This window comes from Meleagris gallopavo, chromosome 20 (genome assembly GCF_905368555.1).
Source record: "Meleagris gallopavo chromosome 20, MGAL_WU_HG_1.1, whole genome shotgun sequence".
NCBI classification, from domain to species: Eukaryota; Metazoa; Chordata; class Aves; order Galliformes; family Phasianidae; genus Meleagris; species Meleagris gallopavo.
In genome coordinates this window covers 4,427,736-4,835,156 of record NC_139423.1, presented here as the reverse complement: position 1 = coordinate 4,835,156, position 407,421 = coordinate 4,427,736, and the positions used below count along the sequence as shown (strand labels likewise).

Sequence of the window (407,421 nt, the reverse complement as noted above, 5' to 3'; positions counted from 1 at the left end):
AAGGTGCTGTGTTTCTGTAATAAAAGAAAGAAATCTTCAGCACCTCTTCAGGGTTGCAGGGTGAAGTTGGGTCTTCCCTATTACCAGACGTGTAGTGGTTTGTAGCCCTTGAATCTCACATGCTGAGTTTCCCATTCATTTTCTTGCTGCCTCACCCTCACTAAAGGGGAATGTCTAACATTCTGACAGACAGAGGAAGAATCTCCATAGTTAGGATTCTAAAACAAATTAAATGTCAGCCTATTAGAGTGTCAAGGAAAGAAAGTGTGTCTCCCTCCTCGCCTCCTTTGCTGTGTTCAATACAGCAGTTGATGCTGCATGACCTGTTTTACATCAGCTGTTAAGCTTTTACCATATCATATGCAATCACTCTTTGTTACTCTACACTGTTACAGCAGCTGCTTATGGCTTCCCAGTCACATTTTGGAAGCAGCTCTAGGTTTGTTACTGCATTGAAAACATGGCCTCCTGAAACTCAGAGATGTGACATTTTCTATTAGTGAAGCAGTCATTAATATTGCTCTTTTTAACACTCCAAAAGGCCATTCTACTATAATAAATTTATTCCCCAGTATTAAAAACAGGACTCAAAGGATTAATAAACATCAGGATGCCAACTGGGATGGCAGCAGACAGAGGCTGCCTGACCCACTCACCTCAGTGCAGCATATTTTCAGTCTTTGAAACACAGCATGAGAAAAATCAGTTGCATTCTTTTTATTTCAAATGCAGGAGAATTCCCTGAGTAAGCAGTTCTTTACTTAAATAACACTTGGCCAGGACTTAAAATCAACCTGTGGAACAGGTTTCCACAGCCAATGCTGCTCTGGAGATGGCAGGTTCTTTGGCCCAGGGAAGCAAAGGCCTGGCAGAAGCTCTTGATTCATTTCCAAAGCTTCATGCTGCACTGTCATCGGCCTCCTTCAGTACAGCGGTCTCCTCCCCATCCACATCTCCTTTCTGACTGAGCTCTGGGCTTGCTCTTTGACTGCTCTGCCACAGAAGGGATTTTTCATATTTGGTCTTAAAAAGTAATCCATGACCTAAAGAAGCAAGAACGACAGGGGGGAAAAAATTAAAAGCAAAGGAAAAAGAAACTGAAAGGAGAGAAACACACTGGAAAAATGGAGCAGATCGTTCCCTGTAGCTAGAACAAATGGGTCTGGAAAGAACCCATCCCAAAGCCTTGGAATAAAAAGAAATACTCTTGAATGTGCACTAGGTGCAGATTTTAACAGATGCAACCCACTATGTGAGAAAGGCATTTGCTCAATGACCTCTAAGGCCAGAACACAAACAGCTCTGCTTACCTGGACAGTCTGCTGTCTCTTTGAAAGCTCTTTTCTTGCAGCAGCCTCGGCACATGTTAAACACACATTTATTGCCCTGGTGGGGGTGTAAAGAAGCTTATATCATTAACAAAAATAAACATACATATATATATATATATATTTATTTTTTTCACATACATATGTGAGTGTAATTAGCAGCAACAATCTAGCTCTGCACATTCAGACCTTTGGAAAAAGCCTCACTCTAATGAAGCTGACAGAGCTGATGTCATGCAGAGTGGGGAGGACAGCTGTGCACAGAGAACCAAAATGGAAAAAAAACCCACAACCAACCCACAGCTTCAGTCCAATTGGTGCACCAGCACCAGCACCAATCCGTGGGCAGCCTGGGTCACACACTGCACACAGGAAATGCTGTGAGCACTTTGGAACACGAGTTACGATGTTTGTTACAGCTAAGCTTGCTGTTATTTCTCTATGGAAGTACCATATGAAACAAGGTGCTTGGCAGATGCTTGTAATTGTCTTGTAACCATGCCTCAAATAAATCGATCTGACCACATCCATTTCTTTCCTTTTTGCAGCTTAAAATATACCTAAGTATCCATTTTAATATAAAGCCAGACCCTTCTCCAGCAGAGAGCAGCAGTTCAATCTGCCTGTTCTACAGCTTGGCTGGTGGCTCTGATGTTCACACCCTCCATGAGCTTTCAGTGATTTCCCCCACCCTGATGAAAAACAGCTTCATGTCTGGGTTTTGCTTTGCTTTGTTCTTCCTGCTCCTTGCTAGCCCCCATACAACACAGCTTTGGAACACAGAATCTAGAAAAAAACCATAGGCCCATTCTAAACACTTCAAGAGCTGCCTGCAACACTACAATGATGCAAATTCAACACAAACATGAGAACAAGTCCCATTTTGAACACTCCTGCTTGAAGGCCCATGCTGTTAACTGGTTCAGTGATGAAACAGTGGCTTCAGAACCTGACCACCCAAAAGCTCAGTGTTTTCCCATTAATGAACGCAGCAAGAAATCTTACAGTTGCAGCAGCTCAGAACTGAATCCCAGCTGAATGCTGTTCATAACAACAGTGCTCCAGAACAGAACATCCCCTATCACCACCCCCAGAGCTTAGCATGCATGTATTGCTGGATGCTGACATGGCCCTGTATCATGAAAATGCTTTACTGGACACTGACACTGACTTACCTTGGGGTTTCCACATTGATCACACTTTGCATATTTAGCTGGAAAAGACAGAGAACTGACTTTAGCAATGGTGTTTCATATGGAAAGAGTACATTTAAAAATTCAGTGCCCGACAAAGCACAGTGCTGTTTTAGTCAGAGGGGGGGCTCTTTTCCAAATTAAAATACAGAACCACAATGAACAGCGCAGAGCAGGTAAAGATACATTGAGTTTTTCAGTGTGTTTAAGTTAGATGCAAATATTAAAAAAAATATTCTCAATTCCAGTGCAAAAGAGATGGAAATCTGCTTGAAACACACATGACATTTCAATTTCAAATACCAGTAACTGATACTGCTTTGTTTGTACAGCATTTTGAGCTTTCAATAGTTGCTTATTGTGGACTGCTGACCTTCTTTGGTGATGAGGTTTCTTTCCAAATGAACACAAATTGAATCGTGCTGCCTCCTACCAAACTGCCCAACAATCCACCCTATTTTAAAGAAATTTCTACATCTACATAAACACGACCAAGAAAGAAGTGGCAGCTTATGCAGCAGCAATGCCAACAGATGGAACTTACGTTTTAAAGATGGGTCAAAGCTTTTATTTGGATTCCTTAACTTCTTTTTTTGCTTATTCTTTGACAGAAGCTCAGAATTTCCATCTTCTTCCTCTTCCAGAGAACGTTTCCCCCGCACACCTTTTTCAGTCCCCTGGGTTCCATTCTCCTTGCATCTCTCTTTTGGCCTGAAATGGTGAATATCAGCCTAAGCTGCCTTAAGGGAAGAAACAGGTGTTCCCTGGACACTGTCAGCCTATAGAAAACTGCAAAGATTTCTATCATAGCTGAATTACATGAAGATGATGTTGCTTTTAGATGTGGAGGTGTACCAGGTTCAGAAAGTAGAATTCTTGTTTTTTACTTTCTGAAGGGAGAATCTGAAGGAGACAATACCTACAGTAAGCAACATCCCCATGAACAAAACAATAACCAGGAAAACAGCAAAAAAAAAAAAACACAAGAAAAATAACCTGAAGTTTTCATTTGTTTTCAAATGCATGTGAGCTCCAAAAACAGGACTGAGTTACTCTACAGTGACAGTAAGGGCAGGAAAATGTACCTGGTTGCATTAATGTAGGTAACTCACCCTGGCCTGATGTATGGCTGGCAGATCCAGTGGAAAAAAGGCAACCCCTCTTTCGGCTTCTCTCCTTCCTTCTGATTCGCTATTTCTTCCTGCAGCACAGGGTTACAGTCAGCTTTCCTGCAGTTCTCAGGAAATATTCTAAATAGTACTTAAAGCTCCAGGAAACCACTGAGTGTGATCTGAACTAATGGACAGTTAAATACAGTAAAAACAAAACAGAAATCGAACAACAAAACCCCTGTAATACAGAAATGAAGCAGATTTCTAACTTCTGAATCAGCTTTTACTGAGGCGAAGCCGTTTGTGCTTCTCACAGCTGGTAAGCTACAAAGTTCCAGGGAGGTGCCTAACAGATATGAACCCCATTGACACACGTGGTGCATCCCCACCATGTGCAGACAGGGCTGTTTGGGGGAGCAGGGCCCACTGTGGTACCTGGCAGCGCAGTTTCAGTTCCCTGTTGACATCCACGATTCCCTCCAGAGTCTTCACTTTTGCTAATTCTTCACGCAGCTGCTGGTAAACTTGAAGCCTGAGGCAAAACCCAAACACCAAATCATGTTTATTCATTATTCATTATAAGGAGATCATCTAAAATATCTTTATAAAAGCCTTCTATGGAGTTTTCTCACTGTGCTTGCCTGTGGTAGGAGTTCATCTTCTTTCTTTTAACTCTAGGCATCTGTTCCTCTTTCGGGTAAATACTTGTGAGTTTGGGCATGTAAACGTGGTACTCTGAGATAAGTGAACATGAGCATGCCACACATCAGCTACTCCTCAGGAACTGCTCATGAATGTGCTCTTACTCCATGATAAATGCAAGGCAGATTGCTGCAAAGTGAATGAGGAGGCAGGCAGCTCATGTTTGCCATAAAGTGCATGAATGCATACAGACCATTGCCACATCCCAGCCAGTGTGCCCTGATCTCACACCTTGATTTATCTCCTAGTAACTCCTCCATTCCCCAAACCCTGTTTTCCTGCAGTGAAGGCTGAAGGCTTCAGCCCACATTCTCTCCAGGAAGGTTCAGGAAAGAAAACCTTACAAGACAACTCCGGTCAAACAAATTCTTGTATAGGAAAATCAGACACTTGCTAAGCAGAATGAGCCCAGAAAACATCAAGAGTGTCCTGGAGATACTCACGTGTGATGCCAGAGCTTGAAGAGATGAGCCCTGACATAAGACAAGGGACAGGGGTACTTCTGCACTATCTCCAGATACTCCTCAGCCATCTCCCACACCAATGGGTTTCGTCCCTCAAATAAAGCTGGGTTGTGAAGATTACCTTCTAGGAAATGAAAAGAAACACGCTTTCATTTCAGGATTGAAACAGACAACAAAATCTAGGCTCTGCAGTTTGACCAGCTTGTACCAGCCAGTCACAGATACTCACAAAGGAGAATGGAAACTCCACAAATGCTAGCCTGACCTCACAATACTTTATACATAATTTTTAATTGAGTTCAATAGCTCATACCTAATTAAAATCTTCACACAAAAAGTAAAAAAAAAAAGAAAAAAAAGAAAAAAAAGAAAAAAAGAAAAAAAGAAAAAAAGAAAAAAAAAAAAAGAAAAAAAGAAAAAAAGAAAAAAAAGAATAAAAGAAAAAAAAGAAAAAAAGAAAAAAAAGAAAAAAAGAAAAAAAAGAAAAAAAGAAAAAAAGAAAAAAAGAAATCAATGCCAATGGTTAAATATTTAGGCAATGAGTGTCTCATGTTAAGTTTACAGTCTTCTTTGTTTGGCTCAACTATGCAGATACTGCTTCTTACTAAGCCATGCTCAACTAGTGTGACAAACCTTTGTTAAGTTTAGTTAAATCAGTGCTTTCTTAAAAATAAGATTCTGCAATGTCCCCACAATATGTTCCACTGCTTAAGATGTGTGAGTGCTGGAAGCTTTTCCTGATATCTATCCTGACTCTTGTAGCCAGTACAGCCAAATCTTTCTTGTCCAACTCAACATGAATCATCTGCAGGAACATGTCATCAGTGGGGACATTACTGCACCAAGACCCATTCAGCAACTGTTTCACTAATTAATAGATGCCACGAGAATATTGTCACAGGAGAGTTTTTGCCAAGTAATTAGATGTGAGCCATCCACTGAATGGTACTGCAAGTTCAACAGAACAATTCTTACTGTGAAGTGATTCCTGATCCTGGGGAGAAACAGCCCAACGGGGAGAGAAAGACCACACAGCTTCCCACCAAAGTTGTTCAGCACACATCAGCCCAATGTAGGCTTTATATAAATGTATATGGAGAGTAAGAAACAGTTTGTGGCCCCATCTATTAACAGTAAAAGCTCTTTACCTGCACTCATGACACCGTGCACTCCTGTCTTACGGATACATTCTTCCACATCACTGAGACACTGGATGTTTCCATTTGCAAACACAGGAATGCTCACAGCTTTTCTGCATCAGTGAATAAACCAGATGTATAACATTGAGAATTAGGAAAGACTGGAGTTAATCCAGAACTTCTTCTCCTGGCACACAGACAGATGCTTCAGTGCCACTGCGTGCAGAGATTAAAATTTACCTGCTGCTAAAATGGGCACTGCTCACTAACCTGACAGCTTGAATGTGCTCCCAGGATGCCACGCCAGCAAGGGGTCCCTTCTGCTCTTTCGTACGGCCATGGACTGTCAGCAGCTGGAACACAAAGTCCTATTTACTTCCTAAGTGTATGAACCACTGGAACAAATCCACTGACAAAAGACTGCCCTGAATCCAACACACTTCATGGACACTACTGAGATCCCAGGGCTTTTTAAAAAGCCCAAGGATGCTGGTGTAACAGAAAGGTATCACCGGGTCACCTGCTCTGACACAGTCCTGGGTGTTGTTTGACTTCATGATCTTGTCATGCCACAGAGCAGACCGAGGGAAAACCTAAAGATTTCCCATTGCATTGGCTCCTGTCGGTAACAGATTGGTCTGGCTTGCCCCTCAGCAGAAGGCCCAAGTACTGGGAGTACTGGCTTTAAACACAGACTGTCTCCTCTAATTTAACTTGGTTCCTGGACAGTCAGCCTACTTTTTAATTGGTGATGGCCATACGTATTTTGTTTGATTTTTGGTAGCCCTGTGGATCTCATGCATTCACACTGCCTCCTGCAGCTCTGTGTCAGATGGAGACGTTCACCCACGAGGAAAGATGCTACACTGTATAGTGATTCCAGGAGAGACTCTGAAATCACGTTTCCTATCATAGTAGCAACCCAATATGCCACCTACAAATTTTTCCTGTCCGTAAAACAACCAGCAGCCTATCCATCTCCACAGCACTCCAAGATCATGAGATGCTGCACACAAAGACGTGCCCAATGCCCAGGGGCAGGGAGCAGCAGCTTCCTCACCTGGCAGCCAGCCTTCTCCAGCATTTGTGCGTATTTCACTGTCTTGTCAATCTCTGGGAAAACACGGATTTTGCACGTGATGGGAACAGAGAGCTTCTCGTTGGCCAGCAGAACTAGGAGAGATGGAAAAGGCAGTAAGTGGGCTGCACAACGCTGTGGGAAGATCAGACACTGTGTGTGATATGGAAAAAGCCCCCCCCAAAAAATCACATCACGCAGTTCTCACAGATTAAACCGTCAGCAGTGTCCTTTGCAATCCTTACCACAGAGGTTCACCAACAACAGGTAGTAGAAAATACACAAAATGTGTGTGTTAATAAGGAGGCACAGAGTGCTGAGAATGTAACAGCTCCATCTCCCACCACACTTAACGTTCACTTTCAAGGACTTGTCCCATCACATCTTAACCACTGGCACACGTTTACTACTGTCACAGGACACTGCATTCCTGCTGCTCTGCCAACAATAGTAGCACTCACTTGTTCACATTTCCTCTGCTTTGTTTCCAAATTATTACCCAAACAATCATGACAAGTAGAGTGTTGCTCACAGCAAACAGAGCCTTAGTGGCCAGACACTGGAGCCACGTGGCTGCACAGCAGCTCTGTAGGAAAGGACACACGAATTCTGGTGTGCTCCACATGTTCTTGCTGCTCTGAAGGCTAACAGTATTTATTTTTGGTTACATTAGGCAAAGCATTGCCAACATGCCACCAAACTTCATAGCCCTCCCCAGACAGACACACTGCACCCCTTCCTTCCCGTGCCTCCTCTTACTGCTGAGTTCAACCTATTCCCTCTCAAAGTAAGCCCCTCTAAAAACTTACTCATTCTCTGAAGAAGATCCCATTCCTCTTGTAGAAATGCTCCATAGTGACCTATAACAAAACAGCATCAGATTGACTGTGCAGAAGAGTAAGATTCTGACGTATAAATGCATTCATACACAAAGATCCAGACACTCACTGACAGAAGCAGAACAAATCTATCCTCAGCATCCCAAGTTTTCAAACAGGTTCTGGTGTTTGAAACACAGCTACGTTTGCAACACCATTAAGGATTCAGCAGGTTTTATCCTCTATATGCCACTGTTAATTCATTCTGTGCAAGCATTAAGGAAACGGGGCATGCTGAGTGCTTGCACAGTGGTACTTTTAAGTGTAGTTTTGTGAATGTAAGCTCTCTTATCAACTAAAATTGGGAAAGATAAATAAATAAACCAAGCTCTTGCAAAAAAAAAAAAAAAAAAGACTTTTTTGAAGGACATTCTAGACACAAGAGCTATCGCTCAAGAGAAATAGGAATTACAAGCATCCCTAATTTTGGTTGAAGTGCTACAAAGCTGCATCTGTTACAGTGGGTGTAATTAAGTCTGATTTCAACATCACTGATGCCACCCCCAAGTCTTAATTCCGTCATCTCAATACCCCACTGCCAAAGCACATATTCAATACACGCCACATCTTTATTTATGCAGGGTTCAAATTTGCACATACCTCTCTTTGCAATCATCTGGGGGCAACCCAAATTCAGGTCTATGGCATCACAATAATCCTGAGCCAACAGCGCCGCTTGGACAAATACCTCAGGATCATTGGCACAGAACTGGGAAGGAGACAAAGATGAGCAGAATCAGACAAGCAGAATAAGCAGGCAGTAGTTGTTTTTTTTTCCACGTACTGTCAACAGATCACGACATGCTGTCAAAGCAACGCACTGCTACAGAAAACAGGCACAGTTCCAAACAACCACGGCCATTTCTCAACTAAAATGATTCAAAATGAACAGATCTGTGACACTGATCAGCTAAAGACCCTCAACCTCCTAACAAAAAAATCTAAAAAGGTGAGCAGTGAAGAGGCAAAGAAATATTTCACATATTGTAAAAGGGGACAGCCTCTCAGATCTGCTGTGGAGCAAACAGTGTTATCATAGGAGCACATCCAGGCAATGCTGAGAAAATTCCAGCTTTATTGATGCTACACATCAATTTATTCAGAACAGGCTGGATGTGACTCTGGGCTCATCCATTGTGGATGTGGCTCTCCTCATCCATTTTGCTCCTCTGTATGTGAGAACTGCCTGGCTTGAGCTGCCCATCCTTACCTGTATTATGCTGCAGCCCCACAGGCCCCTCTCTCTTTGGGTCCTGAATGTAGCACAGTACTCAAGAAGCAGAACTAAGGCCCCATCTGGAGTACTGCGTCCGGGTCTGGAGCCCCCAGTACAAGAAAAACAGGGAAATGTTGGAGAGGGTCCTGAGGAGGGCTAAAAAGATGACTGGGGGCTGGAGCACCTCTCCTACAAAAACAGGCTGAGGGAGCTGGGCTTGTTCAGCCTGGAGAAAAGAAGACTGTGGAGTGACCTCATTGCAGCCTTTCAGTACCTAAAGGGAGCCTACAAACAGGAGGGGAATCAACTCTTTGGAAGGGTAGATAACAGCAGGACAAGGGGAAATGGTTTGAAGTTGAGGGAAGGAAGATTTAGGTTGGATGTCAGGGGGAAGTTCTTTCCTATGAGAGTGGTGAGGTGCTGGAATAGCTGCCCAGAGAGGCTGTGGATGCCCCGTCCATCCCTGGAGGTGTTCAAGGCCAGGTTGGATGGGGCCCTGGGCAGCCTGGGCTGGTATTAAATGGGGAGATTGGTGACCCTACCTGTGGTGGGGGTTGGAGCTTGGTGACCCTACCTGTGGTGGGGGTTGGAGCTTGGTGACCCTTGAGATCCCTTCCAACCCCAGCCATTCTATGATTCTGCGATTCTATGAAACATAGAAAGCTTTGAAGCACATCCACTCTTCCTTGCGTTTGCTTTTCTGGCCTTTTTACTATAGCCAAGCCCTGAGCTTGTGGTTTCAGACAGAACCCAGCGCTCCTCCCCACGGCACAGGGCGGGGCAGAAGCCGGGGCTGCAGGACGAGGGGCCCGAACGCCACCAACAGAACGGCTCAGGTCGGAGGGGACCTTAAAGGTCATCGAGCTCCAATCCTACCGAGGGCTGCGCGCCCACAGCTCGGGCTGCCCAGGGCCCATCCACGGCCTCGGGCACCTCCAGGGCCGGGGCACCGCAGCTCCACGCAGAGCCTCACCGCCCTCCGAGCAACGAATCTCCTCACATCTCACCCTCATCTCCCCTCTCTCCGTCCGAAGCCGATCCCGCGGCCGTCCCGCTGTCCCTACGAACGCTCGCTCCCCACCTGCACGATGAGCGGGCGGTCCTCGGGACAGGCCTCGCCGTACAGGTTCTCGCGGCGGTAGTTGGCGTCCCTCAGGAAGACCTGGGCGTGCAGCATCGGCGTGTAGCAGAGCTGGGCGCCGTGCCGGCGGCTCAGCAGCCTCCAGGCCAGCTCGCTCTGGTCCACCATAGGAGCCACCACGTAGTGGGCGCCGCGCAGCGTCTCCCTCCAGAACGCCTCTCCGCGCAGCTTCGGCATCTCCCTCCCGCCGCACCCCGCCGCGGGGCCCGCAGCCGCCGCCTGAAGCCCGCAGGCTCGGCCCGGGCAGGGCAGCGCGGCGGCCGGACGGTGCAACCGCCATCTCCCTCCGGCCGCTCCCGCGGTGCCGCCGCGCGCCGTCCCGTCCGGAAACCGCGGCGCCGCTGACAGGGACCGCGCGCGGACGGGGCCGGGGGCAGAGCGGGGAGCGCCGTCCTGCGGCTGAACGGCCCTTCAGCACGCGTCCCACGGAGGAGCCTGCGAGGGCTTCTTCCACCTACTGTCTTCCCACCCTCCCCTCCACCCCAGCTCATGGTTGCGATGGATCCTGCTCGGCACGAAGCACTTCCCATTCTTTTCCACCATCTTCTACTGCTGTCAGAGGCCGAACTGATCCATCAGCTCTGCTGTCTGACCTACACAGCCTCTCTAACCTTCCCTTTCCCCTTCTTAGAATCACGGGATGGTTGGAGTTGGAAGGGATCCTAAAGGCCATCTGGTGCCACCCCTGCACTGAGCAGGGACACCCACAGCTCCATCAGTGCTCACAGCCCATCCCCTGACCTTGGCTGTCTGCAGGGATGGGGCACCATCGCCTCTATGGGAAACCTGTGCCACTGCCTCACTGCCCGCAGTGTAAAACCTTCTTCCTTATATCCAGTCTAAACCTCCCCTCTTTTAGTTTGATTCCTTTTCCCCCATTCCATCCCATCCCATCCCATCCCATCCCACCCCACTAGAGTCTGTCCCCATCTTACAGCCCCTTTAGGGACTGAAGGCCACTCTCAGCTCTCCCCAGAGCCCTCCATTCTCCATGCTGCACAGCCCCAGCTCTCAGCCTGTCCTCATAGGGCTGTTCCATCCCTGGGAGCATTTCTGTGGCCCTCCTCTGGCTGTGCCCCAACAGGTCTGTGTCTCTCCCATACTGAGGACCCCACATCCACACACAGTGCTCCCAGCGAGGTCACATAGCACACAGTCCCCTGTGCTGACAGTAAGGGCTGCCTTGCGCGTGGCTTTGTTTTACCTCATGAAGTTTCTCTGGGCCCACTGCTGAGTCTGTCCAGGTCCCTCTAGATGGCATCCCATCCTTTGGGCATGTTGACCACATCACACAGTTGGGTGTCATCCACAAACTGCTGAGAGTGCACTCGATGCCACTGTCAACCTCACTGAGGACATTAAAGAATGCTGGTCCTATTACTGACACCTGAGGGACACCACTGCTCACCAAACTCCATCTGGACATCAAGCCCTGGACACTCTGTATATGGTTTCACAACCAGTTCCTCATCCAATGAACAGTCCATCCATCAAATCCCTATCTTCCCAGTTTGGAGAGGACGTTGCAGCGGGCTGGGTCAAACACTACCTTACTGAAGCCCAGCTCCAGTAGGCTCTTCCCCTGACACAGTTACATTATAATGAAAAGCCACAGGGTTGGTCAGGCAGCAGCTGCTCTCAGGGAAGCCATGCTGGTTGTCCGATCTTACTAAAGTAACTGCAGGAGAAACCATTTTCATTTTTAAAGTTGCTTTCTCTGGCAAAAGAGGACTACCCCTTTTCTCTCAGGAAGCCGACAGCACAAAGACAAAAGTAATAGCTCTGGCACTGATGACCATAAGTACCATATGTTTTTCTTTTTGCATGGTGTTAGGCTACGTTGCAGGTTTCAGGTTTACTGCCCACCATTTCATAACAGCAATGTATTTTTTTTTGAGCCTAAGTCAGGCTGCAGAGCAGTGTAGGGGCACAGTCTCAAGGAAGAGCAGCGTGGTGCAGAGAAGATGAAGAGGAGGATGGAACCTGAGCAGCAGTTGACAGGAGACTCCCACTTCAGTTTCTACAATAAAGGGTAAATGTGAAGAACTCCTACCTTTGACCTCACAACACATGTGACTCTTTGATTTTGCATGATGCTGCTATCTTTCTACCCATTGAGAAATAACGAGCAGTACCAGCGCTAATAAGGTTTTTATTTTTGGCACACTGTATTCAGCAGCCAGTTACATAATGGGTTACAGGGCAGCAGCTCAGTATTAGACAATTAGGGGGAAAACAAAACAAAACAACAACCTCCTGCCTTTCAAATAACAACCACAAGAACATTGAGAGCATAGAGGCTATAAGTAATTCTTGAGGAATTTCTATTACTAAACCAGTATCTTCAAGCTTTGCCTAGAAGAGACCATGCACATTTATGTTTATACAGAGAACTTGTACAACTCTTGATTGGACAGCTGCAACAGCATTAGTCCTTGATCCCTCTACACAGCCCATTCAGAACTGCACTGCCTTCCTTCAGAGCTGAGATGCTGGGTCAGAATCGTTAACACTTCATTTTAGTGCAGGACTATTGTACCTATTTTGTTAGAAGTTTTAAGCACTCTTTTTTCCTTCTGGCTGTTCAGTACAACCAAGGCAGATAGGATTCTTTCCCTCTTTTCAGGCTCACTACAGCTGCCAGTAGTAAAACAAGAAAGTAAACAAAACAAAAAAAATGAAAGAAAAAAAAAAGAAAAGAAAAAGAAAATGATACTGGTCCCTGGTTGTTTTATTTAATGTGGTGTCATATGCTAGGATGTGCACGGACAGTGCACAGCAGATGTAATGAAGTCCCCTGTTATGCATGTATGCCCAGCCCCTATAGCTTCTTTTCAGCATCACATTCTTTGCAGCTGTAAGGCACCTCCCTGCACACACTGCCTGCCTCCTTGCACTGCCACCTAACACCTGACCACCATCCCTCACAGGTTAATAGCATGGATTCCCATTGCCTACTTAGCACTCTCAACGGCCTTGAGGTAGATGCTATTAGTCCCATTTTACAGATGGGGAAACTGAGGCGGTAACATGAACCACTTGTACAAAACCACAACAATGGAGCCAGAATCAGAATTTCAAGAGTTTTCACTTCAATCTTTTGGGTATGGATGTGATTTGGTTGCATCTAAGGTACCAAAAAGCATGGCGACGAGAAGCCACGCTCCAGGATTATCTCAATTCTTCTTTCTTAATGTTATTTCTACAGTCTCCAATCTGGTATCTTAGCAGCAGTCTTGGCTTTATATCAAGAAATGAGAGATTCCAAATGAAACTTGAGGATTAAAAAGATAGTAGTAGAGAATGAGACAAAAAGCAAACCAGTGATCAATTCTGTTTAATTCTAGGAAAGCCAGAGAGGAAAAGACACTCTTCAGATTAAAAAAAAAAAAAAAAAGTAAAAAAAACAAAACAAAACTTATTCTAGAAATGCTTTAAGCTGACATTATGTTGTTTGTATTTCAGATTTCACAAAAGAAATACTTTATAAAACTAAAACCAGTTAACCCAGCCACTATCCACAGAGGGTTGTATAAGCAAGAGACGCTAGGTCAGAACCTGCATGAGGAACCAGTTGTTCCTCTCACTGGAATGCTCCTGAACTAACAGGATGCTTCACCAGGGGATGAATACAGAAAGAACCGGGGTTTACAGAAGTTCTGAGAGGCAGTGAAATGCCTCCTGGTTGGTACTTCATTGCTATTCAGGTCTCCTCTGTATCATAGGTGTAGCAAGGATTTACTGATTTTGGAAAAGACAGATCCAGCATAGCAAAAGTCAGTCATTTTGAAATTGAATTTTATGCAAGTTTCCTTTAAAAAGGTACTGTATCTTAAAATCATGCCAAACTGTTTACTTAGCTAACTTATGTGGGATCTCCAGTCTCACTGCCAGAGGAAAATGCATACTCAAGGCTTAAGCAAGCCCTGTGCTAAATAAAATACACTGGGGCATTGGGTGGACGCTTCTGTGTTTGCATGAACTTTGGTTATGGGAGAGCAAGGGTAGGAGGATTTGTACCGTTACCAATGGAGAACTCTATTCCCCTGACATTCCAAATGTCTGGTTGGATGGAGCAACTGGAGGTGGGAAGGAACAATGGTGAAGCAATAGCTTTAATGCTTTACTGTTTCTGGTAATGCAAAGCACAGAACCTTGCACAGATATAAACTAAGTACATACCTAGGGACAGCTCTGCCTGCTTGTATCAGCCCAAGTTAAGGCTGTTCAACACTTGGCATCTGTTGAACCATCCCATCCTGCCCTCCACGCCTCTCCCCTCACAAGAGTGGGTGATGGCAAGAACCCCCCACTTCCACCCTTCTGAACAAGGAGGGTGGGGAGTGAAAGAAAAACACATACAAAAATCACTAATCAAAATAAAAAAACATCACAAAAAAAACCAAAACAAAACACAAACAAAAATAAACTAAAAAAAAAAAAAAAGAAATGGGCTGTTCCATAGATGCACTTTGGTTTAACAAATGGGCAACCTCCCCTTGTAGAATAAACCTATCCCTCCAAAATGGATGTTTCCTTTTCTGATACCCACGATAAATTAAAACCAAGCAAGAAGTCTCTGATTTGACACAATAAATACTTAGAATATATCAAATTAAAAAAATATAGTTACAAAAGCCTCAATGGAATTCTCTTTCTGACCTAACTACAGACAGATTCTTCACAGACAACAAGTATCTCCGAAATCAGCTGCAGCTCTCCTCTCTGCTCACTGGGCTTGGTCAACAAGTGCTATCACTTACCCTTTGGAATACTGTTAAGACAAAACAATATAGAGCACAAGAAGTCTACTCCTAAATTTGTTTTTCATACTGCCAAAGCTGTAGGAAGCAACCATTGCTGGGGAACCCTCACAGCAGTGCAGAGTGACAGAGTCACAGCACCGCAGTAACACAGACAGGGATACTGGGGAAAAAAAACAAAGCATAGAAAGGGAAAGAGGAGAGAGAACCCATGAAAGTTAGAAAAGATGACTGAGAGAGAGGAAACAGAGACCAATCAAGGTCAGCTGGACTTCCCAGCTCTGGCAGCAGAGCAGATGAGATGTTCAACAGGAAGAGTTCCTTGGGGTCTGTCATAACTAGGAATGTTGTTGGCATTTTCTTCACCATTGACGGTAAGTGAGCAGATGTTAACCTTCTCTGACACTGACACGTGGTTCTGCCAGTGAGCCATGGATGATCCCAATAATTGATTCAACACCATCTCCCTCCAATAAGGTGCGGTGATCTCCTTCAATGACGTGGACCGATACTTTTCCATCGCATACCTGCACAGACACAGAACAAATACACGCACAATTTAAAAGCAGCTAGCCGTGTAGCTGTTTTGGGTCTGTCAGTCTGAGTTATTCATATTTTGCATCACCTTTAACAAATGTTTTTGAAAAACACAACCAGGTATATTCTAATAGATGTTTTACAGTATTTGTGTCCAACCCATATGTTTTTGTTGCCCTCTTTATTTTAATGTTTTAATTTTAAAAAAAGTTTTGTTACTTCTATACATTAACTATATTATATACATTTTATATACAGCCCAAGACAATTCCTCTTCACTCAGTGCAGCCCAGGCAAACCAAAAGGTTGGACACCCATATGAGCACTGTAGTTTCATAGGTGATCCACTCAAACGTTTCCCTGCCCAGCTTACAACACCAACATGATACTAACAGAATAATTTACCTACTTTATCTATGAATGACTGAAGTAGATACCTATGTGCCCTTAAGACAGCCCTCCATCTACCTTCCTCCCACCACCAGAACTCTTCCTCTCGGGGCATTATGGAACTTTTATCACATTCAGGCTAGCTTGGAAGCAAGAGTAAATGCAAGTCATAACTCAAAAGGGATGGGAAGTGCCAATATAACAAAGGTAATTTAGAAAATTCCTTACTGCAGACAGCAGGAAAAAGGAATGTGAGACACTTCCCCTTTTATCTAAACAGGAGCTATACAACAGTGACCTTATCGGGATACAGGCCAACAACCTACTTTTTTTTTTTTTAGGCCCACAGGATACCCACAGACTAACTTTTACATGGTCCACAAAACATAACTAAGAAAAGTTGCTGCTGCTGTCAGAGGGCTGGTACTCATTCTTCTAAGTCTGCACTCATGCAGTGAACAAACTTTTGGGGTCTACACTCAAATATCAGAGACTCAAAGTTACTTTTGTCAAGTTACACTCTTAACATCTTTATTATCCAAAATCTACTTAGAGAGACACAAGAATTAGCTATAGAAAACAGATTATCCAATATATAGGCTAGACTTCCCCTTGGCACTCCCTGCTCAGAAAGAAAATGCAGAGAAACCATCATCTTAATAGTTTCTGGAAACTTAATTCTTATCAGTGTGTCATAGCTGCAGAACAGTTACTTCTTTAACTTCAGTTTCATTCTTCTTCTCTCCCTAAGAGTGGTTCCCATGCTTTTCTTTTGTTCCCCCACCTATCAGGAGACCCTCATCAGTCACCAGCAGATCTCACACTGACCTCTGAGAGTCTGTAGTCGCCACCCAGACCTTCTTCATACTCATTGTGAGTCTTTGCCCGCATCAGTGTCACGTTCCCATGATACTTGGACTCTGGTATATACTTGTCAGCAGCCTTCAGCTTGTGGTAAAAGGAAGCAGCAGCAAAGCTGAGTGCTTCACGATTGATGTTTTTATGAATTTGAGTTATAAGGTCTGCAGCAGCATTGACACGAGCCTCCAGATCTTCCAAGGGCAGAAGAATCTCCAACAACTGGAAATATTGAAAAAAAATTCCCCTTTAGTCTCAGTATCTGGGCATTAATCTACATTAAACACATAAAAACCACCACCCACAACCACACCCTTCCTGTGCAATATAAGAAAGAAGCATTACCTTATTGTATTCAATGCCTGTAAACTGCTGAACAAAGGCACACAGCGCTTCTGTCTCCAATGCAGCCTCATTTCCTTGGGTCAGCTTTGCTCTGTAGCTCTAAAAAAAGAGAACAGTAAAACACTATCGTGTGAGAGATACATCTGAGCTTGAGTGTTAGATAAAAACAATTCCAGAACAAAGGACTTTGAACCGGAAAAGAAGAGGGAAAGTGGAGTGGAGGAAAATAAATAAAAATAGAAACTAAACCTTGGATAAGATACCTTGAGGACAGATTAGAAAGCACATCTAACAAGTAGCAAATGCCCAAAGAGCAGGATCCCTTGGGCAGCATAATGGAAATGGAAAGGAGAGACCTAAGGAGGGTTTTCCAGCACATCTACTTTAGGATCTTGTCTTGCAGGCTCAAAAGGTCTTCCAGAAGACATCATTATTATTATTTACAATGACAAGAGCAGAATGTGTGGGCCAGCCCCAGCTAGTTAACAAACAACACTCCCCACATGCTTCCAACTCTTAATGGATCCTTAAGTGCCCACTATCTACAGCTCTGTCCCATCTCCCCTGGCAAGAAAAGCCTTACCTTTTTAGATGGTTCATATCTAGAACAGTAAGCTCAGAGTAAGCATCCCACCCTCCCTGATAACACAGAATGTTTTCCAAGTGGAAGGTTGTTGTTGTTTTTTTTTTTTTTTTACCTGAGTGTATGCTGCCACAAAGGAATGAGACCCATCAAAAAGGAATAAACTGTTGAGTGCATGGGAAGCATTTTGTTGTGCTTGCAGCTGAGAGCACATTTCAAAGGCTACGCAGGCACCAAAAGAGTATCCAGCAATGCGATAAGGTCCTTCAGGCTGTATCTGCTTCATACAGTCAATATAATAGGATGCCAGGCTCTGTATGCTGTCCAAGGGAGCAGCTAGAACACAAAAGCAAATTAGTCAGGTGAAACAGACTAGCAGCGACAACTGCTTTCTCAAGAGCTCAGAACAATTTTATCAGAAACATCCACATTATTTTAGAAGTAAGCTTCTAAATTATTGTGAGCAACTTTTATTTTAGACAAGTAACAGCTCTGCTTCCAGCTTTCAAAGAGAGGAAGAAGGCCATTGTTTCTCTGCCAAATGCTTACCTGCTCAAGTTACTCAGTCTAATTGCTCCATTTTCCCATTTTCTTCAGTCTAACCTAACACTTTTCATTACGTTGGGTTGTTTGCCACAACACTGTATGGGTTGTAAGCACCTCTGAATTTAAGGGTCTAGAAACAGAACTCCCTCTATAAAGGAACTGAAGTTCAGACTGTTAGGTATACAAATTCAAGATGCTGAAGAACTGAGATACCTTTCGTGCACTGGAGTCCATAGCAGGGCATATGAAGTTTGGAGGCAAGAGTGTAGAAGACTGCAATGGATCCCTCAATGGGGTGAACAAGGAAAAGAGGGCGTTCTGTGCTCTGAACTTCATTGAGACGGGTAATCGTTGGCCCTTCTGGATTCACCAGCAAGTTATTCAAATCCAGTTTTGGAGGCTCACCTGGGCCCATCTTCAACACTTGGGATGGCTTCAGCTCTTTGAAGAAAAGCACAGCAGACACAGTCAGTCACATAGAAGCAGAGACTTGGTCATGTTGCCATAGCCTAAAAGAGATGCTGAGGACTGCTCTGTATTAGCCCACTGGCTCACTAAATCAAGGCACTGTCAGTTGCTCTGTGGCAACTGTCCATGCTTTTGGCTTGCAGTAAACATGGCCATTACTCTACAATCAAGTAGAAGGCCTCCAATCACATCCTGCACACAGCTATGTAAGAATGCTCATGCAGGCAGATGCTATCCAGGCAGCACAACAGCTTTCACAGCCTTTCTTATATTCCTTCACTGGAACTGATGGGCCTAACTTAATGTCACCATATTTTAGCAGAATGTTTGTCATATAAAGAAGCCTTTCAGCTATAATCAGATATTATTTCACAATTTGATAAAGGCTTATGTCACCAGAGATGAAAGCAACAGGTTCAGAGCTCAGTTGTTTGGACTCAGCTGACTGGTAGCAACCCTAATCCAGACACTGTACCTTCTGCTGTCCCAGACTTGGAGGACAGTTCACGCAGTTTGTTGATTGTAAGCAGTCTGATTTCTCTCATGGTCATAACGATGTCATAGTCTCTCTCCAGCGTCTGGCGCACCTCCACACCCATCAAGGAATCCAGGCCCAAGTCTGCTAAGGAGCTCTCAGCATTCAGACTGCTCACATCACGAACACCTGAGGAAAAAACAGCACACAAGACTTGTCAGCTCTAGGTCTCTCTATAGCAATCTTCTCAGCTTCACTTTTTCCTTAAACATGAATAAAGCACAGCTACAGAGCAGAATTTGCTATTCAAGATCATCTAATGCTTTCAAAAATCACCTCTTCTACAACCCACATCTGATTTAGTATTTAGACTGCATGTTAAACGTGCACAGCTTTATGACAGGCAATATATCAGTCACAGCTACGTAGCTGTGAACACTGGCACTTCAGCTCTAGAAGTTCAGAACATCCAATTAGAGAAGTTTCAGCTAAAGAGGCTGTAACTGAAGGCACAGCTCTAGACCTAACAAGGTTTACCCTTGTAGGCTGAAGCAGGTTCCTTTCCCAGACCTCTTCAGAGTAACCATCACTCAGAGAGGACAAAATGTCCTGGCTGCTGCCCAGTCCTCTTCTACCTGGCAGCATGGCATAATGAGGGAAACAAACTTTTAGTCACTACTGGACACAAAATACTGGAATAGACAAACCTCCAGTCACACCCTACCACACAGTTCTCAGGTTCTCATGCAAACTGCTAAGAAAATAATCATACCAGCAGTATCTCCATGACTGCGAAGGCAAAGGATGCTTCTAGAAACAAGCAGAGGCTGAGGTACATCAGTCCTCACTTTCCACCCAGTGGAGGTTGAAAACACTATTCCTCTCAGACCATACTGGAGCAAGAGCCCTTCTAAAAATGAGCACCAAGTATGCAATTGCTAGACTTTGCATTTACCAAGGATATGAGCAACAGCTTCTACAAGATCCCGTTGACTTCCTCCTTCACTTTTCACAGAGACCTTCTCTGCTAGGACAAAACTGGACATGACAGGATGAGGTTGATTCAGGAACATATCAAGCACCTCCAGGCATGAGCTGATTTGCTGGAGAACAGTTCCCCCAATCACAACTTCTCTGTTTCCCATTGCCTTCAGGATGCCCACATCACCAATGGCTCCCCACTGGACTGCCAGGCCTGGAGGAGAAATCACAAGGAAGAACACACTAGGCGACTAATTCAAGCACACAGCAGCAACAAAAGGGAAGCTAAAAACAGCTAAGCAAAAGTCTACATTCCTCTGTTTAAATAATCAGTTTTCATTCACATCTGAATGGCTCAGGTTAACAGCTGCAACAGGAAACAGTTTTCATCACTCCAGACGCAGATCCCTGGTGAGCTGGTTCTCCTCTGAATGTTTGGTAGAATAACATTTTTCTGTGCAGTGAATGAAGTCATCTTACCTGGGAGTCCATCGTGATGCCGCTGCTCACAGATACGCTCCATGGCAGAATTAGCAAAGCCATAATTACTTTGCCCAGCATTTCCTCTTCCACAGCTTACAGAGGAGAATACAACAAAATAGTCCAGGTCTGGGCACTTCTTACGAGTCACCCTTGGAACAGAACAAGTGACAGAGAAACCCATCAGAAAAACTGGGAAGCACATGTTGCTGTGGAAAGCCAATAAGGCTAAAATATCCAAGACTGGTCAACTCAGTGACCATAAATACAGCTCATATTTGTCCCTTCTACAGATACCTACCAGTCCAAATGAAGGGTGCCTGAATACTTGGGCTTGTTGACCTCCCAGAATAATTCTGGGGTCTGATTTTCAATCATGGCATCTTTAAGGACCTATTAGATGGGTTTAAAACAAAGAAATAGTATCAGTATCTCAGTTTCTGTTTAAATTTATCACAGATACAAGAGGATATCACTACACAATGCACTTTTCTAGTTTTACAGCACAGACATATCCTGGATGTCATGAAATACAAGAGGCCAACGTATCTGTTGGTAAGCCTGTTCAGTGCTGCCTCTGCAGTCTTCAACTGGTAAACTTCTTATAGGATTCTTATTGTCCCCAGAGGTCAAGGGTAACATTCATTTTAACCCAAAACTGAGCTAGCTGATCACATATTCCCGCTTCCCAGGTTAAGGGGCCAGACCCAAAAGCCTTCAGTCATTACCTCAGGCCAAGGCAAAACACCCTTTGAAACAGAGACAGAACCTAAAACTGTATAAAAGTAGTAAAAACCACTTTAATGTCTGCTGTCTCTTGCAAGTTTCTAAGCCTTATTGGCACTTACCACAGCCAAATTAAAGATGCCCCCAACTGGTCCGAGCTTCAAAGCTTCTTCTATCAAAAGCTGTGTTCCTTCTAGAGTTCCAACATCACTGGTAGAAACCAACACTTGGATTCCCAGCGCCTTCCATTCTCTGACACATTTAGCCTGGTAGCCTGAATAAACAAACAAACACCTGGGATGAAGCATTCAAACCATCTGGCTTTTATTGATCTGCTTCCTACAGGAGTCAGAAAGACTAGACAGGGTCTGAATAGCTAAACAATCCCCAGTTCAGCTACAAGAGGAACAATGGACAGAATCTGAATGGTGACAGAAACCACTCAAGTCTCAGAGTATCCTACACAGATCACAAAGAGGACAAGAGATTCAGGAGAACAGGGTGGGAGAGCACGAGTGAACTTAAGAATTTATATACCAAGACAGGAAAAAGTGGCAAGATTAGAGCAAGACAGCAGGCAACAGTAGGACATCCAGAACTTGAGAGATATAAAAGGATTTTAACTATGTTTCAGAAGTCGTGAAATTGTGAACTTGCTAAAAGAACAAAGAAATTTGTAAAGACAGAAGTTTTGTTATGGCTGAATTTCACTGGGGGAGCATTGAAGACTACCACTGATAAGAAATCTCAGTGCTGAGATTGCAATACACAAAACTGAGTAAAAAAAGTTTCTGGTGTTATCAGATAGCAGGGTATAGTTTTGCTCCTTCAGATACCTCATGTAAAAAGTGAGCAACCACACAATTTAAGGGAAAGAGCATCTTTAGCAAGTCACTGCCACTGAACACAGCAGTGATGTAGCTGGATACAGACTTCATAGAAGGAATAAAACTAAAAATTAAGAATGCAGAAAAATATCCTAGGCAAGGGAGAAAAAGGCAAACATGGTTTGATAGACTTAGGTTGCATTAAAAAAAAAAAAGAAGAAAAAAGAAGCTGGAAAAAGAGGCAGACTTCAAAGATACTTCATCCCTTAGAATAAAATGAATCACAACTTGTTTCAAGTGAGTGAACATACACATGAGGGAGGGAAGAGAATTATGAAGACACTGATAAAACACTTAAGAATTGAGAGAAACAACAAACTGAGGTCAACTGAGGTTTTTGCTTACCAGTTCGTATGCCAGAACGAGATGTCAGTACAAGCTTCTGTGCTCCTCTCTCAATTAGCCACTGGGCCAATTCAAGCCCAAATCCTCCTAGGCCCCCTGTGATGATGTAAGACTTGGTAGGTGGGCAGGAAGTTCGGGAGATGGCAGAAAGCTTTACTGGTTCAGAGCTTAAAGGATATTGCTTCTCCTCTTCTTGGATCTTCCAGAAGAAAACAAATAAACAAAAAACAACACCAAAAAGCACATTAAAATTGGATGCACAAACACATTCTCTGTCTTCTCACGTGCAGCTATGCTCCTCCAGTCAATAGGGGATCAAACTTGTGGATTCAGAGTGACAGACCTGACAATGCTATACATGCCACAGTGTCAGCAGCAAAAGCTATAACCCCATGCTCTTGCACAACTTCAAGTTTAACTGGATCAAAACACCCAATACAGAGCATTAGGGAATCAACACCCTTATCTTGTTACCTTGATCATAACTTTGCCAATATGTTTTCCTTGTGCCATGAATCTGAAGGCAGCTTCTACCTCTTCTTTACCGAAGACTGTGGTTCTCAGGGGCTTTACTACACCATCTTTTATGCCTTTGGTCAACAACTCTGATACCACCTCCCACTCTTGGTTTCCTTCCTCAAAGATTGAATCCAGCAGGATTCCATGAAATGCCACATTCTTGAGGAAAAGAGCCATTCCTGGAAAAAGCAACATCATTACCACCTGGTGCTGCTGCCATCTCAAGACAGAATCCATCTTTTTTAGAAACATTTTTTGTGCAAGTCAACAGTATAAAACTGAGGAGCAAAGCAGCTATTGCTTGCTAGAAAACTCATTCTTGCATATACTCTCTAAAGGCTATATTAGTTAGGCTGTTCTCTCACGAGTAGACTGATTTAACAGAAACTCCACCTACAAGAACTTTGTCAACAGGACAAGCTATAACATGGTCATTTTGATATTAAAAAGGACGTTTTGTAATACAGTGACAGCTGAGTCAGAGGGACAGAGAAGCCAGAATCCCACGTACATCCTGTCCTTCTACACAAACTCTTCTTCACAGGAAACTTTTACTGATGCTAGGCTTTTTTTTTTTTAATTTAGTTACAATAAAAAGGGAGACTATCAACATTTGGTACATACAATCATTTCACAAATTGTCGGGTGATAAAAGCGAAACAAATTTTTGCAATGATGCATTTAACACACAGCTTTTACAAAACAAATATTCCAGCTCTAAGTTTTTCTCAATTTGAAGATTAGTCTGTATTACGACAGGTTGTGCTTTCCTGCTTGTTTAAGCACAAGGAGACTTATTTCCTGAAGCCCCATCTTACCAAGCTGACTGTTGTTTGACAGATCAAATTTGCCTATTTCCAAGAAGCGCCCATGTTGAGCAAGACAACGCAAACTGGCTTGGAGCTTCTCTTCTGCCAAGGAATTTAACACAAGGTTGACACCTGTAGTGAAAGGAGAAGAAACTGTTTAAGAAAATCAATCTTTTGAGAGCCTACCCATTTTCTATCAACTCATTTTGTCATCAGGCATTACAACTGCGTAACATGACATAGCTGAGTAAGAAGGGAAAATATTCCTCAAACTAACCTTTCCCATTGGTAACTCGCAGTATATGTTGCTCAAAGGTTGTATTTCGGGAGCTGGCAAAGCTATTAGCATCCAGCTGTGGGAACCTTGCTTGGAGATACTCACGTTTCTCAGCAGAGCCTGGAAGAGGAAGACATAAGACGACAACTGAACAATGGCAGCACTCTGGTATTAATTCTTCAGTGATAAAAACAACAGGGAAAGATGTGCAGTCTGAGCAACCACTTGCTTCAAAGGTTTCAAGCTCTCAATGTGTCAAACCTTAGGACAAAAGGTGCTCATGTACAGGATAGAGGAATGACCAGAAATAGATTAAGTCTTACCATTGTAGACTAGATTCTCAGTACTCACCTACAGTAGCAAAAACACGGCAGCCCATGCTCAGGGCAATGGCAATGGCTGCTTGGCCCACGCCTCCTGAGCCAGAATGAATGAGGACACTCTCCCCCTTCTTCATACCACCTCGAACCACCAAAGCATAATAAGCAGTGGCATAAACCACAGGCACTGAAGCTGCTTCTTCCAGAGTCCTAAGAAACAAAGCAAAGGGGAGAAGACATTTTCAGCCTTGGAAAACTTAACAGATTCCCTTGATGAAGTTTGCTTTTCAGAAATATGAAGGTTTAACCTGCCAAGATGGACGAAAAAGTATAAATGGTTCTCAATCATAGAGCTGACTGCCACAGTGGCCACACAGTGCTAAGGGCATTTTCTTCTGCAGGAACATTTTATTAACTCATCAGTAACATATCCAACACCAAAAACCTTTGCTTATACAGAAAGAGCCAAAAGCACAAGAAATAGATGGAAAAAAACAGTGCAAATCATTGCACAAAACAACACAAAAACCAGTGCTGCAGTCAATCAGATGATTGAGCCAACTCTCACAGCTGCTCATGAGACCACAGCTCATATAATTTCCCAGAGTGAGATCCACCCATTGTGCAGTCTTCACGTCAGACCAGAGTTGTCATCAGCCTCAAGAAGCAAGGCAAAGCTTATCCACACACATAAAACAGAAAATAGAAGCTAACCTACCAGTTTTCAGGCACTTCCCATAGAAACCTCTTGTCACAGTCCACCACTGTAGCCAGCCCTTTTGCTGGCAGCAATCCCATCACTCTCCTTCCAGCCAGGTCCCGTCCTGAGAACTCCATGCCCAGCATGCACTGCTGCAACGTCCAGTTACCTACAAGAAGGTAAAGATCTTTTATAGAGGAAAACTTCTCTTCTAAAACCCTTTGGTCAAGAATTTCCTAAAATAACAGCCCTTGAAATCTAGAACCGTAGAGACAGAAAGAGCTAGGATTTATCTATTATGTACAAAGATCATTAGTTATCACAGTTAACTTCTCATTAAAGAGAGCAGCAAAAAAGGACTGAATCTCTTACTCTCTACCCTTGACAATACTGCTTTAGTTTCCAGCTTTCATCTGAAAAATTTAATTGAAATACCCTTCTCCAAAGTCATTTTTGTTGCTCTTTGGAAATAAATAAATAAGCATTAACTAGAAAGGACAAACACAGAAAATAACTTTACAGCAAAACCTTTGTTTCTGTGAACACCTGTTTTAAGTACAGCCTGATCTCGCTCATGAAGGGAAATCCAGTCCTAATCAAGTAACTCATATAAGTTTAAACAAACAAAAAAAGTAAAATAGAGCGTTAAAACCGTTTCACAGACATTACACAAATCCTTACAAGATCACAGTCTCCAGTCTGTAGATAGGAGATCCTACACCTTGCACTTTCTTTCCCTAAAAGCAAAGTATGTCCTGCAGCTGCCAACTTCCTCAGCTTAGCACTGGTGTCTTGCCCATCACCAGAATTTCCATCAAGATGTTTCACCTCACACTTGATATCTATGCAATGGGGTTAATAATGTTTCCTTCCAGCAAATGTTCAATGACTCTGCCAGGTGAGAGGTGGGGCCATAACTGAAGTAGCACTTGCAAGTCCTTGTGTATGGTCCTGAAGTAAAGCTTATATATTTCCTCTCCTAAAGTGTACTTTCTTGCTAAATAAAACCTGATATGTACTTTAGCCAGTGCATAATCAGAATTACTGAAGTTATATGAATGAATTCTTCCAGTGTAATTTTAACCCACCTGGGATAGCATCTGGAGAAAGCTTTCCTGTTGCCAGCATGATGTCCCGGAAATTGAGAGATGCATAGTAGACTTTGCAGAGCTGAACATTTGGATTTGTTGTTTGGAAATGTCGGAGTGGGGACACAATCCAACGAAGGGAAGAGAGATCTCCACGAGTCAACACATTTATATAAGCATATTCTGTCAGTTCCTGAGGCTGAGCTGCAGAAGGAAGAACAGAGGAACTTTACACATTTTGACACAGGCATACCCTTTCCAGAATTAATAAACTCCTTTCATAATTGCTACCCTCTCCTCTATTTGCTCTCCACAAATCCCGTTCTTACCCTGCAATTCTACCCATATCCTAAGTACTTTATCCCTCCTCCCGGAACCAGAGCATGTTATCATTCAGTCTGAGTTGGAACAGAAGAATTTCAAGTCATCCTCTTATTATTATTAACAGTTTAAAAATGTGAAACAATAGCTACTCGTATCTAAAGTCTATTCCTCTAGGCCCTGCAAGTCATCCTCAAAAAAGGTACCTTGCTGCAATGGGAGATGCCTGAAGGAACCCCACTTTCCATCACGATACACATTCATCACCAGATCTCTCTGAATCATCTTCTGCATCTCCAGGGAAGAAAGACTAGTGGGTGGGACAGCTGATGAAGGGCTCAGGTTGGAAACGAACACGCACCTAGAGACCAAGAATTGATATTTCGGTTTGTTTTGTTGCAAGCCTGAAAAGAACCTAACCAAAACATCTCGTCTCCAAGTGTGACTGGTGGGCATAATTTCATACCTGATTCTGTGGCCTTCTGCTTCCAGGCGGAGGCAGTTCACCATACCCAAAATTCCAGAGTTCCCACAATTGGTGGCAGTCAACCACACAGGCTGCTCTGATGAGTCGGCCAAGATCTCCTACAGGAGAAATTCCAGATTGTTTTAGATTGAACCACAAAAGCAAATATGCCTTGTATTCTCAAGATAGAGATGAATAAGTTGTATTTCAAGCAAAAACAACTGAATAAACACAAACTCTTTTTCCTCCTTCCCTCCCACCACCTCCTTCTCTCTCCTCATAATGCTGCTAAATTAAATCTCATTCAAGTGTAAAGATTTGGAAAGCCAAATATCCTAAACACACGAATTCTCACCTTTAAGGAGTCAACCCATTTATAATGAGTGTCATCTACTGGCAGAAAAATGGGGGTTTTGGCAGGGGATTGCCGTCGACACAGGAAAATAACTGAGCCAAAGAAAGATCTCTTCATTGCAACCAAATTCAGTGAGGCCTTGCTGAATAACTCCTCCCACTGTGCCTGTCAGATCAAGTACAACCAGAATTAACAGAAGAGTAAAAAAACAAGATCAATTAAAACTACAAGTCAACACCTGTACTCCATGCTGAGTCTCCCCCAAAACCACTTCACCATAAATAACAGGCCATCCAACACCTTCTTCCATTTGCTGACATCCTGGCATCAGTTTTGTTCTGCCTCAGCACAGATATGTATTTGATCTGCATTAGACTATTCTATCTTGTCTATCCTATTCCTTCCTTCCTGAAATATCCTCACAATGCAGTAGTACTGGCATCCCAAAGCACTGGCTAGAATACTAGTCTTACAAACAAGCAGATATTAAAAAAAAAACAGAATAGTAACCATTCTGTCAAACTCCACACAGAATTTGAATGTATTCCTTTTACATATTCCTACAGAGAGCCTCAAAGTAAAGCAACGTCTTAACATTTATCAAAACACAGCATACAAGCAGTAGACTCCAGACTAACCACTGAGAAAGTATTTGAGCTTCCAGGTCATTTACCTGTGACAGGAAGCCGTGCTTCTGCTGTAGGTCTGGACTTGTAAGAAAGCTGACAATTTCTCCAAGAGTTTCCTCTTTAAGAAGGGTGTGCAGCAAAACAAACCCTCCTTCTTTCACTGCAGCTGCTAAGTTAAAGATAATTTCAGTTGCGTTCTCTAGAACACTCGTTGAACAGTTGCATACTGCCAGATCAGCATTGGTCAGATTTCCAGAGGGAAGGCTAGAGGGATCCCACTGGCTAAAGGAGATTCCAGCATCATGTAGCTCTGTTTCATTAACTGAAAGAGCTTCAGGGGTGCAGTCAGTGGCAATGTAGTCCAGCTGCAACAGGGGCTGAGTATTCAGAATACTCTGGACACGAGAGAACAGACGTCCACTTCCTGCCAGAGCCTATGAGAAGAAAAGGATAGGGAGAGAGGAAATCATGATTAAAAATGAACAGTATTCAGAATTATAATTGGAACAACAGAAGTAATATTAGGTTACTGGGAGGCCTGAAAACTTCAGCTGTAGTCCCATCCCTGGCTTTCAGCTAACCTCCACTATCTTCATCCTGTGACTGATTGTGTTCTCCTTCGCCACATCTAGGCAAGTCTTCAACTCTGAAGAATCCAGCAAGCCATTGAGAAGGGGATCATCCTGGAGGTGCATCTTCTCCTGAGTCACAATCTGTTCCAGCTCAGAATGTAGGTTTCCGTTCAGTTCCAGACGGCAGATTTCAGTAAGGATATGTTGAAGGCCCTTCTGTGTGGGTGGGGACCCTGCAGCAGCCCCTTTGGTTTCTAGGCCATGGATAACTAGTTTGACACCGTGCTGTGCCATCTTAGCTTGTAATTTCTGGATCAGGCCTGCAGAATAGAATAAAATAATAAAGGAGGAGTCACATTTTCAGATAATTATTTTCCTCTTCCCAAGGAGAGTGTGTCTCCCCCTGCTTTTGCTCAGCTGATAAGCAGCACAAGGCACAGCATCTTGTATCACCAGCCTAGTCACAAAGACACAGTGCATGCTTCTGCACCTTCTCATAATCACAGATCACACAGCAGCTGCAGCCCCCAGACAAGCAGGCTAATGCCAAGGCAATCTAAACTACCAAAACTACTCAAGGAAAGGCTCCAACTAAAAGAAGACATCTAACAGAAAGTCTCTGATGGATAAGAGCTTTAGGCAGTTGTGGAGGAAAATACTGAGTTTCCACAGATGCTAAAGTCAGAAGATGACTTCTGGCTTTATAAACAGATAAAAAACAGCTCATCTTGAATGAGATCAGCAACAAAGATACTTTGACAAAGACACACTTCAGAAGGTGATGAGCAGGGAACAGCAGATGTTTCTCCATCCAAATAGCACTGTTCTATGCTACTGGTTTCACAACAGATTAAGAGTCTTTGATTCTGTTCTTGTGGCAAACGCAACTTTCTTTAGCATATCTCACTAAAACACTTTTCCTCTTTGGATATACTCTTGTGCTTACAACTAAATGGGAACAGACATGTCACCCAGCCCATCTGTGCAATGAATAGGAAAAACACACACAAAAGAAAGCCAAAAACTTGAGGAAATAGGCTTTCTTCACAACACTTGAAGTAAGACTTGATTTCTCCATAAAGGAGCTGATTTCTGCCTCTCTATTTACAGGGAGGGTGCTGCTGCCATCTGACACATTGACTGATACAGAAGGGTGGATGCCCATGCGCATCAGCTTTACTCCTACTCACATTCTAGAGGTACCTGAGGCAGAAACAACTTTTAAGTTTCTAGCAAGCATGCAGAGATAGGACTCTTCATGAAGTCTTGTACAGAGATCAACACTATTTCTTAAGTGTTCTAAGTACTGAAGTGGTATGAACAGATTCTCTCAAATCTGGCAGGCTGGAAGGTTCCCCTAGTGTGAAAACAAACCAACCCCATCCTACCTTTGCAGTGCTCCAGGTAGCCATGAAGCTGGGTACTGGAAGACAAACAGTCATTCTCAATATAGGGAACAAAGGAGAATTTTTCCAGAGTGGGAGAGATCCGCTCCTGTTGTCGCCGTGGTGCCACAGAGGCATGAAGTCCATTGATCTGAACACCTCCTGCTTTGAGGCTATCAAGACAGCGGTCAACAACAACATCAAAAGCTGAAAGACAGGAAATAAACATAAGTTTGCATCGAACATTCTAAGGACTTTATATTCTAGGTGATCATATAAACAGCAGGTGCTACATCAGACTGTTACAGAGGGATCGGTAGAAGAGGTTGGAGAATAAGAGAGGCACCTACTTATTAGAGGCCATCCTACTTATTAGAAGTCATGAATTCACACACAACACTTGAAGCAATGGGTAAAAGCCCAAGCACAGAAGACATTACCTTCTATGTTGTCCTGGTACTGGTACACCTGCTCCTGATGAAGCACAGGGTCAATATACACTGAGCGAATCCTGGTGGGCAAGCGTAGACTGCGCCCGGTCTCTGCTAAGACTATCAAGTGTAGCAGGGTGTCAAGGAAGGTTACCCAGTTTCCATTCCACAGAATTTTCCCTGCACTTCCTGCAGAAGAAGAAGGGGAAGCCTGTGATTTCATCATTTAATAGATGTGGGAAGCTACTGCTTAACTGCAGTCTGCTGTATGCACCTAGCTTCCCCTGTAAACTCCAATAACCAGTTCTACATTGGAAATAACAGCTTTCCTAATGCCCTGTCAAACATTTAACTGTTTTCCATTATCACTCTAAAAATATAATTACTCCATGAAGCATAGTTAGGTGGATGATTAATACAAACTGAATCAATAAAAGACCAAATATTCCTCACTACACAGTAATCCTGTTCAATCTTTCTTCTACAGAAAGTAATTTCACCTTCACTGTTGCATTCCAAAACACCCTGAAAAGTTGGTCCATAGTTATATCCACGAAGATGCAGCTCTTGGTAAACATCTTCCATCAAGAGGCCAGACTTCTCAGTCACGTTTACTTGACTCTGAAAGTCAGCCAGCTGGTTATGAAAGTTCTTCAAAGCATCATTTTCCAGGAGAGAGATCTTCCCTGGCAGGCACAGTGGTAAGAATAAGAATCAGTGTCCATACATAATGGATTTGAGCAGTCCAGAGCATGAACACACACTTCTTTCACTTACCACTCACAGCCAAATTCCCGTTCCCTGACACTTCAAAGCTGTGAGAAGCAGGCATGATTCGTACTTCCAGCTGTGTCGATCCTGCAAGAAATATTGAGGAAGACAATACTGTGAGGTCATTCATTTCCTCCATCCCCCAGCACCATTTCCAGACTCATTCCAGAGAACAAGGAACAGAGATGGCCATAAGATGTGCTACTTGACTAAACAAAGAAGTGAATTCATACAGTGACGTTGCACTCTTCCTTTTATTCCTTCCCCCATGTTCCTCTTCACTTTTTCTCTGTGTTTTTGCACTTCCTTCCTTTCATTCCTTTCATTACAGTTTTGCAGTTGTGTCAGCATCTCTCACTTACCCTTTTTGGGAAGGATAGTTGCCTGATGGATTGTAACTTCTTCAAACATAACAGCTGTTTGCTCCATGACCATGCCAAGAGATCGTGCCAGAGTTCGCCAAGCCAGCACTAAGTACCCAGTTGCTGGGTACAGGACTCTGCCATCAATGCAATGACCAACCAAATAATGGTCAGGAGAGTCAGGACTCACATCTGAGAAAGAAAAAACATCAGTGTAAAAAAAAAAAAAAATAAAAATCTTGCAAACAAGATGATCATTCACCCTCAACTTCTGTAAAAGATTGTTTGGTTCCCAAACAATCCTGCTTGAAAGCATCAAGCTCTTAAAACTGCTGTCAGTCCAAAACAGGACAGTTCCCCTCTCTTTAAGTGCCACATTTTCACATTTTTTGAACCCCCCCCCAGAGATTGCGACTCCAACACTTCCTCTCTGGGCAGCCTGCTCCAATATATTACCTCTCTTTCTGACAGTAATTTTTTCCTAACCCAATCCTGAACTTCTTCTGGTGCAACTTGACGCCACTTTCTTTTTTCCTATCAGAATTTAAAGCAGGAAAAACAAGAACTACAGCTACAGCCAAACATACCGATATTGTAGACTGAAGCAGATGCAGAGCCTTTGGAACCTGAGGGAAAGTCTTCAGCTTTTGGAACATCCCAGTCCTGGCTGTGGTCCCATTTGATATATGGAGAAATAAGGGGTGTTCCCACAGGGACAGGGTATTCCGCAGATGGGAACAAGTTATTTCCAAGAACATTTATTCTACAAAGACAAAAAGGAATTAAGACAGTTGGAAGGAAAAAGAAGAATTTCAAGTTTGACTGTGTTACTTAAAGGTCAGACAGCACTCATTCTTGGGCTCCCCATCTGAGACATCTCCAGGAGCTCCACAAACATTTACTGCAGCCAGATCTGTAATTCTAACTGTTTATGAGATGCAAAGTTTATTCGTAAGAGCCAGTTCCAGGTTTCCAGGTCTCTGGAATGGAATTTCTCTTTGAAAGGTACCCACCCAGCCCAAACAGTCTTTAACCCAGGGCGATGTTTCTTAAGTGAGCATATAAACTACATAAAGCATAGGTGTAAAAGCTGTTTTTTTTCCTCCAAGTTTATTGAAGGAGTATTTCAATACTTGTGAGGACACATACACTAAAGAGTAGGCTTGAATTCTGACACCCTACTCACCCCTGTTCCCTCAGTCTCCTTACCCAGTTAAATGAATCTTTCCAGTCTGTGTTAGGAAGAATTCCAAATTATTTTTGTGGTCCTTCTTCATCAAAGGTAGAATAGTGCAAGTTGGCTTCAAAGTTCTCCTCAAGATAGCCTGGTCAGAAGTTCAGCAGTCACCATCACAAGGCATTACTACTTTGTTTCTGATTTCCCCCCCTCCTCCGCTAAAGAAAAACTGCTTTCTCACACTACTTCTGCAGTGAGAGTTCTGAGACAGGTGCTAGAATATGCACGTTTTAACAGGGAAGAACCAGCACAGCCCAATACCCTTCCAGCCACTCAAGAAACTGCATATCTTCCAAGGAAGAAGTTTAGCAGAATGTCATGAATATCATATACAAGTCTCTCTTTCCCAAACAAATTGCCACTTAGAATCCACACAAAGAGCCTGTTAGTCTTGAATTTTACCTCTCTGCCCTGCTTTACACACGCACTCACTTAATTTGGTCCAATTTCCTTACTGCACAGTTTGGAGAGCGAACTATCAGCTATCTGAAACACATGACAGTGAAAGATGACCAAACTGAGGGCGTGGATGGGAAAGTGAGAGTGTATTGGGATCCATTTATTTACTGTTAAACAAAAACCTCTAAAACTGGGGAAGACTTCAGGGACTGGAGGAAGAATATTCTCAGAACTGGAAAAACAACCAACCACAAAACCAAACCAAAACAGAATTCCTTAGTTCTTATACCTCCCATCTCCTTCCTTGCAGCAGTATTGATACAGTACTACACTGCCATAATCAAATACAGTACCTGTAGAAGAGCATGTGGAGCAATCTCCACTACAACAGCGTTCTCTGGAATATGCTTCAGGCCTTCATGGAACAGCACAGGATTCACTAGGTTGTTCACGTGATACTCTGCAGAGGAATTCCTGGCAAGATCACTCTGCCACTGAGATTCAGGGATAGATGTACTGATCCACCGTGCTGAACGAGGTTTAGGGTGTGGAATGACCTGCAGAGAGACAAGGAAGAGAGACAGGAGGAAGTGTTACAGGTCACGAGTAAGACAGGAAAGATTGAGCAGCCCTCACTTCCTTCTTGTGGGACATTTTTCTAATCTTGATTGTTGAGGTCATCCTTCAGCTTAAGGTAATAAGACTTGAAATCTGAGCTCTCATAGACACTCTTCGAGAACGTTCCTTCCCCTCTTGAGGAAAGGAACCCACTTAACTCAACACAACCAATGCTGAAATGCAGGTACCCCAGCATAAGCATGCTGTGATTCAGCAATATTACCTTTTTCAGTGCACTGAGCAGTGCTGGTGCAATGGATGCCATGTAATAGGAATGAAATGCAACTCCAGCGCTGCGCACCTCCTTTGCAAACACCCCATCTTTCTTCAGTTTGGTTACAAACTCAGTCACAGAGTCCTAAGAAGAATATAAGATAAATAAAAACAACAGCTCACAACATTTTTTATATGTGTTTGAGTCTCTGTGCTCCTTATGTGCACTTTAATACCTGCCACTTAAAGGCAGTTGTATCTGTAATGAGGTTACTGTCCTCAGCATCATCACTCATCATGCCCATGGCTATATGAATATTCAGCAATCTGTAATTACTAGCTTACTGAAGCAATAACGTCATTTCCCTTCAGAGAAACTTGGAGTGTTTAAGCACCATGTCCAGGCAACTGCTTTCCAGGCAGCTGAACCTTAACTCAGCTTTATGTTTTCTCCAAACTAGAACTTCCAAGGTTCCACTCATAGATGTGGTATGTACTGTATTAGTTCCTTGCTTACCAGAGGCCCTGAAACAGTGACAGTATCCTCAGAGTTGTGACATGCTGGTACCACGTTTGGAGGACAGCGCTGCTTACATTCCTCCCATGTCAGACCTACAGAAGAAGAGTCTGGGTCAAAACAGGGATTTCAAGCAATGAGCCTCATGAGAGGAGGCAATCTTAACTGCACTTAACTCAGACATCCTCCTTCTACCCAAAAGTGACTCTGCAAAAGCAAAGGATGTTAATCTCATGGCTTTAACACTCTTTTTTATCAGTGGGATATTGAGCACAAGAAGAGAAAGAGAATCTTTGGGCCATCCTTTGGTTGAGAAGAATCTAGCTAGAGACCACCTAGGCAAACTCACTCACAAATCCACAGGCCCTGATGGGATGCATTCACAAGTGCTGACGAAGTTGGCAGCAGTGATGGCCAAACAGCTCTAAACTGGCTTAAGTCAGTTTAACATATGCAGGATCTGGCCATGTATTTTTCATAGGAACAAGTCACAGCAGAAGCTTGAATTCAAAGTCTTGATTATGAAAAACATCATGTGCATGCAGCACTCTAAAATCTGTGATATAAATGTATTTAATACTGAGCAAAATAAAGCTGAGTTAGAGACATAGTCCTTTATAGCATCAATTAAAATAAGAAACCAAGGACTCTAACAAGTAACATAGACAAATTCACTGCATTAGATCTGCAAGAGCTTTCATCTGAAGTGCTCTACTGTTTTTAATTGATCACTGCAGCACCACTGTTCTCTATTTTTATGATATCAATAGCCATCTTATTTTCAAACATTTAGGTCACCATAAAGCCACAGAGGACAAGCTGATGGGATCAAAGCATCCCTGAGAAGTGGAACAAACAGTCAGATTTACAGAAACACTGAGTACAGCTTAACCAGGAGAAAGCTTCTTCCTAAGCATTAGGAGGCAGAAGCAAGTGCTAAGGATATACCTACCAACAGCAGCCATCCCTCCTGGGGGCAATTTGGCCTCTTTCACACATCGGCCCCGCCAATAAGCAGCAAGAACAGCTTCTTCATGACTTAAGGAATTATCTGCATAGCCACAAGCTAGTTCACCCACTGAGTGACCCAAAATCCCATCAGGTTGCAGACCTGCAGCCTTTAGCACATCGATTTGGGCAATCTGCAGGGAAAAGCAGAATCAGTAATTCCAAGCAGGTGTAAGGATACAGAGTTTGGACAGACTTTCTTCCTGGCCTCATTGTTTCCTTCCCCTCCCCTCCAACAGCAGCTCCAGCCTCAATTTCAAAGCATCTCAAGATTCATTGTTTGGGCCTTTCCACTAGGAAGCTATTTCAAACAACAGGAGGCTGCCAAGAGCATGTTCATGCAAAGCAAGAGCCAAACCCAGCTTTTCAGTTCACTTTAAAAGCTCTGCCCCTGGTTTACTATGAGACAATGAATCCCGCTGTGACACTCATCCAGAATTAAAGAGACTTCACTTTATCATTTAGTTCGTTTTTAGAGCAAATTTTAGAAGGCATTCTATAGAACCTTCCTCCTTGGCAGGCATTTACACAGAAATTCAGACATTCTTCAGTCTCCTAGAGAAACTACCCCACATCACACACACAGATCTGTTTACATCAACATTCCTGCAAGCATCTTGGAAGCAGCAGCTCCCAAAATTGTTAAGGGTGCAACTCACTCTCCTTGCGATCTCCAACAAGCTTCTACCATTTGCTGAGTGCAAAACACACACTTCCATTAAGTGGTACAAAGCACTACCAATCAGACACGCTAGCAGAATGTGCTCCTGTGCCCATAACCCCTCTTATTCCACCACTCATTTCAGTCTTACCTGTATAGCAGCTAGTCCAACAAATGCATGGACAGTGTCATCAAAAGTGTTCTCATCTGCACGCAGAAGCAGGTCTGAGACTTTCAGTCCTGTGCTCTTCAAAGCCTCATCTGAGCGCAATATAGACTGGCGAAACAGATCCAATTTCATAAGGCTCAGGCCCATACCTTTCCACTGTGTTCCCATACCTGCAGGATAAAGCATGAAGAAAGTGTGCTTTGGGAACACTCCACAAGATGGGGTGGACCTCACACTCTTGCTTTAGCAGTGAAAGAATCCTAAGAATAACAGAAATGTGCAATATAAAACCCTCGAGGTTAGGCAGTGCTTTTCCATTCTCCTGGACTTCACTGTCATCAGAAGACAGACAAATTGGAAGCATTAGCTAAAACACAGGGAACACAATTCTCCTGCACGTATCACAAGACTGTGTGACAGTTCCTTATGCTGAAGAGCAGAAAACAAGATTAGTGCACAAGATCCAACTGCATAAGCTTCATTACTACAGAAGAATGCAGAAACTGTGGCCCCACCTGAGCAGATGTACCAGAGAGGTCTACCAGATGCTTGAACTTGCTGAATCTCTGTTATGTCACTCTCAGTGCCAACTAGCGTGTAGCCCCTGTAGGGCATGGAAGATACAGGAATTGCAGAGATATCACTGAGCAGGCTTAAAAATGAACTGCATCCTCCATGTTTCCTGCTTTCTTCAATTAGTATTTCCACTGCTTCCTGTGTTCTGCCACAAACTTGAACCAGTCTTGGCAAGTTACAAGTCTCTTGAGGTTGGCATTTCTTCTCATTTGGCCTCAGAATAACATGAGCATTAGAACCTCCAAAGCCAAAAGAATTGATGCTGACAAGGCCACCTTTCACTGGTGTTGGTTTGCAAACCACCTTCAAGGAGCCATCATGTAAAGCAGGAATATCTGGATTTGGATCATTGAAATGAAGATTTGGAGCCCACAGCCCATGTTCCAGAGAAAGAATGACCTGAAAGACAGAACAGAATACTCTGTGCTCCACATTTTCTTGCAACAGGTGTTCTTTTGCTGTTAGTGTTCTTCTATAAATGACTGTGTAGCATACAACAAAGCATCTCCACTTAAGTTTGGACAGAGACCCTTCACAGACCAACACCAAAGTCATAGTGGTAGTACCTATTTTACCTTGGCAAGTTTTAAGGCCATGCAGAGAGTCAGTGGTTAAGTGGTTTTAAGCTTAGTTTCCAGATCCTTTCTAACTGGAAAGCTATGCAGTCTTGCTTTAAAATCCTGTCTAGCTGCTAAAAATATCATATCTTCTTTCTCCTCTTTCAGATAACAGTGCTGTCAATAAAAAGCTATCGAACAAGCAGGGACAGTAGCTAGCTCTTTGCTAAGCAGTTTGGCAGCCATGGCTGAGAGATGACTGCCTGCTTTCACCAGCAGTTAGCAGGTTGGTTGCTGGCAATCAGTTATTCAAACTGGTAGCCTCATCCCACTTCACTCCTCACCAACACAAGAGACAGAGGAGACAAACAGCCCAAAGAATTAACTACTCTTTTGGCACTGAAAACCCCAAACTTTTATCTTTGCTTATGGCAACCTCCCACTTAAGTCCCTTAGCCCTCATTGCTTTCCCTCATAAGCCACACATTGTTACCTTGGCTAATGCAGCAAGTCCAGAGGCAGGCTCTGGATGACCCATGTTTGACTTGGTTGATCCAATTAACAGAGGCTCTCTCTCACATTGGCAGAAGACATTTACAATACCATTTACTTCCTGGGGATCTCCAACCTAGCAAGAAAGCAATCAGAACAATTAATATTTTCAGATTTTTCTTTTCTAGTGTGTTCTAAGAAGTCTGTGTACAATCCAGAAGTAAAAGAAAGAAATGCAACTCCTTCATCTTCACTTTGAAAGAACAAAGAATAATCTCATGGGAAAGTGTGGCAAGAAATGCAAGGGAAGAAAGACCCCAAAACCAAAAAGCCCATGCTGACCTTGGTGCCTGTCCCATGAGCTTCAACATACTCCACATCTCCAGGCTTGATACCACATTCTCTGTACAGAGAACCAACCAGCTGCTGCTGCATCTCTCCAGATGGGAATGTCACACCTAGGACCAAAATTGTCATCAATTCCTCTCCCCCACCAGAAGCTTCCTGTTCTGACTTGCACCATTCAATAGGTTGGGGCTACAGGTCCAGAAGAAAGCGACATTTTTTCAAGGCTTTGCAATAAACACAGTTAGCCTCTTGGACTCTTAGGAAGAAGAGCCAAAGAACCAGAAATTGAACTAAACCAATGACTTAGAGTACCACAGGAAGATACCAGTTAACAGAACATGGTATGTTTATGGTGAGTAAAACATGTGAGATTTGGCATCTCCAAGAGTGAGAGAAACAGAACAGTAGCAGAAAAAGATCCTTCCAGTCACAGTATTTATATTTCTACTATCTGGTCAGATATACCCTGAAGAAGACTATGCTAGCAACAGGACTCTCCTGTTACTCACCACTTTCATTCCTTTACCACATAGGGTCCTGAACTTTGTATTATCAAAGTTGAAAACAAACAAGAAATCCAAACAAATTAAAAACACGCATATCTAATGAACAGAAAACCCACAGTATCCCTTCTTTGATGACAAAGACTGCAGACTCAACAGTTCTGTAGGTACCTCACTTTTCAGAGACAAAGACCTACCTTGCTCCTTAAAGCCATCAGTGTTACTCCCAGCATTCACTATGGTGGCATAGATGCGTTTAGCCATGGATTTCTTGGTCAAGAGCACAACAACAACAGCTTCAGAGCGACAATATCCATTTCCTGAGAAGACAGACAGAACATGTCACGAGTCTGTTCAGCATTAAAGCCACCACACACTAAGGTCACTTCACTTCTGACCTACTGCTTCACGTACATTGCTTTTGAATACAATAGATATGTTTGCTTAAAAAATTATGTCCTAGATTAATGTCCACCTCTCATCACCAGTGATGAAAGAAAGTCTCTATCTCTGGATGGAAACTCTCTGCCCCCGGCACAGAAATAAATCATACAATTTCTTTCCCACAGGTAATTTTCTAGGCTTAAGGGAGCATGCAACACAGATAAAGTCCATTCATGTCCCAAGCAGAGCACCTAAGAACAACAACTGGACAAGTTACCTGCACTGTTACTACAGCATTACATCACAGACTCAGCAATAGGTTCATCTCATACTACAAGGTAATTTTTCACGGTAATGCCTTACCTGAAACATCAAAAGCCTTGCAGGCACCATCAGGACTAAGCATACCCAGCTTCATGAACTGCACAGAAGTGTTGGGCTTCAGCAGAATGTTGACCCCTCCTACCAGGGCTGCACTGCACTGTCCGTGACGAATTGCTTTATAAGCATTTTCTAGAGCCATGAGACTGGAGGAGCAGGCTGTGTCAATAGTTAAGCTTGGTCCTTAGGAAATAAAGAGGGAGGAAAAAGGTATTTTGTTTTTGTTTTTGTTTTAAATATACCGCTAGTTTTCTAGAATTAATCTCCAAAGACTACAGATAGGATCGCAAGACAAATGCATTAAAAAGTATTAAGTAATCAGAACATTACAGGTAATCTTTACACACCAGGGGACAAGATTTACCACTTCTCCTGCTTGCCAGTTAATAAGAGATTTGTAGGAGATTAAAAAAAAAAAAAAAAAATACAACAAACCCACACAGTTTGGCTTTAGGGGTACCTTTCAGATTTTCTTCTCCATCTCCATCAAATAAAAAGACATGACAGCATCATGTAGGCAAATAACACCATTTCCCTATTCACAGCAGTGAAAAAAATCACTCCTGCTTCCTCATGCTATTCTTGCCGTGATCTCTGCTCTCCAGAGTGATTCCCTTCCCTCTGTCTTCAAATCCAGACACAATTCAAGCCACGTCTATACCTTTAGTCAATTTCAGGCTGGTGCCTCCCCCATTTCTCTCACTTTATTCAAATAGAGTCACCTGTTCCAGCCAGTTTGCCTCTGGGCTTGCTGACTTCTACAGTTCAATACCAAATGGCAGCCTAAAGGCAGATAAAAGATCTCCTGACATCTTTCAGATGGATCCCAGCCATAGCCATCTTCAACAGCTGAAGTACAAAGCCTAATAATGGTTCTCAACACACAGTTACATCACAGTTTTTACTACTCACATGCCACTTTACAGCAGTTGCAGGCTGGCTTCTCATCCTAAAGGAATCTCTGTCACCATATCCCTGCCACTCCCCCAGAGAAACAGTTGTACAACCATGCTGAAATTGCACTTGCTGATCAGCAAGTATTGACAGGTCTGGGGGCACTTACCTGTAAAATCATAAAAGTACGAAATCCTGTTGGCAAGCATAGCACGCTGGCAGCCAGTCATACTGTATCCCAAAAGCTCTTCTGGATCTTGGCTAAGGGCTTCAGCAGCTTCTGAGCCACTTGCACCAATCCATACACCCGTGTCTGTGCCTCGGAGGGTAGCTGGATTAATGCCTGCAGGGATATTGGAAAGTAGATTACAGCTGATAAACTCATCATGAGAGGAAAACTAGGGAGGTATCAGGTACAGGTGGCACCAAGTAACAAAACACAGCTTTATACTGTCCCTCTCAGGCAGGCCTGCAGCATTGTTCTCTTGCTCATTGACACCTTTCTACCTACTTCAGTAACAGACCTTCTGCAGAGCTCCTGCTTGTTCAAGCTGTTTATTACAACAGTCCACCAGAACTTTGCTATTGGCCAAAACATACCGTGCCTTGTATGTTTATACATACATACATACATGTGTATGTGTAAGAGATAGATAGCTTTTCAACTTAGATGGGCATTGCTTGAATCTTATGTAGAAGTGCACAACTATGAGTAAGTGCTGATCAGATAGCTAAAAAATAAAAATAATAAAAAAAAATCAAACTTCTGGCATGAAGAGAAGTAGACATAAAGTCAGAAAGCTGCAGCACATGGAATGTCTTGAGCATACAATACCTATGTTTGTACACAAGTAAAGCCCAGATATGGAGTATAAGAAAGAAAAGAAAAATTCCTGGGCACAAAAGTCAACATGTTGGAACAAGAAATAACTATGCTCTAAAAAACTGCATGGAAAACTCAACTTACACTAATCTCTGCTGTTTCCTCCTTGTGCTGCAGGAGCTCTGGAGACAAGCAGATTATTCAAGCCTTGGGACTGAGGCTCAGTAGTAGAGCAGGAAGCGTTAATTTGTTGTTAATAGTGAGCCAGTTACAACTTTTTCCATGTCTTCTTATGTTCAGACATGAAACTAATTAACAGAAAGAATTAACTTCTTGGCTGTGTGGGCGCACAACTAAAAAGCTTAAGGCTTTAAGCAAGAGAAAGGAGGTTCCTGCTTCTGGAAGTACAATCTCCACCATACCTTCTGCAGACCATGGATAAGAATACTCATGGAGTCATCTTTCCTCTGCTCTACAGTATTCCTGAGCCTGAGCAGGGATATATTACAGAATATTACAGTAGAGCTGGAGTGTAGGGACATCAACATACAAAAAGCTCTCACGCTGTTGACTGTTTAAATGTTTCTGTAGTAATGGTTCCACTGCATGAGACCAGTGGAGATTTTCTGGCAGTCAATGCAAATTTCCTAGTTCAAGCTCTGGAGAAAATGGCTTTTGTTCTAACCTTGTACCAGTTCTTTGGTCTCCTCTCTATTGTGAGGGCTCTCTCTCATTAGTGATCTCATCACAGAGGTGCACATCTGCTGCCTAGAAGCAATACAGCAGACTTTTCCCTCTTCAGTCATCCATCCATAGCTTACCTCCATCCAAAATAGCTTCATAAGAAACTTCCAACAACAAGCGAAGCTGAGGATCCATTGTATGAGCTTGTTTGGGGTGGACTCCAAAGAAGGACGCATCAAATTTTTTTATGTCCTTGAGCTTTCCATTTCTTTTGGGCAGTCCATAAATTCCTGAGAAGAAAAATTTGACACCATATTATCACAGATTGCATCAGTTTAGAGGCAGCTACCAGCTGAGACAGAGCATGGGATGACCACAGCTCAATTTGCAAATGATTCTCAATTACACATGAAACATTACTTTCCAACTGCAGCACTTGGAGTGCTGCATAAAACCTATCCACTCATCTCTCTTAATCTCATCTGGAAATTAAAACACTGCATTAACAAAAACAACTGTGATTTTTAAAGACTGTTCTGGATATGGCAGCAAAAGGTACCTGTCTGATACTAAGCATTTGAACTTGATAAGATGTGCCAACCACACAGACTGACTCGGTGGTTCCAGTTAGAATAAAAACAAAAGCTACTTTTCACTTCTGCATATCACTAGCTTGATTTCAGAAGGATAATCAGGCAGAAAAGAACGTTCTAAAAAGCCACAAGTCACAAACATGGAGTCCCCCAGCTACTTCTGAGCCCAGAAAAAGAGCACAGAAGTTTTATTGCCACAGCTGCCAGTAGCAGGTCCAGGACTCACAGTGCACAGCTGCTCTGCCAGAAGCATGCTTTTCCCTGGAAGCAAACTATATATTATTTACCAGCCATGACTGTAGGATATGACTATAAAATGCATTACTTAAAACTTCCATAGAAGCATTTTGTTCCTGGATTCTTCGGTCACGTATCTGAAGTGAACTAAAACGCTCTGGCAGGGTTTTGAATCTGATTATCTTTTCCTTCCATGGGATAATTCCTCTGAAAAGCTCTGAGCTCCAAAAGGAAAGACAGTAAGTGCTCACCTGGTTTCCACCTCCGATCGTCCTCTGTGACCATATCAACTCCATTCAGCAGGTTCTCCCAAAACTCTTGCAAGTTCTCAGATTCCGGCAGCTTTCCTGCTATGCCTGCAATCACCACGTCTTCCATCTCTGAACTTCTCCCTGTTACTGAGATCGAAGAAAGCAGTAAGACTTGTAGGACTTCACACAGAAGAAGAATAGCTTTCCTGCCTTCCTAACATGTTGTGACAAACAAGTGGATTGGTGGGAGGAAACACCCACACAGAAATAGCCCGTGGAGCCTCCAGAACAAAAAGATACCCCAAATAATCAAACGGACTGTAGGATTTGTGGAGACTGTGGGGATGAGAGAACTGAAGGAGTGCTGGGCCCTGAGAACCAGCAGCTCCTACAGGAACAGGTCTGCCTCTAAAGGAGCAGCTCTGCCTTTGGTAAAGTCAGCAGAGAAGAAAGATTAACATGCTGGAGCAGAGGTGGGTGGGGAAATTATGAAATACATATAGTAAAATACATAATTACAAGGCAAACCTTGCAAGCAGCAAAACAAGTTCTACGATCATTCCAAAGTGAAATACTAACTTAAGAATCAATAATCAAAAAGCCTGGTGGAGGAAACAGCAAAAATCAGATGGAAAAACACAAAGATTCCAATGCAGCTTAGTGCTGTTTTAAATACCTGACATGAGAAATTTTATATGCAAAACATTTCATAGAGCACTGAACTCTTTGCTGCTGTACTGAGGAGACTGGGAAGGAGGAACCAAGTGCCTGGGACAGAGAGGGCAGCTTTAAAACAAGGGTTGGCAGAAAGGACCTGGATTCTGTATTGGGGAATACCTTAGCAATAGTCCCAAGGAAGATGCATTCTGAAAGCCCATCCTTTACAACACAAGAGAGCACCATTCCACACAGCACAACTAGCCATCTATGGAGTGGTTTGAGTTGGAAGGGACCCCTAAAGCCCAACTGGTCCAACCTCCCTGCAGCAAGCAGGGATACACCCAGCTCCATCAGTGCTCAGAGCCCCATCCAGCTCACAGCACCAACTGAGAGCTCACAGCACAGTCAAGGTACACGATTTATTCTGCATTACATTAAAAATGCATTAACTAAGCATAAAGGAGGTGAGTTAACCTGATGTTCCAGTTAAGCTCACATTATAGTTAGTAGACCCTACGTAGACAAATGAGATGCATATCTCTTTTTCTCCTCTATGTACACACGTGGTTGCATGAACAAGAGACATAAGGAAGTATTGTGAATGCTTACTAAGTCCTTCTGCTAAGTAGAGGAAAATATCCTCCAGAGTTGACATGTGAGATTCTTAAGAAATTAAAAACAAAACAAAACAAACAAACGAAAAAAAAAAACAAAACCAACCACCACAATGAAAACCGGGTGCTGTAAGTCCACTTTAATAGTTTTGAAGGAAATGCTTTGAGATGGAAGATGACGCTGGATTTCTGGTGCAGATCGTGCTCCATAGGCCATGTTAGCTCTTCCCAGAAGCACTGCTGGGGCTCGATCTCATCTCCTGTGGAACAGCATCACTGGGTACTCTGAGATAAGTGCTTGGATGGATAGCTGTTTTTCCAACCCAAGAAGTTTCATTTGGGAATGTTTTCACAGCTTCTTTCAGAAACTGCTGGATTTTCTGAGCAAGAAATAGGCCTCGATTGGCTCACAGCATCACATCTGCCCTCTGCTTTGCCCAGCTTTTATGGCAGTACAGCACACACACACCATCCTTTGCTGGATCCCTCGTACTCCTCTTTCCTTCAGTGCTTATCTCCATTCAGATCTGTGGAGTAACTGTGGAATTATGCAACGCTCTGAGGCAGAAGAGCTGTTACCTCACCCAGCCCACTCCTCCTGGGAGCAAAACCCAAAGTGCTTTCCAAAGGACATCTGGGATTTCTCAGTCTTGCATTAAATACTGCAGACAATACAATTTCCATTCTATACTGAGCATTCACTTAAGAAGGGAAACAGTAAGGCTCAGGTACTTTACGGCCTTAACGGGAAAATCCACCCCAAAAGCAAAGCCAGCGGTACCAGGCCCAGCCTGCTCTGCTCTCCCCTCACAAAGCTCTACTGGCTCAGTGCTACTGTTGGGATCGTGACCATGCTTGGAAGACTCAACAGAAGCCCACAGTTCTGCTACACACACAGCAGTTCTGCAGAAAATAATGGATCTGGAGCTTACAGGCCAGGTGTGATACAAGAGCTGCACACAGTGATAACGGTTTGGTTCTATGCCTCACCTTCCTAGGTGATGATCTCTAAGGGAAGAAATGCTGTGTGTCAGAAGACTGAAACCTCACATTTGTGATTGCCCCTTCCCCCACAGCATCAGAAGAGCTCCATCCAGGTATGGCCAACCCCAACACAGCACTGCTCTGACACAGAGAAGAACCAGAACCGATTGTCAAAGCCCTTTTTGCCAGCGTGGTATCAGCACAGTTGAGCAAAACTGTGTCAAAGGCAGCAAAAAATAAGATGCTGTGGTAATCAAAAATGCAGAATAAAGGCCAAGAAGTTAATTTTAGCTGGGTAAGTGGGCAATAAGAGCCACAACGTAAGGATTTATGTACACAGAGAACTGGACGAAGAGCTCCAGATGCCTGGTTATGGAGCTAGTGGCACGCAGTTGAAGTGGTTTACTGCAGAAAACCAGTGGGAAGAGAAGGAATCATGAATGAAGCAATCCTTGATTAAACAGTGATTCAAGCAGATGTTACAGCTACCCACGATGTCCTTGGACTTCTTTCATGAACAGGTATGCTATGGTAATGTCTGACATTGCCCCCAATGGTACATTCCAGTGCTTCCATATACCCAGTGCTTACTCTTCTCTGTAGATCCCCTTTAGATGACACAGTATTTGAAGCCACTGACAGTGCTGGGAAAGAAAATTCTTTCTACAGCTGTTTTAGAGGTGATTTGATATCAGGAAATATACATAGGGTATCATTCTCATTACATATGAGAAGCAAGGCAAACAGCAAAGGGTCAGGGAAGGAGACCAAGAAAGATGGAGTGATAAATGGGATTCTCCGGTTCCTTAAAACACAGCCTTGTTGGATCCAACCAGACATCCAATACCCATTTTCTCCCGTTTTCCCTGTGGCTTTTGTAGATAAAACACAAAAGCCTTGAATGTACCAGCAGTAACCTCGTTTAGGCATAAACTATCACCTCACTAGATTTACACAATATCTTTTCTTGCAATGATATTGCGTTGCTGACTCATTCCATTTGAGACTAGTAATAACTAACCATCCCTTCTGGTGTTATTGACTAGTAACAGCTTTCATCATTTTACACTCGTGCTCTGGTTATCTGCCTCCCACATTGGCTGCCTGACAAGGTGGGCTTGTTCCAGTACTCTAAACCAAGAAGAAAAGTGTTAATCATTTTGTTACCACCATTTCTAGAGGCTCCACAGCTGAGATTATAGGAGAGGAAAGAGGAGAGGACAGCTCAATTTCCCTCTTGTACCCAACTCACCAATCTCTGAAGAGAACCGTTTTCTTTTTCTGCTCTACCTACATTCACTTGAGGTTAAGTGAGGGTTGTTGGAAGGGAGGAAGAAAGCACAGAGACAACAAAAGAAGAGCTCCCAAATCCTGTTTTGCTGTCACTATGGTGGAACAGAATCCTGAGCACCACCTCTGTGCCACCAACTCGGGGCAGCCCTGACCTGCTGGGATCTCCCAACTGCTCCTTCAGCACAGACTGCAACCAAAGGTTTGCTTCCTTACCTCACAAACCTGACTGCATCCTAGCCCAGCTTTCCTAATCTCCAATTATCATTCATAAAAGGTACGATTAAAACTACCATTTCACAGGAGCATCTCTTGAAGGGAGCTGCAAGGTCCGTCTCCAAAAATAAAACTCCACAGAACAGAAACAAACAGGGAATGCTTTTCATATCGTTGGGCTGATGTCAATCTGTGCATCACAGCTTCAACTTCACAAAGACCTTTTCACGGTCCCTTCCTGCTTGCAGGCAGGATCTGTACCATCAGCCACAAGACAAATGGCAAAGCAGCGGTGCATTTTAGTATTCAAAACAGCACTTCTTGTCTGGAAACACAGCCGGGTTCAGGACTGCTATGCAAGAAAGGCAGGTGAGGTTGCGCTCACGGAACCAATGCAGCCCTGCTGATTTCCCAGCGATCAGATCTGAAGTCCCCGGCACCACTATGCCATCATTGTTTTTGGAAATACCTCTTTGAACCGCTCTCCCTGTAGAGCCTTTGTCCTCCAAACTCACTCGCTAAACGCGGCCTTTCAATGCCTACCATGATTTCCAGTTTGCTTCAAGAAGCGTAGAGCTCAGGATGTTCACCTTTTGTTCCAGTGGATCGAGATTTTTTTTTTTTTTCCTTTTCGTTTTTAAAGCCTCTGAATCATTAATATAAATCGGTGCAAGGCAGCTCCTTATAATAATAAAGCTTTGAACCAGGTAAAACCCGTGCTCTGTAGCTGGAGGAGTACAGTGGGTTGCTCCCCCTGTGCCAGGAGAGGAAAATGAAATCCGAGCGAGGATAGAAGGGAGAAGACAGCAATCACGACCCGGATGGAACCACAGCATCCAAAGCAGAGCGGGGTACAATCAATGGGTTATAAATAATAATAATTTAAAAAAAAAAAAAGTGCGTGTGCGGGGATGCTGCACCTATCGGCCTTCCCGAGAGCCGCACACATCGCTCCCCACGCTACTCCCGTGGCCTGAAGCCGCACCGCTCCGGGTCCGCTCAGCACCGCCCGCCGCTCCGCATCGCCGGCGCTCGGCAGGAAGGCGAGCGGCCCTCACCGCCCGCGGCCCTCCGAGGCTCTCCGCCCGCCGCCAAGATGGCCGTGCGCCGGCAGCACAATGCACGGCTCGGCCCACAAACCGCACCGCCCCGCCGGCGGGGAGCGGCCTCGGCGCCGCCGCGTTGTGCCCCGGGAGAAAAGGAACGAAGGGAACGAACGGAACCGGGAGACGCGAGGCGGCCGCGCGGAACCTTCTCGTTCTCCGGAGGGAGGAAACCGCACGGAGCCAGCCCGGCCGCGGGGCGCTGAGAAAGGAGCGGATGCCGCTGCGATCCCGGCCGCCGGTACCTGCGTAGCGCGGAGGTTCGTGCCGGGAGGATCCGGGCGGGGCGGGGCGGCTCTCCGCGGGGATTCGGGCGCTGCGGCGGCCGCCGGTGCCGGGCTGCGCACGGCCGATGCTCCGCGCTCTCCTCACTGTCTCCCTCTAGCTCCCACCGCTATTTAAGCAGCCACCACCTCCGGCGGCCACGCCACATGGGCTGACGGTTTACTCCTCGCCGCAGTCCAATGAGAGCCGGGGCAGTGCCGCCCTGAGCCGGCCCCGGGGTGATGCCAGCCCCTGCCCGCCGGAGCTGTTCCGAGGGAGGGGGAAGGGAGGGGAGGAAAAGAAGGAGAAGTAGGAGGGGGTCCCGAGCGCACCGGGGCGGACCCAGGAGGGCGCCGAGCCGAGCCCCGCCCCGCCCCCCGGCCGCGTTCCGCCGTTCCCGAGCGCTCCGCCGCCCCGATCCTCGCACAGAGGGGGGCTGGGGGAGGCGCACAAAGGGAAAGGGACGCGCAGTGCCGGGCCGGCACCCAACGCGGGGGCGAGGAAGAGTGGGCGGGGGCGCGGCCGTGCCAATGGCGGAGCCCGTGGGGGTGTTGCTAGGCGATAAGGCGATGTGGTGACTGCGGAGGGGACGGCCGAGGCCGGCGGCAGCAGAGCGAGCGGCGCTGGGCCGCTTTCCGGCGGTCGTTCACCCCGGCGGAGCGCGGCGCCGAGGTTACCGCAGGTCAGCGGGCACGCCGGCCGGGGATGCGCTGCCCCGTGTTGCCCCGGGCCGCCCCGGGCCCGCCGCCCCGCTCCGTGCTGACGCCGCGGTGGGGGAGGGGCCGCGGCTCGGATCTCTCTGCCTTTCGGTCGGCAGAAGCGGTGCTGAGCGGCGGGATGCGGGAGGCGCCAACCTGCCGGCAGGGCGTCGCTGCGGGTGGGCTGTGAGGGTCCCGGCGAGTTCTGCCTTTCTCTGTGATCCGCTGGAAGCATTTTTTATAGGCTCTCCTTTCTTTGCACGAGTCGGTCGCAGCCGAAGGTGCCACCTCTCCGCACTTCTTTCCCATCTGCTTTTTAGATCAATGACCTATTTGTGAAGTATTTTGGTCGTAATAGAAAGCTATGAGAATTTGCCCCCTCTATATAGTGCACGGCTCAACCTCCCCACAGGATCCAAGTGTTATTGTCATCTTATTTATTGTTGTTATGCTTGTTGTTAATGTTCAGCACAGTTAGAATCACGGGATGGTTGGAGTTGGAAGGGACCCTAAAGGCCATCTGGTGCCACCCCTGCACTGAGCAGGGACACCCACAGCTCCATCAGTGCTCACAGCCCATCCCCTGACCTTGGCTGTCTGCAGGGATGGGGCACCACCGCCTCTCTGGGCAACCTGTGCCACTGCCTCACTACCCACAGTGTTAAAACTTCTTCCTTATATCCAATCTAAACCTCTCCTCTTTTAGTTTGATCCATTTCCCCCCATCCCATCTCAACAGACCCCACTAAAGAGCCTGTCCCCATCTTACAGCCCCTTTAGGGACTGAAGGCCACTCTCAGCTCTCCCCAGAGCCCTCCCTTCTCCATGCTGCACAGCCCCAGCCCTCAGCCTGTCCTCATAGGGCTGTTCCAGCCCTGGGAGCATTTTTGTGGCCTACACTTGTATACAATGTTCTTATACTTACCCTAAACAAATGTGCAACAACTGAACTCTCTTTTCCCCAAGAAATTAGATTGTTTCAATCAAGAAGTATCAACAGTTGCCTCAAGCAAACCTGTTTCTCAGGGAACCAAATAGATTAAATTTGCCTTCCTGGGAAGAGCTCTGCAGGACCAGGCATGCCAGGTGACACACAGGGGAAAAACAAAACAGAACACCCCCAAACAAACAAACAAATCCCACAAGGAAAATGACAACTGCATTTCTGAAGCACACAGTGCATGAGCTTATCTCTGAAACGGAGGAAATGTAAGTCATGATTTCCAGTCTCAGATGCTCTGCTGCAAAGGTTGTGGAACAAACTGCTCCTTTTCTAACAGCACATTGCTTCCAGTGCCAGCTGCAAATGCACAGCATTCATTGCACTGTGCAGCTCCATGCACAAAAAATGTGACATTGGGGGAAAAAAATAAATAAAGCGTAACCTGCAACTGTTAAAACTTTTGGAATTTACACATGGTGCTTTAGGAATAACCAGTGAGAAATGAAACTGTGGTGTGATCTGGGCCAAAATTCTTGTCCTTGTTAGAAACCACTCTGCTTTGAGCTACAGAAAGAGCTCATTCAGGGCCTGGTTCAGGGGAATGCATCGTGTTGTTCCAGCTCGTGAACAATGTCAAATCTTGAATGCAATGATGGGATTTTCAAGCAATTCAGTTATTTAGGAAAAAGCTCATGAGGTCCCTCAGTTCTCACAGTGCTTCAGTAACACCTCAGTGACATAAACTGCAGGTTTAGGTTTATGATTGTGATGTTGTAGCACTTGGGTATGAAAGCAGAGTGTTTTCAGCAGGAAGTAAAATAAATAATAATGGTTCAGGTTGTTCTCAGGTCGGTTACTGCCATGCTGCAGGTGTGAGAGGGCACGGCTGTTTGCAATCTGTACAGGGAAAGAAGTGCTGAAAGGAAAAGAAACAAACAAACGCTCTTCCTTTGTTAATCCTGTTCAGATTTCACATCTTTAGCTGTAACTGGGAAGTGTTATTCATTTAAGTGACACTGAGACCACTCCTCACAGCCCCTCCTGGTGCACGGCTGCCTGCAGTGTGTTGCCCAGCACCATGGGCAGATGGATTTCAGATATCTCCATGGAGAGACATTCTGTAACCTCTCAGGCCAATCTGCTGCAGTACTTATCCATTCAAAAGTTTTTTTCCCCCTTCCCCTTCCCTCTTCTTCTCCTTCCCTCTTCTTCCCCTTCCCTCTCCTTCCCGTTCCCCTCCCCCCCCCTCCCCTCCCCTCCTCCCCACCCTCCCCTCCCCTCCCCTCCCCTCCACTCCCCTCCCCTCCCCTCCCCTCCCCTCCACTCCCCTCCCCTTCTCTTCCCCTTCCCTTCCTTTCCCTTCCCTTCCCTTCCCTTCCCTTCCCTTCCCTTCCCTTCCCTTCCCTTCCCTTCCCTTCCCTTCCCTTCCCTTCCCTTCCCTTCCCTTCCCTTCCCTTCCCTTCCCCTTCCCTTCCCTTCCCTTCCCTTCCCTTCCCTTCCCTTCCCTTCCCTTCCCTTCCCTTCCCTTCCCTTCCCTTCCTTCTCCTGCTGTTCCCCTTTCCTTTCCCTTCCCCTTTCCTTCCCACTTCCAACATCTATTTCTTTTACTCATGGTTCAACACTGGAATACTCCAAGGGAGTTCAGCATTGCTGAGAATGTGAGAATACACTGATTACATTTTAAGCATCCTGGAATGTTCCTAACCACACAGATATCCCCCATTACATCACAACCCACTCGGGTTTTTTTTGGTTTCATCTGTTGTAAGACTTATTTCTCACAACACTTCTGCAAGATTCTAAGAGTTGCTGAGGAATGCTTTTCACTGCTCTCAACTTTATGAAATCTCTTGCTTAACAAAAACATTATTTCTGGTGTGAGGACAGCAGTTCCATTTTACGCTCTCTCGTGCTCTCTGAACAAGCGGAAAGGAAGGCAGAAGATGAGAAAGAATACAGGGGAAGGTGTGATCTTTTCAACCCCCATTCTGTAAGTGCTAAGATAGCTGCACGGGATTAACGGTTGCATCGCTAATTGTAAGAAAACAAGTAGGTTGGTGCATCCCACTTCTGAGCTTAAATCGCATCTACGATTTCTCAACAAATATTTCCTAAAGACCTGGAAGCCCTGCCTAAAGGCACAACGATTTACATATGTATTAAGTGGGCATTTCCAAATCCATGATGCAAGCAATATTGAACGCATATAATTAAAATAAACCTGTATTAACAGTGAAGACTGTAATCTCACCACATATGCAGATTAACCCTTTATGTTGGCTGACAGCATGGGATAGAGTACTTGTTTTCTCTTCCGACCTCAAACACCCCAACCTGACATACAAAAATGAACACCAAAGCGATATTTAGATCACATTTACGTATTTTAATGCAACTGAATAGCAGACACAGGACTTGCAGCCAACAAATAAATCAGTCTTTAATATTGTAGTTGCGGATTTTTGCCACGGTAGGAGAGATTTTTCGTTTTATGGGGTATGTACAAGGAGAATTCCTGGATTTTAGCTTCTGCTGAACCTCCAGCTTGGTACCTCTGACTGCCAGACGTGCTGTGGGCATTTCAGGCTCACTCGTGGCATTGCTGTGTTCCTGACATTTTCCAGCTCGCTCGGTTGAATGCGTGATTTCAAATTCCACTGCTCAAATATATAAACAAACAAACAAATGGTGGCTAAAAGCACTTTGTGCTAGTGTTTGCATTTAATCACAAGGCGCAACTCAAGCACCACCTACCTGTTCAGCTGTTTTTAAACATCAAGTTTTACATGTTTTCTCTCCCCTGTGAGAGAAGACACAATACTTACACATTGAATAACGCCAGGCGAAGTTAGCCCTGCCTACTCCCATATTGTGAAATGGTGATGAAGGAGTTGGCTGCAATCACTTGATCTCTTTCAAGAAACCACCAGGAGCCATGAGAGCTGTAGTAAAATGTGTTAGGAGAAGCCCGATCCAAAGGGCTCAAAGGCAGCTCTGTGGGCTTGGCAAAGCTGCCTTACTGCTATTATCATGTGGGTTTTGTTTGTTTTCCTTTTCTCTTGCACAGGAAAACATTTGCAGTGGAAACCTTTATTTTCTGTGTGCTAGAGGGGACTAAAAATGTAGTCCCTTTGGTTGGGAAGCAGAGACTGATCGTAGTGCTGATGGGAACCCATCCTGTGGTCTCTCACATAATTCCACTATCTACCTTCAATGAAATGAACTTCAGCCTTATCACAACTTTTACTATATAAGATAAGTGGAATTGGTCAATCACAGCATTCATTGTGAGCTGTAAGTAATGTTTACAGGTGCTTGGCTCCAACTACTTAATCCTTATTTTTCAGTGCACTGAGATTTTAACTTTAGATTTATAGAGAACCAAAGCAGACAGCAGTTGGCAGAATAATACATACTGCAGCAATCTGTACAAGTTGGAAATGTTTAAGACTGATGGCTTCCAGATCCAGGTACAGCATGAGAAAGGTTTGAAATTCATCACACAGAGGTTATTAGCAGAAGGTAAATTTTCATAGTCATCAGAACAAGATAGAAAGTCCAAACAAAATTGGAGGTGGACAAAAAGAAAACGTATTCTTTGATGTTTGGAATGAATTAATCTATTGGGGTTTTATAGCTCTGTGCAAAACACGACACACTGAAATCATTCTTGTGTTCAGGCTCAGATTGAAGCAGTTGTTCACTTATGGGTGTGCAATATTTGTGCTGGGTTGGCCTCCTGCCATTTGTTATTACAGGTGGCAAAAGCGCAGTGGGCTCTTGTGCCATCGTTATGAAATGTTCAGCTTGCCACCTCGTGGTTACCCACAGAGCAGGAGGCACTGAAAAGAACTGATGTTTGAGTACTTGGAAAAGCTTTGGATGCATTGCCCTTCCTGGAAAAAGGACTTGAATTGTCTATCAGATAGTAAAGCAGAATTTCACAAAAATTGGAACAAAGCAGGAGGCACTGTTTGGAAAGTAATGGATACAGCTTCAGAGATTATTTTTCTTGAACAGGGGCCATAGCAGAATGAGAATATCATTTGTGGTCTGAAGAAACAGCAGGGTATCTACATCAGCATCACCCTGCCAGCACTGCTTACCAGTGGTCTGGTTTTGAAAGGTTGTCTCAGTTTTGAAGGACCTTTTGAATCCAAACCAGGGCATGGCTTTCAGACATTTTGTGGGAGGCCCTACTCCTATAGATCCAAAGGCAAAGCAACCAAGCACCAATGCACCGCATGCATCCCTTCCTCTGAGATCTTCTCTGTGCTTGTCTCCTGGCACTAAAGATGTTACAGCTGTAACTATTAAAGACTGCTTAGATATTTAGAACAACAGCATGGAACAACAGCATTTCATGTGGCGATTGAAAAGTTCTGGACAGACAAAAAGCTGTGTTAGTACAGAAATCTAAACAATTTAAACTGCAATTGGCAAGTTCTACAAAGCAGAAAAAGACAAAGAACCAGTGCCCCAGAATGAGAAATGCTATTTGAATTGAAATGTCCCAAGCAAACTCTGAATAAAGACCTTCATCTGGTTCTGGTTCTGCCTGGCATTGCTCACATGTCCAAAGGACCTTTAATAAAATCAGCACGGATATGCACAGTGGCAAGAAATTTAATGCAGTATCTTGATTTCCGCAAGCGAACAATCAGATAAGGAAAAGACACACCTAACATCAAGCCTATAAATCACTTTCAGAAGTGACCTCACTAACAAGAGCTACTGAGAGCACAGCTAGGAGCCCAAGCTGCTTTTGAAAACAGACCTAAAAATGTGTTGTTGAAATGCTGAACTTCTACTTGATTTGTGCTTACAGTCAGAGATCAACATTCCCTAATTTTTATTTATGTTGTTATTGTTCAGATCTAGAAAGATGCAGGCATTTCCCCAAATGGAAAATGTTATTTAAAAAAGGAGTCCCTAGCTATTTGCTCATGTCTGACCATGCTTCGGAAAGAACACCATCTCAAACAAGTTCCTATTGAGCAGAAGAACGTTGAAGCGAAGAAAACGTAACCAGGGGATTAGTTAATATTTGTGAAGCACTTCACAGATGAAAAGTTTTATGCAACTGGGGAGAAATCAGGAGCCTTTCTTTAGCTCTTCTTATAGTTAGAACGAAGCCAGAGCCAGAGCACTCGTTCTGTTTGTTAATATTTTACTAGACTTTCTCTGGCCAGCTTTTTACCCACATGGATTGCTCTTAGAACTGTCAGTGATGTCAAAGCTGTTGAAATTCTGTCTAGTGTGGAAACACTTAAGATAACTTTTGATCCATAAAGTGTAGAATTTCAGAGCGCAGAGCTTTACAAGTAACAGCAACAATGAGAACAGTGGTTGAAAGAAACTCCAAGTTCAAATAGTAAACCAGAAAAGTGACTTTGCTTTAAAACATCTTATTCTCTTTCTTTGTTAGGCTACAATGTAAACACAACTAATTATCCCAGGACCTCTGCTGGGAATGGCTGTGGAGGTGAGGGTTCTCAAAAATACAGATGGACTATCCACCAAAATTGGAAAATGCCAAGTTTCACCTACTCCAAAAGTGTATAAAGCAAATGGGGACATTCTAAGTGCAGACACACATTGCCTTATGTTCCCTTTGCAGTGACTGACCTCTGTCTCTGCTGACCCAAGGAGACACAGCCGATCAGGAGCAATTCACATGGTAACACAAAGCCACCTCTCATGCTACTGGCTATACTCTGTGGTCTCATGGTCAAACTCTACCAAGTGATGCTTACCTTTGTAAAACTTGCAGGTTGTACAGAAGCTAATCACACTACTGTATATGTGTGCCATGATTTTGAGAGGCAAGCATACAGCTTTTTTTGACAAGTAGCTTTCTTTAGAGGATGGCTGTTGGGAAGCTCCAGGAAACTACAAGCCAGTGAGCATCTCATCTGTGCCTGGGAAGACCATGGAACAGGTCCTTCTCGGTGATATATGTGACAGTGAGGTGATGCAAGACAGCCAGCACAGCTTCACCAAGGGTAGACCATGCCTCATCAATGTGATGGCCTTCTGTGGAAGTGATGGAGTGATGGCATCAGTAGACACAAGAGCAACTGATGTTATCTACCTTGATTTCTGGCCTTTGATATGGTCCTACAACATATTCTTAATTCTAAATTGGAAATATATGGAGTTGAAAGGTGGACTATTTGGTGGATAAAGAAGTGGTTGTATGGTTGCAGCCAGAGGCTTGTGGTCAATGGCTTTATGTCCAGCTGGGGGCCAGTCAGGAGGGCTGTTCCCCAGGAGTCTGTCTTGGGTCTGGTGCTCTTCAACATCTACCAGTGACACAGACAGTGGGATTGAGTGCACTCTCAGTGAGTTTGCAGATGACACCAAGCTGAGTGCTGCAGTTGATAGGACAGAAAGAAGGAACACCATCCAGAGGAACATGGTTGAGCTTGGAAAGTGGGCCCACGTGAATGTAAGGAGATTCAAAAAGAAAAAATATTGAGTCAAGGCAATCCCAAACACGTTTTTGGACTGGGAGAACTTGAGAGCAGCCCTGTGTGGAAGGATGTGGGGGTCCTGGTGGAAGAAAAGTGGGACATGAGCCAGCAGTGTGTGCTTTCAGCCCGTAAGGCCAACAGTATCCTGGGCTGCATCAAAGGAAGGGTGGCAGCAGGGAGAGGGAGGGGATTGTCCCGGGTTACTCTGCCCTTTTAAGGTTCCATCTGGAGTACTGCATCCTGAGGGGCCCCCAGTACAAGAAAGATGCAGAGTTGTTGGATTGGGTCCAGAGGAAAAGCATAAATATGATTAAAGGGCTGGAATATCTCTCCTATGAAGAAAGACTGAGGCAGCTGGGCTTGTTCACTCTAGAGAAGAGAAGGCTCCAAGGAGACCTCATTATGGCTTTTCAATACTTAAAGGGAATTTATAAGCAGGAGGGGAACAAACTGTATATACATGGGCAGATAGTGGTAGGACAAGGGGGAACAGTTTTAAACTAAAAGAGAGGAGATGTAGATTAGATGATAGTAAGAGCAAATTTCTTACTCAGAGGGTGGTGAGGCTCTGGCACAAGCTGCCTAGGGAAGCTTTGGATGCTCCATCCCTGGAGCCATTCAAGCCCAAGTCCTGGGCAGCCCAATCTAGGGGGGGAGACAGCCCTGCCCACAGCAGTGGGTTGGAATTGCATATCTTTAAGGTCCCTTCCAGCCCATGCAATTCTATGATTCTGTGGACTGCCATCAGCTTTCAAGATTCATTTGTTATGGACGACCTACAAAAGTCTCCCAGGTGCTCTCAGGAACATACAAAAGGGAAAGAAATAGTTAAGTACAGTCTTACCAGTACAGCCGATATGCAACAGTGATGCTTTTGATACCACTGTGAATTGTATCCATCAATTTCTGTTGCAAGATCTTTTCAATAGAATCAAGAAAAAATCTGAATCATAGAATCATAGGAGCCTGTGCTCCTTTTAACCCCCTTATTTCTACTTATCTTCAGAATTAACACACAAAGCAAATATTTAAATCATCTCATTCCTAGAGTACAAACTAAAACTTAGCAGGTAGAGTAAGGAGAGAGAAATTGAGAAATATTGTTTAGTCTGTGACTTCCTTCAAAGTTTCCATAAGCTTGGAATTTGATGGTGAGATGAACAAATCTCACATAACAGTCCACTCAGCATTAACGTGTGTCATCAGCACCCCAAAATGCAGAGTCACTGAATTGTGTCATATGCTGCAAGTATAGCAAACTGTGGGGCTTATTTGATATGCCAACCTGCTGGCATGTCCATGAAAAATGCAGAAGGATCAGAAAACAATTATCACACTACATCTTTTGCTGTTTCACAAGGAATGCCCATAAAACATAGTTACTGCTTTGACAGATCTGTACAGCACTGGACTTGTAAAACAGATGTTTGAATAAGCAAGCAGACACATTTGCCTTTGTTTCAAGTCATCTTCTGTTACTCAGCTTGCAAGCCTGTGCGTGCATCGCTTATATCTGAAGCACACTTCTCAAGTTGCTCCGTTTCAATAACAGTTCTATTCACTGTGACCATGTTTGATGGATATAATAAAGTGAATGGCCTGAAACAAGAAAACTCAGCCCTGTTTGTTTGTTTGTTGTTTGTTTTCTAAACTTCTAGAATTCCAACTAGTAGAACTAAGGATACCATTTGGATAATTTCCCAGTGGAGAAAGCTAAGCAGAATATATATTTTTTATTTGTATTTTATTGAAGTTCTATTCTTGCAATGCAGTGTTTCAGGGCCTGCCTGCAGTGAATAAGCTCTGCTCTTAAACCTTCTTGAGGTAAATCTGGATGCAGAGATCAAATTAAGGTTGTTCTCCAAAAAGTGTTACCCCTTACTGACGTTACACTTGGTTTGCTTTGGATCCTCAAAAATCTACAGTAAGTTTTGCAATGGTGGCTGGAAATTTCTAGACATTAAGAAACTGATGTCCTTGTAAGGCTGCCAGTTGTGTTGCATCACACACAATGCAACATGAAACTGCATGGCACTATCAATATTTCAAAGACATCCTTTTGCTTATCCTGTCAATAGAGGCCTGACCTGAAATACTCTTCCTCTTTCAGTCCCAGCCCCACAAGAACAGCACATGAACAGTGATCTCAGCACTATCTCATTCTAGTGCTACAGTTCTATCAATGCACAAGTTTGGCACTGTGGTGGATGTACTGCTGTTGTTAACAATTGCTCTTATAGTCCATCTTTCATTTTGAAAGCCCAGTTAGGTATTACATATTTTTTATGTAAAAGCAGCTCTCAGACCTTCCATTGACTCTTTTTCCAGACAGAACAACCCAGCTCTTTCAATCCATTCTGGTTTATCACGTGCTCCTGAGCCCTAACCATCTTAGAATCTCTCTGTTGAGTTCAAGTCCAGTTGGTCAATCCCTTCTGGACCAAACAGTCCAAACACAGGTATATAACACAGGTTATAACCACACACAGGTATCTATATCACGGTTACAGACCACTATTCATATAAAGGCTACATGGCTGCCACATCACTCCACAGCTGCCACTAAATCTCAACAACAATAATGACAATGACAACAACAAAACTGACTTTAAACAATCCACACAAGCCCCCAAGCCTTCTAAGAAACAATTTGTGATGTCTATGCTTCATATTAAGAAATAAAAATCATATTGACTTGAAACATCTTGAAAAAATATCTGTCTCTGCTTACAAAGACCTTCAATAAAGAAGAGTCGACACCTCTCCAGGGCAACATATCCATTATTAGCCACCCTTAAGGTTTCTCTACTGTCATAATTTAAAGCCATTATGTTTTCTTCCATCCCTGGCAAAAGTTAAAACATTTTTCCATGGTTTTCCAGTTAAGGATTACTTCATGAACAGCCCAATAGTTTGAGAGACACATAACATCCATCTGCAACACAACGCAGGGACACCCACAGCTCCATCAGTGCTCACAGCCCATCCCTTGACCTTGGCTGTCTGCAGGGATGGGGCACCACCGCCTCTCTGGGCAACCTGTGCCACTGCCTCACTGCCCACAGTGTAAAAAACTTTCCCATATTCAATCTAAATCTGCCCTCTTCTAGTTTGAAATCATTTCCCCATGTCCCATCCCAGCAGATCCTGCTAAAGAATCTGTCCCCTTCTTTCCTACAATCCCCCTTTAGATACGAAATGCTGTTATTAGGTATCCCTGGTGCCTTCTCTTCTCCAGGCTGAACAACTTGTTGCACTGGGCTACAAAACACTGACAAATAACGAGCCTTAGTTCAGTGTGCCTGCATCACATACTGTGCTACACTCATGATCTCACTACTAGGCTTTCGGTCTCAGTGCATTAAGCAGTATTGTGGCCATTACACTGCCATAAAGATAATCATTAGGTGAGGATTTACAGCTTTACAATTTGATCTAACAGTCCTTTGGCAACACGTGAACTGTACAGCTTTCAGATAGATATTTTCATATGTGCCGCAAATAAAGTTTAGATTATGTCAGTGCAGAAGGGTATTTGCATTTTCCACAAGTGTTTTTAAGATTAGAAATAAAAGAAGTATTTTTAACAATGGCATTAACAGCAGAGAGCTGTACCCTCTCAATGGTTGGATAACTCTGAAGCAAGAGTAAAAGTACCTTAAAGTAACTGATTAGATCATTAGATTCAGGCCACAGGGCTGTAACACCAGGAGTGCTAATGTAAAAAAGTCAATGGAAAGGGGCAGAATTCACAACTGCACTTGGTTTCTTCTAGAAGAATTAAGTACTGTGATTATTTGCAAAGCATGCTCACTTTGTTTAGCATTGTTTTGAGGACTGAGAGAAGAAGAGCTTGATTTCTAAAGTTTGCCAAATACCTTGGCATGGACTGTGTGCTCCAGATGAAGAAATCCAGACCTGCTGGGCTTGACCAGGGCTTTCCTTGGGTGGCTGACTTTGAACCCTTGAGGGTGCAGCAGCCGCCTTTTGTTGCGTTGGCCCATAATTTCCAGCTGAGGAATTGAGCTGAACCTGTGCAAGTTCAAATACCATCTTATAAAGATACATACTTTTCACTCTAAAGACATCTGAAAACAGTTTAACACTCATGGTCTTAGAAAGATAGAAGTATTTCAGCACAGAGGCAAGATCAGAAAACGAAAATTATTGGTTTAGATTTGGAGATGTTGTACAAGAAGATCAACATCATAGGAGTGAGTGAGATAGCCTGGTTTATTAAATGTTAGAATAAAGCTCTCTTACAAACACTATTTTGTATAGGAACAAAGCATCCCTTATTAAATGTATACGTCTCTCAGCAAACCATAGTTGAGGGACTCCAGTTGCAAAATCCAACTGAAGGCAAATCAGACTGAGGATAAAATTGCACTGTACCTCAGCAGACAGCAGTTCTTTTTCTTCTCCACAGCTGCTTGGAGCTTTTTCTCCCTTTAAAATGGGGCAGGCAATTAAAGAAGAGATCCTGGAGAGGTGCTGTTGCTTTGCATATTGCAGCTCCTAACAAAATATTCCATTAACACAAATCACTCACAGCCTGTAGAAATAACACATTTATAGCTCACTTTGCTGTTACACTGCCATATTTAAAATAATCAGGTATAAATAATACTAAATAAAAATATATCCCCCTCAGATCAACAGGGCCAAACTATCCTCCAAATAAATTCCTTATTAATTTTTGTTCATGATCTTCATTTTTTATTATTGCTGTTATTACCATCCAGCCTATTAATCAACTCTATGTTGTTGGGGTCATCCTTCACTTTTGTCTTCTCCCACGATTAAATTACAGAAGAAAAAACTACCAAAGTATGGTGGGAAAAGAGGAAAAATGAAAATGAAGAACAGCCATAGAAAGGTGCTTTTTCAGTAAGTTAAAGCAAAACTAAACTAATTATCCCACAATCCCATCAACTTTCAGCCTGTAGCAATTAAAGTGAGATCTTATGAAAAGTCAACTGCTCCAGCCCTGGGAAAAGAGATGAAATGAAACACTGACTATAACACGACCTTTTGGTATAGATTGAAGACTAAAGAAACATGTGCCCATCATATGAAATAACTGAGACTAAAATTCCTGTAGGTGTGATGTCTATAGCTGATAGTAAGAAATTGTCTCTGTTTCTGGTAAGGATGATGATATTGAACACAGAAATGGAGGTATTATGGCTAGTAAATGTGATCACCTAGAGGAGAAAGGACAAATGAACAAAACATGAGAACAGCAGTGCTTGGAAGCTCAGCCTGGAGATCAACCTCAGCTGAGAGGTTGGATTCTCAGTTGGTACATTTTAGGTTAAAAACAGCCTGGAATGGGAATACTGAAGATGAACAGCTTCAAAGTAAGAAGGGAGATCCTTGCTTCTAGTTTGGACAAAATCCAGCACGTCTGTCACAGACATTACCCCAAACATCTCCAGAGCTGAAATAGCCTCAGTGATTCCACTTCAGCCACGACTCAAAGCAATCCTACAGTGGGAAAGTAGGACTGCTTCTGGAGCTCAGCACACCAACTGGAAGCACACAGTCAAACACTAACCCTCACAAACCATGGATTTTCAAAAGGTATTTGTTTTTATAAAAGCAAGATAAAATTGTATGACTTTTAAAAGAATATGGGAAACACGAGAGGTCAGAGAAATAGAAATTGTAGTAGAAGGAATGCAGCCATACTGGAGCAAGTGCAGCAAACAGCCAAAAAGATGATGGATGGATTGAAGCATCGCCGTGCACACAAGAAGCTGGGGAATCTTGCCTTGTTTAGTTTCCAGAAGAGATATGTCAGGAGGGATCTTATAAACGTGCCTAAATATCTGGTGAAGAAGGTGAGAGGAGGTGAAGACAACTGAACCATACTCTTCTGAGCAGTATGTAGTGGAAGAATGAAAGGAAGTAAGTAGAAAATGAAATACAGGACACTCCATTTGGCCACAAGAGAAAACCAAACCAAAACAACAACAAAATCACTACTAAATCCCACTCTTCTTTACTCAGTGATGGCTCTCTAAGCCAAGTAACCCAGAGAGGTTCCCAGAGGAAGTATTTCCCCAGCTGAACTTGGTTAATAATTCTACTGGAGTTCCATGCCTCAGAGCAACAACCTCACCCTTTCTGACAGAACATTGTTTGCTGCCCTCAAAACCACGACGACAATCAGCTGCACTGACACAATCCTCACAGGAACAAATCTGCTGATCAATTGAGTAAAGTACATAATGAAATCCTGACTCTGGTGAAGTCATTGGGAAGTTTGCCACTAATTACTGGGAGAGCCAGGTTTGATCCACTTGTCTCTCTCAGGAAAGCAACTATTTAACTTTCAAAAGTTATATTCTAGATAGAAAAGACTACAGACATGTTTATTACACATTCTGCCTTCATAAATGGGAAATGTGTTGGTGCAATAATTTGGACAAGGGAGCTTGAATACTTGGAAGTATGCTCACTGATCAATCACTTTCAAGTTTATCTTAGAACATACTGCAAATCCTTCAACTGACCTTGTTTTACTCATTTAACACTAAGCTTTATGAAACTCACGCTTGTAGTTCAGTGTTGTAGTTATACTGCATCAACACAAGTGTTTCTCAAGTTCCTTAGATGAAAACAATGATTTAAAACAGTGATGTTCCAAATAGAACCCCACAGCTACAAATCCTCCCAGGTGCCAAAAAAGGACGTGAGCTGAAGTCAATGAAAAGCATTTTAATGTAGAATTTTAAGGAAAATGATATCAATTGGCTTAACTCTTCATGATCACCATGGTGTGTGATTACCTGTGTTATGAGCTTGCGTTGCAGGTGCCTTAAAGCTGAAAGCTGACACTGTGTTCTTTTGACAAGTTCTCTCGGAGAAAGGCCACCAGAGCCTACACAAACTGTGCAGAGCTTTGGGCTAACAGGATGCCCAAGTCCTATAAAAGGGAAAAAAAAAATGGAGGAATGCATTCTCTGCTGTTATTATCAATATGACATTTCCAGCAAAGGTTGTCTTCTCACTGGAGATTCAATACCATGTGAAAATGGCCTAGCATTGTTTTCTTTTTTTCTCTGCTTTACTGACAGAGTAATGATTGCGTGGAATTTACACGTCCACAGTAACATTTTCTCACTTACTCTTACATACTTACACACTCCTTATTTACTCTTGACTCTGCTTGCTTTGCTTTCCTTTCCACTATCATAAATAATTTGTGTTCAGCACAAGAGATAAACCATTGCTTCTCCACTCTTCAAAGCAGCAGTTCAGCTTCCATTTCCCACATTGACATCTGAGCACCAAGGAGTCCTAACCAAAGCCTGCCATTACTCTGTGTTAGCAGCCACTGGCACAGGTTATGCTGGCAGCAACAGCACTGCAGTCTCACCCAAGCTATGCAGCTCAAGGATCAGCCATATGCAGCATCTTTTTTTGTCTGTGTGTGTGTGTGTATTAAAATCTACTTCTCTCCAGCACAGAGAATGAACAGATTGATGGGTTCTATTTTACATGGGCAAGCTACCAATAGAATACATCTATTACCTTCCTTTAATATCATTCCAAGATCTGTCTTGAGTCTGTTTCCCATTTCAATCAGATGCTGCTTCTCTTGGCTCAGAACTGACATTGTTCTCACTGCTTCCTTTAGTTTATTTGGTGTTCCTTGCGGCGTGCAGCTGACACCATGCTGAATACCACCACCAGGACAACAGTTGTCTGAGGCAGAGCCAAAATCTATCACCTCTTTGTCCATAACTCTGTTATTTGACCCCTGAGAAAACAGATGAGACTCATAAAAATATTTTGAAAACATGTTGCCTAGATGTTTAAGAGTTCGGTACAAACATGCCTTAGAAAGGAGCTGAAAGCGAAGTGTAAACTGAAGGCTACAGTCTGTTTTTGAGAGCCCATATTCAAGATTTTGTCAGCAATGTGGGGCACATTAAACCACGGAAGAAATCACCAGCACAGGTTGCCCATAGAGGCGGTGGTGCCCCATCCCTGCAGACAGCCAAAGTCAGGGGATGGGCTGTGAGCATTGATGGAGCTGTGGGTGTCCCTGCTCAGTGCAGGGGTGGCACCAGATGGCCTTTAGGGTTCCTTCCAACTCCAACCATCCCGTGATTCTACGAAATCCCCGCGACACAGGTAGCAGAGAACACCCTGCCCGCTCGTCGCTCGGCACCACGCGTTCCTCCCGGCTGTCCCGCTGCCCCGCTGCCCCGTGCTTCAGTGCCGCGCTGCCCCCTAGCGGACATCTGGGGGAAAGCAGCGCCATGACGCGCAAGAACCGGGATGGAATCACGGGATGGTTGGAGTTGGAAGGGACCCTAAAGGCCATCTGGTGCCATCCCTGCACTGAGCAGGGACACCCACAGCTCCATCAGTGCTCACAGCCCATCCCCTGACCTTGGCTGTCTGCAGGGATGGGGCACCACCGCCTCTCTGGGCAACCTGTGCCACTGCCTCATTGCCCACAGCGTAAAACCTTCTTCCTTATATCCGATCTAAACCTCCCATCTTTTAGTTTGATCCATTTCTCCCCATCCCAACTCAACAGACCCCACTAAAGAGTCTGACCCCATCTTACAGCCCCTTTAGGGACTGAAGGCCTCTCTCAGCTCCCTCCAGAGCCCTCCCTTCTCCATGCTGCACAGCCTCAGCCTGTCCTCATAGGGCTGTTCCAGCCCTGGGAGCATTTTTGGCTGTGCCCCAACAGGTCCGTGTCTCTCCTGCACTGAGGGCTCCACATCCGCACACAGTGCTCCCAGTGAGGTCTCAGAGCAGAGGAGCAGATCTGCTGGTCACACTACTTTCAGTGCAGCCCAGGATCCCATTGCCTTTTGTGCTGAGGGTGCACAGTGCTGGCACCACCAGTACCCCCAGGTCCCTTTCAGCAGGGCCACGCTCCATCCCTACATCCCTAAGCTTGTGCCAGTAGTGAGGGTTGCCAGGATTATATGTACAGCACCATCTCTAGCCACCTCATTACAAGCACACTGAAAGATTTTAGGTATTATATATACATATCTAAAAAAAAACTTGAGTATCAGGACTGGCCAGTCAAAATTTATTCCCTTGAAAGAATGACCACATTTGACTGAAAAAAAAAAATCTTTGTTGGCACATTTCTGACTATATGACAGCATATAAGTTGCATTTTTAAGATTTGTTCAGGCAAAATTAACATGCTATTTACTTAATTACACACAGCCCTATTTAAGCTGGTTGAAACCTCTTCTTACCTTTTCTGTGCCTGGGTTTAAGCTAGCTGAGCTGACATTCGTATGACTCGACATTGTTCTCCCTGAAACTTGGTCTGTGCAGAGTGAACCTAAATAAATAGAGAGGAGTACAGTGTGAGTACATATTTTTTTGTTTAGTTTAGGTTTTCATAGCAACTTTTTCTTACTATTGTACATCTATGCCACTTCATAGTTGCAGTGTAATCAGAGCTGAAGAAATATAAGAAGCTGTGCAATCTCATGATGTGCAACCATCAATCAGCTACACAACATGTATGTGTCTGTAGATGAGATATTAGAAAACTCAGTTTGTGGGCAAGAAGTACACAGACAGAAGTTTTTTCTTCTTCCAGGAGTGAATTACTTAATTGTTGAGCAACTGGCAATATCAGTACAAGAATAGCCAAGATGTAGCAGTTTCTTTCTGTTACAGTGAGAACAAAATCATCAATAAATTGAAATTAATCCTAAAAAATGCTTCCTTTACTTCCAGTAAAAATGGCAGTCTGAACATTTTGATTAATGTGGACAAAGCAGGGAAAAGAAAGAGGATTTCTCCAAACCAGAAGTACCCCTCTGGGATACTCTCTCATCTAAAACAGTGTGGATTTAACATCATAATCCTTCTTAGAGATCTCCACATATTTTCCAAGGGATAGAAGTAGTATTATTTTAGTTGAATTAAGAATTTCAGCAGTAGAAAAAAATAAATTAGTAATTAATTTCTGAAAACTCATATTAACCAGCTGACAAAAATTACTGGTTATCTTGGAGACTGTTGAACTGCAGCAGCCATCAATCTTCTCTATTTCAGACTCTATCTTCCAAAATAAAGGACCAACTAAGTTCTGTATGACAGAACTAGTCTTGTTTATCTTTCTTTTTAATTTAAAATCAAAATAGTTTTTGCTTTAATTATTTCTTAAGTCTCCTTTTTAGCTAAGCTATTAAGCAGAATATAGGTATATTCACTCAGAATGCCCACACATTCCATTTGTTCATTATGTCATTTTTTGTGTTAATGACACAATAAAGTCTGTTTAAAATGAATTCTGCAAATGGTAAGGATAAATGAGAGAATGGGTAAATGAATAACATTAAAAGAGAGAAGGGTAATGAGGGCACAATATTTGGTACAACAGGACAGCTTTCAACAAACCCCTCGGAATTTTCTGAAATACAGAAAACGATTCATAGTGGCTCTGGAATAGTTTAAATCCATCAGAGGTTCAATGCTTACATAATGGGGCACAGACAGATACCACAACTATTCACCTGCCTTTACATAATTGGTAAAAGGTCCTATAGAAGAGGGCTACCTCTTCCTCATGAGTCCTGGAGGAAGTGACACCTCGCCTATTTATTTTTCAGATGTAAAGAAACCAGAGCTGAATGTTCCATCCTCAAGTTGGAGTTGATTCTGTCCCTATTTTCTCCATAGTTCCAAAAGCCACAAGAATGTTTATGACAAAAAAAGCCATTTTCCCACATGTGCTGGTGCCAAACAAAACCAAACTTCACAAATGTTCATCAATTTACTATGAAATATATTTAACTGTAGTGGATGTACCTTCTGTAGTTCCTTTCTTTGCGCTATCAGCCTTGACTTCCCATAGGGAAAATAAGGAAAAAAAAGATGGAGGTTTGTAGTTAGTGATATAATAAATGCTTCCAAGAAAAGCCAAGAAAACCTATTGGTCACCTGGCACTTTGTGACAAGGTTTGGTAGAACGTGATGCAGCTCAAAGAGTTACACATTTTTTAACACTGAGATGTTTTAAACTCTTGCTGTTACCTAAGAAAAAAGACAGTTACTCAGCCAGCTGTGTGACAGCACCTTCAGCCCTTCCCATCAGGACAGCAGCAGTGAGTGGTGGGATGCCTGCAGTGTGGCCAGGGGCACTTTGCTCTCTCCGAGGCATTGAGGATGGTGTTTGCTCATCGAGGCTCTCCATTTCTTTCCTCATCTGTGCAATAACAGCCCGAAGGTTGGCATTTTGCTGCTGCAGCTTTTGTATCTCCGAGTCAGAAATGTCTTTCCTGAGATAACTTTTATCATCAGATTGAAATGTCTGTGAAATAAAAGTGGAGCATGGTAAAAACTTTCATTCCTGAGCAACACTCTGTATAAGAGATCTTCCTTATGTGTGCCATTGTATGGCACCAGCATGCTCCTGTTAGGCACACACGATCCATGCCATATTCAAAATTAATTATAAGCAAAAATTCCCATTTTTGTCTGGTGTATTTCACATCTCTGGTGCTAAATTAGAGTCCAAGAATGATTAACACAAGATTTCTTATTCCCTCACGGAGTCTCAGACCACACAGAAGAAAGGACATGTATGTTAACCATATGGTACTATATAGTATCTGTATATAAATATTCCTTGCTTTAGTAGTCTGAACAAGATGCTAGCCAACACACTATTGCTTCTTTAGGAAGAATCAAATGCAAAGAACTCAAATCTAATCATTTTTGCCCTATAGCTTGTACAGAAAAAAAAAAAAAAAAAAAGAGACAAGTTGTTCTTGTTCAGAATACTGAATATTTGCTATTCTTCATTTGGTTTTGAAGCATCAATCCTTCATAGAAATCAGAGATAAAATTGGGTCTGCTGAGATGTGTATGGTTTGTCCTACAGGGCAAAAATGTAAAACAGAAAAATGTAACAGTGAAAAGAAAGTTTTGCAGCAGCACTAAGAGATTGCAGTGGGACAGAACAGTGCAAATGAACAGTGAAAGAAGGTCCTTCACCTGGACCTTGATTTTCTCTCTATTTGAATGATCAGTTTGCAGATCAGCCCAGGGTCAGATAGAAAACGTGCTCTGAAAGAAGTTTGTGCTCTCCATCTACCTGTGTGTATTTTATTATAGAAACTGTTTTCCTGAACTATCTTCCTGAATACAACACTTTCTGGATTCGGAAGACATGAGGTGTGCTTTACACTGCTTTGTTTTCTCATTGAGGTCTGATGACAAACTCCTGTTGGTTTACTGCTGAGCATCTGTAAGTGCCCAGTAGGATGCACTGCAGCACACTCATCACATTCATTCTATCACAAAAGACAGTTTTCTACTCGTAGTAGTGCACAACCCTTCAGCACACCTTCAAACCAGCACTATGTTTGCAATTTTGAATAGTTTTTCTTTTTTAACCTGCGTATTTTAGTAGGTAGGAATGAAAGGAAAAGTTGCTTGTGATACTAAAACAAAATATGTTATTTTAAATGGTTAGAAAACTGATATTTTGAAGATCTATCTTAAAATTCTAACTTTCCCAATTTCAAAATCTAGCCTGAATTGCAACAAAATGCCTCAGGAACATTCCAGAAAATAGCTTTTTCCATTCTCATGTGTCACAATTACAGCACATTGTCTTGTTTTGGACTGACTTTCTGCATACAGCTTGCTGCTTTTCCCAGTGGGTATGGGATCCAGCCATAACAAAGCCTGCGACATCTAACCTCTGTGCATTCCAGCCCACATATGTCTACATCTTGAATTAAACAGGTGCCTCAGGTGAATTCTTTACAAGTCCAATGGAAACAGGCCCTACGAAGCTGTCATCTCAAAATGAACTGATCCAAGATAGATGTGAGTGCTGTCTAACCTGCTTCTCTCCTTCAGGAAGAACACCACAATTCGACAGTGGTGACTGTATTAACTGTTGTCTCTTAACAGGGGAAGCAGAAGGAACAGACTCCACTTCATGCAACCTGTAGTCAGTCTTCTGTAGATCAACGTCAGCCTAGGAGGGAAGAAGACAACAAAGTAGATGAGTATCTCAAGTACAAAGAGAGTAGAGATTAAAAAAAGAGAAAAGGAATATATGGACAAAAATTGGGACTCAACTCACATTCCTTTTGACCCCATCAAAAACTGCCTCCATGGCAAAATAATTTGGTTTCATCATCACACCATCTTAATGTGAGATGGATAAGGATTTTCCAGGTCTCAGATGTATTCCTATGCTACACCTATTAATACAGAATCACACAGACTCACAGAATTGGAGGGGTTGGAAGGGACCTCCAGAGATCAGCAAGTCCAGTCCCCCTAATAATAAAAAATACTTACTAATAATTTATGGGAAAATGGTAAAATAAAACACCAGAGTAAATGTCTGTGTTCCAAAGTTCAGAAACAACTGCTTTCTCTGTACCTATGGATTCATTTGGCAGCTGGTCATTGAGAATTACTGTCAGCACACTGTGTAACTCTCCCCAAACAATAAACATACTAATACTGTATTTCATTTTTCAGAAGCAGCAGCTTGTACACTTCACAAAATACAGGTGTTTTTTTTTCTCCATACAAAAACCTCTGAGTATTTCAGGTCTAATATTGTTCCCTTGGCAGACCTGAAGCTGTACTGTGATCTATGAAGCTCTTTTTGGCCTGGCACTGCTCTGAGAAGACTTATTTCTGCTTTAAAGCCAAAAGAAAAGCATTCCCATCTCCCAGTCTGCCCTGACTACATTACAAGGTACAACAGGCAGCTGTCAGAGATCATCCATGGCAGCTATTCTGGTAATGCTTCACCCAAGGAATACTACAATGCAACATATTCCATAGATCTCTGTGCAACAAACAGTTCCTAAATAGTTAATGGGAACTTCTCACCTGCTCTCGTGGTAAAGACACACTTGGAGTTAGATCCTCTGATTTCTGATCCTGGTGATTTTCAGCATTCCCACAGAGCTGCCAGTCCAGTTTTGCATGGGTTCTACTCTGTTCCAGAAGCTGTTCTTGCTCAGCTGCCATTGACAGTTGTTGTTTATATCTGAGACACACAGAGCAAAATCTGCTGACTTCAGAAGATGAAAGTATTTAATTTTTTTTTTTTTTTTTTTTCTGGCATTGTGCTGGTTTGTTTTTAAAGCCTTGGCCTTCCTTTCTGCCTTCTTTTTTCCTTGTCCCATTTTTCAACATATGTATTTTGTTATATGCATGCCCTAAACATTTCCCTGTTCCAGATACCTGTTGTCTTTCCTTGAGCTGAGCCAGAAAATCAGCTGGGAAGCTGCATGGGGCTGATGTTCTGCAAACTTGAAAACCTGCACTGTGCTTTTAGCATGCTCTCATACTAGAAGCATTCCACCCCACAATCTTAAATAGCCTGTATCTTTCTTAAGTGACAGGTTATCACAACACAGAATGCCATTATCTTGAGCCTGCTGTGCAGTGAGAAGGATGTGTGTTAGGAATGAATTACTAAGGCAATAAACAATATGTTTTGGTGTGAACCAAAATGCAAGCAGACAGCTTGGCAGAAGAAAGAATTTACATTTTGAGAGCTTACAATCAAGGAATTATGGTCACATTTCCATTCATACATGGGAGTAGTCCTGTTATCATGACAAAATAGCACACAGGCATCATATTAATCATAGAATGATAGAATCATAGCACAGCCTGGGTTGAAAAGGAGCCCAAAGATCAGCTTGTTTCACTCCCCCTGCTATGTGCAGGGTTGCCAACCATCAGACCAGGCTGCCCAGAGCCACATCCAGCCTGGACTTGAATGCCTCCAGGGCATATTACTTGAAAAAACTTAATTATTTTAAGGAACTGAAATGTTTTATTCCCCTTCAATCTGCCACTGCTCCTTTTTGAACACAAAAATACTCCTGGTTAGTGTCCCTACCTGTAACACTGTTTCACTTTCTCCACCAGAGATTCCCAGCACTGTTTCCAGTTATGCAGGACAGCTTTCCAACCACACCATTTTCAAGCTCCAATCTAACAATTTCAATAGCATTTCGCTCTTTTGTAAATGGCTTTTTGCAGTTACATATGGTACCATATATTACCATGAGCTTTTCCTTTAAATAATTTGGGTCCAAATCTGCTAAGTATGATATTCTGAATTTCTTTCTTCACAACTTATGAAACAAGAAAAATCACATGGCTCACTTTTTAATAAGGGCATCTTTCTCTCTTACACAAGCACTGTGATTCCCTTCTTTCCTGCGCAGCTTCACTTCCAGACTTTTCTGTCTCATCTGTAGTTCTCTAATCTGTTTCTTCAGCTTTTTAAACTGTTTGATTGGTGCTTCTTCCAATGAAGCTGACAATGCATCCTTTTTCTTATCAACATGAGATGGCTCTTTCTCCCTGGAACGTGCAAAGAGATAAAGTGAGGTTTCATGTAACACAAGGGACATTCGTTTTTGCACTGTTGATTTACTTTATCAATTTTGTTTGAATGAATTTCAAAAATCATTGTCAGAAGTGGCAGAAACAGAAGAGATCTTAACTCCGATTTACCACAGGACGTTATGTTTGTGATTAGCACAAAGAACAAGCTGCATCCTCAGAGGGATTTGATGAATTAAAAAAAATTAAGATAAAAGCAACAATAATCTCCGATTTGAATAAGTTGCTTTCTGTCACAGTACTCACAGTCTATCCAGCTCCTTAGCAAAAGTATAAAGCTAGGGCTGAACACAACTGAACTCAACAGATTCAACTCAAGTGAGAAGAACATTGGACATTGAAACTGACTACAGTCTAGAAGTGGGAAGAACTAAGTTTTTCCATTATATCCTCTGTTTGGTAGAAGTACTCTTTTTTCATGTAAAGGCAGAAGATACCACTGAGCCATTAGAACTTCAAAGTTAAATACTGTTTTTAAAGTGAGACAAGTTACATTCAGAGGGAACGCAACAGGATTAGCCTGAAATACAGGCTGAACAGCAGATATTTCACACAAAGGGCTAACTCTTCCTCTTATAACCATATCTATTAGTAGATCAATTAGTTCATGCACACCATCTGTAGCTGCTGCAAATATATATATATATTAAAAAAAAAATATATATATATATATATGTGAAGAGTAAGTTGCAAACCAGTTTACTCTGATCGTGGTCAAGATTGTACAATACCAGGCATTTCTCACAGCTACAGAATCATTTAATTCCCAATTCTTGTACTTATCCTCTTTCTCCAGTTGCAAATTAACCAATTCTGCTGCTTGTGGTGATTCTGATGCTTTCATTCCAGTCTCTGTGAGGGCCTCCAGTTCTCTGGTCAGCAGTTTCACCTAAGATGGAAAGACAATAAGCTTAAGAACTCTAATTACATCACTATTTAAATTAATTTTTAAGAGTTCCAGAACCCTTACACAGCTGAAGTTTTAGCATCAGCTATGGAAACAAACAGGATAGTATAGGAAGTGGCTTTTTGTTCAACAAGGGCAAGTGTAGAGTCCTACTCCTGGGGAGGAATAACTGCATGCATCAGTACAGGCTGGGGGCTGAGCTACTGGAAAGGAGCTCCGTGGAACAGCACCTACACGTCCTGGTGGCCAACAGGTCAGCCATGAGCCAGCAGTGTGCCCTGTGGCCAAGAAGACCAATGGTCCTCCAGTGTGCATTGCACTGAGTGCAGGCAGCAGGGCAGGGAGGCGCTCCCTTCTGCTCTGCCCTGGGGAGGGCACATTTGGAGCACTGAGCAGTTTGGGCCCAGTTCAAGAAAGACAGGGTTCTCCTAGAAAGAGGCCAGCACAGAGCTGCAAAGATGATTACAGGCCAGGAGATCTCCTGTATGAGGAAAGGCAGAGAGCTCTGGGGCTGTTCAGCATGGAGAAGAGAAGGCTGAGAGGGGAGATTATCAATGCTTAATACCTAAAGGGCAGGAACCAAGCAGAAGGGGCCAGGCTCTTTTTGTTGGTGCCCGGTCACAGGATGAGGGGCAATGGACACAAACTGGAACATACGGAGTTCCATATGAATGTGAGGGTAAACTTTACTGTGAAGAATCAGAATCATTAAGGTTGGAAAAGACCTCTAAGATCATCTAGTCCAACCATCCACCTATCACCAGTATTGCCCGCTAAGAAAAATGTATCCAAATGGTGACAGAGCAGTGTGAGAGAGGCTGTGGGGTCTCTTTCTCTGGAGATATTCAAAGCTCAGCTGGATGCTTTCCTGTGCAATCCACTCTGGGAAACCTGTGTTAGCAGGGGTTTGGACTTGGGGATCTCCAGAGATCCCTTCCAGTTCTGTGATTCCTTCACCTATTACCCACGCCAACGCTAGTCCTGCATCTCTCCTTTCCTATCTCTATCTAAAGTTCCTTTCACACTAGATGTTATGCAGTGTCTTCTTGGTTTCATATAATCAACAACAGAATGGCTTGGGTTGGCAGGGACCTTAAAGATCACCAGTTCCACCCTCTCCTACTGTGGGCAGGGCTGCCCCCCACCAGATCAGGTTGCCCAGGGCCCCATCCAACCTGACCTTGAACACCTTCAGGATGAGGCATCCACAGTGCTGCCTGTTCCAGAGCCTCACCGCCCTCAGAAAGGTTATTTTAGCAGATATATCATATCGAAGGCAAGGAGAATAGAATGGGAGGATACTGAAGCTGTAATTGCCTAACAATCCCTTTTACCACTTTCATTTATATAATATACTGGCTTGGATGACAGGCTAAAAATGAACCTCTTTTGACATTCCTGTAATATCATTTTAATGATTTTTTATTTTATTTAATGATGAAATTATTTTAACAAAAATAAGGAAGGTATCGTTTTATGTTTTTTAAGTATACAAAGGTGAGAAAAATTGCACCCCATCCCTGAAGTATAGCAGTTGAAGGTCAAATTCCATTGCCAGTTAGCAAGACAATTATTTTATGATGAAATGATAGCAATAAAAGAGGTAGAATGGGGGGAAAGTCTCATAATCAAGAGTATGATAAGCAACATACACTACCCATCCTGCCTAAAGCTGCTTCTGCTTTCCAGAGGCCGACCTTTTCCGCAGTTTCAAGGTTAACAAATTTAGCAGTGTGCAGCCCACATCAAGCAATCTTACACAATCTCAGATTACTAAACACATTCCCAGCAGTTCCTCACAAGGGGCAGCTGCCAGACAAGTAAGGCCACAGCTACTAAACAAGTAGTGCATACTTTTCTAATCTGTCATTATGCATCTCACCAATTTACCAGTGGCAACATAAAGAAGGCAAAAACAACAACAGCCTTACAAAAATACAGCAATGCTCCATCAGAACATAATAAACAAATGACTGCTGGCTGTCGCTGCAGCAATATGACATTATTTCTCTGTATTATACCTGTTTCAGATAAGCGAGCTCTCCTTGCAGTTCTTGGAGTTTTCTCTCCATGTGATGTCTCAGGCTCACACACTCCTCATGCTGATGATTTGTATGACTGCTCTTTGACCTATAAATAAAAATAAAATAAACTTATTAAAGAGCATCTCTGCTGAACTCATGTGGCGCACACATGGAAAGTGCCTGTTGAACAACAACACAACTGGAAATACAAGAGGCAATAATTTCCTAAAGGAACCCTCACCACTGACTTTTTTTATCTTCCTCCCACTGCTCATAATTAGCAGTCACTTTTTAAAAATCATCTTGCACATGAGAACTGAATGAACCTTTTAAAGTAACACGATACACAGCGGGCATACTGTTTGATCTCCTTTTTAAAGTGTGATACAAGTTCTTCCCAGATATCCAGTTTCAATTTGAAAAGGTCACACAATGCAGAATATATTGTATGGTTCGCTAAGTTCAGCGTTTGTTTTCCTCATGTAAAATACCAGATTCGTTTCAGCAGCTCTCAGCTACCAAACAGCATGAGGATTTGAACATTCTTTAAAAATCAGATGTCCTCTCTTCATACACTGCCAGATATCTTCCCCTTGAGCCCTTCATAGAGAATATTCACTGGTGAAGCTCCCTGAGGACAATTCAAGCAGATCGTTTTTCCATGATTTAAGTTATCCCCCTCTCTCCTGTCTTCCCCTGCTCCCTTTCTTTGCAGTTTTCAGAGCAGTAGATGTTGCCATGTAAGCAAATTCAAATGACAACAGTCTGTCTTCAGTCCCAGTGCTCTTCCCTTGGTGATACTTCAAGAGATCCCATCAGACATATCAGCCTGTTTCAATGCCTAACTATCCTTGTGAAGAAATTCCTCTTGATTTCCAATATAAGCCTCCAATGGTGCAATTAGAGGACATTTCCTTACCTCCTGTCATTTGCTCACTTGTCACCTGAGATAAGAGGCTGACATTCTCCTCGCTGCAACCTCCTTTCAGGTTCTTGTAGAAAGCAGTGACATCGTCCCTCACCACAAGAACTGCAGTTATTTCAGCCATTTCTTTTAAGCCTTGTTTCCCCCAGCTTTCTTGCTCTTTTCTGAACGCATTCCAACAGCTCAGTGTCTTTCTGGTAGTGGAGGGCACAAACCTGAATATAATGCTGGAGGTGTGCCTTCATCAGTACTGACTGTGGAGGAGCAATCACTTCTCTAGTCCTGCTGGCCATACTACTTCGATACAAGCCAGGATGTAATTGGCCTTCTTGGCCACCAGGGCACACTGCTGGCTCATGTTCAACCAGCTACTTTTCTGACTGACAAATGTTCAGTCACCCCTCCCCAGGCCTATACTGCTGCATAGGGTTGTTACGGCCCAAGTGCAGGGCCTGGTACTTAGCCTTGCTGAATGTCATAAATCACAGAATCATAAAAGCGTTGGAGTTGGAAGGGACCCTAAAGGCCATCTGGTGCCACCCCTGCACTGAGCAGGGACACCCACAGCTCCATCAGTGCTCACAGCCCATCCCCTGACCTTGGCTGTCTGCAGGGATGGGGCACCACTGCCTCTCTGGGCAACCTGTGCCACTGTGTAAAAAATTCCCTATATCCAAGCTAAATCTGCCTTCTTATAGCTGGAAACCATTTCCCCTTGTCCTATCCCAACAGTCCCTGCTGAAGAGTCTGTCCCCTTATTTCTTATCTACCCCTTCTAGATACTGAAAGGCCACTCTCAACTATCCCTGGAGCCTTCTCTTCTCCAGGCAATATCATGTGAATGTCATGCAATTGGACTTGGCACATAGATCTTGCCCATCCATATCCCTCTGCAGAGCTTTCCTACCCTCAAGCAGATCAACCATTCCGCTTAACTTGGTGTCATCTGCAATCTGAAACTGCATTTAATCCCCTCATCATGATCACTGATAAAAATTATAAACAAAACTGCTGGGAAACACCCCTTGTGAGCAGACACCAACCAAATTTAACTCCATTCACAATGACCCCTTGCACCCATCCATTTAATTTTTATCCAGTGCATAGTACATCTATTCAGCCCATGAGCAGTCAGTTTCTCCAGGAGAATGCTGTGGTGAACAGTATCAAATGCTTTGCTAAAGTCCAAGTAAACACTCACAGCCTCTCTCTTGTCCACTAAGCCAGTCATCTTATCCTAGAAGGAAATTGGGTTAGTCAAGCAGGAGGTGCCTTTCATAAACCCGTGCTAGCTGACTGGGTCTGCTCACATGGTTGTCCTGTACACTCCATGTGATGGCACTTACAGTGATCTGCATCTCACCTGCAAAACTGTTCCAGCTGTAACTTATGTTCTACAAGGTTTTGTTGATAGTGATAATGAAGTTCAGCTCTTTTTCTTCTTTCCTTGACAAGAAGTTGCTCCAGTTTATCCAGCTGTATTTTAAGGTTGCTAATCTCTGCCTGCTTAGCATTTTCAGACGTTTTCAGATGACTGAATGTGACATCATAGGATTCCAACTCTTTATCTCTTTCTTCCAAAATTCTGAGGTTATAGACAAAATCTTCTTTTAGTTTGTTATAATTTTCATGCATACTATGCAGTTGCTTTACAACAACATCTAGCATCTCCTTTTGAGCAGGGAACTGCCAGATATGTCGCTCTTTCCTTTCTTTCTCTTTCCACTGAAGGATCTCTTTCCATTCTTTCTCCATTTGTAACTGGAATAAATCTGAAGCAGAAGATGGTAGAAAACAGTTAAGACTGATAACTAAGAAAAATCAGCTATCTAATCACTCCAATCTACTACATACACAATAATTATAACTGAATTTTAAATCTGACCTGTAAGCTTCCCTACACCAACTGGTGTTGGTCACTTTTAGACACGGAGTTTGCTTTTATTTCTATCACTGAGTTGTGAAGGGATAATATTTCACAATCTAATTACCACACACGGTTATGTTTTGATGCAGGAAAATATTTCTTTTCCCTTTGTACAGATGGAGCACAGAGGCACAAAAAGATTCAGTGGCTCAAAGGAACACTGCACTTTTAATTGAGAGTTGAAGAGCAGTAGAACAGCAGAAGAAGAGCTGCAAAGTGTCTTTAAGAAAAAAGACACTTCTGACAGGTCAAATCAAACCACACCAGCCTTCTCATGTAATGCACTATTGGACCTTTACATCTATCAGCAATATAACTGCAGCGTTGCATCTATCTTCTCTTCCTACTGTTATATCCTTCCTTGATATCCTTCCTGTGCCCCTATTCCCATCTGGTGTGATCCTTTATCTGCTTCACTTCTATCTCTTCTATTGTTTGTTCTCCATATTCGCCTTATTCACAAACATAAACTCAGCAGAAGAGAAACCATCCGCTCCAAGAGGTACCACCATTATTACTGAATTCAGTATTGACAGTAACAATAATGAAGTAATATCTGCTCAGATCTCCCCAGAGATTACCCCAGCCCTGTGGGGTCATTACAGCTTCTCTCCCTGTGCTGCACCGCTCTGTGTCAGTGGTTCCAGATAATCTCGGATGGATAAGCAGGGCTGCAGGGAACAACAGATCAGACAAGCACGCCTTTCAAATGGTGCCTCTTTAATCTCCTTAAAAGAAAGAGATTTCCAGATCAGCAAAAGCGACACTAAAGCACACCACAATCTGAATATCATTTTTTCCTCACAAATAAACCCAACAGTGACACGGTAATCTGATGGTCTTCTAATTCTGCTGACCTAGAATTTATGTTTATCCTTAAGGCAATTAAAAGGAAATTGTATTTTCTCCTTTTTGTTAGCAATCTTCAAGCTGTGCCACAGCCTACAGCATAGTACAAGTGGTAGCTTTTCGTTTTTGTCAGCAGAAATACATGTTGGTTGTAAAAAACACAGAAGTGGATACTCACGAGCAATACTCTGAGGCCTCTTTGCCTCTAACACGCAGTGCTACACAAAAATCTGTTCTTTTTATATCTTCCTCTCAGCTCCTGTTGCTCCAAACGCATCTGATGTCTGCCACAATTAAAAACATTAACTCCATCTTTCTTCTTCTCCATCCCTGAGCATCAGTACATTAAAGATGAAATACACCAACAAGATGCTTTCTGGACTCTGAAGGCACTGAAAGAAACTCTGCTCAGTCTATAACTGATGAGATATCACAACACTTTTGTAAAGGTCTTTAAAACCAATGCATGCTTTGTTAGCTAACCTTAGCCACACGCTGTAAGATGTCTGTGCATCAGGAATTAAAAATAAGACTACAACTCTGGTCTATTAATTCATCGAGATGATCAAACTAAAGTCAGAGGTCGTTTTGGAAAGATGGGGTTGAGAAGACAATCATAGAATGGCCTGGGTTGAAAAGGACCACCGTGATCATCCAGTTTCAACCCCCTGCTATGTGCAGGTCGCCAACCAGCAAACCAGGCTGCCCAGAGCCACATCCAGCCTGGCCTTGGATGCCTCCAGGGATGGGGCATCCACAACCGCCTTGGGCAACCTGTTCCAGTAAGCAATGCTTATTTTACAAAAGATTGCTACAACTGTCCCAAAATTAAAAGGCAATGCATGGTGAAACATGGGAATAAAACATGAATGACAGTGGTTTCCTACAAAAATAGCTCTCCTATAAAAATAACCTCCCCCCGCTGCCATGCATGGAACTGATGGCGCTTGTGAATGGACAGAGGTAGCCTGAGGTGTGTGTGTGTCACCTTGAACACGAGAAATGGTGGTTTCATAGCAAAATACAAAAGAGTGAAGATGAAAATATGTCCTTATTGCAAGATGAGCCACAGGATCTATGCCCATCTTCACTGACTGCCTCATAAACAGGCAGGATACACTTCTGTAATTTCAGAGTATTGCTTTCCACTGCAGAACCCTGTATTTCTTGGAAATGTGTTTTAGGAGGAGAGGAGAGAGCATTTTGCCATTAAAAGCACCAGTGTTTCTAACTGCCAACTAGTTTTGGTAATGACCATAATAGAGCTCAGAGCGCAATTTTAAGTATAAATTGCATCAGTTGCCTGGATGCAGGACAGGCAAAAGAAGAACAGTAAAAAATATATCTGATGCCATTAAAAGATAGCCAAGGAAACAGCCCAGATGTGAGACAACATCTTACAGCAAGCACAGCTTAGCTTGCCATGCAAGGCAAATAGCAAAAACAACCATTACAATCTAATAATTCTGAGCACATCCAGGAAGAACGGGCTGATAGGTACCCTTGTCAGCCCTTTTCTCAGCACGGTGAGATTTCTATCAGCCTCTTTTAGCAAAGGAAAATGGTGGCTTGATGGTAAATCAGTCACAGCTGTTACTCATCAGGTGTCACTCTGGCAGCAGAGCACTGCATTCCACGTTTCAGCAAATCACTTCCCAACCCAAGGAGAGCACGGTGATGCTGGAGAACAATTCAGAGTGAATGGTGAGAAGCTTCAGAACTCCACAAAACCCCCACCTGACCCCAGTCCTTATTGCTGTGCTCAAAGCAGGAGGAATGCACACTCGTTTATCCTTTCAGTGCTCCAGGAGTAATGTGGCTGTAACATTCCAGCAGAGCTGATGCAGCATCGCCTGCATTCCTTACAAAACCATCAAAAAAGAGGGTGAGAAAGAAAACTACCACACAGAATCATACATTCGTTGGGGTTGGAAGGGATCCTTAATTTCACTGTGATGTCCACCTCTCCTGCACAGCCGGTTTCCTCCACAGAGCAGTAAAGCACAAAGTCTCTGTGAGGCACATCACAGCTGTTCCACAGCAGGGGTGGAGTGAAAGGGGGATGGGGGTCAGTGCAGAGGGAGAATGGGGAATAAAAGTAGGAGGGAGAGAAAGTGGGGGAGGAGATGGGGATCAGCTTGTGGGATGGAGGGTGAGAGGGAGCTAGGAGGCAGGAGAGCAGCTAGCAGGCAGAGTGCGGGGTCGGGACAAGGCAGATGGAGGCACTGAGCGGCTGCAATAGTGCAGGGAGAGAGCAGGGAGCAAGATGCATGCCTGCCATATCCGTTACCTTTCCCCTCAACCTTCACGTCCTCCCGCCTGCAGCTGCGGGCCGCGTCTCCATGGCAACCGCTGCGGGCGACGCCTGGCTGAGGCGGGCTCGTCGCCATGGCAACCGCAGCGCTGACGCCCCGCCCATCTCCAGCCCCGGGCCGGCCTCTGGCGAGCCCCGCCGGCAGCCAATCAGCGCGCTGCCCGCCCTCCCCGCCCCGCCCCCCGCCGTCCCGCTCCCCCCGCCCTCCCCCTTCCTCCTCCACGCAGCAGCGTTTCTCGGTCTCTCTCACGGCTTTCGCGCTCACTCAGCTACTACCGTCATTTTTTGCTCGCGTTTTCCCCAGCTCATCCCCTCTGTTGACATCCAGCAGTCCTTCCTCCGGGCTGTGCAAGTGCGTTCCCCTCGTTAAACTCACTCTCTTCCTCCACGAGCACAGCCGGCGAGAAAAAACCATCGCCCCTCTCTGCCCTCCCCTCGCGACCCCCGGAATCCAGAGCACAGATCCCAGCATCACGGATCGGCTCGGATGGAGAGGACCTTAAACACCATCTATAGTTCCAACCCTTTGATAGGGCTGCTCAGGGCCCCATCGAAGCTGGAAAAGCAATAAATAATAGATAAAGTTCTGCCCCCAAGACATAAATTCATCCTTCAGAGCAGAGTGCATCACTTAAGTGACGCAGAGGAAGTTGCAGTGCATGAAGTACAGTGTGATTTTCCTTGAGTCACTGCTGATGACTCGCATGTCTGGAAGCCACGAGGCAGACTTCCTGTAACGCTGTCATGTCCTGAATTATGCAAACTGCTGTGTCAAGGAAGAGAATCATAGAATCATAGAATCACAGGAAGGCCTGGGTTGCAAAGGACCACAGTGCTCATCTGGTTCCAACCCCCTGCTATGTGCAGGGTCACCAACCAGCAGACCAGGCTGCCCAGAGCCACAACCAACCTGGCCTTGGATGCCTCCAGGGATGGGGCATCCACAGCCTTTTTGGGCAACCTGTTCCAGCGCATCACCATGCTTTCATTTGGCTACATAGAAGTCTATCTGTGTATCACATCAGAATGCTGCCATTACTGAAGGGATATGGTTCATCCGTTTGTATAAATCACTTCTGGTTCAAAGCACACCGTGAGATTTGGCCTTAAATGATCTTCAAAACCTTTTGGGCACTCCAAAATTACACTGTAAGGCCCAGCATAACGTACGTTTTGCTTTTCTGCTCTCAAAGCATGTTGATGCACTGGAACAGGTTGCCCAAGGAGGTTGTGGATGCCCCATCCCTGGAGGCATCCAAGGCCAGGCTGGATGTGGCTCTGGGCAGCCTGGTCTGCTGGTTGGCGACCTGCACATAGCAGGGGGTTGGAACCGGATGAGCGTTGTCCTTTTCAACCCAGGCTGTTCTGTGATTCTATGATTCTATGATTCTATGATTCTATGAATACACTGTTAGTGAGTATTTAAATCTCTACCCCTTACCTCTCCCCTTCATTCAAATTCGCCATCGTCCTCCCCCAGGTATCCCCAGACAGTCCCCAGCCACATCAGTAACACACACTGGTTCCCCAGGTGAGGCTCTGCTCACAGCCCAACTTCATAAGACAAAACCCACCATTACTTGGGCTGCTGATCCCATTCCCCTTACCCTCATTTCTGCTCATGGCACAGGAAGGCTGTGGCACACACTGATGCTCCCCTGGGCAACCAGAGGGGCTGCTCTGTGAGCCACACTTTGGGCTCAGCAGTGAGCACAGCCATGGGACGGAGCGCTAAAACATGATCCAGGAAAAGCCTTCTTTTTGAGCGAGCTCTCTTTCAAATGAATGAACTTCTTGTTTCGACAGAACCCTGAGGAATGTATTTGACAAACAGTAAATATATTTTTTTAAAAAATCAAAATTAACATTTTAAAGATGATCAGATAAATAAAAGTGGCCGAGCTTGCAGAAGAACTTCTGATCCCCAATATCTCTGAAACATGGGTGCTGTGTATTAGAAACATTTAAATGTGCATTTAGGATGTATTTAAATTCCACTTCCATCCAGGCTTGAAGGATTTGATTTCCATGTCTCTCTTTCCCATACCTGTGTAACTGTAGCTTCATACTTGTTAAGTCTGTGCACTTCTTTGTAGATACTCTTCAAGTTCCTCAAGTGCACCCTAAGAACCACACAGAAAGCCTTTATTTTCAGCCTTGCTTTAGGAACAAACTACAAATTGCTGAAACCTCAACGCTGAACGTTTCTTCAGTAGCCATCCTACAAGGGCTCTTTGTGCAACACGCTCTGCCATGTGTTCCTTTTGAAGCAAAGGGTGTGCTGGCTGATCTTGAAACCATTTGAAATGTCCAGTGTTATGGTTCTAACTCTTAAAAATGTTGCAGTATAAATCTATAATTCATATCCTGTGCTTAGTTCAAGCGTAAATAAGGAAAATGCCTCAAAAGTCCAATATCTACAAAGGTTTAAAGGGAACGAATATATACAGATACTGTCAAGGTAATACTTGGGACTCACCTACAAACAGCTAAGAGTGCAGTTGGAATTTGGAATGGGTGACCATGCTGAAAAATATTCCTCTGTAGCTCTATCACAGAGTGTTATTGTGGTTGCTGTATCTGCTGTCATTTCCATGGCATGAAGTAGGAGGCATTACTTTCGGAGCAACCCAGGCATATTCTTATCACTACTGCCATAGCAACAATGGAATGTGGAAGTAAGGAGCAGAGCAGGATCTGCATTCATTTGGAAACCTGTAAGGAATTATGGGGTGAAGGGCATTTTAGTGGAGGTTTGGTGCAGTCTGAGCTCCGTTAGTACACCCAAATGATATTCTCTCCTATTAATCTTCATCAGTGAGAAGCTAATTGAGTGTATGGTGGATAGATACATTTCCTAGTCAATGACTCCTCATGAGACTGTGTTAATGACAGTTTGAGAATACCTGTAACGTGCATACTTAGAGATAAACAACAGCAAGGTGTAGAAAATTGTGGGTTCTTTTTTAATTACAACCATAAAAACATTTTTTTTCCAAAAGCTGCATTCAGAGATCTATGCTTTAAGTCCCTGTGTTTGAGTTCTGTTTGCCGTGCATTAATATTCCCTTTACTCACAAAGTAACACGTTTATTGCTTAAACAGATGCTATTTAACCCCACTTAGCAGATATGGATTCGGTGCCTTCAGCTCAGTTTCAAATATTTTGGAGGTTATCTGGACTGTGTGCAGGATGCTGCAGGCACAGCAGCTCTGCTCACTCACACTGGAGCCTTGTTGAGCACGGAATTAAATGCAGTGATCACTCCATACACGTTGAGGGCTGTCACTTATCCTGGCACGCCGTCCCCGATGAGCGCATCGCTTTCTTCAGAAACAATGGGAGGAATCAGCTCCAAAAGTGACACCACAGAGCACTCGATGCAGTTTCCTCAGCAGCTGGTCTATGGCTAAGGATGTGTGCTGATGAAAAATAGAATCACGGGATGGTTGGAGTTGGAAGGGACCCTAAAGGCCATCTGGTGCCACCCCTGCACTGAGCAGGGACACCCACAGCTCCATCAGTGCTCACAGCCCATCCCCTGACCTTGGCTGTCTGCAGGGATGGGGCACCGTTGCCTCTCTGGGCAACCTGTGCCACTGCCTCACTGCCTGTGGTGTAAAAACTTCTTCCTTACAACTAATCTAAACCTCCGCTCCTTCAGTTGGAAACCATTTCCCCCTGTTCCATCCCAACTGCTACAGACTGTCCCAGTGTAGCAGCAGTTGCGCCAGGTCTCAGTGCACTTACAGCACACAACCTGGTTTATGTTTGGAGCACTTGTCAGCGCTGTGCACATACACAGATGTTGGGCTGTGACTTGTAGGGGAGGGGATGTGGTTGCACTGTTGCACAAATTGGTACCTTCTGCTGGCTGAGGAACTGCTTGATGAAATGGAGATACAGAATGAAGATCACAGAATCACTGAAACACCAAGGTTGGAAAAGACCTACAAGATCACTCAGTCCAACCATCCACCTGTCACCAGTAGTTCTCACTAAACCATGTCCCTCAACACAAAACCCAAACGTTCCTTGAACACCTCCATGGTCGGTGACTCCACCACCTCCCTGGGCAGCCCATTCCAGTGCCTGACTACTTTCTCAGAGAAGCAGTATTTCCCAATATCCAGCCTAAATCTCCCCTGGCTGAGCTTGAAGCCATTCCCTCTAGTCCTATCGCTGTTACACGAGAGAAGAGGCCGACCCCCAACTCACTACAGCCTCCCTTCAGGTAGTTATAGAGAGCAATGATGTCTCCCCTGAGCCTCCTCTTCTCTACACTGAACAACCCCAGCTCCTTCAGCCGCTCCTCACAAGGCCTGTGCTCCAGACCCCTCACCAGCTTCGTTGCCCTTCTTTGAACCCGCTCAATGTCTTTCTTGCAGTGATGGGCCCCAAACTGGACACAGTACTGGAGGTGTGGCCTCACCGGAGCTGAGTACATGGGGACAATCACTGCCCTGTTCCTGCTGGCAACACCATTCCTGATCCAATCCAGGATGCCATTGGCCTTCTTGGCCACCTGGGCACACTGCTGGCTCACATTCAGCCCAGCACCAACCAACACCCCCAGGTCCATCTCCTCTGTGCAGTCTTCCAGCCACTCCGCCCCAGGCCTGTAGCGTTGCTTGGGGTTGTTGTGGCCAAAGTGCAGGACCCGGCATTTGGCCTTGTTGAACCTCATCCCATTGGCTTCAGCCCAGCTCTGCAGCCTGTCCAGATCCCTCTGTAGGGCCTCGCTACCCCCAGGCAGATCCACACTTCCAGCCAACTTGTTGTCATCCGCAAACTTACTGAGGGTGCACTCAATGCCCTCATCCAGGTCATCAGTAAAGATATTGAAGAGGACAGGCCAAAGATGTGAAACATCAGACTCCACAGAGTTTTTTCTTCCTCCTGTACATTATATTAACTTTGACTTCTCATTCATTTTCACCATCGCATCCATTTTTACCCACTTAGGGACAAGGGCAGATAGAGCTGAGCAGATCTCTGGATGCAGCCAGCAAGGCACGCACTGCTAATCTTAAAGCTATGTAAAACCAGTTGTTATCTGCCAACCACCATCTGAACGCAGGCTGTTGGGGCAGCTGAAGGTAACTGCAGAACAAAACCCACTGAGTGCTGTGGGGCTCCTGGAGCAGGCAGTGCAGTGCGTGGAGCTCAGCAGAAGTGATGGAGTCTGTGATAAGGATGTGTGATCTCTACTGCCCCAAAGGACCGGAAAGCAGTTACAGTTCTTGACAAACCAAACATTGCCACAGCCTCTGAGTGTTGTTGCTTAAGGAGGAGGGACAGTTCCATCCTTCAGAAATGTTTTTATTCCCCTTTACTTGAGTTATTGCATGATAGAACTGCACGGCCCCATAGTAGATCTTTTAATTGAAACCTTAGAGATCTGTGTAAGTATGGAGGGTGGACAGAGGTGCCTAGGAATGGAGAGCTGGGAAGTGAGAAAAGAGAAGCTGGGAAATAGCTGCTAATATGTCACCTATATCCTATAGGTACACCTACATTTTGAGTTGCTTCTAAACCACCAATAGCTCTTACAGGCACTCACATGAGAGAAGAAGCTAGATAAGGAAAGGGATGTTCACAAACACATTGAAGAGACGGGGCCTGGAGCATCTCCCATAAGAAAGGCTGAGACCCCTGGGGCTGTTCTCTTGAGGAGGAGGAGGCTGAGAGAGATCAGATCGCTGTTTATAAATATCTAAAACACAGGAGTCAACTCGATGGGGGCAAACTCTTTTTGGGGGTGTGCAGCGACAGAACAGGGGGCAATGGGCACAAATTGCGGGGCTCTCCTTCTCTGCAGACATTCAAGACCCGTCCGGGCGCCTACCCGCCCGACCTGCCGTAGGGCAGCACTCCGCAGCGGGGCCGCACCCCGGCATTCCCAGCGGAGCTCCCAACCCGCTCGGCGGCTGCGGGCGGCGCCGTTCGCTGGCGGTCCTCGGCGTTCCGGCGGGACGGCACCGAGCGCGACCGCGTGCCTCTGGGCGGGCGAAGCCGCGGCGGCGGGAAGGGCCACGTGGCGGCGCTAGGACCCGGGCGGCACCGCGGGGACGGGGGAGGGAGGGGCGAGCGGACGCGACCCGCCGCGCCGAGGCGCTCGGCAGACGGGCAGCGCCGGGTCGGACCGGAGAGAGCGCGGGGAGAGCGGGCGGCGGGGATCTCCGAGCCGAAGCGCGGGCCGTGACTCAGGTACCGTAACGAGGCGGAGCCGACCCGCGCGATGCCGAGGAGCGCTCGGCGCGGAGGAGCGCGGTGGGTTCGAGCGGGGCGGGCGGGGGGCGGGAGCGGAGCTCCGTACCGCCGCATCCGTCGGGTCGGGGCCGTGGGGCGGTGGGAGCGGCGCGGTCCGTCCCGGCTTCTCCGGGCGCGGGGCTCCGAACGCCCCGGCCGCGCTGCGGGAGATGCCCGCGGGCTGCGATGCTGCGGCTGCCGGTCGGGCGCTGCCACAGGCGCGCGTTTCTTGAGCCTCGTCCGCTTATGTGCCGGCCATGTTAATGGAAAACCCGTTCCCGAAGGCTGCTGCAGATTCCTGTTCCCCACAAAACCGTGGCCGTGTTTACCTCCCCCGTTCCCCGACCCCTCCTCCCCGCTGGGCCCCGCAGGGCTTTCCATTCTCTCTTTGTTCTGTCCAACAGTTTGCTGCCGCGTGCCCTTCCTTCGGGCCGTTCCATCTCCCACCCTCCGTCTCCCCACGTCCATCCACAGCCGTCCATCCATCGCTGCGCTGAGGGTTGATCAATCCATCCCCGCTCGGTGTTCCCACGGCTGTTACTCACAGCCCGGGATGACACAGTCAGTTCCCGCTGTGGGTTTATCCATAGCATCGCGTCCCTTGCGTTCCCCGCTCCAGCTGCTCTGCGGGGAAGCTGTTTGCCTTTACAATTAACACGTAAGAGCCGGGCTCTTCAAATTATCTGTGATAGTCAGGTGATGCTTTGGTGCCTTTATTTCTCCTCGATGAGCACATCACCAGTGAGTGCCCCGAGCTTGGCTGGTGTGAAAGCAACGCCCTCGGGCTGGACGATGAGCTGTTCCTGCAGCTCTCTCCTAACCGAGAAAGAAGCAGCTCTTTTAATCTCGAGGTGAACACTTTCCTTTATTACAAACACAGTTTGTGGCAGCCCGGTCTTCTCCATTAGCACAGGGGCAGACACACTCTGCTCTCACCCACCGCCCTACCAGCAGTCAGTGCTCTTTCTGAGAAGTGAACGTGCTCCTCTGAAAGCCGTGGTTGTTTTTTTCCTTGCACCACACCTACTGCTGTGAGTGTGTGGCTGTCAGCATCCCCCCGGGTGCCCTTTCCGAGCAGCAGTGCTGAGTGTGACTCCAGTTCTATGTGAGTTATCCCACTGCTTTCAGTGCACTTTCAAAAATAGAAGTTACAACGTTGGACCAAAGTGGAACCCCTGCGTTCTCTGCGTGTCACAGCCATTCATTTCAGCCCTGTGCCCACGGTGCTGCTTTCACAAAGGCGCTGTGCCAATTGTTTCCTTATTTCATCTCGTGTCAAAGCAAACCAGTGCTGAGGTGTCTGCGCGGTGTTTGCTTGTTCCTGTGCCACACAACGGCACTGCTCCTCTGTGCCAAGCTGTTGCATTCCTGTGCAGTGCCTCAGGTTGGCAGGTGTGGCTGGAATGGCTTCACTCAGCCATGGAACCACACATAGTGCTCAGAAACCCACGTAGTTCTGTGTCTGTCATCCCCCTCCAGTTACATCCCCCCCCACTGCAGGTGCTGCTCTCACAGCTTCTGCTTTACGTTTGGGAACTGCCGAGCTCTGTGATTTAACAAAGCACCGCTCCCTCGGGGGTAAATATTGCAAAATGAGGCACTCGCTTCCCTCTGTGGCAGCCTGAACCCCTCTGTGGCAGCCTGAACCCCTCTGTGGCAGCTTGAACCCCTCTGTGCAGCTTGAACCGGGCGCTTTACTCAACAAAAAGCCCTTAAACTGCTGTCTGTGACAGTGTTACCTTGCTGAGGAGCTCTGTCACTGCCTGTCTCCCATTTGGGTGCTTTTTCTTTCCTCCACCCTCAGAACGAGGTGAAGGAGAAGGCCTTTCCCTTTCTGCACAGCAACCCCTCTGCATGCAGCACTCAGCCCGGCTCCCACCACCTCTGCTGTCAGTGCTGCTGTTCCTTTTTTGGTTGGATGCTGTTCCTCCTTTGGTTTTAATGGCCGCAGGCAAAGGCAGAGGTTTGTGACCCCTATTGGTGCACAGTATGGAGCACTGTGCTTTTTTGTGTATCCATCCCCCCTCTAAATTGAGGATCGTTATTGTCTTTGTGGCACGGATCAGTGTCAGCTCGGCTGTCTGCCTTTTAGTTGTGGGATTCTGCCTATTCCCATTTGATACGGAATCTCAGTGTGGAACTTCTTGCTTTCTCTTTGATGGCTGTTATTTATCTCTGGCTGAAGGCTCGGGGTCATGCTCATATCTGGGTATCCCTCTGTTAAATGCATTCTCAAGGCATGCAGGTCAACCTTCATACTCCCACATCTCTACCACCCACACCGCTGCCCCTGCAGTACTGCTGTGTGGCAATAAGGCAGTGGCTGAGCACCACTACGAGGTTTTCCCCATTTCCACTTTCAGTTATTTATAATACAGATGCTGTCGTTCTGTGTACACCAAACCACGGCACCAAACATCCCAACAGCAACGCTGCCTCCAACATTCCCAGTCCCTAAAAGGGCTGTATGAAGGGGGCAGACTCTTTAGCGGGGTCTGTTGGGATGGGATGGGGGGAAATGGTTTCCAACTGAAGGAGTGGAGGTTTAGATTGGATACAGGCAAGTTTTAATGCTGTGGGCAGTGAGGCAGTGGCACAGGTTGCCCAGAGAGGCGGTGGTGCCCCATCCCTGCAGACAGCCAAGGTCAAGGGATGGGCTGTGAGCACTGATGGAGCTGTGGGTGTCCCTGCTCAGTGCAGGGATGGCCTTTAGGGTCCCTTCCAACTCCAACCATCCCGCGATTCCTCCTAACTGAGCCCGTATTGGTTTCCATGGCAACAGGAGGATAATACCAGCAGCACGAAAACACGCGGATTTAACTCCGCTGCCGTGTAAACACGTCCATTAGCAAAGGAAGGGCCCGTTTGTGATGGAGGAATCCGGAACAGAACCCATCGCTGCCGTGCAGCGCTGCACGCAGCTCACGGAACCTTCTCAGAGATGTACGAGGCGAATTTCAGCCGCGTTTGCAACGGGGCCGTTCGTGAGGGTTAATCGGGCGTGAGTTGAAAGCGATGAGCGATGTGCGAGGTGCCGTCTGGGGCGCGGGGTGTTGGAGCGCGGGGCGGGCAGAACGCGGCGGGCACCGCCGGCCCGCCCAGAGAGCGGCGCTCCGCCGAGCCCCGCCAGCCCCGCCCCGCGCCGCCCGGTCACGTCCCTCACGTCTCAGTGCGGCGGCCGCCGGCTCGCGTCCTGCCGGGCTGACTGGCAGCGCCGCACGTCAGCGCGGTGCGGTCACGCGGGGCCGCCCGACGTAGCGGGCTCTGCCCGGGCTCGACTAGCCTTTCCTTTTTGTGAGTGCAGAATCACGGAACGGCTCCGGTTTAAGGAGAGCTTGGAAATCATCGAGCTCCGCCCCTTCAGGGACGGACGGCGCGGCTCTGCGCAGTGCCACGGCCGCGCGGCGCTCAGTAAAACACGACGGTCCCTTCGTGCCCCGCCGCCCCTCTGCTGGTGCAGCCCGAGGACCGCTGGCTTTGAGCCCGCAGCGCACATTGCTGCCTCGCATCCTGCATCTCACCCATCAGAACCCCTCCTCCTTCACAGCGCTGCTCTCGGTCTGTTCTTTCAGTCCGTCTTGTATCTGCGATTGCCCCAACCCAAGCAGCGCTTTGTGCTGTGTTGTGTTAAACCTCACTCGGCTCCCGTAGACCCAATTTTTGAGCCAGGTCACTCCGGATGCTGTCATCCCTTCCACTCAGCTCAGTGCACTCAGCAGTCCCACTGTCAATGATAAAGATGTTGAGTGATAAAGATGTTGGGTTGTCTGATCCCATGACAGACCCCTGGGGGTCTCTGCTCATCACTGCCCTCCACCCACAGAGCCACTGATCCCAGCCTCCGGCTGTATCCACCCAACTGATTCCTTATCACCAAACACTCCAGCCATCAAATCCATATCTCTTCAGTTCAGAGGTAAGGATGCGGTGCAGGACCATGTGAAAGGCACAAGTCCAGGTAGACAACAGCACTGGCCCATCCTTTCTCCACCAATGCCATCACCCCACTACAGAAGGCCACCAGATGGGTCAGGCACGGTCTGCCCTTGGTGCAGCACATTGCTGTTACTCAGTCGGTGAAGGGGACTGTCTACATCCTATGTTGGCCTGCAGAACATGAGCAATGGATGGCAGGAGCTTCCTGGGGCTGAAGGTTGCTGTGTTCACTGCTGCTTGATTGCTTACAGAGCTGCTGGCCTCATGAAGGCGTGACATTTTGTCTACCTTCTCCTTGCTGTATTCTTACTTCTTTAAAAAAATAAATATCTATCAAGAGCGTTTTATGCCTTGTATCATACAGATGTCATCAGGAAAAACGAACCATTCTGAAATGGGGACAGGTCCCTATGTCAGAGGTGCTTCAGACTTTGATTTACCAGCCCCAAACTTGTGATAGTGCAGAAACTAAAAAGATAGGCATCTTTTTATATTTTTATGGCAGTCAGCACATCGGCCATCTGCGATGCCAGACACCTGGAGTCGGGTAAGCCTATTAACAATCATACATTCAGTGCTCACTTTTCTAGACAAGAAGTCTGTGCCAACCAGGCTGGGACAGTCTCGCCCTGAAACAGAGCTGTAAAATGGCATTGTTCCTGGTGACCTGCAGTTCCCAAAGCATTCTTTAGTAACGAACATCCTAATCAATTGCACTTAAATTATCAAATTTTATACATCTAAGCTTTTCTGTTTGTTTGGGCCAGGACTTGTGATGCACGTACCAGGATTTTGCATCCAGATATCCCGAGTAGTCCAAGAGCTTCCTCTACTGATGTAACAAAAATCCCAGGCTTAAAAACTAGTTGTTTCTTTCTAAAATAGTCTGTAACTTCAGCTGTAGTGCACGTTCCGCCTGTTTGGGATAGATAATTGTCCCAATATATATCAACTAATTTTTTTTTTATTTCTTAGGGAACCCTCGTGAGCTGCATCATGGGAGCAGTGGTAGTTGATGATGGTCCGTCTGGTGTCAAAGCTCCTGATGGAGGCTGGGGCTGGGCTGTCCTTTTTGGCTGTTTTATCATCACAGGATTCTCCTATGCCTTTCCAAAGGCAGTCAGTGTCTTCTTCAAAGAACTTATCCGGGAATTTGGCGTTGGATACAGTGACACTGCATGGATTTCCTCCATTCTGTTGGCCATGCTGTATGGAACAGGTAGGTTCCCTGGTTTTGAAGTGATAGTGCATCATACAGTGCTGTCTGTAAATCATACTGACATTTACAGTGTGAATCGTGGTTGCTTATTATTGCTTGTGTACAAGTAAGGCATTCAAAAAATTGTTGTTAATGCATGTAAATCCAAAAATTAGTTAAATACACAATTTGCATATAAAATTCAACCTCTGTAACTCAGTAGATGCTAAAGATGATGAAAAATTGCACAGCAGTACAAAGGAACGGAATATGTGACTGCAGAGGAAAGAACACCCTCTGAGATTGGCTTGATATAGGCAGGGTATGGAAAGAAATGTGAACTGGAAAGAAGTGTGAAATGACATGAAACCATTGGTAAAAACTGGTTTAGCTTTGTAACTGTGACTTGCTCTCCTTGCCCAGGTCCGCTCTGTAGCGTGTGCGTCAATCGCTTCGGCTGTCGCCCGGTCATGTTGGTAGGTGGCCTTTTTGCCTCCATGGGGATGGTGATAGCCTCCTTCTGCACCAGCATCGTTCAGATCTATCTCACCGCAGGGGTGATCACTGGTAAGCAGCACTTGTGGCTGGAATGGGCTCGACCCGTGTCCTGGTAGTAGGCTGATGTTTCATGCTAGCAACATATCTAAATGATCAGGATCATCCAAACAGGCTTTTAGTAAGACAGCAGATAAAATTAGAATGATTTTATGTATTTATTCACCTATTTATTTATTACGAATGGCATCTTTTTCTGGTATGTTTAACAGCTACTGCTGTTATCAGTGAAGAATAAGAATAATACAGAAGTGGGGTTCTCTTACAGCTGTTACCATGGAACTCCTTTGTCCATTTGCAGTAAAACCAATCTTAAGTCATCAATCACAAAAAATGCAATTGATTTTTTTTTTTTTACGAGCACTATTGGAGGGCTGCATTAACTTCTTGTCCCTTCTGTTACAGGTTTGGGTCTGGCACTCAACTTTCAGCCTTCGCTCATCATGTTAAACCGTTACTTTGACAAACGCCGACCCTTGGCCAACGGGCTGTCTGCTGCTGGGAGCCCAGTGTTCCTTTGTGCCCTTTCACCACTGGGGCAGATACTGCAACACGAGTATGGTTGGAGAGGAGGATTCCTCATACTGGGTGGGATGCTGCTCAACTGTTGTGTATGCGGAGCACTAATGAGACCTCTGGAGCCACCCAAAAAATCTGAAGCTACCAAAGAACCTGCTGAGAAGAAAGCAAAGAAAAAACTCCTGGATTTCAGCGTGTTTAAAGATGGTGGTTTTGTGATCTACACGCTAGCAGCATCTATCATGGTGCTCGGCCTCTTTGTTCCCCCAGTTTTTGTTGTGAGTTATGCCAAGGATTTAGGGTATCAGGACACCAAAGCAGCTTTTCTTCTGACGATTCTGGGATTTATTGATATCTTTGCTCGTCCAATTTGTGGAATGGTAGCTGGTCTCAAGTGGGTTAGACCACGTTGTGTCTACCTCTTCAGTTTTGCTATGATTTTTAATGGCTTTACAGATCTCATGGGCTCCATGTCTGTTGATTACGGTGGCCTGGTGGTCTTCTGCATTTTCTTTGGCATTTCTTACGGAATGGTAGGTGCTCTTCAGTTTGAAGTTCTCATGGCTATTGTTGGCACTCAGAAGTTTTCCAGTGCTATTGGCTTGGTGCTCCTGGCAGAAGCGATGGCAGTTCTCATCGGTCCACCGTCAGCAGGTCAGTATTCCACTTAGTTGAGAATTCAACACCACTGACATTGCAGGCAGAAAAAGACAACACGAGTCACTCACAGTGTGCATGCTGTCCTTGTGTTGCACATCTTACATGACTTTGTGCAGTAGAATCAGAAATAGCCCAGAACAGGGAAGGATATTTTGTCCTTCTTGCATCTGTTTCCAAGGACTGGTTGAGCTGCCATTTGGAGGTGCTGCTCTTTTTGCAATGAAAGCCTGAAGTGCATCTCCTGTTCAATGCATTGAATGAGTTTCACACACAGTAAATGTGATCAAATTCAAACCTCACTGGAGTTGGAATTCAGAATGAATCCCATCAGTTTTATTTGGAAGGTAGTAGGACAGACTCTCTGTACTTGTGGTAGGTTTGAAGGATGAAAGAAAAATTTGGAAGAGGAGGAAAAAAACACAACAAACATGACAAGAAGGGCTCTAAAGCATCAGGATTGTTCCAGGGAAGGCAGACTGATTGTGCTGCACATGTCTTGCAACCCTAAAGTATGGCAACACTGCAAAATATTCAGATTCCTGAATTTGTAATGGCAAGTTCATTAACAAAGTGCATAAATTTAACAGGCTGCACAAAAAAAACCCAAATCCCAACAAACAACCCTACTGGTTCACAGTTTGATCTGAAGTAGACAGCAGTTGCCTCATCTCTTGCATCTGAAAGCTGCATTGCTTTTATTTCAGTTGAGCTCCTGTCAATGTGTGCAGGGGAGGACATGTTCTAGGATGTGAAGTACTTTCAGTCAATGCTAAGCTGAAGTGAAATAACAGAAATACTTCGTTGTAAAGTTATTTACCTGCAGTATTGTCTTTTTCAGGAAAGCTCTTGGATCTAACACGGAGGTACATGTTTGTCTTTATTATTGCTGGAATTGAAGTTACCACTTCAGCGCTGGTACTGGCCTTGGGAAATTTCTTCTGCATTAAGAAAAAGCCAGAAGAACCACACACAAAAGAAGCAGCAGCAGAGAGAGAGGAATTAAACAAATCTGAAGACAAAACTCCTGAGGATGCCAAGGTGGACTCTATTGAGGTGGAGCAGTTCCTAAAAGATGAGCCCGAAAAAAACGGCGAGGTCGTAACTAACCCAGAAACCTGTGTGTGAGCACAGCACAAAACCCACACAGCGTTCAGAAGAGGGTCAAACAGAATTTCAACACTATTTATTTTAGAAATAGAACTAGCTTAGGGCTGGGCCGTCTGCTTTATTAACTGGAGGCCGGTCAGCTCATCAGGTCTCTCTGGAAGCTGATTTACTAGACAACCTTTTATCAGAAAATTAGCTTTATCATTGAAAGGTGAAACGTTGTGGTTATACTTTTTATGTAAACAAAAAAGCTTTTCTGAACACAAGTAGAGTTTTGCCATGCATCACCAGAAACTGCTCACTTGGCAGAGATTGAGGAAGGATATATTATGTGTATGTTTTCAGATAATACGGGTGAAATTGCTGTGTTGTGTGGCTCAATGTAATTTCCCTTTCTGTGCTTTTTGGGAAGGGGAAAGAGTTTGAGATGGACAAAAATCTCAGGAACATAAAGGTCTCCATTAGGTCTTTGAATTTCTTACTTTTTTTAGACTTTCAGATTAATTGGCTCAGCCCTAGTATAATTTTGATAATACCTGTTACTTTGGTTTATGCAAATGTATTTCTATGAGTTTTGTCTAAAGCTGTAGTCTTTGTAATTGTCATCTGGAAACACTGTACACAGAAAGGCACATTGCAGGCACTGTCCTCAGCTGATCACAGAAGCCCTGATCCTAGGGAATGCTAAAAGGAAAATAAAATGAGTAGATTCAATCCCGACAGACAATAAACAAAGTTCATCTCCATTCATATACACTGCTCTCAGTTCAGCTTCTCTGCAACACTGAAAAATATTACAGGTATCGTCCAGAAGATGGACAGGAGGCTAGTAGAATCTTCTGAAAGTGTATCTGTTTTGTACATAAATGCTAATTGTCCAGATTACATCTATCAGACACGTGGCCATTGGGTAACTTAGGGGGAAGGTTGGGACTACTTTGAAACATGTTACTGTTACATCTTTAATGTGCAACATTAGCAACACAAGAAAAACTTGGATTTCTTCCTTTAATGTTTAATTTACCCCACTTCCCTCTGCTTTATTAATCTATAGAGGTCCAGAGGGCCATTGTGGTTGCTTAAGATGATGGAACTGCTGATCACATTTTTGATGGCACTAAATGAGAGCTCATCAAGAGCTGGGCCTGCTCTGCTACCTGTTAGCTACACTAAGGCTCTGTGTAGTCCTTACATCCTGCTTGACATCAGATGAGGGAAGGGGAAGTAAATAGACCTGACAAGACAGGGGCAGCACAGCTGGAGAAATGCAGGAAGGAAAAAGATTCACTGTGAGGACTTCAAATAGGAAAGGAAGGTAAAAGGAAGGCATTCTCTATTACATGTATAAAAAAATAGAGCATGTTGTCTATACTATGTTTTTTCCCCACAAACACATTGAAAATATGTAATATTTTCTATAAAATGATGCTATTTCAACCCAGTTTTCAGATACGTGTATAAAAAGCCCTGTGGGATTTATGAGTGCAGTAACAATCTCCAAAATAGGCTTAATTGCAATTTTCTATTTCCTATTTTCTTCTCAGTGGGGAGTCTAAGGCAGTATACAAAAGAATTAGGCGTCCCACATGTGATCATTTTAGCAGATACAGTACAACCAAGGAAGGGCCAAAACCACAACCCATGGGATTACTTTGGAAACCAGCTTCCACTCTGCTAACTCCTTCACAATGGTTTTGCATTGTTAGGACAAATTTAAATCTTAGGAACACCATTTTATTTTTTGGTAGCAATTTTAAGCAGAAATGGATGCTGCACTCAATAAAATGTTTATTTTTTATATTGGATATAGTGCAGTCCTCTTTCCTTTTCTCTCCACTGCCTTGAATTCCTTTGAAGGAAACCTCCATCTGTGCCAGCTGCTCTGCCTGGACAACCACATCTCAGTGTTAAGCTGTGCTGGGGCTTCTGCCCAACTGCTTCTACAGCCATAGCAAAATAGGCCTTCGCATTCAGCTCCTCCTAATCCAAGATGTAAAAAAAAAAAGCCCCCAAAACCACCCGACTAACATCTACTGCATACTAGAAGGGAAGGATTACATCTGAACCCTTTAGCAAGATCAGCCTGCTTTTTATGAACCTCACTCTGCTTATTGCAAACTCACAAGGAATTGCCTTCAAACTCTTTCAGGTCTTTTGGTGCAGTATTGCTTTAACCTCAGCACTGCTGAGATGGAAATCCCTGAATTCCTAACAGCCCTTTGTGCTCCTGTATTTGCAAGAAATAGGTGGCCAGTCCAAGAATGGCTGAAGAGAGAACAGTTTGGGTGCAGTAGTGCTGCACGACAAGATGTGCATGAACCCTCCTTTGTTCAGCCTTCACCTCCCTAACATTCTGTGACTTGGGTGGAAGACAGGTAGCTACACGTTGGAATAACCACGTGTCTCAAAGGCAACGCTGTCATTTGCTCTCCATCACACACTGCTGGAGCATACGTAACTGCAGTCAGAAACCCAGGTGCAATATATCCATGTATAGTAATAAAAAGCAACTGACAGATTGCTTTGCAATTATTTCTCCAGAACTGATGAAGAATCTCTTAGCATACGGGCTAGCATCATTCTAAAGTTGTTTGGGCCTTTGAGCGTTCTATGAATTGAGATGATATGAAGGACTGAACAGATTGTTAATATTTAAACCCAGCAAAACAGGTGTTAGGTGATGTAAAATCATCCTCTAACCCAACCACATTTCACAGTAATAGTTCCCAATGCACTCACGTATGCACCTTTGTTCTCTCCCAAGAAAAGCTTAAATTTGGTAGGAAGCCCCAAGTGGGATTTGCAGGAGCATGCAAACATTACATGTGACAATGGTAAGTACTGATTTGTGCACGTCCCTCTGTCTGTCTACTGCAGGTCTCTTTGGGATTACAGGAGTACACTTTGGTTTTGTGCAACAAGATGATTTGTTTCCTGTTAACGCACTTTAATGTTACGTGTACGTTTATACCTGGATTTGTTTGATGCTTTTCTAGTAAACTGTTGCAAAAATAGTGAATAAATATTTATTTGGTTATCAAAAGCTGTGGATGTGAGAAAATAAGATTAGAAAGAAAAAATTCTACCACCCAGATTAGGCGACTGGGTTCTGTTTGGATGTGCTCACAGGGCCACACAGGAGCAGTGCCAATGATCAGCATCAGCAGTGTCAAGCAGTGTCTCGATCCCTGTGATGCCCTTTACCACACTTGGATCTTGAAAGCTTCACAGAAAACATTAAGAATGCACTTGTGTTCCTGGGCACCTGGCTGAGACCACCTTCTCAAAGTGCATTCCCAAGTCTGCACCCAAGTGAATCAAAACTACAGTTCCTTCAGTGTAGGAAGAGCTCCAATTTTGCTATCTAGCAGCATGGGAATTTGGAAAGTTCAAACCTATTTTCACCTAATTCAGCATCTCTGCTGAGAAACTTTGGAGGAATCTCTCCAAGTTCAGCTTCAAAAGTTTCTGTGTATCTGCACTTTGAAAAACCTAGGTCTAGTTTACTGTACATATATACACATCTAAGATAGATAGCTAAATGGGTATTGGAATAAAAGCATGATCACTTTTTAATGCTAGTTGTTACAGAGGTGAGACTTAAGGTCTAATCAAAAGCTTTGCTATCCCACTCGCCAGATCAAACCATGTTCTGTTGCAAGAATGAATGTTACCAGGTAGACCAAAGTGACAGAATTAACTATCACATGCTTATAGCATATCCACGGGAGGGAAACCCAGTTTTACCTTTGCCTCTCTTACTCTCCTGAGTCTGAAACAAGATGGACATCCACTGTGAAGGAAAACATGCATGACTTGAACTGCACTGCTCTCTGTCCCTGCTGCTGGACCCACAGGAGGAAATCAAACTGCTGAAGGAAGATGACCTGCTAACATTTGAAGAGTGGACAACTCTGGAAATAGCAGAGGCATTGCAAATGAGAAGCGATGGTTTTGGGATGTATGTCTTAATGGCCTTGTCAGTGCTCGAGGCCCAGAGCTTATCTTCATGTGAGTAGGAAGGTGCAGAACTTACAGCTCTTAAATCTCTTTCTAGTGACACAACTTGGAAGACTGGCAGTCCTGTGATCATCTGAGACAGCAAGGAAAGTTAGAGGTACACAGAGTAAAGTAGTACTTACCTCTAATTACATGCTGCTTGTTCTTGGACCAGTTTCAACACCTGCTTCACTGTCTCAGCAATATTCCAGCTGGCAAATTCCTCATTGGCCCTCTGTGTAATGCACTACAAAAATGAGGATAGCTCTTCCCCTTCTGGCTCTTCGACTGTTGCTGTTTCAGAATTTTACAGGCTCTCAGCAGAAAGCCAAAGCCAATGAAGAACTGCATCTAGATTTTAATCTTTACACTTCTTTAATTGTCAAAGTCTTTTTGGCCATGCAGAAAGAAGTGCCATAAGATCTACAGGTTCACAGTATCAAAATGCTACTTTTTAGCAGTGGGAGCAGAGAAACACATTTTCTTCCCAGCTCCTAATATACCAAATGATTTCCTGCTCTGTTCCACCCCTCCCCCCACCAGTATCCTGAATGGCCACAGGAGACAAGAACACAGACAGCAGCAGACCAGGGCTTAAAGCATTAGGATACAACAGATAATTCCCCCCTTTGCCACGTTCCCATTGGTTCATTATATCTGTTTTTTTTTTTTAATGGCTCTTTTTAATGGTTCTTACCCGTGTCTGACAGTGCAGAAACTTCCCCCATGTAACATTAAGAAATGATACCATTTTAAAGGAGTTATTTTGTCTTCTTTATGTATTGTGCTGTTTCATGGACTGTGTATAAATAGATCATCCAGTTTTCCTGTTGTCCATCTGCCTGCAGCACGTGACAGCTTCAAAGAACCCAAATCATACTATTTCTGTTCAGGAGAAAAACCCCACAAACATCTGAGCAGTCAGAGCAGTTCTCCTGTGCACATACTCACGGATAGCTAACAGGATTCTGCTGTGAAACAGATTCTTACTGACATCAGGCTGCTGAGAGCTCTCCTGTTACAAACATACTGCACGGTACAAGTGCTTCATACAGTACAGCTTCACAGTCAGTAAAATGCAGGCCCTGAAAAACCAACACTGTTTTTAATAATGAAGTGCTGCAGTCTGTAATGGCGAAAACATGCTAACATGTCTCATTCAGTTAGCTGCAGGAGCTGCACTGCTGTAAGATTAAATCCATGGTGGATTAAGCTTCCTCACAACTGAATTAAACCTACATTTCTGACCATATGGTTCAGCACTATTAAACAAACAGCAGCACTGTTTGTACACGTGAAATGAGCAATGTTAAAAGGAGCTGCTTTTGCCAAGTAGAATTAACAAAACCCCATAAAATAAATACTTTTTTTTATTTTGTTCTTTTACAAAGAAAAAATATGATTGAAAAGAACACGTTACACTCCAGCCGATGATCTACTCACACATCCAAAATTCCACTTTAAAGGTTCTCGTTGGGAAACTCCATTTCTGTGAGCGTTGCCCCAGGCAGTTTTTACAGAGCAGCTGCCACTCAGATTTGTAACATGGAGAAAGGCAGACAGGCAGGAGCTGTGCTCGGGGCAGCCCTGCTCCGCTGCAGAAGGAAGGAAGGATGAGGTGCTGCCTTGTGCCACACAGCTTCCTCCAAGGGAGCTTTCAAGTACGTTGGTGAAGCTAACGTGGAACACACAGACTACCTGAAGGCCTTTACTTCAGTACCTCTGCTACAGGGTAACATTTATTTTCAGTTATTTTCAAGGTATGTGTACCACAGAGAGGTCAGGAACTTGGTAGCCATCAAGCTTATGTACAACTGGAGCACAGGTGATGTTTTCCACATTAGAGTACATAGTTTTTAAATGAGATTAAACTAATAATACTTCCAGCTTTTGAAGGCCTATTCATCAGAAACAGAGTACTCCTGAAGGTATTTGCCCTCAGATTTCCTTTTGAGGACTACATAGCAGAAGCTGGTACTACACAAGGCATTGTGGACATAGTTGCTTTGCTCCTACCTCCTGTAACCAATCGTCTCAATAGCAGTTCTCTGTCCTGTACCTCCTCTCACTACAACGTATCTCTTGTTAGATAAAGCTCTTGTGAAGATGACTTCTAGAAAAGAAGCAAACACTCAAACAGAAACATACAGAGACAAAAGAGGAGCTCTCTGCCAGCAAAGCAATGGATGTCTCTTTCCCCCTGCATACCTTACATTCTTCATTCTGACCCTCAGTCCTTCAGCTGACATTCTAGCTATCACCAGTTCATCAAACCTTTGCAACGGACAGCGTTCTATGTACAGAAATCATTAAAAAAAGATTAAAAAAAAGTTACATCAAGTAAACAGTAAAGAGTCATTTTAAGTAAGTTACACCAAAGAAGAATAGAAGTCACTATGAATGTATTTACACAATTGTTAAAGTACACAAATACAGTGGTAGTACAAATGAAGTGCTCTGATACTGGTTTCCAATACACAGGTTTATACAGACAGTCTAACAATGTCCTGCATGATGGAATTTAACTATTAAAACTGCCCACAACTGAGAACAATTCTAGAAGTCTGCAATCAACTTTTAAGTATAGCACAGCAATCTAATGTTCCAGATACAGAGAGAATAAAGAGGCTGCTGCCTTTGCAAGTCCCTCTAGCAGTACATTATTAACCACAAATATTTACAAGGAAAGCATGGTGAAGTGTAAAACTGTTCAAATGGTAGTGCACATGCCTAAAATACCAAAGGTTATAGTGACTGAGGAAATAATTCTCTTATGCAAACTTATATATGGATCCAGCTCTTTAGCTTTCCCACTACACTAGCCAAAACACACTGCCCCATCAGACCCAGAGTACACACAAGCAAATACTCAATGTCCTGAAATCACCTGAAAACATCCAAAGGAAAATGAATTGTATTTAATCAGTGGATCCTTTTGGGGGGAGGGAACAGTGAAATTGCACAATTTTAAACAATAAAAAAAATCATTCTTCCTAAAACTTGGAAGGCCAGTAAGCCTTTAACAGTTTGGGTTTTAAGCAGGGAAGAATTTCTTGCAATAAGAAACCTTGAACAACCCTTGTATGTGTATTTTCATTCCCAGCACGGAACCCCCATGACTCCTGTAATAATGGTATGATTACTTCTGGTACTGTTTCAAGCACTACTTGGACAAAATACTTATTTTTGCATGATGAGACTGTTTACAGTGGCAATAATATAAAGCATTTCCCATATTTAATAAGGACATTTTTTGCTAACAACACCTGCAACAGTTTTTTGGACAACCAAAGCGAGCCATCCATTCCTAGCTAATGATTCTAGAAATACTCAGGTTGAATACAGTTTGGAATTAAATATGGTACACACCTGAGTTCTAAAAATCCTCAGGATTTCACAGCAAGAACGCTTTAATTCCTTTTTTGAGCCTTGGCATGAAACAGAAGGTGTGAATCAAAAGAGTGGCTGGTTTCTGTTTGAACACACAGATGCTAAATGTGACATTCATTCGAAGTGGCAACATGCATTGTCCACTTGCAATGCCCTCCAACTTAACCCACCCCAGAGTGCAGGAAACAAAATGGTACCAATAAAACCAGGATTTGAAACCATCCATTTAAACTCCAGTGTCTTTCACTTTGTTCTTCATATTCTTAACAAAAGAAATTGATTTTCACCATTTTTCCTACGCTGAGGATCTCCTGCGAAGTCTTCCATTCTCTTTTACGCAAAAGAACAATAAGAATTCCTTTGTGTTACATGGGGAGGTAAATGGTAAGTGTGAATGAAGACATTGAACAGTAAAGTAAAACTCTTAACAGCTTTAAAAATTGTGAGAAAACCTTCTCAGTCAGAATGAGACAATACAAAGAAGTGAACGGTTTAAATACAATCAGATGACTTTGATTCATTTACATGCTCCCTGCCAAACTGATTTTTTTTTTTTTAAACAAATTTCAAGTCATTGTCTTTAGTTTAGGATTGCTTGTATTCTACATTTTTAAATCAGAGAAAAGCAAGAGTTCTTTACAGAGAATTAAGCCAATAATTTTAGCAAAATGATACAAAAACTTTCTTAAACCAAGTAAAAGATTTATAGTTACAGTGGAATAATAAAAAGGGGGTAAAGTCTGCCGCCTGTGGAGGGAAAACTGAAATGGCCATCCAGTAACAGACGGTCAACTCTGTAAACCATCTTCCTTCTCCAGCCCTGTTACCACAGGGTTCTCTTAAGGTCACTGGGTTTCTGGCAAGTGTCCTGTAATGGCAGCTGCTGGAGTCTGTCCATGTTCCTCTAAGTGCCTTTTAAGTCACATGGAGAACTCCAGTCGTATTGTTTCCACTCTAGTTCAGGGTATTTTTGCTAGTAAAGCCATTGATAACATAGGAGATCAGCCATGCATTATCTGCCCTCCATGGCAAAATAAGTGTTCATCGGTGCACAGTGGACTGCAGAACACCGGTAGTTACCCGAGCAGGAATCTACCAAAGCCAAAAACAAGACAACATCAGCACAAATCCTTCCAGTTAACACCAGAGTGGCTCTCAACGTATTTTCAAATCATTTGGTGTGAAGTGAGAACGTGAATTAATAATCCAGTGAGCTACATGGTGTTTTGCACCCACCTTTAGCTACACGAAGTCCCCTGTATTTTCCTCCTTTATTAGAAATTAACATGGAAAAGTTACCTTTCCAGCCAGGAGATGTTTTGAAGATAAGTAAACAGAACATAAGCATGCACAGAAGAAAGACCAAACCAGATTAAATCTCTACCGATGTGCAGAAATAGACTAAATGAATAATAAAGCTTGGAAAAAATCCCAAAAGGTAAAAAAAAGTATATATATATATATATTCTCAATAGCTTTTCATTTGTCATTGAGCATTGTGTTAAGTCACTGCACAGATTACTTCAGTTTGACCTATTTCAGTGACAGTGTAATATTATTTCAACAACACTTGTGCTGTGAAGGTGAAAAAGCAACCACATATCACTGCAATTTAAGTAGCAAGACATATCTAAATAGCTGAATCATTAATCAGCATTATTTTAAGTTGTAAGCAGCTGCAAATAGTAACACATACGGTGAAGGCCAAACAATGCAGACACAGCCCTAAGCAGAACAGAACCTGGACTCCTTCCACACAGGTCTTTTCAACACAAAGCTGAATGTTTGCTTTTTTATTTTTTCTTGAACAAATTTTTATTTTTCAGACAAGCTCTGATAACTGGAATTCAAAGTGTTCAGCTGCAATTTACAGTCGGATCTTTTCACGTTAAAACAGCTTAAGAAGCAGCCTGTGCACAGTCAGCCAAGCACACAAAGCAGGAGGAAAAAACAGAAGAGAACAGCAGGATTCTTCGGCAACTAGAGATAGAGGATTAGTGCAAGCTTTGGCCTTAGAAAGGAACTGAGGCAGCAGATGGAGTTAGACAACAGAATTTACTAAGGAACAGAAAAATCTCATGGCCTTTTTTTTTTTTTTAAAAAAAACAAGAAGCAAAGCAAAGAAGAAGGTCTTGAAATACTTAGGAAAGCTTTCTGCTATCAAAGTTCAGATTCTAACTGAAACTTGTTATTTCTGCGATGAAATCTGTTATTGCCAAAAGCAGAATGGACTACAAAGCTGAAAGTTGCACACAGCGAGGCAGAAACTTCTACTATGCTGAACAGTGGAAAGGAGTTCTAAGTACCCAAATCCAAGCCTGCCTGCCCCTGAGATGCTCAAGTTTCAAACGATTCTCATTAGTATCTGAACATTTTTAAAAATGACAGCTCTTAAGGAATGGAGAAGAACATAAAGCACAGACTTCTGTAGCAGAACATTCCATTAATGACATCTTTGAGCAATACAGTTAACTGATTCTTCACACAAGCGTTTTGCTTTTAAAGTTCTGAAGCTGATCTGTTTTTGAATAGATGGTACACTGCTGCAAAACGTTCCTGGAAAGACCCATGATTCTAAACCATCTCCATTTTAGAGCTGGTTACTTTAGTGCTGATGCTTGAGTGATTTTATGGACCCTTCAAGCCACTATTTTTGTCAATTCTGCTCAAAATCCAAATGGAACAGCAGCAGTCATTCAACTTTTGGAAGGACATTTATTTTTTACCTTTAGAGAAAAACAACGCTGCATCAAGCATCTGACCGGAAGGCACAGCTCAGCTATGAGATGCGAGAAGAAGCAAAGACTGATGTTTCCAAATGCTTTTCCCCACCCCAGCCAAAGCTTTGGTGTCTAAGGAGAAGGACTCACCCCGTGCTGCCTTCCAACGAAAGGAGACGAGCAGCTACTTGCCATGGTGTTCGAAAGGAATGCTATTCTGAGGTAGGGGAAAAGACAGCAATTTGTAACGGTTCCACTGCCCCAGTGTATAAAGATGTCTACAAATATCCAACCTAAACTGGCAGTTGCAAACGTATCTTTTGAAGAGCTCTGATTCCAGATTTCTATCAGACATTTCTACCATATTAAGAGGTATGTACAAGGAGCACATCGTTAGTCTTCAGAGAAAGCAGATATGATCAGAAGAACAACACAGAGCACGATGCCTAAGATACGTATATGGAGAAAGATTTGCTCATAAGGAGATGGAAATTGCAAAGGCACTGGGAGTATGTTGCCTCTTCCCAGTGAAGTGGCACAACACTTCAGTTCTTGATGCCAGTGTTGGCCATGGTTTTCTAAAAACCTCTATTTTCAAGGAGACCTGTTCAAATGTTTTTTGTGCAGCACTCCAATCTCTTCTTCCAGATAAGGAGAGATATCTCTGTTACCAACAGGAATTGTAACAGCTTTGACTGTCAGGTGCTGAACATGACAAACTCAGGAGAAAAAAACAAAATAATATCGAGCAACTTACTGTGCACCATGAGCAGTCCAACTGAAGCAGGTTTTCACAGGACCAAACCTCTTGTGAATGGAAATGAAGGCTACTCACCTGCACCTACACTCTTGGGATGATCACACTTCTGTGATGCAGTCTGTGCAGTCTGCACTGACAGAACTGATTCAAAGCAGTGTTTATAGGAATCCTCATGCCTTCTTCACTAAGTTTTTCTTTTATGTTTCACAACTGACTACATAGAGGCTTGGTGAACAACTCATTCATACAGCTTAATAGTACAAGAATCTTCAAGCAGCTGGTGCAACCCTCTGCCTGCTCCTATCACAACACTGCACTGAGATGAGTAATTTAGGTTTGCTTTAGCTCTGAATATGGCATCTGGAAAGGAATCCAGTTCTTTCTCACAAATACAAAGGGAACAGATGATCCTCTATGTCTTTTAGAGGCTGTCTCAGTGGCTGTCTTTGCTTAGACCTCTGCATCACTCCTCCCCAGACATGAGTATTTTAACTCTGAGCAAAAGGAGCTTTATGTATATTTTCTGCATAAACTTAAGTTAGAACAATAACTGTTGTTGCCAAAATTCTGCTTCAACTAAATCGAGGTGATCTCTCATCTTTCAGACAAACTGAAAAGACCAGTATGAAACCTCATCACACATCATGTTCTCCCAAGCACAATTTTCACAGCTCTTCTGTTACTTTTACTTTCTCAGCTGTTCAAGAAATTGAAAACTGACCTAGACAACATTCCAGTACCCATTTCATTAATGAGATGAAAAACCTTTCTTATTCCTTTTAAGTGCTGCATCATATACATATTCAGGGATGAAATTACACCCCTCTATTATGACATCACGCTGACCTCTGCAACACAGAACTGCAGCCTGCTCAGTCATTACCTATCACAGATATAGTTTCCATATATGAGACAATGGGCTCCACCTCCTGATTATATCAGATTTTGGAGTCCTGCCTCACACCTTTTATTTGATTAGGCTTTATGTGACTGCTCAGCTCTCACCACCATTTATCATCAAACCGCCTTGAAAACCTGCAGTTTCTTAACTACTGCATTCACTCTCTACCATCAATAAAAGTACAATTAGCACGTGTTGCAGGATTTCTCATTTCACAGGTAACACTAAGTCTCACTAGTTGGTATTTGAATGAACTCCTCTTACCTAATGGGGGTGACTGAGGTACAATGCCTTGGAGGTAGAAACATGGCTATGGCCATTTTGCTATTCTTACCAACCACTGGTTTTCCATGAGTGTCAAATTTCTCTGATCTATTTTTTTGTAATGGAAGTTTGGTTTGCACCATCTACATCCCCAACCTTTGTTTCCAGTTTCAGCCCAAACGGATTTAAAACCATTTGAGAAAAAAAAAAACCAAAAGAGTAGGATAGATAAAAACATGGAGTCATCTTTAACACACCACCACTTCACTGAGTAACACCTGCGTGTTTCCATCATCCAGAGTTCAACAAGCAGCAGCCCTTACTCTGGGAGTTGAGATTACAAATGCAGCAGTGCCTCCAAAGCATCCAAGTAGCATAACAAAATGAATCAATCCAGTTCTAAGTAACAGAACATGTAGATTTTAACCTATGGCATCTGTAAATCTTGACAACAAAGTTTAAAAGTTGCTTTCTACCTGGACTGTGGTCTAAGCACTTCCTGAGAAAGGAACACTGGTAGCATATTTTCTCAAGGTTCCCAAAGGAAACTAACATATCTGAAAACAGACATGGATAGGCAGTTGCTGTTCTTTACTGTTTTCATAAGACATGGAATACTTTTTTTTTTATTAATATTCTTCTCACCTACTCAAAATTATCCTTAATAGCCTTGCCATGCAGGATGGATACTTGCTATAGCTATAAAGTAAAATTGAAGTCAATCTCTCTGTTATTCAGCCACCACTAATGGTCAGCAGCTGTTCACTGCCTTGGTAAGAACTAAGGGAAAATGACAGGTGATGAATGATTAATTTAACAAACCCAGAGAAGAACCAGACTGGCTGCTATTGTAAAGAAGTCAAATTCCATACTTGGAGTGATTCCATGCTTGAAGCAGAGTGCTCAAGGGTGGGTACAGAGATATGCAATCACACCACAAATTATATAGCTGGCAATTTAAAGATTACTCAAAAAAAACCCCATCCATATTCCTACACAATCTCAAGAGTATGCTTATTTTACAAATTAGACAGAATCAAAACCCATTTGCAAGCCCATCTGTATGTTTCGAACCTTGTAACGCATTGAAAAAAATGCAATGTACGCACTGAGCTTCAAGTCAGTACTACAGGAAAAAAAACACCTTTAAGATACATTCAGATTAATCAAGTTTAATTGCTATCACAGCCAAGTAACATAATTACAGTTATGTCTGTTACACCCTTGCCTGACTGGCAACAAAGTACCTGAAATTTGCTTAGAATGCCAGAGACATTCATACTTTACTAGGAAACCATCCTCACATTTGAGCAAATATCCAGGATAATGACCTCACAGGATAGCCAAGGTCAGAAGGGACCTCTAGAGACCACCTAGTCCAATTACACAGCCCAAAGCACAGTCAGCTAGAGCAGGCTGCTCAGGACATGGTGCACTGGGGATTTGAATATTCCTAAAGACTCTCCACAGCCTCTTAGGTGAACCTGTTCCAGTGCTTGATCACTGTCATAGCGAAGGTCTTTTTTTATGTTTAAGTGAAATTTCATTTTGCTCTGTCTCCACTGCCTCTCACCTGTTCACTAGAGAACACCAAGCAGAGTCAGGCTGCACCTTCTCTACATGGACTTAGGAGGTTTTTATGCATATTTGATGTTTATCTTCCCTGAGCCTTTTCTTCTGTAGACTAATTGAATCCAGTGCTCTCAGCCTCTGCTCCTATTTTAGATGATTCCTTACTCATCTTTTTGGCCCTGCACTGACCATGCTCCTCCACAACGCTCCTCTCCTGTACTGAGGAGCCCAGAACTGCAATGGTGCTTCCAAAACTCCAGATCTGTATTTTGCCACGCTCTATATAGGAGTACAGATAACCTAAGTGTGCACTGTTCTGCCCTCTTAGTTTTGGTACTTCTTTTAAAAACACATCTCTGCCTAGAAAAACTACTTTTGGTGGCAGGAATTGTACTTCAGTGAGTAACTTATACTGCCAAGACCTGCCACCAAAGACAACACAAAGCCTTACCTGTGAACTATTTTCATCCAGCCATTTCTGCTCCTGCATTGTTTGTTCCTTGTGCAAGCACTAACATTTGTGCAACTACATTGTTCAACTCTTCATTCAGTTGAAAACTAACCCACAGCACAATTGGTTTTCCAATACAATTCAGCCTCTACCTGCTTGAATGAGGAATTCTGCACACAGAATTCAAGCAACCAAATCATCCAGATTAGATGACCTCCAGAGGTCCCTTCCAGTCCTTTTGTGATTCTGTTATCTTAAAATCATCTGCATTACCATCCAAGGATCTGAAACTGAGCTTTTTTTTTTTTTTTTTAAGAAATCCAAAGTAGCACTACTCTAATCCAAATTACTGACATCTTGAAATCCAAGATCTTGAGCAAAAGCTAAAGCCAGGACCACTGCTAAAGGGATACATGGCACCATCTATACTTGGAACCCTTTGATGTGAATATGCCTAAAAGCACTGAAATAGTTTTACAGTTTCAATATCTCATTTGGTTTTTGGCCTGTTTCTATCCCCATTATACAGTTGAGGGAAGGAAGTTTCCTTCTTTCCTAAAAGCATTTTGAAATCGATTAAAAAAGAAAAACTTCAGTATGAGTATTCATCATCTTTGCATTCTTTTTGCAACCTCATTCCATCTCACATGCTTTTATTGTATTCTCAGAAAGAAAATGAAGTCAGCTACGCATTTATATTTTACTAGATTCCATAATCCTTCCACTGTCTGAACTTTTTCATTTATGCTGTAGGCCACAATATCGAATCCATGCACAAAAATCAACACCTTGCCCCTTCAGTCTTCACTAGAGACACCCACCTCATCTTTATCTAAAAGAAAGCTCTCTAGAGTGCTAAGGATTTATGTATAAGAATATGTATTATCCAAAATACTTAATTCTGCCAACTAAATTGTGCAGTGAAAAGGAACTGAATTTATTTGTATTAACAGCTCTGACAACAAGGAATAGTATCAGTTCACAGCAAAGATTATGTAGTTAGATCTCCAGCACAGTGTTGAAGAATTAATTGAAAATCTGTAGGGAACTGCACCAGTCCTCTTAACATTCAGCTCTGTTGCAGTGTATCAGTGCTGTGCAGGTAAGGCTGAAGATAAATGATACTACTTAGTCTATGCAAATACCTTAAAAAAAGTTTCAGCAACAGAATAAGACCTAGAATATATTTAAAATATTATTTGCCAATCTTAAAATTAAGATCTCAAAATCAATGAGGATAATTTCAGTGCAGACTACAGCTATGAATCACTGCATCATTCATACTCCTGCCATCTTCTTCAACTGAGCCTACTGTGACCTCTCTTATCATTCATGTATGTGGCTTCTTATCTGCTCAGAATTAAAGTACTGCACTACAGCATTTCTTGATTTCTACTCTTTTCTGTTTTTTACCAATCATTCATTGTCTACTCTGCACCAATAATCTCTGCTCTATTCATCTGGAAACATGACTCTCACCAACTGGAGGACCTGTAATTTAGGGTAAATTTTCTTCTAGGTATGTATTGTGCAAATACATACACCAATGACTCCTTTTGTACTTTGAGGATTTTATGCTTTTTGCACAAGACTATAAAAACAATAAAAAATTACAGCAGTCTACACCAGCATCACAAACATTCAGGCCAAATTTCAAGTATTTATTCAACTTGAAAAATCAGTACGAGATCACAAGAATTACTTGCTATGTTCACCTGGCAAATTAACTGTATCAAACCACACCCATTTTTCCATTACACAAGAATTTTTTTTACCTGTGAAGTGGACATGCGAGAGGTGTCTTGTCGGCCCGTTAAGTCAGACGATGAAACATTGACAGGGGCACCACGGTGCAACCTCATACTCACTTTTCTTTCTCGTTCCATACCAGACACTGGTCGAGGAGATGTGTTGGCTGCAAGAAAAACTGCATTAGAATTTTCAGGATGAGGAATGCAATAAGAATGCAGTCAATGGGAAAATTACGCTGTTTGCACATGTAAATGCTACAAGATCAAACCAGAAAAATCAAGGCTTTCATCTTATATTCACAGATAACTCTAAGTAGCAATTGGCAATGAGTGTGTGTAATTTCCATAGATTGAACGTAAAGTTAAAAAGGAAAAGCAAAAAACAACCAGGCAAACAGTCCAAATGCTGACTCACTCAAACAAATACCACTCCCAAACCCTTATTTTATTTTCAAATTCCAATGACCAGGAACAAACTGCAAATTAGAGCAGTCTGTGAGGTGCATCTGCCCACATATTTGCTTACTTACCAGCATGTGAAGTTGGGGTAAGAGGAGTAGGAGGAGCTACATCTTGTGTTCCCCTCAGCCTGCCAGAAGCAGTGGAGGGCAATCCACGCACAGCTGGGTTCCGTGTATGCCTCAGCCTCTCCTCTCGTTCTCTCCTTTCACGTTCAGCATCTTCAGCCCCTCTGCTTGCACCCTATGGGTCAGGACTAGTGAACAACTTAAGGAATTACTGAGCTTACAGCTATGCATTTGGATAAATATTGAAAATAAAGAACTGAAGTTTGAAGAACTTGACATTTGACTGGGTATCAACATCTCGGTAAGATTTCTTGAGAACAATCATAGATTCAGTTCATAGAATTGCATGGAGGGTCTTCAAATTGCTAATTGCTAATACACACACATACTGTTATGGCAGCTGGACACTTCCTAAACTGCTGCATGTGACCTGTGCTAGAGATCAAGATAGGAGAAAATAAGAATTCAGCTACCAACGTGGCAACTGTCTAGAAGGAAGCACCTTAGGAAGCCTCCTACATTGACAATCCTGTAACTACAACTTTGGCATTAAATCCCAATCTAAAGCCTCCTGTATGTCCTGCTTTTCCCTACTTCCCCCTCCTCCCCTTGTTTTTAAGGCAATAAACCTTCTGGGACAAAACACACTTAAGGTATCAGTTAAGAACCCAAAATTGACAGTGTGATTAAAAAAAAAAAAACAAACACCAGCATTACAAAAAATTGTTTTAGAAAGCCATGCCAGCTACTCACAAATTTCAGCATGTTCCAGTCAAACACATAGTCATAGGAGAAGCCTTGTCGGTGGAAGAGGTTTCTGAATAACTGCCTTAGGTAAGAATAGTCAGGTTTGTCATCAAAACGAAGAGAACGGCAGAAGTTCAAGTACGTGGCAAATTCAGCTGCAATAAAAGAAAGCCTGTTTTTCTCTTTCAGCTTCACATTTGCTTTTTATGATTCAGAATCAGTTAAAAAAAAAAAACACCACCACAATCACAATCTCTCAAACACAAGAATACTGAAGTAACACTGGACATCTACTGAAAGTAACACTATATCCCCTCTGCCAAGTATGGTCTGAAAAGAAAATTATTCGTCTTTATCAATAGCAAGGAGGACTGCGTGAGGATTAAGAAGAAAGGTTTAAAACTATATTTCAGCAAAGAAATGATTTACTTGCCTTTCTTTGCTCTGAATGCATTTAAACATAATGTATTGCAGGGCACAGATTAGCATCTCTTTGCTAAAATACCAGCTATGCAGCAAAACCAGATCATTGCTGTGAATTCAGTGCTCCAGAGATACATCAGTGTCAATCTACCAGCTCTTGACTTCAAGGCTTTCCAGCTAAAACGACGTATTAATAATTCACATTAAGTAAGGAATTTTAGCAAACAGCACAAGAAAAGTTGACTATCTTCTGACTGTTAACCCCAGATGAAAGAAATAGTTAATAAAGGAACATGCACAACAGGACTTCTGAAACACTCAAAAGAAAATAAGCTTTCATACAACCCTAATCATAGCTACAGTTCCCACCATCATTCTTAGCTGACAAAGGACAGGGCAAGGAAAGAACAGAGAGAGACCACTTCATGAAAGGTGAGCAATGTTCTTTGAGGGTAGCTAATATGTTAACAAGCTTTAAAACATTATTCTGCATGGATGAGAAATTCTTATTTATTACTATGGTGTAAAAACCAAATTAAGAAACAACATTTTGAGGGATGATGCCAGGATGTGAAGGGATTCCTACACCCCTCACAGATACTGGCCATGGTCAGGCCAGACTGGATGAACTTGGAATGACAATTCCAGAACAACACAACTGCAGTAGGTACAACTGACTGTACAATCTGGTTTATCCAAGAAAGAACACCCACACACGAAGAGATGGGCAGCTTCTCAAAAAGTTATTAGGCTGTCAGAGTCATCCAGCCAGTATCTATGCATGCACACACAACACAGATCACACACACCATGCTATCTTTCAAACTCAAGAGCACCACAGTGATTGCTTACTAATGGTTAAGACAGAGGCTAAGTAGAAACAGTTTATGAACACAAAGATTCTTGTCTTGAAAGCACAGTGTCGTTACCGTGAGTATGCCCAATTGTAGGGAAAAAAAAGTCAAGATGACTGCAAATATGCTTCAAACATTCTGACAGAGGAGCTAGACAGCATAAGTAAAAAAGACATACCACTAAAAAATGAATACGTGGGCCTAGTGCCACAAAAGAGCAACTTACAAGGATATCCTTTACACAAAACCTCAATGGGTGTAGACATTTTCTTTTCACTGATACGTTCGTATTTCTGTCTCTTTGTTGCTGCTTTCAGTCCCTGCCAGGGGAGGGAGCCCAGGTTAAAATACATCAGTACATAGCCCAAGGACTCCAAGTCATCTCTGCGAGATTGCTCTACAACAGCATAAAAAAGTGGACTCATTAGGTTTCATTATCTAGTGGAAATAAAACAGAAGACTGAGCAATAACGTGTCAAAAATCCTTAAAAAAAAAAAACAGATAGATGAAAGTCACTACATCCATGTTAAGCTCACCCAGCACTAGAAAAAAAAAGATCACCCTTGCAATTACTGAAGAAATATGTTAATTCCTTGAAATTACAAACTGAACCCCACCCCAAGAGGCACAAACCCAAGCATACTGTGTCACGAGTGCCAGAAACAGGGACTGTCCTCTACGCCCCCCAAAAAAGCAACATCAACTTGCAATGATAATATGTGCATCAGCTCTTGTGAAGGTTCTATTCATTTCTTTTCCCAGCTCACCAATTCCAAGATGAGTGTTGATGGATGCATAACGGGCAGTTCCTGTTAGGTTTTTGTTCTCACGATATGGGATATGTTGGTGAGTTCGGGCATCCCGATACTTCTTTGCTAATCCAAAGTCTATGATGTAGACAAGATTGCCTTTCTTCCCCAGGCCCATTAGGAAGTTGTCTGGCTTCACATCTCGGTGGATGAAATTCTTAGAGTGAATATATTCAATTCGACTGATCTACGTACAGAGGACAAAAAATAATTGAGGTATCAGTCGTTCCCTGTTCTCTCAGAAAAACACTAGCACCGTTATCACTACTATCACACTGTCTTAGTGGTAAACCAGATAAAGATGATTTTATTGCAAAAGGGCATTAAAGAGAATAATTTAGAAGACAATAAATATGCCTTCTCCTCCAGCTCTTCCTCTGTGTATATTTTACATTTGTTTCTAAAAACTTCCTGCATATTTGAGCCTAACATCAGGATCACATCCAGTTTTAAAACCAAATTAAAGCTCTGTAACCACTTTTGATATAACATTTTATATTCAATAAAACTCATTTTGAGTTCCCCCCTCCCCTCTAATAATACATCCTCTTCACCTCTAAATAAATATAAACAAAACATTAAATAAAATAACAGCTGGCCATGGTCACTCAAGACATTTCAACCTTAACATGCTTCGCAGTCACAAACAACAATGCAGTTCCCTACCATTTGGTCAGCAAGTAACAACACTGTCTTGAGACTAAATTTCCTTGAACAAAAGTTGAAGAGGTCTTCAAGACTCGGTCCCAGCAGCTCCATCACCATGACATTGTAATCCCCTTCAGCACCACACCACTTAATAGTGGGGATACCCACTGGAAAAAAAGGAAACAGTTTATTAAGCATAACAATTTCATTTATGAAGTTGGTAAACAAAGATCTTCAGGGCTCTTTAGATGAACTCTAGGAGTCATTACTGTCAATGTGACCCTTAATATTTTGGAGGCATTTTGAAATTAAGTGTTTGATCCCTTCACAGCTGGACCAACACAAATCTGGAGCTCAAGAGATCTGAAAATAGCTGCCTTCTTGCCCAGTTCCCTTCCAGCCTTTGTGTTTTGCTTGCAACTTGCAAGTAGCCAGTGGTTTTGCTGGATTTCAACCTTAAGTGCTTTGCATGTATAAACATTCATGGAGTCTCCAAAACAGCAATAAGGAGAAAATCAGAACCCTGAAAATAAAGACACTGACAAACCACTGAGTTTTATTGCTTTAGAAATCAAATTATTAGTTTCAAAGCCTACAAAATTAGTGTAAAATATCTCTTTTTTAGGTTACAATTTGGAATGCATTTTCACCCTCACTTCATGTTCTTGCCTTCCCTCTAGTTCAGAGACATTTGTTGTTTGGTGAATCCCTACCAAGACAGCTTTGTTCATAAGAAACATTATATACTGCTATTCATCTAGATGGAAAATTGAAGTCAGATTCACTTTATGGAGATACCTGGGGAAAACTATTCCACAAAGAACTGAAAAAATGCTCAGATGTCTTGAATTAAACCTGTAGATAGCCTCAGTCAGGATTTCAAGTATCTTCTCTTCAATTATGCACTTTAGAAGAGGTATAGAAACACTTCTAGAATCATAGAATGGCAAATTGAATGTGACCTTAAAGACAACCCAGCTTATAATCATCTAGATTGTAATTAACTCATTTAGAATTCTCACTCTTATTTACTGCAGATTATTTTTTCCTAAATTTCTTTCACAGAAAAATCCTTGTTTGGGCCATTACTAAACTTTTGCCACCTACCCCTGCACTGTTCATTCTGAGAAGAAGCCAACGAGGCCTTTGCAAACCCATACAGGAAATATTTTACCCCTCATTACATGCAGGCTGTAATGAGACTCTTACACTGCAGAACTCTCAAACATGACTGATTTCTCTGTGGGCCAGGATAAACACCACATAGATATTTCTCTCCTGTTCTCTATTACTAATGCCATTATATCTTAGAGCACCTACTGCAAGGAAGATGAAGGAATGCTAGCACATGAAACAAAAAATTATCCTGAATTTACTAAGTTTAGAATTGTGCTCCTACATCAGAGCAAACCAGGTTAAACCCTACCTCACATAAGAACTGAGGCAGTGCTCTTCACTTATTCTTCCACCTTCCCCTCTACTGAAAGAGCTCTGAACCATTACATACTTACAGGTGGCAGATACATCAAATACAATGTGAAAAAAAAGAAAAACAACCCAACTGCTGAAGAATGAAAGTTTGCTTGCCTCCACCCTGCATCATTTTGTAGATTTTACTCTCGATGTGGAGTTGAGGATGTTTGGTTTTCACACATTCCAGCTTAATTGCAACCTCCTCTCCAGCAGCAATATCAGTTCCTAAAACAAGAAAAATGTAAAATATTGGTCAAAGTATTTTTAGAGTGAGTTTCCTTCGTCGAGACTGAAACAAAACATACAACGACAAGTTAATTTTCAATGGCAAAGATTCAGAGATTAAGTCATTGCAGATTAGCAGTTTAAGAGAAAAGCATTAGATATTGTAGCTCAGGAAACCAAGACCTGCTATCCTACACAAAAAAAAAAAAACAGACACGGGTGTGTCTTGAGAGGAGTCCCTCCACTTCCAGCTTGCAGTGCTCACAATGATTTTTTTAAGGGTGGTGAGTATCCCTACCAACCCACAGTTTTTGTTCCAGGAAACAAGGAACCAAAACTGATTTACTTCATCACTTCTGAAGATGAAACATCTACAGGGAAAAACATTCTTAAAAATTGGTAATCAGTCAAGAAAAGCCACCACAGCACAGCAGCACTACTTAAGAACTACAAGAAATAGGGTTTAGTATTTTTGTGTGACACTTCTCAGCTATAGAGCCAACTCCCTACTTGCAGAACATGGCTCTCTGCTCCATTACCTCATAGTTTAGGATCACGAGGTGCCATCATCTGTTATTTGTTCTTATCTGTTTCCAAAAGCTTCCTTGGAGGTCTGCTTTTTGTTAGCAAAGGCAGTAAGTGATCACACTATGCACTCTTTATGACATCCAGGATTTCATAGACTTCTGCAGTATTTTACTCTCGTAACTCATCAGTGCTCAAAAGCCCTCCTCATTCTTCATGAGAGTCGTTTTTACGGTTCTACTTATTCCTTGTTTCACTCATTTTCATCATTTCCAGCTCAACAGTGCCCACTCTGAGGGTCACACACCATGACTAAGAGACAAACGCACACTTATCATTTTTCCTGCTTATCTACATTTTCCCCACATGCTTTTCTCTGACCATTACCGAGTACTAAGCCATATTCACAGAGCTATCATTGCAAAATCTTCTTCTTGGGATTAAAGAGCAACTTCAGAGCTTTATCACCTCGTGGGTATAAAGGCAGTTTAACACCTCGTACCACAGATTTCAGTGACGCGCACTGAATTTCCTGTTGTTTCACTGGCACGTCATTTGAAACTGACATCTTCCCAGTCTTGCAGTTTGCAATTAGTGTTATGAACATAAATTTATTCAGCTGTGTTACCTCAGAATTCCATCCATCCTCACATTCATGTACGATTACACTGAGTAACGCAGGCTGTAACACTGCCATAGAACTCACTCTGTTAACCAAGCCTTCTGCTCTACCCTCTGCTTCTACCTTTAAAGCAATGTTTAACTCATATACAAAGATTCAGCTTTATGCCACAGCACCTTCATTTCTTGTTCGCCACCAGCAAGGTTAATTAGGGTAACACTGGTAATGAATCTGGTAAGGAATTTACAGGCAGATCCATTACCTAAGGATCAAGGCAAGTTTATTTCATTCTGAAACTACTTCACGTGCTCTTGAGCACTCACAGGGTACCAACAACACCTCTAACATTCTTAATAAGTAACCAAAGCTCCCAATGAAACTTCTCCCTTATTTTCTTCATATTTCCCCACAAGTCTTTGAGGAAACAAAGAATATGAAGGAGTCTGAATCTACAGGAACCCCCATGGATTTCTGCCTGCTGAAGTCCAAACATTACGACCCTTTGAAGGAATGCTCCTTGGGCTGCCCTGCCTCAAGGCACCCAACAGATCCCAGAGTCACAGCCTTAGTGTAAAAACCAACCATATGAGCTTCTCCAGACAGCTCTTCTCTGCCATTCGATAAGCAGACCAAAACACTGATGCCAGAGGGTACTGAAAGGCGCACCCTGCACACAGACAGCTGCAGACATCTGTGCCTGACCAGGGCAAGGCTTGCAAAAAGGAAAATCAAGATTTGCTGTATTCCCTATCAAGTTCTGCTCACCACTGCTCGACAAACCACGGTCTCAACACCAGAGATCATTTCTTGGGATATCTGCTGTTCCCAAGAGGCCTGCATCACCTATGATGGATGAAGTCCTTAACCAAGACTTCACTTCTATATACACCCTCTCCGTGAAGATTTTCTATTAAAAATAACATAATTAAAATATGAGTCTCGCAGGGAATGAAAATACAAATCATTCTCCCCAGGAATGCAACTCAAAACGTTCAGTTCCTTCCTCACACAAACCACGGCACATTTCTAAGATAATTCTGCAATGACAAAAGGATTCATTTCCTTTAAGAAAAATGTTAAAATAATCAGCAGTTACAACTGATAATTAAAAAGCAGCACAATGAGAAGAGGCACAGTATGGAGGTAAAAATAACGAGTCATGAAAATATTTCACTTTAAGTAGGAAAATTCCAAGTTGAAATTGCAAAATCCTCTGCCAAAAGGCAAAGCTTGGAGGTTATTTAATTAGTTTACAACACAAAGACCACCTCTAAGAAAAGAGATGCAGTGAAAAAAGTCATGAAAACACTGTGACTGCAATGCCTGCATGACTCCTATCTGTTTGGCCTTGTGGGTGGAGCCAAACACAGATGCTTACCCCGATTCTTTTCCTGAACATTGCTCATCTTTTTTACTATATAAGATATCTGGCAATCCATGCTATTCTTTCCTGTGCACAGGAACTTCAGAAGGCAGAGGTACACCAAATTCTTCACTTTTATTTTCTTATAATCGTCCATGGTACTTCATTCACCATAGCATCTCAGAGCTCTGTGCTATGGACCCTGTTATGCTAAGTGAGCCCAGAAGAGCTGTAATATTTCCCTCCCAGGCACAAAACAGATGGAAGCTCACAAATGTACCGAGAGCTATCAGAAATAATTGTACTTAAATTAATTAATCCTAAGCTCTGAAAGAATGCAAGAAGTAAATTGTACATGGCTATGCGCACTGCCTGAACGACCAAGCAGAGCCTTTTTGTTGTTAAACACATTTCATTATCACCAAAAGCACAGATTTTGAAAGCCTCTGTTTTGCCACAAACGGCTGGCAAAGCAAACCATCCTCCACAAAAGACCACAATATTTAAGTTCTTGACACAGCATTTTGCCTTGGAAACAGATAACCGTGCCATTAGCTGGATCTTTAAGGCAAATCATTCTCTGCTAGCGGATGGCTCAGGAATCACACTTGTAATAAGATGTAATTATCAATCCACACTGATTGCTTAAGAAGAACAAAATTTGAGGCACACACAATGCCCACAGTGAGAATTAATTGTAAATCTACACTGAGAATGTAGGGGTAAAAAGGACAACATCTGAGATTAGGAATTCTTGCACGAAAAGTTGCAGGAATAAAGAGAGAAACACTGACACCTGAAAGCCTTTCCTGCTGTGGGCTGTGTACATTAAGATAAAAGTGACAGATGAAATGTTTCCCAGCCAGCTTCCATACATGGGAGAGTAATAACCGAGTCGTTTAGCTTCGACCCAGCAGTTAACCTGGATTACAAAGCATACATTTACTCTACTTGCACTTTAAAACTGTACTCTTCACCATTTAATTTACAGCAGTCAAATCTTTAGTACGAACGCCTCAAATCACAGCAAGATGTTTCAGATTTTAACTGCTGCCTTAAAGCAGCAATGGTCACTAATGAAGCTTTTGCAAAGTGTCACCACGTCCTCTCTGACAGCACTCTTCATTCTTTTACACAAGCATTATGGAGAGCACGAATCACATCCTCTGCCTCTACACAACCACATGGCTGGAAACATGGAATCTTCATCAAGAAGATGATCTGTATTATGGAGAAGCAGTGTTTCATTACCCGTAATCAACAAGCTTCAGCTAATAAATTATTTCAGAAGACCAACTGCATACTGCAACACAAAAAGGTATCGTTGCCTGGAAGTAAAATACATTTATGTGCTGTGTACACCACAAAATATACCATACATGAGCTAGGGATGTTTTCACTCTCCAGACATGTGAATTTAACCTACTTTAACGCCTGCAAGTTCCTCCCCTCCAGTTATTTGTTCTACTTTCCCGGGTTACCTCAAGTTTCAAACATAAAATGCTCATTTCTATGTAGCAGCATAAATATCTGTATCTATAAAGAATATTTATGTGTATTTAATCTATTCCTTACAGTTTGAGAGTTTGTAGAATACTGTGACTATCTTCAACACACCCATTTTCAGAACTTGGTGTGCCCAATGCCTGCTGGCACAGCTGGAATCATCAGCAGTGAGCCATTACGACAGACAGCTCCATAAACCAGCGGGTAAAGGCAGCCCTATCCCACAGACTTCACAATCACACAGATTGCAGCAGCAAAATAAGCTACACACCTCAAGACACAAGGGCAGCATTCAAGCAAGAGGACAGCTGAAAGTACTGATTCTTTTTCTTAAGGATTTTATGCATTTTTAACTTGTCATCAGTTAGTTCAGTGATATTTCTTTTTAGGCCTTGTAGGTGAAAGCAGCATCCCTGTGACAGCGATTTTTCCCAGTGCACTGCAGTGATATTTAATGCTGATGCTCGCGTTTCTTTCCCCAAACCTTTTCCCCTTTTACAGACGAGACAAATAACGACGCCCAAGGTCACCAAACAACAACGTTAAGAGGCAGCCAAATAATCCAGGAGTCCTGACGTCCACACTGTCTAAATTAGGACATGATGTGAAGGAAACATAGCGCTGTGCTGGCAGCGAGGCACGACGCACCAGTGGCCATTTCCCGGCGGGCAGCGCTACCTGAGCTCCTTTAGGGTGAGGCAAGGCCCCGCGGGTCGCACCCTGAGTGCCGGGAACGAGCACGAGAGCGGCGCCCAGCACGGCCCCAGCGTTCTCACAGACCCCCCCAGGTCCAGGTACGTCCCCAGCGAGCCCCGCTCCTTACCCAGGTAAATGTCGCCGAAGGAGCCGCTCCCGATCTTCCGGCCCAGCCGGTACCTGTTCCCAACCCTCAGCTCCATGGCGGCGGTTCGTTTCGGCCGCGACCCGGTTCTGTTGCTCTGCCCACCCTGTAGGCCCGCGCTCTTCTGTCTCACAGCCTCGTCGTTCCCGGTGCCATCGCGGCCTCAGTCCCGGCGCTCGGTGCTGGCGAGGCGGGCAACACCGCCCTCGTAACTCCTGAGAAGGATGGACGCGGATTCCCCACAACACCGACCCCTCAGCAACTCCGGCCCCGAGCGGCCATACTGAGTGACCTCACTTCCTTAGCAACGGGGGCGGGGCGCGCTGCCTGTGGCGTTGCTAGGGAGCCGCCATATTGCGTGATCTCACCTCCTTAGCAACGGAGGGTTGCCGGGGAGCCGCTATATTGCGTGACCTCACTTCCTTAGCAACGGGGGCGTTGCCGGGGAGCGCGAGTGGCGTCCCGCATCTGCGGACCAGTTTGGCTTCTCATCTGCCCTTCCCATCGTGCTCCGTAGCCTACGCAACCGGCCCGGCAATCGCTACCGCGCATGCGCTTCCTCCCTTAACCTGTCTGCTCCGCCAGTGTCTACGGTCTCCGATCCTCCAGGCAGTAACACGCATGCGTGTACAACGCGGTAGTGGAGTCTCTTTGCTTTTACCGCTCTGCGCCGCCAGTCCTCCAAGATTTATGGTTATCAGTCCTCCAGTTTCCCAATGAACGTGGTCTTCGTTCCTCCAGGCAATAACTTTCATAAATAAACAACAAAAAAAACCCAACCAAACCAAAAATAACCCCACCACTTTCACATGCAAAGTAATTTTTTTTTTGTTCACAAATAAAAGCAAAAAAAAAAAAAAAAAGTTCAGCCCTGAAGTAATGAGTGTAATTTAGACCAAACCGTTATAAACACCTAAAAAGCAGTATTTTCTAATGCTATGGGAAGAATTAAAATCACCCTCCAGTCATTCCAACAGCCCTCGTTACCGTTGCTCGTTGCAACATTTGTTTTGCAATGCAATTTCTGAGAAACGAATCTGAGAAATAAACAGCAAAGAATTGTTATCGTTAAGCAGGTATTTTTTCTTAGTGGCACTGGAAGCACTGGGGATAATTACGCCATAAGCGCTTCTAAGGTTTCCACAGATAGCACATATTCATAACTCCTTCACGAGGTGATTAACATACACACGGCTATCTCAAGTAACGGTCCTCAATCATCTATTCCATGGTTTCTGCTGCCATCTAGTACCCTTTCAGTATCACGACAGCCCACTCGGCAGCTTCTGACTTCCTCCACCGACCTTCCTCGCCTGCCCTCTAGGTGAACTCTTCACTGAGCCACGATCAGGAGAAGAATGCCTATTAGAAGTAATTTATAGGTACCGAACCCGTAACATTTGCCTACTCAGCCATCTGAATATCTGTTAGTCCAGGATAGAGATAAGTTCAGCATCCTGTCTTTCAACGATATGCTGAGGAATCAGAAGGGAAGGAGGTTGGGGGAGTATCTTGATGCCAGCCTGTCACATCCCAAACTACTCCCAAAATAGGGCAATTCAGCCTCATGTGGAGGCCCTGGCCTGTTTGATGCTTGGTAAGCCCACTCATGCATTTTCATTCTTGTGTTTCTTTTACTGAAGCTCCCTGATTAAAGCAGAATAGTTTTACAACATGCTTTCTAGCTTATAATCCATAACTAAACATTATAACTAAATCCATAACTATTCCAACATCTAAAAGCAATCACAGTTTTGCAAGCAAGAGCGGATCGTTATCATGCAATTCAACAGCCATATTTATAAGGATATGCTACTAAAATATGTGGTACATTTACTTCTTCAGATCACGCTGAATGCATTCTCCATTGAATCTGAGCATCTGAAGATGAATGGCATGTTCCAACTCCTACAGCCAAGCTGCAGCAACAAGAGAACAGCCACATTCTAAAATGCAGAAGGGGGAAAATAAAACAAAACACCAGACCAACCCAAGAGCCAAAGCACAGCATTGAAGCAAGGCCTGAGCACAGATGCATGCCACAGCTTCCAGCAAGGCCAGAAGCTGCTGAAAGGCAGAAGAAAAAGAGAGCCCTTCTGCACCTGGCTTTCAATTGAACAGCAGCCACAGGGATGCCTGATTGCTTATGGGTCTCAGGTGGGACCTGCTGGGTGCTCAGCAGCATGTAGGGTTTGCGTATTGAGTGTACGTTCCATCCATCTAGCCAAGCCTGGCTTAAGGAGAACAAAAGCACATGCCTGGGAAGGAGCTGGAGAAGTCCAGAGGGTGGCAGGGGTGCTGCTCCCACCTCACCTGGCCCACCAGGCTCCTCATCTTTGTTAAGGCCTCCAGGCACTTACTGTTACCTCTCTAATAATATTTCATCCGCTTCATCCAATGAGGTTTGGACTCATTTGATTTTTGCAAAGCACCTTTAATTACCATGCAGTTTCCCTGTTGTTATAAGCAGAACCTCCACACACATTTTCAACAATCCAAAACAGGCTGAGAAAACATTAATACGGCCCACATGCCTTCATTCCACTATCATTAAATTTATCCAGTAGTTAGATTTCGGTGCACAAATATTTAAAAGAAAAGTGATAGACAAGCTGACAATAAAAAGCATAACATTAATTTGATCATTTTTTAGACAGGCATCTATAAGATTAGAGCAGATTTCCCATATTTGGAGACTGTTTCCCTGGAAAACTGCAGAGGTGCCTTCTGCCATGCCATGCCCAGATCAGTTTGTGTTTCTTTTCCTGGCAGGATTTTTTTTTTGCTTGGACAGGATCCAGATTTTCTTTCTGTCAGATAATCACAACAGCACTGTTCATTTGAGTCTGTTTCTGTTCCCCCTATTGTTTGCTTGATGAGGTATCTGAAAATACATTTAGAACAATAACAGGTCTCAAAGTTCACCTGCTGCTGAGTTCCTCCTTTTGCCCGCTCCCTGCAGACCTGCCCTTTGTACTTTAGCATGCTACTGTCTTTCTCAGTCCGGCACTCATCACCTCCCATCTAACTGCACCATTCTGCAACAGGCAAGCAACTGAGAAACGTAGGGAGAGACTGAGACCCTCCTTTTTCACCTTGGAGTAGGAAGCAGGTGAGTGCTGGGGCTGGGAGACACTGGTATGAGATGGGAAATGGTAGACCTATGAGGGGGTTCGGCTCTTGGTACCCCTCCCACCCGCTCTAAAGGAGTCTGCCTCCATGGAAAGCTTCCTCCATCCCGTACTCTTTGATGCTGACGGAAGCAGCTGAATGTTTCTGACAGGTTCTGTGTGCTTTTGCTCTAAGACAAGGCAGGAAAGGTTTGGCGGGGATGCTGGGCTGGTGTTGTTCAGACCAAGTAGTGTTTCAGCAAAACTAAAAGCTTTGCCTGGGCGTCCCTTCTTACCATGTCGGATTCCAGGGAGGCACTGCAGCTTTTCTGTCACTTTATCTGACGGAGCAGGACACCAACTCCTGCCTATCTGCAGGGTCTGCTCTCAGAAGCAGCTGGAAGTGTTTGCTTATACATTATCTTTTCTCCTCCAAACATATCTAACAGCAGGAGATACAAGAAAGGAAGCGACAAAGGAAGTCTCTGGCCAGTGGTGACAGGGAGAGCAGCGACAGCCAGGGAATGGTAAGTTGTCATCAGCCTGGGAGAGTCTGAGACAAAACAAGGGACAAGAAAGAAGGAGACAGTCTCTTTATCAGGGTCTCTTGGGAGGGGATGAGGGAAAATGCTTTCAAACGAAAAGATGGGAGGTTTAGATCGGATATAAGGAAGAAATTTTTACGCTGTGGGCAGTGAGGCAGTGGCACAGGTTGCCCAGAGAGGCGGTGGTGCCCCATCCCTGCAGACAGCCAAGGTCAGGGGATGGGCTGTGAGCACTGATGGAGCTGTGGGTGTCCCTGCTCAGTGCAGGGGTGGCACCAGATGGCCTTTAGGGTCCCTTCCGACTCCAACCATCCCACGATTCTATGCTTTTGGAGATTCCCAAGGAAGCTGTAAGGAAGCTTGCATCCAGTCTAAATCTCCCCTCTTTTACTTTGAAAGCATTTCCTTGTCCTATCACAACACACCCTGCTAGTCTGTTCCCTTCTTACAGCCCCTTCCTACAGGCTCTGAGAGGCTGCTATAATAAATATAAAGCAGCAGTGAGCATCAAAGACCTGGATCAGGTCTCTTCTTACTTGTGCTGCAGCATTCTCGGATACTGAAAAATAAAATAAAAATGATGTAGAACTGAGCAAGAGGAAACGGTGTTTCGCCTTAAACCAAGAACTCTTCTGTGCAATGTGCCTAACTTGTTAATGATGAGAGATGAATCAAAGAAAGCCAACTCCTGTCCCTCTTCTCCGTGTCAGGAATTACTCACCTTCCCCTCCCATCTGATGCATATCATGTACCTGTGTTCTGTACCTGTACAATACTTCCCTATTTTGTAATATTTCTGAACACTGCCTATGCAGAAATTAATCTGTTGCCTGTCAGCGAGTTACCCAGCCTCAGCAGAACAGCTCAGGGCTCACGTTGTTTCATGCCTGGTATAACCCAGTATTGACTTGCTCCCTCTCCTCACAGGATGTGGAGCTGCTGGAGATCCCAGCAGAGCTTGCAGCCCTCCTGCAGTCAGCTGGAGGTGAGAAACCCTTCCCTTCCTGCACTCTTTTATTCCCTGTTTATTTTCTCGTTTCCTGGCAGTGTGTTACCTATGTGCCTGTTCCGCCTGCTGTCTGTCACCTGGGTTGTGCTTGATTTATTATCATTGCAGTGCAAATATGATATAAAAGCTAATTGTGCTCTATATGCATTTTTGTTACCTTTTCAGCTCCCTGGTGAGCTGTGCTGATAGAGCTGATGATAATGTTGATACAAAACTTTTTGGTCAAAGTTGTGTGACAGTGAAGAGTTTATTTAATGAAACCAGGTCTCTTGCAGAGCTGGATATTGGAGTCTGAGATCTCAAACCCATTTGTCTTCTCAAAAATCCTTAAAGAAATTAAGGGATAAGAAGTTAAAACTAGAGTTTTGGCACTTCCAAAGAAATTGATAGTTTCTTCCCAGCAAGAAAAACAATATACATTTTTTTTCAGTGGCTTGGGGGCCAACCTTCACTGACAATGGTGAAGATGAAGTCTTCATGTGATGGGATATAGACAGGGAGAGAAAGGAAGGAAAGGTGTCGGGGGACACACTGGTTTCGGGGTAGAGAAATGCACAGAAGTTGTGCAGAACTGAGAAATCCCTCAGCTTATCAAGGTGCTTGCTCCTGTTTATGATAACCCCATATCCAGTGCCTCATGATGACCTCTGATTTAATTGTTAACACTTGTCAACATTATCTCTGCATAGATTTAATGTTCTCTGCCCCTTAAATTCCACGTAACAGAATTGAAACTGCAGGTGCTGCATGCTCCCTGGATGTTACCTAGGGATAAGAGTCTGAAAGAACTGAGCAGGAGTTAAATGCTGTGGTCTCAGGGCAGAGAGGAGATGCCTGAAACGGGGTTTGGGGCAGCAGGAGTGGACTGTATGTCCCTGGAGCCAGAAGACTGGTACCAGGACACTGTTGCTTGACCAAGAGTAGATGTGTGGAATAGCCAGCCATGCACTGCAGTGTGAGTTGGGTGTGTTCTGGCTGCCATGACCCAAGACCTCTTTCTCTTGCAGGTCAGTATGCAGCACAAGCCAAACAGATAACTGAAGCGTTACCTCCAGAAGTTAAGGTCAAAGATGACCTTTCCCTCCCAGCCAACATCAACAGCTATCCTTTCTCCTCCTTCATTAAGTCGCACTTCCAGGTGGGAACCCTATTTTCCTTCATTGTTTCCCAATTGGAGAAACATACTGGTTCTAGTGACACCAGGAACAAACTGCATATTTTATCCTTATGTTTCTTTTCAGAGGACAGATTTCCCTGCCCCTGGTCATCCACTGCAGCAGCCCTTAACACGCCTGGAAGCTGAATACCGGGAGAGCGCACTTGAGATCAATAAGCTGGTAAGAGATGTCTTCTTTGACCATGGCCTTGTGGAAGAGCAGATGGGCATAAGACAATTACAGAACCGTGGGATGGTTGGAGTCGGAAGGGACCCTAAAGGCCATCTGGTGCCACCCCTGCACTGAGCAGGGACACCCACAGCTCCATCAGTGCTCACAGCCCATCCCCTGACCTTGGCTGTCTGCAGGGATGGGGCACCACCGCCTCTATGGGCAGTTAGATGCTGGTGGTGGCTCATCTTACAATACATGGTGTGTTAAGAAAGCAGAATAAATTCCTGTTCCTTCGAGGTACTGGAGCAGTCTGACAGCCTCTGGGGGTTGTGTTCTTGGTGTGATATAAACCAACTAACAGGTGAGACTAATGGGATCCCAGCCAATTGCCTAGTGATGTAGTCTCAAAACTTGGCTGGACGTATAGAAATTATTCTGCTAAGCCTTAGTTTCACATTCCAGATTCAGTAGCCATGACATTGTAAGGGAGATCTGGCTTCTTCTTCCCTCAGTCACAAAAATGTTTAATTTAACCCAGATTTTTTTCCCCATTATCTGGTTTATAGTAAACATTCTAGTAGTAAACATTCAGACAGTTAAATCAACGCAATATGCAATAGGGGACAGTGAACTGTTGTATAAAGGCTGGAACAAGGCAGGGACTTTGTCATCAAGAAAACTACGCCTGGAACCACACCCTCAATCTGTAGTGTTGGCATAAGTGTAATCTCCTCCACCCTGTGGATGGGAAATACATTTCTTAAAAACATGAAAAACTCTCTGAAAATAGAATGAAACTGTAAAGAGAGTAAATCCATCGATCCCTTTGAGAACTACATGTTGTTAAAATTCATATGCAGAGCCAAGAACCCAAATCATTGCTTAGGTGAGTTGGTTGAGCATAACAAATCTCCTGCTTCTTGGTACAGCGTTAGCTACACTGAAGTCAGTTTACCATTCAGCAGTCAGTGCTTCCTTATGTCTGGCTGTCTGAGCCTTTCACAAAGATCAGGAGAGCACCAATTTCATTTACTTGTTTATACAGCTAGGCAGCCTGTGGGCTCAGACACACTAATGAGCCTGTAGTAATTTGCTCATGGATCCGAGCTCTGATGCTCAAAGAAGGGGAAGTATTCTGACTAAGATTTTGTTCTTGGGCAAAAGCATAACTAAGAATAGCCTGAAGAATGAAGTGAAGAAGTTCTGACTTGTAGTCAGGGTCCTACCCCTATGAGCACTGCCTCCCAGATTCCCCTTTGATAGTGCACAGAAGCTAAGAGCAGATCCAGATCTGACTGCTGGGTGCTCTAAGGCTCACAAACATGCTGTGTCTTCTCTCCAGGTTGCTACTTCATAACACAGTTCAAGCCAGAAAGCTGCTAACCCTGTTTTTTTCCCCCCGTGAATACTTCTAGATTTTGCGGTTCATTGGTGACAAGAATCTCCAAGGCTGGCAGGAGGTCCTTCTGGGCAACTACATTGCTGGGAGAGGTTTGAACAACAGGGCTCTGCGCAATGAGATCTTCAGCCAAGTGGCCACCCAGACATGGAAGAACCCAGATGTGGAACACAGCCAGCGAGCCTGGGTCCTGATGGCGACGTTACTGAGCTCCTTTGTCCCTTCACCAGCACTGGAGAAGCCATTGCTGAAGTAAGGAGGAGAAAAGAGCTAGCTGCACTTTCAGGGAAGTTAAGAGAGATGAGAAATGTGCTGAAGGCAGATCTCTCTTCCTAGGTTTGTGTCAGATCATGGCATGGATGGCTACAATGCTGTTTGTCAGCGCAAGATCTTGACAGCAGCACAGCACGCAGAATATGCATCATCCCGTGTGCACCCTCCCACTCAACTGGAGTGGACTGCAAACAGGAGGAAAGGGAAGATGGTGCTGGATGTTCATACATTTAATGGTAACTTATATGTGCTTCTGGCTCCTAAGGACCTACGCAGTGCAAAAATCATTGTTCAGAAATGCTTCCACCAGCTTAGTGCAGAGTGATTGGACCAATTGCAGCTGGCTGGTGCTGCCATGGGGAATAGAGGTATCTGAATCCAGACCCCAAACTCTGAAAAATCTGACCCTAATGAGTCAGGCCTGCTATTCAGCCTGAGGGATGAGATTCTTCTGGGTGTGGGCCAATTTCAGCAGAGGGCTGTCCTGGTTGTACATCCCTCTGGGTCTAGTTTTCCTGTTACCCATCACTGCACAGCCCATGCTGCAGCAGCTAATGCCTTTGCTGCAGTGGCTTTCTGAGCCTTTCCTCCTTCTCAGACATTGATTTATGCTGTCCCTTGAGCGCTTGGAATCAGTGTGAATCAGATGCAAAGCATCTCCACTCCAGCTCCTTGGTGGGTGAGGTGGTGGATGACCCACGTGAATCATGACACTGCAATGGCTTTCAGCTGTCACACTGGACATGCTTTGAGATGTGCCATGAGCAGTTATTACAGATGCGAATGTGTTCATGCAGAGCCTTCTGTCTACTTTCAGTCCTTGTGGGTCATCTGAGAAGGGTGTGAAACTTTCCATCTGGTTTCTGCCTGTGCACTGCAGAGCTCGGATGTTGCTCTGGGTCTCGCTGTGGGCTGTGTGCACTGATTGTTTCTTTTATGTGCTAGAGGAGAAGTTCTCAGCTGAGGTGGAGTCCTGGATGACCGGGGAACAGTTTGCAGGATGGATGCTCAGCGCAAGGTACTGACAGAGGACAGGAGATTTGGGGATGTGAGAGAGACTATGACTGGTTTTAGAGTCCAGATCAGTTTTGGGCTAAAATTTATATGGTCAGATACTGGTGGAGTAGCTATTCCTTACCAACCCTGGATCACATTCTCTCCTTGTCCCTTCCACCCGTTTGCATGAACTGTGGGACTCTTGAGGAACAGGGGAATCATTGCTGTGATCATCAGAGCAGCTTCAGAGAAAATATTAAGACAAATAAAGTCAAATTATGGGTGATTCACTTTTTTTTCCTGACTCTGGGTGCTTAATCATTGATTCACACCCTAAAGCTTATGGCTACAGAAGGCAGGATGAAGCTGAATGCTATGTTTTCCTATTTCTCTCTTTCTTCCTGCTTGCTCTGACACCTTTTCTCTCCTTTTCCCTGTTACCAGGGGCTGTGATAAGAGGTCTCGAGGATGGTCTGTCTCCATGCTAACTGGCAACACGTGGCAGGATTTACTGGGCAGTGACTTTGTGCTGGACCTCATTGGAGAGATGGAGGAGGCCAGCAACCCCAGCAGCCCCTCTGAGTCCTCACAAAGATACCCTGTTGCTCCTGAAAGGGACAGAAACTTCCTCCATAACTTTGCCTTGGATCTGTGAGTCACCTCATCCTCTTGCCCCGCACTGGTGTCCCTATTGCCCACTGGCCTATTTCCCTGTGCTGTTCTCATCTCATTTTCCCCTCCAGCAGGATTCCCCCTGCGCCAGGCATCCAGGCCCCTGCCTTCCCCCCACCCAAACTGCCTCCGGAGTCCAGCAGTGCCCATCGAGGTGAGCTCTTGCCCAGGACACTGCACAACACTGGGTCACCTGTGTCCCATCCAGGGAATCAGAGCAGAGGGGGGAAAATCTTCTTGATGGGTTCCACTCCAAAATTTGAGTAATAGGGTCTGCAGAGAGGGGAATGTTCCTTACCTGCCTTACCACCCGTTTCCTCTCCACCCTTAGATTTTGGATTCAGGGATGAGCCGGTGACCCCTGGAGGTTTGGATCACTACGTGGACGATCTCTTCAGCCCTGTGTTACATCAGGGCTCCAGGACACCAGTGAGTCCTCTGATGTTCTCTCCTATTCTCTGCAGCTCTCCTCTCCCCAAGACTCCTTCTGTCCATCCACTCTGCCTTTGCTCAGCTCAGACGTGCCTTTGGGTGGCATTTTACTGGGAAGTCCATCTGTCTGAGCTCAGACAGTGCTGTTTTTTTCTTGATGCAGGATTTGGAGAACAGGGAGAGCCTGACCAGGCGCATGAAGGGAGGTGGGAAGATTGGACCCCCACAGAGAGGAATCTTTCCTTCTACAGGTCAGTAAGGGGAGGTGGACAGCTGGAAACACGTGTGGATAAGCTTCAATGAGCACAGTGCAGGGAATCCCTCAAATGTTAATTACTGCGTGGGTTCAGCTGGTTGAAAAGAAGCATCTGAGTTTAACCTGGGTCATCAGAAATTGCACTTGTTCCCAGCTGCTGGGGGAGAGATGCTTGAGGAAGGAGTGAGGTCAGCTTGCCATCTTTTAATTTTTCTCCTGAGTTGTTCCAGGGGTCAAGGCAAGAAGGAGCTTTTGTCTGACCCAAGCCACCTCTTCCCTAGTGTGCAGTCCCCATAAGTCATGTACTCTCTTGCAATTCACCTTGTGCTTTCCCAAAGTAACTGCTGCTTTTTTTCAACTGAAAGGTGTTAATCTTTCTTACTGCTTCCTTTCAGACTTTCCTATCATCTCTATCTATTCCATGTAAGTCTGAGCTCTATAGAGGTTCTGGTGTATGTCTTTGGTTTCCTTACTATCCTTTTTCACAATCCCACCCAGGGTATCTTGTAAGTGTGTGGAGGTCTTAGCTTGTCCCACTGATGGGTCTTTGGGATGCTCTGCACCTTAGTAGCTACCTGCTGCACAGAGACCCACATGGATGTGGCAGTCCCAGAGACCTGTGACCATCCTTCAAGAGAAACCCTTCTCTGTAATCATACAGAAGGTGTTTGGGTGCTTAGCCAGGAAGGATGCAGTGACCTAAGCAGGACTGTTCAAGCAAGGTCTCTATCCTGCTGTAGCCTCATGAGCTGCATGTTTCTATTTGGTTTCCTTTGTCTACCTGAATTTTGCTGTGTGTTGTGATGTATATGAAGTGAGAAATCATTTGCATGTCCCTATAGTTAGTGAGGGTTGAGAGAACCCGAGGGCTCCAACCAATGTGATGTGTTCGGTGGGACTGATAGGGCCTTGCCAATCTGTGATTCCCCAAAAGTCCTGTGCTTAGGCCTTTTCCTCTAGGCTTCTCTGGAATGATGCAAACACCAGTCTACCAGCCCATGCCTTCGATGATGGGGATGCCAGCTGCCTCAGCCATGATGCCAGGGGCTGGTGGGATTGCCCCTGTGCCAGGTAATCACAATTTCTTGGTAACTACACAAGGAAAGAGGTTGAAAAGGTGGGCATCCTCATGAAGCCCGTGCATTTGCATGTCAGGCAGAGTGCACAGTGAGCACTCAGCTCCATGCTGTTGCTCAGGCACCATGGGGAACAATTGCCTGTGGGTATCTGCAGAGATGTATCTCTTCCACAGCCATGTACATGCCCCAGCCCGTGGTGCCCACTGTAGACCCCAGTCAGTTGGCAGCACAACAGCAAGCCTTCATCAACCAGCAAGCCATGCTCATGGTGAGTGGAAGGGATTGGGTGGGAGAGGCTCTGGAGCAGAAGAAGGAGAATGCACTGGTGTACGTGCTATAAAGAGGCTAGCCATGCTCCCCTTCTGGCTTAGGCCTGCTCTGTAGCTCTGGGTTTTGGTATACAAAGTTAGTTTTGGTATATAACATTGTGGTTATTTAAGATTGCAAAACTAGGGATCCCCTTTTTGCCTGTTAGTGTCCGTGGAAACACTGAGGTGCTATAGGTGAATGAGTAGCAGCAACAAGATCAGTTGTAAGTCCCAAATGTTTTTAAAATGGGATTTACAAGAGATGCAGAACTGCAGTGTTCTGCTTTCTGCACAAAGCACAAAGTGTGTGGATGTCCCAGGCTATCTGTGCGGTCAGGATCTGTGTGTACCTGACCAGGTAGGAGTGTACACCCTGCGCAAGGCCTGCTTTGTTCATAACATTTGGGATATTTGCAGTGGATTAAGTAGGCGTTCTTGACTACTAATCAAAAGTAGGACAGCCTGGCTGATGGTTGGTGTTTTTGTGTAGCATAGAGCTCATGGTTGCTGCAATTCCTTCCTGCAGGCTCAGCAGATGACCCTTCAAGCCATGACCCTTTCCCAGCAACAACAGCAGCAGCAGCAGCGACAGCAGTGGCGGCAACAGCCTCCTGAGAGCTCAAGGCCAAGAGCCTCAAGCCCACCACAAAGCCAAGCCCCAGCCCCAGCCCCAGCCACTTCCCCCAAACCCAACGTGTCTCCCAGCAACCGAGATGTGACACCACCACCAAAGGCTCCAGAGCCACCAGCTCAGGCAGAAAGACCGGTAGGAGAAACAAGCAGTGGGTTTAGATGTCACATTCTGCATTTATTTTGCTTCCCTTTCCAGCCTGGCATTGATTTGGCAGAGAGGAGAGCTGAGAGTTATGTTTGCCTTTCAAGCTCCACTTGCTGAATCTTTAAGACACAGGGTCAGAAATGGTTACATTTAGGTCTGTGGAGTTCTAGCTGCAATGCATTCATTGCTGATCTGAATTTCAGTGGGGTCCATATGAAAATTCATCACTTTTCATTCTTTATCTTTCAGCAAGTTGTCTTGGGCTGTAACATACCCCCCTTTCTCTGAACTGGGTTGATGATCCCTTGGGCCAGAAAATGGCCTCCTGGGACACTTCCAGACTAGGGCAAGTTTTAGATGAGTCCAAACCTATCTAGAGAAGATCACTGCTGATTCTAAGGGAACTATGGAGGTATGCTGGCTGGTACTATATTGTGAACTGCCCGCAGGTTTATGACTCCAGCAGTGAAGATGATGACTATCCTCGGGAAACTTTCCAGCAGAAGAGAGCTTTTTTTCAGAGGATGGGTGAGTGTTGACCACTTTGGGAATTTTACTTATCGTAACAGCCTGTTCTGCAGCCTCCCAGGTGCAGCAGCTGTGTTGGGCATCCAAGGCCAGGCTGAGTGGGGTCACAGGCAGCCCCATCTCTTGTTAGAAGAGTTGAAACCATGCCATTAATGCTAAGCTTTGGCTATGAGATTAACAAGCCTCTTTCTATGTAGGAGAGCAAAAGATCCTAGTGAAGAAAGTCAGGGCGCCTTCCAAAACCTGGACACCTCCAGCAAATCCTCAGCCAAAGGAGATGGAAGAGAAGAAAAAAGAACAGGAGAATGAGAAGAATTTGACAGAAGAGAAGCCCAGCCCTAAAACAGAGGCAGGTAAGGTGATACTGAGTGGAGACTCAGGCAGGCTGAGAAGCAGGAGCTTTCTAGGAGTGGGTGCTAGCCCAGGATATACCCAAAAGAGGAGAGATTTTGGCTCTTGTGGGAGTCTTGGCAGCAGAGGAGAAAGACCTGTGCTTTGGGAAGTGGGATCCTAAAGTGGGGTTGGGAAAGGCCATGAATGGTCAGCCCAGAGGTGAAAGAGTGGGAGATTCAAATGAGACAAAGGGATTTTTCCCGTGCTTTTGTTTGTCTATCGGTTAAAGCTCTCACCCCCAACAGCTCCTGCTGCCCCTTTGCCACCTCCTGAGCCAAAGCCGAAGAAACAAACACCAAAAGCAAGGAAGGAACCACCAGTAGTGAAATCTTCAGCCCCTGAGTCTCGACCGGAACCAAGCCGGGAGATCCGTAACATCATCAAAATGTACCAGAGCAGGCCAGCCCCCGAGCCCCAGCCTATTGAGCCTGCCAGGTGAGACAATGGGAGCCACCCAGGATGAAAGGGACCATATCCCAGCACATGGCTCCACTGTGGTGACAACCCTGCTGCAGCTCTAGCAATTCCCTTTTGTTCTGTTCCCTTTGTCTTGTAGGAGAGTGTCCAAGCCATTTATGAAGAGGAATGACCCCAAAAATGAGGCTTTGGCCAAGCTGGGGATGATGAATCTCAATTCTCCCAAATCAGTGAGTGCTTTCCTCCTTGATCACCCCAGCAGAGAGATCTTTTGTATCCAATCTCCAGTGGGCTGAATGTGGTATGGTAGCAGCCAGTTGATTTCCTACTGCACTAATAGTTATCTGTGAACTCATACACCAATAGTGCCATCCATCTCTGGTTCCAATCTGTAACATCCATCGAGTTCCTGGAGAACAGGCTCTGGTGCAGTATGTTCCAATGTGGAATGTTTAGGACTGATTTGGAAGCAACAATTCACATTCCCCATATTTGGCCCCATGATCTTGGCCTATCAATGTCTTTTTTCCTTTTCCCAGCTGGAGGCTCACATCTCAAATACTCATTTTTTTGTACCTCTGTTTGCCTAATCTTAATCTATTTGTAGATCGTGTGCTGATTTAAAGGTTCTGGTATCCCTGCTCCAACAGATTCTGCTGCCAGGGGCTGGGCTGCTACTCTGGGTATTATTTCTAACAGCAGCATACAGTGATGCAGAGAGTGACTGTCAAATGGTTTTGCTGTCTTGTAGCCACCCCCGCTACCTCAAGAGAAGAAGCCCAAAGGGACACCTCCACCCACCAAGCCCAAGCCAGGATCAGCTTCCAGCTCTATCAAGGAGAAACAGATACCTCTGCTGTCCATCTTCAGGGAGCCATCAAGTACCCCACCAGATTCCCCAGCCCCTCCTGTTCTCCCACCTTTGCCCTCCTCTTTCCCCCCTGGGAACCAAGGCTTGCAGGAATTCACATCGAAGGGTGAGTGTTGACATCACCCGACTGGGATTTGGTAGCAGATAACGAGGGCAGATTCAGCCTAACTGCCTGGGAGAGTCACAGGATGAGCTGTCACTTGCCAGCTGGTCAAAGGCTGAACAGTCACAAACTATAGTGACAGTCTATAGTTTGAGTCTGGTCCTGCACTCCGAGACCCTCCCCAGCTCTAACACTTCCCCTCCTTCCCAGTGCAGTGCAGGCTGTCAGGTGTTAATGACAAAGGAAAGAAGGGCTGGATGAAAAACGGACGTAAAAAAAGAAGGGACCTTTGGGTTATAGTTCGATCAAGGTCCAGTCCATAAGATATTTTATTGCCTACTTGAAGCATAGTTCCTTTATCAAAGCTGCAAGTAAATGGCTGGACTTTAGACAAGGGAGGAATGAGAAATCAGGTGTTTTATATTCTAGAGCCTTTGGAGAGCCCTTTAAGACAGGCTGAAGAATGAGGAAATATTATTTGGGGTGCATACACCAAAGTGTTTCAAGCACAAAATGCTCATTAGCATCACATTTCGTAATGTGCAAAGAACAGTCAGCCCACGTACATTACTGGACTCCAATCTGCAGCAGCTTCCCTGTTATAAAAGAACTTTCCTGTTTCCTGCTCAATTTGTTTTAAAAGATGGACATTCAGTAAATCCTGTGAAAGCAATTCTAGGTTAGGGTTAGCCTGAAAATTCCCATGTTCTTTTGCATAGGGATAAAGAAAAGAGCTGAATATATTCTACATTTCTTGTTCATCTATGAACTGAAGTTTCAAAGTTGTGACTGCTTAAATGGAGACATTCCTAATCTCATAGAGAAATGTCTTTGAATAGTTGCCTTCCAACCGTGTCTAACTTTAATAGATTTCCTGCAGAGAGAAAATCCAGTGTAAGTACTGCTGCCTTGTACTAGAATTTTACAGCCTGCTGGCTCAGGAGAGTTCTTCTAACACTTTTTGAACCCTCCAGCAGCCTTTATAATGACATAAAGTGTGACCACGTCTTTCAGCTTCAGTACAGGGGCACTCAGTTGCCAGGATGCTGTGTGCTCCCTATCTCTGGAGTGTTTCTGGTATGAGCACTGAACTTTGTGGCTAATGCAATGAGTATACATGCGATCAGAAATGCTGTGAGTTGTATGCTGACTGTTCTGTGCATTCACATTAGCTGATCGCTGATCTTCAGGAGGGCTCCTTACACAAATGTTCAGTCAGGCACGTGGCACTGTACCCTTCTCTTGGAAGGTAAATGGCAGATGACCCTGTAGTCAGTAAAGCCCCTCCTCACTGCCCTTTCTTCCCACCCAGGCCTTACTGTAACAGAAGATGATGGGATCAAGACCCAGCTGTATAAGCTAACTGCTGGTGTCAACTTTTCCTACTTCAACCCTCCCTGGAAAATCTTTCTGCGCAAAGAGGTAAAGTTTGTTAGCATCTGATGGTCAAGGAATTCCAGGTCCTACTCTACCTTACTCATGAGTCTCAGTTTTCCTGTCCTTCCCTTCCTCTCTAAAGCATGAAGATGTTGACAAATAAAGTAAATCTGTTGTTACCTGGAGCTTTTCTATACAAAAAGTACAAATGTATGTAAAATCTTGTGTGCTGAGCTGACCCCAGCTCATCCCACAATCTCACCACTTCACTTTTGATCCTTCACTCCTGCTCACATTTGGTCGTTTTGTTCACATTTCCTCTCTCTCTCTTCCCTGACCAGACATGGAGATTCAATCCTCGCAGGAGGGAATACAGATTACAAAGCACCTCTATTTCTGCTACAGCTGTAAACATACGTAACATCATTATTGTTTTTATCCTCCTCTTGCAGGTGTTTTATCCCAAAGAAAACTTCAGTCACCCTTACTGTCTGAACTTGCTGTGTGAACAGGTAATGTATGACTCAAGGTTCTGTCTGTTTGGAGACTCCATAATTGCATTGCATGATTACATCACATACATTCACCTTTGCATCCTTAGAGTTATTAGTCCTTTCTCCAGGTCCATCTAGTCAAGGCCCTGCTCTTTTCTCTCTGAGACTCAGCCTTTTTCAACACACACAGTGGCAGCTTTTCCATAGAAGCCTCTCTGTTTCCCTCGTCTGCAGATCATACGTGACACCTTCTCTGATTCCTGCCTTCGCATTTCCAAAGAGGAGAAGCGCAAGATGAAAGACCTGCTGGGTAATGAGAGCCCTGTCCCACCTTCCTCCATGCACCCATCACAGCATCCAGCTGCAAAGGAGAAAGAGTTCTCTGTTCCCTTCCAGGCAGGACTTAGGGCAGAAGAGAACTGTCGTTGCAGCAAGAGAGAACACTGTGTGTGCTGTGCAGTGTGCTGTAGGGATGCTTGTCTCTTCCAAATGCATAGAAAATGGCTCTGAAATCTCTCTGAGCCAGAAGAACTTAATTATGATTTGTATCTCTTTGGTGGAGAGGAAACTGAGGCCCAGGGATTGGGTTTTGAGTTGTCTCAAAATGCAGCTGTGTTTGACCTGAGCTTGATGGAGGAGGGTGGAAAAAAAACTTGGTGATGGATTTGTATGTGCAAGTTACATTGGTTCTTAGCACTGTGGTGTCCTTTCAGCTCTGTGTGCTCTTTGCTGTCCTATGGTCGCTGGGTGGGGACAGTAGGAACAAGGTCCCTGAGCAGAGGGAGCCATTACCATCTTTGCCTTGCTGTATCCCTCCTAGCGGCGTTTCACGTTGGCAATGATGCTCAGTCCATTCAGGAGGATGGGATAAAGAAGAGGATCGTGGTGGCTGCTCGGGATAACTGGGCTAACTATTTCTCCCGCCTTTTCCCAGTTCAAGTGAGTCTTAATCATTTCAGCAGACCCCACATTTGCTGTGGCTGCATGACTCTGGTTCTCCTGGGATGTCTCTTTGTGCCCTGCCTTTCTCTCCCTCATCTGCCCCATTCCACTCAACCTCCTGCACTTTCTGTACATTTCTCCTCCTTCTCCTCACATGCACATTTACATGCCCTAACCATTTCTCTTTTTCCTAGGTCACCTGCTTAGCTGCAGTCACTGGTGGCCTCGTCCCCCATTTCTCCCACCTGCCTCTCTGCATCCTCACACTCCTGCTCTTCTGTCTCCCTTTCCTCACCATCTTTGTTTTCCAAACACCTTTGAGAATGTTGCTAGGTCTGACACCTCTGTCAGCCTTGGACCTCCTTCATTGCACATGGTGCTCTTTACCCATCCTGTCTGGCTGGGAAGGAGCCTTTTGGTGCTCACTGCTGCTCTTCTTTCACAGGGTGAAAATGGAAGTGATGTCCAGATCCTGGGTGTTTCCCACCGAGGCCTGAGGCTGCTGAAAGTGGTGAAAGCAGCTGCCTACGCTCCTGAGCACCTGAAGGTCCTTTGCAGCTACAGGTGAGCAGACGGATGATGTGAGCAGACCAACAGGGTGAGCTGAGCTTTTCTCTGGTTGTTCCATGTCTAAGGTTGTCCAAGACCTGTGGTGACTCACTGACCCTCCCTCAAATGACTTCACTCTTTCTCTTTCCTTCCTACCTTGCACTTTGCCTGTAATGAATACTGGGAACCAAGCTCCCATCCCATGATCTGCCAGTGTCCCCTCGCTCTGACAGAAGCACTCTGAATGTGCTGGCTGTGTTCTCAGCTTTGCAGATGTGCTCTCGGTGGAGCTGAAGGACAGCAACTCCCTGGAGTTCTCTCTGAAGACGGAGCAGCTCTTACTGCACTCTCACAAGGCTCCGTGCATCAAGGCCACGGTGGAACTCTTCATCCTGGAGCTGAGGCAGGTGAGGAAGCAGCTGCAGAGCAGCTGTCAGTGAAGGTGTTTTCCTATATGGACCTGGCAGGTTCCATGGGGTGGTGTAGTCTAAGTCCCTCCCATTTTGGGGACAAGATTTGACCTCTCCACTGCTTTTTCCACAGGATACCAACTACGTTGTTGCTCTGCGCAGCTATGTCACAGATGACAAGAGCCTCCTCAGCTTCAAGAAGGGTGACCTGATCCAACTCCTGCCCATGCAAGGCTTGGAGCCAGGTGAGAGGATATGTTCAACTGGATGGGAAAGATGGGGGTTGTGTTGAAGGGCCTGCTGGACCTACGGAGTCCAGAAGCACTACATGCTACTGTTGAATAAACCAGAAGAAAGCAAGCTGTTAAGGGCTGGCTTTGTCAACCTTCAGCTCTGCTGCTCTCTGACTGTGACTCTCATTGTTCCTTCTATCGCAGATATAGGGGATGTTCTCTACAGCTCCCTGAAGGGAGGTGGTAGTAAGGTGGGGTTCAGCCTCTTTTCCCTGGTAATGGTGATAGGATGAGAGGTGATGGGCTCAGGTTGTGCCAGGGGAGGTTCAAACTGGATAGTAGGAAAGATTTCTTCTCTGAGAGAGTCATGAAGTACTGGCACAGGCTGTCCAGAGAGTGGTGGAGTCCAGAGCCTGGAGGTGTCCAAGAACCATGGAGATGTGGCACTGGGGAATGTGGTTAGTAGTATGGTTGGAATGAGCTGGGGTTGGGCCTGGTGATCTGAGAGGTCTTTTCAAGCCTATTCAGGGGCTGATGCTGCCTTTGCCAGTAGGAAGCCTTACTGCTTGGTTCTGTTTGCACCTGCCGTGGTTCCCGACTCTCTCCCATTTCTTCAGGCTGGCAGTTTGGCTCCACTGGTGGCCGCTCCGGTATTTTCCCTACCAGCCTAGTGCAATTGGCTGCAGCCCCTGATTACCTCAGCACCAGCATGGACAGACATGGAGGGCTGCAAAAGAGCACGAAAGTTTCCTTTGATGGCAGGAACACCAACAAGGAGGTGAGTTGTCCTTGGAAAACGGCTAGAGGATCTGGCTGTGTTCTGTGGGACCTGCCAGCATAGGTCCATGGCCCTGGTAGTGTCTGGCCACTGTGGCTAAGGAGGAAAAAGATGACTGCTTAATTCTTAGAGACAAAGGTGCTCAAATACCATTGAGAGTATCTGGGGAGGAATGGCATCACAAACAGATGAGACCTTTCCAGGTATAGTAGGAGAAGGGAATACACACTGCAGCTCCTCATCTGACCTTTCAGTTTGGTGCATGTCCCTGCAGGCCTCTGTTCCCAGCCTGACATCTGAGCCCTCCAGCATCACGTCAGTCCCTGCTGGTGATCATTACACCATGATGGACTTCGCTGCTGTCTATTTCCGAGAGGCTCAGCTCATGTGAGTAGACTGTGCTCTTCCTCAGCAGGCATACACTGGATGTGTGTAGCCTGGCACTCACCAAGACAATTCTGGGGCTATTTCTTGGATTGGCTCATGTTCTCTTCATCTGGCTAGGACGGAATTGAAGGGGACACCTGCTGAAAAGAAGACTATAGCTGACATGGTCCAGTACACCAAGGTGAGCCCACGCTTTCCCCATGGCAACAGCCAGAATCCCAGCTCCAGCACTGCCTCTAGTTTTGCTCTGACATGGCAAAAACAGAGGACAGATTTTTGGCTGCACTATGCAGAGGAGTAGGAGACCCCTACTTATCAATGCTGCCTGCAAGATACTGGGAGCTGTTGTCATCTGTGAAGCCTACAGCACAGCTCTGTGCTGGTCTGCTTCCTCAGCTCACCCTTGTGTTTGAGCCCTGCAGGTTCCAATCCAGGAGTCTTTGCTCTGGTACTCTGATAGCGAACTGAACGAGCTTGCAACAAAGAACTTCAAGAGTAAGTGCCCCCCAAGGACAAAATGGGCTTCAGTGGGGATGAAGGGATGCTCTTGGTGGCTACACTTAGACAACAGTGAAAGGAAATAAGAGGGCACTTCCTAATGCACTTCTGCCCTTAGTAACTACCACTGTCATTGCTGAAAGCATCCAACAAAATGCTCCTTGCCTTAAGTGCAAAACGTCCAAGAACCCACATTGTCTGGGCTCATGAACCACTTGTCCAGTGCTGCCTAGTAATGGCCTGTGGAGCAGAAAGGCCTTTGGGACATTTTCTAGCCCCATGGCAGGATCACCTCTGCTTACACCCAAGTATTATACTTTACTTTGCAGCTCTGATGCGGTTCATGGGAGATCAGCCAAAACTCAAGAACCAGGATGATGCTCAGTGCGCCTACGAAATCCTTCAGGTCTGTGACTTTTCCCTGGGCAAACTGCTGAAGCACAAGTGGGAATGAGAGCCCAAGGCCTTTCAGGAAAGGGAGAACAGGGAAAGCCATAATGCAGAGCCCTATGTGAGGAAAGGAACTGAAACAGAGGCCAATTAAAAATCATGTGGAAGAGGGTGTGTTTCTATCTGCACTTGTAAATGCTTTTCTTAGGCATCACAGTCTGAATGAGAGTACAACCTGCCTTCTTTGGGCCTATATAGCACTACAGAGCAGAAGTTGTGAAGCCTGAACTTAAAGCCATACCGGGAGTCTGAGATTTCCTGGCAAAACTCAAGAGTTGGGAGAGGAAGGGCATGAAGATGAGCTGGAACCTCTCTGATGTTCTCTTCCCCTCCTTGATGCTGTCTTCTCCTCTTTGAATGCAGCTGTGCAAGGAGAAGGAGAATTTGCATGACGAAGTTTACTGCCAGGTCATCAAACAGGTCACTTTCAACCCCAACCAGTGAGTAGCAGCACGGTTGGTTCCCACTCATGCATGGCTGGAGGGGGATCTGCGTGCCTTGCTGTGTGCACAGGATGGTGGGAGGGTACCCCTTCATTTCACTACCTCATGTTCACTGCCACCTCCTGTTGGCGTGCAGAAGGGCAGAGGCTCACTTTCAGCTGGGTGGAGCAGGAATTGTCTCATTCCACAGTTCTTTCTGTCCCACAGGGAGAGCGTGCTGCGGGGTTGGCTGCTCCTAAATCTGCTCACTGGGTTCTTCCTCCCTTCTAACACCCTGATGCCCTATGCCACCAAGTTTCTGCAGCAAGCCAGCAGCGACCCATCCAGCACCCACCACGGTACGGCTGTGTCTGTGTCCTGTGAAACAAATGGCTGCCCTGGGTTTACTAAGGCCCTGTTGTCAAGGAAAGAAGGAAGGATCTGGATGGGCACACAGTTTCCTCATTCTTGGCTCTGGATTAAATACAATGGAGCCAGGAAGACTCAAAACTATAGGAGACCATGCTTAGCTCTCAGCCCATGAAACTTTTTCTCTTTTCCTACAGAAATAGCCAGGATTTGTCAGAGCAACCTGCGGAAAAATTTCATGTATGGGGGCCGTCGCCACCTTCCTTTCCCTGTGGAGATGGAGGCACTGCTGGTATTGATGGGCAGAGGGGTTGGGATGCTGGGAAGGGAGGGAGGGCAGGGGCTTGGCAGCAGGTGCTGTGTGAAAGAGGTGGGTAGCAGGGCTGGTTAGTGTTCCAAGAGAGGGAATCAGGCATGTGTCTGTAAGGGAGATGCAAGTGGGCAGGGAAGGGTCAGGAATGATGGCCTAGCAATGGAAGGCTGAGATGAGGAGGAGGGAAGAAGGAGGAAGGATTACGGGGTTGATGGGCTCCTGTGTGTCACTGTGTGTCACTGTGCTTTGCAGAAGGGGCGCAGCACCCGCCGGCTGGAGGTGCTGATGTTTGGAGGCGTGGAATACGTCACCCGCATCAGGACATTCACTGTGAGTTTTCTGCTTTGCATTTCTCCTTTGGTCTGGTCTCAGAGCCATACAAGGGAACTCCCATATTTGTCAGACCTTTGGCCTGTGCTGCCCACAGTGCTGCGGTGGTTTCCCAGGAATCCCTGCACAGCCTGGAATGCCATATCCAGCCTTCTTCTCTGTGCCTTGGCCAGAGCTGTACTGCTGCCCTCCACCTGTTCTGGAGCTGAGTTGAGCTTACCTGGCTGCAGTATTTACTTGCTTCTTTCCTCACTTCAGGTGGCCAAGGAGCTCTTGCAGGAGATCTGTGAGCAGATGGGGGCAGGAGAGCAGGAAGAGATGCAGGAATTTGCTCTTTTTGCCATCAGGAGCACCAGTGATAAAAAGGGCAAGTAAAGACAGACTAGCTCTAGCTTCTTCCCTAAAGCATTTTCTGCAGTACGGACTGTTTCAAATAATTTCCCAACTCTTGCTGGCTCTGGGGATCTTCAGCAGTTAACCTCTGTTAGAGATTGCGCCTTCTCGGGGCCTGAATTGCTCTTTCCTGAAAGTGGTGCATGTCTGCATGGGGGCTGTGTCCCTTGGGGATGGCTGATGCTGGGAGTTGCTAACGGCAGGGTGAAAAGGAGGTGTGCAGGATTGCTCCTTGCAAGACTGTGGAGCTCAACCCGCTGTCGCAGCACCAAGAGTGATGACTCTTTCTCTGCGTAAATATGTAGATAAAATTGTGAGGCCAATAAGAATGGAGGAATACCTTCATGACTACTTGCTCGAAGACATATTGGTCACTGTGAATTTACGCAGGCTCACCTGGAAGACACCTCTGCACTTTGAGGACAAAATCTATACTGACATCCATTATGGCCAGGTAAGCAATGAGGACGGTGGGAGTACTTAATGTGAGGGTCAGTGTGGATGTTTCAAGACAGCTGAAGAAGTGGGAGGGCTGATTGGCTCAAGATGCTGTTTCTGGGCATGACTAATAAGTGATGCTAATGAGGATTTAGCCTATGGGCCGTACTGTTCCAGATGTGGTTTGTGCACTTTGCTTTAGAGTGATCAGCAAAGCAGGATGTGGGTCTCTGCAGTCTTGCACTGCCCAGACTTGCCTGGACCTCCTTCTGGTGCTTTCAGATACAATGGGACTACCTGACAGGGAAGATACTGGTGAGCTACAGTAAAGAACTGGAGATGCAACTGGGTGTTTTGGTTATGCTCCAGCATTGGGCCAAAACAGAGCAGGAGAGCTCTGCTCCCTCCAGGTAAGCTTATTTCAGGGAGGGTCTCTGTTGGCACCACATGGGTTAAGAGTAGATGACTGAAAGTATTCTCTGGATAACGAAAGAATGGAAAGTCCCGGAGAAGATAAGTCATTAATTAACATCACTCAGTGACTGACTTCTGCCTGTAACCAAGAAAGTTTACTTCCCACTCACACTCCTGATGGTGACCATCTCTGACTCACAGTTCCTTTTGTGACTCCTCCTGAGCTCAGGGCCATGAGGGAGCCACATGCATTTCTTTAGGCCGTGTGGTGCCAAGAAGAAAGTATGAGCTTACAGCTGTACTCCATCAAACCCCCATACAGATCCAGCAGCAAGAGTAATGGTGTAACTACTGGGTGTGGGGAACTCTGCTCTGTGTAGTGTTTGCAATAGAGGATCAAGACAGTGAAATGTTTTTCAGAAGCACCCTGTGAAAGAAACACTCTATAACTCTACTTCCATGCTACAGTTCTTGCATGAAGAGCTCTTGCTGTCTCCAGGAAGGAGGGATTTCTTGTAGTGTACTAGGCAGCAGTGCACAGCTTTTTTCTCTGTGGAAATATGTCTCATCATCTCTGTTGTCTTCTCCCACATTATTCAATTTCAGTATGACCTGTTGTGCTCTTCCTTCTTTCTCCACCTTTGCCTCCAGCTCTGCTCTGAAAATCGTTGGCACATCCTCTTTCTCTAACTGCCCTTGGTTGATATTTTGATTTTGGCCAGGCAGGGAGTCAATTAGTCTCTACTTTTTGGCACAGGGAAGAGCTGAAGGAATACATACCAAAGTCCTTGCAGTCCCGAATCAGCACTGAGACCCTGCAGAACCATCTTGACAGGCTGCTGCAAACCATGCAGCCTCTCCGGCCAGTGGATGCAAAAATCCAGTTCATAGGTGAGGAGACATGAGATCTGCCTGGGTGGTCCACTCTGAGAGTGATGGAAGCTGCTCTGTGGGGCTGGCAAAGATCTCTGGAGTCTGGAATGGTCCATGATATGTAACTCCCTGACAGCCTTCCTCTGCAGACTTGCACAAGCTTCCAAGCATGACAGTCATAGTACAAATCCCACCTCATGGTAAAGTCTGCAGAAGGCTCTGTTAGTCCTGTATGAGTTGTGCTTTAATTGATATTCTGGCTGCATGTCTGTTTGCTGCTCTGAAAAGAATGGAACATGCATTGAGGCTGCTGGCACTTGAGTACCAGGAGCCTAAGGATGGTGGCAGAAATTGTCAATTCAACTTTTTAATGTAGGAAGACTTGGGAATACCTGAAGCTTTTGACCACCTTAGGCTGGTGCAGTAGATTACTGGCTAGGAGCTGCTGCCTGAACACCAGCTTTTGTTTTCTTACAGAGCACGTGATGAAACAACCACTCTTTGGCTACAACATCTTCTTGGTGGAGAAAGTCAGTAACAGCACAATCCCTGTGCCCTGTTATTTTGGTGTGAATAAAGAACAGATCATTGTGGTGGACAGCATCACCCAGGTATGCCAGACAATTCCTCCTTTCAGGTATTAGCTTTGACTTTTAGAAGAACTGTGTGCAGGAAGAGACTGTGTCTATATGCATCACAACCAGTCTCTCTAGCAACCCTAGCCTGAGAGTTAGGGAGTAGTGTAACAGATGCTATTGCCATGTGCTCTTTTGCAAGTCTATAGATCAAGGCAAACAAGCATGGTCCATGGTAAAACTAAGTGTAGGCCACATTCCTATTTGTCCCAGTCCAGAAGGAGCTCTAAGGACACAGCAGTAGTAGAGCCAAGCAATTACTGTGATCTGGTCTATGTCTCACCTTTCAAGAGATGTATCCTCCTTGGCCAGAATTAGATGGTTTTTTTTCTGAAGTGACTGCACCAAAGTGCTCTGTGGCTTTGTTCCCTCACACAGGAGCTCTGCCACATCATCCCACTGAAAGAGCTGCAGAGGATGAGAATCCTGCGCCCCACCTCCGAGCAGGGGCTCCCTGGCATAGAACTGAACTACGGCTCAGCTGCCAGCCCCAAGACTCTATGGATTGAGCTATCCCAGGTGAGTCATCAGCCTTGAACTACAGTTTCCTCCTGGCTGTTCAGAAATTGCCCTCCACTGTCCCACTGAGCCTCGGAGAGACACTACTGCTCTCTTCTGTCCCAGGGGTGAATTCCCATTCCCAAAGCGCTGCTCAGTCTCAGCACCTGCTTGGTATTTAACTATGGGAAGTAATTTACGGGAAGATGCTTAATTATGGGAATATTTAGTTATGAGAAGCAGTCATTTCCAGAGTAAAGAATGACTGGTACTACTTTGTGTTTTGACAGGCTAAAGAGATGTATCACACAACTGTTGCCATCCTGGATAAAACAGATTTTCAGCACTAGAGTTTGAGGAGAATGTCTCCCCAAAACATCCATGACCTCTGCTGCTTCTGCAACTGCTACCAAGCGATGGCATGTTTCTTGGTGGACTGGACTGTGAAGTCACCCCTGGTGGCCTACCATGCAGTCTAAGTCCTCTTTCTTGAAGCAATACTTGCACTGGTTGAACAAACCACAAGGAACCCTCTCTATTCCATTGCTTTTTTGTAGCTTGTTCCAATACAGCAGCTCAAGAAATGCAAGTAACTGCCTTCAAACTATGCACTATGGGACTGTTTTTTTTAATCTTTTTGAATTAATGAACATAAGAAAGCAAAGCCAAGGCTATCAATTGACTGCACTGGCTGCTGCTGTTTTCCACAGACCAGTTTTTTTTCTGTATTGATATGCAAGAGGGCCTGTAGCAGGGTTTGTGAAGCAGAAGCTTTTAAACAGTATCACCATGCAAAGCAGATCAGTGTTCATATACAATTGCCACATATTATATACAATTGCTCGGGCACAGATTGAGCTGCAGTGGTAAGAAGGTCTATTTTTAATTCCTCACTGACATAATTATAAGGGTATTTTTCCTTCTACTATACAGAACTCAGTTGTATCCACGCAGCTGTCAAATTATGGCTCCATGCCCCTGGAGAGAGTGTATTCAAGTGGAAATTGTATTACAGTAGAGGAGAGTATCCTGGATTGTATAAAACCACTTAATTTATTTTTATTTCTATAGCTATCCTATTAGACTAATAAGTATCTTCATTTTTAGGGGATTTATAATGAAATAATTGCATAATGGATATTTTGAAGCTATGAGATGACAGATACTGCTTTACCTCTGATATGGGATGATTCACCTGCAGCTAACTGGAAAAGCTTGAGGAAAAGGTTGTAACTGTTGGCTGGGGACCAGATCTGGGGTTGCTCAATGCAGGCCATGATGCACAGCTGGCTGCTTGCTGCTGATGCCAGCACCAACCACAGCACTTTCCTGTCAGGAACTTCCATGCTGAAGCTGAAGTGTATGGCACCTTCTCTCTTTATCAACACAAGGCTTGGTGAACAGCAATATGAAATAAAGAACTAGAGAACATCTCTGAAGAGTAACTCGTCCTTACTTTTTTCTCTTTCTGAGCTTCTCCAGCCTTACACAAAAGCACAGCTCACCTGAAGAACTGCCCTGCACTGTGATTCAGCTCTATGCCACACAGCCACGTGACCTTTTGGAAGTCCTCTGATTTACAATTCACACAAAACATTTCTGAACAGTTCGTGCAGCCAGGCAGCAGTTGAACTCTGTAGCACTGATCTTTGGAGATAGCAACTCCATTTAAGTGGCTGATGAAACTGGATTTTTAATGGAAAGGTGAAGCAGAAGCCAGCAGGCAACAGCTAAAAAAAATAGTTGTATCATGTATCAGTTTCTTGTAAACCCTTTCATCCTTCAGCTGAGCAGAGCAAGCTGAAGATAAGTGACTTGAGATACACATTTCCAGGTTCTTTTCCTTCTGGTTCTCAGTTCTTTTCCTTCTGGTTCTCAGCTTGAAGTATCCTGCAGCTACCAGGGCTGGGAGGTGTCTGCAGCTACACACTTCCCACCCAGGCCATACCTCACCTTCCTTCATCAGTTGCCTGTTCAGATAAAGAGTTTCTACATCTACGTTCACAATTTTAATGTACCTGAGATATGATAAGTCAGAAAAATCTTTCAAGAGAAGTCCACAGCTGCTAGAACATTGTTTTATTGTTAGTTCCGCACAGACCCTTCAGCACATAAAAATAATAATCTGTTGAGTACAGTGATTCAAAAGTCTGTTTCATGGCTTCTCAGGCTGCAGATTTCTCTAGCAGCACTAGTGCCTGAGGCCACCAGCCTCTGTAAGCATGGAAAAAAAGCAGAACCCAACTAAAACCCAACAGAAAGAACTTGTACTAGGACATCAGGTTATTTCAAGCCCACTGATGCCCTACAGTTCAGGTCTTTATATAAATATAGCAGCAGAGGCACCACAGTGTCAACCTGAGAGCCATAGCAGTACATTAACCAGTAGTAACAGCAGCATTGCCCTCTGTACTGCGGGCTGTGGGCGAGGCACAGGGAACAGATATGGCTTTAGGGGTTACAAGCAAATGCTGGAAAAGCACTGGCAACCTTAGTGCCACTGCTGGGGAGGTTAACACTGAGAGATCAACACCACTGAAGTTTAAAGGGCAGGCAGAACTAGACACTGTTAAAAAAAAATTAACTTAAGATTAAAACAAAAACAAAAACAAAACTCTGAATTTCTCTACCTTCAGAAAGTCAGCATTGCCTGCAGGGTAAAAACAAAACACTCCCTTGCTGCCCTCCAAGGAAAAACGTTCCATCCAAAACTCAACCACCAAGTTCAGCATTAGCAGCCCTGAGCAAAAGCACGTGAACTTGTTTGTAGCATAAGGCTTCTATTGGTAACACTTAAATAAGGACTAAGAGAAGGGGGAGCAAGGAGAGGAGCCATCCAAAACAGAGTCCCAGTTGGAAAGCGTGATACCATCCCAGACTGCTGCAGGGAACGGTGGTTGGAGGCACTGCAAAACATCTGAGGCAGCAGCCTCTAGCCTACACAGGAGAAGGAGACTTTGTGCCTCTTGGCAAGAGGTACTGTAGGGCCTTAATTCCCTAGTTTTTGGAGAAACACTCCCTAAATTCACAGAAACTGGCTTCCTGGAAATGTGTGTTGCTAAGGTGACAATGTAGATAGAAGAGAGCAAAAATGCAGTGGGAAAAAGACTCACTTCTGCATTTTCTTGAAATGCTCCACTGCTAAGTTCCTCAACATCCTCTGGTCTCACTGCTGGAAGAAGGAAGAGAGCCAGCAAGATGCAACGATCATCCCTCCAAGCAGTGCAGCTCCTGCCAGTCTGTTTCACTCTCACATCTGACTCGCGTTTTGAAAAACTCCTTAATAAGTCTCTGTGCTTCTTCCTTTACTGCAAGAGAAGAAGCACCCCCTTTGACATGATACTTAGACATGTACCCCCTCTGCAGACGTCATGTCATTGAGGATCCAAATAACCTTAGCTGTGGTCTCCACAGCTGCCAACTCACCGGTCTTGCGAGCAGGGTTCTGATCTTCAGTCAGTAAGTGAGACAGGTGCCGAGCAAAGCCCTTAAACAGGTCCTGCAGGGATGGGGAGGATAAAGAGCAGAAAGGAGACATTAATAATTTCACCAGACTTATTTCTGCATTTGTTCTGCCCTTAGCATAGACTGGCTGTAGCACAAAGCATCCACAGATTTATACTGATTTATACTACAGGACTGCTACAAGCCTGCAAACTCACCTGACCCTTAGTGCTGGAGGAGCACATGCACACACATGCTGCCTTGTAGAATACATCATGTAAACCAGACCAAAACTCAACTTCATCTGCTGCCACTCCACAGCAGATTTCCTAAAATCTTGCTAGTGTTTGGTATGAAAACATGAGCAATAACAAGTGCAGGACTGACAAGATACCACTTTAAATTACACACAAATCCTTTCTTGCAAGAGAGGAATTGCTGCACCTAGCCACCAAAAGAGCACACACAAAGACATGACCTGGAAATGAAATGTGGTACCATTTCATATTTCCCTTCTCAGAGCCCCAGATCATTAGGGAGATGCAGTCTCCTTCTGCTACAGAAGTTGTTGAGCTGTACCTACCTTGGAAGCAAATTTGCCACCCTTGTAGAATGGGGTCAAATATTTCACAACGATGTCTGCTGTCTCTTTGAGGGACATGCTTTTGGTCACAGGCTCTATGGTCTTGTTGGCTCCTTCTTTATCACTCTGCAATAAGTTTGGATCAAAAGTCACCTTCTTCTTTGTCAGACCCACACTTTTGCTTTCTGGCTGGGACAGAATAGATGATTTTGCTGCTGTCCGCATCCGCTTTGTTGCAGGACTTTCTGTATCCTGGAGATGGGACAGAAGAAAACCAAAATCACCAATTCCTGCATCAGTATTCTGAGAAAATGAATCTTTGCAGCATCCTGCAGGCTCTTCCTATGTGAATACCATGCAAGGAGTCCATGCAACTCCTTCTTGGGAACATTAAGCTCTGCAGACATAATATACTTTCTTAGACTGGCTTTGAAAACACCCTTTAAGGCTACTACCTATCTCTTTGTGCTCTTATTAAGGCAGCTAATTGCAAGACCCTGTTTTATACAGGAAAGGCTGCCAGGAATCTGCCTGGGATGTTTGCTGAGATTATATTCCTCAGGAAGAATCAGCCTCTTCAGAAGTGCCACAGCCCTGTTCAACAACAAAAAAGCAAGAAGAAAACAGCACTGTTCATTACAGACAGCTCCTAGGCAGTCTTGGATGCCAAAACAAGAAGCAGAGACTGACTGTCAAGAAAGGCTGTGTGCATGATTCACTTCTGAGTAGTCCCATGGGCCACTGAGATGTGGTTGTTCTCAAAACTTGAGAAAGCAACTTTCTAAATATAGTTAGTTACAGATCTAGAAAGGGTGGAGAGTTTCCCCAAGGGCAGCCCTTCATTCCAGGCAAGCTATCAGCAAAAGGTACAGTCACAGAAAAGATGAAACAAAGCAGAGTGGAGCAGAAGCTTTCCACTGCAGTCTGAACTGCTGGCATTGGTTCTGGGGGCAGCAGGGTGACATCAAGAGGCAGCTCATCAACAGTTCTCCTCTCCACTATAACTGTAGTTGGGCCATCCCCAGGTAAATAATGCTATCAGGTGAAGATCAGACCAGGAACATCACTCCAAGTGAGAGCCTTGGCACAAGGTGAGCAGAAATAGTCAAAATCAGCATACAATAACGTCTTACCTCATCTGATCCTTGTCGTTTCCCACTCTGACCTTCCCCAACAAGAGCTTGTTCAGTTTCTGTGACACTTTCAGCAACACTAATGGAAAGAGTGGAAAGAAGGACAATTTTCAGTGGCCAAGAAATTCTCCATGGTAAAGCAGGAAGTTCCCTCACCAGCTTATAAATCTAATATGGATTCCCAGTTCCCAAGGCAAGGCTGGCAGGGCCTGCAGCTAACTAACAGGGCAACACAGAGAGGAGAGAGATGGAGATTTTACCTCGATACATCAAGTTCTTCCTGAAGGAGTTTAGATTCAGCAGCCTGCTGGGTCTTAAAGTCCTCCTCCCTCTCAGTCAGCGTTCTTTCTGTCTCTCCCAGCTCCTCATTCTCCCCCTGGGACTGTCCTGTCATATCTTCTCCAGAGGCATCTTTGTTTTCCTGTGGTATTGATTTCTCTTGACATATGCTTTGAGAAGAAACCTGAGGTAGCGTGCTTGCAGTACAGCTGACATCCTCTGTTGAGCTGCAACTTTTGGCTTTAGACCCACCTTTGGAAAGGGAGAAGAACTTGGAAATATCCTGTGATTCTTTTTTGGCCGCTTCTGCCAGCATTTGCTGCTTTTTGCTGGGTTTGGTCCTCTTAATAGGGCTATCCCCAAGGGCAGCTTTTGTGTCTGGACTGGTTTGCTGTTCCTTCTTCTCAGGAAGAATGACTACTACCTCAGCACTCTCACACACTGCTTTGGTTGCTCGTTTTTTCTTCTGGAAAACAGTGGATTTTGTGTCCAGTTCCAGATTGCAGTTGCTGTTGTCTTGTTTATTTGGACAATCTTCTTTTTTGACAAGTTTTGTATCGCTATCTTCCTGGATCTTCAGCAGTTCTGAAGCTGTCTTGAACAAACCGGACTTCTTTGGAAAGCCAGCTCCCACACGCTTGGGTTTGAACTAAGTAGAAAGGAAGGATAAGATATTTATGACTTTTGTGGTCTGTGTGCAGAACTCTGAAAGGAGACAAGCTTATGAGTACAATACACTGCAGTGCATACAGCTGTAAGTGGTGGATGACTCTAAAATTGACTCATCTTCATGACCATGGGAAATGGATTAGGCCAAAGTCATAGCTCCACAGTAAGGAAACAAACTGCATCTTTGGTTAGAGTAAGATCAGAAAAAGCTATTTATTGTACAGCCTGCACATAGGTTCTCTAATAGGAACCAGCATGACTAGTTGCTTTTACCCCAAAAACAAAAGGTAGATAAAGGAATTCCAGTCTGAGTATATACCTATGGACATAAAAAAACTGTAAAACAATCATGAAAAAGCAGGTAGATAAGACATATCTCATCTATCCCATCTGTGCTCACTCACCGAGTAAACTTGGGATGCAGGGAGGAAATCCTCCTCTGCTGGAGACTCAGATTTTGTTACTGAGCTACTGCTGCCTCCAGTTCCTGACCCAAAGACTGAGAACAACTCTCCTTCTTTTGATGCTTTGTTGATTTCTGCTACCTGAAAAAAAAAAGAATAGAAACAAACTCCTAGTGGCCAGAAAGAACAGGAACATCCTCAGTGACTTATGGCAAGCAGCTAACCTAAACTAAGACTTCTCTGTTGTCAGTAACAGTCTGAAGAATTTCCCATTCCCTCTATTGCTAGACTTAGAGGATACCTGGATAAGCTTGCACTGATAAATAGGTTTCTAAAGTCTGTAAACTCATAGGCTGCAGCCAATAAGGATACAAAACGAACATAGTTCTGGGTTCTCCTGGAAACAAAACCAAGAAGAGAGATCTGGAAGACATTCAAGGCAAAGAGGAGTTTCTCCTTCACCTCTCCTACGCAAATACTACTCTATTTCCCTTTGAGCTGAGGCCACACCACATAAAGAGGCAAGGGCAAGCAACAGCAGATGTTAGGCCCTACCTTCTTTAGCACAGCTGCCTTGTATGAGTTAGCCATTTTACTGGTTCTGAAAGCTTCATACTCCAGCTCCACCGCACAGGCGTGAGGGTCTGACCTGTAACACAGGCTGGGGTGATTTCTGGCAAGACACACTTCTAATCTGCAAAGGGAACACTAATGCTTAAGCATCTCCCTGACAGTACAAAGTTTTCTACTTCTGATGCTTTAAGCCTTACGTGATGCAGTAGTGACTTGGTGGGAAATGGAAAAGGTGGTGAAAACAGATTTAAATTGAAGTCCTGTTCAGCTGTTCTGTTTGGAAGTACACTATCCCCATCTTGTGGGACAAGGAGGAATTGTGATCAGGCTGATTTAGCAGAATCACACATAGGAATCCTTATGAAGGACGCTGTTAAGTGAAGCTACATCCTTAGATCAAATAAAAAGTCATTCTCTGAGAGCAGTAATGTTGCTTGGGGAAGAGTAAGCCCTATGTAAAGGGACTCAGTACACTATCCCTTTTCTTTCATCTCATACCATTTTCCTACTGCTGTTGGAACCTCTTGGTTGGCACTCAAAGCTTCTTCCAGTATCTTCAAGCAGTGTTCCCGTCCCTAGGAAACACAGGATTCTCAGACATGCTGTACAAAAATCACAGTGCCCCTGGGACTTCTATCCCTGAAGGAGTTAAGAACAGGGAAGGCAGAATCTTTGTTCTCCTCTGCAAATCAGCAAGACCGAGTTAAACGGCCTTTCTTACCTTCACTGTCAGCTTAGAGATTCTTCTGCTGAAGGCATCCTTCAAGGGGCAGTCTGCACCTGCACACAAGAGACATTTAGAAAAGGCATTGTAGGAGGGCTGGGGCTGACGAAGAGTACCACAGCTTTCACAAGGAGGGTGCCAATTCAGCACTGCTTGGCCTGTTCCTTCCTACACAGTGATGCCAAGAACCACTACCACCCCAGCTCAAGGCACCCCAGCTCTTAGGAAAAAAAAACAACCAAAACTAAAGAAGCTGAATAGAGCAACATGAACCACCAGCTATTCATTGACAATAGTGTAAGACCTGTGTCGCCAGACAGGGTTCCAAGTATCACAGATACAAATGGCAAAGTTTTTCAAAAGTTGCCTTATAGTCCAACTTAATACTGCTGCATAAACACTGTACAAGTAGCCTAAAAGGTCAGCTTAGACAACACGCCTTCTTTTTGTCTCTTTTAGGAAAGTTCAGAAAGATGCATTCCATATCTTCACCCCAACCAAAGCTAAACTCTGATTCTCCTCCTCCAGCCAAACTTTCACAGCCAAAAGCCCAACCCCTGTGCCTAGGGATTGATACCCCCAGTGCTGATGCTACATAAATTACATGCAGCTGCAAAATACAAGGCTTCCTTTTCCCAAGGAGAACCCATTATAAATAAAAAATATTTACTTGGAGGAACAAAATCTTCTTTTTCTGGTTCTTTGCCCTGGAAGAAAAAAAAAAAGGGATCAGTGAAACATTTCCATTCCTGCAACACACATGTAGGTCTAGAAACACAAAAGACAAATTTTTATCCCCCTGTAGCATGGAAAAATAATGTTGAAGTTACAAAGGTGCTGAAAAGGCAGCAAAATAGGGAGAAGGACAAAGGATGAGAATCAAAGCCAAAAGTTAGTCTTTGCTATAGGAATATGCAAGAGGGTGAATAGGGAAATCTGTTTTTACTCCTATCAGAGTTGCTAAAGGCAACAGGATCCTTTTGATAAGCACTGCAGAGAGGCAAGCTGGACTTCTTCACATTATGAGACTGGCCCAGAATATGGAGAATGTCACAAATGCAGAGGTAATCAGTAAAAAAAAGAACAAGCAACAGCACAATGCAATAATTTACTTTCATTTAGTGCCAGAAAGCCTTTATATCTATAAGACAAGCACACAGCATAAAGACTATATCAAACCACCTGTGAATCTCTTACAAAGCTACACCAACTCACTCTGCGCAGGCTCATCTGCTTCTTGTAGAAATTGTCCCACTCCCGTTTCCGACTCTCTTCATTGGCTTCATCCCCATTCCCACTGCTTTCTTCATCATACCTGGACAAGGAAATAAAACAAGAGGCACAAACATTTCTGTAGACATAGCATTAATCGGGGCACAGGCCTGGATCATCCCAGGGCTTACAGAGAAGATGCATTTCAGAGCCTTTCTGAATGAGCCGTTCTTAGCTTTTAGTTTCACTACCATCTGACAACATGGACTATAGCGTTCATGGGATTTATTGATTTCATGAAACAGGAGCAGATAAGTAGTGCTCTGAGAATGGAGGACTCCAAAAGCTCTGACATCTTCTGCCACAGGGCTGAGCAGTTACTGCTTTGGGCCATGTACTCCATCTATCAGTTATTACTGCCTGTGGAGCTTAGATGACAGGAAGGGTGTAGCATCTATTCCCCAGCAGTACCTCTCAGGTCCTGAGATCAAACACAGGCTTAAGTCACAAGTACACCAGTTTTGTCTGTCTCAGCTGGAAGTGCCTGAAGAACAAGGGCAGCATTCTGAAGCTGTTTAAGGAAAAGCAGAGGGCTAGGCCAGCCGACAGGACTTTCATGGGCAATGCAAATGGGAAAGCTTGCATCGTGACAGAGCAGCACAATAGCCACAACCCAACCAAAGAACAAGGAGAACAAGGAGAACATCTTCACACTTCCAAGCTTTTTACAGAATAAATCATGTTTCCAACTGCACATCTTCTTTTTGCTGTCAGCCTGATGGAAACACTAAAATCTAGCAATCAGCAAAAGAATTTGATGCTGGCAGTCTATTATATCCACAGTGATGACTAAGTCCTGTCACTGGTGCCCCATTCTGCTTGCCCAAAGACAGCAGCACTAAGCCAAGAATGAGTTCTGGATCATATCATACTTTGCTGTCATGCTGGTCTCAATTTAAACATTCTGAACCTTGTGACTCCAAACAGAGCTGCGCCCATTTGCTCCTTCCACAAATGTCAGGCTGGTCTCTTGAATCAATTACCTTTTGCAAGGCAAAGCTTAGGTCACTCAAAACAGCTTTTGGCTCTCTGGAATATGAATCTGATCCAGGGCTGCCAAAGTGTGTGGAAAATGAAATTCCAGCTCCTGCTGCCAGGAAGTTACAGGAAACTGCCATCACACCGAAACATGTGCTGAAAATAGGAGTGATTGGGCCTGCAGCTGGGAGATGCTCCCTTTTCTCTGATAGCTCCTAAGAACTGGGTTTGAGCTACCAAGTACAGACCTGCTAAAACCTCCACAGCCTCTCCTTCCCCCTTCGTACAGCTCTGGGTCATAGCTGTCCCACGAGGATCCTGTGGGCCCGATGCAAGTTTTGCTCCAGTTGTTGCTGCAGCGCTCCAGTGCCTCCAGCTGCCTTTTCACTGCCTCTGGGTTCTTGCAATAATCACAGCACTTATTGCAAGGTGGAGTGACATCACCAAAGTACTTCGCTATGGCAGCATGACGACACCTAGGAGACAAAAGGAAAAAGGATCTGGGGATTACTTCCATTGAAGAACTCCACCCTTCAAGTGCAAGTTGTCATGTGATAAAGACTTGGTTGTTTTTTTTTTTTAAAGAGAAGTCTATTCTAGCAGGAAACTGGACTTCTGTGCCTGGTATTTTGCTTACGGATTCTGTGCCTTCACTTCCCCACGTGTAAAACAAACAGTGGTGTCAATCTGTTCTGATAAATGCTTTCAGATCTTTGAGATCTACAAAAGGTGGAATGGATGGAATATGCAGTTCTTAATTCTGTATCATTGGCCATCAGAAGATGACACAGATTTCAATCACAATGGCACAGGTTGCACAGAGAGGTGGTGGATGACCCATCCTTGCAGACAACCAAGGTCAGGCTGGACAGGGTTCTGAGCACTGATGGAGCTGTGGGTGTTTCTGCTCATTGCAGGGGCTGGGACCAGATTACTTTTAAGGGTCCCTTCCAGCTCAAACCGTTCCATGACTCCATGATCAGTGGCCAGTCTGGGGAGAGTCCTACATGTATCTCCACGTGCTCACACATTGCACAACAAGCTCTATCAGCTTTAGCAAACTAGCCATTTGAAGACAATTAAATCCTTCTTCCAGCAAAGATTTCTGGCAGACATCAGTGCTTTGGGACATGTAAAAAAAAGTTCAGTAACAGATATACAATCATTAGCAACATGGGCAGGAGGCCATTTCTCCTCTGAAACACTCCCTAATTTAAATGAGTGAAGATACTGTTTTTGCCAGAGGAAAAAGAACCAGAGCAGCCACTTGTTTTCAAAAAGCTGGAAGAATTTAGAGGAGCTTTTCAAAAGTTGGGTTTCACAGCAGAGGTGGCCGTGGTATCTTAATCCAAATCCCAGCACCAGACACCCAGAAACAAAATCATGCAGTTAGAGATAAATCCTGCAGTCAAGCAGCAACATGAGAATTATTTTACTGCAAGGAAGATCAAAGTGGAGATTTTGCTCCTGAACCGAGGAGTGTCTCAGCTGGCTTACCAACTTTGTGTGCAAAAATTGAGTGACAGAGAGGAAAACCAAGAGAGCGTACACTTCATTTATTCTTATTCAAACCCTTTGAGAACAAGTCTGAGCTTGCCAGCAATCTGACTAACAAACACAGCTTGTGAACTTGCGTGCATTCTTCTGGGCCAGCGTAAGTGCATGTGTACATGGCACAAAGAAGGCCTGGAAGGGTCTGCAGTGGTGGCTGGCTCACCGTTCCCATCAGTTCCCTTGAGCTGGTGAGCTGGCCAAGCAGATGAGCGGGGAAAGCAGCAGCTCACAGTTGCCAAGCAGGGAAATGAGCATATGCTGAAGTGCCCAGGGCTGGTGCTGCTCAGGTGAGGGCTGCAGCATGGTGACGTGCTGCAGGGGCCGGGGACTGAAAACCCAGAAAGGCTCCCACAAAGCTGCCTTTATATCAGTGGCACTGACTCACTGGTGCCTTGAGCACGAAGAAAGAGCTCCTTTCATATATTGGGGAGGGGTGGGGGGATTGGGATGGGGACGACTCATTTGATCCCCTTGTTCTCCTTTTCCAAAAGAACTGCTGGTGCAGCCTGTCCTGCTGTTACCAGACAAACTCCAGTTCAAATGAAACTCCTTCAGATCAACATGGCATTAAGAAGCATTCTTTCTTACAGTGTCGGATGCACGGGGGATCTTTCCACCTAATGTGCACGTCTGGCACAAAAGATCTTCAGCTTATATGCACTACTTGTGTTACATATGTAAAGGTTTTCCTGATAGCACATACATATTCAATACTTTTCCCTAAAGTTATTTACATAGGGTTCTGCCTCCTTGCACATACTCAGCCTTTTTGTGGAGGGGTCTCGGTGTGCCCTTGAGTTGAACTCTTTTTACACCATTAGGGACAGAAGGTTCCTTTTTGTGTGATGCTTTGCTGATTGCATCACCAACTACTGGTTCTTCTCTTCAGACTGGCCTTGTGGAGGTGCAGGAAGGAACCTTCTGCTGCAACATCCCCTAGTTCTACTTTTCCTAAAGAACTGCTGCTGTGGACTGTCCTGCCAGTGCTATGCGACTATAAAAGTATCAATGAGCTGTCGGTTTCACCCCAAAAAAACAGGAAGGTGTTCTTATTACTTCCCATCTCTCTCTCAAACACACACTGATCTGAATTAGAGTTAACTGAGGCATACAAGAGTGGTCAGGTCTCTCCCATTCCTACACAGCTTACCGGGCTTATGCTGGGGACAGACATCCACATGTACCCCTGTCTCTTAAAGCAAAAGGAGAGACCCTGCAAAGAAAGCCTTTGGAGAAGCAGAGGTCAAGTCTGATGTGACTGGAATTTAGAGAGGTTCAAGGTCCTTTAGGAGGGTCTGTCATGATAGGACAAGGGGAAATGGTTTCAAACTAAAAGAGGAAAGATTTGGATTGGAAGTAAGGAAGTTTTTACACCACAGGCAGTGAGGCAGTGGCACAGGTTGCCCAGAGAGGCGGTGGTGCCCCATCCCTGCAGACAGCCAAGGTCAGGGGATGGGCTGTGAGCACTGATGGAGCTGTGGGTGTCCCTGCTCAGTGCAGGGGTGGCACCAGATGACCTTTAGGGTCCCTTCCAACTCCAACAACACTATGATTTTAAGTTCCTAGACTGCCAGCCTTGTAAAGTCAGGCTCAGCTTGCAGTATCTGCCTCCTTTACGCAAAACCACCCAAATCAGGGTCAAAGCCTCATCTGACCAATGATAGCCATGAGTTGAGTCACTGAAATTCAGTTGCAGAATGAAGCTGCAGTCCCAAGAGTCAACAGGCCAAACAGGTCTGGGGGAGCCACTGGGTTAATGGATAACTGAATACAAGGACCTGAATCAGTTGGCTACACATTGCCATGGTGGGGAAACTTCCCCCACCTCATGAGCACCTGAAAAATGCCCAGGAGATGGAGATCTGATTTACATCAGTTAATGATAGCTTGCATTATTACACATGTCCTGAAATGATTGAGTCTTTCCAATACACACTGTATTGTTTTCTCCCCTACTCTTCAACAGGAGTAGGTATGAGCTGACCACTGGTCTCCAAAATGTAAAATCAATATTTTATTTCAGACATCCTACCCAGGTTTCATGGTATAGGATGAAGAGCAAATAATAAGCAAGTTTATTCATGTATTTCTGTCAGTGGCAATATGTGTCAGGAGGGTGCTACCCCAGCTCTATGGATGCCTATACCATGCCTCCTTGCTCTGGTAGATCAGGTAAAACAGTACAGTTGTTGCTACCATTAGTAGAAATGAGTGAGCTGTCCAAGAAGACACAAAGTCACATATGCAAGAAGAAGGTTTGCCTATGCCAGAATACATCAGGAAAAAAGCATTCCTTCGTAGGAGCCAAAGGAGGGTACACAGCCCCATTGAGAGCTCCTCAGAAATACATCAAGTCTTGAAATAAACCCAAGAAATGAGAGCAATATGAAACATACAAAAATCACATAAGGACAAATTATTTACACAGATGCCAGTTGCTGAACAATTTAATGTGCTCTACCAAATTCACTGCAGGGGAGGTAGAACAGACAACCTTTAAGGGTCCCTTCCAACACCAGTGATTCTATGATTCTGTGAAAAAGAAGGACAAATGGTGTGGTTGATGGAGTATTACTGTTTTGCATCTATCTGAAAGGCTGTACCTCTGTAGCAGCAGCTGAACTTCAGCAATCCGGAGCCAAGGCAGTGGGCATCAGCTGTCCCCAGCCCACCAGAAGCAAATACCCAATGCACTGGGAAAGTGAATGAGTTGGCCAAGGGCATGAAGCACATTCACCCCCAGTACTAGCCCTGCTCCCAGCACCAGCACTTTGTGCTGCACTGTCACTGCAACTTTGCAGTCAGAAAAGCTCCTTCCCCTGGGACTGGGAAGGAAACTGAGCAGCGCAGAGCGAAGTTAATTGTTTTAACACACCCCCAAACTTGTGCAAGGTGAGCATCGGCTCCAGCCCCGCTCCAGAAAACTCCACAATAAAAAGAGAGAAGAGAAAACCTCACTCGGAGGGGATGTGGAGAAGCGAGCCCTGGAGGCGGGGGCTGCAGGGAGGGCTCCCCACGGCCGCCCGCCCTGGCACACGTAACCCAAAACTGTGCTGCTCCGCGACAGCCGGCGGCACACGGAGGCAGAGACAACAGCTGGCTGTCAGTGCTGAGCGAGCAGAGCCAGCGCCGAGCCGGGATGAGGGGAGGGATGACGTGAAAGTTTCAGAAGGCAGAAGGAAAACAAGAGGAGAGCTCGTGGCACGGCTGGGGTAAGGCTATTGCTGGTGTTCGGTCAACCATAGCACCTTCGCATTCAGCTGGTTAGCAAGTAGCTGGAGCTGGTGGGGCTCTTTAGGGTGAGCTGCAAAACCAGCCTGTGAGCAGAGCTCGCTGGTTTAAGTTTGTTTGCAAGGGACATTCAGTTGCAAAGGTGGTGAGGGGAAAGCTTGTAGTAGGATTCCAGAAAGCTGCGCTGCAGCCGGACTGCTAACAAAAGGATTCAGCCCGCAGCCTTGCATTGCTCCTACAGTCAGAGCAGGGTAAGCGACTTTTTTGTTGATTAGAAAGGCTGTGCGCTCGGTTTTCTGTTGCTGCTATGGAATGTGACCTTAGCTGATAAGCAGGTCTACTGCAGGGCATTCTGTGCAGGGCTGATTCGATGCATTGGGACTCTGTTTGGGTGAGGAAGCAGCCCTGCTTCTCTGTGTATCTGCCATTGGGGAGCAACTGCCAGCACAGGGAGCACACGTCAAACCAGGGGGTGCAGCCACAGCGTGGCTCCAGAGCCAAGTTTTATCTCCCAAATCCTGAAGCAAACAGAGAGCTTAGAAAACAAACCCTGCCTGGGAAACTAGCATACTGTGCAAGCAAAGCATCTGTGTCCAATAGCAATAAATGGAAAGATTTTACACAGCTTCTAACAAGAAAATTCAGAAAAAAAGAAGAAACTCGAAGCAGTGTGTATCCAACAGCTGGTGGTTTACAATCAAACCAGCATGGGAAGCCACTGCTCTGAGCAGACACATACACACACATACATGGTATATGGTTTACAGCAACAGTACTGTCAGGTCCGAATGCAGTGAGAAAGGAAGCAGAAAGAAACCACTGTGAGCTGTGGTTGTACAGAGGGGTGTCCCATAACCTGCACTGTCACCTGGCTGCTGCCAGGGAGGAGGAAGGGGCTGGCAGGAGGCCGAGCAGAGAAACCCCATTTTGTGCCACCTGAAACTGGTTGCTGTGCTTGGAAGACCTGAGCTGAGCCTCTTCCAGCGGGTGCTGGGGCAGCCAGCTGTGTACCAACAGGCACAGGGGCAGAATGCCAGGAAAATGCCTTCCCTATGTCACACGTGCCTGTATGGAAGAATGTTAAGGAGCAGGTATTTCCACTTCTTTCCTTCCCACTAGTGTGAAGGGAGGGCAGGTTGTGTACAAAGACACGGAATTGGAGCTGCCTGCGTGAGAAGAGCTGGTGGTTAGGAGCCACACGCCTCCAGCTTAGCCCGAGGTTCAAAGGGGATGGAGGCAAGTTTCCATCCCGCTAATGAAGGGTCTCTTGTTTGTTGCAGCTAAGATGGTTTCACAGCAGGAGAAAAACAAAGTTTAGGGGGGGGAAAAAAAAAAAAGGAAGGGGGAGGAGCAAGGGGAGATGGGCAGTGGGAGGGAAGGAGGGAAGCAGGCCAAGTTCTCCTCGTGAAAGAACCTTAACGGGTTTGGCTGGGGGCTCGTCCAGCACAGCAGTGTGTACATGTGGGAGGGGGGAGCAATATGAAACACATGTCTGGATAAAGGCAGCGGGACATGGCTTGTGTTACAGCTGTCACAGCACACGGCCTCTCACCCCGAGTGAAATGCAAAAGCAGTTCTGAAGGTACAGAACAGAGCAATTTGAGCGAGCAGATCCCGGCTGCAGCAGCAGCTCTCCAGCACGGCCTGCCCACGCAGCAAGCAGCCACACCGGGACCGGACAAGCAGATTTCCCAAAGCTCAACAATGTGTGCCATTGTCTGGGAGCAGAGCAGGGTGGCTGACAGCAGGTTGGAAAGGGATTTCCATTGCCAGAGCCATACCTCAAACACCGAATGCTGATAGATCTCAGTGCATTTCTGAAGTAGCATTCATAGCCATCCAGTCACCTCTGCCCTAGGAAATTGTTGTTTTGCTAATATTAGATGAGACTTTCAGGTTAGATTCAAGCATGAGCAACCCTTCGGCCTATAAAAAGTTCTCTTGTTTTATTTTTAAAATTGACCTTTTCCATTCACTGGATGGCTCTGTGCCTTCGTTTCCCCACTTCTTAAAAATGGGACTGGCAGTGAGGAGCTGCAGCATGGGGTGATGGGGATTTGCTTGTGGGATGGACTGGAGTAAACCACAGTGCTTCACAGAGCCAGCACAGTGCCCTAATGGGCACCTCACCTCCTCCTACTGCTATTGCAAGGAACTCAGAGCCTTTTTATATTAGTCTAATATTAGGTTGGAGGGGAGGAAAGCAACATTTACGCTGCTGCCTCAAAACCAGTCTCCAAATAGTGGGTGGTGGAGATGACAGGGTGTTCCAGCCAAATGGCTACTCTGGCAGGGCTGCTTTCTGATCTGAAGGAATGTGTGGCCTTCTTTTCCTGACCAACTGACAAAGTTAAAGCTTTTCTCCCATGACATGGAGCTATAGTTTACCAGTTTGGGTGTGTGCTGTTAAAAAAGCTGAATTATCTCGATACTGGAAACTATTTTCATCTGTTTGGGAATGAATTATAGGTCTGTCTGGCTCTGTTCACTCCTGTTTTAGGAAAAAAAAGGGCTTGCCTGTGAACCAGAGCTAAGATTCACATGGCTGGTCAACTACAGCATTGCACTAACAATGATGAGAGAAAACCATGCACTAATAATAATGCTGCATTTCTATAACCCTTTTCATCTCAGAAGTACATTACATACTCAGAACAATAAACAATCAGACAAGAATCATTACATGTGCTGCCAAAATGCATCTAAACTGTAACAGCACCAAGCAGACCAAGCCTGTTTTAGGACAGGAAGTCTGCAGACCTTATCCACGTGAAATCAAAAGCATGTTTCAGGAACCAAGAACAAAGGTGGTAGGGTTAGGAACTTACCAAGCCTTCGTGTTCTTAAGAAAGTGGCTAAGTACAGTCAGAAATTATTTTAAAGCAGAACAGAAAACATCTCTCCTCCAGCTGCTCAGCACCCACTGCTCCACTGAGAGGCTGGGATTGCCTTCTAGGATTTCCTACCAAATAAGCTACCACAGCCCACAAAGGCTTCCCATTCCTACACTCATCCAATTTCAGCCAGCTTACTGGACTTGTCCAAGAACAACACAAAGTATTTGCCTCTTCACAGCCAGAGTCTTGGAAAAATGACAGCTCTACATGAAGGATGTTACCCTGGCATTCTGCTTGCTTGGGCATATCAGGAAGGTGCTACTTCATAGGGTCTGACATGGGCAGTGAGCACTCTAGGGAGGATACTGAACTCCCCTTCACAGGCCTTGCTGCTTTACTGCTCCAGGCATTGGAGGCTTCAGGGCACCATCATCACAGCTGAAGCCTCCATGGCTTCTTCTTCAGTTTTGGATGACTGTAGCAACAGACCCATACAAGCAAAGCTTTTCAGAGAGCACAGTAAAACCAATGGACTGGGAAGTCATGCCAAGAGAAATAAAACCCTACGAAGCAGGACTGGCAAGGAGCAGCTACGCAGCCATGCTTTCATCTGCTCTCGCCCTGACTCAATGACTGCAAGGCAGATCGCAAGCAAAGGTAATTCCTTGTGTAGCTGCAACAAAACTAGGGACTTACCATATGGATATTTCAGAACATTTTGGAGATATGGACACACAAAAACCGGCAAATCAAACCCTTGATAGTAGTTACATGCTCTGCAGCTTCACAGAAATGAAGTTGTGCAACAGAGGCATGGGATGCGATGACTTACCCAAAGTCACACAACCAGTAAGCATCCACGGCAGGTCCGGAAGAGTGCCTGCATTTACTAACTTCCAGTCCTGGGGCTAAACCACAAACTGAAATTCATGTACTTTATGCTGAAATAGGCTGCTCAATGCCACCACAGTTACGAGCAAAAAGGTGCCCTACTCCTCTGCAGTAGATCTAAGCTCACACGGTTTTGATACAAAGCTCTTTTTCTTGCTTGAAGCCTGGAAGCTACCACGCACAGCCAGTTCACAACACCAAACCTGACCAAAGCTTTTGTCTTAAATGCTTCCAGATTGAGGCTTTTTAATGGCTTAATCTCAGAAAAGCAGAGCAACCAACTTCTGTGAGTGCTTCAATACAGCTTAAGTCCATTAAAATAGCTCAGAAGGATAATCTCAGGCTATTAGGGCAATTTGTTCAGTAGGCTCAGTAAGATGAATGCATTAAAAACAAATAGCAGCATTTTCTGCGAATCTAACTCCACAGGTGCCCAAAGCATAGAACATGTTTCCTTGGTGTTAAATGCTCATCTGATCCTTGCAGCACACCTGCAGACATCAGGCATTCTCCTGCATTATTTTTGTGCTCCCCCTTTTCAACCAAAGCTAACAATTCAAGGCACATGGCAAGTTCTGGCTCTGTTATTTTTCCCCCCAAATCCAAACCCAAACTGAAAGATTTGTTTTATTCCTTCCTCTACCCGGCCCTGCAACACAGAGGAGGGCAGGGAAGCTGGATGACCTAGTCCCACCGTCAGCACTGGGTAGATGAGCTATTTTTTAATGAACAGCCAGAAGAGGAAACAGCTGAAACCACGAATTTCAAACTGCCACAATGCTGCAGCACCAACTTCCAAACTGCCAGTCACAAGGCATCAGTGCTGTGTTCACTTCCTTTTCTATGCAAATTTGTCATCCAACTCCCTGTTTTCACTTTGTATCATCTGCAACTACTGTTATGGCAGAAAAAGTTCATGACAGTTGTCTGATGAGGCTTTACAGACTGCATTGCCCCCTGGTCACTCAGCATTTCTTCCATAGCGTGCTCCATTGGCTTTGCTGCCCCAGTGGTTGTGTTCCCTCTGCTATGGAGGGCTCCCATCTTCACTGGATGCATTTCTAAGAAACAGCAACGAGCAAAGAGAGATTCCCAATTGAGATAAAAAATTTGCAGACTCAGGCTTGCTCCAAGCCCCACAGAATCAGTGTCATAGGACAGCAGTTCAGGCTTAGAAAGTATTAAGACTTACAACCTTAGATTTCAAATCTCTCAAGACTTACCCATTTCAATAGTAATCACTACAGTTACTGCTCCAATCAAATCTGAACCACCTGGTCTTTGCAGCTGTTGGCAGCTGAGCTTACACACAGAACACAGAAACATGAAAAAAAAAGGAAATAATTCTTACAGTTCCCCTCTGAAATCTGTAAGTAGTGTCATCACTGCTGTGTTGTAGATGAGGGGGCAAGGCAGATGCATGGGACAGTTTATCACACAGCCAGCACTACTCTCATGCTAAGCTTTAGGGTAAAAGTGTGTGTGCTGAAATCAGTTGAAAAAAAGATTTCTACCAAAGCTAAACCCGACTGACATCTTTACATGCAGGAGAATGGAAGATACAAAAATCCATGAATATAACTAGCCTTTTTCATGAGTTTTAGTATTATATTACTTATTTTTTTTCTGAGAAATAAATTACCCTTTTGCTACACTTCACAAGTAGAAATCCCAAAGCTGTGAGAGCCCTTGGAACCAATGTGCAGTCACAAGTTCAGGAGTGCAGTCCAATGGAAAAACATTTGCTTCCTCATGGAGACTGTGCCACTGATTTTAAACTTTGTTCCTGAAGAAGTTCAAACCAAGCAAGCAACATTCCTTGCAAGTTTTCGAACAAGAAGTCCTTCACGTAGCTCCAGATCAGGTGCCACCAGCGAAGGCATGCCCCACAGTGGGATGAGAAGTCCCCATCATTTTAGTGTAGATATTCTGTTACTCCATGTGGAGTTCTAGGGTGCTAATGACCAATTTTATGCTGTATAACCATTATATACCCAAACTTCAGAGGCCCAGTTCTACTTGCTACTCCTGTTGCAGCCCAAAAGCACCATACCAAAGGTTACAGCACACTCCTTACTAGCAGAGCTTCTGGGCAGGCAGGAACAGCCCCAGAGGGAGCAAACATTTTAGTATGTTAGAGCTAGGAATGGCGGTCTTCTTAAATTTATTTATTCTGAAGTTTTTCTTCTAGAGCCAAGAGCAGAAAACACAAATCACTTCACCTCTGCCCACACTGCCATCTCTTGGAATGGAAGCAAAACTGGAAACTTGCTGATAGAATCTCACAGTGCTGCGTGAAGGGCAAAGGAACCACTTCTGGAGCAGCTCACTTGGGGTACGGCAATGATCCAGAAGGAGCTATTTAGCTCTAGACCCAATCGTGACCTTCCAGATCAGAAGCCCGTAGTAATGCCTCCCTCTGCTAAACTTCACAGAGATCTTTTTGTAGATGGAGATTTTTCATCCACCCCCAAGCTCTGGAAACCAGCTGGTTCCGATTTTTATTCCCTAGCTTGGATTTAAAAGAACAAAGAAAACCCTTTCTGGATTGCGTAAACACACAAAATGTAATTTTATTTGGCACTGAAGTATTTAAGCCCAGCATGCAAAGAAACAGCCACGGTCTCTCTGTCCTCAGTGTTTAGAAAAACTGAACTCCGAGGATCCATTTGTTTGAGTAACCAAACCAGATGTGCAGCAGTGAACAAGCTGCCTTATTCTGGAAGTGCTGTCCTGGTCTTTTGACTTTGCTGTATCAACAAGACTAGGAAATTAAATTGCAATGTACAAGTGCCATAAAACAGTGTTGACTACTACAATACACACTAGCTAGTATATTTTGATGTAATTATATTGTTTGATATAAGAGCCATAATCAATCTGAAACAAGTCCCAACACTTGTTTCAGGCAAACTCTCAGCCATTCCAGTGTTTAAATGAAAAATTTTAACTTCCATAGCTCTCCTGCAAGCTCGTTTGTTTTAATACCTCCCAAAATTTTGCTCAAGGGGGAAAAGAACAGCAAATACTGGTGGCAAAGCTGAGGCCTCTAAGATAGCTACAGCTTACAGGACATCCACTGTTCAATTTATATACTGCTCCACTAGAACAGACTGTGGCTTAAAAATTAAAATAGAACTAAGGGCTGCATTTAACTTACCATACAAACTTGCAGTCATCTGGAATAACTTAAAAAGCATCCAGCTCTCCCCAGTGAACATGGGCTTTAGCTCTTCATATCAACCAGTTTTACTGAACAGTGACAAGACATTATGAATGGTGCTGTTGTACAGTGCCAAACACCTTCGTTTTTGAAGGGGCTTTCTACTGCTGGAGTGCAGGAAGACTTCTAAGGGATCTACTGTGTGCTCCTCACAGCACACAACTGAAATCTACTTACTACTGGAGTACAGCATCGCAAGTTACCTTGCAAAGCATTGCTTTCTGGAAAAACAAGTCAGCATAATTACAAAACAAACCTTGTTTTCATTGGGTGGAAGGCAAGAGCAGCCATTGAATAACTCTGTGCCTGCTGAAGTAAGTGTCCTTTTAAAAGAAACACCGTTTCACCTTTGCACAACAGCGTAACTGTCAGAAGCTCCCTCAAAGCCAGAGTCTGAAATGAGAACAGTGCCAGAACGCACAGATAGTTAATAGTCCTCCACCTTAGCTACTGGGAATGAGGACTGAGACCAGATAAACTTGTTTTACTTGTGATCAACACCCCTATAAGAAGGCTGGCAGCTTCCTAGCATTAGTCAGTGAAAAGGTTTATTTCTATTTGTTTTCTTCCTACAGCACAAAGGCTGGAGAGGTTGAGCCAGAATGTCTTCTGAAGTCTTTCTGAAGGAAATGCAAACCATTGGTGAGAAACTTCTCCTTAAGCTCCAGAAACTGCCCAAGGCTGACCCTGTGGAGATCGTGTCCTTCTGTGTGGTGCTCCTATTTATTGGTAAGTTTAGTGGCAGAGGTGGAGGGGGGTCAGAGTGTCTCTTGCATGGGTACAGTTCGCTCTGCTGTCTTTGTTGATGGATCAGAACTGTTGGCAGTTGTTTTCCAGGCTGCTTTCTGAGGCTCTATTTAATTTCTAGGTCATTTTTTAGTATTCTGCATGTATCTCTACACACATGCAATGTATCACAGGCAACAGTATAACTTTCCTCAAGGCTCCTCTAGGTTACCATTAGTTTAAAAAGTGATATTTTAACAAACCCAGAGTTGCTGCAATGTTTTGATGCATGGGAGATAGCTTATGGCAAATGGCATCAGGGGACCCCACTGCCATGAAAAATACACAAGTCTGAGACCCTAAGTGTCATTGCTGTGCTTAGTTCAGTGGAAGCCAGTATGCTGCAGATGAGCCTATTTATTCTTCTCACTTAATGGCAAAATCTCTCCTGATGCTCTGTGTGGGGATGGCATGGAAGGAACAAATAAGACTGACTGTGCGTGGGAGACAAAATTTGTTTAAACAATGGGAAAACAAGCAGCAAGGAAGGCAGGCCCACCTCCTCGGAGTACAGCTCTTTCCCAGCCTCAGTGCTGGAAGGAAGGGTGTGTGTGCAGCCTGGACACTCCTCCCTGGGCTGGAATTCAGAAACAGACACACCTGCTGATTTTTTTTTTTTTTGTTTATAGTGCCAGCTGATTCCCCACAGCTCAGAACATCTGGCAGCCTTTCTTCAGACTTTTAAAGAATGCAGGCACGCACATGCTTCTTATGGCTTTTGCAGGATTAAACATGACATCTTTTTCTACTGTGGATAACCTAAAGTATCCCTTCCAACCCTGACCATCAGTGTAGAATACCAATATGCTAATACACTAATGTAGAGTTACTCTACACTACATCCTGGTGTAGTATAACAATAGTGTAGCCTACTGCTTTGTGAAACAAAACCCTGTGTTTGAAGTATTTATTTCCTCAAGCTTAGTACAGAAGGAAGATTAAAGCCAATCCAATCACAAATATCTATTCTTCTCCAAGGGTAAATATCATTACTCTTCAGAAACGGAACTGCCAGTTTGATTAGCCAAATCCTCTCTAGTTACTTCTGACATAACCATGGGAGTATTTGATCTCTGTCCTTCCCAGTGCATAGCTCTGCTTAGTTGTTGCATGTCATCTCTGAAACAACAGCCCATAAGGCAAGTAAAGCTATCACAGAATTATAGAATTATTTGACTTGGATGGAACAAACTCCCCTGCAATGAACAGGGACATCTACAGCTCCATTAGGGTTCTCAGAGCCTGGTCCAGCCTGACCTTGAATGTCCTCAGGGATAGGGCATCCACCACAAAGCTTTGCTCTTGCATGGTTTGGTATGCAGCTCTTAAGAGCACAAAATACCCAGTAATGACAGTAGTTTTGTGTGTGCAGTGGATGAGTTCTAGGGCCACAGTTAGAAAGCTATCTTTCAGTCTGATGGTGATGTACAAATAAGTACATTCTATATTTTTATTGCTATTGTCTTGCCTACCAAAAAATACAAACAATTAGGGATAAAGGGGAAAACCCCAATTCAGTGTCCACACTGTGGGTAAGTTAGTGTACCTAGCTCCTTAACCTTATGAACAGCCAGCTGGCCAATCAGCACAGTTATTCACAAGCCAACCAGCACACCTATAGCTCCTACTAAGGCCTGCCATGCGTTGACATTTGCCCAGATTAAATGGATGACTAATACAAGAGAACAGGAATTTACAAGGAGGGAGTTGGGAATATAAGGTAAAAATAATCAAGAAACTTGATTCTGTTCATCCTGCTGCTCAGACAGCCTGCAAGAGACATGGGATTAGTCTCCAGTGATTCCCCCTATGTCATGAATAATACCCTTTCTCCTCCTCTTTCCAGTAACTGTTCTCGTGCTGATGATCATTGCTTGCAGCTGCTGCTGTTATAGCTGCTGTAGCTGCAATGAGGGTCCTGACCACAGACGTAGGAAGGCCCAAGTCCGCCCGACTGCCCATCCATGAAGTGCATCAAGAGGTGACATAACCCATTATCAAGGACGTGCATGGACATCATGATTCAGTCCCATGGGAATGACTCTCTGCACTAATGCACTGGAAATGGCAATAACAATATTAATGATTATGACTCAGAGGACCAGAAATCACAGCATAAAATTCATTCTTTCTGTGACAGCTACGGCTGGGCTCCACGGTGTGAGCAGAAAGGTAACACAACTTTACCATAACTGTCTCCATGTTTGGGGTGGGTTGGGAGTGCATAGACACCAGCTTCTGATAGAACAGACACACTTACCCAATAACAGCCCTGCAGCTGGGCTAGCCAAGGGTTCCATTTGTGAGCATCAGGCCACACACCGAAGCGAGTTGCCACTTGGATAGGGGGCACCTACTCTCTTCACAAGTGGCTAAACCAGAAGGATGATACTGGGTGCTAGCAAAACCACTGACATCGCTGGGATGTTGACATGCTCAGTACATCTTGGATCAAGCCCAAACCTGCTCTCTCAAAAGCCATGTGCAATAGACACCTTTAGCTGAGATGACTGCTGAAAACAACAGATTGTCAACCTGATGTAAATATGCCACCTGAGACTCTATGTACAGCTCCCTGACTACAAATAGTCCCTGCCCTCTTTTGTGTCACAACGATGTGAAACTGTCAAAAAGAAAAAAAAAAAAAAAAAAATCAGATCATGTGCAGTTCTCTTTGTAAAGAGAAAGATGAAGGCATTCAAGAAAAATTCACTGATGTTACAGTTTAATTTGATAAATGTGCCTCTTCCCAACCTCCATGTGGTAGTTAGGTCTTTCCTGAATTCTGCTCTTCTGCATATTGCAGGTGAGTGGTCCTTAGAGCATGGGAGTTACAAGAGACAAACAAACCCTCATCCTTACTTGAGGGACCTGTGTGCCTGACTCTGAGCACCACGTGCAGCTTATTTCAGTGGACATAAACAATGTGCCAAAGGTATGTTTATTAGCATACACAAGGGCATTTCAAAGGAGTGACACGCAGTGTGGTAATTGTCACTTCAGGGTATACATGCAGCAGCTGACAGCTGGCATTGTGACAAAGCACAGCCAAGAATGGCCTGTACAGCTGAAGTTACCAAGTGAAAATAAATCCCTATTCCGTGTTGCAGCCACTGTGTATCTTTGGTTTACACCGCGATGAAGTTAAGGAATTTCTCTAAGTAAAGAGCCATGGTGCAGACAAGGACTTTCGTAACTGGGGCAGTCAAATGGAAGATCATCGTATTGCATCCAACTCTGCAAGCCACTGGGCTTTCTTTCAGCCCAAAATGTGAGAAAAGTCACTTTACAGGAAGGTATAAAAAGATGAGTACTCATAGATAAGTCATCTTCTATCCCTTGTACTCCACATTGCAGAGGAGTCAAGGGGATTACACATATGTATACTACAACCAAGTCCAGCAAGAGAGAAAAGAATCAAGTTTTTAAACAGTGGGATTTTAAGTATTTTCATGCTTCAGAAGGGACAACATAAAAGAAACTTTGTAAAGAGACCTCTTCTCTCTGATGTCTGTGCCCAAATTACCAGAATGCACATTACATCTGCAGCTTCTCATGTACTTAATGCACTTTAAAAAAAAATAAACTAGATGTAGGTATTTTGCATTTTTTCCACTTGCATATTGGAATAAATCCACCCCCACCAACACAGAGAATAGTCTAAAATTTATGACAAAGTTCCTCAAACTACCACTGTTACTTGAAAATTAATTAAAAACAAAACAAAAACAGCATTTAAAATTAACTAAAGCCAACAACCTTCCAGGATAAAATGGGGGCATTCCCTAGAAATTAAACCTCTGAGCCCCAACTTGATCACTGCAATAAAATGAGGACTGTACCAGTATAAGCTGCTACATGCACAACCACATTAAGGCCAACAAATTGCTGGCCTTTATTATGCCATCCCAAAGCTTCCATTTACAACAAATATGCTAGGGTAGGGTAAGCACAAGCATGGCATCAATTTACTGTGATCAACATGCCAAGATGCATCTCATTAACCTCTCTGTCAGATGTTTTTGCACATTTTATTTACAAACAAGTGACCAAACCAAGGTGACACAGAAGTCTCAGAACCTCTCTTCTGCAGGAGACAGGCTCAACAGACATTTCAGTTTCTAAGTTAAATCATGAGACCTGGGAAAGAACAGAGCTTATTTTCTTTCCTAGCCTGTGCTAGACAGTGCCAGCTACAGCAGTTAACAGAATCCCATTGAGAAATGTTTGAGCAGCATGGAACCAGGCTGTACTAACAGTTAGGAGGAAGCTCAGCAGGCTGGAAACATACCAACAGCTCTGACAGGTGGCTGTCAATGGGAACGAGCTGCCAGGCATTATTGCAAAAGGAAAACCGCAGATACATTTCTCAGTTGTGTATCCTACAGCCCAAATCCCTGACAGATACAAGGCAGGGGATAGGGAAACGGCTCCTTTCTCATTTCTCCCACTGTAAGTTCATGAATTAGAAGCAGAGAATAGAAAAGGAAAGGAAAAAAAGTAACCAATTTTGTAAAGAATGCATCTGGCTTCTGGAGAAGCCACCAAGGAGAAAAGGGGCTGTGGGCCAACTTCTGCACACTTGCCTGCTCCTGATGTTTTTTTTGTTGTTTTGTTTCATGCTTTATTCACCTAAAGGGATCTGGAATGCTCTGAGCACTAGCGAGCATGAATCCTGAGCTTCAAAAAGCAGAGGAAGGCAGACTACTGAAAAACTGTTTCAAACACAGCAGTTTGAGTTTGCCTGGAAGAAACTGCAAGGGGAAACAGTTACTTCAGTCCTGATGATACAAGTGTTCAAATAGCTCCTTTCCCTGAGAAACAAAGCAGATCACAGCCTCTTCAGAAGATGCAGCTGAAGCTTCACTGACCACTTAATGGAAAGGCTTCTATTCCGTAATGTCACCTGTTAGACTTCAAAGAGACTTACTTGGCTTGTGAAAAACAAATTTCCTTCCACTCATATCCTCCTTCTCCTCTCTCACTTCTCTTTAACACTTTCCCTCTGTTATTCCTCAGTTAAGAAAGCAACAGGGAGAGTTTATATTGCAGCTAACAGCAGTACAAGGTTCTATGACTTCAACCACCTAATCTGTCATGATGACATTTGGACTAGAGGATAGAGTTGTTCAGAGTTCACTTTACACATAGCAGCCTCCTAACAGAACTTGTAATACAGATAGTGTCAAGACCCAAAAAAGAACTTCCTCTTCTCCCCGTTGCAACCTTCCTAAGATAGGGAACACAAAAACACTCCAAAACCTCTCAAATAGGTGTATGAGTGGATAAAGGCACGGAGAGGAAAAATTAATGACATTGAACTGAGTCTTTCTAATTAGGCTCAAAGCCCCACCTTTGCAGGATAGCCAGCTGTTAAACATTTACTGCAGTGCAAATAGGTAATTTCCATGCTAATTCTACAGCTGTCCAAGTATAGCAAAGGGATCTTTGCTAGGTTAAGATATTTTCAAGCAGGTGAAGAAGAGGCATCAGAAGAACTGCCTGCTGCAAACTCAACAGCTTCAGGTATTTATAAAATTGAATACAATTTGTATTCAATTTCAAAGTGTCCTATTTTAGAAGATTAATTTATCAAAAGAGACAGGAACTTTCTAAGGTCATATGTGTTTTCTATTGTTAGGTCAGCAGAGCTTGTATCTAGACTACCTTTTCTTTAAAGTAGAAAGAAGCTATTCAGAGCAGTGTCTGTATCCTTTAAACCTTTGGCAATCTGACATAATTCCAAAATGGAAAATGTATACTTCAATACTTTGAATACTTAAAAAGTAACAAAAGTCTCAGAAAATTGAGTGTGAGCTGGTGCTCCTAGTCAACTGTAACTTGCTGAGGCTGAAAACACTTTACATAATTTTCATTAAGTATTTAGGGTGCAGATGTAAGAGGCAACAAGTTAGGCAAATATTTGGAAATAAAGATCTCTTCCTGCATTAGGTCTGTAGTCATTTTTGAGAGAAAATGTGAGAAATAATCTACTCTTCCTTTCCCTTGAGAAGCATCTAGTAATGAAGCTTTAGTAAAGCCACAAGATACTCTATAACAGATGATATATCTTTTCCTTAAAACAGCTGATAGCGAAGTTGTAATGCAAAGTATCACTGGTAGAACAAGTGTGTACAGCCCACTGAGATTCCACTTTAAATTACTGCTGAATCTAAGTACTTAATAGGCAGAAAACTTATACTTCTATTGCAAAGTAACTCACAACATGCAGCTCCACATTAAAACCATTAACAGGAGGCATTTCTCATGAAGTGACTGTTTTAAGTTGTATGGAAATGACAAGCTCTAGTTAAGTTCTGTACTTGCTGTTAGTGTGTGTTTGGTTGGTATTGTTTGTTTTTAAAAAAGTGTTCTTTTAATCTCCAGTGTGTTCTCAGAGCTTAAGTGCTCTACTCTCATTTTTAGAGATCTTTCTTTCCACTGGAATCAACAAAGGCTTCCCACTGGGTGCCTGTCTTTTATATATGGGCTGTACAGCTGAAGGATCCATATGGAACATGCTGGGAGAGATGCTATATTAAAAATATTGATAGGCTATGATTAAAGTAAGTCTCAACTGCCAAAATGTTGCGCAGCCACATTTCCCCTCTACTTTTCTGAAGAGCTGACTGCTAAAGTGGCCTTGGTTATGCTGTTTCTGGTTTATGCTCCAGATTCTACTATGACTCTACTTTTCAGAAGAGGGACACTTACCAGCACACAGAGCACGTGTGCCTGTAGTGGTTTAGAGCATAGAGGGGATACATGAATATCTGATACAGCTCTTGTCTAACTCCAGCAGGGTGGAAGGCACCATGTCACCAGTACAAGAGAAATCCTCAGCTCTGGAAGACCTAAGGAGCCAGATTGCAACAAGTGACTGGGCTATTGCAGGGCTAGTGGTGATTGGCATCTTCTGCCTTGTTATTATTGCTTTCTTCTTAATTGCAGCCACCTTTGGGTGCTGCTCATCACCAAGACACAAACGGACTAGGGCATGAATAGTGAAACTGAGGTGCAGTACTTGGAGCTCTGCATTTAAGCAAGAATCAGCCCAGCTGCAATATGTTGTTCTCATCTTCTGTCCTCAGGTGGTTATTTCTCCCCATACAGCTTTCCCACACTGAGAGCAATTCACCTATGCCAGCAGGTTGTTCTGCAAGTCCAGAGCAAACTCCACAGAAGGCAATTTGTATTCAGGAAGTGAATGAGGACTCTGGCACTTTGTTAATTACGTCTCTGCCTGATTTTTGTCTTTCAAGCAAAACCACAGGATAGACTTGCCAAGTGGTCAGCAACTACCTGAAAATAACGAAGATCTCTTCCACTACTGCAATTGTTTGTTTTTTCTATTCTGCAAATGGGCATTAGGAAACTGACCACTGAAACTTTGTCTGAATCAATTCTCTAAAAGCAGTTTAAACAGCTGTTCTCCTATCATACTCAAACAATAGCCTAAATACACTATGCAAAAATTTGCCTGCTAGAATACAAATGTCTGTACGTGTTCTTATTTAAAATCTTGCAAGGTCAGAATTTCAGCTTTACTTTTGCTGTTTGGATAGTGAACAGAATTGTACTAATTCAAAATGTAAAAAAGAAATGTGATGTAGTATTTCTTCAAAGAGTGTCTTAGTTTCTTGTACAGCTGCAAGCAGAGAAGTCAGGCAATGGTGCTGTAATGTGTGATCTTGGAATGCACATGTTTTATGCCCATTTTTTAAGCTTGGGGAGGGTATAACAAAACAACAACAACAACAACAACAACAAAAAAGACATGATTTCTAATTAGGTTAGTGGGCTTCCCTTACATAAATCTCTTACATAGCCACTGAAATTCTGTTTCTATTGTTATTCACCTAAGCAAAGGAGAATGTTTTCTCTCTATTCTCACCAAAGCATCAGAAAAAGCACACATCACTTGAAAAACTTGTCCTAGATACAAGTGTGAAGAATGAAACAAAACATGAACTTGAAAGCAGGACACATGCTGGTCACTTTCAGTTAGTGAATACATACTGCTCTTGTACTGGTAAAATTATAGCTTCAATGTTTTATCCAGTATAGTAATTAGTACAATTACAGCTTACAAAGCATGAACTAAACCTGAACAATATATGTTGTGGTTGCTAGTCTGCAATTACATGGGGCAGATCCATAATTTGGGCCTGTTTCTGAAAGGATCTAAGCACCACCAGGTTTTTCTAAGCTTAATGAAAATCAAGGAGACCTCATTCTTTGTAGAGTGGAGCTCCTGAGGTTTTAAAGCTAAGTGGTTCTATCCTGTCTTGGATGAGGCTGCTTAATTATCCTAAAAGAGAAATGATAGCTGAGGGAGGAAAGAGTCAAAACAAAAACAACTGGAACTAAGTCATCTTACCACAGACAAAACATTAAAATTCATATAATGAGAAATTATACTTCTCCATTAACCAACATCTCAGTTAACTCAGAGGTGAGAATGAATGACAAATGTCTGAGGGATGCCTTCCTCAGGCTGGACAGCAAAATATCAGTTGAATCAGTCAGTATTTTCTTTTTCTTGGACATGCATTTGCAGAAAGATCTCTGCCATAACAGTGCCTCAAAAGAGATAGAACATGGCTTCCACAATATTAAATGTTGTTTGGAAGAAGTGTACTCACCCCAACTCCTCACAGAAGCTTACAATAGCATCAAAAGCTGTCATCGCAGCCTTGTCAGATTCTTTTAAGGTACCTTTTTTTTCCTGAAAGTAGAGAGGGACAAGTCTTCAATTCAAATACAAACAGGTCAACTAACTCTAGTGATAACCAAATCTATTCTTCCTGAGCAATGTGGGAAACTGGTACAAGCACCATCCTGTTTCTGCTCAACCGTGCCTCTCTAACAGGGCTTGAGCTGGGCCCAGAGTCCCTTACCTCACTGCTCTCCCTTGAAACTGGGTTACAGACAGCTCTATACTCAAAACTTTCTCTTACAGCTCCAGAAAAAAACACTCATTTCATTTTGCCTATTTAGGTGGATCAGATGGATGCCTGCTCTGCCAAACTTACCTGGATTTTAGAGAGCTCCTTCTTAATCAGGAAGCTAACTTGATCCCGGTCGTTCCTAGAGTAATAGAGGCGGCAGCAGGAGGGCTTCCCATCTCTCCCAGCTCTGCCAGACTCTTGGTAATATCCTGCCATTGACTTGGCAATGTTCCAATGAGCAACAAACCTGCAAGTGATAACACAATGGAAACACAAGGCTTTCTCAACTCAGGGCGCACGCAAATGTGTTCGTGGATATTAACAACAGAGTAAATAATAAGGCAGCAAAAGCATAAAAGACAGAGAATTTAGCAGAACAAGGGATTCTGAACATAAAAGTGGCTTAACATAAGACAGAAGGAAAGCAGCAGAACTATGTAAGCCAATGCATGTGAACAAGTGAGCAGGACACCACACAAAATGGCTGAAAGCAAAAGGGCACACAAATATCCAAACATAACTGCACAGCTGTGAAGAGCAAGAATAAGGACACTGATTTAAGGAGTTCAGAATATTTTACCATAAAACAAGGGATTTTAAAAAGCCCTATTTATTCCCTGGAGCACAATTTGAAATACTTGATTTTAAAAAGACATTTTGACAATGAAGTCTGCGAGGAAAATTCTACCTCACCAAACTTACTTGTAGACAAAGGCACCTTTCCCAAGTCAGCAAATATGACTACGAATTGCTGCTAAACTGTAAGTAATCCCCGAATGAATGTTTTTAAACGCACTGCCACAAGACAGTGCTTTAAATCTGCTTGTGTTTGAATATTTAAAAACTCAGTTCATACCTGTGTTCAGTCCTGAGAGATCTGAGCATTTTACCATGCAGTAATGCTGCCAATATTTTAAATACCAGTCTGCCTCAAAACTGGTCTTTTTAAAGCTTTGCATGTTTTAGCTATATTTTACCCTCTGTCAGCTCTATGCATTTCAGATATTTTTTGCTGGTTTATTGGCAACTGCAGTGAACAGGGGAGAAACTAACTTCAGCAGGTCATTAATTCACGCTACTCTTTCAAAAATTAGTTGCATGTTACATGCAACAAGCAGTAAAACAGTCTGATATTGCTACAGAATCCTGTTATCTGTCAGCACAGAGGATGGCATAATTATTTAACAAGGCACAGTTTAATGGCACAGTTGTGAATAGATGTGATAGCCTCAGTGATGTCTTGTTACTCTCCTACAGCACTCAGAGTAATTGCTTTACGTGGATTTTGAGTAAAGATCAGCTCCATGTAGGTTGTTGCATGGCTTCTAAGAAAACTTCCAGCTATATTTTTATGAGTTTCAGCAAGTCTTCATCAAGTGTTTGAGTCAGATGTACCAGGTAATAGACACTGAGGTTTTCCCTTCCTCCTGCTCAGGTTTCAGTCTCTGGTGGAGCACAACACTCAGTTCACAAACCTGACATTTGCTTTGTCTACTCCCATTCCAAAACTGATGGTTGCAACAATAACTGGGATCTTCTCCTCCATCCATTCATTCTGGACTGAAGTCCTGTCAGCTGCCTTGAGCCCTGGAAATGGAAAAAGATGAAAGGAAACAAAATAAAACAAAAAAGGGAAGAAGTATTTTGTGCCCCTTCCTCACATTCCCCCACTGCAACCCCCTCAACTGAAAACAAACCAATGTACACACTCTTCTCTGTCCATGTTTAAGCTGGCCAGGGATCAAGCAGAAGTCAGCAGCAGCTGTTTCTGTTCCAAAGAGAAAAATCTGGAACATTCCTGGGAGGAGTGCAGTTATATTTAGGCCATGTAAGATCCAACAAAACCAACAGCTCTGAAGTGGAGAGAATGCTGTTCTGCTCTGTGACCCATATTTACCTCAAAGATGCATGACCATTAGACACATTGCAGACCACGCCAAGAAACCTAATTTCTAGATAATCCCATCTATACCTTAAAGGTGATATAGTTCAATTCTACCAGCTGCTGAGAGATGCAGATTTCAGTACCTGCATGATACGCTTTGGCTTTCACTCCTCGGTAGCTCAATTCAATAGCCAGCTGGTCACACACATCCCTCATCCTGCAGTACACAATGCCACAGCCAGAGTACACCTGGGCACACAGGAGAGAAAGTCTGTGATGCTGGCTGAAGTCAATCAACAAAGCTGCAGTCATCAATAAAGAGGAAATGGAGGGATGTCTAAAGCTCATCTCAACTCCAAGATGGTTCCACAGCAACTTAAAGATATTGTCTTGGCACAGAAGTAAATTAGATTTAAGGACAGCTCCCTTACAAGTCCTACAAGGACTAAAAAACGCCAAACAAACGTGGTCCCCCAACCTCTCTCAAAGAATACAAAGCAAGAAGCAGTAACCCTCCACATTGCAATAAACTAAGGTGCAGAGACTGACTTATTTGCCAAGTTATTTTGGGAATTGGTTTTAGAGCAAGAAATTCAACACAGCACTCCAAGTGCTGTTGTTTGTCCTTGTTGTATTTCATCACTGACACTGAAAGAGCAGAACACTATCATACACTGACTGCCTGGGACATGAAATAACAAAGACAGAAATACTATTTGCATACTCCTAATACATTTTCTTTTAAATCAACCCCTTTCTGAAGACATCTGCATTTGAAAAAAAATGCAGTTCCATATTCTACTTGTTTTAGAGGAACTAAAAAACAAATGAGCACCTTCCTTCCAGGTGCTCCTTCCTCCTTTCCTGTCACAGACTTGTCAGGGCCATTCTCATCACCAATCACTGACCACTAAGGAAGATTTGGTTCAGCCTAGCCTTCTTCCTCAAATGAAAAACCTACCCCAGTGGTGTTCTTCACTTCCAGTGCCTTCAGACAGAAATCCTTCAAGTTGGCATAAGGATCAGTCAAAAGCTCTTTGAATTGCACATCGTAGAACAAGTTAGATCTGAAGCAAGGAGTCTTAAAGGTGGCAAGTGGCTGCTTTAGCTTAAGTGCTGTCACAATATCCTCCTGGACTTGCTTGGTAGCAGTGGCAGTCAAAGCAACACATGGTGTATTGGGTATGCGAGATCTCAAGGTGCCCAGCCGCAGGTAATCCGGTCGGAAATCGTGTCCCCACTGGGAGACACAATGAGCTTCATCAATTATCAGGTAGGACAGGAGATTTCGAGACACTAGGGAGTTGAGTGTAGGCTGGAAGGATGAGGCAGCTGCCATCTCTGGGGTGATGTACAGAAGCTTTATCTGGGGCTTCTCATTTGCTAAGTCAGCCAAGATGGTCTTCTTTTCCTGGGCGGAAACCTTGGAGTTCAGAGAGCAGGCTTTGATCTTCAGAGCCAGCAAGTGGTCCACTTGGTCCTGGAGTGAATATATAATGAAAATAAAATGAGAAGGAAATAGCATTAAAGAAAGCCTCCATCGCTATGGAAGTCTACAAGCAAGATTTATGAGGCCCCAACTTTTACCTCCAGGACCAAGCCTCAGGATAACATCCAGTTATAGTGCAGCTATTTACCACTTCGCTCCAGACGCCCTTATCTTCAGCAGTCAGTGTATCTGTTTGGCTCTTAACATCCAACTCCTTTTTTCAGCTTCCATTCACTTTAAATGGTCACTTTGCTACTAAGGAATATCAGCACAGAGCGATGCAGAATACTTAGTCATAGCCACAGTGAGATGAAATGAGCACCAATGTCTCAAAATTTACCCTACCAAGTTGTCATGGATGGAAAATGAATAAAACTGCTATACAAAAACAGAGCACATTTCATTCCAAAATAACCAAAGGATTTTGTAAAGCTGGCTGAGATAAGATGAAACACAAAGGCTAGTGTGAATCACCACTGTAACAGAAGTGAGTGTGAACAAGAATCATGTTTTGAAAATCAGGAAGAAAACAGCATCACATTCAGATACACCTAGATGAACATGGGATGTACAATGCACTCTATCCAGACACTGATTCCATTCACTTGTGCTTGACTAGCACATAACATTTCAAAAGATATGAGTAATCCTGAAAGATTAATGCCTCATCTTATCATTCTAACCGGTTTCAGTTTCAAGCCAATTCTTAATTCTTGATGTTCACTGTAGGCTACAACACCAGCTATTGTGCATTGTTAGTGCTATAGCTGCTCTTATAGGGAAGCATTAGGTGATGAAAACAGTAGAAAAGGCAAAATACACAAACAAAAGGTCATATCAATGACAGTGCTCAAGGAGGAGCTCTGCTAAACCAGCTTCTCCCCATGACACAAAGACAGACCACAACAAAAGACAGTTTGATGCAAAAAAAATTATGCCTTCAGAAGCAATTTCATCATTACTAGAGTTGTAACCCTGTAGGTAAAATGGAAGTTTTCTTCTGAGTAAAGAGTTGGTACGTTTGGGGTACTCAACTTTGCTGCTTCTGTACAGCACAATGGAGATAAAAGACAGCTGCTGAAAATAGAAAAAGAATCAGTTATAGAATTCAGCAGGCTATTATCAAGGAAGGAATGCCCTCTTTTACAGAGCTACATATATCAAACCAGATCCATCCTATTAGGCAGTTAATCTGAAGCCTCTTCACCTGTCACCAGGCTAAAGAAAGCATGCCAAGACATCAAGACAAGAATGCAGAAGCAGAGTAACAGCAAAGCCTTGTGGTCAGAAAAGAGAGAGACAGCTGTGCCTCCAAAGTCTCCTGACCCCTTTCACTGACTGCTTTTCCACAGCTAACAGGAGACAGTTACCTGAATCAGTGCAATCAGAGGTGAAATGACAATGGTGATGCCCACTGCCAGAACTGCAGGAAGCTGGTAGCACAAGGATTTCCCTGCCCCTGTGGGCATACATACAAAGACATCCTTCTCGCCTGCAAAGACAACAGAACAAAGCTCAAGGCTATTGAGTGATGGCGAGTTCCCAGGGCTCTGTCTGGAGGGATGGGCACAAAGGCATGTAATCTGTGAGAAACAGCAAATCTGTGCACGTACCATGTAGCATACCAACAAAAGACACTTCATTTCGGGTTCCAAAAGGATAATTATTTGCATGCCTGCATTGCTTTCCTTCAAAGAATCTCTGATCACTTTGTGAACATTAAGGAACAGCCTTTCACAAATACCAGAAGGTGCACAGAAACCAAGATAAAGAGAAGTTAAATAGCTAATCCAGATTAATGCTGATTCTCTTACAGATTAGCTGCTTTCACTCATCTTACAGGCCTCCAGTTACCAAACAACCAGTCCCAGGACAGATCTTTATCACACCCTCCCAAAGCTTATCCCAAAAAGTAAATCTCAACCACACAGATAACATTATTCCGTTAGTAACTGTCACCATGCTAAGGAGAAACTACTTCAAGTCAGGAAGATGCCAACACATATAGTTTTAACATGGAAAAACAGCCAGCTAACAGAACACTACTTTCAGCCAATCTATTATCAGTAGCACATCTGCAGGTGACAGATGAAAACTGTAACCACATCCTGCATGCTGAATTTTACACTGTTCTGATTTGCATTATGAGACCTGCAAGGAGAGCAGATGGTCAGCAGTGTGTGTATGTGTGTGTGAGCTGCCTGTCCAACCAACAGTGGTGGACAGTTAACTTCAGCACAGCTGTGTGTTTCCGATAACGTCCACATCATTCAGACAATAGAGGTTAACTCTGCAAATGTAGAAATGTGGGTAGTTTCAACCTCATCTGACCAAAGCATGCTACCAGATGCCTCTGATGGAGATACTGGAAACACTAAAATTGAATGCTATTCCTGATCAATGCAATAGGGCTCTTACAAAATAAATATATGGGAGAACAGGTACACCAAAGCCATGCTCAGAAAACTTCGTTTGCAACACATGCTTGCACTCCTATGCCACTGAAGTGATCTCTGAGCAGAGGAGGCTGAGGAGGGCTCAGAGGGCTGGTGGTCCTTCATGGAGCAGGCAGCGTCTTCTCAGAGCCAGCTGCTGCAGAGCTTTCAGACGCTGAGCCTCACCTCTCACCACAGCCATGGTTGCACTTTCCTGCAGGGAAGTCTTGAACGATTCAAACCCGAAGACCTTTCCCAGCGTTTTCCGGACCCTGCCCTGCAGGCCTGGGGCTGCCGTGCTGCTCATCTCGGAGAAGCTGCGGATGGAGGAACTGATACTGAGTCCCCCCTTCTGAGGCGAGCCCCCCGCCCTGCTCCCCTGACAGATCCCCCCTTTGTGGGAGCTGCCCCCTCGCTGCCCCTCAGCCTCATTCCTTGTGAGATCTCCATGAGGCGGGGTCAGCTGGGGGTCTCGGAGCACGTTCCCGCCGCCAGCCCCTCACAGCTTCCCCTCAACGCGCCCACGGGCCGTATCCTTCCGCCCCTTCCCCAACCGAACCCCTCCGCACCCCGGCCCCCACTCTCTGCGCTTCCTCGGGTTCCAGGCGGGCGCCGTTGTGGCGCCGGGTGATGACGTCAGAAGCCGCTCTTAAAGGGCCAACCCCATCTTAAAATTTAAAAAGCAAAGCAACCCCCCAAAAAAATTACCCGTCTCACCTTTGACCCTTCATTTCATCCTATATAATGTCTTCACTGAGAGTTTTGCCCGTCTCGCAGTGTGCCAGCATCGACATTCCCACGTTGATCAGCGCCCGTTTAAAGCGGAAGGAAGAGGGCGGCGTTGTTATGGCGACTGCTCTGACGTCATTTCTGCGCGACGGAAGCGCGCCCGCCTGTGGCAGAAAATGGCGGCGGCGAAGCGCAGCGTCCTGTCCTCGTTGGCGGTTTATGCTGAGGATTCAGACCCAGAGTCGGATAGCGAGACCGGGACGGCGGGAAGCGATGGGGGAACGGCTACGGGTGAGGGTGGGGAGGGGCCTGGGGAAAGCAGTGGACTGACCTGGAGCCATTTCCCCGCCTTCCTATCAGAGAGGGGAAGGCCCCGCTCGTTTTATCTCTCCTTTCTCATTGTTTGCTTTCTGTTTTTCTCCTCTTTTGCTTTAGGAGAGAAAGGAGGGCTCGTCTCGGTTGGGTATGGAGAAGATGATTTCAGCCGCCTGGATGGGGATGAGGAGGGATATGAAGAAGAGGACGACGAGAACAGCAGGCAGTCAGTAAGTATCTCGCAGTTCCTGGGGCTTGTCTTGCTCGCAGTCATGCGTTGCAAAGCCTTTTGCTCCTGGGAGAGCCCCTGAGTGGCACCCTGAGCTGGAAGCTGGTGGCACTGCCTCCTGGTGCAGGTTTCAGCACTTCTCAAGTATTGTAATTCACTTTATTTTCAAATAGAAGGCATTTGCCTTGGAGCCCAATGGCAGTTTGGTGCAGATCTTGCTGCTTGTTACTAACTCTGTTGATGCTGTTTGATTCTTCTATGGGGAAGAAACTGTCACTGTGAATGTACACTATTCCTTAAGCATTGTTAGCATGTATGAGAATGCTAAGGGAGAAAAATGCTGTTGCGTTGTCAGCTGGAAAATTGAAAAGAATGAAGTTCTGTCACGTCTTCAATTATTCTTCTGTGTGTAACTCAACTTACTACATCAAGTTAACTTGATGTAGCAGTGTCTTGTCTAGACTTGAGTGGCTTTTGTTTGTCATAGGTGCATGGCATGTATATAATACCACATAAATACCACAACAACTGATGCACTTTAAGACAGGGCATTTAGTTTACTGCACGTGAGTGCACCTATTACACAAAAAAGGACAAATACTTCTGGTGTGTCTGGAGGAGTGAAGCAATAAGTCTTGAGGAGGTAGGAGGAGGTTCTTGTCTCCTTTTTCTTCTATCAACCTTTTGCAGAACCCTGTTTTATTTTTACTCTACTCTATTTTTTGGCAACTTAGTACATGAAGGAAATAGGGCTGTGTTGCTACAGCTTCCCCTTATTGAAATCTACTTTGTGTGCATTAGATCGTTCTCTTATGTGACCCTCACTGCTCTGGCCATCTGCTTCCCCACTTAGCAGAGAAGAAATTTGTCTCTTTTCCTATTTGTTTTGTTCTGTTTCTGACTGGAGTAAGTGTGAGCAATAGCATTCGCAGTGATTGTCTGGCTAAGTGAAGTAATAACGCTTCTTTACTGCATTAGTCATTCTCCTCTTCATATCCAAGGCTTATAGACTCTTTCAGTGAGATCTCTTCATTTTAACAGTGGTAGGTGTGATGCGGATGTTCCTCAACAACTAAGTATGTAAAATGGGTAGTCTATATTGAACATGCCTTGTCAGTATAGATTTTAACCATCCATTACCTGGGAAGTTCAAGGTACTATGTAAGAAATGGCAATTGGTGAAATCACTCCAGTGTTTAGCTAGGAAATCTTGCATATGTTTTCAGTTATTGTACTGATCTGTGGAGATTAATTAGGGTGCCTTATCTGTAGTCTTGTTGCAAGACAGCAGCATATTTTCTTTAACTAGAATCAAGGGATTCCTTGATAGAGTGTAGCATGGGTAGTTACTGATTACGAGCTGTTTTTGGAAAGCAGTACAAATTGGATTCAGGTTGTTTTGGGGCTTTAACAAAATAACCCAGTGCTTATATTATCTATCTTATCTGCTGTTTGTTATTTTTATCTTCAGAGGAAGTTTCAGTAATGTTTTCTTGCTGTTTCAGAGATGTCCCCAGCTAGGTTAGAAGGTTTTTGAAGCTATTTCAGTTAAGTGTTCATCTAATGAATGATTAAACTTATTGTTATTATTTGAAAATTGCTTCTTTTTGAATGTGCGTGGGAGCTTGGAGAGAAATCTCACTTGTGATCAAGTACCAACTAACTTGGTACTGTGGTTCTTCTTCAGTTATACAGTTCTGTTATTGAACTTGATTGCTAAAACTGAGTTATTGGCACACATGTATGCTTTAGGAATGTAAGATGGAGAGTATTTGAAGTGAAGAAAGGGTTTGGTATCTCACTTCTGTGGTATGCACATGTTAATTCCTGCAATTAAAACTTTGGTGTCACTGGGTAATCATTCTGTAGCTTGCCTTGCCAGAACCTGAGTGTATGCTAACACCCTGAAGTGTGCACTTCATGTTAACCCTTCCTCTCAGTTGCACGTAATCTTTTTTGTTTGTTTGTTTTGAAATACCAAGTTATATTTTGGGGCCAAAGCTCAAATGAAGTAGTGAAGTTCAAAGGAAAAACTGTTTTGAATTGTGTGAGCATGAAAACTATTTTTTTTTTTTCCTACTCCTCTATTTGCTTTGAACCCAGAGTATCTATTTACAGACATAGCTCTAGGATCCCCAGTGAAGCACTGGGCAATGGAACAGTAGGTTTATCTACCAGTTTTGTATCAAAGCTATTGCTTACTACTTCTCATGAGAATTTTATACAAGGCTGAATCTGGTATTTCAAGAGCTCTCAAGGCAAAAACTTGCCAGTTTCTTCTTATATCTGGGTAGAGATGAAAATTAGCTGGTATCTGTTATCTGAAACTGAAACTAGTGGGATGTTCCTCTCTATGGACGTTCATGTAATCAGTAAATGAGGCCACGAGAGCACTATGCAAGGAAAGATGTGTCAATAAACATTACTGGATCTTTCAAACTTGGCACTAGGGCAGATCCTCACCAAGCCTGCATGTTTGCTTGGATGGCAGGCAAGTTGTGTGTCTTCTATGTGTCGCTGGTGTGTGCTTGGGAATATAATAGGCCTTGCAAGTGCTGCTTTTGCTGTGAGCCCTGCTGAACAGGGGCGAGTGCAAGAGAAGCCCCCACCTGCCAACCAGAAAAGACAGAATTATCAAATGACAAATATTTTTCTTCCTAGCTCTGTTGATTTTTATTGTCTAGCTCTGAACATTGAGGAGCAACGTGACTTTTGTGGAAGACGTTTGCTACTGAATTATGCTCTTACCTTAAAAAGGAAACAAACTTCTAACAAAACTACAGTTTTGTTTTTTTCCCCTATTACCGTAGGGCTTGTTTGCTGGTCATGAGTGGGTGGGGCAAAAGTAACTTCCATTAGAAGGGTCTTGGAGAACTGCTGGGCTGCTGAGCACAAGCCCTTTGCTATAAGTGCAGTTACTTTCCAGCCTTCTCTTTAAGCTTAATCCTGTAAATTCTTGTCTTGTAGGAAGATGACGATTCAGAGACTGAAAAACCTGAGGCTGGTGACCTAAAGGTATTTGGAAGTGTGGCACGGTGGTGGGGGGAAAGCTCAGTACAAGAGGAAAAAGTCTTAAAAGCATGGCTTTGGTGTTCATTTCTGATCTTCTGTAGCTAGTTTTGTACTTTCTTTTTGTAGATGTAACGTGATTTTTGACTTTAATTCTGGCTTCTGTCAAAATTAGTAAAGTAGTTAAGCTATGGACTGAGTGATGGTGAGGAACTGCAGTCTTCTGAGTTAGATCAGAGGTGTATTTTGTGACAGCATCTTGCCTGTTTTTCAGTGATCAGGGAGAGGTGGTGTTAAGTGCAGAATTCTCTTATTTCTGACCAGCATTATTTGAAAAGCTGTAGTTAGAACCACTTAATGAATAAATATCACATGTTCCCTGAGGTCATAAAACATGTCAATTATCAACATTATCAATTCAGTTGTGCCCAGAAAAACATTTCCAGGTTTTACAGTTAACACTTACATCTGTTAGAAAAAATGTGTGGCAAAAGGAAGTTCGATTGAAATACAAAGCAGTGAGACCTGGATTCAGGCAGAAAGAGTCTGAGCTTGACCTCCTGTCTGCAACTGAAAGTTACTATAGATTATGGTAGTACATAAACTGCTTTTTCAGTTTCTACTTATCTTGCTATATAAATTGGTTTCCCAAGTTAAATTTCATTAAAACCCTTTTACATAATGAGCAAACTTCTTAAGATAAAGGAACCTGCCATGCTGTCATTTTCTCTGCATTAGGAAAAGTAAGTAGAAACAGTTGACATAGAAGCAGTGTGTGAATGCTGTTGAAGTTTTAACACCTGTTCCTCTGTGATCTCTTCTTTACAAGAAATATATATCCTCTGCAGATTTAAGAAGATGCCTCAAAGCAAGATACGGTGAAATCTCTATGTAAATTTGTTAGTAGAAAAAACACCAGAAGAAGCAGCTTAGTGGATTGTAAAAATGACAATAAGTAGAATGGGCATCTTTCCTCTGCTTCTTGAATTTGGAATGTTCTTATTCAGCACAGGCACACCCAAGTAGAAACAGGCAGTTCAGGTAAGAACATTCTGAGTAGTTAACAGCAAAACAGGTAGGTTGAACTGAAGTGTTAGAGAAAAACAGACATTCAGACTATATACTTTAGCTTGAGTAGACTAATTTTTCTGCTTTAAAATAAAGTTACCAGCTGTAAAGCTGGTATTACTTCCTTACAATGCTTGCTAAATTGATTGTCGCTTTTGGCTTTCGCAGTTAGAAAGTAAAATACAATTCCTTTCATCCTAGCATGGCATGAAAAGTGAGGATTTGAGAAGATTATCGGGGAGGCAGATCTGAACTTCATGAGTTCTAGACTTTTGTTATCTTTAATAGTGGTCCTTAAATGTAAGTGGAAAAAAAAACACAGCCTCCTTTGCTATGAGCATACTGCAAGACAGCCCAGACAAGGTGTGTTCATGTTGTAAAGCATAGTGTGGGATGCTGAAGGGAGTTGCTGTAGCCGTACTACAAAGAAATTCATTTGGTATGGTGGGAAGGAATAGAAAATTTGTGTAAAAGTCCTTTCTACTTGCAGCAGTAAGAAATGTTTATCTCCCTTTTCCACCAAGTGGCAGTGTTCTCCTGGTTCCTTCCTCACTGCTTTGAGCTTGCAGTGTATGTGAGAACTAGAGAGTAAGAGTTGTGGTTACTCTAAATCCAAAGTGTGGCGGGAAGTGAGGCACTTGATTACCTAGCTGACACTTTTGGATAACTTTATTTCTTTTTTCCCAGCTGAGTGCTGTAGCTGTTCTTGCTCTCATTCTTACTATGAGATGTCACAGGCCTGAAAACATACTTAAATAGATGATGTGAGCCTTTTGTATGCAGCTAGGGTGTTCCCAGTGTCTGAGTCTGTGTGCAGAAGGCCAATCCTTTAAAATGCATGAATGACATGAAACCATTGCAAATGATTAGTTAATTATAGTCTTTTCAAGTTCTGAGTATACATTCAGATTCTTTTTCTATTGTTTTCCCATCTGAACATGTGGTGAATGAACTATTTTATCTTATTTGAATAATTGAGGAGAACAGCTGACAGGCCAAGTTGTGTGGAGGAGTTCCTTGTTGCTGGAGCATCCCGTGACTTGGCTTCATTTTTTGCTTGGATAGTAACAAACACAAAACCTCCAGCGTGGTGGTCAGTTTTGGATATGAATAAGGAGACTAAAAGTGGGGAATGGTGTAAAAACTGGCAGTGACAATTGTAATGGTAAAGTGATGATGGGGAGAGTGGAATTCATGGCCTGCCTCAAAGATGCAGTGGGGAGACTTTTCTACTCCAGTATATGGTATTTACATTTGCCTCTGGTTTTTAATCTTGACTCTACCCGTCTTGATCTTGAAGACTCATCACATCTGTCTATCCTTACAGCCCTTGTTCCTCACTAGAGGTAAAGGAAATAAGAAGGCCTGGCTGGAACTGCAGCTTTCATCTTTTTTTTTTTTTTTTTTTTTTTTCTTTTTTAAACTTATCTTCTGCTGAGCAGAAAGTTTCAATGAGCTTATCAAAATAAAATACTGATATCAGTCCACTGTGTTGTCTACCCTTGGGGAGTCAAGTGGAAATTTTCTATGAATCTATTTGGGGAAAGAGATGTGCCAGGTATAGAAGAGTATTTAGGCTTCATCAGGCATCTGAAAGAATTATCCCACATCAGGCTTTTAGCTCATAGGATTTTCTGTTACTGCACACCTGTGAGGCAGTCCTGAATGCTATATGCTTGTAATAAAACAATTTCTCCTCTTTAGGAAGCAAAGTCAGACAGAATTCTTGCATTCTGTAACTGAAGTGTTTCAGGGACCCACAGAAAATGAGAGATTCAAAGCTAGGTAAAGGAAATTGCTTCTCCAAATTTATCTCAGAAGGATGTGCTCAGACTTTGGAGCAGCACATTGTTAGTAGCCAAAATGGCTTCAGTGGTCCCTGCTTTTAGTATTAAATAAGCAGTTACAAACTTCAAACAAGCTACTGTCTTAAAGGGATTTCAGAAACAACGCTTTCTGCTTAGGGAAAAGAAGTGGTTCACAGAAACTGCTGGTAAAGGACTGGTGTCTTCTGGAATCCCAGAGCCTGGATGGATTCTTAGATCGTTTCATCAGGTGATGGAACCATGAGTACAAAATGAAGACACTGTGAAAATACCTGAAATTTGACATTCTGCTGGCAGTATTGGTTTGGAATGATGAGGGTTAAAGGGCCCTGTGGTGCCTGCCAGGTGCTTGGGCTCTTGCCAGCTACTGGTTATGGTTGCAACCTTGATGTAGGAACAAGGTACCAACCAGACTGCAGAGCTTGTTACAGGGGCCAGCCCTGCAGGAGGAGGAACATGAACCTTAAGTGCTGACTTTGTGCTCCAGGTCTTACTGGAAGGGTTCTGTGCTTGGTGCTGTAGGGCTGGATGAGTAACAGACTGCAGGAGGACAGGGCACAGCCCTTCAGCTTGGTTTGCTGGTATTTTCACAGAGGGAATCATTAACTCTTGAGCTTTGATTCTGTTATCAGGACTAGCCAGCACAGGAACTCTGATAAATATTGGCACTCCCTATGCAAGTATATGCTTAACACATGGTAACAGTTACTTGAAAGGAGTAACTTTCAGAAGAAGCTATGTTCTCTGGTTTTGTTTTAAGGGCCCTCCTGCATCTTTGTGGTATTCTGTTGAGAAGCAATCCAAGTGGAAGGTAGCAGAAAGGTGTCCCGTTTTCAGAGGTATGCTGTGTTTCTGTGCATGTCTAAGCACCACCTTTTGGTAGTCATCAAAGCTGTAGAGCCCTTATCAATCCAGTCAACCTGTGAATAACTTCCCTGTGTTATGATGCATAGATATGTATTAAGGTAGAGCTTTTGATTGTGATGTGGGTTGTTTTTTTTTTAAATATATCTTGCCTAGTCATTCATCTGTCTGTTTAAATACCAAAATTATCTTGATTTCAAGTAAAAGCCTTAGAGGATAAGAACAAGTAAGTGGGGGATTGTGTAGTAGTGTAGTCCTGATGATTGACTCTCATTTTGATAAGGCATGTGAATTTCTCTGTATTCAGCATGCATTCATCTAGCCAGATTATCAGAAGATACGTGAATGTACTCAGGAACTTACACCCCATGTAATTATTTTACTCTGAAAAAGGGAAAAGGAAAAAAAAAAAAAAGCATTAAGGGAAAAATGGTATCTATAATAGAAAGCTGTTCTTCCATTTTCACAGGCTGCAAGATGTAAAAGAAGGAGCTGGCCTCTAAAAACTTTAGAAAATAAATCAGAGTTGTTTGCTGTAGTGGTGGCAAAGGATGAAGTTTGTTTAGGAAATACCAGTCCTTGATACTTTCAGCTGCTTAGAAGGAATCCAAAAAATTCTGCTTAGAATGTTACAGGTCACCTGACTGAAGAACAACTGTTAAAGCTGCTGTTCTGCCCAAAAACTGTGCTCTTGGTGGCTGGTGCAGCTGTGTATTGATCTTGCAGTGGTTGGATCTGGGAGATGTAATGGCTTTAGAAGTGTGCTGTAGAAAGGCACTGCTGAAATCTCAACAGAATTAAAAAAAAAAAAAACATATTATGTTGTCCCTTGCCCTCCCTTTCTGATGCTATCAGGCTTAGTATTTTGGGCTCTAACAGACAAGACTGGCAGAAGAGCTGCCATGCTTTAAAAATGGCCTTGTGTTACACATGGCTGTGCTTGGAGCTCCGTGCAGCTTTCAGGGCTCAAGTTAAGGTTGGCTCTCCAGTGGTTTGTTTCCCACTCATTTGTCTGCCTGTGAGTACAGCCTGCAAGAGAGAAGCTCTGCAGTTTTAGACTGGTTTCATTCTACTCTATCTTCTAGTATACTTGTGCAGAGTGCTGTCTGCCCTTCCAGCTCTACACACTTTTCCTCATTTTGGCATGCTCTTTTGCAGTTCTCTGTGGAGGCAATCAGGAAGATTGGCAGTTGAGCAGGCAGTGTTACAGTGGAAAGCCTTTAGGGGGAGTAGAGTTAGTTCAGCTTCTCCTCCTGTCCTCTCTACTCTTAAAAATGAGTGCCCAAACATTGAAGCAGCTGATGCCTTTCCAGGTTCCCATTTTTAATCGTGTGGCTGACATTAGTAAATGCCAGCAACAAGAAACAAAGTTGTGTTCAGCATCTTTGATTCTTTTTTTTTTCCCTAATTATTATTTCTTATAAAAATTGTATGATTATTTTTTGGTCTCTTCCCCCATGTATTTCAGTCCTATTTCTCCAAGAGGGAGATGGATCACAGCATTTGAAGCTGGTTTACCTACTTCATAGCTTCTGGCTCCAGTCCAGCCTGTGAGCTGCTTGGGAGATGAGACACGTCCATGGACATGCTCGTTCCTTTCTCCCCGCCAGGCATACAAGCTGTAGCAGACTCCTCACTCCCTGCAGTACTAAATACCACAGATTATTGACACAGGTGTGGCTTCCTTTTCTCCCAAGGAAGAGCCAGACTTTTTCTTCTGTTTGTCTTTAAACTTGAAGAGAAGTCCTTTCTGGAGCTGCTTCCCATTGCATATTTCAGCTGATAAAGGTCTGAGTTCTTCAAGTCCAGTTCTGTTGTGTTGCAATTATTTCTGTTTGTTGTACTGAAATAGGCTGTTTTGAATTAGCACGTTAGTGCTTGTCAGAGTGAGAATCTGAACAGTCAGCACAGATGGAGGATTGCCTCAAAATACCAACACATATCAGAAAATAGCTTCTTCCACCTTCCCTGTTATCAGAACAGAAGGATGAAAATCTGCTAAATCTTCATGGGATCTATTCATGGAGGAGAATGCATCCCAGTGAGGGTATTTTTATGCCTCACCTCTATTCCAAACCCTGATGAAGAATTTTCAGTACTATATGTTTGGAAAGAAAGCTTGTGCAAGAAGTTGAATTCTATCACTTAAGCCTCAACTGCAGCAAGGGGAAGGTGCAGGACTTCTTACAGCCCAGCTTTATTTTGCATTGCAACAGTCTGTTTGAAAAATAAAACAAGACACTTTGAGTTTTGCCATGTGCTGCCTGTACTTCACCTGAATTCCTGCTTTATAGTATAATGCAAAACTGACTTGAAAGCAGAGTTAGTGGGCTCTGCAAATCAAGGAATCTCTCTATGATCCACGGTTGCTCCTGGTGGAGACTAGCAGGAGCTGAGCTAGGACTGCATTCCAAGTGTAACAAAGCACATACACAGAGGGATGATGTGCAAGTGTTAACCTTGGAGAGCCCCTAACAGCAGTCCTGTCAGGGATGAGAAGGAGAGAATGGAGACAGCAAACATGCAGGTGGCTTTGGAGCACTGTAGTAAGGCAGACATTATTCATAGTCCCTCAGCTTTTCCAAGCAAGAGTCTTGGCACCCTGTTCCTTAACTGGAAATTTTTGCCATATCTTTGTCAAATATTGAGATAGCATATGCCAGGTGATTGGAATCAGGTTTCAAAGAAGTTATTTAAAGGCTTTTATGCAGTGAAAGCCTCCCTTCTGAAGCCTTTTCTTACTGAAACATTTTGCCAGTTGCCAGATCTTAGGGTTTTTCAGTGTTTTTTTTAATAGAATTGGAATGAACTGGAGGTGTATTTCAGACTTAATTTATCTTAAAATTAAAAAGCAGCGTCAGCTGCACATGGTCTTTGTTTTGGTGAGGATTTGATAAGGATTTAATAAGGAATATCTCAGGAGTTGACTCTTTCCTGTCTTGTTCTTCGTTCTTTCTTTTTGCCTGTGATGATAGTACCTTGAAATAGGTTTGTAGTCTGTATATCTGCTTCACTGGAGAGGAATATACCAATTGATTCCCATGGGTGGCTTATTTCTAAGCTGCTGTGCTGCTCTTGGTACCTAGACTATGGTTCCTGCAGGTTTTTTTTAGTTAAATTTCTTATGCTGTAGCAGGCAGTTTGCCCAGAGCTGTATATCGGAGTTGGCAAACAGGATATAGCTGTAGGAAATGGGCATGTTTCAGGCTTTCTCTTGGGATTCTCCTATCTCACAATACAAAGAAAAAAAACAAAACAAAAAAAAAAAAACAACCAACAAGGTTTGGAGGGGGGAAATAAAAGCACTGTACTGTAGTTCCCTTGTGTTCCCTTTGTCCAAATTGAAAAATTCTCTGCGTTAATATCTTCACTTATCCACTGGCATGACAACAGTGGGACTGGCTTACTAGTTTTGTGGGTGTCAGGCTAAATTGGTGTCAGATCTCTTTGTCTGCGTGCAGCAGCATCTCTGGAAAAAGAATATGTTGTTGGGGGGTGACCGGAAGATTTCTAACTACTTTTTTTTTTTTTTAAATGTGTACTAACTGGAAGAGTGTGAAAAAAGGAAGCTGCAGTACTAAGTTGGCTGCAAGTCTGGGAAAGCAATTGAGTGGTGGCAAATCTGGCATTGATGTCTCCATTTTTTTTTGTGACTCATAACTTAAAATGATCACCTTCTGCTTTCTTTCTTCCCTGTCTCCCTGCTCAACCATTTCTTATAGTTTGAAGTACACCTGTGCTAACAACTTGCAGATGCAACTGCCTCTATGAGAAATTGAAGGTTGGATTTGTACCCTTTGGCAATAGTTAGTGCCAATGGTTATGTCCAATGTGAGCTTTGTACTGGATTTATGGATCTTGTTTCAGGAAGGATTTAGCAAGCATTGTTGTCAGTTCATTCTTTCCATTAAATAAAGCTGTTCTGGGCAAGGCTTTCCAAACTCGAATTCATCAGTCTCAGATTCATATTGTTTTTGTTTCCTTCCGTTGATCTCTGTTCTAACACTGCAAGGACTGTGTTTGGTTGTTTTTCTTCTCCATGAAACCTGAGTAGAGGCTTTTTTTTAAATGTAACTGAATGGAAACACTCCATTATTGAAAAAACAGTCCATATCTCACCACACTGAGATGTAGTCATAAACCAAAGTGTTGCTCTCCTCCTGTGCAAATGCACGCCTGCCTACTGCTCACTGTTCTTCCTTAACTGATTATAAATCTTGAAAACCTAATTGTCAGACTGGATTCCTATCAGCTAGGATCTCACAGGCAGCATTGTCTTACCCAGGGCTTGAAGAAAGCATTTGTCTGGGATAGAGATGGAAATTGAAAACCTTTTCCTGACTGTGTCCAGGAGTAGTGCTACAATAACTTTCCTGCCATCAGCGAGGTGGTATCTATGGTGTGCAGAATCACTCTGAACTGCAAAGAAGTTGTGCGGTTATCTGTGACTTATCTTGGTTGGCCAGTTAGATGGTAAAGTTTTATTACTTTGCCCTTAGCAGTTTATGCTCTTCAAAGGCTGTCATTTGTTAGTGTCTGGATCAGGGAAAGGGAATCCATCTCCTGCTTGTCATGCTGTCCTAAAGTCCTCTCCCATCTTGGATCTGAGCTGCTGTGGCATCCCTTGGCTAACTCCAGTCAGTCTGCTGGAGCACAGCCATCTGCCTTCAGGCCCTTTATCTGTTGATCTTGTGAAATCCAGGTTGCAAAATGAAATCAGCTTGCAGAGTATGTGGAGAGAAAAATGCAACACTGCTTTTTTTTTTTTTTTTAATCTTAGTCTAGCCTTTCTTAGGGGTCACCATGTAATACTAGATGGAATAAAGAGGCTAGAGAAAAAGAATGAGTATGGAATGCCTTTTTCTTGGGCTTCGTATTTCAATGATGTTAGAGATAATTTTCAATATAATTGATGCATTCAAGCTGACTTTGTGCAAGTTGTGAGAGCCTGGCTGCTAAAGTCAACTCAGAGATGCTCCTGTACAGCCTTCAGAGGTTGGGTTTGTGAAAACTGTGCAGTATTGGAAGGGGCTGCCAGTGATGTCTGAACTGTGTTATGTTTTCAGTGATCAGGATCCAAATGGAATAGAACCCAGTAAGTAATGTCTGGAGCTCTGGGATACTTGAGGGCTCTAATAGCTTTTGTATGCTGACTCTGATGGAGAGACTTGATGTAATCTTGGAACCACTCAGCTATCCTCATATGAGATACTGGTATATAGGACTGGACGTTGAAGTAGCAATCTATAAAGAGATAAACTTGCCCTGAATGGATCTAGATAGTTGCCCCAAGTCCAGTTCTAAATGTTCCATTGTTTCAAAGCCTTGGCATTGCTTTAGAAATCTTATCTGTGCATAGTATACATCTTCTTTCTCACAACTAAAACGTAATTCTGCAGTATTAATTGTACTTCATTACCCCCATTTACTGATTTTTTCTGTCTCATTGAACCACAATATTGCATTTGATCTGCAGAAAGTGTTTGTTTTTTCTAAATTCTGTCTCTTCTCCTGATCAACTCATTATATTTAGTGTTTGTCCAAGAGTTAAATTAGCCAAGGAGAGTGTGAGGAATCTTTTTGGGAGTGTTACTCAACCACAGGTTTGACTGTTCTTAGTTTCTGGATCTTCAGCAGATGCTGAGAGGTTTGAACAAGACTTCTCTTAAACCTCATGTCTGCCAAGCTGTGTGTCTGTGGTCAGGCTGTTGGTACTTGCCTTGCTGTGGTGTTGGACAAAACGAAGCGAATATGAACAGATGCTGTAGGATGAGTCGGTCAACCCTTTGTTTTTGGAAGGCATTTGGGAGGCTTGAAAGCAATCCAACTTAATGAAAAGCTGTGCTGATGTCTTCAGCTTGCTAATGATGGAGCAGTGGGTGCAACTCGTCAGTAAGCAAAATTCATATCCTCTGGGCAGTGAGGTGTGGCTATAATGTTAGCAAGCTTGTTCTCCTTTGTTTGAAGTAGCTCTGGGGCTTCTAATGTCTTAACTTTGACCTGAGGATGTATAGACTGGGCTTGCTTGAGTGGCTGTGGTGGAATGAGGGTAGGCAATGCGGGCAGATAAATACACAGCAGCAGCTTAGGAGGGTTGGCTTTAGTTGGCCTGTTGTACACTGAGTGGGCTCGTGCTGTAGCTCTAAGATTAAAAGATATAAGTTAAAGAAATCTGTACTTCTAGTTGCAGGAAACTTACTGATTCCAGAAATTCATGAAACGTGCTATTTAACACATCTGACTTCAGAAGGAGATTTGTCTAACATGTGGTACGTACCTGGGGAGGTTTTGGCCATCAAATTATCTCTCAGCATACTACTGCATGTGTCCTGTGTGCTTATGTGCTGCTCCTGAGACTTGAAAATGGGCTTCTAAAAACTTCAGAAATGCAGCAGATACCCTTGTAACCCTGCTAACAGGCCACGTAAGAGGGCAGCCATGTCTAAAGCTCCTGAATTTGGCCGTGCCATTGGGTTGCTTAAGTAGATGTTTGGCACAGACAGTCACTTCAGGGATTTTCCTCCTTGATGCACAGGGATGGGTTGGGCAGGAGAGCGATGGGAGAGTTAATGGAACAATAAGCACAGTGCTGAGAGAAGGTTGGGGATCTGGAGGTGCTCAGGGAAGCAGTCTGTTTCTTCCTCTTCCCTCTCAGGTCTGTTTAATACAAAAAATTGAGAAGTTGGCAAAACATAATTCAGTTAAGGTTGAAAGAATAGCAGCCCTCCTTTCATCCCACCAAATATTTGTTCGCTGTTTCAAACCAAGGTGAAAACCTAAATATGTAGGCAGCAAGTTCTCCCCCTCAGGGGAGGTGGAGCAGGCTTCTGACCTAACAGAACCACAGAATGGCCAGGGTTGGAGGGACCTCAAGGGTCATGAATCTCCAACTCCCCTGCCACATGCAGGGCCACCAATCTCCACATTCAATACTAGACCATGCTGCCCAGGGCCGAACATTTGCTGCCAAATGGGTAATGATATTACTCCTGGATACAGAGCTATGGATGTAAGGGAAGCTTGTGAACCTTTCCAGCCTGTGTGCAACACTTCCATACCAATCTGAATTTGTCCTCATAACCTGACAGTTACTGTGGAATCATCTCCATTTCTCTGCTGGTAAAGTGAGGCTCACTCTTTAATGCTGGGTCCATGGAGGACGCAGCTGAATTCATATCCAGTGCTCCCACCAGAGAGCTCCTTCTCATGGCACGTCTTGCTTTGAAATGCTGTTTTCATTTATCTTTTTCCCCTGCTGTTCTGAAGACCCTGGGAGGAGAAGAGGTGTTGATGCGTTACATCGAGAGCGTTGGCTTAGAGCGGCTGGAAGCTGTGCTGGGATCCTGGTGCCTTGCCAGCTGGCCAGCAAGGAGATGCGTGTTCCTTCGTGTCCTTTTCTTTTTTCTAAAATAACCTCAGCCTTTTATTGTTGCGATCCAAGCGTACATAAGGAGAAACAGTGCTTTTTTTCATGAATGACTATAAAAAAAATGCCGCACAGCAGCGAGTGACACACAAAGAATTTGTTTTTCTGCTCCGTGAGGGCTTTGGTTTCTCTGGAAATTGGTGAGTTTTCAGTGTGAATTTGACCCAGCTTGTTCCCAGATGCTGACCTCGCTTTGCTCTCCTCCCCTTGCCATCTCTCACCTGACTGGAAATGGAGTAAAGGAGGGGATTTAGAGCCTGGTTACCAAGCAGCGAGGAGACAGCATTTTGTCTGTGTCAGGTTGAATGAATAGCTTCTGTGTTCAGAGGCACTGAGGAATTTTGGACACACAGTCCAGTGAGTCACAAAAAGTCTTAGGGAGGGAGGCAGGGGGAGAGGACAATGTTAGGATACAGCTGATGCTATTTCAGGAGCTGAAATGGTATTGCTTGTTGCTCCCTTGGGGCTTAACATAAGTACCAAAATACTTGAAAGTTACTCTCAGCGTGGTGAAAGTGTATTTAAAAATGTCTTGTCCTGCATAACACTGCTGCTTAGCAGACTGTAGTACAAACATGTGCTGTGCTCCTGCAATTGAAGCTGCCTTAATTTATATTAGTGTAACTAAGGAAGGACTGACTGGTGGTGTTGAAGATCTCTAAACAGAGTATGCAAGTCAATGGTTCACCCTGGAGTTCCTGGATGAACAGATGAGCTCCTGGAAAGCAACAGCCAAAACAGACTTGCCAGCAGAGCATTCTTCCCAAATGTGAATGCTCTGAAACATTGACTCTTGGCCTGTGCCAAGGGCCACGCACCAAAAAATGAAGAATTTATGGCCTGATCTGTTTTGAGGAAAGCCTTCAGTTGCTGTAGTTTTTGCAGAATTCAAAAGGAGCTGAGTGTTCGGGACTCAAAGGAACAAAATCCTAATTCTTCTGTTAAATTTAGACTCCAGCTTTGAAAGGAAATGGTGCATCCTGTTAGGCTTTGACTTTCCATGTTACGAACATTGCTCTATTATCTAATAAAATGCATTTAATTCTTAATTGATATTCTTTTGTCTCAGAAGTAAGATGTAAGTTTCTAAACAAATGGACAACATAGCTTGTTAGATTGGAAGTATATTTTAATGGAAATCTGTTTCTGTCCCCTTTCTCCCAGGAATTCTCAGAACTGGAGAAAAGAGATCCTCAGGAGCTAGTTGGTAAGTTTGTTCAGAAGTATTTGATTTTCTTCCAAGTCTGACCTTCTAGGTTTTCCCTTTTGTAAGTATAGAGAAAAAAAAGAACCAACAGAAAAGCATCTTCACTCTGTCCTGGCAACGATGTAGTTTGAGTTACTGCCTCTGGTGTTTTACATCAGTGGAATTCTCCCAATGCAGTCATCATCTGGGATTAGTACCATGTCTGAAAATATATTGCATGTTTCAGAGAGATAGCGTTGGTGTTTTTCTACATGAGCCCCAAACCAATAAAGCTGTAGCTTTTTCTAGATACTTTTGTGAGAGTTGCTATAACCAGGAGTGAGGATGGGTGTTTTGCTCTGTGACTTCAAAAACTTCAGTGTAGCAATGTTTAGGTGTTGTGGTGTACTGTGTGCTTTGTAATTGGTTGTTGGAAATAGTGTGTGACATCTCATTCACTGCACCATTATTAGATTTGGAAAAAATTATTGGAAAAATCCAGTGCAGTCAGCTTGAAATAGAAACCTCTGCTTGATCTCTGTGGGGCTATAAAGTGCTGTTGTATTTTGTGTTGAAGCTTACACTATCTCACACTAACCCTTTCTTCCTGAGGTTACTTGTACAGTATGGTAGCATATGATAGTAGCATAAAAAAAATCAGGAGTTTAGAATTGACTTAATTGTCCATCAAGCCAGCTTTTCCAGGCTCAGCTGTAGTATTTCAGCCATACTGTAGTAAATGTAATAAATGTTACATAAGATATTGGGCAGTAAGTACTCAGATGCTAAGTTGTGACCCCTAAAGCAGTTATCACTCTGGATTTTTGCACTTTAGTTCCTTTCAGATGGCCTGCCCAGACTTTGCACCGACCCAGTGCCTATACTGAAATACCATCCTTTAGAGGGCAAAACTCCTTTATCCAGTCTTATCACAGGATGCCATGGAGATCTTCATCCAGACTGCTCATATGCCCCAAAATTAATGTTAGAAACACAGATGAGACAGCAGCATGTAGGGTAAAAAGTACAGAGGAATATCTGAAAACCATCTGCCCTTTATTCTCTGCTTTACAGATGAGTGAAGCTCTATGCTTGTAGAGCAATGTAGTGTTAAGATCTTTCTTCATTCAAGTAGAAGACTCAGATTACAGTTCTATCAGTCTACTTTTTTCCCAGTGAATGCTCCATTCAGGAGATGAGACTGAATCTTGTGTATTTCATGATAACCAGGGCTTGCATGCAGGTTTGAGAGCTGCACAGAGGGCATTACAGTGTCAGATATTAATGGGGGACAGTATTGGTAAGTCACAAGCCTGGATTAAAGTTGAAATACAACTTTCATATCCTCTTCCAATTGTGGTATGCACAGAACAACATTTAGGCTAGCTTTGTGTAGGTACAACTTTGTGTAGGTTGGCATACTTGCTATACTGGACTCTGTAGGTCCTTTGCATTAGGCCATATCTTATCTAGTTGAAAAGCAGTTGTTGCACTAAGCCTTTTGGTTAGTGTAATGTAAAAACCACTCCCTCCCAGGAAGCTTGAGTTTTTAGAGCTAGAATCCTTGAATGGAAAAAGGTGCAAGATTTTCCGACACAAAGCAAATAACTGCTTCAATCTGTATATCTAAAATTTTGCTTAATATCAGGATGTGGAAGCATAAGTCCTCCCTCAGAAATTTTTCAAAACAGCTTTTTTCATTTAAAAACTTGTAATTTGCCCTTCTCAGATAACCTCATGTTGTTGTTCAGCGTCACCATCATTAAAGTCTATGGTTATTCAGCTGCTTAGGTACAGCATTAATATTGGCTCCTGTCAAAAGTAACATTCTGTTTTGCGTCCACTGGACACAGTGCTGAAGTCTGTGTGCTCTGAGTTCATTTGAGCAGTAAATTCAACTGATCCACCTTCCTTATTCATTTTTTTTTTTTCCCTTATGTGAGCTTCCCAGCTGGACCTGTTCCCTCATCTTCTTAGCATGTGCAACATGAGCACTAAAGTTGGCACAAAAACCAGCTGGGATGAGCACTTAGGAAACTGCATGGTTGTCTTGTTTCATACAGAATTAATGACTGTGTAGCCAAAGCCTGAAAGACAGTGAGGGGAGGTTTGCTGCAGTAACTCCTGTATGGTTTAGAAGGAAGCATATATGAAATGTTTTTTGATAATTTTTTGTCCCAATGTTTTTAGTTTGTTTTTTTTTTTTTTTAGCACTCTGAAGAGTATCTGATGCTAACAGGTTGTCTACATTTGCTGTTTTCTGCAGCCTTGCAAAACAGTATTTCTATGCTGTTTGTTTTCCTTCTTGAATTTCTTTGCAGCATAGTTGTTTACCTTATGGACTATAAGAAATGTTCTCCCAACTCTTAGGCTATCTCAGCACAAAGTCAGTGTTCAGAGCAGCAGAAAATATGGCTGAGTTGCAGGTCTTTTTCTGCATTTCTCAGCCCACAGAGCAGAAAGGGAACTAGTGTCCTCCCATGGATGGGTGATTCACTGGTATGTTGTTGCCTCCACTTCTTCCCTGTGATTTGGCTGTTCTGGTGCCAGGAAATTAGAAACCCACACACCCTGGTTTATGCCAAGCAGACTTCATTAGAGTGCCAAAGAATGCAGTTTTAGAGACCAGGCACCAGTAGTTTGTGTTTTCTCTAGGGAAAAGCTGTGCCCCTCTGATTGCCCCCTCCAGGTCTTTGCTTGTTTTTATGTGTTGTTTTTTCTTTGCATAGCATAACCTTTATAGACGACAGCCTGGCACCTGATACTGCCTGTAATCCCTTGCATGCTGCTGCTTAGGCAACCACAAGTGAACCTTGAAGGGGACAAGAGATTTCAGACCTACCTGGGGAGCAGCGCTATTCAGAAAACTGAAGCAAGATGCTTTACCAGACCTCAAGTGATCAACGTCTCAGGGTCCCCAGGTTCAGCCAGCTGCTCCTATGCTCTCTATTCATTTGGTTTTCTCTGCTCCTTATGACTTCATGTTCATCTGTAGGAGGCAGAATTTGTTTGCTCTCTTGCCTATCTCTGGCATAGCCTTTGGGCTGTGAGCAGTCATTCTAGAATTAAGTGAGCACACAGTATGACACTTTCTGCCCTGCTATGCAATCTCTCTCTGTACTCTTATATATAGTGGCCAAATAACCCACCTGTCTGAAGCTGACAATTAAATGGAAGCACTATATCCACCTGCTTCCTCAGGATCTGGCAAGCAGATATCTTCAGTTGTCTACAGAGATGCTGAATCTTTGCTAGGTACGCACTGATAGTTGGCTGTGCTATGGCCCTGTAGCCCAGGAACAGCTGAACATCTCCCATCACTGTCTGCATTTGCAACACAAAAAGCTACAAGCACCTATTGCTTCTGCTGAGAATTTCCTCTTCTAATTTGTAGATCAGCTCATGGAAGGATGCATGGACTGAGCATGAGTAGTAGCCACGTCCTTCTTCACAAGTAGGGTTTTTTTGAGTTCCAGGCGTGGCACTACCTTGGCTCCTTATGTCCTTGAACCCCCAGCTGCGTTGTGGGACCTGTGTTTTACAAGCTTAGTTCTTGTTAATGCTCTTTGCCTGTGCTGTGAATCTGATTAGAGGAAGATATTTACTTATCATGAGCCAGAACTTGGGTGTGCCTGGAAAGATTAATCATGCCAACGGCCAACTTCCTGAGGACCCCATGTGGAGATCATCTAGGCAGTGAGCCAGCAATTGCACCAATTGGAATCTGCAGCCAGTGTCACTGCCACTGAGTCATATAAAAGTAAAGCTTAGATCTGGGCTGAAATAACAGGATATACAGAGCAGTTGGATGCATCCTGTGAGGACACACCTTGGCATTAGCTGACCATCTACAGGGTATAGCCATGGAAAGCAGTGCTTGGGACTTGGGAAACACAAAATCTCTTCCACAGGAGACTGTGGATCTACATACAAGTTCCAGGATCCTCTTGAATGACAATCCACTCTGCCCCTTCCTCTACAGAAGTGGCTGGGTAGGAAGTGGCTGTGAAGTTGGCCTTGCTGATGCCTCTTTGGAGAAGAAGTTGGAAGGCTGCTCAAGGGCATGAATTATTTGCACTTCCTTACTGTATACAAGCCTGAAGGAGTAAAACTCATCTTTTGCTTCCTAATGATGTGGCTTCTCAAACTGGCTGTGATGTGATGAAATAACTGAGTAATGCTGAATGTTCCTGTGCTCATGTCTGTGCTGGATTTGCCAGGTGGAACGTGATGCACGTACAGTGGGAAAGCTGTAGCCAAAAGTATCTTTCTTCCACTTAGTTATAAACTATTGAGATGCTTTCCCCCATCAGTATTATGCTGCTAGATTATTGTTTTCACGTGGCTCAAACAGAAGGGCAAATGAAGACTAAAACCTGGAAAGTTGTGGGCAAAAATGTATTGTTTCAGTGGAAGCTCTCGTTCATCCTCCAGCGTCATTTCTGTTTCATGGGAGCTTTGAACTGATTGCTGAATGTACTGCCTGCAGAGTTCTGGGCCAAGTTTGGTACTGTACTCCCCAAGTTTGAGCCCACAGCACCCCTACCCATAGATGTGTTGCTTCCCTGTGGCTTTTCTGGTCATCTGTGAAGATAAGGAGCCAATGAGATAACCAGGCTTGCTTTTTAGGATATTTTTTTGCCTTTTTATTTTATTTTTTTAATGTTGCTGCTGGTGTTGTGAATCCCTTAAGCCATTAATCAGCTTTCTCCTTTTCCAGAATGCCTGGTGTGCTTTCTATGCTTTCTATTATGAACACCTCTCTCTGTTTGCTACTGTCTCTTGGGGTTCCTGAAATTCTAATTAAATTAGAAGCTATGCCATCCAACCAGCAATTGTAACTCACAATAAATGTCTGCCTTGTTGTCACAGAGTTTCCCTGCCTTTCTGTAGGGGCTCTGGCAAGCTTCCTTCCTCCATAGAGGCCCCCTCTTAGTAAATGCCAAAGGACACTTTTTGTTCATTGCTAGCAACCGCTGAAGAATTTAACCCTCAACATCTTGATCAAAGAGAATGAATGGTCGCCTGCCAGCTTTGCATCCCCAAAGGATGTCATCCTTGATGTCCTTTATAGTCTCTTACATTTTTGTAAAAGAACCAGAAACTGTAGTGGCACTGAACGTGTGTAACGTTGATTATCTGTAGCCTCAGCTATCTGATGGTCTGTGCTGGAAGGCAGAAGTGTATGCTGTGCTCAAATGCCAGTGTTTGCCCTTTGGGAACGGCTGGGCATAAAGTCAAAGGAGCTGGACTCGAGTGTGCTGGATTTTTCAGTTCAAGCAGCTTTTATTCCAACATATATAACTGGAGAGCTACAAATATGAAAGACTTGCTCGATGCAACTGCTGTGCTAGTGTTGGTCTTTTTTTCCACTACAGACTGTGACTCTCCGTACTAATTATGGTTGAAAACAGTCCTAATGGCTTAAATGTGGCACAGTGCTCTGCTCTCAGAACTTCAGCTAGAAAGCTGCCTGGGTTTTCTGTAACTGAGTGGGAGGGCAGTCAGTAATAGAGGGAATGTGGCTGTTTCTTTTGCTGATATTTTTGTACACTAATCATTACGGAGCAATCAGGTACTGTAATGATATATCCCAACACAAACAGCTGTAGGAAGCTGGCACTCTGCTGGTCTGTTCTGAGTCCTGCAGGACTATTTGTTCTTTCTAGTAATAGCCTGACTCTAAGCTAGGATCAAAATGCCCCTTAAGGAAATATTAACTTAAGGATGAAATGCAGTTTCTTGTGGTTAACTCCCTACAGGTTTGGTGAGGGTTGTTTGCTTCTCAAACCATTTTGGTTCATGTAGGTAGGTCTTGAAGGGAAGAGGATCCAAACAGGTAATGTCCCAAAAAATGGCAATGAGCCAGGCTGGTTTAGGTTCATTCTGTGGTACTCGACACACACACGTAGGATGCTCACAAAGATCCAGACTACCACAAGATTATCTGAGCTGCTTAGAGCAGGACTTTGAAGTGTAAATAGAAGATCTGGATTAGTGGAGAGCTTGATGTGTTGTGCACAATGCAGAGGGATAGATGAATGTTCCATGAATATACTTACATTCCTCTGCAGATCCTTTGCCTTTGAGGATCTTACCAACAATCCTAGCTGGAATGGGGAGTATTCTTGCTTTTTCCAGATCTGCTTTGAGATAAAAAAGACACCTTAGAATACAACTTCGATCCTGAGTGTGACAAAGCCACAGTATAAGGTAGACACCAATCAAGCAAGCATCCTGTTATTCTGCCAGTGATTTAGCCTTAGGTTATTTGCTTCCTGCTCAGTGCTTTGAAAATGCCACAAGTACCAGTTAGCATAATTCCAGTTGCCTTTACCCATTCTATTTCACTGCTCATCATACTAGCAAGGGCATAGAATGTTTCAGTGATCTGCATGGCTTAAAGTCCCTTCCATAGTACCAGAACTCATGCCTGGTTTGCTTTCTACAGCTTCTTTTTCAGAGAGAGTGCGGAACATGTCTCCAGATGAGATCAGAATCCCTCCTGAGCCTCCTGGTAGATGTTCTAACCACTTGCAGGTTGGTATAGAAAGTGGAAAGTTGGAAAATGTTTCAGCAGGAAGGGGGGGGATGTTTGGGAACTCTGCTCAGTCTTTTTCAACAAGTCAAAAATCCAGCATTATCGCTGAGTTTCTAACACACTGAGTTTATGCACTATGTTTTGTTGTTTTTGCAGGTATTCTAGCTTAGGAATCTCACATTAGCTTAAAGCTAAATTTTTCCACTGTCTGTGTAGGTCATACTTAATCTCATCAGCAATACAGAAGTAAAGTTTACTGTGAAGGCTGCTGTCCTCTGACTTCAGCAAATTCAGATCTTAAGGAGAGAACAAATCATTGTTATTCTGCATGGATCTGAGAATCCCCTTACTGGAATAGTTGAGGCAGCATTGACTAGATTCCTTCTCCACCTACATGTTGCTGGATGACAAGCATTCAGAGGGCATGCTGGTAACCTAGATGCAGCAAAAGAAAACAGATGCGTGTTTTCACTGGTTTACCTACAAGTAATCTCAATTACCAACTTAATTGGTGGAAAACTGTCATGGTTTCCTTCCATGAGGGTCTGGACTCTTACTTGTGATGTAAGACTACTCATCAATTGGATATTAATTAACAAAAAATGTTTCTAGGGACTTGATTCATACCACTCTGAGACTTGCAGTGTTACTAACTGAGCCTCTGGCTCTGATTTTGGGGCAGAAATGGTAATATCTGTTTGCAGTATTCCCTGTATCCAGCTTGCAGTGTCCACAAAGAGTTAGTCTGAGCGTTTGCTGATGGCAGTCCTTGGTTTGTGGTCTGAGCAAAATTATGTAGTCTTCTCTATATAACAAAATCCTGTCCTAGGAGAAGGGCAAAAGCACCTTCTGCTCTGTTTTCCTATTCCCAACAGAGGGCAAATGAAAGCACTGACTGCTGTTTTCTGCCATTCGTTTGAGATTTAATTGCAGTTATTTGCCCAGTAAGAATATAAGTAAAGAATCACTTCTGAAACGTTCTATAAAGTCAGTTGCTAACATGGAATGGTGATTCAGAATGAGTCACCAATCCAGATCATACTTTCTTTTCCACTCAGTGTACCTGGGCACACCCATTTGTCCTTGCATGCTGTAGGAGGATTCTATTGTTCTGACATCAATGAGTTAGTGTGTTAGATCTGAGGAATGAACAGAACTTGGGAGTAAAGACACACTAAAGCAGATTTTCTTTCCCTTTGAGAGCAGTTTACAGTGTAAAATCAAAGGAGAGAACTTGTCCTCTGTTGGAGGGTCAAACCACATCTTAGAGCACTTTTAAGCAAGGGGATGGGATTGTTCTTCAGATTCAGAATGTTACAGGCTTTTACTGCTAATGTTTTTTTTCTTCTGTTAGCTTTTCTCCTAATAAACTATACCTTGAACTTGGTCAGAGGGAATATTCCTTGTTATGAAGGTGACCTACTAGTTTCTTATTTGTGGACATTATGAATGTGACCTGTGTTGCTGCATCCAAGGGAAGGACACAAAAAGGGACACCTATTCAGTCATTTCAGCTTCCCAAATTAGCTTCCTTTTTGCAGATGATCCTCCAAACTTACCACACGTGCACTTACCACATATGTACTTCATGCTGATTTTGCAAGGACCTGGTGAAAATTTATCTTGTGAAGGTCTTTTTTTAGTGTTGGTTGAAATATTAGTTTTATAACAGTTCTCTTTTATTCAGCAGTTAGTAAACTCTTAGACAACAGTCAGTTTTGTATTTCAGTTGACTCCCTGTACAGAGGAAGACATTAAGCAGCTTATCTAGAAGCAACAAAGGAAAACTGACTCACCTCTCCCATCTTGAAAGTCTGAAGTCCTGGCTTCAGTGAGATATTCTTAGGAGGGATTTAAAGTGCATTCCTGAAAGTGTTTGGCTGCCAGCATTCCCCACCAGCAGTACCTGCTGATCATGTTGTGTCTGTAGCACAGCTCAGCTCTGCTCACTTGTTTCTCAGTCAAGGCTCGTGCTCATGACTTTTACACAGTGTGACCCAGCAGCTGATCTTCAGGTGCCTGTCAGAGTCTGAAGAGGGGTGGAATGGCCTCTTTATGTTGTGGAAGAGCCTTCAGGGAATTCACCCATCCCTCCTGGAACTAGTTTCTGCTATCTACTGAAGGGAAGGAGCGTGCACTAATGCCTCGAATACAAACCTTTAAACAATGAAGCTTTCAGAAAGTGTAAAGACCAATTGCCTTACCCACACAAGCATGGTGAAGATGCTGTCAGACCTTAAAGCAGGAAGTTTCTGTACTAACCAAACTGCCTGGCCTTAGGGCAGAGGTGGAATCCTTTCTGCATGCAAGGAGGTCACTGGTTCAGTTGTCTTGTTTCCACATGTATGCTTTGATAGTCAGCTGGAACACTCACCTTTTCTGTATTGGCTCATCCTGTAATCTTGTTCCCTTAGGATAAGATTCAAAAGCTGTATGAGAGGAAAATAAAAGAGGGCATGGATATGAACTACATCATTCAAAGGAAAAAGGAATTCCGCAACCCCAGGTGAGCCACCATCTTTTCCAAAGCACCACACAGCAAAATCAAGGAGTTCTCCTCCTTGTTGGAGCTGTAGCACGAACAGGATCCTGAGCAAGAAGTGTTACTGCTTACAAAATCGAGAGATGTCATTTGACTGTAACTGAAAGAATAAAACTGTTCTTTGGTGCAATAACTACAGTAGCATTTCAGATAGGTTTTCAAATATTGTGCGTGCTCTGGATGAAATATTTTGGAAAGTGTCTGATGTGGGAGCTGGGAGATTGACCTGAGGGAAGTGGGAAATAATGTGGTTAACAGCATGCTGCATCCACTGCAGCAAGCATAACTGCACAGACTCTAGTTTTACTCTCAACATTAAGAGGTGACAATTTCTTTTTACTGAAAAGCTGAAACATTTCTGCTTAGAGAAGGATGAATGAGCTACAGGTAAACTCTGTCCTCTGTTTGTTTGTTTCAGCATCTATGAAAAGCTGATCCAGTTCTGTTCAATTGATGAACTTGGTACAAATTATCCAAAGGTGAGATGCAGTAATTTTACCTGTCAAGGTAGTGGGTGAAAGCTGATGTAGGACTGTGAGCTCTTGCACTTGGATTTCCTTAGCCTGCTTGTTTAGAGGCCCTGCAAGGGAACTTTTGTCTGTATTGGAGTGAATGTTTTCACGTGGTACTGAGCCTCGGTGCCTCCAACTTTGCGTTAATGACTCTGAATAAAAACTGCTGAAGTGTGTACTCCTTTGGGGAATGGAAGCTGAACAGAAGAGGAATGCACATCTTACTCCCAACATCCTTCTGATTTTGAAGCTGTTTATTCATTCACAACATAACACGGTCCTATGAAAGCTCTGATATAAACTTTGTGTCACTGGAATACAAGAAATCATCAGTAATTAATATTGTCAGTGAAAAGCAAAACATATAAAAACCCTGCTAAAAAATGAATATATGTGACTATATAGCCCTAATGACTTTATTTTTCATCTTTAGGACATGTTTGATCCTCATGGCTGGTCAGAGGATTCGTATTATGAGGCACTAGGTAATTCCAGGAAATCTCTCTTCTTCCTGTCCTAATTTAGCTCTTTGTGTTTTGTAGTTAATGAACTGCATTGCAGCCTTCACCTTTAGAAGTGAAAAGCATCACATGCTGCTTTTTAACTCTGTCATTCTGGTTGGGTGTGCATGAATGTTGTTGCTGCTTCATCAGTCTGGGAAGCATTTAATTTAGCTCTGTGGTGTTTTCATCTGAAATCATTAATTTTGAGCAGTAATGCTTTTTTTTAAAAAAAAAAAAGTAGGTAGTTTTATGGTAGTTTTTATAGTTGGAAATTTTTGATTGCTTATGAAGAGGAGTTTGTGAGACAGTGATAGCTCTTTAGTGTTTCTAGTGCTTCTTTTAACTTCTGTTCTTTCTCAGCAAAAGCTCAGAAGATTGAAATGGACAAACTGGAGAAGGCCAAGAAGGAGCGCACAAAGGTAGCTTTCAAAGCCAAGAGAGGCTGAGGTGCAGGGAATTTGTTTGTTTCCCTGCTGAGTTTCACTTTGCTACTTTGTTTTTTTTGAACAGCTCTCATTTTGCCTCATGCTTCATTTTGCCTGGTTCTGTCTTTTCTTGCACAATGTTTTTTCCAAGCTGTGCAGATGAAGTTGTTTGCCCTTCCTTATAGGTCCATTTCTCTAGGCTGTTAATTCCACTGGCTTTGTTCCTGTTTTGTCAGTGATTTTAAGCCAGAGCTCATAACATGGTGTACCATAAGCCAGTTACAAACAAGATATTCCATCAAGAATGGCCTTTTTCTTTAATCTGTGATACTTTGCCTGGTTGTGCAGTCTGGTAGTTTAATTTCTTCATCATATCTCATTGTGAGAGAATATGGGCTTTCTCTTTGATATTGCTTCTAATACCCAGTAATATTGAGCATATTTTGACTTTAAATGGGAATGTCTGGGCTTGTCACAAAGCATACATTCTCTGGTATTCCCTAGAAAGAACACAGGAGCTTTGGAAAATGTTATTCCTGTCCTGCAGTGGTGTTGTTTTAGCTAGCAGCTGGCACTGGAAGACTGAAACCTAGCTGAAACTTAGAGGCTGCTTTCTAATATTGCAGAAGATTCCTTTAAAACTCAGTACCTGGAGGTTTCTTTTCTCACTGTGCATGCTGTATCTTGCTACATGTTTTGTTTTTTGGCACAGTAACCCAGGTATCTGATTATGTCCTCGCCCATATCTGCAGTTTTGAAAATTGGGATTGCATGCTGTAGTAACTCTTGTTGCTAGGTTTCTTGCTATGATGCAGTTGCAGTAAATCATGCAGGTAGGGACTTGTCCTACAAGTTTTTTAAAGGAAAAAACACAGGGTTTCCTAATGATATAAATATACATTTTAATACCAGGATCTGTCCTTTCTGAGTTGTTCTTATGCTTGTAACAGTTGACAGACAGATTATCATACCAGACTTAGGAGCTGAGACACAGGGAACCTTGATGATTATGGCTTCAGGATTCTTTGACCTAAGGTCTACTTTTTTCTTCCTGTGTGCCAGCCAGCTCTGAGTCCAATGTCTCGTGTGATACTAAAGCTTAGAGGGCTTTTTCTCTTTAAAAAAAAAAACACAACAAACACATAAATTAAGACTTCTTTTTTTCTTCTTCTCCCCTTTCTCCTATTTGTGTCTCCTTGCCCAGATTGAATTTGTGACTGGCACTAAGAAGGGCACAACAACAAGTGCTGCCTCTACAACAACCACGACAGCCAGTACTACAGTTGGAGGTAAAGGCCAGTTGCATCCGTATGTATTAAGCTGCAGTAATGCTGAATTCATACTTCCTGGGTTCCTGGGAACCCTGAGAGCTCTTTATTGATTGTGTAATTCAAGACAGTGTTTATTCCAGTTGCTAGTGGACTAGCTGTCCTCTAGTTCCTATATCCTATGGCTGTCCTTCTAGAGTGGAAGCCTAGGGACAGGTTAGTGCAGAGCTTTATTAGGGCATCAGGAAATCCTATGATGTCTATAGTTGTAGTGTTCTTAGAACTGATGCATCTGTAGAGCACTGGAAGACTGAAAAATTCTTCTCTTGCCTACAGCCTGCCTTTTAAACTGGAAACTTCTAAAACCTTAAAGACTGAGTGTGTCTTGTGCCCATGCTGGAACAACTGAAAAATGTGTGCTCTGTTAAAATTAAACATGCTCTGGGGCAAGGAGTCAACTGTCTCCCATTTGGCTGGAGTTCACATGTAGAGTTTGACTCCTGATTATAAGGTTGTTTTTCCTCCTCAACGTTTATAAGCGGTGCATGCTGAATTGATGTGAGGGAAAGCTGTCTAGTCAAGCAGAGTATATTAAGAGTTGATGAGACAGACTGTTAGGAAAGATTTAGTGCAACTTTTAACACAATGCTAATCCTTATTTCCTTGATGAAACTTGCAGATGCACAGAAGAGGAAGAGCAAATGGGACTCAGCCATCCCTGTAACAACAATAGCTCAGCCCACCATCCTCACCACTACTGCAACACTGCCAGGAGTTGTCACAGTGACAACCAGTGCAAGTGGATCCAAAACTACAGTCATATCAGCTGTTGGCACCATTGTGAAAAAGGCAAAGCAGTGACCAGCACACCGGGCTTGGATTTTTGGACTGAATTGTCATCAAAACCACTGTTCTTGAAAGGGAGGGGTGGCTTTCACCTTTGGTAAATGATGACAAGATTCTTTGAAACAGACCACAGCTCTCATTTGGAAGAGTGGGGCTAGGAGCAGGCATGCCAGCTGTGTGCACACACCAATGGACCTCTGCCGAAAATGCCTCTCTTCTTGCTTTGGGAAGAACCAGTCTCTGTATTGTGCTGGAGGAAGATGAGATACGAATTTTATTTGTTATATTACTGCGTTAGGTTCTTATCCTCCTTGCAAGTCTGGTTTAATGTGTTTTTTTTTTTTTATTTAAAAACAGAAAGATAAACAAGCAGTGAGGGAATATCAGCATTATCCTTGTTTATTTCAGTCATCCTCAAAGGCTGTTGCTTGTGATATGCACCTCCCTTGAACGTGCCAGCTCAGCTTCAAGGAGTGTAAAGCAGAGACTATTGGTCAGTGCCCATCCTCAAATGTGCAGCAGAGACTTGAAGCTCAGTCTGCATCCATGAATGTAGATGGACTGTTTGTTATAATACTGACATCTGTACCTGTGTGCATATCTGTGTGTATCTTGGTGATTACGTGTTTAATAGCTGAAATATTGAGGTAACTGTACTGAAATTGTCGTGTTACCATCTTTCAAAGATAGATATTTCTATGCAGAAGCTGCAGAGATTTGGTTTGTTAATTCATTTGCAAAGAAACCTTTCACTCTCATGGAATGAGATTGGAGTTATAGGAGAGCATCTGGTCCTGGCTGTGATATTGTCTATGTTCTAAATAGTGATGTACTCCAAAGTGCACACATGGCAGTCACTGCTTGCTCCAATGTTGTGAAAAAGTATTTTCAGTTAAAAAAATTTTATTGTATAAATCTTCTTACTTGTGTTGCAAAAATTATTATAAATATTGAAAGTCTTTAAGAAAAAAAAGTGTCATTCACGTTTCTGCATTTCTTACCTTGGTAAGGGAAAAGAATAAGCACTTTTTTTTTTTGTACTTTTGGTTACAGAAAACAGGCAGATATGCAGGTACATCCATGGGAGATGGGTGCCATGAAGTTTTGTTATGTTACTGACTTATTCCTTTTTTTTTTCTATCTCAGACACTGTAAGAAAAAAGAAAAAAAGTATTAAAATTACCTGGATTGGAAATAGTTTGATTATAGAGGATGTCCTGAAATAATTGGTGACTCAGCTGTTCTGAATGGTAATTTTTCAAACCTGTTCCAGCATCTTAAGCTTCTTCAAAGGTTACACACTATCATCTGGGGTTTCCCATAAAATCTGTGGAGGTCAGTCATCCTGAATGGAGCTCAACAGCAGGTGAGGCAGTTTGCTCCATTTTGGAGGTAGGTGGAATAGATAATTCCATCTTTCAAGTTCTGCTGAACGGTGTGTGGGTGAGGTCCAACAGGTTTAAATAAAATGGAAAAAAAAAAAAAAAAAAAGAGGCACCAGCTGCTGCAGTTTTTTGCTCTATAGATTAATGACCAACGGGGCACAAGAATGATCACTGCAATTAGTTTAATCCTATGAGCAGGGGGTGTGGGAGGTGTCTGGGCTGCTAGAGCAACAACCACTTCTCTAATGAATGTCCTCAATACGTATGCTGTGAGCGAGTCTGTATGAAACAGAGTGAAATTAAATCTGGGCTGTGTGCCAATACACAGCAGTGCTGCCTGGTACCAGATGTGCCAGCTTGTCCTCTGCATCCCATTCCTGCTCCCTGTCTAATAACTGGTGGTAAACACAGAGTGGGAGAGTTTGAGATTGCATTCACTACACCAAACTTACAGAATAAACCTAAGCACTGTCAGATTTGGTGGGAAAGAGTGTGACTTGATAATGACTGGCTGTGTTCTGCCTGATGTCCTGCAGGTCCTGGGGCTGCTGGATCAGAGATGGTCACAAAGAAAAGGAAACCGTGCAGATAGGATCTTTTAAAAAAAACTCCTCACAATACCATGGTGGGAAACTTCTTCATTAATGACTTGGAAGGATTCTGTTCTGTGCAAGTAAAGAACTGAATCTGATTGAACACAGCAAAGGTTGCTCTTGATTGTAACCTGGTGTAACTGTGCTAGATGAAATAGCTTGATTACAAGGAACCATTAATTACACACTTAGTTAAACATGCCAGCACTTGTATCTCTGTATGCTCTACCGTATCAGGAAAAGCAAGCATGGGAAACTCTGTAATAATTATTTTTTTTGAAAGTAGCTACCAGAACACAGCTGAACATGAACCAAGGGGATACATTGGCAAGAGGAGAAAAAGAGCATAACAGAAGAAGTGTTATCAGCTGTGAATTGGAGCTGGGCTCCAGCCTGCTGCTTGGCACCTGGCACAGGGCAAATGCCCCAAGTGTTTGGGAAGATGAATCATTTAGCTACAAAAGCTGCTGAATGCTGTTTAAGTGCAAGTATCTTACTTGCTCATGCATCCTGACATCCCACCCTTCCTCTTTCCATGCCCCCCCAATGCCTTCTTGCTCTGCAGTATCCACAGTCATTCCAGACCTTTGGATTTCTTCGTGTGCTTAATGACCAGAGCTGTTCATGGCATGGGATGACAGCATCCAGGCAAAATACTCCTCAGTATGGATTGGTCATATTCTTCCTAACAGACTCTTTGGTGGGCTGAGACAAGCTGTGGCAGTGGGACACATGGAGCAGCAGCTTTAGAGTGACTAACAGCACTGTGCAGCTTGTTCTCTCCTCATCGAGCGTTGTATAGAGAAAGCTGCCCTGAAATAGGAATTATTTGGGTTTTTTTTTTCCCCTCTCTCCTTTCCAAAAAGCAGAAATAGGGATGCCAACCATTACATAACAAGCTTGCAGCCCAAACAATGGGTTGTTGCTCTTGTTTATCTCATGTGCTGCTATCGGAAGCAATACAGATACACAGTGCAGATGGAGGAAAAAGCCTCTGTGCAGCTGCTGAGAGCACGGCATGGAGGTTGGTAGCTGTGAAGGAGAGAGAGGTGGGATCAGGTGCTCACAAGCGATATATGGATGGGAAGTACTGTTTCATGGCCTGTGGGAGCATCGACTGGTCTGCTTGTTAGGTATCTGCCTGCTTGTGGTCCTGCTGAGGGCTGTGTGGCCACTGCTGATCTGCAGAGGGCTGAAGGGACCACATTCCTCAGCTGAATCCACCTTCTGGTGGATCCACCTTCAGTGCCAGGGCAGCTGCCTCCCAGCCCAGCTGAAGTCATTATTGGCAGCTCGATTCTGCCTTTGCCGCCCTTCTGAAGCCTTATTCTCCCACCTCCATGCTTTGAGGTGTTGGTTTTCTTTCCTATTCGCTTGTTGTGATTTAAGGAGCCATCCTCCTTTAATGCTGTTGTGGGGAGGGGTTTGTGTGTCAGGGATTTGCTTTCTTTCCATGCCTCACCAACTGAAAGAGCAGGTGGGGAGGGACAGCCCTCGCCAACCCCGCCTCAAGCTGAAAGGTGAGCACCTGAAGCTATGTTTTACCTGGCTTGCTGCTCTGCTGGCTGTTTGAAGAGGCTGAGGCTCTATAGAAGACTCTCTTGCCAAGGCTTGGCTGACCACCACCTGCACCAGCTCTGTTCCAACTCTTCATCCTAGCCAGAAACAAACCCAAAGTCTCCTTGTCCTCTTGCTGAGCACTTACACCACCATGCTTAGGCATCGCTGTTGCAGAAAAGTTTCTCATCTCTCAGCTTTGCAGTGCACAATGCTCCTCCCAGTATTTATACCCAGCTTCCTTCCTTTTGTTCCAAGTGAGAGCCACGCATGCTGGTGCCTTCCAATATTTGGCCTTTGTTTATTTGGAACTGCTCTCTGCCTGGGGCTGGGCTCGTGCCTTTGTTGCCAGCAAACAGCAAAGCACCAGGGCTTCACAAGGAAAGGTTTTGCCTTTTCACGCAGGAGGCGTCTGTCTGTCTGTCCTCTGTATAATGCAGCATTAGGCAGCAACCAAGCCATGGGCCTGCCTTGTAGGGTGCCCGTACACAGTGAGTTTGCCCATGCTTGTGCTTTCTCCTTTCTGCACAGTTGTTGCACCATTGGAAGGTGGCTCCATCAGCAGAGGGGTGGCAGCAGGACAGGGAGGTGATGTCCCTCTCTGCTCTTGTGAGGCCCCATCTGCAGCACTGTGTCCAGGTCTGGAGCCCCCTGTACAAGAAAGACAGAGAGCTGTTGCAGAGGATCTAGAGGAGCCACAGAGATGATCAGGGGGCTGCAGCACCTCTCCTACGAAGACAGGCTGAGGGAGCTGGCCTTGTTCAGCCTGGAGAAGAGAAGCTGTGGGGTGACCTCATTGCAGCCTTTCAGTACCTAAAGGGAGCCCTCAAAAAGGAGGGGAATCAACTCTTTGAAAGGGGAGATAACAGCAGGACAAGGGAAATGGTTTGAAGTTGAGAGAAGGAAAGTTTAGATTGGATGTCAGTGGGAAGTTCTTTACAGAGAGAGCGGTGAGGTGCTGGAACAGCTGCCCAGAGGCTGTGGATGCCCCGTCCATCCCTGGAGGTGTTCAAGGCCAGGTTGGATGGGGCCCTGGGCAGCCTGGGCTGGTATTAGATGTGGAGGTTGGTGGCCCTGCGTGTAGCAGGGGATTGGAGCTTCATGATCCTTGAGGTCCCTTCCAACCCTGGCCATTCTGTGTGATTCTGTGTGGCAAATGGTGACTGTCCCTTTGCTGCCAGTTGGGGCCAATGGTTCCTCATAAGTCTCACCCACCCAACAAAACCAGGAGAAAAGCAGAACTTTCCCAAATCTTTCTAACGCATCAATGTGGTGAGGTGCCCGTTGTCATAGAAATGTCCACCTCTGTGTGGGGTTAGGATCTCCACCTGGGGAGCGAGGGCTGTTTGTTTAGCAGAGATTTCCCTTCATGTATGTGCTGATAGCGTGGAGCATCCATGGCAAAAATATGGATGCATGTGTTTATACTGTGTTACGGAAAAGGCTGAAGAAGAGTATGTGAGAGAACTTCATCCTTTACTTTTAATTACCTAGATAATTAAGTTAAGCCTAATTTAGTGTAATAAATTACATGCACATTAATAACGCTACCAAGCATTCCTTAGATTTATGCAGATAGCCTATAGGATATTGCCAGTGCAGCAACTGCTGTAGCTCTGTGATCAGAAAAACACCTCTTTCTTTTAGCAGAGTGTGTGACCAACTCAGAATGGGATCTGCTGCGCGTTGGATGGAGCTGCTCTGGAGATGTCCCAGAGCTGCCCCTGGTGCACCGAGGTAGAAGGAGAGAGGGAAAAGGTTCTGTAGAAGCTGGCAGGGATGGGATGCATGCTGCCCTCTGGACAACCTGTGCCAGTGCTTTGCTGCCTTTAGCATAAAAACCTTCCTTATATCCAAGTGACAGAGCAAGAGGTCTGAAGGTGGGAGCAAGGACAGTTTATGGAGGTAACACCCGTCTGCCCTTTGGCATAGCATGAGTGTCACAATCCCAGCAGTGATGCTGCATTCAGTATTTGCAGTGGTTAAAAGCAAAGCAGATAGCCCTCAAACCTTGCATATTCAGATTTTTCCTTTGAATCTGAGCAATGACCTCTCTAAGTTCAAGGAAAACACTGATGTTGCCAAATTGAGCATTGAGAAAGGGAAACACTGGAGCTCGAGTGCCTGTGCCATCCTCAGTTTCCCCTGTTTCCCGTTTGCTGTGATTTGTGACGGTGCAAACACGTCCTCTTTTTCCTGGTTAACCCATTTACTCCCATTTACTCAAGCTTCATTCTTTCTCCCAGCAAAAAGAATCCCGCTGCTGGGCGGATCAGAGCTCCAACATCCGACCTCTGCTTTTGTTGGGCAGCAGTGCCACAGAGGGACGAGCCCTGAGCCCCACCAATAAAGCAACCGGTGGCAAACACAGCCCTTTCCCAGGGCTGGATTGCTGCCGGCTCAGCCCTTTTCCTTTGGGATGGGGATGAGTTACACGGGGGGAGGCAGCGCGGCGGCTGCAGGGCTGTGCCTGCCTGTACAGGTGTGCACAGCACGGAGGAATGCCAACCACTGAGTCACGGCCCCCTCCCACCTGGCCAGCATAAAGCCCAGCCTCACCTGGGCACGGGGCTCAGCACGGGGCTCAGCGCTCAGCTCGCACCTTTGGGCACCGCGGGATGGAGGAACGTGGAGAACGAGGTCAATCTTTGGGCATGTGAACCCTGCGGGACGGAGATTGGCGTTTAACCGGAAAGAGAAAGGGGGCAGAAAAATAGAGAGGAGGGAATAAAAGGGAAAGAAAAAAAAAAAAAAAGGAAGAAAAGGCCCGGCCCAGAGCTGAACCGGTGGCAGCGGAGCAGTGTGTTCCCTGCTGCTGTTGGAGGAATTCCTTGGCTCGCTGTGTGGGTGCTGTTCTTCGGGTCACGGCGGAGGTTTGGACGCTGTCAGCACCGGCTCTAATGAGGTTTGTGGAATTAGTTCATCTGCGCTCCGTGGCGTTGGGTTTGTTTTTAATTTGGCGATGCTGATTGACTCGGGGGCGGATGAAAGCACAGGGCAGGTGGGCTCAGCTGCATGCGTTTCCCCTTCTCCTTTAGCTGTGTGCTTTCTGCTGCCTTTTTGCTGCAAGCTGCGCTGCTCGTGCCTGGGCAGTTCTGCTGTGCAAAGCGCTTTTCCTTTCCAAAGTTATTTGGTGGAACAAAGCTGCCCGGGGGGGCCATGCCTGTGCCATTGGGACAGCACACAGCCTGCAGTGCTGCTGCTTTTGGAGACAGTTCTTCCCAGGTTTCAAAGGTTACAAGAGGAAAGTCCTGGGGAGGCACAACTGAGAGCTCACGGAGGTTATTTTGCAGAGCAGGTCGCTGGCTGCAAACCCTGTGAAATGCGGGTCAGGTTGGTGGTGCTTTTCTGGGGGTCTGTCCTGGTGGTTCCTGAGCTTTGTGAAGTCTCTGCATGTGCCCACCTGGGTGCTGGGTTCTTCCTGGCACAGCACTGGGTGCTCTTCCAGCTGCCTCCCACCACCGTCCCCTCCTCCATCCCGTGGGTCCCACTGCACTTCAGGGGGTCTGTAATTGCAGAGTGGGATCAGGTTGTGCTGGGGACCTTGACACGCTGTCCCCAACCCCTTGGGTTGCTTTGATGCTGGGTTGGATCCCTGCAGACTCCAATGTCCCATGAAACAGAGGACAGAGGTGACACAGGATCACGTCTGGAAGGAGGGTGTGTTTGGGTGCTTGGATACCCTGAGGCTGCTGTCCCTGAAGGAGGAGTGAGCCAACAGCCCTGTCCCCAGTGGTATTTCATAAGTCTAAATGCAGCAGATGGCTGCTGTGCCCATCCCAATCTCAAAGCTGTGCAGACGAAGGCATACAAGGGAGGTATATGCATGGGGTTTAGGATATTGGGTTCCCATTCTTCAGCCTTCTTCCTCCATCTGCTCCAGGGCAGTGCTGACTGCAGATTCATCCTTCCCAACACCAAGCTGACAGGGACGTGGGGACAGGTTCTGCTGCCCCAGCTTGTCCCCACACTGTTCCTGCAGTGGTTCCTTTGGAGGAGGTCCTTTTTGCTCAGGTGTGAGCATGCAGCCCAGGGGTTCCCCGGTGCTTTCCAGAGCTGCGTGTTGGCTTTGGCAAGGCAGAGATGGAGACTGGGGGCAGAGGAAGAAGAGCAGGAGGAGATGTGGCTGGGGAGAGGTCGGGTGTTTTTGTGCCATTGGGATCAGCTCCACTTTGTCTCCTAATCCTTCCCAGTTGAGCAGATTTCTTTTTTATTGCTATGAAAACCCAACCAAAGCACAGCGACTTTTCCCAAGTAAGTCTCTGTTCGTGGCAGAGGAGTTGGACTAGAGGACCTTCAGGAGTCCCTTCCAACTCAGTGGATTCTATGACGTTATGGCCGCTTTACTCTGCTTTTAGTCTGAGCACGGATTACTGGCAATGCGGGGTGGGACCAAATATTTCAAAGCTGGCAGTGCACAGGGCACCAGGATGTCAACACCAAGCTGTGCTTTATGGCTGCTTATCTCAGCTCTCAAAAGGACGTAACTGCGTCGATGTACCCAAAGGCCAGGGAGTGCCGTGATGACTCTGCCTGGGCTCGTGGGCAGGAGAGGAGCTGGGTCTGCACCATAGGGCTGAGCTGAGCTCTGGTCACTGGAATGGGAGAATTTTCCCTATTTCTGCAATGGGGCTGTTGCCATGTATCCAGCTACTATGTGAGCACCCAGAGAGAGAAATCCCAGCACTGGTGCCGTGTTGGAGTCCTTGCTGCCACGACCTCTGCATCTGCACAGCTCTGTGCATTCAGTATATTTCTGTGGGCTCCCCTGGAACCTGTGCAAGGAACCCCAGTGCTCTCCAAACCACGCAGCCTCCTGACAGCTCTGGGCAGCCCAGAGCTCTGGGTCTGGCATTTCCCAAGACCTCACCCTCTGTTTGTTGTTCGGCCATCCTGGAAACTCTTACTGTAATAGGAAATAGCGGGAGGGACGGCGCTGTGTTTTGCTTTGTGGGGGGTGCAGGTGGACACTTTGCTCTCTCTCAGGACAATCCAGGGCTGGATCCAAACACTGCTGCTCTCATGTGCAAAGGACGCTGGGCTCTGCCCAGCAATGGGGTGGCAATGGGGTGGCAGCCACCCTGATCCAGCAGAGGAGTCTCTAGCACGAGCCTGCATGGAGCTCTTAGTTCTGATGCTGTGTTCTGCCCTGCTCAGAGCAGGGATTGTGCCCATGCTCCAGCTCTGCTGGGCACACCGCTGTCTCCTTTTGGGATGTTTCCCCTCCAGCCCTGGTTCTTCCACTGCTCAGCATCCCACGTGTTGCAGGAGGAAGAGGATGGCCGTGCTGCCAGGGCCATGTGTGGGGCTGCTGCTGCTGCTGGCCCTGCTGTGCACCACCACTCTTGGCCAACGGAGCAGAAGTGAGTGCAACCTTCCTCCATCCGCCCCAGCAAAACCTCCGACTCCCTGGGAATAGAGTTGGCCTTTGCACCTCTCATCCTTATTTATTTTCTGCATTCCTTGTGCTGCAATCTTCCCCCTCCAGATAACCGCTGTGTGCAGAGCCGGGCGAAGAGCTGCACCGAGTGCATCCGTGTGGCCAAGGAGTGTTCCTTCTGCACCGAGGAGGTGAGGGCAGGCAGGGGTGTGGGGCTCTGATCCCAGCTGCTTCCATACCCTGCACCCCACCAACGGGAAATCCAAGGGAGGAACCCAAGAACAGAGTCAGCCTCTGGCTGCAGACCCAAAGCTCTGAGATGTGGATTGCCCTTAGCTCAGACACTGACTTAAGGGAGGCCGGGAAAGTTTGGGGCAAACTTCCAAAATACTGGGATTTATCAACGAATGCCCTTTGGCCAGGGCTGAAAGGCTTTGTGGGAAGGATTGCCCATGGGATGGAGGGAGAGCTGTATCCCAGGTGCTCCCATTCCCCAGTGTGCTAGGGGACACTGGATCTTATGGGCAACACTTGTCTCCATCTCTCTGCCCTACAAGGGCTCGCCAGGCCCAACTGGACTCTACTATGGCCTTCCTGCAGGAGTACTCAATCAAAGAATCGCGGGATGGTTGGAGTTGGAAGGGACCCTAAAGGCCATCTGGTGCCACCCCTGCACTGAGCAGGGACACCCACAGCTCCGTCAGTGCTCACAGCCCATCCCCTGACCTTGACTGTCTGCAGGGATGGGCCACCACTGCCTCTCTGGGCAACCTGTGCCAATACTTCACATCTTTTTTTCTTTTTTTTCTTTTTCCCTTATTTTGATGCCCTTAACGCTGCTCTCATAATGATGCAGAACTTTGAGGAGCCACGCTGTGACCTGCGGGAGAACCTGCTGCGCTATGGCTGCGGGGAGGCCGGCATCGTCTACACGAGGGGCGAGATGCGCACTCAGCAGGTGGGCACTGCAGGGTCCCCCATCTCCAGATGTTGATGTCTGGGAAGGCACCCAGCTGGGCACATATGGGCATGAGGGAACTGTTGCTCTGAGGGCAGGGAGTGGGGTCGTAGATTCATAGAATGGTTTGAGTTGGAAGGGATCCTTAAAGGCCATCTGGTCCATCTCCCTCCGATGAACAAAGACACCCACAGCTCCATCAGTGCTCAGCACCCCGTCCAGCCTGACCTTGGGTGTCACCAAGGTTGGGGCATCCACCATAAGTTACCTGCCTACAAGAGGTGGAGTCCATCCCGTTCACCCCACTCTTCCCCCGCAGAACATCAGCATCAACACATTTCTGCAGAGGACCCAGGTGGCCCCTCAGGCCATGTTCATGAGCCTACGGGCTGGGGAGGAGATGAGCTTCAACATGGACGTCTTCCAGCCCCTGGAGAGCCCCGTGGATCTCTACATCCTTATGGACTTTTCCTACTCAATGTCTGATGACCTGGATAATCTCAAGAGCATGGGGCATAACCTGGGTGAGAGCTGGGAGCACAGGATTCCATGTCAGGATAAAACTTCTATTAGTTTCTTGTTGCTGCTCTGTTGGGTGGATCCTTCCTGGCCCATCACGTGTTCTCTCTCTGCCCTGTGGGGTTGTTTTGTGGAGTGGCTTTGGCACCTCTAGCCTGTAGGCATGGGTTGTGTTGGAAGCTTCTGTCTTGGAAAGGAGCTGCCAAAATAGGCGTAGGTTTCTACCTCAAAAAGACAAGATCTGAGCCCAAAGAGTTTAAATCCCTGGAGTCCAATCTGAGATGTGACCAGCAGAGATGGCACCCAGGAAAGGACACCTTTCTGTGGAGCAGCAACATAATGGGTTTATCCTCTTTCACATCTATTCCTCTCTTCCAGCTGAGTTCCTGCAAGCCCTCACCTCCAATTACACCATTGGCTTTGGCAAGTTTGTGGACAAAGTCTCATCCCCACAGACAGACATGAGACCCGAGAAGTGAGTAAGGCTGGGGGGCCGTACAGATATGCAGCTCCCCATTGGGGTTGCTGGAACGTCTCTTTGCCCTCCTGCTCTCTCATAGGCTCCGTGAGCCATGGAACAACGCCGACTCCCCCTTCTCCTTCAAGAACGTCATCCGCCTGACCAACAACATCAACTACTTCAGCCAGGAGCTCAGGAAGGAACGCATCTCTGGAAACCTGGATGCACCTGAGGGTGGCTTCGATGCCATCCTGCAGACTGCTGTTTGCGAGGTGACAGTGGCTGGGGAGATGGGAGCAAATGGTCTGGTCTGGATGAGTTGGGTTTTCCAAGCCCTACCAATGACCAAAATTGCTGTGTGGTGGGCTTGGAGGTAAAGGTTCTTTCTCCCCATCTGTAGGACAAGATTGGTTGGAGGAAGGACAGCACACACTTGCTTGTATTCTCCACCGAGTCAGCCTTTCACTACGAAGCTGATGGCACCAACGTCCTGGCAGGGATCCTGGCGAGGAATGATGAGGAGTGTCACCTGGACACCCATGGCACCTACGTGTATGACACCAAGCAGGACTACCCTTCGGTGCCCACGCTAGTGCGCCTGCTGGGTCAGCACAACATCATTCCCATCTTTGCTGTTACCAACCACTCCTACAGCTACTATGAGGTGAGGGAGCTTTATGGGATTACCTTTCTTTCAGGACCATCTCTTGCTCCTCTTGGTTCCCAAGTGCTGAAGCAATGTCTGTCACTTTGAATTTGTGTCATGGCTTCTCAAGTTCTGGTTTGGGTTGTGAAAGGCCCCAAGATGTGTTGTTGGGATGCAGGAATCTGAGCTCCTAGGAGTCTCCTTTGTTCGTGTGGAGACACAGAGCTGGAGAGCAATAAGACCTTGAGACCTTGGTCAAGACCTCAAGCTGAGCTGAGAACATCCCTAAGGACATACATGGTTGACCCCTTTTTCCTAAGCAGTTCCCTGCCTCTTTTTCCTGCTAAACACACATTTATTTTTTTTTTACTAAAATATTGCCTATTGATCACAGTAGCCCCTGAACAAAAGCATCACCCCGAACTTGGGCGAAGGAGAGCTGTGGGGTCACTGCCTCAGACAGCGCTCAGGAGGGGCAACAGCTGGACTTGCCACCATGGTGTCATACCTCAGTGTGCCCCTTTTTCTCTGCAGAAGCTGCACAAATATTTCCCCATCTCTGAGATAGGGGTGCTGCAGGAGGACTCATCCAACATAGTGGAACTGCTTCGTACAGCCTTTGAGGTAACGGTGCTCTGCAGGGCTTTGCTCTCGCTCCCAGGGTGGGATGTGGTTTCAGTAGGGCTGAAAAATCACTGTGATCCCCTTCTGTCCACCCAGCGCATCCGCTCCAAGATGGACATCCGAGCTGACTTCGTTCCCAAGGCCCTGAAGACGGAATTCATCTCCTCAATGTATGAAAAGACCGAATCTGGGTCCTTCCACATCACCCGTGGGGAAGTGGTAGGTCCCTGGGAGGGCTGAGCTCCTGGAGCATCCCAGCTTCCTCCCTCCTGGGGATTCGGTGGTGGGGTCACTCCTCCGGGCTCACCCAGCTGCCCCATCCCTGCAGGGTAAGTTCCAGGTGCGGGTGAAGGCTCTGGAGCACATTGGTGGGCAGCACGTCTGCACCCTCCCTGAGAAGGACCGGCAGGGCATTATCCATGTGAAACCCACCTCACTGAGTGACAGCCTCCAAGTCCAAGCCTCTGTCGTGTGCGACGTGTGTCCCTGTGAGCAGGTATGTACAGGTTGTGCGTGGCCAATGAATGCTGGTCCTATTTGGCCCTGGGCAGGAGGTTTGGCGTTCTGGATTGGGAGACTCAGGGATGCTGCTTTGAGCTCATGGTCCTACTGCAAAACTCAGTTTCATGGGCAAAGCTTTTCCCTTGGTTTTGCCTTCTGATGCCTGAGGTGACTGTGGGGGAACTGAACCCACCCAGCAGCACCTCTTCTCTATGCCCTTACAGCAACCAGATTTCCGCTCACCCAAGTGCAGCTTCCATGGGGACTTCATCTGTGGGCAGTGCATCTGCCACGCAGGCTGGTAAGGACCTCACCGAGCCTCGTGTCCCTCTGCCATGTCTGGGGACACAGCGTGATGCTCACACATGCCCTGAGGATTCTGCCCAGGCGCAGTCTCTAAGCTCTGCTCCCACCCTTCTCAATGTCACCCCAGGCGAGGGGACACGTGTGACTGCTCTCCGGCCTCATCCCTCAACAACGAAGCCTGCATCCGCCCTGGAGATGTGGAGCCATGCTCAGGTCGGGGTGAATGTCTCTGTGGGAAGTGTCAGTGCTACCCTGAGGACCTGATGCAGCGCTTCGATGGGGACTTCTGCCAATACGACGTGCTGCAGTGCCCGCGCACCTCCGGCTTCCTCTGCAATGGTGAGAGCCATTGAGCGGGACTCAACGAGCCGTATGGGTCCCTTCCAAGTTGGGATGTTCTATGATCCTTATGAGTCCCTTCCAAGTTGGGATGTTCTATGATCCTTATGGGTCCCTTCCAACTTGGGATGTTCTATGATCCTTATGGGTCCCTTCCAACTTGGGATGTTCTATGATCCTTATGGGTCCCTTCCAACTTGGGATGTTCTATGATCCTTATGGGCCCCTTCCAACTTGGGATATTCTATGATCCTTATGGGCACCTTCCAACTTGGGATATTCTATGATCCTTATGGGTCCCTTCCAACTTGGGATGTTCTATGATCCTTATGAGTCCCTTCCAACTTGGGATATTCTATGGTTGTTATGGATCCCTTCCAACTTGGAATGTTCTATGATCCTTATGGGTCCCTTCCAACTTGGGATTTTCTGTGGTTGTTAAGGATCCCTTCCAACTTGGGATATTCTATGATCCTTATGAGTCCTTTCCAACTTGAGATGTTCTATGATCCTTATGGGCCCCTTCCAACTTGGGATATTCTATGATCCTTATGGGCACCTTCCAACTTGGGATATTCTATGATCCGTATGGGTCCCTTCCAACTTGGGATATTCTATGGTCCTCATGGGTCCCTTTCTACTTTGAATATTCTACGATCCCTATGGATATCTCCCAACTTTGAATATACTATGATAAGGGATATTCTATGATCCCCTCCTCCAGTGCCTGCAGGTCCCTGTGACCCCAGTTGGTGGCACTGGGACATGAGGATGAAGAACATGATGGGTCTGGGGGACTCTACACTTGCACATGTGCATGGAGATGGGGGCACTCTGTTTGCACCCAGGCTCAGGGATGCAGCCCATGTTGGGGTGCCATGCAGTGATGTCTTCTCTCACTTTGCAGATCGTGGTCGCTGCTCCAAGGGCGCATGTGTGTGCGAGAGCGGCTGGGAGGGCCCTGGCTGTGAGTGTCCCACAAGCAATGACACCTGCATTGACAGCAGGGGGGTATGTCCCAGGCACCCACAGCAATGTCCCAGCAGCAAAACCTGGTATCATGGCCAATGTGTGAATGCTCTGTGACACCCACTGTTCCCTCTGCTCCCCCAGGGCATCTGCAACAACCAGGGGAGGTGTGAGTGCGGGCGGTGCATCTGTGACAAGTCATCCCTGTACACCAGCTCTACCTGCGAGATCAGCTACTCCCTGGTGAGGATCTGCGTGGGGTCCTTTGGGTTTCTCACTTCTCCTTCCCAGTGTGAACTGCTGGGGAAGGAGTGCAGAGCTTGGGGGGATGCCATGCCCTCCAGCTCCCCAGCAGTGTTAAAGCCGTGTGGAGCTGAATGTGTGTAGGGTGTGCATGGGGCAGAGGTCCTGGCTCTTGCCTTATTCTGGTTTGCCTCAAGGCCAGAAAAACTCTCTTCATGGCTCAGTGCCTCAGTTTCCTCACTGCTAATCCCTTGTGAAGAAAGATAGCTCAGTCGTATTTTGGGAAGGCCACCTAATGTGGGTGCTGCAGTGCTGGGATGGCATCTCTGCAGCCTGCTCTGGGTGTGGTGCTTTCCCCAGGGCTGATCTTCTCCATCTGCCTCTGCCCAGGGCTTCCAGGCTGTGTGCGAGAGCATCAGGGACTGTGTGCAGTGCCAGGCCTGGGGAACAGGCAACAGGAAAGGGAACTGCAGCACATGCCACCTCCATGTGCAGATGGTGGAGGAGCTGAAGAAAGGTACTGAGATGCAGAGACATGGGATCTGCCTGCCCTGTGCATGGCCTGGGAGGGTGCTAACCCTGGTGACCACAGCCTGATGATGTGTTCCCAATCTGTTTGCAGAGGAGGCCAATGAGCATTGCTCCTTCCAGGATGAAGAGGATGACTGCACCTACCACTACACACTGGAGGGAGACCCCAGTGTTCTCCCCAATGCCACCGTCCAGGTGCAGAAGAAGAAAGGTGAGCAAAGAAGTGGCAGAGCTCTCCCTGGGCAGCATTGCTCATTGTGAGCATTGGGAATGATGCTCCCAGGCTGAACCTGGCTCCTCACTTCCCCCCCGGGCTGATGCTCTGCTGATGCTGCTGTTGCTTGCAGAGTGCCCTCCTGGAAGCTTCCTCTGGCTAATCCCACTGCTCATTTTCCTCATCCTGCTCCTGGGGCTGCTGCTGCTGCTGTGCTGGAGGTACTGCGCCTGCTGCAAGGTGAGTGACATCCAAACCCAGCCCACCTCCACTGTAGCTGGGGCATCAGCGCTGCCTCTTGACTGACATCCAGCACCACTGGGAGTTGCAGTGTGACTTCCCCATTAAAAGGCTGCCAGGCTAAGATCATCTTCCAGAGCCCCATCCGTCCCCACTCCAGCACTAAAACCTCCCAGCTGAAGATGGGAGTTTCAGCCCTGACTACAGAGTGACTGTGTGTTTGGTCATTTATTTTCTAGGCTTGCCTTGCCCTGCTCCCCTGCTGTGCACGAGGTATGAGCCCTTTGAATGGGGAGAGGGGTCTGTGGGGTCACTGCCTTCTTGTGGGGGGATACACACAAGTAGGCATCCTCCTCCTCTTCCTGTCTCAATTGGGAGGTGAATCAGGGCAATGTCTTATCAGAGAGACAAGATACTAATCATCCTCCCTCCCCAACTGGAACCCCTCTGCTGGCTCTCCAAGCTGAGTTGCATGCTGTCCCCACTCTTGGACACCCCCACTCTTGCCACCAACTTGTTGGCCCCACTGTGCTCCCAATACCCTTAGCTTGGTGGAAGATTCCCCAGGATGAATTCCTGCTGTTGGGGAATTGATGGTTGGCATCCACTGCACCCAGGAGTTGGACACAATAATCCTCATGGATCCTTTCCAACTTGGGATAGTCCATGATTTTATGGTTATTCAACTCTGCAGGTCGCACTGTTGGCTTCAAGGAGGACCATTACATGCTTCGCCAGAGCCTCATGTCCTCAGACCACCTGGACACCCCCATGGTCCGCAGTGGATCCCTCAAGGGTCGGGACACCGTCCGCTGGAAGATCAACAACAATGTCCACAAGCAGGGTTTCACCTCCCACGCTGCCCTCAACCCCAAGGACCTCAGTAAGTGACAGATGTGAGGAACGGGGCTTGGAGGAGATGCTGGAGGACATGAAGCCTTAGTGGTTGCCCCCAGTAGCTATCATGTCTCTTCCAAACCCATGGCAAGGGTCTTCATGGCTGATGCTGGATGGGATTTGGCTGTTGGCAACGTGTGATCGGACACCATGCATCCAGCTGTTGGCTGGGTTGTCAGAGTGGGGAATTTCTTCTTCCAGTTCCCTATGGGCTGTCGCTGAGGCTGACACGGCTCTTCACGCAGAACCTGGTGAAGCCAGAGAGCCGGGAGTGCGAGCAGCTGCGCAAGGAAGTGGAGGAGAATGTAAGAGTCTGAGCACAGTGGGGGTGGAGATGGGAACCTTCAAAGAAGTGATTTTTCTCTCTTACTGAAAGAAAGCACAAATCCTCGGGATTATCAAAGCATTGCATTGGGTTTGCTCCAGATGCAGCCTCTAGCTGTGCCCTGGGGACAAGCTGTAAGAGATCTCTGCCTTGGGTGGGGGGGAAAGGGGAGGACTGGGCTTGGCTCAGGGTGATGTACATCTAGAAAGTCCCTCTTGCTCCTACAGCTGGACGACATCTACAAGCACATCCCAGGCTGCTACAAGCCCCAGCAGACCAAGTTCAGGTGGGTCACTGTGGGAAGACCTTCTGTTTGGGGTCAGGGTACCCCAGAGCCATGCCCAAGAGCGATGGGAAGGGTGTGAAATCTGTGGTGTGGGATGGAGCATGGTCTGTGAGCCATTCCCAGTGCTCACATGGTGCTCAATGGGAAAATTCAGCCCTGTGCACAATGAGGAGTGCCTGCTGCAGCATGGGGATGCTGGCACTGAGCAGGGAGCACCATCCCCTCCCTGCGGCTCTGAGCAGCTGTGGGTGCCCCGTGGGCTTGTTCCTCACTGCATTGGGAAACCTAGGGCTGGAGGGAGCAGCCTGACAGGAGGGAACATGAAACGGGGCCGTTGTTTCTGTAGGATGAGTTGGCATTGGTCCCTATGGCTGCAGCCCGCAGGGCAGCTTCTGCAGCTCAGACATGTGCAGGGCTGTGATTCACACAGAACTTTGTCTCCCCAAAGGTTTTACTCACTCTGATTGTTTCTTTCTCCCCCTCCCAGGGTACAGCCCAATTCTGGGAAGAGGTAAGTGGATCTTCCAGCCTTCCATGCTGTTCTCCTCTCCAGCAGCAAGCAAACTTCATTCAGCTCTTGTCTTCCTCTCTTCCAGACAGGACCACACCATTGTGGACACGGTGCTCACCGCCCCTCGCTCCGCCAAGACAGAGATCATCAAGGTCACTGAGAAGCACGTTTCCCATGAGGCTTTCAATGACCTGAAGGTTTCACCAGGTTACTACACTGTGACCTCTGACCAAGGTATGGAGCAGAGCCCGATGCTGTGTCCTGGGCAGTGGGGACGTTTCCCACCTTCCATCATTGTCCCTTCTCCCAGATGCTCATGGGATGGTGGAATTCCAAGAAGCTGTGGAGCTGGTTGATGTCCGTGTCCCACTCTTCATCAGGGAGGATGATGATGATGAGAAACAGCTGCAGGTGGAGGCCATCGATGTCCCCACTGGCATCGCACAGATTGGACGCAGGATTGTCAACATCACCATCATCAAGGAACAAGGTGAAGGGCGGTGACCATGGCATGAGATAAAGGGCAATTTGTATCTGTGTGTCCCACGTCCAGATGGACTTCTGGTTTGTTAGGAAGGTGCAGTCTGTGTGCTCCCATAGGTCACAAGCCAGAGACTGCTATCTTCAGGTACTGGGGTCTAAACCACAGCATCTTTTAAAGCATAAAAAGAAAAGTTATCACCCCTGGTGATAGAGACCAAAATATTTGACCACCACAGTTTACCTCTTACTAATTCCATGGCAAGAGTTCCATGGGTTGGCCATAGGTCCCCGCAGTGCTTGGGGCAGCAGGTGAATGTCCCCAGTGATTTGCTGCCTCTTCCCATAGGGTGGTTTTGAGCAGGGAGAAGAGTCAGGACTGGTGAAGCCACCAGCCCACGCAGTAGTATTTCCAATGTGGTTTATAGCTTTGGGTGGTAAGAACTCCCCACTCATTGCAGGGGAGTTGGACCAGATGACCTTTAAGGGTCCTTCCAACTCAAATGATTCTACAATTCTATGAACTCTCTCCCTGAGCACTTGTAGTGTGGATCTTAGTGCATTAACACATTTGTTCTTTCCTGCCCCTTCCAGCCAGCAGCCTCATCACCTTCCTGCAGCCAGCCTATTCCCACAGCCGCTTTGATAAGGTGGCCAAGATCCCTGTCCTGCGGGAGATCATAGACAACGGGAGGTCCCAAGTTACCTACAGGACCCGAGATCTCACTGCCAAGGAAGGCAGGGTAAGGATGGGGCTCCTGACCTGGGCAGGCAGAAATGAGCAGGCACCAAGAAAGGAACCAACCTGCAGAAAAACAGGGCTCAAAGGAGATATGGCCAGGAGAAGGGAGGGCCGAAGGTTGAGAACCATCTCGTGGGTGCTGTGGGCTATAATCATGCACTACTCCCTTCTCTTCTAGGACTACGTCTTCACAGAAGGTGACCTGGTCTTCCAGCCTGGGGAGACCCGAAAAGAGGTGCAGGTCTCCCTGCTGGAGCTAACTGAGATAGACACCCTCCTGCACAACCGCCAGGTCAAGCAATTTGCCATCGACCTCCTCCATCCCAAGTATGGGGCCAAGATTGGCCGATACCCCCAGGCCACAGTGACCATTGCTGACCCAGGTAGGGGCTGGCAGCCAGCTGCTGGGCAATGGCGGCAGGAGGTGGTTGACCCCACGCAGGATCAGTTCACCTGGAGTTTGCCACGAAGCTCCAGCCTCCCCCCACCCTTTAAGAGCTGCGATGAAGAGCATCCAGCTCCGAACGGTGGATGTGGGTCTCCCTCTAGAGGCATTAGAGAGTATAGGTGGGAAGAAGACGGATGGTCTGTACTGAAAAAGGAAATAAGAGTGCATTCTTCACTCCTTTTCCTTAGGGATTTGAATTAAAAGCTGCAAAAACAGGGGGAGAGGTGGTCAGCATTAGATTGATCCAAGCTGGAGATTTCTAGCTGCAAGAAGCCAAATTCTTCCAAGACTGTGAGAAGAAGCAGGTGGTGCAGGACATCAGGGGATCAGAGCCAGACTTTGTGCCAGCTTGCTGCATGGTTTGGGGGGATGGCATCACCAAGTGGCCTCAGTCTCCCTTCCCTATGATGGAGATTTATCCTATCTTTTATCATTTATCCTTCAGTAATGCTGAATGGCCAGGCAGTGCCAGGAAGGTGCCCATTTATTTTATTTCCATCTCCTTGGAGGACTGGCACTGATGCATTCTCTCTTCCCTGTGTCTACAGAGGTGGTGGATGGTGTCCCCCCACTGACTGGCATGGGCCAGCTCACCCAGTCTCCCAAAGGCCGCCTGAGTGCACCTCTTAATCCCAGTGCCCAGGCTCTGAGCTCCAAGGAAATCCACTTCAGTTGGTTTCCTCCAACGGGAAAACCTCTGGGGTACAAGGTAAGGAGTGTGTGGATACCAGGGGAGGTGTGGGTCCTGTCATGCGGCTCTCACACCCATATTCCTTCATGCTGAAGGGATGGGGAGAAGAGACTTAAAGAAGGGAATGAGTTCTTCCATCCTGGTCCCTTTCATAGAGTCATTAAGGTTGGAAAGACCACTAAGATTGCCAACTCCAGCCCCACTCCACCCCCGTCATCCCCACTCACCACGTCCCCCAGTGCTACATCTCCACAGTTTATACCGCCGGGGATGGTGACTCCACCACATTCCTGGACAGCTGTGCCAATACTTCTCCAACCCTGATGACCATTGTTGGGCGGATGCGAGACTTGCAGGAAAGTTTCCTGTTGGGCTCATCCCTCTTTGCATCCCTTACCTTTGGGCAACGTTGCAGGGAAGGCCCCAAAGGAACCTAGCTGTTCTGGGAGGGGGTGCAAACGAGGCAGTGAGGTCTGGAGGTACCACAAAGTGTTCTGACCCTATTTTGGAGGGCTGAACAATGCCCTAAGAACAGATCTAAGAAGAGATGAGGAATTCCTCACCTATTACAGTGAAGATTTGAAGGAGTTATAGCTATCACTTGTTTTGTCAGGTGAAATACTGGGTGCAGGGTGACCCCGAATCCGAAGTCAATGTCATGGACATCAAATCGCCAGGGGCAACACTGAAAAACCTCTACGCCTTCTGTGACTACGAGATGCAAGTCTGTGCCTATAATGCTATGGGTGAAGGGGCCTACTCTGACATCATACAGTGCCGCACACTGGAGAATGGTGAGATTCTCTATGTAGGAGCAAATTGGTGCTCATGTGTCTGCAATTTATGGAACTCCAGGCTCCTGATTGCTTTGCTCCCAGCTGGAGTAACCCAACCTCTTGACTCTTGCCATTGCAGTTCCCAGTGAGCCTGGTCGCTTGGCTTTCAATGTCGTGTCTTCCACTGTGACACAGCTGAGCTGGGCTGAGCCTGCAGAAACCAATGGGGTGATCACAGCTTATGAAGTCAGTTATGGACTCGTTAATGATGAAAATGGTAAGTGCTTGTTTTCTTGCCGGGGCAGCTCTACTAGTTGGAGTGTACTTCTCACATCTGGGCTGGTTCCATGTTGCAGCAGGAAACCTGGAGGTGTTCTAAAAAAGGATAGATGTCACCTTGAAGGACGTGGGTTAGTGGGCATGGTGGGGATGGGTTGATGGTTGAAGTGGGTGATCTTACTGGTCTTTTCCAACTTAAATGATTGTATGAGACTATAATTCTAGAACCAAAAGGGCTCCAAGGGCATTTATTGTGAAAACTGGGATAAGGTGTCATTTCCAGGAAGGAGTACAGCAAATCATAACTAAGGATTTAATCCTGCAAAGCCATGAGTAATCTCAATTCTCATTCATTTCTGTAGTATTTTGTGCTGTTTTTCATGTTTAAAACTTTGTTCATAGGTCTAGACCTAGATCTATGGTAGTAGTAGGAGACTTCTGCTATAGGCTGACTTCAGCATTCAGTGTGGGAATTTCCCCAAGACAATGTCATGCCTGTCATGAGCATCCCAGATAGCCTCTATGCCTTGTCCCTGAGCCGAGCTGTGTCCTGACACCGAAACTCAACAATCCTGTTGGCCAAGGATGCGCTGCTGTGGGGCTCTCTGTGCCTCATGACCTCATGGGGGGATACGTGTACCTCTACTTTCAGTCCCCATTGGCCCCATGAAGAAGGTGCTGGTTGAAGACCCAAAGAAGCGCATGGTGCTGATAGAAAACCTGCGGGAGTCCCAGCCCTACCGCTACATGGTGAAGGCCAGGAACGGTGCTGGCTGGGGACCTGAGAGAGAAGCCACCATCAACCTCGCTACGCAGCCCAAGCGTCCCATGTCCAGTGAGTTGCTGCCCTGTCTGGATGGGGGGCAGTGGAGGCGGGAGCAGTGCTGGGGGGCTTCCTTCATCACCCAGCTGCTCCTCCACACCCCGCCCTCTCCACTGTGCCGTTCACTCTGGTGGAGGCTGAAGGCCTGAGCGCGGTGGATCCAGCGTGGTTTTGAGCTGTGTGTCTAACGGCACTCCCCACCTCCCCTCCAGTCCCCATCATTCCCGATGTCCCCATCATTGATGCTGAAGGAGGTGAGGACTACGACAGCTACCTGATGTACAGCACGGACGTGCTTCGCACTCCAGCTGGCAGCAAGCGTCCCAGCGTCTCTGATGATTCAGGTACGTTGCTTCAGGTTTTGCAAAGGTCACTTCTAATATTCACTTTCCTTAACAGCTTTCAGCAATGAGCTTCACTGCTCCTTTTCTCCTCACTGGGATGGGGAGATCCGAACCATGGAGCTGGTGGAGATCAGCACTTCCAAAGCACAGGAACTGGGAACACTGGACTAATATTAGCTTAAATAGGACCACGTACTAGCCAGGAGGCAAAGAGAAATCTCAGTGTGGGGTGGTGGAGTTCTTCATAGCCCTCTGTGTTCATCTTCCCTGTCTGTTACTGTCTGAATGGACCAAGAAAATTACTGTTAGCAAACCAGAGATGGCAAAGCACAGATCTCTGAGTCCTTTGGAGGCTCAAGATCTCAGCCAAGCCAACAGGAGGGGGGCACTGGTCAGGGAATTGGATCCCACTGGATCCCTGTGGCCTCTCATCTCTTCCTCCATCGCTTAGCTTTCAGGATGAGGCTGGCTCCCTTGTCTACTGCACTGGGACAAGGAGGGAAAGACTGGCCATAAGTTGGTGGGATCTGGAGGGTCTTTCCTGGGGGGTTCTCCAAAGCCTGGGATCCAGAAGCAATTCCCAGGGCAGAAGTAATGGGAACAGCAAGTGTCTGACCATCCTGCGTGCACACTGCGGAGCATGAAGCCTCTCCTGAGCAGGGGATTGGTGCAGCAGACTGCTCGTGATAGGCAGATGGTGGGACTTCAACTCTCACTTTTTGTCATGATGGACACAGGGCTGGAAAACAGCCCTGGGGTTGAGGCATACTGTGTGTGTCATGTTCCCTCCACCTACCAGTGATGTGATGGTGCACCACCTGAACTCATCAGCCAACGGGTGCTGTTCCCCTTCCCCTTCCTAGCAAGCAGCACGAAGGCGGTCGGTGTCCCGCTCTGTCCCCTCTAGACCGTGCCAACACGGGTGCTTACATTATCCCAAAGGCTCCCGATGGAAATACGTGCCGCTGCTGGGAGAAGACTTGGATCTTCGCCGCATCACCTGGAGGCTCCCACCTGAAACCATTCCCCGCCTTTCTGGCAGCAGCCACCTCTCCTCGGACACTGAGGGTCTCCTCCGTGAGGAGGATGGCGACGTGGCTACGGGCAGCCCCATGAGGAGCGGGACCCCCCGGCCCCAAGCAGGTGAAGGACGACTTCATATGGCACTGAGTGTCCTGTCTCGTCCTGCTCTGAGCCAAGGGCTGCGGCTGGGTCAGCCCCCTTCCTCCCCCTTATGTGCCCGTCCTCCTGTTGGCGTGATGTCCACATGCTGTAGAGTCTCAGTGTGTCTGTTCACGAGTGTCAAGGTAACCCCCATCTCGGCATGGACTTGGGAGCCTGCTAGCAAGTTGTTCTACAAAAGGCTGAACCTTCGAGACTCGAGCAAACTCAAACAATGCCTGGAAAGTATCGCCTCCAAAGGCAGCTCCTCAACTTAATTAAGTGTCCCGAGCTCCTGGGGTATATCTGCTGGACTGTTAAACAGAAATTTGGACTGGACAACCTTTAAGGGTTTCTTCCAGCTCAAACGATTCTATGATTCTATGGTAGCTGATCTCTCCTGGCCTGCTGAGGATCTGCCAAGGACCAGCACAAGGAAGCAGTTTGCTTTTTAGATCCAACTGAGATGGGATCCAGAGAGAGAGAAGGAGAAACTGCCTCCATAAAAGGCTGTTTTTCTTCTCCTGCCTTCTTTTTGAACCTGAAATTATAAACCTGCGCTTGCGTCAAAGGAGGGATGTGAGGGAACGTGTTGAGAACTGCAAGCAGTGCCCCAGTGAGGCCGAGGTCTGGAGTTACCTTGGGCACCATGTGTGTCTGGTGCTGGTGTAGGGCAGCGTCTCTGTTTACCCGTTTGTTTCCCCCTTATCGTGTTGGGTGACTTGTTCAAGACGGAGAGCTCCAGAACGACCTGCCAGAGCAACTGAAGCCAGGGCAAAGCCAAGGCAAAGCCATGGGGCCTGGAGCAGAAGCCCACCCTCAGCCAGGCCCCTTACATGTGCCCTCTTTCACAGAACACCTGCTGAATGGCCGCATGGACTACTTCTCCGGCAGCAGCAGCACGCTGACCAGGACAGCAAACACCAGCTACCACCAGCACGTGCAGCAGGAGCACAGGGTGATGGGGAGCTCCTCACTGACCAGAGATTACTCCACCATGATGGCGGGGCACGGTGAGTATGAGGTGGTGGGGGCTGCTCTTCCATTCCATGACCACCTTCGGATCCATGCCTTGCAGATCTTTTTGGAGTGAGGGCTGTGTTTGCAGCCAAAGGGGCTGATGAATCAGAGAAATGGCAGCTCATGTCCTTAGAGGTTCGACTCAATGGTCCTTACGTGTACTTTCCAACTCAGAATGATTCTATGATTCTATTATTCTACCACTGATGTGCTAGGGCTTTAGTAAGGCTGCTCTGCTTCCAGACCACTCTGGAAAGGGTGCCCATCCCTGACTTGGGAACAGGATTTACATCCTTGTTTCCACACTGCAAAGCTCATGCTGTTGCCCCTTACTACGTTAGCAGCATGATTCCCTTACATCTCCATGCACATGCATCAAACTGGTGTTGACAAGAGGTTTTAAAAAAGTTCAAATCTAATCCTTAGAAATTTCTCTCTGTGCAGAAGTCAGCACCTGGGCTGAACCCACTCTGACGTCTTCAATGGTGTTTTTCTTTTTCTTTCTTTTCCTATGCTGGTCTGTAGATTACTCAGGGAGATTCCTTCCTCCCATCCTTGAAGATGCTGGGAGGAGAATCCCACGGCCCAGGGACGTGGGTTTCAGGAGCAGGGTAAAGGTGAAGGGTTACTACCCCAGCACTGGCTGTCGGGACTCTATAATCATGACTGATGGGTCCACGGGAATTTGCAAGTACATAGGTACAGCTTTGTCCAGTGCCTCCTTCCAGTCATGCATCCCATAACCAGCCACGCCGCTGGCCCTCTGTGAGCTACTCCCAAAAACCCTTTCTCATGGCTTTCTGTGTGCCACACTGATCTACCTCCTGACCTGGCTGAGCCTCCATCACACCACCTTTCCATTTGCAGGAGATTTCAGCTGTGTGCCAAGCCATGTGGGCTGATTAACCCTCACCATTGCTGCCACTGTGATCTAATGAGCTGATCACCTCATCGTCCCCTTCCTCTTCATTCCTAACAAGCTTCTTGTTCTCGTTCTTACCCCACAGGCTTTTGGAGAACTCTTGGGGAGAACGTGGGTCCCAGCCTTGAGCAGTCCCTGGAGGCGTTGGGTTGGTTTAGCTGTAGATCAGGGCTGTGCTCGCTCTGAAGATGTCCACAAATCATTTGGCAGACTGGACAGAGAGCTTCAGGGTGAGCCAAGAGGGCAACACACTGCACCAGGTCCCTGGCCAAAGGGCATGAAGATTACTTTGCCTTCTCCCATGCAAGGGTGGCACCCCAAGGCCACTGGACATCCCTGTAGGTGTGCAGAGTCCTTCTCCAGACAGACTAGCTTGCACAGAGGACATCTCCCCACGTTCTCCCCACGTTCTCCCTGGACCATCAGGACCATTCCACGCTTGCGTGTGCTGCTGCCTTCTCTCACCCAGCCCAATTAACCCCAAATTCCTGCTGTGACCGTCCCATTTTGCTTCAGATTCCAGGTTTCCACTGGGTGTCCCTGACATCCCCACGCGGTTGGTGTTCTCTGCTTTGGGGCCCACCTCACTGAAGGTGAGCTGGCAGGAGCCGCACTGTGAGAAGGAGGTGCAGGGCTACAGCGTGCAGTACCAGCTGCTCAACGGAGGTCAGTGGGCAAGGAGAGGGCTCATCTGGGTGCTGGGAGCTTCTGGTGGTGACATCTTGGCTAGGTCTTCTCTTGGCAACCTGCTGTCATTGCTTGGACTGGGGCCTTAGACCAGATGGCCTCCATCACAACCACCATCTTAGTCAAAGGTTTTGTCATCGCGCTGGATTTGGAAGGACTGGAATATAAGAGCGTATTATTTTTACATGAAACTTGGGGCAGCTCATGAAAATGTGATTCTCTTTGGTACTGAAAATCCCCAAGTTTTCAAGAAGCCATTGCTAGCCCCCAGGCAACATCTGGTCCTGCACTACCCGCTGGGTTGGCAAGGTGTGATGGAGATGGCTTGGGAGGAAGTTCTCTGGCTCAGTTTTCTGGATAGTCCGTTTGAAGTAGGATTTAGGAGAAAGTCACGGCTCTGTCGTTGTGCCTACAACCCCTCTCTGATGTCCCCCTTCCCTGTGTGTCCCAGGAGAGGTGCACCGCCTCACCATACCCAACCCCAGCCAGAACTCGGTGGTTGTGGAGAACCTGCTGCCCAACCACTCCTACATCTTCAAGGTGAAGGCACAGAGCGAGGAGGGCTGGGGCCCTGAGAGGGAAGGAGTCATCACCATAGAGTCCCAGGTGGACCCACAGAGCCCACTCAGCCCTGTTCCAGGTGAGGTGTATGGGAAGCAGGGAAGGAGGCACTGATGTCTTTGTGGTTAGCTACTGGCCTTGCTGTTTTCTCCCCCCTAAACTCATCCTGAAGTGCTCCTTTCCTTCCTTTCATTTGGAAATGGGAACTTATTTCCCATGCACTCACTTTCTTCTAGCTGTCCAAATAGCTGAGACCTTCCTGCTTCATTACATATATGCTCTCACAGGTTCACCCTTCACACTGAGCACACCCAGTGCCCCCGGACCGCTGGTTTTCACTGCCCTCAGCCCTGACTCCCTGCAGCTCAGCTGGGAGAGACCACGCAAACCCAACGGGGCCATCCTGGGTTACATGATCACCTGCGAGATGCTGCACGGAGGAGGTATGGTGTCAGTCTGTGCAGAGAACAAGATGCCTCCAGCAAAGGCAGTATAACAGAAGTGGTGGGAAGACAGACCCGTAGCTCAGTGCAACCCAAATCCAATGGAGGTTATTGGTTGAAGGTCAGCGCTGTGCTGAAACAGCAGAACTGGGTGGTGTGATTGCACTGCCAGTGTATGGCACAAAGCTTAGGGAAAGCTGAGACATCAGCCAGCAATGGAGAATGTTTGCATGTCCACCTTCTCACTGGACGCTCACTGGACAGTCTCATTGGAGACTCTCACTTCTGTCATATATCTGTGTGCATTAGGGGAGCCCAGGAATATCTACGTCGAAGGTGACAATCCAGAAACGACCCTGACTGTGCCCCACTTGAGTGAGAACATCCCGTACAAGTTCAAAGTGCAAGCCAAGACCACTCAAGGCGTTGGGCCGGAGAGAGAAGGCATCATCACCATCGAATCTCAAGATGGAGGTACAGAACCACGTCTTTCTGGAAATGCAGAGATAAGAAAGCTCTCAGAGCAGGGAATGTGCCTTCCGGGCTCCTTTTCTGAACTACTCTGGAAACCACCAATCTGGTGGTGATTCCAATTTCCATAATCTCCATAAGGAAGGCAATGCTGTGCCTTGTGAGCACTGTCCTTATCCTGCAAAATGCACTGAATGTGGGGGATGACAGCAAGACAAATCTCCTGAGCTTACTGCTGGTCCCCACTGAGCAGGGTTGAGATGCTGGAAGCTCCTTGCCATGTCCTGGCTCATTTGTCCCTTCTCCTTCTCCCTAGGTACTTTCTCACAGTTTGGAGGACAGCAGTACACAAGAGAGGTGTACAACTTCCCCATGGAATACACCACCAAAACAAGTATCAGCCATTCCTCTCTGGACCCCCACTTTTCAGGTAGGGACCAGAGGAGGATCTGAACCATGGTTCTTCCTGCAGAGATACGTGATAACCATCTTCAGCTACGTCACTGTGGCTGCCCCATGTTGTCCCCTCAAGTTCAAGGACTCACAGGCTCATGCCAAGATGGAAAGTTTGGGAGCTGTTAGGAAATCCTAAGCTGCATCAGAGGGTCAGGTGGGGGTTAGGGAAAGGCTCTGCACTTGAGGGCGGTGGGCATGGAACAGCTCCCCAGGGCTGTGGGCATTGCCCCAAACCACCAGAGACCAGGGAGCATTGGGGCACCACTCCGACATAGGGTTTGGGTGGTGCTGTGTGGGACCAGGGATTGGACTCATGGTCCTTTCCATCTTGGGATGTTGTGTGGCTCTATGAATCCATCCTCTCGTTGCAGACGGCATGCTGATGACGTCCCAGCGAGTGGAAAGTGCCAGCAGCACCCTCACCAAACAGGTCACCAAAGAGTTCGTCAGCCGCACCGTGACGTCCAGCGGGACCCTCACCAAGCAGGTGGAGAGACAGTTCTATGAGGCCTGAGCTGGGGCAGCAGGACACTCCATTGGGGCTGGCAGAGCTTTGTAGGACCATCCAGGAGGGCTTCACCCGGACTGTGCTTGGGCAGCTCCCCCAGACCTTCCATGGCACTTCAAGCTCTGCACATTCAAAGCTCGTGGTTGGGTCACGGGTGTGTGCTCACCCTGCAGAACTCATCCTCCCCCTCCTGCTCTGCAGCCTCAGTTCTGCAGAATGTACGTGGATCTCCTCCATAAGCAACCACTGCTCACTCCAATACCACTCCTCGATGCCCACTCATCCAAGCACACCTCCTGCTGCAGATATTCCTCCATATCTTCATTCTCCCAAGATAAATCAAAGAAAATGATTTATTCTCAGGTGCTCAGTTTTGAGAGGATCCCTGCTGATGAGATCCTGATTTATAGAGGGTCACCACTTATTGGCACAGGCTGCCAAGGGAGGTGGGGGACTCATCATTCCTGGAGCCATTCAGGAACTGCTGAGATGTGGCACTAAGGGACATGGTGGGGATGGGTTGTGGTTGGACTGTATGATCCTATTGGTCTTTCCAGCCTTAATAACTCTATGATTCTACAATTTCCATCTTTGGCCTGGGCTCTATGGCAGCTTGGCTCTCTGCTGGAGATGGTGGTTTTGTTCTGTTCTATTATACAAGAGCTGCAAGGTAGTGGGTCAAGGTGACATCTGCTTTCTTACTGTGCCTATTTGTGTCTGTCCTTTGCTGCTAACATTGGTACCACAATAGCAAAGCATACCCTTCCAGTTGAATAGCACTACTTATGACGGCCTCTGATGCTTTTTTTTTTTTTTTTTTTGCATACAATATTGTACAGTTTTGGTAGTATATATATATAAATATATAAATGTATTTTATTATTTTATATTAAAAACAAAAAACAAAAAATGGAGGTGGATGAGATCTATGCAGAATGATGAGGATACATTTGGACCATGGCTGATGAGAAGCACTAAGAAGAATGAGCTCAGGCCCCTTTGCAGCATCCTACCCAAATGTTGTTCTGTCCATAGCAGAGCACAGGATGCTGCTCCTGGCAGCACACACTCCCTGTGCACACGTGTGCTCTCATGGCTGCATTGTGCCCCAAGTGTCATTGCTTTTTAATTCTCACCTGGTCCCCAGGGCTGTTGGTGATTTGGGTCAACCCAACAGCAGCTCTGTACACTCAATAAATATTTTCTCTACAGTTTGCCTGTTCCTTTTTGTTTTATTACATTATTCCCCCACCAAGCCTTCCACCCCCAACAGCAGATGGAGGAAGATGCGCTCCAGGCGTTTGTGTTCCTTGGGAAGGAGGTGATCCCAGCAGGGATGCTGTGTTGGCTTCTCTACAAGGGCAGCACCTTTGCCCCATCCGAGGGTTTGGTGATGTAGAAGGTCGCTGTGCCGCTGTACTTCTCCTACAGGCACAGGAGGAGCAGTTAAGTGCAGATCCCTAATGCCAGGAGTATGCACTCACTGCACTAACAACTTTCCCAGCCTGCAGCTCCCAGCACTGAGCTCCTCAATGCCTAGAGATTACTGTTCCCTAGATGGATTTAGCTGCCTCAGAGCTCACCTGGCATTTTTTGCTCTTTTTCTCAATGTAATAAAATCCTTCTGAGGTGCTTTGCAGTCAGCACAGTGCCAAACTGCCCCCCAAGAGTTCAGAGCATCAACGGACACGGGGTGCCCCAGCCCTGAGTGCCTAAGGATCACAGCTTCAGCATCATCACCTGGGGTGGGCATCATTTCCTTGGGGGGTGGTTTGGGGAGCTTTAAGTCAATCTCTGGGCACTTTGCTGCGGTGTACCTGGATGTGCTGCTGGGCTCTCCCTGCAGCCTCGGCCACCAGCAGTGTCACCGTACAGCCCCCAAAGCCTCCCCCCGTCATCCGGCTGCCATACACCCCATCGACCTCCAGGGCTGCTGCCACCAGCTGGTCCAGCTCCGGGCAGCTCACGGCGTAGTCATCCCTAAAATCATCACACACAACAGTTGGGTTGGAAGAGACCTTACAGCCATCCCGTTTCAACCTGCAGCCATGGGCTTGTCGTCCCCCCACCGTATCACATTGTGTAGAAAGCCCCGTGGCGTCACATCCTCACCGCAGGGAGTTGTGGCTCTCCACCATCAGCCTCCCAAACGTGACATAATCCCCATCCCGCAGTGCCTGTGCCGCCCGCGCCGTGCGCTCGATCTCACCAACAACGTGCCTGGCACGGCGGTACACCTCCTCATCCAGCTGGCCCCTGGATGCTGCAGAGACACACACAAACCCTACAGCGAACCCCACGCTGCCTGGAGCTGACGGATGCTCCGTGCCCACCTTCCAGCTCGGCCATGGTGACATCCCGCAGGGTGGTCCTGCCCAGTGCTGCTGCTGCCTCCTGGCACTGCCGCCGCCGCGCGGGGTACTCACTGCCCGTCAGCGTGTGCCGCACGTTGGAGTTGGTGATGAGGACAGCCAGGTTGGCATCACGCAGCGGGACGGGGACAGCATCCAGGGACCTGCGGGGAGGTGACAGCGCCCACCCCCACTGCGGCCACGTGGCACCCAGCAGGGGCAAAGTCTGTGTGGTTTGGGGGGGTGACGCGCTGGAACAGGTTGCCCAAGGAGGTTGTGGATGCCCTATCCCTGGAGGCATTCAAGGTCAGGCTGGATGTGGCTCTGGGCAGCCTGGGCTGCTGGTTGGCGACCCTGCACATAGCAGGGGGTTGAAACTCAATGATCATTGTGGTTCTTTTCAACCCAGCCCATTCTACGATTCTGTGATTCTATGATTCACTCCAGCAGTGTTCACCCTAACCTTCTCAGTTATTAGTCCTTAGCTAGAGCCTATTAGTCCTAAATTAGACCCCATTAGTCTGAAATTAGACCATAACAATTTTGCCTGGGCAATCAGCACAAGGAGGAACCATCTCCTCTGATGCTCCAATGGGACTTTTGGACACTGAGGGCTATCCCCAGCCCCACAGTGGGTTTTCGGGTTGGGGGTTAACACCTCCTAGTGCTCCTGTACGGCTGTGTGTATGTCACAGCCATGGGACCAGCAGGTGGTGCCCAGGAGGTGCTGACCTGCAGTCGATGAGCAGCGCGTGGTTCTCTTTGCCCATCACTGATATGAACTGATCCATGATCCCGCAGGGCATGCCGGCAAACGTGTGCTCTGCCTGCTGGCATGCCAGAGCCTTGGCCACCAAATCACCATCGTCTGTGGCAGGGAGGAGAAGAGCAGGTAAAGAGTGATAGGATGGGCACCACACAGTGTGCCCAGTACTGAGCCTTCGTTCCTCCCCTCGGAGGATTTTCAGTTCACGGGATGTGGGGAAAGCCTTGCGGGATGGGGTTTGCATTTCTGGGGACAAGAGGGTGGGGAGAAGATGCTCCAAATGGAACGCTCCACCCATGGGCTTTAGGGACACGGGCAGCTTGAGTGGGAGCTGTGCCCCATCCCACAGCAGCATTTCCCCAGGACCTCCCCTAGGACGACCCTTACAAAGAAATGGGGCCGCACCGGGGCAGAGCTGCTGCAGGAAGGTGTATGTGGCCACTTCCAAAGAGGCAGAGCTTGAAAGGCCACCGCCCAGGGGGACATCGCTGGAGATCACAGCATTGAAACCTGGCACGGGACCGCCTGTGGGAACAGAAGGGAAGAGAAGGGCCGTGAGTTCCCATAGGACTTGGGGCTGCCCTGCCCCATGGGGATCCCGGCAGAGGGGAGAGCCCCTTCTACGTCCCATTTTAAATGCATGGTGATCCACAGCACTGTGGTCACACAGCTCCTCCAAAGCCTGGTCCCAACAACAGCTGTGGGACGGCACCAATGCTCCATGATGCTCCAAAGGGAACTTTTGGCGTGCGCCAGCCTCCAGCCCACTTGAAGCCCCGTGCTATCAGTGTGACCCTACACGAGAGGCTCCGACCTTACCCCGGTAGTGCTGGATCACACCTTTGACGTAGTTGGCCCAGTGCGGTCGCCCCGGGCTCAGGGGGCGGCTTTGGGTAGGAGCCGGGAACTGCACCCTATGGGGCTCGTCCGCCCCCGGCGCGGTGGTGAGGATGGAGACGGTCCCGTCCTGCGTGGGGGAACCCACCAGCACCGTGCCCAGCTGCAGGGCCTGCGGGGGACACACGTGCTCAGCGCCAGCCCCACGGCCACGTCCCCGGCGGTGTCCCCCAAGGGACAGCCGGTCACAGCCCGCTGGACACCGCAGGGCACGTTCGGGTGGCGGCGGGGGGCCGATGCGGGGCACGGCCCTCCCTTACCATGGGCAGCACGAAGCCGCCGTTGTAGTCGGTGTGCTCGCCGATGAGGTTGACCCTCCCGGGAGCCCACGCAGCCACGACCGCCGCCCCACCGAAGGCCGCCTCGTACGCCTCGCGGGCGGCCGCCAGCAGCGAGCACGGACCCGGTTCCGCCACCGTCGCCATGGCCGCTCCGCTCCTCCCCGCCGGGCGGGGACAGCTGCCCGCTCCGCCCCGCTCCCGGCCCCGACCGCAGCCGCCGGCGGCGGCGGGATTCGAACCCGCGGATCTGAGGGGCGGCAGAACGCGAGTCCCTGTGCGAGACGCGCGCCCCTATAGATGCGTTATGTCTGTTTATACCCATATCCACATCCATATCCATGCCCTATCTATGCTTTATTTTCACTTTATTATCATATGGTTATCTATTGTTATATATCTATCTGTATGGAGATATGTATCCATGTACACGTATGATTATACCTCTACCTACATACAAATATATGCATAATAATAGAAAATGCGATAATATAGAGATAGATACCTACACACTTACATCTATGTTTTTCCTACATACTTAGAGATCTATGCCGACGTGTCACACGCGCATATCCACGTACTGAGCCGCACACCTGATCTGGGTGTGCCCCCCCCCGGGCCGGGCGGTGCCTCCCGGCTGTGCTGCCCCGGGCCAATGGCCGCCAGGGAACCGCTGCTGAGCGCCCTTAAAGGTGAGCACGGGGCTGGGGGGGTCCTATAGCACGAGCTCCCCCCGTTAGGGTCTCCCCATTAGGGTCCCCATGCGCCCTGACTCGCTGTTTGCATTGCACTGTGCCGGGCCGGGAGGAAGTTTCCCTGACTTTCCAGCGGGTTTCTCCCTGCTGGGAGGTCCCAGCGTGGCTCCTATGGGTGCAGCTCTTCCCAATGCCCCCATAGGAGCGGTGCTGCGGCTGCGGGGTGACGGCGCTCCGTGCACCGACGCTTCCCCGCACCTGGCGGCCGCCTGCGCGCTGCTGGAGGGAGCCCTGAGGAAGGGGCTGCGACGTGAGTGGCACCGGGGGGGTGAGGGAATGGAGGGGGGATTTTGCGTGTGGTCGAGGCTCCCCTGCTTGTTTTGTCCTGCAGAGCCGCTGTGGGGCTTCAGGAGAAGGGATTACTGGCAATGCCTGGAGCAGCTTTCCTTCGGGGAGGGCGGGAGGTGAGTGGGGATGGGGGGGGAGCAGGGAGGGGCATGGTGGGGTCACGCCGGCTGAGGGGAGGATGTTTGTCCATATGTTAAACCCCACAGAGCCTGAAGGCTGCCTCAGGGATAAACCCTAAACTGCTTCCCCTCTCTGTAAGCAGGCTGAATCCCAAAACCTACAGTGCTGTCCCATGGGTTAAATCTCAAGACCTTCCCATCTCCCCAGATTCCAACCACTCCAGATGTTCCTCCATCTGTTAACCCCCAAACCCTTCCTTTCTCTCCAAGCAGACCAAATCCCAAAGGCTTCCACATGGGTTAAACCCTAAACCCTTCCCTTCTCCCCCAGACTGAATCCCAAGACTGGATGTTCCCCCTTTTGGTTATATATCGGGGGAAGTTCTTTGCTATGAGAGTGGTGAGGTGCTGGAACAGCTGCCCAGAGAGGCTGTGGATGCCCCATCCCTGGAGGTGTTCAAGGGCAGGTTGGATGGGGCCCTGGGCAGCCTGGGCTGGTATTAAATGTGGAGGTTGGCGGCCCTGCCTGCGGTGGGGGGTTGGAGCTTCGTGATCCTTGAGGTCCCTTCCAACCCAAGCAGTTCTGTGATTCCTCCATGTGTTAAACCCCAAAGTGCCCATAAGCTCCCCCATGTGTTAACCCCCAAACCGTTCCCCTCTCCACATCCTAAAGACAATGCATTCTGCCCCCTATGTTAACCCCACCTCCTCTCCTTTCCCCAAGCAGACCGAGCCCTCTCTCCAGCAGCCTCCATAGAGCCTCCACCTGCACGAAGGCACTGACAGCACAGGGCCGTGGCCGCTGCTTCCTGCGCTCAGCCCTGCAGTGCAAAGTGCTGGCAGTGGCCATGCAGCAGCTGGTGCACAGCCCGCAGCTCCTGGAGGTGCGACGGGTGGGGGCTGCTGGGTTCCTGGTGGCTCTAAGGTGGTTTCATGGAGTCTTGTGCTGTGTTTCAGTTCTATGACTCGTCAGGCTCCATCCTGGGTAATGAAGAGCTGCGGGGTAAGATGCTTTGCAAGTGTTTTCCGTGTTAATTCGTGTACCAAGGATGCTCTGAGGGGTGCACAGACTGTGTGGTCCCTGCACCCCTTAGGAGACCAGGGCGACAGCCTTTCATCTTGGCTTTGATGAATAACCCCAGGTTAACAGCCTCCCTAAGCGCTGGTGCAGCTTCTCAGGAGGCTGCTGAGGGCTGGCTCTGGGTGCTGCTGGGGTGAATTTGGGAGGTTGCTCCCTACAACATCATTAGTGATGCTGCAGATTCGCTCCCTGTGAACCTTGGCTGTATCCCTGAGAGACTGCAGCCACTGGGTCCCAGCAGTAATGCTGCCTCTGTCCCTTCTCCCTCTGCAGAGCCATTCCTCTCCCTGGTGCTTGTGCTGACAGAGGTGGATTTCTCCCTGGACCTGCAGGTGCAGGAATGGATGGCGGGGTGGGGGGCACAGCCCCCTCCTCACCGGCACCAACAGCACTGCACTGCTTTGTTCACAGAACTGCAGCTTCTTGGATGAGAGCTGGCTGCTGCCGGTAAGCACTCCCTGCTGCCGCCTGCTCCGGCCCTTGCTGGGATGTCAGATGGGGAAAACAAGCATTGCTTGGGGTTGCAGGGATGGCAGCACAGCTTCAGCCATCTGCAGTTGGAGGGATGCATGTGGAGCTGCCTCCGTGCCGGGGTTGGAGCTCGCTGGGTGCCTGCGCTGTCACCAGGCGCTGATCCAGCATTGCCCTGGGTGTGTGGGACCAAGCCAAGCAGCACTGACATAAAGGCAGCTTTCCCATGCTGCCTTCCCTGCTTCCTTGCCAAAAAATCATCATTTTTCTGGGATGACACGCAATGCCTGGGTCAGTTGATCTCACTCTTGTGTTTGCTCAATGAAATATTTGTGCGTTCCGAGGCTGTGAGCAGCAGGGATGCCTTGATGGCTTCCAGAAAAATGAAGAGCATCCCTCTGCCGCCTTTTTAACCCCAAAATAAACCCCGAGGAGTAGCCCAATGCTGGGACTGTGGTCAGGAGGCAGAGCTGCTGCCTGACAGTGTTCATGCCTCAATGGACATGAGTGCTCCCAGCTGAACCGGCTGCGTTTTGGGGCTCTGAGTAATGCGATGTGACAGCAAGAGCTGCTGTGAGCAGCCTGGGGCAGGGGCAGCGGCTGTGCAGGGTGAGGGAGGGGGCTCAGAACTCATTTATGGGGCTTATTTGCATGAAATGAGGGAAGGTGGCTGGAGAAACTCCTTTATAAGGCTCACTGTGAGCTTTAGGTCATATCTGTTGGGATTTGTATCTCCAGATCTGGGCTCAACAATGAAGGATGGGATGGGGGCAGGAGGCCACTGATGGTCCTCATGCCACGTCAGGCACTGGGGAGCAGCTCCTGAAGGCCTGGTTTTGTTTCTGTGCCAGAAGTGACCCCCAGGGAGGGGTCCCTGTGTTGCCCCACCTTGGTCACACTGAGTGTCCTGTGGCTTTTCTATGGCTGCTGTCACAGCTGCTCTCTTCCAGGTGTGCGTCATGTATGAGACAGTCCCATGCCGAGCGCTGGGGATGGTGGTGAGGTAGGAGCCATCAGGATCTGGAGACCTGGATGGCCCCAAAAAGGGGCAGATGAGGAGATGAGCACCCCCATAGCTGAGGCTGTGGATGTTTCGGGTGCTTTTCTCCTCCGTTGGTTCCCCATCCATGGGGTGACTGTCCCTCTGTGTATGGGCGAAATGCTGCTGATGGCCCAGAAGGGCTGGGGGGGGTGGGGGGGGGCGGCTTTAGGGCTGAGTTGCAGCTCGGATGCGTCCCCCAGGTACGTGGATGGCCGTGTCATTGTCATTGAGGTGCTTCCCGGGAGCCAGGCAGAGGTGGATGAGGTGGTGCTGGCTGGGGATGTCCTAGATGAGATCAATGGATGCTCCCTGAGGAACGCCTACAGCGGGCAGGTGGGTGGCATGACTTCATCCTCCCCACGGTCCTCCCTTTGTGCCTCCCCTGCATTCTTCTCCCATCCTCCTCTCCAGGCCGGGGCGATGCTGCAGAAGCTGAAGGGACAACCACTGAGCCTCCGTGTGCTGCGGTGGCAGGGGCACGATGGTGAGGTCTATGAGCCCTTGCTGCCCTACCTGGAGGCTGTGAAGGAGAAGGAGCCCCATTTCCAGCTCCAGTGTGGCCCCAGGCGCTGTGACAAGGGGGAGAAGCGGAGGGTGCAGGGGGGCAGGTAAGGTTGGCACCAGGAGGTGAGGGGTCTCTGAGCACCTCCCCCCAGCAACAAGCAGCAGGAGGATCTATGGGTCCTTTTTTCCCCCCAGGCTGCTCTACAACGTGCGGTACCTGGGCCGGATCGGTGTTGGGATGGTGAGAAGATGGGCAGAGATGGGTTGTTTTCTCTTCTGAGCTTGTTCTTCCATGCTTGTGTGTTGTTCCTTCCTGCTGTTCCAGTTTGGAGGCAAAGAGGTGCTGCAGAAAGCCATTCCTGCTGTGCTGGAGAGCAGCTCAGCACCACGGGTGAGCAATGGGCAGCAGTGTGTCCCCAACTGGAGAACTGTGGGGAGGCTGAACCCGGTGCTGGGGGTGTTTTGGGGCTCGGGTGGTGCTGCTGGAGCCTCCAGGAGGTTCTCATGAAATTGGCAAAGAAAGCAGAGCACAGCCCTGGGCTGGGGCCTGGGTGCACGTGGGCAGAGCATGGAGCCAGCCCATGGGTGATCATCTTCTGCTAAGCCCAAGCTGGTGTCCTGAGAGCAGGAACACAGCCACAGTGCTGCTGTTCCATGGATCCACAGTGCTGGAAGATCCTTGGAGGACTGGTGGTCCATGCATATATATATTTTTTTTCATCCTGTTTTTCCTCTTTGTTTTCTTTCTTTTAACCCCACATCTGAAGCACAATGAAGTTGCTCTCTTAATTTGCAGTCCATCTCCCCTTTCCATCAGTGGAACACCAGCAATAGGCAGCTCTGTGTGAAAAGCTGCACTTCATCACTCTGCTCTTGAATAATCTGCCTCGCAAGCAATCTTATTAAAAATAGAGCTCAGGTGCTGTGATCACTGGGGCTTTCTTTTCCCCTTTCTCCTCTCCAGGAGGTTTTATTTGATGTGAAGGAAACGGAAATCCTCGTACAAGAGAAGGCATCTCCCAAGGTGAGCATGGACACCCAATGCTCTGTTTCTGGCTCATGCATTGAGCTGCACAGCCCCTCGTCCCCAATTGTCCCCAATGCAGGTCCTGTTTCGCCACCCCTATCCTGCAGTCTCCTGCGTGGGACGCTGCCTCAAGACCAGCAGTGTCTTTGCATTCTGTGTCCTGTGAGCATCCTTGTGCATGGATCCCCTCCCCACAGCTGAGCAGGGAGCTCTGAGCCAACGCAGGGCTGAGATTGGGCATCCCACCCGATGTGGGGATGCGGGAGTTGGGAGCGCAGGGCTGAGGCAGCGTGGCTGCTCGTGGGATTGCTCTGACATGCTCTCATTGCAGGCTGATGCATTTGTTTCCATATTTAGTGCCTCCCCAGGGAGCCCCAAAGGGAGCACGTTTGACTGCCTGGTGTTTGCATCGAGTTCTGAGCAAGAATGCAAGGAAATCATCCAGAGAATTGGTGAGGGAACGTTTTATTTCTTCAAATATAATTACAGTAAAATGTGGAGTACCAAGAATTGCCATTCCACCACATGCAAGAGCTAGCTTAATTTCTGTTGAGATCACTAAGATGAGTAGATACTTTGATAGTTTGGGGTTGGTTTTCTTTGATTTTTATTTATTTTTTCCCATTTAGAGCAGCTAGACCATTATTTTCAAAAGCAGCTTCTAGGCATTCCCAGACGTTTCATTGTTTTCCACTTGGAGGAAACTTTTGTTTTCGAGGGATGCTATTTTATAACATACTTCTCCTCTAGGAGCTCAGCCCTCTGCTGCAATCCAACACCAGCCCAAGCATCAGTAAATCTCACCACTTACAGTTTCTATTTTTGACTTGCCTAAATGCAAGTTATGCTGCTCCCTGGGTTGGGTGCCCCTTGGGGCTCTTATGGGATGTCCTTGCCACGTGTCCCCCAGCAGGCTGTGCTGTCAGGACATGCAGCTTCACTGTCCATCCCTGCCTTTGGGGTGGCTGAGCAGCGCTCGTGGATTGGAGGCAGCCAGCTTGAGGTGCTGATGGCCACAGCCCAGCCCTGCTCGGTGCTGTGAAACAATTAACTTCACCTTTTAGATGCGGTGAAGCTTAGCAGTGAGGAAAATAGCTGTTTAAAACCTCAGGTCACTTGAAAACATTTTTAGCAGGTGATAAACACGTTGAGCAGTGCCTGTGTTTGGAGCAGAGAAGGAAGGGGTGCTGAGGATGTTGTGTAAGAGCCTGTGGTAATGAGCATTTGTTTCTCCAGCTGCAGGATTTAAACACACCGAGTGGTTTGTCTGATAAGGGAGGGCTGTGGCTCTGCTCTCCTCAGGCTCTGGGGACCCAGCTGTGCAAGATGCAGGGTCTGGCTCCTCAAACTGGAGTTAGAGAGGTATTCTTATACTTGCAGGACATTGCTGTGAAAGGAAGTGCAGCAAAAGCATTTGGTCTTTAAAAAAAAAAAATTGCATGGATAGGCCAGTGCGACTTACTGCGTGCCTTTATAGCTGAACTACTGCTTTTCTCCTTCCTAAAATGCCCCTTTGTCTGCATTTTTCAGTGAAATAAACCAAGCTGGACTAGCTTATATTGCTCCCTGTACAACTTTTGTTTCAGCTTTAGCCCTACTAGCATAGCCTGTTCTTAAGAACTGGCCTAACACTGTAATTTGCATGTTAATTACCTGTTCCAGATGTAGTTTGAGCGGCTTTCCTGTGCCACAACTCTGGCTGTTCCCAGAGAACTACTGAGAAAACCAGAACTGTCAGCAGCTAGCCTGCAGGGTTATCCTCAAGCGCAGGTTTACATCTAATCCCATTTCATCAAAAAAGCTTAGAAGGAAATTGAGAATCTAGCAATTTGCTTAGCAGCCTGAATGCTCTCTGGTTATATAATGAGCGTTTCTGCTTGCTCTGACATGGCTGTTGTCCTGCCCTTAGTCACAGAGTGAGATCCTGCAGGAAGCTGGGAGAGGCAGAGGGCTGCACTCCCACAGCCTGCATCCGCTCACAGCCCTGACCTGGGCAGATGCTGCTGGGTTCACTTTAGACCAGTCCCACCACTGCAAAAAAAAAAAAAAGCTTCCCTTAAATGTGGAAGGAAGGGGGGGGAAAGCAGAAGTTAGTTCTGAAGCTGGGCCTATACTGCTGCCACTGATAAGCAGCTAAGCTTTAAACAAGAGAGCCCCACAGGGAGGAAGGAAGTTGCTTCCTAGCCTGTGCCTGTCAGACTGCTCCTCCTGGCTGAGCAGGAGATGAGTCAGGCCTCCTAAAAACATCAAGGGGAGCCAGAGTGAGGCATTGCTTCATTGGCAGAAAGCTAAGCTGCTGCAGCAGCAGTCCAGTATTACAAGCATCTACTGCTAACATACTGGAGCCAGGAATAAGCTTCTCCAAGCCCATACAAACCAAATGACAAAGACTCCTTGCATGTGAATGTAAAACATTTAATTTAAAAATGTTGACACTACAATATATAAAATAGCTATTATAAATGCACATAGTGTATTCTATAGCTGCCAGGTTTACGTTTTTAGGAAACTGTAAGTTACACTGTGGTTAAGAGTTGTAGTTTCACCCTCTGAAAAAGTCCACATTTGATCACAGTGATGTATGGTCAGACTAACAGCCCCAATTGTTAAACACTTGGATCAAGTCATAACCAGTTTTATTGCAAAAGGACCCTGTACACATTTATATCAATTCTAGTACCTTACAAGTTTAGCTACCCAACAAGTCATTAACATACAGAAACATGCATGAGAAGCAAGAAAGATCACCCATCCCTTCTGCATATTAGCAACTTGTCACTCCTGAGCAACAAGGCTCACATCACTGAGGTTTATGTGAACAGTCACTTTTAGCATTCATCCTGAGTGAAAGATGGAATGACTTAAGTACAAATGCAACATATTATAAACAATTTCTTACAAAAAAAGTCACAAATTAAAACCAAAGTATTTTACAGAATTTACTACAAAACACCATAAAAACAGCCTTCACTTAAGCTCTCTCTCCCCGTATCCTGCGAGCCAACTGGATATCTTTGGGCATGATGGTGACTCTCTTGGCATGGATGGCGCACAGGTTTGTGTCTTCAAACAGACCCACCAGATACGCTTCGCTCGCCTCCTGTTCCAAGAGGACAAGAAGAAACGTTAGAACCAACGTTAGACCCTTTCAGCAAAGCCCTCAGCAGGCCACCAGCACTACCTGCAGCGCACCGATGGCCGCACTCTGGAACCTCAAGTCCGTTTTGAAATCTTGGGCGATTTCCCTGACCAGCCGCTGGAAGGGCAGCTTGCGGATCAGCAGCTCCGTGGATTTCTGGTAACGACGGATCTCACGGAGCGCGACGGTGCCCGGCCTGGGTGGAATAGGAGGGATCGGTGAGGCAGGGCACGGCAGCGGCAGCCGGGCCGCAGCACAGCGTGCCGGCAGCCTTACCTGTAGCGGTGAGGCTTCTTGACGCCGCCGGTAGAGGGAGCGCTTTTCCGGGCCGCCTTGGTGGCCAGCTGCTTGCGCGGAGCCTTCCCCCCGGTGGACTTGCGGGCGGTCTGCTTTGTACGGGCCATTTTTTCCTCACTTACCTACGACGACACGCACCCGTCAGGCAGGGCCCGCTTCTCCCCGCGGTGCCAACGACCCGCCGGGCCCTACGATGCGACGCTTCCCCCGCCTCCGATCCCCTCAAGCCCCAGAAGCGGCAGATGCCGGCGGGCCGCCCCCCCCCTCCCCCGCCGTCGAGGCGGGCATGCAGCCAGCGGCCTCCCCCGGGAGAAGGAGGAGGAGTCACGGTTCCTCCTCCGCCCCCGCTCCGCGTTGTGGCCCGACCGCTCCCCTCCCCGGGGGAAGCGGACTGAGTCACGCCACCTCCTCCTTCCTCCTGGGCCACCCCGGAGAAGCGGGGGGATGGGAACCGGCCGTGACTCAAGGCACGTAGACAAGGCCTAAACCGTCCGCCAAGCTCAAGAAAAAAAAAAAACCCACAACCGAGGCTTCCGAAGGCCGCGCAGCATCGCAAAACGCGCCCGGCGTGCGTCACTCACCTCCTAGAGAAAAAGGACGCGCCGGCGCCGATATCGCTGCGCACCGAAGCCTGCGCTGCTCCGACGACAACCGACTCCGTCAGCAACTACCCCCACACTGCGCCCTCCCCGCCGCGGGGACGCGGTTTTTATAGAGGGGGCGGCACACGGCGCGGTGACCTCACAATGCCTGGAAGCAGCGCGCCGCTCGATTGGCCGGGACCTCCGCCGGCGCCGTGACGTAATAAGACACAAAGGCCGTGCTCCTGTTCCTTGGCGCTGATTGGGTGCCTGCCCGGCCGCTGATTGGTTGTTAAAGTCGGCGGCTGATTGGATATTGTGAGACGAGAAGGGGCCAATAGACGCCGGGCGGGCGCTCTGCGCGCTGATTGGACGAAACGGGGCACGGTTTGGATCCTACCCTTTGTTGCAAAGCTCCACAATGGGAAGTCAATAGGAGCGGGGCGAGCGGCGGCGGGGCGCGGCGGGGTGGCGGGCGGCGGACTCCTGGCTCCCCGGGCCTCAGCGGGCGGTCCCGGTGCAAGGGCTGCTCGGCCCCGCCGCCTGCCGGCCCGCCCCCCGGCCCCGCCACAAAACGCCTTTCGCGGCGTGCGGTGCGGAGACTGCGAGCGGCGGGGCCGGGCCGCGCCGTGGGGAACGGCCGGGACCCCCCCGGTCGTGGGGGCAGCGGGGACACGCAGGCGCCGGGCACTCGCTATGGGCTGGCTCGGCCGGTGTCGGAGGAGAGAGGTGGAGGAGCTTGTTGTGTGGGCTCGCTAGGGGACTGCCCGGTTCGGCACCGTGCAGCCCCAGCCCCATCGCGGCGATTGCAGCATCCGTTCTCTGGCTTTATGAATGGGAGCAGCTGTGTTGTGGGATAGGAACGCTTGCCACAGGATTTGGTTTTGAATCGAGGCAGTCCTACTGATGTGTTGCCCTCCAAAAGGCACCGCTGCTCCCTGCCAGCGGGAACGTCACCCTGGGACGTGCGTGTCCTGGGGGAGAGCCTGGGAATGTGCAGATGCTGCAGCTGGGCCCCTCTGCGCTGCTGTTCTCCACCTCCCTAAAACCACATTCCCACTCACTTTGTGGGTTGTCTTCTAACTCCAAAGCTAATTACAAAGTTTTGGGAAGTAGGAAACCAGAATCCTTAATGCCTGTTGGTCGCATCTAGGTAGATAATAGCAATTAAGTGAAAAGTTGTATTTCAGGGGAGGTTGCTCCCTCGACTTGTGCCTTGCTGTGTGTTGTTATTTTATTGTATTCGCAGCAGCTGCCGGGGGTGGAGGCAGGTCCTGCCCCTATGGTCAGGAAGAACAGGTCCCAAATGCCCCGCAGTTGTAGCACACAGAACATGGAGTGAACACAAACAGCCACTCCCGAAGGTATCTGCACTCAGCGCGCAGATGCAATCAGGCAGACTTTGCAAGAGGTTTTGCATCCTCCCCAAATGCCTGCATCCCTCAGGCCAATGCCTGGTGCAAGAGGCAGAGCAGATCTGTGGTGGCTCCGCACGTAGTATGGAATGTTCTTTGCTTCTCTCCTTCCTTGCAAGTCGAGCAATGCGCTCCAACACGTTGCGACAGGATTGTCATGTGCAGCTGCTGGGGGGACACTGCCTCACGTGCATCTCTTTGGCCCCCAACCGCCTTTGTAAATTAATTTTCTTTTGGTCCTCGTGAGGAAAAACATGAATTACTTCTCAGAAACAAAAAGCAGCACAGCAATAGGATGGCCCAGGAGGTGCATAAACAGTCATTTGCATTTGACGTGGCTTGGAAAATTGAGAACTGAAATAAAGAGCTGTCCTTTAATCTGAGTTGTTTGTGCTTGGGAAAAAAGAAATCTAGAAATCTGTTCTGATAGCATATATATTTTAAATTTGATGTTTTTAGAAGCATACCATAGTATTGCTGACGTGAGGGGACCAGAGCATGGTGTTTGTTATCAGGAGTTGAAAGGCATTGCTCCTCTGATATTTCCTCTCCTATTTCTGTAGCAACGATTGCTTACACTTCTAATTTTAGACACTTTTGAGCTTTGTTCTCTTGGAATCAAGACTGGAGAAAAGCCGTACATCCCAGTAGGTTAAACAGAGGATGAGGAAAAGGCGTATACAGCAAAGCTGAGGAGAGAAAATGAACACTTTGTGTTAGCAAAGATGTGTGTGCAGACAGAGGTAAGTGCACCCAGGGGCACACATAGCTGTGTACTCTGAGCATTGTCACCTGGCAGAGTGCTGCGTGTTCCCGACTGCAAAACAGAAGACAGCTGAAGAGGAAGCAGTGTCTGCACTGGCTTGTCAAGTAAACAGCAGCACACAATGCTTGGAGTCAGTGCTTTCCGAATCCCTGTGCTTCAGTATTAGCAGCTGGTTGTCGAAGGTCTTTTTCCTGCAGCTTCATTGCTGGTGGTGTTTATGCATTGGACACAAAGATGCATACACATAGGTATTAAGTGAAGGACTTCCACGTACACTCTTCTTGAAAAGTTGCCCAACTTGATCAGAAGCTGTATAATTACAGTGCTCCAGCCTCCTGGGGAGGGGCGGTACATGAATGTGGTGTTAGTGGCATATGGCTGAGTCCTGCAGACACAGGGAAAGAGCTGCCAACATCCCACAGTCGGTGCTGCACCACTGTGAGCAGCGATTCAAAGAGCAGTTTGCCTCAATGGCACAGACCAGGCCTGAGAGTTTATAATTAACACCACCCAACCCCTGCCGAAGGTTTCATAAACAAATAAAGGTGCTTGCCATTGAAACGCTTGGTGCCCTTTACCGTGCAACCAGAGCACCGGTGAGTGAAGCTGTCCCATGTGGTGCAAGGGATCAAAGTCCCAGCAGAGCAGCTCTTCCTGTGGGGTGGGGTGCCGTTGTCCAGGAGGCTCCGTGTCGAGCACGGCTGGGCCGAGCCACGTAGGCCTGAGCTGACCTGGAGTCCCTGAGGGTTTTGTGTCACCTGCCCTGAGGTAGGCCGCCAGCTGCTCCCTGGATCCTCCTCCTCACCTTCCTCCTCCTCACCTTCCTCGTCTTCATCTTCCTCCGTTTTCTTTTTCTCTTCATTTTCCTCTTTCTCAGCCCAGGCCCTGTCACCGGCCCGGGCCACGGGGCAGGCCGCAGCCATGGGCCCCCACCGCACGGGGGCGCCGTCGCGCTCTACCCCGAACTGCAATTCCCGTCGTCCCCCTCGCCACCGGAAGCAGCTTCCCTCACCTCCGCGGGGCGCCGCTGGGAGTTGTAGTCCCGGCTTCCCGGAAGTCGCCGCAGGCCGCGTCCCGGGTTGGCGGAGAGCGCGCGCGCGGCCGGACTACAAGTCCCACCCCACCCCGCGCACCGGGGCGGCAATGGCGGCGGCGGCGCCTGCGCGCGGCGCCCTCCGTGCGGACCGCGCAGAGTGAATAATAAAGGTCTCCTCGGCGGGAGCGGCGGCGGCGGGCGGGAGGCATGTCCAAGGGCCCGGTGGCGAGCGGCCCTGCCGCGACCGGGCCGGCGAACGCCGCCAGCGCGCTGCAAGCGCAGCCCGAGAAGCCGCAGCACTACACGTACGTAACGAGAGCTTCCCCCGCCGCCGCCGCCCGCGCGCCAACACGCGCCTGACGTCAGCGTGCGGCACGCGCCGAGCCCCGCGCACCGCCTCGCGCCGCACCGGCTGCGACCGGCCCCGGGCGGGGGGGAGGAGAAGGAGGAGAGGGGGGGTGGAGGGAGAAAGGGGGGCCGGGCGGGGAGCGAGGGGCGGGGGGGAGCGGATCCCCCTTTTCTCCCGCCCGCCGCCACCACGCCCGGCATGCACCGGGGCCCGGAGGGGCGGGGGGGGGCGGTGGCGGGGGGGGGGGGAGCCGCGTTCCATCGGGCTGCGGCGGGCCTCGGTGGGATGCGGCCCGGCTGACGGCGTGGGGTGGGGGCTGTCATCCTGTAGGGGCTGTCAGCGAGGGGCTCGGCCCTGTGATGGGTGTTTTTGGGGGAACAGTCTGCTGTGGGAGGCAGGTCGGGGGTGTGCGAGGTGAGCCCGGGCTGTGCTGGGGTGTTGTGTGGGCACTGAGTGCTCTCCCAGGGAATGATGTAGGGCTGAGGGCTCTGCTGACCCCGCTGTGGGTCCCCGCTTGTGGGGAGAGGTGACTGGGGAGAGCAGGAAGGATGGAGGGAGCTCAGGTGTTGTCCCATTGGAAGAATAAAGTTAGAGAGTGTTTGTAAACCAACTTTCCTCCTTGTCCTCCTCGTGCTTCCCACCTGTAGGGCAAAACGGCACGGATCTCCCCTGCTTCTTGCACACGTTGGTGCCCCGGTGCAAAACTGAATTCAAAGTCTATCAGCGCAGATCCGTGTGCCTCCTGCAGGGCTGTCAGCTGCACGCCCAACCTGGGCTGCGCACGATATCAGGTCTGGCATAGACTGAGGGTGGAAATCCTGTGGTAATCCTTACGAAGCTGCAAAGCAGAGGCCCACAGGTGGCTTTATTTCTGGTGGTTAAAGTTTGACGGCCCTATAGGAGTGAAGGAGGCAGAAGTGCGTGGATGCATTGAATCCCTGGGCAGGGGAGCGGTGGTCAAAGTAAAAGGGAAAGCCCAGGGGAGATGTGAGATGTGACACATAACCCAGGTGACACAAAAATGAGGCTGTGGGGACATCAGGTAGATGGAAATGGAGATGGCAGTGTGGCTAAGCGTGGCCGTGGAAGAAGAGATGTCAAAGATCAAGAAAAAAAGAGTGGAAGACAGTTTAGGAAATAGGAAGAGGAGGAGGAGGATTTGGGACCAAGCAGCTGAAAAGGACAGAGGAGGAAAACAGAGCGCTGTGGAACAAAGGTGATGGTGTAATTAGCTTTATTTCCGGAGGGGAAAAGCACTTATTTGCGGATGGATGCTAAAAATAATTCAGTGAAAACAGTTGGAGGAACGCTGTAACCATACGTGAGAGATGGGTTTGGGGCTGCAGAGCGAGCCGTGCTTTGGGAATTGTACAGTAGGTCACATCGTGCTGCAAACTCCTCCCAGTAACATATGGGAACTTACTTGGTGGTCGTTGATGTGAAAAAGTTGTATGTTGTCAAAATGTAAATATTTTCTTCCCCCTTTTTTTTTTCTTCTTTAAATGTAGTTTGTTTCCATCAAGTGACACGAAGGTTACGAGTTGTAAACCCAAGGAAGCTTAATTATCTGCATGCTTTGCTGTTCCCTGGGGACAGGCAATCTGGTACCGTGGATCTCTGGGAAGTTTGTGTTGTATTTATTAGGAAGGATTCCAATTTCTATATTAGTGTCAATTTCTAAACGCTTGGTATTTGTGTGAGTTTAGGTAGTTTGTACTGCAGTTCTATATCTTGTCTGGAAAGTTTCTGCTTATTCTAGATGTGCAACAAAATAAAACCTGGACAGAGTAGAATTACTGATTACCACTTCCTTTGGTGCAGTTTGCTCGCAGAAGAGGAATCTTAAAACCCCCTTTGATTACGTCCTTGCTGGCGTTGCAGGGTGCAGCTGGATGCTCCTGGAGACGTTCTGGTTCCACGCTTCCCTGTTGAATTATGAATGTTGTATTTCACACCTGAGGATCTGATATTCTGTTTGTGGAATTCAAGCGCGCAACTCAGCAGCTGCTGTTACACTCACTCGGGTTATTGGATCACAGGTCTGTGTGGGGCTGTTCCTTGTGATCCCACAGCTGCTGGAGCAGGATGAGCTCTGTGGATGCCACGGGTGCAGAGCGTGGCTCGTTGCTCAGGTAGCTTTGGTCTGTGGGAGATGCACTGTGCAGCTTAGCAGGTCGTGTGTCCTGGGAAGTGGGTTTGCTTTGGGGATGTTCCATCAAACCTCAACTGATTATTGACTCGGTGCCGTTCTCAGCTCTGGCTGGCATGGTTGGTGCCATATCCGTCTTTAATGTGTTATCTACGAATGTGAATAGAGGCTGAGTTGAAAGAAACTGAAAGTAAGCAGTCAGTCACTTAGTGCTGTAGGTGCTGAGCGCTGCTGTATCGCTTGGTTTTGGCACACTCTGTCCATTTGGCTGTCACTGCTGTCATTGGTTTTCAGTCAGAGCGAACTCATTAATTGTGAATTATAAAGGCTGTATGCTGCTCGGCTGTTTATTGATCACACAGAATTTAGATAAGTGCAAGCAGAACAGTGCTTTGTTTGCTGTGCGTTCACTGAAAGTCAGACAGCTTAATAACTCTGCAGGGAAGGAGATGTTCAGGTGATGACAAATTAACCCATTCAGTTAGAACAAAGCCAAACAGAAGTGCATTCATTCTGGTCTGTTAAAAAGGCGTGCATTCAAAAGCAGCGTTGAAAATAATTAGGTTATAAACTCCTGGGCACGTTGGGCAGGTCATCCCTAATCATGATAATTCTTTTGAGTGGGCAGGTTTTAAATACGAGCTGCTGTCCTGTGAACAAACATGGAGCTCTGTATCCCCGCAGGCTGTGCCTTCACTCGAGGTCTGGGCCTGAGAGTGCATCCCATCCTTCTCCGTGCAGCAGCAGATAAGCTCTGAGCCGTGCCTTTGCAGCGTAAAAGGCAAAACCTTGACTTCTTCAGGAGGGGAAGGAATTGTGGGAAATTCCTGAAGGATTAATGCCCTGTATTTTGTGCTCTGACTGCATCCACACGGTTGGTTGTGTCCTGATGGTAGAGGCTGCTGGGCTGCACTCACCAGGGCTTTATCTTGCAATCTTTTTCTACCAGCCACACCGAAGCGAAAGGAGCAGTGCACTTGAGCTTTAAGTGGTGATGAAAATGAGGCTGATGGAATGTTATAACTCAAATTAACTTTGTATCCAAGGTGTTCCTGTGTCTGCCTGTTTGAGTAGCGCCCTGCCTACTGGTTCTCAGCCTTAAGGAACTCGGATTACAACAGTGACAGGAAATGCAGAATGAAGAAGAAATAAGAACAAGATCACAGATGGATTTGATTCCAGTGAAGAGCTTGCAAGCAGAGCCTTACCTATCTCAAAATCTTACATTTAAATTCCTATTCAGAAGCAACAAACACACCTCAAAGCATTTATAGTAGCAGGGAACAATCCTTATCTATCAGTGGACAATGTTTTATCACTATCAGGGCAGCACAGTGTGGCTGATCTCAGCTGTACGGACTGGCTGCCTAGAAAATAAAACCAAACCCAGGTGTGAAGTGAGCACGTTGCCAGTCAGTGCTTTTCTGTACATGGTTTGCTCTTCTAGGACCCTTAGCACTTGTACTAAAGGATGTGTGCTGTTAAATGATGCTTTGATGTGCCTGGGCTGGGTGGTGTTTGCAGTGCAGTGAGGAGGTTAAGTCTTAGGAAATTGTTTTTAGAAGCCCGTGGGCTTCTTAACCTGGCAAAACTCTGAAATAAGCGCTGTTGTGTTGCCCTCATTGCTCTGCTTTTCCTTAGATGAATAAAATGATACGGAGTTATACAAGAATAGGCTCTATCTGTTGTTTAAAAAAGCTGGGAGTAAATGCATTGTTAGACTTCAGAGCTGGTGGTAGAAAGCACAGAGTGAGTCGGTGCTTGTAAACAAGGGATTTGCTACTGGCCTGCTGCACTGCTACCTGTGAGCATCGGTGTATCTCATCAGGGGAGCACAGGCTGCTGTTTATGAGGTCTCTGAAGTTCCCTGAGCACGAGTACACTACAAATTGTTATTAGGAAGTACAAATAGTAACAGGAAGCTGGAAATATAAAGTACTGGAGCATTAACAGGAAGGGCTGCATTCACAGCATGTGCTTGCTATTGAGTGCATGCACTTCTGCAACATGAAAGTCTGCATTTTGAGGTTCTGAAAGCTGACAGCTTTCCGTGCAGCTGTGCTGTGTGTTGCTGTTTAATGCATTTGTGGCTGCTGGAGGGCTGCTGGAGGGCATTTGTGGCACTGTCTCAGGGCAGGACTGGGGCACTTGATGATGGGGTAGTTTTGGTGATCAGGGTTGGCAGGGAATCGTGCCTTATGTTAATGCTTGCACGTGGCTTCATTCTAAGGAGAGCTGTCAGCCTCCAGCATTTGAGTTCCTTTAGACCCCCCAGAATAAGGCTTCTGATTTCCTGTGAGGCACTGGAACGGGCAGCCACTTTCTGGGAGAGGTTCTGACCAACGTCTTATCTCTTACTAAGAGCCAGAGATGTTGAATTGAATATAGCCATTAGGACACCAGCAGAAGGGAAACTTACACTGAGTTGTTGTCAGCTCGCTGTCTGTTGGCCAGCACTGCAAATGGATCTTTGTAGAGATCACTGTTTTATTAAGAGTGGTTGCACTGCTGATTACAGCTAAGTAATTATTTGAATCTCTTTTTATCATCGCATGCCTAGAATTTCTTTTTAGATTAAGAAATGCATATTGAAAGGAAAATAGTTTCTTGAATCAACACCTGATGAGTATCTGCAAAAGTCTGAATTGGAGTCGATATTGTTTTACTTGTTAATCTTCATCTTCCACATGTCACCACAGTTAATAAAGAAGCATCAGCTCACACCCAATATGCTCAGAGGCAGCTTTTCTCCTCTTCATTTCAATCAACTGGGAGCTTTTATTAATAGCACTTTAATGTTACCATCATAACAGGAATAAAAGCAGCAGATGCCTCGGGGCAACCGTGCAGCTCTGCTGCAACAAAAAGAGTTTGCACGTTTAAAATATCTCGAGTGCTACCAGATTAGTTGGGATATGGATTAGTCACACTGCAGAGCTGTGGCATAGCCTGGGGTTTGGCTGCTCTTCCCTGCTTGTGCTGGTGTACATCTCAGTGCTGCTGATGTACCTGGTGTGAGTGCAGGCTGGCGTGGCGGTGCTCTTTTGGACCTGCATCTACGTGCAGCTCTTGTGCAGTGTGGGAAGAGTCTGCTGGGCTGCAGCAGGCACGACTGAAGTATGATGTGCTGAACGGGGAGGGAAATCAATGGGATGGCATCGATTCTTTAAAACTGGCCAACAAAAGCTGGCTGTTATCTTTGTGCTGGCACGTGTGTTACGGGATGCGGGTCCGTGCCTGCTGGATAATCACCGTGTTTTGTTTTAAACTCAAAACAGAAAGTGTCTGTTCACAAACATAAAGCTTTCCGGGGAGCTTTGCTGCACATCTGGTTGGCACTTCATTTGGAGGGAAGCAGATCCCATTTTGTGTTCAGATGCAGGCTGCTCTGGATAGGGCATCGTTCCTCGTGGAGCTTTGGTTTTTTGTTTATGGTGCGGGTCTTCAAACAGCCGATGCTCCATCTGAAGGCTGCTGTGAGGATGGGGCTGCAGTTGATCTGTGAGCTGCTTGTTAAATCACAAAGGCTCTTGGCATATCCAGGGGAGGGAGGGCTACCATGTTTATTTCTTGTGCGGTGAGATGTTAAGGGATAGCCTGAAAAAGACTCGTAAAAATCTACCATGGAAAGCTTGAGCTATGCAATGGTTTGGATGGAAATAAAGCTTTTTTCTGTTTTCTTTTTTTTTTTTCTTCAGATTTTGCCTTTGCAGATTCTTGCGTGCATTTTGTTTCAGGGAGCTCTCAGAGTAGTAACAGTGCTTTTGGAGGAGCCCAGCCCAGTTCCCAGCCTCCACAAGTGTTTCTGCAGTTGCAAACTCCGGCTGGGCTTTGTTGGTGATTGAATGAATGGTGAGAGATGTACCACATGAAAGAACTTGACTGGAAGCTGTTATTTTAATTTTTACAGCATAGGACGTCCACATACTGTTCAGATCTTAGCTCTTTTTAGTCTAATCCAGCAAACTTGATGAATATTAACTCCATATGAACTCTGTGTCTCAGTGGGCGTTCTCTGTGTTTGGGATAGGCTGCAAGCTCTGAAGCCCACGGATGGATGTGTTTGCTGGGTAATTAGCAGTAAAATACTTGCTCGTATTTGAGATGTGTTTTAGTGAGAATTTAAAGCAGGTGTAGACCTTTAACAGCATATATCTGCTCATCTTCAATACGTTTGAGGTTTCCTTGCTGAAATAGCTGCATTCAACCCACGTTCCGTTGAAAAGCACTTAGCATCCATCATACAGCATCCCAGGTTGGAAGCGACCCATGAGGATCATTGAGTCCAATTCTTATGATCTTCAGCACTTACACAGATTCTGTAGGGAAGGAATGGTGTGCAGGTAAATGGGTGCAGAACAGAATTCAGCCCACAGAGAGGGGAGGGTTGTTTGAGTTGGGGGTGAGCTGTGCTTGAAAACAGAAGCTTCCTTTAGGCACAGCTGTGTTGTTTCCATAAATTAACAGTGTCAAGTTGGAAATCTGATGTTTAAACTGGAGGGAATCGGGTGTGTTTTCAGAACATTGCATGAGCTGTTCTGAATGCTTAGTTATTGCTGAGATCGTATCAAATAATGCACGTTCACAGCCAGCTGATTTGGAGATCAAATTCCATGAAATGTAAATGTCAGCTTCATGTTGAGTTCTGGATCCTGCTAAATGGCCAGGCTGGATGTGGCTCTGGGCAGCCTGGTCTGGTGGTTGGCAACCCTGCACATAGCAGGGGGTTGGAACCAGATGATCACTGTGGTCCTTTTCAACTCAGGCCATTCTGTGATCCTACGAATGGCTTTGAAGGCAATGTGTCTGAAATGCACTGTGATTACATGTATGCATGCACCCATCCTTGGATTGTTTTAATTAATAAGGTGAAAGCTCTTGTGTAAAGGGACACTTGGATTTGAAATGGGTTTTATTGTTATGGATTGGACATACAGCTTTCATGGTCTGCTGGTTCAACAGGTTTCTGATATTTATTTATTTATTTTTTTTAAGAGAGCCAAAAAAAGACTCATTATTTAACTCATCTGGTTTGAATGACACAACTCCACTTAGCCCTGCCTGAGGGGTACACGGCTCCAGGGAAGCAGAACAAGCATCTCTTCCTCTCAGCCTCTCAGGCTGCGATGTGATTGTAACCCAGTGAAGCTTGCATCTTGGCTGCTGGCAAATGGGATGTGATCAATGAGCACTGATTTTTATTGAATTAACTCAGAGCTGAAAGCCTCAACTTGCTTTCATCATCAAGACAGAGCGTTGGTGAGCTACCCTAACTGCTGCGTAGTAGTTCTCTCAAAATGAAGCCATTTTTGGCTGTAATTCTGGAAACAGAACTGTGTTTTGCCTGAAACTGGTGCAGGGCTGTCTTCCTGCGATGCCTTGGCACCATGCTGTAGGGTCTCTTTGTTTTTTGTTGTTTTCTGTGTGTAGACAAGAAACAACTGTTGGATGTTTTTCTTCTCATTGTAGAATTTCATGCAAATTTCTGACAGTTGCCAGTGTTTTATTTTTAGAATGCACGTGGTTATTTTCAGCAGTCAATTAAAGTGCTCGTCTATAAAGTGATGGTGCTATATCATTCTTTCCTTGCAGTTTAACTGAATTACTTGCATTGTTTTCCACTCCGTAGCATGCTTTGAAATCCAAACATAGAGTTGCAATAGCAATCATGTTACAGCTCAATGAGGCTGTTGTATGTTTTTGTTGGTTTCCTATCTTTAGTTTTCTGTAATCTAGCAGTTTGTGCTTTACCTTCTGTGACACGTGCTGTTCTGTAGCATTTCTTCTAGGAGGAAGTTTTTCACACTGAGGGTGACGAGGCACTGGAACAGGTTGCTCAAGGAGGTCGAATCCCTGGAGGCATCCAAGGCCAGGCTGGATGTGGCTCTGGGCAGCCTGGGCTGCTGGTTGGCGACCTGCACACAGCAAGGGGTTGGAACTGGATGAGCGTTGTGCTCCTTTTCAACCCAAGCCATTCTATGATTCTGTGATGATTAAGCTCTGAGTTCAGCCAGATCAATCAGATGTCCAGGAAAAGGAAAGCTTGAGTGCTGCCTACCTATTCCTGCAGCAGAACTGTGGGAGCCAGCACACGTGGTGTGAGCTATGGGTGTACACACAGTTGTCTTCTTGGCCATGAAGGTGCACGGTGAGTTATATATGAACTCTTTAAATTAAAAAACAAAAAAAAAACCTCCACAACAAAACAAGCCCGACTTCATGCATCTGTAATAAGTCTCTCCAACTTTCACTTTCTTTATTTGCCCTTAGACTGACATTATTGTCAAGCTCTAATGGAGAAGGGGAAATCTAACGGCTTTCAAGTCACACGGTGCTGTCTGCTGTGTGACCTTTTTCCAGTTGATGGTTCAATTTATTTAGGTGATAAAGAAAACACTGGGGCATGTGAAGTCTGTCTTCTTGACAGATGTGAGCTTACTGAAACTTTGTCCTCATCCTTTTCTCCTTCCCCACATTCACAGTCAGCCCTTAGTTTTTAGAAAGAGGTCCATATGTTCTTCTTTGAGGTTTAAATGTTTTCTAATCTTTTCAAGGTTTACAAAAGTGCACCTGGCTGTCAGCATGTGAAGGCAAAAAGAGCAGCAGTTGTTGGGATGTACTGCAAAGGAAATGTCTGTGTTTTGTGTCAAGTGATGCACAGCAAAAATCCCTCGTGATACGGGGTGTGAGGCTGTAGAAAAACAACATTATGTGGGTATTTTTGTCAAATGGGTGATATCACGGGACTGTATCAGAGCTGTGGAGAGCCACAGCGAGTGATAAGGGCTGCTGGTAATGCTTGGTCAGGAAACTTTTCCTGAAATCGTGATGAAATTGTTCAAGCTTGCTGCTAAAAATGTTTGTTGTTGTTTGTTTGATGCTTGGCAGTGATTAGTGCAACGCTCTATTTCAGCAGTAGGTTACGGAATCACAGAGTGGCCAGGGCTGGAAGGGACCTCAAGGACCACGAATCTCCAAACCCCTGCCACACGCAGGGCCACCAACCTCCCCATTTAACACCAGCCCAGGCTGCCCAGGGCCCTATCCAACCCGGCCTTGAACACCTCCAAGGATGGACGGGGCATCCACAGCCTCTCTGGGCAGCTGTTCCAGCACCTCACTACTCCCTCTGTAAAGAATTTCCCCCGACATCCAAAGAATTTCCCCCTGACATCCAAATTTCCCCCTGACAATCCAGTTTCATCTGCTTGTAAGGCAGTGGGACCCTGTGGTGGCTGGGAGCAGAAGCCCAGGACAGGCAGCTTGCTGACCTCCTTGGCATGCTGAGGAATTCCATAAAGGCAGAGCCTTGAGTCACCCTGCTGGTCTGCCAGGAGATGTGTAAGGGTGCAACAGGGAATTGTGAGTGCAAAATAATTGAATGGCTTTGCACAACGGCCGTTCTTGTCCAGGAATACCTTCTTTGCCCTAAGAGCAAAAGCTCCCGAGCAATATCAGAGCTGCATATCATATCATTTTTCCTCGATCAATAAGGATATGTTAAACAAAAGGTGCATTAGTAGGGTTTTTATTGAGTATGCTGTTGGAATAAGTAGATTCTGTCATGCACCACTGGCTCATTTCAATTGGAATACCACAGTTCAGTAAAGGAAAATAATTGAGTCGTAGGTTTCTTACTTAAAGTGTGTTAGATATCATCTTTTGTAATAAAATTTTATGAGGGTGAAATGAATTTAGAGAGCTGATTAAATAGGGACAGCTCTTTTCCTTTCCCTCTTGTGTCGGGTTGGCTCTTTGAGCTTCAAAACAGCAGTTTGGAAAATATTTTCAATAGATAAGCCTTATTGAATTAGAAACATCTATATCTGCTGTTTGTTATTTTCTCCCGAGTTTTGCAATGCTGCCTGCTTTGCAGACAGTCTGTTGGGTAAGCACGTTGGGTTCACTTCAGATAATTTTATCAGTCTTAGCACAAACTGCTCATTTAAACTTTTGAAGCAAAACTGGTAACTTTTTTTTTTTTTTCCTCCCTTTCCTATGCTGAATTAGGAAAACTTCCTGCAGCTTGCTGTCTGAGCAGTTGGATGCCAATGGGAGTTCCCAGTGAAGAGCAGTGACCGCTGTCACTCAGGCAGCAGTATCCAGGAAGGCTGGCTGTCTGCATGTGCAGTGAGCTGGGACCACGTGAGGCTTTACACTGAGGTCTTGTGGCACAGCCTTGTGCAATCCTGTCGGGAAGAGCAGGATGTGACTGGTATAAAAGTGCCAGCAAAGAGCCCACGATGTTCCCATGTACTTTGATGCCAATAAAATTGTGTTTTTGCTGTTACGATCCTCTGTTAGGAGAAGCAGAGAGGCAGGACTGAAATAAATGCTAATGGCATGTGAGCATTTTCTTCCTCATCTCTGAAATCTTATCAGGAAGTTTAATGTTTATTTAAAACAACAACAACAAAAAAAAACTAGCGCTCTATTTGCAGACTTCTTGGCTAGATTTAACTCTGCAGGGCTTTTTTGGAAAGACCAGTGCAGTTAATCCATTATATATAACTCAACTAGTGATTCCCATGCCAGCAATGAAGTGGAAGCATACGTGCCAGGCTGGATTTCCCAGAAGCAGCCAGACTTGGGCTGATTTCTTAGTGTGCCTTGTGCTGTGTCCTGGAGTGGTTTCTCACTAGAGCTGCAGGGATGGAGCCCCATGGACCCGAGGCACTGCTTCCAGCTCCAAGCCACTGTACTCTTAGAAAGCTGTCCCTAGCTCTGGGCTTACACCAAAATAAACAGCACTGAAACCAGTTGCTATTAAGGGTGTGTTAGTGCTGTGTCATGGATGTAAACGCACACCCATGAGCATGCCAAATCTAGATGATACCAGACTCAATCTTGCTAGTATCCTACTTTTACAGGCACTGTCTTAGTCAGGATTAGCCAAACAATTATCTAATGGTTGTCTCTGTGGTGTCATCCTGCTGCAGAGGATCTCGATCCGATTGATCAGCCTCAGTGCTCTCTTGGATCCCCAGATGAATTTTGGCAGGGAGGGAATTGACAGTGAGGAGTAAGGAGGGGTTGCAAAGGAGAGGAGCTAGTGTTGCAAATAGGACAGTGTTAGCATTATGGGAAGAACAGAGATTTGGAAGAGTCATTTTTTTCTTCTTTCTTTTCCATCTTTTCTCCCCAGCCTTCCTGGTCCCTCTGTTATAAAGCAGAGATTTCTCCCTTGGCACTGTGAGTCTTCCAGTGATTTCAGGGAGCTTTGGGTAAGGCTTTTAACAAAGAATTTAGAGCTCAGCTGTATTCAGGCATTACCAGTGCACTTTCCTGAGTTGAAATCACACCAGTGCATGCATGACTTCAGAAAGTTTAGCAGAAAGTTTGCAGCCCTGGATGCAGGTAGCTCTGTGCTGAGCTGCCTGGGCACGCCGGGTGCAGCCACAGCCAAGCAGCAAAGCTGCAGCACTGAGCATGCAGCAACTGTGAGCAAGGCAAGGCTGCAGTCACTGAGTTTGAAAATGAAGCTGCTCAGTTAGAGTTTCTTCAAAGCAACTTTTTAAAGTTGTTCCGTGATGTTTGGAAATGTGTGTGTATATATATATATATATATATATATTTAATTTTCAGCTTCCTCTTGCTCTTCTTTGTCCCTGCAGATCCCAGAGCAGCTCAGTTCGTGCAGGCAGAAGGGAGCTGCCTGCAGTGCTGGCTGCAGACACGAGCACTTGCTGTGCTGCCCGGGGAGCAGAGCTGTGCTGGCAGTTGTGAGCAGTTGGAGGTTCCCCCACAGCGTAAATTACAGGGAGTAATTATTGCTCTTTCCCACTTCCCACCCCAGAGGAAGTGGAACGATCCTTTATCCTCCCTAATACTTTGCCCTCCTTTAGCCTCTGGGAGTTCTCAAAGTTAGTTTAGTAACTTCTCCTCTTGTCTTCCTAGTAAAATAAGTCTTCATTTCCAGTTGTGTCCACCCTGCTCAGCTGCATGCTCATTTCAGCCTGGTGACTTTGCTGCGTGTTCTTCTGGCCAGCTGTGGCTTATTTGTTTAGAATTACATTTGTCTTTGTTGAGTAGGAATCAGAAATGATAAGGGTTCCTCCAGGAACGTGGGTGTTGCTGTTGACATAAAGTGATATCAGAAGATCAAGCTATGTGCTTGCCACTTCAAAACTGGAGCTTGGAAATGCTACGTCCATACACATACAAGTGGAAGTGCTCCTGAAGTGACTTGCAGAGTACTGATGAATCTTCTGGCTCTTAGAAATAGATGTAGGAGTAACTCCTGTATGAAATAAGGGTGGGAATGTCTGCTCTTCCTGTATCTTCGTGAGACCTTTAGAGAGAAGCTGAGAAATGTAAGCTACAGTTACCAGAGTTCCCCTTCCTGCAAAGGCACGGCGGAGGGCTGACGTGCTGTGAAATACGTACTGCTGCTCTACATGTTTGAAGGGTTGTTCAGAAATTCCTTTCCTCAGCTCTATTGGGAAAATACCTGCAAGAGCCACGTGCACTGGGAGGATCTGTGTGTTTCTGTTTGGAGCCTTTGCAGAAAGGCCACTGAAATATTCATAGCATTCTGCTCTGTGAGCCATCAGTCGTGCGGGCTGTGTATCCTTTCTCTGCTCCCAAAGCACGTGGGTTGGACGTCTTTCATATATTTTAATACAAAGTGGTTGGTTGAGTGGCCTGTGTTCTCCCAAAGGAGACAAAACTCGCTTCATCAATCAAGAAAACACAGGGCTGTGAGGCAGTTTACCATTCAGGCCATTGTGGAGGAGGGTAATTTGAAACGTTACAGTGGGCTGAGAAAAGAAAAAGCTGAAGCAGTGATTGAAAGGCTTGAAATGTCTGAGTTAATGTGACAGTGCTGGTTTTCCTCTGTTGGGCTCCGTAGTGGATGATGGGGTGCTGGTGGGGGTTTAGCAGCACCTGTTGGCTGGCCTTGCTTTGAAATTAAGAGTGAGAGATCGTTTATTTAATAGACAGCATTAAAGAATGAGTTTCTGATGAAGCAAGTTAGGTGTTAAACACTTCTCAGGTGAGCCATTTACTTATGTAATTATCTCTCATTTACATTATAATAAATGTTTCTCCAGGGAGTTTAGCCAATCATGAAATGCAATTAATTTTCAAATGCTTTTCAGCATCAATTGACGCTCCAGAGACCCAAATCCCTCATCAGTGTGTGTGTTTTTAACCTCACCAGCTAAAGAGAAGCTGTTTCAGCTTGGCTGGTCGTGCAGTTTGAGTGTTTCTTTTAAGGCTTTTCTGTTTCTTCCTGTTGTGTTTTGTTTTTTAACAGTATTTCATAAAAGCCTATCTCTTGCTAGAGGGCTGGAGTGTTGGGCTTGATGCTTTGTACCTGGGTTGTTTGGTCTGATGTCTCCCCTTGGTTTCCAGAGATCCAGAGGCAGCCAGGAGTTGGACTCAACAATCCATGTGGGTCCCTTCCAACTTGGGATGTTCTATGAATCTCATCTCTCCAAGGCGTGCATGGAGATGTATGGGTGGAAGGGAGTGATTGGTGACCTCGCAGTGTCTCTGCAGAGCAGTCTGAGATTATACTGCTGAAATTTCATTGAATCATCAGAGAATCACAGAATGGTTGGGTTGGAAGGGTCCTCTGCCGTGGGCTGGGTGCCCAGGGCCCATCCATGGCATTGGGCACCTCCAGGGATGGAGCACCCACAGGTCTGGGCAATGCCAGGGCCTCACTGCCCTCTGGGTAAAGAATTTCTTACTCACACCTCATCTAAATCTTCCCTCTGTTAGCTTAAATCCATTCCCCTTCTCCTATCACTATCTACCCATGAAGTCTGCTTAATTCGCTTTCTAACCTAAATGTTGTTACAAGTCTTAGTGCGCTGATAAGACAAAATGATGTGTAGAATTCCACCTCCTAGACCTGTACTTGGCCCAAGAGCTTGGAAAGCTTTTCAGGCATGAATTAATTTTATTACAGTGTTCACTTTTTAAATGAATTATGCTCATAGTGGGGACCTCCCATTTGAACCAAGTTGGCTTTTTGAAAGTGAAAAGGAACCAAGCAGTGTTGTTAGCCCGTACCTACCGCATGTGGATCTGTGTCTGTGTACTGGCCCATGTTTTCTGGTACTGAGCTTTAGTCCCTGTGCAGCTGTTGTTCCAGGGCTCCTGGTCAGCCCTCAGCCTGTAGGGGTGGAAGGTAAAGCATAGCCCACCTGGAGGTCGAGAGGAAGGAATGCTGGCAAAATCCACTGTAGGAACGCTCTTGCCACTTCTCTCCTCACAGCAAACAAATAAAATCACTTTTGTTGGATGTGTGCATTTTCCTGAGGCTTTCTTGTCAGCCAGGGGTAAGGGGGAAAGGATGCTTTATTTATGGATGTTGCTTTCTGAATGAGTCTAGTATGCTGTCATCTGTAAATACATCTTCAGGCGTATTTCCATTTATTTAGAGCCATGAGAGATGGTATCGTGTGGGGATGAATACTTCACAAATTCCTGAACTATGTTGCATTGCCTCAGAGTACACATATTGCTCCAAACGAATCCCTGTCTGCTCTTACACCACCCTGTTGCTTCCAGCAGAACCCCAGCACTTCTTCTGCCCGACAGATTGCCTTACTAGGCACTTTAAACAGACCTCCAAAGATAAGAGCCCAGAAGATGACTGCTGTGTGCCCCCAGCGTTGCTCTTGGAGCCTCACCTGGTGGAATTTGGGTCCTCCAGCCATCCGTGCGTTACCTACAAATACAGCTGATGGGTTTCGGGCAGCGTAGATTTTGTAAGCACCTCCACACAGATCGCAGTCAGATCATCGTGTTGATCTAAACCATTTTGTAATCCTCTACAATCTGGGTTTAGAGGCTGTTATTAGTGTCACAAATAAAAGCTTGTGGCTTCTTTAGTTCTCGGGATGAAAGAAGGCACGTACTCCCCAAGAGAGACATATGGACGTAAAGCAGCAGAAGCATCCAGGAGGTGAGGTGTTATCCCCTCCTCAGGAGTGAGTCCTGAGGTCACAAGACTGCAACAGAGAGATGGATTGATGTTATCCTTGTGGTTGATCCTGTGCCTGAAGGAGGAAATAAGATAAACCAGGTGGAAAAGGGAGGAAAAAGTTTCTTATCTGTGTATTTATTTACATCTTTTTCTCACAGTAGCTTGAAGCTTAAACATGGAAGCGTGGTTTGTGTTTGTTTTTATTCTACCTGGGCATACATCTCTAAGCAAGGCAAGCCCTTGTTACCCCAACAGAGCTGGGAATGGTTGAGAAGGGGCTTAGGAGTTGTGTGTTCTCACAAGCTGTTCCCAGTGTTGGTGAAATGCCTCTTTGCAATGATTCTGAGAGACTCCATAGGAAGTGATTTCAGCTGCCTTTAGCACTGATATTTGGGCTGACCAAGCTGGGCACCACTCTGCCCCTTACAGGCAAGCAGCAGCCTTCAGCACTGGACGAAAGCATGCTGGGTTCAGCTCAGGGCTGGGTGCTGCTGGCCAGGCATTGACTCTGCAGGGAACTGAGTATTGCCTTCAGCCTGCAGCCCCTATGATTCAATGATTCCTGTCCTGAATTCCTGTTTTTGCCTTCCTGTCTGCAGTTACCTGAAGGAGTTCCGCACCGAGCAGTGCCCTCTCTTCGTGCAGCACAAGTGCACTCAGCACCGGCCCTACACTTGCTTCCATTGGCACTTTGTCAACCAGCGCCGTCGCAGATCTATCCGCCGTCGGGATGGGACATTTAACTACAGCCCTGACATTTACTGTACCAAGTATGATGAGACCACAGGAATCTGCCCAGAAGGAGATGAGTAAGTGAAAACTGCACCCTGCTCTGCTGGCATTAGGCTTTTGGGATTAGTCCAGGTGATGATTCCAGCCAGGTCCTGTAGAGATGAGGCAAGTCAGCAGCAAAGCAGCTTTGTAATATACGTAACATGAGAACAGATGTAAAAGCTGTAATAGCAATCCATGTGTGCCAGGCCTGCTGCGGTGATGATGCTAAGAGGGAAGAGTTTGTTTTGTTGGGTCATCCCTGGTCGTGAAGCTGGTAAGCTGAAGTGGAGCAAGATGCAAGGATTCGGCTGTGTTTGTGGCCGTTTCAGCAATTAAAGAGTTAACCCAGTAGTACAACTTCACCCACGTGACAGATATGAAAGATAAATAGTGTAGTCAAACTGTGGTCAAATATAGAGAGTGTTTTATATAGAGATGCTATAGAAAGATGGAATTTCAGTTCGCTTTCTTTGTGCCAGTACAAACACACACAGAAAAAAGGCTCTTTATTGGGAAAACAATATTTTTTGCCCAATTAAGTAAAGTTCTTGTGGCTGCAGCAAAATGGAATAAATCCCCAGCCTGAGGCCTCTTTCAGTGCTTTCTTCCTTGTTACAAGAGAGCTGGAAGGGACTGGAAATACAACATTTGGGGGCTTTGGCTTCTAGGTCACTGCTTCGTACCTGGCTCAAACTCAACCAATGAAAACTGATGCTATCTTGAAACTCTTTGCTGGCTTGTAGTGTTGGCTTAATACTGCAAATATGAATTTCACCTATTCCATCTCGTTCTTTTTGTATTTCTCAATGTAAATGATACTTTCTCTGCCTCAGAGACGGAAACAAAACATCAGTTAAAGTAGTAGTGTTGTGATTCTCCTTTCTTGTCCTGTGCTCTGCACAAAGGATGCATCTGGCTATAGATAGACTGTTGCAGCCCTGTAGGAATGCATCAGCAGGAAGCAGTAACAGCGTGAAGTCTAGATGGGCTGCTGAGGAAATGGTATGTGCCATGTGATGTCCCTTCAATCATGGCTAGTATATCAGAATGCCTTGACAGTGTCCTTGCTCTTTCCAGATCCCTGGCAGTCACTAGGCTAGAATAACAAGCTGCTGCTGGCTTAGTAATCCAGTTGTCTGCTTAGGAGGGAAACCATTGTATACTATGCAGTGACAGATTTAAGGGTTCTGTGTCCTGTTGAAAGGCACAATATAAAAGAATTGGTGAAAGTATGTCAACTTACAGCATCCTTTATCATCACTGTGTCTTCCAGTAATGTTGAGTTCACTAGCAGTGTGACTAAAGTTTGGCTTTTCTTCCCTTTCTTCTGTACCTCAGATGTCCCTTCTTGCATAGAACTACTGGAGACACAGAGAGGAGGTATCACTTACGCTATTACAAAACTGGAATCTGCATCCATGAGACAGACTCCAAGGGAAACTGCACAAAGAATGGAGTCCACTGTGCTTTTGCTCATGGGCCCCATGATTTACGCTCTCCTGTGTATGACATCAGGTTAGTAGAGCTTAGAGCTCTGAATGAAAAGGGTGATTGCTGTGCTCAGATGACTGAAGGATCATACTGCTTCTCCAGCTACTTAGTGTTGGGGTGAGGATGGTGCATCCATTCCTGATAAGGCAAATCTATAAAATCTCCAGGGAGGATCCTCAAAATGGGGGGAGGAAGCACACTTAAGCAGTGGAGACTTGTGGGTGCATCAAAATAGTGCATGTGGAATTGCTTGGGAATTAAGAACATGTATTGCAGTTGCTGTTTGACAAAGATTGTTCTGCCAAAAAGAAGTATGAATTAAATGTACCCACTTAAGGATTGTTGCTGTGTTGATATCACAGTTTTTACTATGTGCTTATCTGTCCTTCCATCTACTCAATCTGTCTGTTGTTCACTTAACACCAAGGGAGCTTCAGGCCATGGAGGCTTTGCAGAATGGTCAGACTACATCAGAAGGTGGCATAGAGGGTCAATCTGCAGTTGCTGCTAGCCATGCTATGATAGAGAAAATACTCAGTGAGGAGCCAAGGTGGCAAGGTGAGTGTCAGTAAGCTCTATGGGGCTGGAAAGGTCTGTTTTTTTTTTTTGTGGAGTGCATGCTCCTTTCAAAGCTTTTGTGAATTAAATATAGATCATGGTAATCTCTGCCTAACTGGTTGTATTTCTTGCAGATACAACATATGTATTGGGAAATTATAAGACAGAGCAGTGTAAGAAGCCTCCTCGTCTCTGTCGCCAGGGTTATGCCTGTCCATACTATCACAATAGCAAAGACAGAAGAAGGAGCCCAAGAAAACACAAATACAGGTACCCTGGTCCTGGTTTGTCTGTTTCCCAGCTGAGTACTGAGGTATAGAAGGAGTCTGTAAGGGAAAGGATCTAGGATTTTCTCTGCCAGACAGTTTTTTAGTGTGCCTCCAAGACCTGTCCTGACAGTTATGATGGACTGTTACTTCTGTCTAGGGGATAGGGTAACAAGAAGGACTTCTGCTTTAAAGATGAAGCAGTGTCTCTAATAAATAAGTAACTGTTGCTAAATCATGTTACAGCTCTGGTTTTACAGTAAATAGTAACTGTGTTTGTCTTCCCCTTCTCATACAAACTCTTATTTTAAAATAAGCAGTGCAAGGAAAAAAAAAGACCCCTTCTAGAAACACATTTACAGAGCAGTGTTTTCATGGGAGAGGAATTCAGAATCATCAAGCTGCTTGTTGTATGTGCCTAGTGATGGGGATCGTGAGGCACAGTGTGACCAGCACTGTAGCTGGATGTGCATTCCTAACCAGATGCTAAAAACTGCCTTTGAGGCACCAGGGTGTTCTCATCACTCAGCTGTAACTGGATTTTTCTGCATGCTGTGTCTCCCTGACCAAGTTTCATCCAAGTAATGAGTCCATGTTTCCTCTGACACAACAAAGCTTTTGTTGAGGTCTCAGTAGGGTTTTTCCTTAGTTCCTTTTTGAAAAACATAAGAGGAGACCAGAAAGCAAGGAGAGCAAATGCCGTGGATGTTCTCGCTTCCCCTCTCCACCCCCAGCATTCACAGAAATTTTTGAATTCGTGCAGAAGACCTATATTTAAAAATAATAATTAAATATATATATATATATCAAAGGAATATTAATACAAAGACAGTCAGGAGAAATTGGAATCCTAAGTCAGTTTTCAAAGCAGCCATGTGCTTTCTACCCCTGTTTGGTCCCTTTGGGAAGGGGAAAGTAGAAAGCTTCTCCCTTCCTGATCACTGCTTACTTCTCTGTTGCTTTCCCCACCCCCAGCTGATGTGACTGCCTCTTCTGTGCAAGCATCTGCTGCTGCTATCTGCTTCCCTCTGCTGTTGTTTGAGGGAATGAGTAAGAGCATAAAGAGCAGAGGAAGTAGGTCACAGCAAAAATTCAGACCTGGGAAACAGAACAGTTCCAAGCTGGGAGAAAGAAAATGGGCTTGCCTTTTCCCCAGTGACCTGACTCAGCCTCTTTTCCACATGGCCACACTATAACCCTGGAAACATCCCACCGTAAGGGTATTACGTGTTTTAGGATTAGCCAGTTAACTTACTAGCTTTCTATGAATGTACAGTTCCGAAAGAGAAACCAGACCAAGCGTCTCTGACACTAATCACATCAGCTGCTAGTTTCATTAAGTTACATGGGTTCAGGTTGTATTCAGTTTCAGGTGAGAACTAAGCCATGCTTCTTTCACTGAGAAATAGGAAGAGAGAGAGGACGATGTAATAGCAGCATTGTGGGGGCAGGGAAGCAGCAATAAGCCAAACAGATTATGCAGCTGGGGGTGGTGGGCAGCTGAGCCTGTTTGCTGATTGAGGAAGCAAAGCTCTAAACATGTTAGTGTATCTGATACAGTCTATCACTACCTTGTTTTCACAGATCTTCACCGTGTCCCAGTGTGAAACATGGAGATGAGTGGGGAGATCCTAGTAAGTGTGAAAATGGAGACTCGTGCCAATACTGCCACACTCGCACAGAACAGCAGTTCCATCCAGAGGTACAGTAACCTCCTCAGAGCGTTGGGTAGCTGAACGGAAAAGCAAACGTATTCCAGGCTGATGAGATGCATAAATGTGCCAGCTGGGAGAGTGTGTGGGCTGCTTGCAGCGTGGTCCTGGGATTCAGAGGAACTGCATGTTGGAAGCTCAAATTCAGCTGCTTGACAGAGGTGCCTTTTCATTCAGTAGATTGGATGGGAAGGGGTAAAAAAAGCGGGTGAAAATGCCAGTCTGCAGGAGGGCAGACTCCTGGGAGGGGGAGTGAAAACAAGGTGTGGATTTTAAGCATCCGTTTTTGTGAGGAAAAATCTTCATTGATGATGGTTGCACTGAACAGTTAATACCCACAGACTGATACTGTAAGCAACCACGCTCATAGTGAGCATGCCCAGAGCATTCCAGTGTCCTTACAGAATGTGGAATTGAGACCTTGTCCTGGTCTGCTTCGTGTTACAGTGTTGAAAAGCTTTGTTGGGCTTGTATCAGCAAAGTAACCATTGTCACTGCCTGTCAAACCTGGGGAGGGGGAACAATCCATTTCCTACAGTCATTGTCAATGGTTTGTCATTTTCCTTGCAAGTGTGGCTGTAGCTTTCTGTGCTTTATCTACCAGCTGTTTCCTACCTTTTACCACTTCCATGGAGCTTCAAATGAGACTGAGTTGATGGCAAATGGTGATCTTTGGGTGAACTGACTGTATGGAGTGTTCTTTGCATGAGCTTAACTGTAATGGGCATATTTTTGTGTTTCCATAACCATAGTGGGTTTTTCTTTCATCGAAGCAAAGCACTGAAGTGGTGATCCCAAAATCTGTTGGCCTTTGTGCCTTTTATCTGTGTTTCTATTTTGCTGTTGAGTCTGTTCATAGTAGTTTTGTACCTGGGCTGCCAGTCACTGTTTTTCCTGTTCATGTCTGGTTGTTTTTGTTTTTTTTTTTTCCCAACCTTAGATCTACAAATCCACCAAGTGCAATGATATGCAGCAGTCTGGCAGCTGTCCCCGAGGACCCTTCTGTGCCTTTGCACACGTAGAACGTACGTGGGCTGCTTCTCTCATCTTTCATGGATATTTGAACTATGGAGAGCTTCTGGCCAGAATAGATAGTGTAAAATAGAGGGCCATAAAGCTAGAACTTTTGTGAAGGATTTTCAAAAGCAGAGTGGACAATTCATAGAATCATTACGGTTGGAAAAGACCACTAAGATCACCTAGTCCAACCATCAACCCATCCCCACTGACCATGTCACTCACTGCCACATCTGCCCTTTTCTTGAGCACCTCCAAGATCAGTGACTCTACCACTTCCCTGGGCAGCCTGTGCCAATAAATTTGATCATTGGTAATCTGGTGATGGTGTTCTTTTGTGGCAGTTTTGTTCACAGCTAACAGTTAGCTCCTAAATCTCCTGCTCAGTTTCTGCACTCCAGTCTCACTGTTAAATTTAAGGTAATTAGAACAGGTTACTTATAACTCAGTAGATTGGCTCTGATACCGACACAGTTTGTGGCCTTGAGCAGATCTTTGTTATTTGATTATCCTTTGTTAATGGCAGAATTAGTAATTGCTGCCTTTGTCAAAGAATGGTGAGAGTAAATTCCCTATGGTTTACAGAGTTCCTTTTATAGGAGGCCTTGCAGACAAGCAATAATTATAGCTAGGGCTGTGGGCTATAATGGCCCAAGACACAACAGTGCAACTACTCAGCAAGCTTAAGAGAGAATTAAATCTTAATAACAAAATGGTGTTTAACAAACTCCCTTGTGTATTGCGTAGTATTTCTGTTTAGGAGTTGCCTTATTTATAACCAGCTAACTGCACTCAGTACTACGTTCCTTTCAAGTCAGAGTAACATTCTTTGGCCAGCTAGCTCACTGCATCATGGTTGTTTCTTGTGCCATCTTATGGAATTGTACTTTTTTAGTCCTTTCTTATTAAGGTGAGCACTGAAATATTCACCTGAAATAACAGGAGTCCATTTACTGCATATGCTCTTAGTTTGAGTTTTGCTGATTGTTAACAAGAGGCGTATAGAAGTCAGTACTTTAAAGATATTGCAATACAGGTATGGTGTCAGTTGTGCAGATGGTGTAAAGGTGCTGAGCTGTATTAGATGTAAATACTAGAAGTCGATGCCACTTTCTTTTTGTGCAGTTGGCAGCTGTATTGCTTTCTGTGTGTGTTACTTCTGGTAATAGTTTGTACTGAGAGCAGATGGAAACTTCTCTCTCTCAGCTAATTATAATGTATCCATCAGCTTTGTGCCTAGCACAGAAAGAAGCCTTGCTTAGTTCAAGACAGCTGAGTGAATAACATGCAATTCATGCAAAGAAGATAATTTTGGAGCAGCATTAACCAACTAAGAGCAATACACTGTACAAGTGGGGAAAGTAGTAATGTAAGGAATCCTAGCTTAAAAAGTAGCTCTTTGTCAGATAAGGTTTCTCTTTGCTTCTGTGCTACTTCTAAGTAGATGTTTGTGGAATATTTCTTCTCTCAGAACTAAGTATTCTTGTTCCTAAATGTCTTGTGGTCTGGTGTAATTGGGCCACTTTGAGTAATGTTCCATTTGCTTTTCTTCCTTGCAGAGCCTCCGCTCAATGAAGATCTGCAGCAATCCTCAGCTGTGTCCAGCCCCACGCAGGCAGGCCCAGTGATGTATATGCCATCAGCAGCTGGTGATTCTGTTCCAGTCAGCCCTTCCAGTCCACATGCTCCAGACCTTAGCAATGTAGGTAGCACTTTGGCCTTGTCTGTGCTTTATAATCTGGGTTTCTCTGAGCTGACTCCTTTCACCTAAGAAGAGCAATCTTAGGTATCCAAAGACAGAAGGCTATGACATCTTTCTTTTAGATCTAAGCCCCGTGCTGTTTAAGAGATGTCTTTGTTTGGAACATGCAGTTCAGTAGTTTAGTTTTGTCACTTCACCTATAAAATTTCTAAGCCTTCCTTCCTGTGCAAAGCTTGTTGATATACTTTCAGGAAGGTGGAATGCAACTGTACATGAAGTCCAACGCCTTCCTGTCTGGAGGTACACACTGGGCTCAGTTTCCAAGTACTCCTTAAAGGCTGTGAGCCAATATAATCTAAAGTACATAACTACAGTTGAATTTGTTTACATATGTAAACGCAAAGGCTTAGTCTGTGCACATTGTTTTGTGACATAGCATATCCTTGATTCTCTCCTTCTCCTCCTTCAGGAGATGGTTAAACTCTGCAGTATGTTTAAGTAATGCTCCAGAGCACTGGTTGTATTGTGGTTATACATAGGAGAGGTGAGATCTCCAAATACTGAATGGAAAGTGGAAACACACAAAGAAAGACAAGTGCGTGGAATGCCAGAGCACTTCATTTTTGCTGAGGACTTTTTTTTTTTCCTATTAAGTCCTTCTTGTTTGCATTGCTGTTAAAAAGATTACACACTTTATCAAATACTTGGTCAAGGTTTCAAGAAAGTTAAATGGCAAGAGTTTAACCCATTCCAAGTTGACCAGAATGAGGTGAACTCATGTGGGACCTCTGTTTAGTCACATTCTCCTTCTTTGAGAAGAAAAATTGATAGTTTGATTTTTATCAGCACCGAAGCCAGCTTTAGTTCTGTTAAATTTGATTGCAAATAAAATTCTGCATAGATGTTGGAAAGACAAGGCATGCTATGTTCTCTTGGTAAATATCATTAGAAAGAAGTGAAAAACAAAACCCCTGCATCCTTCAAATAAATCGTCTAAATGCTCTGAGAGTCCAGCAGAATTGTTGATCTCTTCCATGTTTAGGTCTTTTTCTGTCCTCAAGCTCTTCAGTCTTTTAAACAGCCTCTTTACTAATCCCTAGATATAAGCCAGAAGGCAATATGTGTATTTCTGAGATGTAGGGCATCTGCGTGTAGCTTGCAAACAAATACGACTTTGCTGGTGATCATTTTTACATGATGAATTAATCAAAGAAAAAGGTCCCTCTAGCAGCCAGCCTCACGTGGCCTGTTCTGTTTTGTATTTGTACTGTAGGTGTGGAATAAATCAGGAACTCTGCCAACTAGCCCCACCTCCACCACAGTGAGTAGAAACTTTGCGACTGTAGGGAAGCACAGACAGCAGAATGTCTGTATAAAAAATAAAATATCAAAGTATTGCAGGATATTCCCTCTTTCTAATGCCAGCCCCAACTGTGCCATGATTGAATCTGATAGGAGTAGTTGTCTAAAAGTTGCTTGAAGCACAGTCATGCTTGCCAGTGCAGGCAAGTAACTTCCTATCCCAGAAAATGGGATATCTGCACTGAACCAGGTAGGAGCTTTCTCTAAATCTCCCTTGCTGCTGTCTGTGGCTTCATCTGCAGTGCAAAACTAGCCTTGTTGCATGTGGTTGTGATCCCTGATTACAGTCCAACGAATAGAAATGTTGGAAATCCTTGTGTTTTTTGTTTGTTTTTTTTTTCTTTTTTAATGCAGCTGTCAATACTTGGATTGTGCCTGCATTAAAACTTTCCAATTTCCCACTGAAAAACAAAAATAATACAGTATTACACACAGCTCAAATACATTTGGTTGTTCTGACTGCCACAATACCCTTCCAGGTTTCATGCTACTTCTCAGAGCACAGAGGACAGATAGGTTCCACATCACACTGCAGCCTAAGGGCAGTGAGAAGGGTTTTGGTCAGGTTTAGTCATAATGAGGGCCTCAGAAAAAGTAAATGTTTCTAGAGCTGTAGGTTGTTTTATTGTAAGCTTACATTCCAGTACAAAGTATTGGCAATAAAACCATAATAGTGGGACTGTATAAATCCTGCCTACACTGGGGCTTTTTCTTGGTTTTTAATTCCTGTTTTCTGTGAGCTTTTACACTTGTGTTGACTGTCAGTAAAATTGATGCTCAGAGAGCTGAATGAACTCTTCCTGTGATGTCTTTCTTCTTCAAGTTGGTGCCACTAGCTGGCTGTAATTTTCTGACACTTGCTCCTTCTGTTAGATTCTTTGTAGGAACAGCAGTCTCGGAAGCCCATCTAATATATGTGGGTCTCCTCCTGGCGCCATTGGAAAGCCTCACAGCCTGGAGAGCATTGGTTTTCCTCCAGATTCAGTAACAGCAGCTGGCAGCTACAAGAAAGCACCGGGGTTTGAGCGAGAAGATCAGGTGGGGGCCGAGTATTTGAAGAGTTTCAAATGCCAGGTTAGTAGGAAACACGGGCTGGAGGAGTTGGGGGGATGAAGAAGATGGAGCAATCGCCCAGTCTAGCTTGAATGTGTTTTCATTTTTCGAGAAACAAAAAGGAAACAGGGCTACACTCAGTAGCAGTTCTCAGATCTATGCTTTCAGCATCAGCTCGAGTCTCTTCCATCCCACATCTGTTCCTGTCTGCCCAGCTGCCATCATGTGCTCAGTTTGTAGAAGCTGAGCTGCTTGTTGTTTTCATAATCCCTGACAATTCTGTCCTTTGTTGACCCCAGGTATCTTCCCACATACCACTTCTTGCTCTTTCTTTTTTCATATTTAGGTCCTTGTTAAGAGTTACTGTTTCTTTTGCTACATTGTCTCATAGAAACTCATCCTTCCTTCTCTGATTTCATTACGGACTCTTACCTTCATCTCCATAACTTGGTTTATCTCTGCTTTCAGCATTCATTTCTGCAGCGTCTTACAAATGTCTTTTGTTTCTCTAGCTGTATCATTCTGATCCTTGACTCTCTCTCTTGGCTTCTTCTTAAATTCCTCGTTCTCATTTGAGGAACCCTTACCTAATCCACATCCCTAATTGTACACTTTTGAATATCCCAGTCTTGCCTCGCTGCTTCCTTCTCAAAGTCACACCTTACACAGCTGCTCCCTGTGCCTCAGTCTCTTCCATCTCTTCTGCCACATTAGCTTTTCCACAGTCAACTTCTTTCTGTGAATTTCCTTTCCTGATGTTATGGTTAAATAGTTTCTCTGCACCATCCTTTGCAAGTCAGCAGTGTCCAACCCAGAGCTTGGTTTTGATTCCTAACTGGGTTTGTAAATGTAATAAAACAGTAACTCGACTGAGGGGATGGGTTAGCTACCCTTGTGAGGAGGTGCATGCAAAAAAAAAAGCTCGTTTTGTTGTTTGTTTGTTTTTCTTTTTGTTTTTTTAAGGAAAAAGCATATGTTGCTTGAAAAAAGAGATAATGATAAATGCTGCCTTCAACCTGGCTACATACAGACTCTTTCTGTAGTCTTAAGAAGCCTTAATAAGCTTTTTGCCCTGCTAGTATTGCACTGCTGTGAGAAAGCAGTGGAAATACCCTGTCCAAATAAGATCTTGCAGAAAGCAGTCGAATTTGGAAGCAGTCTCAGTGGGTTTTCTCTTATTTATTTTTACAACTTTGGGAAAATATGATCAAACTTTGCAGTGGGACCAGTCTCAAACACTGTTTAGTCTAATTAAAATGATTTAGTGACACATACAGATGAAGCTATATGCACGTAGGCTTTCTTGTAAATGCTTCCATTGTTTTTATTTAAAGCACATGTGACTTAGGAAATTGCAAATTGGTGCAACACATCTTTGGAGGTAAAGCGCAGCCCGTGCTGTGATCCTGGCACTGCTTGCAGGCACGACAGCTTGTCGCAGTTGTTTAGAAACAAAAGAAGAAAACATGTGCTTCTTCTCTGTTGCCTCTGCTGCAAAGGAGGAGTGAACCCAAAGCTGAAGGGCTGAGAGAATCCCTGTTTCCTGCCAGCAGAGGCAGGGTGCCAGGGAGGCCCTGCTTTGGAGAAAATGGGCAGCAAGCCTAAGCCAAGGAGAAAGGAGATGGAGCTTGAATAGAGCTTTTAAAAGGAGCCAGATGATGAGCATTTATGTCTGAGGTCCAGGCTGTGTTACAAAGATACTGTATTCAGGTAGTTTCTTACTCATGTGGCTTTAATTAAGTAAGAAAAAACCTTCTGTTAGCAGCTATTTATTCCAGTCATTAAACAAAAAGATGGAAGTAATCACAGTTGCCTTATGTTAGGCTTCTGAAGACAAAATTAGGTGTCTCATAAGCATCCTGATTAAATTTTGTGTTAATGTATAATTACTTACTTTTTTAATCTCCAGTAATTCCCTTTGGCTGCAGTGGGCACCAGAGATTCTCACGTATGCTGTAAATTACACTGGTAATTAGGCACTTAACTTTGTTCACTCGTATTTGAAAACTTAGGAGGCATTCGGGCTCGTCACTGCAGTAAGACTGTAATTCTTTTCCTTTGTAGAATTAGTACAAATAATTCCTATCTTTTTTAGAATGAAAAATGTGTTTGCAGATTGCACATAGTTTGTGGTAAGGCTGAGCCAGCAGCGAGGGCTAAAAATACTGCTCCAAATTCTCAAAGCTGGAAAATGCAGCACTGGAAGGAGCCGAGTGCCACAACCAGGAGGTGTTTGGGAAGTCCAGCAGCCTTGTTCCATGCTGGTCATACAAGATTCAATTTCATTCATAATTTATGGCCTCTGTTTGCTTTCCTGACTGCCACAGCGCGAGCTGGAGAGTTTCAGCTTGCTCTTTGCATTGCTGTGTCAGTGTGTGCCCTTCTAGAGCTAAAGGAGGCTGGCTTAGCAGTGACAACTGCTTTACTCCATTTTACACTGATGTTATTTGGATGCAAGGTGGTGAGAAGCGGGGCTAGCTCACAAATGCATTCATTTTTTCTTGAAAGGAGGGAAAAAGCACAAAGCTTCCACTAAGGCTGGGCAGCACTGGAGCCAGCCATGTTGGCAGGAAAGCCTCGCAGTGAGGGGGCACAGCTGTGTGTGCCTTCACTTCAGCTGCTGACGTCTGTTGATAGCACATCTTGTGTTCAGATGAGTGTCAAACAGGGCAGGGATGTGCTGGCTAATCTAGCAGGCATGTTATCAGGCGCACACAGATGCAGTAATGCTGCGCAGCCATTGCAGACAAAGGAAGCCAAGCCTGTGGTTGGTGTGGTAGCAGTTTGGCTGTATGTAAACATGCTGGATGCAGCTCAGAAAAGTGTGAGAGAACGGTGCCTGCTGCAGAAGGATCTTGGTTGCCTATTTGCCAGGCCTTGGCCCCCTCCCCAGCCCTCCCCCCAAAAACTGCCCAAAGGCAGAGAGTTCATTAGAGAAAATGATCTAATCAGGGAAAATGGGGGATGGATCCTGCTGCTGCTACTCTTTCTCCTGCCTGGTTACCTCTCCAGCACCTGGTTATCTTTCTTTTTTAGACTGTTTAAGCCAAGAAATCAAGGTGTATTGCTTCAGGCCAGCATGGCATCTCTTGCTGCTGTTGTGCATTTTGTTCTGCAGAGATGGTGATGCAAATGATTGAGCAGATGTTGTGCCTCGATCACGTCTCTGATTCAGATGGGGGAGCTGGCAACCAAGCAGACCTGACTCTGAGCAGTTACTTTGCCCCCTTTCTGTGTGCAGAGGGTGTCATTGATCTCCCTGTGCATTGCTGTTGCACACGTAGCAGCACAGGAGGAGCAGAGCACAGACTGCAGATGGTTACAGGCCAACAGGCTTCTGAGACCACATCCTTCCCAGCTCTGCCTGGTGTAGCTCAGCACTGACTGATGTCTTGAGGCAAGAGGGTTGAAATCCGTTAAGGACCTAGTGCTGCAACATCCTGAAGCTGAATTTTTAGACTGGATAGTGGAAATCTAAATACATGTTGGCAGTTTTGCAATTCCAGCCAGTGTTGACTTCAGTTATGTTTTATAGCCTTGAGGCCTCTGTTTCAAGGGATGGGAGAAGGATGATTTTGCTTTTAAAATTGGTCTGTTATCACTTTATTTTTGTTGATGATGAAAGGAATTTGAGGAGATGATCCAGATTCATCCCCATAAAATTGTTCTCTTTAATATTACATCTGTTCTCTTCTTCTAGAAACTGTGAAAGACTAGCTGAGAACTAGGAGGGATTGAGAGAAGACATAATCTGCATACTTTATTTTCCCAAAGCTGCAAAATATTTACATAATTTAAAAGTGCTGTGTGACTCCCACTGGTTTGGCTCTATTTTTATTTATTTATTTTAGATACTGTTAGGGGTGGTGAGTTATTTATAGCAAGGCAAGATAAGTCGTATTTGGTCTTGGTTCTTATGATGTCCTTTGTGCCAGCACAGGAGTATAGCAGCACTAAAGAGCACTGAAGCCAAATGTAATTGTGTCGAGTCTTTGCATAACTCCAAGCATGATGTCTTGGTATATAGAAAGCCAAATGGATTGTGATTTTCTCAGTTTGCTGCATACTCCTGCTCCCTGAATTCTCCAGTGCCCAAAGCAGAGCATGAGAGAGGTGGGAACTGTGCTTCCCATGGCCTCTCCAAAGGAAGCCAGCAGTCAGACATTCTTAATTTTGCTGCTAATCCCTCTGCTTATCTTCTGTTTTGTTTGTTTACTGTAGCAAGCAAAAATGAAGTCCCATTCACTGGAACACAGGAGCCAAGAGCAACCTTTGTTACAGCCCAAACAGGTACAGTACTGCTGGCTTAGTGCTCACACTGCCACAGACAAGGACAGGAGGCCTCTATGGATCCAGATAACTCTGCAGGGAGTAAATGTCAGTTGACATTTACTCCATGAGGGATGCTTAGCTTGATGGATTATTTTATGAAGATGGGGTGATTTGGTGGACGAATTATTTGTGAATGGCTGGGCCTGTGTGAATTCAGGACAAATTCATAGACCTGGACAGTAGTGCCAGAGAGTACAGAAAATAGAGCTGGAATGGATCTCCAGAGTCATCTAAGTTCAAGGATTTGGCAAAGAGAATTTAATATCAGGTTCTAAGTCATGTACTGAACTAAGTCTGAGTGATTGTGTGACCCATCCCTATGATTGCATGCAACCTGTGGGTCACAAGAGTTAATTCTGGGGCAGCCTGAAGGATGTTTGTAATACTGGAGAGAAAAAAAAAGTTGGCAGAAATTAAAGAAAAGCTGTTAATCTCTCCCCCACCCCCAGCCCAGTAGTAGCACCAGCCATCTGTCAGGTTGGAAGCAGGCAGAAACAGGTTTGCTGCTGATCTTTGGCTCATGCCTGCATGTTTTTGAAGGGATTTTTCTATATAGATGTCTTATTTTGTGCATCTTTCCATTTTAAAACTCTCTTTTTTAGGACATACTGGGTATTCTCCCAGTGGGGAGCCCATTGACATCCAGCATCTCCTCCAGTATCACCTCCAGTCTGGCTGCAACACCACCAAGCCCCGCTGGCACCAGCAGCATACCAGGCATGAATGCCAATGCCCTTCCTTTCTACCCAACCAGTGACACCGTTGAGTCTGTCATAGGTAACTTTGCCATTTTCACTTGTTAGTTGGGCTTCCTCAGACGTGGATCGCCAGGTATGAGAACTGGGATAGCACAGGTGTTCCAGTGAACTCCAGTTTTTCATCTGTGTCAGTGTTGGCAGATTCCTCAGGCTGTAGGCTTTTTCTGTGACCAGGACATCACATGTTTTCCACAGGTCATTATAGGTGAAATTCACCCAGAGGACAAACAGAAGGCCTCTGCCACTTATTTGAAATGTCAGATGACGTAAAGGGCCTTAGTTTTAGGTTTGTCAAATTGATGAAAAGGATTTTGGAGCAGGCAGGAAATCACCAGGGCATTTTCTACAGCTACAACACTTTATATTCTAAACTGCAAATTTATAGCAAAGACCACCAGCAGGTAGATTGCAGGGACTTGCCTTTTACAGAATGTGGGACAGAGACTGTAAGGAAAAGGAGAACAAGAGAGTTAAGAGTGGGGAATCATTCCTTTTAGGTAGGTACACTTTTTTTGGGGGGCACCTGTTTTTTTTAATCCAACATTTCTGAGGTGATCTCATTAATTTGTTAAAAATAATAATAGAAAAGAGTGGGCGTGAGTGGGATGAAGCTATTTTGATCAAGATTAGTGATGAGGTACATTCAGGTAGATGTAACACTTGCAGGCATTCATAATCTTTCTTTATTTTTTCTCATCTTTGAACCTCAGAGATGATTTTGAAGTGTTCCCTTCTGCTGGTTTTCCTTTCCAAGCGGCTCTTCAACAAAGTAGGGACAAAGCAGAAGCCAGACCCAGCCATTCATGAGCTAGTGCTATTACATATTGAGGACAGACTTGAAAGAGCTGTTTGGGGAAGACTTATGGGAACTTCTGTTATTTCATCAAATATTTGTTTTTTTTTTTTTAACATAACAATTAGGAATGCTTTGAGACAAAATGAAATTGGATCAGGCAAAAAAATCTGAACTGAAAAGCTGCCCATGACACTTCTGCCAAACTGTTGCACAGGACGGATAGTAGGGCTATGCAGACTGACAAATAGAGAGCAAAGGCTCCTCTGCATGTAGGCTCTTTGGGCCATCCTATCTCTTGAAGTTGTTGGTCCTTTATAACATAATTGGTACCTCTGTGTCTGGCAGAGTCTGCCTTGGATGACCTGGACCTGAATGAATTCGGAGTGGCTGCCCTGGAGAAGACATTTGACAGCAGCACAGTGCCCCACACGAGTGGCATCATGATAGGTACATGAAAGCAACAGAGCTTTCTTTATCTTCTGCCAAGCAGTGTTGCCCAGTCACCTCAGTGGAGCCAGCCCAACGAAGCTCTAAAACCAGTCCCAAATAACATTGGTTAAAAAACAGCTATGATAACAAACTGGCAACCGCTGAGCATCTTTCAAGTGAAAGCTTGCCTTGTTGACTAGCAGGGCTGAGTTCTTGCCATTAGGCCCAGGTGTCTTGGGGATGTTTCTTAAGACTGAATGGGACTTGCTTGAATTTTTTTTGTTGTTGTTTTGTTTTTTTTTATATAGCATGTAAGTAGACTGTAGAAGGTATCTGATACCTTTAGAACCAGTCCAAAGTATAACGATTTGCATCTTAAGCAGAAAATTCTCCTTAGTAGTAATAGGAAACTCAATGACCTGGTAATGCTATCCATCTGTCTCAGAGTGTCATCATGAACTGCTGGTTTGATTCCTGTAATGTCTGTTTCATCTCTAATGTGTGGAGGTGGGCAGGGGCCTCTTCTATCTGTCTCCATCCAGGGAAAAATGAGATCTCATAGCTTTTAAGAAGTGGTGTATTTCTGGTTGCCCTGGTTCTTGAAGATAGGTTTTGATTTGGAGCTAACTTGCCTTTCCTGAAAGCTTCCAAGGGAGCTGCGCTACCTGGAGTTGTACTGAGGTGTGGAAGGAACCCTAAAGAATATCACTTCCACTTCCCTTCCAAAGATGAGAGTCTGGTCAGAGAGCTTATTGTGAGTGTCTACTGGTAGCCCTGCTTCTGCCAATGCCATCTGCAGTGGCTTCAAGATCCTCCACACTGCTTTTCCTCTGTTGTGTCAGGGCTGGGTGTTGTCTGGTGGTCTTCCAAGAAGGAAGATCAGAAAAGAGTGGGCAGCAGGGCTGAGATCTTCCTCAGTGTGTGTGTGGCAGGCAGACCAACCTCTTGAGTAAGGGAAGTGTTCTGTCTTTGGATTTAGGTTTTTGTTTGTTTGTTTTTCATTGCAGATAGATCTAAACATTCAAATATACCTAAAGCTAGTCACTGATTTTCAAAAGATCAGGTCATGAGCTGGCTCAGCATGACAGTCTTCTCACTGCAGGTTGTTCAGAAGTATGAAAGGCAGAGGAACATGCTTTAAAAGGGAATTTTTCATTACCAAGTATTTCAGCAGATACCAGATGCATCTTCTCTAGACTAACAGGGGCTGAAGTTGGCTCAGAAAACCTTTTGTTGCTTTGGCTAACTTTAGAGCAGTCCACTGAACTCTGCAGAGTCTTACCCTATGTGGCTCATGGAACAGCAGCTTCAGTGCTCCTCCTAAAGGCTTAGAGGGGAAATCAAACACAGTGAGAAGTGGAGGGAATCCTGAGGGTCTTAGGAGAGAGGGAAGCTAACGCCTTCTGCTCTGAACTCCTGCGCTGTGCTCTGACCCATGCTTCATGGTCATACATAGCCATCCTCTCTGTGTGTTCTTTGTCCAGGTGGGAGTTTGCTGCAAAGTTCTGCTCCTGTAAATATCCCCGGGTCCCTTGGAAGCTCTGCCTCCTTTCACTCTGCCTCTCCTTCTCCACCGGTCAGCCTCTCATCGCATTTCCTCCATCAGCCCCAGGGACACTTAAGCCAATCAGAAAACACGTTCCTGGGGACATCAGCTTCTCATGGATCATTAGGTAAATGCAGTGTGTGTGTGTCCCATGTACATGCCTGTCTGTGCCATGTAAGTATTTTCTTTTAAGTTAGCTTTAGTTTTAATGTATTATTTCACTGCTGCCATTTATCTCCTCTTCCCATGAGAACAGCAGCAGTACCAGAAGCTGCTTTACCGAGAGCTGGTTAATATCCTGAGAACAAGGGAGCGATTCTCTCTGCTCCCCGTGCTTCTAGACTGAGAAAAAGAACAGGAAAAAGAACTCTGTCCTTTCCTACCAGCAGCATTCTGCTGTGACTTCACTAGGGTTGAGTTCTCAGCTTTGCTGAGTTGAGGTGGGGATTGCAGTTTGCTCTTGGGTCTGCTTCGTAGGTCAGGTTGGCTTCTAAACCAACTTAGTTCATTGAATTGTTTTCCACATTTGGTGCAGTATGGACCAAAGTCAGTGTTCCAGCTGTGTCCACTGTGATAAACAACTGATGGCCTCAAGACTACATGACACTTGCTCTGTTGACTTCTATGTTTGTAACAGTAAATACTAATTCTGTTTATAGTAGAAGTAAATGTTTCTTCAAATGTGATATGTGCTCTAATCTCTAATATTCAGTTTAACATAATAGAATGATTAAATGCTTTTGTAACCTACTGCTGCATGCATTTATCTGTGTAACTGCATCACTTGTTTGCAGAGGCCAAAGCCATGCTTCCATGCCTTGTGATTCCTATTTGTTTGGCTGTAACAACTTCTACAATTGCAGTAATAAAAGACCTCAGAGGGCATCTCTACTATTATTTAGTGATTTTCCATGATTTACTGAATGAATATAAGCTGCTGTGTAGTTATTACTTATTTGTATTGCAGTTTAGTTGAAAAGACCTAGTCCTGGGCTGGTTCCCATTGTGTTAGATGCTCTATGTGCAGAGAAGGCATTCGTGGTCAAAGGGACTTGCTATTTCAAATGTCCAATGAGAGCATCAGGTGGAAAGGGAGTAAAAGGAAGCCATGAGGTGAGCTTGGTCAGCATTACGGCAGAATCTGTGACTTGCCAGAAGCCTGCTTAGTGCTAGATTGCTTTTCAAGAGCTTTAAAAACAAAATGTGAGTTGGGGTTCTGTTACATCTTGCTCTCAACTGAGCAGCTGAAATGGACCGATGATAAGTGGCTTCAGTCAGTGAAGAGCCCTTCCTGCTCTGCTGCGTGACTTGTTTATGCAGCTAAGCCCATAGTCAAGTCAACTTACTATTTTTCAGCTGCTGTTGGCTTGCACTGACTGGGAAGTAAGTTGTGTTGGGTTAGCCTTCAGTGAGAGGCTTGCTTGCAAACGCAATCAGTTTGATCTGTAAGATCACAGACTTCACTGCAACAACGTTTGGCAGTGCCCACAGCCAGTGGTAAGCACCACTGAATGAAAAGGACTCCTACATCAAATGGATGCACCAGAGGGGATCATCCAGCTCTGCCTGTGTGGCAGCTTTCCCTGCCCGTTCTCCCACATGGATGCTTATTTTGTGCAAATGCATTTTGGTTATTAAAGCTACAAACTTTAGAGCCTGTGCAAAAACAGTCAGCTTTGGTTCAGCTGTTTCTCTATTGCTTTGTCTCTTGAGCCTTGAATCTCTTCCTGAAAGAGCAATGATTTGAACATTCTGGAATAGGGAAGTGGTTAGTTGGTCCTTCTACAGTGACAGTCACTAATTTTATGCTAAAACTCTGCAGGGGACTCTGTAAATTTCCCCTATGAATTGCCATTGTGACAGACTCCTGGGTCCTAGGGATGAAATAAATCTTAGGATGATCTTCTCTTTCCTCTGTACGCATTTTTGAATCCTGTATTTCACAGGGGTAGGGAGGAAATGGGGGAATTGCCAGCACCTGTGACATAACCCTCTCTATTTCCCTGTGAAACAGGTTTAAATGGGATGAACAGCAGCATATGGGAACACTTTGCTTCGGGGAGTTTTTCGCCCAGTACCTCACCTGCATTTCTGTCAGGTCCAGGTGCTGCGGAGCTGGCACGGCTACGGCAAGAACTGGATGAAGCCAACGGCACAATAAAGCAGTGGGAAGAGTCTTGGAAACAAGCCAAACAGGTATGGGGGCAACTTCTTAAAGAGTGTGGAGGTGTAGGAGGGTGTCTTACGAACACTGAAGTGTTTGATAGTCTCTCAGACCTGGCAGTTCACTTAGATGTATGAGAACTTATTGCTATGCCAGTTTTCATCCCATTACCTCTGTGGGCCAAACGTATAGAACTGCAGCACAACTGGAGGGGTACCCAGAATGTGTAGCAAAGCACTGTGGGGTTTCAGAATTTGGGAACTGGGCAGGTTGATCAGAGTACACTCCTGGCAAGGAGTGCATGGAGATGGTTATTTTTGCCCTGGATTCTCTCTTGGAGGCTGATCAGGTATTTAAACAGCTTCTTTTACCCTGTTGGAATTTGCAGGCTTGTGATGCTTGGAAAAAGGAGGCAGAGGAAGCAAATGATCGCGCCAACACAGCTAACATGGAATGTGAACTGGCTCGGGAGCAGAGGGAAGCCTTGGAACTGCAAGTGAAGAAACTACAGGAGGAGCTGGAGAGGATCCACACAGGCCAGGACCCTCAGTTTCTGCGCTCCTTCTCTGACCTGGAAACCCTCTCACTCTCTTCACTTTACACCCTCCAGAAGCAGCTGAGGGCAAACCTGGAGAAAGTCGATAAGGTGAGTGCCAGGGCTCTGCAGGGGATGGCTTTGCTGCCTCTGCTCCTACTGAGAGCAGCTGCCCTTCTTTTCTGTACTACTGCCAGAAATCAGCAGCCTATCGAAGCAGTTCTATGTGAATGTAGCCAGTGTGAGTTCTAGGAAAACAGCTTCCTCTTCTCTGTACCTAAGGAACAGAATTTCCAGTCAATCAAAACTGATCTTAATGGTCCTATAGGAGGGCATCGTGCTGTGCTGCACGGTGAATGGATGGACAGCTGCGAGTCCATCCCCTTGCAGTTCCCCAAACCGTGCAGCACGGGCCCCTTTTGTTTTCCCCACTCAACGCTTACGTTTTGCCCTATCCTCATCTCTTGCAGGCAGTGTTTCAGATGCAGTCAGTGAAATGCCTTAAGTGTCAGGAGGAGAACCGGGTGGTGTTACCGTGCCAACACGCAGTGCTGTGTGAGACGTGCGCCGAGGAGGGCGAGTGCCCCATCTGCCATCCCAACAGGCCCCACGCCCTCCAGTCGTGACCTTCCGAGGACGTTTGTTCTGATCATATCATATAGAACTTTTTAACTTTATACGTACGTACATATATATGTATGTGTACATATATATATGTATGTGTAGATATCTATATGTATATATGTGTGTGTATGGGCGTGTTTGTGTATGTGTGTATATATGCACACACACGCACATACCCACATAAAACAAGAAATTAGTTGCAGAGCACTTTTTAATATTTTACATCCCGTATCTAAACTGCCCCTCACCCGTGCCCCACTAATTCTAACTCTTGAGGAACTTTGAGAGCTGTTTTTAATACAGATCAAAGGGCCATTTGCAAAGAGTCTGCGTTTCTCCTCTTTTCTATTTAGGTGATAACAAATTTTTGACTATTTCCAGAAGGATTTAGAGTGGGCAAGAGGGGCTTCCACGTGCTTTCCAGAGGAAGAGTTGAGATCGTGGGGAGGATCGAGGTGGATTGAAATGACTGTTTCACGTCTTCGATCTCCCTGCTCTTTCACTGACCCAGCTTGGTTAAAGCCGTCCTCCCCGATGGAAGCTCTGCTGGGTCCCTGCCTGGTGGGCCTCACGTTGCTGATCTCTGAATGTGCAGAAACTTTGTCTGTTGTTTAAAACAGCGAAGTTCACTTTTTAAAGTTTTTTACACTCTTTGTATATTTATATGAAAAGAAGAAAAGGGGGGAAAAAATATATATTGTACCTAAAGCAAGCCAGGCCCCCAGATTCAGTGACCAGTAATCATTGCTGATACAGCTAACGTTGCAGGTTTGAGCAGCCTTTGAGTCATCATCCTTGTGTCAGCTGAAGCCCTTTGTGAAAGGGAAATGGATACACAGGTTAGTTCTCTGCAGACACCCCTTTATTTGGTGGCTGCCTGAAGAATTTGTACCGTTTCAGACCGGATTGGTTTTCTTTTAGCCACAGAGACCTCTTTTGTAGTCACTGCTGGATCACGTGTAACAATTTCAGACACAGTCTAAGGACTCTTTTTTTTTTTTAAACTTTTTGGACAGAGTTGGCATTCCCTGTTTCAGCAGCTCAGGGGTGAACTGTGGGCTGCTAAGTCCAGAAGCCCTCATGCCAGCCTGTGGTGAGAGAGAGAGCCCTGCATGGAACAAGCTGCTGATAAATCAGTTGCAGCTGGAGGCTGGAGCTGGAGAGGAACGTGCATTCCTTGCTTTCTGCTGCTCCTAGGTGGGGATGCTTCTTCCTGCTCATCACTGTGGCACAAAACACAGTGCCACTTAAGCTTATAAACACAGCCACTGTTTGTATGTGTATATGAAAGTGTTGTCGATGGGGAAACTCTGAAGCTGGTTGGTCTCGTGATGCCCTGTGGCAGTGTTTTTCATGTTAGTAATGTTACAGAGAGGAGGGAGCTAGAAAGGAAGAGGACTTCAATTTCAAATTCTCATTTAAATGTTCAGAACTCATCAGCTGCTCTATCTGGTGCTGTGATTGAGAGCAGTGTGGAGGTTGCTGTGTGTGGCTGTGTGCAGGCTGGGGTGCTGAACCAGCCGGCTCAGAGCAGAAGGAAGCATCTCCATCAGAGGAACACGATTGCAGGGCCCCGCAGCCCTCTCGCTCTCCTTCCTCCCATCTCAGCCTCCATTCCTGAGCGCAGGGCTTTCCACCCCCCCTTGTGTAGCTCTCACTGGTGTCTCTGACCTGCTGAGTTTGTTTCGGGCTGTTGTCCCCAAACACCACCTGCAAAAAGAGCTCAGGGACTTTCTCCTCGTTAGGATCCTCTTTGTATTTGAATTTAATCTCTCAGAGCATTTTAGAAAGGCAAAGGAGGAAATCCCACAGACTAGTCCAACACGAGCCACGCTGTCCGGTGCACTTCTTTCTAAGGAAAAAAAATGCCTCCAGCTTAGACCTGCCAGCAGCTGAGCTTTCCCATGACATCCTTTACCAGCACATCCATTGGATTTTCCCATCGGGTGGATTGCAGTAACCTGCTGGGATCTCAACCAGAAGGCTGCTCCGTTCTCTCAGTACTGTTGCTTTGTGCAGGGATGCTGCCTGCGCTGCCCCTCCCAGCCCTGGGAAAGCACTGGAACCTCCAGCAGCCCACTGTTGTTGTAGGAACACCCAAATCATTACCAGAGCCTCTCAGAAAGCTTCCTATTTTAACACAAAGACATAATTAGATTTGCTTCTGTAATTCCACCTTTCCTTCATATGGAAAGGGTTAATATGCATTCCCAGATGATCTCTTAAGTACAGCTCTGTGTAGTTCTTTTGTTTTGTTTTTCCCATTAACGTGTTGTTTTTTTGGTTTTTTGTTTTTTTTTTTTGTAAAAATGCTATTTTTTCCCCCCATGTGTATTTTATTGTAACTAGCATCAGTTTTTTAATTTTTTTTAATTTTAAATGGAGAGACACTGCTGGGTGAATATAGTGGCTATGTTGTTTGGTTATATAGCCTTTGAATGTCTGTGCCATGGGGCAGCACATCTGCCTCGGTCTGATCTTAAGGAAAGACCTTTTATTAAAATATGTGAACATTTCTCTTTTTTTTTTTTTTTTTTTTTTTTTTTTAGAGCAAAAAGGAAGGGGAGGGGAGAGCACAGGAGTGGGGGGAGAAGGAAAAAGCCCAATGAAAATATATATTTAAAAAAAGTATTTTTTTTTAATCTAAATTAAATAATAGGAAATAAATCCTTGATTCAGGTCTCTAATATTCCGAAGAGGCAGAGCCCAGCAGCCTGCTTTGCTCTTCATGCTGTCCCCTTCAGCTGAAACTTGCCCACTGTACGCCCATAGGATCTATGGGGAGGCGATGCTTGCCCTTGGTTCCCATGGGGCTTCCACAGAGGGGCACAAGGAACATTCCAGACCACAGTAAGCGTGCTTTTGTTGTTTTGTTTTGTTTTGTTTTTCCGCCCTTTTCAAAAGGTAAAACAATTTCTCTCTTTTAAAACTGATGCCGAAGGACCAAAGAAATCTAAGCTTATGGGTGGCCGTTGCATTTTACCTTCCCTCTGCCACCCGCAGCCCTGGGCTGTCCCTCCCCATGCCCTGCCACGGCCCCTCCTTGCACAGCACGGCAGCTCTTCTCTCTTTCCTCCGGTGCTTCAAGAAACACTTCTTAAATCGAGGTCTCTATGAGTTTGTTTGCTGCTTTATAAACAAAGAAGTATCCGAAATGTGAATGATTTTCTTATGCAGCCGGTGGGAAAGAGGAGGTCAGCTTTGTGTGACTTGTGAACAGAGCAGCGTTCGCTGCCTGAGGCAGGGCAGGACGGGGAAAGGCAGCGCTGTGCCCCGGGCCATCAACCATCCTCACAGCACTGCGTTATGGCTTCAGAGCTTTGCAGCCATCTTCTGCGTGCTGCGGTAAGACTTTGTACAAAGCAACCTGGTGCTATGATGTGTACAGCCCCTCTCACGTACTGTCGAGCTTCTGGCCGAGGCAGGAGCTCCCCGTTCTGAGCTGTGCAGCAATCCAGCAGAACCAAGGGCAGCAGGGCTGGCTCAGTGCGATCTCTGGCCCGTGCTGCCCGTGCACACAGGCTCCCTGGTGGAGATGGACTTTTTCCCCCTTTGGGAAGCGTTGACTCGGTGATGCTTCTCAGCTGAGAGCCGGGGGGGAAAGGGAGCCTGGCTTGTGTCGTGAAAGCACAGTATCTTAAAGGTCAATAAGCTTTTACTTCGTTATAGCAAAACAATATAGAAGCAGATGGCTTGAGACAACGATCTCCTGGGTAGAGAGATACCAAGAAGACAAAGCTGTAGCTGCAGAGGGGGCTGAGAGGTGTGGTGAGCTGCAGTTCAGGGCCTCTCAGCTCAGCCCCAGGCAGGCAGCAATGTGGCACAGCACGGAGCTCCCCTTGAGCAGCCCCCAAAGGTTTGTGCTCTCTGTGCTCTGAACCTGAGCCGCGTGTGAGGCAGCCTTTAATGCCGAACGGACTCAGTAAGCTATTGCTGTTCCTCTCTCTGTCTCCTTTTCCCCCATCTGAGAAGGAAGAATATTACCAGTGTTTTCCTTTACTCCTTGGAGCGATGGCCAGCAGCAGCCTCGCCGTTACCGACGTATCACGCAGTGTTTCTTTCCAAGTGAAGTATTCCTGCAACCACTGACTGCAGTGGAGAGATTTCTGGGGCTTCCCCACTCCGTAGCTTCCAATGTTAAAACAAAATAAGTACAGTATACATTTAAAAAAAAAATAATAATAATAATACACACTGCAGTATTTCTAGTGGCGATTCGTGACCCAGCTCCTCCTCACCACCCCCAGGAGGATGGAACTGGGCAGGAACGCCCCGAGTCCGTGTAGAAGTTGGCAGAATGGTGATCAATGGTGTGTAAACGTGTTGTTGATTCCATGTATAGAACTGTGATTTCAACTGTCGTTCTCTCGTACTCTGTAAATATGTGTTTTGGCTGTCGGAAATCTGGTTTAGACTCTTTTCTTGGCAGAATGAAACTTGCATGTGGGGCTGGAAAGATCTCAATCTGTGTCACAGTTTCCAAGGGCAGGATGGATTTTTTTTTTTTTTTTTTTTTTTAGAGGACAATAAATTTTTATTTTTTTGCTAAGAAAAAAAAAAAGAAAAGCAAAGAATAAAGCAGTGTGTGTGTGTGTGTGTGGTGTGTGTGTGTGTCCATGTATGTATGCAGCACGGCCCCTTCATGGTGATTGATGGGGAACGGGGGGGGGGGGGGGGGGGGGGAAATCTGTGCCATCACAGCACATTGCTCCCCTTGACCAAGAATGCTTTTTTTCCCCCACTCCCTCCTGCATTGAGCCCCTTACTGTGGGGCTCCTCTTTAGGATAAGGGGGACCTGGTGGGGTTAGGTGAGGCAGACCCTTTGGAAATGGCACAACCACAGATCCAGATGTGTTTTGTCCCCCGCATTCTTGCCCAGGCTAAGAGTGAGGTGAGCTCAGCAGAGCCCCTGTGGTCACGGTTTTGCTGTGTATGGCATTGGACATAACACTGCCCTCTTCAAGTGTCCAAGAATGAGATTTTATTTAAGGCTGCATTCACTGCTTATTGTTCTACAAGCACAGCAGTCATCCGAATCGCCCCATTTATATTAAAGACTGTTAGTAATGTGACAGCATCGTGTCCCCGAGCAGAAGTGCCAGCATGGAACAGCATCCCCTCCACAAGCAGAGACCTTTCTTCACATCCCACTGCTGCACTGTGCTGCTCTGCAGACCTACATGCCCAACATGGGGACAGTAGCAAGTGACTGCAGCAAGCAAATGGCTGCTTTAATCCCTCGGTCAAGCCTGGCCATGGCAGTCAGCACCAAAGGAGCTTTGTTTCCGCCCCCATAGACAGCTTGACCTCAATTGCCTGCAGAGGAGGCAGCCAGGAGGGTGATGCTTTTAATTCCCCTGCAAACAGGGACCCTCTGAGTTAGGCAGGGGCTGACTGGATGGGAGCTCTGGGTTTGTAATTAGTTTAATTGCAGCTAAAAAAAAGAAGCACGTACACAGTTAGCAGCCAGCTGCCTGCTGGGTGTTGCAGCTCTCACACCTGGGCATCCCAGGGGTGTTCTGGAGCCAGAAGCATGCAGCTGCTTAGCACAGGCTTGGGGTGATGCTGGGCTCGTGGCCTCTGGTTCTGGTGTTTCAGAGCCCCAATCGCAGCTCAGTGTGGTACCCATTATTGCTGCTGTGCTTGGAGCACTGCTGGGTGGTGGGAGCTCTGCAGGGATGATTGCTGCCTCGGTGTGTGTTACAGCCTGTGACCCCTGCAAAGGGAAACTCTCACCCCTCAGAGCCCCAGCAGACAATGTGGCAGGTGCTGCTTTATTACCCTGCCTGGCCTTCTCCCACCTGCCACAAAGGCTGAGCCAGCACACCTGCTTGCTTTTAATTTAAAATAAAAAAAGAGAAACAACCAAGGAGGCAGGTTGCCTCAGCCATATAGTGGTGCTGCTGCAACTTAGTGTTAATCTGCAGGGAAACCCCCAACCACCCCAAGACCCTCTTGAGCCCTACGGGGGGCACTGCTGGAGGCAGGGCCTGCTCTTCCCATGGGATCCTGCTCTGGACCCCCGCATTTAGGCCCCTCTGCCCCTCATGCTGTCTCCTTGGACTGCTTGGCTCGTTGCTTGCGCAGCCTGACGAAGGCCTGGGCCTCCTTGTCCCCCTTCCTGCACTCCAGCAGCTGCAGGATCTCATCTCCTGTGGGGAGCAAAGGGGAGCAATGTGGGGTGGGGGAGGACACACGGTGTGGGGTTGGTTGTGGGGTGAGACCCCCCCCCGTACCGCCAGGTTTGGGGTGGGTGAGGGGGAGGCGTGTTTGGGGCACCCAGCCCATGTCAGCCTGGTCCTCATCAGCATCCAGGCCAGGCACGTGGCACAGTGGGAAGAAAGCTTCTCCCTCCAGGTCGTTGGAACCCAGAGTGTCGTAGTCGAAGACAGTGAGCAGGAGACAAGCCCCGTCCTGGCGGCACTTCTCAGAGGGGATGAGGCTATGGGGTGGGACACACATCATTCGCTCCCCCCATTTTGGAGCTGTGGGGGGGGAAGCCCATAGGACATCCCAATTTCCCCTGCTGTGTGTCAACCTCTCTCCCAAGCGTCAGGCCAAGGAAGGAGGACAGGAGGTAAAAACCCACAGCAGGACCCACTTCTGTTAGTAGGGATGGGGAGGTGGGGGCTGCTGGGTGCTGAACTCTACATACAACTCGAAGGCTTCGTCGAAGAGGGGGTGCAGCTCATTCCTCTTGCACTGGGTGCTGCGGGCCACCACCTCTGGAAACTCATGCCGGGGCTCCAGGGTGAGCTGCACGAAGGGGTCACTGGAGCCTGGCAGGGTACAGCCATCAGCCCCCTGGTTATGAGGCATCCTGGGCATCATCCAGAGCACTCAGCCCTGCAATGGGGCTGACATCCCCGCCTGGCCCAGGGTAACTCCATACAGGGAAATAATCCCCTTCTTCCCTCAGCAGGCCCTGGGTTGCAGCCTTTGCTCTCACCGTTGGAGTCCAATGGGATGAGGTTGGCAGCATTGAGCACCTCCACGCGCAGTTTCTGCTCCGAAGGGCGGTACAGCGCTTTGATGGTCACAGCCCCGTACTTCTCTGAGCTGATGCCCAGCTGCACAGCATGGTAGAGGGAGCGTTATGGAGTCCTGGGGGCATCCTCCCAGGTGCCACAGACCCCAGCACTGGGGTAAAACCATTGCTGACAGCGCAAGGACTGAAGGAGGCTGTGGGGAAGCTGTGTCGGGAAGGTGCGGGAGGCTCGTCCTGACTCCCACCTGCTCCTGGATCCTGTTGCTGAAGTACTTCTGGATGAGCTTGCGGCTGGTGGAGGAGCAGAGGGCCAGGCGGCTCTCCAATGACTGCAGGGAGGATAAGGGGTGACTATGAGGGTCTGCAGCCTTGGGGACACCCCTCTCCATAGAACACCCAAAGGACATCCTGGCCCCCCCAGCACCATACCAGGAAGGCAGTGCTGTGGAGGGTCTCCAGAGGCAGCCCGCAGCCCTCGGCATGGAAGCACAGCTCCAGGCTCTGAGGAGGAGGATTCTGTTAGTAGCAACCAGGTGCCCACCCAGGGACCCTCCCCACCCTGCCAGGTACCTTCAGGGCACAGTGCAGCTTCCTGCAGTGCTGTACCGAGGGCACCTGTGGGCCTGCAGCCGCTGTCAGCACAGCCAAGGTGTGATGCCAGAGCAGAGCAAGGAGGCTGCGGGGTAAGGGAGGGAGCAGTGAGCTGGGGGATATACAGAGCACACACAGGTAACCAAGCTCATCCCACTGAGCTCAGCCCCACACCCCTACACCAAGGACCCCTGACAGGTCCTTGGTCACCTTTTGAAGTTCTCCTGGACCAGGTGTTCGTTGAGGTACTGCAGCTCTGACTCCAGGAACTTCATGAGAGGGAGGATGGACTGCATAGGAGGAGAGGGGCATTAGGGTGGGCACGGGAGAGGCTGCATTCAGCAGGGCACAGCAGAGGGGTTGGGCCAGGTGCTTACATCCTCAGGCTCCTGAGCATTGTTGGAGGCTGACAGCTCTTGAATGTGCCTGGCGATGCCCGCTTCCAGCTGCCAGGAGAGAAAGCACACAGAGACAATGAGGTTTATTTCCATCCCCTTGGGTTAAACTTCCTCACTTCAGGCCAGGTGCAGGGCAACCTGTGGCAGGTCTCACCTTGGTGGCCAGGGCTTGCACCACGTCCTGAATCTCACGGTCCAGACAGCAGACGGTGCTGTCGAGCTGATGGTGCAGTGTGTGCTGGATCTGCTGCTGGTCAATGACAGCCCCCATGCGCCGCTCCAGCTGGGCCCAATCCAGCTGCAATGGCAGCTTCAGGATGAGCAGTCGCAGCTGCTTGATGTTGTTCACCACGATGCAGAGCTAAGGAGGAAGGTCATTACTCAAGTTATGCCTCTGGCTCCAACCCCAACCCCATTTTCATCCTCATCCCTATAATCACTCCCACTCTCATCCCTACCCTAATTCCACCCTCATCATTCTTGTCCTCATCCTCATCCCCATCATTTTCATCCCATCCTCATTCTCACCCACATCTCATCTCCATCCTCTTTCCCATCTTCATCCCCACCTTCATCCCTATCATCATTCCCGTCCTCCCCTCTTCCCAAACCCATACGGTTTCTCTCCTGATTTTCCCCGATGACAGCCATCAGGTCCAGTTGATCCCCATGAAAGCCAGACCCAGGATACCGACTGCTCATCCGCTCAGAAACAATGGCCAAACCTTGCCTCCCCCTAAGCCCAATGTCCTGCCCCAATACCAACCCTATTGGCTGCTTCACCCTCGTTCTGCTTGCTCAGTGACAGAGCCTCAGCCCTCTCCTTGATGAGCCGGCAATACATCAGGGCGATTTTGCACATATCCTGCACGGTTGAGAAGCAACAAATGATACCAACGGGGCAGCATGGAGACCACTATGTTGGCATGGGACACTGGCCCCATTCGTTGGGACCTGACTCTAAAAGTAAGAGGAAACTAATGCTGCTTGTGTTTGCTTGGCAGTCCCAAGAGCACAAACCTCCACGAGCTTCACCATGATCATGAAGGCTTCCTCAGGGTCTGGCCAGTTGAGCTGCTGCCAGGTCTTCACGATCTGGACGTAGCAGGTGGACAGGTCAACAGTGGACGTGCTGTGCTTGTTGTGCTCCCCGAAGGGCGTCAGCTGGGAAGGCACAGAGCAAAACCAACTGAGTTATCCCCGACAGGAGAGCTGCTCCCTTTGTTTTAAGACCATCACCAGATCTTTCCTACACCCACCCTCAGGTGTGTCATCACCTGACCGCTCTGGGGAATGGAGGAAATGGGTATGCAGTGGCCCAGGCTTTCCCTCATTCTCCATCCCAATGTTGAACCGCAGTGAAGAACAGAGTGAGGAGCCCCTGGCCCCATAGCTGCCTTCCCTCCCCTCTTTCTGAAGGCCAGAAGAACCAGCTCATAGCATAAGCCAAATCACAGGGAGAGAAACCAGGCTGCAAGAGGGACCTCCGTGGTGGCATCAGTGCTGTGAAACAGGCATGGAGGTGAGGACCACGGAGGAGTAAATAGCCATGGGAAAAAGAAACCATTGGGAGTGTGTGAGGGAGCTGGTGGGACCCCAAATGCTGGGGGAGATGTTCTTCTCTTGGGTTACCTGGTCCATCTGCACAGCCCTCTGTGTTCTCTCCAGTGCGATGCTGTAGGCCTTCTGCAGCCACTGAGGCACAGCTTCCTTGAACCACTGGTGGAAATCACTCAGAGCCAAAGGCCCATCCCTGTGGATGGAGAAACCAGCTTCTCCCAGCGCATGGTGATGACATGGGGCTTCCAACCCTCCATCATCTCATACACAAGAAACAGAATAAGGAGAAAACTCCCCTTGTAGATGTCCCCATCAAAACCCACTGAGAAATGAGCATAAAATCATAGAATGTAGTTGGAAGGGGGCCATCAAGTCCAACTAAGGATCCCAATAAGGATCATCGAGTCCAAGCCTGAAACTCTTCTGGTGATGCTCACTCCAACACCAGGCCTGCTCTTGGGTGTAATTAGGGGTGGAGTGAGAGGGAAGGCTTCGGTGCTCTTCCAAATTGACTGTTCAGTGCCCCATTCCAGCACCACCCCTCTGCCAGGTTGATACCTCGTTGGGAGGAAGTCCTTCATCCTGTAAAGCTCCTGCAGGTTCAGGTAGAGCTGGAAAAGGCTTTCAGCTGCGGGTTTGGACATGCCAGTGTCGACCTCACGCAGCTGCTCCTGGACATGCTCTGCAACCTGGCAGTGACAACGGGGAGAAGGGCAGCTCATGGGGCACAGAGTTAGGGGGGTTCAGCTGGGAAGGCACGGGCTGTCTGAAGCCATGGGGAAAGGGCAGCTCGTGGCACTTCTTTTCATGTGGCATTTAAGCAGATCTTTTGGGTGAGGCAAATAGATAAATAATGATGGTGACTCTAGGGGAGTGCAGGGAATGATGGAATTTCCCTGGCTTGCTTTCTTTCCAGGCTTGCAACAAGAAGCCAAGCTTAAAGGCTAGCTAAATATCTCAGCCAGGCTTTAGACCTCAGCCCCAGGAGTGCAGAGCAGCCACAGGATCACTCACCAGCCTCTCCAGCTCCAAGTAGGTGATGGAGAAGAGATTCAGCTTCAACGTGCTACAAAGAGAGAAACAGAATCAGGAGCCAGTCCCAACCCAGCAAACCCAGCCCATCCTATTCCATTAGAGAGAGGAGAGCTCTGCAGGACAGAATTGGGACCACTCAATGATCTCCTTTTGCAGGTGGAACCCAAGGACCAGGAAATGAAGCATAAAACTGCCTCGTTGCTCTTGGTCCTGTGGAAGGTGGTTGAGGAGGGGTTTGAGCTCCACACCCCACCTGATGAAGAATTTATTCCAGATTTTGTCGCATTGCTGGAGATCTCCTATCACCTCCAAAAGGAATTTAGCCAAGGCTTTGCCATTTTCCTCCATGCTCTGAAAAAGAAGGAACAGCTCATTTGGGATGCTCAGCGATATTAAAGTGACCTGAGCTCCATTTGAAATGGATTAATTTCTATTATCTGTCCTTGTGGGGTAGCAAGCTATCGTTGGATCCACATGTGGAGCACTGAGCTTGTAGGGCTGGTCTGAGCACCATTGCTTTGGAGTAGCAGAGGTGGGAACTGACCGTCACCGTGGGCTGGAGGTGCAGTTTCTTCATGTGGAACCACTCCGTCGTGCCTGACTGCAAGAGAGGAGCCGCAGTGTGACAGCATGAAGCCACAGGACCAAGCCAGCCGTGGGGCTTTGCAGGAAGCCAGGTAGGGGTAGGGGGTGGACAGGAGGCCCCACTACCTTTAGCGCCTCAGAGACCATTTTGGGGAGATCAGGGCTGAGTGTGCACAGCTCTCTGAAAGCTTTCATCTTGCACATCTGGACCAGGACCCTGCAAAAGGGAGAACCGTTGACAAAACCCATCACCAGCCCCTCCAAGACAACACCTCTTCCCCAGGAGACCCTACACAAACAGTTCTCACAACAACCAGACTCACCGGAGCAGGGACTGCAGCCTCTCTGTGGACCTTGTGACAGAGGGGGGGAAGATGATGCGATACCTCCGGATGAGGGACATCCCATAGGTCAGCAAGGACTGGAAGGACTCTGCCAGCTCTGCTTTCTGGGGGATGGAAGGGAACATGCAGTTGTGCACGGTGCTGGGACCATGGTGCCTCACAGAAGAGAGCCCAAGGCTCTTGCTCCTCTCCCGATGCCCCCAGGAACTGCTCCCCAGAGGGGTTGAGCTGAGTTTTGTGCTGAAAGCTCATTTCTATGCATGAAACATTCCAAATCTCAGCATGGGATTCGGATGCCCTGGGAAAACAGGCCATGGGGAGGCAGCGGAAACTGGGTCAGATTTAATTTTCATTGGGCTTGGGACCTAGGGATGGTTGGATAGCAGCAGCTTCTCTGTGATGGGGAACAAATTCCCTGGTCTGTCCCAGTCCCATGACTGGTTTCCCACCGGTAATACCCTGCAGCCCATCCCTGAGGTCTCTGGGCAGCCCCATACCCCACAAATTCCTGCCCTTCCTACGGCACCAAGAGGGAAATGTAGCCAGGAGCCAGCAGGAGATGTGAGGGTCACACCTCCCCGTGTCCCACCTGCTCCGGCCGCAGGCGCTCCTGCACCCACTGGTACTCGATGCTGGTGATCTGGTGCAGCAGACAGCTGCAGTTGAACTCCAGGCTCTGGTACAGCTTGCTGTACGCCAGCCACTGCCTGGGGATTTGGGGAGAGGTTGAGGTGAGCCCCAAGGGGATGGCACAGGGCTCACGAAGGCTACTGCGGCCAGAATGGGGAAATGGAGATGGAATACTCACGCCATGACCTGGTGGAAGTCAGAGAGATCCTTTTGTGTGGCATGCAGGTACAGCACAGTGCTGGCATGTGGGCTCAGCTCCCCATCCCAGGCAGTGCTGCCGGCCTGCCAAGATGCACAGCTGGGTCAGGAATTCTGCAGTAGGCTGGGAATGTTGTTCACGGGGCCCCAGTCATGGCCAGGCATCTCCTGACCCCATCACGGTGCAACATGCCAATGTGGCAGCCTCCAAGGACATCATCCCCCATCCCATCCCTGCTGCTCCTCTCTCCTTACGGCACCTGGTGCTGCAGGATCTCATAAGACACCAGCTGCTGCAGGAGGTGGCGGTGCACGGTGTAGCTTGGCTGCATCCGGCTGCAGGTGGTGGCCCTCTGGAACGAGACAATGCATGCAAAGCACGTGAGCAATAACCATCCCCTGCCCAAGCAGTTGGAGAGCTGAGGACACAGGGACACAAATAACGTCGGGTTGGAGAACCCTGTCTGAACTCAAAAGTCAAAGTGTGAAGTGTGTCAACAGCTCCAGTCCCAGAGATGGGACACAGAGGATGTGGATCTGGGGGCGACCCTTTCTGCCGAGGCAATGGTTCCCTCGCTCCTACCTTCTTGTGGGTCAGCAGGAACTGCAGGTGACATTGGCCCCGGTTGGGGTACGTCTCTGTGCGCGGCTCCAGGTGGTACCACCGGTCATCCCAGCAGTGCAGGTCCTGTGTATGCAGAGATGAGGTGCAAGGAACTGTTCCCACTGTGCTGGGGACTCGGCATGGTTCTGGGGATCTGGGAGCTGTGCTGCCATGGAGATGGGGTCCTGTTCACCTCCCCCAGCCTTCACTCACGTCCAGGGCTCACCTTCAGACGGAGGACCACGTTCCCCAGGAAGTCATCCTGCCCTTTGTCCTTCCGAGCATCCTTGAAGATCCTGAAAGGCAGGAGCAAGAGAATGAAGGGATCCATGCAGCCACCAACTGGCTGTGATCCGGACAAAGCAAGGCAGTATGGAGACAGCAGAGAACTGCTGCCCTCCCTCCCTTCCTCTAAGGACATTTAGTGAACCCAGGGAGCAAACACACGATGTCCACAGCCCCACATGGCAGCACGCACCGTTTGAGGCCATGGAGGTCCGTCAGCTCGCCCAGCTTGTGCCGCACTGACTCCACCGTGTCTGAGTCCCTGTGAGCACAAGCAGCAAGGGAATGGAATTCATGTGATTGGAGAACATTCCAAGGGGAAATGGAGTCCAAGGGGATTTTTGTGCTTTGAAATGAGTGCAGATCCGAGGGTCACCCCACTGACCCTCCCAGCCCCATGCTGGGAGGCAGAACCCTGCTCCAGCTGTACTCACCACATGTCCAAGTAGAAGCTGGCTGTTTCCATGTCTTCAAATTCCCTAAGGAATGGTTAGCAGCTGTCACTGCGGCAGCACATGGCAGGACAGCAGCCTTTGAGAGGTGGGGATGGAAGTGGAAATAGACAGAGGTGGAAGTGAAGATAGATGGAGATAGAGATGCAGATGGAGATGAGATGAGGTGGAAGCGGAGATGGAGAGATGGAGATGTGGAAATTGAGACCCCACCCACCCCACACAGCCTAGGAGCCCTGAGACCCCTTAGTAGCAATGGGATGGGAGGGATGGGTGGCAGATTACAGGATAAACGTCTCATCCCACACCGGGTTGAGGGTCTGGCTGATGATTTGGGTGCGATGGATCTGGTCTTCAGGAACGAGGTCCTTGACCACAGCCTTCAGCCTCCTCTTGCTGTCGGGGTGGGCTGGCTCCTGGCTCTTGGACTCGATGCCCAGCAGGCAGTACGGGTCGCTGAACCCTGCGAGAGCCAGCAGTGCTATCCCCACTGAGAGCAGCAGCTGCACCCTTTCTGCAAAGCCACCCACCCAGCTCTGCTTACCGCTGACGTCTTTACCCAAAATCCCTTTGGCTTCTTTCACGGTTGCTTTCAGACAAAAAATTGGGCTCTGGCAGAGAGAAAAGATTGCTTAACGGAGGGGAAAAGCAACCACAGTGTTTGCTGCTGGATGCACTCCAGGATGTGATGCTGCTGCGTGCTCAGAGGGGTGTCACTGACCCCAAGAGACAGTTCAGTGCCCCGTATCACAAACAGGCTCAGCCCCTGCACAGACCTGGGGCATCCCAAACCCAAACATCCAAATCCAGCAGCATCCCAGCACAGAGCCCGCCCCGTTCCGTACCTCCAGCTCCTGGACCTTCTGCATGATGGTCCTGTGCTCCTCCGCATCCATGCCAAAAGCCTGTTACAAACATTAGGGCTGGTAACGGATGTGGCCCTGCTGATCTTAGCTGGAGAGCAGCCAGGGACTTTCCAGCTAGAGGGGCGAGGAGCAGCAGGAAGGCTGGGAGAGCTCATCAGGGAGAACCTTCTGACCACCCTTGTGCATCCCCAACCCTGTGAGGTCTTTAGAAATTGCCTTCTGAGGGTCCCGTGGAGAAGCACCCACCTTCTGCACATAGGCACAGAGCTCCTGGGTGTCAGCAACATGTTGGGGCTGGGGTTTGCCCAGACGGTGCCGGATGGTGTAAAGCACCTCCTGGTAGAGCAGGGCCAGCTGCGGGGAAAGTGCCATCACATCACTGCCATTACAGTGTCCTCCCTTGTCTTTGCTTGCCCTCCCTCCCAGTGCACCCAGGGGATGCTGACAGCAGGGTGCTCCTCCTGCACCCAAAGGTGCTGTCCCCACACTCTGATGACCTCAGTGATGCCACCACAGGAACCCACGTGATCGTACCTCTTGCTTGGAGAAGCGGTGTGAGAGATCCATCTGGAAAAACAAGAGGGGAAGGAGGGATTTCCCATCAGGTCTGGGGGCACAGTGATGGTGGGTAGTGGGGACAGGGTGGGCTTGTCCCAGAGGTGCCATTAAACCCCAGTGGCACTTAAGGCAATGGAATGAAAACCATTGTTCCTTCCGCCTACCTGCACCTGGGGATGGTGACCATAATGGTGCTGTGTGCCATTTGGGACAGTTCCCACTGTTTGAGCCCCTTGGGAGTGCAGTGGGGTGACTCAAAAACAAACAAAAAACCCCCAAACTCATATTTTGGAAATGTTTGAAGCTCGTTTGGTCCTTTCCATGCTGAGCACAGACCCAGCTCAGATTGAGCTGGGGTGTTCGGGGGGGATGGATGAGCCCAACCCAAGACCTGGAATGACCTTGGGATCCTCCTAGTGGGAAAAGAAAAACACCCACTGGATCATCACTGTTTGCTTATGGCAAATCCAGGGCTGCCATAATCCCCTGACCATCTGTGCTGGGTTCTGCTCCACCACTACTGCAGGTTACCACTGGAGCTGCTCCTGCTTACGTGGATAAGGAGGTGCTGAGCTGGCAGCAGGGAGTTTGTTGCTTGGGGGCATTCAGTCCTACTTCTCCTTTGGCTCCAGCACCAGCCCGTTCTGGCCACACGCTCCTCCCCCCATTTCTCCACCTGAGCACATTTTCACCATACAGCCTCATCTGCCAGCCCTGCACCCTGCGCTCCCTCAGCCACCTCGCCCTGAACGCCGTCCCCATCCCACAGCACCTACCTCGGGGTTCTCCTCCTCCCTGGGGAGGGTCCCCATAAGTGCTCCACCAGCAGCCGCCATCCTGGGGCTGGGCTGAGCAGCCACCCCAGCACTGTTCTGCCTTCCGCTTGCTCGTGCTCAGGAAACTGCAGCCCCTATCGCATCACGGCCACTTGAGCAAAACGGAAACTAGGAGCAGTTGCAGCATGCAGCACCCCCAGCTCTGTGTGGTAGGAGTGGGGTGAAGGGAAGGCATCACGTCCAAATTCAACCATTAATTGTGAGCGAGGGGTTGGGAGAGAGTGGGCAAAAGCTGTCACAGGAAGGCAAAAATCATTGGAGGTGAGGAGGACACACAGCGGTGGCATGGAGGGCCTGGGCTGCTCTGTGCTGGAGTACTTCATGAGCATGGGAGGGGGACCCCACAGAGAGCAGAAGTCGATCGATTGCATCAATGGAAACGGGATATGATGGGATCTGCAGCATGGCCCCAAAGCTGCGGGGTGAGAAACTGCAGCACACAGATATCCTGCAGTACACAAACACCCCAAGCAAGTTTGGGCTGAGAGCTGATGCAGTCATTGCTGGATGGGGACAGGCACGGGGTTTTCCTTGCTGGAGAAGGCAGCAGCCATCCTGCAGCCAGGCAGTGCAGCTCACTGAGAAAACAGTAGGAAATGAGTGGGAACCCAGGGCTGCTGACGGCCTTCGTTCCTGTAAACACTTCATTTGATTGCAGCATGCAGATTTTCACACCAGCAGCACCCTTCTCTCCAATCCCTATCAGAACATCAACCAGGCTGAGCTCAGCATCACATCCTCTCTGCCCCCTGCTCTGGGGCTGCTACGTGCTGCCCTTTGTGCTGCTCAGTGCTGGGCTCAGCCCATAGGAATCCTGGATTAGTACTCCCTTCACCTTGGGCAAGCAGCGGATGGGACACACAGAGGAGGAGGCCCAGCCCAGCCCTACAGACAAAGATGCTGAGCACTGACGTGGGACATCAGCATGGCATGCTGTTCTTATCAGAATAAAGCAGAGATGCAATGACGTACGGTGCTGCTGGGAACAAACGCTTTCATCTGCCTTTGGTTTTGGTTGCAAAAGCAAAATCTGTCATAGCAAAGAGCAACTGCAGAGATAAAGGCACGGCAGGCACAGCACCCCCGAGCTGCTCGCACCTCTGCTGCTTCTCACCAGTAGAAAGTTCACAAGGGCAGAGCAACACCATCCACCCCAGCACCAAGAGCAGCTTCCAGAAGTACCACAGCTTTCTGCTTAGCAGGGATAACCCCATGGAGCTGAATGCCCCCCACCTGCAAGCAATCTGCAGGACCTTGCACTCCCCTGCTTCCAAAGGACATTGACAGCAATCAGTGCTGCCCAAACCAGCTCCCCCTGCACACCAGTCCATCCCCACGAGCACAGGCAGGGGCATGCACCATAGATATGCACAATACAGAGCAAACCCCTCCATCCTCTTTAAAAATAATTCACCCTAAGAGAAAACCTCTTCCTCTATAGGCTATAGGGCTATATAAGGCTACAGGCTGCCCTGGCACAAATTGAGTCCATAGTTCATAATAGGGGTTATAGCTGCTGCTTTGGGGTACCAGAGCTAACAGGTCAATGGACAGCGAGAGGCACTGCAGCCTTTAAGATTTATCTCATCTCTAAATGAGAGCCTGGCACAAAGGGACCCGCGAGCACAAAGCACTGCTGATCTTCATACCTCTCCACCTGATAATCCTGGAGCCACCACCTGTCCTTATCTGAAGCAGAGCGGGCAAATGGTCAAAAACTGATTTCAACACATCCCTCCCCAACTTCTTTTAAACCCCGACTCCGATGACTGCGCAAACCCTGTGGTTTGGCAAGCCACACTGCAAATGGGCAATAAGGGGAGTGGGAATGGGGTGGAAGGAGGTTTCACAATGAGGGCAGTGTGGGCCCAGCCCCCCCTGCAGCTTTCTGCTGCCCCAGACCCCCAGATGCTGCCTGCCCTGGGTCTGGAGAGCCGAGACCTGAGCGAGGCAAAGACAAAATGTAGATAGGCAGCATTTGCTGAGCAAGGCTCGCAGCCCAGCTTCAACAGCACAACGCAAATCAGTACCTTTTGCTCCAGGATCCACCTGTCAGCAGTCTGTCGTCCCGGGGCAGGCAGGAAGACACTGCAGTGACCGTGACAGCACGGACAGCCCTGAGTACAGTGGGTGCTGCAATACGTTTCCAGCTCAGGCTCAGGAGAGCAGCATTTCCAGCTGACTCACCCAGGGTTTGGAGATGGGTGAGTAATGGCAAGCATGACTGTGGAGAAAACCCTTGTCTAAAATTAACATCTTCACATCTTCATCTTACATGACCTGGCGTTTCAAACCAACACACAACAAATAATAAGGGAAAAGAAATAAAAAGCCAACATTTATCACTTGGTCTCACTCAGCAGAATGGTGAGGTGAGGAGGGCTTGGCCTCTTCCTTAGGCTGCAGGCATTCCTGAGCAGGTAGGCACCAGCCCTGCCCCTCAGGATAAACAGCTTCCCCAGCCCAAAGGATTTCAACAGGACTTTTAGGACCTGCCATAGGACGTCTGTGAGCAGCTCCTGCAGCAACTGCTCTTTGCACAAGATCTCAAAGAGCTTTGGAAATACCCCATTTCACCACACCCCAGAGAAGGGGGAAACAGCCCCATCTCAGAGCAGGGAAGCAGGCACCAAGAGCTGAAGTCACATCACAAAGACAGGATTGCACACACGAGTTGAAAATCTGTTTGCCAAAAGGTTTGCTGGATCCAACACTAACTGCTGCCTACGCCCTGCCTTTCTGTGCAATGGTGTAATACCATACCACAGATCTCATCGTTTTTGACCTGCTCCTTCTCCCCTTCTCACAGGCCTAGAATGGAGGAACAGCAACATCCACTAAGAGGCCATTGTAAAAGGCTCTCAGCTCGAAAGCCACTAAAATCCACGTTAAGAACAGGAATATTTCATTTCTTCCAGCCTGACTCACTCAAAATATTTTTTCTTTCTTTTTTTTAAAGGCAGCAAACACTACAGCTTCTCTGCTGACTTCACTGCTTGCCCACACCAGCAGAAGAGAGATTCAGCTTGAGTTGTCATGAAAGTAATTACAGAAAAGTTTCTTCCCAGGAGCACACTTAGTTGTGGAATGATATTAAAAGTAAAAAGAACCAAGCCAACACTCACATGTTTGTGCTGCTTGTACGAGAGCTGTACTGTACGTGGTGCTGGGCAAGAGACTCCAGAGCTTCACACAAACTGTGCTTACTTACAGACATTAATCCTAGAAGAGTGTAAATGTGAAAGAGCCATTTTAAAAGCAGGAGCCCTGCAGCTTCTTATGCTGGGTTGATGAGATACAAGAAAACCAGCACTGAAGTATCTTAATTCACAGAACAGGGATTGTTATGTTCTCACTGGGCTCTAATGTTTTCTGTCTTCACGTTTCCCTTCTCCACCCACTTCTTGCTAAAGAAATCAAGCCCGAGTTGATGGGCCAGCATAAAAATTCATTAATACAGTTATGTGGGAGGACAAACACAACGCTGAGAGCAGAACTTGGAAGGTGTCCCTTGACTACTTTCTCCAGCAACAGATTACAAGGAGCTCTTACAAAGACAACTGGTCTGGAAATAAACAAATTTGGGTAAAATGCTGAGCAGCTCCTCACCAGTTTCTAACAGGAATTGAAAAATGGGCATTTGTGAAGATTTAATACCTTATTCTCACTTCACCAAGCAAGCATCAGTCAAGAGAAATGCCCCTTCCCATACACAAACACACACAACGTTAAGTTTCGAGCTGATTTCGCTTTACTTCACAGTCTTGGCAAAACAAATCTGCATTCGGAAGTCATTTCACATTAATATATTAATCAAACATTTTCAAAATAAATATATATATATATAATATGCAAATTTAAAATAACCATTTCTTTACATCACTGCAATAGCAATTCTAGAAAAGTCAGTGCACAGACAGCAGCGATTTGATTAATCACCTAAACTCAGACAAAAAGAAAACAAGAGGTGGACCTTTTTCTCTTCAAGCAGGCTGCATGCAGCAAGTCTCAGCAGTTCCCTAGCACGTGATCTTTCTCCACACTTGCTGGGACGGATCTTCACCCTCACAAACACTGTCAGAAGTCAATAAAATCTGATTGATGCGAAGCTTTGTACAATGCAGTTTCACAGCCTGGTCACTGATCAGTGCTGCAGAGGTTCTGAGCATGACAGTCTTTGCAGATGAGATCAATGTTGTGGAAGGAAAATGCCTGAACCTTCAGTGCAAAGCGCTGACATTCAAATAAACTCACAGCTGATCCAGGAACACTAACAGCATTAAACATCCAGCTGCACAACTTACTTCACCTTTTCATACATTCTCTCAAGTGTTTCCAGGGCAGAAGCATCTATTTTCTTCCCACGAGCTACTAATTCACCAGTTAAATCACAGCAGTAAGATACTTCACTGGCCAAAGTGTAACTTGTGTTACAGGGAAAAAAAAAAGTGCATTAATGACTATAAGGATAATATTCAGGGCTTTGTGACCTCAAGCCCATACATCGGAATGGAAAAAAGAGATAAGTGAGAATGAGTGTTCCCATGTGATCTGTAACCAGTCAGATGCTGCTGATCAGCCCCACAAAGGGCAGCTTTGTTCAAAAAAGGAAGCTTGTCAGCATCATCATAGTGCACAGCAGAAAAATCTGGAGGGCTATCAGATTCGTTATGACAGTTAGAAACAACTCGGTTTTTCAAGAAAGTTTATCAGGTATCTGCATAATCTGATTGACACCTATTTTCTCTGAGATTCCAAAGGTTCCCATGAAGCCCTTTTTTAGTAACAGAGGGAAAAGTTGGGTGTGATACTACAGGTTAAGAGGGCTATCTAGAGACATCTCTGTGTCCACAGAAACCCCAAAGTAAAGACAAGACTCCCCAGGCGCCTTGTTTCCATGTTATGAGCTTGTTAATTATCACTGTGCAACAGCTGCTTACTCTAAAGAGGTATAATTTAAGTATCAGAAGAAACAGAGATAAAGGAAACTATCAGAAAGAGAACCTCAAGATCTAGTGTTGGCGTGCACAGGGAGATGGGAAAACTGTGGTAGGACTGCAAACCCTCAGAGCTCTTCGAGGTAAGCCAGGCTGCTGAGATCTCTCCCCTTGCTCTGCTCATATCTACCACTAAAGTCCAGGAAAGCTACATGCCTTGAGGTAAGGCTCTACTCCTCAGTGCTATGGACCATGCCCCAGGATTCAGCCAAAGTGGGAAGTAAGAAAGCAACGAGTTGTGGAGAAGTTCTCTGGTAGCTTATTGGTTTTTCTTGTCCTCTGGTGGGAAGTACGGAGGGGGGGGTGGCTGGTCCTGAAGTAAAGACAGTAAAAACACATCAATTTGTGGCGAAGGAAAACCAAACAAAACATGCAACAGATCAATTCAGACACACTTTGCTGTGTCACTGAGTAGAACTGCTAACGCAGCATGGCAGCCTTTGTAACTTGCACATGATTCTGATTCTCTCCCAAGTAAGAAATCCCTATGGAAACTTGATTTCAGCACATACCGTGGGCATGTAGACGTTGTGTGGGTTTACTGGGTTGTAGTAAGCACTGGCAGCAGCTTCAGCAGCCTTTGCTTCAGCTGTCACAGAAAAAACAGAAGAGACAAATTTGGTGGCACACATGGAATTTTTATAATCACAATTTCACGTCCTCTTGGCCATTAGCTGCTGTAAATAAAGCACTACCTTATCAATGCTCAAGCTACAAAACAGCTACAATGTAAACACTGTATCTGCAGATGGTGTTTGCTCTTGAGAGCACCAGGCTGGCCTTCAGACTGAGCTGGAGGTTAGAGGAGCTCCCTAACCACTCCTTCCCAAACAATTTTAACTTAATTGGAGCTTCTAAGTTGACTTCATATTCCCAAGGACATTATAGATATGAAACTTCAACAAGGGAACAAAATTCTGACTTTTCTGAGCAACAACATTGATGCTCAACATTCTCAATCTCACAAACAATAACGTGACGCCAATTTTTTGCACAGCTGTTGTCAAAAGGAACAAGAGAACGTCTGCCAACTTCTGCTGCAGGCACTACGAAGCAGTTGTGAGCTGATTCACTCAAAGATACTTCTTACCTGCAGGAGTGGAAGGCAGATCTGGACCACCAGAGGGTGGCTCCATGGGCCCAGGGTACGGCGGTGGTGGCAGATGCATGTAACCCATGTCTGCACCTCCCATAGGGGGAGCAGGATAAAACTCTGTCAGGAAAGGAGATAAGGTGATAAAGGACTTAAACCACCCTGGGTGGAGTCACAACATGCAGCCAAAAGAAGCTAAAGGTTAATATCCTTAAGCTCAGAAGCAAAAGCTGCACAAGGCATCAGATCCAACGTCAAAGATAATGTAAAAATTTTATTTCTTTCCCTTTTCAGCTGCTGTAACTCTTGTTAGCTAGAATTATCCTTGTCTGCAATTCCCAGACGTACCAGGAGGCGGTGGGTACGGATAGCCCCCATTGGCCACAGGTGGTGCAAAAGCATAGGATCCATTTGGCATGTAGGAATAGCCATAAGCTCCACTGGGGACTTCACCTCTGGAGGCTGGAGAAGGAAAGATAAGTTCACTTCAACAAAACACCAAACATAAGCCAAGACCTACAACAAACTTAAAGAGTCCTTATCTGAAAACCAAAGAAAACAAAACAAACAAACAAAAAAAGCAAGTTCCAATGCCAGCAAACCCACTGCTTGCTGGACATGGAAAAGGTGCTGTTTTAAGGCAAGTCAGTTCCAGATACTGCCTGAAATTCATGTAGACTGGAATCCAAACTGTCCCAGCTTCAAACTGCCCTTGCTGTAAGATTAAGGCAAAGCCTCCTGAAACCACAAAGCCAAACAGCAGAGAGCATTAAGCTCCCCTACCTTGGGATGCCACCTGCAGCATACGCTGCCCAAACTCGATAGCACCCCCAGCTGTAAAGGTCATCTTGAAGGTGGCAGATCCTTCCCAACCGCCTGCAGGGAGAGAAGACAGAAATGACAAATAAAGAGAAGCCATTTTGGAGCTGTTTAACTTCTGTGCTTCAGCTACAGAGGCCCTGTCTATAATTCTTTAAAGAGCTTATCCCAAATATCCAAGAAAAACCTGCAGAGAAAGCAGCAGAATTACCTTTAGCATCAGAAAATTTCACATTGGACAACATTTTCTGATCAAGAGATACCTGAATAATAGGACCATCAATAAGGGAGACATTCAAAAGCTTGCTAAAGTTGTGCCTGCTATCACACAGGCTGCCAATAGCCCAAGCTATCAGGAGTGCTGGATTTACTCTAGCCTTGTACATGATTAGTGCAGAAGACAGGGATTCTGTTAATCCCATTTGCTAAAAGGTTTTTGCAACTACACCTAACTGTCTGCTGCAAATTAGTTTGGGAGTCTGAGTGCCCAGTGAAGCAAAGAGCTTAATGAAAAAAACAACCACCACATAAATCCATTCGAGTTCATAGAAAATATGTCAAGTCAGGATAATAATAAAAAAAATAAATTAGCCACATCTCTTATTGCAGGCTAAAAAAGAAAAACATGCATAGCCCAGAGTGCCAACAATGCATCAAAGCAGTAGCTGTGTCAGTACTGGAACGGGGACATGTAGATAAAAGAGCCTTTTGAGCTAAGCCAGACTCCTCTGGCTATTGGAGCAACATCCTCATTAACCAAGCCAGCCTCTGGGGGGAACTCGCAGAGATTTTGCTAAAGCATTTTGCCTTTCACACAGTTTGCAGCGTTTGTCCTTATTGCTCAGCTCTCCTCTCACGCTGGATGCTCTTGTTTCGCTCCCATACAGAAGCTACAAGGCTGATTTCAGGGTAATAGGCTGAAGTCCTCTGAACATTGCACTGTATTGCAGTGCCACAACTAAGGGAATAAATCAGGCTCTGGATGAAATAAGTGCCTTTGTAAAAAGTAGAAGCATAGAACAGTGAAAAAAGTATCTTTTACTTGAAAAAAAAAAAAAAGTTTACCACAACCTTCTCATTAAACTTATTATGAAGCTGTCCTCAAAGATTCCCTAAGCTCAAGGTAGTCCATTATTTTCCAAACAATACAGCAATGCCTTTCCTAAACTGCACAAGAAACAGATGTCAGAGATTTGAACCTCAAAATCCACACAGAACCAAAACAGACCACGAGTGTTTGGCACAGAAGGATCTGGATGCATCATTAAGAGAAAAGCTCAATGACCAAGGCCAAGCAATGCCCTCAGTGCTGCTGCCACAGCCTGCTCCCTGCACTGATGTTTACTCAGTGAGATCACTTGGCTGACTGAACTCAGAATTTCATACAGAGGGCAGGAATGAGATCAGTTACACAGCTAATCTGTTCACTGTAACTGTACAGAGCAGACAGGGGGAATATTTTTAGCTGCTGGATTCAAAGAGAAAAACACATTTTAGCAGTACTGCAAGAACCCATGCATTCACTATCCACTTTACATCACACAGAATTATTACTTTACTATGAACTATGCAAGTTCTGCATCTTAGTTCAGCTTTGTATCAGTGCCATACATACCTCCTGCCTCTGCTTTCACTGTACCCTTGATATAATTTGCTCCAAAGACAGGCTGCTTAATCTCACAGTCTTTCAACAAATAAAAGGCCATCCCAAAAGACTGCAGAGCATCCCTCCCCTTCGATACAAAGATAACCTGAAAAGAAAACATTACAAAGGATGTTTAAAATAAACAGGAAACACTGCCCCAGTTTATTATCTGCAGAGACTTCCGGTGAACTGAAACTGCCTCTCACACTTGAAGATCCTTGAAACTTCTGCAAGCCCCAGGCTTCTCAGAACTGTCACAAGGGTAAAGTGATGCCTCAAGGCAATAAAGCCTTCCAGGAAGATTACATTTGCTAATAGTCCCCCAGTTCCTAGAGAACTCGCAGCTCCACACAGCTGTGATTCAGTACCTGAACTGTTCCATTCAGCATTTCCAGACCACCACTTATGTTCAATCTTGAAGATGCCTGGTGGACTAAACAGCTGCCTAGGTAAGAACTAATGAGATTTATTATCTTTTGACAAATAGATAGACTATGTAATGAAGCCATAGAGCTCTCCACAAGGACAGGAGAGGCCATAATTCAAGGAGCAGTACATTATCCAGACTTTCATGCACTGGAGAGTGGATGTGTAGAAGCATAGAACCACGAAGAGCTCTCATCTCCTTCCAATGCCTTCTACTACTTACCCGGTAGGGAGTCAAGAAAACACTCCCTTTCTTGGTCCCTTTGAAAGCCTCCGGCATCGGTTCGATATCACTGAAGGTCATTTCTACATGATCATAGGTCATCAGAACGCTGCAAATGAGACGAGAAAATGCTCAATGTTACAGCTTAGGGCAAAAGTGAAACATACAGAGTTTACTCACCCACCAAAACTGGCTTAACCTCAGGCCAGTATTCAGCAGATCACTCTGCCTTGCACTCTTGCATTTTTTATTTTGCTGCTTGCATCAACTTCAGTAGTACTGACTGCTTGTTCTCAGCCTAGAGTTCTTTCTTCAGTGTGCTGACACAGCTACTGTTGTTTGCACAGCCTGGCAGTGAATCCAGTCAATTAAACTCAACAAGTTCTGAATATGTTTTTTACATTATGCTGAATTTCTGCTGGATCATTTCCCTAAATTGGTTCACCACAAGCAACACGACAGAAAAAGGGCTGCTGTAGCAGGAACCCCTCAGGCTGGGTTATGCAATGAGGCTACCAAAGGTCACAAGAACGCACCTCAGTCACTAAAATGTGATCTGGATCCCTTCTCTCATCACTTGACTTCTATAACCTGAGTCCCTGCACTGACTCCTAAAAACTCAGTTAGAAACCATCCTGATTAAGACCAATGCAATATATTAGTGGTATTGTCTTAACACGACAGCATCCACGTCAGGTACACCAATCCCTAACCGTGGAGGGGCACAGCACATTCATGCCTATTACCATCCCCAGTTATTCATTTGCCTCTCTCTTCTGCCAGGAAGCACTTGGCCCTGCAGCAAAGCTACAGAAGGGCACAGAGGCTCTGCTCGCCCTGAATCAAGCAACACAAGCAGCCTGGGCTGCAGCAGCTTGCCTGTCTGCTCACACAGCAGCAATCCCTGATCCAAGGGGATGACAGCTGGGAGCAGCACCGCACCGAGCAAATGCAAGTGCTGGTTTCACTAAACACAAGTTTAAGCCACCAACTGGAGTTGATTCCATTTCACAATGATTCCCAACCCAAACAGAAGCCGGACACACAACTCCTACACCCAATCTCCACCAGCCTCGAGGAAAGAAGCCCTTTTGTCCCCAAGGCAGGTGACCACCACGTCAGGAGCAAGGCATGCAGCAAGGCACACTGCCAGACAGACAGCCAACACAGCCCACTGCCAGGAAGGCAGAGGCAGCGCTGTTTGCTTGCTGTTCCCACGGCCGTGGCCCAGCGCCTTTTTCCAGCACCGCTGCCATTTGCTGAACACACAGCAGGGCTGAGCTCTTGCCACCCTGTGACCCAAACGGGGCTGAAGGCCAACCGTTCCTGGCACAGAACCCAGCGGGGCACCTGGCTGGGACCTGAGCCCCACCTGGGAGCGAGGAGGGAGAGCCAAGCAGGGCCTATGGGGACGGCGCGCGCCGGCACACCAAGGGTTAACCCCCCAACATGGCGGGGGGGGCGAGGAGCCCCGCAGATCACGTGACCAGCCGAGGGGAGCCAGGAGAAGGCCGCTTCTCTGCATTCTTCGACGGAAAGGGTCTTGGAGAACGAGAGAGAAGAGGAGCACGGCCCCTCGCCGCCTCACCTCTCGCTGTTGTTAACGATGACGCCGCCGCCTTCCGAGTGGTTCCTGTTCAGCGCCATGGCCGCCACCGCCCCCTCACAGCGCCGGACCCGCTCTGTGCCTGCGCGGAGGAGGGGCGGACGGGGCGGGCCGCTGCGCGCGGTGCACGCTGGGAATTGCAGTCCCGGGGCTGGTGTCCCGGGGCATGCTGGGAGTTGTAGTCCTCTCGCTCAGCAGCCATCTGAGGGAGTTCTTTGAGGGATGTTCTCTGCCCAGAGTCGTGTCTCACTGCTTCACTCAGCCTCGTCTGCCATCCCTGAGGAACAGTGCCGCCTCCTCCGCAATTAATATCACTATTAATTCACTGAGCTAAAGCCAGCTGCAGAGATTGTACTAACTTTTCTACATGTAACCCAAAGTTCCAGTCTCCTTTTTGGGAGAACCCATTTACTGACCCATCAATCACCCAATTATGCAGCCCTCTGACCATATATAATAAAATGATTTCAGTTATTTGCAGCCTGCGTGACTTGGCAGTGCTTCCCCCAGCTTCCTATTTTAGGTGGCACCACTGTGCTCACAAAGAAAGCACGAGGAGTTTGCCCCGTGCCCTGACTGCATTCCAATTCCTTTTATTTCCCCTTCCAAGACGTTATATTTTGCTGCAGTTTGCACGTTTTCAGCGCTCAGAATAAAAATCCCATGAATCTGGTGGTACTACACATCAACTGAGGCTCAATCCCTTTAACAGCAAAGGTTCTCCCTCGGTTTCCAGGCTTTTTAAATTCATGCTCAATGCCCATTTAGTGCCCCAGACACCTAAGCCCAATATTGGGTGTGCCCTGTGCTGTGTGTTCCTACAATTACCCCTCTGAGGGTTAAACTGGAGGGACTAAAAAGTCACCCAATAGACAAGACAGAAATCTGTCTCCTTGTGTGGGTGAGAGGAAATCTTGGAACAGGAAAATATCTGTGGTGTTGGCAGAGCTACAGTTTGGGTATAACCCACTGCCTCCAACTGGAGTTGACTCCTAAAACAATAATAATACTTGCATAATTTCATTCAAACTACCGCAAAATTAAATGTTTTGAAGGACTCCTTGTATCAGTGAGCAGCATAATGCATGAATATGTATTAAGAGCTGATATTAGCCTAAATTACATCTTTTTATACAGATTTGAGCTTTCCCTGCAGGGTTTGCAGCCCAGCCCCACCTTAGTGCCTGCAAATCCCCAGGGGCAATGGGGAAACAGAAAAGCTCCATAATGGAAACCAGATTTAAATAAACTCAGTGACATAATGTGTGCAGTTCTTGGCAAGAAAAGCACAAGTTTGTGTTTCATATCCGCTTTTTTAATAAGTTGTAAGTTTCCCTTTTAAGAAATGCTCGTAACAAAAAGCCCCGATTCCTCTCCTATTAAAGTCAGTAGCACACATCCACACAGCTTCCCCTAATGCTCCCAGCCACTTCTCATGAGCTAACAGTGCCTGATAATGCTCTTCTCATAGCTCCAGCTGACATCTGGTGTTAAGAAACTCCGTCTTCATGTTAAGAAGTGCTGGCGTGCATGGGAAGCTCCAGCACTCCTTGTTTTTTGGAAATGTATACAGATTAAAACGCAAAGGAAAAAACGTCTCATCTGTTCAACTTTGCTCTTTCCAAGTCAAGGACAGAAGAAGAAGAGAGACAGAGAGAGCTGAGACAATTCATTGTTTGGAACTGCCCAGCACTGTCAATATTGCTGTTGGATTCCAGGATTCTTCCGCTTCTTTTGTAGTCGAGCAATAGAAAAAATAGAAAAAATGTGTGCTTGGCACAAACCCTGCAGGCACGCTTGGAAAATAAAACCTCTGTTATTTTTTGCCGGATGCACAGGACACAGAAAAAAAAACAAGCAAAGGATAATGGGACAACTGCAGTGGTTTGGTATTTAAAGAAATGACAACCCACAGCTATGTTTGTGTAACATTTAATGGCAAATCAGATTCTCTATCACAGAATCACGGAATGGCCCAGGCTGGAAGGGACCTCAAGGATCATAAATCTCCAACCCCCCTGCCACAGGTAGGGCCACCAACCTCCCCAGTTAATACCAGACCAGGCTGCCCAAGGCCCCATCCAACCTGGCCTTGAACACTTCTTCACACACTGTAAGAGATTCTACAGTAACTGTATTTTTAAAAGATCTAATTAAAAAGAGGAACACTCTGTGACAGCAAAAAAAAAAACTCGAAAGAGCACAGAGAGGCCATTTAAATTGCAAAGTGTTGCCTATCTAAACTCACCACGCACGGTGCTCACAGCAAAAAAAATCAGAGATCCAGGGCTGGCATAATGTACGTTTCCTAATCATTCCAGTTTACACTCCAAATTATTGGTAACACAAAGCAAACGCTGATCCAACACCTGGGGGTGGGAACCCCCGTCTTACATCATCAGAGTTTGCTTTATGCCCTAAACCACCAGGATTTCTAGCACTTCCAGCCTGGATGTGAAGCAGCAGGAAGGAGAGGGTTTGTAACACATCTATAGGAGCCCTCCAAACCCCTCTGTGAGCTGCACACCAACACCCAGCTACGGGGCAGGAGCAATGGAGCGATGCCCTCGCTGTGGGAAGCAGCAGAAGCAGAGCCCAGGCTCCCAGTGCTGCTCCTCTGGGGCTGCAGGGATGGAAAAGGAATAGCACTGGATTCCAAGGAACCAGCTGAAAGCTGCAAGGAGAGGAATCTCACAGCTTTGGTTTGGGCAACGCAGAGAAGGGAGGGATCATGGCTGGAGCACACTGTTCCCCCCGGGAGAACCCATCCACCCACAGCCAAACAAAACGGGGCAAAGGACCAGATCCACTCTATTTACTCTGGCAAAACTCCTTGCAGCAAAAGGTAGGGCTTTCGCTTGAATAAATGACATCTGGGGCTCAGACACAGCCCGCGTGCCAGATCTCTTCTCACAGACGTGCAGTGCAGATCAGGGTTACCTTCCTCTTCCTCCCAGCACATTGCTGCTGCACGTCTCCAGACTTCTCATCCAGCAAGGCACTGCTGACCCCTCTGCTAAGCAAGCAGCCCCGATGCTCGCAGCGTGTCACCGCTACCGCCTCGTGCAGGGCATTTCGCAGGAGGCTGGCCGAGTGAATCAAAGCATTTCCGAGGTAGGAGCTCAGGACACAGGGAGTGAATTGCCATCTGGGCAGCATTCCTGAAGGCCACGGTGTTTCCATCCAGAGATGTAGCACTGGAAGTCCTACTCTCCTTTCCCAGTGCTTCAGAAGGAGCAGAGGAGGAGTAGGAGCGGTTTCAGGCACACCCCAGTGCCATGCTAACATTCCTGCCCTGCCCTGTGGCTGGATTGCTGCATTCAGATCCTTCAGCCCCATTTGAGGGCTGAAAGCAGTGGCTGTTTGCTGGGGACTGGCACCTCTGTGTGCAAAGGACACCCACTCACCAGCAACAGGAGCCATTGGAGCCACGGTGTTTATGTAAACGTGGCTATAACTCTAAACCTCCTGGCTTTATGCCTGCCTGTTTTTCACATTCGTTTTTTTTTTTTCCCTTGGCTCCCTTTGAATATATCACTATGATTTCCAGCTTATCCTTTGGGGAATACATATATATATATTTTGTATATTTAGCATAACGGGCCATTTTTCCACCCCTGTTGACCGTTGGTGCGTCATCACTGACTCATTCACGCCAGCAAAGAATCCGGCCCCATATATTTTTATTACCCAGCATTACAATTCTGTAAAGTGAGCTTCGGGAGGTAGGTAGCAAACTAACCCCAGGAAAAATAAACTCAGAGGAAGGCAGGGAGGGCTGAGACAGGAGCTGCACTGTGCTACCTCTGCAACATCAGAGGCAGTGATGATGGGGCAGTGCTGGAAAAGCTCCTGTAGGACACATGAATGGGCACTGTGCCTGAAGCCTCCACCTCTCCCAGATGGGACGCTGGCTTGAGAGCAGTTGTTGTTAATCGTTACTTGTTCCTGGTGTCTTAAGGGATTTAATTATTGGCTTTTATCAATGTGCCTAAGAAACACTGTTTACCCCGGGCTGTACTCATAGCAGCTCTTGGTTGTTTGAAAGGCTCTCTAAGCTATGGGTTGCATTTACAGCTCAGATGTGCTCCGGGTGCTTGAAGAACTGGGAGATTATCGGCATCAAAATCCCCTAAAATAGCAGGGTCATCAAAAACATGAAGTGAAATTTGACAAAAAGGCTTCCGTCAGCAATTCCCATAGAATGTGTCTACTATGAGCACATCCAGAACTGCTCTGTGATCCGAGCAATGCTGGCATTTCCCAGCAAGTCCCTTCCTTCTCCCAGCAGAGACGTTTGGATGCAGAACAGCCCAGAGCTCCAGCACACGTAGGAAGAACCACGGCTTTTCCACAGCGTGCCAAACACGAGGGATGCAGAGATCCTCACTTCTTCTTTGTGGCACTGGTGGGCATCGAGACGCTTTGGATGTGGGTCAGTGTTGGGACGTGGGTTGGCAGTGGGACTCCAGCTGACAGTCAGTCAGGATGATGCTTGGTGGTCTTGAAGACCTCTTTCAACCCAGATGATTCCATGCTGCAGTTCTGGAAGGTGCTTCGCCAAGTGTGGCTGCCCCGATGAACGGAAAGAAGCCATGATGTGTGCTGCATGGAGGGCTCCTCTGGGCCTTCTCCTTGGGCAGTTACCTGCGCTTCAGCACCGAAACACAATCCTTCTTCAGCGGCCCGATCTGCAGGTGGGCATCGACGCTCTCCAGGAAGAAGGCGGGTTTCAGCTTGAAGGAGAATAGAGCTGCAAACTGCTGGTTGATTTTGTGCTGGAAAGAGTCCAACTGGGCCTTCCCAAAGGAGCCGGCCTTGAGCTGCTTCAGGCACGTCATCTTGGAGTCCTTGACTCCATAGAAGGTCAAAGCCTTCTCCGAATACTCCAAGAAGACTCCGATGGTGTGGAAAAATGGCTGCTGGATGACAGACTCTAAGCCACCAAACCAAGCGGCGTAGTTCTGCCCGTTCCACTGCAGGCAGCAGGACCACGTGTTGCGGCCCAGGCGGCTGTGGTCATAGGAGTCCTGTGGGTTGAAGACCTCAGCGATGACGCCGATGCTGACCCAGCCATCGATGAGCTCCACCTCCCAGTAGTAGTTGCCCCGGTTCATGAGGTTCACCCCCAGCACTTGCTCGCAGTTGATGAAACGGGTCGGGCTCTCTGGGTAGGGGATGGGGCAGAGCACCCGCTTGGCTCCCTTGGTGCCAAAGAGCTGGATGAACTTGTCGGCCGTATCGCTGTCCAGGTCGATGATGAAGGCAACTGCATGGGGCAGAGAGGAGACGGGAGGATGAGGAGAGAGGAAATTCCCCCAGACCTCCCTGCTCCAGCACTCAGCAATTCCCGTGCTCTTTTTTGACTGCCATCGGCTCTGTTCCTGCAGCATCCTTAAGCCATCACCCTGTCCTCCTCCTTTTAAATCACGGAATTGCAGAATCACAGAATGGCTCAGGTTGGAGGGGACCCTAGAAGTCATCTGGTTCATCCAGTTCCACCTCTTGCTGTGGGCTGGGTGCCCCTCAGCTCGGGCTGCCCAGGGCCCATCCACTGCCTCAGGGATGGCAGCACCCTCAAGGGATGGGGCACCACAGCTCTGCACAGTGCCATGGCCTCACTGCCCTCTGAGTAAAGAATTTCTTGCTAACATCGAACCCAAATCTTTTCCCTTTTAGATTGAAGCCACTCCTCATTGTCCTTTTGCTATTAGATGGTGTAAAAATCCCATGGCTGATTTCAGCTGTTGACGATAAAGGTACTCAAAGCTGTGGTGTTCCCATACACAGATAAAAAGATGTCACTGGACAGAGGAGAGAGCAGGCGGGCTGCTCAGCCGTGCTATCAGACATCACAGAACCCACCTGACAGAGCAGCAGCAGGAATATTCCGTATGAAAGCAGGCTGTGGGCAACCAGAGAGCCCAAGAACACAGGAGAGCTTTGCCTCCCTTCTTTGCTAGCCCCAGGGAGCCTCTCTCCCACCTCTTGCCTCATTTTAGACCTTCCTCTTCTTCTCCCCTTCCCTACCACCACAGTGTTCCCTGCGCAGGCCCCAGATTCCCCCTCTGCATCACGCAATTGATGCTGACCAGTGTCTGACCCAAAGCAGATGCACCAACCCTGATCTAATTTAACACAGGATCCAATTTGCTGGAAGGCAGCAGAAATTATATGGTGTGCTCACAGCCCCATGGCAGCTGCTCTGGCAGAACCACAGGCTGGGGAAAAAAAAAAAAATCACCTAAATAGATTATGGCCGTTGTCAGGAAAGCGAGGAGACTTCCTCGTTAGCTGAGCAATATTTCCTCTGGCAGGCAGCAGTGGGGCCAGGGCCTGTGGGATGGAGGATGGACCATAGCAACAACTGTCAAAGCAAAACCCCATCGCTTACATTTCAGGAAGTAATCACGGCTCTCCAGGCAGGCGGGATTGTTCGACTTGTCTGGAAATTGAGACTTGGTCATCGCTGGGGAAAAAAAAACAGAGACAGAAAGGTTCGTCACAGCAAAACTGCTGCCATCAACTGGGGTGCTCCTGAAGCATCACCACTGCGGCCCCATTGGCATCCAGGAAAATGATGGACAGGAGGGAGCTCAGCTTAAAAGAGAGCACAAGAGGGAGCATCCCACACCTCCAGCTGCTGTGGTTTCTAACCCTGCAGCTCAGGGAGCCCACAGCCTGCCCAGTGAAGGGGGCTGTCTGTCCTGGGAAGGAACAGTCCCCTTTCACAGCACTTTGGCCACTTGCCCCCTCCCACAGGACCGTGCATAGCTCTCAGGCTGTTTGTTGCCTCTCAAGCCTTTGGTCTCCGTGGAAAAATTCATAAAACCTCAAGGAGGAGGCGTTAGCCCAGACAGGGATTGTGCAACTGTGCCCGGGAGAGGGGCCAGCGCCTCCAGGAGCCCCAAAGCTCACAGGCATCTCCCAGCCCCATCAGGAGGATGCACCCTTGGGTTCCCCACATGGGCATGAGGCCAGGTGGGCACAGACCTTCCTCCGTCTTCGGGAAGCTCATCCCATCAACTTCTTTCCCCTGCAAACAGTCCCACTGGCTTTTGCAGGCAGCTGACAGTGCATCCTTGACAGCGCAGACGGCTTGGGAGCACTTGGTGAAGTTGAGCTCGTTCTGGAAGCTCGGAGCCGGAGAGAGGTTGTCTTCCATGGCTATTTTTAAGGCTTGAAACTCCTGAGCCAAAAAGACAAAGTTTCAGGAGGTTTCAAACAAGCCGAAGCTGCCTCTTGTTCCGCAACCCCACCCGGCCCTGGAGGATTTGGGAACTGGCAGCTCGCAGGACTTGGCCCCGAAGCAACCTTGCAGAAGGGAGGAGGGCAGCCACGTGTCCCTGGCTCCTTCTCCTCGCTCTCTTTCAAACCCAGGCTCAGGCCATGCCCATCTGAAGAGCAGCATCTCCTCCTCAAAACATCAAGGAACACTGCATGGGGCAGTGGGGCACCCCATCCCCAAGCCTAGGCACTGAGCGTGGGCTGCAGTCCTAGCTGCAGTGGAGGTGTGAGTGATGGAGGACAAAGCTCTGGCAGCCCAGCCCAGCAATGGGAGACAAGAGGATGCTGCAAACAGGAGGGAAATCCCACAGCCTCACAGCCCCCCAGTTCTGTGTGACAGGGGACCAAACCCAACAGACATCACCCGCTCCTCCTCCTTGCCTCTGTGCCCACCACGCACCTGAAGGAAGTAGATGGTGTCGGTGCTGGGGACGTTCTCCAGGTTCTGCTTGCCCTGGGCCAACTTGGCTCGCCTCTCCTCCTTCCAGCGGAGGTCAGCCTCGGCCTCCCCCAGCATGGAGCGCTCGCTGTCCTCAATGAAGGCGGCCACCTCCTTCTGGAAGGTGGCCAGCAGCTCGGAGGCTTCTGCAAAGAGTTTCTCCACCCGCTCCTTCTCCTTGCTGGCAACACCCTGAGTGCGAGGAGAGATGGGTCAGCACCACTGCAAGCAAGGGAGGGGGCACCCAGGGCCCTCCCAGCTCCCAGCAGTGCCCCATTAATGGAGCAGGGCTGTCCCAGGCACCTTAATGAGCTCCACCATCTTCCTGGTCTGTGCGATGGTGACGGCCAGCTCCTCCAGCTCATTGTCCACACTGCTGAGGAATTTGGCTTGCTGGGCCTGCAGGCACAAAGGATGAGCACTGAGCTCCACATCCATTGAAGCAGAGCACAATGATAAACCCAGCCCAGCTGCAGTCCCCACCTCCCCCCAACCATGATTTTGTTATTGGATATGTAGGAATCACAAGTTACTTTCCCTATTTCCTCCTTGTGCAACCCTCTGCGCTCACACAACCTGCAAACATTCCTTCTTCTGCATGCTCAGCAAGGTGCTCAAGGCTGGAAAAAGCTAAGTGAGACCAGTGCAGGAACTCAGCACTGCATTCCTGGGACATTTCTTGTAAGAGCACAGTGAAACAGCTCAGGAGCACGAGGTGCTGCTGGGCTGCAAAGGAAGCACCGTCCCAGCACAGCGCTTCCTGATGGCTATTGTTAGCCCCAGCCTGCTGCCCACCATGGGGACAGGCCCCTTGGGAGCCTTTTGGGAGCCAGGGGAGCATCACGTGTGTTACTGGGTTGATATCCTCCAGTACTCAGGCTGGGGAGGTGGGAGAGGAGCTTTCCCAGTCCCTCCTTCCCACCCTGCAGACAGCAGTGACACTGATCAATGCCTGTTGAGGAGAAACAGCTTTTTATTTCAAGGGTCCTATGACTAATAGAAGGATTTCCCCATGGCCCCAAGTGCCCATAAAGGAGGAGCAGCCAGCCATGCATGCTGGGTGTCTGCATGACCCTCTGGGAAGGGAGTCACCACCGAGATCCCCGATGGCCCCACACTGAGACAGGGATGCCCCCATGCTGCCAACCTGGCAGCTCCATCTCCCCGCACTCAGAACCACGAGGAGGTTCGTGGGTGCGAACTTGGGAGGTGACTCAGCCACATCTGGGAATGGGAGTGACGGAAAAAATCCCTGCTGCCAAAAGGAGCAACACAAAGGGCTCATGGAGCGGGAGAGGCGGGCGGGCAGCGAGCCAGGGCGAGGAGAAAAACCGCCTTGATGGAGCTGTGGGAACCAGACGGGAAAGGCAGGCACCCTGTGGGGGTGGCTGGGGGGTGGGGGACCCTTGATGGCTGCACCTCTAAACCCATGGAGAGGGCAGGACTGAGTGTAGTGCCCCAGCGACGGGGTGGGGAGTCCCACTGCTGCAACACCCCATGCAAGCAGCCCACCTGCTGGGATGAGGTCCCATGTGAGGATGGGGTGCAGCATCCACCCCATCCAGGGCATCCCGTCTATCCGTGTGCCAGGACGAGACCCCACATGGGGAGATGCGTGCAGCCCTCGCCCCAATAACAGCACTCTGCTTTATTCCCCGCTATGCAGCCACCATGGTGCAGCACCTGGGCGTGGGGGGGTCCCAGGCGTCCTCACTCCCAGCTCCAAACCCATAGGGACTGCAAGGTCGGTCCATCCTCCCTATTCCCCTTCCCCACCGCATGCACGGGGTACCGTGCCACCCCTGTGACGGGCTGAGCTCCTCAGGGACACGGTCAGGGTTCCCATGCAGAACCACGATTACACCCCTCGACCCTCTCTGCCGCCCACCGTTTGCCCCCCACGCACCTCCTTGTGCTCCCGCTCCTTCTCGAGGGACACCACGTCGTGGCCGCGGTGCTCGTGGGCGCGGCAGCGGGCGCACACGCAGGTCTGCTCCGCCCGGCAGAAGCCGTCGAGGGGCTGCAGGTGCCGCGGGCACAGCCCCTCTTCCAAGCGCCGCAACGGGGCTACGAGGCGGTGCGAGCGGAAGGCGGGGGAGCGGCGGTGGGGCTCCAGGTGGGCCCCGCAGAAGGACGCCAGGCACACCAGGCACGAGCGGGCAGCCGCCGCCCGACCCCCCTCGGGGCACACGTCGCACAGCACCTCCGCAGCCCCCTCCTGCAGCTCCGCTTCTCCCTCCGGTTGCTCTTCAGCTCCCGGAGCCATCCCGGAGGGCGAGGACCCGGCTCCGACGGGTCCCGTTCCGCTGAACTCGGCGCTACCCGGGGAGTTTCCAGGCCCGGACTGAGGGGATGGAATAGCCGGGGGGGTCCGCGCGCCGTCGGGGGACGTCCCGGCCCCGGCGGCCCCCAGCAGCGGCAGCACCTCGCACAGGGCGCGGTTCTTGCTGAGCCGCAGAGCCGCCGGGAAGGGCTCCTGGCAGAGCGGGCAGCGTGCCGCCCCGCCCGCCGCCCCGTCGGGGGGGCCCGTCCTCCCGCGGAGCTTCCCCAGGCAGCCTTGGCAGAAGTTATGGCCGCACGGCACCGTCACCGGGTCCTTCAACAGATCCAGGCAGATGGGACAACCGAAAGGACCGTCGGGCAAACCCGGCACGGCCAACGCCAACCGCAGAGCCGCGGCGGTGGCGGCGGAAGGGACCGGCGGGGCTCTCCCGGTCGCACCCTCCATCCCTGCGCGCCCCGACCGAGAGGCCCCACCGGCGGGATGGGGCGGTCGGACACCGCGCCCCGCCCGCTCGCTCCGCCCTCTGCCGCCTTGGGGGGGGCTCGGGGCCGCCTGCCACCCTCGTGGGGATCCGGAAGCCGGACGGAGGGGTCTGCGCTCTCCACGTGCGAGGGGCGCCCCGTGTCTGTGTCACCCGCGGCCCAAAAGCGCCCCGTACATCCACCCCATCCATCCTTGGGATGAACCCATCTGTCCACCAAAAAGGAGCTTTCTCCTTCTAAGCTTTTTTTTCCCCAAAGGGAACAAGCGGACCTGATTCTCCCTCCTGAACAACGCCAGCACCTTTGAGCCCAGTGCCCAATTTCACCCCCTTATTCCTCATCCCCAGGGATGAGAAGCTTCAAAGCTTCGAGGTCTTATTCTGGGTCAGATCAACCTTGGGGCAGAGACATAGGAAATCACATTTCCTTTTCTCTGCACTGCTGTAAACAAATCCCTGGCTATTTCTGCTGCTGGACATGCAGGGATGCAGGAACAAGGGCACCCGGCTCAGCCCCACCGGCACTGAGGTCACACCAGCAGGAAATCAGAACTTTATTAGAGAAAGCAGCTTCTTGCAGCGAGAAACGTGGCACCCCAAGAGGCGGCTCTGCCACCTCCAAAAGCAGTGTGAGGGGACGGGGATGGCTGGGAGCACAGGACCTGCCTGCAGCCCCCACACCTTTTCCTGGGCTCCTCAAACCTCAGTTCTCCCCAGGGCAAAAGGAATTACATCTCTGCATCCCATCTGCGTGGGAGCGCACACCACACACACAACGACTGGGGTCTTCATCCCCGCTGCAGGAGCATCACCATTCCCTGTGTGTGTTTTTCCCTACCCGACGTGTCACTGCCCCAGCTCTCCTTCAGGCTCCCCGCAGTCCCTATGGCACAACCTAACGGTGCGGCCCTCGCACAGCCAGAACACCGGGAACAGCGGCTTCGTGAAGAAAGCGTGGAAGGAGTGGATGAGCTGCACCCTTTCCCCGAGGCCGTAGAAGGAGAGCAGCCCTTGGTCATAATCCAGGCAGATCCCCAGCTCGGTGTAGAGCCGCAGCTGGATTTTCTCCGCCTCCCCATTGTGCCGGGCGAGGTAGCTGTCCTCCCGTACCTGCAGCCCCCACGAGCCGTTGTCCAACCCGATGTTGAACTTGCAGCCCATCACTTTGTGCCGGGGAATCTCACTGTACGTCACCCCCAGCACGACGGAGTGGCTGGAGATGGTCACCTCCCAGTAGTGGCGGCCCTGCTCGTAGCTCTGCACACACAGCACCTGCCAGGGCTCAAAGCGGCGGCTGCGTTCCTGCCAACCAACAGCAGCACTGGGGCCGTGCTTGGCTCTGCGCTGACCCCACGACAGCTCCAGGTACTTGTTGGCCGTGTCGGGATCGAAGGTGAGGTTTCGGTGATCTGGGGACAGCAGTGACATGGGGATGCTTCATCCCATCCCGAAGGTTTGTGGCAGCCCCCCGGCAGCAGCACGCTTGTCCCCAAAACAGATGGGTTTGAAGAAGGAATATGGGACTGTGGGATTTAATCATCCCAGAGCAACCTGGTCCCACTGGCTATTCTGGGCTCATGTCTGCTGCTAATAAACGATGTTGTTTTTTTCTATTAATAACACTGAGAACAGCTCATAGGTCTCGGTGGAAGAAATCCTTATAGGTCCTGTATGCACTGATTGCCTTGCTGGGAAAAGTGACCTGACCGAAGCACCCTAAATATTACAAAGTCCCTTGTAAAAGGATATGGGAAAGGGAGCATTTAGGAAATGGTCCCTAAAGAATGGGAAGGGGCATTGGGGGCTGAGTGCAGGGTGGGCTCTGGATCAGCCCTGCACATCCCTCTGGGTGCTGGCACTGCCTGCCCTGGGAAAATGTCACATCCAAATCTGGGGCCTTGGGAAGGGTGGAGATGGGGTGAGATTTAGGGCACGATCTGCGGGGGCTGACCCTATGCCAGACACTGTGGGGAAACCATCCCTGGTGCTGCTGCCCCTACTAAGGAGCCCCTCCCCAGCCCCACAGCGCTGCCCTAGCCCTGCAGCATCCCCCTCTCCCCCTTCCCTCCAACTCCTCACCCTTCAGCAGCTCGGCACGCAGCTGGCACGTGGGGACAGGGGTAGACACCAACTTCACCACCGTCTCCTCAGGCTGCCCCAGGCCTGTGGGTGACAGGGACAGGCGTGGAGGATGATGTCACCCAACTGCTGAGGGCAGAGGTGAAGGGAAACCATTGGGTGCACGCTTGGGAGTGAGCAGCAAGGAGGGGACATGCAGGAGCCACCCTCCTGTACCCCAATACCTGTCCCCATCCCATCTATCCCAGCACGGTGACAGCAGCCAGGATGAGGTGGAGCCTTTTAGGGCACTTGAAGCTCACCTGGGGCAATGGGGTCGGGGGCTTCAGGGGCAGTGGGGCCCAGTGAGGCGGGCAGCTCCTCCAGCAGCAGCCTGGAGGCAGCAGAGAGGATCTCACTCATGGGTTCCACCACAACAGCCACGTTAAACTCTACCAACGGTGGCACCTCTATGCTCTGCGGGGTCAGGAGCTGCGGGAACTCCTGCAGATGGACACACGGATATCTGGGGAGGCGTGACAGCTCCAAAACCTGCATAGGCAGCCCCAAAATGCCCATTTGCCATCCTTACGGCTGGGATTTGGGGTGTACCGATGGTACCTCGAGAAAGGCCTGGTGGTCAGTGCAGTTCAGCAGGCACTGTGCCCGGTCCCGGTGCTGCCCAAGGGCCTCCAGATGATCCTTCAACATGTTCCAGTCCTTTTCTATGTGTCCCAGAGCCACCAGCTCCTCCTGCTCCACCTTGGCCACCATCTGCTCCCGGAACTTGGCCAGCGCTTCTTCCAGATGGGTGAATTTGCTCAGGATCACAGCTCGGAGCCTCTCGGAGGAGTCCTGCAAGAAGGGAAGGCCGTGAGGTCCGGAGTGCTCACACCCAGCCCAGCCCTGAAGTGGCTGTGGCCTCACCTTGATGCTCTGTGTCCGTTCCTCCAGCTCCCGCAGCGCCTGCTCCATCCTCTCTGTTTCTCTCTGGGCTTCTTCCAGGGACCTTTCCAGCAGAGCCTGCAGAGGTAGGCACCTCGTGCTGCAGCCTCTAGAACCAGGCTGGGAGCGGAGAGGCTGCATCCCTTTGCTGCTTTATACCTTTACGGCCCTTTCCTCTAAACCAGAGGACTCAGAGCCGTGACGCAGCGGGATTCCCCCTGTACTGCTTTTCGGGGAGCCTCCACGCCCCGCAGCCACGCAGCTCAGCACGCAGAGCCTCCACCTTCCCGCGGGCAACTCACCCACCCCCCCACGTTCCCCACCTGCTTCTTGGCGTGCTCCTCTTCGAACAGAGCCTTGCGGTGCCGCTGGCACTGCCGCATGCTGCAGACGCAGCAGATGCAGCGCTGCTCATCCTCGCAGTACAGCTCCAGCGGGCGCCCATGCAGCGGGCACAGCCCAACGTGCCTCACCTCACAGCCCTCCACCCGCCCCCTGCCCGCCCGTGCCAGCTCCACCACGTCGCTCAGCGTCACGTTCTTCTTCAGCTCCAGGTGCCTCTCGCAGATGTAGCGGCACTCGGGACACGTGTAGCCCCCCCCGGCCCCGTTGGCCGTCTGCTCCTGTCTGTTCCTGTGGTTGTCGATGCAGCGCTCGCAGAAGTTGTGCCCGCAGGGTAAGGTGACGGGCACCCTGAAGAGCTCCAGGCAAATGGAGCATTGCAGTTTGTCCTCCAGCTTCTGCGAGATGGGAGAGGCCATGCTGAGCTGGGGATGGGGAAATGAGCAGGAAGGTGGGAAGCGGCCTGCAGAGCAGGAAGAGATGCGTGACGCTGAGCAGAGGCGGGTCAGGGCTCTGAGCCAGGAGTACCCTTAAAGCGACACCCAGTGGGTGCAGCTGCTGCCCAGGCACAGCAGGGTGCAGGAATTGCTGCGCTGACAGCACGATGCAACAGGCTAACAAGGCTCAGAGCAAGGCATGTGACTGCGAATGCATTTCCATGGATGCACTGTTCTGTGTCATTCCGTATCGCTTTCTGTTTGTTTGTTTGTTTGTCATTGCTCCTTGAGGGAGCATCCTCACCTCTCCCAGAGCTTCTGGCAGAGTGGTGTGCTCAGAGCAACTGTTTGTCCCCTCTCCCTGCAGTGACAAGGGCTGTAACACAGTCAACAGCCAGCCCAACCTCGCATCTTTCCATTTTGTGCAGCTCATGCTGCTCTCATGTGCTCAGGCACTGCTGCTTGCAGAGCAAGGTGGGCATTCTCAGTCTGCTCTTTGCCAGGTTTCAGTACACATCAGCAAAACTGTGCATTGAAACACAAGAAAACAGGCATCTGGGCAATCAGCCCTCAGTCAGCAGCTGGAGCCTGCAGCCTGGAGGGACTGCACTGCGCTGCACTAAACCCCTCCACCTTGTTTTCACACAGTCCTTTTGCAGAGGCTAAGGCTCTCAACCTCTCAGTGCACGCCTTATCTGCTTACCCTTGCAGACCCCTTATCGCTGCACACTCATTACTGGGTTGCAAGATATTTGCAGGCTGGAGTTAAGCTGCAACAGTTCTGCAACCTCCTCACGTGCTGTGGCTTTGTGCTCACCTGCTGCAGCCAGGGCTCACAGGAAGGCACCTTCATGTACCATGGGACAAGGTTGGACACCATCCTAGTGAGGTGACATGAGCTCTGTCACAATTTGCTGCATGTCACAGCATAGCTTCAGCCACCAAAATGTTTATTTTGGCTGAATCTGCAAGCTCTGATCAAATATTAAAAGCTCAGAGAGGAGCAGAACATGGCATTTTCTGCTGGAACTGCATGACACCAGCACTCCCATTGCAGTCACCCCAACAGCTAATTCATCCCTGCTGGAATCAGGCTGGAACACCCCTCGGGACAGCAGCAGAACACCCTGCAAGTAATGGTGCTGAGCAATGGCAGGAGGTGGGCACTTCCATGCAAGCTTCTCTGCTGGCTGGAGGATCTTAGGAAGTGTCTGGGGAGTTATTTAGAACATGAAAGTGAGGGATTGCACTGAGGTCACTGCAAAGCAGAGCAGAAAGCACAGGCTGCAGCAGTGCCAATATCTGCTCCAGCCCTGCCAGCTCTGTGTGTGATCCATTCGTGCACATCAGGCACAGGATGTGCAGGGAGCAAGGGGAAGACTGATGTTCCCGTGCTTCAGCAGCTGATAGGAGAACCCAGCTTCACAAATGCTGACCTTGTACATCTTCATCACTTGTGCAGTTGTGCTCTTCCCTTTTTACAATGCCCAAGAGGGGAAGGAGATCCAGATCAGAGCTGTGCTTCTCCACTGAGCTCCCCCAGCTCTGTACCATCTGGCTGATATACCAAGCTCCTCCCAATAAAGACAAGCTAGCATCACCAACATCACTCAGAGTGTATTTGATTTGATTCATCTCTTTAAAAGGATTGCAGAAATGATAGCTGGCACAGCCCTGAACTGCAGTACAGAAAAGGGAAGGAGACACAGATTGGCCTGGTTTGTTTGTTTCAAAGGCAGGTGAAAGGAGAATGGTGATTCTTCCAGAGAAGCAAGGCAGGGCATCTCTGGTGGACTCTGTCCTGCTGCCACTACTCATCAGCTCTGCTACAGAACCAGTAGCAGGATTTCAGCCTGGACGTGGATTAGTTTTCATCCACGAACGTCCTCTGAAATAGTCTTCTTCCCCATACCGCTGCCAACATGAATGCCTGTTGCCCTCAGCTGCATGCTTTCCAGCAGAACCAGCAAAATGGAACTCAGAGCCAAGAGGCTGAGATTTTGTCCTCTCTCCTTCTAGAGGCGCAGAACGCTCCCGATTGCCCAGCTGGCAGGGTGAAGTCAGGGAAGCCGGCAGCCCCATCTGCTGGACCTGCACTGCAACAGACACCAGGGCCCTAGTAAATGCCATAGGTGGGCTCCTCGCTGTCTCGGTATCTGTCCAGGTATCTCAGAGGCTGTTGGCGTGGGAATTTTAACTGTGGAGGATGGTAAACAGGCGGCCGCACGAATTCAAACACAGGCTCTCTCATATCTGCAAAGGGACAATGGAGAACTTCAACAAGACTGCTCAGGTCCAAACCCCATCCTCCCCCCACAGGCACTCTGGTGAGGCTCTTCTTGATGTTATTTTAAAAAGCTGATTCAAAATGGCCTTTTAGAGGTTGTTCCCTCAGACTGCTGTCAGTCTGGTGGAAGACAGGTCTGTAAGCACCAGGTCTGTGCAGTGAGAGATCTTAGACAAGTGCCTCAACGACAGCCAGGACCAAGCAAGAGCTTACAGCCACAGCTCACTCACTGAGGCTGTGTGTGGCACACAGGGGCACATCCCAACCCACAAATGGGCCCACGCTGCATTTCTTACTGAGTAGCTGGTGGAAGATCCAAGTAACAGAGCTGTCCCACTGGCACTGGAAAAACGCCAGCCCTGCTGGGGTCATGTCATCCTCATGCTTTCTGTAGAAGTCAAACGTGCTAAAGGTTCGCATCTTGAGGCTGTAGCTGGAAACAAGACACAAGCACAAGAACTGAGGTGAACCTTTTTTCCTACAGCACCTGGCTAAGCAACAGCTTCCTCACATCATGCCAGTCTATGGCAGAGAAGTGCAAAAGGAACCAAAAGAACACCTCCCAGCTTCTCCAGCTCTGTACACAGCTTTTCTCTAGTAACAGCCTGTTTCACACTAACAGAACTCCACAGTGCATGACTGGAGTCCTGGCTTCAGGCAACACATCAACTCAAAGCAGCCCAGAACATCTCCACTAACTGGAAAGAATTACTCTCCTACAGCAGTACAAAGCCTGTTGTAATAGGAAACAACAGCTGCTAAGCCAAAGGAAGCACGAAAGTGCCTAGAGAAAGCCTTACCATGGCATTGGCCGGACATCCTCGCTGAAATCTATGGGGCGGTCTTGCTTGAAGAGCAGGAAGATGAAGCGATGGTAGCCAGTTCCCATGGCAGGGAAGGGGGGCAAGTAATGGCATATCTCCTTGCCCGACTTGATATCATTGCCTGGAATGTTTGTCCTGAACACAAATAAATTCATTTATATATATAAATAATAAATATCCGTTATATATATATCCATTTATATATAGAAATTATAAATAAACATTTCCTTCCGTTGTGATCAATAGCTCCATACAGGACTGTGGGTCACTCTGAACTACACTTAGATTTGACTTATGTGTTGTCTGACATGTCAACAAACAGTAGAAGTTGATTTCACTGGAAGAACAACCAAATTCAGTGAGCAACATTTGGAACTACTGTATCTTCAGCAGGACCAAAACCACGGGGGTAAAGAAGCTAATGGCAAAAAAAGCAGGGAAAGCAATGGAACTGCCTTAACAAAAGCTTACTGCCATCCTGCACCCCGCAGCAATCATGTGCAATACTCACACCAGCCAGTGGAGGTACTCCGAATCAGTGTCTCTTAAATGTCCATCTGTAAATGCACACAAAGGAGAAACAGGCCTTAGTAGCAACTCAATGCTTGCCTCAACCACAAAATAAGAATGACCAGAACCTACTCCAAGGGTGGGGGCAGCTCAAAACCCCCCAGTCTTCTTTTCATAGCAGAAAAATAATTTGTTATAGGACTGAGCTCAAAACGAGGCGCAAGGAACTTTACAGATGTCACTTCAAGATGGCATTGGGTCAGCTGCTTCACCTCACTGTGCCTTGGCTTCCCAGGGTGAACAGCGTGCATTGCCAAGCAAGAGAAGAGCTTGGAGGTAAACAAGTGACTGGAGTCAGCAAACTACTCGCTCTCTACTCTGACATACATGTTACATCACTGCCCCATCTCTTTACTGCTAGATTTTAGGATGCTACAAAATCTCCTGTGTATGCAATCCGTTGTATAAACAAACACTCAGAGTTCTGCAAATACCCACTTTCTGTCTCACAGGTGACAGAAACACTTTTAGAATACACAGCTGCCCTCAAAGTAGAGAAACTGTAGTTCCCTTTCCAGATACAGCCTTTGAAGTTGTTTTCTGTAACTGGAGCTTAGGGGATAGTCCCTACTTAGCAGGTATGTATCTGATGCAGCCAAAGGAAAAAGGAAACCAAAAGCAGAATGAAACATGTTTCTAAGAACTTACCTGGATTTGTGAGCAACAAAGTCCAGAGAGAGCCTTTATCTGCCTCATATGACACTTCAGGGGGATTGGAAGCCTAAATAAAAGACAATAGAAACCATTTGAACAACAACTTCCATTGAGATCAGGTCTAACTGTAACGCAAAGAATGTGAATTTGTCATGGGCACGGTCATGACACAGTGACAGTTCCAACCAGAGAGCCCCAAGAGGGATAAGAGCCTGCCAACAGGCAACAATCCTGTTGCAAACTTCTGTCCTTATCACATCCAAGAAACGTATCTCTTTCACCACAGAGGAAATACTTTTGTAACAGAAAGCTCCCAGAACAAACACCAATCAGAGGAATCTGACAAAAAAAAACAGAGCCTTCCCATGGGAAGTCCTCACACACCTCTGATGGAGTCACCATGTTCCCGTAGTAGACTGGCACCAGGTGCTCATCTTCCTGGTTGTATCCCACCTTCAAGCTAACCCAGGGGGTGAAGGTGGCCCCCTGCAACAAGTCACGAAATATCCCATAGTGCTCGGCCAGGCGCTGCTTGTGGAAAGGGCCGCTGGTCTTCTCCCATTCTGCTCTGACCTCATCGAGAGGGATTAGTGCTGTGGAGAGAGACGAACGATGCAAGAGGTGCTGGGAAGAGGGAAAGGGCAGGATGGGGGCTGGTGGGGCACACACCAGTCCGGAGCCGTGCTGCTCTCTCCATCTCGATGTTCTGGTGGTTCTGCTTCAGGATTCTTTTCCTTTCCTTGACTTCTCTCACCCACAGCACCTTATCACGTGGCAGGCTGATGTCAGTCTTTGGCTCTTTAGAGAGGGGTAATAAAATCACACATGAAAAGCCTGAACGCTCCTCCCAAAAACAAAACTGTAATGGAGTTAGAAAGTGTGGGAAAGAGAAGCAGACCTCCAGCATCAGCTACTTGATTTCACCACCTCCGTACTTCAGCTCCCTCCTCCCCAAGCTGGCTGCATTCTCAGCTCTAGAAGTTTGCCAGCTGCCAAGCAAGTTTGGCCCTGGGGCTGCTCAGCATACAAACCAAACTGCAAGTAGTTTAAAAGGTCTGTTTTCAGGTGTTTCTTGAATACTGTAAGTGCTTTAAGAAATCCCCACTTTACTCCATTCTATCTTTTGGAAGGTCCTGGCCAGTCCCCTCTCCTAGTAAACAGTTGTCAGACTTTTTATGTGCTCTAATAGTGACAGCACAAGAGGGAGTGATTTCTTAATAGAGGGAGACTTAGATGAGATGTGAGGAGGAAATTCTTTACAGGACAGTGAGGCTGTGGCACTGCCCAGAGCTGTGGGTGCCCCATCCCTGGAGGTATCCGAGGCCATGGGTGGGTGCTGATGGGAGGCACCCAGCCCACAGCAGGGACGGAGCTGGGGGGGGCTGTGAGGTTCCTTTTCAACCCAAACCATTCTGATCCTATCACTTTTCTGAAAAAGTCTGTGCTCTGCAGAAAGATCAACGTCATACCAAAACATTTCATCAGCTATTTACAGACCAAGCCTTAGAGTAAAGCCACTGCAACATCAGCCAGCAGCTCTGACCTCAGGGCCAGGGAGAGATCCGGCCCTTCCCACACTACCTGGCTTGGGGTTCGTGTACTGCCGGTACGTCTTCCACCACCGCGGCTTCCTGCTCTCCTTCTCCGCCAGTTTGAAGTACCGAGTGAAACTGCGGTATTTTTCCAGCGCTTCCAAATTGCTGACATCGATATCCTCGTTCGGCATCGGGCCCAGCGGGGCCGCCCGTTTGCAAAGAGCGGCTGGAAACGGAGAGAGCCCTCATTACGGGACGGAACGAACTACGCGACGCGGGAGGGGAAGCGAGGAGCAGAAAGGCCGCAGGCTCCCCCGCCTCCCGGACCCGCCTCGCATCGGCCCTTTCCGAGAGCTGCCACACCACACGGCCCCAAACAGCCTCCCGCAGGGAACCCGGGCCCAGCCCCGGCCCCATCTCACCCGCGGTGCCGAAGGCCCGCCCGCTCCAGGCGCCGCGCAGCGCCGCGCTCAGCAAGGGCGCCGCCATGATGCGCGCCGTCCCCAGCGGAAGGTCCCCGTTACCACAGCAACGGGGCTGCGCCGCTCAGAGCCTGGCTTGAAAGGCCCCCGCTGCCATGGTAACGGGGCCGCTCGGCGCAGTGCCTGCCTAGGAAAGCCCCGCCGCCATCGCGATGGGGCTGCCCCGCGCAGGGCCTGTCTAGAAATGTCCCCACATCCCCACAGGGTCGGGCTCTCCTCTCGTCCACAGTTACATCTCCATCCCTCGTTCCCCGTTTAGATTACTTAAGTGACCTCAATGCAAAAATGAAGCCAGAAAAGAAAACATTAGCAGCGCCTCTGAGTGATGAAGACCTGACATACTTCAGAGCCGTGGGGAAGGACTTCACACTGTGAATACTCAAGAGTTTTTAAAGAAAAGAAGGACAGATTCTTTAAACAGACATTATTTATTACTTGTTTCCTTCCTCCCTTCCCCACCTCCCCATTTGCACAGCCCAGTCCTCAATGCACACACAGCTCGAGAGGAGAATGGAGACGGCTCCTCACACTGACAGAGGTGAAGTGTTGTAGGACGCCTTCTTCAGGGTCTCCAGGAAGAGCTGCTCATCCTCCAGGAAATTGCGGTCCTGAGAAGAGTGGATGCTCGGAGCTTCACCCTGTCATGCTCCCAGCCCGCTGACTCAAAGCCCCTCCCAGTCCCACTCACCTGCTGTGCCCTGTGCTTCAGCACCAGCAGTTTGGCATGGAGCTCCATTGAAGCAGTCGTGTCCACACTCCTGTGCCCAGGCAATGTCCTGATGGGAGATGGAAAACCTGCAATGAGAGCACAAGTGTGCGGTCCCCTTGCTGTTAGAGGGTGGCAAATAGGAGCAAAAGAGTATCCCGTTTTTGCTTCCTGAGTGGGGTCCTCCCCAGCCTCCCAGAGTAAATGGACGTTAGCCCACCTGTATCTTCCTTTTCCCCTCCTCTTGGCATTGCCCTGGTTCACAGAGCTCAACAGAACTCCTTAAGAGCATGAAGTAGCCAACAACAACTCAGATCTGATGTTTATACTGTATATAAACAGCTGAAACAGGCCCCAGTAGTATCCCAATATTTCTGAGAAGTGAATTAAAAGTGCAACAGCTCCTCAGCATGCCCTCTTCCACCAGCAGTGTGCAGAGGGCCTTACTCAGTGTGCTGGAGAGGCCTTTGGTGGAAGCACTCAGATCCTGGTCTGTGGTCAGCAATAGTGTGGGGTTGTTGGGCAGCTTCTTGTGCAGTTGTTCAAGTTGTCTCCTCTGGTGAGCCATGCTCAATCTCTCCTGCCCCATCCCGAGGAGAAAGGGAGAGATCATTGGCAAAGGTTCAGATCCTTGGCATGGTGGCTCCAGGTTAAGAAGTGAGGGTGAGGGAACATTACCTGTTGCAGGTGCTGTTCTTGCTGCTTGAGCTGCTCCAAGTGCTGCTGCATGACCTGCAGCCTGGCCTGGTGCTCAGACTCTATCCTACATGCATCCTGCAGGGCTCGCTCCCCTTCCTCATACTTCTGTGCTGAGAGCTGCAAGGCAGAGGATGGGGATGAGGGGGAGAGGAACCCTCACTGCCCTGGGACAGAGTGTCTTTGTGCATCCTCTCATTTCCCTTTCAGGACAGGACCAGGATGCATGGCCTCAGGAGGGATGTGACACCCTGGCTTTGCTGCCAGTCTGTGTGCAGCTGTGAACCGCAGCGCAAATGCTCCACCTACCTTGCTCACGTTCTTGATCTCCTCCTCCTGCTGCCGGATGCGCAGTGCAGCCCCTTTCACCTTCTCCTTCTCCAGCCTCAGCTCATGCCAGGCCTCATCTAGCAGCTCTCTGTCCCTTGCCAGCTGCTCCTCCTTGACCTTCAGCTCACGGCTCCGTATCTTCAGCTCTGCTTGCTCCTAGGATGGACATGGGTGCAATGGATGTGTTACCAGCCCTGTCCTGGACACTATCTCCTGTCTTCCCAAGCGATGGGAGTCATCTGCCCACTGAACTCCTGCTGTGCACCAGGTCTGTGGTGCAGAGCAAACCAAGCGGTGCCCTCAACTATCCACTCTTGGGGCCCAGTGCCCAACAGAGCTGGGACTGTACAGACACATACACATTACCACTCTGTTAGACCTTAACAATGCAGTTCTTGCTGCACTGTCTGTGCCACATCCCTTCTGAACTGCCCCAGGAGGGAGCAGATCTGACTCTAGATAAACCCTTGTGTCCTGGTGAGGCTTTGTTTAACCCGTCATGGGTGTTTCCTTTCACCTGACTTCAGATGTTTATAACAGTCTGTGCTGCTCAAACTCCTCATGGGCAAAGGAGAGAGGCCTGATGTGACTGATGTCAATCTAAGTCAACACCTAAAACTGGCTGGCAGGAGCTGCCCTGGGAAGACCCCAATTCTCACCACCAGACATGATGTGATGACTCCATCCTAAACGCCTGAAGCCAGCTCTGAATCTCTCCCCATGTCCCTGCAGGTAGGATCATGGGGATCCCTGCTGCATGCCAGGCAGTCCAGGTGCTACAAGAAGAGGTTCTGCTGCCATACCTTGGCTAGGCTGATGATGGTGCCCTCCCTTTGGGAGTCCAATTGCAGGGCTCGGTCAATGTCGCGCTCCATCCGCTCCTTGCTAAGCTGCTGCTGGGTGTGAAATTCAGCCCATTCAACGGCCAGCTTCCGGCGCTCCTCTGAGCACTTCTGCATCACTGACTTCTGCTCCTCCAGCAAAGCACTCTGGAGAACACCACAAGAGGGAGATAGACAGCGCAAAGCATTCCAGCCATAGGATTTTCTCCTTTAACTCATCTCTGCCACTAAACCACACCTGACATCTACAGGCTGGCCAAGTTGGTTGCCTAGTGTGAATCCTGCAAAGGGAGCTCTGGCCCCATGCTCCTTGGAAACAGACTCCATCACACATGCTCACTCCAGCCTCTTGCACCCAGGTGCCAGATAGTTGGTGTGATCATGATTCACTGCACCACAAATTGTGCGATTGAGCAGGCAGAGGACAGAGGGGAGATGAGGGATGCTGTAGCCCAGAATTCAGTTTTTCACCCACCATACACTGCAGTGCAGCCCTAGTCAGACTCATGAGATGTGAAAAACACCCGGAGATGTCCACCCCAACTCACCTTTGCCCTCTCCAGTTCTGCCCGTTCCATAGAGAGCTGCTGGCTCATGACTCGCCGCTGCTCCTCCAGGGAGCGCTGCAGAGACTCCACTTTGGATTGCTCTGCCGTCGCCCTCCATCGCTCCTGGTCCAGGCACAGAGGAGAAACAAATGCCATTCACAAGCTCCAAATCAGGGATCTCCAATGGGGAGACATTATCTTCCCCGTACCCAGACGGCCGACCCACACAGAGGACAGGTTGTGCACTCACCTGCTCCAGCAGCCGAGTCTGCTCACTGAGCCTGGCCTCCATTTTGGCAATCACCTCCTGGAGTCGGCTCCTCTCCTCTTCCATGTCCCTCTGCTGCTGTGACAGCCTGTCCTGGAGCACTGGGGAGAGGCAGCAGCAGGGCTGTGAGCTCCAGGGTTCTGCACATCCAACTCCAAACCACCCTGAGTGCACCACCACCACCCTCTCCAGCATCCTTCATCATGCTGGGATTGGAAGCTCTCTCTATATTCACCATATTAACAAAAAAAAACAAAAAACTGTGATTTTGTGCTGATCATCTTCTGCATGTCCTCAGGACATTGTTTTGTAATGGGGAGACATTGAGGAATCCAATGACACAGTAGAGAGCTTTGTCAGTCTAGGCTCCTGGCCTTTGGCTGGATCTCCTTATTTTCTGGTTGCAGGGCCCTACAGCCCTGGCAGCAGGTGAAGGGCAGACGTACCCTTGAGCTGCTCATCCCGCTGCCGAGCTCCCATGGCCAGCTCCTGGGAGGTGGTGTGGTGTGTGGCCTCCACCTTGTGCGAGAGGTTGTGCAGATCACTGGAGAACCTTTCCATCTGCTCGATGACACCGTTCAGAGACCTGCAGAGAAGAGCAAGAGGACAGGTCACCCCTACGGGACGTGCTTCACACCACTGCCACGGAGAGGGGCATCTGTGGCTGGTTCCTGAGCCAAGGCTGGTTACTGCAGGACAGGGAACATGGTGGGAAGCACCATCAATACCTGGTGTGTGAAGTGGCACTGGTCACTGCATCGATCTCCTGGTCTTTCAGCCGCTTCAGCCGCTGGAGCTGCTCTTCGTGGTCTTTGCGCATCTCCTGAACAGACGACCTGCAGGACACAGAGGGGATAGTGTGAACTGGTGCTCCCTGGGATGGGTGCTGTGAAAGAAGCTTGGTTGTGGGGTTGAACATCTGGAATGGGCAACATTTGAGGGTGATGGGTTTCTTTGCCAAAAACAGTGATTTCTCATTGCTATAGCTATGTGGATATCAGTGACACAGGGACCTGAATAAAAGGTGTTTGGGGGATGTAAAACATTTGGCTCCTCTTTCAAAATACAGTGCATTCACTATGAAATGATATCTACAGCATGAATCTCCAGTGGGTCAGCATTAACACTGCCAGGTCTTGATCTGCCAACCTGCAAAGCCAATCTCACTCCAAAATCCACCACAACCCAGTGCTTCTGGAGCCTGATTTTTCCTTCTCCTGTGTCCCCAAACCATCTCCTGGTTCCCTTCCCAAGACGGAGGAGACAAGACTAACACCACATGCATGCTATGCTCACCTCTGCAGCTCTCGCAGCCGCTCCAGCTCCTGGGCACTCTGCTGCTCCAGTGTGGCCACACGCTGTTTATGCTGTGCCACCAGATCTGCCCGGGCCCGTTCTGCATCCTGGCTCTGTGACAGCAGCTGAGCCTCCAGCTGCTCCTTCTCCCGCCGCAGCCTTTCCTCCCGTTGCCCATAAGTCTCTTCCACCACCTTCACCCGGCTCCTGCCCAGAAACAGCCCCCAAGGATGTTAGAGCAAAGAATAAGTGCTGATTTCATGGCATTACCTGGCACTCTCCATCCAAAGTGCTCATGGAGGACCTTGCAAGGAAATTGGTGTTACAGTGTGCATGGGGAAACTGAGGCACTCTCTGCAGACAGAGCCCTGAACTCTCCCACTGCTGCCCAGTAAAGTATTCTAGTTGAGGACATGCCAGCAATGGCACTGGTCCCTCTCCTGTCAACAGTGGGACAGTGTTGGTGAGAGTATATCTTCACTTTGACTCACCCATGAATCTCCAGTGGGTCAGCATCAACACTGCCTTGTGCCTGCCCACCCGGGGATGGATTTGGAAAGCCTTCTTGCAGTCCCACCCGTGGAGGGAGGAAAGGGCTATAGGCAAGGATGTGACACAGGGGGGGGGTGGGTGAGAGTCCTGTACCTGTGTGCACTCTCAAGAAGATCCAGGTCCTCCTGGTGCCTCTGCTGAAGGCTCTCCAGCAACAATTTGTGCTGTGTCCGCTCCAGCTCCAACATGCGGACCTGTTGGACATGCAAAGTAGGTCTCTGTGCTGCCCTAAGGACAGAGCTCCCATAGCAGCACCTGAGGGCAGCAGGCATTCCTGGACTGGGAGGTTTCTCCTCTCCCCTGATGCTATTTGGAGAAGATATGGTTCTCCTCCCACTGAGTAACTTGTAGTCCCCCATCCAGCAGGCAAAAATGGGGCTCACCTGGCTCTCCAGCTCTGCCACACGGGCCTGGGCACTGAGCAGTGCTGCCTGACAGCCTGCTGCATCCTCGTAGGGCTGGACTGTGGGAGCTGCTGGCCTCCTCTCATGTACTGAGCCCAGAGGTGGGGATTCAGCCTGTGGGAAATGAAGAGAGAAGATTGAGGTTTAAGCATCAGTGGCTTTGTGGCACGGCCATCAGCTTCTCAGTGACATCATGTGCTTCACCTGGAGCTGCGAGGCAGCTTGGAGGGGTGTGCTGGGAATGGTAACCTGCAGAGACATGGATGCTCTCAGAGAGACAAAGCTTGACACTGGGGAGGGCCCAATGATCTCTCTGATCCTGCACCTCTAGGCATGGTCCCAGCAGACGTACCTGAGTAAGTGAGGCAGGGCCCTGTATCCCTTGCTCTGCTGGGGATGATGCTGCAGGGCCTGAAAGTTCAATGAATTCACCATTTAGACACAGTAGTGGGAATCATCCCCTTCCAGAGGATGGGGGTCCAGGTCTCCCAAACAGAGCAGACAGGCTCTTCTGCAGCTGGCCAAAGGGACACAGAGTCAGCCAAGCTACTCAAAGTGGGCCATGCTGTAACCCAAACAGACCCATAATGTGAAACACACCGATGTGGCTGGCATCTCTCAGGGGATCCCTCTTTGCAGGCTCTGATGGGTGAACTGAAGCTTGTGTCACAGTACTGAGCCAAGGGACTGGGTGCCTGTGTCTGGGGCAGAGACACACATGAGATACAGCATGCTGAGACACAGCAGTGTCCCAGCTCATGGTGAGATGCAAGGACATTACCCTGCGTGGCATGTCTTAGGTTTAAAGGTGTTCCTATAGAGCTGCATTCCCTCTCTGTTACAGAGTCCCAGGTCAAACTGACCAGCGTTGGCTACTGGCTCTCCCCATTCCTCCATCTCACCCACACAGCTGCTTTCTGCAGGACACCTCTCCCACAGAGGGTGTCTGAAATGAGAAGGAAGTCTTACCCAGAGCTGTCTGCACTCACTGCCTTGTCCTGCAGGGCAGCTGCCTGTGGTGCTGCTCCCGTGGAGGTGGCTGGCTGGCTGCAAAGAGCATCACATGTGGTAAAGCCAAGGAGACAATGAAAGACAAGATCCTTTCCCTCAATTCCACATGGGTGAAAGCCTCTGAACCCCTGAGTCTCTGAGCTGAGGCAGGATTCAGCCTTCTGGCTCCAAAACTCTACCATCTGGATCCTACCTCACTGCATCCATTACTTCTCCTGGGCAGCATCAGCTGCAACTAACACATCCCTGTCCAAAACATATTTGTTTGTCATCATATTGCCTTACAGTCCCACTTGAATAGCACAAGTCTGAGTCTGTGTCCATACAAACACAAACTGGAGGAGGTTTGCCTGAAATTAAGAGGAAGGAAAAGGAAGGGGACGTTTGGGCATGAAGAAGGGAGAGCCCCTGGGGATGCACTGATTCAGGACAGCTTTGAATGATCCAGGGTAACGTGGGAAATCTTAGACACAAATGGAAGAAGGCCCAGGGGCGTGAGGGACTGTGGGATGGATCAGCATGAGAAAGTCCTGCACTGGTACCCCAATCTGAGATGAGAAAGATAGCACTTAAAATGAATTCCTAAAAACTGAGCCAAGGCTTTCTGAGAGGCTCTCCTGGAGCTGCTGCATGCAGAGCAAACAGGAGCCATCAGTTATGCCCTTACCTGACAGGAGGGCTGGGGTCCAGCCCTTTGCCTGGGGTCTCCAGGGGCTCAGCACTTCTCTTCTGAGCCTTCACCTGAGCTTGGGCCTTCTTGCGAGACAAGGCAGCACTCAGCCAGTTATCCTCTTCCAGTTGGTTGGGTTTGGACGTTGCTTCTTCTGTAGCCATGAGCTGCTGGGAGCTCACCACAGGACTGGTCTTAGTTGGAGATGGAGGTTCTGAATCCAAAAAATCCTCATCCTTCAGGCCCAGCCAGTCACCCCCAGCCCTGCTGCCCCGTGCAGGGCTCTGGCTGGCTGCAGGAGGAGGTTTGGAGTGTGGGTCTGGTTTTGGTTCACTGCTGTTCTCGGCTGAAAACCTGCTGCAAGGAGAGGGAGTTGCATGCCTGCCTGTGAGGGTGACCAGGGAACTCTGTCACTGTGATCTGCGGATGGAGCTACAGTCACACACACAGCACAATACCTCACAGACTGCCTCCTGGAGGGACGGCCCTCAGGCGTGGTGGCCACTGTGGGCTGGTAAGCTCCAAAGACAAAATCCTCCTCGTCCCAACCCTCTTCCTTCTCTGTTCAGACAAGCAACTTTGAGTCAGCACCCAGAGGAGCAGTGGCTGCTAACACACCAGCCCTCCTGCTCTTCCCCTGCTATTCCCACTGGCATCGCTGCTTCTGGGAAATCACAGCTGGAAACACCTCCACTGGAAACCTGCGAGCAATGCTGGGAAAAGCATCTTTACTGGAAACCAGCCCATGTTTCAAGGCAACTGAGTTACTAAGTAAATTACCAATCATCAGCTGAGCTGCAATAATTGTGCAAACGCTCCCAGCTTGCCTCCAGGCCACAGTATTACATTTTGTGTTAGCCACTTTCCCCATAGGGCTGACAGAGAGCTCACCAGCGACCCTGCTCACCATTGCAAAAAAGGTATTTCCCCTGTAAATGCATTTAGATATCCATCTCGCTCTCTTGAGCCAACACCATCACCTTCCCAGCATCCCTGGCTGCACTCACCTGGCTGCTTTTGGTACTTCTTATCCAGTTTGAACTCTCTGTGCTCTCCTGCACCCGGCCGTTCCAGGATTTTGGTGATGGAGCCTCGTCCCAGTAACTCATCCAGCTTGGAGCGGGCCGGACGCACCTCCTCTCTGCTGGGGACAGAGCAGGAGATGGGTTTCTCCAAGAAGCAGGGCCATTCCCAGACACACAGCCTTGTCAGGGTGTTCTGACTCCTCTCTGCAAAATGAGGCTGCTCTGGGATCCAAGGGCAGAAGTGTTGAAATCCTCCAGCAATCCCCAATATGGTGACATCACTTCATACACACACAATCCCCTCCTTTACTCCCATTTCTCCTCCATTGCCTAAGAATGCCTTACTCTTCCATCTTCTTTCCCTGCTTCTGGTTTCCTTTTTGGCCATCACCAAATCCCAGCACATCCATCAGGTCATCATCATCATCTTCAAATGTGAGCTCCTCTCTTCGCCGGGCTGAGGCTGTAGTGTGAAGGGGTGTCTGGGGTGGGAGTGGCTCTGTGGATAGGGTCACAGAAGCAGAAGATTTGATCAGGGCTTTGCTATTTTATTTTATTTTATTTTATTTTATTTTATTTCATTTCATTTCATTTCATTTCATTTCATTTTTTCCCAGCAATAAGAGCTCAGAATAGCCCAGTCTGTTCTTTCTTCTCAAAGTCACTTTGAAATAGTGCTTCTCAGCAACCAAACCCTACAGCAAGTGACAGAGTGACTGATGGGACATTGCTGAGTTTTGAAACATGGGTTTTCTAGCTCTGTTTAACACCAGATTTTTGTCTTTGCAAGTTTCTTATCAGGTAATTCCTGCCCCCTGCAAAAGATTCCCCACTGCACCCTTTGGCCTTGCCCTAACCCACCAGCTGCTGTGTCCATCTCTGCAGCAGAGCAGATTTACTGGAGTGCAGGGACAACACAGTCCTTTAAGATCCCTACTGCAGGAACAGGAGATTCAGTACATAAGTGCAGCCCTTGTACAGCTGGATTCAACCTGGAGGTGGCCTGATTGGGCTTTGGCCTGGGCTGAAGGTGCTCTCAGCCACCTCAACTCCCACCCAGTAAACTTGTGGTCATTTGGCAAGGCATGAAACAGGCTGGATGAGGTCAAATGTAAGAGCTGAGCTTCCAGAAAGGAAGGGTCAGTGCTGTAACCTGTAGCACAATAGAAATATCAAGCACTCAGTGAGCTGTGTTACAATTAACCCCGTCTTGAAGTTGCTTTATAAATGACCATAATGATTCATAAGAGATGGAACCAGGTCATTTGGAACTCACACAAACTGATTGAAGTTGCCAATTTAATATGAAAGGGGCGCACTGAGCACCCCTGCTTACCTTTCTCTTTGCCCAGTTCTGTTTTCTTCTCCGGACTTCCTTCACTGCCTTTTGGAGGTGGCTTCTTGGGAACATCCTGCTCTTCTTCAGATAAAAGCCCAGCCAAAGGATCGTTTACATCTAGGAATTTTACCCCATAGGGGCAGGAAAGGATGATGATAATAATGGCAATACCAACAACAATAACAAAACAAACAAAAAAGAACAAACCCAACATTATTTAGAACAATTCTGTACTAAGCCCAGTGCTCCATAGCCCTTAGCTAGCAGAAGAGGCAAGCTCTGTGCAAAGAGCAAAGACAGAGTCCTCAGCTGCTGCCAGGCATCTCCATGTGGAAGAGAAGGGAGAACCTACCTTCAAAGTTAAATTTCTTGTACTGTCGGGAAGCGGGTGGGGATGAGAGTGGTTTCTTATCCGTCTCAGGTGCAGATTCTCCTAGAAAGAAAGGCCACAGCTCACTCAGAGCATGGCAGACAGAGGTGCCCCTGTCCCACTCCAGCTGAAGGCTGCTTTTCTTGCAGTGTTCCCCCTTAAGCACTCCTATGGAGTGGGAATCCCTCTGGAGGAGCTGCCTTGCAAGCAGGGAAGGGGAGAAGTGCCTTGAGAAGAGTAGGACATACTGGGAACTGGTATATCTTTATTGTAACCCTTCTGGCTCTCCTTCCATGCAGAACGAGTGACAGGAAAAGGAATCTGGTATGCAAATACTCCATGCTTGTTTACAATCAGGCTGTAGTAAGAGGAGCAGAATTTCCTTTTTACCTTTCTCAGGAGCTGGCATCTTCCCTGAAGTTTTTACTGCTCCTTCTGAGATGTTACATTTCTCTGGGCCTTTTGTAGCTGCCTTTCCCAGCCCAGAACTGGGTTTTGACATTCCCAGAAGATCAGCTTCCATGTCATCCATTTCCTGGAGAGCAATAGGATGAGGATGGGAGCTGTGTGAGTGATGCTAATGCCCCAGCGCTGCTGTTCCTTTGGTACAATGCTGCCTATCAAAGAGAGGTGTTTCATATCATAGAACCACAGAATGGCCTGGCTTAAAAAGGACAACAGTGATCATCTGGTTTTAAACCCCCTGCTACGTGCAGAATCGCCAACCACCAGACCAGGCTGCCCAGAACCACATCCAGCCTGGCCTTGGATGCCTCCAGGGATGTGTTTGCATGAGATCTCTGCTCTCATGGAGTTCCTGTGAAGGTGACGTGTTGTTCTCTCTGCTTCCCCAGTCAGACCCTGTGCCAGGCAGCAAAGCTGCCACTCGCCAGATCACTGTTAGGGGCATGCCTTGGTGAGATGGGCAGGAAGGCTGGGGCTGGAGGCTGTGATATATGGAGCTGAGTACTTGTGAACTGACCTTCAGGGTTTGCAGCACAGCTTGTGGGTCTGCATCAGAGATACTAGATTCCTGCATGCCAAAGAGAGGAGAGATCAGATAGACAAACTTTGCAAGCTCCTCATCCCAGAAGCAGGAGCCTGGAGTTCAAAATCCAGATGCAAATGTAGACCATCTGCATCTATTACAGCCCTAAGTAAACTGCTCCAGCACTCAGAGTCCTGATTCTCTTCATTTCATGAAACTACACGTTCAATTCACCCTGGTGCCTTCCTTATACTGGAAACCCACTATGCCTTGATTCCTCTGCATAGATCCTGCTGTCCCTTGTAGATGCATCAGGAACACCCAGTCTGTTACTTTGGGTCCTTCCTGTGATACTTTATCTGAAATTCAGCCAGGAAGAAGGCTGGGCTGCACTTGAAAGCTCTTCTCCCACCATCTACCCACTCTCCCATCCCACCTTCTTTACTCCACAGTGATGCCAGAGAGGGCATAAGCCAAACTTCAAGGTTCCTCCCTGACATCCCATCGCAGTCCTGGAGGGAGTGATGCCAGGGCAAGCTTGGCCCCACTCAGCCCTAGCCCTCAGGACACCATGGCTCTCTCTTGAAACGTTGGGCTCACCTCTGCAGCTTCCATGTCCTCTGCAGGGAGCTTGCTAAAGAAATCATCCTCCAGAAATGACCTGTAACACAAGCCTTGGGGTTAGCAGCACCACATGTGAGCTGGGGAAAATGAGACTGAAAAGAATACAAGCAATAAAGACATTAGTGCTGGGACTGCTATATTTAAGCAAGAGCTGTTATAAAGTTTACAGAACATGTATAGGGCTAGAAGACACCCAACTCTTTCTGGAAAGCTTCAGGCTCTGAGTTCCCAGTTTCCAAAGAGATCACAGATAATTCTCCTCATGCCATTTCTATTACGGCAGGGGGAAAAGGTGGAGGAGCCAGGGATGGTGCAGGTCAGAAGGACATGGGGAGCACAGAGAGGCTGCATGCCAAAGGAACTCACTTCTTACTGGCCTTCAAGCTGCTGCCCTGGGCTCTCCCACTGCTGACACCAGCGGGTTGGGAAGATTTAGCAGGGCCTTCATCTGGAAACAAGACAGAGAGAGATTAGGATGATAGACATAGGCATATTTCCTGACCTAGGAATGCCAAGGGGGAATTTGCTGTCTCCTTATGGGCCAAAAAGGTTTTAACTGGAGATGAACTTTGTTCTGCCTCCCCAAGCCAATGTCCAACGCTGTTCAATGGACTCTGAGAAACCATGTTCTCAGCTCTGCTCCCTGCTTCATCCCCTCTCACAACTGGAGCCCTCTTGAAGAGCAATAGCTCTTGCACCAGCTCCTCCTGCTCCCAGGAAGAGTAACTGAGTGTGAGGATGCTGCCCTTCCAGCTGCAGTGAAGGCGTATTTACCATCATATCCCAGGAGGTCACCCAGCACATCATCAATGGAACCTAGAACAAGACAAATTAAAGGAGCTGAGGCAGTCAGACCACCAAAGCAGATATAAAAAAGCTTCCTATTTCAGTAGGCCTTGCTCTTTTGAAATCCCCCAGAATAAAGGTTTGTTCTCAACCATCATCAGTGCACGGTCCTCCTTTGCCAGTCTAGAGAGAATTGCCAGGACCAGGACTTGACTCAGTATTTGATGGATGCATGGTTTAGCTTCATTTAGCCAGAAATGATATTTTTTCTTTCCACTCATTCACTGGCCACAAGAAGCCCTTAATCTGTGAGCTCTCTCCCCACAGTACCTAAGGGCCCTTGGGCAATCTTAAAAGCACTGTTATAGTATCCAGAGCTACAAAATGCCTCTTAATAAAGACCTCTGGAGCAGCTGCAGGGAAGAACTGAAATAAACGTGTGTGTTCTCCCCGGGATTTGGAAAAATACCCAAGAAAGCACAATACACCCAACAGCAGCTTTCAGACAAGGAGCACGAATTATGATTTCAGCAGCCAGGACTGCTGTGTGACTAGTGACCCCCATCTGCTCTGTTCCTAGCAGATCAAAGCACCTTTGGATGGTGGAAGAAAAGCACATAGGTGTACGTACCTCTTAAACTTTTCTTGGATTTTGCAGCCTAAGAAGAAAGGGAAATTTTCTTGTTACAAAATGAAGATCTGACCTGGGCTTTCCCCACACACACTGGGCAGTAGTGAAGCCCTCCCCCTCTCGTGCTGTTTGAGAAATGGCACATGAAACGTGGGGGAAATTAGAGAGATATTTACAACTTTTGAGAGTCCCAGCATGCTCAGCCCCTTCTGGCCACCAGCTGGGAAGAAGCCTCTGGTCCCAAGACCTATTCTACCTCCACACAGATGTGCCAGAGCCATAAAACTGGATTTCCCAGGCCTGCATTGTGCTGTATCACACTCACCATTGCAGAAAGTCTGTTTTCCTTTGCTCAGGGCAAGTTTGTTTGTAGGTTCACCTGAGCAGCACCTTCAGCTCCCAGGGGTCTGACAGCATTGCTCACATCCACACCAACCTCCTACCTGCAAGGACAGGAAAATGCATTGAACTGCCTTAATGAATGCTGTACCTTTGTTAAAAAGATTTCCCCGTGCAGCTTGCAGACTGTCTTCACACTGTTCAGGCCTCTCTTAGCCACTCACAAAAGGCTCAGTCGGAATTTAAAAGCAAAAAACAAAAAACCCCAAATGGTGTTGAGCTCCTGAAGCAGTTTGTACAGGGAATGTCCCACTGGCACCACAGAGCTGCTCTGCAAAATAACCCCCCACGCTCCGGATCCGCAGCACCTGGAGATCCCAAACAAGAGGCACAGCCCCAGTCCCACTTGGCCCAAGCAGAAAACAAAGCAGCCTGCCCTCTGTGTGAGCAGGATGAAGCCCCCAGCTTTCAGCCCAAGACTTGCTGCAGACATCCCTGCCTCCCATCACCGCAGCGCACACGGCCCACCCGACACGCAGCATCCCAGAGCTGTGCCCACATTGCTCCTCTCCCCACATCCCCAAACTCCTGCCCCCAGCATCCCACACCCGGAGCACCGTAACGGCCGCCCGCATCACCCCGGACACCCACCAGCCCCAGCTCTCCCCCCCGGCTGAGGAAGGCCCAGCCATTCCTTTCCGTTCCCTCGCAGCCTTCTGGGAAGCGTAGTCTGCCAGGACCTGATGCAGACTACAGCTCCCGGCAGCACCCAGATGCTGGGCAGGCACACGGAGCCCAACAGCCACAGAGCCCACACAGAACCCTGCAGGGAGGCCCCGTCAGTTGGGGCTGCAGCTGAGCCAGAATGCGTTCAGATCAGCCGTGGCAGTTATGGCTGCAGGGAAGAGCCTGCAGATGCCACAAAGGCGTCTCTTACTGGGATCTGCCCACTGAGGCACTGGGATGGAGCAGGGAGAGCCAGACCTCCAGCAGAACAACTCAAACACTCAAGTCTTTCTAGCATCAGCCAGTGCTTGACTGATAACAGCAACCACCTCACACCCAGAGCCCGCTCTGAAGCAGCCAGACACCGGTTCAGGCACACAGATACGAGGTGCTTGCAGGATGCTGTGTACCAGGGCACTCAGCTCAACATGTGCTGCTGAAGAGTTTTGTTTCAAAGCAGTGCAGCACCCAAGCATGGCAGCCACAGCCTTCAAAGAACACAAAGGTTGGACTCCCACAACTCAAAGGACGAGCTCACTTAGTAGTGCTCCTGCTGGAGCTGCTCTTTGCAGCTGGTCTGGGACAGTTTTCTAACTGCATGTCAGTGACCAGCAAGAGGCAATGTTAAGCAAATCAAGTGCCAGCAGTCACTGCAGCAAGGTGCTCTGGCACTGCTAGAGGCAACTAATGAATAACAGTAGTAATTTGGGTTGAAAAAAAGGCTAAAGCTGAGGTCAGGACAAAGCCAGCCCTACTCCTGAGGTGCTCCAGCTTATTTAGCTTGTTGGTTACAGTGAAAGACAGGTATTTCCCCAAGGTTTAAGATCTCAAATCCCACAGACCCACATCCCTCTTGTGGTGTCCATCCATCTGCAAGCGTGGGATCCTTTTACAGTCTTCATCCGAAGGCCTCATTTTTAGGGGCACACCATTCAAATTATATACGTAGAGCTTAGAAGTGTCACTATTTGACACTGAAATTGCTTATATGTGAGCAGAAGCAGCTTACTTTTGGAAATGATGCCAGTGCATTTTGTTAAAGGATGGGGAGTCCTAATCAGGATGCAGGGCCATGTGACAGAGCTGAAATGCCCTGTGGAGACCACCAGACAAGGCAAGGCACACCAGGCTGTGCCATTCAATGAGCAGCAACAAGCTGAAAAGAATACAACATACTCACCAAAAGCCAAGCACAGCACAGTGCTGCTGTATCACCATCTACTCCAAAAAATAGCAGGAAACCATTTGTAAAACAAAGTTCTTGCTGCCAAGCACTACGAAGTCTCTGTATTGGCAGTGATCAGCTTGCTGGCCTAGCAGCAATAATGACCAAGTAATGCACCACATGCAGTTTTGCTCTCTGACAGTTTTATTCTTTCTGTACTTATGATCAGCATGAGAGGCAAGACAAAATCCAGCGAATTTAAGGTGGGTTCTTGTAGGAATTCCATGGCAGGCAAAGAGAAGCCTTACATTTCCTCATGCCTGAGAGCAGCACGTTCCTCTGCAAAGGTCATCTTTGGAGCACCTCATTCTAATTCATCTCTTATTTTAAAGATGATCCACCGAAGGCAATGGATGAGAGTCAAAAGAAAAAGACTTATTGTCTGAAAACACTCTGTTTTTGTCATTTATTATATCTGTACATAGTTAGCTAGCACTGTTCTCATTAACAAATTTTCAACCTTTCTCTGCTCCTCCATCATCCTTCCCCAGGTCAATCTGCTCACTTGGATAAGCAGAAGACAAAACCACTTGGTGACCTGAACAGCAGCAGTTTCATTCAACCCAAAAGACTCCGCAGCCATAAGGCATCTTTGCTTTCAATGAAATAAAAATAAAAATTAAGCGTTTCTTTCTGTTGAGCTGCTGTGCATGGTGCTAAAGATCCTGACTAATGATTGTTAGTACCACAAAACACTTCTCCGTGAGAAATAATGAAAGATTAGTGACTGAGAGATACCAAAGTTCAGAGAATCAGCTGCCCACGTTGCCTCTGAACTGCAGGTTTATGCCGAAGTTTTGGGTGTTTCTATGGGGTTTTGCCATGTTAAGCTCAGACTCTCTCTCATCTGCAGAGGAGAAAGGTTTTATTGTCACCGAACAGAGTTCTTGATGTTGAAAAGCAGTAATTTTGTTCAGCTGCACTGATTTCATTGGGCACCAGGAGGTTCTGTTAAAACTAAATGATCTGTTAATTCAAACAGCACTGTGCAAGTCGTAAGTCAATATTTAAAAAACAAAGCAAATCAGAGACAGCTTCTTGGAAATGCATGAGTGGGGAAAAAGATCTGGACACTACAGTTGGGATTGTTGTTTTCTTGAAGAATGCCTTTAAAAACCAGAACATCCCGGGACAATCTGAGGATCCCAGGACTCTGGCTAACCAGTTTCTGCTCTCGAATACTGGCTTCATTGCTCCATATCAAATTTGCAGTTTCTATTACTACACGTGTTTCTTTCACATCAATCAGCATAATTAACATTTGTAAAGTGCTTTGAGATAGCATTATGAAAATATTAACAGTTAAAAGGGCAGAACAATCTATTATCAGCACCTATCTGATTATTACTACTTGTTTTGTCCTCAGAGCAGCATCACTGTTCTCTCTTTTTACTTCCTGCTAACAAAGCCTAAGATGACACTGCTGGCACAAAGGGAGCTTCTGCAGGGCAGTGAAAAAAGGATGTACTGGAAAACATGAAGATGTTTTCTAGAAAGAAAACTGAAGCAGAACTCCTGACAAGGATACCCATTACTTCCCAGCTACATTAGGAAAGTAATTTAGGAAAGTAATGCTACAAGCAGAGTTTCTGTGCACAAAACTATGTAGGAGGCTTTAGATAGCATAAACAATTGTGGAACAAGGAGAGTTGGTGCTAATCTTGGGGGGAAAAAAAAGCACCAGGACGTGGATGCTTTTAGGGGTGGGGAAACAACTGCTCATTCCAAGCTATTGCCTGAGGGCTGTTAACTACTCAGTAGTAAAATTCTGCTACTCTTCCAGTTGACTGTAACTTCTCTACCTATCAGCTTCACAAAAGCAACTGTTCATGACTTCATAAAGCTTTTCCAGATTTTAAAAGGTTAATTTTACCATTATAATTGCACTTTAAAAACAGGCATCAATCCCTAGGCACTGTCCCCAAACACTTCCTCCATTTATAAAAGTGAAAAGAAAGGCTATAATTATTCACTGTCCTACAGCTACCAGGATTTGAAAGGTTTGATTCAGGTGCCTGAAGAAAGGACACAAACATCCAGTTTTCAGGGCAAGAAAATTGTGCATTTTAAAAAACAGCAGACTTCACAGTTTGGATTGCATTGGCTTCAGGTGTTTGTGGAAAGACTCGTGAACCTGTAAAGAAGGCAAGAGAGAGGTTACAGCAAGATCAGGCCTGCACTTTGAAACACTTTTTTCAAGATGTGTAAAGCTAATTCTGAATCAGGGGCACTCTGAGGACTTAAGAACAGCCACCTGAGTCCCTTTGGGACTGAGCACTTGGATGCCTGAATGGCAAACGATGAGAATATAAGCTCAAAACAAACATTTCTCCACTACCTTGTTTGAAAGAAAGGAAAAAATGCAAGATATTTTATATCCACACAGACAGTTCCTTAGCATTTCTAATCAAAAGAAAATTGGCAGATATCTCCTAAGCAGACCACAAGGAAGATCCTAAGTCTGTCTGATTTCAGAAGCACAAGAAAATTGAGCATGCTCTGGTGGGATTTAACTGTAATTGCACAGTTTCTGGCAGCTTCTGTTAGAAGACAGCCTTCCAAATCAAATAAAGTCAGTAAAGACCACTATGACAGGATTTACAGTTCTGTTTTGACTGATGGAAGAGGGATACTGACTCTTAACCAGTTTAGTTTCTTTTATTAGCTCAGCTGTAGCTACAGCCTTTGCACCTGACATCTTCCAAGCACTACAAGGGAGCAAATTTCCTTCTACAGTCACTGCTGCTGCCTCAAGGCACTGGAAGATTTGCCAGAGAAGAGGTAGGCTTCCACAATAACTGTCACTAAACAGAATCAAGAGCAAGTGACAACCATCTTTAAATTCAATTACATTATCCAATTGGATCTCTAGGCAGAGTATGATTCCCACATGCAACTGAGGAACTCAAAAGTATCCTACTGGACTGCACGTGAGGTACACGTGGGAGTGTAGCTACAAAGCATGCTGAAAGCAGAGGACCTGAAGCAGGTAACTACTTTTGACCCACTAACACTAATGATTTCAGCACCTCCCACCCTGAGATGAATAACTAGAGCAAAATTAACAACTCTAAATTGAGTTATTTCCTGGACACATGTAACCTAAGAATAAATAATCACAGAATTGTAGGGGTTGGAAAGGACCTCCAGAGATCATTGAGTCCAACCAAATAAGGTTTCCTTACCTCTGTTTTGTTGAGTGGGGATTTCTTTGCCCACTCAAACATGTTCTCATACACATTGCCATCATACCGGCCAAGCACAGATCCAAGATGAACATCATGGAAGTCAAAGGAGTCTACCAATGCTACTGCATTGGGACGAATTACAGCCAGGAGTTCCTTCACACGCTGGTTCACCTGAGTAATTTGGGTGTCTGTCAAAATACCCGCCTTGGAAAAAAAACAAACAGACCAATCGACCAGATTATCACATCAGTATGCAAGTCACAAGAACCTCCCCCCCTTAGAAGGCCTTCCCCCACCCAAAAATGCAAAGGTTCTTCAGATGTAAGATTCCCCCTCACCCAAGTGACAATATGTCACAGGGTACAAGCATGAGAAGATGCCTAGCACAGTTACCATTTATCATCCAACTCTACTTCTGGTGGAAAACAAGGGAAACCTAATAAGAGCCTTCCATCAGAACTGCATTGCCAGTGACCTTATTGAAGTGAACAATCAAAACGTTAGGCCTAAACATTTGTGCAGCTCTGCATTTGAAGCATCTTTGTGAACAAGAACTCTGGCTCGAGAGACTTAAGAGTACTGGAGAAAGATACTAACCTGCAAAAAATCCCCTGCATTCCTACTGATCCCATACAGCGCGTACAAGAGGCAGAGCTCAGTCAAGACAGCACAGACAGCTGCATTGCTGATTTCAGACAGCTTTGCTGTGAAAAGCTTCACAATTACGTAGTGACAGTGTGCCTACAAGAGACAGGAGGAAGGTGAGTTAGGTTCATGAAGGGGTGGGCAGTCCTATCACACCCCTCTTTATCAAGTACATCACAGACCTCAGATGCTCGCACAAGGTCAACAGAAGTTCTGTTCCAGGCATCCTCTTTGCTCTTTCTGTGATTCAGTTCAGCTTGCAAATTCTTTGCTGCAGCTTCCACAAGCCTATTTTAGGAAAAGAAAAACGGGTTATATACTAACACCACTTTAACAAGATTACATACACCAAATTCAGATGAATTTAAACTAACATATAAGAACTCAGAGATGATGCTTGAAACCAGAATACATAGCCTGGAGCAAGCAGTAGTTCTACAACACCTACCATCAGTGCAGTCACAACACAGCTAAGTAGGGAGAAAAAGACACTTAACAACAAAATGCTGGTGCTTGAATACCTATTCATATGTAGGTAATCTGTTCTACTCTCACACTTCCTTCACAGCACGTTTTAGTATCAGGATTGTTTCTTTCCAGATAGATCACTGAGCAGTTTAAACAACGTTGGTATTTGTATGCTTGAATATAGTTTATATTTAAATGAGAAAGATATTTCAGAGTAACCAGGCTGCACGTAGCCTCTTGTAACCTCGGAGCACTTAACTCTGTCCCAGCCTGGTAAAGTGACACACAAAGCAAAGCTTTACAAACCCTACCTTGAGGATCTCACATTAACAAGGCAGCACAATACCACCATCTGCCAACACACCCAACTTCGTTAGGGCCCTGCTCAGTCTAACAGGCATGAACTCACCGGGCTGCACGTGCTTTGTAGGCCTCCACCAAGCTGACTGGATCATTAATGCGCACAGCTTCAGTCCTACCCGCTACGTGCTGTGGCTGAATGCGTTGCCTGGAGAGATCATTAAGGTAGGAGACCATGCCAGTAACTCGCTGACCAGAACTAACCTGGTTGTAACTTTTGACAAGGAATCTGAAAAATAAAGAGAACAAAAAGCAACCCTTAGTTGTCTGATTAGAGAGAAGTCATTTTACCTGAGGTCGATCTAGCAAAGAACAGTTGCAGGTATATGCATTTATCAAAAATAGAGTCCTGGTCCATAGTAATACAGAACGTTCCTTTTTTTCCACCACTTCAGCTGCAAATATCCTAATGCCAAGGCCAGAAAGTCACAGCACAGAAGCTACCATACCTAGCTGTCTGCAGCATCATGACTGTGTTTTCTCCTTCATAGGTGCAGGATGGGGTGAACGTGACATAGATGTCAGGAATGCCACTGCAACGAGAGTAGCCATGCCCACCACATGCCATTCGACATTCCTCAATACCAGCATTGGCAGTCCAGGAAGTGAATGCCTTCAACCCTGCTGTCAGGGCATGGAGCTGATGGACAAAAGCAAAGCAAGTTAGTTATTTTAATATTCTATTCTTACCTTACACACGTACCTACTAAGCACTGCAGCTCCCAGAAAAGAAAAAATACCACCCCACAAGGTCTTGCTTTGTTTGTAAGGATTCTTTCCTGGGCTGAAGTACTTATATGAAAGCCTCCACACATGTAAAGACTTCTGAGCATCCCATCCTTTCTACATCACGTACAGAGACAGAAAACTGTTTTCAATTGCCTTTTGTCACATCACCTTCTTGAACAGAATCCCTAGCTGAAAACTAACATTTTACAACACCAATCCCTCAATGCATTTGATAACACTTCAGTTCTACTCTGCTCACTTAGAAGAACAATCAAGCTACAGCACAGAGCTAAGCCCAGTCTCAACTTCACTTTCAAGTGATAAGCTGTCACTCCTGGAAAGTGAATTTTTATATAAGATATTTATACAATATATTTTATATATTTATATATTTTATACACACACACACACACACACACACACACACACACACACACACACTTGCCTTCTGCCTTCTTTGCATCAATCTATTTTTTTGTTAAGCACTGCTAAATGAATAGTGCAAACAAGACAGTGTAAATCACCTGCACATACTAGGTTTGTGTTCACTGAATCTAAATGACAAGACATCTCAAGAGTGAAAATGAAAAAGGCTTGATGCCTTTCCTCCCAGTGCTGTAAGCAATTCTCAGATAAAATCAGAAACCCCTCCAGTACCCAAAGCATATTACAGTACCTCTGGCAGCTCACTCAGATCTCCATCATGGATGTCCCCACTAATGCGATGATACGTGTCTTTTATGTAGGCTCCCACAAAATGAAAAGCATATGCTGTTGCCAGAAGTGGAAACAGTTTGTACTGTTGGGTCTGATAATCCAAAATCTGGGGTTCTGGTGCCCTGGAGCAAAAGATTGATGAGTTAGCATGCCAGCGACTGGCAAATTGCTCATAACTCCTATTCAACTCCACTTCAACAGAAGAAGCTGCATCTATCTCACATCAGAGTATCCTAGACTGTGCAACAAAAGCCTCTGGCAGGGCAAGGGAAGAGTCATGTACAGAAGATTACTCACCCTGCAATGTAAAACTGTTTGAAAACTATCAAATGCCAAAGCAAACAATGTCAACATCAGTCCCCTTCCCCTCCGGTATTCAGGAATTTTCTGTCAGCATTCAAGCTGCTCTTTTATTTCACTGCACTTACCCAGGCTTTAGCTCAGACTGGTGCCTGACTGCACTGTAGCGGATGGCAATGGTGCAAGCCCGGGACAGGGAGCGAGCTGAATCTCCTACAATCAGAGACCGGATGAACACCATGGTCCCATAGGTTAGCTTGTCACTGACTGGTTTCACATAGGTGCCATCTGGTTCAACCTACAAAAAAAAGAAACACAAATCACTGTTGATTTTTAAAGCTTCCTCCCTTTTACAATTCCTATCTCAAGCTCTAAGCTCAAAAAGTACTTGCAAGCAACCCACCTAAACAAGGAGTTGATAGCATGCAGTGTTTAAGGCACTATACAGCTACACAACAGCATTTGAAGTCTTGTTTCTTAATGGCATTTGCTGAAATTCACTGCTTTACCTGAGCATATTTCATCAGCATGTTTTCCCGAGGAATCCTGAAGTTGTCCATTTTCAAGTAGCCATTATCCATTTCATCATAACCAAATTTGGGCCCAATGTCACCCACTGTGATCCCTGCCACAGACAAAGCCATTTGCATTACAAAAGAGGAACACTACACAGGAGGTTTAAGACACCTTCAAGAAAGGCAGTGTTAAGTTTTCTAGAAAGCCCTGATGCTGCAAGGATTAACAGCTAAGTAGGCCCTTAATGGGCAAAAAAAAAAAAAAAGCATCAAAACGAAGAGCATTCACTGTTTTTATGCATTCCTACTATATAGTGACTGAGGTAGTTATCTCTACAAATAATCCATCTCAATTCTAACTAATGTTGCCCTTTTCATTAAGTAGAAGCGTGTGCTGCCTCACAGAATCCCTACCTGGCAAACACGGGGACAGAATCAAATTCCAGACTAACTCTCACATTGAAAACATGACATGCAAGTTAGCAGCAGCTCAGTCACAAGTAAGACTCCTGAAGTTTCAAGTCCTGTGGTCTACAACCTACCACCCACTAAAACCAGCTAGTGAAATAAGCTGTTCATTAACAAGACACATGCAGCTGTATGTAGCCAAAGAGAAACAGAAATGAAGTTGTCCCATGAGCACCGAATCCTTAAGGTCATTTGTTACCTGGCAAAGGTTCATGGGTGCCCAGCTGCCGTATAGGAACAATGAAGGCATGCAGTCCCTTGCATTGGCCCTGAGTGTAGAGCTGAGCCAGAACAATGGCGTGGTTCGAGGTCTTTCCAACTACAGAAGGAGCGGGAGTCAAAAAGGGAACACACAAAAGTCTTATTTCCTTTAAAGCAGGATGCAAAATTAACATTTTTCATGTTATAAGAATAGATTAGTAACACTGATTAACATCTAGATTCTACAGCTAGACAAACAAGGCCTCCTATGTCAGTGGAAGCTGCAAATTATTATTCTTTAGGCTATGCAACACCGAGCCCGTGGCATAGCTGGCAGTAAAGCCAAGGGAAGTTCAAACTACAGACTGCCTCAAATGCTTCAATAAAGATTTAATACTGCAGAGAAAAATGCACCAAATCTACACAGAGTGAATGATTCAGAGCAATAATCCAGAGCACAGAGAATTTTATGTAAGCCCTGGTAAATCTGTTACTAAGTGCAAAGGGCAACTCCTTGGACCAAGCTTCAGCCATCATTCAGGTGATATGATACATTTGTCATCACCTCCCTAAGTTTTTCACATATCCTTAAGATTCATACAGATACACTTACGTCCACCCGGCCACCACTTAATGGAGGTCACAGTGGGGCTGTTGAGGATGAATTCCTGGGTAGCAGGGTCATAAGTAGCTGTAGTTTCTAGACCCCGAAGGTGAGTTCCTGAAAATGAGCAAACACATTATTTTGGCAGAAAGTCAGCCAGAAAACTAATAATAACTGAAGTGAACAATGGAAAGTTGAACTCCAGTAGCAATGGACAAGTTTTAACTTTACTTTTAGGCTTTCTAAAGGATTAAATATTAAGTAATTGAAGAATAAATGAGATTCAGATCATATTCTGGGATCTGAAGCCAATTCTCTGGAAACATATTATTGTTTCAGTTGTCTAAAATTGGTTTCCAAGCACCTCCAATCTGACACCTTCTTCCTATTACACACCAGAAGTTCTTTGTCAGCAAGGTCCGCATCACTTCGACGGCTTTCACTAAAACTGCAGGCTGATTAAGTGCAAAATGAACAAACACACTTCCGAGCCACAAGATGAAATAAATTGCACCCATCATCTCAGGCCTACATCCTCCCCTCCTGATGGAGCAATCTGTCATTCAGAGCTCCAAGATAACAAGTAAGAGCATGCATTTGCTACTGATGCAGTTAGATAAGCAGACTGCAAAATACCTCAACAACTCCATGTTCAGACTGTCTTCTGCCTTCAACCCTTTACTCCACAATTCACACAAACCTGCCTCAGCAATGGCAGTCTCTGCATCAGTGAAAAGTCACTGTGACTACATTTTAAACTGGACAAGCTGCAAAACTCATGACAGTCTGGACTGACAAAGCACAACAGAGCCAGCAACTTTACACCGGAGTTTCAAGAAGGAAAAAAAAGGACATCACCTTGATGCACCCACATGTTTCCAAAGCATAGAGCTTAATGGTAGACTTCCACGGGCAGCTTAACACTTACTCTGCTGGTAAAGAGTCTTCAAACCTCACTAGATGCAAGAAATTCTTCACAGATTTGCAGCTGTGTCATGCTTCGTATAGCCTCTACACTGCCCTTCAGCACAAAGGTGAACCCTGCTCATTTTTAGAGAGCAATTCTTATCTGCAACTTTCAGGTGTCAAACTTAGTTTCCCAAGGTGTAAAACTTGGATTAAAAGTATTGCAATCACAATACTGCTGGAGTTGTCACAGTCCATTTCAAAGCTTGAAAGCAAACAGATAGCAAGGACAAAACCTACTTAATACAGACACATAAAAAAATTTTGTGGTCCAATTAAAAAAAAAAAAGCAAACAAATTAAGAGTGTAAGAGTGAGCTAAAAAACTGGGGACCCCACAAAACATGAGCATTGAAACCAAGTCATCCACACGTTCTCTGATCCAAGGTCAGTCCCAAGGTGACAAACAGCTCTTACTCTTTTGGCATCTTGTTCAGTGTCTGAAAGCTTTGTTCCTTTGGTCTTCACACTGACTGTTAATTAGGGCAAAGCAGAAATCACGCTGGAAAGAATGGGAAGCATAGAAACGCACAGATGTCATCAAACTGACATCACCACAGTCACACCATAGCACAAGGTGTTCTATTGGTTTGAATGGCACAAGAGGAGCACTCAGTATGCTTTTACTTACAACTACAAGCTCTCCAATCACAGGGGATAAAAGGTCAAGCAGAGTGTGGTATTACGGACTACTAAAAACTCACAGGCAGCCCACGTCTCCTTGTAAGCCACAACCACACGTGTACAGAGCATGGGATAAACACACACGATTCTTCCCAGGCAGGGGAATCCTTTGTATACAAAGCCATTCTTAAAAATAGCACGTATTGAATGTACTGTACCATGGCCCATCTCAGTCTGGGCATAAGTGCCAATGATCTCCAGGTTCCAGGCAGGCATGAAGAAGCGATCCTGCTGCTCTGGGGTTGCCTGGGTGAGAAGGGTGGGGAGGAACATGCCCAGATGAAGATCCAGAGGCTCAGGCCGTCCACGATGAACAAAGCTGTGAAAAGGTGCCATGGGATGGAGCGTGAAGGCAGTGTTATGGGAGGGAAGCAAGCAAGAAGATTCATGGTGGAGATTGAGGAAAAGACAAAAAGAAAAAAACAGTGTAAATCAGAATTCAGCAAGTGTATTTTAGAAAGCCAGAGCACTGTCCTTTCCTCAGATCTGAGCAATACAAAGCATGCTTACTTTGAAATAAGCATGATGCAGTTTATTTCTTTCTATTCTTACATCAAATGCATTTGTAGCACGCACATAATTTCATGCTCAGTACAATTGAGAAGACTATTAATCCAAACCAAAAAAGGAAGACCAGACCCTCAGCACGGCTTGGAAAGCAGAGCACACTCAGTTAAAAACTGGGCTGAGTCAGAACGTCAGTCTGTTGAAGATGTGGTTGGGCTGGATGCAATAAATCTCTATCTGAATGAGCAAAGTCCACAGTTTTTTCATTATTTGAGGGCACAAAGCATCCAAAGTCCCAGCTCATCTAGTCCAATTAGCCAGGTTTTTACTGGGACATTCCTTAAAAAAGAAGCCTTAAGAGTCTGTACTAAGTCCTTTTAGTAGGGATTAGATACACACAGTATATACTGTGTTAACCTCCTAAAATCCCAGCTACCATCTCCTCAATTCTTGCTGTTTTTAACAGCTCCCTTAAAAAGACAGTGCTCTGTGTGTGCAAGTCAAAGTTGTAAACATAATTTGGCAAGAAAGCCAACATTTTTTGACTTGGAAATCAAAAGTTCAACATCTCTCCATGTAAACACGAGCTCCTAGAATTACTCTTCCTCAAAGTTCCATCAGACATCACTGTTAGGTGGTTACATGGTCCATTCTGTCTTTGGATATAAAAAAAAAATAAAAATATAAGAACTTCATGGAATCTTTTAAGTATTATTTGCTTTGAGTACTTGGAGCACTCTTCCTTCTCGTCTCCTCCAATCCACAACAAACCATTTGCCTGGAGATTATTTCATTTACATGGAAAGCCTCTCAAAATCCAACTGTTTTCAAAATTATTTTCTAACTTACAAATATAAAGGAAATAAACTAAATAGCATTAGTCCCTAACGTGCAAGGCTGACAATACTGCATGCTAGAGAATGTAAATCATTAAAACAGTTGGGCTGCAGATTCAGGATCTTGTGTACTTGTGTACTTGTGCCACCTCTAAACACACACGAACACCAAGTTGTTACGTCCTTAGAGCTTTTGAACGACCGTAGTTGAGTTTATCTGTAGGTATCTGAAAATATCAAACATAATAAGCTCAGCAGCAATGTTTTCTACCCTTTTTGGCTGAACAGTGATCAAGCTCAGCTGAGGACTAGTGGTCATTTTAATCTGGAATCCCAGATTTTAAGTGAGTGCAGTGCTGGTGAGAGCAGCTGACAGTCAAAGACTGAAAAACACCCTTCCTTACTAACAGTAGATACAAGCCAGGTAAAAGCAGTACAGTACTTCAGTCACTCCTTTTTGTCTCCCTTTCAGCTCTGTGCTTTGTGTTTCGGTTTTACTTCGTTTCAAATAATTATTCACTGTGAAATAAGTTAAAACCAACACAGGCTACCAAGAAGGTACACACTAGGTTCAAACTACCCATCCAGGCTGGGGTTTGATTCGGTAACCCAGAGGTTTGTCTCCCCACCACCAGTTCCTAAACATCAAGTTTAATTTAAGTAGAGCTTAGTGGCAATTACTGCAGAAGCTTTGCTGATGAAAACAGATCTTCAGCATTCACAGCAGGAATGCCAAACAGTTGTATTTTCGTTATTCAGTATGGAAGGTGTTCACCATACCATCACCAGGTTAGTTCAATTAAGTGTCAAAATAGAAATTTTACCACCAAATGTGAGAACTGCAAGCAAGTCAAACCATCACCAGGCAAGAGAGTGCAATGATCTAATGTGAAACAGCAAGTAAATCCAATCACTTCAGCATAGGTTTGTGTCTGAATTAAAGCAGTTGTGTGAAAAAGCAAATCAAGGTAGGGAGCTTTTTTTTGTTGGTCATCCTTTTGACTCAGCTTCCCATGCTGAGTTAGGCTTCATACTTCTCTCTGGAGCAGAAGAGTGGAAAGGATTTTCTCCATTGCATCTTCTATGAAGATTTCCACTAACATCAGTGGCTGTAATCCAACAAACAGATCATCCAGCTCCAGCAGCTGTCCAGACTTGTATATATCATGCTTTCCAGGTCCAGATGCCAGCATAAGAACCAACACTGGTTTGTTAAACTATTCTTGTTGGCATTTCATGCCCATAATTCCATGTTCTGGCCTAATTCCACGTTCTTATCCATCGAGCACTCTTTCATTTGAAGAAGTGAAGGCAGTCTTGCTCAATGGTAGGAATAAGATGTTGTTATTCTTTGGAACCAAAAATCTTTCCATGAAGCTATACAGCTGTAATAGAGTAGCATCTGGAAGAAGAGTGCTTGGGACAAAGCATACCTCACTTTTAAAGATACAAAATGCAATCCTCATCACGTTACACTGCACCTGAAGGTCTCTGTCTGACTTGTTGATGCAGGCTGAGCATGCACAAAGAACTCTGCAGTGTACCTGCCTTGAACTTGGGCAAAAAAACAACCAAACAACAGCACAGTACTGTTGCCTGATATGTTCCAACTAGTTCAACAGAAATGCAGTCTCCCAGGATTTTGCACAACCTCCTCACGTTAGAACAAAGGCAAACAGCTATGAAGTAAGTGATCAGCTAAGAGGTGCTTTCTGGAAAAGACCAAAACGAATCCTGTGATTGTTATGATGAGAAATGAAACAGCTGTCCTGCTGTCAGGCAGAAAACAATGGTTAACCAAACTATTTCACCTTCCCCCTTTTAGATTTACCTAGGGAGCATCATAAATTTACAAACTGGAGTTACCAAAAAGAGGTTACCCACTGATCCCTGAAGGAACTAACCATGTCCCATTTCGGTTTGGGCGTAGGTGCCAATTATCTTGACTCCACGGACCAGAGGCAGCCATTTCTTCTTCTGAGCATCAGTCGTTTGGGTCTCTATGGTTTTATGAAACATGCTGAAGTGCAGACCGAAAGGTTCAATGAAATTGCCCAAGCATGTTCTACAGGAGAGAAATAGAGGGATCTGGATCTCAGTCTCACCAAAAACTCGATCCTGAATGGCTTTTCTCCAGCTGCAGCATCAGACAGATTATGTTTGCTATTCCCACTTTTCCTTATTCCACAACCAGCCTCCAAATATGGAGGCACTGGAAGCAATGCTAATGGGAAACAAATGTTTATTTCAGGCATTTTATTCACCTTGTGATTCCTGCTGTTGTTGTGTAATTAAATAGTATTATTCCACAAAGATGCATTGGGAACTTAAAATCCAGACAGGAAAACCAAATTTTCTCCCCCATCCCTCAGATTTGGTGGTAATCAACCCCACGACTGCCAGTGGTCTCAAATTAGGTCATTACTTGTATTTCAACACATAGAAGCATTTTGTACTGAAAAGGAAAAAGGCTTCTTAGGTTACCAAGTGCTTTTCTGAAGAGTTCTGTATTATCTCTATCTGCCTCTATCAGCTGTGAGATCATGACCTCACCTTCAATTAGAATTACTGCTACAAGCTAATGCTGGAAGGAATGCAAGGGAAATCAGTTTTAGATATGCTTCATCAAAACAAATCATGTTATGATTTGTAGCCACAATGGCAGGCAAGTTACGTTTCCAAATAAAACAAACTCCATGACAAAACTGCTATAAGTTTTCTTTGTGTAAAAGCTAGATAGTAAGTGACAGCACTTTCCCTTCACCATTCTGCAGAGCCTGAGTAGTCTCTTCCATCTTCCACTGACTGTAAATGAATGCTTACTCCATCCAGACTCAAAGATGGGAGAAAAATGTGTGCTCTCCATGGCTACCTATACATATACTTAAGACCTCTTCAACCTGTTTAAGATTCCTCTGAGGGAAATGCATCCTTCCATTGCTGGGTATCAACACCTGCCCAGGAAGCACACATAACAGTTTGTTGCCATCAGATCTGCACTGAGCAGCAGATACCACCTATATATCAAATTACAGCAACATTTGTGGCTGGTGTTTTACAACATGCCTGGAACCATTGCCTGGGAGTAGAGAATAAATGATTGACAATTCAAGAATCCCTACGAAAACTGTACAGATTAGCCTTAAGGTGAGAAAGGAGGACAAAGCTTTACCAGCACCACTGAGCTGCATGTTCAACATGCACAGTTTTAAAGGGATGATACCAAATGAACTAGGAGCAAAACCAGTGCCATCAAGTAATCTATCACTGCTATTAATGTACTGACTGTGCTCTCAGGTGGTGTGAATGCAAGCACAGCATCCAGAGTTCTTGGGATCATTGCAGATGCTTTTCCTACCAGAAAATATTCTGCTGCCTACAGCAGGAGCACCTATTTACAAAGCAGAAGTTACCATGTTGATCAAGGGCTTACTTACATATGCTACAAGAATGAGAAAGAATAATTCTCAGCACTGTTGTAGTTTCCTCAGTGAGTTTTTCCTTCTGCTGCAGGATCTGTGTAGCAATAGCAGCACTGTTCCTCACTGCCTACAGTGCACTTATCAGTTGTCCATTCTTTAGGCCCCAAAGGACAAGAGGGAGAAAACGTGCTGACTTTGAAATACACTGCCTTAGAGTAGCCTTGGAAAGAGTTCTTTGCATGTTTTCAGAAGCCATTGACAGAACTTGTGCAAAGGTGCAGCATGTGCTGTGTGGTCACAAAAATCAGGTCAGACAAAGCTTCTTTGAAGGCAGTGCTCCAGAAAAATCTTCTTAGAATTGACAGCAGCAACTTCCATTGCTTATCAGTACATTTAATCACAATTGCCAGATGCCTTGTGTTTATCTAACACCTTCTCAGACTGAAGAAAAAGAATGGTGTTTTCCAAGCTGATTCCTAATAACATGCTGGTGTTGGGAAGTCATACTGTTTCTTTGACCAAACCTGCAGAACTTTAACAGCTTATGTCAGCAAAGCTGAAAGCAGAACTCAAAGCTAACTCATTTACAGCAGAGACTTTTCACTTTGCTACTCTAGACTGATCAGCTAGGATTTGATTAATGTGCCTTTAATGGTCAAAATGACAAGAGAGAATCCTGTTTTCTGTGAGGCACAGGACAAACTGAAGAGGTACTGGCTGCAAAAGGAGGACAAACAGATTCTCTTTAGTTTGAATTTTTTTTTACTGCTTCCTCTCTCTTTCTACATTCCCATTTAGCACTCACCACTGTCCCTACAGCTTGTTCTCTGGAGACTGAATTGTGCAACTACTCAGTCACTCAGCTACATCAATACTGAACGTGGATAGCTACATCTAACACAAGCAATTTGAGTGGTGAGCAAAGGTCTCCTTGCTGGTCTGAAGTCAGATTTGCTACATCAGTGAGTCAGTAAGCAGACTGCAGTTCCAAACCCACTTACAAGAGGATGTGTAGTAACACCCTACTTTGGCAACGTAGGTCTTTCCAAATTTCACAGCAACAAATGCCACCCACACAGTAAAAGGCACTCGGATTTGACAGATTAGTCTGATGGAGAATCCACCTACAAACAGACTACAATATAAACCAAGACTGTTTTCCTGTGACTCCAGAGCTAAAATAACAATTCCAGACACTGAGGTACAGAATAGGATCATTTACTTTAGAGCAATGCCTGCAAGCAAAGCTTTCTAGCTTTCGTATTTCTTCAGGTAACTCTCGAGGAAGAGTTTGGAAGGACCTCCTCAGTGGGCAAGGAGCAGGGGCTGGCCTGTCTGACCCACACTGACTGGGCTACAGAGCTAACCACTGAAGTTACTTACACTTTGCTGCAGTTAGACCGTAAAAGAAACCTCAGTTAATCCAAAATTCCCCAAAATGCTCACTAACAATCACTGCCTATACAAGTAAATCTGTCCCTGCCATCTTTGGGGATGATGACAAGGTGAGAGAGATTACTGTAAAACTTCCTGAACTTCCATATGTAGGAATCTGATTGCCAATCACAATTAATTCAACTTGACAGCTGAATCAAGGGCTTCCATCTGTTTCATAAACTTCATTAAAGGCGTGTTGTGACACCAGAACCATTCTGTTTTCCTGTTTAAATAAATCCAAACCATTTCTCCACATCAGCTTTTAAGAAAGTCACTGACATCTATTATTTGGCTGCTTCAGAGGCATCTTGTTTTCACAAAATGCTGTCAGCTACGTGCTAATGCTACACATCTTTTAGAAAAGACCGTATTTATCCTGTAAGCTTCATAGAAATTATCAGCTGGTACACAGCATATAATAACCTAAAATTTCTCCATAAAAATAAACCCTACTGCCTCCCATAGGAAAACTCCTGTCTACTAGAAAATTAATCATTAACTTTCGCCATCTGTAATTTAATACAATCACTGAAGTTCCTTGCTATCATTTTCAACTGATACCAGTTTTCAAAAGAATGCTTACAAGGTTCTCCACAAAACCTTTCACGACTGAGGTCAGCGTAGATTAAAAGTTTTGAAACTAAAACCACAGCAGACGAGGGGTTCTCAATTAACCAGTCCCAATATTCACGTCCTGAGGCCAACAACAGCTTTTCTACAAATCCACTCAACAGGGCCTGTGATCCTACCGGTGTGTTACTTAATGTACACTGGCTATGAAATCTGCCAGGGGATACATCCTCAGTCTTGTGTGTTATGTATACTCTTATATGGAGTTCTAGAGCTGCGCAATCTCTCTGTTAAGCAGTTCATTTGATTATAACAGAAAAAGCTTAATTGAGTTAAGGGCAGAACCTTTTAAAGTCAGGAACCAAGTTCCCTGCAAGCTGGAAGCAATGAAACTCAGATGTAAAGACAGTTTTCTTTTTAATCAACTTTACCCAAGGCTAATATCATCAGACAAAGAGAAGTCAGATACAATAAATAGCCTCTAGGTCAAAGGGAACCACTACAGCACCAGGGGCTTGAAGAGAGGCAGGACAGAGTAGGCACAATCAACAAGAACTTGCAAGCTGTCTTGGAATACTTTCAAGTATGTCTGTAATGCAACACTATTAGGTCTAAGTGCAAAGTGAAGTAAACAGCTTTAACACATTTCCTCAGAAGCTCCAGCCCCACCAGATCCATTCAAGGTTGAAATATTTCAGTGTATTATTTACACCTTTTGGCAATTCAGCCTGCAAGCCCCATTTTGGATCTTCTGTAATAAAATGAAAAATTTTTAGTAAGGTATCTCTAGCCAAAAGTCTAGGAAAAGACAGTATTCTGATCAACGGGTATTCATCTGAAATCAATAGGTTAGAATTCAACAGGCTTTAGTGCAGGTCTTTTTTTCCATATAGAAAAAAAAGGTGCAGCCCTAATATATGGAATTTTATCACACACAAAGCACATCCTACAGCTAAGTACCTTTTAAACCAGTAGATTTCTTCCGGGTCTGCAATTCCATACTCTCTTAACTTCATCACCATCAGAGAGCTCTTCCTGATGGCTTGCTCATAGCGTTGGCTGCGGGAGAGGAAGTTCAAATCTTCGTGCTGGAAGTCGGGGTCATTAATCACTAAGGCCTCTGGGGACAGACAGAGGAAAACAAACTCAGTTATTACAGCCCTCGATAAACTGCACATGAAATGGTTCAGCTTTTCGCTTGTTGTGCCTCAGGCTGCAGATACCAAAATACTTAAAACCCTGAATTAAAAAGGTAATGAAATCAGAAAGGAGTCACAAAGCTCTCACAGCATTTTGGGCAGCAGGACACAGAGTATGGTCTCCCCATAAGCCAAATTTTACACTGGGCACATTCTGGACACGACAGGAGATTCATTCAGTGATGTAAGACCAGCTGGCCACCCTCCCACGGCCCTGTCACTGCAAAATCAGACTGCCTCACGCACATCCGATCGCCACGGGCTCTTCGAAGGAAGGCACTGCTCTTGTTCCCCCTGTGCCAACTGGGAACGGAGGCTCCCTGAGGCTACAGATTTTTGCCATCCCCTTTGGCACAGAAGTTGTGCAACGGCAGCCTGTGACAGTCACAGAATCACAGAAACACCAAGGTTGGAAAAGACCTACCAGATCACCCACTCCAACCATCCACTTGTCACCAGTAGTGCTCACCTAAACCATGTCCCTCAACACAAAACCCAAACGTTCCTTGAACACCTCCATGGTCGGTGACTCCACCACCTCCCTGGGCAGCCCATTCCAGTGCCTGACCACTCCTTCAGAAAAGTACTATTTCCTAACGCCCAGCCTAAATCTCCCCTGGTGCAGCTTGAAGCCATTCCCTCTAGTTCTTGTCCCACTCTGGCAGGGACACAGAAGGAAATGGGAGCATTTCAGAGGTGCCATATACCATGATTATGAGGGGAGAGGAGCAGGTTACAGCGTGCTGTTGGGTAACAGCTCTAGGGTGACCTCATTGTGGCCTTCCAGTACTTGAAAGGAGCATATAAACAGAAGGGGAATGGCTGTTTACATGGACTTATAGCGACAGGACAAAGGGGAATGGTTTTAAGCTGAGACAGGGGAGGTTTAGGTCAGATATTAGAAGGAAGTTTTTCACACAGACAGTGGTGATGCACTGGAACAGGTTGCTCAAGGAGGCTGAATCCCTGCAGGCATTCAAGGCCAGGATGGATGTGGCTCTGGGCAGCCCGGTCTGCTGCTTTGCGACCTGCACATAGCAGGAGGTTGGAGCTGGATAAGCGTCGCGGTCCTTTGCAACCCGGGCCATTCTGTGATTCTGTGAGCAGTGCAAGACGAGAGCCAACACAGCTGTGGGAAGCCACCTCCCACCCGGTGAGAAGGGGAATTCATGGTGCAGCAGGCCCCGTCCCAGGCTCACCCCAGTCCCGCGCAGGGCTCCCCGCCCCCACGGACACGCTGGGCCTGCGAACCCTCCAGGCATCCCGAGCCGCTCCTACGAGCCCCTCTCTCCCCTCCCCCTCCTCACAGAGCCGGCCCGGACCCCTTTTCCCGCAGCCGGGCCGCCCTCACCGATCTCCTTTCGGCGCCGGGTCCGCTCGGCGCCTCCATCCAAGATGTGCGTGAGCAGCTCGGGCTGGAAGGTGGCTGCGGCGCGCTCCCTGCGCAGATCCGCGTTCATCATCGCGGCGGCTCCGTTCGGCCCCGTCCGCCCCCGACCTCCACCCGGCTCCGCGCGAAGCCCCGCCCCCTGACGTCACCGCCCGCGACGTGGCCACGCCCCCTCCCCCGGACTGGGCGGGGCGGGGCGGGAGCGGCCGCGCGGTGAGTTTGGGCGCGTGGGGTTGCATTGCGTGCTGCGCCGCGTTCGCTCCTCCGCGCTTGGAATCGTGCGTGCGGCCGGGAGCGCGATCGGTCGCGCTCTGAGCGCACGTGCGGCTAGGGGCGCGTTGCACGCCGCTTTCAGCCGTGCGCCCGGCGTGCTGCAGCTGGGAACGTGTTCGGCTGCACAGAACGCGTGCGGCTGCAGCTGGGTGTGCGGCGCGTGTGTGTTCGGTGCGCAAACAGCGTCTGGCATCTGGGGCTGGGCATGCATTAAATCATGCTTTGAATAGGTGTGCTATGAGGAGCTGGGCGTGCATTACTCCTAATGTGCATGCAACATGCGTGCTAGGATTCCATTAAACCATGCATGCAGTTTTGCAGCTGCGTATGCAGTGCACGTGCATTCAGTGCACACGCAATGTGCATAATGCAAAGATATGCATTAAGCCGATCTGTAAATGTGCATAGCATGGTGCATCTTGGCTAGGCTTGCATGAAATCACACACAACATGCTGCACCCGTGGCTGTGCCCACCCCAAGTTGCACTAAATGCACACACTGTGCTGCATCTGGGATTTGGCATCCTTGTGAATTATGTGCATTGAGCTCTTGGTGTTTGAGGCTAAGCTTGCATTAAATGGTGCACTAAATCTGTAGACAGCGGGCTGGCTATGTATTAAATAGAACACTGGATGTGCATATAACTGTTGCACCTGGAGCTAAGGATGCATTCAGTTGTGCATTAAATAGCAACACTGGATGTGCATATAACATGCTGCATGTGCAGGCAAACATTTCATAATTACTTTGTTGAATAATTGGTTTAATCTCCATGTAGCATATTGTATTTGGAACTGGGCAGGCATTAAATTGTGCATGAGGTAGTGCACTAAGTGTGCATGCAGTATGCTGTACTTGATCTTGTGCATGCATTAAGCAGTGCATTAAGTAAATGCATGGCATGCTGAACCCAAGGACCCTAGAAAGGAGAGAACACAATGCCAAAAGGAACAACTGCAGGACACAGCCACCTACCTGGCTGCAGCTTTGGCTGAGCAAAACTAAAGCCATGCTGAAGTTGCTTTGCATCTCTGTGGCAGCCCACTCTGTGTGCGGTGGAAGATGCTCAGGGCTCAGTGCGAGCTCCTGCAGCCCTCTACTTGGGGGACCTGGGCACAGGAGGAGTTTTGGGATGCTGTTACCCGGTTCTGGTTCAAGAATTGGGTAGCAGGAGCTCAGATCTGCTTTTGCAGAGCCCTTGGTGTTTGTGTGAGATGCTGCCAAGCGCTGGGGTGTACTACTTCCCGTGGGAAATCAACAGCTCCATCCCAGAAGGGGAAGCACTGAGGACATTTGGCAGGTGAGGAGGGTATCATGGGCTCCTTGCAGGCCGGGTTGCTCCCCCGCTGGCCCCCGTACCCTGGCTTTGTTTGCAATCTCAGTTGTGCACCTCCCACATCCATCGCTCCCAGGCTAAGCTGCTATGACCTGGCCCGATCCGAAGCCATTCTCAGCTCTCAGCATGGCTCAGCCCAGCACCACGTCCACATCGACACCACACTGGTGGAACCATTTGAAGCCCAGCTGGGATCTCTCTACATGGTCCTGGGAGAGGCTGAACACAGGGAAGGTAAATGGTGTCTCTGTTTGGCTGGATACAATAGATACTGAGTAAAGGAAGGTTGGCTTTAACCAGAAGTGCTGCTGCACAGTCTCTATTCCTGTCCAGTGGGTTCAGGCACTTGATGCTGAGAGTCTAATGAACCTTTGGAGTCCTGGAAGCTGTTTTGCTACCCCTGCTCCAGCATCCATCTCCTTACCATGGCTACACCTCTTATCAAAGGAGTCCCCCTGCAAAGTGCTGGAAAATGCACAACACTCCTTGAGTGCCCTCTGCTTGAGGAACCAGTGCCCTTATCTTGATGAAAACCCGGTGCTCTGGCACAGATTTCTTCAGAAGCCAGAAGTGCCTGAGCAGCACAGCTTATGAAACCAGCGATCAATTGCCTTTGCTCCGAGTGTGGCTGACTGCAGCAATACCTTGTTGGGAGCTGGCTGGGTTGGTCTTTGCCATCCTTGAAAGGCTTTAATTACACCCTGCCCTCGGAGATGGGGCGTGAGGAAAATGGGCAGGCTTTGTCACGCAGGGCATCCTGTCATCACTCTGTTGTTACCTGCTGGCCTTCCCTGGGGTGCCCTGACCGTTATTCCAGCTGCACGGTGCAGCTTTGCATGGGATTTCAGTTGGGCTGTGAAGCAAATCCCAAATGTTGTCCTGGCCATACCTGATAACAAACACTCACATTTGTGCCCTTTAAACCCTCAGCGACGGGTGGAAAGCCACAATGCACGTGGCATCTGGTGAGTCACCTGCTAAGCCTCTGCTGCAAAGCTCCTTTAGGAAGGCATGTTATTTTGGTTGTCACTGCCTAGGAGCAAGTTGACCCCGTTTTGTAGGCATGGAAGGGCAGGAGGCTGAGAGGCTGTGTGCACAAGGCTGATTGTGTTCACAAGGCTTGGCCCCTTGTGCAGCACCTGAGTTCACCAATGAACTGCTGGTTACAAGGAGCGTTGAGCCTCTTTTATGCCCAGCTTTGTTGTCCCCTCTTCTTGCCTGCAGAGATTGGCTTAAACCCAACCCTGATGCTTTTCAGATAGGAAAAGCCAAAGCTGCTCAGTGTAGCCATGGGGTGGATGGATGCTGTTTGGTATCCTGGGCTCTTCTTTCACCTGGCAAAGGGAACTCGGTGCCAACCGTTGGCATTTGGCAGCTGACAAGGCAGAGGGAAGGAAGCACATCATGAATTAACCTGCTGCTTGTGGAGGCATGCAGCCAGAGCAGCATTCTGCAAGGTCTCAGGCTATGGTTATTTGGCCACCTGGAAGTGTACATTGCCAGAAGGGAGCTTTCTGTGTGCCGCAGAGCTTCTACTTCTCTTTCTCTTCCTACAGAAGCTTCCTCTATATTTCCAGGTGAGAGTCCTGTGATAAAAGCCCGAATATTGACCTGTGTGGAAGGGATGAACATGCCTCTGCTGGAACAAGCCATCCAGGAGCAGAGGAAGTATTTCCAGGAGAGGCAGCAGCAGATGGAATCTGGCACATCCTGACAGCAGCTCTGACCCCAGATCTGTGCTGGTCCCCACCACGGCCATCTGGCAGCTGCCATCTGTGGAAAACATTTGGAAAGTGTATTTAGAAGGTGGGTTTAAAACATTGCTGCTTTTTGCCAGGGCAAAGAGAGAAGTCACTACATAGGGAAGTACATGAAGATTGAACCAGTACGTAAATGTGGAGCTGCCAGTTTGTGCCAGCTGTCACCATGGAAAATGACTCTGGGAAGCAAATTTGTTGTTTAAGAGGGTGGTTAAGGAAAAAGAGAGCATGAGTTACAGCAGTTCTTTTGTAATGCAGGGCTTGGAGAGGTCAGTAAAAGGCAAAGTCTCTGAATCTGTAGTTAAACATCTGCACACATCCGCATATGGTGCCAACATGCTGCAAATGAGAGGTAAAGGGCAGTAGTGCAAAGTTTGTTAGCCCGGCATGGCTATGGGTCCATGAGTGCATGTGTTGGGTTGTGGTGACTCAGCTGCCACACAGAAGCATTCTTGGAAAAACACTCAGCTCTGGACTGAACAACAAAGGAACAAAAAGAGCAAGGAGCCTCTACTTTACTAGACCCTCTTAGAGGGTTCAGGAGCCTGTATCCAAGGTCCATGGTGGACTTTAGATCTACATTAAATATTTGCACTGCCCTGACAACTGTCACTTGACTTTCTTCCTTGACACATCTAAGTTTAGGAGACCTTAAATCATTATTTTTGGAAGCATCTAAAGGTTTTGATTGATATTTTTCTAAATAAAGACAGAAAGAGAATGTGGTTTGTCTTTTATTGATTAAAAACCTTTCTTGCTAAGGCACATGCATTAACCCTGCAGAAACACTATGGGTGATATAAGAAGACATAGCAAACTGCAGTTTTCCTTCTCCTCCTAAGGTCTGGGTGTGTAAGGAAGTGCTTGGCTTTGATAAAGTTGCAAGAAGAGAAGATGAAATTACATCAGAGCCAGCCTGGCTTAAGAACACGGTGCCAGGCCCAGCAGGATTAAACTGTCAATAAAATGACAAAATGGCTAATGTGAGATGAAAATAAAATTTTACTATGAGAAACTTTTTTGTGCAACAGAAATTGAGGGATCTGAGGTGAGATTTGTCTGTGGTTCTCTGTAACTCAGCCACCTGCAGCCTTGTCTGGTTTTTTGCTCAGATTCTCTGCTGAAATGTTCGGAAAACATGGACTGAAGCCATGCAGTAAACAGAAAAAGAGTAAAATGACAACAGATATTGCCAAAGGCTTGATTCACAATCCTGAGGTTGCTCAGTAATTACAGTATTTGTGATAATCTTTGATCATAGTTGAGATCTGTGTTTTGTTCACACAGTTACCAAGCTCTGAAAGCCCTATCTCTGCACAAACTAGCTGTTCAGCCCAAGTCCAAAACCATTATCTCAAAAGGCAAGATTTTGTCCTGGATTTATAAGAGTCAACAGTTAGCATGTCATGACGTGTTTATATTTATATCTCATCTGTTTATTCTCCTGCCTTTCCCCCAGGCTTAAATTTTATCCAAATGACCATGTTTACCAGGTCATCGTGAGTATCCAAGCTACCACGTTCCTCTAAGTTCTACAGGAAGGGGGGGGAAAAAGGGAAAAAAAAAAGGTAGAGCAAATTTGGCAATGCTTTCAGATGGAGATCCAAACACAAACTCAACCTTTCCAAGCCAATGGAGAACTCACACAGAAGCTTGCCTTGGACACACAGATCCATAGTTATCTCACCTCTGCCACCTACTTCGATTCTTCTGTACCATTCATTTTAAAACAATTTGAGCTGGTGGCTTAGGATGTCTATTTAGATCACACAGAAGTGCCATGGAAACATGCATTCAGTGGGCTGCCATGTCCTGTGCCCATCCCAATACCCAGATCTCTGTAGCTCCACCTTTTGTTGTGCCACCACGTGTAATAATTCCTTAATCTGCCAGCTAGCAAGTCAATTATTAATTCCCCCACCAAGGACATCTTCTAAAGGGCTGACCAAGCAGCACAGCCCTTAATGGGGAGGTTCATGGGACAATTGCGCAAGACAAATTACACACCACATCCCCTTCACACCAGGCACAAACAGAACCGAACAGCTTCCCTTGGCCCTACGTAACCTTTCCCACAGTCCCCAAGCAGCAATTTGGGTGTATTCTGCTCCATTTTTGCTTTATCCGATGCAACAGAGCAAGCAGCCGGGCCCAGGTTGTCACTGTGGGGCTCTTTGGGTCTACACAGCCGCTCCATAATCCAACAGCCCTCACCCACAGCTGAGCCCTGGGTCAGAGGAGTGGTGCAGAGACACTGCTGTGCTCCTGCACCTTTTCTCCTTTTGTTCTTTTTCTCCTTCCGTGTCAGCAGCCACAAGGCTGAGGCCATGGAGGCCTTCCAGCAGGTGTTCCAGAAGGTGGAGAAGATCGGGGAGGGCACCTATGGTGTGGTGTACAAGGCTCGCAACAAGCGCACGGGGCAGCTGGTGGCCCTCAAGAAGATCCGCTTGGACGCGTGAGTGGGGCCATGTCCTCCCCCTGGGGACACCACGGCCTAGCTCAGCCGGTGTGCGAGAAGGGCCCAGAGCACAGTGTGCAAAATGGCCTCAGAGGCTCTAAAAAGCCTGACACGAGGGGAAAAAAGTGTGTCTAGTGGCTAATGAGAGTGATTAGAGCCCAGCCCCACAACCGCAGCTCAGGACAAGGGAGGAAGCCACCATTTTGGGATGGCGCCATTTTGGGGTGCCATCATTTCAGGATGCCACCTCTGCCTCAGGAGTGCAGCACTGGGGCCTGGTGAAGCCCTGCACCGACTTCAGCCCCTCCAGAATGGGGACTGAATGTGTACAAGGTTAATCTACTCCTCTGGGCTGTCCAGACTCTGAGGAGTGTTGGTGCAGATTGATGCCCATAGTGGTGGCACTGCCCCTCCCCCCCTACACCTCCTCCCCCACTGACTTTCTCACCTTCCCCATGACTCTGTGTCCCCCCATGTTCAACCCAAGCCTGTGGTACCAAGTGTGAGACCCTCCCTGGGCACAGAATGGGGCACAGTGACAGGAAAAAGGGAAGTGGGATAATGCCAGGCTGTATGGTCTGGCTATGAAATGGGGTGCTCTACAGCCCACCTCTGCCATAGGGAGACAGAGGGCGTCCCCAGCACTGCCATCCGAGAAATCTCGCTGTTGAAGGAGCTGAAGCATCCCAACATAGTCAGGTAAGAGCCACGTGAATCCTCCCCATCAGCTCCACATCCTGGTCATCATCATAATCAGCTCCAGATCAGTCTTTCACTACCCATACAAAAAAAGGAAAAGCAAATGAAAACAAACAAAATCAGGCTGATACAAGTCCTCCTATACTGCATACCTGACCTTCTGCTCTGCCTTAGAGGCTTTCAAAGCAGAGACACCTAGGGAGGAATGAGGGATGCTTGGAAGCTGGCAAAGGTCTGAATGTGCTGTAACATCCCTGTGTAGCACGAATTCTCACACAAAGGCATTGAAGGGGGTGCTTGCACTTCTCTTGCAGGCTCCTGGATGTTGTGCACAGCCAGAAGAAGTTGTATCTCGTATTTGAGTATCTCAATCAGGACCTGAAGAAATACATAGACTCTTCCCAAACTGGAGAGTTTCCTTTAAGCTTGGTCAAGGTATAGTGCTGGAAGGAGAGCTAACAGGTCTGCAAGAGAGCGAGTCCTTGCTGCCTTCTGCTGGTCAGAGCCAGCACTGAGCTGCTCTTAGCCAGACTGCATTGGGGAGAGATTCATCCTCAGCTGCAGTCATTCAGCCTTTCTGATCTAAAACTTTTCAGCTGGGAAAGCCTCCTGGTGCTATTGCTCAGTGCGTTTGTTTCCCCAGCTGTTTCCAGGCTCTCTAGCCCATCTCATTTCTGAACAAACTGTTGATAGGACAATAGAGGGATCTACTGCTAATTGCTTTTCTAGAGTAGTGGATGGGTGGAAGTGACTGCCCCTGCTTGGACTGGAGTGTCTCTGTCTCCATACAGCAGGAGCAGCATATGTGGATCTCTGGGTAGTGGCCTGCAAGCCTGGTGTTGCATTATTGCAAAGTCATATTCCTCATTAAGATCGATGAGTGAACTAAAGTGTGCTGGTTCACGTAATCAAATCTTTGAAGTGGCTTAATTGTTGTGTTGTCTAAAATCTCTTCTTTCCTTAGAATTACCTTTTCCAGCTGCTGCAGGGTGTGAGCTTTTGCCACTCTCACAGAGTCATTCACAGGGACTTGAAGCCACAGAACTTGCTCATTAATGAAGCAGGAGCAATCAAACTGGCTGATTTTGGGCTGGCAAGAGCTTTTGGAGTTCCCCTGCGCACATACACTCATGAGGTACTGTTAAGACTCCCTGTCATCTGAGAGTGAGGTACACAAACTATAGTGGATGCATGACAGCATCACAAGCGACATATCCATAGCTGACCTGCAGCTAAGGGGTCATCTCGTGTCCGTACAAAGTGTGCTGACCCCTTCTACCCCAGCCTGCCTGTAAACTGGTTTCTCACTTTCTTTTCATAGGGTTATTCCAGTGCCCTATTAAAAAATGATCTGTTAATCTTAACTATGCTGTCAATAATTAAACATGGTCATAGCACACTCTGATTTGTACAGTCACTGTTACAACAGAGAAAAAAGGATTCCATGCCTCTAAGTTTCACTCAGGAAAACCAGACAGAGCTTGTTGGTTCCTTACCAGGTGGTGACTTTGTGGTACCGAGCTCCTGAAATACTCCTGGGATGCAAATACTATTCAACAGCTGTGGATATGTGGAGCATTGGCTGCATCTTTGCCGAAATGGTAGTATGGGTTTTAACGTCTGTTTAAATGAGTGGGGAGGGCCCAGCTGCAATGGGAAGTGGAGAAGGAGGGGCAGGATGTGGAGTATCTGTGATACTGATCTGTGTCCCCACCCAGTCCTGGGGGTGTGTGTTATGGAAACTCCACCCTGAGGGTTAGCTGATCCTTAGCTGCGCTGTCAGATCTGCTAGCAGGAGGGAAGTGCCAGAAGGTAAAGCAGCCTCTGTAGTCTGGCTGCAGTGTCAGTATGTGACAGTGTAGTACTTCAGTCTTACTGCAGCAGCATTCTGATCCTGGGAGGAGCAGACTCTCTTGCAGATGTCTCCCAGCAGGTTGCAGAGAACTAGCACTTCAGAACAGGTCAGAGCATTGCTCTGTTTGGGTCTCCTAGAGACTACGGTCTAGTTCAAAGAGCTCATATCCCTGCATGCAGCAAGACAGCACTCCCTAGCTCCCAAAGCTCCTGAGCTGCTGATGAGCAGAACCTAGTAACTGGTCTTTAAGAGAGGATGGTAGGAAACTTGAGACAAAGGACTGATTGAAAGTGGGACAGCCTCAGGGGAGTACCAGTCCATGGGAGGAGCTGGGGACAAGCATACACCCCTCGGTTTTCCAGCCGCTGTCTGGCAGAACTGCCTTGGCTTGAGCAGTTTTTTGCACCTGCTGGAACAAAGGTTTGTTTGCAGAGAGAAATAGGACACAGAGCTAATGGAAAGGTGGGTCCTGGCTGCTTATTCATTCATTTATTTATTTATTTATTTATTTATTTTTGCTGCAGGTGACCAGGAAGGCCCTGTTTCAAGGGGACTCAGAGATCGATCAGCTCTTCCGGATCTTTCGCACCCTGGGCACTCCCACCGAAGCAACCTGGCCTGGGGTGTCACAGCTGCCTGACTACAAGGGCGACTTTCCCCAGTGGGCAAGGAAAGAGATGAAGGAAGTTGTTCCCAACTTAGATCGACATGGCAGAGACCTACTGGCGGTGAGTGTGGGTTCAGCAGAAGGCCTGTGGACAAGAATATAATTGGGGCTGATCTACCTTGAAATACATTAGCTGAATTGGCTGTAATATTCATTTTTTCCACTGCAGAAACATCAACTCATTGAACAGGTGTATTTGTTTGAGGAACACTATATTCACATACACAATATTTGGGGCACAAAATTCACAGCATTTTCAAGTACATGCAGTTGTGTTTTTATTAAACATACTGATTGAATCACTGGGAAAAAGAAAAAAAAAAAAACAAGAAAAAAAAAAAAACCACAATCTATGCAACCTTCCTAATGCATAGAGCTTAATCCTGGCTGTCAGTGTAAGCTCCCCTAGGGCACTGCTGAGCACTTCAGCTGGGGGTTACTCCTGAAGCCCAGAGAAGGGAAAAGGCAGGAACAACAACTGCATCTGGGCCCAGCCACATCCAGGTGCAATTGATCTTCTGGCTTGTAAAATCTTAAACCTGATGTTTGTTTTCTCTTGGCAGCAATTGCTCCTGTACGACCCCAGCAAACGCATCTCAGCCAAGGCAGCTCTCAGTCACCAGTACTTCTTTCGGAAAAGCCCCCAGAGCACTGAAGAGCAACACGTGCATCAGAGACACTGCAGATGAGATGCACAGCTCTCTCCATACACTTCTGGAGAGCAGTGCAGATCTGTTTCAGTGCGCTTAGCAAGAGGCTAGTCCCGTCCTAGGGCCTTACTTTTCCTGAGAAGTCCATTTAGAGTCTCTCAGCCTGTTGCTGGGGAAAGGTTTGCTTAAGTTACGTCCAATAGAGCTGTTTTGAAGAGGCCACATGCAAAGGTGAGATTACTGTCAGCATAAAACAGTGACATGTAAAAGAGAGAGCATGCTTCAGATGCTTGTCCTTTCATTAGCCAGCAAGCTAAGGTGACTTACACACAAAGATTTCTCTCTCCAGCACTGGAGCACCCCCAGATCTCACTGCGGGTCTGATGGTGCAGTTCCTGACACCAGGGTGTGCTGGAGCTCTGCTGTGGGTAGGACAGTGCTGCTCTGCTTACCCATTCACTGTTAGCAAGAACCAGATTTGTCAGTGTTGGATACGTTTAAGTTGAGCTGTTTAACAGAGGTGACATTCTGCCGTTTTGAAAGCTGAGGAGCACTGTAAAGTATCTTAATTTATGCCTTAGTTGTGAGAAGCCAGAAGATCCAGCTCAAATAAAGCACTTGCTGCATATATTGGAAACTGACATCTGCAACACCAGCTTTCCATCATCAGCCCAGATGTAATGCTGGCTCCTTTGCTTTTGGAAATGTTTTTGCTGTTCAGGTGTTTGGAGAATTATCATTAGCTTCTAGTGTGGTTTTGGCATCTGTGGCCTTGTGGGTTTTTTCAGTATAGAAAAAAATAAAGGCTTGTCATTTGTTCAGAAACATCTGTGTTTATTGCTTGGTATTGAGCTAGTGTTGCAGGGCAAGCTGGGTGGCATTTGTTTTTTCACAGACCTCCCTTCATCATCTCCTGCACTCTTCCTTTATTCTTTGCAGCCCCAGTCCCTGGCAGGAGCAGAGATGTGCTCTCAATTCTGTTGTGGAACAAAGGGCAAATGACCTGCCTGCCTGAACCAAGCACTTTTACCCTTTATTTTGCTCCTTCTCTTCACCTGAGGAAAGGCAGCAGGTGGCTCTGCTTCATTCCCAACATCAAAAAGACCTTTGTCATCCCTACTGTAGCAGTCCCCCCCAACAGCAACACCCTGGGACCTGTTGCTCACCTCCCTTTGGGCCTTGCCCCACCACCTGGCTACATTCCCCCTGCAGCTTTAGAAGCCGCCAGGACCTGGGTAGCTTGCTTGCCTCTGCAATTTGCACAAATTAGGTTTTGGGGAGGGTTGCTTTGCTTTTGAAGCTGTTGGTAGGAGTCATGCTGGAGTGCCTTGCCCAGAAGAAGCTGTGCTGCTTGTGCAAGGGAGGCATGGTTTGTGACTGAGGAGGGCAGGCAGCAGGGCTCTCCCAGCAGCCTACAGAGCCATGTGGTTGGAAAACTGAGGGCTGCTGTGCATCTCATGTCCTCCATATGATAACAAGCAGCTCGCAGGGGCTCTTTGGAGAGACCTGGATGAATTCTGCTGTGGGAATAAGCACCTTGCCTTTGCATACATGTTTTAAAGTCAAATCACTTTGTACAGACAATGCTCCATTGTTTGCACTCTGCAAACAAATGATCACATTGTACCTAATAAACTGTTGGCAAAGGAGTGTTTTGTTTTTTTTCTCCTCAAGACCTACATTAAGAAATAAATATCAAGGGCACCCATGCAGCCCAGAACCATAAATAAAAATAGCATGGCTCATCGAGCACAGTAAAATGAAGCAACAAGTTGGATTTCAGACATTTATGACCCAAGCCAAGTGGCAACAAAAGGCACTAAGAGCAGCTGTGTTGAAATAACCGCCATGATCCTGCCCCACCATCCTGTGCTGGAGAAGGGAGGCAAAGCACTGCCTGGTTCCTTCTGAGCAGCACACAACCCTACCTGATGGCTGGCTGGGCTCTGGGAAAGCTCTGCAGCAACACAGGGCTTCCTATGGATGTCAGAAGGTTACCATGCAGGTGGCTTTCTGCAGGTGGGGAACATTTACCAAAGACAAGGATTTTTTTTCCAAAAACAAGAGGCAGACCGGCCATCCAAGGGAGACTGCTCAGCCAGCCAGACCGCTCACCCAGCTAATTGTCTCTTAACATCTTCACCCAGCCCTGGATAAATACCTATTATCCCCGTCATACAGTCACAGAGCACATTTATACAAAGCGATTAACCGACTGCCTAATTACCAAATCCCTTAGTTACGTAGCATTCCTTAAAACTTTCAAAGCAGCACTTCAGGAAAGAGTCACCGTGTGACCATCGTATTGCTTTAATAATGTGAAGTATCTCATTAGCAAGAGCAGTAGCAGGGAGGAGGGTTTCTTGGAGCCCAGACTCCAAATCCCAGGTAGGCAATGTGGAAATCCAGGCTACGCTGCTGCTCTGATGGGGGAAAAATGTGGAGAATGTTATGGATTGCTTTGGCTGTGTTGGGTTTTCCCAGCAGCATCAGCTAAAAGAACCTTTGCTGGAGATGGAAGAGCAGCTCGTATCAGTAAGAAGTCATTTTTCTCAATCAGAGGACTCTCCATAATGGGGTAAAGGAAGAACATTTCACCCCTTATCTCCACAGGGACATGTGTGAGATGGGACCTGTTTATTTCAGCAAGGGCTGAACACTGGAAGTGGCAGAGGGAAAGTTCAGCTTAAAAAAAAAAAAAAAAAAAAAAAAGCAAGTGCAGATTTTCAGGTACTTCTGGGTGGATCCCACAGCCAAGAGCTGCAGAAAGCAGTTTCACATCACTATGGATTGCAAACATCAGCAAAATGCTACTGAAGGTCAGCCCATCCCTTGCAACACATCTGCCTCAGCACGGGTGCAGGACAAGCCCCAAAACCTCCCACGTCAATGGGGTTTGATTGGGTTTTTGCTTGAGGCATGGCTTCATCTGTCAGCAGCTCAGTGAACCAACCCGAGGCATCTACAGCACTGGCACCAGGTATAGGAAAATCTTTAAAACTGTGGACTCGCAGAATAGTATTTCTGCTCAGTTCAGTGCTGTGAGATCTGTGGGATGAAGAGCCTTCAAACGCTCTATAGATAGGGCATGTGGTTGTATGGGAACACATCCCCCACCTTCAGCCACAGGTTGCAAAAAGAACACAGCCACAGAGACGCACTTTCTACGTTTATTGCATGCAGAAGAATGACCCAACTTGAAAACACTCTGCCTCTCCCCCTTTCTGTCTACAGCCATGTTTAATCTATTGCCATCAGAGTTCTTGCAAGCAAACCCCTTCTGCTGTCACAGCAACCTGGGGGACAGCGGGACCTGCGTGCCCAGGTCCTTGCACGTGTTTGATCACGCTTTCTTCCTCACACGGCCAAGCTGTGTTGGGAAGCAGGGATAGCTAAGACAGAAGAGTATGCAGCTCTAAATGCTAGATGCTCCATTCCCGTGATCGCTGCTGCTTCCGCAGGGAGAGATGCTTTGAAGGGATGAACTCCTGAAAGGACCGATCCGTTCAATGCCTGAACCGTGAGAGCTTGGGGGAGCGGTAGGGCTGGTAGCCCTCTGATGCAGCTGGGAGCAGCAGCAGGCTGCCCAGAGAATCCTTCTGGCAGAGAGCCATGGCCTCCTTGTAATTTATCTTCTCCTTAGTGATGGGGTCGATGAGGTCTTTCTCATAGCTGGACTCATCCTGGAGCCTGTTGGCCAGGTCACCCGTTATCATGCCCATATGGGCAGCTTCCAGCACGGGGATGCGACCGGTTTTCTTGGGGTCAATGAGCCCTCCAGTTAGATGCTGGACCTCCAAATAGGGGAAGGCACTGTCCTTAGTCATCCATCCCTTCTGAACTGCTTCCCCCACAGACAGCCTTCTCTTGGTCACTGGATCCTCAATCCCCGTGAAAGCTTTCTGGGCGTTGAGCAGTCTCTGCATGTAGGTCCTGTCAATCAGCCCCCGCTCAATTGCCTTATGGACCGACAACCGATCCCGAGAAAGGAGGTCTATGATGCCTCCCGTGGCAGCCTGGGCTTCCAGGAGCTTCTGAGCTGTCATGGGATCAAGCAGCTTCTTTGTAACAGCAGTCTTGATGTTGTACTTGGTGTCAGTGGTGGTATCGTACACCCCGGCAATGGGGGACGTGTCATCACTGAAGCCCTTCTGTGAGCCTGGGGGGAAAAAGCTTTGGGTTTGCGGGGTAGTGGGGGATTGGATTGGGGATTTGGAGATGATGGAACCAATAGAAAGGGATGAAGGAGGCTTAGATTCCCCAGCCACCAGCAAGGCAAATTCAGAGATGGGAATCTTGCCATCCCGGTACAGCTGGTACTCCTCCTTCGTGATCCTTCTCAGCCGTAGTGCATCATCGATGGAGTACTGCTTCCCACTTTTCTTGTCCAGGAGAACCGAGACTTCTCCGTTTGGGCCCAGGGTGGTGATCTCCTCCCAGTCGCACTCCAGCTCTTGCAGTTGGATGTACTGGCCTCTGTCTATGATGCCTCTCTTATAGGCCTCGTAAGGGGACATATCCTTCCCCGTCTCAGGGTCCAGTATTGAGATCTTGGTGGAGAGGTTGGTCTCTCTCATCTGGGTCTCGTGATTTATTTCCTCCCTGCTGACTCTTGACCGGAGATCTCGAATGAACCTCTCCTTATTGTAGATCTGGTCCTTCTCCCTCAGGATATCTGCCTCCAGCATGGAAAACTCCTGTTCCAGCTGCTTCTTCTTCTGCCGGTCACTCTCAGTCCGCTGGTTGAGCAGTTTGGACTCTTCCCGAAGGAAAAGAACTTTCTGCTGTTTCTGCCTCTCCAGCTCCCGCAGCTCGCTCTCCAGGCTGGCTCTCTCCTGGATTGCCAGGTTCCTGGCTTTCTGCAGCTCTGTCTCCTCCCGAGCCCACGTCCTCTTCATGCCTTCAGCTCTCTCGATCTTTTCCCTGAGCCTCCGTACCTCCTCTTCTGCCTTTTGCTTGGCCCCTCTCTCCCTGCTCAGCTGTTCCCAGATGCGGGCGCGTTCGCTCTCCAGCGCTCTGTCCTTTTCCACCCGAATCACCTCCTTGTAGATGGTCTTCTCCTGGGACTTTGCTTTCTGGAGGACATCAACTTGCATCTGCAGGTTCTTGCACTCTCTCTGCAAGTTCAGCACCTCCATCTTCTCCCGGTCCAGCTCCAGGCGCAGGTTGCTGGCAGACTGCTCAAGGACCGGATCCTTCTCCAACTTCACCACTTCTTCCATAATGATCTTCTCTTGCACTGGGGCTGGGCTCTCCTCCAGCTCCTTTATTCTCAAGGTAATTTGCCTCATCTCTTTCTCCAGTGCAAGCCTCTTACTTCGATCTTCCTGGAAGTTGAGGAGCTTCTCTTGCTCTTCCACCAGCACACGAAGCTGTTGCACGTCGCGTTCCAGACGCCGCCTGTTGCTCACCTCCTCATCCAGACTCCGGCTCAGCCTGTTGTGTTCATCTCGGAGCTTGGGATCCTTTTGAGTCAGAATCACCTCTTGGACGATGACCTTTTCCTCTGGCTTTCTCCTCTCCAGGAGCATGTATTTATTCTGCAGGTCATAAATAGCATCCTCTGCAGCTCTCCTCTTCTGAGCCATGCTGCGCACTTCTTGACGGAGGCGGTCAGCTTCCTTTTCCAACAGTGGATCATTCTCATACCGGATGACTTCCTTGTTGACCAGCTTCGTTTCCACCTTGGATCTCTCCCTCTTCCATTCATCCCTCTCACCCTGCAGCCTGATGAGCTGCTCTTGGGTCCTGCCATTGGTGTTCACTAGTTCATTCAGCTGCTGTTTCAGCCTGTCGATTTCTCTAAGAATTTCAGGACTCTTCTCATGCTTCACCACCTCCTCTATAACCTCTTTAAGCTCCACCTCTGGTTTCTGTGACCTGAGGACACTGAGTTCTGCCAAGGCCTCTTCCACCTCGCTGTCGATCTTTGTCCTTTTCAGAGTAACTTCCTGCAGCTCTCTTTTCAGGTGTGCAATTTCCTTCTCTGTTTCGGGATCCACCATGAAAATCTCATTGACCCTCTCTTTAACTTCCACCCTTGGTTTTTGCTTCTCTGCAATGCTGCACTGGCTTTGCAGCTCTCCCAGCTCACCCGCGAGCGCCAAGTTCTTGCTCCTCTCTTCTTCAATCAGAGTTTTAAGCTTGGAAGACTCTTTCAATAACTCCGGATCCTGCTCTACCTGCTTCACCTCCTTCACAATAATTTTGGGTTCTGCAGCATCAATTAGTTTTTCCACCTCCTCGATCTTGCTCTTCACCTTCACAATCGCTTCCTCTGCAGACTTCCTTTTGAAGGACTCCTCATCAATCTGTAGCTGCAGGTTCCTCACAGACTTCAGCATTTCTGGGTTTTTCTCTGTTTTGATCAGCTCCTTCACCACCACTTTCTCTCGGATGTTGGGCTGCTTTCTCTCTAGCATGTGCAGCTCTCTCTTACACTGCTCCAGTTCGGAAGCAGCGGCCAAGCTTTCCTCCTGGAGACGCCTGATCTCCTGCCGAAGGCTGGCTGCCTGGCTATCCAGGCTGGGATCTTTCTCAATTTTTGTTATCTCTTTGGTGAGAAGCTGGGCAGGCACAGCCTTCTTCTCACTCTCCATCTGGGCAAGCTTCCTGCTCATCAGTTCGATGTCTTCTTGCAGGCTCTGCCTCTTTTTGCCTTCCTCTTCGATCTGCCGCATCATCTTGGTCAGGTTGCTCTCCAGCTGTGGGTCTCTGTAATATTCCACCACCTCTTTTTCTTCCACTCTTTCAACGGGCCTCTGAGTCTTCAGCATAAGCAGCTTGTTCCTGTGCTCCTCCAGCTCCTCTTCAATCCTGGCCACGTTCCTCCTCTCCTCCTCCAGCTGCAATTTCAGCCCTTCAGATTCCCTGCTCGACACAGCTTTGTTTGCAGATTGCTGGGTCTGCTCATGCACACTTTGAATGTCCTCATGCACTTCTTTCTGCAAGGAGAAAGCAAACGAAAATAAAAAAGCTGGGAAAGCAAGTCAGTCTGAACCCAGCACAGAGCAGGGCAGGGCAGGAGACAGAATGGTAGATAACCCCAGGGAGCACCTAAATGAGGCTGCTTGTAAGTGACAAACAAGGACACATTAGCACCATTTCAAGCAGCTACACCTCAAAAAGTTTCCACCTGTCAGGGAGGTGCTGCAGTGCACAAGGGTGCTTCGTGCTGCCTTGTTACAGCTGCAGAAGGACCGTTTCCAACTACAGTCCAATGTACCCCAACCACCCACAAGCTCTTAGCTGGTACCTTCTCAACAATCTTCTTGGCAAACTCCAGCCGGCTGAGCTGCTGTCTGTTTTCTGCCGCCAGCTCCATGTAGTGCTTGGATACATCATTTTCCTGGAAAAGGAGCAGCAGTGAGAGCCTCGTCCCACTCATCCCCACGCCCTCCTTTCACCCAGCACACGTTCGATACTGCGCTATCCCAGGGACTGGTGTCATCACATCTGACTTGCTATGGAAAATGAGATACGGAGCATCTAAGTACTTATGCAGGAGAACATGTCCCCTTTGACTGAATGGCTCTTGGATGCCTATTGCCCTACACAGGGTTTGGGCTTCCAGATTCACCTTAAGCCACACAAGGATGGCAGTTGGGAAAGCCAAGGTGACACGGGAGATAGGGGCTGTAATTGGGAAGAGAACAAAGGAACTCTGGCTCAGGCCTGCCAAAGGCTGATGACATTTGTCCCTGGGTTTAGGGTCACAACGTGGCTCTAAGCGTGGATTAAGGCTTGCAGGGCACACAGGAGCAAGATAACTGTTTCTGTGTGTTTGTCTTAACACTGTACCTGGGCCTGGATGCTTTCTTGTAGAGGAGTCACCCGCAGCCTTTTGGCAGCAAAGTCTGTCAGAGCAGGGTCCAGAGAAGAGCTGTATTTGCCTGCCTGGAGCTCATAGTCCTGTTCAGAGCCAAAACAGAAGAGTCAGCTGGGATCTCTCTGGTGAGGTGGTGATAAGGGAGCGCTACATAGGAAAACCCAGCCATACATTGAGAGTGGACTGCACATTCCGGGACAGTCTGACCACGGCGTTCTTCTCAGGCTCCTTGCTTTCAATCTCCTCCAGCAGTCTCTGCAAGACAGATGAATGATGTTAAGAATGGGTTGAAATATACCACCCAGAGGCCTCTGCACCCCATCACCTGAGTGAGCCAGCTTAGGGGCTGCTCAAGAGCTGGCTGGTGCCACTCGGCATGCCATTCCCAACATCAAATTCCTCCCATACTGTGGTCCTTGCCCTGAAACACACCTTCTGTGCCTGCAGCTTGTAATTGATCTGGCTTGGCCCATCTGTGGTCTTCACCTGGTGCTTGGGTAGGTTGTTCATCCAGAACATCAGGTTCTCATTGGAGTTCTGGAACTGCTGGTAGGTGAGGCTGATATTTCGGAGGGTCTTCTCTCTACATAGAACAGAAATATTAAGGAGAAGGATAAAGATTCACATGCAAGTTCCTAAAAAGACACCTTGGTATATATGTCACACCAAGATAACAAAAATGGCTCTCTGTGTAGGGTCATTGGGTCAGCAAATGGCCAGAAGTCATCTGCTTAGGACTACAAGCCTGTGCTCAGGGAGCTGCAGGTCCTCACCGCTGGTCCAGCTGGTCCGCAACAGCGTGGTAGCGGTCATTGAGGAGCTGCACCTCACGCTTCTGCCGGGGCAGGTCAGGGCAGTACTCCTGGAAGTTGTTCTGCACAGCACTGCAGCTGTGCTCAGCATCCTTCAGCCCGCGGTTGAGCTTCAGCACGCAGTCCTCTTGGGCCACCAGGTCCCGTTTCATCTTCTGTAGGGTGAGATGCATTCGGGTTGGCAGCACCAAAGAGCAGCATTCGCCTTAGTGCCATCCCTAACTCGCAGCTCTTAGGGATCTCCAAGACAGACAACCAATATGGAAGAATATGGGAAACAAGGTGGGTTGGATGGAGCGTGGAGAAGAAGGGAGAAGTTTTGGGGTCACTCTGAGTCGGGGTGAAAGTTAATGGTGGGGAAGGGAGATTGGGAGCTCAGGCGCAAAGAACAGAACCTTAGAAAGGCTCCATCACTGGGTTCTTGGCGTGCTCAAATAAGCCAAATCCAGCTCTCCCCACTGGGCTGAGAGATCTCCCCACCCTAGCAAAGAGTCTGATGTTCCCTTACTTGCAGGTCATTGGCTCGGTCCTGCAGGGCATTGGGAGATGCAGGAATGATGCTATCCTGAGCCAGCTTGGCCTCAAACGTGCTGACAACCTTGTCTGTGTTCTCAATCTGAGTCTCCAGGTTCAGGGCAGCCTTAGCCCTGAGGAAGGGAAAAACAACAAAGTTAGCTACACTAGACCACTTTATTTCTTCCTCTTCTCTCCAATTCCGCATTTTTAAGCTTGTTTAACAGCAAAGCTTCTGCAGCATGGCTGGGAACAAGCAGCATGCACTCACAGCCCTGCCAGAAACCAGGTGCATTGTGCTTGACCGCATGAAGCATTGCTGGGACACACATCACTTTTGTGGACTTTGTACAGCTTTGTATCTGACCACAGATTACGTACAGAAAGTCCTGCAGGGATACCTTTGATGATGGATGGAAGGTTCCCAATCTCCCCTGGGCTAGATGGCCCTCAAGCCATATGCCCACATAGACCACATGCCCTTTGTTGGCACATCTGAGCAGCACCTTGCTCCCTTCGTTCCCACTCACTTCTCATTGTAGAGGCTGGAGAGCATGCTGACATCGCTGTATTTGCTCCTGAGGGCATTCAGCGTGACGGGGAGCTGGGAAGCTGAAGTGCTGGTGGGCTTTTTGGAAAGATAGGTCTCACACTCCTTCTGCAAGGCATCCTTGGCTGCCCCCAGGCTCTCAAGTTTCTTTGTTGTTTCCTGGCACATCAGATGGGAGCAGAGTCACTGAGCGTAGTCATAACAGTGCTGTTGCCAAAACGTGTCTCCCTCAGGGGTGGCTTTTGGGGCTCTGGGTGTGGTGGCCCTTCTCACGGGCATCCAGACTGCTGCTGTCTGGCAATGGCAGGGCGTGGGGAAGGAAGATGGAAGAAACATATCCAAGCCCATCATCTACCAGTGCTGGGTAAATCCCCATGGGAGAAGATGCATTGAACTACTACTACAGACCAGAGAACTGGGAGGAGGCTCCAGGGCACTCTCTCTTTTCCTATTCCCTTTACATCCACCAAACTATTGACCCAAAGCTTGCCATTGGATTGATTCCTTCTATCTTATTGTCTTTTATGCTACAGACCTGAGAGTAAATGATAACAGCATTTCCACTGTAAGAGTGAGGATTCCCCAAGAGTGGCTGGTCCATGGCTCCAAAATGAATGGGCCATCTGGCTACAAAGCTGGGCCAGAGGAAAGGACTACGTTTTTCTATCAACCTTATCCGGTCCCACTTCAAGGGCCGAAGTGTCTCCTGTGTAACTTGGGTGCTAGCTCTGTTTTGGGCCAACACCACAGTGCTTCCCTCCCCTCCCCATAGAAGCACCCACCTGCTGCTGTTTGATCCTCCTGGCCAGGTCGTCAGTGGGGTCGGTGTAGCTCACTGGGGACCTCACTCGGTTCAGGACCTCCTTCTCTACCTGGACCAGGTCCTTGCCAACACGATCCAGGCTACCCAGAAGCTGGTCGGCTTGGGGGTCATCCTGGACTACAGGAGTGCTCTTGGGCAGCACTGCAGTGAGACACAGCTTGGGTTCAGTCTCATCGCACATCTTCCATCCCAGTCTTAGGACGTGAGCTCTCCCATGCACGATCCCCAGAGCTCCAACTACTTCTCATGACAGGTAGCCAAGGGTTGGCATTTCACCATCATTATCTCTTTATCCCATATCCCTCAGGTAGTGAACAAACCCAACCCCAAACTTCATTAAGGTTATGATAGGTACATCCCTCCATTAACCCTAAATACCCTACAACTGTCGATGGAGCTGAAGGTCAGACTCAGAAATCTGAGAAGGGCAGCAGAGAATTGAAGTGCCCATGGTTGGCAAGCTCTTGGATCTGAATCACTCCATCACTGCTCTCTTTGGGAGGACACAAGGCATCCCAGTGCTAACCAGGCTGCCCAACGTGTGCATGGGATTGGGTGTGAGCACACATACCCTGCTGGCTGGGCTGGACCGTCTCCTTATGGCTGCGCCTCAGCATGCTCTGAGCTGCTGCTCGCTTCTGCTTCACCGCGTTCAGCTCCCCTTCCAGCCTGCAAGATCAGCTGTGCATCAGCAACCACAGTGCAAGCAAGTCCTGACACAGCCTCATCTGCTCTGGGAGCCTGCAGCCTGGTGCTCTTATCTAGGAGGATGCTGCAAACTTTTTCTCTTCTGTTTGAAAGCACTTGAAGCCCATAAATCCAAATAATGCAATAATCACACCCTCGTGGCTTGGGAACCAAACTCCCACCACAGACTCACCCAGTGCTGCTGAATTTGGGCTGTGAGCAAATTTTCACAGCATGTGAGCAGTGCTGGTTTATCTGAGCACCCGGGGCCAAGAGCTCACAGCATTATCCCCTCCTTCTGTGGGAACCTCACAAACCAACTGAGCAAACAGCAGTGAACGGTGGTTCATGGTTCGAGGAACATTTGTCATTCCCCACTGGGGCGGGCAGAAAGGAGATTGCACAGATAGCTCCATCCTGTTTGGCAAGTCCTGAGCTGCAGTCTGATTCTGCAATGAATTTAGTCAAACCTATGCAAGTCACGTGTTTGGGTGAGGAAATCGAACCTGTCTGCCAAAAATGCTTTGACAGCAAGGTCTGTGTGGTGCATATGAGGAGGAATGGAGACAGAAGACACTGGATCAAGTGGAACTACCCTTTAACGGGGAGACCAGATGGTATTTTGTGCTTCTTTTTGCCTGGGGTTTAGGCAGTCGTGCTGTCGATGACCTGCACTCACCTATTGACCTTGTCCACGGCCTCAGGGTCTGGTGGAAGGATGGAGAAGCAAGCAGAAGGGGCCTCCTGGACCACACCAGTGCTGCTCTGCACCACCCACATCTCTGGGTTGCTGTTGTCCTTCAGGGTGTACTTGTCACCTCTGGTCAGCTGCACCTGGGACAAATCAAAACCCATGCAAAGATTCACCTCTGCAGCACCAGGCGTGAAAAGAAGATCTGGAGAAGAATCCAATTCCTGCCTCTTCTGATGGACCCACCAGTCGATCTCTCACCTCTCCTGCATCCCAGTCACACAGGGTGTCCAAGGTGAGGGGCTGGGAGGAACGCATCCTGCGCAGTTTCAGAGGGCTGATCTCCTTGCTCCTCTTTTTCAGGTCAGCGATGCTTTTCTCTGCCTGCTTCACGGCCTTCTCATCATTCTAGAAGCAGGGAAGACAGTGCTTAAATGAAGAGGAAGGGATCGCACAACAGTGGGTACCTGGGGGAAGGGAGGGAGGTGGCAAGGTGGCAGTTCTCCATCCTTGTGTGTTCACTGATACAATGGAGGCGGGAGCTTCTCCATTCTTGAACCCTTGGTGTCCCCTCCTCTCCTTTTTTGTTATCACAGAATCATTAAGGTCGGAAAAGACCTCTAAGATCATCGAGCCCAATCATCAGCCCATCCCCATCATACCACTAAACCACGTCCCTCAGTAAACTTATATCACCACTCTTCTCCGTTTCCTTCCCTCCCAGCACATTTGCCCTTGAAGGGACAGCCTGAGTTAACCTTTGGTGATCACACAGACTCATATTAAACCTCTTAGGGATGTTTTGATTTCAGACGAGGAGCAGAGTCTTGCCAAAAGGTGACTGCATTCCAGTGTCAGAGGTTCCTGAGATCCCAGCACCTCTTGGCAGTGAAATGTACGGGAAAGATCCCACATGGGATGTATCCCTTCCCTCTCTCCTGGGCAAACGTGCCTTTCCAACCTGCATCTCTCCCCTGAGGTCAGACTTCTCTCTTCCCTCCCTTGCTCTTGGTGGCAATGAGGTGGGAGGAGCTGCCCAGGAGGGTCATTCACCCACCTCTTCTCATTCCCCACTCTTATTTAGGGATGAAGCTATAACATTTTTGTGCCAGAGATGCGCAATGTAAGACTGGACGGTGCCACCAGTCCTAAAGACCTCACCTCCAGATGGAGCAGCAGATCTGACACCACGCCAGGGCTGTCCTTGTTGAATTTGGTGTATTTGGTGTCCAGATCGGAGCTCATCTTCTTCAGGGAGCGGCTCACAGTCTCAGCATCGTCCTGGAACTGGAGACATGGGCAAGAAAACAGTCAGAGGTGGGAGAACATTGCTGTCTCCACCTCCTGTGGGGTGTCTCAGTTCCCAGCTAAGCTCCCATAGCTCACAGAACTCCACAACCATCCTAGGGGTTGGACAAGAGCTGTGTATGGTGTGAGCTGTGCCAATGGACATGTACTGGGTAACAGCAGCAAACATTCTGACCACCCCTCTGCTTTTTACCTTCTTGTAGTTCTCCACGCTTTTCAGTTGACTCTCCTGGCAAATGCAGAGATTCAGGAAGTTCTGCCACTCATTCTTCAGGGCCTCCTGGTGAGCCTGTGGTGGCACAGAATGTGACTCAGTGGGCTCCTCCAACCTCCTGGGGCTCAGATTGCATGAAGCATTTTCATTCTCTCGTAGGGTTTGGAAGGAGAGCCCTTTCCTCACCTGGATGGGTTTGACAGCGGGATGCTTCAGCTCAATCATCCTGTCCCCATCGTCCTGCAGGTTGTTGACAAACTCCTCCTGGCTGAGCAGTTCTTTGGACTTGAAGTCCTGAAGAGGAAGAGAAGCTTGACAGGATGAGAGGTGATGGCCTTCAGTTGTGCCAGAGGAGGTTCAGGTTAGATAGTAGGAAAAACTTCTCCGAAAGAGCATTAGTGTGTTGGAAGCGGGAATTGCTGGAGTCACTGTCCTTGGAAGTGTTCAATAACCATGGAGATGTAACACCTGGGGGCATGGTTAACAGGCATGGTAGGGACAGGCTGAAATGCTGCCATCCCCGAAGCTCACCTCGTACTCCCGCCGCATGCTCTGCACGTCTGTCATCTGGTCACTCCAGTCCTGCTTCAGGATGCGGGTCTGCCGCTCCGTCAGGTAGCCCAGCTCCTTGGTGCAGCCCTGCAGGTGGTGGTACAGGCTGCCCAGGCTCTGCCCTCGCCAGATAGAAGCTTTCTGCAGAGGAGAGAGAGGTGTTAGTGCTCCCCAGGGCCCCCCGCACTGCACATCCACCAGAAGAATCCCAGAGACCTCGGTGAGATCTCTCTGCTCATTCCTATCTGATGGGGCCTTTTCCTCCCTCACAAACAGGATGAGTTTGTCTAACCAGAATCCCAGGTGCAGAATGATGCCCTGGGCAGTCTGAAAGCAGTCCCAGCTCTGCTATGTTTCTCACAATGGCATTCCTCAATGTCAAACCCTACGGACCCAGCAGGCCAAGCCCAGGGTGTTGGGTCACTTCATTTACTCCAGATTCCCATCTCCTCTCCGCAGTCCTTATTATGGATCAGGACAAGCCTCAGCGTTTGCAATCCCATAGGATGTTCTGTGGGATGGGGTTTCTTGCTGCAGCTCCTGTCTTTATGGTGGCCCATAAAGAGGTGCTACCTTCACCCACAGCCCTCAATTTGCACCCAAGAAAATGAGGGACATGACTCCACCGTGCAACCGCAGAGGAAGTTCCTGCCCTGACCTGGGCATTTCCTGCCCATTGGGAAAGGAATTACTCTGCTATGAGATCCCAATCTGTCCGGAAAACCACCAAGAACCTTACCAGCAAGTCCTTGTATTGGCTCTTCAGATCTGTCACATCCTGAGTTATAACAGCCAAGACCAAGAAAAAAAAAAGGACAAAACAATAGCTGTTACCAAAATATCATCACTGATAGATGTTGGGGAGCTGATTCACAGAACCACCTCCCTGGCCTCTGCCTGAGCTCCAGTCTCCTCCTGCCCTCTGCAGCACCATGGCAATGAGCACACAGGACACAGGTTGGGGTCTCAGGTGAAGAGGGGACAAGCAGGAGGCAGAGGATGCCTTACCCTGCAGCGCAGGTTCTTGATCTGAAGGCCATAGGCTTCAATCTCCTTCTGGAGGATATTGTGCTCAGCTATTTGCTTCTCCAGCTCTGACATGCCGGGGCCGTACTGTCCTGCATTGACTTGTTTCTGTGCAAATAAAGTAGGGTAAAGCAAAATACCATATTTCTGGGAGAAACCACAGTGCAAGCTGGCAGGGTATGGAAAGATCTGATACCAGCCTGGGAGGAAGGGAGGGGATCTCAGTGGTTTTTACCAAATTGGGCAGTCAAGACACCCAACACCTTACAGTTGGGCGTACCCTAGGATGTAGGGCTAAAAGTCCTTGACGACACCACCTTCCCTTATCCTTCTATCATGGCATCTCTACTTGATCCCCCTCTATTTGCTCTTAATCTGAACGGGTCAATCCAGAGGGTTCTCCAGTGGGTTTTAGGATCTGGAAGGAGAGTTCTCCTATCCAGATCACTTGAGTTAGCTCCACCACCAAACCCATAACATCCCTGCGTGATGCTGGGCACAGGATGGCTGGCAGAGCCCTATGGGCATTATCAGATCTTGGAGGAGTTGTGGGTACGTGTGGAAAGCAGCTGCTGTTACCATCTTTTGGTCCAGAATCTTTGTCCAGTCCACCCTGGGCCCGATATCAGGGACGTTCAGTTTCTCATAGAGGTCCCGATACTCTGCACACAACTGTGTCACACGTTCATGGAGCTGCTGGATGCTGCCGAGGAGAAAAGGCACATTTTTGTGTGGCAGTGTGGAATGAGGAGAGCCAAGGAGTTGTTCAAGGAGCCCACATTTCACCCATAAAACCCATAAAAATTTGTTATTGTTCTACACTGGCCTGGGGTTCTCCATCAGCAGGGGTGTCCCAGGAGTCACTTCCCAGGAACTGGGAAGTTCTCCATCTCCCTGCTGGGAGTTCTCCATCCCACCAGCTCCCCCAGTGCACTCACTCTTTCTCTATCTCGGTAGCCTGGGGGTGTTTCAGCCTCTTGGCACGGTCCACGTCCAAGAAGAGGTCCTTCAGCAGCGTCTCTGCCTCCTTGAGGTTCCTGGCATTCTCAGCCTGGAACTCGAAGGCTTTGTTCTTCTGCTCATTGCTGACATCCTGGAGACCAGGAAAAACAGAGAAAAAAAAAAGTCTGAAGCACAGAGCAGACACCTCACCTGTTACTCCAGGCACTGCATTTCCAGCCAAAGCCTTCCACCTTCCCACCACCCTGTGCCACATCTCACCTGTGTGAGCAGGGACTGCGTCTCTAGGATGTCCTTCTCCACCTGGTCAGCATTTGTCTGCATGCGGGCAATGAGCACGGCCAGCTCACTGCTTGAGGACCTGAGGGTGGGAGCAGCACAACAGGCGGGTGGGGAAGGGCGATCTTCATCATTGGGAAGAGCTGGAGCAGCAGCAGTGGGGTCAGCTGAAAGCCCCAGTGGCTCTGCCAGGCTCCAGCAGTACCATGGCTGAATTTGTCAGTTCAGAGCAGCCATTTGTCACAGCCCCAGGTGACAGCAAAGTGTCACTTAGTGTTACAGCCACACCAAGCCAAGCTCATGTTTCAGCTCAGTCCATGGCAACTGCAGACCCATCCCATCTGTGCCCCATAAACTGCAGGGCTCAGAGAGATGCAGGGTGGCCCCAAGCCATACAAGAGGCACAGGGCCAGAGCTTGGTCGCCGTGTCCCTGAGCACGCAGGAGCTGCCCCCTCCCCAGCGGGTTACACAACATCCCACTCCTCCCAGCACACCTGGAATGAGGCGGTGTCCCATGAGCAAACACCTCAGCACCACCCAGCTTCCCTGCCCAGACTGTGCAGGGAGGAGAGTGTGAGTCACCCTGCAATGCCCAGAGGAATTCGGCTCCCACTGGGGAGGAGCTCAGTGTGGGATCCCGGTACCCAACCTTCTGCAGAGGGTATGTGGCCATAATGCTTCTTCCTGACCAAGGAACAGCTGGGATGCCCCAGCTCTGGGTTCACAAGGATGGATGTGTGGAGCAGCTTTGTTTAGAGCAAGCCACAATGAAACTATGGACTGAAAAACACTGTGTGCTTGGAGAAGGACCCAAACCACCTATCCCAATCCCAGGCCATGCTGAGAGGGATGCTGACTTCTTCCATCCACACTGACACCCACCACACAGCCCCATCTCCATCCTTCGGGGCTGTCCCTCCCATCCCATCCCATGGACGTGGCCCTTCCACCCCAAGAAGCCTTCACACACTAAGAACCACGCACAGCACAGCCCCACATTTCAGAGTGAAGATGCTGCAGGAGGGCAGTGGGCAGGAAACAAGAACCACCACCTTACTGGGATAGCTGGGAACAGCACTCTGCTCCTCCCTAGGGCTATCTCGGGCCTATAAGAGGCACAGCACCATTATTATCATTATTAATTGGTCCATTCCTCATACTACTTTCTGCCTTCCAGACAATCCAACTGCACACAAGAGACAATGCCACTTCACAGGCAGAGGACTGTCCCCATCCCAGTACCTCGTTAAGGTAGGACCATGGCACCCACTCACCAAGCAGGGACAAAAGAAGACTCTGGGAGCTCCACACCACGATCCCTGGGATGGAAATTGGGATCCCCAAAGGCACTGACCTTGGCTCTGGCCTCAGGGCCACCAAGGTGCTCTGGGGACCACCTGCAGAGGATGTGCTGATGGCTGGACACAGCTCATCCACCTTCATTTTCTCAGCTAATGGTGGCAGGATGGCTCTGATTGAGCCCCCAGACCAATTAGCCTTCATGTGATGGTCAATGTCCCAAAACTGAGCAGGACCAGCCTGGTAGTGGTGCAGCTCTTCTTCTAGCTGCCATCCCGCGCAGCCATCTTCTGTGGCTGTCTGCCATTGGGTTTGGTCCCCATAAATGGGGCAGCTGGTTGTGCCCACCTTGGGACCCCTGCAGGACCCCTTTGTGATTTCCTCAGCCTTTCACCCCGAGATTCCTGCAGAACTGGTCCCCTGGCACTGGGAAACGCAAAACTGCTGAGGGAAGGTGGAAAATAACCCTGAGCAGAACCCACAGCACAAGGGAGGGGTGAGCGCACCGCTCGCATAGAGTCACTGAGATTGGAAAAGATCTCTAAGATCAACCAGTCCAGCCATCCCACCACCAATACTGCCCAATGGCCACATCCCTCAGTGCCACATCTACATGTGAGATGGAGACACATCACAGCTGGGATGAGGACGTCTCTTCCCTCCTGGTTCCATCTCACATCTCCCTGGAGCTGAGCAAATCTGCATGGAGGACAATGTGGCCGTTGGGTTCTTTTGGTCCAACCTCAGTTGCTTGACCCGCAGTCACCAGGATGGATGAGTACAGCCACCAGCAGAGCCATTCCTCACCCATTTTTACCATCTGGGAGCCCCAAATTGAGCATCCCTCTCCTGGAAGCACGTTTTGCGGGGCAGCATCCCACCAACCTCACTCAGCGACTCCTGGGATCCCAAATCCCAGCTGCCTCACCGGTGAGCAGAGCCTGCTCCACCCAAGCAAGGAGGTTGCATTTGTCCTCCTTGCTCCTTCTTGCCAAAACGAGGATGGCTGCTCAATTAGCAGTGCTCTAAGTTCATGTTCAGGCACTGCACACCCTCCCACCTTCCCCCCTCCTGGGTCGTGGATGACGGCACACGAAGAGGATGGCACTTACTTGCTGGGTTTGGCTGGAGAAGCTCTGCTGGGGGCATTTCTGCTCGGGGAGCCTTTGCCCACCGCCTTGAACATGCTGGAGAGGCTGCGGCCACGATGCTGGAGCTGTCGGGGCGGCGATGCTGCAGGCTGCGGGGATGGGACGAGGGGACTCAGGGGAAGGAGGCAGAGCCCAGGAGCGGCTCTGGGAGGCTCCTCCCCGCGGAGATGGAGCTGCATGAAAAAAATGACTCGAAAAACCAGTTTGGGGGGGGATGGAAAGAGCTGAGCCCCAGAGGGAGAATGGGAGACCTCGCCCCGGCGTGGGGAGCGTTCCAGTGCTGCGTCCCAGCAGAGGGACAGCGCCTTCATAGGGGGTAAAAGTCCAAAATTGCAGCCGAGATGCTGCGGCTGCGGGCACAACTCAACTCACGGACTCACACGGGCAATTTCAGATGCTAGAGAGGCTGCAGGAGCCCTATGGACAAAGCCAACCAAAGCAGCACCACCGTCTTGGGAACCAATTGGCAGAGCATGATGATGCTGGCGTGGAGTTGTGCTGCTCTTCCCCATTTCCTACAGCCTAAAACAACCCAGGGCCAAAAGCAAAACCAAGCATCCACCAACCCTTCCCAGCTGACCTCTTTGTTCTCTTAAACCATCATAGAATGAATCACATCAGAAGGACAGGTGCACGGGACCAGGCTCTGTTGCAGGGCTCTTCGTACCCGTGGTTTTGCTCTCAGACAAAAGCAGAGCCCGACCTCCCCCAGTTGGTTTGGTGATGCTGCTGCTGAGCACTGCTGCAGAACCAAGGATGAGAACCAGCACAGCGCAGTGGGAGCCGGGCTTTGCTGCAGGAACCCCCAGCACAACAGCGGTGCTGCAGCTCCCAGCACCCATCCTGCCACGCTCACGCGGCCCCTGCAAGAAGCAACAGGCTGGGAGACGAGTCTGACCCGTTCTGCCCTCACCACAGCCACCCACATCTGTGCCCGCTTTGGGCCCCAGCCCAAAATCTGTGGGCAGGAGGAGCTCCTGTGCCAGAACACAGCTCTCCAAAACCACCCGAACGGCACCACGAGGGCTTTGGGATACAGGTCCCACCTCTGCTTGCCTGCATTCCCCGTGCAGACAAACCTCACAGACCTCTCTGCTGAGTTCTTACGGGGGAGGTGAGGGCTTAACATGGCTCAGAATGGACCGCCCCCAGTTAACACTATTTGCCCTTTGGGATGGAAACACGTCTGCCTTCTCATTGCCTCTCTGTGCCCCTCCTGAGCCCTTTCCATACTCCTGTTTTCTTCGCTTTGAATTTTTTTCATTTTTGGGATAATTCCCCTGGGTCCTTCTATAAACACAGGCCCTGGCTGTGCAGAGATCCCATTTGTTAGGCAATAGGACCGTTCACCCCGCGCCGTGCTGATCGAGTTCAGCAGCCCAGCACCTCTGTTAGCTGTAGGGAAGAAGTTCTGCATGGAGATAACGCTGATGGAGATGCCGAGCTGCTGCATCCCGGTGTCAGGCATGCTGGGAACAGCCCATGCAGTCAGCAAACCGCGCTGCAGCCTCACCTGTGCTGAGTGCTCTGGGGGATGAACGGGGCTGCGTGTCGGGGCCACGTCCCGCATGCTGTGCTGGCTCTGCCAAACAGCACCGCAGCCGGAGTGAGGATGCAGATGGGGAGGGCAGAGGGGAGCCTCTTCCTCTCCAAGCGTTGGGTGAATGGATGGAAAGTCCCAGCTGTGCTCCTCTGCCTCTCTCTAAATACAGGGCACGCTCAGACCGTGCCATCTCACCGCTCATTAGCGGCTCCATCCCAGGGCAGTGCTCACCCCGACCCTTCAGACATCAAAAGGATGCGCTGCCCCAACCCACAGCTCCCTGATCTCATCGCATCAACCCGCAGCTCCTCAGAGCTCCCTGCCCTGTAGCACCCATTGCTTTACCTTCATTTTCCTCTCCCCAGGAGCCAGCAGGGCGGTGACAGCACCATTTACACACACACCGAGGGCAGATCCTCACAACACCTCACCTGCACAACACGTTGGTAAACCTACAAACACATTTAGTTCCACAAACAGAGCGACTGGATCTGAGCACCCATCAGCCAGCCCAGCAATGAGGGATAATTAACCCACGGGATGAGCACAG

The 407,421-nt window shown here is 46.8% G+C and overlaps 24 protein-coding genes and 2 long non-coding RNA genes across 86 annotated transcripts; 10 read left to right on the top strand and 16 right to left on the bottom strand.

Annotated features, from left to right (window-relative positions):
• Window positions 1-702: 702 nt before the first annotated feature.
• Window positions 703-10,571, bottom strand: DUS1L (dihydrouridine synthase 1 like). 2 transcript variants are annotated; one of them, XM_085240125.1, is made up of 13 exons: window positions 10,118-10,571; window positions 8,495-8,603; window positions 7,826-7,876; window positions 6,999-7,111; window positions 6,209-6,291; window positions 5,948-6,051; window positions 4,779-4,923; window positions 4,069-4,165; window positions 3,634-3,722; window positions 3,066-3,232; window positions 2,504-2,541; window positions 1,311-1,386; window positions 703-1,043 (listed from the first exon to the last, which is right to left on the bottom strand). In XM_085240125.1, the coding sequence occupies exons 1-13, from the start codon at window positions 10,529-10,531 to the stop codon at window positions 898-900; spliced, it is 1,632 nt and encodes a 543-aa protein (XP_085096251.1). In that variant the 5' UTR covers window positions 10,532-10,571; the 3' UTR covers window positions 703-897. The 2 variants fall into 2 exon arrangements, with proteins under 2 accessions (XP_085096251.1, XP_085096252.1); XM_085240126.1 differs by having other exon boundaries at window positions 6,209-6,306; window positions 10,192-10,569.
• A 1,815-nt stretch (window positions 10,572-12,386) lies between these two features.
• Window positions 12,387-48,708, bottom strand: FASN (fatty acid synthase). Its single transcript, XM_085240481.1, has 43 exons — window positions 48,298-48,708; window positions 43,186-43,332; window positions 42,242-42,394; window positions 40,767-40,940; window positions 39,686-39,886; window positions 39,136-39,258; window positions 38,430-38,545; window positions 38,089-38,223; window positions 36,978-37,437; window positions 36,445-36,632; window positions 35,577-35,766; window positions 34,625-34,719; window positions 34,118-34,252; window positions 33,630-33,833; window positions 32,850-32,965; window positions 32,228-32,403; window positions 31,641-31,832; window positions 31,285-31,365; window positions 31,008-31,193; window positions 30,517-30,696; window positions 30,080-30,283; window positions 28,701-29,011; window positions 28,164-28,553; window positions 27,491-27,655; window positions 27,136-27,254; window positions 26,876-27,030; window positions 26,349-26,552; window positions 25,279-25,429; window positions 24,592-24,770; window positions 24,241-24,360; window positions 23,973-24,095; window positions 23,110-23,333; window positions 22,636-22,834; window positions 21,526-21,677; window positions 20,979-21,070; window positions 20,678-20,829; window positions 20,172-20,411; window positions 19,217-19,405; window positions 18,487-18,714; window positions 17,843-18,063; window positions 17,145-17,243; window positions 16,770-17,021; window positions 12,387-15,541 (listed from the first exon to the last, which is right to left on the bottom strand). The coding sequence occupies exons 2-43, from the start codon at window positions 43,310-43,312 to the stop codon at window positions 15,404-15,406; spliced, it is 7,539 nt and encodes a 2,512-aa protein (XP_085096607.1). The 5' UTR covers window positions 43,313-43,332; window positions 48,298-48,708; the 3' UTR covers window positions 12,387-15,403.
• LOC146543068 (uncharacterized) lies at window positions 47,865-72,678 on the top strand. The gene is made up of 2 exons (XR_014887496.1): window positions 47,865-48,312; window positions 69,193-72,678. It is a non-coding gene; the product is annotated as an uncharacterized LOC146543068 (long non-coding RNA).
• On the bottom strand, window positions 52,323-80,905 carry CCDC57 (coiled-coil domain containing 57). 18 transcript variants are annotated; one of them, XM_085240489.1, is made up of 19 exons: window positions 80,764-80,889; window positions 80,258-80,334; window positions 79,975-80,153; window positions 78,652-78,865; window positions 78,206-78,352; window positions 77,061-77,469; window positions 74,770-74,878; window positions 72,625-72,730; window positions 71,599-71,806; window positions 70,306-70,465; window positions 69,293-69,430; window positions 67,516-67,750; window positions 67,249-67,284; window positions 65,679-65,767; window positions 63,976-64,204; window positions 63,231-63,367; window positions 60,829-60,951; window positions 60,312-60,465; window positions 52,323-52,617 (listed from the first exon to the last, which is right to left on the bottom strand). In XM_085240489.1, the coding sequence occupies exons 5-19, from the start codon at window positions 78,222-78,224 to the stop codon at window positions 52,391-52,393; spliced, it is 2,379 nt and encodes a 792-aa protein (XP_085096615.1). In that variant the 5' UTR covers window positions 78,225-78,352; window positions 78,652-78,865; window positions 79,975-80,153; window positions 80,258-80,334; window positions 80,764-80,889; the 3' UTR covers window positions 52,323-52,390. The 18 variants fall into 18 exon arrangements, 15 of the variants coding, with proteins under 15 accessions (XP_085096615.1, XP_085096617.1, XP_085096614.1 ...); XM_085240491.1 differs by having other exon boundaries at window positions 78,206-78,295; XM_085240488.1 differs by having other exon boundaries at window positions 78,652-78,757.
• Window positions 80,906-86,863: 5,958 nt separating this feature from the next.
• SLC16A3 (solute carrier family 16 member 3) lies at window positions 86,864-96,820 on the top strand. Its single transcript, XM_085240000.1, has 5 exons — window positions 86,864-86,998; window positions 91,952-92,195; window positions 92,598-92,741; window positions 93,135-93,902; window positions 94,747-96,820. Exons 2-5 carry the CDS (start codon window positions 91,973-91,975, stop codon window positions 95,031-95,033), a joined length of 1,422 nt encoding a protein of 473 aa, XP_085096126.1. The 5' UTR covers window positions 86,864-86,998; window positions 91,952-91,972; the 3' UTR covers window positions 95,034-96,820.
• Window positions 96,821-100,366: 3,546 nt separating this feature from the next.
• CSNK1D (casein kinase 1 delta) lies at window positions 100,367-121,714 on the bottom strand. 2 transcript variants are annotated; one of them, XM_010721363.4, is made up of 10 exons: window positions 121,370-121,713; window positions 116,420-116,530; window positions 114,851-114,999; window positions 114,143-114,371; window positions 113,601-113,771; window positions 112,104-112,252; window positions 111,354-111,525; window positions 110,848-110,987; window positions 105,275-105,341; window positions 100,367-103,496 (listed from the first exon to the last, which is right to left on the bottom strand). In XM_010721363.4, the coding sequence occupies exons 1-9, from the start codon at window positions 121,443-121,445 to the stop codon at window positions 105,309-105,311; spliced, it is 1,230 nt and encodes a 409-aa protein (XP_010719665.1). In that variant the 5' UTR covers window positions 121,446-121,713; the 3' UTR covers window positions 100,367-103,496; window positions 105,275-105,308. The 2 variants fall into 2 exon arrangements, with proteins under 2 accessions (XP_010719665.1, XP_003211507.1); XM_003211459.5 differs by lacking the exon at window positions 105,275-105,341 and having other exon boundaries at window positions 121,370-121,714.
• Window positions 121,715-124,343: 2,629 nt separating this feature from the next.
• Window positions 124,344-148,121, top strand: MYO15B (myosin XVB). 3 transcript variants are annotated; one of them, XM_085239993.1, is made up of 43 exons: window positions 124,344-124,499; window positions 124,950-125,024; window positions 125,970-126,027; window positions 127,059-127,189; window positions 127,293-127,388; window positions 128,798-129,033; window positions 129,118-129,290; window positions 130,000-130,072; window positions 130,495-130,701; window positions 130,794-130,876; window positions 131,054-131,151; window positions 131,318-131,405; window positions 132,371-132,481; window positions 132,663-132,757; window positions 133,324-133,563; window positions 134,025-134,103; window positions 134,301-134,456; window positions 134,742-134,931; window positions 135,053-135,143; window positions 135,665-135,890; window positions 137,200-137,309; window positions 137,717-137,776; window positions 137,993-138,068; window positions 138,579-138,697; window positions 139,146-139,264; window positions 139,515-139,656; window positions 139,793-139,904; window positions 140,510-140,670; window positions 140,945-141,057; window positions 141,175-141,238; window positions 141,480-141,552; window positions 141,885-141,961; window positions 142,369-142,445; window positions 142,656-142,786; window positions 142,994-143,088; window positions 143,362-143,439; window positions 143,698-143,806; window positions 144,138-144,286; window positions 144,553-144,680; window positions 145,442-145,575; window positions 146,035-146,168; window positions 146,571-146,711; window positions 146,981-148,121. In XM_085239993.1, exons 2-43 carry the CDS (start codon window positions 125,022-125,024, stop codon window positions 147,038-147,040), a joined length of 4,896 nt encoding a protein of 1,631 aa, XP_085096119.1. In that variant the 5' UTR covers window positions 124,344-124,499; window positions 124,950-125,021; the 3' UTR covers window positions 147,041-148,121. The 3 variants fall into 3 exon arrangements, with proteins under 3 accessions (XP_085096119.1, XP_085096120.1, XP_019477224.2); XM_085239994.1 differs by having other exon boundaries at window positions 124,947-125,024; window positions 130,797-130,876; XM_019621679.2 differs by having other exon boundaries at window positions 124,947-125,024.
• Window positions 148,122-148,754: 633 nt separating this feature from the next.
• RECQL5 (RecQ like helicase 5) lies at window positions 148,755-184,901 on the bottom strand. 4 transcript variants are annotated; one of them, XM_085239995.1, is made up of 20 exons: window positions 184,749-184,901; window positions 184,218-184,348; window positions 182,967-183,088; window positions 181,069-181,587; window positions 180,251-180,356; window positions 179,698-179,809; window positions 178,307-178,469; window positions 177,917-177,999; window positions 156,998-157,225; window positions 155,715-155,814; window positions 155,170-155,206; window positions 154,497-154,555; window positions 154,274-154,350; window positions 153,758-153,851; window positions 153,203-153,343; window positions 152,111-152,778; window positions 151,851-151,929; window positions 150,718-150,969; window positions 150,117-150,189; window positions 148,755-150,019 (listed from the first exon to the last, which is right to left on the bottom strand). In XM_085239995.1, exons 1-20 carry the CDS (start codon window positions 184,760-184,762, stop codon window positions 149,898-149,900), a joined length of 3,180 nt encoding a protein of 1,059 aa, XP_085096121.1. In that variant the 5' UTR covers window positions 184,763-184,901; the 3' UTR covers window positions 148,755-149,897. The 4 variants fall into 4 exon arrangements, with proteins under 4 accessions (XP_085096121.1, XP_085096122.1, XP_085096123.1 ...); XM_085239996.1 differs by having other exon boundaries at window positions 148,755-149,998; XM_085239997.1 differs by lacking the exon at window positions 184,749-184,901 and adding an exon at window positions 184,601-184,676.
• Window positions 161,135-176,896, top strand: SMIM5 (small integral membrane protein 5). Of its 7 annotated transcripts, none has more exons than XM_085240008.1 (6): window positions 161,136-161,515; window positions 167,454-167,597; window positions 169,061-169,214; window positions 171,118-172,206; window positions 173,910-174,797; window positions 176,071-176,896. In XM_085240008.1, the coding sequence occupies exons 3-4, from the start codon at window positions 169,088-169,090 to the stop codon at window positions 171,237-171,239; spliced, it is 249 nt and encodes an 82-aa protein (XP_085096134.1). In that variant the 5' UTR covers window positions 161,136-161,515; window positions 167,454-167,597; window positions 169,061-169,087; the 3' UTR covers window positions 171,240-172,206; window positions 173,910-174,797; window positions 176,071-176,896. The 7 variants fall into 7 exon arrangements, 6 of the variants coding, with proteins under 6 accessions (XP_085096137.1, XP_085096134.1, XP_085096139.1 ...); XM_085240009.1 differs by lacking the exon at window positions 161,136-161,515 and adding an exon at window positions 161,524-161,785; XM_003211458.5 differs by lacking the exon at window positions 161,136-161,515 and adding an exon at window positions 161,524-161,785 and having other exon boundaries at window positions 167,442-167,597.
• On the top strand, window positions 184,886-213,674 carry SAP30BP (SAP30 binding protein). Of its 2 annotated transcripts, XM_085240007.1 has the most exons (11): window positions 184,886-185,051; window positions 185,196-185,305; window positions 188,272-188,319; window positions 200,662-200,704; window positions 207,135-207,223; window positions 209,639-209,730; window positions 210,185-210,245; window positions 210,712-210,763; window positions 211,142-211,200; window positions 212,411-212,495; window positions 213,154-213,674. In XM_085240007.1, exons 1-11 carry the CDS (start codon window positions 184,937-184,939, stop codon window positions 213,333-213,335), a joined length of 936 nt encoding a protein of 311 aa, XP_085096133.1. In that variant the 5' UTR covers window positions 184,886-184,936; the 3' UTR covers window positions 213,336-213,674. The 2 variants fall into 2 exon arrangements, with proteins under 2 accessions (XP_085096133.1, XP_019477232.2); XM_019621687.3 differs by lacking the exon at window positions 188,272-188,319.
• LOC146543067 (uncharacterized) lies at window positions 210,515-219,547 on the bottom strand. The gene is made up of 3 exons (XR_014887414.1): window positions 219,415-219,547; window positions 216,844-217,506; window positions 210,515-214,469 (listed from the first exon to the last, which is right to left on the bottom strand). It is a non-coding gene; the product is annotated as an uncharacterized LOC146543067 (long non-coding RNA).
• Window positions 219,548-219,620: 73 nt separating this feature from the next.
• Window positions 219,621-242,827, top strand: ITGB4 (integrin subunit beta 4). 3 transcript variants are annotated; one of them, XM_010721368.4, is made up of 41 exons: window positions 219,621-219,760; window positions 222,124-222,218; window positions 222,344-222,426; window positions 223,092-223,193; window positions 223,513-223,717; window positions 224,091-224,187; window positions 224,273-224,444; window positions 224,573-224,836; window positions 225,353-225,442; window positions 225,539-225,661; window positions 225,771-225,938; window positions 226,168-226,244; window positions 226,377-226,588; window positions 227,496-227,599; window positions 227,702-227,800; window positions 228,191-228,317; window positions 228,423-228,542; window positions 228,679-228,785; window positions 229,025-229,058; window positions 229,480-229,668; window positions 229,884-229,987; window positions 230,235-230,293; window positions 230,781-230,804; window positions 230,890-231,038; window positions 231,115-231,294; window positions 231,879-232,027; window positions 232,205-232,409; window positions 233,023-233,183; window positions 233,779-233,959; window positions 234,081-234,218; window positions 234,873-235,055; window positions 235,256-235,387; window positions 236,330-236,530; window positions 237,403-237,561; window positions 238,094-238,267; window positions 239,007-239,156; window positions 239,629-239,817; window positions 240,026-240,181; window positions 240,491-240,655; window positions 240,969-241,082; window positions 241,480-242,827. In XM_010721368.4, the coding sequence occupies exons 1-41, from the start codon at window positions 219,756-219,758 to the stop codon at window positions 241,620-241,622; spliced, it is 5,589 nt and encodes a 1,862-aa protein (XP_010719670.1). In that variant the 5' UTR covers window positions 219,621-219,755; the 3' UTR covers window positions 241,623-242,827. The 3 variants fall into 3 exon arrangements, with proteins under 3 accessions (XP_010719670.1, XP_085096118.1, XP_085096117.1); XM_085239992.1 differs by lacking the exon at window positions 236,330-236,530; XM_085239991.1 differs by lacking the exon at window positions 238,094-238,267.
• Window position 242,828: 1 nt separating this feature from the next.
• GALK1 (galactokinase 1) lies at window positions 242,829-246,099 on the bottom strand. 6 transcript variants are annotated; one of them, XM_085240005.1, is made up of 8 exons: window positions 245,891-246,099; window positions 245,553-245,742; window positions 245,121-245,258; window positions 244,700-244,835; window positions 243,950-244,131; window positions 243,837-243,900; window positions 243,434-243,596; window positions 242,829-243,041 (listed from the first exon to the last, which is right to left on the bottom strand). In XM_085240005.1, exons 1-8 carry the CDS (start codon window positions 246,053-246,055, stop codon window positions 242,970-242,972), a joined length of 1,110 nt encoding a protein of 369 aa, XP_085096131.1. In that variant the 5' UTR covers window positions 246,056-246,099; the 3' UTR covers window positions 242,829-242,969. The 6 variants fall into 6 exon arrangements, with proteins under 6 accessions (XP_085096131.1, XP_085096132.1, XP_085096127.1 ...); XM_085240006.1 differs by having other exon boundaries at window positions 243,837-243,879; XM_085240001.1 differs by having other exon boundaries at window positions 243,729-243,900; window positions 245,891-246,098.
• Window positions 246,100-246,472: 373 nt separating this feature from the next.
• Window positions 246,473-252,752, top strand: LOC104913779 (uncharacterized). 2 transcript variants are annotated; one of them, XM_085239807.1, is made up of 16 exons: window positions 246,473-246,600; window positions 246,806-246,913; window positions 246,995-247,067; window positions 247,798-247,954; window positions 248,028-248,073; window positions 248,425-248,483; window positions 248,563-248,598; window positions 249,573-249,625; window positions 249,865-249,997; window positions 250,076-250,272; window positions 250,364-250,409; window positions 250,494-250,559; window positions 251,133-251,192; window positions 251,275-251,357; window positions 251,553-251,647; window positions 252,432-252,752. In XM_085239807.1, exons 1-16 carry the CDS (start codon window positions 246,564-246,566, stop codon window positions 252,464-252,466), a joined length of 1,284 nt encoding a protein of 427 aa, XP_085095933.1. In that variant the 5' UTR covers window positions 246,473-246,563; the 3' UTR covers window positions 252,467-252,752. The 2 variants fall into 2 exon arrangements, with proteins under 2 accessions (XP_085095933.1, XP_085095932.1); XM_085239806.1 differs by having other exon boundaries at window positions 247,795-247,954.
• Window positions 252,753-253,589: 837 nt separating this feature from the next.
• H3-3B (H3.3 histone B) lies at window positions 253,590-255,372 on the bottom strand. Its single transcript, XM_085239808.1, has 4 exons — window positions 255,213-255,372; window positions 254,611-254,753; window positions 254,377-254,530; window positions 253,590-254,295 (listed from the first exon to the last, which is right to left on the bottom strand). The coding sequence occupies exons 2-4, from the start codon at window positions 254,736-254,738 to the stop codon at window positions 254,167-254,169; spliced, it is 411 nt and encodes a 136-aa protein (XP_085095934.1). The 5' UTR covers window positions 254,739-254,753; window positions 255,213-255,372; the 3' UTR covers window positions 253,590-254,166.
• Window positions 255,373-258,013: 2,641 nt separating this feature from the next.
• Window positions 258,014-299,392, top strand: UNK (unk zinc finger). 8 transcript variants are annotated; one of them, XM_085239802.1, is made up of 18 exons: window positions 258,014-258,161; window positions 258,271-258,734; window positions 274,470-274,679; window positions 275,983-276,159; window positions 276,563-276,693; window positions 276,828-276,963; window positions 278,544-278,661; window positions 279,612-279,696; window positions 281,248-281,390; window positions 282,664-282,711; window positions 283,626-283,826; window positions 288,027-288,095; window positions 288,740-288,914; window positions 290,037-290,138; window positions 291,605-291,793; window positions 293,681-293,862; window positions 294,219-294,476; window positions 294,836-299,392. In XM_085239802.1, the coding sequence occupies exons 2-18, from the start codon at window positions 258,637-258,639 to the stop codon at window positions 294,989-294,991; spliced, it is 2,478 nt and encodes an 825-aa protein (XP_085095928.1). In that variant the 5' UTR covers window positions 258,014-258,161; window positions 258,271-258,636; the 3' UTR covers window positions 294,992-299,392. The 8 variants fall into 8 exon arrangements, with proteins under 8 accessions (XP_085095928.1, XP_085095930.1, XP_085095926.1 ...); XM_085239804.1 differs by lacking the exon at window positions 282,664-282,711; XM_085239800.1 differs by lacking the exons at window positions 258,014-258,161; window positions 258,271-258,734 and adding an exon at window positions 259,022-259,994 and having other exon boundaries at window positions 283,626-283,790.
• Window positions 299,393-299,948: 556 nt separating this feature from the next.
• Window positions 299,949-311,919, bottom strand: UNC13D (unc-13 homolog D). 2 transcript variants are annotated; one of them, XM_085240117.1, is made up of 33 exons: window positions 310,861-310,985; window positions 310,249-310,497; window positions 310,061-310,093; window positions 309,773-309,880; window positions 309,506-309,565; window positions 309,205-309,271; window positions 308,946-309,123; window positions 308,643-308,687; window positions 308,402-308,470; window positions 308,150-308,219; window positions 307,903-308,007; window positions 307,580-307,672; window positions 307,300-307,403; window positions 307,081-307,198; window positions 306,471-306,595; window positions 306,274-306,364; window positions 306,107-306,163; window positions 305,816-305,913; window positions 305,542-305,593; window positions 305,086-305,216; window positions 304,600-304,720; window positions 303,988-304,131; window positions 303,734-303,832; window positions 303,122-303,328; window positions 302,947-303,015; window positions 302,780-302,859; window positions 302,549-302,654; window positions 302,408-302,479; window positions 302,224-302,307; window positions 301,940-302,060; window positions 301,646-301,769; window positions 301,227-301,432; window positions 299,949-301,142 (listed from the first exon to the last, which is right to left on the bottom strand). In XM_085240117.1, the coding sequence occupies exons 3-33, from the start codon at window positions 310,091-310,093 to the stop codon at window positions 301,036-301,038; spliced, it is 3,144 nt and encodes a 1,047-aa protein (XP_085096243.1). In that variant the 5' UTR covers window positions 310,249-310,497; window positions 310,861-310,985; the 3' UTR covers window positions 299,949-301,035. The 2 variants fall into 2 exon arrangements, with proteins under 2 accessions (XP_085096243.1, XP_010719677.1); XM_010721375.4 differs by lacking the exon at window positions 310,249-310,497 and having other exon boundaries at window positions 310,861-311,919.
• Window positions 311,920-314,648: 2,729 nt separating this feature from the next.
• Window positions 314,649-321,868, bottom strand: WBP2 (WW domain binding protein 2). Its single transcript, XM_010721373.4, has 8 exons — window positions 321,712-321,868; window positions 320,124-320,232; window positions 319,445-319,580; window positions 317,794-317,886; window positions 317,359-317,472; window positions 317,008-317,130; window positions 316,430-316,506; window positions 314,649-316,230 (listed from the first exon to the last, which is right to left on the bottom strand). Exons 1-8 carry the CDS (start codon window positions 321,768-321,770, stop codon window positions 316,177-316,179), a joined length of 765 nt encoding a protein of 254 aa, XP_010719675.1. The 5' UTR covers window positions 321,771-321,868; the 3' UTR covers window positions 314,649-316,176.
• Window positions 321,869-323,645: 1,777 nt separating this feature from the next.
• Window positions 323,646-332,241, bottom strand: TRIM47 (tripartite motif containing 47). The gene is made up of 6 exons (XM_010721447.4): window positions 331,362-332,241; window positions 329,759-329,854; window positions 329,417-329,647; window positions 328,723-328,918; window positions 328,124-328,198; window positions 323,646-326,998 (listed from the first exon to the last, which is right to left on the bottom strand). Exons 1-6 carry the CDS (start codon window positions 332,181-332,183, stop codon window positions 326,373-326,375), a joined length of 2,046 nt encoding a protein of 681 aa, XP_010719749.2. The 5' UTR covers window positions 332,184-332,241; the 3' UTR covers window positions 323,646-326,372.
• Window positions 332,242-332,729: 488 nt separating this feature from the next.
• On the bottom strand, window positions 332,730-336,111 carry TRIM65 (tripartite motif containing 65). The gene is made up of 6 exons (XM_010721379.4): window positions 335,547-336,111; window positions 335,206-335,301; window positions 334,900-335,133; window positions 334,602-334,782; window positions 334,300-334,383; window positions 332,730-333,629 (listed from the first exon to the last, which is right to left on the bottom strand). Exons 1-6 carry the CDS (start codon window positions 335,982-335,984, stop codon window positions 333,067-333,069), a joined length of 1,596 nt encoding a protein of 531 aa, XP_010719681.2. The 5' UTR covers window positions 335,985-336,111; the 3' UTR covers window positions 332,730-333,066.
• Window positions 336,112-337,599: 1,488 nt separating this feature from the next.
• On the bottom strand, window positions 337,600-342,451 carry MRPL38 (mitochondrial ribosomal protein L38). Its single transcript, XM_085239956.1, has 9 exons — window positions 342,295-342,451; window positions 341,919-342,098; window positions 341,007-341,135; window positions 340,722-340,930; window positions 340,332-340,404; window positions 339,625-339,670; window positions 339,090-339,248; window positions 338,586-338,722; window positions 337,600-338,255 (listed from the first exon to the last, which is right to left on the bottom strand). Exons 1-9 carry the CDS (start codon window positions 342,359-342,361, stop codon window positions 338,119-338,121), a joined length of 1,137 nt encoding a protein of 378 aa, XP_085096082.1. The 5' UTR covers window positions 342,362-342,451; the 3' UTR covers window positions 337,600-338,118.
• Window positions 342,452-342,763: 312 nt separating this feature from the next.
• Window positions 342,764-356,572, bottom strand: FBF1 (Fas binding factor 1). Of its 9 annotated transcripts, none has more exons than XM_031556320.2 (31): window positions 356,431-356,572; window positions 355,766-355,883; window positions 355,441-355,468; window positions 354,798-354,839; window positions 354,390-354,471; window positions 354,000-354,060; window positions 353,394-353,444; window positions 352,802-352,946; window positions 352,394-352,474; window positions 352,039-352,158; window positions 351,048-351,201; window positions 350,685-350,821; window positions 350,136-350,238; window positions 349,675-350,034; window positions 348,778-348,942; window positions 348,597-348,697; window positions 348,349-348,407; window positions 348,201-348,245; window positions 347,976-348,110; window positions 347,686-347,786; window positions 347,041-347,247; window positions 346,473-346,580; window positions 346,191-346,330; window positions 345,727-345,845; window positions 345,477-345,599; window positions 344,890-345,075; window positions 344,066-344,242; window positions 343,739-343,876; window positions 343,508-343,640; window positions 343,043-343,149; window positions 342,764-342,962 (listed from the first exon to the last, which is right to left on the bottom strand). In XM_031556320.2, exons 2-31 carry the CDS (start codon window positions 355,766-355,768, stop codon window positions 342,879-342,881), a joined length of 3,495 nt encoding a protein of 1,164 aa, XP_031412180.2. In that variant the 5' UTR covers window positions 355,769-355,883; window positions 356,431-356,572; the 3' UTR covers window positions 342,764-342,878. The 9 variants fall into 9 exon arrangements, with proteins under 9 accessions (XP_031412180.2, XP_085096075.1, XP_031412181.2 ...); XM_085239949.1 differs by lacking the exon at window positions 348,778-348,942 and adding an exon at window positions 348,966-349,043 and having other exon boundaries at window positions 349,675-350,031; XM_031556321.2 differs by having other exon boundaries at window positions 349,675-350,031.
• Window positions 356,573-358,121: 1,549 nt separating this feature from the next.
• On the bottom strand, window positions 358,122-377,083 carry ACOX1 (acyl-CoA oxidase 1). Of its 4 annotated transcripts, none has more exons than XM_085239953.1 (14): window positions 376,897-377,083; window positions 375,307-375,466; window positions 370,822-370,982; window positions 365,935-366,042; window positions 365,320-365,439; window positions 364,647-364,762; window positions 364,266-364,435; window positions 363,797-363,959; window positions 362,841-363,031; window positions 362,441-362,620; window positions 361,746-361,851; window positions 361,516-361,659; window positions 360,916-361,122; window positions 358,122-359,864 (listed from the first exon to the last, which is right to left on the bottom strand). In XM_085239953.1, the coding sequence occupies exons 1-14, from the start codon at window positions 377,006-377,008 to the stop codon at window positions 359,814-359,816; spliced, it is 1,989 nt and encodes a 662-aa protein (XP_085096079.1). In that variant the 5' UTR covers window positions 377,009-377,083; the 3' UTR covers window positions 358,122-359,813. The 4 variants fall into 4 exon arrangements, with proteins under 4 accessions (XP_085096079.1, XP_085096078.1, XP_031412184.1 ...); XM_085239952.1 differs by lacking the exon at window positions 370,822-370,982 and adding an exon at window positions 367,733-367,893 and having other exon boundaries at window positions 376,897-377,082; XM_031556324.2 differs by lacking the exon at window positions 376,897-377,083 and adding an exon at window positions 367,733-367,893 and having other exon boundaries at window positions 375,307-375,454.
• A 21-nt stretch (window positions 377,084-377,104) lies between these two features.
• Window positions 377,105-381,034, top strand: TEN1 (TEN1 subunit of CST complex). Its single transcript, XM_085239958.1, has 4 exons — window positions 377,105-377,148; window positions 378,403-378,509; window positions 378,622-378,779; window positions 380,123-381,034. The coding sequence occupies exons 2-4, from the start codon at window positions 378,424-378,426 to the stop codon at window positions 380,257-380,259; spliced, it is 381 nt and encodes a 126-aa protein (XP_085096084.1). The 5' UTR covers window positions 377,105-377,148; window positions 378,403-378,423; the 3' UTR covers window positions 380,260-381,034.
• A 1,598-nt stretch (window positions 381,035-382,632) lies between these two features.
• Window positions 382,633-387,459, top strand: CDK3 (cyclin dependent kinase 3). Of its 2 annotated transcripts, none has more exons than XM_003211444.5 (7): window positions 382,633-382,760; window positions 383,385-383,462; window positions 383,777-383,897; window positions 384,427-384,597; window positions 384,962-385,063; window positions 385,842-386,045; window positions 386,548-387,459. In XM_003211444.5, the coding sequence occupies exons 1-7, from the start codon at window positions 382,633-382,635 to the stop codon at window positions 386,671-386,673; spliced, it is 930 nt and encodes a 309-aa protein (XP_003211492.1). In that variant the 3' UTR covers window positions 386,674-387,459. The 2 variants fall into 2 exon arrangements, with proteins under 2 accessions (XP_003211492.1, XP_085096083.1); XM_085239957.1 differs by lacking the exon at window positions 382,633-382,760 and adding an exon at window positions 382,905-383,041.
• A 2,329-nt stretch (window positions 387,460-389,788) lies between these two features.
• Window positions 389,789-406,804, bottom strand: EVPL (envoplakin). Of its 2 annotated transcripts, XM_085239946.1 has the most exons (23): window positions 405,909-406,804; window positions 405,290-405,417; window positions 402,860-402,959; window positions 402,577-402,731; window positions 402,218-402,341; window positions 401,621-401,746; window positions 401,352-401,390; window positions 400,592-400,753; window positions 400,247-400,354; window positions 400,040-400,135; window positions 399,700-399,825; window positions 398,800-398,946; window positions 398,527-398,681; window positions 397,732-397,829; window positions 397,120-397,301; window positions 396,318-396,496; window positions 395,783-395,921; window positions 395,236-395,429; window positions 394,895-395,045; window positions 394,634-394,717; window positions 394,435-394,545; window positions 393,890-393,982; window positions 389,789-393,578 (listed from the first exon to the last, which is right to left on the bottom strand). In XM_085239946.1, the coding sequence occupies exons 2-23, from the start codon at window positions 405,361-405,363 to the stop codon at window positions 390,141-390,143; spliced, it is 6,081 nt and encodes a 2,026-aa protein (XP_085096072.1). In that variant the 5' UTR covers window positions 405,364-405,417; window positions 405,909-406,804; the 3' UTR covers window positions 389,789-390,140. The 2 variants fall into 2 exon arrangements, with proteins under 2 accessions (XP_085096072.1, XP_085096071.1); XM_085239945.1 differs by lacking the exon at window positions 405,909-406,804 and having other exon boundaries at window positions 405,290-405,477.
• Window positions 406,805-407,421: the final 617 nt, after the last annotated feature.

What these genes read in the sequence shown, in the direction of transcription:
- FASN (XM_085240481.1), bottom strand. Translation starts at nt 43,312, where the DNA reads ATGGAAGACGTGGTGATTGCAGGCATAGCAGGAAAGCTGCCGGAATCT. An exon ending in CTCATGGGACAGGCACCAAG is followed by an intron (nt 38,224 to 38,429) that starts GTCAGCATGGGC and finishes CTTTCTTGCTAG; the next exon opens with GTTGGAGATCCCCAGGAAGT. An exon ending in CAAGTCTGGGACAGCAGAAG is followed by an intron (nt 18,715 to 19,216) that starts GTACAGTGTCTG and finishes TTTTCTTCAAAG; the next exon opens with AGCTGAAGCCATCCCAAGTG.
- TEN1 (XM_085239958.1), top strand. Translation starts at nt 378,424, where the DNA reads ATGCTGCCAAGCGCTGGGGTGTACTACTTCCCGTGGGAAATCAACAGC. An exon ending in GCACTGAGGACATTTGGCAG is followed by an intron (nt 378,510 to 378,621) that starts GTGAGGAGGGTA and finishes CATCGCTCCCAG; the next exon opens with GCTAAGCTGCTATGACCTGG. An exon ending in AGAGGCTGAACACAGGGAAG is followed by an intron (nt 378,780 to 380,122) that starts GTAAATGGTGTC and finishes CTATATTTCCAG; the next exon opens with GTGAGAGTCCTGTGATAAAA.
- UNK (XM_019621688.3), top strand. Translation starts at nt 259,825, where the DNA reads ATGGAAATGGAGATGGCAGTGTGGCTAAGCGTGGCCGTGGAAGAAGAG. An exon ending in TGAGGAGCCAAGGTGGCAAG is followed by an intron (nt 276,694 to 276,827) that starts GTGAGTGTCAGT and finishes TATTTCTTGCAG; the next exon opens with ATACAACATATGTATTGGGA. An exon ending in AACAGCAGTTCCATCCAGAG is followed by an intron (nt 278,662 to 279,611) that starts GTACAGTAACCT and finishes TCCCAACCTTAG; the next exon opens with ATCTACAAATCCACCAAGTG.
- CDK3 (XM_085239957.1), top strand. Translation starts at nt 382,905, where the DNA reads ATGAGAGTGATTAGAGCCCAGCCCCACAACCGCAGCTCAGGACAAGGG. An exon ending in GAGTGCAGCACTGGGGCCTG is followed by an intron (nt 383,042 to 383,384) that starts GTGAAGCCCTGC and finishes CCTCTGCCATAG; the next exon opens with GGAGACAGAGGGCGTCCCCA. An exon ending in GCTGCATCTTTGCCGAAATG is followed by an intron (nt 385,064 to 385,841) that starts GTAGTATGGGTT and finishes TTTTTGCTGCAG; the next exon opens with GTGACCAGGAAGGCCCTGTT.
- RECQL5 (XM_085239995.1), bottom strand. An exon ending in GAAGAACTTGATGTATCGAG is followed by an intron (nt 151,930 to 152,110) that starts GTAAAATCTCCA and finishes TCTTTCCATTAG; the next exon opens with TGTTGCTGAAAGTGTCACAG. An exon ending in GAACCCTGCTCGCAAGACCG is followed by an intron (nt 150,020 to 150,116) that starts GTGAGTTGGCAG and finishes ATCATGTCAAAG; the next exon opens with GGGGTGCTTCTTCTCTTGCA.
- GALK1 (XM_085240001.1), bottom strand. Translation starts at nt 246,055, where the DNA reads ATGGCGACGGTGGCGGAACCGGGTCCGTGCTCGCTGCTGGCGGCCGCC. An exon ending in CGGTGCGGCCCCATTTCTTT is followed by an intron (nt 244,836 to 245,120) that starts GTAAGGGTCGTC and finishes TCCCTGCCACAG; the next exon opens with ACGATGGTGATTTGGTGGCC. An exon ending in GCGCTGCTCATCGACTGCAG is followed by an intron (nt 244,132 to 244,699) that starts GTCAGCACCTCC and finishes ACCTCCCCGCAG; the next exon opens with GTCCCTGGATGCTGTCCCCG.
- UNC13D (XM_010721375.4), bottom strand. Translation starts at nt 310,920, where the DNA reads ATGGCGGCTGCTGGTGGAGCACTTATGGGGACCCTCCCCAGGGAGGAG. An exon ending in GCAACAGGATCCAGGAGCAG is followed by an intron (nt 302,061 to 302,223) that starts GTGGGAGTCAGG and finishes CATGCTGTGCAG; the next exon opens with CTGGGCATCAGCTCAGAGAA. An exon ending in CACCCACCCCAAACCTGGCG is followed by an intron (nt 301,143 to 301,226) that starts GTACGGGGGGGG and finishes TGCTCCCCACAG; the next exon opens with GAGATGAGATCCTGCAGCTG.
- TRIM65 (XM_010721379.4), bottom strand. Translation starts at nt 335,984, where the DNA reads ATGGCCTCTCCCATCTCGCAGAAGCTGGAGGACAAACTGCAATGCTCC. An exon ending in AACGGACACAGAGCATCAAG is followed by an intron (nt 335,134 to 335,205) that starts GTGAGGCCACAG and finishes CCCTTCTTGCAG; the next exon opens with GACTCCTCCGAGAGGCTCCG. An exon ending in CCCCGACCCCATTGCCCCAG is followed by an intron (nt 334,384 to 334,601) that starts GTGAGCTTCAAG and finishes TGTCACCCACAG; the next exon opens with GCCTGGGGCAGCCTGAGGAG.
- H3-3B (XM_085239808.1), bottom strand. Translation starts at nt 254,738, where the DNA reads ATGGCCCGTACAAAGCAGACCGCCCGCAAGTCCACCGGGGGGAAGGCT. An exon ending in AAGAAGCCTCACCGCTACAG is followed by an intron (nt 254,531 to 254,610) that starts GTAAGGCTGCCG and finishes TATTCCACCCAG; the next exon opens with GCCGGGCACCGTCGCGCTCC. An exon ending in CGGCCATCGGTGCGCTGCAG is followed by an intron (nt 254,296 to 254,376) that starts GTAGTGCTGGTG and finishes CTCTTGGAACAG; the next exon opens with GAGGCGAGCGAAGCGTATCT.
- CCDC57 (XM_085240482.1), bottom strand. Translation starts at nt 80,863, where the DNA reads ATGGCGACGAGCCCGCCTCAGCCAGGCGTCGCCCGCAGCGGTTGCCAT. An exon ending in AAAGATGCCCTTATTAAAAA is followed by an intron (nt 70,466 to 71,598) that starts GTGAGCCATGTG and finishes TGTGTGTCTCAG; the next exon opens with ATATAAACAACAACTGTCAA. An exon ending in AGCACACAGTCCATGCCAAG is followed by an intron (nt 52,618 to 60,311) that starts GTATTTGGCAAA and finishes TATATATTTGAG; the next exon opens with CAGTGGAATTTGAAATCACG.
- CSNK1D (XM_003211459.5), bottom strand. Translation starts at nt 121,445, where the DNA reads ATGGAGCTGAGGGTTGGGAACAGGTACCGGCTGGGCCGGAAGATCGGG. An exon ending in TTTGTGTAAAGGATATCCTT is followed by an intron (nt 112,253 to 113,600) that starts GTAAGTTGCTCT and finishes CTTTTATTGCAG; the next exon opens with CTGAATTTGCCACGTACTTG. An exon ending in CTCGCATGTCCACTTCACAG is followed by an intron (nt 103,497 to 110,847) that starts GTAAAAAAAATT and finishes TGGCTTTGGTAG; the next exon opens with ATTCCTGCTCGGGTAACTAC.
- FBF1 (XM_031556320.2), bottom strand. An exon ending in GACCCCAGCCCTCCTGTCAG is followed by an intron (nt 348,943 to 349,674) that starts GTAAGGGCATAA and finishes TTCTCATTTCAG; the next exon opens with ACACCCTCTGTGGGAGAGGT. An exon ending in GAGAGATGCCAGCCACATCG is followed by an intron (nt 348,408 to 348,596) that starts GTGTGTTTCACA and finishes TTGAACTTTCAG; the next exon opens with GCCCTGCAGCATCATCCCCA.
- WBP2 (XM_010721373.4), bottom strand. Translation starts at nt 321,770, where the DNA reads ATGGCGCTGAACAGGAACCACTCGGAAGGCGGCGGCGTCATCGTTAAC. An exon ending in TTTTCTTGACTCCCTACCGG is followed by an intron (nt 319,581 to 320,123) that starts GTAAGTAGTAGA and finishes TTTTCTTTTCAG; the next exon opens with GTTATCTTTGTATCGAAGGG. An exon ending in TCTGCCTTCCACTCCTGCAG is followed by an intron (nt 316,507 to 317,007) that starts GTAAGAAGTATC and finishes TTTCTGTGACAG; the next exon opens with CTGAAGCAAAGGCTGCTGAA.
- SLC16A3 (XM_085240000.1), top strand. Translation starts at nt 91,973, where the DNA reads ATGGGAGCAGTGGTAGTTGATGATGGTCCGTCTGGTGTCAAAGCTCCT. An exon ending in GGCCATGCTGTATGGAACAG is followed by an intron (nt 92,196 to 92,597) that starts GTAGGTTCCCTG and finishes CTCCTTGCCCAG; the next exon opens with GTCCGCTCTGTAGCGTGTGC. An exon ending in CATCGGTCCACCGTCAGCAG is followed by an intron (nt 93,903 to 94,746) that starts GTCAGTATTCCA and finishes TGTCTTTTTCAG; the next exon opens with GAAAGCTCTTGGATCTAACA.
- TRIM47 (XM_010721447.4), bottom strand. Translation starts at nt 332,183, where the DNA reads ATGGAGGGTGCGACCGGGAGAGCCCCGCCGGTCCCTTCCGCCGCCACC. An exon ending in AGATGGTGGAGCTCATTAAG is followed by an intron (nt 329,648 to 329,758) that starts GTGCCTGGGACA and finishes CCTCGCACTCAG; the next exon opens with GGTGTTGCCAGCAAGGAGAA. An exon ending in CTTCCCGAAGACGGAGGAAG is followed by an intron (nt 328,199 to 328,722) that starts GTCTGTGCCCAC and finishes TTTTTTCCCCAG; the next exon opens with CGATGACCAAGTCTCAATTT.
- SAP30BP (XM_085240007.1), top strand. Translation starts at nt 184,937, where the DNA reads ATGGCGGCGGCGAAGCGCAGCGTCCTGTCCTCGTTGGCGGTTTATGCT. An exon ending in TTCGTATTATGAGGCACTAG is followed by an intron (nt 210,764 to 211,141) that starts GTAATTCCAGGA and finishes GTTCTTTCTCAG; the next exon opens with CAAAAGCTCAGAAGATTGAA. An exon ending in CCAAGAAGGAGCGCACAAAG is followed by an intron (nt 211,201 to 212,410) that starts GTAGCTTTCAAA and finishes CTCCTTGCCCAG; the next exon opens with ATTGAATTTGTGACTGGCAC.
- MYO15B (XM_085239993.1), top strand. An exon ending in TTCCGAGAGGCTCAGCTCAT is followed by an intron (nt 141,058 to 141,174) that starts GTGAGTAGACTG and finishes TCATCTGGCTAG; the next exon opens with GACGGAATTGAAGGGGACAC. An exon ending in GTCACTTTCAACCCCAACCA is followed by an intron (nt 142,446 to 142,655) that starts GTGAGTAGCAGC and finishes TCTGTCCCACAG; the next exon opens with GGAGAGCGTGCTGCGGGGTT.
- MRPL38 (XM_085239956.1), bottom strand. Translation starts at nt 342,361, where the DNA reads ATGGCGGCGCCCTTGCTGAGCGCGGCGCTGCGCGGCGCCTGGAGCGGG. An exon ending in ACATGGTGACTCCATCAGAG is followed by an intron (nt 340,405 to 340,721) that starts GTGTGTGAGGAC and finishes TCTTTTATTTAG; the next exon opens with GCTTCCAATCCCCCTGAAGT. An exon ending in GATGTCCGGCCAATGCCATG is followed by an intron (nt 338,723 to 339,089) that starts GTAAGGCTTTCT and finishes TCTTGTTTCCAG; the next exon opens with CTACAGCCTCAAGATGCGAA.
- DUS1L (XM_085240125.1), bottom strand. Translation starts at nt 10,531, where the DNA reads ATGGCGGTTGCACCGTCCGGCCGCCGCGCTGCCCTGCCCGGGCCGAGC. An exon ending in TGGAGAAGGCTGGCTGCCAG is followed by an intron (nt 6,292 to 6,998) that starts GTGAGGAAGCTG and finishes TTTGTGTTCCAG; the next exon opens with CTGCTGACAGTCCATGGCCG. An exon ending in GAGCACATTCAAGCTGTCAG is followed by an intron (nt 6,052 to 6,208) that starts GTTAGTGAGCAG and finishes TCACTGATGCAG; the next exon opens with AAAAGCTGTGAGCATTCCTG.
- EVPL (XM_085239946.1), bottom strand. Translation starts at nt 405,363, where the DNA reads ATGTTCAAGGCGGTGGGCAAAGGCTCCCCGAGCAGAAATGCCCCCAGC. An exon ending in TCTCCAGCCAAACCCAGCAA is followed by an intron (nt 402,960 to 405,289) that starts GTAAGTGCCATC and finishes TCCCACCCTCAG; the next exon opens with GTCCTCAAGCAGTGAGCTGG. An exon ending in GTGACTGGGATGCAGGAGAG is followed by an intron (nt 398,682 to 398,799) that starts GTGAGAGATCGA and finishes GATTTGTCCCAG; the next exon opens with GTGCAGCTGACCAGAGGTGA.
- SMIM5 (XM_085240011.1), top strand. Translation starts at nt 169,088, where the DNA reads ATGTCTTCTGAAGTCTTTCTGAAGGAAATGCAAACCATTGGTGAGAAA. An exon ending in TGTGGTGCTCCTATTTATTG is followed by an intron (nt 169,215 to 171,117) that starts GTAAGTTTAGTG and finishes TCCTCTTTCCAG; the next exon opens with TAACTGTTCTCGTGCTGATG.
- ITGB4 (XM_010721368.4), top strand. An exon ending in CACCATCATCAAGGAACAAG is followed by an intron (nt 231,295 to 231,878) that starts GTGAAGGGCGGT and finishes TGCCCCTTCCAG; the next exon opens with CCAGCAGCCTCATCACCTTC. An exon ending in GAAAACCTCTGGGGTACAAG is followed by an intron (nt 233,184 to 233,778) that starts GTAAGGAGTGTG and finishes TTGTTTTGTCAG; the next exon opens with GTGAAATACTGGGTGCAGGG.
- LOC104913779 (XM_085239806.1), top strand. Translation starts at nt 246,564, where the DNA reads ATGGCCGCCAGGGAACCGCTGCTGAGCGCCCTTAAAG. An exon ending in GCCGGATCGGTGTTGGGATG is followed by an intron (nt 250,410 to 250,493) that starts GTGAGAAGATGG and finishes CTGCTGTTCCAG; the next exon opens with TTTGGAGGCAAAGAGGTGCT. An exon ending in AAGAGAAGGCATCTCCCAAG is followed by an intron (nt 251,193 to 251,274) that starts GTGAGCATGGAC and finishes TCCCCAATGCAG; the next exon opens with GTCCTGTTTCGCCACCCCTA.
- ACOX1 (XM_085239953.1), bottom strand. Translation starts at nt 377,008, where the DNA reads ATGATGAACGCGGATCTGCGCAGGGAGCGCGCCGCAGCCACCTTCCAG. An exon ending in TAAGTGGTGGCCGGGTGGAC is followed by an intron (nt 365,440 to 365,934) that starts GTAAGTGTATCT and finishes CTCCTTCTGTAG; the next exon opens with TTGGAAAGACCTCGAACCAC. An exon ending in TACAAAGCACGTGCAGCCCG is followed by an intron (nt 361,852 to 362,440) that starts GTGAGTTCATGC and finishes TTCCTAAAATAG; the next exon opens with GCTTGTGGAAGCTGCAGCAA.